The sequence below is a fragment of the Cetorhinus maximus genome, chromosome 14 (genome assembly GCF_964194155.1).
Source record: "Cetorhinus maximus chromosome 14, sCetMax3.hap1.1, whole genome shotgun sequence".
NCBI lineage: Eukaryota > Metazoa > Chordata > Chondrichthyes > Lamniformes > Cetorhinidae > Cetorhinus > Cetorhinus maximus.
In genome coordinates, this window is record NC_135892.1 from 87,050,190 (window position 1) to 87,626,905 (window position 576,716).

General features: G+C 45.4%; 1 protein-coding gene and 2 long non-coding RNA genes across 4 annotated transcripts; 2 read left to right on the plus strand and 1 right to left on the minus strand.

Moving 5' to 3' along the window:
- The first annotated feature begins 91,777 nt into the window (after window positions 1-91,777).
- Window positions 91,778-414,281, plus strand: LOC144689797 (uncharacterized). Its single transcript, XR_013578712.1, has 3 exons — window positions 91,778-91,900; window positions 92,016-92,161; window positions 414,161-414,281. It is a non-coding gene; the product is annotated as an uncharacterized LOC144689797 (long non-coding RNA).
- A 4,810-nt stretch (window positions 414,282-419,091) lies between these two features.
- On the minus strand, window positions 419,092-422,782 carry six3a (SIX homeobox 3a). The gene is made up of 2 exons (XM_078557182.1): window positions 422,004-422,782; window positions 419,092-420,170 (listed from the first exon to the last, which is right to left on the minus strand). The coding sequence occupies exons 1-2, from the start codon at window positions 422,684-422,686 to the stop codon at window positions 419,978-419,980; spliced, it is 876 nt and encodes a 291-aa protein (XP_078413308.1). The 5' UTR covers window positions 422,687-422,782; the 3' UTR covers window positions 419,092-419,977.
- Window positions 422,783-422,994: 212 nt separating this feature from the next.
- On the plus strand, window positions 422,995-443,375 carry LOC144689796 (uncharacterized). Of its 2 annotated transcripts, XR_013578710.1 has the most exons (5): window positions 422,995-423,672; window positions 424,591-424,722; window positions 433,956-434,012; window positions 435,836-436,938; window positions 441,983-443,375. It is a non-coding gene; the product is annotated as an uncharacterized LOC144689796 (long non-coding RNA). The 2 variants fall into 2 exon arrangements; XR_013578711.1 differs by lacking the exons at window positions 433,956-434,012; window positions 435,836-436,938.
- Window positions 443,376-576,716: the final 133,341 nt, after the last annotated feature.

Consider the following 576,716-nt stretch of genomic DNA (forward strand, 5'->3'; position numbering starts at 1 on the left):
CATTTTCCAGCACTAGGCCCATAGCCTTGTATGCCATGGCATCGCAAGTGCACATCCAAATACTTCTTAAATGTTATGAGGGTTTCTGCCTCTACCACTCTTTCAGGCAGTGAGCTCCAGATTCCCACCACCCTCTGGGTGAAAAAATTCTTCCTCACATCCCCTCTAAACCTCCTGCCCCTTACCTTAAATCTATACCCCCTGATTAGTTATCCCTCCACCAAGGGGAAAAGTTCCTTCCTGTCTACCCTATCTATGCCCCTCATAATTTTATACACATCAATCATGTCCCCCCTCAATCTCCTCTGCTCCAGGGAAAATAACCCAGTCTATCCAACCCTCCTCATAACTAAAACTCTCCAGCCCAGGCAACACCCTGGTAAATCTCCTCTGCACTCTGTCTAGTGCAATCACATCCTTCCTATAATGCAGATTCCAGAACTGCACGCAATACTCTAGCTGTGGTCTAACCAGCGTTTTATACAGTTCCAGCATAACCTCCCTACTCTTGTATTCTATGCCTCGGCTAATAAAGGCAAGTATCCCATATGCCTTCTTAACCACCTTATCTACCTGTTCTGCTACCTTAAGGGACTGGTGCACATGCACACCAAGGTCCCTCTGATCCTCGGTACTCCCCAGGGTCCTACTATTCATCGTGCATTCCCGTGCATCATCTCACACTTATCCGGATTAAATTCCATTTGCCACTGATCAGCCCACCTGACCAGCCTGTCTATATCCTCCTGTAATCTAAGGCTATCCTCCTCACTATTTACCACCCCACCAATTTTCGTGTCATCCATGAACTTACTGATCAACCCTCCTAAATTCAAATCTAAATCATTTATATATACCACAAACAGCAAGGGACCCAACACTGATCCCTGTGGTACCACAATGGACACAGACATCCAGTCACAAAAACACCCCTTGACCGTAACCCTCTGCTTCCTGCCACTCAGCCAATTCTGGATCCAATTTGCCAAATTGACTTGGATCTCATGGGCTCTTACCTTCATTATCAGTCTCCCATGCAGGACCTTATCAAAAGCCTTGCTGAAGTCCAAGTAGACTACAAGAAATGCATTGCCCTCATCTACACATCTGGTCACCTCTTCGAAACATTCAATCAAATTGGTCAGGCATGACCTTCCCTTAACAAAAGCATGCTGACTGTCCTTGATTAACCCCTGCCTCTCCAAGTGTAGATTAATTCTGTCCCTCAGAATTGCTTCCAATAGTTTCCCCACCACTGAGGTCAGACTGACTGGCCTGTAGTTCCCTGGTTTATCCCTTCCTCCCTTCTTGAACAGCGGTACCACATTGGCTGTCCTCCAGTCCTGCATCATGCAGCACAATACAATGTTGCAACAAAGGTCCTGTGGACCATATTGCAGGGAGCCCTCAGACCTGTTCAAGCACTTGAGCCCTTGCTTCAGCGGCCCAGCTGCAGTCCTTTTGCTATGATGTACCTGAACTGCTTAAGCATATGAACATAAGAACAGGAGTAAGCCATTCAGCCCCTCAATTCTATTTCAATTGATCACGGCTTGCCTGTATCTCAATTCCATTTATGCACCATTGATTCATATCCTGTGATGTATAAGAGTATATGAACACATGAATTAGCAGCAGGAGTAGGCCATTCAGCCCCTCAAGCCTTCTCCACCACTTAATAAGATCATGGCTGACCTGATTGTAACCTCAACTCCACATTCCCACCTACTCCCTATAGCCTTTCGCTCCCTTGCTTATCAAGAATCTATCTACCTCTGCCTTAAAAATATTTAAAGACTCTGCTTCCACCGCCTTTTGAGGAAGAGCGTTCTAAAGGCTCACGACCCTCTGAGAGAAAAAACTTCTCCTCATCTCTGTCTTAAATGGGCGACCCCTTATTTTTATACAGCAACCCCTAGTTCTAGATTCTCCCACAAGAGGAAACATCCTCTTCATATCCAGCTTGTCAAGGCTCCTCAAGACCTTAAATGTTTCAACCAAGTCGTCTCTCACTCTTCCAAACTCCAGTGGATACAAGACTAGCCTGTTTAACCTTTCCTCATATCACAACCCGCTCATTCCAAGTATTAGTCTAATAAACCTTCTTTGAGCTGCTTCCAATGCATTTACATCCTTCCTTAAATAGCTGAAAGAGACCAATAATGTACACAGTACTCCAGATGTGGTCTCATGAATGCCCTACATAACTGAAGCACAACCACTCAATTTCCCTCGCAATAAACGATAACATTCTATTGGCTTTCCTAATTACTTGCTGTACCTGCAAACTAACCGTTTGTGATTCATGCACTATGACACCTAGATCCCTCTGCATCTTAGAGCTCTGCAATCTCTCACCATTTAGCTAACATGCTTCTTTTTCAGTTTTCCTGCCAAAATGGACAATTTCACATTTTCCCACATTATACTCTGTTTGCCAGATCTTTGCCCACTCACTTAACCTATCTATGTCACTTTGTAGTCTTCTTATGTCCTGTTCACATCTTACTTTCCTACCTATCTTTATATCATCAGCAAATTTTGCAACCATATCTTTATCCTTTATCCAAGTCATTTATATAAATTGTAAAAAGTTGAGGCCTCAGCGCGGATCTCTGTGGCACACCAATCATTATATCTTCCCAACCAGAAAAAGGCCCTTTCTGCTTATCCTCTGTTTGCTGTTAGCTAGCCAATCTGCTATCCATGCTAATATGTTACCTTGTATACCATGAGCTTTTATTTTCCGCAATAACCTTTGATTTGGCACCTTGCCAAATGCCTTCTGGAAATCTAAGTACAGTACATCCACCAGTTCCCCTTTATCCACAGCACATGTAACTTCTTCAAAGAACGCCAATAAATTGGATAAACATGATTTCCCTTTCACAAAACAATGTTGACTCTGCCTGCTTACCTTGAATTTTTCCAATTGCCCTGCTATAACATCTTTACTATTAGCTTCGAACATTCTCCCTATGACAGATGTTAAGCTAACCGGCCTGTAGTTTCCTGCTTTCTGTCTCCCCCACTTTTTGAATAAAGGAGTTAAATTTACGATTTTCCAATCTAATGGAACCTTTTCCAAATCTAGGGAATTTTGTAAAATTAAAACCAATGCACCAACTATCTCACTAGCTGCTTCTTTTAAGACCCAAGGATAAAGTCCATCAGGACCAAGGACTGGTCAGCCCACAGCTCCAACAATCTGCTTCACCACTTCCCTGGTGATTGTAATTTACAGCTATTATAGCTATTTCTGGGATGTTACTTGCATGTTTCTATAGCGAAGACTGATGCAAAATACCCGTTCAGTTCACCTGTCATCTCCTTATTTTCCATTATTAATTTCCCCAGACTCACTTTCTATAGGACCAATGCTCACTTTGTTAACTCTTTTCTTTTTAAAATATCAATAGAAACTCTTACTTTCTGTCTTTATATTTCTAGCTAAAATTTGAATTGTCCCAGCAGTCACATTCTATTTTAGGATGAATCCTGATTTCTTCTATTTTTTGAGTGGAAAAATGCTTCCTGATTTCACTCATAACTGGCTTGGCTCTAATTTTATGACTGTGGCCCTTTGTTCTGGGTTCTCTCACCAGAGGAAATAGTTCTCTGTATCTACCCTAAGATAAAGAATTTTTTAAAGTACATGAATGTTATTTTTAACAGTATTCACAGAAGAAATTTGGGCAAAATGCCAGAAATAGGGGTACATTTAAAATGTGGAGGTAGACTGAAAAAATTAATAATTTGTAGTAGAAATATTGGTAGATTATTGAAACTCAAGGTAAACTCAATTCAAACATTGTGTGGACAACTTTCATTCTGAAGGTGCTGAAGAAAATATCTAATACATGATTGCAAATCATCCTGCATATAGTTTTTAGAGTATGTAGAAGTCAAGCCATATTACAGAGAATTGGAAAATAGCAAATGTTACCCCCAGTTTCAATCATTAAATTATAGATTTGTAAGCCTTACTTTCACTGCTTGGAAAGTGGTTGAAGGAATCATGAACGATAATGTAAGGGGCATGAATTAACCTGAAACAGCCCACATGGCTCTAGGAATTGGAAACCATTCTTAAATAATTTACTTGATTTCTTTGAGGACATGACAGGCCTAGTGAAAAGGGAGAATGTAATTGGCCTGGCCTTTATGAAAGTATTTGATGCTGTCCCACGTAATATGCTATTCCATAAAGTTCAAGATTCTGGGATAGATGAAAGTATATTAAACTGGATTGGGAAAGATTGGTTTGTAGACAACAGAATTGTCTGTAGGGAATTCTGAAGTGAGTAACTTACCTTCTGACTCCCCAAAGCCTGTCCACCATCTACTAGGCACAAGTCAAGAGTGTGATAGAATACTCCCTACTTGCCTGGAGATATGCGGCTTCAACAACCGTCCAGTAGGACGACACCATCCAGGACAAAACAACCCGTTTGATTAGCACCCCATCTACCACCTTAAAAATTCACTCCCTCCACCAGTGATGTGCAGTGACAGCAGTGTGTACCATCTACGAGATGCATTGCAGCAACTCACAAAGACTCCTTTGACAGCACCTTCCAAACTCATGACCTGTCACCTGTAAGTACAAGGGCAGCAGATGCATGGGAACACCACCACCTGTGAGTTCCCCTCCAAGCCACAAACCATCCTTACTTGGAACTATATTTCCATTCCTTAACTGTTGCTGAGTCAAAATCCTGGAACTCCCTTCCTAACCTCACGGACTGCAGCAGTTCAAGAAGGCAGCTCACCACCGGCTTCTCAAAAGCAATTAGGGATTGAACAATAAATGCTGGACTTGCCAGCAAAGCTGTGAAAGAGAAAAAAAATTAGTAACAATGCATGGACTGTTATTTGGTTCACAGGCAGTTACCAGAGGAGTACCACAAAGTTCGGTGTTGGATCCACTGCTGTTTATAATTTGATAAATGATCTTGGTGAAAGAAGTGTCCACATTTGCAGACAATACCAAGTTGGGAGTGGGGTCAAATGATGAAAATCAAAGCACAAACATTCAGAAGAACTTTGGCAAGCTTGATTAGTGGGTGGAGAAATTGAAGATTTGCTTTAATACAAGGAAATGTAAGGTTATGAGATTTAAAAGAGGGAAGGTTGATGTGGATTATGTGCTAAAAGGGAGCGTATTGATGCAGGACTTGATTGGCACCACATCCACAAGCATTCATTCCCTCCACCATCGACGCACAGTAGCAGCAGTGTGCACAATCTACAGGATGCACTGCAGGAATTCGCCAAGGCTCCTTCAACAGCACCTTCCAAACCCATGACCACTAACATCTAGAAGGACAAGGGCAACAGATAGATGGGAACACCACCACCTGGAAGTTCCCCGCCAAGCCACTCACCATCCTGACTTGGAAATATATCGTTGTTCCTTCACAGTCGCTGGGTCAAAATCCTGGAACTCCCTTCCTAACAGCATTGTGGGTGTACCTACACCATATGGACTGCAGTGGTTCAAGAAGGCAGCGCACCACCACCTTCTCAAGGGCAACTACGGATGGGCAATAAATGCTGACCCAGCCAGTGAAGCCCACACCCTGTGAATGAATAAAAAAGAGAGCGGTCTTTGGGTTTTGGTGGACAGCTCACTGAACCTATCGCCATTAGGTTCCTGAACTGTTAAAAAAAACAAACAGAATGGTAAGATGCAAGGCAAGGGATAAACATATAGGCCAGGATTTCCCGGTCAGTGAGTGGGGTGCAGGGCCCGCTCACCGACGCATAAGATGACACGCGGTGACGTCGGGCGGAACTCCTGATGTTATCGCACCCCATTTACATTTTCAGGTAGGCGGGTTGCTCAGCAGAATCAGCTGTGCACCCATCGACCTACCAATGGCCAAATGAGACCATTGACTGAGTCATTGAAGTAATTAATGGACCTGCCTGTCCAACCTTAAGGTTGGCGGGCAGGCCAGGAGCCCTGGCAGGAATTAGAAAAGGCATGAAACCTCATCCACGGTCGGGATGAGGTTTCATGTAGGTTTTAAAAAATGTAATTACACTGAATTTAAAAATGATGGACATGTCCCAACTCATGTGACAGTGTCACATGAGGGGACGTGAGAGGGAAATTTTTGTTTTCTATTTTTAACATTTTTTACTGTAGAGCCGATCTCCCTGAGACAGCACTTATCCTAAGTAAGGGAGATGAGTGCACTCTTTCATGTGCATGCACAAAAGAGCACACTCTCGGGTTTAGGGATTCCCCCCCCCACCACCCGCCCGCACAGGGAGCACATAGCGCTTCCGTGCAGACGTCACGCTGCACGGTCCTTAATTGGCCCCCCCATGTAAAATGGCGGCGCGATTGGAGGCGCGTTTGCTCTTCGACTTCCCCCCCCCAACGGGGCGGGGGGGGAATTCTGCCCATAAATCCAGAGTTCCAGAGTATTCATTTAAAACTATATTTGGCCCTAGTGAGACCACATCTGGAATATTGCATACAGTTTTGATCTCCCTATTTCAAAAAGGATATTCAGTTATTGGATGGGGTGCAGAAGGACCTACAACAGTTGATCTCAGAACATAAGAGAATGACACATAAGAAAGATTAATTACCCTTTATTTTTTTCTCTCTTGAAAGAAGAATACTGAAAGGAGTGGGGGGGGGGGGGCAGATGTGTTTAAAATTATGAAAGGTTTAGACAAATTGGATCCACAAATGCTTTTCTGCTGTATACAAAATTTAAACATAAGGAGTCATATTCACAAATTCAGGACAATGAAAGAAAATACGACATGCAGGAGAACCTTTTTTAACATGGGTGGTGGAACAAGAAACCATGATCAGTTTCAAAATTGGCACTCTTGGCCGAAACTGATAATATGTTACTATCTTGTTATTTCAGCCTCATACACCAAGGGTCACAATCTCACACATACATACACACCACACGCATTTCTCTAAACGCAAACAATACACTGCTCCAAATATACATTCTTTCTCCTCACCCACCCATATTCATTCTGTCTCTGAGAAACAACTTACCTCAAACACACATTTCCCCCTCACACACATGTTTTATCATACTCTGTCACACATACATTTTCACTCTTAACACACATTCTCTCATACCTAAATACATTTCTCAATCAAACACATTCTCACACGCATATTATCTATATATATTATAATATAATATAGTATTATAATATAATATATTATCTATATATTTCTCCCTTTCTTATTCCCGCGCATACACACACGCTTCCTCTCATATATACATTCTCTCTCGTACACATACACACGCATTCCTCACTCACACAGGCACACACTTATTTTGACTCATATGTACACACTCTACCCAGACAAGCTTATTCATTTACGCGATTGAGTTTTATTTTCTCGCGCGCTCAGCCTTAAGGCAAAATCATATTTTTGAGTGCAGACAATGACTTCATTGCGGAGGTATGACAAATATATAACAGCAATCGGATAGAATGAAAGACTTGTTCTTCTAATAAAAAAAAGCGGAGACTCGTCCAAAATAACGGGCAAAGGAACCACTGTTGAAACTCGCCATGAGCATAAGGAATATCACATAAACCGAGTCTTTCAGGTTTTTAAAAATGCTTTTAACAGATTAACAAACCAGATGTAAAAGGTTTATTCTGTAGCATCACAGTCCAGTCATTTCCGGAGTCTGCTGTGTGACATTTTTTGACACTTTTCACCTGCTAAAGTTCTTTCAGCCGTAACCTTAAACTGTTGTTGGCAACTCTTTAAAATACTTTTGGATGTTTTAACAGAACAGACCACGGTGAGCGACGAGAAGTACCGGTAATTGATAAAACACAGTTGACTGATTATAAAAGCGTCTTTCCGTGTGTGAAATCAGCCAAAGTGTCAATGATCTCCACATATGTCATTACTTGTAAAGAACGCGAGCCATGCATCCAGATGTTCAGTGTTCAGTACCATGATGTTCAACTATAACTCTGAAGGGGACCTAATTCCCCAGCACACTCTCATTCATTCGTAGAGCAATTTATTTATTGGCAATGTTGCCTTCTTGGTTCCTGGTCGCTGGTTGAAAGTGTCTTTTCCTCGAATCGGTTTAGGATTTACCACTTTTCACTAAATGTCGCAGCAGACTTTCCCGAAAGTGATATCGGAAGCTTTTCCAGCCCCTCGCGGTCAGGCAGGGTGTATTTTTCATTCAAAAGGTTCCTTTTCAAACTCACATACACCATTGTTTTGGCTGGCACAACTTAAAACCTCACATGAAAAACGTTTTTTGCGCAATGGATGATTTTTATAAAGGGTCTGCATGGGCAGCCGTTATGAAATTGGGACTAAAGTGTGCATTAAAGTGGACAAAGCGGTATTCTAATATTTTGGATAACTTTGGGCTTCTCTGTTTACATCGATGCGGCTCACTGACATTTTGTGGAACCTTTTGTCTGGAATTTGCACTTTCGAGTGCCCGCAGTCAGCGCGTTTTGAAGCTCTCCTTTTCCCAGAAAGATCAGGTCACCTCTTGAGTCACGCTTGGAAAAGGCCGTCACTTCTACTGTAACACTACTTCGGGCAAGAACAAAGAATTCTGCCTGTTCCCTCTGAGGGCTGGGGTGGGGGGGAAACTTTCATTTGTTTCAATTCAAGCTAAACAGGTAGAACGAGCTATGTAAGTGCTGTCTGATCTCCAGGAATTCAGCTGGTTCAGTGGCAAATATCCATTACAGACAAACTCGTGTAACTCTAGCCCTCCGCATTGTACACTCGCCTGAAAGTGGACAAAGGAGAAGCAGATTCTGGGGTTGCTCTGAAAGGTGCCCGTGGGAAAAGGTGTCACATAGGAGGAAGGGGAGCACAATCGGCTCCTTTGTGAACAATCGAGACGTTTGTTTTTGCCCCAGATCCAGCTCTGCCATCGACACTTTGAACTTAAAATAAAAAAAATCCTACCTACTGTATATGCAGTAATTCTGGAACTTGGAATCATGCATCCTTAGCTGGGAAACACAAGCCATTTAATGCAGTGAGCCGGCTGTGCGAATGCGGCGAAAGGCCTGGTTTTAATGTGTGGATCGTTAACACTCTGAAGGCTGTGAAATAAAGTGCTTGTACTGAAAATAGACACTACATGTTACAGCATTCTGAAAGTTATCAGGCATTCAAATGCAGAGCTGTATATTTTGTTTTTAGATCCATTTGCTGAACACTAGAAATTTGCAAAAAGCCATTCTCGCAGATGTAAGCGAAAAAAAAATATAAAGGAGCATGCCGTTAACAACTGAAAAGGATTTCCGTGTGGGGCAAGCTGATGGCTGAATGTTACGTGTTACTGAACCGCGAAGCGATTCGTGCTAGCTGGGAAGCTCAAGTTAAATCATAGTGAATTCACCTGCGTGTTCATTGCAAGCTGCGTTTGCCTTTCATTTGCCGATCGTTTTATTAGTATTCATTCAAAGTATGTTTAATATTGAGCCCTTGTATGGAGTTTGGTTCGGTTGTAACTGTTTTTGTGCGTGTGTGTGTGTGTTTTGTGTTGTTTCCATGCACTCTAGCTCCAGTACATTCCGCCAAAAAAACCCCCACTGTGATGTTCAAGTAAAATAAATCCGATGTAACCTTGGAGGTGTCTAAGTTGGGGGATGAGATGACATTTGATATGTAACTGTAGTTTGAATTGTTATGTTTCAGTGTAATTAATATCAGCTCTGTGAAGGCCTCCAAGTGCCAGTTAAATTAATTTTAAATTTAGGTAACAGTCAAAAAAGTATACATTCAAGTCCCTATTGGGAAATGACTGGAAATAATACTGGTTTCCACGTTGTTTTCAAGTTAATGTCGGAGAGGGACAGAGAGAAAAATGACTCCCCCTGCGCCTTTTAAGATCACAGGACCCTACCGCCAATGAAGTAACTTTTGAAGAGTAGTCACTGTTGTAATGTCAGAATGGTGGCAGCCAATTTGCGGACAGCAAGCTCTCACAAACAGCAATATGATAACAACCAGATAATCTGTTTTTGTGACGCTGATTGAGGGTAAGATTTGGCCCAGACACAACTCACCCGCTTTTCTATGAATAGTGCCGTTGGGTCTTTAACGTTCGACAGGGGCCTTGGTTTATCCTTTCATCCGGCTGAGGGCAATTCCAGCACTTAGTGCTGCACTGGAGCGTCAGCCTTGATTTTTGCACTCAAGTCCTGGAGTGGGACTTGAACTCTGAACCGCTTGACTCAAAGGCAACAGAGCTACCAACTTAGCAAAGGCTGGGACTTGTTTTAAAAATAAGACAGTCACAGATCTGAAAAAGCAGAAGCCACGTATAAAATTGAGCTGAAGACTGATAATCTTCTAAGGGAATAGGGAGGCAGAGTGCAACTGCTATGTTTATTTGCTGCAACTATACGTCTGGAAGAGTGATGGGGGGCTTGTGGTGCAGTGGTTAGGGTACCTGCCCTGAGTCAGAAGCTCTGGGTTTGCGTCCCATCCCAGGACCTGATGGTCAAGGGAGCTGTAATCATAATTCAGCCAAACAGGTTGAGCATCACCCTGCAAATACTTTCAATGGTGGACAGTAAGAGTGGGAGAGATTCCTGGTCAGCCATGTGATGACTGGAGAAAGTTGGAGCCTCGACCATCCTTGTCCATAGCTCCAGACTACATATAGGCAAAGAAAGGTTTGTTGCCACAGTAACTCCGATTCCCTGAGTGAATTGTAACACATCACCAACATAGATGGCTGGCTGTGATGGCAGATTTTAGTTACCCGACGGTAAGTTCACTCGTCCAAATCCTGTGTCGAAGGCCCTTCGGTTATAACACAAAGTACATATTGAAACAACTTTTAATGACGCAAACGAAAAACGGGTGAAAGAGTTTAGCTTTTATCTCATTGGAACGTAGATGCTGTTTAAATGAAAAGCATTTCCTTGTGCGAAGTGTCTTTCATTAATGGCTGGGGCTCTGGAAAGTTATCAGGCTTTAGATATTAGGAATGTGCCTGGCGGCGGCATCAAAACCAAATTTATTGCACTTTGACATCATAAGAATTAAGAGTTTTGTATGGTGTCTAACAATTCGGATCACATTTTAAAATAGCTGCACCGGAACATCTTCGCGCCTTTTCCCCGCTCTATTTGCTGTATCAATAATAAACATTAACCGAAAGACAGCGTTGTATATGATCACTGGGTCCGGAGTCATTCGCATTTATTATCACACCTTCCTATTGCAACCCTGTAGTTATTGTATTCCAATACAACTGGAGGCGGGGCTGGGTGGCAGTCAGAAAGTCCAGTGCAGGAAAAAGGCACCCAATGCAGTTTTTATTTGTCTTTTCGAGCATATAATGAAACCGGTGCGATTTCATGTTAGTTACCTCCAAACCAGCAACCCGAAAAAAATCATTGCGATTGTGTTTCCACGTTAGATTGACTATCCACGGTTTTATGTATACATGTTTTACAATCGAGAAGGGCACCTAATTTACATGAGATGTAGCTTCCCCAACACGACATCAAGAGTTAATACGACGTGCCAAAACCAAATTAACTTCGGCTGCGCGGTTAATGTCCTTACCTCTATGCAATTTTCATTTAGGTCCCTGGTGCAGCGAGGTAGAGGCCTCACAGTCATTGACATAGCGCTAAACGGTGATTGCAGATTGCTTTAGGGTTCCCATTGCGAAGTGCCGTCAACCAGACGAAACAATAAAGGTGTTGGTGTTTCCTGGCAATACTCTGACAGGTAGCAGGAGTTTCAAATCTCGAGTCAAATTTCCACAAATATATTAATGGGCAATGGGCTTTTGGCGTGTATATTTATGTGTGTCTGTGTGTGTGTGTGTTTGTGTCTCTGTGTGCGTTTGTGTCTGTATGTTTGTGTGTGTGTTTGTGTCTCTGTGTTTCTGTGCCTGTATGTGTTTCTGTCTGTGTGTGTGTTTGTGTCTGTGTGTGTGTTTCTGTCTGTGTCTGTGTGTGTGTTTGTATCTGTGTGTGTCTGTGCCTGTGCACTGAATGGGGTGCAGAGGAGATTCACCAGGATGTTGCCTGGGATGAAACATTTAAGTTATGAAGGGAGGTTGGATAGACAAACACTCCTTTCAAGTGAAGCAGCATTTCACTTGCATTTCCCCTAACTTAGTCTACTGCATTCGTTGCTCCCAATGCGGTCTCCTCTACATTGGAGAGACCAAACGCAAACTGGGCGACCGTTTTGCGGAACACCTGCGGTCTGTCCGCAAGAAAGACCCAAACCTCCCTGTCGCTTGCCATTTTAACACTCCACCCTGTTCTCTTGCCAACATGTCTGTCCTTGGCTTGCTGCATTGTTCCAGTGAAGCCCAACGCAAACTGGAGGAACAGCACCTCATCTTCCGACTAGGCACTTTACAGCCCTCTGGGCTGAATATTGAATTCAACAACTTCAGATCTTAAACTCCCCCTCCCCCCATCCCCACCCCGTTTCTTTTTCCCCCCCCCACCCGTTTTTTTTCAATAATTTATATAGATTCTTCTTTCCCCACCTATTTCCATTATTTTTAAATCTAAAACTAAAACCTTTAGTCTTTCCACCCCACCCCCACTAGAGCTGTACTTTGAATATCCTGTTTTCCATTCTTAATTAGCACTTTTCTCAGACAAAGACCACCACCTTCAACACCTCTTTGACCCTTTTGTCTGTGACATCTTTGGATTATCTGCTCACACCACACCCTCAATGTGTCTCTCCCCCCACCCCCCCCCCCCCCAACCTTAAACCAATTTATATTTCTCCCTTGTTGAAACTATGCTGCAGTTCTGCCGAAGGGCCATGGAGGCTCGAAACGTTAACTGATTTCTTCTCCGCCGATGCTGCCAGACTTGCTGAGTTTTTCCAGGTAATTCTGTTTTTGTTTTGTTTTGGATAGACTTGGGTTGTTTTCGTTGGAGCAGAGGAGACTGAGGGGCCACTTGATTGAGGTGTACAAGATTATGAGGGGCATGGACAGGGTGGATAGGGAGCAGCTGTTCCCCTTACTTGAATGGTCAGTCACAAGGGGGCATAAGTTCAAGGTGAGGGGCAGGAGGTTTAGGGGGATTTGAGGAAAAGCTTTTTTACCCAGAGGGTGGTGATGGTCTGGAATGCACTGCCTGGGAGGGTGGTGGAGGTGGGTTGCCTCACATCCTTTAAGAAGTACCTGGATGAGCACTTGGCACATCATAACATTCAAGGCTATGGGCCAAGTGCTGGTAAATGGGATTAGGTAGGTAGGTCAGGTGTTTCTCACGTGTTGGTGCAGACTCGATGGGCTGAAGGGCCTCTTCTGCACTGTGATTCTGTCATTCTGTCATTCTGTGTGTGTCTATGCCTGTGTGTTTCTGTCTGTGTGTCTGTGTCTCTGTGTGTCTGTGCCTGTGTGTGTGTTTGTGCCTGTGCCTGTGCCTGTGTTTATCTGTCTGTGTGTGTGTGTCTATGTGTGTTTGTGCCTGTGTGTGTGTCTGTGGCTGTATGTGTTTCTGTCTGTGTGTGTCTGTGTGTGTTTCTGTGTGTGTGTGTTTCTGTCTGAGTGTCTGTGACTCTGTGTGTTTATTGTGCCTGTATGTGCCTGTGTGTGTGTGTCTTGTGTGTGTTTCTGTCTGTGTGTGTTTGTGTGTGTTTGTTTTTGTGTGTGTATGTTTCTGTGTGTGTGTTTCTATGTGTGTGTCTATGTGTGTGTTTATGCCTGTGTGTGTGTGTTTGTGTCTATGTGAGCGTGTCTGTGTTTGTGCCTTTGTGTTTGTGTCTGTGTGTTTCTGTTTGTACCTGTGTTTATGTTTGTGTCTGTGTTTTTGTGCCTGTGTCTGTGTTTGTGCCTGTGTATCTGTCTGTTCGTGTGTGTGTTTGCGTCTCTGTGTGTTTGTGTCTGTGTGTCGTGTTTGCGTCTGTGTGTGTGTTTGTGTGTGCGCCTGTGTCTGTGCTATGTGTGTGTCTCTTTGTGTGTTTGCGTGTGTGTGTGCGGCTGGGAGCGTTATTCTGTACTTCGTAAAACCATGAAAGCATGAAGTGCTTTTTTTGGAGAAGTGGGTGGTCAGGTATTTTAGTGTTCATGCTTTTTTGCATCATTAATTATCATGGGGAATTGGAAACTGGTATGAAAAGTATAACGCCATAGCATAAAACACAGCACACCACTGTGTGTAACATGGGATGGCTGGGATGTATTAGCTTGATTCAGTGGTGGGAGAACGAGACAAGCCCAGAATTGACTTTATCTGACCCGAGCCGAGATATTTCACGTGGCCTTTATGATGTGTAGCGAATGGGATGTCGCATTCGTGATTTATAACATGGGCTGTTTTCTCAAAGCGCAATGGCAAACCCAATAAGTGCAATGTCACCTCTTTCCTATTTCCAAATCGGAAACACTTATCAAATGACACTTTAGGTAACAATGTGAATAGAGTGGACTCGAATTATATCATTATCTATTGTTTTTGTCATTTGATCAAAGGTTGTGTTTATTGCATAGTCAATACACTCACGCTCCCCATTTCGCTGGTCCTGTTCAGCGAATTGTTCGCTAATATTTTTGGGGGCAGAACAGCAACTTTCAGAAGGCTAGCCTTTTTCAACCCACATTACAGATCATGAGAACAATTTGCACGTGTTTTTTTTAGGTTAGTTCTGAGTTGTTATTAACCATGCTTTCATCAAACCAGTCTATTGAAGTGTTTGCTTGTTTAACAAGGACTTAGAGACTTGCAACAAATCACTGCTTGTCGATTCAAACTGCTCGACCCGTTCTTCTGCGGGGTTATCGGAATCAGGAGATATGAGCACACTCTCCACCAACACACAGTGCCCTTCTCAGGACAGCTCTCTGACGTTCACATTTTGGAAGCACTTTCTTAAAGCTCATGTGCTCGTAACATTATCGACCAAAAAGTGTTAGAAAGGCGATCTTGGTTTTTTTGGACTTATTTCATCTTCTCTCCTTCCGCTTCCAATTGGTGTCTTGGAATATGAGACTTGCCTTTTCTCCCAAGTTTCCCAATTTCAAAAAAACGTATATATTTTTTGGAAGGTGCTGGAGTTGTGATCTCATATGCAACACATCATCCATCAAGAAACACCCATACATGTTTAAAGTCCCACACCAATTACAATCCCAATTCAAGCAAAACCCGTCGCCTACAGTTATTCAAAAACATTCCCAAAAGAACAGATTTAAGACATGTTTACAGCCGCTTGCTCTATAAAATCTTCCCGCCTGCAAGTGCGCAGCAAACCAACTATTTTCAAATAATTTTGTCTCCGATCTAGTTGTTTTTAATGCGATATCATGAATTTGATGCATGGGCCTGTAACGAAGTGGGTCGATGCTTAATTCAATAGCAATATAAATTACATTACATTTTGACAAACAAAACCACGCTTAGAGATTTTATTTTTAAAAAAGTTAAATGTCAATAGCAACGGAGATTCTAGTAGAATAGTCCTGATGTCGGATACTGTACTGTTTTTAAACTTTCCCTCACAGGAAGCAGACAGAAAGCACCTAATGTACTCAACAGTCTGAAATAGATCTGTGTATAATCCCCTGATGGGATCAGGTTGTAATCAGGTTGATATCACATGGCCCTGGTACATTCAAGATGGCGTGTGCGAGACGGGACCAATGTCAATCATTGGATGTGTGACAGCGTCCCATTGTAAACACGATCGAAGCTGTGCCTCAGGTCTTTAGACACTTCAGGAAACATAACTGACAGATCTATCACTTTTAATGGGCTGTGCAAGGACCCTCAAGTAAATCAGGTGTTTGCTACTGCACAATAGTTCGAAGAAACTGGAATTTTACGTAGACGGCAGTCTTTGCCGCACGAGTTTGTTTTGAAATGGTGTCTACTTCTGATTAGTGTTAAAAAAAATGATGTTCAGTAGAAAACACTGACTCTTGCCTAGTACTTAAAATGGAGCCTTGGCGTTGATAGAGGTCCCTTCTATCAGTAAGTGAGATTTTAGTGGTCAGTTTTATGAGGTTGACGGAAATTATTTTACCCTGGGTATGCAGAATGATGGAAAGGTTCCTTCAATATATGGCTCAACTCCAAAGGTGAAAAGCTATGCAACTTATAGGCCTGCATATTTTTCACTTTGTAAACCTTTTTTTTTAGTGGATGTGCATCTAGAGAATGCGTTGTTTCCTGTTCTGAAACAGGATGTATCATATATTCATTGTCACGTTGTCCCTAAAGTGCGTTCCCCTCTCAGTGTTTGAAATCAACACGCGCCCGTGGGAGAAAAAAAAGAAAGGAAATATTTTGGGGAATGTGGTGGAAATCAATGAAAGTAGTTAGGCAAGATGATCCTAATGGCTGAGTTTGAAACAGTCAACTTTTTAAAGCTAGACAATTGTTCCGATCTATAATATAATTCACCACATTTGCCTCCATCTCTGGTCCTTTAAGATGCTCCTTAAAGCCTACCCTTTGGACCAAGCCTTTGATCACCTCTCCTGATGTCTCCTTCTTTGGTTCAAGTGGAGGGAATGGCAGTCTTGGGCTAGGCATTAAACGAAGTAAGTAGTTTTCTAACCAAAGAGAAAGAATACATTTGATATGAACAAAACTTCACCCAGCTTTTGTACGATTTGCCTCATGCCCGACAAATTAGCGTCCGAGCAGATAAATCTTACCACTGCGGTTAGTAAGGGAGAACAGTCAGAGCAGAAGTTACTGTAGTGAACCATTCAGAAAAGTACTAATCAATATCCAGTCACAGAAAGTTAAGCTATGTCATATTGGGGCAGTCTGAACGAGGAAGTAGAAGCTGTTCGAGGCTTTACTCCCAATCCAAAATAGATGCGTAACAATGCAAGGGAAAGTTAAACACAGTTGGTTTGAGTTAAAGCGAATAATTCAGAATTGCGAATTGCCGTGTGACAATCGTTTAAAAAATGCAGAAGTTCCTGTATAAAATGGTAACTCTGAAAGATAAAACATCGCAGGTTCTTATTTGGAAAGAGCTGCTTTTTGATAATAAATAGACTGAAACCCAGAGCCTGAACAGGTAGGTCATAGCCCGAAGCTGATTAGATCATTTTGCACTTTGATTCATGGACGCTGAGGTAGCAATGAAATCTTTGTCTAACGTTATTCGGTTACGAGTTGTGTCAAGAACGTTAGGAAACTAAACTAATTGAAGATAAAGATAGCTGACAGTGTGTCAAGAAAAGTAAATCCAACCTTTTATCCCGGGAAAGGGAAATTGGAATAAGCAAGTAGTATGAGAAAACCAACTTCATTGGATTCTTAAAAAGAACATTCCAAATCTTATCATTGTGTTATGTTATCTTGGGGTCGTGCACTAGAAAAATAAAATATTTTAAAAAGGTAATTTAAACTTAATAAAAAATTGCAAACTGGATTGAATCTTAAACCACACCCTCTAAGCTTACAAGTGTGCATCATAGTATGCAAATATATTCTAAAGCGTCAGCAAATAAAGCTCTATTTTCTGGTTAGTGAATTATTTTTATGCAGAAGTTCGATGTAGAGGTTTTTAAGAGTCTAGTTAATACAATGTCCCAACGCAATAGATTGTTAGGATGTTCCCAGCATGAAATCGTGCACATCCATTGCGTTACAATGGAGAGATTATAGAATGGTTACAGCGCAGAAAGAGACCATTCCACCCGCTGTGTCCCTCTTGGCTCTCTGCAAGAGCAACTCAGCCAGTCCCACTCTCCAGCCTTCCACTTGTGGTCCTGAACATCTTCTCCGCTCAGATGATTATCCAATTCCCTTTCGGAAGCCATGATGATCCAATCTACCTCCAACATGTCCTCAAGCAGTGCATTCCCACATGCTGCTCCTCATGTTGTCTCCCCTATTTACTCTGTCCAGACCCTCAGGATTTTGAACTCGTCCATTAAATCTGTCAGCCTTCTCTAATGATAACAGCCCCCTCTTCTCCAATCTATCTACTTAGCTGATGTAAAAATAAACAATGCTGGAAATACTCAGCAGGTCAGGCAGCATCTGTGGAGAGGGAAACAGTTAACATTCATTTGAAAGGTCATCGACCTGGAACATTGGGATGGACTTTTTGCTCCTCCACCGATGAGTTTGAAGGCGGGGGCGGGGGGTGCACGTAAAATCCAGCCTTCCCGCCGCCCGCCCGCCCCCGACCTGCCTGAAATTTTATGCGGGGTGGGGGAGGGGGTGGCGTCGGGCATTCTTGGGGCCATTGACACCTTTCTTTAGGGTCTCACCCCGCCGCCGCCGGTGGGTCCGGGGAAGTGGGAGGCCTCCACCATAAAAGGAACCCAGCTGCTTTCGCTGTGTGGGCTGGTGTCCGACAAGGTGGGGAGGGACCTCCTTTACGGGGCCCTTTGGCCCATTGGAGACAACTCCCCCCCCGCCCCCATACACCCAAGGTCACCCCCAATGTAACCTTCCACCGACCCCCACCACGCTCACCCGCCTCACTGAGACCCCTACCCCTGGACTTAGGTTCCTCAGTCTGGTGGGACTACCTGGAGTCAGAGCAGTGGCCAGCCCTCCCAGGCTGGCACTACTTCTCCCGGAGACAGGGTCAGAAGTCTGGACTTAAAACAATTAACGCTGCTCCTAGTGTTAAATCACCGCGGGGCAGCCACGGGGGTTCCTTAGCTGGGGGCCTGGGGGGGCTGGGGGCTGGGCGCGGGCCCCGGCCCCTAAAACCCAGCCCCTTAGCTCTGTCTCTCTTCACAGATGCTGGCTGACCTACTGAACATTTCCAGCATTATCTGCTTATGTTTCAGATTTCCAGTACCTGCAGTATTTTGCTTTTGCAGGTGATTTGTGTATTACGTTGCCCGGAGGTTGGGGTTTTTGAAATATTTGTCTTAATTGAATTTGGCATTTCCAGAGTTATCTTTATGGTGTGAGCTTTCCCGTAAACACTGATAACTGTGACCTGTCAGAAATCAATTAGAAAACCATTTCAGGACAGGCCGATGTACGGGTGGTGCCGCGTAAGCAAGAAAGCAGCTCTCAGTTTGGAGTGGAGATTCAAAGCGGACGACCCTGCTAAGGACATTTCTCTGGCTTTCAAACGGCCCAGGAATTTATTCTGAACTGTAAATGAACAGCAAAATCGTGACCTTGTTGGAGATTAATTATCGATGAAGTCATCCACCCCACAAGTTTAATTCCATATATTTAAACTGTAAGTATACTTTATCCCTGAATGTCAATTTAATCAATAATAGAATGGAAATAAAAAATAAATAAAGGTTGCTGACGATTTTGTAATCAGGGTAAGAAACATAAGCATTGTAATTATTGTGCTATGTTTTTCGGTAATCTTGCATTCAATGTCAAAACTGCCAGTTTATATTAAGGGGGATTGCAATTTCTTATTATTCTGTACGCAACATTAACCATTGGAGCGGAGTGCAGCGCATAACTAGTGACAAGTGCAGCCATTTAACTAGAATTTGGGGAATTCGCAGAATACATAGTTGGTTACCCACATCTCCAAGGAAATATGACTTATTACTTCATGTATTTATGGCATATTTTCCTCTCATTCCAAGTCATTGCCGGCTTGTATAATTTCCTCGTTAATAACGTGGCTTCATAGAATCATCTAAACCACCAGGGATGTCCTTTCTCCATGCTCTTGTCCTTTGTCTCCTTTGTTCTTCGTTGCTCGTTTTTCCTCATTTCTCCTTCTCGCATCTTCTCACCTGAAATCCAAACAGGAGTAAAGCAGCAGCTCCATCTGCTGTTTGCCTGAAAGATTTCAAGATAAACGAGCAGAGCAGCAGATTGTGGTGTGTTGGTTTTGCATTTCGTTCAGTTCTTGAAAGGCAAATATGATGCAAAAGGCAAATGTTCAATAAAAAACAATGTTGATTTTCCCCCCTACAGAATACGGAGGTCCTCATGAAGCAGAAGCATGGAAGACACCTCATCAGAAACTTCCTGAGGAATCGATAAATTAAGGCTTCGACATAACATTTTTTTACTGCCAGATGGTTAAGAGTAACGTTTAAATTTCTTGTGGCTATCGGACGTGCAAACAATACTTTAGTGTTTAATTCTCAGTATATAATGAGAAATGCCCCACACTTCTTGAAAACGTGGGATGTATTAGACTTTAACTTCCAAAAGGTTAGTAAAGGGGATGCGAACACTTTCCCAATGGTACCCAATGTCGGATGAAGCACTTCCAGGTCATCTAGGTCCAGATGCATAGTGCAGCTCCCTGTTAGACCTTAAGCTTTTTTTTTCAATACTGTACACTTTTGGTAAGAACATAGAATCATAGTTATACAGCACAGAAACAGGCCCTTTGGCCCATCGTGTCCGTGCCGGCCATCAAGCACCAATCTATTCTAATCTAATCTATTCCAGCACTTGGCCCATGGCCCTGTGTGCTATGGCATTTCAAGTGCTCATCTAAATACTTCTTAAATATTGTGAGGGTTCCTGCCTCTACCACCCGCTCCGGCAGCGTGTTCCAGATTCCAACCACCCTCTGGGTGAAAAAAAAATTCATCAAGTCCCCTCTAAACCTCCTGCCCCTGTCTCTAATGAACCCATGCCTTCTGTTTTACTCGGATAGTTTAACTTGAGCCTTAAAATTACGCCAAACATGGTAGATTGTCAACTTGAATTGGCCACCCATTATAGAAACTCATATCATATCAAAGGAATAGGAAGTTACTGTTAGGAATGCCTCTTCGGCTGGGCCAGCAGATGACACTGATTGAATGTTAGGTCCAGTCAGTACAGTCCAAAAATGGCAATGGAGGCACCAATTTCCATATTTAAATTGACCAACTGTTAGACTCCAGCAAGGCCCCTGAATGTTGCCCCAGTTACAGCAATGGTGACAACAGGATGGTAGGTCATTGTCCACCATTTTAGGAGCGCTATTGGCCCCTTTCCACTCAACCATGGAAATTCAGCTCTAACTCCTCCAGCCTCTCTTGGCAAACTCTGAAAAAGACATATGCCTGGAAGATTATTACACAAGATACAGGGCTGGGCTGTGGGTGAGTGGTAATATGTTAAGTATAGGACCGGTTAACCAAGAGAAAGCAACGAGTAGAGGTAAATGGGGTATTTTTAAGTTGGTAGGCTGTAACCAGTGGGGTGCCACAAAGATCTGCGCTGGAACTTCAACTATTTACAATGACTTAGATGAAGGGACAAAGAGTAATGTATCCAGTTTGCTGACCACACAAAGCTCGGTGGGACAGTAAGCTGTGAAGAGGACACAAAGAGGCTGCAAAGAGATATAGCCAAGTGAAGTAAATGGGCAAGAAGGTGGCAGATGAGTATACTTTAGGTAAATGTGAAGTCATTCACTTTAATAGGAAGAATGGAAAATCAGAATATTTTTTAATAAAAGCACAATACTGCGGATGCTGGAAATCTGAAATAAAAACAAAAATGCTGGAAAAACTCAGCAGATCTGGCAGCATCTGTGGAGAGAGAAACAGAGTTAATGTTTCAAGTCCAGATGACTCTTCTTCAGAGCCTTATTCAGAGTCAGAATATTTTTTAAATGACGAGAAATGTTTAAAGGTTGGTGTTCATGGGACTTGGATGTCCTCATGCCAGAAACACAGAAGGCTGGCATGAAGATACAGAAAGCAATTAGGATGGCAAATGGCATGTTGCCCTTATGGCAAGGGGATTGCACCACAAGAGTAATGAAGTCTTGCTAGAATTGTACAGGGCTTTGGTGAGACCAGACCTGGAATACGGTGTACTGGATTTTTTCTCTGTTCCTAAGGCAGGATGTATTTACCTTGGAGGCATTGCACAAAAGGTTCTCTGGATCCATTCCTGGAACATGAGAGTTGTCCTGTGATAAGAGGCTGAGTAAATTGGACTCATAATCTCTGAAGTTTAAAAGAATCAGATGTGATCAAATTGAAACATTTCAGACCGTATAGATGCTGAGAGGTTGTTTCCCTTGGCTGGGGAGTCTAGAACTAGGGATTATAGTGTCAGGATAAGGAGTTGATCATCTAAGACTGAGATGTGGAGGAATTTCTTCACTTGAAGAGTTGTGAACGTTTGGAACTCTCTGTCCCAGAGGCCCCTGGAAGCTTAGTTGTTGAGTATATTTAAGGCTGAGAATTTTGGACTCTGGTGGCAACAAGTAATTTAGGATTGGGTGGGAAAATGGAGTTGAGGTCAAAGATCAGTCATGATATTATTAAATTGCGGAGCAGGCTCAAGGGGCTGTATGGTCTACTCGTATTCCCATTTCTTATGTTCTTATCTAGGTATTCGGTGGCCGTGCAGTGAGATAGACTTTCTGCCTCCTGACATGACCCACTATTGACCTGGCTAAATTTCTGGGTTGAGGTTTATTTATGTTTTGTCTGTGGTCTCCCAGCAATAATACCACCTGTCATTGGTAGCTCACTACAAGGAGCAGGAAATCTGAAGCTGTTCCTACATTTAAACTACTGAATAGTTTAAAAGCACAGACCACAAAATTTCAATGAGTGAATCATACTTAAAAGCTTCCCTAAAATACGTCAGCAAGTAGAGATACAGCACCTTGAACTCTAAAATGATTGGTGGAGGAATTACTGGCCCAAATAAAATAGAATTCAGAACAAATATTTGGGATTGAACATAAACATTCATCAACAGTGAGTATCCAGGGGCAATGGAAAGTACTAGCCATGGGGCAGTTAGTGCCACCTCCAATATCCATGCACTGCACTGCAACTAAAATGAAGTTAATAACCTTCCTAAGGCAGCCAAAGGAAGAGATGGTGGTACCTTGTAAGAAAACATGTTTTTTTTTCCCTTATTTTTTCATAAGGTATGGGCATCACTGGCCAGCATTTGTTGCCCATCCCTAATTACCCCTTGAACTGAGTGGCTTGCTAGGCCATTTCAGAAGGCAGTTAAGAGTCAATCACTTTGCTGTGGGTTTGGAGTTCCATGTAGACCAAACAAGGATGGCACAATTCCTTCCCTAAAGGACATTAATGAACCAAAGGGGGTTTTACAACATTTAATGATAGTTTCATGGTTACCATTACTGAGAGTAGCTTTATATTCCAGATTTATAGTAATAAACATTTACATTTAAAATTTCCCTTCATCACTTTCAAGAGCTCCACAATCCACTACTGTTATTGTACAGGAGGTTTTGTAGAATTTATCACACCCACTTCTTTCAACTCCAGCTCTGCCTTCCCTCAATGTTTAGCATGAAAGGATGCACTGAGAACCTCACACAATTCCCTGTTCTATGAGCATGATTCCCCTCTGAAAGCATGATGCTTCTTTCCAGCTACATGGGATCGCATGACATGGCAACCAGAGGAGATTCATACGCTTTCCTATCTTCTTAGAGGGGAAAACATCTCACCATCTAAGACAGGGAACTGAAGCAGGGGTGAGGTCCCCCAGTATCTGGCCTCTCAATGGTTATGGGGAAGGAGCCTTTGAACCACTGTGCAAGCTGCCAGTGGAGTGTTTGGAAGATGAGAGTAAGAAGGCAAATGCCAAATGTATCTTGTTTTGCCATTCCTGTTCTCATACCTCATTATTTTTATGCGGCACACATAAATTGTCATCCAAATTTATAAATAAACCTGCATGTAATTCATTTTGCTGACAATCCAATTGGAATTTCCTCCCATGGAGGTTTTGCAGCATAAGCAGGAAAAGAAGCCTGGAGCTTTTCTTCCACAGTCTGTTAGCATTTCTCCAGACAAGGTGTTAATCAGCCTTTCTGCTCCAAGCATCAGCTCAAAGAGATGTAGCAGCATTCTAAGTTCTAACATGGATACTCCGGTGGCAACAAGTAATGTTTGGGATGGAAGATTAACGAGGGCTGTCTTTAGCAGCTTTGAAATTTTGCAGAAAACCAGAGCTCAAACTATAACTTAGTTTGCTCTCCTGCTAATCAGTGACCAAGCTGACCCAGAGACCAGTCTTAATAGTACAAAGAGAATGTGACTGCATGATAGCAACACAGGTGTCCTGTGACCACCAGCACCAATGCCCCCCACCCCCATCCCACGCCCCCCCACCCACCCCCCTACACCCCCCCCCCCCCCCCCTCCACCCCCCCGGATACCTGAACATCTGCACATGTCACAAAAAAGGTACAATGAGACATTTTATCTTCAACATATATCACTGTTACTTCATTGTCTCTGTGTCTGAATCCTAGGAGTCTCAATTAGCACTGTGGGAACTCTTCAATCCATGGACTGCTGCAGTTTAAGAAGGTGGCCCAGACCACCCTCTCAGGGTAACTAGGAATGGACAGTAAACATTGGCCTTTGCAGTGATGCCATATCCCAAGAATTTTTTTACAACTCATTGTATTTCAGAGAAGTAGCAGATTTAGGGTTACAAGGCTGGTGGCTCCCATTGGCACAAAGTGAAATCAAGGTGGTATGAAGAAATAGATACAAGCGTTTAGGCTTACAACAAAAATTCTGGTAACAGTTGGTGAATCTGCAGGGACCATTTTTAGTTACTGAGCAAAGCCGTTTGCATGAGGAACTAGTCTGAGAACTAGTTTTATTTATTAAGATGAGAACAGGGGTCAATAATTCAGCCTCTCTGGTCCATTCTGCAATTCAGTTAGATAATAGCTGATCTGTATCTCAACTCCATTTACCTGCCTGTGCTCCATATCCCTTGATACCCTTACCTATAACAAAAACCTTGTTAAATCCACTTGTTCCTTTTTTGAAGTGGTTAGCTGTGTTGGTTGGTCAATACTTAGGCACAAAAGGTAGATGAAATTGTGACTGAGTGTAACAAAAATAGTAAAAGGTACAACACTTTACCAATTCCCTCATCCTACCCAAAAATGTTGACATCAACCTGCGTGCAACAGTGTTCATTTGCACTCATTTGTGATTATCTGTGTTTCGAAGTGATCTTTCAATCATCATTTGACATCTAATAACAATCAAGTGAAATCACTGAGCTGAAATGAAATCACACAGTGCTCAAGCCACATGAATTTCGAACATTTATTTGCCTTCAAAGTGGTCAGAAGCATTCAACTGAAATCGCTGGCATTCAACTGACATGGAATGAAGCTGAAACAACATCACTAGCGTCAGCAGAGACATTCAACTGACAGCTTAAAGTTGGTTGTGGGAAACTATTAGTGATCACTGTTAACAGACATCAGCTTTTTCTAAGTCCCCAGCCGGTAGATTGTTTAACATCAGTGCACATTCACTGTAGTGATTATTATGGGGGTGCAAACACATTCACCTCCCAATTTTCGAGTGATTTCGTCCTGAAGGGTAAAGTGAAATCGGTACTGTAATGCAAAGGGTATGTTGAATCATGACATATTAACAGATTTTAAAACTAATTGGAGCGCATACACTGGAGGTACCGCAGAAGTTGCAGTGGGGGACACCTCTGAAATTGACCAGGCAAGGACTGCACAGAAATTGCTTGGGAAGTTTAAACTCCTGATGGGCAATTACCCTGAATATGGAACCCTCTGAAACTCTGATTTAAATCAGGGACTTCCAATGGTTCCGACTCTCTTAGCAGAATAGTTACCCGGGAAAAGTTAGAAGGATTAAAACCACTTCTAACTCCTGGGTAACTGTGGTACTGCCAGACCAACCACCCACTGGACCCTCCCCCCGACCAGCACCCCTGACTACCCCCGATGACTGCCCCACCAACCTCTCAACTACCCCCATCCCTGACTAACCCCCACCCTCCCCGGCTATGCCCCATTGACCACCCAACCACCTCACTGCCCTCAATTGAACACATTATCCTCCCAAATGCTCCTGAACCCCCGACCCCCAACCCCTCCAGACCCACCTCCTGACCCCCAACTCCTCCTGGTCCCCTCTTCTCCAAACCCTCCTGACCCATCACCGCCCACCCCACCTCTCTCTCTCTCTCTCTCTCTCTCTCTCTCCCCCCCCCCCCCACCCCCTATGCCCAACCCCTCCTGACCTCCTGATTCCTCCAGATCCATCTCCTGGCTCCCTGGCCCCTCCTGACCACCCCCCACCAAACATCCCCTGACCACCCCCCTGATTTCCACAGTTCCCTCTACTTCAATTCCCCTCTTCCCCACCACTGCCCTGGGGAGCTCAAGTCATGGAGCTGACTGGAACCAGAAGTGATGGTGATCCCTCCTGTTCAACTTGCCAGCTGGTGAGGGACCAGCCATAGCACCAAAAGGAAAATGAGTAATCAGGTTGAGGAGATTGGGAGCTCTCTGAGTTTTGAGGGGGGGTGTCCCGCGGCTTGACAGAACCACCATTTGAGGGGGGTCTGGGGCTTGAGGAGGGCAGGCCAAGCCTTTGAGGGGTCAGGCCCAAGGCTTGGGAAGGGAGGCCCGAGGCTTGGGAGGAAGCCAGAAGCTTGGGAGAGGGTGAGGCTCGAGACTTGGGAGATGGAAGCCCGCGACTTGAGGCGGGGAAGGATCCTAGACTTGGGAGATGGGGAGAGGCCCGAGACTTGGGAGTGAGTGTAGGCCCCGACACTGGGGTGGGGGCCTGCACACAGGCCCATGCAAGCACATTTCCAGCCGGTCTAAGGGGGAGGGAAGTGGTCAGGTCAACCTGAGAGTTGGGTGGCGCCAATTTCTGGCGGTGGAAGGGGGATCAGTGAATAAATAGGTGGAAAGGTGAACCGCAAGATTGTGGTTTTGTGCCATGAATTGGGCAGTAGATTTTTTTCTTTTAAAGTATTTTATCACAATATGTTTTTACCTTTCTCTTAACTTGACCCTTCAGTAATAAACCTTACTGGGATGCCTAGTTTTCTTAGGTAGCAGCACAGCCTGGATATTGGGCAGGACTCTGCCCTGGGCTATGGTGACTCCTCCCGGCAGCTTGTTGAGCTCCTCTTCATTGTGGATGGCGAGCTGAGGGTGGTGGAGGATGATGAGGGACCTCTTGTTGTCCTGGGCTACATTGCTGGCCAGCTCCTTGATCTTGGCAATCAGGTGCTCAAAAGCAGTGGCAAGTTGACAGGGGCTGCTAGGAAGGGAATTACAAGTTTTTAGCCCAACAACAGTAAAGGAATGGCGATATAGTTCCAAGTCAGGATGATGTGCGGCTTGGAGGGGAACTTGCAGGTGGTGGTGTTCACGCGCATCTGCTGCCCTTGTTTTTCTAGGTGGTAGAGATCACGAGTTTGGATGGTTGTTGGTGAATTTCTAGCTTCCTTATTTCATTATATACCTTTAAATTTAATTCCGATGCACCCTTAATTCTCAATGGTGCCACATTTACTTTGGTATTTACATTGTTGACTATTTCTATACCCCCCCACCAACCCCCCACCTCCCAATGAAGCGTCCCTTGTTTTTTTCCCCAAAGTTGGTGACTCTGGCAGAGTTGGCACTGCAGAGGAGCTGGAGAATGATCAGAAGAAAGGAGTAACATGCCAGCTGAAATGGAAGAGGTGAGGGAAGTACTTGGGAAAAAAGTTGAAAATAAGCAGTAAGATTTGTTTATTGTACCATCATAACATGTAGGAAGCTGCACTGACATTCTCCCAATCACTTCGATGCCTAATGATCGCATTTGATGCCTATAATGCCTAATGATTGCTTTTGAATGTTAATGATCGCTTCTGCAAATTTCCAAGCTGTGATGGCTTTTGAATATTTTTAAGCACATTGATGACTCCTGTGGCAGAATGTTTTGCCTGTCAGGTGGGCTGTGCATCCGGTGAGGCTGCGACGACTGGGGAGATGCCAGCTGTGGAACTGGCAGCTCCCTCCCAGGCTGGGCCAGCGCAGGCTCCACGGGCCAGAGGATGACAGCAAAGGTCATTGAGGCCAACAGGACAGCAGAGTCAGCAGGCTGTCTCAGATGCCTCACCCAGCAAGGGAGCAGCACTGAGACGTAGCACCCAAAAACGTACAAAAAGGCACCTTAGGTACAACACGGGTTTATCACTGGTGCTTTTGTGTTGGCCCGCAATGAGATCTTTATGAGTTGGTGTGATTTTTAACACCTTTGTCATTTTGTTTTCTTAAGTTCCTTTGGTTGTAATATTAAATTCAGACATGTCACCATGGCTGAGGGTGCCTCTTTTCTTCTGCAGGTGGATGGTTTCCAATAATGTTATGAGTGATTTGTGGGACATTCACCTTTATTAACAAGGCCCTTATTTAATGTTCCTATCCAGGCAGATTTTGCACTTAGGTATCGAGTATGGAGCCTGCAGCCCAGGCTTGTCCTAGAGGTCCATATGTGGTATGCTAACTGAAGGTTCGTTGGATTAAAGCCTCCCGAGTGTCCCTGCCTCCCTGGAGTATGCCCGAGTCAGCATCTACACTCTCAGCATCTCCCTGTGCATGCTCATCCTCGGACTCACCGTTGGACTCATCGTGTGCAGCTGTAGCCACTGCGTCTACATCTTCGTTGTCCACAGCGTCCCCACTTTCCAGCACAAGATTGTGCAGAGCACAGCATGCTACCACTATCAGCGACAAATGATCTGGGGGGTATTGCAGTGCGCCCTCGAGCGGTCTAGGCATCATAAGCGCATCTTGAGAAGACCAATGGCTCTCTCCATCACAGCCCTTGTGGAGGAGTGGCTCCTATTGTACCACTGCTCAGCTTCTGATATTGGATGGCAGAGAGGTGTCATGAGCCACCTTCTAAGGAGATAGCACTTGTCACCCAGCAGCCATCCATCCAGCCGAGCCAGAGCACTGAGCCCCAGCACCTGGGAGTGTCTGAGGATGTAGGCGTCGTGGGAGCTGCCTGGGTATCTTACACAGACTTGTAGAATCAGCATCCTGTGATCACACACTATCTGCACGTTCATGGAGTGGAAGCCCTTCCTGTTGACGAAGGCACCGGGCTCACCTGCTGGTGCCTTGTTGGCCACATGTGTGCAGTCGATTGCACCCTGGACACTGGGGAAGCTAGCAATGGCCGCGAAGCCTCTGGCTCACTGTGCTTGACTTGCCTGGTCCCAACGGTAGTGGATGAAGGTCAATGCACGACTGAACAGAGCGTCTGTAACCTGCTTGACACAAGTGTGGACAGCTGATTGGGAGACATCGCAAAGATCACCCACCGAACCCTTGAAGGAGCCAGAGGCATAGAAGTTGAGGGCAGCTGTGACCCTTAGAGCCACTGGCATAGGGTGTCCACCCACACAGTTTACGGAGATCTCAGGCCCAATCATCTGACAGATATGGTTGACTGTCTCCCTTTTAGAGATGGAGCCTCCTTCGACACCTCAGACATATTGAGGTAACTGCTTTGCCGCCTGTATATCCTGGCAGCAGGATAGTGGCGTCTTCTGCGGCTCCTTCCGCCTTGGAATACCTCTTGGCCCTGCGCCCCTTGTGGCTGCGCCTGTCCTCCCAAAGGTGGCTCCCCTGGAGGCTGATTGTGCACTCCTGGCCTCCTCTCCCTTCTAGCCCTCCCTTCCGCCTCAGATGAGGTGCCCCCAGTGGAGAGTTCAGTTCCCATTCCCAGGCTAAAAGAAGGCTCCCTGAAACCTGCAGGCCCAAAAAAGAGTCCAATTCAAGCAGCTGGTATGTGTTTTGAAGTATTGCAAATCACACACGCAAGTATTAGTAACTTTGAAACATCAATATTTGACAGGGCACACTCGCAACCCCACTGAGCCCTCTTACCCCACCCGCCGATGAGGTTTATACAAATGTGTCCTACCCACCTGCCTGTTCTGCCTGTGCACCGATCTGAAGATCGCATGGGTGCCGAAAAATTGCTGTCAGTAGGTGCCTCAAGAGCCTTAAGTGGCTGGTTAACTAATGGCGGGCGCGCATCGGATATCATCGCGCGCCTGCCAAATGAAATATCGTGATGGTGCTTGGTGACGTCGGGACGCTCGCCCAATGTCACCGAGCGTCATTTTATGCACATCTTTTATCCTCCCAGCACCTGCCTTCTTCCAGCAGACGCCTTAAGTGAAGTTAGGAAATTAGCCACTATAACAATGGCCAATCCAACAAGACGATAAGTCAGATCATTCAATTTTAATGCCCTTACCTATTTCCACTGGGCATAATGGGTTAAAATTAACCCCAAAGAATGGACATATACACTTAATGGAAAGACATTAAGGGTCTGAATGAACAGAGAGACCTGGGGTTCAAATAAATAATTACCTGAAAGTACACATGCTGGTAGACAAAGCCATCACAAGGCCACTAGAACTTTGGCATATATTAATCAGCCCAAGAGTAACAAGATCATGGTAAATTTGTACAAAACATTGGAGCTGATTTTTAATTTTAATTGTATGGTTGGCAGGCAAAATTAACCTGCTGCTTGCCCCTTGTTATGGGAGTGAGGCCTGAGCCATTTTGAGGCCTGAATCTGACCTACTTGCTGCTGGCAAACTACAGGTGCAAAACCAGTGTTCTAAGGCCAGTCACTAATGAGGAGGATGGCATTTGTATGTCCTTCAATTGTGTGCAGCTTGTGGACAAGCAAATTCCAGATTGACACATTGACTGCGCATGTGTACACTGGAAAGTCTCTGTCTGCTTCATTCCATAATAATGGTGAGTGTTGATAGTCCAAAATAGCAGCCCTAGCATCAAATCAGTGTTACTTGCTGATTGATGCCATGTTCTGCTTACTCTGCACATTTCTGGCGGCCGCTCACTGTGAATAACACCCTCACCCAATTCCTTCATGGTGTGAGCGGGAGACGGTAGTTTAGTGGTTTATGCTTTGGGGCCATAGGTTCAAACCCCACCATGGCAGGCTGGTAGAATTTAAATTCAATTAATAAATCTGGAATATCAAGCTAGTTTCAGCACTGTTGACCATGACAACTATCATTGATTGTCATAAAAGCCCATCTGGCTCACTAAGGTATCCTTGCCTGGTCTGGCCTACATGTGATCCAGATCCATAGTAATGTGGCTGACTCTTAACTGCCCTCTGAAATAGCTGAGTAAGTCACTCACTTCAAGGGTATTTAGGGATGGGGCAACAAATGCTGGTGTATGACACATCACATGAAAGAATTTTTTTTTTTAAATCCTTAATGTAAAATCTGGACCATTAAAAGGAGAGCTAACAGACATGTTGATAAATAAAGCAATTTTGGACATGAACAATAATAGATACCTGGGAGTTATTACAAGACAACCATCTAATTGAGAGGTTCAAATAGTTTAGATGTGGACTAGTGAATAAAATCAAATGGTGTGACAAGATCATTGTGCAGAATCCCCACCAGGAAAATGTCAAAAATGTATTTGGTTAAAGAGCCTTGCTATTTCTTGGCCTGCTCACAGATGTCACAAATGTCCTTTAGAGGGCATTGTGCTTGAGCAAGTCTCTGCTCACAAACCCGCAGAAACTTTATGACTGGGAACTCAATATTCAGGGGTATTCGATGTTCTGGAAAAATAGGCAAAAAGGAAAAGGAGGTGGGGTAGCTTTGTTAATAAAGGAAGGTGTTAGAGCGGTGGTGAGTAGTGATATAGGTGCAATAGATCGTGATGTGGAATCCATTTGGGTGGAGATAAGGAATAGCAAGGGGAAGAAGTCATGGATGGGAGTTGTCTATACGCCCCTGAAGAGTTGCCTCACTGTAGGGCTAAGTCTAAATCGGGAAATAATGGAGGTGTGTAAGAAGGGCACTACAATTGTCATGGGTGATTTTAATCTGCATATTGACTGGACAAAACAGATTGGCAAGGGCAACATGGAAGATGAATTTGTAGTGCATCAGGGATTGTTTCTTAGAGCAATACATTGCAGAACCTACCTGGGAACAGGCTATTTTAAATTTAGTAATGTGTAATGAGGTGGGATTAATAAGAGATAGAGTAGTTAAGGATCCTCTAGGGGGTAGCGATCACAACATGGTAGAATTTCAATTCAGTTTGAGGGCGAGCAACTCAGGTCTCAAACCAGTGTCCTCAACTTAAATAAGGGCAATCACAGAGGTATGAAGAAAGAGTTGTCTAAAGCAGGCTGGGAAGATAGACTAAGGGGAAGGTCAATGGATAAGCAGTGGCAGACATTTAAGCAGATATTTCAAAACGCTCAGCAAAAATTTATCCCGGTCAAAAAGAAGGACTCGATGAGAAGGATGAACCACCCGTGGTTAACAAGGGTGATCAAGGAGAGTATCCAAACAAAAACTAGGGCATATAAAGCGGCAAAAACTAGTGGTAGGCAGAGGATTGGGAATTTTTTAGGAACCAGCCGTGGATGACTAAAAAGCTAATAAAGAGGGGGAAAATTGATTACGAAAGTAAATTGGCAAGAAATATAAAAACAAACAGCAAGAGCTTCTATGGGTATATAAAAAGAGAGTGGCTAAAGTGAACATGGGACCCTTGGAGGATGTGACTGAAGAATTGATAATGGGGAACAGGGATATGGCAGATAAGTTAAACCAATATTTTGCATCGGTCTTCACAGTGGAGGACACTATAAACATCTCAAAGATATCAGATAAGCAAGGGGCTAATGGGAGGAAAGATCTTGTAACAGCCTCTATCACGAGGACAAAGTATTTGACAAGCTAATGGGACTAAAGGCAGACAAGTCACCAGGACCTGATGGCCTGCATCCAAGGGTTTTAAAGGAAGTGGCTGCAGAGATAGTGGAGGCATCGGTCGAAATATTCCAGAACTCACTGGTTTCCGGGAGGGTCCCAGCGGATTGGAAAACCTGTAGTGTGATGCCCCTGTTCAAGAAGAGAGGGAGACAAAAAGCAGGAAACTATAGGCCAGTCAGCCTAACATCTGTCATTGGGAAAACTCTGGAGTCTATTATTAAGGAAGAAATAGCAGGACATTTAGAAAAGCTTAATGCAACCAAACAGAGTCAACGTGGTTGTGAAAGGGAAATCATGTTTGAAAATTTGCTGGCGTTCTTTGAGGATATAACAAGCAAAGTTGATAAAGGAGAACTGATAGATGTAGTGTATTTGGATTTCCAGAAGGAATTCGATAAGGTGCTACATAAAAGGTTACTGCACAAGATAGGATCTCACGGTATTGGGGTAATGTATTGGCATGAATTGAGGATTGGTTAACACACAGAGGACAGAGAGTCGGGATTAATGGGTCTTATTCAGGTTGGAAAGACGTAACTAGTGGAGTGCCAGAAGGATCAGTCCTGGGGCCTCAATTATTTACTATCTATATTAATGGACGAGGAGGCAGAGCATAATGTATCCAAATTTGCTGACGATACAAAAATAGGCGGGAGGATATGTTGTGATGAGGACATAAGGAATCTGCAAGGGGATATAGATAGGTTGAGTGAGTGGGCAAAAACCTGATGGAGTTTAATGTAGGAAAGTGCAAGGTCATGCACTTTGGTAGGAAGAGTCAAAAGGCAGACTATTATTTAAATGGAGAGAGACTCCAAAAAGTGGAGCACAGAGGGATCTGGATGTTCTTGTGCATGAAACATAGCATGCAGGTGCAGCAAATAATTAAGAAGACAAATAGAATTTTGGCCTGTATTGCTAGGGGGTTGGAGTTTAAAAATATGGAAGTCTTGTTACAACTGTACAGTGTGTTGGTGAGGCCGCACCTGGAATACTGAGTGCAGTTTTGTTCCCCGTATTTAAGAAAGGATATACTGGCATTGGAGGCAGCTCAAAAGAGATTAACTAGGCTGATTCCTGGGCTGAAGGGGTTGACTTATCAAGAACAGCTAAACAGGTTAGGCCTTTATTCATTAGAGTTTAGAAGAATGAGGGCTGATCTTATAGAAACGTACAAGATTCTGAGGGTGTTGATGTTGAGAAGATGTTTCCACTAGTGGGGGAATCTCGAATGAGAGGCCGCAGTTACAGAACAAGGGGACACTCACTTAAAACTGAGATGCAAAGGAATTTCTTCTCTCAGAGGGTAGTGAATGTCTGGAATTCTCTATCCCAGAATGTTGTGGAGGCTAGATCACTGAAAGTATTTAAAGAGGAGGTTGATAGATTTTTGAAATATCGGGGAGCTGTGGGCTATGAGGAGCTGGCAAGAAAGATGGGTTGAGGCCTGGGGCAGATCAGCCATGATCTTATTGAATGGCGGGGCAGGCTTGAGGGGCTGAATGGGCTACTCCTGCTCCTATTTCTTAAGTTCTTATGTTCAATCCTTACCTTACCTCTGTGACTGATGATCACAGTGTCTGCTTTACCATTATGCAAAAATAAAAGTCCACACAAAATAAATATTCCAAACCAAAGTTATAAATCAAACATGTGATATTGCACAAAAAGTCAACTATTCATCCTTGTGCATTCCCTTAGTGCCCATCTCCCGTGTTCCTTTGCCTGTCCTGGTTCTCCTACAACAGTGTTACCCCAGTGGCTGCATCATGGCTGGTGGGAGGATGCAGACTTTTGATGGAGGGGAATGCAGACGGCCTTGGAGGGCACTCTCGAGCAGCTCTGGGCCTAGAAGGCCCGGTTATGGACTGCACCATCTCAGTATGGGCAGCAGCACTCTTTACTGGTTGGCTGAGAAGCAACGGCAAGGGCACTGACTGAGTGACAAGAGTGGGAGAATGAGTGCAGTGTTCCTGCGGGAGGACAGCAGGTTTGTGCTCCATGAAGCCACATTACTCACTGGAGAAGTGCCTCAATAAACCTAGTAATCTGTTAGAAGACAGATTTCTGGAATGCTGTGGCAACCTATAAACCTCTTTGAATGCTGTAATCCATAGCCATGGTGGCAGCAATCCGAGCTTGCATAACAGAAGGCTGAACTTCCACTGCAGCATTCGGGTAGTTTCTGCCTGTGTTTCAATAGGAGCTGAGACATCAGTCATCAGATGCTGTATCAAGGTCAAATCCACAAGTGAGCTAATAGAGTTGGTCACAACTTCCACGTTGGAAAGGATGGCCCCACGATCTCACAAAGCCTTGTTGGTACTGAATTTCTCCATGCTCCTTGACATTGCGCACAGGCTTTCTGGCAGGCCTGTCACTGCATTTAGTATTTTGTTGTACATACCCATCAACCTTTATCTGTAGCCCACCCAATCAAAGTGCTTGTCTGAATCCTCAGCTGCAGAATCTGTGGGCTACCTCACACCCTGGTGAGCGCATCAGTGGCAGGCCACTCATGCCCAGTGTCTTGCCACATTCAGATCCCATCTCTATACTATCCTCTAAATTACATGCAGTGCTAGTATCTTGAGTTGGGTGACTGCAAATGTTAAATTAAGTGATGGTGTTTCTTTATCATCAGTGGATTCTTAGTCTTCCAAATGTTGCTTTTCCACCGCTGCCTGGCCAGGTGGCAGTTCTTGGGTATCTGAAAGGAGAAAGCCACAAGGTTAAGGTTTGTGGCGAATGTAAAGAGGAAAAGTAAGAGGTGCATGCTTACATCATCTGCGGCTTGCAAACCTAAAATGATTGTGGGATGAGGGGAAAGTGGGACATGAGAAAGGGGATTAGGTACGAGGATACCATTATCTTTGATGCATTCAGCCTAGTCACAGGTCATGGCCTCATCCCAATAACAGCCAGCCCCATCTCCTCCCTGAGGATAAGGATGTTCAGACGCACCTGCTCCTGCTGGTTGCCTACTGCTGCCTCCGATTGCGCAGCTCCTTGCCCTGCAAAAGAAAGTGTGTCAGCAAGTGTGGTGCAATCTGATTGTGATGTGTCTGTCACAGTGGAATAATTGGTAGTGTATACAACGGTGAGATGTAGGCATGAGGCTTACCACAGCATTGTAAGTGTGAGACTTAACTACAAATGTGAGGCGAGAGTCCTGTTAGAAATTGTTGGTAGATGTGTGTTGGGGCGGTGATACATTGAGCAGTGTCTGAAACAAATGGTGCAGTTGGTGGGATATGGCATTTGAAGATGATTTTACTGACCTTGACCACTCCTGTGAGGTCACTGAACTTCTTGTGGCACTGCATCCAGGTCCTCGAGTCTTAACTCCTGGTACGGATTACCATGGCTATATGGTTCTGCTATCTTCTAAGAGGGCCTCTACCACCCAACAGATAGAGGACATCTCTCTTTCTTTGCACTTTCTCTACCAAAGCTCCCAGTGCAGCATCTGAGAATCCTTGAGTTCACTGACTCCCACGTTGTGTCATTATTCAGTCTTTTTTCTTGTCAAAGTGACTTATACAAGGGTTTCCACCATCTGCTGCAGCCACAATGCACCTCCCCTTTAAGAGGTGCAGGCTAGCTTTACGTTGTACGGACTAGCTTTAACTTCTGATAACCTCTCACAATTTTAGGCCTCCTGCTAAGTCATGCAGCTACTCAATAGTACAGTTAGCACCGGTTGTACACAACAGTCATGGTAATTAACAGGCAGCACAAAATTTAGGTACTGCTTACATCATATTGAACGGGCAAAGCATTGCAAGCCCCACATCCATATTTGGGAGCCTATCCAATTTAGTCCCTTCTGTCTTTCTTGCAGAAATGAGTACACTTCACATTATGTATCAGCAAAAGTTCAGTTCAATAAAACTTTAATGTACTCTTTCAAATTAATGCAAATAATCGAGAAAATCAGATATTCAACAAAATATCACATCAGTCTACACAGTGCTTTATGTAAGATTCTTTTTTGAATCACATTGTGCTGAAGAGGTTACAAGTAGAGTTCATTCTTCCCCAGAGATTAAATCCTGACTGTAATTTTGTTACATGTCATTCGTTTTGACAGTAATACTATTTTTGCCTTGGGCGATGTCAAAGTAGTCGCTGATATCAGTTCCGCTTATATTTCAAAAGTCGTTATGCAACCTTTCTCACATTACCGGAACTAAAGCGTGACCTTCATTTGACACCTTGAGTTCATCTTGCAAATTTTTCCTTTCCAACCGCACTCCACCACACAGCATTCTGCAAGTGAGGGGATAGGCACACAGCCTTCTGTCAATCATGTGCTAACATCAGTCAATAGGAGTTCACAAGTGCAACATGGATTGATTTACCCTCTCATTTTCCTCCTATCTCACAAGCAAGGCTGTTTGTGTTTGTTTTCTTTGGATGTGCTGCCTGGCTGAGGGTGAGATCTCTTTAGGAGGGTAACACAGAAGGAGACCGCAGTGCTGCTGTTTCGCAGTGCAGCGGCCATGCATTCTAGTACACTGCTAGGATGCCTATTTGCCATGTTTTCTTCACAAAATGGAGAGTTGCCAACTTAACAAGCCAAGGTCATAGAAGTATCAGAGATGCAGCAATTTGATTTCTATAAATAGATAGATCTATAAGTAATATCATAACCTACAGAAAAGGTTGCTAGCTACAACTAAAAAAAACACTCAATTAGGCCACCTGATTTCAAGGTGATTTCAGTGCCCATGTTTTTCATTTGGTCATGGTGAGGTATAGTGGGGGTAGGGTGGAGGGGCAATTGCTGCTGAGAGGGGCGATTTAAGAAATGCTGTCCAACAATATTGTCCTCCTCATATTCAAGATCACCACTGACAGGTAAATCTATGATACCCTTAGAAGTATCTATCAGTTAGGCTGTCTTACACTACTGGTGAGGCAATGGTAATGCAGAACTAACTTCCAAGAGATGTCAAATTGTGCTTAATACTAATGAATTTATTCAAGAGCTATGTGCTTTGTCGAGGACTGTACGCCTGCAGCTGAACAGGTTGGGCTTGTTTCAAAAATTCAAGCAGGAGGGGATCAAACAACCTGTGATGGTGTTTCCTGGTCGGCTTTAGTCTTCTTGCTATATACTTTACAAAACAGGGTATGCTAGCGTTAGTGGTTATGTTACTTAACTGGAGAGGCTCAGATTATTGATCTGAAAACATGAGTTCAAATTCCACCATGGCACTTGGGGAATTTAAATTCAACTAATTATATAAAGTCTGGAATAAATGCTAGTGTCAGTAAGGGTGGCCATGGGCTGGGTTTAAAGCTTCCCCCACTGGCAAGTTTGAAGGGGGGGCATATTAAATGCAAGAGGAGGCCTCCCTGCCCCCACTGCAACTTTTCCCACGGCAGAAGTGGCATCAGACTGGCTGCCCACCAGTGGGACAACTGAGGCTCTTAAGCAGCCAGACCAACAGGTTTCCCTGCAGGGGCTGGTTGTGGGCCAGGTGGGTTCCCTCTTTAATTGGCTCCCTGTGCCCATTGGAGGACATTCCCCCCAAGGAGTTACACCAACACCCCAGGTTCCCCTCCCCCCATGGCCTCTCAAAGCCTGGCCCCAACTCCCCTTCCTGACCCACAAGCGCCTATAAAATTTCGATTCATTGCTGAATGCCTCCTCAAGGCCTGACTGCAGTACTGGCAGTGGCCACAGTGGTGCTGCCGATACTTGAGAATTGCCAGCCTCTGATTGACTGGCAGTTCTCCGAGGCAGGATTTCCTGTCCCTGAGGAGCAGATATCACACCTCCAGCCTATTATGGCCGTTAAATGGTTGCAGGACAGACATTCTTTCCCTGGGCGGACTCACCCCGAACTTTTAGCCAGGCAGGGATTGGAGGGGGGATGGTGTGGCGGGGAGCGGGGACCACAGAACCTAGAATAATTCAGCCCCATGTAACTACTGGACTATCATAAAAACCCATCTGGTTTACTAATGAGTTTTAGGGAAGGAAATCTGTGTTTCTTCTCTGGTTAAGGCTACCGCAATGCAATTGAGTCCTAACTGGCCTCTGAATACGGTGATCAACTCTTAGAAAATTCAGCAGACTTTGGTATAGGGACCATGTGAGCAGGCAGGGGTTGTTGGAGAACCTGAGAGAGCAGTTGGGAGGGGGGTGAGGGGGTGTTGCGGGGCATGGTGCTGTAAAACCTGTCAGATCAGCCGGCCAGGAGCAGTGCAAGCACACAGGTGTGGAAAGTGCATGCATGAAATTTAAAGGTCTGAAATATGAGAAAAACAGCATCCCAGCAACATACAGCACAGGGCACAGAACAATCACCTGAGTTACGGGACAATCCTATAAAATCCGGGATGGTTGGTCACTCTGCCTCTGAAATATCCTCAGTTGTATTCAAGTAGGAGGCTCACCTGCCACCAACTTCTCAAGGGCAAGTAGAGATAGGCAATAAATGCTGGCCTTACTGTGAATGAATAATAAAAAAGGCCTGCTAACTGAAAATTAATTTGATGTGAAAGCTTGCCGGAAACCTGAAAAACTACAGGCCCCATCATCCTGTGCCACTTTCAGTCATCTATGCATACTGAGTGTTCCACCTGTGCAAATTCAGTGTAAGACGATGGCTAATGGTGGAACTTGTGACCTTTGTCACTGTGCAGGGGGATCAGGTTTCATTAGCCCTGCTAATATCCTTGACAGCTGGACATTATTTTCATTTTATCCAGCAGCCAGGCAAGATTATCTGACAGTTGGCTGCTGTGATGATGCCCTGAGAGTTGCAGAGGTGATCAAGAGTATGTTTTGGGCCTTAAGCCAAAAGGCTGAGGTTGTTATTGCACACTCAAGGTTACTTTTCTAATCCTCTGCTAAAATTTTAAGAATTATGGCCAGACAAATTCAGTCAATATTTCATTATGCCTTACCCTTTGGCTACACTCACAAGCCAGTATTTCAATTGCGAGGCCTTAGTTCAGTCAGTACCTCAGAAGCAGTTCTCATTTTTGACACCCAAAGTCAAAGGTCATTCATTTCGGCAGCATTCAACAAAGGGATAATTTTCAGTTCGTCAAATTTCATATTATTCTCCTGCTGGAACATTTACCTCAGGAATACACCAGTCCAATCCAGTGAATTGCTGATGAACAATGAAAACCATTTGTCTTTTGTCATTAGAGCCAAAACAATTAAGCTTATTAGGAAATGATAATCATAACTTGAATTATTACATCATTAAAATATTGCAAAGATGACTATCCATCTGCCTTTCTGCCTCTTATGTTGTCAGCTTGTCTTTCTCCATCCATTTACCTACCTTTCTAGCGATAAACTATTAGGGGAGTTTGAACCCACTGATTGAGGAGATTGGTGGGGGTGGAGGGGACAGGAGACTAAGATTGCAGAAGACTTTGCGTCTCTGTTCCCAGCACATTCCTGCCCCAAATCATCTTAGCTAACCTGAACTCAAACATGGGGAAAACCATACCCATGAGGAGGTGGTGGTGTAGTGGTATTGTCCCCAGACTAGTTATTCTAAGAACCCCAGGATAAAGCTCGAGGGAATAGCACAGCAAATAATGAAATATCTAGAATTAAAAGTCTAATGATAATTAATCTAATGATTAAGATAAAAGCAAAATAGTGCAGGTGCTGGAAGTCTGAAATAAAAACAGAAAATACTGGAGAAACTCATCAAGTCCAGAAGCATCTGTGGAGAGAAAAATGGAGTTAACGTGAGTCTATTTTTATTATACACCATGCTTTAGTTTTATATATTATATACTATGAAATGATTGTTGATTTTTGTAATAACCTGTCTGGTTCACTCATGCCTTCTAGGGAGGGGAACCTGCTACCCTTACCTGCTTTGGCTGGCATATGACTCCAGATCCACAGTAACGTGATTGACTCTTAAATGCCCTCTGAAATGGCTTAGCAAACCACTCAGTTGTATCAAGCTGCTAAAAAACCTAAAAGGAATGGAACCAGATGGACCACCCAGCATCGATCTAGGCACCGGATGTCGACCATGCAAAGTCTTCATTACTAACATCTGGGGGCTCGTGCCAAAGTTGGGAGAGTTGTCACACAGGTTAGTCAAGCAACAACCTGACATAGTCATACTTACAGGATCAGACCTTACATACAGTGTCCCAGACGCCACCATCACCATCGCTGGGTATGTCCTGTCCCACCAGAAGGACGGACCCAGCAGAGGTAGTGGCACAGTAGTATACAGTTGGGAGGGAGTTGCCCTGGGAGTCCTCAACATCGACTCTGGATCCATGAAGTTCCACTTCAATATCCATCACCAAGAGTGGCTTGGTAGCACCACTACAAAATGAACTGGCTGAGTCCTAAAGGACAGAGCTGCTAGACTGGGTCTGCAGCAGGTGGTGTGAGAACCAACAAGAGTGAAAAACATACTTGACCTCATCCTCACCAACCTGTCTGCCGCAGATGCAACTGTCCGTGGCAGTATTGGTAGGGTGACCACTGCACAGACCTTGTGAAAATAAAGTCCCATTATCACACTGAGGATACCTTCCATTGTATTGTGTAGCACTACCACCATGCTAAATGGGATAGATTTCGAACAGATCTAGCAACTCAACTGGGCAACCATGAGGCACTGTGGGCCATCAGCAGCAGCAGCATTGTACTCAATCGCAATCTGTAACCTCATGGCCTGGCATATCTCGCACTCTACCATTACCACCAAGCCAGGGGGTCAACCCTGGTTCAATGAAGAGTGAGGGGGGGCATGCCAGGAGCAGCGATTCTACAGCCAACGGTTCAGATCTAAGCTCTACAGTCCTGCCACGTCCAGCTGTGAATGGTGGTGGACAATTTAATAATTCACTGGAGGAGAAGGCTCCACAAATATCTCCACTCAATGATGGGGGAGCCCAGCACATCAGTGCAAAGATAAGGCTGAAGCATTTGCAACAATCTTCAGCCAGAAGTTCCAATCTTGGCCTCCTCTGGAGGTCCTCAGCATCACAGATGCCAGTCTTCAGCCAATTCCTTTCACTCCATGTTATTTCAAGAAACAGTTGAAGGCACTGGATACTGCAAAGGCTATGGGCCCTGACAATATTCCGGCAATAGTACTGAAGGCATGTGCTCCAGAACTTGCCGTCCCTCTATCCAAGCTGTTCCAGTACAGCTACATCACTGGCATCTACCCAACAATGTGGAAAATTGCCCAGGTATGTCCTGTATACAAAAAGCAGGACAAATCCAACCTGACCAATTAGTCTACTCTCGATCATCAGTGAAGTGAAGGAAGGTGTCATCAACAGTGCTGTCAATAACCTGCTCAGTTTGGGTTCTGCCAGAGCCACTCAGCTCCCGACCTCATTATAGCCTTCAAACATGTCCAACAGAGCTGAATTCTAGAGGTGATTTAAGCGTGACTGCCTTTGACATCAGCGCAGCATTTGACCAAGTGTGACACCAAGGAGCCTTGGCAAAACTGGAATCAATGGGAATCAGGGGGAAAACTCTCCACGGGTCGAAGTCATACCTAGCACAAAGGAAGATGGTTGTGGTCGTTGGAGGTCAATCATCTCAGTTGCAGGACATCACTGCAGGAGTACCCCAGGGTAGTGTCCTAGGCCTAACATCTTCAGCTGCTTCATCAATGACCTTCCTTCCATCATAAGGTCAGAATTGGGTATATTTGCTAATAATTGCACAATGTTCAGCATCATTCGCGACTCCTCAGATGTCCAAATGCAGCAAGTTCTGGACAATATCCAGGCTTGGGCTGACAAGTGGCAAGTAACATTTGGGCCACACAAGTGCCAGGTAATGACCAACTCCAACAAGAGAGAATCTAACCATTTCCCCTTGACATTCAATAGCATTACTGTCGCCGAATCCCCCATTATCAACATCCTGGGGGTTACCATTGACCAGAAACTGGACTGGCCACATAAGTACTGTGGCTACAAGAGCAGATCAGAGGCTAGGAATCCTGCAGTGAGTAATTTACCTCCTGACTCCCCCAAAGCCTGTCCACCATCTACAAGGCACAAGTCAGCAGTATGCTGGAATGCCCTTCACTTGCCTGGATGAATGCAACTCCAGCAATACTCAAGAAACTTGACATCATCCAGGATAAAGCAGCCCGCTTGATTGACACTCCACCCACAAACATTCACACCTTCCACCACCAATGCACAGTAGCAGCAGTGTGTACCATCTACAAGATGGACTGCAGGAGCTCACCAAGTCTCCTTAGACAGCATCTTCCGAGCCCAAGGCCATTACCATCTAAAAGGACCAGGGCAGCCGATTCATGGGAACACCACCACCTGGAAGTTCCCCCCCAAGCCATACATCATCCTGACTTGGAACTATATCGCCGTCCCTTCACTGTTGCTGGGTCAAAGTCCTGAAACTCCCTCCCTAACAGCACTGTGGGTGTACCTACACCACATGGACTGCAGCAGTTCAAAAAGGCAGCTCACCACCACCTTCTCAAGGGCAACGAGCAATGAGCCTAGCCAGCGACCCCCACATCCCATGAACAAATAAAAAAAACACCCAGGAGAACTGGGACATAATTTAAATGGTGGTTATGTTCTGACCACATCAGTAGAACAGGAATTTCTTTTTAACCGTGAGCCCAACTAAAGCTAAAACTTTGTCACCATTTTTTTTCAGTTTCCCAAAGAGTAATCACCATCAGCACCATGACGGCCTCAGTATTGTCATAAGCATTTAAAAAAACTTCATAAGGACCCTTTTCAGAAGAAGATCACACCAAAATTAATTATTATTTTTGACTGGACTTATCCTGCTCATGGGTTAGATTCTTGCTCTTCTTTAATTCATTACACAAGAGATTCTATTTGACAAGAACTGATTAGGGGACTAGGAAGCATTCCAGTGATTTCATCAGACCAGTGGGAGCTCCTACAATAGTCCACCCAATAAACTATATAATTGTGATATATGGAAGCATGCTACCTTCACCAGGAACATCGCTACTGCTCATCCTTCAGTGTCAACAGCTTCAGGTGATATGGAGTTCATGGATTTGGAATGGTATCTGCTCATAGATATTCTCAACACAAGAAGAATCTCAAATCAGAAACCTACTCTGAAATGTAAACATTTCTTTAAAAAATAAAGCCAGGAAATTATATTAAAGCTTGTATTATAATTGCTGTTTTCACAGTATGGTTATCGTCTCATCATTTATGACAACACAGGCTTGACATTACCGCCAGCAACATTACTGTACTTCTCTCTACGGTTTTAACAGAAGCCTCGACTGCTTTAAGATAAACAGCAGTATTTATTTAAGAGCGTTAAGCTTTTATGCGATAACATTGCTGACAGTGCTTTCCAGGCTCATTTAAAGACAAGCTCAAATTAGAATATGCGAGTAAACCCAAGTTATCCAATATTGTGTATATTTCTAATCAATGTACATTGTTTTATTGAGGGAAACCTCAACTTAAAAAAAGCAAGTGCGTATAGTCGGGTGGAGGGTTAAAGTCTGAGAGATCTGTTCCCCTACTCAATCCCACCTAATTTTGGCTTTAACGGAGAGGGGGAAAGGGGGGACTGAGGGTGGGCGGATGACCAATCCCCTCCAAGGAAACGGGTTGGAACTCACGGCCTATTGTCATTCAGGTGTTCAACTTAAATTGTCAGCGAGGTTTCCTGAGCCTCGGAGAATCCAGCAGCTCCATCAAGGCGAGGGCTTCCTGGATTCAGGGAGCTTGGTTAAGTGTCTTCACACCTGCCTGAGGAGTCTCCTTTATGGGGCACACCCTACCGACCTTCACCTCCAAGGGCTCCAATCCCATAAGATTTCCAATCTCTGTCACCAAGCCCCTGATTCTCCCACCCCAGCCTTCACAAGGCATTTGACTCTCTCACCTAGGTCTCTGATTTCCTCACCCCTCAAGTCTCATCCCCACCCCCTGCCAAGTCTCACATCTGCCCCCCCAAAATCTTACATTCCCCCCCACCCCCCTAAGTCTCACATCCCCCCCAAGCCTTACATCCCTCCCAAAAGTCTCACATCCCCCCCAAAGTCTCACATCCCCCCCAAAGTCTCACATCACCCTGAAGTCTCACATCCCTCCACAAAAGTCTCACAGCACCCCCAAGTCTCACATCCCCCCCAAAGTCTCACATCACCCTGAAGTCTCACATTACCCTCATCCCCTAAGTCTCACATCGCCCCCAAGCCTCACATCCCCCTGAAGTCTCACATCCCCCCTCAAAAGTTTCACATCCCCCCAGGTTTCACATCCCCCCAAATCTCACATCCCCCTATGCCCCCAAGCCTCACATCCCCCCAAATTCTCATCCCCCCCAAGTTTCATATCCCCCCACACCCTCTAAGTCTCAAATCCCCCCATTCCTCCTCCCTCCTCCCCACCTATCCCAACCCCCCTCCCCCTAACCCAAACCCCTCCCCCATCCCATCCCATCCCCCCTCCTGATCCCTCCCATTCCCCATCCCATCCCCCTTCCCCCTATCCCATCCCCCCTGCCCCATCCCATCCCTGCCCTCCCCCTATCCCATCCCTCCTATCCACGATCCCATCCCCCCATCCCATCCCCCATCCCATCCCCCTAATCCCCCCTCCCTCCCTATCCCATCCCCACATCCCATTCCCCCTCCCTGCATCCCACCCCCCTCCCCGCATCCCATCCACCCCATCCCATGCCCCCCCTCCCCGCATCCCATCTCCCCTCCCCCTTACCCTATTCCATCCCCCCTATGCCATCCCCCATCCCATCCTATCCCCCCATCACATTCCCCCTCCCCCATCCCATCCCCCCCTCGCCCCCCCATCCCATCTCCCCTCACCCTCCCATCCCACCCCCCCTCACCCTCCCATCCCACTCCCCCTCACCCCACCATCCCATACCCCTCGCCCCCCATCCCAACCCTCCTCGCCCCTATCCCATCCCCCTCTCGCCCCCCCCGATCCCACCCTACCCTCGCCCCCCCATCCCATCCCCTTCACCGCTCTCCTCCCCACCCTCTGCTCCCCTCCCCATCCCATCCCCCCCCTCACCCCCCCCATGATTCCCATCCCATCCACCCCCCCGCAAAACCCCTGAACCCTTTCTATTAGGGCCCACTTCCTCCTCGGCACGGACTTACACACCGCTGTGGCCTTCACTGACCTATCAGTTAGGCTGGCCTTGGGCGGGAGTGGGAGACCGATTGGTGGGACCTCTTATGGAGTTAACCCTCCACAATGTGTGGGAGAATCCCAAATTGTGACTTCCCCACTACTTTCTGACCGCCCCACTGTCTGCTGTTCAGGTAATTAAAATTTCCCACCATTATGTTTGGTAAATAACGAATGTGATAAATGTTCACTGTACACATCCACCGCCATCCTGTGGTAAAACAGCATTATTACATAGCTGTATTCTTTCTCTGCATATAGAACCATGGTTTGCATTGCCCGGTGATGAATGTCTCTAACTGTACTGCTTTGCCAGATGCAATAACTGAAATGGTTGGTCAGAATTTTGGATCAGTTTACCAGATGTACAATGAAATGGAACACGAGTATCAGTACATAGCTGTAAGGGCACAACTATAATTAATCTCAAAACATGTCTGAAAGTACAGAAAATACAGCCCACTTTTCTCCAGGTATATGTCTACTAATATTTCATTAATATATGATTTATGTGAACACCATTCAAGTAACCATGAGCATATTGTAGGAATTCAGAAATGTGTGATATATTTGTGTACTGTAGCATCAAAAGTTAAGTTTGGGGGGGGGTGCCATAAAATTATTTTGAATTTTAACTTAAGTGTATTTGTACTGTAAGATCAAACTGACATTATGTAGGTATCTGAATCTAAGATCAGAGTGATTTTGATGTATTGGGCACAAGAAGATTTGATGTAAGTTGGTAAGTACTGTGAAATCATTCTGCTAATCAATTGTAATTATATGCTCTCTGCCATTCAATATTTCCATAACTATGTTTGTACTGTAAAATCACATTGATATCTAATATAATGGTAACTGCACTCTAAAATCATGCTGATATTTGATTTGAGGGACCAGTTAGCTCTTTTGGCAATGGCTAGAGTGTGGTGCAGAATAATGCCAACGGTGTAGGTCTAATCCCAGTACTGGCTGAGCTAGTTCTCCTAAATATCTGGTTATTGAGCCATTTCAGCACAAATGGAGGCCATTTGGCCTATTGAATCTATGTCAGCTATCTGTAGAACAATCCTGTCAGGCCCATTCCCCTGTTCTATCCCCATAGCCCTGCAAATTTATTCCCCTCAAGTGCCCATCCAATTCCTTTATAAATCGTTAATTGTCTCTGCTCACACCAGGTAGGAGGTTCCAGGTCATTACCACTTACTGTGTAAAAAAAAGTTCTTCCTCACACCCACTCCACCCCGTTCCCCCCTGCATCTCTTGTCCAAAATCTTACGTCTGTGCCCCTACTCCTTGTACAGTTAGCTAATGGGAATAGCTTTTCTTTGCCTACCTTATCTAAATCTTTCATAATCTTGGACACCTTTATCAAATCTCCCTTCAATCTTCTTGTTCCAAGAAGAACAACCCCAGCTTCCCCAGCCTAATCTTGTAGCTATACAATCCCTCAACCCTGGAACCATTCTGGTAAATCTCCTCTGCGCCCTCTCAAAGACCCTGACATCCTTCCTGAAGTGTGGTGACATGAATTGGGCGCAATACTACAGTGTGTCCTAACCACAGCTTTATAAAGGTTCACCATAACTTCTCTGATTTTGTACTCAATACCTCTACAGTAAAGTCCTGCCATTCGTGACTTCTTCTTTTGCGAATTAGTTTATCCACGCGAAAGTCCTTGTACACACCATCACCCATTACGGCCCCAAATCTTCACCTAGCCATGACTTAAACATTAAAACTTTGTACCCGAACGTACACTGGCCCTGAGATAAAGAAAAGCTGGCATTCAGAAAATAGAAAAACCAAGGTTTCCATGGTGTATTTCCTCCAGTAGGAAGTGCACACTGTGCATGTGTCATCTGTAACTGCACGTGGGTTGCTGTGATTCACAGGATACAGTAACTCCTGACCAGTACTTTACAGTGCAAGTACAGTATAGCACTTCACTAAAAATGAGTGAGTCAGAGCCAAGCAGAAAACATCCCAGAAAAGTGTTTTCTTGCTTTGTTAAACAACTCCTCCAGTAAAATTGTCTTGAATTTACTCAAAAATATAGCTTTTATTGCCTCTGTGCCTTTAAAAAGTGAAATTTCGGGAAGGCTGGAAGCTATCTAATTCACTCCCATTATAAAGTGTGTTCACCGTTCATGATTTCATCCTTTGCAAGAATTCACAGGAATGTAATCCCCACAAACGGCGGGAATTTACTATATTTATAAAGCCCAAGATCTCATATGCTTTGCCAATTACTCGCTTAATACATCCTGACACCTTCAAAGATCTAAACACATGACCTCTGCCGCCACCCCTGCCCGCAATCCCCTAGGTTCCTCTGTCCCTACATGCTTTTTAAAACTATGCCATTGGGAGGAATTTAATGAGTGGGATGGATGTCTCACCCACTGGTTGGAGAACCTGGGGGAACACAGCGTCACTTCTCTCTGAAAGGCCTAACGTAAATCAGACATTTACCGGGGCAGCACCAGGCCTCCCACTCAGTTAAGCCCCCTGTGGGATGGAAATCCTGCCTCCAAGAGTTACCAGCCAATCAGAGGTTGGCAGCTCTCCAGTACCGGCAGCACCAACAGAAGCAGTAGCCACTGCTGGTTTTACACTCAGTCCTGCAGGAGAGATCAGCCATAGATCCCCAGACAGAGGAAGTGTGGGCAAGATGGGGGGGGGCCAAGGGATGGTGAGTGGGGGCGTGGGTTCAGAAAAAAGGGCAGGAGGGTGACTACCTGTGGGTTCCCCTTCCTGATGCTGGTCCCCTCAATTGGGCACAAAGTGTCTGTAAACTAGGGTCTCTTCACTCCCTCTTTGCTGGACAGCCTCCCTGGATGGTGAGTCCTTAGACCACAGCTGGTAAAATTCCAGCGGCGGCCAAACAAGGTCCTCAATTGGTCTGCAAGCTGGAAGGCCAGCCTCCACTCCTCCTGCCCAAAGCTTGACTAGGGATCATTTATAGATTTCAAAAAAGGCAATGGTCCTAGCACTGACCCTTGGGGAACACCATCCTCCTGTCTGAAAAATGACCATTTACCATGACTCACTGTTTTCTGTTCTTAAGCTAATTTTTTATCCAAACTGGCACTAACCCTCCTATTCTATGAGACTCAATTTTGCCAACCAGCCTTTCATGTGGTATTTCATGAAAAGTTTTCTTAAAATCTATATAGACAACGTTCGTTGCATCCCTTTCATCAACCTTCTCTGTTATTTCATCAAAAAATTAAATTAGATTACTCAAGCACGATCTGCCTTTTTATAAATCCATGCTGACTCTCTTTAATTCACTCAAACCCCTCCTACTGCCTGTTGATTTTTTCCCATATAATTTTCTTCCTAAAATATTACTCACCCAAGATGTTAAACTGACCGGCCTCTAGATACTAGGAATATCCTTTCACCCTTTCTTGAAAAAGGGTGTCACATTAACCACTTTTCAATCCTCTGGCACCGTCCCAGTATCTAGGAAAGATTTAAAGATTCTGGCAAGTCCTTCTACTATCTCCACCTCCACTCCCTTTAACCTGGAATGCAAGCCTTCCAGACAAGGCAACTTATCCATTCTAAGCATAGACAGCCTTTCCAGTACATCCTGTCTATCAATTTCACCCCATCCATTTCCTCTCCCATTTCTGCTTCGACCAATATTTTGCCAGTAACCTCTTCCTTAGTAAACACAGATAAAAAGTATTTATTAAGTATTATATCCTTACCTTTCACCTATAAGCGTATATCACCCTCTTTGTCCCAAATAGGACCCACCGCACCTCTTACTACCCACGTACTATTTATATGCTGGTAGAAGATTCTTGGATTCCCTTTTATGTTAACTGTTCATATTCTCTCTTTGCCAGTCTTACTTTCCTCTTCACTTATTCTCTCAACATATTATATTTGGACTGGGGCACACTTGAAGAATTCACTTGACATGCATCATACACCCTCCCTTTTGTTTCATCATCAACAAAAGTGCACTGAAAGCTCACACTGATATTTGACATAACTGTAAATGTACTGCAAGATCACACCGAAATTTGATATAACTAAGTGTAACAAGAGATCACACTGGTATGTGATATAACTATAAGTGTATTGTAAGATGCCACTGATACCTGATATAACTGTAAATGCACTGTAACATCACACTGATGCCTGATATAGCTGTAAGTGCACTGTAACATCACAGAGATATGTTAGAACTATAAGTGTACTGTAAGATCACATTGATATCTGATAACTAAGTTCACACTAAGGACGCACTCATATCTGATTTAGTAAAGATCAATTTGAATTTTTTTGATCTTCTTAAAAATTTGGAATCCTTTCCTCTCATCAACCCACCTCTCTCTCTTAACAATTTTTGTAACATACCTTGCTGTTCATTGTAATTTTTAAAAAAATCCTTAAACTCTTAGCTTTCCCTAAACCACTCAATCTCTTTTGTTATTTTTTCATATTCTTTATTTTTTTCAATATTGTGCCTATAGTACTCATATGACCACTTCTTCAATTTTAATTGGTTTCTTACCTCTTTATTTATCCATTATATCCTAAAACTACTAGTAGCTTTCTCTTTTTAATGGATTATACTTATTCTGGGCCTTTGCAATGTAATCTTTACAAACATCCCATCATTTCTATACTGTGTGCCAATTTCTCCATCCTCCTCACCTTAATAAGCTCACTTCTCAGAATCCACCAGAATGCAGTTTAGTCCTTATACTGATATTTTTCCACTTTCTAGTTGGAACGTCAACCATATCATATAACCACTAGTGCCAAGGTACTCACGCACACTTAACACACTAGCTGATCTATTTCATTACTCATAAGCAGTTTTGCAACACCTCCACCCTTGTAGGCCTACTAACATACTGCTCGAGGAAGAAGTCCGCTCACATTTTTGGAATTCAATTCCCTTTTCTCTATTTACTTGTGCTCTGTACCAATTTATAACCAAAATCTCCCAGAACAATAATTTTATTTTTCATACCCATTGATCTAATGTGACTGCAGATTTTCTTTTTGATTTCTTTTCACGGCCTGCTATACACTGCTGTTAATGTAACAAGCCCTATATCTTTGAATTCCAAGCATATTGACTCTATCTGTACTCCTTTCAAGCTATACCACTTGCTGCTGACTAATTTACAAAAAACATCAAAGCCTGGTTTTATTCCTCTCATTGCTCTGAAGGTCACTCTGGTGTTAAGCTTCTATGCAACAGGATCCTGCCAGCTCCCAGCAGGGAACTTCTGACAGATAAACCAGTCAGCCTCTCATTCTTGTAGGCAAGTGATTGACACCATTTGCTATGGGAAGCGCCTTTATTATGGCCGAATGGAAAGGAGACATCAATTAAAGAGAACACAGAACTTCAACTGCCTGGCAGACTTCCTAATAGTCCAAGGCATTAAAGATGGAACCCCTGTGTCTGTCAGGGCTCCACATGCCAACAGATACATGAACAGGAAGAGGTACCACTCCATATTTATACAGGTGGTTTCAAATCACAGGGTCCTGAAAGTCCGTGAACCCTCTTTTTCGGTGTCCATGCTGGAATGTTCCTGCTAGGAACCTCTAGCACTGACTCAGCCAGATTAACACCCATACCTCTGAGTCAGAAGGTTGTGGCTTGAAGTCCCACTCCAGAAACTTGAACATGCAATTTGGGTTGACCCTTCAATTAAATACTGATGGAGCGCTGCACTGTTGGTGGTCCCATCATTCGGATGGGACTTTAAACTGAGGTCCTATCAGCTGTCTCAGGTGGATATAAAAAGTTCTATGACACTATTCGAAGAAGAGCGAGGAAGTTCTCTCATGATAAATCCAATGCTTATCCCTCAACCAACATCACTAGATTACCTGGCTTTTATCTCATTCCTGTTTGTGGAATCTTTCTCTGTGCAAATTGGTTGCTGTGTTTCCCCACATTGTAATAGTGACTATACTTCAAAAGGATTTCATTGGGTAATCATGTCTATGAGTGGGATTTTCTGCCCCGGCCCACCGCCGGGATCATCTGGTCCCGCCGAAAGTCAATAGACTTCTGGTTGGGCTGCTGAATCTCCCACGGCTGGTCCCTCCACAACGAGGCCAGAAAATCCCGGCCCATGTCAGTTCTGGTCAAAGGTCATTGGCTTGAAACATTAACTCTGTTTCTCTCCAGCATTTCCAGCATTTTCAGTTTTTATTTCAGATTTCCAGTATCCGCAGTATTCTGCTTTTCGTTTCATGTCTATGTCACCTTCATTTCACAAGACAGTCAGGGACAGATTGTACCATCTTCTGCACAATGATTTGCAGATGACATCAGGAACACGGGTGGCTATTTCCATAGACGTGAAGGTCACTGCAACATGAAATCTCTATGCTATCTGAGTCTACGAGCACCTGTGAGTACATCTGCCACAGCAGGCAATCTGTGGTTTGTACATGTAACCTCTGTTATATTTGTAAGAGGCAATCCCTTAATTACTTTACTTGTGGACTACAAACGGTTCAATAAAGCAGCACACCACCAACTTCTCAAGGGCAACTAGGGACGGGCAATAAATGCTGGCCCAGCCAGCGAAGCCCACATCCCATGAATAAATTAAAAAAAACATAAATGGGATTATTGCGTGAAACAGATAATATAATTCCTCCAAACGGCATCAAATCTTGCACCATGGAAGCAAAAGAACCTCTCATATAAACCCCATGGACTAAGGATATGCAATCAATTAATGTTCAGGTGATCTGTTTACTGAAATGCCAAATGTGATCCAATGACCATCATGTAAGAAACAACCAAAGTACCTTCCTTGTGTAGTAGTCCACAGTGCTACTATTATTTTGAAAGAGGTGGAACACTAGGGTGATGGATTTTGGGAGACTATGCCTAATCTCAGAATCCATGGCTTCTGTTGCCATTAAGAAACCTTCTAATCATACAGGAACACCTTGAGCTGGAAGCCTTGGCATTTGCTTACTGTCCCTCAGCTGCTTTCTCCATCTGAAAAAAAATCACATCACCTAACTTTACGATAATGGCAGAGTGCATGCAGATGGGAGTAGAATGGCATTGAATTTACAGCACAGAAACAGGCCATTTAACCCAATTGGTGTGTGTCTGTATTTTATGCTCCATACAAGCTTTCTCCCACTATTTCATGTAAGCCGACCAGCATATCCTAGTATTCCTTTCTCTTTCATTATACTTAGCTAGCTTCTCCTTAAATACATCTATGATATTTATGATTGGGGGAAAACTCTCCAATGGTTGGAGTCATATCTAGCACAAAGGAAGGTGGTTGTGGTTGATGTGGGTCGACCATCTCAGTCCCAGGACATCACTGCAGGAGTTCCTCAGGGTAGTGTCCTAGGCCCAATCGTCTTCAGCTGCTTCATCAATGACCTTCCCTCCATCGTAAGGTCAGACGCAGGGATGTTCGCTGATGATTGCAAAATGTTCAGCACCATTTGGGACTCCTCAGATACTGAACCTGTCTGTATCCATATGCAGCAAGACCTGGACAACATTCAGGCTTGGGCTAATAAGTGGCTAGTAACATTTGCACCACCCATGTGCCAGGCAATATCCATCTACAAAAAGAGAGAATCCAACTATCTCCCTTTGACATTCAATGGCCAATTCATTGACCAGAAATTGAACTAGACCAGCCTTAAAAATACATGGCTACAAGAGCAGGTCAGAGGGTGGGAATTCTGTGGAGAATAACTTACCTCCTGACTTCCCAAAGCCTGTCCACCATCTACAAGGCACAAGTCAGCAGTGTGATTAAATAACTCATCACTTGCCTGGGTGAGTGCAGCTCCAACAACTCTCAAGAAGCTTGATACCATCCAGGACAAAGCAACCCGCTTGATTAGCACCCCATCCACCACCTTCAACAACCACTCCCTTTACCACTGATGCTCAGTGGCAGCAACATGTATCATCTACAAGAGGCACTGCAGCAGCTTACCAAGGTTCCTTCAACAGCACCTTCCAAACCTGTGATCTCTACCACCTAGAAGGAAAGGGCAGCAGATGCATGGGAACAACACCACCTGCAAGTTCCCCTCCAAGCTACACACCATCCTGACTTGGAAATATATCACTGTTCCTTCACTGTCACTGGGTCAAAATCCTAGAACTCCCTCCCTAACAGCACTGTTGGTGTACCTACACCACATGGACTGCAGCAGTGCAAGAAGACAGCTCACCACCACCTTCTCAAGGGCAATTAGGGATGGGCAATAAATGCCGCCGTAGCCAGTGAAGCCCAAATCCCATGAAAGAATTTTTTTAAATGCCTCAGTTCCTTCATATGTCAACAAATTCCACACTCTAACCATTCTCTGGACAAAGAAGTTTCTCCCAAATTCTTTGTTGGCTTTACTAGTGTTTATCTGACATGTTTGACCTCTAGTTTAGGACTTCCTCACAATATAACATATTGACTGATCAACAAGATGCAGCTTTGGGACCATAATATGGAAGCAAGAAGTCCTGATGCACAGCACAAAAGGAATATGCTTACCTTCAGAACAACAGAGAAGGGAGGGGGAAGAAAAGGAATAAATCCATGTCACTGCACATTTTATAGTTGTTAGTCAGAACTGAATGGGTTGACTCCTGACAAAATGGTATAAAAGCCCCAAAAGGTATGAAAGTGGTGGAGGTGTAATTTTCACTTTGCGTGCTGCAGTGTAATTGCATCCCTGAACTCTAATGACAAATGATTAACTCTGGCTGTGAAGTTCTGCCTTCAAGAGCTTTGTAACTATTGATATAATTTAACACTGAGGAGAGATGAAACGATAAGGGGCTCGTAATTCACATTGTAAAATTCATCGCGATTAATGCACAGAATATCAAGATTTCATGCTAACAGATGCTATCAAGCTATCACAGGACATACTGCCATTGGCAGTGCATGGCTTTATGAAGCAAAAGCTGTTTTCAAATGGCAACTCCTTTAACACGCTACCTGTGGGAAGCTGAATAGAGCTGGTAGTTGGCTAGTAGTTGTATGTGGTGATTTTAATGGATTATCTTAGAGTGTGCAAGCATTCCCAACCTAGTTTTGTCCAATGGGGTCCCTAAGGAATGAATGCAAAGGTGAGGAGCATGCATACCATTCACTATGATTCAGATAATGTATGATTTAAGTAATCTATTCCCTCATTTGCAGACATAGGGGACCTTGGACAGCTATGTTAGCTTGTTTGGTGGTACAAAACTTGAGTATTGCTGAAAAAAGAGACTTGTCTAAGCTTTTCTTCTTGCACTCATCAGGACACTCACAAGAATACAGTGGTGCATTCTCCATGGCAATGCAACTTGCCAAACAATTAGCACTCTCTTCATATACAGTATCAATTGCTGTTTTCCCCTTATATTGGTATTCTTGCAAAGTGTCCTGATGAGTACAAGATGAAAAGATTAGACATGTCTCTTTTATCAGTAATATATTAGCTTGCTTGCTGACTTCCCTCTGTATGGTTTGCACATATCAGAATATGACATTCAGCATCTTCCTCTGGGACACTCCTGCAGCAAGATTTTTGACTCTTCAGCATCCAAAAAATCAGTGATACCCACATGTTTTCATGAAGAATGATTTCACCTTTCTACCGAATCACAGGTTCTCCTTTAATGGCTAGTAACAGTGGAAGCCTATTAAAGTTGGTCTGGAGTTTATTAATCTTTTTAAATCGTTTTTTTTATCAGATATTCTGGAATTTCCTATTCATTTATGCCTAGTGGTTAGGTTTCATTGTCATTAGTATCTTCCCTGTGATTGAATGTTGATTATGTCTGCCACCTACTGAAAGCCCATAGACATTGCAATGTTGCAAATGCACCAAGATGTATTCAGCTTCTCCTTTATCTTTCTTCGACTTGTTCCTCCGGTCCCATGAGGGACAATGGGAAGCAAGACTCCATCTTTATCTTTCTTAAATTCTTCAGTTCCGCAATTGAAAGCTTATAAGCGCTATTGCACATTTCCATTTGATGCTTCCCAAACAAATGTGCTGCAAGTCAAATTGGGCAAGCTTCTATGTACCAGTAAACTAATAAATTTAGGGGAAGGGATCGCCATAAGCTGGTTCAACCTTAATCTTGCCATTTTTGCGAAATTAGAGCTTAATTCTCATTCACATAATTTCGGAGCCAAATGGATAAAGTATTTCTGCACAGTATCTCTCCTGTATTATGCAGTGAAGCCAATAGCCTTATTTTCCATTGCTAATATCCTTGGAAGTTGCTATGAGAATGGGTGGAAAGCCGGGGGGAAGAGAAGTAGTAATATCCTCTGTTACCCATACCTCTGTTCAGGGCTCTGCCTGTCAAAATAGTAGCAACTTTCACTAACTTTCTGAAACAATTGATCTGAACCCACTTTACTAAAGCCAAATCATGGGTTACTAAATTTCCCATTGCTGGGTGTTGATCAATGTGTTCAGAAGCTGATCAGTTACGTTTTCACCAAAACATTTTCCGGCAGAGAATGGAATCAGGTGGATTTTAGGAGGATATGTGACATGCAACAGTTAACATTGCTCACCTGACCCATCTTGGTCCCTGCTAGATTAGTGGTTCTCAAACTGGAATCCATGATCCCTTGGGGGTCCATACAGACTTTCCACAGGGTCTGTGAAATAATGTAAAATGCCCAAGCCAAAAGACAGGAACAGAATGCAACTACCACATATGCACCCTGATGTGGCTAACTGTCTCAAAAGGAGGGGAGCACACAAGTATAGACAAACTCCTCAGTGAGAAGCAGGCACACCCATCTCACTGGTATCTCTAAGTAAATACCTGTTTTCTTAAAAACATTATTAAAACACACTTTACATGCAGTAATTTCATTTTGTGGATTTAGATGGGGGTGGGGTCCGTGATTACTAATCGAATTGACCCTTCAACCAAAATATTTTGAAAACCACTGTAATAAATGATTAGAATGCGCTATCAACCACCAAATAGCAAGATCTAATCCTTACAATGCACATGCTCTCAAAGAGTTCTGGCAAATATTACCCTCTTCTGAAAAATGTCCTTGTAAATTCAATGAATCATTCAATGTGCAATTAATCTCTTAAGTGGTTGAGCTCTAGCCTTTTCATTCACTCAGCCTATGGGAGCTGATTAATTTATAAATGAAAAAATTTAAACTTACAAACTAATCTGTCACATGAATGTAACTGTGTTATGTAAGGAAGAGTTGTCATGAAGCCACAAGTATAAAATAATCAGTTGTGAATGAAATGATTATTATTTCAGGCCATTCATAATTACAATATTAATAAGTAGCACATTTTTATTTCACAGTGATAAATGGTTTATAGTTTATTTCATAGTGCGTATATGTCACAATAATCTGTCAGCTTGGTACATTTGTCAACAGAGGTGTGGCGGCTGGAACTTTTACCCATCTAACTGCATTTCCTTCATTACAACAGTGACTGCATTTCAAAAATACTTCACTTGCTGTAAAGTGCTTGAGGATGTCCTGAGGTTCAGAAGCGCCATATAAATGCATGTCATTCTTTCCCCTTCACTGAATCGCTAAATTTTTTGATTATGGTGGAGAGGCATGAGAATTACTGTGAAATTCTCCTCCATGGTAATAGTATATAATATGCAGTTTATTTTAGAGCAATAATGTACATTTGTGTAGTTATTCCACACTAATGAATTGGCCTGTGAAAATATAGTGATTCAATATTATTTATACGTGATCTAATAATGTCATCAGGCTGCTTTTCTTGTCCTAATCCACTGAAGACCCCTTAAAAAATGTTAAAAGCAAAATACTGTGGATGCTGGAAATCTGAAACAAAAACATAAAATGCTGGAAAAACTCAGCAGGTCTAGTAGCACCTGTGGAGAGAGAAACAGAGTTAATGTTTCGAGTCCGTAGGGACTCTGAAGAAGGGTTGTACGGACTCGAAATGTTAACTCTTCCTCTCTCCCCAGATGTTGCCAGACCTGCTGAGTTTTTCCAGCATTTTCTGTTTTTGCTTTAAAAAATGTTTCCTGCTACTCTGCCATGTATAGGAAGCACCTGCCCATTTTTGGACAATGCATGATAATCAGTTATGCAATAATAACATAAAGACATCATACATGTCATTTTCCATTACTTTGATGTGATCTATGTTTCAGCCCAATAAAAATGGCATCGAAGGTAGTGCTCACTGAGTACAATGGGGAAGAATGTTTAAAGAACCTGACAAGGAAATTTTGGTATATTACAGCTATAGGTTAAAAAATACTGGCACAATCTCATGACATGCATCATTATACAATGCTTGATGAGTTCTGACAACTGGGAGTACGTTATTTGGGCTGCTTTTAATATTATTCAAGCATCCCAGTTTATCTGGCTCATTGAGCTCAATGACAAATCTCCTTGCTGTAGTCAGGAACCATCCTCTGTGAACTCATAGTTTCATCATTTCCTTGTCTATTATAATCTTTCTGAAATTTTACTTTCATGTTCTACAGATTATCAGTCGCAGTAATATGAATCACACACATTAACATTAATGGATCTCTTGCTTGCAACCCTTTCCAGTAATGACCAATTAGAGCAGGCAGCTCCTGGGGCAGCCATGGAGGTGGAACACAGCAATCAGTGACCTTGCACAACAAGGTAAGGACCAATGTTTGTGCCGCCTCTAGTTGGATCCACAGATCTACTTCCAAGACAGCTGCAAATAAATTTATTTGGGTCCCGTGGTGAACCCAACAGCTGTGCATGGATGTGCATAAGACTGTTCGGGTTCACCAGGAAAAAAATATTGAAAACTGCATTGGGGGACAGACAGGCCCTTAACAAGCTCCTTAAGGGGTTTAAGGGCCGTTAATTGGTGGCTAGTTCATTCCCTGCCGCCTGCACCCAGCTGGCCCTTTAAGAATTTAAAACTGTCCCAGGACCATCAAGATCCTGAGACAATGCCCTCGACTGCAATTTTTAAAGCTCGCCCAATCAGGTCTGGACCCCACAATTCTTTGAAAATCCTGGCCCTGTCAGCTCGGTTCAGTGAGTTGCACTCTTGTGCATGAGCAAGAAGGTTGTGTGTTCAAGCACTACTTGAAAAGCCTCACCCCTCACCTCCCCATCTCTACCTATCCCCATGCCACCCATGCCACCTCCATGCCCCTTACATCCAACGCCCCTGCCCCCTCAGATTGCTCATGCCACCTCAAATCACCCATGCTCCCTCAACCCCATCACCCCATGCCACCCCATGCCCCCTCAGATTGCTCATGCCACCTCCATGCCCCCTTATCCCCACCTACCCCATATTCCACCTCATGCCTCTTCATATCACCTATGCCACCCAATGTCACCTCAGATTTCCCATGCCACCTCACCCTGCCCCCCATGCCACCCAAGTATCCTCCATGCCAATCACCCAGTATCCACTATGTACAGTCCTCAGGAGCCATGCCATAGCAATGGGAATTATTTTAAAATCATTGGAAAAATATTAAACCTCTAACGATCTAATAAAGCCCTGAATTCAAACCCACTACAACTGATCCTGAAAAAAAACTATTCCAGTGCAAAAAAAATTGAAATCCTTTAAGTGTCTATTAGGTCTGTAAACAATCAAGAAACCACATTAAACACATATCCTGTTATTGCATCATCTTAAAAGTTTCAATTATTCTTGGATTGATAGACCACCTTTTGAGCCAAACATATGAAGATACAAAATAGGAGCAGAAGAAGGCCATTCGGCCCCGTTAGCCTATCATGGCTGATTTGTTTGTGTTTCAAATTCCACATTCCCATCTATTCCCAATAACCTTTGATTCCCTGCCTAACAAGAATCTGTCTCCCTCCACCTTAAGAATATTCAATGACCCTGCCTTTACTACCTTCGGAGACAGTGAGTTCCAAAGTTGAGAGAAAAGAATTCTCCTCATCTCTATCCTAAAAGAGCAACTCCTGTTTTTAAAACAGTGCCCCCTAGTTCTGGACTCACCTACAAGAGGAAATATCCTTTCCACGTCTACCTTGTCAAGACTATTCAGGATCTCATGTGCTTCAATTAAGTCACCTCTCATTTTTGTAAACTCCAGTGGAAACAAGCCCAGTCTGCCCAACCTTTCCTCCTAGGACAACCCACTCATTCCAGTTATCAATCTAGCAAACCTCCTCTGAACCATCTCCAACACATTTACATCCTTCCTTAAATAAGGAGGCCAAAACTGCTAACAGCATTTGAAATGTGGTTTCACCAATGTCCTGTATAACTGAAGCATAACATCTTACTTTTAGGTTCAATTCCTCTTGTAATAAAGGATGGCATTCCATTAGCCTTCTTAATTACTTGCTGTACCTGCATATTAACTTTTCATGAGTCATGCACTAGAACACCTAGATCCCTCTGGACCTTGGAATTCTGCAGCTTTTCTCTGATTAAGTAATACTCCGCTTTTTTTATTTTTCCTTCCAAAGTGAACAACTTCACATTTTCCCACATTATACTCCACCTGTCAGATTTTTGCCCACTCACTCAATCTATCTATATCCATCTGCAACTTCCTTATGTCCTCTTCACAACACACTTTCCAGCTATCTTTGTGTCATCTGCAAAGTTAGCTACCATGCCTTCATTCCCCTCATTTAAGTAATTGATAGTAAGTAGTAAAAAGTTGAGGCCCCAGCACAGACCCCTGCAGGACTCCACTCGTCATGTCCTCCTGCCTATCAGAAAACTACCTATTTATCACACTCTCTGTTTTCTGCCAGCCAGCCAATCACCCATCCATTCTAATATGTTACCCCCTACACCATGAGCTTTTATTTTCCACAATAACCTTTGATGTGGCACCTTATGAAATGCCTTCTGGAAATGCAAGTACAGTATGCCTACAGACTCCCCTTTATCCACTGTACATGTTACTCCTTCAAAGAACTGCAATAAATTGGTTAAACATGATTTCCCTTTCACAAAATCATGCTGACTCTTCCCGATTACCTTGAGTTTTTCTAAGTACCCAGCTGTAACCTCTTTAATGATCGATTCTAAAACATTTCCCACAACAGACGCCAAACTAACTGGCCTATAGTTTCCTGTTTTATGTCTCCCTTGAATAGAAGGGTTATATTTGCTACTTTGCAGTCTGATGAAGCCTTTCCAGAATCTAGTGAATTTTGAAAAATAAACATCAACGCATCTATTACCTCATTAGCCACCTCTTTTAAGGCCCTAGGATGAAGTCCATCAGAACCCGGAGACTTGTCAGCCTGCAGCTCCATCAGTTTGCTTAGTACTGCTTCCCTAGTGATTGTAATTTCATCAAGTTCTCCTCTCCCTTCCACCTCCTGACTTACATTATCAGATTTTGAAACCCAGCCAAGAATTAATAATGGCTGCTAAAACACCCAGAGCCATCAGTTGATTTAAATCTCAGGACAAAACATGACAGCAGAAGCTGATGGGACATTTTTATACATTTCTTTGACACATTACGGCACATTTGACAATTGGAAAAGTACTGTAATGCATGGCAACAATTACATAATGCTGATCAATGTAAAGGTAAAGTTATATTTGCAGGACAGGTCTCAACGATGAATCACTGCATTAAAAACACATCTACATTACAATACAGTATCTAATTGTGACATTTGAAGGTGCCAAAATATTTTACACTTACCTTTCAGGATGTTCCTGGATCCTCAGCTTCTCCAGTGGTCATGAATTCTCCAAGGAAGTACGTTTTTTAGGACTTACAAAACCCACACCAGCACATGAAAATAATATGCAGGAGGAAATAGAATTTTCCTGTGATCCTCACAATGGGGAGCCCCGGTTTTGAAAGATGTGCGTTTTGCACCCAAGGTCATCCCAACCCACCAAAAGGCCACCCGAAAATGGTATGGGATCAGGAAGGCACCGAAAAATTGTTTTTCCAGAAAAAAACACTAAGTTTACTGTTTCGCGACCCAATTCGCATCTCTGTTGGGAGGTAAAAATCCAGCCCTTTGTCTCCTCCACTCTTTGTACATCTATCCCATATGTTGATCAATCTTTGTGTTTAAAAAAAAAACTCCTGGCTTTAATCCTACATTTACCTTTTCCTAGTTTGAATCTATGTCCCCTGGTGCTACTTAATTGAAAGCAGTATTCCAGATTTTCCTTTCCCATTTCCTTAACTATTTTCAATCCATAAGTAAATTGCATCTCAAACATCTCCTTTCCGGACTGAGAAGTCCAAGTTCCCCAAATTTTCACAGATATCTCAGACCTTTGATGCTAGCGATCCACCTCATGAGCCTCATGGCTCTCCTCTGTGGCCCCAGCATTTAAACATCTCCTCCCTATCTCAGTGACCAGAACTAAGCACCGCATTGAAGATGCTATTTGACCAAAATCCTATGCAGTTTGTTAACAACTTCCACTGACTTATATTCTACTGTATTGACTATATCATTTAATATTCCTTTGGTGCTGTTGCTCATTTTTCTGAATTGTTTGGATATGTTGAATGTCAAATCTATTAAGACTCTGAGCCTTTGGCTTTAGCTATTTCAACACTAATCACGGAGCTCATGAGTCACTGTCTGATACCACTGTCTCACCCTGTACAGTCATCTGAAAATTTGCAATTTGCATTGAGGTTTTAAATCCAGATCATTTACATAAATGAAAAATACTAGTGAGCTCAACACCAAACCCTTGGCATCCTACACCCAGCTCTTCCTCCTACCTGCTCCAACATAAATTTAATTTTTAATTGTTGTATTTTGCCTTTCATCCAATTTCTTACCCATTTACCCTGATTCCCTAACATTTAACGATTTAACTGATTGTCTTTTGTGTAAAATTATGTCAAATAACTATTGGAAGTCCAGATGCACAATGTTGAAGGGCTTTCCATAGTTCACTTGTTTGTCATTTCCTGAAAGAGGCCAAGGAGGTTAGTCAGGTGGGATCTTCTCCTTCTGAATCCATTTAACTACTGTTTACTGGGTTATCATTGCATAGATAATGCTCAAGTTCTGATAATTGATTGTATTATTTTACATGGAATTGAACCAAGATTAATATATAGTTGACTGTATTTGCTTTGTTACCTTTTTTCAATTATAGCCCACCACGATAGCCTGTTTCTGCTCTGGCAGCTGTCCTGTTTCCAGTGCATCACTCATACGATGGTCAGTTTTTTTAAATTTATTCGTCCATCCAGTTGCCCTTTAGAAGGTGGTGGCGAGCTCCCTTCTTGAACCGTTGCATTCCATGTGGTGTAGGTACACCCGCAGTGCTGTTAGCAACCTACTTAATTCATTTGCTTTAATTGTTCCCTCATGAATTTAGCTCTTTTAATCTATAGACCTGATTCTGTTGTACAGTGTTGGATACTGTTCAATAGGTCTCACTGAAGGCTTTGTAGTCTTAAATAGGTTAACTGTATGCATTTATTAACTACAAGAACCATGTACATATATACAGTAAAGGCTTCAAGCTAGGAGCTGTTTCTATGCTTGCTTGTGCACACAGCTCTGTCCAACACTAGACCCCTAGGTGCAGGTCATGTGTTCTCTTCCATCACTGTGTGGGCAATTCTGTACTTAGTCCCACATTAACCCTATTTGTGTCAGACAGCTTCCTGCCTTCAGGTATACCTGACTCTGAAGTCATTTTGAACTTGATCATTCTGAGCTTGCTGTCCCTTTGGGTGCTATAAACTTATATTTCCTGCACATTGTCTGTACCATTAATAAATACCAGGTCAAGATGAATACTGCTTCTCATGGGTTTCTTGATACACTGAAGTTGGCATGCATCACATTTACCAACTCTGACTTTAAAACACTTTGGTTTTCCCAGTTTATTATTGATTAAGTCTTCCATTAAAACAACTTTTGTCTAAAAGCAAATTGTTTTCTTTCTTATGCTGGCTTGCACGTCTGTAGTTCTTCACAGTTGAGATGTCTCATGTGGCTTATTTCATTTAGTGGCTTTTCCCTCTCATAGGATCAGCTTCATTTTCCTCCCAGATATCCCTGATATGTGAAGCTATGCTAATGCCTCTTTGGTCCACTCAGTCTCTAAATTTGGCTCCATAGCACTCTGGTTTTTGGTGCTATTTTTTGTGTCCATCCTCCTTGCACCCTCTGTACCCCTGATCTGATCGCACTCCGAGGCCCAACCACTGATATTCCAGACCCCCACAATTATACCCGGAGATTGGTGCATGAATTGGTGCACAGATGCAACAAAGGTCTGGGGCCTCTACCAAGCCTACCTCTTAAACAAACTGGAAATGGTTCAAAGGCATACAGCAGAGTTCGTCTTCAATGACTATGCTACAACATCCAATGTCACGTCTATACTGAACTCCCTGGCGTGGCCTACACTGCAACAACGAAGACAGCTGAGTAGGCTTACACCGATTTGCATATCTTGTCACCGTGAAATTGCTATTGATGTTCCACCATATGTTAAACAAGCAGCCCACTGCAGGAGGCAAAACACCAACTGGTTTGTGACTCCCCAATGTCATGCACAAGCATAACTGAACTGTCTCATACCTAATACCACAAGAGACTGGAATAACCTCCCCCCAGAAATAACCAACCAAACCACTTCATATGCATTTAAAATATACATGGAAAAACAGGAGACAAGAACAGACCATGTAGGGCAAGCACACCATATGGAAGGTGTACCACCTCTGGGTGATAATGCTGCACAGGGATGTCTGGGTACTGTTCTGAGATTGAGATTTTGATAACCTGTGGGGACTCCTACTTTTGCGCCTTCTTCTGAATGATAATAAGGCTCCTGTGCTCCTCGGATATCCTCAGTTGAGCGCGGTGAGGCACCCAAAAACGGATGCTGCCAAATTTCTAGGCCTCTATATCTTGCACATATCTTCATTTCCATCCACTGCAATTAGCCATGTTTCTGTTATTCCCCCTAGCTTGTAGCTCTCAACCGCTACCAGCCTCTGTTCTGGAATCTTATTTCCAATGATATGAGCATTTATACAGATGCATATGATAGACAACCGCCTTTCATGTTCTGGAGTGTCTGTAATTAACATTGTGCAGGTTTTGAATGATACTTTGTTTATATCCCACATTCTACCCTCCGAAACATTTCATATAGGATTCAGTTTTCTCCCTACCCCGCGCCACCAACTCCCACCTGCCCCACCCCATACCTTCCCCGACACTTAACTAGTTAAAAATGATTAGTAATTGCTACTTTAAAAGTCTCTTTGTTTCTATATGGTTTAGATGTAAATCATCTGTCCCATATCCATCCTTTTTATTAAAGAAGCATTCCCAGTTATTTATCCTGGCAAACATTTTTTCCTTAACCAACAGCCCCAAAAGCAGACTGTGGTCATTCAATTGTTCAGTTTATCCACCAAAAATGGATGAAACAACATTGACTTTTGATCCCATTACATTTGGCGAAATACCACACATAAGCATTTGGTAAGAACATGATTAGAATACGCACTGCCTCATACATTGTTTCCACAGCCCTGAAATTGGAATTGAAAACTCAGGGTTAATGAATGTTTATCTTGAATCATGTCAATTGTAAAGTGGGAGTTAGCACCGTGTACCCATGTTATATTGCAGCACTGCCTTCACAGGATGGGATTTCACTCCCTTCCCCAGGAAGCTAAACAATACCTGTGTTCAAGTTGCCACCAATGGCGTTCAACATCAGCTTCACCATTTTATTCTGGTCACAGGTTGACTGAGCTCTCAGCTTTTGACACTGCCAGCCCATATAGATCAAGCCACACAAGTATTTTTTACAGGAACTGCACCACACAAGACTAGCGTTGTTGGACCAACCCAGTTGTGCTGATTGGATTCAGCACCATGGTAACGGGTTCATATTACAGAACTCAGTCAGATAGACTAGCAAATGCTGTTAATCCACAGAACATATTTTACAGCATTGCATCCTGGAGCGTCAATGGAAAATTACTTCTTCATATACATTTAGCTATAATGCATTAATACGTTGGTTGCATTCTAGAGTGTGGAACATGGAGCTGGTTAAAGCACAGAACTGCCTTTCATTCTTTACTTCCATAAGCCTTGAGTGAAAAGAAAGCTGTGAATACTGGAAGTTTGAATTAAAAATAGAAAATGTTAGAAATGCACAGCATGTGAGTCTGCATTTGTGCTCTCTCCATTAACAGAGAAACCTTTCATTCAGCGCATAGACTCTAGATTCAAAAAAAAGTCACCTGATTGATGGGAATAAAAGGAATAATGATCAGTAAAAAGCCTATATTCCTGAAACAATTGTTACCTGCAAATGGTCATAATAACAGTGTGGTTCGCATTGGAGCTTCAAGATGGATTTAACACTTTATAACACTTATGCTGTGTTTACAGTACAACAAGCTGTTGACAGCAGCTTTGACCTCAGCATCAATCCTATAATGTTAATTAAGTGCAGACAGTGCCTCCAGTGGCACAGCACCACCAGTAGTTGCAAATAGCTGTCACCTTGCATGAGCTGCTGCTGTCCATCAGTTTTCTGGTCACATTAAGCCCAAGTGCATTGCTGGCCTTTGTGGACCTTCCCTCTAACACAGAATCTCAACACCAATATGTTGTGGAGAGGTCAACCAATGACCAGAACTCAGCTCCAAACGTGAGATCAGTCCCAGAAATTATGGGTGTAGGTTATTATGGAGGTAGAATACATACTAAGGTTTTAGTCTCCCAGCAGCAATATGGTTGGAGGTAGCCACAGTGAGCATAATGGTCACCTAGAGGAGGCAGCAAACAGCTCATTCCAAATTGCAATCGCCTTTGCATGGTTGAGGTAAGCTGCCAGTGAAAAATGCACTTTCCATCAGTAGCTCATCATCTAGGAAATGGGAAATTGGGCTCCTAAGGGCCTGCAACAGCTTAAGGAAGGGGTGCATTTTTGTGCCCAAAGCTGGGAAGCAAAACTCTGAAGCTCTACTAAGATGACTGGGGACAAGAGGAGTTCCAGTGGAACCCCAAGGTTCTCAGATACAGCTGCAGAAAATATATAAGAGCAATATCAGCGGCGGGGTGGGGGGTGGGGGGTGGGGTGAGGTGGGTGGGGGGGGGTGCTGTGGCATATTGGTATTGTAATTGGACTAGTATTCCAGAAGACCCAGGGTAATGATCTAGGAACCTGGGTTCGAATCCCACCACAGTAGATGCTGAAATTTGAATTCAATGGAAATCTGGAATTAAAAGCCTGATGATGACCACAAAACCATTGCCTTTTGTCATAAAATCCCATCTGGTTCACTAATGTCTTTTAGGAAAGGAAGGCTGCCTGGTCTGGCCTACATGTGACTCCAGACCCACAGCAATGTGGTTGACTCTTAAATGCCCTCTGAACAAGGGCAGTTAGGGATGGGCAATAAGACACATTTTTGGGAGCAGCAAGCAGAAAGAAAGAAGATTTCCAGACCACCAAAGGAACAGGACCCTGCCTAAAATGCCTCGGGAGGAGAGAATTTGGGCTGTCCTTTGCCTACGTATTTGAGGAGTCAAACCAGATTTCCACTGCCCTGGTTTGACTACATTTGGCTGGAGTGAAGCCAGAGAAACCTGCTACTGCAAGGAGAAAGTCACTGCAAATCTGTCTTCATAAACCTCCAACCTCTATTTCTTCGGTGGACCAAAAGATGAAACACAGGCCTACAACTTTCAAGCCTTCATCTTGAAAGAAGCAAGTGTGCCCGCAAATGTATGGACTTTTAAAACCTAAGTGCATGCTACCTTTTTTGTTGTAATTACCTTTTCTTGTCAATGTGTGCATGTGTGTGAGACTGTGTGAGTGGGTGTTAGTATACATTTTGGGTGTTGAGTAATAAATATTTATCTTTATTTTTAAAAACTTAATAGAAAACCTATCATTTGTCTATTCTTGAGAGTTACAGCACTCAAGGCTAAAACACTTCTTTGAAAACACATCTGCCTTCGGTGAGGCGAGAGGTCATCTCTACCCTGTCTGTAACAACTTACATAAAAGCAAATATAAATCACTTGCTTACAAATAATCAAAACTGCACAGCAGCTGATGCAATTGAACTGGGAACTCAGGAAATGTTCAATCAAACAAATTTTTATACTAGTAACTTGCTTATAAATAGGTCCAACTGTATATCCAAGCATCAAACTGCACTGTGTAATATGGCATGGGGTTATAACTGTATTATCTAAATAATGCACTTCGTCAAAACTCTAATTATCACAGTTTTTACATCAGCAGTTAAATTAATTAATGTCATTCAAATTTGTGAAACAAATGAGCTGTGTTGAAAAAAAATCATTAAAAATAAATTAGCTTTTTCCATTATACAAAGAACAGCTGGCTATCTCTTCCAGTCAACTGCTCTAAAGATGGGTTCTAAGTGAAGCATTTAGTACAGTACACCAACCATGTATATGTAATCTGTGATCAAATAGCATGCAGTATAATGCAAAACTTCAAAGTTCTGTCACTGGTAAGCCAGGTATGAGGTAATGATCATTTTGTAGCTAATCCATCTCTCATCTCTTGCCTACACCCTTTCAGTTAAAACATTTCTTGTTTTTCTCTAATTTACTACTACTATAATATTCATTGTTCCCTTGAACTGCTTCCTCTTTTTCCCTCTAATCCTCACTCTTCCATTTTGCACGCTCTCTCGCTCACTGCAGTTTTACAGTCAAAATCTTTACACCGTCTCCTGCTCCAATTAAGTCTTTCTCAGAAACTTAGAATTGTATAACTTTTTAATCTCCGTCAATTGTCCTTTCATCCTACAACTCATCAGCTTTGAAAGCCCAAGCTTGATGTACACATGATAGGAGCAAACATTAAAAAGCATATGAAGGCAAATTATATAATTTAAAAAATTTTAATGCTGCTGAAGCTGATTGAAAATGATGATAGTAGAAGGAAAAGTGAACTGTTGTAAAATCGGGTTGAACCATGTGTCACAATAAATGATGGTAATATTGAAGCTGAGAAATTTGGAATGTATTGTGTTAAAACTTTACGAATTATTCAGTTATTAAAGCTAAAATTGCGCAAGGGCTTAATAAATATCCAGTATTTCATCAACTGTAAAGCACTTTGGAACAGCCTAAGGTTGCAAAAGGCGCTATGTAAATGCAAGTTCCTTCTTTTCTAATATTGATAGTAGTTTGTTTTATTACTCACTCCTTTTCTCACCAATCTTCCCCTCCTCTCCTGAAGATATTGACCTCTTTCTTGGCTTAGCCCTCACAAACATGCTGAGCTCTCTGAATTGTTCTCAAGTTAAACTCTTACCACTCCTCTAAGACTCCTACAACAATGCAATCCTGAATTAATTCGCCTTTCAAGGCTCCATGTTCGCAATTCTCAGCTAGTCAATGTAAATTGTTAATGAAGGAATCTACGCTCTCTCCCAGTCTTCGGGTGCATCTGTTCAGCTTCACCCTTTCTATAATGGTGTTCCTGCTAAGGCTAAAATAGGTGCCAAAGACTTTGATAATCTTTTCGTACGTCATAGTTTCCTCGTTTATGCCCTGTCTGATCATTATGTCAGTGCACTATTGCCTATGGATTAGAGAAAGGTACTGACCTGTTGCTCACTAGACTTCTCTGCTAGTCCTGAAGCTGTTCTCTACCTGGCAAACCTGTGACACCAGTTCAGCCACTTTTTGGCTTGATCCTGAACGTCCATGTGGTTGAAGCACTCTGGTAAAGGTAGGATTTCCTCCATGGCTCCTCTTCACTGTAGCCTTTCTACGAATTCTGCTGGTGATTTTCCCATGCTGTCCTTTTTCTGCAGTCATTTCTCTTGCCACTGGGCCCTTTATTTGGTGTTTTTTCCATTGTGTTTTCTGCTGTCACTACCTGTTATCATTGTTGTGGGTCTCAGATGAGGTTATCCATGGTTAGGATTTACAGATATTGCTGGAGGCAAGGCTGTTGGAACTTTACCTTTTATTGAACATGATACTATGTACAACACAAGGCTTAGCACAAGGCTCTGCATGGAACTATCTCTCAGCATACTTTGTGATCATATGATATTACATCACTGATTATGTAGACTTTTTACATATTTAACATTAACTCTTTATACTGCAATGCTGTGAGGATGTTTCATTTCGTGGGGGAATCTAGAATTAAGGAACACAGTTTCAAAATAAGGGGTTTTCCATTTCAGGTGGAGATAAGGAATTTCTTCTCTCAGAGCATCCTTAGTCTTTGGAATTCTCTTCCCCAAAGAGCAGTGGAGGCTGGGTCATTGAGTATACTCCAGGCTCAGTTAGATTTTTCATCTACAAGGGAGTCAAGTGTTATGGAGGGCAGCAGGAAAGTGGAGTTAAAGCCACAGTCAGATTGGCAATGACCTTATTGAATGACAGAACAGCCACAATGGACTGAATGGCCTATTCCTGCTCCTATTTCTTATGATCGTATGATCTTATGTGATTGAATTGTGTAAAACAGGTGTAACTTGTTTGCAAGCATGGGTTTTGCAACCAGGCCACCATCGTTGGAGGGAGAAGGGATCAGCCTTTCTACGGGGTGACCTATGGCTGCTGCAGCACCCAAGCAGCCCAGGAAGGGTCTCCAGGCCGATATGGAGTGCAGGTCCCTCAGTCTGACAACAGGAAGCCGCCTCCAGGCAATTTACCTGGCCTCTGCTGCCTGCAAGAACCTAGAGGCTGTTTGGAAAATTCTAGTCATCCTCCTTTAATTGGCCTTAAGTGGCCCTACTGCCCACTTATCCCGCCTCCATGAAAATAGCCCAGTGATGGGATGGAGCAAGGAATTGGCACATAGGCCAGCAGTGCTGTTTTTAGTGCCCGTCTGCTTTGATCCAGGCCCTGGTGGGGCCTAAAAGGCAAGCCCAAGTTCAATGACCTCACCAAGTCAGGCAAGATAACACATTCTCCCTTTTCTACCTTGCTTACCTATGGAATCAGAACACTTTTCACCTTCTAAAAGGAACACTTGTAGAACAGCCACACATTATAATTCTCAATCTAAGTTACATGTTACATTGCGAGCGTAAAACCGGGAAGCCCAAAGCTGCAGTGCCATTGGCCCTCATTATTGTACATTTAAAATAAACCATTCGGGATATGACAGGCAGATCATGCAAGGAGCCAAATAGCACGGTGCACTTGGAGAAACAATTTAATGATGAATTACCAAAAAAAAACAGATCTGCTGATTTTTAAATGAACTTGCTCCAATTATGCACTGGAAATGCACTAAAATAGCAAATTGTCCCCTCTAAACCCTGACATATTTAATTCATTTGGACTTGCAAGGAACCTTTGATGAGGTTATATATAGGTGACTTCTAATAAGACTGAAGGCCTTGGAAATCTAGGATCAAATAGGCATTGGATAAGATGATTGATAATAACATTAAGAAACAAAGAATGTTTGCAAAAGATACAGACCTAGAAATTAATTTAGGCCAGTTTTGAAGCACTGGGACTGATGGAGGTCCAAAGATTGTGACAAATTAGTTTTCGGGCCTTATCTACATAATCACAGCCAGCGACAAGAGCCCAGGCTGTTCCACAGGCTGCTTGCCTGACTAAAGAATTCAACCTTCGCTATCTGCTTTGTCAACAGTTGTTCTTAGGTAAGTTTCAGAGGAAGAACATCAGGTGGATCGATGGTACTTGTAAGCATATTATAGACATGGATGAAGCTCTACAACTCCTCTTAGTTCCTTGTCAATTTCAAAAAGATAATTTTTTTTTATTCATTCATGGGATGTGGGCATCGCTGGCCAGGCCAGCATTTATTGCCCATCCCTGATTGCCCTTGAGAAGGTCGCGGTGAGCTGCCTTCTTGAACTGCTGCAGTCCATGTGGTGTAGGTACACCCACAGTGCTGTTGTGGAGGGAGTTCCAGGATTTTAACCCAGCAACATTGAAGGAACGGTGATATATTTCCAAGTCAGAATGGTGAATGGCTTGGAGGGGAACTTTAATGGTGGTGCTCCCATGTGTCTGACACCCTTGGCCTTCTAGATGGTAGCGGTCGTGGGTTTGGAAGGTACTGTCTAAGGAGCCTTGGCGAGTTGCTGCAGTGCACCTTGGGGATGATACACACTGCTTCCACTGGTCAATTTATTTTGGAACACTTTAGTTCCAAAAGCATAATGAGCATTTGTATTATCTGCTTTTGGAACCAAAGTGCCAGCTTACCAGTGAAGATAAGAGAGAAGTATGCCACTCCTGTTACTTGGATAAAGGACATTAGAGCAGTCAGATTATACACTGCTGAGCAGTTGTCGCTAAGTCCTTAACCCTTGCTAACTAATTAACCTTTCTCAAAGCCCTCAATCCTTAGCTTTTCTTCAGAAAACAACCTACAGCCTAATCTGTTTGACAATCTGGGTTGGGAAAGAACCAGGAGGCACTCTGCAAAGGCTGGGCCAATCAGAATGGCCAACAGCCAGGTTGGACACCATTAAAGCATTGACCTAAGAGTGGAGAAGCCTGGAGTGAACAAATAGGAGGCAGAACGGCCTGGCTCAGAGCACAGCACCGCGATGGGGACTGGGATACATTTATTATGGTTTGGGAGGTGGGTTAGAGAGTGGAAGATAACAGGAATCAGGTGTGATGAAGTAAACACAAGCAATAGAGGAGAAATGGCAATGGAGTAGAAATGGGGAGTAAGCAAGAAGGGCCAAAGTAGGATAGAGCATTGAGCGCAAGCTTCCTATGCTGGGAAACTGGTGAAGGTAATAAAGTAATCTGTGTGGGACCTGGCTGTCTGGCCTCCAGTTGCCTGACCATACATAGCCATGCTTCTCCTCCTTTGGTTCTGTTCAAACATGGAGAGAGATTGTGACCACAGCTGCATTGAGGCACACAGTGTATGAGATAGGGGGTCAGACGAGCAGGATAAAGCAGCCAAAGAGATAGGGGAATAATTGGAGAACACCTGCAGCTGAAAGAGAGATATCTGAACCAAAAGCCACCCTTCAGCAGTTACCTGGAATTCTGTGGGGAAAGGATGTGTCAGGACTGAAAATGGAGTTCTGTAACATAAAACACATGAGAGTGAGAGGCAGGAAAAGACCAGATTGGTTATTAAGTCTGTCCCACACTTATGATGGCTGGGGCATCATGACTAGACACTTTCTACCATGCCCCTGATCACCTCCCCTCTCCCCACAATCCAGTCATGTAATCTCCAGGGGGAAGCAAAAATACAGAGAAAAACCCAGGGCAAATAAGACAAAAAATACTCTAGATAATTCCTCTCCAACCTCCCTCTCTTCCCAAGTGATTGAATATGGAGTGTGAAGTTTAGAAACGCAGGAAGGAATCTTGGGATGTAGAGTTGTAGGGGGTGCAGTTCTTGTTGGGCCAGGTCAGCAGTAGGGGAAGGGTATGGATAGTGTGAGTTGGAGCAGCCAAATGGGACAGGAGGTGGCTGGGGAAAAATGTAAGAGGGAGTGGTTAGGCAGAGGAAAACAGGAGCTGTTAGAGAAAATGAAAATGGAAGAGGTGGCTGGGGAGAGTGCTGGAACATGGGCATCAGCAATGGTTAGGGGTTACAAGAGGCAAGAAGAGGGAATAGGGAAAAGCATGATTAAAGTCAGAAAGGCAAGAGGTAACAGGAGGGAGCAGAAATGGAGGTGAGAAGCACCAGTGCTTGAGCAGAAGTGAACAAGAGTGGTGGGGAGAAGAAAATGTGAGCAGGAGCCAGCTTTTAAGTTTCTTAAACATTTAATAAAAAGATTATATTTTTTAATAAAAATGTTAATTAATATTTTCAGAGCACTTAAAAAACTTAAAGCCAGTCCCACTCACAATGGGATCCTAGTGGAGGGAAAGGACAGAGGGTAACAGCATGGTTCTACAGTAACATGGGAATACCACCTACCCAGTAGGTTAAGTTGATCCCTATTTCAAATGTTAGTTAGCTACAAGTTTCTCAAGCTGTCTGAGGGTAATTTTCACTTTGGCAAATGTGTAAAATGGGTGAGGTCAGGTCAGCCGCCCATTATACACCTTCCCCATTTTCAATCCCATGAATTTCCTTGGTGAACACTTTATGGGTTGTTTATTAGTTCTCTTGGGAAAGACACTAGTTCAGACAGAGAGATGGATAAGTAAAGCTCCTGTTCATAGAGCCATTGGAGTCATTATGGCACAGAAGGAGGCCCTTCAGCCTATTGAGTCCATACGCAGAATTCAAAAACAATCATGTTTTTGTAAAGATCGGTTCAAGCTAATTACTCACTGCAGGGGTTAAAGGGAGACATTAATTATTTATTTTCCAGAAACCATTGAAAATTTTTTACCTCACTACAATTGGGCAGGTCTTTATTTCTAAATGTTTTCGCTGGAAATATTCCTTGACCCTACCTTTTGGCTGGTCACAGGACGGACAGAGTACACTGAAATGCTCTCCACCTGACTTGCCTGTCATACTGCTGGATTTGGTCTATTAGCATGGCATTTCTACATTCCAGGTAGATTCTCATCCCTGAGGAATCAAGTTTTGGGGTACAGAAGCAGGCCTGCCTCCAGTGGTCAATGGTTTGTTTCATCTATGTTTGAATATGTTTTTCTGTTCTCAGATCCTTGTAAGCTTGCTTGATTGTTTAAGATTATGGGTGGAACTATAAGAGTTAAGCACTGACACCACACACACAGAATGTTCCAGAGAGGAAGTTCTGCAAATAAAGTGTTTGGATTTAGAACTAGAGTCATCTTTGCATTGCTCTGAGATAAATAAGTTATACAGCAACCCAGCAAATACTTTACAAAAAGTGGTGACAAACATGGTTGAGGAAAGTTTAACTTTACCAGCTCCAGAACCATTTCTTTTATGGCCAAGAGACTCTCCCATGTCATGGGAGCAATGGATTTCGGGGTTTAAGGCCTACTTGCTCACTACAGTGATGGACAGTCTGGATGTAGCAGCAATTTGTAAAAAAGCAATGCTTGTACATCGCCTCAGAGCGGAAGGCTAACAAATATTCCAGCAGCCTGCAGACGCTACACCTACATCTGATACGGCAGTAAGTGCTCTTGAAAAATATTTTGGGCTAAAGAAAAGTATGATGATTGACCGGTATACCTTCCGTCAGAGATCCCAGGGAAATGGTGAGTCCAGTAAACAATATGTTGCAGTATTGCAGCAATTGGCTTCTACGCGTAAATTTGGTACAATGAGCTAATTCATGACCAATTAATGAAAAAGATATCAATTCCACAAATTAGGCAATGTCTCCTCATGGAGGATGATGGTATAACTTTGGAGAAAGTCACAATCTTGGCAGTCCAAATTGAATCCGCCATGTTAGATTTGGAGAAGTTATACAGTAATGCACAATTAGATTCAGGGTTGCAGACACAGCTTGCCCAACCAGCTCAAGTGCAAGAGTTCCATTCAGAGAGATCTCAGCAATCTCACCATTATATGCCCCATCACAGTCAGATACCTTCAAAACAGTTCCCAAGTTGCGGAATGGCTCATCGAGTCTCAACGTCATGTCTAGATCAAGGGAAAAAGTGCAGTTCATGTTTTAAGTGGAATCATTTTTCAAAGGTGTGCAAGTTGTTGAAGACAAGTTAATTGGTTTTACAAGTGAAAGAGTCTCTTCCTGAGAGTGAGGTACAGCATGTATATACCATCACAGAAGATAAAACACCAGGTCATTTTGAGGAATGCTTAGTCGAGGACCTACCCTACAAATGCAAACCTTGTGGTAAAGCATTTGCTCAAAGAAATGTGTACAAGAACCACAAAAAGACACACTTGGAAGACAGGCCATTCCAATATGAGGAGTATAAGGCTTTGTTTCAGACTCTCTTCTCCCTGCAGAGACATCTGCTGATACACAACAGTGAACAAACTTTCAAATGCGATCTATGTGATAAAGCCTTTGTGATTCCACCTGCACTTAAGAATCATAAAAAGACACATAATGGAGAGAAGGAGAAGATTTATCTATATTGTGGCCAAAAGCCTGTCAGCAATGGAATATTATGTATATACATTTAGTAAATGCCCTACCAGTGCCCCTGCACTGTAACAAAGCTTTCGACAGGAATGACCATTCTTAAGCCATCAACATCAGTTAACGAGAATATCAGGGCAAAAGCAGATGAAATCGCAAAATGACAAGGTAAAGCAAAAGCATACTTTGAAAAACATGCAGACACAAGGGAACTACAAGTTAAGGTTGGAGATTAGGTTCAAGTAAAAGGTCCAAATTGCAACAACAAATTTTCATCATCTCTATTAGGCCCAAAGCAGATCAAGCAGTTGCTCGGTAGCAATGCTTATCTGTTGGATGACGACACCAAGTGGAACAAGTTGAATTCTAAGAAATTACTTGACATATATACATATATATATATTTGTTGTTTAGAATGATTTAATTCAAAATAAGGTCTTTAGTGAAAAGTGGAAAAAGATGAGATGTTCGATGATTTGTTTCATCTGTGTTTGATTATGTTTGTCTGTTCTCGGATCCTTATATAATTTCTTGATTGCTTAAGCCTATGGGTGGAATAGTAAATTAAGTACTGATGCCACACACATGGAAAGTTCCAGAAAGGATCTGGGAGCTCTCTGCAAAGCACATGTATGTTGAAATTCCTGTAAGTTCTGAGATGTTTTAAAGTTCTGTAAATAAAGTGTTTGGACTTAGAACTAGAGTCAACTCTGCATTGCCCTGAGATAAATAAGTTGTATAGCAAGCCGGCCAACACATAACTCTGCCCATCGGCCTCAGTGTCTTCTGGCTGCTGTTGGTAGACAGCAATCAGAGGCACCAGATACAAAGATCCAGTGAAATAACTTTATGAAATTCAGCCCCAGGAAATTTATGAGGCAAAAGAAAAATATCACCTGTCGAAAGTAATTAGCCATAATCAGCTCACCCTAAAGTGACCAATGCTTTCGTAACATCAATTGCACATGCTGATCTCTTGCAAAGTTTGCTTGAAATCAGGTTAGATCATCTTCTTCATAGCTATCATAAAATTGAAGATCCAGTCTTGTTTTTAAGTAAACTTTTAAAAATTTTATCAAGTTTTGTTAGGTTTATTTTCATGTTTTTATTTAAGTGATCCAATCTTCAAGGCTGGGCAAGTGAAACCAGTGAGCCTGACATGCAAGAGACCTTAATCAGTAACAGTAAAAATGCTCACCTGGATCTTCCAAAGGGTTCGGATTTGTTATTAATCACTTGCTGGGGAGCTCAGCAGAAGATTGGTGGGTCTTCCCCGAAAAACGGTACAAACAACTATTTGTGCTATTTCCCCAGGGTTTCTGCCAATGCTGCGATAGCAGATCACTAGTATCCCATGCGAATTATTGGCTATTAACCAGGGTTACTTGGCAATCTTTTTATTTTGGCTGTGTGTTACTGCAACTCTTGTGTGGAGTTGTGCTAAGTCCATCTTCCTGGCCAGTTGCTCTGATGGAGTTCTAGCACTCGTAAACAAATGAGAAAAAGGGAGGTGCAGTGGGTTGGCACACCAACCTTTCACATGTGACATCAAATCCATCCCAGACTAAGGCGATTAAAGTCTACTATGTCTGCCAAATGCAAGGAGCATGACAAATGTTAGTGTAGAAGGACTCCATTCAGCCTATCATTGCTGTACTGGTTCAACTGAAAAGAATCTCCATCCCAATCTTAGCAGGCAAAGATCTGCAAAGGAAAAGAAGAATGCCAACAATACAGCACAAATTTGAGCTAAATACGCATATGTATGAAATCAAAATGTCTCACTGGATCTCTGAGGCTAGGGTTTAGGCATAGGCAGAATATAAGGAGCTTTGCTCTGCACTTGGTGTGCAGAAATATAACCTCAGCTGTTAACCGCTAGGAGCAACGTCAGGAGCATGACACAACCCATGCCCAGCTAATGTATAGGGAAAACACATCTCATTCTTCCCCCAAAAGGGAACCCTGAGCTTGTTCCAAAGAGAACACTTGAAGCTAGCACTGGATAAAAACTTCGTGCAAAAACAAAAAGAACAGTGCGAAGGATATTTGACACAAAATTTGGATCAGCAGTATCCATTGTTCAGGCAACATGGGTGCCATTTGGTATCCAAAACGGCATTCGTGTCACACACACTCACACTCACACTCACATCCTTCTGGGCCAAGGCACACCAGTCACCGTGATGATGAGGATGTTGGCTCCCTTGCAGTGAGTGGCTGTCAGAAGTATGCAGAACAGGTAGATCATAATATAAACCGGCAAGCAATGCTGATTTGATGCCAGTGCTGCCTTTATGGAGTTCACCCCTCCAGTTAGCTGCGCACAGCTGAATACACAGGAAGGGCCCACCCACCTGCGCTGTTAAAAGGGATATACTGGTTGCTGGGGTCAACTCCTTTTTATTGTTGCTTTGATTCTTTAAGTGTTTGGTGCTTTCCGGTTCTGAAGAAGGCTTGAAACATTAACTCTGTTTCTCTCTGCACAGGTGCTGCCAGACCTGTTGTGTATTTCCAGCACTTTGTTTTTATTTGTTGTTTCCTATAAGTTGTTTAAAGTTGCAATAGTCTACATGGTGTGGTGTGGCAGGTACTAAAGGAGTTTTGCTAACTTCAAAACTTCTACACAAACCAATTGTTCCCAGACATGGGTGCACGAATATACATTTCTTTTGAAATACAGCATGACTAGGAGAATGAACAGATGCCTTGCAGAGCAGAACGAGCTGCTGGAGAGGGAGGATGAAAAGGGCTCTCAGCAATGGACCATATCCACCCAGGGTATTCAGGGACTAATTCTCTCGTCTGAGCTTCAGTGAAGAACAATGTCTTAAATTTCTGCATTTCAGTGCACCCTCGCTAATATCTGCCATCTGCTGAATCCAGAACCACAGACTAGGAGCAGGGGAAAGGCTGTATTGCCAGTGGCTGTGAAGATGACTCGGGTGATTAATTGTTCATTAAATCTGGCGATTAATTCCAGGCTGGAGCTGGAAACGTTCGCGACATTTCAATTTGCCTTCCACAGTTGCCCGAGTGAAGTCTGACCATGCATCACAACAAACTGACCTTGTACAACAGGAACCTGGGCTTCCCTGCAGTGCTTCGACTTCTGGTAGAAGCAGTTTGTGCTGCAAATGGAAACTGAGGCTTTAGACATCAGTTTCTGCATCATGATTGGGTTCACAAGTATACAAGTGGAGTTGGCCACCAACTTACACACTGGAAAGGAAGAGCTCTAAATTCTGCTCAAAGCCCTGTACCAATTTGGTGCTGGGCTCTTCCATGCCCCTTGACATTGAACATAGGCTTTCTGGGCAATGCAACAAACATTTTGTTGTGTATACCCATCAGCCTTTTTGTGAATGCTGCCCCATCAAAGTGCTCATCTTAGTGGCAGAATTTGCATGTAACCTTGCCCTCCAGCGGGCTGGCACCTGCACTATCCTTGTCCTCTTCCTTGGCTGCAAGATTACTTATGCCCAGTTTCTCACCGCATGCAGATCCTGCCTCTAATCTAGCCTCCAAATTAAGCACGTTTAAACCTGAATTGCCAGACTGATGTTTCACCTTGAATCTTAAAAAAAAAAGTAGGAAATTTGATATGGTTTAAATGTTTGGAGTCTGGTAATGACATGCAGATTGTGAAGTGAAGTGGTAGAACAGAAGTGGTTTCTTTTTAAATATAGCAATTTCCCTAGATTCAAACAAGCGCCTCCTGAGTGACAACCTTTATTAAAGTGGTACAGAAACTATCCATCAGTACCATCATATCTAATAAATTTTTCAGCATAAAGTAATTTCATATTAAATTTATTACTCATGAAAAATGAAAGTTAATTCCCTTGTTAAACATATGGCATTCCAGCAATAGAACATTGCACTGCCAGCCAAGGACTTGGTTTCAAACCCCAGCCTCGACTGTCATTCAACCATGAATAGCAGCAATTGTCAAGCTTTGCTAAATGTCACCCCCACTGACAATAGAATTTTCCATTCTAGTGAAGCGCTCGGTCGAGGAGGTGGGGGTTAGGAGAGGGGGGAGGCATGTGGATGTGGGTGGAAAAATAGCATCAGTGTCACCTTGTATGGATTCCTTACAGGAGTGTGCTGACTAGTAACGGAGTAACATTGACATCAAGCTTGAACAAGTCTTATGTCTAGAGGTCTATATCCTTTATCTTGCTGAAGAATGAAACAGGGGAGTGAGACACATGCGGTAAAGATGGAGTGATAATTTAACCATTTAATCTTCTAATTTTCTCTTGCCTTCTCCCAATTTTCATTAAATACTGTCTGTTGACTATGGGCTGAAAAGCCAAAGCAAATGGAAGCGGAAATAAAAAAGTTCAAATGCTTAAGTTTTCACATTCATGCCCACATTCAGACACCTTGCCTCCAGCCAGGACACATCAGAAAGTCACAGAAAGCATATGATTTTCCAATATGCGCTGATGGTGGAAAGTTAGGAGCTTGGAAAATCTACCCAGAGCCTACTTTAAGCACTGTGGCATTGATTTTGACTTTTATAAAAACAAAAAACTGTGGATGCTGGAAATCCAAAACAAAAACAGAAATACCTGGAAAAACTCAGCAGGTCTGGCAGCATCGGTGAAGAAGAGCAAAGTTGACGTTTTGAGTCCTCATGACCCTTCAACAGAACTAAGTAGAAATAGGAAAGGGGTGAAATATTTCACATTTCTGTTTTTGTTTTTGATTTTGACTTTTGGCTGCTTGACCAGTGGACCGTGTTGGACTGCCACCAGTTTCAGTGGTGACTAGGTCCCAGTGAATTTGAGACCCTGGTAGGTGAGCAATGAGGCACCAAACAAACATCCTAATGCAGCTCTCCAGATCGAGGCTTCAAGATCGAGCTGGAGCAATGGCCAGCAACTTATATTGTGGTGGTGGGAAGGGATTTCCCAAATGGGCATCCCACTATAGCAGCAATCCAGGAAATCCTTATGGGTCCCAAAGGCCTTCGAAGTCTATAATAATAGTTTGAAACTTACATTCAGCTCCATCACCCTTGAACTACTTCAACAACTTCCAACCTAAAAAAGCATTTGGGATTTTGTTTACGTTACTGAACTCCTGCCACATCCTTCCTCCCACCCACCCCACCCATTTTCATAGTAAAACAAGCCTATTGTTTGAACAGATAGCTGCTTTGGACACCTGGCAGTAGGTCCCTTTCCAAATAGAACCAGCATATCTCCAATGTTATTGGGCAGTGAGGCTACTGATCTTATTTTGAATCCATTACCATCCCAGTAAAGCCAGCCAAAAGCAACGAAAATCAACACCTGTGAATGAATTAGTTGAGATTTGAGTAATGACAGATCTAACACCACGCCCACAGCAGTTTTAATCCTGTCACACAATATGACCCTTTTGTGATCAATCAATTGCTCTTTCTATTGTCAATAATTTTCTCAGTCATAGTCTGTTATCACAAATTACTGTTCAAGTGTAAACGTTGCCCTGCACCACCTTAATCATTGCCAACTGCAATATTAATCAATTAAGTATATCTTATATAAAAGGTGACAGCAAATTCATACCATGCTTCAAATTGAATTATTATCCATGCATCACTTAGGGCCAGTTATTTTTAAATTTAGTAATTTCCTTCAGAATCCATGAAACCAAATAGAAATTTTATTGTCATATACTCCATATTCAGCTAAACTCCACACTAGGAAATCCTCCCAAATAATTGCTACAAATAGAGGTCACAAATCACACAATTGATTGACCTTAGCAATTTTCTTTGGTTTGACTTATGTATTTGGTTGGTGCTGCTATAGAAAAGAGGCATTCATTATTAGTGTTTATATCTATAATGGTTCACTAATACTTTTGCATTAATTAACATAAATATTGTTGATCAACTACAATTTCAATCTTCAACAAAGTTGAACCTGGGAAGGTCTTGAAATTGAAGAAACAGGCTTTTACTTTCTGAAAGCTACACGTTTGGGATGAAGAGAATGGTCTACAGGGCATGAGAGATTCATGAAGAAGAAAGCAAGACTGTGAACAATGGGCTAATTGTCCCCAATTAAGAGGACAATTAAGGGATGGTGGCATAGTGGTAATGTCACTGGTCTAGTAATCCAGCGGCCTGGGCTAATGTTCTGGGGACATGCTTTCAAATCCTACCACAGTGGCTGGTGGAATTCAAATTCATTTAATAACCCTGGAATGTAAAGCTAGTCTTAGAACTGGTGACCATGAAACTAGCATCAATTGTTGTAAAAAATCTGGTTCACTGCTGTCCATCCTTCAGGGAAGCAAATTTGCCGTCCTTACCCGGTCTGGTCTAGCCTACGTGTGACTCCAGACAATGTGACTCTTAACTGCCCTCAGAAATAGCCTAGCAATTCACTCAGTTCAAGTGTCACTTGTTCAGAGGGCAAGTGGGGTTCCTGTAAAAGAATAATGTTGAGCATGCAGGCTACATATAAATGTAGAACCAACAAACTTGCACTAAATGGATCAGCAAGCAATCAGAAGTGAAATAAAATAGAAAAGCAAGCACAAAGGCAGCAGCCAATAAGAGTGTGAACTTGGGAATTTATTGAGTAAGGGAATTCTGTGCAGTGAGGGAGGAAGGAAGCAGATAAGAGTATTTGCTCATTTATCTTTCAAAACCTCTGTAATTCATTAGTAATTGTTTTATTAGTATTAGTAAGGTTTGCTGGCAGTAGTAAAGCTCATTGGGAGTAGTAGGGTTTATTAATTATAAATTAATTAAGAAAATAATAAATTAATTAATACTTAATGAAGATGGAAAGGTAGGTTGTGACACCAGAATGTGGGGGCTCCTGGACACCAATATGATCCAGAGCAAACATAACTGCAGTAAGCGTCAGCAGCTCGAGGAGCTTCAGCTCAGAGTCATTGAGCTGGAGGCCGAGCTGCAGACACTGATGCATCAGGGAGGGGGAAAGCTACCTGGATATTTTGTTCCAGGGGATGATCACACCTCTTAGGTTAGGGTCTTCTGATTTGGCAGTGTCCAGGGATGAGAGGGCGTGACTGTGAATGATGCAGGTAAGGGGATCGAGAAGCTAGAAGTGGAGGAGCCTCACCCCTTGCAATTGTCCAATAGGTTTGAGGTTCTTGCAGCTTGTGGGGCTGAAAGCAGGGGCTTCAGGATGGATGAGTGAACTGACCATTGGCATCATGGTACTGGAAGCCATTCGAGTGGGTGGAGTTGATAGGAATGTATTGGTAGTAGGGGACAGTATAGTCAGAGGATTGACAAAGTTCTCTGCAGCTGAGAGTGTGAGTCCAGAAGGCTATGTTGCTTGCCTGATGCCAGGATTTGGGACATCTGCTTGAGGTTCGAGAGGAACTTGCAGTGGGAGGGGGGTGGATCTAGTTATTGTGGTCCACGTTTGGGGCCAATGACATAGATAGGCCCTAGGAATTATGAGTGGCTAGGGGCTAAATTAAAAAGCAGAACCTCAAAGGTATTAATCTCTGGAACCAAAGGTATTAATCTCTGGAACCAAAAGGAAATTGGTGTATGGTAAATAAGATTAGAGAGATAAATACATGACTCAAAGATTGGTGCGGGAGAAATGGGTTTCAATTCATGGGGCACTGGGGAAAGTGGGAGTTGTACCATTGGGACAGGCTTCACCTGAACCGTGCTTGGACCAGTGCTCTGGTGAGTCATATAACTAGGATGGTAGAGAGGGCTTTAAACTTAATAGTGGGGAAGGGAGCATGTGAGAGGAGATGTAGTAAATCAAAGGGGAACAAAGAGGTACTAGAGCAGGGTAGCAATTTGGGTAAAGATAACCATACTGTGTCAGGAAAGGACAAGTATGGCAGGAAGGGTACAAACGTAAGAGTGCACCAGCAGATATGGCCTAGGTTGCAAAAATGCTAAACGGACAGAGTTAAAGGCTCTGTATATGAATGTGTGCAGCATTTGTTAGATGAATTGTTAGCATACATAGAAGTAAATATGTATGACTTGATAGCCATCACAGAGTCATGGTTGTAGGGTGACCAAGTCTGGGACCTGAATATTGAAGGGTATTTTACATTTTGAAATGATAGGAAGCTAGGAAAGGGTGGTGGGGTATCTTTGTTAATTAAGGATGTTATTAGTACAGTAGTACTGTAGTGACCTTATCTCAAAAGAGCAAGATATCGAATCAGCTTGGGTAAAGATAAGAAATAGGAAAGGGAAGAGGTCTCTTATAGGAGTAGTTTATAGGTCCCCTAACAGCAGTTACACTGTAGGACAGAGTATACAGGAAGAAATAAATAGGGCTTGTAAGAAAGGTACCGCAATAATCATGGGTGACTTTAATCTAGATGTAGATTGAATGAATCAGTTTGGCAAAGAACGCCTGAAAAGTGAACTCATAGAGTGCATGCAGGACAGTTTCTTAGAGCAGTATGTTCTAGAGCATACCAGGGAGCAGGCTATTCTAGACCTGGTAATGAGCAAGAGAAGGAGTTAATCAATAATCTCATGGTAAAGGAGTCTGTAGGTGACATTGATCATAACATGATAGTATTTCATGTTCAGATTGAACAGTAAGAAGTGTGGGCCTAAGACTAGTGTTTTAAACCTGAATGAAGGTAATTATAAGGGCATGAAAGCAGAGGTAGCTAAAGTGAACTAGGAAACTAGAATAAAAAGGTAGGACATAGAGATGCAGCAGCAGACTTTTAAGGAGATAATAACTCTGAGCAAAGATTTATCCCAGCAAGAAAGAAAGACTCTTTGAGAAGGATGCATCACCTGTGGCTAAATAAAGAAGCTAAGGATTGTGTCAAATTGAATCAAATACTGTACAAATCTGCAAAAGAATAATGGTAGGTCAGAGATTGTCAGGTTTTAAGACCCAGCAAAGAATACTAAAAAAAAATAGAGGGAAAAGGTTGAGTATGAGAGAAAGCTAGCTTGTAACATAAACACAGATAATGAGAGATTCTACACATATTTAAATGGGAAAAGAGTAACTAAAACTAGTGTTGGCCCTCAAGAGAGTGAGTCTGGGGAATTAATAATGGAAAACAAGGAAATTGGCAGAGGCATTGAGCAGGTATTTTGTGTCTGTCTTCACTGTAGGAAACTTGGAAAACTTCCCAAAGAAATTTGAAAATCAAAAGGTGAGCAGGAGGAAGGAAGTTAAAACAATCACCAAGACTATTGAAATCTACTGAAAACAATTAGGCCTAGAGACTGACAAGTGACCAGGACCAGATTACCTGTATCCTAGGTTTTAAAAGAAGTGGCTGCAGAGATAGTCGATCCATTGGTAAGAATCTTCCAAAATTCCTTAGATTCTGAAAGGGTCCCAGTGGATTGGAAAATAGCTAATGTGAGACCTTTATTCAAGAAAGAAGGGAGACAGAAAGCAAGAAACTACAGGCCAGTTAACCTAACATCTGTCATAGGGAAAATGTTAGAATCTATTATTAAGGAGGTTATAGCAGGATACTTAGAAAATCAGAATGTGATAAGGCAGAGTCAACATGGCTTTGAGAAAGGTAAACCATGTTTAACTAATTTATTAAAGCTTTGTGAGGAAGTAACAAGCAAGATGGATAAAGGGTAACTTCTAAATGTGGTGTACTTGGATTTCCAAAGCCATTTGATAAGGTGACACATCAAAGGTTACTAAACAAGATAAGAGAAAATTGTGTAGGGAGTAACATATTAGCATGGATAAAGGATTGGTTAGCTAACAGGAAGCAAAGAATAGAGCTAAATGGGTCTTCTTCAGGTTGGCAAGCTGTAACTATTGGAGTGCCACAGGGATCAGTGCTAGGGCCTCAGCTATTTACAATCCTCCTGGTATCTGCCCTACATCAATGTAGATCAATGATTTGGATGAAGGGACTGAATGTAGAGGAGCTAAATCTGCCAATGACACCAAGATCTGGGTATCCTGGTACATGAATCACAAAAGGTTCGTGTGCAGGTAGAGTGAGTAATTAAGAAGGCAAATGGAATGTTGGCATTTATTGCAAGGGGAATTGAATATAAAAGGGAAGTTTTACTGCAGCTGTACAGGGCATTGGTGAGACCACATCTGGAATACTGTTTATAATTTTGGCCTCCTTATTTGAAGAAAAAATGCATTAGAAGCAGTACAGAGAAGGTTCACTCGACTCATTCCTGGGATGAAAGGCTTATCCTCTGGAGAAAGGTTGAACAGATTGGGCCTGTACCCATTTGAGTTTAGAAGAATGAGAGGTGATCTTATTGAAACATATGAGATCCTGATGGGACTTGATAGGGTAGATACTAGGAAGATATTTCCACTTGTGGGGGAGGCTAGAACTAGGGGACACAGTTTAAGACTTGGATGAGGAGAATTTTTTCTCCGAGGGTTGTCAGTCTGTGGAATTCTCTTCCCCAGAAAGCAGTGGAGGCTGGGTCACTGAATTTGTTCAAGACTGAGACAGGGAGTCGAGGGTTATGGGGGGGAAGACAGGAAAATGGAGTTAAGACCACAACCATGAACTTATTAAATGACAGATCAGGCTTGAAAGGCCAAATGGCCTATTCCTGCTCCTGTGTTCCTGTGAAAAATTACCCCTATAATTGCTACAGGGAGAAAGCAGAAGTTCATTGGGATCAACATAAAAAAATGCAGAAACTTGTTTTAATAAGTGATTACAGAGTCAAAGAGAAACCTAAGATATAGCTGCAGAGGCAAAACACACTAAAAATCCTTTCATCAGTAATAGGATCATCAGAGAAGATGTGAGAACTATAAAAGATGAAAGCAGATGGAAACAGGATGAGCACAAGATAGTAAACATTTTAAGTGAATATTTCCTCCAAGTATTCACGAGGGAAGACATGAGCAACATGTTTTCCCTAAACGTAGATAATGTAAGCAAATTAATTACTTTAATATAAACGAGTTCAACATCCTAGCAGGCTAAAAGGGTTTGAAATCATTACCAAGAGATAGATGGTGTTCACTCCAAAGAGCTAAGAGAGACTTGGGAGGGTTTGCAAGTCTTTAGAATTTTGGAATGCATAGCCAAAACAGCAGAATGCAAGCCAGACCAAGTCACCCTCTTGATGGTGGAATGTGCACACTCTTGTACTAAGAGGAGGATGTGCATTCTTCTGTACTAAGGGGGGTAAGTGCACCCTCTTGTGCTAAGGGGCAGATGTGCACCCTCTTGTGCTAAGGGGTGTGTACTTTCCTGAGCTAAGGGGAGGATGTGCGCCCTCTTGTGCTAAGGGGGAGATGTGCACCCTCTTGTGCTAAGGGGGAGATGTGCACCCTTTTGTGCGAAGGGGAGGATGTGCGCCCTCTTGTGCTGAGGGGAGGATGTGCATTCTCCTGTTCCGATGGTACGGTTGTATGGCAGCTGAGTGGTGTACATCTCCAATTTTTATGAAATCATAAAACCAGGGATGAAAACTTTTTTTCCTCGCCTTGGAATGAGCTTAAAGATTCAGGGAAAGAGAATAATCGCATTATTTACTTGTAACTGGTTTTCTACTTGAAGGGCTGTGACCTGTAGGGCAGGAAGGAGCCTTTAGGCTGAGTAGCTCTCCTTAGATCAGCTCAGACACGATAGGCCCCATGGCTTATTTCTCTCTCGGAATTTTTCCACGAGATTCTTTCCATTTTTCGGGGAACTAGTTTCCCCGAATGCTTCTCATGCCAACTCCTGTCTTCAATATCCCTGTGCCGACTGATCTATTACAGGGTCTGGGCAAAATCTTCAAAGCCAAACTTAAATGTGTAGCACCACTGTCAAAATCTAATCATTTATGTCATTAGTTCCTAAGGTTAAATAAAATGCTAAAGCCTTTTAAAGGATAACACGCAAACCTCAAATTGGGCATTAAACGGTTGCATTATGCAGTAAATTCTATGGTCAGGGTCTCAGTTACACTGACAGAGATTAACAAAGCTCCATATATTTGAACGCGGTAACAAAGCGAAATATTGGTCGAACCGTTGACGCAGATGTTCCTGAGACACAAACTTAAAAGGACTGTTTCCAGTTAACTTCCCCATGATTTTATATCCTCAGATTTTGTGTGTGTGTTTTGGGGTGGGTGGGTGGGGGGAGAGAGATATGATGTTGGGGGCGTTGTATTTGCTCGAAGCATAGTGAAAATCGCAAAATGTAATTTAATGTAGAACTACATTGACTCTTTAAAAGCACCGCAATAATAACGACTGGCATTTTTTCTGGCCACATTTGTTTAAAACCCCTGTAAGTTTTGTGCCAAGAGTTTATTTTCCTAACCTTATGAGCTGCTGAATTGTCTTTCGAATTTTCGGTATTAGGCTATCGGACTTAGAAATGTGTAAAAATGATTTCGAAATTCCTTGCCAAATAACCCTGTATCCTTTCACTTTTACTCGTGCTTGAGTCAGAGATCCTGGTGGATAAATCCGGCTTTTTGCACTAAAGACGGTTGTTGCTCGGCCACTAGGTGGTGGTGCGGTACCGCTGGAGCTTGGCATTCAGGCACTGGCAACTTCCGAACATTTTACTCCTTTAAAGGTACTCAAAGTTATTATTATTCTATGTTTATATTGGCGCCAAAGCAAAGACATAACAAAAATTACTTCGCCCCATCTCTGGCTCTCTTCAAAACCTTTGAAGGCAAAGTGTTTACAATTGGAGATTTACACCTCCATCCCTATGTCTAACCGTGTGTGTGTGTGTGTGTGGCTGAACCGTGTGTGTAAATCTCCAATTGTAATCTTACATGGAGAAAGTCCTCCAGAGATAGTCTCCCTCATTCCCCTCTCCCCAAGCCACGAGATCAATAAGAGAGAGGAAAAGAGGAATGGGAGAAGTGATAAACACCAGTGAGGGCTCTTGGGCAGTTTCCAGGATCAGGATAAACAGGCAGTGACATTGAGGAACTGGGTTTACATTAGTTTACATTGCGCCACAACACTGGGCTCACTCAATGGCACCGTGCCGTTTACTTTCAGCCCTTTCAGGGCCATGTTACTTCTAAAAGTTTTCATAATTGGATGGCTGGAGGTGGGTGGGTGCCTTTGGTCCTCGATGTCCTGGACATGACGGGGGTTTCACACGGTGTGGATATTTACCCCCAGCTGGGGTGACAGTGGTTGTAAAAGCAGCCTCAGAAACTCTGGTGCAATCTGCTCACTCCATTCGCTGAAAATGTGTAAAATCTCAGCGGATGTACATTTTCCGCTGTCTATAAAATTGATAAAATCTAAGTTTGGAGTGGAATGATGTCTCTCGGGGACCTGGACCGAGTTCCTTGGTCAACCCCAAAACAGACGAAAACCATTTTTCTGGTTTTTTTAAAAAAAAATGTTCACCAAATTATCATTGAAAATCCTTCCCTTAAACCCTCCGCTCATGTTTCGAAATGTTCTGTAACACCTACGTGTACAAAGCTTTTTACACATCCAGCCCTACATATTAATCAATTTGCACGGGTATCTGAAGAATATCTCTGCCGTATACAGCAAATTGTTCTTAAGGAAACTGCTTGAAGTATTTTCATGTGAGCAGGTGCCTGATGGCCCGGAACAGACCGAGTGTGGCTGAGCTACAGAGTTAACTGAGCTCAGAATCTGCTAAAAAAAAATCTCCGCACAACAGTGAATTATTCTGCACGTTCATCCACAGCCAGAATATATCATTTGGCAAACCCCCCAAAAAGTTACATTTTTAAAAAAAATCTAAATACTTGTAGTGATATGGATTTCTTATGGAATGTTACATGGGCAAAATGTGATGTGGAAGAAATGACTCCGATTTCTGTAATGCTTTCTCATTTGGAAGGTGTCCTTCAATCTAGATCTGTATCTTCTATATGTCCTCTTACTGACTTTCATCAAAAAGATTACAGTATATTCACAAGCAGATAGTTGTGACTGTGTGTAGATTTTTCTCTAGAAGGGACATCGCCCTAGATCAATAGACTCAATAATATATTCAAAGCGGGCCCGTTTGTCAAGCTATCCATACAGATTGATGGATATGTGGTATATGGGTAACTATTAGAGAGGCTTCATTGGCAGTTAACTGGGGCACGCGTGAATAATTGGGGTTGTTATTTTCGGCTGGGGAAAGGCATCGGAAATAAGTCAGTCACGAAGCTAATCTTTTTCTGGTTAAAACAACAGGCAATAAATAGAGGGGAGGCCGAAAGCGTCGGCTTCAAGTATGTTTTTCATGGAGAATACCTGTATATGCACGGAGCCACGTGCACATGGGCACATGCACAGGGCCATGTGCACATGGGCACATGCACATGGGCATATGCACAGGGTCACATGCAGATGGGCACATGCACAGGGCCACATGCACATGGGCATATGCACAGGGCCATGTGCACATGGGCACATGGACAGGGCCACATGCACATGGGCACATGGACAGGGCCACGTGCACATGGGCACATGCACAGGGCCACGTGCACATGGGCACATGGACAGGGCCACGTGCACATGGGCACATGGACAGGGCCACGTGCACATGGGCACATGCACAGGGCCACGTGCACATGGGCACATGCACAGGGCCACGTGCACATGGGCATATGCACAGGGCCACGTGCACATGGGCACATGGACAGGGCCACATGCACATGGGCACATGGACAGGGCCACATGCACATGGGCACATGGACAGGGCCACATGCACATGGGCACATGGACAGGGCCACATGAACATGGGCACATGGACAGGGCCACATGCACATGGGCACATGGACAGGGCCACGTGCACATGGGCACATGGACAGGGCCACGTGCACATGGGCACATGGACAGGGCCACGTGCACATGGGCACATGGACAGGGCCACATGGTCTTTTGGAAGCAGTGCATTCAGTGATAATCTGCCTCGGGGCCACGAACAGGCGAGCTGGAAATCAAACCTTCACCAGTTTTTCGTGAAGAGAGCGAGTGCCATTCACACGTCTCCAAAGAGAGCTGTGGTACTTGTCTGCCTGAATTCCGGCCCTGTCTCGAATGCGGCAATGCTTTGGGTGGGAGAGAGTCAGGTCCCCGAATGAATTAGAGGTTGGATTCAGTCGGGCATTTCTGTTTTTATTTATCTGTGCGTAACACGGATTTGTGTGCAATCCAACTCCATCCCTTTGAATGCAATGATGCGGGCACAGTCCAGGCATGGTGCACAGACCGCGCCTTCCTGTCGCTGCACTGAGCTGCTTGGTGTGTCTAAACTGCAGGCAGAATATAATCTACCTCCGGCTGAATCCACAAAAATAACATCCTGAACTAGAAAGAGATAGGATAACGCAGATATTTAGTTTAGTTCATCCCCAGAGAAAAAGAATATCTGGTTTAGAATAAGGAATTCCACAGATAGCAAAGCAAAATTTGGCTGTGATGGTTTTTCTAAGAGACGCGCAAAAAGATCGACCGAATAATCATTTGATGCCGAGTTGGGTTCTAAGGTTAATTGTTGAAACTTTTCTCTAATTATACATGTGCATTTTCTCGCTGTTTTCTGGCACTGCCTAGTCAATTATACATTCGTGCAAACTGTCAGATACCAATGTTAATGATATTTTAAGGGTTTTGTTTCCAATTGAATATGAATTTACATCTCGAAAGATTTCCACAGTCGATATGGACGCATCCACAAACATGAGACGTCAGCTATACCTCCCTGTACACACAGGTGTACACAAAAGTAGGCTGCCTCGGAAATTTCGCAAAACTATCGCAATCTTCGCCGAACCTTCCCTTCCCCTTGGTGCGAATTGAGAAGTCGAGACATCTGGGCCGGCACTCGGTGTTTCTCTGGGATTAACGCTCTGACATGGTGGGGTGGGGAGTGGGGGATGTTTTTAGTCGGATCTGCGTTAGCAGTGATTGTCCTGGCGGGCTTGGGTAGGAGAAGGCACCTTGGAGGGGTGATGTACTCCGAGGATACGCTCTAACCTAATTTAGTGAGAATTTAAGCAGCGATTTCCCACCCATCCTAAAAGTACTGGAGTTACAAGTCGCAATGTGCTTTCGGATGAAGAGATTATGGACTTGGGGTAGTGGAGCTGGTCGGGAATGCGCGCAAAGGAACTCATTCCTGTTGTGTGATCTTCCTTCAAGGCGAACAATGGGTCGGAGTGTTTACTGAGGGAGGAGCAGACAATGGGTGATTCATTCTGGGAGATGTGTCACCAAACCCCGAAGAGAAGCTAACATGACATCTGTTTTAATGGTTTCTTGCTAATAAACTCTTATCCAATGGCGTTTTTGTTGAGACGTCAAAGATTATTTACAGAATCATTCAGTTTCTTAAACTGTTTCCTGATTGTTCCCTTCATTCCCGGTAGGGTGGTGCCGAGAAATATCGCGGACAGAAGGGGCGACCTCTCCTACACAGCGGGAGGGCAGCAGAAGGAGCGCTAATTGTGAAGCCGGAGGGCCAGATCGAGCGGATTACAGGAGAAGGTCTGGGCTTTGGGACAGAATCAGACGGGTAAAATCCTTCTCTCTTACACACACACACACACACACACACAGATCCAGACACGGTCAGAAATCAAACTCCAGTAAAGACCCTCTTATCTGACGCCAACAGTTACAAACTTATTCACACTATTGCAAAACTCACAAACTCAGACACACTGCACAGCAACAAAACCACTTCAGACAGTCAGATACACCAAAACAAACTCTACACCAATTCCTAACACTGCATACACACACAATCACTTTCTCACATTCATCAATCTCACTGACACTTTTCTGATAAAAAGTTAGCGACTTTTGAAACGTTAACTCCGTTTCTCATTACAGGCCTGGCCTGATGAGCATTTCCAGAATGTTCTGTTTTTATTCCAACAATCACCTACATCAACTCAAATGTATGCACCTAATGACATCCTGGTGCACAGCAAGGAAACTAACACATACAATCTCATGTGTGGCCACAAACTCATACATACAATATCATATATGATCACAACCTCAGGCATACAAACTCATATATGATCACAAAACGCATACATACAATACCATATATGACTGCACACTCATACATTCAATATTGTATATGATCACAAACTCATGCATACAGTATCATATATTTTCATAAACTTAATGCATACAATCTAATATGCAGTCACAAAATTATACATATAACTTTGTGTATGATCATGAATTCACGAATACAGTTTCATTGATAATCTTACATAGAATCTTATGAGATTGGATGAATGAGTGTGTATTTATATGTATGTGAACACAAACCTATGCATACAATGAGGTTGCAGACTCAGACTCCAGCACAAACCTATACATGCATTCATATGCTCACACACATCAATAGAAACTCAGATACAATCACATACCACTCACATATGAACAAATGAATTAAAATATAAAATTACATAATGACACATCAACCCAAATTGATCCTCACAATGACACTCCCCCATATACCCACACAAGCTTGTACACAAAATGGCACACTGGCATACAATAAAATTATTTCTTACAATCACATATACACATGCACTGAATATCATGCACACATTCAAATTCTCACATATACAACACAAATAAACTTGCAAAATTGACCCGGTAAAGTGCACCAAATCAAACTCAAAAATAATGCACTGGCATGAATCAATACAAACTCATGCACACATTCGCAAACTCAAATTCACCAACATTACTGCAAATGTAGAATCACAATTTTACATGTACAATCAGAAATTCAACATGCATAATTAAATATTCATACCTGGAGATGAAATGGCAAGTTTGGATCTAATATTGAATTAAGTCAATGGAGAAAATCAGAAGGCATGTTAAATGGCTAGCTGACTCAAACCCATCCCGTTTCCATCAAATGAGCCTAGGTGAAAGTCACAGCTATACAAGTAGCAACATGAGCTTATCAAAGTCTCATCAACACCAAAGCTATCTCATAGGCACAATCACACACTCATACACACCAATATAAGCTCATAGGCCCAGAATTTGTGGTACTAATAATGGTGAGGTCAGCAATTTTTTTGGCATACACATATGTGTATTTAATCATGGAAATCCGGAAGTTGCTGTCAGAGATCCCTTTCACCCCCAGAGGATGCGTTGTTGCAGTCTTTGCAGATAGAACTCGGTTTGAAATCATTGATTTGTCATGAACTTAAACTAAATACCCTGATTCTCACTGCAAAGAGCAAATAAAAACAGACAGCCAAAAAGTTAAACCATGTCCAATTAGGAGTAATTGAGTTTTAATTGCGAACCAAGTCAGATTTACTGCTGAGAGCAATCTTTCCTTCCCTGAAAAACTACTTTTACAAGTGTGGAATGCTATTGCCTTAGGAGAACATTTGAAAGTTGCAGATTTTTTTCAAAAAATATTAAAAATATATTTTTTTAAAGTTTGTATTTTCAAAATCAAGTTCCTCCTTTAATCCCATGTGTGTGCCCCAATCTTTATGTTGCTTTCTGCACAATGAGTTCAATGTGATTTATAATTCCTTGCTTTTTACTTCCTACTTTGCTGCCTGTGGGAATTCTTCAATCTGATTGGTTGATAAACCCACCTGCTGCCTGCTGGACACCACTGATCCCATGTAGAACTAATGTCAGAATACAGGAAGTCTGCACTCTAAATCCTGTTAAAACTTTGTGGATAGCTTTATTCAATTTCAGCAGCGAGCGTTGTTTCTTCACAGTTGACCACAAAACCTGAGCATTGGATGCATTCATACCCTTATGCACCAATACAAATTTGCTCTCACATACATCAATATAAACAATTAAGGTGATACAGTTCCAAACAGAAGCCAATACTGTGGATACTGGAAACCTGAAAAAACAGGAAATGCTGGAAATACTTGGCATGTTAGTCAGCATCCATGGAGAGAGATGGTGAAAGATCATTGATGTAAAATGTTAACTTTGACTCTCTCTCCACACATGCTGCATGACCTGCTGAATATTTCCAACATTTTCTGTGTAATAGAATCTAACTTCTTTGGTCAACATAACCCAAAACTTACCATGACCATCATTATGTATATAATTGAATGTAAATTTGAGATGTAATCTGATAGTAAGTTAAATAATGTGTAACAATCATTTAGATCTTGTTCTGTCCTTTTCCAGCAGAGATGAGCAATTGATCTATCCTTTCATTTAATGTCCTTGAGAATAATCATAGAAGTGTATCAGTCTGCACGGCTGATACACTGATGCACCTTTGTTAAGTTTAAGTTTTCTCAATGAGTTAGTTTGTTTTGGTGTCATTTTCTTCTCCAGTCTGGATGGGCTAATGTGGATGTACTTTTAAAAGTACTAGATGGAAGCCACATGCAAAATTCTGTTTCCATAAGGTAGCTCTTTGCTGAGTCTCATTTAGTAAAAGTATTGTGTAACTGAGCTGTGCAGACCAGACAGAAGCTGATCTCAGTTAGTGGCAGTAGAGAACTTCAGTTTGCTTCAGAAGGGGAAGTTTAACAGTTTCATTCTTATTCCTGATCTTTATCCAATGACCCTTGTTGGAAAAGATGCAAACATGGATGTCGGGTGAGGACAGTATTGGGCTCACATATGATTGGCCGCACATGACAATCAGCCCCTTGGAAGAATGTGATGCCTTCAGGAAATGAGGAAGGTAATAAAGGGAGAAAACTAGCAATCTCTTTATAAAATAAAAATATATTGCTTAAATTGGTGAAGGATTTATTGTTGCTAAGACTAAACTGCAGCACTAATTCTCGTTTTGACACTTTCAAATATCAGGCAATCTAACCACTCATAATTAACAAGATTTCTGTCTGGCTCTGATACAGTCCATTTCACTTTCTTTATTGATATACTAAGGATGTTATTCTGAGATGCGTAGAGTACCATACACAACTGAGTTGTGATTGCTCCTGCAGATTGCACTGAGCACAGCTGCAACATCGTTCTGTACATTCAGGCAGGTATCTGTGCACCACCAGGTTAAATTTCAACAATAAGAACAAGTGCGATAGGAGCATCCAATTTTGTCTGACAGTTAAATAATTTTAAAATTTTAACAGCTGCAACATAGGATGTCCAATAACAAAAGCAGCAAACTAAGCAATTTCACAACCAATGGATCTGGTCAATGTTCTGCAACCTTCCCCAACCAGTCATAAATGGTTAAAGCAAAAATAAAAGGTGCTGGACAAAAAAGCAACTAACAAGAGGAGGAGGCTTCATGAACACCTCTATCTTCAACAATGGTAGCGCCTAGCATGTGCATGCAAAAGATCAGGTGGAAGCACTTGTAGTCATCTTCAGCTAAAAGAGCCAAGGGAAAGATTCTTCTCCGACTCCTCATGAGTTCACCACCATCATAGATGCCAATCTTCAGCTAATTTGGTTCATTCCACGTGATATCAAGGAACTGCTACATGCACTAGATACAAAAAGAGCTATGGGTTTTGACCACAGCTAGGTTGTAGTTCTGAAAACCTGTGCTCCAAAACTAATCACACTTCTAATTAAGCTGCTGTAGTTCAATTGCAACGCTAGCATCTACCTGAAAATTTGAAAAATGGTTGACTTATGTCCAGTCCATAAAAAGTGGATCAAATATAACCCAGCTCATTCCCACTCCTTCAGCTGCTTCCAAAATTCCAATTGTCAGCAAAGTGATGGAAGGAGTTATCAACAGCAATATTAAGCAGCACATATTCACCAAAACCCTATTCACCAATGCTCAGAGAGGTTTTCAGCAGGAATTTTGAACTTAGTATGCCATTAAAAACCCAAATACACCTCATTAAACAAGGTGTAACATTTTCAAGTTATAGGGTGACTAACAGTACAAAAGGGCAAGTTTTTGTCAGTTCAGTGATTTGTACTCAATTGCAATCTGCAAAAACTTCAACAGGGTATCCTTTGGAAAGCATAGAAGCACTGAAAGCAATTTCAGGATCTCCGTGTTTAACTGTGCACGTATGCACTCCAGAATTTGCTGCCAGTTTCAGAGGAGTAATGTTGGCAAACGCTGGCAGTTTTGCTGTCATTACCACTGCAAAATCCAGACTGTGACCCCCACACTGAATCCTCATTCAGTAATCCACCCTCTACCCCCTCTGAAGTATTATAACTTCTATAACAAGTATTAGTTATAGTCCAGCCAGTTTATTTTTCTATTTCCAGAGTTTCTTATGAATCCCCAGACCTTTGAGCTTGACCAATAGCCTTTTCTTGTTAAGTGCAATTTGAAGATTATTGAAGTTTGCTATTTTGTATCATTTTTTTTCACAGTTCACATAGGATATTACTTCCTTAAATAAGTCAAGGAGATTGGTTAGATATGTCCCTTCCCTTCTGCCACCCATGTTGAACTAACTATATTATTATGGTACAGACATTATTTAATGGTTTTCATTTCTTCCCAATCTTCTTAGTCCCTTCAGTCATTTGGTAGTACAGAACTTGAGAACTGCTGAAAAAAAGAGACATGTCTAAGCTTTTCGTCTTGCACTCATTAGGACACTTGCAAGAATATAAATATAAGAGGAAGACAACAATTTGTACTGTATGTGAAGAGAGTGCTGATTGATTGGCAAGTGGCGTTGCCATGGAGAATGCACCACTAATGGTGACTGACAGTTAACTGTCAAGCATTATTTGAAATTTAAACCAGGCAGTTTGATTCTGATTGGTCAAGGCATTACCTTGAGGAATGAGTCAGCGAATGGCTGTCACTTATTTTGTTTAGCTGAGACAGGCACAATGTGTGTACATGTTCTTTCTGTCTGCAAAGAACAGGGCCCTGTGTATTAATATATGTAGCTTCCAGTACACATAAGTGTGCCACACTGCGAGCCCAACTGACAATCTTCAGTTGTTTGTCAGTGTAATTCTTAGCACATCGAGGATTATTCAGGAAATGTTGTCTAATTGCAGAATCACATCTAATGTTGGACACTTTTGAATTTTGTAAGCACGGGCTGGTTGGGTTCGGTCTGTACCCTGTCCGTTGTGAATGACAGCTGGGGGCATGCTGTGTGATATGATCCACCAGTCTTTGAGATGTATGGCCTACATACCTAGCATCACACCAGCACTGAAATTCATATACCACATTACTCATTTGTGTGATAGGTCGCCTTTTTGGCTTGACGGCAGCTTCCTGTTAGTGGTGAACACCACTCGTGTTGCTACTGCATAGTAGCAGCGTGAAACAGCTAGCTTCACATGGTTGCTCAAATCTTTGAGATACCTTGCCCTTCCAGGATAATCTGAGGTAGACTGGGCACTTTTCAGGGCCAAAAGTAATCACCTTAGGCCTGTTCATGAGTTTGCATGATACACAGTGTGAAATGATCCTATCAGGGTAGCCATTATCCTGCAGGATGTCTTTGATGTGGCCATATTTCAGCATCAAGCTTGCATGGTGTGCAAATTGCTTGGGCCTGATTTACAAGGTTGCATATAAGACCAACCCTATAGCGTGTGGAACTGTAAGAATCCCAACGCGTATATTGACCAGTGAAGATAGGCTTGTTGTAGACCATGGTAGAGAATCCCCTGAGATTTCTCAACCAGCACATCAAGCAAGGGCAGTTCATCTGACTGCTCCATTTCAGTAATTTTCTAATACTGGAAGAATTATTTTGCTGTTATGTCTGACATCTACTTCTCTTTTCTAGGTCTCCATTTGCCTCTTTGATTACACTTTTAACTTCTTTTGCACTTTTTAAATATAGTAATTCCAGTGATTTCCCCTCCCCTCTTCTTTCTGCACGATTCATAGAGGTCATTGTCCTTCTGACACTGCTATTAATTTGTTTATTAATCCACTTTGAGTTACATTTGTTTAATATGAGTTTGTTGATTTCTAATTTTATCTGGCATGGCCAGCATTATATCTTTAAAGGTACTCTACTTGTTCTTTACTGAAATGTTGATTTTAAAAAACACTCTGCCAATCTGCTTTCTTTAGTTATTCCCTCATTTAATTTAATTTAACCTCTTTTAAAGTTACATACTTGGTTCCTGATATTCTAATAAACACTATTATTTTGTTCCCAGAGATGTTAAGACTTCCATTATCTGGATCATTTACAAATGCTTCTTTGCAACACACAATCATAAAGTATTCATGCATGACATTTATTCTCTCCCCGATTCTAAACCATTAGAGATGTCTGTCCTGCTTTATTTTTGGTTCATTGAAATTTCCCTTTGAAATAACTTTCCATTTCTCACATTCTCTTGCTTTCTGTTTTTGACATTCTGATTCACACACGAAGACAACTCACACAAAATTAGATACCAATAAACACAAATATGCCTCATGCACAACCATACTCAGAGAGAGGAAAAGTTTGACACCAACATTTCAACATTCCTAAATGCAGAAACTAAAAGAGACTATAAAGGACAGGCTAAAATGGTCTCATATAGATGAAAAGACTGAGAGAGATCCTGAGGAACAGATTGGTGCACACAACCACATTAACAGACTGACACCAATCAACATACACGGTGGAATTTAATTGAGTCCACTGAAGTAGGCACAATGGCAGGGTGGCCAGGAAAAACTGCGTCCAATTCCCAATATCCGGAAAACTTCCTCCAATTAAGTTGGGGGCAGGAAGGGTCCGATGCTGGAATCCGCCATTGGCGGCAGGAAGCCAATTAGGCTCAATAATGAGCCACTTGACACCAATTATCCCTGAGCCCACCAGAATTTAGTGGTGGCTCAGGGATTTAATGGGTCTTCCGTGGTTCCTGAAGGCCACCCAGCAAATCCTATTGGGTTTGCCTGCAGCCTTGTAGGATGGGTCCCTCATTGATAGGCAGTCAGTGTGCGATTGAGGGACCTGACATCAGGAAGTGAGGAGCTGCTGAAAACCAACCCCCAGCCATTCTACCAACACCCCTAAATCCTCCTCTCCGGTGACATCTTCCCCACAACCCTGATCCTGCCCCTCTCACCTGTCTCCAGGGATCCAGTGTCTATCCTGTGGTTAGGGCCTCTGAGCATCACTGGCAGCAGCCACTGCTCCCGGCAGTGCTGGCAGCAATGGAGAGTTGCCAACCTCTGTTTGGCTGGTGGATCTCAGGGGTGGGACTTCGGCTCTCCGGGATCCTTGATCCCATGGGAGGACCGATGCTGGTCGGTTAAATGCATGAGCACACTTAAATTGTGTCAGGGCACCCTATAGAAGTGATAAGAGGCTCCTTCCCACCACTTCTTCAACTGGTGGGAGGCCCCTCCAGCACTGGAACTAAATCCCAGCCACAGACTGACAAACCACATAAGATAACAGATTGAAAAAAACAGTATGGACTCCAACTGCACAGTTCCAGACTCATTCATCTCAATGGAAATACAAATGTAACTATAAGCCGACATTGGCCTATAGACTGTTGGACAGGCTAAAACAAGCAAAGGTTTGTGTTCATACTCCGGGAACCTATTCAGAAATGAATTTTCACAGCAGATTGTAATACCTCCATAGAAGTTACAATACAAAAACAGGTCATTCGGCCCATCCAGATCTTACTAGCATTTACCCTTCATGTGAACCTAATATGCACATATCCAGGAATGGCATATCACACTTTCAAAACCTTACACCCCATTCTAAGTTCATTTTCATTCATAGAATGAGAGATCTAGGTCTTAAATGAGAGTTTAAAACATGATTTAAGAAAATGAGAAGGATTTAAACATGAGTTCACATGAAGGAAAATGCGTACTACAAGTAGATTTGAAATAATTACTGTCATACAGACAAACAAATTGATTCCCACTTCCAGAACTAATCTCACCAATAACTCAAGCTTCTAATATCTGCATAGATCAGTCACCAACACAGCTCATAAAACCACATATTTAGAAGTATACTGGCAGAATAACATGCTAACAGGCTGGAAAATACACCCACTGACATTTAATCACACCCTGTCATATCTTCTCAACCACAAACTTGTTGGCTTGTGCACTGAGCGATGATTTACTGCTTACCTTCAAGAACGAGAGTGTTCCTGGCTGGTCCAGAAATCACACCATAAAAGAGCTAGGTGCCAAATAACATAAATAATGGTCAACATGATTTCCTGGACTAATTCTAGTTGCCCAGTGGGATAGAGGAGGAATTTTTTCCCCTTCATTGTCCTTGAGTTTTTGATCCTGTTTTTTAACCTCTCCGAGGACTCTATATGGCACCTGGTGGGTAATGAGCCCCTTGACATGATGCATTAGACGGGGGCAATCTGGATGGGCCAGCTGGTCTTTTTCCATCTAGTGTTATTGTATGTTCATAAAAATACTTGAAAACATCAACTCACAGGCATAAGTAAAAACACCCACAGTCGGCTGAATTATGAGCACAGACACAAACCCATTGGTCTTAACACATTCACCAGTGCCAGACTTGGGTGCACTCATAGATCTAAACCTACTTAGATTCACAAGACACAATCTCATTTTTGGAGTTGTATGTTTACATTTGCAGAGGACTTACTGAAAGTTTCTTAACTGCACAGGTCTGCACCAAGCATGTGCACGTGATGTTATGACCGGTCCCCAGGCAAGATCCCCCAAATTGTTATGCTGCTGTGTGAGGAGGGATGAACTGGCTCCCCGTCTTTATTCAACCCCCTCAGTTGGTTGCAACAAGGTTAGTTTAAAAAGGATCCCTTCCCTCGTGGGTACCTTTTCCCAGTCCAAATGTATTTATATTTTAAAAGGAGCCAATTTAACCAGGCTGTCTTGAGTCAAAGAAAGAGTGAGTTTATTAGTTACTAAATGCGAGAAAACCAGTAAAAACACAACACACAGATTAGAATTAAGAAATTGAATCCAAAAATAAAAGTTAAAAAGATATACAAATCAGTCCTTTAGCTTGTCCGTGAGGAGTAGACGGTGAAACATTGCGGCCGTTAAGTTGGATGATTCCGGTCGCGCTGACTTTGGCAGTTGAGCATTTGGTTTGGAGATTCTTAGTTCTGCAGGTTAGCTGAAAGGAGTTGTCCTGTTACCTTTTCGACCGTGGCTTTGCTGACTTGTGACTTGCTTCCAGGATACTGAGAGAAAGGACTTTTTTTACCTGCAAGCGCAGAGATGCCCAGTTGATGCTCTTCAGCTGTGACAATCATAGCACACACACACACCAGAACAAAACACCAGACTAGCACAGAGGACTAGGGTTGCAGCTGACTTTTTTTAAACCCCTTTCCTTGTGTATTCCTGGAAGGGAAAAAACAAATATGTCTTTCGCCCAGATCTGTTTTCTTTTCAACTTAATTCATGTTCTCTGTCTTGGATATAACTCAACGGGAGGTAGTTTTGTCTGAGATGGTTATTACTTTCCATTATTTCTTCAACCCAGGAGATTACAGTTCAATTTGCATCATATAATTTCCTTTGATGTGCCTCTGGCTGAGGTTGGCCGTGTCACACCTTTTAGGTGCGACATTCCGTTCTCTCTGAACTAGTTGGTCAAGTAAGCCACTTGGGAAGTTTCCAGCAAGTGGTTACCTTACAGTCTCAGCCAGCTTTTGCTTGTATGTCTTTTTTTTAAAAAAAAATACGTCTTACTTTAAAGTTCAATATGACCATAAGTAATTCGGGGATCGGATCCATGGTCATGACAATGAGAAGAAGGATTTCATGGCCACCTGTCTCCTCAATTGATTTTTAAGTTCACCAGGGGTGGGTGAGTTGAGAGATTGTTCAGGGAGGCTCTCCGCCATATTCTCATCTTTATTTGCACCAGTCCACTTTTCAGTGACCCGCATTGGGAGCATATGTGACACCTACCCAATATATGGACAGGCATTTTGTATGAAGGTAAAAATTAGTGAAATAAGTCTTCCAATTTCTATTTCATTTAAACTTTTGCAGCACAAAATATAAGGGTCACTAGTTTACCTCTGATATCCAGCATTGCTCTGGCAGTAAAGAGAACTGATTCATCTTTTCTGGTGACAAAGGCTATACAATTCCTGACCAAGGAATGCATTGCCCAGGCTGCAGCAAGAAGGGAAAATGTTTGAAAAATAAAGTTGCCTGTTTCACTGGCATCTGAGAAGCTACAAGAACTCTTAGCCCAGGCCTACTGCAGTAAAACCCCTTTGCTAATTTGACAGGACTCTCAAGCAGAGGTGAGAGAGTTTACCTACAACACAGAACTAATTCTGATCGGGGATCACCTTGTGCCCTTTGGTAATGAACCCTAATAGAACTACTGCAGAGGACCTAGACTGAGGAGTTTAATTTCATTTGGTAGTGTGCTGAATAACACCTTTGCAGAAAATTCCTTTGTGTGCTGTAACCTGTATATTTTAAACTTGATAATGGCTCCATTAAAATAGTGTGGTAGTTAATTTTTACAAACGTTCTAACTAGTACATGAGCAGAGAAAATAAAAACCCAGAGCAGCCAACCCCTCAATTTTCCTGAACAAACTCACACACAATCACCATTAAATTGAATATTCAGTCAACCACACTCACAATGAACTCATTCGTACACAGCTATACTGAAGCCATATTTGCACATGTGCAATTTTGACTCTAGGTGACTATTGGGCAGAGTGCTCCAAGTGGTCAACAAACTAGTGACGAAGATCCAGTAGACCGTTAGACGAGCAATCTGTGCGGTGACAGACAGGTAACCCAACTTGGGCTCCAGTGTCTGGAATGCTATATGACTCAAAGGCTGACACTTAAAGCAGAAACTTCTCCGCTTTAAAAAATTTCAGGCATTTCAAGTGACAACCAGACTTGTTTTGGAGTTGCGCCCTGTGAAGCAGCCAATTAACAGGCAATGACCGCATTCACCATTCAATTAAGGATCATAGGTGGGATATAAATGTGGAAGGCCTAATAGGAGGGCCAAAGTAGTGACTGGCTGCCTGCCATAGTGCAAGAGGTGGGTGCTGCTGAGGCAGATGAATAGTGTGCGGGTGCCTCAAAATGGAGGCAAAGTTGAAAGGCTTCAGCAGGATCAATACAAATGAAGGTCCAGAGCTGCTAAAGGCTGAGCAGCGGTACAATAGGACTCACAAACAAACACGGTTACACTGAGCTCACACACTCACAGGCCAGAATTTTACCTTCAGTGTCCAGAGGCGCGCCCAACATGCCAGAATGTAATATGACGCGCGATGACATCGGGTGTGCGTCCCGATGTCAACGTGCACCATCGCGATATTTCGCTAGGCGGGCACGCGATGAAAATGGAGGCATGCCTGCCATTAATTAACGGGCCAGTTAAGGCCCTTGAGGCATCAATTGGCTGTGATTTTACGCAGCTTGTGCAATTTTCAGGGCATCGTACGGGCGCAATGGGCAGGCAGGTAGGCCACATTTTCAAAAACCTCATCCACGGGTGGGATACGAGGGGTGAGTGAGCTCGCTAATGTGAGTTGTTAGCACTTTAGCTTATAAGTTGCTGCTGCTTGATTGTGTGAACAGGACAACTTCATTTCGCTTCAGAGCTGCTTTGACAGAAATAAGAGGCTTCAGTTCAGGACTCCGGAGGAGTCATAACACTTGGGGTCTTCCAGGTATCAGACAGCCTTCCCTTACCCTGGGAATGGGGGTTGTGCTCTCCACTGGAGGCACCTCCTCTGAGGTGGAAGAAAGGGCCAGAATGGGGAGGAGGCCGAGTGTCCCTTTTCAGCTTCCAGGGAAGTGACCTGTGGGGGGAGAGGCGCAGGCACAAGGGATGCAGGGCCAACAGGAAGTCCAAGGTGGAAGAGGCTGCAGAAGACACCACTATCCTGCTGCCAGGGTATACAGGTGGCGACACAGCCACGTCAATATGTCTGAGGGGCAGTGCCGAAGGAGGCTCTGCCTCTCAAAGGAGAGTGTGACTTCCATCTGTCAGATGATCAGCCCTGAGATCAGCTCCGACTATGTGGGTGGACACCCCATGCCAGTGGCGCTGAAGGTCACAGTTGCCCTCAACTTCTATGCCTCTGGCTCTTTCCAGGGGTCAGTGGGTGATCTTTGTGGAGTCTCCCAATCAGCTGTCTACAGCTGTGTTAAGCTGGTGACAGACGCTCTGTTTAGGCATGTATTGACTTTCATTCACTACAGCATGGACGAGGCCAGCCAGACAGAGCGAGCCAGAGGCTTCGCGGCCATTGCTGGCTTCCCCCGTGTCCAGGGTGCAATAGACTGCACACATGTGGCCATCAAGGCGCCAGCAGGTGAGCCCGGTGCCTTCGTCAACAGGAAGGGCTTCCACTCCATGAACGTGCAGATAGTGTGTGATCACAGGATGCTGATTCTACAAGTCTGTGCAAGGTACCCAGGCAGCTCCCACAACACCTACATCCTCAGACACTCCCAGGTGCCGGGGCTCTTCAGTGCTCCAGCCCGGCTGGATGGATGGCTGCTGGGTGACAAGGGCTATCCCCTCAGAAGGTGGCTCATGACACCTCTCCGCCATCCAAGAACAGAAGCTGAGCAGCGCTACAATAGGAGCCATGCCTCCACAAGGGCTGTGGTGGAGAGAACCATCGGTCTTCTCAAGACGCGCTTCCGATGCCTGGACTGCTCAGGGGGCGCACTCCAGTACCCCCCAGATCGTGTGTCACTGATAGTGGTTGCACGCTGTGCTCTCCACAATCTGGCACTGGAAAGGGAGGACGCAGCGGAGGAAGAAGATGTTGATGCAGCTGCTCTGGCAGCAGACAATGAGTCCAGTAGTGAGTCCGAGGACGAACACAGTCAGGAGAATGCTGAGGGGATACACGCCGACCTGGGCAACCTCCAGGGAGGCAGGGACACCCGAGATCTTTGATCCCATGCTCCTTCAGCTAGCCTACTACAGATGAACCACCACCACATGCCAGGGCTGCAGAGTCCATACTCGATACCTGACAGGAACATTTGCTTAGTGAGCAACATGCACAATAAAGTTCAATGACAAAAAGTCACTCATACATCATGGGTTACCCTGCACCTGCAGAACTAATGAAGCACCCAGAGGCTTGTTGAACAGAAACACATTTAATGCTGTGGTGCCTGGCATACATAAAACAAATTAAAATTAAAGGTGTTATCCACCACACCAAATAATATTTAATGTAAGACTGGGGGAAAAAATATCACCAGTGAAAATCCGGTGTTGTGCTTAAGGTGCTTTAAGTTTTCACTTGCAGCTGCTATGTCTAGGTGCTCTCCCCTCACTGGCACCAGCATTGGAGACAGCCTGCTCACTCTGCTGTCCTGTTGGCCTTGATGATCTTGGTGGGCGACCTCTGGCCTGTGGAGCCTGTGCTGGCCCCGTCTGGGAGGAAGCAGCCAGTGCCACGGCTGGCATCTCCTCAGTCTCTGCAGCCTTATCGGATGCCACGGTCACTGGCAGAGGGGTGGAGGAGCTGCTGCTGTTACCTGGAGCGCCCTGAGAGGAGCCCGCAGAGACAACAAGTAGCTTGTGCACCAATGTGAGGTCGCTTTGGACCTCCCTGTTCACCATTGATGGATGGGCACCTAGCTGGGATACTGGGTGCCCAATCCATCTCCCACACTGACAGTGACCAGCTGAGGTCATTGCCTGTGTGAGGGCTGCAGGTCTGAGCGCAACCCCAGGAACCCCTGATTCCGTTCCTGGAGCTGCCTCTCCATGAGAGTTGCCACTCTCTCCATGGACGAGGCATTGCGCTCAGCCATGAGGGTCATTGCATTGCTCATGCTCCGCATGGACTCCTCCACAACGGAGATCATGGCACGCATTCCCTCATGTATCTCCGCCAGATCCTCCCGCAGACCCTGCTGGACTTCCAGCATCTGCTGTCTCAGGGACGACTCCAGAGGCTCATCATCAGCCACCGACTGAGCGTGTTCCTGGTCTCCAGCAGCCCTCTGACTGCCGACTCCCTGGGCACTCTCTGCCTCCGCCTGCACCTCAAGCGAGTGTGAGGTGCCCTCACCGCTGTGCACCGAGATACAATCTGCTGATCTAATTCCCACCGAGGTGCTGGTATCTGTGCTGGTGCCTGCTTGGCTGAGAGGGTGTAATGCAAGTGCGTTTCCATGGTTGCTGTCCTCTGGGGTCAGTGGTGGGCCTTCAGGCTTCTCACCCTGATGGGCTTCTGGTGAGACTGAAAGGAAGAACAAGGACATGTCATTAGTTGAAGTCGTTACACTGTTACTGTGCATGTCTGGCACCCGGATCAGGGGGCCCTCGTCTTTCCATTATCAATGGGGATTCCATGTTCGAGGCTCACATCAATATAGAGACAACAGTGGAATGGTTGCTATTACAGACATTCTGACCTCAGTGCACGGCACCCTTACCTCCCTGTGGCACCCCAACCTCACCGCGGCCGATTAACCTAGGCGCATGGCGCCTCTCCAGCTCCAGGGCCTCCTGCTCATATCTACTTAGGATTAGAAGGCACTTGGTCCTCCACCAGTCCACAACCTCTCTGCATTGTTATAGGATGTCTTCTCCTGAAAGGAGAGAGGAGCATTGATTAGTTCACCCTGTACCTGCAGCACCATTGCAGCCTGGCCAACCCCACCTGGGGAACACCTTGCAGGGCTCAGCTGATTCATGACTCTGGAGCTGCGAGACACTCAGTCCAAGCAGCCAGGGCTCACCCCCTTGCCCAGATGCTGCCTCATTGAGATTGGCCACTCGCACTCTAAGAACTCTGAGGTCAGAGGGTGGGTGGGTAGGAGGGGTGATGCTGCTCCTAACTGCTGTGCTAAGTGACTCATGCCAACACAGTACTCATCCTTCCTGTTAACAAGAGGTCATTGAAGTACTTATGGCACTGCACCCATGTGCACCTCCCCACATCATGGGAGCTCACCCTGGATGCCATCTCCTCACAGGCATTTGTGGTAAGGCGGGGGTGCCTCCTCTTCCTGCCCGTCGGGACAAGGAGCTCTCTTCGTGCTGCCACCTCCTCCAGGAGGGCAGCGAGACATTCATCAGAAAAACCCAGTCCGACTGCTCCCGCCGACCTGCCCTCCCGCCTGCCGAGCTCAGCACTGGTGAGCTCCATGACGAGGCGCGTCTGCTTCACTGACAGCCTCCGCATCGCTGCCAAGGCTGCTTTCCAAACGACCGCCAAGCCCCCATTGGACCCGGTGGACATTGAGCTCCCGCCCCTTCTCCCTGTAGCCGCGGTTGCATCTTATGCTGGGTGGGCCTTAATTGACCCGCCTGCATAAAATGGCGGCGCGGAGCCAATCGCGGGCGGCGGTCGGTTTCCTGACCGGCCCCACCCACTCCCACCGAGTACGCACACTGACCATAAAATTCTGGCCACAGTTACACTGAGCTCACTAACTCACACTCACAGTGACACTGAGCTAACTAACTCACACTCACAGTGACACTGAGCTCACTAACTCACACTCACAGTGACAATCAGCTCACTCACTCACACTCACAGTTACGCTGAGCTCACTAACTCACACTCACAGTTACACTGAGCTCACTAACTCACACTCACAGTGACACTGAGCTCATTCACTCACACTCACAGTAACACTGAGCTCACTCACACTTAGTAACACTGAGCTCACTCTCTCAAACTCACAGTTACACTGAGCTCACCAACTCACACTGAGCTGAGCTCACTAACTCACACTCACAGTTAAACTGAGCTCACTCGCTCACACTCACAGTGACACTGAGCTCGCTCGCTCACACTCACAGTGACACTGAGCTCGCTCGCTCACACTCCCAGTGACACTGAGCTCGCTCACTCACACTCAGTGACACGGAGCTTGCTCACTCACACTCAATGTGACACTGAGCTCACTCAATCACACTCACAGTTACACTGAGCTCACTAACTCACACCCACAGTTACAATGAGCTCACTCAATCACACTCACAATTATACTGAGCTCACTCACTCACACTCACAGTTACACTGAGCTCACTAACTCACTCTCACAGTTATACTGAGCTCACTCACTCACACTCACAGTTACACTGAGCTCACTCACACACAGTTTCCCTGAGCTCACTCACCCACACTCACAGTTACACTGAGCTCACTCACTCATACTCACAGTTACACTGACCTCACTAACTCACACTCACAGTGACACTGAACTTACTCACTCACACTCACAGTTACACTGAGCTCACTCTCTCACACTCACAGTTACAATGAGCTCACAAACTCACACTCACAGTTACACTGAGCTGAGCTCACTAACTCACACTCACAGTTACACTGAGCTCACTCACTCACTAACCGTTACACTGAGCTCACTCACTCACACACAGTGACATTGAGCTCGCAGACTCACACACACAGTTACACTGAGCTCACTTGCTCACACTCACAGTGACACTGAGCTCACTCACTCACACTCACAGTGACACGGAGCTCGCTCACTCACACTCACAGTGACACTGAGCTCACTAACTTACACTCACAGTTATACTGAGGTCACTAACTCACACTCACAGTTACACTTGATCTCACTCACTCACACTCACAGTTACACTGAGCTCACTCACTCACACTCACAGTGACAGTGAGCTCACTCACTCACACTCACAGTTACTTTAATCTCACTCACTCACACTCACAGTGGCACAGAGCTCACTCACACTCACAATGACACTGAGCTCGTTCACTCACAATAACAGTGACACTGAGCTCACTCACTCACACTCACAGTGACACTGAGCTCACTCACTCACACACACAGTGACACTGAGCTCACTCACTCACTCACAGTGACACTGAGCTCACTAACTCACACTCGCAATGACAGTGAGCTCACCAACTCACACTCACAGTTACACTGAGCTGAGCTCACTAACTCACACTCACAGTGACACTGAGCTCACTAACTCACACTCACAGTGACACTAAGCTCACTAACTCACACTCACAGTGGCACTGAGCTCACTCACTCACACTCACAGTGACACTGAGCTCACTAACTCACACTCACAGTGACACTGAGCTCACTAACTCACACTCACAGTTACACTGAGCTCACTCACTCACACTCACAGTTACACTGAGCTCACTCACTCACACTCACTGTTACACTGAGCTCACTCACTCACACTCACAGTTACACTGAGCTGAGCTCACTAACTCACACTCACAGTTACACAGAGCTCACTCACTCACTCACCGTTACACTGAGCTCACTCACTCACACTCACAGTGACATTGAGCTCGCAGACTCACACTCAAAGTTACATTGAGCTCGCTTGCTCACACTCACAGTGACACAGAGCTCACTCACTCACACTCACAGTGACACGGAGCTTGCTCACTCACAGTCACAGTGACACTGAGGTCACTAACTTACACTCACAGTGACACTGAGCTCACTCTCTCACACTCACAGTTACACTGACCTCACTAACTCACACTCACAGTTATACTGAGGTCACTAACTCAGACTCACAGTTACACTTGATCTCACTCACTCACACTCACAGTTACACTGAGCTCACTCACTCACACTCACAGTGACAGTGAGCTCACTCACTCACACTCACAGTTACACTGATCTCACTCACTCACTCACAGTGGCACTGAGCTCACTCACACTCACAGTGACACTGAGATCGCTCACTCACAATCACAGTGACACTGAGCTCACTCACTCACACTCACAGTGACACTGAGCTCACTTACTCACACTCACAGTGACACTGAGCTCACTCACTCACTCACTCAGTGACACTGAGCTCACTAACTCGCACTCGCAGTGACAGTGAGCTCACCAACTCACACTCACAGTTACACTGAGCTGAGCTCACTAACTCACACTCACAGTGACACTGAGCTCACTAACTCACACTCACAGTGACACTGAGCTCACAAACTCACACTCACAGTGACACTGAGCTCACTCACTCACACTCACAGTGACACTGAGCTCTCTAACTCACACTCACAGTGACACTGAGCTCACTAACTCACACTCACAGTGACAATCAGCTCACCCACTCACACTCACAGTTACGCTGAGCTCACTAACTCACACTCACAGTTACACTGAGCTCACTAACTCACACTCAAAGTTACACTGAGCTGAGATCACTAACTCACACTCACAGTTAAACTGAGCTCACTCTCTCAAACTCACAGTTACACTGAGATCACTCACACACTCAACACTGAAACTGAGCTCACTCACTTACACTCAGTGACACTGAGCTCACTCGCTCACACTCACAGTGACACTGCGCTCGCTCGCTCACACTCACAGTGACACTGAGCTCGCTTGCTCACACTCCCAGTGACACTGAGCTCGCTCACTCACACTCAGTGACACGGAGCTTGCTCACTCACGCTCAACGTGACACTGAGCTCACTAACTCACACTCACAGTGACATTGAGCTCAATCACTCACACTCACAGTTACACTGAGCTCACTAACTCACACCCACAGTTACAATGAGCTCACTCAATCACACTCACAATTACACTGAGCTCACTCACACACTCACAGTGACAGTGAGCCTACTCACTCACACTCACAGTAACACTGATCCCCCTCACTCACTCACACTCACAGTGGCACTGAGCTCACTCACACTCACAGTGACACTGAGCTCGCTCACTCACACTCACAGTGACACTGAGCTCATTCACTCACACTCACAGTAACACTGAGCTCACTCACAGTTAGTTACACTGAGCTCACTCTCTCTCACTCACAGTTACACTGAGCTCACACTCTCACACTCACAGTTACAATGAGCTCACAAACTCACACTCACAGTTACACTGAGCTGAGCTCACTAACTCACACGCACAGTTACACTGAGCTCACTCACTCACTAACCGTTACACTGAGCTCACTCACACACACAGTGACATTGAGCTCGCAGACTCACACACACAGTTACACTGAGCTCACTTGCTCACACTCACAGTGACACTGAGCTCACTCACTCACACTCACAGTGACACGGAGCTCGCTCACTCACACTCACAGTGACACTGAGCTCACTAACTTACACTCACAGTGACACTGAGCTCACAAACTCACACTCACAGTTACACTGAGCTCACTAACTCACACTCACAGTTATACTGAGTTCACTAACTCACACTCACAGTTACACTTGATCTCACTCACTCACACTCACAGTTACACTGAGCTCACTCACTCACACTCACAGTGACAGTGAGCTCACTCACTCACACTCACAGTTACTTTAATCTCACTCACTCACACTCACAGTGGCACAGAGCTCACTCACACTCACAATGACACTGAGCTCGTTCACTCACAATCACAGTGACACTGAGCTCACTCACTCACACTCACAGTGACACTGAGCTCACTAACTCACACACACAGTGACACGGAGCTCACTCACTCACTCACAGTGACACTGAGCTCACTAACTCACACTCGCAATGACAGTGAGCTCACCAACTCACACTCACAGTTACACTGAGCTGAGCTCACTAACTCACACTCACAGTGACACTGAGCTCACTAACTCACACTCACAGTGACACTGAGCTCACTAACTCACACTCACAGTGGCACTGAGCGCACTCACTCACACTCACAGTGACACTGAGCTCACTAACTCACACTCACAGTGACACTGAGCTCACTAACTCACACTCACAGTTACACTGAGCTCACTCACTCACACTCACAGTTACACTGAGCTCACTCACTCACACAGTTTCCCTGAGCTCACTCACTCACACTCACAGTTACACTGAGCTCACTCACTCACACTCACTGTTACACTGAGCTCACTAACTCACACTCACAGTTACACTGAGCTGAGCTCACTAACTCACACTCACAGTTACACAGAGATCACTCACTCACTCACCGTTACACTGAGCACACTCACTCACACTCACAGTGACATTGAGCTCGCAGACTCACACTCACAGTTACATTGAGCTCGCTTGCTCACACTCACAGTGACACAGAGCTCACTCACTCACACTCACAGTGACACGGAGCTTGCTCACTCACAGTCACAGTGACACTGAGCTCACTCTCTCACACTCACAGTTACACTGACCTCACTAACTCACACTCACAGTTATACTGAGGTCACTAACTCAGACTCACAGTTACACTTGATCTCACTCACTCACACTCACAGTTACACTGAGCTCACTCACTCACACTCACAGTGACAGTGAGCTCACTCACTCACACTCACAGTTACACTGATCTCACTCACTCACTCACAGTGGCACTGAGCTCACTCACACTCACAGTGACACTGAGATCGCTCACTCACAATCACAGTGACACTGAGCTCACTCACTCACACTCACAGTGACACTGAGCTCACTTACTCACACTCACAGTGACACTGCGCTCACTCACTCACTCACTCAGTGACACTGAGCTCACTAACTCGCACTCGCAGTGACAGTGAGCTCACCAACTCACACTCACAGTTACACTGAGCTGAGCTCACTAACACACACTCACAGTGACACTGAGCTCACTAACTCACACTCACAGTGACACTGAGCTCACAAACTCACACTCACAGTGACACTGAGCTCACTCACTCACACTCACAGTGACACTGAGCTCTCTAACTCACACTCACAGTGACACTGAGCTCACTAACTCACACTCACAGTGACAATCAGCTCACCCACTCACACTCACAGTTACGCTGAGCTCACTAACTCACACTCACAGTTACACTGAGCTCACTAACTCACACTCAAAGTTACACTGAGCTGAGATCACTAACTCACACTCACAGTTAAACTGAGCTCACTCTCTCAAACTCACAGTTACACTGAGATCACTCACACACTCAACACTGAAACTGAGCTCACTCACTTACACTCAGTGACACTGAGCTCACTCGCTCACACTCACAGTGACACTGCGCTCGCTCGCTCACACTCACAGTGACACTGAGCTCGCTTGCTCACACTCCCAGTGACACTGAGCTCACTCACTCACACTCAGTGACACGGAGCTTGCTCACTCATGCTCAACGTGACACTGAGCTCACTAACTCACACTCACAGTGACACTGAGCTCAATCACTCACACTCACAGTTACACTGAGCTCACTAACTCACACCCACAGTTACAATGAGCTCACTCAATCACACTCACAATTACACTGAGCTCACTCACACACTCACAGTGACAGTGAGCCTACTCACTCACACTCACAGTAACACTGATCCCCCTCACTCACTCACACACACAGTGGCACTGAGCTCACTCACACTCACAGTGACACTGAGCTCGCTCACTCACACTCACAGTGACACTGAGCTCATTCACTCACACTCACAGTAACACTGAGCTCACTCACAGTTAGTTACACTGAGCTCACTCTCTCTCACTCACAGTTACACTGAGCTCACTCTCTCAAACTCACAGTTACACTGAGCTCACTCACTCACACTCAACACTGCAACTGAGCTCACTCACTTACACTCAGTGACACTGAGCTCATTCGCTCACACTCTCAGTGACACTGAGCTCGCTCGCTCACTCACAGTGACACTGAGCTCGCTCGCTCACACTCACAGTGACACTGAGCTCGCTCACTCACACTCACAGTGACACGGAGCTTACTCACTCACACTCAACGTGACACTGAGCTCACTAACTCACACTCACAATTACACTGAGCTCACTCACTCACACTCACAGCTACACTGGGCTCACTCACTCACACTCACAGTTACACTGAGCTGAGCGCACTAACTAACACTCACAATTACACTGAGCTCACTCACTCACACTCATAGTTACACTGAGCTCACTCACTCACACTCACAGTTACACTGAGCTCACTCACACACACAGTTTCCCTGAGCTCACTCACTCACACTCATAGTTACACTGAGCTCACTCACTCACACTCACAGTGACACTGAGCACACTCATTCACACTCACAGTGACATGGAGCTCACTCACTCACACTCACTGTTACACTGAGCTCACTCACTCACACTCACAGTTATACTGAGATCACTAACTCACACTCACAGTTACACTTGATCTCACTCACTCACACTCACAGTTATGCTGAGCTCACTCACTCACACTCACAGTGACAGTGAGCTCACTCACTCACACTCACAGTTACACTGATCTCACTCACTCACATTCACAGTGGCACTGAGCTCACACACTCACAGTGACACTGAGCTCGCTCACTCACAATCACAGTGACACTGAGCTCACTCACTCACACTCACAGTTACACTGAGCTCACTAACTCACACCCACAGTTACAATGAGCTCACTCAATCACACTCACAATTACACTGAGCTCACTCACACACTCACAGTGACAGTGAGCCTACTCACTCACACTCACAGTAACACTGATCCCCCTCACTCACTCATACTCACAGTGGCACTGAGCTCACTCACACTCACAGTGACACTGAGCTCGCTCACTCACACTCACAGTGACACTGAGCTCATTCACTCACACTCACAGTAACACTGAGCTCACTCACAGTTAGTTACACTGAGCTCACTCTCACTCACAGTTACACTGAGCTCACTCTCTCAAACTCAGTTACACTGAGCTCACTCACTCACACTCAACACTGCAACTGAGCTCACTCACTTACACTCAGTGACACTGAGCTCATTCGCTCACACTCACAGTGACACTGAGCTCGCTCGCTCACACTCACAGTGACACTGAGCTCGCTCGCTCACACAGTGACACTGAGCTCGCTCACTCACACTCACAGTGACACGGAGCTTACTCACTCACACTCAACGTGACACTGAGCTCACTAACTCACACTCACAATTACACTGAGCTCACTCACTCACACTCACAGCTACACTGGGCTCACTCCCTCACACTCACAGTTACACTGAGCTGAGCGCACTAACTAACACTCACAATTACACTGAGCTCACTCACTCACACTCATAGTTACACTGAGCTCACTCACGCACACTCACAGTTACACTGAGCTCACTCACTCACACACAGTTTCCCTGAGCTCACTCACTCACACTCACAGTTACACTGAGCTCACTAACTCAAACTCACAGTTACACTGAGCTGTGCTCACTAACTCACACTCACAGTTACACTGAGCTGAGCTCACTAACTCACACTCACAGTTACACTGAGCTCACTCTCTCACACTCACAGTTACGCTGAGCTCACTCACTCACACTCACAGTGACAGTGAGCTCACTCACTCACACTCACTGTTACACTGATCTCACTCACTCACATTCACAGTGGCACTGTGCTCATTCACACTCACAGTGACACTGAGCTCGCTCACTCACAATCACAGTGACACTGAGCTCACTCACTCACACTCACAGTGACACTGACCTCACTAACTCACACTCACAGTAACACTGAGCTTAGCTCACTAACTCACACTCACAGTTACACTGAGCTCACTCTCTCACACTCACAGTTACGCTGAGCTAGCTCACTAACTCAAACTCACAGTAACACTGAGCTCACTCACTCACACTCACCGTTACACTGAGCTCACTCACTCACTCACCGTTACACTGAGCACACTTATTCACACTCACAGTGACATGGAGCTCACTCACTCACACTCACTGTTACACTGAGCTCACTCACTCACACTCACAGTTATACTGAGATCACTAACTCACACTCACAGTTACACTTGATCTCACTCACTCACACTCACAGTTATGCTGAGCTCACTCACTCACACTCACAGTGACAGTGAGCTCACTCACTCACACTCACAGTTACACTGATCTCACTCACTCACATTCACAGTGGCACTGAGCTCACACACTCACAGTGACACTGAGCTCGCTCACTCACACTCACAGTTACACTGAGCTCACTCACTCACATTCACAGTGACACTGAGCTTAGCTCACTAACTCACACTCACAGTTACACTGAGCTCGCTCACTCATACTCACAGTTACACTGAGCTCCCTAACTCACACTCACAGTTACGCTGAGCTGAGCTCACTAACTCACACTCACAGTAACACTGAGCACACTCACTCACACTCACAGTTACACTGTGCTCACTCACTCACTCACCGTTACAATGAGCTCACTCACTCACACTCACAGTGACACTGAGCACACTCACACACTCACAGTGACATCGAGCTCACTCACTCACACTCACTGTTACACTGAGCTCACTCACTCACACTCACAGTTATACTGAGATCACTAACTCACACTCACAGTTACACTTGATCTCACTCACTCACACTCACAGTTATGCTGAGCTCACTCACTCACACTCACAGTGACAGTGAGCTCACTCACTCACACTCACAGTTACACTGATCTCACTCACTCACATTCACAGTGGCACTGAGCTCACACACTCACAGTGACACTGAGCTCACTCACTCACAATCACAGTGACACTGAGCTCACTCACTCACACTCACAGTTACACTGAGCTCACTAACTCACACCCACAGTTACAATGAGCTCACTCAATCACACTCACAATTACACTGAGCTCACTCACACACTCACAGTGACAGTGAGCCTACTCACTCACACTCACAGTAACACTGATCCCCCTCACTCACTCATACTCACAGTGGCACTGAGCTCACTCACACTCACAGTGACACTGAGCTCGCTCACTCACACTCACAGTGACACTGAGCTCATTCACTCACACTCACAGTAACACTGAGCTCACTCACAGTTAGTTACACTGAGCTCACTCTCTCTCACTCACAGTTACACTGAGCTCACTCTCTCAAACTCAGTTACACTGAGCTCACTCACTCACACTCAACACTGCAACTGAGCTCACTCACTTACACTCAGTGACACTGAGCTCATTCGCTCACACTCACAGTGACACTGAGCTCGCTCGCTCACACTCACAGTGACACTGAGCTCGCTCGTTCACACAGTGACACTGAGCTCGCTCACTCACACTCACAGTGACACGGAGCTTACTCACTCACACTCAACGTGACACTGAGCTCACTAACTCACACTCACAATTACACTGAGCTCACTCACTCACACTCACAGCTACACTGGGCTCACTCCCTCACACTCACAGTTACACTGAGCTGAGCGCACTAACTAACACTCACAATTACACTGAGCTCACTCACTCACACTCATAGTTACACTGAGCTCACTCACGCACACTCACAGTTACACTGAGCTCACTCACTCACACACAGTTTCCCTGAGCTCACTCACTCACACTCACAGTTACACTGAGCTCACTAACTCAAACTCACAGTTACACTGAGCTGTGCTCACTAACTCACACTCACAGTTACACTGAGCTGAGCTCACTAACTCACACTCACAGTTACACTGAGCTCACTCTCTCACACTCACAGTGACACGGAGCTCACTCACTCATACTCACTGTTACACTGAGCTCACTAACCTACACTCACAGTGACACTGAGCTCACTCACTCACTCACAGTTACACTGAGCTCACTCACTCACACTCACAGTTACACTGAGCTCACGCACTCACTCACCGTTACAATGAGCTCACTCACTCACACTCACAGTGACACTGAGCACACTCACTCACACTCACAGTGACACGGAGCTCACTCACTCACACTCACTGTTACACTGAGCTCACTAACTTACACTCACAGTGAAACTGAGCTCACTCACTCACTCACTCACAGTTACACTGAGCTCACGCACTCACACTCACAGTTACACTGAGCTGAGCTCACTAACTCACACTCACAGTAACACTGAGCTCACTCACTGTAACACTGAGCTCACTCACTCACACTCACCGTTACACTGAGCTCACTCACTCACTCACCGTTACAATGAGCTCACTCACTCACACTCACAGTGACACTGAGCACACTCACTCACACTCACAGTGACATGGAGCTCACTCACTCACACTCACTGTTACACTGAGCTCACTCACTCACACTCACAGTTATACTGAGATCACTAACTCACACTCACAGTTACACTTGATCTCACTCACTCACACTCACAGTTATGCTGAGCTCACTCACTCACACTCACAGTGACAGTGAGCACACTCACTCACACTCACAGTTACACTGATCTCACTCACTCACATGCACAGTGGCACTGAGCTCACAAACTCACAGTCACACTGAGCTCACTCACTCACACTCACAGTGACACTGACCTCACTTACTCATACTCACAGTGACACTGAGCTCACTCACTCACAGTGACACTGAGCTCACCAACTCACACTCACAGTTACACTGAGCTCAATCACTCACACTCACAGTTACACTGAGCTCACTAACTCACACCCACAGTTACAATGAGCTCACTCAATCACACTCACAATTACACTGAGCTCACTCACACACTCACAGTGACAGTGAGCCTACTCACTCAGACTCACAGTAACACTGATCCCCCTCACTCACTCATACTCACAGTGGCACTGAGCTCACTCACACTCACAGTGACACTGAGCTCGCTCACTCACACTCACAGTGACACTGAGCTCATTCACTCACACTCACAGTAACACTGAGCTCACTCACAGTTAGTTACACTGAGCTCACTCTCTCTCACTCACAGTTACACTGAGCTCACTCTCTCAAACTCACAGTTACACTGAGCTCACTCACTCACACTCAACACTGCAACTGAGCTCACTCACTTACACTCAGTGTCACTGAGCTCATTCGCTCACACTCTCAGTGACACTGAGCTCGCTCACTCACACTCACAGTGACACTGAGCTCACTAACTCACACTCACAATTACACTGAGCTCACTCACTCACACTCACAGCTACACTGGGCTCACTCACACACTCACAGTTACACTGAGCTGAGCGCACTAACTAACACTCACAATTACACTGAGCTCACTCACTCACACTCATAGTTACACTGAGCTCACTCACTCACACTCACAGTTACACTGAGCTCACTCACTCACACTCATAGTTACACTGAGCTCACTCACTCACACTCACAGTGACACTGAGCACACTCATTCACACTCACAGTGACATGGAGCTCACTCACTCACACTCACTGTTACACTGAGCTCACTCACTCACACTCACAGTTATACTGAGATCACTAACTCACACTCACAGTTACACTTGATCTCACTCACTCACACTCACAGTTATGCTGAGCTCACTCACTCACACTCACAGTGACAGTGAGCTCACTCACTCACACTCACAGTTACACTGATCTCACTCACTCACATTCACAGTGGCACTGAGCTCACACACTCACAGTGACACTGAGCTCGCTCACTCACAATCACAGTGACACTGAGCTCACTCACTCACACTCACAGTTACACTGAGCTCACTAACTCACACCCACAGTTACAATGAGCTCACTCAATCACACTCACAATTACACTGAGCTCACTCACACACTCACAGTGACAGTGAGCCTACTCACTCACACTCACAGTAACACTGATCCCCCTCACTCACTCATACTCACAGTGGCACTGAGCTCACTCACACTCACAGTGACACTGAGCTCGCTCATTCACACTCACAGTGACACTGAGCTCATTCACTCACACTCACAGTAACACTGAGCTCACTCACAGTTAGTTACACTGAGCTCACTCTCTGTCACTCACAGTTACACTGAGCTCACTCTCTCAAACTCACAGTTACACTGAGCTCACTCACTCACACTCAACACTGCAACTGAGCTCACTCACTTACACTCAGTGACACTGAGCTCATTCGCTCACACTCACAGTGACACTGAGCTCGCTCGCTCACACTCACAGTGACACTGAGCTCGCTCGCTCACACTCACAGTGACACTGAGCTCGCTCACTCACACTCACAGTGACACGGAGCTTACTCACTCACACTCAACGTGACACTGAGCTCACTAACTCACACTCACAATTACACTGAGCTCACTCACTCACACTCACAGCTACACTGGGCTCACTCCCTCACACTCACAGTTACACTGAGCTGAGCGCACTAACTAACACTCACAATTACACTGAGCTCACTCACTCACAGTCATAGTTACACTGAGCTCACTCACTCACACTCACAGTTACACTGAGCTCACTCACTCACACACAGTTTCCCTGAGCTCACTCATTCACACTCACAGTTACACTGAGCTCACTAACTCACACTCACAGTTACACTGAGCTGTGCTCACTAACTCACACTCACAGTTACACTGAGCTGAGCTCACTAACTCACACTCACAGTTACACTGAGCTCACTCTCTCACACTCACAGTTACACTGAGCTCACTAACTCACACTCACAGTTACACTGAGCTGAGCTCACTAACTCACACTCACAGTTACACTGAGCTCACTCTCTCACACTCACAGTAACACTGAGCTCACTAACTCACACTCACAGTTACACTGAGCTGAGCTCACTAACTCACACTCACAGTTACACTGAGCTGAGCTCACTAACTCACACTCACAGTAACACTGAGCTCACTCACTCACACTCACCGTTACACTGAGCTCACTCACTCACTCACCGTTAAAATGAGCTCACTCACTCACACTCACAGTGACGCTGAGCTCACTAACTAACACTCACAATTACACTGAGCTCACTCACTCACACTTATAGTTACACTGAGCTCACTCACTCACACTCACAGTTACACTGAGCTCACTCACTCACACACAGTTTCCCTGAGCTCACTCACTCACACTCACAGTTACACTGAGCTCACTCACTCACACTCACTGTTACACTGAGCTCACTAACTCACACTCAGTGACACTGAGCTCACTTACTCACACTCACAGTTACACTGAGCTGAGCTCACTAACTCATACTCACAGTTACACTGAGCTGAGCTCACTAACTCACACTCACAGTTACACTGAGCTCACTCTCTCACACTCACAGTTACACTGAGCTAACTAACTCACACTCACAGTTACACTGAGCTGAGCTCACTAACTCACACTCACAGTTACACTGAGCTCACTCACTCACCGTTACACTGAGCTCACTCACTCACACTCACAGTTACATTGAGCTCGCACACTCACACTCACAGTTACACTGAGCTCACTCACTCACACTCACAGTGACACTGAGCTCACTCACTCACACTCACAGTTACACTGAGCTCACTAACTCACACTCACAGTTATACTGAGTTCACTAACTCACACTCACAGTTACACTTGATCTCACTCACACACTCACAGTTACGCTGAGCTCACTCACTCACACTCACAGTGACAGTGAGCTCACTCACTCACACTCACAGTGACACTGAGCTCACTCACTCACACTCACAGTTACACTGAGCTCACTAACTCACACTCACAGTTATACTGAGTTCACTAACTCACACTCACAGTTACACTTGATCTCACTCACACACTCACAGTTACGCTGAGCTCACTCACTCACATTCACAGTGGCACTGAGCTCATTCACACTCACAGTGACACTGAGCTCGCTCACTCACAATCACAGTGACACTGAGCTCACTCACTCACACTCACAGTGACACTGACCTCACTAACTCACACTCACAGTAACACTGAGCTTAGCTCACTAACTCACACTCACAGTTACACTGAGCTCGCTCTCTCACACTCACAGTTACACTGAGCTCACTAACTCACACTCACAGTTACGCTGAGCTGAGCTCACTAACTCACACTCACTGTTACACTGAGCTCGCTCACTCACACTCACAGTTACAATGAGCTCACTCACTCACTCACCGTTACAATGAGCTCACTCACACACTCACAGTGACACTGAGCACACTCACTCACACTCACAGTGACATGGAGCTCACTCACTCACACTCACTGTTACACTGAGCTCAGTCACTCACACTCACAGTTATACTGAGATCACTAACTCACACTCACAGTTACACTTGATCTCACTCACTCACTCACAGTTACGCTGAGCTCACTCACTCACACTCACAGTGACAGTGAGCTCACTCACTCACACTCACAGTTACACTGATCTCACTCACTCACACTCACAGTGGCACTGAGCTCACTCACACTCACAGTGAAACTGAGCTCACTCACTCACAATCACAGTGACACTGAGCTCAGTCACTCACAGTGACACTGACCTCACTTACTCATACTCACAGTGACACTGAGCTCACTCACTCACTCACAGTGACACTGAGCTCACCAACTCACACTCACAGTTACACTGAGCTGAGCTAACTAACTCACACTCACAGTGACACTGAGCTCACTCACTCACACTCACAGTGACACGCAGCTCGCTCACTCACACTCATAGTCACACTGAGCTCACTAACTTACACTCACAGTGACACTGAGCTCACTCACTCACACTCACAGTTACACTGAGCTCACTAACTCACACTCGCAGTTATACTGAGTTCACTAACTCACACTCACAGTTACCCTGAGCTCAATCACTCACACTCACAGTGACAGTGAGCTCACTCACTCACACTCACAGTTACACTGATCTCACTCACTCACACTCACAGTTACACTGATCTCACTCACTCACACTCACAGTGATAGTGAGCTCGCTCACTCACAATCACAGTGACACTGACCTCACTTACTCATACTCACAGTGACACTGAGCTCACTCACTCACTCACAGTGACACTGAGCTCACCAACTCACACTCACAGTTACACTGTGGTGAGCTCACTAACTCACACTCACAGTGACACTGAGCTCACTAACTGACACTCACAGTGACACTGAGCTCAATCACTCACACTCACAGTTACACTGACCTCACTAACTCACACTCACAGTAACACTGAGCTTAGCTCACTAACTCACACTCACAGTTACACTGAGCTCGCTCTCTCACACTCACAGTTACACTGAGCTCACTAACTCACACTCACAGTTACGCTGAGCTGAGCTCACTAACTCACACTCACTGTTACACTGATCTCACTCACTCACACTCACAGTTACAATGAGCTCACTCACTCACCGTTACAATGAGCTCACTCACACACTCACAGTGACACTGAGCACACTCACTCACACTCACAGTGACATGGAGCTGACTCACTCACACTCACTGTTACACTGAGCTCAGTCACACACACTCACAGGTATACTGAGATCACTAACTCACACTCACAGTTACACTTGATCTCACTCACTCACTCACAGTTACGCTGAGCTCACTCACTCACACTCACAGTGACAGTGAGCTCACTCACTCACACTCACAGTTACACTGATCTCACTCACTCACACTCACAGTGGCACTGAGCTCACTCACACTCACAGTGAAACTGAGCTCACTCACTCACAATCACAGTGACACTGAGCTCAGTCACTCACACTCACAGTGACACTGACCTCACTTACTCATACTCACAGTGACACTGAGCTCACTCAGTCACTCACAGTGACACTGAGCTCACCAACTCACACTCACAGTTACACTGAGCTGAGCTAACTAACTCACACTCACAGTGACACTGAGCTCACTCACTCACACTCACAGTGACACGCAGCTCGCTCACTCACACTCATAGTCACACTGAGCTCACTAACTTACACTCACAGTGACACTGAGCTCACTCACTCACACTCACAGTTACACTGAGCTCACTAACTCACACTCGCCGTTATACTGAGTTCACTAACTCACACTCACAGTTACGCTGAGCTCACTCACTCACACTCACAGTGACAGTGAGCTCACTCACTCACACTCACAGTTACACTGATCTCACTCACTCACACTCACAGTTACACTGATCTCACTCACTCACACTCACAGTGATAGTGAGCTCGCTCACTCATAATCACAGTGACACTGACCTCACTTACTCATACTCACAGTGACACTGAGCTCACTCACTCACTCACAGTGACACTGAGCTCACCAACTCACACTCACAGTTACACTGAGGTGAGCTCACTAACTCACACTCACAGTGACACTGAGCTCACTAACTGACACTCACAGTGACACTGAGCTCAATCACTCACACTCACAGTTACACTGAGCTCACTAACTCACACCCACAGTTACACTGAGCTCACTCAATCACACTCACAATTACACTGAGCTCACTCACTCACACTCAAAGTGACACTGAGCTCACTCACTCAGACTCACAGTTACACTGAGCTCACTCACTCATACTCACAGTTACACTGAACTCACTCACTAACACACAGTTTCCCTGAGGTCCCTCACTCACACTCACAGTTACACTGAGCTCACACACTCACACTCACTGCTACACCGAGCTCACTAACTCACACTCACAGTTACACTGAGTTGAGCTCACCAACTCACACTCACAGTTACACTGAGCTCACTCTCTCACACTCACAGTTACACTGAGCTCACTAACTCACACTCACAGTTACACTGAGCTCACTCACTCACTCACTCACCGTTACACTGAACTCACTTACTGACACTCACAGTGACACTGAGCTAACTCACTCACACTCACAGTGACACTGACCTCACTTACTCACACTCACAGTGACACTGACCTCACTAACTCACACTCACAGTGACACTGAGCTCACTCACTCACACTCACAGTGACACTGACCTCACTTACTCACACTCACAGTGACACTGAGCTCACTAACTCGCACTCGCAGTGACATTGAGCTCACCAACTCACAGTCACAGTTACACTGAGCTGAGCTCACTAACTCACACTCACAGTTACACTGAGCACACTAACTCACACTCACAGTAACACTGAGCTTAGCTCACTAACTCACACTCACAGTTACACTGAGCTCGCTCACTCACACTCACAGTAACACTGAGCTCACTCACTCACACTCACAGTTACACTGAGCTCACGCACTCACACTCACAGTTACGCTGAGCTCACTCACTCACACTCACAGTAACACTGAGCTCACTCACTCACACTCACAGTTACACTGAGCTCACGCACTCACTCACCGTTACAATGAGCTCAGTCACTCACACTCACAGTGACACTGAGCACACTCACTCACACTCACAGTGACACGGAGCTCACTCACTCACACTCACTGTTACACTGAGCTCACTAACTTACACTCACAGTGACACTGAACTCACTCACTCACTCACAGTTACACTGAGGTCGCTCACTCACACTCACAGTGACACTGAGCTCATTCACTCACACTCACAGTAACACTGATCCCCCTCACTTACTCATACTCACAGTGGCACTGAGCTCACTCACACTCACAGTGACACTGAGCTCGCTCACTCACACTCACAGTGACACTGAGCTCATTCACTCACACTCACAGTAACACTGAGCTCACTCACAGTTAGTTACACTGAGCTCACTCTCTCTCACTCACAGTTACACTGAGCTCACCAACTCACACTCACAGTTATACTGAGCTGAGCTCACTAACTCTCACTAACAGTTACACTGAGCTCACTCTCTCAAACTCACAGTTACACTGAGCTCACTCACTCACACTCAACACTGCAACTAAGCTCACTCACTTACACTCAGTGACACTGAGCTCATTCGCTCACACTCACAGTGACACTGAGCTCGCTCGCTCACACTCACAGTGACACTGAGCTCGCTCGCTCACACTCACAGTAACACTGAGCTCGCTCACTCACACTCACAGTGACACGGAGCGTGCTCACTCACACTCAACGTGACACCGAGCTCACTAACTCACACTCACAATTACACTGAGCTCACTCAATCACAATCACAGCTACACTGGGCTCACTCACTCACACTCACAGTTACACTGAGCTGAGCTCACTAACTAACACTCACAATTACACTGAGCTCACTCACTCACAATTATAGTTACACTGAGCTCACTCACTCACACTCACAGTTACACTGAGCTCACTCACTCACACACAGTTTCCCTGAGCTCACTCACTCACACTCACAGTTACACTGAGCTCACTCACTCACACTCACTGTTACACTGAGCTCACTAACTCACACTCACAGTTACACTGAGCTGTGCTCACTTACTCACACTCACAGTTACACTGAGCTGAGCTCACTAACTCACACTCACAGTTACACTGAGCTCACTCTCTCACACTCACAGTTACACTGAGCTCACTAACTCAAACTCACAGTTACACTGAGCTCACTCACTCACACTCACAGTGACATTGAGCTCTCACACTCATAGTTACACTGAGCTCACTCTCTCAAACTCCCAGTGACACTGAGCTCACTCACTCACACTCACAGTGACACGCAGCTCGCTCACTCACACTCATAGTGACACTGAGCTCACTAACTTACACTCACAGTGACACTGAGCTCACTCACTCACATCACAGTTACACTGAGCTCACTCACTCACACTCACAGTTATACTGAGTTCACTAACTCACACTCACAGTTACACTTGATCTCACTCACACACACACAGTTACGCTGAGCTCACTCACTCACACTCACAGTGACAGTGAGCTCACTCACTCACACTCACAGTCACACTGATCTCACTCACTCACATTCACAGTGGCACTGAGCTCACACACTCACAGTGACACTGAGCTCGCTCACTCACAATCACAGTGACACTGAGCTCACTCACTCACACTCACAGTGACTCTGACCTCACTTACTCATACTCACAGTGACACTGAGCTCACTCACTCACTCACAGTGACACTGAGCTCACCAACTCACACTCACAGTTACACTGAGCTCAATCACTCACACTCACAGTTACACTGAGCTCACTAACTCACACCCACAGTTACAATGAGCTCACTCAATCACACTCACAATTACACTGAGCTCACTCACACACTCACAGTGACAGTGAGCCTACTCACTCAGACTCACAGTAACACTGATCCCCCTCACTCACTCATACTCACAGTGGCACTGAGCTCACTCACACTCACAGTGACACTGAGCTCGCTCACTCACACTCACAGTGACACTGAGCTCATTCACTCACACTCACAGTAACACTGAGCTCACTCACAGTTAGTTACACTGAGCTCACTCTCTCTCACTCACAGTTACACTGAGCTCACCAACTCACACTCACAGTTATACTGAGCTGAGCTCACTAACTCTCACTAACAGTTACACTGAGCTCACTCTCTCAAACTCACAGTTACACTGAGCTCACTCACTCACACTCAACACTGCAACTGAGCTCACTCACTTACACTCAGTGACACTGAGCTCATTCGCTCACACTCACAGTGACACCGAGCTCGCTCGATCACACTCACAGTGACACTGAGCTCGCTCACTCACACTCACAGTGACACTGAGCTCGCTCACTCACACTCACAGTGACACGGAGCTTGCTCACTCACACTCAATGTGACACTGAGCTCACTAACTCACACTCACAATTACACTGAGCTCACTCACTCACACTCACAGCTACACTGGGCTCACTCACTCACACTCACAGTTACACTGAGCTGAGCTCACTAACTAACACTCACAATTACACTGAGCTCACTCACTCACACTTATAGTTACACTGAGCTCACTCACTCACACTCACAGTTACACTGAGCTCACTCACTCACACACAGTTTCCCTGAGCTCACTCACTCACACTCACAGTTACACTGAGCTCACTCACTCACACTCACTGTTACACTGAGCTCACTAACTCACACTCACAGTGACACTGAGCTCACTTACTCACACTCACAGTTACACTGAGCTGTGCTCACTAACTCATACTCACAGTTACACTGAGCTGAGCTCATTAACTCACACTCACAGTTACACTGAGCTCACTCACTCACCGTTACACTGAGCTCACTCACTCACACTCACAGTGACATTGAGCTTGCACACTCACACTCACAGTTACACTGAGCTCACTATCTCAAACTCACAGTGACACTGAGCTCACTCACACACTCACAGTGACATTGAGCTCGCTCACTCACACTCATAGTGACACTGAGCTCACTAACTTACACTCACAGTGACACTGAGCTCACTCACTCACACTCACAGTTACACTGAGCTCACTAACTCACACTCACAGTTATACTGAGTTCACTAACTCACACTCACAGTTACACTTGATCTCACTCACACACTCACAGTTACGCTGAGCTCACTCACTCACACTCACTGTTACACAGAGCTCACTAACTCACACTCACAGTGACACTGAGCTCACTTACTCACACTCACAGTTACACTGAGCTGTGCTCACTAACTCATACTCACAGTTACACTGAGCTGAGCTCACTAACTCACACTCAGTTACACTGAGCTCACTCTCTCACACTCACAGTTACACTGAGCTAACTAACTCACACTCACAGTTACATTGAGCTGAGCTCACTAACTCACACTCACAGTTACACTGAGCTCACTCACTCACGCTCACAGTTACATTGAGCTCGCACACTCACACTCACAGTTACACTGAGCTCACTCTCTCAAACTCACAGTGACACTGAGCTCACTCACTCACACTCACAGTGACACGCAGCTCGCTCACTCACACTCATAGTGACACTGAGCTCACTAACTTACACTCACAGTGACACTGAGCTCACTCACTCACACTCACAGTTACACTGAGCTCACTAACTCACACTCACAGTTATACTGAGTTCACTAACTCACACTCACAGTTACACTTGATCTCACTCACACACTCACAGTTACGCTGAGCTCACTCACTCACACTCACAGTGACAGTGAGCTCACTCACTCACACTCACTGTTACACTGATCTCACTCACTCACATTCACAGTGGCACTGAGCTCATTCACACTCACAGTGACACTGAGCTCGCTCACTCACAATCACAGTGACACTGAGCTCACTCACTCACACTCACAGTGACACTGACCTCACTAACTCACACTCACAGTAACACTGAGCTTAGCTCAGTAACTCACACTCACAGTTACACTGAGCTCGCTCTCTCACACTCACAGTTACACTGAGCTCACTAACTCACACTCACAGTAACACTGAGCTCACTCACTCACACTCACAGTTACAATGAGCTCACTCACTCACTCACCGTTACAATGAGCTAACTCACTCACACTCACAGTGACACTGAGCACACTCACTCACACTCACAGTGACATGGAGCTCACTCACTCACACTCACTGTTACACTGAGCTCACTCACTCACACTCACAGGTATACTGAGATCACTAATTCACACTCACAGTTACACTTGATCTAACTCACTCACTCACAGTTACGCTGAGCTCACTCACTCACACTCACAGTGACAGTGAGCTCACTCACTCACACTCACAGTTACACTGATCTCACTCACTCACACTCACAGTGGCACTGAGCTCACTCACACTCACAGTGACACTGAGCTCACTCACTCACAATCACAGTGACACTGAGCTCACTCACTCACACTCACAGTGACACTGACCTCACTTACTCATACTCACAGTGACACTGAGCTCACTCACTCACTCACAGTGACACTGAGCTCACCAACTCACACTCACAGTTACACTGAGCTGAGCTCACCAACTCACACTCACAGCTATACTGAGCTGAGATCACTAACTCTCACTAACAGTTACACTGAGCTCACTCTCTCAAACTCACAGTTACACTGAGCTCACTCACTCACACTCAACACTGCAACTGAGCTCACTCACTTACACTCAGTGACACTGAGCTCTTTCGCTCACACTCACAGTGACACTGAGCTCGCTCGCTCACACTCACAGTGACACTGAGCTCGCTCGCTCACACTCACAGTGACACTGAGCTCGCTCACTCACACTCACAGTGACACGGAGCTTGCTCACTCACACTCAACGTGACACTGAGCTCACTAACTAACACTCACAATTACACTGAGCTCACTCACTCACACTCATAGTTACACTGAGCTCACTCACTCACACTCACAGGTACACTGAGCTCACTCACTCACACACAGTTTCCCTGAGCTCACTCACTCACACTCACAGTTACACTGAGCTCACTCACTCACACTCACTGTTACACTGAGCTCACTAACTCACACTCACAGTTACACTGAGCTGTGCTCACTAACTCACACTCACAGTTACACTGAGCTGAGCTCGCTCGCTCACACTCACAGTGACACTGAGCTCGCTCGCTCACACTCACAGTGACACTGAGCTCGCTCACTCACACTCACAGTGACACGGAGCTTGCTCACTCACACTCAACGTGACACTGAGCTCACTAACTAACACTCACAATTACACTGAGCTCACTCACTCACACTCATAGTTACACTGAGCTGAGCTCACTAACTAACACTCACAATTACACTGAGCTCACTCACTCACATTATAGTTACACTGAGCTCACTCACTCACACTCACAGTTACACTGAGCTGAGCTCACTAACTAACACTCACAATTACACTGAGCTCACTCACTCACACTTATAGTTACACTGAGCTCACTCACTCACACTCACAGTTACACTGAGCTCACTCACTCACACACAGTTTCCCTGAGCTCACTCACTCACACTCACAGTTACACTGAGCTCACTCACTCACACTCACTGTTACGCTGAGCTCACTAACTAACACTCACAGTGACACTGAGCTCACTTACTCACACTCACAGTTACACTGAGCTGTGCTCACTAACTCATACTCACAGTTACACTGAGCTGAGCTCATTAACTCACACTCACAGTTACACTGAGCTCACTCACTCACCGTTACACTGAGCTCACTCACTCACACTCACAGTGACATTGAGCTCGCACACTCACACTCACAGTTACACTGAGCTCACTCTCTCAAACTCACAGTGACACTGAGCTCACTCACACACTCACAGTGACATTGAGCTCGCTCACTCACACTCATAGTGACACTGAGCTCACTAACTTACACTCACAGTGACACTGAGCTCACTCACTCACACTCACAGTTACACTGAGCTCATTAACTCACACTCACAGTTATACTGAGTTCACTAACTCACACTCACAGTTACACTTGATCTCACTCACACACTCACAGTTACGCTGAGCTCACTCACTCACACTCACTGTTACACTGAGCTCACTAACTCACACTCACAGTGACACTGAGCTCACTTACTCACACTCACAGTTACACTGAGCTGTGCTCACTAACTCATACTCACAGTTACACTGAGCTGAGCTCACTAACTCACACTCACAGTTACACTGAGCTCACTCTCTCACACTCACAGTTACTCTGAGCTCACTCTCTCACACTCACAGTTACACTGAGCTAACTAACTCACACTCACAGTTACACTGAGCTGAGCTCACTAACTCACACTCACAGTTACACTGAGCTCACTCACTCACACTCTCAGTTACATTGAGCTCGCACACTCACACTCACAGTTACACTGAGCTCACTCTCTCAAACTCACAGTGACACTGAGCTCACTCACTCACACTCACAGTGACACGCAGCTCGCTCACTCACACTCATAGTGACACTGAGCTCACTAACTTACACTCACAGTGACACTGAGCTCACTCACTCACACTCACAGTTACACTGAGCTCACTAACTCACACTCACAGTTATACTGAGTTCACTAACTCACACTCACAGTTACACTTGATCTCACTCACACACTCACAGTTACGCTGAGCTCACTCACTCACACTCACAGTGACAGTGAGCTCACTCACTCACACTCACTGTTACACTGATCTCACTCACTCACATTCACAGTGGCACTGAGCTCATTCACACTCACAGTGACACTGAGCTCGCTCACTCACAATCACAGTGACACTGAGCTCACTCACTCACACTCACTGTGACACTGACCTCACTAACTCACACTCACAGTAACACTGAGCTTAGCTCAGTAACTCACACTCACAGTTACACTGAGCTCGCTCTCTCACACTCACAGTTACACTGAGCTCACTAACTCACAATCACAGTAACACTGAGCTCACTCACTCACACTCACAGTTACAATGAGCTCACTCACTCACTCACCGTTACAATGAGCTCACTCACTCACACTCACAGTGACACTGAGCACACTCACTCACACTCACAGTTATACTGAGATCACTAATTCACACTCACAGTTACACTTGATCTAACTCACTCACTCACAGTTACGCTGAGCTCACTCACTCACACTCACAGTGACAGTGAGCTCACTCACTCACAATCACAGTTACACTGATCTCACTCACTCACACTCACAGTGGCACTGAGCTCACTCACACTCACAGTGACACTGAGCTCACTCACTCAATCACAGTGACACTGAGCTCACTCACTCACACTCACAGTGACACTGACCTCACTTACTCACACTCACAGTGACACTGAGCTCACTCACTCACTCACAGTGACACTGAGCTCACCAACTCACACTCACAGTTACACTGAGCTGAGCTCACTAACTCACACTAACAGTGACACTGAGCTCACTCACTCACACTCACAGTGACACGCAGCTCGCTCACTCACATTCATAGTGACACTGAGCTCACTAACTTACACTCACAGTGACACTGAGCTCACTGACACACTCACAGTTACACTGAGCTCACTAACTCACACTCCCAGTTATACTGAGTTCACTAACTCACACTCACAGTTACACTTGATCTCACTCACTCACACTCACAGTTACGCTGAGTTCACTCACTCACAGTCACAGTGACACTGAGCTCTCTCACTCACACTCACTGTTACACTGAGCACACTCACTCACACTCACAGTGACACGGAGCTCACTCACTCACACTCGCCGTTACAATGAGCTCACTCACTCACACTCACAGTGACACTGAGCACACACACTCACACTCACAGTGAAACGGAGCTCACTCACTCACACTCACTGTTACACTGAGCTCACTCACTCACTCTCACAGTTATACTCAGATCACTAACTCACACTCACAGTTACACTTGATCTCACTCACTCACACTCACAATTACGCTGAGCTCACTCACTCACACTCACAGTGACAGTGAGCTCACTCACTCACACGCACAGTTACACTGATCTCACTCACTCACACTCACAGTTACACTGATCTCACTCACACACTCACAGTGACAGTGAGCTCGCTCACTCACAATCACAGTGACACTGAGCTCACTCACTCACACTCACAGTGACACTGACCTCACTTACTCATACTCACAGTGACACTGAGCTCACTCACTCACTCACAGTGACACTGAGCTCACCAACTCACACTCACAGTTACACTGAGCTGAGCTCACTAACTCACACTCACAGTGACACTGAGCTCACTAACTGACACTCACAGTGACACTGAGCTCAATCACTCACACTCACAGTTACACTGAGCTCACTAACTCACACCCACAGTTACACTGAGCTCACTCAATCACACTCACAATTACACTGAGCTCACTCACTCACACTCAAAGTGACACTGAGCTCACTCACTCAGACTCACAGTTACACTGAGCTCACTCACTCATACTCACAGTTACACTGAGCTCACTCACTAACGCACAGTTTCCCTGAGGTCCCTCACTCACACTCACAGTTACACTGAGCTCACACACTCACACTCACTGCTACACCGAGCTCACTAACTCACACTCACAGTTACACTGAGTTGAGCTCACCAACTCACACTCACAGTTACACTGAGCTCACTCTCTAACACTCACAGTTACACTGAGCTCACTAACTCACACTCACAGTTACACTGAGCTCACTCACTCACTCACCGTTACACTGAACTCACTGACACTCACAGTGACACTGAGCTAACTCACTCACACTCACAGTGACACTGACCTCACTTACTCACACTCACAGTGACACTGACCTCACTAACTCACACTCACAGTAACACTGAGCTTAGCTCACTAACTCACACTCACAGTTACACTGAGCTCGCTCTCTCACACTCACAGTTACACGGAGCTCACTCAGTCACACTCACAGTTACGCTGAGCTCACTCACTCACACTCACAGTAACACTGAGCTCACTCACTCACACTCACAGTTACACTGAGCTCACGCACTCACTCACCGTTACAATGAGCTCAGTCACTCACACTCACAGTGACACTGAGCACACTCACTCACACTCACAGTGACACGGAGCTCACTCACTCACACTCACTGTTACACTGAGCTCACTAACTTACACTCACAGTGACACTGAGCTCACTCACTCACTCACAGTTACACTGAGCTCGCTCACTCACACTCACAGTGACACTGAGCTCATTCACTCACACTCACAGTAACACTGATCCCCCTCACTTACTCATACTCACAGTGGCACTGAGCTCACTCACACTCACAGTGACACTGAGCTCACTCACTCACACTCACAGTGACACTGAGCTCATTCACTCACACTCACAGTAACACTGAGCTCACTCACAGTTAGTTACACTGAGCTCACTCTCTCTCACTCACAGTTACACTGAGCTCACCAACTCACACTCACAGCTATACTGAGCTGAGATCACTAACTCTCACTAACAGTTACACTGAGCTCACTCTCTCAAACTCACAGTTACACTGAGCTCACTCCCTCACACTCAACACTGCAACTGAGCTCACTCACTTACACTCAGTGACACTGAGCTCATTCGCTCACACTCACAGTGACACTGAGCTCGCTCGCTCACACTCACAGTGACACTGAGCTCGCTCGCTCACACTCACAGTGACACTGAGTTCGCTCACTCACACTCACAGTGACACGGAGCTTGCTCACTCACACTCAACGTGACACTGAGCTCACTAACTAACACTCACAATTACACTGAGCTCACTCACTCACACTCATAGTTACACTGAGCTCACTCACTCACACTCACAGTTACACTGAGCTCACTCACTCACACACAGTTTCCCTGAGCTCACTCACTCACACTCACAGTTACACTGAGCTCACTCACTCACACTCACTGTTACACTGAGCTCACTAACTCACACTCACAGTTACACTGAGCTGAGCTCGCTCGCTCACACTCACAGTGACACTGAATTCGCTCGCTCACACTCACAGTGACACTGAGCTCGCTCACTCACACTCACAGTGACACGGAGCTTGCTCACTCACACTCAACGTGACACTGAACTCACTAACTAACACTCACTATTACACTGAGCTCACTCACTCACACTCATAGTTACGCTGAGCTGAGCTCACTAACTAACACTCACAATTACACTGAGCTCACTCACTCACACTTATAGTTACACTGAGCTCACTCACTCACACTCACAGTTACACTGAGCTGAGCTCACTAACTAACACTCACAATTACACTGAGCTCACTCAATCACACTTATAGTTACACTGAGCTCACTCACTCACACTCACAGTTACACTGAGCTCACTCACTCACACACAGTTTCCCTGAGCTCACTCACTCACACTCACAGTTACACTGAGCTCACTCAGTCACACTCACTGTTACACTGAGCTCACTAACTCACACTCACAGTGACACTGACCTCACTTACTCATACTCACAGTGACACTGAGCTCACTCACTCACTCACAGTGACACTGAGCTCACCAACTCACACTCACAGTTACACTGAGCTCAATCACTCACACTCACAGTTACACTGAGCTCACTAACTCACACCCACAGTTACAATGAGCTCACTCAATCACACTCACAATTACACTGAGCTCACTCACACACTCACAGTGACAGTGAGCCTACTCACTCACACTCACAGTAACACTGATCCCCCTCACTCACTCATACTCACAGTGGCACTGAGCTCACTCACACTCACAGTGACACTGAGCTCGCTCACTCACACTCACAGTGACACTGAGCTCATTCACTCACACTCACAGTAACACTGAGCTCACTCACAGTTAGTTACACTGAGCTCACTCTCTCTCACTCACAGTTACACAGAGCTCACCAACTCACACTCACAGTTATACTGAGCTGAGCTCACTAACACTCACTAACAGTTACACTGAGCTCACTCTCTCAAACTCACAGTTACACTGAGCTCACTCACTCACACTCAACACTGCAACTGAGCTCACTCACTTACACTCAGTGACACTGAGCTCATTCGCTCACACTCACAGTGACACTGAGCTCGCTCGCTCACACTCACAGTGACACTGAGCTCGCTCGCTCACACTCACAGTGGCACTGAGCTCGCTCACTCACACTTACAGTGACACGGAGCTTGCTCACTCACACTCAACGTGACACTGAGCTCACTAACTCACACTCACAATTACACTGAGCTCACTCACTCACACTCACAGCTACACTTGGCTCACTCACTCACACTCACAGTTACACTGAGCTGAGCTCACTAACTAACACACAATTACACTGAGCTCACTCACTCACACTTATAGTTACACTGAGCTCAATCACTCACACTCACAGTTACACTGAGCTCACTCACTCACACACAGTTTCCCTGAGCTCACTCACTCACACTCACAGTTAGACTGAGCTCACTCACTCACACTCACTGTTACACTGAGCTCACTAACTCACACTCACAGTGACACTGAGCTCACTTACTCACACTCACAGTCACACTGAGCTGTGCTCACTAACTCATACTCACAGTTACACTGAGCTGAGCTCACTAACTCACACTCACAGTTACACTGAGCTCACTCTCTCACACTCACAGTTACACTGAGCTAACTAACTCACACTCACAGTTACACTGAGCTGAGCTCACTAACTCACACTCACAGTTACACTGAGCTCACTCACTCACCGTTACACTGAGCTCACTCACTCACACTCACAGTGACATTGAGCTCGCACACTCACACTCACGGTTACACTGAGCTCACTCTCTCAAACTCACAGTGACACTGAGCTCACTCACTCACACTCACAGTGACACGGAGCTCACTCACTCACACTCACTGTTACACTGAGCTCACTCACTAACACTCACAGTTATACTGAGATCACTAACTCACACTCACAGTCACATTTGATCTCACTCACTCACACTCACAGTTACGCTGAGCTCACTCACTCACACTCACAGTGACAGTGATCTCACACACACTCACAGTTACACTGATCTCACTCATTCACACTCACAGTTACACTGATCTCACTCACTCACACTCACAGTGACACTGACCTCACTTACTCATACTCACAGTGACACTGAGCTCACTCACTCACTCACAGTGACACTGAGCTCACCAACTCACACTCACAGTTACACTGAGCTGAGCTCACTAACTCACACTCACAGTGACACTGAGCTCGCTCGCTCACACTCAGAGTGACACTGAGCTCGCTCACTCAAACTCACAGTGACACGGAGCTTGCTCACTCACACTCAACGTGACACTGAGCTCACTCACTCACACTCACAGCTACACTGCGCTCACTCACTCACACTCACAGTTACACTGAGCTGAGCGCACTAACTAACACTCACAATTACACAGAGCTCACTCACTCACACTCATAGTTACACTGAGCTCACTCACTCACACTCACAGTTACACTGAGCTCACTCACTCACACACAGTTTCCCTGAGCTCACTCACTCACACTCACAGTTACACTGAGCTCACTCACTCACACTCACTGTTACACTGAGCTCACTAACTCACACTCACAGTTACACTGAGCTGTGCTCATTAACTCACACTCACAGTTACACTGAGCTGAGCTCACTAACTCACACTCAGTTACACTGAGCTCACTCTCTCACACTCACAGTTACACTGAGCTCACTAACTCACACTCACAGTTACACTGAGCTCACTCACTCACACTCACAGTGACACTGAGCTCACTCACTCACTCACAGTGACACTGAGCTCACCAACTCACACTCACAGTTACACTGAGCTCACTAACTCACACCCACAGTTACACTGAGCTCACTCAATCACACTCACAATTACACTGAGCTCACTCACTCAGACTCACAGTTACACTGAGCTCACTCACTCATACTCACAGTTACACTGAGCTCACTCACTAACACACAGTTTCCCTGAGGTCCCTCACTCACACTCACAGTTACACTGAGCTCACACACTCACACTCACAGCTACACCGAGCTCACTAACTCACACTCACAGTTACACTGAGTTGAGCTCACCAACTCACACTCACAGTTACACTGAGCTCACTCTCTCACACTCACAGTTACACTGAGCTCAGTAACTCACACTCACAGCTACACTGAGCTCAGTCACTCACTCACCGTTACACTGAACTCACTTACTGACACTCACAGTGACACTGAGCTAACTCACTCACACTCACAGTGACACTGACCTCACTTACTCACACTCACAGTGACACTGACCTCACTAACTCACACTCACAGTGACACTGAGCTCACTCACTCACACTCACAGTGACACTGACCTCACTTACTCACACTCAGTGACACTGACCTCACTAACTCACACTCACAGTGACACTGAGCTCACTCACTCACACTCACAGTGACACTGACCTCACTTACTCACACTCACAGTGACACTGAGCTCACTAACTCGCACTCGCAGTGACATTGAGCTCACCAACTCACAGTCACAGTTGCACTGAGCTGAGCTCACTAACTCACACTCACAGTTACACTGAGCACACTAACTCACACTCACAGTAACACTGAGCTTAGCTCACTAACTCACACTCACAGTTACACTGAGCTCACTCACTCACACTCACTGTTACACTGAGCTCACTCTCTCTCACTCACAGTTACACTTGATCTCACTCACTCACACTCACAGTTATGCTGAGCTCACTCACTCACACTCACAGTGACAGTGAGCACACTCACTCACACTCACAGTTACACTGATCTCACTCACTCACATTCACAGTGGCACTGAGCTCACACACTCACAGTGACACTGAGCTCACTCTCTCACACTCACAGTTACACTGAGCTCACTAACTCACACTCACAGTTACACTGAGCTCACTCACTCACACTCACAGTGACACTGAGCTCACTCACTCACTCACAGTGACACTGAGCTCACCAACTCACACTCACAGTTACACTGAGCTCACTAACTCACACCCACAGTTACACTGAGCTCACTCAATCACACTCACAATTACACTGAGCTCACTCACTCAGACTCACAGTTACACTGAGCTCACTCACTCATACTCACAGTTACACTGAGCTCACTCACTAACACACAGTTTCCCTGAGGTCCCTCACTCACACTCACAGTTACACTGAGCTCACACACTCACACTCACTGCTACACCGAGCTCACTAACTCACACTCACAGTTACACTGAGTTGAGCTCACCAACTCACACTCACAGTTACACTGAGCTCACTCTCTCACACTCACAGTTACACTGAGCTCACTAACTCACACTCACAGCTACACTGAGCTCAGTCACTCACTCACCGTTACACTGAACTCACTTACTGACACTCACAGTGACACTGAGCTAACTCACTCACACTCACAGTGACACTGACCTCACTTACTCACACTCACAGTGACACTGACCTCACTAACTCACACTCACAGTGACACTGAGCTCACTCACTCACACTCACAGTGACACTGACCTCACTTACTCACACTCACAGTGACACTGAGCTCACTAACTCGCACTCGCAGTGACATTGAGCTCACCAACTCACAGTCACAGTTGCACTGAGCTGAGCTCACTAACTCACACTCACAGTTACACTGAGCTCGCTCGCTCACACTCACAGTAACACTGAGCTCACTAACTCACACTCACAGTGACACTGAGCTTAGCTCACTAACTCACACTCACAGTTACACTGAGCTCGCTCTCTCACACTCACAGTTACACGGAGCTCACTCACTCACATTCACAGTTACGCTGAGCTCACTCACTCACACTCACAGTAACACTGAGCTCACTCACTCACACTCACAGTTACACTGAGCTCACGCACTCACTCACCGTTACAATGAGCTCACTCACTCACACTCACAGTGACACTGAGCACACTCACTCACACTCACAGTGACACGGAGCTCACTCACTCATACTGTTACACTGAGCTCACTAACCTACACTCACAGTGACACTGAGCTCACTCACTCACTCACAGTTACACTGAGCTCACTCACTCACACTCACAGTTACACTGAGCTCACGCACTCACTCACCGTTACAATGAGCTCACTCACTCACACTCACAGTGACACTGAGCACACTCACTCACACTCACAGTGACACGGAGCTCACTCACTCACACTCACAGTTACGCTGAGCTCACTCACTCACACTCACAGTAACACTGAGCTCACTCACTCACACTCACAGTTACACTGAGCTCACTCACTCACACTCACAGTTACACTGAGCTCACTCACTCACACTCACAGTAACACTGAGCTCACTCACTCACACTCACTGTTATACTGAGCTCACGCACTCACTCACCGTTACAATGAGCTCACTCACTCACACTCACAGTTACACTGAGCTGTGCTCACTAACTCATACTCACAGTTACACTGAGCTGAGCTCACTAACTCACACTCACAGTTACACTGAGCTCACTCTCTCTCACTCACAGTTACACTGAGCTAACTAACTCACACTCACAGTTACACTGAGCTGAGCTCACTAACTCACACTCACAATTACACTGAGCTCACTCACTCACCGTTACACTGAGCTCACTCATTCACACTCTCAGTGACATTGAGCTCGCACACTCACACTCACAGTTACACTGAGCTCACTCTCTCAAACTCACAGTGACACTGAGCTCACTCACACACTCACAGTGACACGCAGCTCGCTCACTCACACTCATAGTGACACTGAGCTCACTAACTTACACTCACTGTGACACTGAGCTCACTCACTCACACTCACAGTTATACTGAGTTCACTAACTCACACTCACAGTTACACTTGGTCTCACTCACTCACTCACCGTTACACTGAGCTCACTCACTCACACTCACAGTGACATTGAGCTCGCACACTCACACTCACAGTTACACTGAGCACACTCTCTCAAACTCACAGTGACACTGAGCTCACTCACACACTCACAGTGACACGCAACTCGCTCACTCACACTCATAGTGACACTGAGCTCACTAACTTACACTCACAGTGACACTGAGCTCACTCACTCACACTCACAGTTACACTGAGCTCACTAACGCACACTCACAGTTATACTGAGTTCACCATCTCACACTCACAGTTACACTTGGTCTCACTCGCACACTCACAGTTACGTTGAGCTCACTCACTCACACTCACAGTGACAGTGAGCTCACTCACTCACACTCACTGTTACACTGATCTCACTCACTCACATTCACAGTGGCACTGAGCTCATTCACACTCACAGTGACACTGAGCTCTCTCACTCACAATCACAGTGACACTGAGCTCACTCACTCACACTCACAGTGACACTGACCTCACTAACTCACACGCACAGTAACACTGAGCTTAGCTCACTAACTCACACTCACAGTTACACTGAGCTCGCTCTCTCACACTCACAGTTACACTGAGCTCACTAACTCACACTCACAGTTACGCTGAACTGAGCTCACTAACTCACACTCACAGTAAAACTTAGCTCACTCACTCACACTCACAGTTACAATGAGCTCACTCACTCACTCACTCACCGTTACAATGAGCTCACTCACTCACACTCACAGTGACACTGAACACACTCACTCACACTCACAGTGACATGGAGCTCATTCACTCACACTCACTGTTACACTGAGCTCACTCACTCACACTCACAGTTATACTGAGATCACTAACTCACACTCACAGTTACACTTGATCTCACTCACTCACTCACAGTTACGCTGAGCTCACTCACTCACACTCACAGTGACAGTGAGCTCACGCACTCACACTCACAGTTACACTGATCTCACTCACTCACACTCACAGTGGCACTGAGCTCACTCACACTCACAGTGACACTGAGCTCACTCACTCACATTCACAGTGACACTGAGCTCACTCACTCACACTCACAGTGACACTGACCTCACTTACTCATACTCACAGTGACACTGAGCTCTCTCACTCACAGTGACACTGAGCTCACCAACTCACACTCACAGTTACACTGAGCTGAGCTCACTAACTCACACTCACAGTGACACTGAGCTCACTCACTCACACTCACAGTGACACGCAGCTCGCTCACTCACACTCATAGTGACACTGAGCTCACTAACTTACACTCACAGTGACACTGAGCTCACTCACTCACATTCACAGTTACACTGAGCTCACTAACTCACACTCGCAGTTATACTGAGTTCACTAACTCACACTCACAGTTACACTTGATCTCACTCACACACTCACAGTTACGCTGAGCTCACTCACTCACACTCACAGTGACAGTGAGCTATCTCACTCACACTCACTGTTACACTGAGCACACTCACTCACACTCACAGTGACACGGAGCTCACTCACTCACACTCACCGTTACAATGAGCTCACTCAATCACACTCACAGTGACACTGAGCACACTCACACTCACAGTGAAACGGAGCTCACTCACTCACACTCACTGTTACACTGAGCTCACTCACTCACACTCACAGTTATACTGAGATCACTAACTCACACTCACAGTTACACTTGATCTCACTCACTCACACTCACAGTTACGCTGAGCTCACTCACTCACACTCACAGTGACAGTGAGCTCACTCACTCACACTCACAGTGACACTGACCTCACTTACTCATACTCACAGTGACACTGAGCTCACTCACTCACTCACAGTGACACTGAGCTCACCAACTCACACGCACAGTTACACTGAGCTGAGCTCACTAACTCACACTCACAGTGACACTGAGCTCGCTCGCTCACACTCACAGTGACACTGAGCTCGCTCACTCACACTCAGAGACACGGAGTTGCTCACTCACACTCAACGTGGCACTGAGCTCACTAACTCACACTCACAATTACACTGAGCTCACTCACTCACACTCACAGCTACACTGGGCTCACTCACTCACACTCACAGTTACACTGAGCTGAGCACACTAACTAACACTCACAATTACACTGAGCTCACTCTCTCACACTCATAGTTACACTGAGCTCACTCACTCACACTCACAGTTACACTGAGCTCACTCACTCACACAGTTTCCCTGAGCTCACTCACTCACACTCACAGTTACACTGAGCTCACTCACTCACACTCACTGTTACACTGAGCTCACTAACTCACACTCACAGTTACACTGAGCTGTGCTCACTAACTCACACTGACAGTTACACTGAGCTGAGCTCACTAACTCACACTCACAGTTACACTGAGCTCACTCTCTCACACTCACAGTTACACTGAGCTCACTAACTCACACTCACAGTTACACTGAGCTGAGCTCACTAACTCACACTCACAGTTACACTGAGCTCACTCACTCACCGTTACACTGAGCTCACTCACTCACACTCACAGTGACATTGAGCTCTCACACTCACAGTTACACTGAGCTCACTCTCTCAAACTCACAGTGACACTGAGCTCACTCACTCACACTCACAGTGACACGCAGCTCGCTCACTCACACTCATAGTGACACTGAGCTCACTAACTTACACTCACAGTGACACTGAGCTCACTCACTCACACTCACAGTTACACTGAGCTCACTCTCTCAAACTCACCGTGACACTGAGCTCACTCACTCTCACTCACAGTGACACGCAGCTCGCTCACTCACACTCATAGTGACACTGAGCTCACTAACTTACACTCACAGTGACACTGAGCTCACTCACTCACACTCACAGTTACACTGAGCTCACTAACTCACACTCACAGTTATACTGAGTTCACTAACACTCACAGTTACACTTGATCTCACTCACACACTCACAGTTATGCTGAGCTCACTCACACACACTCACAGTGACAGTGAGCTCACTCACTCACACTCACTTTTTACACTGTCCTCACTCACTCACATTCACAGTGGCACTGAGCTCATTCACACTCACAGTGACACTGAGCTCGCTCACTCACACTCACAGTAACACTGAGCTTAGCTCACTAACTCACACTCACAGTTACACTGAGCTCGCTCTCTCACACTCACAGTTACACTGAGCTCCCTAACTCACACTCAGTTACGCTGAGCTGAGCTCACTAACTCACACTCATAGTAACACTGAGCTCACTCACTCACACTCACAGTTACACTGAGCTCACTCACTCACTCACCGTTACAATGAGCTCACTCACTCACACTCACAGGGACAGTGAGCACACTCACACCCACAGTGACATGGAGCTCACTCACTCACACTCACTGTTACACTGAGCTCACTCACTCACACTCACAGTTATACTGAGATCACTAACTCACACTCACAGTTACACTTGATCTCACTCACTCACACTCACAGTTATGCTGAGCTCACTCACTCACACTCACAGTGACAGTGAGCTCACTCACTCACACTCACAGTTACACTGATCTCACTCACTCACATTCACAGTGGCACTGAGCTCGCTCGCTCACACTCACAGTGACACTGAGCTCGCTCACTCACAATCACAGTGACACTGAGCTCACTCACTCACACTCACAGTGACACTGACCTCACTTACTCATGCTCACAGTGACACTGAGCTCACTCACTCACTCACAGTGACACTGAGCTCACCAACTCACACTGACAGTTACACTGAGCTCACTAACTCACACCCACAGTTACACTGAGCTCACTCAATCACACTCACAATTACACTGAGCTCACTCACTCAGACTCACAGTTACACTGAGCTCACTCACTCACACTCACTGTTACACTGAGCTCACTCACTAACACTCACAGTTATACTGAGATCACTAACTCACACTCACAGTCACACTTGATCTCACTCACTCAAACTCACAGTTACGCTGAGCTCACTCACTCACACTCACAGTGACAGTGAGCTCACTCACACACTCACAGTTACACTGATCTCACTCACTCACACTCACAGTTACACTGATTTCACTCACTCACACTCACAGTGACAGTGAGCTCGCTCACTCACAATCACAGTGACACTGAGCTCACTCACTCACACTCACAGTGACACTGACCTCACTTACTCATACTCACAGTGACACTGAGCTCACTCACTCACTCACAGTGACACTGAGCTCACCAACTCACACTCACAGTTACACTGAGATGAGCTCACTAACTCACACTCACAGTGACACTGAGCTCGCTCGCTCACACTCAGAGTGACACTGAGCTCGCTCACTCAAACTCACAGTGACACGGAGCTTGCTCACTCACACTCAACGTGACACTGAGCTCACTCACTCACACTCACAGCTACACTGCGCTCACTCACTCACACTCACAGTTACACTGAGCTGAGCGCACTAACTAACACTCACAATTACACAGAGCTCACAAACTCACACTCATAGTTACACTGAGCTCACTCACTCACACTCACAGTTACACTGAGCTCACTCACTCACACACAGTTTCCCTGAGCTCACTCACTCACACTCACAGTTACACTGAGCTCACTCACTCACACTCACTGTTACACTGAGCTCACTAACTCACGCTCACAGTTACGATGAGCTGTGCTCACTAACTCACACTCACAGTTACACTGAGCTGAGCTCACTAACTCACACTCACAGTTACACTGAGCTCACTCTCTCACACTCACAGTTACACTGAGCTCACTAACTCACACTCACAGTTACACTGAGCTGAGCTCACTAACTCACACTCAGAGTTACACTGAGCTCACTCACTCACCGTTACACTGAGCTCACTCACTCACACTCACAGTGACACTGAGCTCACTCACTCACTCACAGTGACACTGAGCTCACCAACTCACACTCACAGTTACACTGAGCTCACTAACTCACACCCACAGTTACACTGAGCTCACTCAATCACACTCACAATTACACTGAGCTCACTCACTCAGACTCACAGTTACACTGAGCTCACTCACTCATACTCACAGTTACACTGAGCTCACTCACTAACACACAGTTTCCCTGAGGTCCCTCACTCACACTCACAGTTACACTGAGCTCACACACTCACAGCTACACCGAGCTCACTAACTCACACTCACAGTTACACTGAGTTGAGCTCACCAACTCACACTCACAGTTACACTGAGCTCACTAACTCACACTCATAGCTACACGGAGCTCACTTACTCACTCACCGTTACACTGAACTCACTTACTGACACTCACAGTGACACTGAGCTAACTCACTCACACTCACAGTGACACTGACCTCACTTACTCACACTCACAGTGACACTGACCTCACTAACTCACACTCACAGTGACACTGAGCTCACTCACTCACACTCACAGTGACACTGAGCTCGCTCACTCACACTCACAGTGACACGGAGCTTGCTCACTCACACTCAACGTGACACTGAGCTCACTAACTCACATTCACAATTACACTGAGCTCACTCACTCACACTCACAGCTACACTGGGCTCACTCACTGACACTCACAGTTACACTGAGCTGAGCTCACTAACTAACACTCACAATTTCACTGAGCTCACTCACTCACACTTATAGTTACACTGAGCTCACTCACTCACACTCACAGTTACACTGAGCTCACTCACTCACACACAGTTTCCCTGAGCTCACTCACTCACACTCACAGTTGCGCTGAGCTCACTCACTCACACTCACTGTTACACTGAGCTCACTAACTCACACTCACAGTGACACTGAGCTCACTTACTCACACTCACAGTTACACTGAGCTGTGCTCACTAACTCATACTCACAGTTACACTGAGCTGAGCTCACTAACTCACACTCACAGTTACACTGAGCTCACTCACTCACCGTTACACTGAGCTCACTCACTCACACTCACAGTGACATTGAGCTCGCACACTCACACTCACAGTTACACTGAGCTCACTCTCTCAAACTCACAGTGACACTGAGCTCACTCACACACTCACAGTGACACGCAGCTCGCTCACTCACACTCATAGTGACACTGAGCTCACTAACTTACACTCACAGTGACACTGAGCTCACTCACTCACACTCACAGTTACACTGAGCTCACTAACTCACACTCACAGTTATACCGAGTTCACTAACTCACACTCACAGTTACACTTGGTCTCACTCACTCACTCACCGTTACACTGAGCTCACTCACTCACACTCACAGTGACATTGAGCTCGCACACTCACACTCACAGTTACACTGAGCACACTCTCTCAAACTCAGTGACACTGAGCACACTCACACACTCAGTGACACGCAGCTCGCTCACTCACACTCATAGTGACACTGAGCTCACTAACTTACACTCACAGTGACACTGAGCTCACTCACTCACACTCACAGTTACACTGAGCTCACTAACTCACACTCACAGTTATACTGAGTTCACTAACTCACACTCACAGTTACACTTGGTCTCACTCACACACTCACAGTTACGTTGAGCTCACTCACTCACACTCACAGTGACAGTGAGCTCACTCACTCACACTCACTGTTACACTGATCTCACTCACTCACATTCACAGTGGCACTGAGCTCATTCACACTCACAGTGACACTGAGCTCTCTCACTCACAATCACAGTGACACTGAGCTCACTCACTCACACTCACAGTGACACTGACCTCACTAACTCATACGCACAGTAACACTGAGCTTAGCTCACCAACTCACACTCACAGTTACACTGAGCTCGCTCTCTCACACTCACAGTTACACTGAGCTCACTAACTCACACTCACAGTTACGCTGAACTGAGCTCACTAACTCACACTCACAGTTACACTGAGCTCACTCACTCACACTCACAGTTACAATGAGCTCACTCACTCACTCACTCACTCACCGTTACAATGAGCTCACTCACTCACACTCACAGTGACACTGAGCACACTCACTCACACTCACAGTGACATGGAGCTCACTCACTCACACTCACTGTTACACTGAGCTCACTCACTCACACTCACAGTTATACTGAGATCACTAACTCACACTCACAGTTACACTTGATCTCACTCACTCACTCACAGTTACGCTGAGCTCACTCACTCACACTCACAGTGACAGTGAGCTCACTCACTCACACTCACAGTTACACTGATCTCACTCACTCACACTCACAGTGGCACTGAGCTCACTCACACTCACAGTGACACTGAGCTCACTCACTCACATTCACAGTGACACTGAGCTCACTCACACTCACAGTGACACTGACCTCACTTACTCATACTCACAGTGACACTGAGCTCTCTCACTCACAGTGACACTGAGCTCACCAACTCACACTCACAGTTACACTGAGCTGAGCTCACTAACTCACACTCACAGTGACACTGAGCTCGCTCACTCACACTCACAGTGACACGGAGCTTGCTCACTCACACTCAACGTGACACTGAGCTCACTAACTCACACTCACAATTACACTGAGCTCACTCACTCACTCTCACAGCTACACTGGGCTCACTCACTCACACTCACAGTTACACTGAGCTGAGCACACTAACTAACACTCACAATTACACTGAGCTCACTCTCTCACACTCATAGTTACACTGAGCTCACTCACTCACACTCACAGTTACACTGAGCTCACTCACTCACACAGTTTCCCTGAGCTCACTCACTCACACTCACAGTTACACTGAGCTCACTCACTCACACTCACTGTTACACTGAGCTCACTAACTCACACTCACAGTTACACTGAGCTGTGCTCACTAACTCACACTGACAGTTACACTGAGCTGAGCTCACTAACTCACACTCACAGTTACACTGAGCTCACTCTCTCACACTCACAGTTACACTGAGCTCACTCACTCACACTCACAGTGACACTGACCACACTTACTCACACTCACAGTGACACTGACCTCACTAACTCACACTCACAGTGACACTGAGCTCACTCACTCACACTCACAGTGTCACTGACCTCACTTACTCACACTCACAGTGACACTGAGCTCACTAACTCGCACTCGCAGTGACATTGAGCTCACCAACTCACAGTCACAGTTGCACTGAGCTGAGCTCACTAACTCACACTCACAGTTACACTGAGCACACTAACTCACACTCACAGTAACACTGAGCTTAGCTCACTAACTCACACTCACAGTTACACTGAGCTCGCTCTCTCACACTCACAGTTACACGGAGCTCACTCACTCACACTCACAGTTACGCTGAGCTCACTCACTCACACTCACAGTAACACTGAGCTCACTCACTCACACTCACAGTTACACTGAGCTCACGCACTCACTCACCGTTACAATGAGCTCACTCACTCACACTCACAGTGACACGGAGCTCACTCACTCATACTCACTGTTACACTGAGCTCACTAACCTACACTCACAGTGACACTGAGCTCACTCACTCACTCACAGTTACACTGAGCTCACTCACTCACACTCACAATTACACTGAGCTCACGCACTCACTCACCGTTACAATGAGCTCACTCACTCACACTCACAGTGACACTGAGCACACTCACTCACACTCACAGTGACACGGAGCTCACTCACTCACACTCACCGTTACACTGAGCTCACTAACTTACACTCACAGTGAAACTGAGCTCACTCACTCACTCACTCACAGTTACACTGAGCTCACGCACTCACACTCACAGTTACACTGAGCTGAGCTCACTAACTCACACTCACAGTAACACTGAGCTCACTCACTCACACTCACCGTTACACTGAGCTCACTCACTCACTCACCGTTACAATGAGCTCACTCACTCACACTCACAGTGACACTGAGCACACTCACTCACACTCACAGTGACATGGAGCTCACTCACTCACACTCACTGTTACACTGAGCTCACTCACTCACACTCACAGTTATACTGAGATCACTAACTCACACTCACAGTTACACTTGATCTCACTCACTCACACTCACAGTTATGCTGAGCTCACTCACTCACACTCACAGTGACAGTGAGCACACTCACTCACACTCACAGTTACACTGATCTCACTCACTCACATTCACAGTGGCACTGAGCTCACAAACTCACAGTGACACTGAGCTCACTCACTCACACTCACAGTGACACTGACCTCACTTACTCATACTCACAGTGACACTGAGCTCACTCACTCACTCACAGTGACACTGAGCTCACCAACTCACACTCACAGTTACACTGAGCTCAATCACTCACACTCACAGTTACACTGAGCTCACTAACTCACACCCACAGTTACAATGAGCTCACTCAATCACACTCACAATTACACTGAGCTCACTCACACACTCACAGTGACAGTGAGCCTACTCACTCAGACTCACAGTAACACTGATCCCCCTCACTCACTCATACTCACAGTGGCACTGAGCTCACTCACACTCACAGTGACACTGAGCTCGCTCACTCACACTCACAGTGACACTGAGCTCATTCACTCACACTCACAGTAACACTGAGCTCACTCACAGTTAGTTACACTGAGCTCACTCTCTCTCACTCACAGTTACACTGAGCTCACCAACTCACACTCACAGTTATACTGAGCTGAGCTCACTAACTCTCACTAACAGTTACACTGAGCTCACTCTCTCAAACTCACAGTTACACTGAGCTCACTCACTCACACTCAACACTGCAACTGAGCTCACTCACTTACACTCAGTGACACTGATCTCATTCGCTCACACTCACAGTGACACTGAGCTCGCTCGCTCACACTCACAGTGACACTGAGCTCGCTCGCTCACACTCACAGTGACACTGAGCTCGCTCGCTCACACTCACAGTGACACTGAGCTCGCTCACTCACACTCACAGTGACACGGAGCTTGCTCACTCACACTCAACGTGACACTGAGCTCACTAACTCACATTCACAATTACACTGAGCTCACTCACTCACACTCACAGCTACACTGGGCTCACTCACTGACACTCACAGTTACACTGAGCTGAGCTCACTAACTAACACTCACAATTTCACTGAGCTCACTCACTCACACTTATAGTTACACTGAGCTCACTCACTCACACTCACAGTTACACTGAGCTCACTCACTCACACACAGTTTCCCTGAGCTCACTCACTCACACTCACAGTTGCGCTGAGCTCACTCACTCACACTCACTGTTACACTGAGCTCACTAACTCACACTCACAGTGACACTGAGCTCACTTACTCACACTCACAGTTACACTGAGCTGTGCTCACTAACTCATACTCACAGTTACACTGAGCTGAGCTCACTAACTCACACTCACAGTTACACTGAGCTCACTCTCTCACACTCACAGTTACACTGAGCTAACTAACTCACACTCACAGTTACACTGAGCTGAGCTCACTAACTCACACTCACAGTTACACTGAGCTCACTCACTCACCGTTACACTGAGCTCACTCACTCACACTCACAGTGACATTGAGCTCGCACACTCACACTCACAGTTACACTGAGCTCACTCTCTCAAACTCACAGTGACACTGAGCTCACTCACACACTCACAGTGACACGCAGCTCGCTCACTCACACTCATAGTGACACTGAGCTCACTAACTTACACTCACAGTGACACTGAGCTCACTCACTCACACTCACAGTTACACTGAGCTCACTAACTCACACTCACAGTTATACCGAGTTCACTAACTCACACTCACAGTTACACTTGGTCTCACTCACTCACTCACCGTTACACTGAGCTCACTCACTCACACTCACAGTGACATTGAGCTCGCACACTCACACTCACAGTTACACTGAGCACACTCTCTCAAACTCAGTGACACTGAGCACACTCACACACTCAGTGACACGCAGCTCGCTCACTCACACTCATAGTGACACTGAGCTCACTAACTTACACTCACAGTGACACTGAGCTCACTCACTCACACTCACAGTTACACTGAGCTCACTAACTCACACTCACAGTTATACTGAGTTCACTAACTCACACTCACAGTTACACTTGGTCTCACTCACACACTCACAGTTACGTTGAGCTCACTCACTCACACTCACAGTGACAGTGAGCTCACTCACTCACACTCACTGTTACACTGATCTCACTCACTCACATTCACAGTGGCACTGAGCTCATTCACACTCACAGTGACACTGAGCTCTCTCACTCACAATCACAGTGACACTGAGCTCACTCACTCACACTCACAGTGACACTGACCTCACTAACTCATACGCACAGTAACACTGAGCTTAGCTCACCAACTCACACTCACAGTTACACTGAGCTCGCTCTCTCACACTCACAGTTACACTGAGCTCACTAACTCACACTCACAGTTACGCTGAACTGAGCTCACTAACTCACACTCACAGTTACACTGAGCTCACTCACTCACACTCACAGTTACAATGAGCTCACTCACTCACTCACTCACCGTTACAATGAGCTCACTCACTCACACTCACAGTGACACTGAGCACACTCACTCACACTCACAGTGACATGGAGCTCACTCACTCACACTCACTGTTACACTGAGCTCACTCACTCACACTCACAGTTATACTGAGATCACTAACTCACACTCACAGTTACACTTGATCTCACTCACTCACTCACAGTTACGCTGAGCTCACTCACTCACACTCACAGTGACAGTGAGCTCACTCACTCACACTCACAGTTACACTGATCTCACTCACTCACACTCACAGTGGCACTGAGCTCACTCACACTCACAGTGACACTGAGCTCACTCACTCACATTCACAGTGACACTGAGCTCACTCACACTCACAGTGACACTGACCTCACTTACTCATACTCACAGTGACACTGAGCTCTCTCACTCACAGTGACACTGAGCTCACCAACTCACACTCACAGTTACACTGAGCTGAGCTCACTAACTCACACTCACAGTGACACTGAGCTCGCTCACTCACACTCACAGTGACACGGAGCTTGCTCACTCACACTCAACGTGACACTGAGCTCACTAACTCACACTCACAATTACACTGAGCTCACTCACTCACTCTCACAGCTACACTGGGCTCACTCACTCACACTCACAGTTACACTGAGCTGAGCACACTAACTAACACTCACAATTACACTGAGCTCACTCTCTCACACTCATAGTTACACTGAGCTCACTCACTCACACTCACAGTTACACTGAGCTCACTCACTCACACAGTTTCCCTGAGCTCACTCACTCACACTCACAGTTACACTGAGCTCACTCACTCACACTCACTGTTACACTGAGCTCACTAACTCACACTCACAGTTACACTGAGCTGTGCTCACTAACTCACACTGACAGTTACACTGAGCTGAGCTCACTAACTCACACTCACAGTTACACTGAGCTCACTCTCTCACACTCACAGTTACACTGAGCTCACTCACTCACACTCACAGTGACACTGACCACACTTACTCACACTCACAGTGACACTGACCTCACTAACTCACACTCACAGTGACACTGAGCTCACTCACTCACACTCACAGTGTCACTGACCTCACTTACTCACACTCACAGTGACACTGAGCTCACTAACTCGCACTCGCAGTGACATTGAGCTCACCAACTCACAGTCACAGTTGCACTGAGCTGAGCTCACTAACTCACACTCACAGTTACACTGAGCACACTAACTCACACTCACAGTAACACTGAGCTTAGCTCACTAACTCACACTCACAGTTACACTGAGCTCGCTCTCTCACACTCACAGTTACACGGAGCTCACTCACTCACACTCACAGTTACGCTGAGCTCACTCACTCACACTCACAGTAACACTGAGCTCACTCACTCACACTCACAGTTACACTGAGCTCACGCACTCACTCACCGTTACAATGAGCTCACTCACTCACACTCACAGTGACACGGAGCTCACTCACTCATACTCACTGTTACACTGAGCTCACTAACCTACACTCACAGTGACACTGAGCTCACTCACTCACTCACAGTTACACTGAGCTCACTCACTCACACTCACAGTTACACTGAGCTCACGCACTCACTCACCGTTACAATGAGCTCACTCACTCACACTCACAGTGACACTGAGCACACTCACTCACACTCACAGTGACACGGAGCTCACTCACTCACACTCACTGTTACACTGAGCTCACTAACTTACACTCACAGTGAAACTGAGCTCACTCACTCACTCACTCACAGTTACACTGAGCTCACGCACTCACACTCACAGTTACACTGAGCTGAGCTCACTAACTCACACTCACAGTAACACTGAGCTCACTCACTCACACTCACCGTTACACTGAGCTCACTCACTCACTCACCGTTACAATGAGCTCACTCACTCACACTCACAGTGACACTGAGCACACTCACTCACACTCACAGTGACATGGAGCTCACTCACTCACACTCACTGTTACACTGAGCTCACTCACTCACACTCACAGTTATACTGAGATCACTAACTCACACTCACAGTTACACTTGATCTCACTCACTCACACTCACAGTTATGCTGAGCTCACTCACTCACACTCACAGTGACAGTGAGCACACTCACTCACACTCACAGTTACACTGATCTCACTCACTCACATTCACAGTGGCACTGAGCTCACAAACTCAGTGACACTGAGCTCACTCACTCACACTCACAGTGACACTGACCTCACTTACTCATACTCACAGTGACACTGAGCTCACTCACTCACTCACAGTGACACTGAGCTCACCAACTCACACTCACAGTTACACTGAGCTCAATCACTCACACTCACAGTTACACTGAGCTCACTAACTCACACCCACAGTTACAATGAGCTCACTCAATCACACTCACAATTACACTGAGCTCACTCACACACTCACAGTGACAGTGAGCCTACTCACTCAGACTCACAGTAACACTGATCCCCCTCACTCACTCATACTCACAGTGGCACTGAGCTCACTCACACTCACAGTGACACTGAGCTCGCTCACTCACACTCACAGTGACACTGAGCTCATTCACTCACACTCACAGTAACACTGAGCTCACTCACAGTTAGTTACACTGAGCTCACTCTCTCTCACTCACAGTTACACTGAGCTCACCAACTCACACTCACAGTTATACTGAGCTGAGCTCACTAACTCTCACTAACAGTTACACTGAGCTCACTCTCTCAAACTCACAGTTACACTGAGCTCACTCACTCACACTCAACACTGCAACTGAGCTCACTCACTTACACTCAGTGACACTGATCACATTCGCTCACACTCACAGTGACACTGAGCTCGCTCGCTCACACTCACAGTGACACTGAGCTCGCTCGCTCACACTCACAGTGACACTGAGCTCGCTCGCTCACACTCACAGTGACACTGAGCTCGCTCACTCACACTCACAGTGACACGGAGCTTGCTCACTCACACTCAACGTGACACTGAGCTCACTAACTCACATTCACAATTACACTGAGCTCACTCACTCACACTCACAGCTACACTGGGCTCACTCACTGACACTCACAGTTACACTGAGCTGAGCTCACTAACTAACACTCACAATTTCACTGAGCTCACTCACTCACACTTATAGTTACACTGAGCTCACTCACTCACACTCACAGTTACACTGAGCTCACTCACTCACACACAGTTTCCCTGAGCTCACTCACTCACACTCACAGTTGCGCTGAGCTCACTCACTCACACTCACTGTTACACTGAGCTCACTAACTCACACTCACAGTGACACTGAGCTCACTTACTCACACTCACAGTTACACTGAGCTGTGCTCACTAACTCATACTCACAGTTACACTGAGCTGAGCTCACTAACTCACACTCACAGTTACACTGAGCTCACTCTCTCACACTCACAGTTACACTGAGCTAACTAACTCACACTCACAGTTACACTGAGCTGAGCTCACTAACTCACACTCACCGTTACACTGAGCTCACTCACTCACACTCACAGTGACATTGAGCTCGCACACTCACACTCACAGTTACACTGAGCTCACTCTCTCAAACTCACAGTGACACTGAGCTCACTCACACACTCACAGTGACACGCAGCTCGCTCACTCACACTCATAGTGACACTGAGCTCACTAACTTACACTCACAGTGACACTGAACTCACTCACTCACACTCACATTTACACTGAGCTCACTAACTCACACTCACAGTTATACTGAGTTCACTAACTCACACTCACAGTTACACTTGGTCTCACTCACTCACTCACCGTTACACTGAGCTCACTCACTCACACTCACAGTGACATTGAGCTCGCACACTCACACTCACAGTTACACTGAGCACACTCTCTCAAACTCACAGTGACACTGAGCACACTCACACACTCACAGTGACACGCAGCTCGCTCACTCACACTCATAGTGACACTGAGCTCACTAACTTACACTCACAGTGACACTGAGCTCACTCACTCACACTCACAGTTACACTGAGCTCACTAACTCACACTCACAGTTATACTGAGTTCACTAACTCACACTCACAGTTACACTTGGTCTCACTCACACACTCACAGTTACGTTGAGCTCACTCACTCACACTCACAGTGACAGTGAGCTCACTCACTCACACTCACTGTTACACTGATCTCACTCACTCACATTCACAGTGGCACTGAGCTCATTCACACTCACAGTGACACTGAGCTCTCTCACTCACAATCACAGTGACACTGAGCTCACTCACTCACACTCAGTGACACTGACCTCACTAACTCATACGCACAGTAACACTGAGCTTAGCTCACCAACTCACACTCACAGTTACACTGAGCTCGCTCTCTCACACTCACAGTTACACTGAGCTCACTAACTCACACTCACAGTTACGCTGAACTGAGCTCACTAACTCACACTCACAGTAACACTGAGCTCACTCACTCACACTCACAGTTACAATGAGCTCACTCACTCACTCACTCACCGTTACAATGAGCTCACTCACTCACACTCACAGTGACACTGAGCACACTCACTCACACTCACAGTGACATGGAGCTCACTCACTCACACTCACTGTTACACTGAGCTCACTCACTCACACTCACAGTTATACTGAGATCACTAACTCACACTCACAGTTACACTTGATCTCACTCACTCACTCACAGTTACGCTGAGCTCACTCACTCACACTCACAGTGACAGTGAGCTCACTCACTCACACTCACAGTTACACTGATCTCACTCACTCACACTCACAGTGGCACTGAGCTCACTCACACTCACAGTGACACTGAGCTCACTCACTCACATTCACAGTGACACTGAGCGCACTCACACTCACAGTGACACTGACCTCACTTACTCATACTCACAGTGACACTGAGCTCTCTCACTCACAGTGACACTGAGCTCACCAACTCACACTCACAGTTACACTGAGCTGAGCTCACTAACTCACACTCACAGTGACACTGAGCTCGCTCACTCACACTCACAGTGACACGGAGCTTGCTCACTCACACTCAACGTGACACTGAGCTCACTAACTCACACTCACAATTACACTGAGCTCACTCACTCACTCTCACAGCTACACTGGGCTCACTCACTCACACTCACAGTTACACTGAGCTGAGCACACTAACTAACACTCACAATTACACTGAGCTCACTCTCTCACACTCATAGTTACACTGAGCTCACTCACTCACACTCACAGTTACACTGAGCTCACTCACTCACACAGTTTCCCTGAGCTCACTCACTCACACTCACAGTTACACTGAGCTCACTCACTCACACTCACTGTTACACTGAGCTCACTAACTCACACTCACAGTTACACTGAGCTGTGCTCACTAACTCACACTGACAGTTACACTGAGCTGAGCTCACTAACTCACACTCACAGTTACACTGAGCTCACTCTCTCACACTCACAGTTACACTGAGCTCACTAACTCACACTCACAGTTACACTGAGCTGAGCTCACTAACTCACACTCACAGTTACACTGAGCTCACTCACTCACCGTTACACTGAGCTCACTCACTCACACTCACAGTGACATTGAGCTCTCACACTCACAGTTACACTGAGCTCACTCTCTCAAACTCACAGTGACACTGAGCTCACTCACTCACACTCACAGTGACACGCAGCTCGCTCACTCACACTCATAGTGACACTGAGCTCACTAACTTACACTCTCAGTGACACTGAGCTCACTCACTCACACTCACAGTTACACTGAGCTGACTCTCTCAAACTCACAGTGACACTGAGCTCACTCACTCACACTCATAGTGACACGCAGCTCGCTCACTCACACACATAGTGACACTGAGCTCACTAACTTACACTCACAGTGACACTGAGCTCACTCACTCACACTCACAGTTACACTGAGCTCACTAACTCACACTCACAGTTATACTGAGTTCACTAACACTCACAGTTACACTTGATCTCACTCACACACTCACAGTTACGCTGAGCTCACACACACACTCACAGTGACAGTGAGCTCACTCACTCACACTCACTTTTTACACTGTCCTCACTCACTCACATTCACAGTGGCACTGAGCTCATTCACACTCACAGTGACACTGAGCTCGCTCACTCACACTCACAGTAACACTGAGCTTAGCTCACTAACTCACACTCACAGTTACACTGAGCTCGCTCTCTCACACTCACAGTTACACTGAGCTCCCTAACTCACACTCACAGTTACGCTGAGCTGAGCTCACTAACTCACACTCACAGTAACACTGAGCTCACTCACTCACACTCACAGTTACACTGAGCTCACTCACTCACTCACCGTTACAATGAGCTCACTCACTCACACTCAGTGACAGTGAGCACACTCACACCCACAGTGACATGGAGCTCACTCACTCACACTCACTGTTACACTGAGCTCACTCACTCACACTCACAGTTATACTGAGATCACTAACTCACACTCACAGTTACACTTGATCTCACTCACTCACACTCACAGTTATGCTGAGCTCACTCACTCACACTCACAGTGACAGTGAGCTCACTCACTCACACTCACAGTTACACTGATCTCACTCACTCACATTCACAGTGGCACTGAGCTCACACACTCACAGTGACGCTGAGCTCGCTCACTCACAATCACAGTGACACTGAGCTCACTCACTCACACTCACAGTGACACTGACCTCACTTACTCATACTCACAGTGACACTGAGCTCGCTCACTCACTCACAGTGACACTGAGCTCACCAACTCACACTCACAGTTACACTGAGCTCACTAACTCACACCCACAGTTACACTGAGCTCACTCAATCACACTTACAATTACACTGAGCTCACTCACTCAGACTCACAGTTACACTGAGCTCACTCACATACTCACAGTTACACTGAGCTCACTCACTAACACACAGTTTCCCTGAGTTCCCTCACTCACACTCACAGTTACACTGAGCTCACACACTCACACTCACTGCTACACCGAGCTCACTAACTCACACTCACAGTCACACTGAGTTGAGCTCACCAACTCACACTCACAGTTACACTGAGCTCACTCTCTCACACTCAAAGTTACACTGAGCTCACTAACTCACACTCACAGTTACACTGAGCTCACTCACTCACTCACCGTTACACTGAACTCACTTACTGACACTCACAGTGACACTGAGCTAACTCACTCACACTCACAGTGACACTGACCTCACTTACTCACACTCACAGTGACACTGACCTCACTAACTCACACTCACAGTGACACTGAGCTCACTCACTCACACTCACAGTGACACTGACCTCACTTACACTCACAGTGACACTGACCTCACTAACTCACACTCACAGTGACACTGAGCTCACTCACTCACACTCACAGTGACACTGACCTCACTTACTCACACTCACAGTGACACTGAGCTCACTAACTCGCACTCGCAGTGACATTGCGCTCACCAACTCACAGTCACAGTTGCACTGAGCTGAGCTCACTAACTCACACTCACAGTTACACTGAGCACACTAACTCACACTCACAGTAACACTGAGCTTAGCTCACTAACTCACACTCACAGTTACACTGAGCTCGCTCTCCCACACTCACAGTTACACGGAGCTCACTCACTCACAATCACAGTTACGCTGAGCTCACTCACTCACACTCACAGTAACACTGAGCTCACTCACTCACACTCACAGTTACACTGAGCTCACGCACTCACTCACCGTTACAATGAGCTCACTCACTCACACTCACAGTGACACTGAGCACACTCACTCACACTCACAGTGACACGGAGCTCACTCACTCACACTCACTGTTACACTGAGCTCACTAACTTACACTCACAGTGACACTGAGCTCACTCACTCACTCACAGTTACACTGAGCTCACTCACTCACACTCACAGTTACACTGAGCTCACGCACTCACTCACCGTTACAATGAGCTCACTCACTCACACTCACAGTGACACTGAGCACACTCACTCACACTCACTGTTACACTGAGCTCACTAACTTACACTCACAGTGAAACTGAGCTCACTCACTCACTCACAGTTACACTGAGCTCACCCACTCACACTCACAGTTACACTGAGCTCGCTCACTCACACTCACAGTGACACTGAGCTCATTCACTCATACTCACAGTAACACTGATCCCCCTCACTTACTCATACTCACAGTGGCACTGAGCTCACTCTCACTCACCGTGACACTGTGCTCGCTCACTCACACTCACAGTGACACTGAGCTCATTCACTCACACTCACAGTAACACTGAGCTCACTCACAGTTAGTTACACTGAGCTCACTCTCTCTCACTCACAGTTACACTGAGCTCACCAACTCACACTCACAGTTATACTGAGCTGAGCTCACTAACTCTCACTAACAGTTACACTGAGCTCACTCTCTCAAACTCACAGTTACACTGAGCTCACTCACTCACACTCAACACTGCAACTGAGCTCACTCACTTATACTCAGTGACACTGATCTCATTCGCTCACACTCACAGTGACACTGAGCTCGCTCGCTCACACTCACAGTGACACTGAGCTCGCTCGCTCACACTCACAGTGACACTGAGCTCGCTCACTCACGCTCACAGTGACACGGAGCTTGCTCACTCACACTCAACGTGACACTGAGCTCACTTACTCATACTCACAGTGACACTGAGCTCACTCACTCACTCACAGTGACACTGAGCTCACCAACTCACACTCACAGTTACACTGAGCTCAATCACTCACACTCACAGTTACACTGAGCTCACTAACTCACACCCACAGTTACAATGAGCTCACTCAATCACACTCACAATTACACTGAGCTCACTCACACACTCACAGTGACAGTGAGCCTACTCACTCAGACTCACAGTAACACTGATCCCCCTCACTCACTCATACTCACAGTGGCACTGAGCTCACTCACACTCACAGTGACACTGAGCTCGCTCACTCACACTCACAGTGACACTGAGCTCATTCACTCACACTCACAGTAACACTGAGCTCACTCACAGTTAGTTACACTGAGCTCACTCTCTCTCACTCACAGTTACACTGAGCTCACCAACTCACACTCACAGTTATACTGAGCTGAGCTCACTAACTCTCACTAACAGTTACACTGAGCTCACTCTCTCAAACTCACAGTTACACTGAGCTCACTCACTCACACTCAACACTGCAACTGAGCTCACTCACTTACACTCAGTGACACTGATCTCATTCGCTCACACTCACAGTGACACTGAGCTCGCTCGCTCACACTCACAGTGACACTGAGCTCGCTCGCTCACACTCACAGTGACACTGAGCTCGCTCGCTCACACTCACAGTGACACTGAGCTCGCTCACTCACACTCACAGTGACACGGAGCTTGCTCACTCACACTCAACGTGACACTGAGCTCACTAACTCACATTCACAATTACACTGAGCTCACTCACTCACACTCACAGCTACACTGGGCTCACTCACTGACACTCACAGTTACACTGAGCTGAGCTCACTAACTAACACTCACAATTTCACTGAGCTCACTCACTCACACTTATAGTTACACTGAGCTCACTCACTCACACTCACAGTTACACTGAGCTCACTCACTCACAGTTTCCCTGAGCTCACTCACTCACACTCACAGTTGCGCTGAGCTCACTCACTCACACTCACTGTTACACTGAGCTCACTAACTCACACTCACAGTGACACTGAGCTCACTTACTCACACTCACAGTTACACTGAGCTGTGCTCACTAACTCATACTCACAGTTACACTGAGCTGAGCTCACTAACTCACACTCTCAGTTACACTGAGCTCACTCTCTCACACTCACAGTTACACTGAGCTAACTAACTCACACTCACAGTTACACTGAGCTGAGCTCACTAACTCACACTCACAGTTACACTGAGCTCACTCACTCACCGTTACACTGAGCTCACTCACTCACACTCACAGTGACATTGAGCTCGCACACTCACACTCACAGTTACACTGAGCTCACTCTCTCAAACTCACAGTGACACTGAGCTCACTCACACACTCACAGTGACACGCAGCTCGCTCACTCACACTCATAGTGACACTGAGCTCACTAACTTACACTCACAGTGACACTGAGCTCACTCACTCACACTCACAGTTACACTGAGCTCACTAACTCACACTCACAGTTATACCGAGTTCACTAACTCACACTCACAGTTACACTTGGTCTCACTCACTCACTCACCGTTACACTGAGCTCACTCACTCACACTCACAGTGACATTGAGCTCGCACACTCACACTCACAGTTACACTGAGCACACTCTCTCAAACTCAGTGACACTGAGCACACTCACACACTCAGTGACACGCAGCTCGCTCACTCACACTCATAGTGACACTGAGCTCACTAACTTACACTCACAGTGACACTGAGCTCACTCACTCACACTCACAGTTACACTGAGCTCACTAACTCACACTCACAGTTATACTGAGTTCACTAACTCACACTCACAGTTACACTTGGTCTCACTCACACACTCACAGTTACGTTGAGCTCACTCACTCACACTCACAGTGACAGTGAGCTCACTCACTCACACTCACTGTTACACTGATCTCACTCACTCACATTCACAGTGGCACTGAGCTCATTCACACTCACAGTGACACTGAGCTCTCTCACTCACAATCACAGTGACACTGAGCTCACTCACTCACACTCACAGTGACACTGACCTCACTAACTCATACGCACAGTAACACTGAGCTTAGCTCACCAACTCACACTCACAGTTACACTGAGCTCGCTCTCTCACACTCACAGTTACACTGAGCTCACTAACTCACACTCACAGTTACGCTGAACTGAGCTCACTAACTCACACTCACAGTTACACTGAGCTCACTCACTCACACTCACAGTTACAATGAGCTCACTCACTCACTCACTCACTCACCGTTACAATGAGCTCACTCACTCACACTCACAGTGACACTGAGCACACTCACTCACACTCACAGTGACATGGAGCTCACTCACTCACACTCACTGTTACACTGAGCTCACTCACTCACACTCACAGTTATACTGAGATCACTAACTCACACTCACAGTTACACTTGATCTCACTCACTCACTCACAGTTACGCTGAGCTCACTCACTCACACTCACAGTGACAGTGAGCTCACTCACTCACACTCACAGTTACACTGATCTCACTCACTCACACTCACAGTGGCACTGAGCTCACTCACACTCACAGTGACACTGAGCTCACTCACTCACATTCACAGTGACACTGAGCTCACTCACACTCACAGTGACACTGACCTCACTTACTCATACTCACAGTGACACTGAGCTCTCTCACTCACAGTGACACTGAGCTCACCAACTCACACTCACAGTTACTCTGAGCTGAGCTCACTAACTCACACTCACAGTGACACTGAGCTCGCTCACTCACACTCACAGTGACACGGAGCTTGCTCACTCACACTCAACGTGACACTGAGCTCACTAACTCACACTCACAATTACACTGAGCTCACTCACTCACTCTCACAGCTACACTGGGCTCACTCACTCACACTCACAGTTACACTGAGCTGAGCACACTAACTAACACTCACAATTACACTGAGCTCACTCTCTCACACTCATAGTTATACTGAGCTCACTCACTCACACTCACAGTTACACTGAGCTCACTCACTCACACAGTTTCCCTGAGCTCACTCACTCACACTCACAGTTACACTGAGCTCACTCACTCACACTCACTGTTACACTGAGCTCACTAACTCACACTCACAGTTACACTGAGCTGTGCTCACTAACTCACACTGACAGTTACACTGAGCTGAGCTCACTAACTCACACTCACAGTTACACTGAGCTCACTCTCTCACACTCACAGTTACACTGAGCTCACTCACTCACACTCACAGTGACACTGACCACACTTACTCACACTCACAGTGACACTGACCTCACTAACTCACACTCACAGTGACACTGAGCTCACTCACTCACACTCACAGTGTCACTGACCTCACTTACTCACACTCACAGTGACACTGAGCTCACTAACTCGCACTCGCAGTGACATTGAGCTCACCAACTCACAGTCACAGTTGCACTGAGCTGAGCTCACTAACTCACACTCACAGTTACACTGAGCACACTAACTCACACTCACAGTAACACTGAGCTTAGCTCACTAACTCACACTCACAGTTACACTGAGCTCGCTCTCTCACACTCACAGTTACACGGAGCTCACTCACTCACACTCACAGTTACGCTGAGCTCACTCACTCACACTCACAGTAACACTGAGCTCACTCACTCACACTCACAGTTACACTGAGCTCACGCACTCACTCACCGTTACAATGAGCTCACTCACTCACACTCACAGTGACACGGAGCTCACTCACTCATACTCACTGTTACACTGAGCTCACTAACCTACACTCACAGTGACACTGAGCTCACTCACTCACTCACAGTTACACTGAGCTCACTCACTCACACTCACAGTTACACTGAGCTCACGCACTCACTCACCGTTACAATGAGCTCACTCACTCACACTCACAGTGACACTGAGCACACTCACTCACACTCACAGTGACACGGAGCTCACTCACTCACACTCACTGTTACACTGAGCTCACTAACTTACACTCACAGTGAAACTGAGCTCACTCACTCACTCACTCACAGTTACACTGAGCTCACGCACTCACACTCACAGTTACACTGAGCTGAGCTCACTAACTCACACTCACAGTAACACTGAGCTCACTCACTCACACTCACCGTTACACTGAGCTCACTCACTCACTCACCGTTACAATGAGCTCACTCACTCACACTCACAGTGACACTGAGCACACTCACTCACACTCACAGTGACATGGAGCTCACTCACTCACACTCACTGTTACACTGAGCTCACTCACTCACACTCACAGTTATACTGAGATCACTAACTCACACTCACAGTTACACTTGATCTCACTCACTCACACTCACAGTTATGCTGAGCTCACTCACTCACACTCACAGTGACAGTGAGCACACTCACTCACACTCACAGTTACACTGATCTCACTCACTCACATTCACAGTGGCACTGAGCTCACAAACTCACAGTGACACTGAGCTCACTCACTCACACTCACAGTGACACTGACCTCACTTACTCATACTCACAGTGACACTGAGCTCACTCACTCACTCACAGTGACACTGAGCTCACCAACTCACACTCACAGTTACACTGAGCTCAATCACTCACACTCACAGTTACACTGAGCTCACTAACTCACACCCACAGTTACAATGAGCTCACTCAATCACACTCACAATTACACTGAGCTCACTCACACACTCACAGTGACAGTGAGCCTACTCACTCAGACTCACAGTAACACTGATCCCCCTCACTCACTCATACTCACAGTGGCACTGAGCTCACTCACACTCACAGTGACACTGAGCTCGCTCACTCACACTCACAGTGACACTGAGCTCATTCACTCACACTCACAGTAACACTGAGCTCACTCACAGTTAGTTACACTGAGCTCACTCTCTCTCACTCACAGTTACACTGAGCTCACCAACTCACACTCACAGTTATACTGAGCTGAGCTCACTAACTCTCACTAACAGTTACACTGAGCTCACTCTCTCAAACTCACAGTTACACTGAGCTCACTCACTCACACTCAACACTGCAACTGAGCTCACTCACTTACACTCAGTGACACTGATCTCATTCGCTCACACTCACAGTGACACTGAGCTCGCTCGCTCACACTCACAGTGACACTGAGCTCGCTCGCTCACACTCACAGTGACACTGAGCTCGCTCGCTCACACTCACAGTGACACTGAGCTCGCTCACTCACACTCACAGTGACACGGAGCTTGCTCACTCACACTCAACGTGACACTGAGCTCACTAACTCACATTCACAATTACACTGAGCTCACTCACTCACACTCACAGCTACACTGGGCTCACTCACTGACACTCACAGTTACACTGAGCTGAGCTCACTAACTAACACTCACAATTTCACTGAGCTCACTCACTCACACTTATAGTTACACTGAGCTCACTCACTCACACTCACAGTTACACTGAGCTCACTCACTCACACACAGTTTCCCTGAGCTCACTCACTCACACTCACAGTTGCGCTGAGCTCACTCACTCACACTCACTGTTACACTGAGCTCACTAACTCACACTCACAGTGACACTGAGCTCACTTACTCACACTCACAGTTACACTGAGCTGTGCTCACTAACTCATACTCACAGTTACACTGAGCTGAGCTCACTAACTCACACTCACAGTTACACTGAGCTCACTCTCTCACACTCACAGTTACACTGAGCTAACTAACTCACACTCACAGTTACACTGAGCTGAGCTCACTAACTCACACTCACCGTTACACTGAGCTCACTCACTCACACTCACAGTGACATTGAGCTCGCACACTCACACTCACAGTTACACTGAGCTCACTCTCTCAAACTCACAGTGACACTGAGCTCACTCACACACTCACAGTGACACGCAGCTCGCTCACTCACACTCATAGTGACACTGAGCTCACTAACTTACACTCACAGTGACACTGAACTCACTCACTCACACTCACATTTACACTGAGCTCACTAACTCACACTCACAGTTATACTGAGTTCACTAACTCACACTCACAGTTACACTTGGTCTCACTCACTCACTCACCGTTACACTGAGCTCACTCACTCACACTCACAGTGACATTGAGCTCGCACACTCACACTCACAGTTACACTGAGCACACTCTCTCAAACTCACAGTGACACTGAGCACACTCACACACTCACAGTGACACGCAGCTCGCTCACTCACACTCATAGTGACACTGAGCTCACTAACTTACACTCACAGTGACACTGAGCTCACTCACTCACACTCACAGTTACACTGAGCTCACTAACTCACACTCACAGTTATACTGAGTTCACTAACTCACACTCACAGTTACACTTGGTCTCACTCACACACTCACAGTTACGTTGAGCTCACTCACTCACACTCACAGTGACAGTGAGCTCACTCACTCACACTCACTGTTACACTGATCTCACTCACTCACATTCACAGTGGCACTGAGCTCATTCACACTCACAGTGACACTGAGCTCTCTCACTCACAATCACAGTGACACTGAGCTCACTCACTCACACTCAGTGACACTGACCTCACTAACTCATACGCACAGTAACACTGAGCTTAGCTCACCAACTCACACTCACAGTTACACTGAGCTCGCTCTCTCACACTCACAGTTACACTGAGCTCACTAACTCACACTCACAGTTACGCTGAACTGAGCTCACTAACTCACACTCACAGTAACACTGAGCTCACTCACTCACACTCACAGTTACAATGAGCTCACTCACTCACTCACTCACCGTTACAATGAGCTCACTCACTCACACTCACAGTGACACTGAGCACACTCACTCACACTCACAGTGACATGGAGCTCACTCACTCACACTCACTGTTACACTGAGCTCACTCACTCACACTCACAGTTATACTGAGATCACTAACTCACACTCACAGTTACACTTGATCTCACTCACTCACTCACAGTTACGCTGAGCTCACTCACTCACACTCACAGTGACAGTGAGCTCACTCACTCACACTCACAGTTACACTGATCTCACTCACTCACACTCACAGTGGCACTGAGCTCACTCACACTCACAGTGACACTGAGCTCACTCACTCACATTCACAGTGACACTGAGCGCACTCACACTCACAGTGACACTGACCTCACTTACTCATACTCACAGTGACACTGAGCTCTCTCACTCACAGTGACACTGAGCTCACCAACTCACACTCACAGTTACACTGAGCTGAGCTCACTAACTCACACTCACAGTGACACTGAGCTCGCTCACTCACACTCACAGTGACACGGAGCTTGCTCACTCACACTCAACGTGACACTGAGCTCACTAACTCACACTCACAATTACACTGAGCTCACTCACTCTCACAGCTACACTGGGCTCACTCACTCACACTCACAGTTACACTGAGCTGAGCACACTAACTAACACTCACAATTACACTGAGCTCACTCTCTCACACTCATAGTTACACTGAGCTCACTCACTCACACTCACAGTTACACTGAGCTCACTCACTCACACAGTTTCCCTGAGCTCACTCACTCACACTCACAGTTACACTGAGCTCACTCACTCACACTCACTGTTACACTGAGCTCACTAACTCACACTCACAGTTACACTGAGCTGTGCTCACTAACTCACACTGACAGTTACACTGAGCTGAGCTCACTAACTCACACTCACAGTTACACTGAGCTCACTCTCTCACACTCACAGTTACACTGAGCTCACTAACTCACACTCACAGTTACACTGAGCTGAGCTCACTAACTCACACTCACAGTTACACTGAGCTCACTCACTCACCGTTACACTGAGCTCACTCACTCACACTCACAGTGACATTGAGCTCTCACACTCACAGTTACACTGAGCTCACTCTCTCAAACTCACAGTGACACTGAGCTCACTCACTCACACTCACAGTGACACGCAGCTCGCTCACTCACACTCATAGTGACACTGAGCTCACTAACTTACACTCTCAGTGACACTGAGCTCACTCACTCACACTCACAGTTACACTGAGCTGACTCTCTCAAACTCACAGTGACACTGAGCTCACTCACTCACACTCATAGTGACACGCAGCTCGCTCACTCACACACATAGTGACACTGAGCTCACTAACTTACACTCACAGTGACACTGAGCTCACTCACTCACACTCACAGTTACACTGAGCTCACTAACTCACACTCACAGTTATACTGAGTTCACTAACACTCACAGTTACACTTGATCTCACTCACACACTCACAGTTACGCTGAGCTCACACACACACTCACAGTGACAGTGAGCTCACTCACTCACACTCACTTTTTACACTGTCCTCACTCACTCACATTCACAGTGGCACTGAGCTCATTCACACTCACAGTGACACTGAGCTCGCTCACTCACACTCACAGTAACACTGAGCTTAGCTCACTAACTCACACTCACAGTTACACTGAGCTCGCTCTCTCACACTCACAGTTACACTGAGCTCCCTAACTCACACTCACAGTTACGCTGAGCTGAGCTCACTAACTCACACTCACAGTAACACTGAGCTCACTCACTCACACTCACAGTTACACTGAGCTCACTCACTCACTCACCGTTACAATGAGCTCACTCACTCACACTCACAGTGACAGTGAGCACACTCACACCCACAGTGACATGGAGCTCACTCACTCACACTCACTGTTACACTGAGCTCACTCACTCACACTCACAGTTATACTGAGATCACTAACTCACACTCACAGTTACACTTGATCTCACTCACTCACACTCACAGTTATGCTGAGCTCACTCACTCACACTCACAGTGACAGTGAGCTCACTCACTCACACTCACAGTTACACTGATCTCACTCACTCACATTCACAGTGGCACTGAGCTCACACACTCACAGTGACGCTGAGCTCGCTCACTCACAATCACAGTGACACTGAGCTCACTCACTCACACTCACAGTGACACTGACCTCACTTACTCATACTCACAGTGACACTGAGCTCGCTCACTCACTCACAGTGACACTGAGCTCACCAACTCACACTCACAGTTACACTGAGCTCACTAACTCACACCCACAGTTACACTGAGCTCACTCAATCACACTTACAATTACACTGAGCTCACTCACTCAGACTCACAGTTACACTGAGCTCACTCACATACTCACAGTTACACTGAGCTCACTCACTAACACACAGTTTCCCTGAGTTCCCTCACTCACACTCACAGTTACACTGAGCTCACACACTCACACTCACTGCTACACCGAGCTCACTAACTCACACTCACAGTCACACTGAGTTGAGCTCACCAACTCACACTCACAGTTACACTGAGCTCACTCTCTCACACTCAAAGTTACACTGAGCTCACTAACTCACACTCACAGTTACACTGAGCTCACTCACTCACTCACCGTTACACTGAACTCACTTACTGACACTCACAGTGACACTGAGCTAACTCACTCACACTCACAGTGACACTGACCTCACTTACTCACACTCACAGTGACACTGACCTCACTAACTCACACTCACAGTGACACTGAGCTCACTCACTCACACTCACAGTGACACTGACCTCACTTACACTCACAGTGACACTGACCTCACTAACTCACACTCACAGTGACACTGAGCTCACTCACTCACACTCACAGTGACACTGACCTCACTTACTCACACTCACAGTGACACTGAGCTCACTAACTCGCACTCGCAGTGACATTGCGCTCACCAACTCACAGTCACAGTTGCACTGAGCTGAGCTCACTAACTCACACTCACAGTTACACTGAGCACACTAACTCACACTCACAGTAACACTGAGCTTAGCTCACTAACTCACACTCACAGTTACACTGAGCTCGCTCTCCCACACTCACAGTTACACGGAGCTCACTCACTCACAATCACAGTTACGCTGAGCTCACTCACTCACACTCACAGTAACACTGAGCTCACTCACTCACACTCACAGTTACACTGAGCTCACGCACTCACTCACCGTTACAATGAGCTCACTCACTCACACTCACAGTGACACTGAGCACACTCACTCACACTCACAGTGACACGGAGCTCACTCACTCACACTCACTGTTACACTGAGCTCACTAACTTACACTCACAGTGACACTGAGCTCACTCACTCACTCACAGTTACACTGAGCTCACTCACTCACACTCACAGTTACACTGAGCTCACGCACTCACTCACCGTTACAATGAGCTCACTCACTCACACTCACAGTGACACTGAGCACACTCACTCACACTCACTGTTACACTGAGCTCACTAACTTACACTCACAGTGAAACTGAGCTCACTCACTCACTCACAGTTACACTGAGCTCACCCACTCACACTCACAGTTACACTGAGCTCGCTCACTCACACTCACAGTGACACTGAGCTCATTCACTCACACTCACAGTAACACTGATCCCCCTCACTTACTCATACTCACAGTGGCACTGAGCTCACTCTCACTCACCGTGACACTGTGCTCGCTCACTCACACTCACAGTGACACTGAGCTCATTCACTCACACTCACAGTAACACTGAGCTCACTCACAGTTAGTTACACTGAGCTCACTCTCTCTCACTCACAGTTACACTGAGCTCACCAACTCACACTCACAGTTATACTGAGCTGAGCTCACTAACTCTCACTAACAGTTACACTGAGCTCACTCTCTCAAACTCACAGTTACACTGAGCTCACTCACTCACACTCAACACTGCAACTGAGCTCACTCACTTACACTCAGTGACACTGAGCTCATTCGCTCACACTCACAGTGACACTGAGCTCGCTCGCTCACACTCACAGTGACACTGAGCTCGCTCGCTCACACTCACAGTGACACTGAGCTCGCTCACTCACGCTCACAGTGACACGGAGCTTGCTCACTCACACTCAACGTGACACTGAGCTCACTAACTCACACTCACAATTACACTGAGCTCACTCACTCACACTCACAGCTACACTGGGCTCACTCACTCACAATCACAGTTACACTGAGCTGAGCGCACTAACACTCACAATTACACTGAGCTCACTCACTCACACTCATAGTTACACTGAGCTCACTCAATCACACTCACAGTTACACTGAGCTGAGCGCACTAACTAACACTGACAATTAGACTGAGCTCACTCACTCACACTCATAGTTACACTGAGCTCACTCACACTCACAGTTACACTGAGCTCACTCACACACACAGTTTCCCTGAGCTCACTCACTCACACTCACCGTTACACTGAGCTCACTCACTCACACTCACTGTTACACTGAGCTCACTAACTCACACTCACAGTAACACTGAGCTTTGCTCACTAACTCACACTCACAGTTACACTGAGCTCGCTCTCTCATACTCACAGTTACACTGAGCTCCCTAACTCACACTCACAGTTACGCTGAGCTGAGCTCACTAACTCACACTCACAGTAATACTGAGCTCACTCACTCACACTCACAGTTACACTGAGCTCACTCACTCACCGTTACAATGAGCTCACTCACTCACACTCACAGTGACACTGAGCACACTCACTCACACTCAGTGACATCGAGCTCACTCACTCACACTCACAGTTATACTGAGATCACTAACTCACACTCACAGTTACACTTGATCTCACTCACTCACACTCACAGTTATGCTGAGCTCACTCACTCACACTCACAGTGACAGTGAGCTCACTCACTCACACTCACAGTTACACTGATCTCACTCACTCACATTCACAGTGGCACTGAGCTCACACACTCACAGTGACACTGAGCTCGCTCACTCACAATCACAGTGACACTGAGCTCACTCACTCACACTCACAGTGACACTGACCTCACTTACTCATACTCACAGTGACACTGAGCTCACTCACTCACTCACAGTGACACTGAGCTCACCAACTCACACTCACAGTTACACTGAGCTCAATCACTCACACTCACAGTTACACTGAGCTCACTAACTCACACCCACAGTTACAATGAGCTCACTCAATCACACTCACAATTACACTGAGCTCACTCACACACTCACAGTGACAGTGAGCCTACTCACTCAGACTCACAGTAACACTGATCCCCCTCACTCACTCATACTCACAGTGGCACTGAGCTCACTCACACTCACAGTGACACTGAGCTCGCTCACTCACACTCACAGTGACACTGAGCTCATTCACTCACACTCACAGTAACACTGAGCTCACTCACAGTTAGTTACACTGAGCTCACTCTCTCTCACTCACAGTTACACTGAGCTCACCAACTCACACTCACAGTTATACTGAGCTGAGCTCACTAACTCTCACTAACAGTTACACTGAGCTCACTCTCTCAAACTCACAGTTACACTGAGCTCACTCACTCACACTCAACACTGCAACTGAGCTCACTCACTTACACTCAGTGACACTGAGCTCATTCGCTCACACTCACAGTGACACTGAGCTCACTCGCTCACACTCACAGTGACACTGAGCTCGCTCGCTCACACTCACAGTGACACTGAGCTCACTAACTCACACTCACAGCTACACTGGGCTCACTCACTCACACTCACAGTTACACTGAGCTGAGCTCACTAACTAACACTCACAATTACACTGAGCTCACTCACTCACACTCATAGTTACACTGAGCTCACTCACTCACACTCACAGTTACACTGAGCTCACCACACACACAGTTTCCCTGAGCTCACTCACTCACACTCACAGTTACACTGAGCTCACTCACTCACACTCACTGTTACACTGAGCTCACTAACTCACACTCACAGTGACACTGAGCTCACTTACTCACATTCACAGTTACACTGAGCTGAGCTCACTAACTCACACTCACAGTTACACTGAGATCGCTCTCTCACACTCACAGTTACACTGAGCTCACTAACTCACACTCACAGTTACACTGAGCTGAGCTCACTAACTCACACTCACAGTTATACTGAGCTCACTCACTCACCGTTACACTGAGCTCACTGCACTCACACTCACAGTGACATTGAGCTCTCACACTCACAGTTACACTGAGCTCACTCTCTCAAACTCACAGTGACACTGAGCTCACTCACTCACACTCACAGTGACACGCAGCTCGCTCACTCACACTCATAGTGACACTGAGCTCACTAACTTACACTCACAGTGACACTGAGCTCACTCACTCACACCCACAGTTACACTGAGCTCACTAACTCACCCTCACAGTTATACTGAGTTCACTAACTCACACTCACAATTACACTTGATCTCGCTCACACACTCACAGTTACGCTGAGCTCACTCACTCACACTCACAGTGACAGTGAGCTCACGCACTCACACTCACTGTTACACTGATCTCACTCACTCACATTCAAAGTGGCACTGAGCTCATTCACACTCACAGTGACACTGAGCTCGCTCACTCACAATCACAGTGACACTGAGCTCACTCACTCACACTCACAGTGACACTGAGCTCACTAACTCACACTCACAGTAACACTGAGCTTAGCTCAGTAACTCACACTCACAGTTACACTGAGCTCGCTCTCTCACACTCACAGATACACTGAGCACACTACCTCACACTCACAGTCACGCTGAGTTGAGCTCACTAACTCACACTCACAGTAACACTGAGCTCACTCACTCACACTCACAGTTACACTGAGCTCACTCACTCACTCACCGTTACAATGAGCTCACTCACTCACACTCACAGTGACACTGAGCTCACCAACTCACACTCACAGTTACACTGAGCTGAGCTCACTAACTCACACTCACAGTGACACTGAGCTCACTCACTCACACTCACAGTGACACGCAGCTCGCTCACTCACACTCATAGTGACACTGAGCTCACTAACTTACACACAGTGACACTGAGCTCACTCACTCACACTCACAGTTACACTGAGCTCACTAACTCACACTCGCAGTTATACTGAGTTCACTAACTCACACTCACAGTTACACTTGATCTCACTCACACACTCACAGTTACGCTGAGCTCACTCACTCACACTCACAGTGACAGTGAGCTATCTCACTCACACTCACTGTTACACTGAGCACACTCACTCACACTCACAGTGACACGGAGCTCACTCACTCACACTCACCGTTACAATGAGCTCACTCAATCACACTCACAGTGACACTGAGCACACTCACACTCACAGTGACACGGAGCTCACTCACTCACACTCACTGTTACACTGAGCTCACTCACTCACACTCACAGTTATACTGAGATCATAACTCACACTCACAGTTACACTTGATCTCACTCACTCACACTCACAGTTACGCTGAGCTCACTCACTCACACTCACAGTGACAGTGAGCTCACTCACTCACACTCACAGTGACACTGACCTCACTTACTCATACTCACAGTGACACTGAGCTCACTCACTCACTCACAGTGACACTGAGCTCACCAACTCACACTCACAGTTACACTGAGCTGAGCTCACTAACTCACACTCACAGTGACACTGAGCTCGCTCGCTCACACTCACAGTGACACTGAGCTCGCTCACTCACACTCACAGTGACACTGAGCTTGCTCACTCACACTCAACGTGACACTGAGCTCACTAACTCACTCTCACAATTACACTGAGCTCACTCACTCACTCTCACAGCTACACTGGGCTCACTCACTCACACTCACAGTTACACTGAGCTGAGCACACTAACTAACACTCACAATTACACTGAGCTCACTCTCTCACACTCTTAGTTACACTGAGCTCACTCACTCACACTCACAGTTACACTGAGCTCACTCACTCACACAGTTTCCCTGAGCTCACTCACTCACACTCACAGTTACACTGAGCTCACTCACTCACACTCACTGTTACACTGAGCTCACTAACTCACACTCACAGTTACACTGAGCTGTGCTCACTAACTCACACTGACAGTTACACTGAGCTGAGCTCACTAACTCACACTCACAGTTACACTGAGCTCACTCTCTCACACTCACAGTTACACTGAGCTCACTAACTCACACTCACAGTTACACTGAGCTGAGCTCACTAACTCACACTCACAGTTACACTGAGCTCACTCACTCACCGTTACACTGAGCTCACTCACTCACACTCACAGTGACATTGAGCTCTCACACTCAGTTACACTGAGCTCACTCTCTCAAACTCAGTGACACTGATCTCACTCATTCACACTCACAGTTACACGCAGCTCGCTCACTCACACTCATAGTGACACTGAGCTCACTAACTTACACTCACAGTGACACTGAGCTCACTCACTCACACTCACAGTTACACTGAGCTCACTCTCTCAAACTCACAGTGACACTGAGCTCACTCACTCACACTCATAGTGACATGCAGCTCGCTCACTCACACACATAGTGACACTGAGCTCACTAACTTACACTCACAGTGACACTGAGCTCACTCACTCACACTCACAGTTACACTGAGCTCACTAACTCACACTCACAGTTATACTGAGTTCACTAACACTCACAGTTACACTTGATCTCACTCACACACTCACAGTTACGCTGAGCTCACTCACACACACTCACAGTGACAGTGAGCTCACTCACTCACACTCACTTTTTACACTGTCCTCACTCACTCACATTCACAGTGGCACTGAGCTCATTCACACTCACAGTGACACTGAGCTCGCTCACTCACACTCACAGTAACACTGAGCTTAGCTCACTAACTCACACTCACAGTTACACTGAGCTCGCTCTCACACTCACAGTTACACTGAGCTCCCTAACTCACACTCACAGTTACGCTGAGCTGAGCTCACTAACTCACACTCACAGTAACACTGAGCTCACTCACTCACACTCACAGTTACACTGAGCTCACTCACTCACTCACCGTTACAATGAGCTCACTCACTCACACTCACAGTGACAGTGAGCACACTCACACCCACAGTGACATGGAGCTCACTCACTCACACTCACTGTTACACTGAGCTCACTCACTCACACTCACAGTTATACTGAGATCACTAACTCACACTCACAGTTACACTTGATCTCACTCACACTCACAGTTATGCTGAGCTCACTCACTCACACTCACAGTGACAGTGAGCTCACTCACTCACACTCACAGTTACACTGATCTCACTCACTCACATTCACAGTGGCACTGAGCACACACTCACAGTGACACTGAGCTCGCTCACTCACAATCACAGTGACACTGAGCTCACTCACTCACACTCACAGTGACACTGACCTCACTTACTCATACTCACAGTGACACTGAGCTCACTCACTCACTCACAGTGACACTGAGCTCACCAACTCACACTGACAGTTACACTGAGCTCACTAACTCACACCCACAGTTACACTGAGCTCACTCAATCACACTCACAATTACACTGAGCTCACTCACTCAGACTCACAGTTACACTGAGCTCACTCACTCACACTCACTGTTACACTGAGCTCACTCACTAACACTCACAGTTATACTGAGATCACTAACTCACACTCACAGTCACACTTGATCTCACTCACTCACACTCACAGTTACACTGAGCTCACGCACTCACTCACCGTTACAATGAGCTCACTCACTCACACTCACAGTGACACTGAGCACACTCAGTCACACTCACAGTGACACGGAGCTCACTCACTCACACTCACTGTTACACTGAGCTCACTAACTTACACTCACAGTGAAACTGAGCTCACTCACTCACTCACAGTTACACTGAACTCACCCACTCACACTCACAGTTACACTGAGCTCGCTCACTCACACTCACAGTGACACTGAGCTCATTCACTCACACTCACAGTAACACTGATCCCCCTCACTTACTCATACTCACAGTGGCACTGAGCTCACTCACACTCACAGTGACACTGAGCTCGCTCACTCACACTCACAGTGACACTGAGCTCATTCACTCACACTCACAGTAACACTGAGCTCACTCACAGTTAGTTACATTGAGCTCACTCTCTCTCACTCACAGTTACACTGAACTCACCAACTCACACTCACAGTTATACTGAGCTGAGCTCACTAACTCTCACTAACAGTTACACTGAGCTCACTCTCTCAAACTCACAGTTATACTGAGCTCACTCACTCACACTCAACACTGCAACTGAGCTCACTCACTTACACGCAGTGACACTGAGCTCATTCGCTCACACTCACAGTGACACTGAGCTCGCTCGCTCACACTCACAGTGACACTGAGCTCGCTCGCTCACACTCACAGTGACACTGAGCTCGCTCACTCACGCTCACAGTGACACGGAGCTTGCTCACTCACACTCAACGTTACACTGAGCTCACTAACTCACACTCACAATTACACTGAGCTCACTCACTCACACTCACAGCTACACTGGGCTCACTCACTCACAATCACAGTTACACTGAGCTGAGCGCACTAACAATCACAATTACACTGAGCTCACTCACTCACACTCATAGTTACACTGAGCTCACTCAATCACACTCACAGTTACACTGAGCTGAGCGCACTAACTAACACTCACAATTACACTGAGCTCACTCACTCACACTCATAGTTACACTGAGCTCACTCACACTCACAGTTACACTGAGCTCACTCACTCACACACAGTTTCCCTGAGCTCACTCACTCACACTCACCGTTACACTGAGCTCACTCACTCACACTCACTGTTACACTGAGCTCACTAACTCACACTCACAGTAACACTGAGCTTTGCTCACTAACTCACACTCACAGTTACACTGAGCTCGCTCTCTCATACTCACAGTTACACTGAGCTCCCTAACTCACACTCACAGTTACGCTGAGCTGAGCTCACTCACTCACACTCACCGTTACACTGAGCTCACTCACTCACACTCACTGTTACACTGAGCTCACTAACTCACACTCACAGTAACACTGAGCTTTGCTCACTAACTCACACTCACAGTTACACTGAGCTCGCTCTCTCATACTCACAGTTACACTGAGCTCCCTAACTCACACTCACAGTTATGCTGAGCTGAGCTCACTAACTCACACTCACAGTAATACTGAGCTCACTCACTCACACTCACAGTTACACTGAGCTCACTCACTCACACTCACAGTTATACTGAGATCACTAACTCACACTCACAGTTACACTTGATCTCACTCACTCACACTCACAGTTATGCTGAGCTCACTCACTCACACTCACAGTGACAGTGAGCTCACTCACTCACACTCACAGTTACACTGATCTCACTCACTCACATTCACAGTGGCACTGAGCTCACACACTCACAGTGACACTGAGCTCGCTCACTCACAATCACAGTGACACTGAGCTCACTCACTCACACTCACAGTGACACTGACCTCACTTACTCATACTCACAGTGACACTGAGCTCACTCACTCACTCACAGTGACACTGAGCTCACCAACTCACACTCACAGTTACACTGAGCTCAATCACTCACACTCACAGTTACACTGAGCTCACTAACTCACACCCACAGTTACAATGAGCTCACTCAATCACACTCACAATTACACTGAGCTCACTCACACACTCACAGTGACAGTGAACCTACTCACTCACACTCACAGTAACACTGATCCCCCTCACTCACTCATACTCACAGTGGCACTGAGCTCACTCACACTCACAGTGACACTGAGCTCGCTCACTCACACTCACAGTGACACTGAGCTCATTCACTCACACTCACAGTAACACTGAGCTCACTCACAGTTAGTTACACTGAGCTCACTCTCTCTCACTCACAGTTACACTGAGCTCACCAACTCACACTCACAGTTATACTGAGCTGAGCTCACTAACTCTCACTAACAGTTACACTGAGCTCACTCTCTCAAACTCACAGTTACACTGAGCTCACTCACTCACACTCAACACTGCAACTGAGCTCACTCACTTACACTCAGTGACACTGAGCTCATTCGCTCACACTCACAGTGACACTGAGCTCACTCGCTCACACTCACAGTGACACTGAGCTCGCTCGCTCACACTCACAGTGACACTGAGCTCACTAACTCACACTCACAGCTACACTGGGCTCACTCACTCACACTCACAGTTACACTGAACTGAGCTCACTAACTAACACTCACAATTACACTGAGCTCACTCACTCACACTCATAGTTACACTGAGCTCACTCACTCACACTCACAGTTACACTGAGCTCACCACACACACAGTTTCCCTGAGCTCACTCACTCACACTCACAGTTACACTGAGCTCACTCACTCACACTCACTGTTACACTGAGCTCACTAACTCACACTCACAGTGACACTGAGCTCACTTACTCACATTCACAGTTACACTGAGCTGAGCTCACTAACTCACACTCACAGTTACACTGAGATCGCTCTCTCACACTCACAGTTACACTGAGCTCACTAACTCACACTCACAGTTACACTGAGCTGAGCTCACTAACTCACACTCACAGTTATACTGAGCTCACTCACTCACCGTTACACTGAGCTCACCGCACTCACACTCACAGTGACATTGAGCTCTCACACTCACAGTTACACTGAGCTCACTCTCTCAAACTCACAGTGACACTGAGCTCACTCACTCACACTCACAGTGACACGCAGCTCGCTCACTCACACTCATAGTGACACTGAGCTCACTAACTTACACTCACAGTGACACTGAGCTCACTCACTCACACCCACAGTTACACTGAGCTCACTAACTCACCCTCACAGTTATACTGAGTTCACTAACTCACACTCACAATTACACTTGATCTCGCTCACACACTCACAGTTACGCTGAGCTCACTCACTCACACTCACAGTGACAGTGAGCTCACTCACTCACACTCACTGTTACACTGATCTCACTCACTCACATTCACAGTGGCACTGAGCTCATTCACACTCACAGTGACACTGAGCTCGCTCACTCACAATCACAGTGACACTGAGCTCACTCACTCACACTCACAGTGACACTGACCTCACTAACTCACACTCACAGTAACACTGAGCTTAGCTCAGTAACTCACACTCACAGTTACACTGAGCTCACTCTCTCACACTCACAGATACACTGAGCTCACTACCTCACACTCAGTCACGCTGAGTTGAGCTCACTAACTCACACTCACAGTAACACTGAGCTCACTCACTCACACTCACAGTTACACTGAGCTCACTCAATCACTCACCGTTACAATGAGCTCACTCACTCACACTCACAGTGACACTGAGCACACTCACTCACACTCACAGTGACATGGAGCTCACTCACTCACACTCACTGTTACACTGAGCTCACTCACTCACACTCACAGTTATACTGAGATCACTAACTCACACTCACAGTTACACTTGATCTCACTCACTCACACTCACAGTTATGCTGAGCTCACTCACTCACACTCACAGTGACAGTGAGCTCACTCACTCACACTCACAGTTACAATGATCTCACTCACTCACATTCACAGTGGCACTGAGCTCACACACTCACAGTGACACTGAGCTCGCTCACTCACAATCACAGTGACACTGAGCTCACTCACTCACACTCACAGTGACACTGACCTCACTTACTCATACTCACAGTGACACTGAGCTCACTCACTCACTCACAGTGACACTGAGCTCACCAACTCACACTCACAGTTACACTGAGCTCAATCACTCACACTCACAGTTACACTGAGCTCACTAACTCACACCCACAGTTACAATGAGCTCACTCAATCACACTCACAATTACACTGAGCTCACTCACACACTCACAGTGACAGTGAGCCTACTCACTCAGACTCACAGTAACACTGATCCCCCTCACTCACTCATACTCACAGTGGCACTGAGCTCACTCACACTCACAGTGACAGTGAGCCTACTCACTCACACTCACAGTAACACTGAGCTCATTCACTCACACTCACAGTAACACTGAGCTCACTCACAGTTAGTTACACTGAGCTCACTCTCTCTCACTCACAGTTACACTGAGCTCACCAACTCACACTCACAGTTATACTGAACTGAGCTCACTAACTCTCACTAACAGTTACACTGAGCTCACTCTCTCAAACTCACAGTTACACTGAGCTCACTCACTCACACTCAACACTGCAACTGAGCTCACTCACTTACACTCAGTGACACTGAGCTCATTCGCTCACACTCACAGTGACACTGATCTCGCTCGCTCACACTCACAGTGACACTGAGCTCGCTCGCTCACACTCACAGTGACACTGAGCTCGCTCACTCACACTCACAGTGACACGGAGCTTGCTCACTCACACTCAACGTGACACTGAGCTCACTAACTCACACTCACAATTACACTGAGCTCACTCACTCACACTCACAGCTACACTGGGCTCACTAACTCACACTCACAGTTACACTGAGCTGAGCTCACTAACTAACACTCACAATTACACTGAGCTCATTCACTCACACTCATAGTTACACTGAGCTCACTCACTCACACTCACAGTTACACTGAGCTCACTCACTCACACACAGTTTCCCTGAGCTCACTCACTCACACTCACAGTTACACTGAGCTCACTCACTCACACTCACTGTTACACTGAGCTCACTAACTCACACTCACAGTGAAACTGAGCTCACTTACAGTTACACTGAGCTGTGCTCACTAACTCATACTCACAGTTACACTGAGCTGAGCTCACTAACTCACACTCACAGTTACACTGAGCTCAGTCTCTCACACTCACAGTTACACTGAGCTAACTAACTCACACTCACAGTTACACTGAGCTGAGATCACTAACTCACACTCACAGTTACACTGAGCTCACTCACTCACCGTTACACTGAGCTCTCTCACTCACACTCACAGTGACATTGAGCTCGCACACTCACACTCACAGTTACACTGAGCTCACTCTCTGAAACTCACAGTGACACTGAGCTCACTCACTCACACTCACAGTGACACGCAGCTCGCTCATTCACACTCATAGTGACAATGAACTCACTAACTTACACTCACAGTGACACTGAGCTCACTCTCTCACACTCACAGTTACACTGAGCTCACTAACTCACACTCACAGTTATACTGAGTTCACTAACTCACACTCACAGTTACACTTGATCTCACTCACACACTCACTGTTACACTGATCTCACTCACTCACATACACAGTGGCACCGAGCTCATTCGCACTCACAGTGACACTGAGCTCGCTCACTCACAATCACAGTGACACTGAGCTCACTCACTCACACTCACAGTGACACTGACCTCACTAACTCACACTCACAGTAACACTGAGCTTAGCTCACTAACTCACACTCACAGTTACACTGAGCTCACTAACTCATACTCACAGTTACACTGAGCTGAGCTCTCCAACTCACACTCACAGTAACACTGAGCTCACTCACACTCACAATTACACTGAGCTCACTCACTCACCGTTACAATGAGCTCACTCACTCACACTCACAGTGACACTGAGCACACTCACTCACACTCACAGTGACATGGAGCTCACTCACTCACACTCACTGTTACACTGAGCTCACTCACTCACACTCACAGTTACACTGAGCTCACAAACTCACACTCACAGTTACACGGAGCTCACTCACTCACACATATTTTCCCTGAGCTCACTCACTCACACTTACAGTTACACTGAGCTCACTCACTCACACTCACAGTTACACTGAGCTGAGCTCACTAACTCACACTCACAATTACACTGAGCTCAGTCACTCACACTCATAGTTACACTGAGCTCACTCACTCACACTCACAGTTACACTTAGCTCACTCACACACACAGCTTCCCTGAGCTCACTCACTCACACTCACAGTTACACTGAGCTCACTCACTCACACTCACTGTTACACTGAGCTCACTAACTCACACTCACAGTTACACTGAGCTGAGCTCACTAACTCACACTCACAGTTACACTGAGCTCACTAACTCACACTCACAGTTACACTGAGCTGAGCTCACTAACTCACATTCACAGTTACACTGAGCTCACTCACTCACCGTTGCACTGAGCTCACTCACTCACACTCACAGTGACATTGAGCTTGCACACTCACACTCACAGTTACACTGAGCTCACTCTCTCAAACTCACAGTGACACTGAATTTACTCACACTCACAGTGACACGCAGGTCGCTGACTTACACTCATAGTGACACTGAGCTCACTAACTTACACTCACAGTGATTCTGAGCTCACTCACTCACACTCACAGTTACACTGAGCTCACTAACTCACACTCACAGTTATACTGAGTTCACTAACTCACACTCAAAGTTACACTTGATCTCACTCACTCACACTCACAGTTACACTGAGCTCACTCACTCACACTCACAGTGACAGTGAGCTCACTCACGCACACTCACAGTTACACTGATCTCACTCACTCACATTCACAGTGGCACTCAGCTCACTCACACTCACAGTGACACTGAGCTCACTCACTCACAATCACAGTGACACTGAGCTCACTCACTCACACTCACAGTGACACTGACCTCACTTACTCACACTCACAGTGACACTCTGCTCACTCACTCACTCTCAGTGTCACTGAGCTCACTAACTCGCACTCGCAGTGACATTGAGCTCACTTACTCACACTCACAGTGACACTGAGCTCACTCACTCACTCTCAGTGTCACTGAGCTCACTCACTCACACTCACAGTGACACTGAGCTGACTCAATCACACTCGCAGTGACATTGAGCTCACCAACTCACAGTCACAGTTACACTGAGCTGAGCTCACTAACTCACTCTCACAGTTACACTGAGCTTAGCTCACTAACTCACACTCAGTTACACTGAGCTCGCTCGCTCACACTCACAGTTACACTGAGCTCACTAACTCACACTCACAGTTACGCTGAGCTGAGCTCACTTACTCACACTCACCGTTACACTGAGCTCACTCACTCACACTCACAGTAACACTGAGCTCACTCACTCACACTCACAGTGACACTCAGCTCACTCACTCACCGTTACAATGAGCTCACTCACTCACACTCACAGTGACACTGAGCACACTCACTCACACTCACAGTGACACGGAGCTCACTCACTCACACTCACTGTTACACTGAGCTCACTTACTTACACTCACAGTGACACTGAGCTCACTCACTCACACTCACAGGTACACTGAGCTCACTAACTCACACTCACAGTTATACTGAAATCACTAACTCACACTCACAGTTACACTTCATCTCACTCACTCACACTGACAGTTACGCTGAGCTCACTCACTCACATTCTCAGTGACAGTGAGCTCACTCACACTCACAGTTACACTGATCTCACTCACTCACACTCACAGTGGCACTGAGCTCACTCACACTCACAGTGACACTGAGCTTGCTCACTCACAATCACAGTGACACTGAGCTCACTCACTCACACTCACAGTGACACTGACCTCACTTACTCATACTCACAGTGACACTGAGCTCACTCACTCACTCACAGTTACACTGAGCTCACCAACTCACACTCACAGTGACACTGACCTCACTAACTCACACTCACAGTAACACTGAGCTTAGCTCACTAACTCACACTCACAGTTACACTGAGCTCGCTCTCTCACACTCACAGTCACGCTGAGTCGAGCTCACTAACTCACACTCACAGTAACACTGAGCTCACTCACTCACACTCACAGTTACACTGAGCTCACTCACTCACCGTTACAATGAGCTCACTCACTCACACTCACAGTGACACTGATCACACTCACTCACACTCACAGTGACATGGAGCTCACTCACTCACACTCACTGTTACACTGAGCTCACTCACTCACACTCACAGTTATACTGAGATCACTAACTCACACTCACAGTTACACTTGATCTCACTCACTCACACTCACAGTTATGCTGAGCTCACTCACTCACACTCACAGTGACAGTGAGCTCACTCACTCACACTTCCAGTTACACTGATCTCACTCACTCACATTCACAGTGGCACTGAGCTCACACATTCACAGTGACTCTGAGCTCGCTCACTCACAATCACAGTGACACTGAGCTCACTCACTCACACTCACAGTGACACTGACCTCACTTACTCATACTCACAGTGACACTGAGCTCAATCACTCACTCACAGTGACACTGAGCTCACCAACTCACACTCACAGTTACACTGAGCTCAATCACTCACACTCACAGTTACACTGAGCTCACTAACTCACACCCACAGTTACAATGAGCTGACTCAATCACACTCACAATTACACTGAGCTCACTCACACACTCACAGTGACAGTGAGCCTACTCACTCAGACTCACAGTAACACTGATCCCCCTCACTCACTCATACTCACAGTGGCACTGAGCTCACTCACACTCACAGTGACACTGAGCTCGCTCACTCACACTCACAGTGACACTGAGCTCATTCACTCACACTCACAGTAACACTGAGCTCACTCACAGTTAGTTACACTGAGCTCACTCTCTCTCACTCACAGTTACACTGAGCTCACCAACTCACACTCACAGTTATACTGAGCTGAGCTCACTAACTCTCACTAACAGTGACACTGAGCTCACTCTCTCAAACTCACAGTTACACTGAGCTCACTCACTCACACTCAACACTGCAACTGAGCTCACTCACTTACACTCAGTGACACTGATCTCATTCGCTCACACTCACAGTGACACTGAGCTCGCTCGCTCACACTCACAGTGACACTGAGCTCGCTCGCTCACACTCACAGTGACACTGAGCTCGCTCGCTCACACTCACAGTGACACTGAGCTCGCTCACTCACACTCACAGTGACACGGAGCTTGCTCACTCACACTCAACGTGACACTGAGCTCACTAACTCACATTCACAATTACACTGAGCTCACTCACTCACACTCACAGCTACACTGGGCTCACTCACTGACACTCACAGTTACACTGAGCTGAGCTCACTAACTAACACTCACAATTTCACTGAGCTCACTCACTCACACTTATAGTTACACTGAGCTCACTCACTCACACTCACAGTTACACTGAGCTCACTCACTCACACACAGTTTCCCTGAGCTCACTCACTCACACTCACAGTTGCGCTGAGCTCACTCACTCACACTCACTGTTACACTGAGCTCACTTACTCACACTCACAGTTACACTGAGCTGTGCTCACTAACTCATACTCACAGTTACACTGAGCTGAGCTCACTAACTCACACTCACAGTTACACTGAGCTCACTCTCTCACACTCACAGTTACACTGAGCTAACTAACTCACACTCACAGTTACACTGAGCTGAGCTCACTAACTCACACTCACAGTTACACTGAGCTCACTCACTCACCGTTACACTGAGCTCACTCACTCACACTCACAGTGACATTGAGCTCGCACACTCACACTCACAGTTACACTGAGCTCACTCTCTCAAACTCACAGTGACACTGAGCTCACTCACACACTCACAGTGACACGCAGCTCGCTCACTCACACTCATAGTGACACTGAGCTCACTAACTTACACTCACAGTGACACTGAGCTCACTCACTCACACTCACAGTTACACTGAGCTCACTAACTCACACTCACAGTTATACCGAGTTCACTAACTCACACTCACAGTTACACTTGGTCTCACTCACTCACTCACCGTTACACTGAGCTCACTCACTCACACTCACAGTGACATTGAGCTCGCACACTCACACTCACAGTTACACTGAGCACACTCTCTCAAACTCACAGTGACACTGAGCACACTCACACACTCAGTGACACGCAGCTCGCTCACTCACACTCATAGTGACACTGAGCTCACTAACTTACACTCACAGTGACACTGAGCTCACTCACTCACACTCACAGTTACACTGAGCTCACTAACTCACACTCACAGTTATACTGAGTTCACTAACTCACACTCACAGTTACACTTGGTCTCACTCACACACTCACAGTTACGTTGAGCTCACTCACTCACACTCACAGTGACAGTGAGCTCACTCACTCACACTCACTGTTACACTGATCTCACTCACTCACATTCACAGTGGCACTGAGCTCATTCACACTCACAGTGACACTGAGCTCTCTCACTCACAATCACAGTGACACTGAGCTCACTCACTCACACTCACAGTGACACTGACCTCACTAACTCATACGCACAGTAACACTGAGCTTAGCTCACCAACTCACACTCACAGTTACACTGAGCTCGCTCTCTCACACTCACAGTTACACTGAGCTCACTAACTCACACTCACAGTTACGCTGAACTGAGCTCACTAACTCACACTCACAGTTACACTGAGCTCACTCACTCACACTCACAGTTACAATGAGCTCACTCACTCACTCACTCACTCACCGTTACAATGAGCTCACTCACTCACACTCACAGTGACACTGAGCACACTCACTCACACTCACAGTGACATGGAGCTCACTCACTCACACTCACTGTTACACTGAGCTCACTCACTCACACTCACAGTTATACTGAGATCACTAACTCACACTCACAGTTACACTTGATCTCACTCACTCACTCACAGTTACGCTGAGCTCACTCACTCACACTCACAGTGACAGTGAGCTCACTCACTCACACTCACAGTTACACTGATCTCACTCACTCACACTCACAGTGGCACTGAGCTCACTCACACTCACAGTGACACTGAGCTCACTCACTCACATTCACAGTGACACTGAGCTCACTCACACTCACAGTGACACTGACCTCACTTACTCATACTCACAGTGACACTGAGCTCTCTCACTCACAGTGACACTGAGCTCACCAACTCACACTCACAGTTACACTGAGCTGAGCTCACTAACTCACACTCACAGTGACACTGAGCTCGCTCACTCACACTCACAGTGACACGGAGCTTGCTCACTCACACTCAACGTGACACTGAGCTCACTAACTCACACTCACAATTACACTGAGCTCACTCACTCACTCTCACAGCTACACTGGGCTCACTCACTCACACTCACAGTTACACTGAGCTGAGCACACTAACTAACACTCACAATTACACTGAGCTCACTCTCTCACACTCATAGTTACACTGAGCTCACTCACTCACACTCACAGTTACACTGAGCTCACTCACTCACACAGTTTCCCTGAGCTCACTCACTCACACTCACAGTTACACTGAGCTCACTCACTCACACTCACTGTTACACTGAGCTCACTAACTCACACTCACAGTTACACTGAGCTGTGCTCACTAACTCACACTGACAGTTACACTGAGCTGAGCTCACTAACTCACACTCACAGTTACACTGAGCTCACTCTCTCACACTCACAGTTACACTGAGCTCACTCACTCACACTCACAGTGACACTGACCACACTTACTCACACTCACAGTGACACTGACCTCACTAACTCACACTCACAGTGACACTGAGCTCACTCACTCACACTCACAGTGTCACTGACCTCACTTACTCACACTCACAGTGACACTGAGCTCACTAACTCGCACTCGCAGTGACATTGAGCTCACCAACTCACAGTCACAGTTGCACTGAGCTGAGCTCACTAACTCACACTCACAGTTACACTGAGCACACTAACTCACACTCACAGTAACACTGAGCTTAGCTCACTAACTCACACTCACAGTTACACTGAGCTCGCTCTCTCACACTCACAGTTACACGGAGCTCACTCACTCACACTCACAGTTACGCTGAGCTCACTCACTCACACTCACAGTAACACTGAGCTCACTCACTCACTCACAGTTACACTGAGCTCACGCACTCACTCACCGTAACAATGAGCTCACTCACTCACACTCACAGTGACACGGAGCTCACTCACTCATACTCACTGTTACACTGAGCTCACTAACCTACACTCACAGTGACACTGAGCTCACTCACTCACTCACAGTTACACTGAGCTCACTCACTCACACTCACAGTTACACTGAGCTCACGCACTCACTCACCGTTACAATGAGCTCACTCACTCACACTCACAGTGACACTGAGCACACTCACTCACACTAACAGTGACACGGAGCTCACTCACTCACACTCACTGTTACACTGAGCTCACTAACTTACACTCACAGTGAAACTGAGCTCACTCACTCACTCACTCACAGTTACACTGAGCTCACGCACTCACACTCACAGTTACACTGAGCTGAGCTCACTAACTCACACTCACAGTAACACTGAGCTCACTCACTCACACTCACCGTTACACTGAGCTCACTCACTCACTCACCGTTACAATGAGCTCACTCACTCACACTCACAGTGACACTGAGCACACTCACTCACACTCACAGTGACATGGAGCTCACTCACTCACACTCACTGTTACACTGAGCTCACTCACTCACACTCACAGTTATACTGAGATCACTAACTCACACTCACAGTTACACTTGATCTCACTCACTCACACTCACAGTTATGCTGAGCTCACTCACTCACACTCACAGTGACAGTGAGCACACTCACTCACACTCACAGTTACACTGATCTCACTCACTCACATTCACAGTGGCACTGAGCTCACAAACTCACAGTGACACTGAGCTCACTCACTCACACTCACAGTGACACTGACCTCACTTACTCATACTCACAGTGACACTGAGCTCACTCACTCACTCACAGTGACACTGAGCTCACCAACTCACACTCACAGTTACACTGAGCTCAATCACTCACACTCACAGTTACACTGAGCTCACTAACTCACACCCACAGTTACAATGAGCTCACTCAATCACACTCACAATTACACTGAGCTCACTCACACACTCACAGTGACAGTGAGCCTACTCACTCAGACTCACAGTAACACTGATCCCCCTCACTCACTCATACTCACAGTGGCACTGAGCTCACTCACACTCACAGTGACACTGAGCTCGCTCACTCACACTCACAGTGACACTGAGCTCATTCACTCACACTCACAGTAACACTGAGCTCACTCACAGTTAGTTACACTGAGCTCACTCTCTCTCACTCACAGTTACACTGAGCTCACCAACTCACACTCACAGTTATACTGAGCTGAGCTCACTAACTCTCACTAACAGTTACACTGAGCTCACTCTCTCAAACTCACAGTTACACTGAGCTCACTCACTCACACTCAACACTGCAACTGAGCTCACTCACTTACACTCAGTGACACTGATCTCATTCGCTCACACTCACAGTGACACTGAGCTCGCTCGCTCACACTCACAGTGACACTGAGCTCGCTCGCTCACACTCACAGTGACACTGAGCTCGCTCGCTCACACTCACAGTGACACTGAGCTCGCTCACTCACACTCACAGTGACACGGAGCTTGCTCACTCACACTCAACGTGACACTGAGCTCACTAACTCACATTCACAATTACACTGAGCTCACTCACTCACACTCACAGCTACACTGGGCTCACTCACTGACACTCACAGTTACACTGAGCTGAGCTCACTAACTAACACTCACAATTTCACTGAGCTCACTCACTCACACTTATAGTTACACTGAGCTCACTCACTCACACTCACAGTTACACTGAGCTCACTCACTCACACACAGTTTCCCTGAGCTCACTCACTCACACTCACAGTTGCGCTGAGCTCACTCACTCACACTCACTGTTACACTGAGCTCACTAACTCACACTCACAGTGACACTGAGCTCACTTACTCACACTCACAGTTACACTGAGCTGTGCTCACTAACTCATACTCACAGTTACACTGAGCTGAGCTCACTAACTCACACTCACAGTTACACTGAGCTCACTCTCTCACACTCACAGTTACACTGAGCTAACTAACTCACACTCACAGTTACACTGAGCTGAGCTCACTAACTCACACTCACAGTTACACTGAGCTCACTCACTCACCGTTACACTGAGCTCACTCACTCACACTCACAGTGACATTGAGCTCGCACACTCACACTCACAGTTACACTGAGCTCACTCTCTCAAACTCACAGTGACACTGAGCTCACTCACACACTCACAGTGACACGCAGCTCGCTCACTCACACTCATAGTGACACTGAGCTCACTAACTTACACTCACAGTGACACTCAGCTCACTCACTCACACTCACATTTACACTGAGCTCACTAACTCACACTCACAGTTATACTGAGTTCACTAACTCACACTCACAGTTACACTTGGTCTCACTCACTCACTCACCGTTACACTGAGCTCACTCACTCACACTCACAGTGACATTGAGCTCGCACACTCACACTCACAGTTACACTGAGCACACTCTCTCAAACTCACAGTGACACTGAGCACACTCACACACTCACAGTGACACGCAGCTCGCTCACTCACACTCATAGTGACACTGAGCTCACTAACTTACACTCACAGTGACACTGAGCTCACTCACTCACACTCACAGTTACACTGAGCTCACTAACTCACACTCACAGTTATACTGAGTTCACTAACTCACACTCACAGTTACACTTGGTCTCACTCACACACTCACAGTTACGTTGAGCTCACTCACTCACACTCACAGTGACAGTGAGCTCACTCACTCACACTCACTGTTACACTGATCTCACTCACTCACATTCACAGTGGCACTGAGCTCATTCACACTCACAGTGACACTGAGCTCTCTCACTCACAATCACAGTGACACTGAGCTCACTCACTCACACTCAGTGACACTGACCTCACTAACTCATACGCACAGTAACACTGAGCTTAGCTCACCAACTCACACTCACAGTTACACTGAGCTCGCTCTCTCACACTCACAGTTACACTGAGCTCACTAACTCACACTCACAGTTACGCTGAACTGAGCTCACTAACTCACACTCACAGTAACACTGAGCTCACTCACTCACACTCACAGTTACAATGAGCTCACTCACTCACTCACTCACCGTTACAATGAGCTCACTCACTCACACTCACAGTGACACTGAGCACACTCACTCACACTCACAGTGACATGGAGCTCACTCACTCACACTCACTGTTACACTGAGCTCACTCACTCACACTCACAGTTATACTGAGATCACTAACTCACACTCACAGTTACACTTGATCTCACTCACTCACTCACAGTTACGCTGAGCTCACTCACTCACACTCACAGTGACAGTGAGCTCACTCACTCACACTCACAGTTACACTGATCTCACTCACTCACACTCACAGTGGCACTGAGCTCACTCACACTCACAGTGACACTGAGCTCACTCACTCACATTCACAGTGACACTGAGCGCACTCACACTCACAGTGACACTGACCTCACTTACTCATACTCACAGTGACACTGAGCTCTCTCACTCACAGTGACACTGAGCTCACCAACTCACACTCACAGTTACACTGAGCTGAGCTCACTAACTCACACTCACAGTGACACTGAGCTCGCTCACTCACACTCACAGTGACACGGAGCTTGCTCACTCACACTCAACGTGACACTGAGCTCACTAACTCACACTCACAATTACACTGAGCTCACTCACTCACTCTCACAGCTACACTGGGCTCACTCACTCACACTCACAGTTACACTGAGCTGAGCACACTAACTAACACTCACAATTACACTGAGCTCACTCTCTCACACTCATAGTTACACTGAGCTCACTCACTCACACTCACAGTTACACTGAGCTCACTCACTCACACAGTTTCCCTGAGCTCACTCACTCACACTCACAGTTACACTGAGCTCACTCACTCACACTCACTGTTACACTGAGCTCACTAACTCACACTCACAGTTACACTGAGCTGTGCTCACTAACTCACACTGACAGTTACACTGAGCTGAGCTCACTAACTCACACTCACAGTTACACTGAGCTCACTCTCTCACACTCACAGTTACACTGAGCTCACTAACTCACACTCACAGTTACACTGAGCTGAGCTCACTAACTCACACTCACAGTTACACTGAGCTCACTCACTCACCGTTACACTGAGCTCACTCACTCACACTCACAGTGACATTGAGCTCTCACACTCACAGTTACACTGAGCTCACTCTCTCAAACTCACAGTGACACTGAGCTCACTCACTCACACTCACAGTGACACGCAGCTCGCTCACTCACACTCATAGTGACACTGAGCTCACTAACTTACACTCTCAGTGACACTGAGCTCACTCACTCACACTCACAGTTACACTGAGCTGACTCTCTCAAACTCACAGTGACACTGAGCTCACTCACTCACACTCATAGTGACACGCAGCTCGCTCACTCACACACATAGTGACACTGAGCTCACTAACTTACACTCACAGTGACACTGAGCTCACTCACTCACACTCACAGTTACACTGAGCTCACTAACTCACACTCACAGTTATACTGAGTTCACTAACACTCACAGTTACACTTGATCTCACTCACACACTCACAGTTACGCTGAGCTCACACACACACTCACAGTGACAGTGAGCTCACTCACTCACACTCACTTTTTACACTGTCCTCACTCACTCACATTCACAGTGGCACTGAGCTCATTCACACTCACAGTGACACTGAGCTCGCTCACTCACACTCACAGTAACACTGAGCTTAGCTCACTAACTCACACTCACAGTTACACTGAGCTCGCTCTCTCACACTCACAGTTACACTGAGCTCCCTAACTCACACTCACAGTTACGCTGAGCTGAGCTCACTAACTCACACTCACAGTAACACTGAGCTCACTCACTCACACTCACAGTTACACTGAGCTCACTCACTCACTCACCGTTACAATGAGCTCACTCACTCACACTCACAGTGACAGTGAGCACACTCACACCCACAGTGACATGGAGCTCACTCACTCACACTCACTGTTACACTGAGCTCACTCACTCACACTCACAGTTATACTGAGATCACTAACTCACACTCACAGTTACACTTGATCTCACTCACTCACACTCACAGTTATGCTGAGCTCACTCACTCACACTCACAGTGACAGTGAGCTCACTCACTCACACTCACAGTTACACTGATCTCACTCACTCACATTCACAGTGGCACTGAGCTCACACACTCACAGTGACGCTGAGCTCGCTCACTCACAATCACAGTGACACTGAGCTCACTCACTCACACTCACAGTGACACTGACCTCACTTACTCATACTCACAGTGACACTGAGCTCGCTCACTCACTCACAGTGACACTGAGCTCACCAATTCACACTCACAGTTACACTGAGCTCACTAACTCACACCCACAGTTACACTGAGCTCACTCAATCACACTTACAATTACACTGAGCTCACTCACTCAGACTCACAGTTACACTGAGCTCACTCACATACTCACAGTTACACTGAGCTCACTCACTAACACACAGTTTCCCTGAGTTCCCTCACTCACACTCACAGTTACACTGAGCTCACACACTCACACTCACTGCTACACCGAGCTCACTAACTCACACTCACAGTCACACTGAGTTGAGCTCACCAACTCACACTCACAGTTACACTGAGCTCACTCTCTCACACTCAAAGTTACACTGAGCTCACTAACTCACACTCACAGTTACACTGAGCTCACTCACTCACTCACCGTTACACTGAACTCACTTACTGACACTCACAGTGACACTGAGCTAACTCACTCACACTCACAGTGACACTGACCTCACTTACTCACACTCACAGTGACACTGACCTCACTAACTCACACTCACAGTGACACTGAGCTCACTCACTCACACTCACAGTGACACTGACCTCACTTACACTCACAGTGACACTGACCTCACTAACTCACACTCACAGTGACACTGAGCTCACTCACTCACACTCACAGTGACACTGACCTCACTTACTCACACTCACAGTGACACTGAGCTCACTAACTCGCACTCGCAGTGACATTGCGCTCACCAACTCACAGTCACAGTTGCACTGAGCTGAGCTCACTAACTCACACTCACAGTTACACTGAGCACACTAACTCACACTCACAGTAACACTGAGCTTAGCTCACTAACTCACACTCACAGTTACACTGAGCTCGCTCTCCCACACTCACAGTTACACGGAGCTCACTCACTCACAATCACAGTTACGCTGAGCTCACTCACTCACACTCACAGTAACACTGAGCTCACTCACTCACACTCACAGTTACACTGAGCTCACGCACTCACTCACCGTTACAATGAGCTCACTCACTCACACTCACAGTGACACTGAGCACACTCACTCACACTCACAGTGACACGGAGCTCACTCACTCACACTCACTGTTACACTGAGCTCACTAACTTACACTCACAGTGACACTGAGCTCACTCACTCACTCACAGTTACACTGAGCTCACTCACTCACACTCACAGTTACACTGAGCTCACGCACTCACTCACCGTTACAATGAGCTCACTCACACTCACAGTGACACTGAGCACACTCACTCACACTCACTGTTACACTGAGCTCACTAACTTACACTCACAGTGAAACTGAGCTCACTCACTCACTCACAGTTACACTGAGCTCACCCACTCACACTCACAGTTACACTGAGCTCGCTCACTCACACTCACAGTGACACTGAGCTCATTCACTCACACTCACAGTAACACTGATCCCCCTCACTTACTCATACTCACAGTGGCACTGAGCTCACTCTCACTCACCGTGACACTGTGCTCGCTCACTCACACTCACAGTGACACTGAGCTCATTCACTCACACTCACAGTAACACTGAGCTCACTCACAGTTAGTTACACTGAGCTCACTCTCTCTCACTCACAGTTACACTGAGCTCACCAACTCACACTCACAGTTATACTGAGCTGAGCTCACTAACTCTCACTAACAGTTACACTGAGCTCACTCTCTCAAACTCACAGTTACACTGAGCTCACTCACTCACACTCAACACTGCAACTGAGCTCACTCACTTACACTCAGTGACACTGAGCTCATTCGCTCACACTCACAGTGACACTGAGCTCGCTCGCTCACACTCACAGTGACACTGAGCTCGCTCGCTCACACTCACAGTGACACTGAGCTCGCTCACTCACGCTCACAGTGACACGGAGCTTGCTCACTCACACTCAACGTGACACTGAGCTCACTAACTCACACTCACAATTACACTGAGCTCACTCACTCACACTCACAGCTACACTGGGCTCACTCACTCACAATCACAGTTACACTGAGCTGAGCGCACTAACACTCACAATTACACTGAGCTCACTCACTCACACTCATAGTTACACTGAGCTCACTCAATCACACTCACAGTTACACTGAGCTGAGCGCACTAACTAACACTGACAATTAGACTGAGCTCACTCACTCACACTCATAGTTACACTGAGCTCACTCACACTCACAGTTACACTGAGCTCACTCACACACACAGTTTCCCTGAGCTCACTCACTCACACTCACCGTTACACTGAGCTCACTCACTCACACTCACTGTTACACTGAGCTCACTAACTCACACTCACAGTAACACTGAGCTTTGCTCACTAACTCACACTCACAGTTACACTGAGCTCGCTCTCTCATACTCACAGTTACACTGAGCTCCCTAACTCACACTCACAGTTACGCTGAGCTGAGCTCACTAACTCACACTCACAGTAATACTGAGCTCACTCACTCACAGTTACACTGAGCTCACTCACTCACCGTTACAATGAGCTCACTCACTCACACTCACAGTGACACTGAGCACACTCACTCACACTCAGTGACATCGAGCTCACTCACTCACACTCACAGTTATACTGAGATCACTAACTCACACTCACAGTTACACTTGATCTCACTCACTCACACTCACAGTTATGCTGAGCTCACTCACTCACACTCACAGTGACAGTGAGCTCACTCACTCACACTCACAGTTACACTGATCTCACTCACTCACATTCACAGTGGCACTGAGCTCACACACTCACAGTGACACTGAGCTCGCTCACTCACAATCACAGTGACACTGAGCTCACTCACTCACACTCACAGTGACACTGACCTCACTTACTCATACTCACAGTGACACTGAGCTCACTCACTCACTCACAGTGACACTGAGCTCACCAACTCACACTCACAGTTACACTGAGCTCAATCACTCACACTCACAGTTACACTGAGCTCACTAACTCACACCCACAGTTACAATGAGCTCACTCAATCACACTCACAATTACACTGAGCTCACTCACACACTCACAGTGACAGTGAGCCTACTCACTCAGACTCACAGTAACACTGATCCCCCTCACTCACTCATACTCACAGTGGCACTGAGCTCACTCACACTCACAGTGACACTGAGCTCGCTCACTCACACTCACAGTGACACTGAGCTCATTCACTCACACTCACAGTAACACTGAGCTCACTCACAGTTAGTTACACTGAGCTCACTCTCTCTCACTCACAGTTACACTGAGCTCACCAACTCACACTCACAGTTATACTGAGCTGAGCTCACTAACTCTCACTAACAGTTACACTGAGCTCACTCTCTCAAACTCACAGTTACACTGAGCTCACTCACTCACACTCAACACTGCAACTGAGCTCACTCACTTACACTCAGTGACACTGAGCTCATTCGCTCACACTCACAGTGACACTGAGCTCACTCGCTCACACTCACAGTGACACTGAGCTCGCTCGCTCACACTCACAGTGACACTGAGCTCACTAACTCACACTCACAGCTACACTGGGCTCACTCACTCACACTCACAGTTACACTGAGCTGAGCTCACTAACTAACACTCACAATTACACTGAGCTCACTCACTCACACTCATAGTTACACTGAGCTCACTCACTCACACTCACAGTTACACTGAGCTCACCACACACACAGTTTCCCTGAGCTCACTCACTCACACTCACAGTTACACTGAGCTCACTCACTCACACTCACTGTTACACTGAGCTCACTAACTCACACTCACAGTGACACTGAGCTCACTTACTCACATTCACAGTTACACTGAGCTGAGCTCACTAACTCACACTCACAGTTACACTGAGATCGCTCTCTCACACTCACAGTTACACTGAGCTCACTAACTCACACTCACAGTTACACTGAGCTGAGCTCACTAACTCACACTCACAGTTATACTGAGCTCACTCACTCACCGTTACACTGAGCTCACTGCACTCACACTCACAGTGACATTGAGCTCTCACACTCACAGTTACACTGAGCTCACTCTCTCAAACTCACAGTGACACTGAGCTCACTCACTCACACTCACAGTGACACGCAGCTCGCTCACTCACACTCATAGTGACACTGAGCTCACTAACTTACACTCACAGTGACACTGAGCTCACTCACTCACACCCACAGTTACACTGAGCTCACTAACTCACCCTCACAGTTATACTGAGTTCACTAACTCACACTCACAATTACACTTGATCTCGCTCACACACTCACAGTTACGCTGAGCTCACTCACTCACACTCACAGTGACAGTGAGCTCACGCACTCACACTCACTGTTACACTGATCTCACTCACTCACATTCAAAGTGGCACTGAGCTCATTCACACTCACAGTGACACTGAGCTCGCTCACTCACAATCACAGTGACACTGAGCTCACTCACTCACACTCACAGTGACACTGAGCTCACTAACTCACACTCACAGTAACACTGAGCTTAGCTCAGTAACTCACACTCACAGTTACACTGAGCTCGCTCTCTCACACTCACAGATACACTGAGCACACTACCTCACACTCACAGTCACGCTGAGTTGAGCTCACTAACTCACACTCACAGTAACACTGAGCTCACTCACTCACACTCACAGTTACACTGAGCTCACTCACTCACTCACCGTTACAATGAGCTCACTCACTCACACTCACAGTGACACTGAGCTCACCAACTCACACTCACAGTTACACTGAGCTGAGCTCACTAACTCACACTCACAGTGACACTGAGCTCACTCACTCACACTCACAGTGACACGCAGCTCGCTCACTCACACTCATAGTGACACTGAGCTCACTAACTTACACTCACAGTGACACTGAGCTCACTCACTCACACTCACAGTTACACTGAGCTCACTAACTCACACTCGCAGTTATACTGAGTTCACTAACTCACACTCACAGTTACACTTGATCTCACTCACACACTCACAGTTACGCTGAGCTCACTCACTCACACTCACAGTGACAGTGACCTATCTCACTCACACTCACTGTTACACTGAGCACACTCACTCACACTCACAGTGACACGGAGCTCACTCACTCACACTCACCGTTACAATGAGCTCACTCAATCACACTCACAGTGACACTGAGCACACTCACACTCACAGTGACACGGAGCTCACTCACTCACACTCACTGTTACACTGAGCTCACTCACTCACACTCACAGTTATACTGAGATCATAACTCACACTCACAGTTACACTTGATCTCACTCACTCACACTCACAGTTACGCTGAGCTCACTCACTCACACTCACAGTGACAGTGAGCTCACTCACTCACACTCACAGTGACACTGACCTCACTTACTCATACTCACAGTGACACTGAGCTCACTCACTCACTCACAGTGACACTGAGCTCACCAACTCACACTCACAGTTACACTGAGCTGAGCTCACTAACTCACACTCACAGTGACACTGAGCTCGCTCGCTCACACTCACAGTGACACTGAGCTCGCTCACTCACACTCACAGTGACACTGAGCTTGCTCACTCACACTCAACGTGACACTGAGCTCACTAACTCACTCTCACAATTACACTGAGCTCACTCACTCACTCTCACAGCTACACTGGGCTCACTCACTCACACTCACAGTTACACTGAGCTGAGCACACTAACTAACACTCACAATTACACTGAGCTCACTCTCTCACACTCTTAGTTACACTGAGCTCACTCACTCACACTCACAGTTACACTGAGCTCACTCACTCACACAGTTTCCCTGAGCTCACTCACTCACACTCACAGTTACACTGAGCTCACTCACTCACACTCACTGTTACACTGAGCTCACTAACTCACACTCACAGTTACACTGAGCTGTGCTCACTAACTCACACTGACAGTTACACTGAGCTGAGCTCACTAACTCACACTCACAGTTACACTGAGCTCACTCTCTCACACTCACAGTTACACTGAGCTCACTAACTCACACTCACAGTTACACTGAGCTGAGCTCACTAACTCACACTCACAGTTACACTGAGCTCACTCACTCACCGTTACACTGAGCTCACTCACTCACACTCACAGTGACATTGAGCTCTCACACTCAGTTACACTGAGCTCACTCTCTCAAACTCAGTGACACTGATCTCACTCATTCACACTCACAGTGACACGCAGCTCGCTCACTCACACTCATAGTGACACTGAGCTCACTAACTTACACTCACAGTGACACTGAGCTCACTCACTCACACTCACAGTTACACTGAGCTCACTCTCTCAAACTCACAGTGACACTGAGCTCACTCACTCACACTCATAGTGACACGCAGCTCGCTCACTCACACACATAGTGACACTGAGCTCACTAACTTACACTCACAGTGACACTGAGCTCACTCACTCACACTCACAGTTACACTGAGCTCACTAACTCACACTCACAGTTATACTGAGTTCACTAACACTCACAGTTACACTTGATCTCACTCACACACTCACAGTTACGCTGAGCTCACTCACACACACTCACAGTGACAGTGAGCTCACTCACTCACACTCACTTTTTACACTGTCCTCACTCACTCACATTCACAGTGGCACTGAGCTCATTCACACTCACAGTGACACTGAGCTCGCTCACTCACACTCACAGTAACACTGAGCTTAGCTCACTAACTCACACTCACAGTTACACTGAGCTCGCTCTCTCACACTCACAGTTACACTGAGCTCCCTAACTCACACTCACAGTTACGCTGAGCTGAGCTCACTAACTCACACTCACAGTAACACTGAGCTCACTCACTCACACTCACAGTTACACTGAGCTCACTCACTCACTCACCGTTACAATGAGCTCACTCACTCACACTCACAGTGACAGTGAGCACACTCACACCCACAGTGACATGGAGCTCACTCACTCACACTCACTGTTACACTGAGCTCACTCACTCACACTCACAGTTATACTGAGATCACTAACTCACACTCACAGTTACACTTGATCTCACTCACTCACACTCACAGTTATGCTGAGCTCACTCACTCACACTCACAGTGACAGTGAGCTCACTCACTCACACTCACAGTTACACTGATCTCACTCACTCACATTCACAGTGGCACTGAGCTCACACACTCACAGTGACGCTGAGCTCGCTCACTCACAATCACAGTGACACTGAGCTCACTCACTCACACTCACAGTGACACTGACCTCACTTACTCATACTCACAGTGACACTGAGCTCGCTCACTCACTCACAGTGACACTGAGCTCACCAATTCACACTCACAGTTACACTGAGCTCACTAACTCACACCCACAGTTACACTGAGCTCACTCAATCACACTTACAATTACACTGAGCTCACTCACTCAGACTCACAGTTACACTGAGCTCACTCACATACTCACAGTTACACTGAGCTCACTCACTAACACACAGTTTCCCTGAGTTCCCTCACTCACACTCACAGTTACACTGAGCTCACACACTCACACTCACTGCTACACCGAGCTCACTAACTCACACTCACAGTCACACTGAGTTGAGCTCACCAACTCACACTCACAGTTACACTGAGCTCACTCTCTCACACTCAAAGTTACACTGAGCTCACTAACTCACACTCACAGTTACACTGAGCTCACTCACTCACTCACCGTTACACTGAACTCACTTACTGACACTCACAGTGACACTGAGCTAACTCACTCACACTCACAGTGACACTGACCTCACTTACTCACACTCACAGTGACACTGACCTCACTAACTCACACTCACAGTGACACTGAGCTCACTCACTCACACTCACAGTGACACTGACCTCACTTACACTCACAGTGACACTGACCTCACTAACTCACACTCACAGTGACACTGAGCTCACTCACTCACACTCACAGTGACACTGACCTCACTTACTCACACTCACAGTGACACTGAGCTCACTAACTCGCACTCGCAGTGACATTGCGCTCACCAACTCACAGTCACAGTTGCACTGAGCTGAGCTCACTAACTCACACTCACAGTTACACTGAGCACACTAACTCACACTCACAGTAACACTGAGCTTAGCTCACTAACTCACACTCACAGTTACACTGAGCTCGCTCTCCCACACTCACAGTTACACGGAGCTCACTCACTCACAATCACAGTTACGCTGAGCTCACTCACTCACACTCACAGTAACACTGAGCTCACTCACTCACACTCACAGTTACACTGAGCTCACGCACTCACTCACCGTTACAATGAGCTCACTCACTCACACTCACAGTGACACTGAGCACACTCACTCACACTCACAGTGACACGGAGCTCACTCACTCACACTCACTGTTACACTGAGCTCACTAACTTACACTCACAGTGACACTGAGCTCACTCACTCACTCACAGTTACACTGAGCTCACTCACTCACACTCACAGTTACACTGAGCTCACGCACTCACTCACCGTTACAATGAGCTCACTCACTCACACTCACAGTGACACTGAGCACACTCACTCACACTCACTGTTACACTGAGCTCACTAACTTACACTCACAGTGAAACTTAGCTCACTCACTCACTCACAGTTACACTGAGCTCACCCACTCACACTCACAGTTACACTGAGCTCGCTCACTCACACTCACAGTGACACTGAGCTCATTCACTCACACTCACAGTAACACTGATCCCCCTCACTTACTCATACTCACAGTGGCACTGAGCTCACTCTCACTCACCGTGACACTGTGCTCGCTCACTCACACTCACAGTGACACTGAGCTCATTCACTCACACTCACAGTAACACTGAGCTCACTCACAGTTAGTTACACTGAGCTCACTCTCTCTCACTCACAGTTACACTGAGCTCACCAACTCACACTCACAGTTATACTGAGCTGAGCTCACTAACTCTCACTAACAGTTACACTGAGCTCACTCTCTCAAACTCACAGTTACACTGAGCTCACTCACTCACACTCAACACTGCAACTGAGCTCACTCACTTACACTCAGTGACACTGAGCTCATTCGCTCACACTCACAGTGACACTGAGCTCGCTCGCTCACACTCACAGTGACACTGAGCTCGCTCGCTCACACTCACAGTGACACTGAGCTCGCTCACTCACGCTCACAGTGACACGGAGCTTGCTCACTCACACTCAACGTGACACTGAGCTCACTAACTCACACTCACAATTACACTGAGCTCACTCACTCACACTCACAGCTACACTGGGCTCACTCACTCACAATCACAGTTACACTGAGCTGAGCGCACTAACACTCACAATTACACTGAGCTCACTCACTCACACTCATAGTTACACTGAGCTCACTCAATCACACTCACAGTTACACTGAGCTGAGCGCACTAACTAACACTGACAATTAGACTGAGCTCACTCACTCACACTCATAGTTACACTGAGCTCACTCACACTCACAGTTACACTGAGCTCACTCACACACACAGTTTCCCTGAGCTCACTCACTCACACTCACGTTACACTGAGCTCACTCACTCACACTCACTGTTACACTGAGCTCACTAACTCACACTCACAGTAACACTGAGCTTTGCTCACTAACTCACACTCACAGTTACACTGAGCTCGCTCTCTCATACTCACAGTTACACTGAGCTCCCTAACTCACACTCACAGTTACGCTGAGCTGAGCTCACTAACTCACACTCACAGTAATACTGAGCTCACTCACTCACACTCACAGTTACACTGAGCTCACTCACTCACCGTTACAATGAGCTCACTCACTCACACTCACAGTGACACTGAGCACACTCACTCACACTCAGTGACATCGAGCTCACTCACTCACACTCACAGTTATACTGAGATCACTAACTCACACTCACAGTTACACTTGATCTCACTCACTCACACTCACAGTTATGCTGAGCTCACTCACTCACACTCACAGTGACAGTGAGCTCACTCACTCACACTCACAGTTACACTGATCTCACTCACTCACATTCACAGTGGCACTGAGCTCACACACTCACAGTGACACTGAGCTCGCTCACTCACAATCACAGTGACACTGAGCTCACTCACTCACACTCACAGTGACACTGACCTCACTTACTCATACTCACAGTGACACTGAGCTCACTCACTCACTCACAGTGACACTGAGCTCACCAACTCACACTCACAGTTACACTGAGCTCAATCACTCACACTCACAGTTACACTGAGCTCACTAACTCACACCCACAGTTACAATGAGCTCACTCAATCACACTCACAATTACACTGAGCTCACTCACACACTCACAGTGACAGTGAGCCTACTCACTCAGACTCACAGTAACACTGATCCCCCTCACTCACTCATACTCACAGTGGCACTGAGCTCACTCACACTCACAGTGACACTGAGCTCGCTCACTCACACTCACAGTGACACTGAGCTCATTCACTCACACTCACAGTAACACTGAGCTCACTCACAGTTAGTTACACTGAGCTCACTCTCTCTCACTCACAGTTACACTGAGCTCACCAACTCACACTCACAGTTATACTGAGCTGAGCTCACTAACTCTCACTAACAGTTACACTGAGCTCACTCTCTCAAACTCACAGTTACACTGAGCTCACTCACTCACACTCAACACTGCAACTGAGCTCACTCACTTACACTCAGTGACACTGAGCTCATTCGCTCACACTCACAGTGACACTGAGCTCACTCGCTCACACTCACAGTGACACTGAGCTCGCTCGCTCACACTCACAGTGACACTGAGCTCACTAACTCACACTCACAGCTACACTGGGCTCACTCACTCACACTCACAGTTACACTGAGCTGAGCTCACTAACTAACACTCACAATTACACTGAGCTCACTCACTCACACTCATAGTTACACTGAGCTCACTCACTCACACTCACAGTTACACTGAGCTCACCACACACACAGTTTCCCTGAGCTCACTCACTCACACTCACAGTTACACTGAGCTCACTCACTCACACTCACTGTTACACTGAGCTCACTAACTCACACTCACAGTGACACTGAGCTCACTTACTCACATTCACAGTTACACTGAGCTGAGCTCACTAACTCACACTCACAGTTACACTGAGATCGCTCTCTCACACTCACAGTTACACTGAGCTCACTAACTCACACTCACAGTTACACTGAGCTGAGCTCACTAACTCACACTCACAGTTATACTGAGCTCACTCACTCACCGTTACACTGAGCTCACTGCACTCACACTCACAGTGACATTGAGCTCTCACACTCACAGTTACACTGAGCTCACTCTCTCAAACTCACAGTGACACTGAGCTCACTCACTCACACTCACAGTGACACGCAGCTCGCTCACTCACACTCATAGTGACACTGAGCTCACTAACTTACACTCACAGTGACACTGAGCTCACTCACTCACACCCACAGTTACACTGAGCTCACTAACTCACCCTCACAGTTATACTGAGTTCACTAACTCACACTCACAATTACACTTGATCTCGCTCACACACTCACAGTTACGCTGAGCTCACTCACTCACACTCACAGTGACAGTGAGCTCACGCACTCACACTCACTGTTACACTGATCTCACTCACTCACATTCAAAGTGGCACTGAGCTCATTCACACTCACAGTGACACTGAGCTCGCTCACTCACAATCACAGTGACACTGAGCTCACTCACTCACACTCACAGTGACACTGAGCTCACTAACTCACACTCACAGTAACACTGAGCTTAGCTCAGTAACTCACACTCACAGTTACACTGAGCTCGCTCTCTCACACTCACAGATACACTGAGCACACTACCTCACACTCACAGTCACGCTGAGTTGAGCTCACTAACTCACACTCACAGTAACACTGAGCTCACTCACTCACACTCACAGTTACACTGAGCTCACTCACTCACTCACCGTTACAATGAGCTCACTCACTCACACTCACAGTGACACTGAGCTCACCAACTCACACTCACAGTTACACTGAGCTGAGCTCACTAACTCACACTCACAGTGACACTGAGCTCACTCACTCACACTCACAGTGACACGCAGCTCGCTCACTCACACTCATAGTGACACTGAGCTCACTAACTTACACTCACAGTGACACTGAGCTCACTCACTCACACTCACAGTTACACTGAGCTCACTAACTCACACTCGCAGTTATACTGAGTTCACTAACTCACACTCACAGTTACACTTGATCTCACTCACACACACACAGTTACGCTGAGCTCACTCACTCACACTCACAGTGACAGTGAGCTATCTCACTCACACTCACTGTTACACTGAGCACACTCACTCACACTCACAGTGACACGGAGCTCACTCACTCACACTCACCGTTACAATGAGCTCACTCAATCACACTCACAGTGACACTGAGCACACTCACACTCACAGTGACACGGAGCTCACTCACTCACACTCACTGTTACACTGAGCTCACTCACTCACACTCACAGTTATACTGAGATCATAACTCACACTCACAGTTACACTTGATCTCACTCACTCACACTCACAGTTACGCTGAGCTCACTCACTCACACTCACAGTGACAGTGAGCTCACTCACTCACACTCACAGTGACACTGACCTCACTTACTCATACTCACAGTGACACTGAGCTCACTCACTCACTCACAGTGACACTGAGCTCACCAACTCACACTCACAGTTACACTGAGCTGAGCTCACTAACTCACACTCACAGTGACACTGAGCTCGCTCGCTCACACTCACAGTGACACTGAGCTCGCTCACTCACACTCACAGTGACACTGAGCTTGCTCACTCACACTCAACGTGACACTGAGCTCACTAACTCACTCTCACAATTACACTGAGCTCACTCACTCACTCTCACAGCTACACTGGGCTCACTCACTCACACTCACAGTTACACTGAGCTGAGCACACTAACTAACACTCACAATTACACTGAGCTCACTCTCTCACACTCTTAGTTACACTGAGCTCACTCACTCACACTCACAGTTACACTGAGCTCACTCACTCACACAGTTTCCCTGAGCTCACTCACTCACACTCACAGTTACACTGAGCTCACTCACTCACACTCACTGTTACACTGAGCTCACTAACTCACACTCACAGTTACACTGAGCTGTGCTCACTAACTCACACTGACAGTTACACTGAGCTGAGCTCACTAACTCACACTCACAGTTACACTGAGCTCACTCTCTCACACTCACAGTTACACTGAGCTCACTAACTCACACTCACAGTTACACTGAGCTGAGCTCACTAACTCACACTCACAGTTACACTGAGCTCACTCACTCACCGTTACACTGAGCTCACTCACTCACACTCACAGTGACATTGAGCTCTCACACTCAGTTACACTGAGCTCACTCTCTCAAACTCAGTGACACTGATCTCACTCATTCACACTCACAGTGACACGCAGCTCGCTCACTCACACTCATAGTGACACTGAGCTCACTAACTTACACTCACAGTGACACTGAGCTCACTCACTCACACTCACAGTTACACTGAGCTCACTCTCTCAAACTCACAGTGACACTGAGCTCACTCACTCACACTCAGTGACATGCAGCTCGCTCACTCACACACATAGTGACACTGAGCTCACTAACTTACACTCACAGTGACACTGAGCTCACTCACTCACACTCACAGTTACATTGAGCTCACTAACTCACACTCACAGTTATACTGAGTTCACTAACACTCACAGTTACACTTGATCTCACTCACACACTCACAGTTACGCTGAGCTCACTCACACACACTCACAGTGACAGTGAGCTCACTCACTCACACTCACTTTTTACACTGTCCTCACTCACTCACATTCACAGTGGCACTGAGCTCATTCACACTCACAGTGACACTGAGCTCGCTCACTCACACTCACAGTAACACTGAGCTTAGCTCACTAACTCACACTCACAGTTACACTGAGCTCGCTCTCACACTCACAGTTACACTGAGCTCCCTAACTCACACTCACAGTTACGCTGAGCTGAGCTCACTAACTCACACTCACAGTAACACTGAGCTCACTCACTCACACTCACAGTTACACTGAGCTCACTCACTCACTCACCGTTACAATGAGCTCACTCACTCACACTCACAGTGACAGTGAGCACACTCACACCCACAGTGACATGGAGCTCACTCACTCACACTCACTGTTACACTGAGCTCACTCACTCACACTCACAGTTATACTGAGATCACTAACTCACACTCACAGTTACACTTGATCTCACTCACACTCACAGTTATGCTGAGCTCACTCACTCACACTCACAGTGACAGTGAGCTCACTCACTCACACTCACAGTTACACTGATCTCACTCACTCACATTCACAGTGGCACTGAGCTCACACACTCACAGTGACACTGAGCTCGCTCACTCACAATCACAGTGACACTGAGCTCACTCACTCACACTCACAGTGACACTGACCTCACTTACTCATACTCACAGTGACACTGAGCTCACTCACTCACTCACAGTGACACTGAGCTCACCAACTCACACTGACAGTTACACTGAGCTCACTAACTCACACCCACAGTTACACTGAGCTCACTCAATCACACTCACAATTACACTGAGCTCACTCACTCAGACTCACAGTTACACTGAGCTCACTCACTCACACTCACTGTTACACTGAGCTCACTCACTAACACTCACAGTTATACTGAGATCACTAACTCACACTCACAGTCACACTTGATCTCACTCACTCACACTCACAGTTACACTGAGCTCACGCACTCACTCACCGTTACAATGAGCTCACTCACTCACACTCACAGTGACACTGAGCACACTCAGTCACACTCACAGTGACACGGAGCTCACTCACTCACACTCACTGTTACACTGAGCTCACTAACTTACACTCACAGTGAAACTGAGCTCACTCACTCACTCACAGTTACACTGAACTCACCCACTCACACTCACAGTTACACTGAGCTCGCTCACTCACACTCACAGTGACACTGAGCTCATTCACTCACACTCACAGTAACACTGATCCCCCTCACTTACTCATACTCACAGTGGCACTGAGCTCACTCACACTCACAGTGACACTGAGCTCGCTCACTCACACTCACAGTGACACTGAGCTCATTCACTCACACTCACAGTAACACTGAGCTCACTCACAGTTAGTTACATTGAGCTCACTCTCTCTCACTCACAGTTACACTGAACTCACCAACTCACACTCACAGTTATACTGAGCTGAGCTCACTAACTCTCACTAACAGTTACACTGAGCTCACTCTCTCAAACTCACAGTTACACTGAGCTCACTCACTCACACTCAACACTGCAACTGAGCTCACTCACTTACACTCAGTGACACTGAGCTCATTCGCTCACACTCACAGTGACACTGAGCTCGCTCGCTCACACTCACAGTGACACTGAGCTCGCTCGCTCACACTCACAGTGACACTGAGCTCGCTCACTCACGCTCACAGTGACACGGAGCTTGCTCACTCACACTCAACGTTACACTGAGCTCACTAACTCACACTCACAATTACACTGAGCTCACTCACTCACACTCACAGCTACACTGGGCTCACTCACTCACAATCACAGTTACACTGAGCTGAGCGCACTAACAATCACAATTACACTGAGCTCACTCACTCACACTCATAGTTACACTGAGCTCACTCAATCACACTCACAGTTACACTGAGCTGAGCGCACTAACTAACACTCACAATTACACTGAGCTCACTCACTCACACTCATAGTTACACTGAGCTCACTCACACTCACAGTTACACTGAGCTCACTCACTCACACACAGTTTCCCTGAGCTCACTCACTCACACTCACCGTTACACTGAGCTCACTCACTCACACTCACTGTTACACTGAGCTCACTAACTCACACTCACAGTAACACTGAGCTTTGCTCACTAACTCACACTCACAGTTACACTGAGCTCGCTCTCTCATACTCACAGTTACACTGAGCTCCCTAACTCACACTCACAGTTACGCTGAGCTGAGCTCACTCACTCACACTCACCGTTACACTGAGCTCACTCACTCACACTCACTGTTACACTGAGCTCACTAACTCACACTCACAGTAACACTGAGCTTTGCTCACTAACTCACACTCACAGTTACACTGAGCTCGCTCTCTCATACTCACAGTTACACTGAGCTCCCTAACTCACACTCACAGTTATGCTGAGCTGAGCTCACTAACTCACACTCACAGTAATACTGAGCTCACTCACTCACACTCACAGTTACACTGAGCTCACTCACTCACCGTTACAATGAGCTCACTCACTCACACTCACAGTGACACTGAGCACACTCACTCACACTCACAGTGACATCGAGCTCACTCACTCACACTCACAGTTATACTGAGATCACTAACTCACACTCACAGTTACACTTGATCTCACTCACTCACACTCACAGTTATGCTGAGCTCACTCACTCACACTCACAGTGACAGTGAGCTCACTCACTCACACTCACAGTTACACTGATCTCACTCACTCACATTCACAGTGGCACTGAGCTCACACACTCACAGTGACACTGAGCTCGCTCACTCACAATCACAGTGACACTGAGCTCACTCACTCACACTCACAGTGACACTGACCTCACTTACTCATACTCACAGTGACACTGAGCTCACTCACTCACTCACAGTGACACTGAGCTCACCAACTCACACTCACAGTTACACTGAGCTCAATCACTCACACTCACAGTTACACTGAGCTCACTAACTCACACCCACAGTTACAATGAGCTCACTCAATCACACTCACAATTACACTGAGCTCACTCACACACTCACAGTGACAGTGAACCTACTCACTCACACTCACAGTAACACTGATCCCCCTCACTCACTCATACTCACAGTGGCACTGAGCTCACTCACACTCACAGTGACACTGAGCTCGCTCACTCACACTCACAGTGACACTGAGCTCATTCACTCACACTCACAGTAACACTGAGCTCACTCACAGTTAGTTACACTGAGCTCACTCTCTCTCACTCACAGTTACACTGAGCTCACCAACTCACACTCACAGTTATACTGAGCTGAGCTCACTAACTCTCACTAACAGTTACACTGAGCTCACTCTCTCAAACTCACAGTTACACTGAGCTCACTCACTCACACTCAACACTGCAACTGAGCTCACTCACTTACACTCAGTGACACTGAGCTCATTCGCTCACACTCACAGTGACACTGAGCTCACTCGCTCACACTCACAGTGACACTGAGCTCGCTCGCTCACACTCACAGTGACACTGAGCTCACTAACTCACACTCACAGCTACACTGGGCTCACTCACTCACACTCACAGTTACACTGAACTGAGCTCACTAACTAACACTCACAATTACACTGAGCTCACTCACTCACACTCATAGTTACACTGAGCTCACTCACTCACACTCACAGTTACACTGAGCTCACCACACACACAGTTTCCCTGAGCTCACTCACTCACACTCACAGTTACACTGAGCTCACTCACTCACACTCACTGTTACACTGAGCTCACTAACTCACACTCACAGTGACACTGAGCTCACTTACTCACATTCACAGTTACACTGAGCTGAGCTCACTAACTCACACTCACAGTTACACTGAGATCGCTCTCTCACACTCACAGTTACACTGAGCTCACTAACTCACACTCACAGTTACACTGAGCTGAGCTCACTAACTCACACTCACAGTTACACTGAGCTGAGCTCACTAACTCACACTCACAGTTATACTGAGCTCACTCACTCACCGTTACACTGAGCTCACCGCACTCACACTCACAGTGACATTGAGCTCTCACACTCACAGTTACACTGAGCTCACTCTCTCAAACTCACAGTGACACTGAGCTCACTCACTCACACTCACAGTGACACGCAGCTCGCTCACTCACACTCATAGTGACACTGAGCTCACTAACTTACACTCACAGTGACACTGAGCTCACTCACTCACACCCACAGTTACACTGAGCTCACTAACTCACCCTCACAGTTATACTGAGTTCACTAACTCACACTCACAATTACACTTGATCTCGCTCACACACTCACAGTTACGCTGAGCTCACTCACTCACACTCACAGTGACAGTGAGCTCACTCACTCACACTCACTGTTACACTGATCTCACTCACTCACATTCACAGTGGCACTGAGCTCATTCACACTCACAGTGACACTGAGCTCGCTCACTCACAATCACAGTGACACTGAGCTCACTCACTCACACTCACAGTGACACTGACCTCACTAACTCACACTCACAGTAACACTGAGCTTAGCTCAGTAACTCACACTCACAGTTACACTGAGCTCACTCTCTCACACTCACAGATACACTGAGCTCACTACCTCACACTCAGTCACGCTGAGTTGAGCTCACTAACTCACACTCACAGTAACACTGAGCTCACTCACTCACACTCACAGTTACACTGAGCTCACTCAATCGCTCACCGTTACAATGAGCTCACTCACTCACACTCACAGTGACACTGAGCACACTCACTCACACTCACAGTGACATGGAGCTCACTCACTCACACTCACTGTTACACTGAGCTCACTCACTCACACTCACAGTTATACTGAGATCACTAACTCACACTCACAGTTACACTTGATCTCACTCACTCACACTCACAGTTATGCTGAGCTCACTCACTCACACTCACAGTGACAGTGAGCTCACTCACTCACACTCACAGTTACAATGATCTCACTCACTCACATTCACAGTGGCACTGAGCTCACACACTCACAGTGACACTGAGCTCGCTCACTCACAATCACAGTGACACTGAGCTCACTCACTCACACTCACAGTGACACTGACCTCACTTACTCATACTCACAGTGACACTGAGCTCACTCACTCACTCACAGTGACACTGAGCTCACCAACTCACACTCACAGTTACACTGAGCTCAATCACTCACACTCACAGTTACACTGAGCTCACTAACTCACACCCACAGTTACAATGAGCTCACTCAATCACACTCACAATTACACTGAGCTCACTCACACACTCACAGTGACAGTGAGCCTACTCACTCAGACTCACAGTAACACTGATCCCCCTCACTCACTCATACTCACAGTGGCACTGAGCTCACTCACACTCACAGTGACAGTGAGCCTACTCACTCACACTCACAGTAACACTGAGCTCATTCACTCACACTCACAGTAACACTGAGCTCACTCACAGTTAGTTACACTGAGCTCACTCTCTCTCACTCACAGTTACACTGAGCTCACCAACTCACACTCACAGTTATACTGAACTGAGCTCACTAACTCTCACTAACAGTTACACTGAGCTCACTCTCTCAAACTCACAGTTACACTGAGCTCACTCACTCACACTCAACACTGCAACTGAGCTCACTCACTTACACTCAGTGACACTGAGCTCATTCGCTCACACTCACAGTGACACTGATCTCGCTCGCTCACACTCACAGTGACACTGAGCTCGCTCGCTCACACTCACAGTGACACTGAGCTCGCTCACTCACACTCACAGTGACACGGAGCTTGCTCACTCACACTCAACGTGACACTGAGCTCACTAACTCACACTCACAATTACACTGAGCTCACTCACTCACACTCACAGCTACACTGGGCTCACTAACTCACACTCACAGTTACACTGAGCTGAGCTCACTAACTAACACTCACAATTACACTGAGCTCATTCACTCACACTCATAGTTACACTGAGCTCACTCACTCACACTCACAGTTACACTGAGCTCACTCACTCACACACAGTTTCCCTGAGCTCACTCACTCACACTCACAGTTACACTGAGCTCACTCACTCACACTCACTGTTACACTGAGCTCACTAACTCACACTCACAGTGAAACTGAGCTCACTTACTCACAGTTACACTGAGCTGTGCTCACTAACTCATACTCACAGTTACACTGAGCTGAGCTCACTAACTCACACTCACAGTTACACTGAGCTCAGTCTCTCACACTCACAGTTACACTGAGCTAACTAACTCACACTCACAGTTACACTGAGCTGAGATCACTAACTCACACTCACAGTTACACTGAGCTCACTCACTCACCGTTACACTGAGCTCTCTCACTCACACTCACAGTGACATTGAGCTCGCACACTCACACTCACAGTTACACTGAGCTCACTCTCTGAAACTCACAGTGACACTGAGCTCACTCACTCACACTCACAGTGACACGCAGCTCGCTCACTCACACTCATAGTGACAATGAACTCACTAACTTACACTCACAGTGACACTGAGCTCACTCTCTCACACTCACAGTTACACTGAGCTCACTAACTCACACTCACAGTTATACTGAGTTCACTAACTCACACTCACAGTTACACTTGATCTCACTCACACACTCACTGTTACACTGATCTCACTCACTCACATACACAGTGGCACCGAGCTCATTCGCACTCACAGTGACACTGAGCTCGCTCACTCACAATCACAGTGACACTGAGCTCACTCACTCACACTCACAGTGACACTGACCTCACTAACTCACACTCACAGTAACACTGAGCTTAGCTCACTAACTCACACTCACAGTTACACTGAGCTCACTAACTCATACTCACAGTTACACTGAGCTGAGCTCTCCAACTCACACTCACAGTAACACTGAGCTCACTCACACTCACAATTACACTGAGCTCACTCACTCACTCACCGTTACAATGAGCTCACTCACTCACACTCACAGTGACACTGAGCACACTCACTCACACTCACAGTGACATGGAGCTCACTCACTCACACTCACTGTTACACTGAGCTCACTCACTCACACTCACAGTTACACTGAGCTCACAAACTCACACTCACAGTTACACGGAGCTCACTCACTCACACATATTTTCCCTGAGCTCACTCACTCACACTCACAGTTACACTGAGCTCACTCACTCACACTCACAGTTACACTGAGCTGAGCTCACTAACTCACACTCACAATTACACTGAGCTCAGTCACTCACACTCATAGTTACACTGAGCTCACTCACTCACACTCACAGTTACACTTAGCTCACTCACACACACAGCTTCCCTGAGCTCACTCACTCACACTCACAGTTACACTGAGCTCACTCACTCACACTCACAGTGACAGTGAGCTCACTCACGCACACTCACAGTTACACTGATCTCACTCACTCACATTCACAGTGGCACTCAGCTCACTCACACTCACAGTGACACTGAGCTCACTCACTCACAATCACAGTGACACTGAGCTCACTCACTCACACTCACAGTGACACTGACCTCACTTACTCACACTCACAGTGACACTCTGCTCACTCACTCACTCTCAGTGTCACTGAGCTCACTAACTCGCACTCGCAGTGACATTGAGCTCACTTACTCACACTCACAGTGACACTGAGCTCACTCACTCACTCTCAGTGTCACTGAGCTCACTCACTCACACTCACAGTGACACTGAGCTGACTCAATCACACTCGCAGTGACATTGAGCTCACCAACTCACAGTCACAGTTACACTGAGCTGAGCTCACTAACTCACTCTCACAGTTACACTGAGCTTAGCTCACTAACTCACACTCAGTTACACTGAGCTCGCTCGCTCACACTCACAGTTACACTGAGCTCACTAACTCACACTCACAGTTACGCTGAGCTGAGCTCACTTACTCACACTCACCGTTACACTGAGCTCACTCACTCACACTCACAGTAACACTGAGCTCACTCACTCACACTCACAGTGACACTCAGCTCACTCACTCACCGTTACAATGAGCTCACTCACTCACACTCACAGTGACACTGAGCACACTCACTCACACTCACAGTGACACGGAGCTCACTCACTCACACTCACTGTTACACTGAGCTCACTTACTTACACTCACAGTGACACTGAGCTCACTCACTCACACTCACAGGTACACTGAGCTCACTAACTCACACTCACAGTTATACTGAAATCACTAACTCACACTCACAGTTACACTTCATCTCACTCACTCACACTGACAGTTACGCTGAGCTCACTCACTCACATTCTCAGTGACAGTGAGCTCACTCACACTCACAGTTACACTGATCTCACTCACTCACACTCACAGTGGCACTGAGCTCACTCACACTCACAGTGACACTGAGCTTGCTCACTCACAATCACAGTGACACTGAGCTCACTCACTCACACTCACAGTGACACTGACCTCACTTACTCATACTCACAGTGACACTGAGCTCACTCACTCACTCACAGTTACACTGAGCTCACCAACTCACACTCACAGTGACACTGACCTCACTAACTCACACTCACAGTAACACTGAGCTTAGCTCACTAACTCACACTCACAGTTACACTGAGCTCGCTCTCTCACACTCACAGTCACGCTGAGTCGAGCTCACTAACTCACACTCACAGTAACACTGAGCTCACTCACTCACACTCACAGTTACACTGAGCTCACTCACTCACCGTTACAATGAGCTCACTCACTCACACTCACAGTGACACTGATCACACTCACTCACACTCACAGTGACATGGAGCTCACTCACTCACACTCACTGTTACACTGAGCTCACTCACTCACACTCACAGTTATACTGAGATCACTAACTCACACTCACAGTTACACTTGATCTCACTCACTCACACTCACAGTTATGCTGAGCTCACTCACTCACACTCACAGTGACAGTGAGCTCACTCACTCACACTTCCAGTTACACTGATCTCACTCACTCACATTCACAGTGGCACTGAGCTCACACATTCACAGTGACTCTGAGCTCGCTCACTCACAATCACAGTGACACTGAGCTCACTCACTCACACTCACAGTGACACTGACCTCACTTACTCATACTCACAGTGACACTGAGCTCAATCACTCACTCACAGTGACACTGAGCTCACCAACTCACACTCACAGTTACACTGAGCTCAATCACTCACACTCACAGTTACACTGAGCTCACTAACTCACACCCACAGTTACAATGAGCTGACTCAATCACACTCACAATTACACTGAGCTCACTCACACACTCACAGTGACAGTGAGCCTACTCACTCACACTCACAGTAACACTGATCCCCCTCACTCACTCATACTCACAGTGGCACTGAGCTCACAATCTCACACTCACAGGTACACGGAGCTCACTCACTCACACATATTTTCCCTGAGCTCACTCACTCACACTCACAGTTACACTGAGCTCACTCACTCACACTCACAGTTACACTGAGCTGAGCTCACTAACTCACACTCACAATTACACTGAGCTCAGTCACTCACACTCATAGTTACACTGAGCTCACTCACTCACACTCACAGTTACACTTAGCTCACTCACACACACAGTTTCCCTGAGCTCACTCACTCACACTCACAGTTACACTGAGCTCACTCACTCACACTCACTGTTACACTGAGCTCACTAACTCACACTCACAGTTACACTGAGCTGAGCTCACTAACTCACACTCACAGTTACACTGAGCTCACTAACTCACACTCACAGTTACACTGAGCTGAGCTCACTAACTCACATTCACAGTTACACTGAGCTCACTCACTCACCGTTGCACTGAGCTCACTCACTCACACTCACAGTGACATTGAGCTCGCACACTCACACTCACAGTTACACTGAGCTCACTCTCTCAAACTCACAGTGACACTGAATTTACTCACTCACACTCACAGTGACATGCAGGTCGCTGACTCACACTCATAGTGACACTGAGCTCACTAACTTACACTCACAGTGATTCTGAGCTCACTCACTCACACTCACAGTTACACTGAGCTCACTAACTCACACTCACAGTTGTACTGAGTTCACTAACTCACACTCAAAGTTACACTTGATCTCACTCACTCACACTCACAGTTACACTGAGCTCACTCACTCACACTCAAAGTGACAGTGAGCTCACTCACTCACACTCACAGTTACACTGATCTCACTCACTCACATTCACAGTGGCACTCAGCTCACTCACACTCACAGTGACACTGAGCTCGCTCACTCACAATCACAGTGACACTGAGCTCACTCACTCACACTCACAGTGACACTGACCTCACTTACTCACACTCACAGTGACACTCTGCTCACTCACTCACTCTCAGTGTCACTGAGCTCACTAACTCGCACTCGCAGTGACATTGAGCTCACTTACTCACACTCACAGTGACACTGAGCTCACTCACTCACTCTTAGTGTCACTGAGCTCACTCACTCACACTCACAGTGACACTGAGCTCACTCAATCACACTCGCAGTGACATTGAGCTCACCAACTCACAGTCACAGTTACACAGAGCTGAGCTCACTAACTCACTCTCACAGTTACACTGAGCTTAGCTCACTAACTCACACTCACAGTTACACTGAGCTCGCTCGCTCACACTCACAGTTACACTGAGCTCACTAACTCACACTCACAGTTACGCTGAGCTGAGCTCACTAACTCACACTCACAGTTACACTGAGCTCACTCACTCACACTCACAGTAACACTGAGCTCACTCACTCACACTCACAGTGACACTCAGCTCACTCACTCACCGTTACAATGAGCTCACTCACTCACACTCACAGTGACACTGAGCACACTCACTCACACTCACAGTGACACGGAGCTCACTCACTCACACTCACTGTTACACTGAGCTCACTTACTTACACTCACAGTGACACTGAGCTCACTCACTCACACTCACAGGTACACTGAGCTCACTAACTCACACTCACAGTTATACTGAAATCACTAACTCACACTCACAGTTACACTTCATCTCACTCACTCACACTGACAGTTACGCTGAGCTCACTCACTCACATTCTCAGTGACAGTGAGCTCACTCACACTCACAGTTACACTGATCTCACTCACTCACACTCACAGTGGCACTGAGCTCACTCACACTCACAGTGACACTGAGCTTGCTCACTCACAATCACAGTGACACTGAGCTCACTCACTCACACTCACAGTGACACTGACCTCACTTACTCATACTCACAGTGACACTGAGCTCACTCACTCACTTTCAGTGACACTGAGCTCACCAACTCACACTCACAGTGACACTGACCTCACTAACTCACACTCACAGTAACACTGAGCTTAGCTCACTAACTCACACTCACAGTTACACTGAGCTCGCTCTCTCACACTTACAGTCATGCTGAGTCGAGCTCACTAACTCACACTCACAGTAACACTGAGCTCACTCACTCACACTCACAGTTACACTGAGCTCACTCACTCACTCACCGTTACAATGAGCTCACTCACTCACACTCACAGTGACACTGATCACACTCACTCACACTCACAGTGACATGGAGCTCACTCACTCACACTCACTGTTACACTGAGCTCACTCACTCACACTCACAGTTATACTGAGATCACTAACTCACACTCACAGTTACACTTGATCTCACTCACTCACACTCACAGTTATGCTGAGCTCACTCACTCACACTCACAGTGACAGTGAGCTCACTCACTCACACTTCCAGTTACACTGATCCCCCTCACTCACACTCACAGTGGCACTGAGCTCACTCACACTCACAGTGACACTGAGCTCGCTCACTCACACTCACAGTGACACTGAGCTCACTCACAGTTAGTTACACTGAGCTCACTCTCTCAAACTCACAGTTACACTGAGCTCACTCACTTACACTCAGTGGTACTGAGCTCGCTCGCTCACACTCACAGTGACACTGAGCTCGCTCGCTCACACTCACAGTGACACTGAGCTCGCTCACTCACACTCACAGTGACACGGAGCTTGCTCACTCACACTCACAGTGACACAGAGCTCACTAACTCACACTCACAATTACACTGAGCTCACTCACTCACACTCACCATTACACTGAGCTCACTCACTGACACTCACAGTTACACTGAGCTCACTCTCTCACACTCACATTTACACTGAGCTCACTCACTCACACATAGTTTCACTGAGCTCACTCACTCACACTCAGTTACACTGAGCTCACTCACTCACACTCACAGTTACACTGAGCTGAGCTCACTCACACACAGTTTCCCTGAGCTCACTCACTTACACTCACAGTTACACTGAGCTGTGCTCACTAACTCAATCACAGTTACACTGAACTCACTCACTCACACTCACAGTTACACTGAGCTCACTCACTCACCGTTACACTGAGCTCACTCACTCACACTCACAGTGACATTGAGCTCGTACACTCACACTCACAGTTACACTGAGCTCACTCACTCACCGTTACACTGAGCTCACTCACTCACACTCACAGTGACATTGAGCTTGCACACTCGCACTCACAGTTACACTGAGCTCACTCTCTCAAACTCAGTGACATTGAGCTCACTCACTCACACTCACAGTGACACACAGCTCGCTCACTCACACTCATAGTGACACTGAGCTCACTAACTTGCACTCACAGTGACACTGAGCTCACTCACTCACACTCACAGTTACACTGAGCTCACTAACTCACACTCACAGTGGCACTGAGCTCATTCACACTCACAGTGACACTGAGCTCGCTCACTCACAATCACAGTGACACTGAGCTCACTCACTCACACTCACAGTGACACTGACCTCACTTACTCACACTCACAGTGACACTGAGCTCACTAACTCGCACTCGCAGTGACATTGAGCTCACCAATTCACAGTCACAGTTACACTGAGCTGAGCTCACTCACTCACACTCACTGTTACACTGAGCACACTAACTCACACTCACAGTTACACTGAGCTTAGCTCCCTAACTCACACTCACAGTTACACTGAGCTCGCTCTCTCACACTCACCGTTACAATGAGCTCACTCACTCACACTCACAGTGACACTGAGCACACTCTCTCACACTCACAGTGACACGGAGCTCACTCACTCACACTCACAGTGACACTGAGCTCACTAAATTACACTCACAGTGACACTGAGCTCACTCACTCACACTCACAGTTATACTGAGGTCACTAACTCACAATCACAGTGACACTGACCTCACTTACTCATACTCACAGTGACACTGAGCTCACTCACTCACAGTGACACTGAGCTCACGAACTCACACTCACAGTTACACTGAGCTGAGCTCATTAACTCACACTCACAGTGACACTGAGCTGAGCTCACTCACTCACACTCACAGTGACACTGAGCTCACTAAATTACACTCACAGTGACACTGAGCTCACTCACTCACACACAGTTATACTGAGGTCACTAACTCACAATCAGTGACACTGAGCTCACTCACTTACACTCACAGTGACACTGACCTCACTTACTCATACTCACAGTGACACTGAGCTCACTCAGTCACAGTGACACTGAGCTCACCAACTCACACTCACAGTTACACTGAGCTGAGCTCACTAACTCACACTCAGAGTGACACTGAGCTCACTCACTCACACTCACAGTTACACTGAGCTCACTCACACTTACAGTTACACTGAGCTCACTCTCTCACACTCACAGTTACACTGAGCTCACCAACTCACACTCACAGTTACACTGATCTGAGCTCAGTAACTCACACTCACAGTTACTCTGAGCTCACTCTCTCAAAATCACAGCTATACTGACCTCATTCACTCACACTCAAGACTGAAACTGAGCTCACTCACTTAAACTCAGTGACACTGAGCTCACTTGCTCACACTCACAGTGACACTGAGCTCGCTCACCCACACTCAGTGACACGGAACTTACTCACACTCAACGTCACACTGAGCTCACTAACTGACACTCACAGTGACACTGAGCTCAATCACTCACACTCACAGTTACACTGAGCTCACTAACTCACACCCACAGTGACACTGAGCTCACTCAATCACACTCACAATTACACTGAGCTCACTCACTCACACTCAAAGTTACACTGAGCTCACTCACTCACACTCACAGTTACACTGAGCTCACTCACTCACACTCACAGTTACACTGAGCTCACTCACTTGCACTCACAGTTACACTGAGCTCACTCACTCACACTCACAGTTACACTGATTTGACTCACTCACACTCACAGTTACACTGAGCTCACTCACTCGCACTCACAGTTACACTGAGCTCACTCACTCACAATCACAGTTACACTGCTTTCACTCACTCACACTCACAGTTACACTCAGCTCACTAACTCACACTCACAGTTACACTGAGCTCAATCACTCACACTCACGGTTACACTGAGCTCACTAACTCACACTCACAGTTACACTGAGCTGAGCTCACTAACTCACACTCACAGTTACACTGAGCTCACTCTCTCACACTCACAGTTACAATGAGCTCACTCATTCACTCACCGTTACACTGAGCTGAGCTCACTAACTTACACTCACAGTGACACTGAACTCACTAACTCACACTCACAGTTACACTGAGCTCAATCACTCACACTCACTTTTACACTGAGCTCACTAACTCACACTCACAGTTACACTGAGCTGAGCTCACTAACTCACACTCACAGTTACACTGAGCTCACTCTCTCACACTCAAAGTTACGCTGAGCTCACTCATTCACTCACCGTTACACTGAGCTGAGCTCACTAACTTACACTCACAGTTACACTGAGCTCACTCACTCACTCACCGTTACACTGAGCTCACTCACTCACACTCACAGTGACATTGAGCTCGCACACTCACACTCACAGTGACACTGAGCTCACTCACTTACACTCACAGTGACACTGAGCTCGCTCACTCACAGTGACACTGAGCTCACTAACTTACACTCACCGTGACACTGGGCTCACTCACTCACAGTTACACTGAGCTCACTAACTCACACTCACAGTTATACTGAGGTCACTAACTCACACTCACAGTTACACTTGATCTCACTCACTCACACTCACAGTTACGCTGAGCTCACTCACTCACACTCACAGTGACAGTGAGCTCACTCACACACTCACAGTTTCAATGATCTCACTCACTCACACTCACAGTGGCACTGAGCTCACTCACACTCAGAGTGCCACTCAACTCACTCACTCCCAATCACCGTGACACTGAGCTCACTCACTCACACTCACAGTGACACTGAGCTCTCTTACGCACACTCACAGTGACACTGAGCTCACTAACTCGTACTCGCAGTGACACTGAGCTCACCAACTCACCTCACAGTTACACTGAGCTGAGCTCACTAACTCACACTCACAGTGACACTGAGCTCACTCACTCAAACTCACAGTAACACTGAGCTCACTCACACTTACAGTTACACTGAGCTCACTAACTCACACCCACAGTTACACTGAGCTCACTCAATCACATTGACAATTACACTGAGCTCACTCACTCACACTCACAGTTACCCTGAGCTCACTAACTCACACTCACAGTTACACTGAGCTCACTCACTCACACTCACAGTTACACTCAGCTCACTCACTCACACACAGTTTCCCTGAGCTCACTTACTCACACTCACAGTTACACTGAGCTCACTCACTCACACTCACAGTTACAAAGAGCTCACTAACTCACACTCAGTGACACTGAACTCACTCACTCACACTCACAGTTACACTGAACTCTCTGAAACTCACTGTTACACTGAGCTCACTCACTCACACTCAGTTACACTGAGCTCACTCACTCACACTCACAGTTACAAAGAGCTCACTAACTCACACTCAGTGACACTGAATGCACTCACTCACACTCACAGTTACACTGAGCTCACTAACTCACACTCACAGTTACACTGAGCTGAGCTCACTAACTCACTCACAGTTACACTGAGCTCACTCTCTCACACTCACAGTTACACTGAGCTCACTAACTCACACTCACAGTTAGACTGAGCTGAGCTCACTCACTCGCACTCACAGTTACACTGAGCTCACTAACTCACTCACCGTTACACTGAGCTCACTCACTCACACTCACAGTGACATTGAGCTCGCACACTCACACTCACAGTTACACTGAGCTCGCTTGCTCACACTCACAGTGACACTGAGCTCCCTCACTCACACTCACAGTGACACGGAGCTCGCTCACTCACACTGACAGTGACACTGAGCTCACTAACTCACACTCACAGTGAAACTGAGATCACTCACTCACACTCACAGTTACACTGAGCTCACTAACTCACACTCACATTGACACTGAACTCATTCGCTCACACTCACAGTTACACTGAGCTCACCAAGTCACACTCACAGATACACTGAGCCGAGCTCACTCACTCACACTCACTGTTACACTGAGCTCACTCTCTCACACTCACAGTTACACTGAGCTGAGCTCACTTACTCACACTCACAGTTACACTGAGCTCACTCTCTCACACTCACAGTTACAATGAGCTCACTCATTCACTCACCGTTACACTGAGCTGAGCTCACTAACTTACACTCACAGTTACACTGAGCTCACTCACTCACTCACCGTTACACCGAGCTCACTCACACTCACAGTGACATTGAGCTCGCACACTCACACTCACAGTGACACTGAGCTCACTCACTTACACTCACCGTGACACTGGGCTCACTCACTCACTCACAGTGACACTGAGCTCACTAACTCACACTCACAGTTATACTGAGGTCACTAAGTCACACTCACAGTTACACTTGATCTCACTCACTCACACTCACAGTTACGCTGAGCTCACTCACTCACACTCACAGTGACAGTGAGCTCACTCACACACTCACAGTTTCAATGATCTCACTCACTCACACTCATATTGGCACTGAGCTCACTCACACTCAGAGTGACACTCAACTCACTCACTCCCAATCACCGTGACACTGAGCTCACTCACTCACACTCACAGTGACACTGAGCTCTCTTACGCACACTCACAGTGACACTGAGCTCACTAACTCCTACTTGCAGTGACACTGAGCTCACTCACACTTACAGTTACACTGAGCTCACTAACTCACACCCACAGATACACTGAGCTCACTCAATCACATTGACAATTACACTGAGCTCACTCACTCGCACTCACAGTTACACTGAGCTCACTAACTCACACTCACCGTTACACTGAGCTCACTCACTCACACTCACAGTGACATTGAGCTCGCACACTCACACTCACAGTTACACTGAGCTCGCTTGCTCACACTCACAGTGACACTGAGTTCCCTCACTCACACTCACAGTGACACGGAGCTCGCTCACTCACACTCACAGTGACATTGAGCTTGCACACTCACACTCACAGTTACACTGAGCTCGCGTGCTCACACTCACAGTGACACTGAGCTCCCTCACTCACACTCACAGTGACACGGAGCTCGCTCACTCACACTGACAGTGACACTGAGCTCACTAACTCACACTCACAGTTACACTGAGCTCACTAACTCACACTCACATTGACACTGAACTCACTCACTCACACTCACAGTGACATTGAGCTCGCGCACTCACACTCACAGTGACACTGAGCTCACTCACTTACACTCACAGTGACACTGAGCTCACTAACTTACACTCACCGTGACACTGGGCTCACTCACTCACTCACAGTTACACTGAGCTCACTAACTCACACTCACAGTTATACTGAGGTCACTAACTCACACTCACAGTTACACTTGATCTCACTCACTCACACTCACAGTTACGCTGAGCTCACTCACTCACACTCACAGTGACAGTGAGCTCACTCACACACTCACAGTTTCAATGATCTCACTCACTCACACTCACAGTGGCACTGAGCTCACTCACACTCAGAGTGCCACTCAACTCACTCACTCCCAATCACCGTGACACTGAGCTCACTCACTCACACTCACAGTGACACTGAGCTCTCTTACGCACACTCACAGTGACACTGAGCTCACTAACTCGTACTCGCAGTGACACTGAGCTCACCAACTCACACTCACAGTTACACTGAGCTGAGCTCACTAACTCACACTCACAGTGACACTGAGCTCACTCACTCAAACTCACAGTAACACTGAGCTCACTCACACTTACAGTTACACTGAGCTCACTAACTCACACCCACAGTTACACTGAGCTCACTCAATCACATTGACAATTACACTGAGCTCACTCACTCACACTCACAGTTACACTGAGCTCACTAACTCACACTCACAGTTACACTGAGCTCACTCACTCACATTCACAGTTACACTCAGCTCACTCACTCACACACAGTTTCCCTGAGCTCACTTACTCACACTCACAGTTACACTGAGCTCACTCACTCACACTCACAGTTACAAAGAGCTCACTAACTCACACTCAGTGACACTGAACTCACTCACTCACAATCACAGTTACACTGAACTCACTGAAACTCACTGTTACACTGAACTCACTCACTCACACTCAGTTACACTGAGCTCACTCACTCACACTCACAGTTACAAAGAGCTCACTAACTCACACTCAGTGACACTGAACGCATTCACTCACACTCACAGTTACACTGAGCTCACTAACTCACACTCACAGTTACACTGAGCTGAGCTCACTAACTCACTCACAGTTACACTGAGCTCACTCTCTCACACTCACAGTTACACTGAGCTCACTAACTCACACTCACAGTTACACTGAGCTGAGCTCACTCACTCGCACTCACAGTTACACTGAGCTCACTAACTCAGACTCACCGTTACACTGAGCTCACTCACTCACACTCACAGTGACATTGAGCTCGCACACTCACACTCACAGTTATACTGAGCTCGCTTGCTCACACTCACAGTGACACTGAGCTCCCTCACTCACACTCACAGTGACACGGAGCTCGCTCACTCACACTGACAGTGACACTGAGCTCACTAACTCACACTCACAGTGAAACTGAGCTCACTCACTCACACTCACAGTTACACTGAGCTCAGTAACTCACACTCACATTGACACTGAACTCACTCACTCACACTCACAGTTACACTGAGCTCACTCACTCACACTCACTGTTACACTGAGCTCACTCACTCACACTCACAGTCACACTGAGCTCACTCTCTCACACTCGCAGTTACACTGAGCTCACTAACTCACACTCACAGTTACACTGAGCTGAGCTCACTAACTCACACTCACAGTTACACTGCGCTCACTCTCTCACACTCACAGTTACACTGAACTCACTGACTCACACTCAGCGATACACTGAGTTCACTCACACCCACTCACAGTGACATTGAGTTTGCACACTCACACTTACAGTTACACTGTGCTCGCTTGCTCACACTCACAGTGACACTGAGCTCACTCACTCACACTCACAGTGACACTGAGCTCATTCACTCACACTCACAGTTACACTGAGCTCACCAACTCACACTCACAGTGACAGTGAGCTCACTCACTCACACTCACAGTTACACTGATCTCACGCACTCACACTCACAGTGGCACTGAACTCACTCACACTCATAGTGACACTGAGCTCGCTCACTGACAATCACAGTGACACTGAGCTCACTCACACTCACAGTGACACTGAGCTCTCTTACTCACACTCACAGTGACACTCAGCTCACTCCCTCACTCACGGTGACACTGAGCTCACTACCTCGCACTCGCAGTGACATTGAGCTCAATCACTCACACTCACAGTTACACTGAGCTAACTCACTCACACACAGTTACGTTGAGCTCACTTACTCACACTCACAGTGACACTGAGCTCACTCACACTCACAGTGACACTGAGCTCACTCACTCACACTCACAGTGACACTGAGCTCACTCACTCACACTCACAGTAACACTGAGCTCACTCACACTTACAGTTACACTGAGCTCACTCTCTGACACTCACAGTTACACTGAGCTCACTAACTCACACTCACAGTTACACTCAACTCGCTCACTCACACTCACAGTGACACTGAACTCACTCACTCACACTCACTGTTACACTGAGCTCACTCACTCACTCACAGTTACACTGAGCCCACTCTCTCACACTCGCAGTTACACTGAGCTCACTAACTCACACTCACAGTTACACTGAGCTGAGCTCACTAACTCACACTCACAGTTACACTGAGCTCACTCTCTCACACTCACAGTTACACTGAGCTCACTAACTCACACTCACAGTGACACTGAGCTCCCTAACTCACACTCACAGTTACACTGAGCTGAGCTCACTAACTCAAACTCACAGTTACACTTCATCTCACTCACTCACACACTCACAGTTACACTGTGCTCACTCACTCACACAGTGACACGGACCTCGCTCACTCACACTCACAGTGACACTGAGCTCACTCACTCACACTCACAGTTACACTGAGCTCACTAACTCACACTCACAGTTACACTGAGCTCACTCTCTCACACTCACAGTTACAATGAGCTCACTAACTTACACTCACAGTGACATTGAGCTCGCACACTCACACTCACAGTTACACTGAGCATGATTGCTCACACTCACAGTGACACTGAGCTCACTCACTCACACTCACAGTGACACTGAGCTCACTCACACTTACAGTTACACTGAGCTCACTCTCTATCACAGTGACACTGAGATCACTAATTCACACTCACAGTGACACTGAGCTCACTCACTCACACTCACAGTTATACTGAGCTCACTAACTCACACTCACAGTTACACTTGATCTCACTCACTCACACTCACAGTTACACTGAGCTCACTCAATCACACTCACAGTGACAGTGACACTGAGCTCACTCACACTCACAGTGATACTGCGCTCACTCACACTCACAGTGACACTGAGCTCACTAACTCACAATCACAGTGACACTGAGCTCACTAACTCACACCCACAGTTACATTGAGCTCACTCAATCACACTCACAATTACACTGAGCTCACTCACTCACACTCACAGTGACACTGAGCTCCCTAACTCACACTCACAGTTACACTGAGCTGAGCTCACTAACTCACACTCACAGTTACACTTGATCTCACTCACTCACACTCACAGTGACACTGAGCTCACTCACTCACACTCACAGTTACACTGAGCTCACTCTCTCACACTCACAGTTACAATGAGCTCACTAACTAACACTCACAGTGGCATTGAGCTCGCACACTCACACTCACAGTTACACTGAGCTCGATTGCTCACACTCACAGTGACACTGAGCTCACTCACTCACACTCACAGTGACACGGAGCTCGCTCACTCTCACTCAAAGTGACACTGAGCTCACGAACTCACACTCACAGTGGCACTGAGCTCACTCACTCACACTCACAGTTACACTGAGCTCACTAACTCACACTCACAGTTATACTGAGCTCACTAACTCACACTCACAGTTACACTTGATCTCACTCACACACTCACAGTTACACTGAGCTCACTCAATCACACTCACAGTGACAGTGACACTGAGCTCACTCACACTCACAGTGACATTGAGCTCACTCACACTCACAGTGACACTGAGCTCACTAACTCACACTCACAGTTACACTGAGCTCACTAACTCACTCTCACTGTTACACTGAGCTCACTCACACTCACAGTGACACTGAGATCACTCACTCACACTCAGTGTGACACTGAGCTCACTTACTCACACTCACAGTTACACTGAGCTCACTAACTCACACTCACAGTGACAATGACCTCACTAACTCACACTCACAGTGACAGAGCTCACTAACTCACACTTACATTGACACTGAGCTCACTCACTCACACTCACAGTGACACTGAGCTCACTAACACACTCACAGTGACACTGAGCTCACTAACTCACACTCACAGTGACACTGAGCTCACTCTCTCACTCACAGTTACACTGAGCTCATAAACGCACACTCACAATTACACTGAGCTCACTAACTCACACTCACAGTGACACTGAGCTCACTCACTCACACTCACAGTAACACTGAGCTGACTCACACTTACTGATACACTGGGCTCACACTCTCACACTCACAGTTACACTGAGCTCACCAAGTCACACTCACATATACACTGAGCCGAGCTCACTAACTCACACTCACAGTTACACTGAGCTCACTCTCTCAAACTCACAGTTACATTGAGCTCACTCACTGACACTCAACACCGAAACTGAGCTCACTCACTAACACTCAGTGACGCTGAGCTCACTCGCTCACACTCACAGTGACACTGAGCTCGCTCGCTCACACTGACAGTGACACTGAGCTCTCTCACTCACACTCACAGTGACACGGAGCTTGCTCACTCACACTCAACGTGACACTGAGCTCTCTAACTGACACTCACAGTGACACTGAGCTCAATCACTCACACTCACAGTTACACTGAACTCACTAACTCACACCCACAGTTACATTGAGCTCACTCAATCACACTCACAATTACACTGAGCTCACTCACTCACACTCACAGTTACACTGAGCTCGCTCGCTCACACTCACAGTGACACTGAGCTCACTCACTCACACTCACAGTGACACGGAACTCGCTCACTCACACTGACAGTGACACTGAGCTCACTAACTCGCACTCACAGTGACACTGAGCTCACTCTCTCACATTCACAGTTACACTGCGATCACTAACTCACACTCACAGTTACACTGAGCTGAGCTCACTAACTCACACTTACAGTTACACTGAGCTCACTCGCTCACACTCACAGTTACACTGAACTCACTCACACTCACAAATACACTGAGCTCACTGACTCACACTCACAGTGATATTGAGCTCGCACACTCACTCTCACAATTACACTGTGCTCGCTTGCTCACACTCACAGTGACACAGAGCTCACTCACTCACTCACAGTGACACTGAGCTCATTCACTCACACTCACAGTTACACTGAGCTCACTCACTCACACTGTCAGTGAGCTCACTCACTCACACTCACAGTGACGCTGAGCTCAATCACTCACACTCACAATTACACTGAGCTCACTCACTCACACACAGTTACGTTGAGCTCACTTACTCACACTCACACTGACACTGAGCCTACTCACACTCACAGTGACACTGAGCTCACTAACTCACACTCACAGTGACACTGAGCTGACTCACTCACACTCACAGTAACACTGAGCTCACTCACACTTAGTTACACTGAGCTCACTCTCTCACACTTACAGTTACACTGAGCTCACCAACTCACACTCACAGATACACTGAACCCGCTCACTCACACTCACAGTGACATGAACTCAGTCACTCAAACTCACTGTTACACTGAGCTCACTCTTTCTCACTCACAGTTACACTGAGCTCACTAACTCACACTCACAGTTACACTGAGCTGAGCTCACTAACTCACACTCACAGTTACACTGGATCTCACTCACTCACACTCAGTGACACTGAGGTCACTCACACACTCACAGCGACACTGAGCTCACTCACACTCACAGTGACACTGAGCTCACTCACTCACTCACAGTTACACTGAGCCCACTCTCTCACACTCGCAGTTACACTGAGCTCACTAACTCACACTCACAGTTACACTGAGCTGAGCTCACTAACTCACACTCACAGTTACACTGAGCTCACTCTCTCACACTCACAGTTACACTGAGCTCACTAACTCACACTCACAGTGACACTGAGCTCCCTAACTCACACTCACAGTTACACTGAGCTGAGCTCACTAACTCAAACTCACAGTTACACTTCATCTCACTCACTCACACACTCACAGTTACACTGTGCTCACTCACTCACACAGTGACACGGACCTCGCTCACTCACACTCACAGTGACACTGAGCTCACTCACTCACACTCACAGTTACACTGAGCTCACTAACTCACACTCACAGTTACACTGAGCTCACTCTCTCACACTCACAGTTACAATGAGCTCACTAACTTACACTCACAGTGACATTGAGCTCGCACACTCACACTCACAGTTACACTGAGCATGATTGCTCACACTCACAGTGACACTGAGCTCACTCACTCACACTCACAGTGACACTGAGCTCACTCACACTTACAGTTACACTGAGCTCACTCTCTATCACAGTGACACTGAGATCACTAATTCACACTCACAGTGACACTGAGCTCACTCACTCACACTCACAGTTACACTGAGCTCACTAACTCACACTCACAGTTATACTGAGCTCACTAACTCACACTCACAGTTACACTTGATCTCACTCACTCACACTCACAGTTACACTGAGCTCACTCAATCACACTCACAGTGACAGTGACACTGAGCTCACTCACACTCACAGTGATACTGCGCTCACTCACACTCACAGTGACACTGCGCTCACTCACACTCACAGTGACACTGAGCTCACTCACTCACACCCACAGTGACATTGAGCTCACTCAATCACACTCACAGTTACACTGAGCTGAGCTCACTAACTCACACTCACAGTTACACTTGATCTCACTCACTCACACTCACAGTGACACTGAGCTCACTCACTCACACTCACAGTTACACTGAGCTCACTCTCTCACACTCACAGTTACAATGAGCTCACTAACTAACACTCACAGTGGCATTGAGCTCGCACACTCACACTCACAGTTACACTGAGCTCGATTGCTCACACTCACAGTGACACTGAGCTCACTCACTCACACTCACAGTGACACGGAGCTCGCTCACTCTCACTCAAAGTGACACTGAGCTCACGAACTCACACTCACAGTGGCACTGAGCTCACTCACTCACACTCACAGTTACACTGAGCTCACTAACTCACACTCACAGTTATACTGAGCTCACTAACTCACACTCACAGTTACACTTGATCTCACTCACACACTCACAGTTACACTGAGCTCACTCAATCACACTCACAGTGACAGTGACACTGAGCTCACTCACACTCACAGTGACATTGAGCTCACTCACACTCACAGTGACACTGAGATCACTCACTCACACTCACAGTGACACTGAGCTCACTAACTCACACTCACAGTTACACTGAGCTCACTAACTCACTCTCACTGTTACACTGAGCTCACTCACACTCACAGTGACACTGAGATCACTCACTCACACTCACAGTGACACTGAGCTCACTCACTCACACTCAGTGTGACACTGAGCTCACTTACTCACACTCACAGTTACACTGAGCTCACTAACTCACACTCACAGTGACAATGACCTCACTAACTCACACTCACAGTGACAGAGCTCACTAACTCACACTTACATTGACACTGAGCTCACTCACTCACACTCACAGTGACACTGAGCTCACTAACACACTCACAGTGACACTGAGCTCACTAACTCACACTCACAGTGACACTGAGCTCACTCTCTCACTCAGTTACACTGAGCTCATAAACGCACACTCACAGTTACACTGAGCTCACTAACTCACACTCACAGTGACACTGAGCTCACTCACTCACACTCACAGTAACACTGAGCTGACTCACACTTACTGATACACTGGGCTCACACTCTCACACTCACAGTTACACTGAGCTCACCAAGTCACACTCACATATACACTGAGCCGAGCTCACTAACTCACACTCACAGTTACACTGAGCTCACTCTCTCAAACTCACAGTTACATTGAGCTCACTCACTGACACTCAACACCGAAACTGAGCTCACTCACTAACACTCAGTGACGCTGAGCTCACTCGCTCACACTCACAGTGACACTGAGCTCGCTCGCTCACACTGACAGTGACACTGAGCTCTCTCACTCACACTCACAGTGACACGGAGCTTGCTCACTCACACTCAACGTGACACTGAGCTCTCTAACTGACACTCACAGTGACACTGAGCTCAATCACTCACACTCACAGTTACACTGAACTCACTAACTCACACCCACAGTTACATTGAGCTCACTCAATCACACTCACAATTACACTGAGCTCACTCACTCACACTCACAGTTACACTGAGCTCGCTCGCTCACACTCACAGTGACACTGAGCTCACTCACTCACACTCACAGTGACACGGAACTCGCTCACTCACACTGACAGTGACACTGAGCTCACTAACTCGCACTCACAGTGACACTGAGCTCACTCTCTCACATTCACAGTTACACTGCGATCACTAACTCACACTCACAGTTACACTGAGCTGAGCTCACTAACTCACACTTACAGTTACACTGAGCTCACTCGCTCACACTCACAGTTACACTGAACTCACTCACACTCACAAATACACTGAGCTCACTGACTCACACTCACAGTGATATTGAGCTCGCACACTCACTCTCACAATTACACTGTGCTCGCTTGCTCACACTCACAGTGACACAGAGCTCACTCACTCACTCACAGTGACACTGAGCTCATTCACTCACACTCACAGTTACACTGAGCTCACTCACTCACACTGTCAGTGAGCTCACTCACTCACACTCACAGTGACGCTGAGCTCAATCACTCACACTCACAATTACACTGAGCTCACTCACTCACACACAGTTACGTTGAGCTCACTTACTCACACTCACACTGACACTGAGCCTACTCACACTCACAGTGACACTGAGCTCACTAACTCACACTCACAGTGACACTGAGCTGACTCACTCACACTCACAGTAACACTGAGCTCACTCACACTTAGTTACACTGAGCTCACTCTCTCACACTTACAGTTACACTGAGCTCACCAACTCACACTCACAGATACACTGAACCCGCTCACTCACACTCACAGTGACATGAACTCAGTCACTCAAACTCACTGTTACACTGAGCTCACTCTTTCTCACTCACAGTTACACTGAGCTCACTAACTCACACTCTCAGTTACACTGAGCTGAGCTCACTAACTCACACTCACAGTTACACTGGATCTCACTCACTCACACTCAGTGACACTGAGGTCACTCACTCACACTCACAGCGACACTGAGCTCACTAACGCACACACACAGTTACACTGAACTCACTAACTCACACTCACAGTGACACTGAGCTCACTCACTCACACTCACAGTAACACTGAGCTCACTCACACTTACTTTTACACTGGGCTCACTCTCTCACACTCATAGTTACACTGAGCTCACCAACTCACACTCACACTGAGCCGAGCTCACTAACTCACACTCACAGTTACACTGAGCTCACTCTCTCAAAATCACAGTTACATGGAGCTCACTCACTCACACTCAACACTGAAACTGTGCTCACTCACTCACACTCACAGTTACACTGAGCTCACGCACTCACACACACTGTTACACTGAGCTCACTCACTCACACTCACAGTTACACTGAGCTCACTCTCTCACACTCACAGTTACACTGAGCTCACTAACTCACACTCCCAGTTACACTGAGCTGAGCTCACTAACTCACACTCACAGTTACACTGAGCTCACTCTCTCACACTCACAGTTACACTGAGCTCACTCACTCACACTCACCGTTACACTGAGCTCACTCACTCACACACAGTTTCCATGAGCAAACTAACTCACACTCACAGTTAAACTGAGCTCACTCTCTCACTCACAGTTACGCTGAGCTCACTAACTCACACTCACAGTTACACTGAGCTGAGCTCACTAACTCACACTCACAGTAACACTAAGCTCACTCACACTTACAGTTACACTGAGGTCAATCTCTCACACTCACAGTGACACTGAGCTCGCTCGTTCACACTCACAGTGACACTGAGCTCGCTCGCTCAAACTCACAGTGACACAAAGCTTGCTCACTGACACTCAAAGTGACACTGAGCTCACTAACTCACATTCACATCGACACTGAGATCAATCACTCACACTCACTGTTACACTGAGCTCACTAACTCACACCCACAGTTACACTGAGCTCACTCAATCACACTCACAATTACACTGAGCTCACTCACTCACACTCACAGTTACACTGAGCTCACTAACTCACACTCACAGGTACACTGAGCTCACTCTCTCACACTCACAGTTACACTGAGCTCACTCACTCACACACAGTTTCCCTGAGCACACTCACTCACACTCACAGTTACACTGAGCTCACTCACTCACACTCACAGTTACACTGAGCTCACTAACTCACACTCACAGTGACACTGAACTCACTCACTCATACTCACAGTTACACTGAGCTCACTCACTCACACTCACTGTTACACTGAGCTCACTCAATCACACTCACATTTACACTGAGCACACTCTCTCACACTCACAGTTACACTGAGCTCACTAAATCACACTCATAGTTACACTGAGCTGAGCTCACTAACTCACACTCAGTTACACTGAGCTCACTCTCTCACACTCACAGTTACACTGAGCTCACTCACTCACAATCACAGTGACACGGATCTCGCTCACTCACACTCACAGTGACACTGAGCTCACTAACTCACACTCACAGTGACACTGAGCTCACTCACTCACACTCACAGTTACACTGAGCTCACTAACTCACACTCAGTTATACTGAGCTCACTAACTCACACTCACAGTTACACTTGATCTCACTCACACTCACAGTGACACTGAGCTCACTCACTCACACACAGTGACACTGAGCTCACTAACTCACACTCACAGTGACACTGAGCTCACTAACTCACACTCACGGTGACACTGAGCTCACTCACTCACACTCACAGTTACACTGAGCTCACTCACTCACACTCAGTTACACTGAGCTCACTAACTCACACTCACAGTGACACTGAACTCACTCACTCACACTCACAGTTACACTGAGCTCACTCACTCACACTCACAGTTACACTGAGCTCACTCAATCACACACAGTTACACTGAGCTCACTCACTCTAACTCACAGTGACAGTGAGCTCACTCACTCACACTCACAGTTACACTGAACTCAATCACTCACACTCACAGTGGCACTGAGCTCACTCACACACAGAGATACTGAGCTCGCTCACTCACAATCACAGTGACACTGAGCTCACTCGCTCACACTCACAGTGACACTGAGCTCACTCACTCACAATCACAGTGACACTGAGCTCACTCACTCACATTCACAGTGACACTGAGCTCACTTACTCACACTCACAGTGACACTGAGCTCACTAACTCACACTCGCAGTGACACTGAGCTCACCAACTCACACTCACAGTTACACTGAGCTGAGCTCACTAACTCACACTCACACTGACACTGAGCTCACTCACGCTCACAGTAACATTGAGCTCACTCACACTTACAGTTACACTGAGGTCACTCTCTCACACTCACAGTTACACTGAGCTGAGCTCACTAACTCACACTCACAGTTACACTGAGCTCACTCTCTCAAACTCACAGTTACACTGAGCTCATTCACTCACACTCAACACTGATACTGAGCTCACTCACTTACACTCAGTGACACTGAGCTCACTTGCTCACACTCACAGTGACACTGAGCTCGCTCGCTCACACTCACAGTGACACTGAGCTCGCTCGCTCACACTCAACGTGACACAGAGCTCGCTCACTCACACTCACAGTGACACAGAGCTTACTCACTGACACTCAACGTGACACTGAGCTCACTAACTCACACTCACATCGACACTGAGCTCAATCACTCACACTCACAGTTACACTGAGCTCACTAACTCACACCCAAAGTTACACTGAGCTCACTCACTCACACTCACAGTTACACTGAGCTCACTAACTCACACTCACAGGTACACTGAGCTCATTCACTCACACTCACAGTTACACTGAGCTCACTCAATCACACTCACAGTTACACTGAGCTCACTCACTCTAACTCACAGTGACAGTGAGCTCACTCACTCACTCACAGTTACACTGAACTCACTCACTCACACTCACAGTGGCATTGAGCTCACTCACACACAGTGATACTGAGCTCGCTCACTCACAATCACAGTGACACTGAGCTGACTCGCTCACACTCACAGTGACACTGAGCTCACTCACTCACAATCACAGTGACACTGGGCTCACTCACTCACAATCACAGTGACACTGAGCTCACTTACTCACACTCACAGTGACACTGAGCTCACTAACTCACACTCGCAGTGACACTGAGCTCACCAACTCACACTCACAGTTACGCTGAGCTCACTAACTCACACACATACTGACACTGAGCTCACTCACAGTAACACTAAGCTCACTCACACTTACTGTTACACTGAGGTCAATCTCTCACACTCACATTGACACTGAGCTCGCTCGCTCACACTCACAGTGACACTGAGCTCGCTCGCTCAAACTCACAGTGACACAAAGCTTGCTCACTGACACTCAACGTGACACTGAGCTCACTAACTCACATTCACATCGACACTGAGCTCAATCACTCACACTCACTGTTACACTGAGCTCACTAACTCACACCCACAGTTACACTGAGCTCACTCAATCACACTCACAATTACACTGAGCTCACTCACTCACACTCACAGTTACACTGAGCTCACTAACTCACACTCACAGGTACACTGAGCTCACTCACTCACACTCACAGTTACACTGAGCTCACTCACTCACACACAGTTTCCCTGAGCACACTCACTCACACTCACAGTTACACTGAGCTCACTCACTCACACTCACAGTTACACTGAGCTCACTAACTCACACTCACAGTGACACTGAACTCACTCACTCATACTCACAGTTACACTGAGCTCACTCACTCACACTCACTGTTACACTGAGCTCACTCAATCACACTCACATTTACACTGAGCACACTCTCTCACACTCACAGTTACACTGAGCTCACTAAATCACACTCACAGTTACACTGAGCTGAGCTCACTAACTCACACTCAGTTACACTGAGCTCACTCACTCACACTCACAGTTACACTGAGCTCACTCACTCACAATCACAGTGACACGGATCTCGCTCACTCACACTCACAGTGACACTGAGCTCACTAACTCACACTCACAGTGACACTGAGCTCACTCACTCACACTCACAGTTACACTGAGCTCACTAACTCACACTCAGTTATACTGAGCTCACTAACTCACACTCACAGTTACACTTGATCTCACTCACACTCACAGTGACACTGAGCTCACTCACTCACACACAGTGACACTGAGCTCACTAACTCACACTCACAGTGACACTGAGCTCACTAACTCACACTCACGGTGACACTGAGCTCACTCACTCACACTCACAGTTACACTGAGCTCACTCACTCACACTCAGTTACACTGAGCTCACTAACTCACACTCACAGTGACACTGAACTCACTCACTCACACTCACAGTTACACTGAGCTCACTCACTCACACTCACAGTTACACTGAACTCAATCACTCACACTCACAGTGGCACTGAGCTCACTCACACACAGTGATACTGAGCTCGCTCACTCACAATCACAGTGACACTGAGCTCACTCGCTCACACTCACAGTGACACTGAGCTCACTCACTCACAATCACAGTGACACTGAGCTCACTCACTCACATTCACAGTGACACTGAGCTCACTTACTCACACTCACAGTGACACTGAGCTCACTAACTCACACTCGCAGTGACACTGAGCTCACCAACTCACACTCACAGTTACACTGAGCTGAGCTCACTAACTCACACTCAAACTGACACTGAGCTCACTCACAGTAACACTGACTCACTCACACTTACATTTACACTGAGGTCACTCTCTCACACTCACAGTTACACTGAGCTGAGCTCACTAACTCACACTCACAGTTACACTGAGCTCACTCTCTCAAACTCACAGTTACACTGAGCTCATTCACTCACACTCAACACTGATACTGAGCTCACTCACTTACACTCAGTGACACTGAGCTCACTTGCTCACACTCACAGTGACACTGAGCTCGCTCGCTCACACTCAAAGTGACACTGAGCTCGCTCACTCACACTCACAGTGACACAGAGCTTGCTCACTGACACTCATCGTGACACTGAGCTCACTTACTCACACTCACATCGACACTGAGCTCAATCACTCACACTCACAGTTACACTGAGCTCACTAACTCACACCCACAGTTACACTGAGCTCACTCAATCACACTCACAATTACACTGAGCTCACTCACTCACACTCACAGTTACACTGAGCTCACTCACTCACACTCACATCGACACTGAGCTCAATCACTCACACTCACAGTTACACTGAGCTCACTAACTCACACCCACAGTTACACTGAGCTCACTCAATCACACTCACAATTACACTGAGCTCACTCACTCACACTCACAGTTACACTGAGCTCACTCACTCACACACAGTTTCCCTGAGCACACTCACTCACACTCACAGTTACACTGAGCTCACTCACTCACACTCACAGTTACACTGAGCTCACTAACTCACACTCTCAGTGACACTGAACTCACTCACTCACACTCACAGTTACACTGAGCTCACTCACTCACACTCACTGTTACACTGAGCTCACTCAATCACACTCACAGGTACACTGAGCACACTCTCTCACACTCACAGTTACACTGAGCTCACTAAATCACACTCACAGTTACACTGAGCTGAGCTCACTAACTCACACTCAGTTACACTGAGCTCACTAACTCACACTCACAGTGACACTGAGCTCACTCACTCACACTCACAGTTACACTGAGCTCACTAACTCACACTCACAGTTATACTGAGCTCACTAACTCACACTCACAGTTACACTTGATCTCACTCACTCACACTCAAAGTGACACTGAGCTCACTCACTCACACTCAGTGTGACACTGAGCTCACTAACTCCGACTCACAGTTACACTGAGCTCACTCACTCACACACAGTGACACTGAGCTCACTAACTCACACTCACAGTGACACTGAGCTCACTAACTCACACTCACGGTCACACTGAGCTCACTCACTCACACTCACAGTGACACTGAGCTCACTCACTCACACTCACAGTAACACTGAGCTCACTCACACTGTTACACTGGGCTCACTCTCTCACACTCACAGTTACACTGAGCTCACCAACTCACACTCACAGTTACACTGAGCCAAGCTCACTAACTCACACTCACAGTTACACTGAGCTCACTCTCTCAAACTCTCAGTTACATTGAGCTCACTCACACACTCAACACTGAAACTGAGCTAAGTCACTTACACTCAGTGACACTGATCTCATTTGCTCACACTCACAGTGACACTGAGCTCGGTCGCTCACACTGACAATGACACGGAGCTCGCTCACTCACACTCACAGTGACACGGAGCTTGCTCACTCACACTGAACGTGACACTGAGCTCACTAACTGACACTCACAGTGACACTGAGCTCAATCACTCACACTCACAATTACACTGAGCTCACTCACTCAAACTCAGTTACACTGAGCTCACTCAGTCAAACTCACAGTGACAATGAACTCACTCACTCACAATCACAGTGACAATGAGCTCACTTACTCACACTCACAGTGACACTGAGTTCACTAACTCACACTCGCAGTGACACTGAGCTCACCAACTCACACTCACAGTTACGCTGAGCTCACTAACTCACACTCAAACTGACACTGAGCTCACTCACAGTAACACTGAGCTCGCTCACACTTACAGTAACACTGAGGTCAATCTCACACTCACAGTTACACTGAGCTGAGCTCACTAACTCACACTCACAGTTACACTGAGCTCACTCTCTCAAACTCACAGTTACACTGAGCTCATTCACTCACACTCAACACTGATACTGAGCTCACTCACTTACACTCAGTGACACTGAGCTCACTCGCTCACAATCACAGTGACACTGAGCTCGCTCGCTCAAACTCACAGTGACACAAAGCTTGCTCACTGACACTCAACGTGACACTGAGCTCACTAACTCACACTCACATCGACACTGAGCTCAATCACTCACACTCACTGTTACACTGAGCTCACTAACTCACACCCACAGTTACACTGAGCTCACTCAATCACACTCACAATTACACTGAGCTCACTCACTCACACTCACAGTTACACTGAGCTCACTAACTCACACTCACAGGTACACTGAGCTCACTCACTCACACTCACAGTTACACTGAGCTCACTCACTCACACACAGTTTCTCTGAGCACACTCACTCACACTCACAGTTACACTGAGCTCACTCACTCACACTCACAGTTACACTGAGCTCACTAACTCACACTCACAGTGACACTGAACTCACTCACTCACACTCACAGTTACACTGAGCTCACTCACTCACACTCACTGTTACACTGAGCTCACTCAATCACACTCACAGGTACACTGAGCACACTCTCTCACACTCACAGTTACACTGAGCTCACTAAATCACACTCACAGTTACACTGAGCTGAGCTCACTAACTCACACTCAGTTACACTGAGCTCACTCTCTCACACTCACAGTTACACTGAGCTCACTCACTCACAATCACAGTGACACGGATCTCGCTCACTCACACTCACAGTGACACTGAGCTCACTAACTCACACTCACAGTGACACTGAGCTCACTCACTCACACTCACAGTTACACTGAGCTCACTAACTCACACTCAGTTATACTGAGCTCACTAACTCACACTCACAGTTACACTTGATCTCACTCACACTCACAGTGACACTGAGCTCACTCACTCACACAGTGACACTGAGCTCACTAACTCACACTCACAGTGACACTGAGCTCACTAACTCACACTCACGGTGACACTGAGCTCACTCACTCACACTCACAGTTACACTGAGCTCACTCACTCACACTCAGTTACACTGAGCTCACTAACTCACACTCACAGTGACACTGAACTCACTCACTCATACTCACAGTTACACTGAGCTCACTCACTCACACTCACTGTTACACTGAGCTCACTCAATCACACTCACATTTACACTGAGCACACTCTCTCACACTCACAGTTACACTGAGCTCACTAAATCACACTCACAGTTACAGTGAGCTGAGCTCACTAACTCACACTCAGTTACACTGAGCTCACTCTCTCACACTCACAGTTACACTGAGCTCACTAACTCACACTCACAGTGACACTGAGCTCACTAACTCACACTCACGGTCACACTGAGCTCACTCACTCACACTCACAGTGACACTGAGCTCACTCACTCACACTCACAGTAACACTGAGCTCACTCACACTGTTACACTGGGCTCACTCTCTCACACTCACAGTTACACTGAGCTCACCAACTCACACTCACAGTTACACTGAGCCAAGCTCACTAACTCACACTCACAGTTACACTGAGCTCACTCTCTCAAACTCTCAGTTACATTGAGCTCACTCACACACTCAACACTGAAACTGAGCTAAGTCACTTACACTCAGCGACACTGATCTCATTTGCTCACACTCACAGTGACACTGAGCTCGGTCGCTCACACTGACAATGACACGGAGCTCGCTCACTCACACTCACAGTGACACGGAGCTTGCTCACTCACACTGAACGTGACACTGAGCTCACTAACTGACACTCACAGTGACACTGAGCTCAATCACTCACACTCACAATTACACTGAGCTCACTCACTCAAACTCACAGTTACACTGAGCTCACTCAGTCAAACTCACAGTGACAATGAACTCACTCACTCACAATCACAGTGACAATGAGCTCACTTACTCACACTCACAGTGACACTGAGTTCACTAACTCACACTCGCAGTGACACTGAGCTCACCAACTCACACTCACAGTTACGCTGAGCTCACTAACTCACACTCAAACTGACACTGAGCTCACTCACAGTAACACTGAGCTCGCTCACACTTACAGTAACACTGAGGTCAATCTCACACTCACAGTTACACTGAGCTGAGCTCACTAACTCACACTCACAGTTACACTGAGCTCACTCTCTCAAACTCACAGTTACACTGAGCTCATTCACTCACACTCAACACTGATACTGAGCTCACTCACTTACACTCAGTGACACTGAGCTCACTCGCTCACAATCACAGTGACACTGAGCTCGCTCGCTCAAACTCACAGTGACACAAAGCTTGCTCACTGACACTCAACGTGACACTGAGCTCACTAACTCACACTCACATCGACACTGAGCTCAATCACTCACACTCACTGTTACACTGAGCTCACTAACTCACACCCACAGTTACACTGAGCTCACTCAATCACACTCACAATTACACTGAGCTCACTCACTCACACTCACAGTTACACTGAGCTCACTAACTCACACTCACAGGTACACTGAGCTCACTCACTCACACTCACAGTTACACTGAGCTCACTCACTCACACACAGTTTCTCTGAGCACACTCACTCACACTCACAGTTACACTGAGCTCACTCACTCACACTCACAGTTACACTGAGCTCACTAACTCACACTCACAGTGACACTGAACTCACTCACTCACACTCACAGTTACACTGAGCTCACTCACTCACACTCACTGTTACACTGAGCTCACTCAATCACACTCACAGGTACACTGAGCACACTTTCTCACACTCACAGTTACACTGAGCTCACTAAATCACACTCACAGTTACACTGAGCTGAGCTCACTAACTCACACTCAGTTACACTGAGCTCACTCTCTCACACTCACAGTTACACTGAGCTCACTCACTCACAATCACAGTGACACGGATCTCGCTCACTCACACTCACAGTGACACTGAGCTCACTAACTCACACTCACAGTGACACTGAGCTCACTCACTCACACTCACAGTTACACTGAGCTCACTAACTCACACTCAGTTATACTGAGCTCACTAACTCACACTCACAGTTACACTTGATCTCACTCACACTCACAGTGACACTGAGCTCACTCACTCACACAGTGACACTGAGCTCACTAACTCACACTCACAGTGACACTGAGCTCACTAACTCACACTCACAGTGACACTGAGCTCACTCACTCACACTCACAGTTACACTGAGCTCACTCACTCACACTCAGTTACACTGAGCTCACTAACTCACACTCACAGTGACACTGAACTCACTCACTCATACTCACAGTTACACTGAGCTCACTCACTCACACTCACTGTTACACTGAGCTCACTCAATCACACTCACATTTACACTGAGCACACTCTCTCACACTCACAGTTACACTGAGCTCACTAAATCACACTCACAGTTACACTGAGCTGAGCTCACTAACTCACACTCAGTTACACTGAGCTCACTCTCTCACACTCACAGTTACACTGAGCTCACTCACTCACAATCACAGTGACACGGATCTCGCTCACTCACACTCACAGTGACACTGAGCTCACTAACTCACACTCACAGTGACACTGAGCTCACTCACTCACACTCACAGTTACACTGAGCTCACTAACTCACACTCAGTTATACTGAGCTCACTAACTCACACTCACAGTTACACTTGATCTCACTCACACTCACAGTGACACTGAGCTCACTCACTCACACACAGTGACACTGAGCTCACTAACTCACACTCACAGTGACACTGAGCTCACTAACTCACACTCACGGTGACACTGAGCTCACTCACTCACACTCACAGTTACACTGAGCTCACTCACTCACACTCAGTTACACTGAGCTCACTAACTCACACTCACAGTGACACTGAACTCACTCACTCACACTCACAGTTACACTGAGCTCACTCACTCACACTCACAGTTACACTGAGCTCACTCAATCACACACAGTTACACTGAGCTCACTCACTCTAACTCACAGTGACAGTGAGCTCACTCACTCACACTCACAGTTACACTGAACTCAATCACTCACACTCACAGTGGCACTGAGCTCACTCACACACAGAGATACTGAGCTCGCTCACTCACAATCACAGTGACACTGAGCTCACTCGCTCACACTCACAGTGACACTGAGCTCACTCACTCACAATCACAGTGACACTGAGCTCACTCACTCACATTCACAGTGACACTGAGCTCACTTACTCACACTCACAGTGACACTGAGCTCACTAACTCACACTCGCAGTGACACTGAGCTCACCAACTCACACTCACAGTTACACTGAGCTGAGCTCACTAACTCACACTCAAACTGACACTGAGCTCACTCACAGTAACACTGACTCACTCACACTTACATTTACACTGAGGTCACTCTCTCACACTCACAGTTACACTGAGCTGAGCTCACTAACTCACACTCACAGTTACACTGAGCTCACTCTCTCAAACTCACAGTTACACTGAGCTCATTCACTCACACTCAACACTGATACTGAGCTCACTCACTTACACTCAGTGACACTGAGCTCACTTGCTCACACTCACAGTGACACTGAGCTCGCTCGCTCACACTCACAGTGACACTGAGCTCGCTCACTCACACTCACAGTGACACAGAGCTTGCTCACTGACACTCATCGTGACACTGAGCTCACTAACTCACACTCACATCGACACTGAGCTCAATCACTCACACTCACAGTTACACTGAGCTCACTAACTCACACCCACAGTTACACTGAGCTCACTCACTCACACACAGTTTCCCTGAGCACACTCACTCACACTCACAGTTACACTGAGCTCACTAACTCACACTCACATCGACACTGAGCTCACTCAATCACACTCACAATTACACTGAGCTCACTCACTCACACTCACAGTTACACTGAGCTCACTCACTCACACACAGTTTCCCTGAGCACACTCACTCACACTCACAGTTACACTGAGCTCACTCACTCACACTCACAGTTACACTGAGCTCACTAACTCACACTCACATCGACACTGAGCTCAATCACTCACACTCACAGTTACACTGAGCTCACTAACTCACACCCACAGTTACACTGAGCTCACTCAATCACACTCACAATTACACTGAGCTCACTCACTCACACTCACAGTTACACTGAGCTCACTCACTCACACACAGTTTCCCTGAGCACACTCACTCACACTCACAGTTACACTGAGCTCACTCATTCACACTCACAGTTACACTGAGCTCACTAACTCACACTCACAGTGACACTGAGCTCACTCACTCACACTCACAGTTACACTGAGCTCACTAATTCACACTCAGTTATACTGAGCTCACTAACTCACACTCACAGTTACACTTGATCTCACACACTCACAGTGACAGTGAGCTCACTCACTCACACTCACAGTTACACTGAACTCAATCACTCACACTCACAGTGGCACTGAGCTCACTCACACACAGTGATACTGAGCTCGCTCACTCACAATCACAGTGACACTGAGCTCACTCGCTCACACTCACAGTGACACTGAGCTCACTCACTCACAATCACTGTGACACTGAGCTCACTCACTCACATTCACAGTGACACTGAGCTCACTTACTCACACTCACAGTGACACTGAGCTCACTAACTCACACTCGCAGTGACACTGAGCTCACCAACTCACACTCACAGTTACACTGAGCTGAGCTCACTAACTCACACTCAAACTGACATTGAGCTCACTCACAGTAACACTGACTCACTCACACTTACATTTACACTGAGGTCACTCTCTCACACTCACAGTTACACTGAGCTGAGCTCACTAACTCACACTCACAGTTACACTGAGCTCACTCTCTCAAACTCACAGTTACACTGAGCTCATTCACTCACACTCAACACTGATACTGAGCTCACTCACTTACACTCAGTGACACTGAGCTCACTTGCTCACACTCACAGTGACACTGAGCTCGCTCGCTCACACTCACAGTGACACTGAGCTCGCTCACTCACACTCACAGTGACACAGAGCTTGCTCACTGACACTCATCGTGACACTGAGCTCACTTACTCACACTCACATCGACACTGAGCTCAATCACTCACACTCACAGTTACACTGAGCTCACTAACTCACACCCACAGTTACACTGAGCTCACTCAATCACACTCACAATTACACTGAGCTCACTCACTCACACTCACAGTGACGCTGAGCTCACTCACTCACACACAGTTTCCCTGAGCACACTCACTCACACTCACAGTTACACTGAGCTCACTCACTCACACTCACAGTTACACTGAGCTCACTAACTCACACTCACATCGACACTGAGCTCAATCACTCACACTCACAGTTACACTGAGCTCACTAACTCACACCCACAGTTACACTGAGCTCACTCAATCACACTCACAATTACACTGAGCTCACTCACTCACACTCACAGTTACACTGAGCTCACTCACTCACACACAGTTTCCCTGAGCACACTCACTCACACTCACAGTTACACTGAGCTCACTCACTCACACTCACAGTTACACTGAGCTCACTAACTCACACTCACAGTGACACTGAACTCACTCACTCACACTCACAGTTACACTGAGCTCACTCACTCACACTCACTGTTACACTGAGCTCACTCAATCACACTCACAGGTACACTGAGCACACTCTCTCACACTCACAGTTACACTGAGCTCACTAAATCACACTCACAGTTACACTGAGCTGAGCTCACTAACTCACACTCACAGTTACACTGAGCTCACTCTCTCACACTCACAGTTACACTGAGCTGACTCACTCACAATCACAGTGACACTGAGCTCACTCACTCACACTCACAGTGACACTGAGCTCACTCACTCACAATCACAGTGACACTGAACTCACTCACTCACATTCACAGTGACACTGAGCTCACTTACTCAAACTCACAGTGACACTGAGCTCACTAACTCACACTCGCAGTGACACTGAGCTCACCAACTCACACTCACAGTTACACTGAGCTGAGCTCACTAACTCACACTCACACTGACACTGAGCTCACTCACGCTCACAGTAACATTGAGCTCACTCACACTTACAGTTACACTGAGGTCACTCTCTCACACTCACAGTTACACTGAGCTGAGCTCACTAACTCACACTCACAGTTACACTGAGCTCACTCTCTCAAACTCACAGTTACACTGAGCTCATTCACTCACACTCAACACTGATACTGAGCTCACTCACTTACACTCAGTGACACTGAGCTCACTTGCTCACACTCACAGTGACACTGAGCTCGCTCGCTCACACTCACAGTGACACCTAGCTCGCTCGCTCACACTCAACGTGACACAGAGCTCGCTCACTCACACTCACAGTGACACAGAGCTTACTCACTGACACTCAACGTGACACTGAGCTCACTAACTCACACTCACATCGACACTGAGCTCAATCACTCACACTCACAGTTACACTGAGCTCACTAACTCACACCCAAAGTTACACTGAGCTCACTCACTCACACTCACAGTTACACTGAGCTCACTAACTCACACTCACAGGTACACTGAGCTCATTCACTCACACTCACAGTTACACTGAGCTCACTCAATCACACTCACAGTTACACTGAGCTCACTCACTCTAACTCACAGTGACAGTGAGCTCACTCACTCACACTCACAGTTACACTGAACTCACTCACTCACACTCACAGTGGCATTGAGCTCACTCACACACAGTGATACTGAGCTCGCTCACTCACAATCACAGTGACACTGAGCTGACTCGCTCACACTCACAGTGACACTGAGCTCACTCACTCACAATCACAGTGACACTGGGCTCACTCACTCACAATCACAGTGACACTGAGCTCACTTACTCACACTCACAGTGACACTGAGCTCACTAACTCACACTCGCAGTGACACTGAGCTCACCAACTCACACTCACAGTTACGCTGAGCTCACTAACTCACACTCATACTGACACTGAGCTCACTCACAGTAACACTAAGCTCACTCACACTTACAGTTACACTGAGGTCAATCTCTCACACTCACAGTGACACTGAGCTCGCTCGCTCACACTCACAGTGACACTGAGCTCGCTCGCTCAAACTCACAGTGACACAAAGCTTGCTCACTGACACTCAACGTGACACTGAGCTCACTAACTCACATTCACATCAACACTGAGCTCAATCACTCACACTCACTGTTACACTGAGCTCACTAACTCACACCCACAGTTACACTGAGCTCACTCAATCACACTCACAATTACACTGAGCTCACTCACTCACACTCACAGTTACACTGAGCTCACTAACTCACACTCACAGGTACACTGAGCTCACTCACTCACACTCACAGTTACACTGAGCTCACTCACTCACACACAGTTTCCCTGAGCACACTCACTCACACTCACAGTTACACTGAGCTCACTCACTCACACCCACAGTTACACTGAGCTCACTCAATCACACTCACAATTACACTGAGCTCACTCACTCACACTCACAGTTACACTGAGCTCACTCACTCACACACAGTTTCCCTGAGCACACTCACTCACACTCACAGTTACACTGAGCTCACTCACTCACACTCACAGTTACACTGAGCTCACTAACTCACACTCACATCGACACTGAGCTCAATCACTCACACTCACAGTTACACTGAGCTCACTAACTCACACCCACAGTTACACTGAGCTCACTCAATCACACTCACAATTACACTGAGCTCACTCACTCACACTCACAGTTACACTGAGCTCACTCACTCACACACAGTTTCCCTGAGCACACTCACTCACACTCACAGTTACACTGAGCTCACTCATTCACACTCACAGTTACACTGAGCTCACTAACTCACACTCACAGTGACACTGAGCTCACTCACTCACACTCACAGTTACACTGAGCTCACTAATTCACACTCAGTTATACTGAGCTCACTAACTCACACTCACAGTTACACTTGATCTCACACACTCACAGTGACAGTGAGCTCACTCACTCACACTCACAGTTACACTGAACTCAATCACTCACACTCACAGTGGCACTGAGCTCACTCACACACAGTGATACTGAGCTCGCTCACTCACAATCACAGTGACACTGAGCTCACTCGCTCACACTCACAGTGACACTGAGCTCACTCACTCACAATCACTGTGACACTGAGCTCACTCACTCACATTCACAGTGACACTGAGCTCACTTACTCACACTCACAGTGACACTGAGCTCACTAACTCACACTCGCAGTGACACTGAGCTCACCAACTCACACTCACAGTTACACTGAGCTGAGCTCACTAACTCACACTCAAACTGACATTGAGCTCACTCACAGTAACACTGACTCACTCACACTTACATTTACACTGAGGTCACTCTCTCACACTCACAGTTACACTGAGCTGAGCTCACTAACTCACACTCACAGTTACACTGAGCTCACTCTCTCAAACTCACAGTTACACTGAGCTCATTCACTCACACTCAACACTGATACTGAGCTCACTCACTTACACTCAGTGACACTGAGCTCACTTGCTCACACTCACAGTGACACTGAGCTCGCTCACCCACACTCAGTGACACGGAACTTACTCACACTCAACGTCACACTGAGCTCACTAACTGACACTCACAGTGACACTGAGCTCAATCACTCACACTCACAGTTACACTGAGCTGACTCACTCACAATCACAGTGACACTGAGCTCACTCACTCACACTCACAGTGACACTGAGCTCACTCACTCACAATCACAGTGACACTGAACTCACTCACTCACATTCACAGTGACACTGAGCTCACTTACTCAAACTCACAGTGACACTGAGCTCACTAACTCACACTCGCAGTGACACTGAGCTCACCAACTCACACTCACAGTTACACTGAGCTGAGCTCACTAACTCACACTCACACTGACACTGAGCTCACTCACGCTCACAGTAACATTGAGCTCACTCACACTTACAGTTACACTGAGGTCACTCTCTCACACTCACAGTTACACTGAGCTGAGCTCACTAACTCACACTCACAGTTACACTGAGCTCACTCTCTCAAACTCACAGTTACACTGAGCTCATTCACTCACACTCAACACTGATACTGAGCTCACTCACTTACACTCAGTGACACTGAGCTCACTTGCTCACACTCACAGTGACACTGAGCTCGCTCGCTCACACTCACAGTGACACTGAGCTCGCTCGCTCACACTCAACGTGACACAGAGCTCGCTCACTCACACTCACAGTGACACAGAGCTTACTCACTGACACTCAACGTGACACTGAGCTCACTAACTCACACTCACATCGACACTGAGCTCAATCACTCACACTCACAGTTACACTGAGCTCACTAACTCACACCCAAAGTTACACTGAGCTCACTCACTCACACTCACAGTTACACTGAGCTCACTAACTCACACTCACAGGTACACTGAGCTCATTCACTCACACTCACAGTTACACTGAGCTCACTCAATCACACTCACAGTTACACTGAGCTCACTCACTCTAACTCACAGTGACAGTGACCTCACTCACTCACACTCACAGTTACACTGAACTCACTCACTCACACTCACAGTGGCATTGAGCTCACTCACACACAGTGATACTGAGCTCGCTCACTCACAATCACAGTGACACTGAGCTGACTCGCTCACACTCACAGTGACACTGAGCTCACTCACTCACAATCACAGTGACACTGGGCTCACTCACTCACAATCACAGTGACACTGAGCTCACTTACTCACACTCACAGTGACACTGAGCTCACTAACTCACACTCGCAGTGACACTGAGCTCACCAACTCACACTCACAGTTACGCTGAGCTCACTAACTCACACTCATACTGACACTGAGCTCACTCACAGTAACACTAAGCTCACTCACACTTACAGTTACACTGAGGTCAATCTCTCACACTCACAGTGACACTGAGCTCGCTCGCTCACACTCACAGTGACACTGAGCTCGCTCGCTCAAACTCACAGTGACACAAAGCTTGCTCACTGACACTCAACGTGACACTGAGCTCACTAACTCACATTCACATCAACACTGAGCTCAATCACTCACACTCACTGTTACACTGAGCTCACTAACTCACACCCACAGTTACACTGAGCTCACTCAATCACACTCACAATTACACTGAGCTCACTCACTCACACTCACAGTTACACTGAGCTCACTAACTCACACTCACAGGTACACTGAGCTCACTCACTCACACTCACAGTTACACTGAGCTCACTCACTCACACACAGTTTCCCTGAGCACACTCACTCACACTCACAGTTACACTGAGCTCACTCACTCACACTCACAGTTACACTGAGCTCACTAACTCACACTCACAGTGACACTGAACTCACTCACTCATACTCACAGTTACACTGAGCTCACTCACTCACACTCACTGTTACACTGAGCTCACTCAATCACACTCACATTTACACTGAGCACACTCTCTCACACTCACAGTTACACTGAGCTCACTAAATCACACTCACAGTTACACTGAGCTGAGCTCACTAACTCACACTCAGTTACACTGAGCTCACTCTCTCACACTCACAGTTACACTGAGCTCACTCACTCACAATCACAGTGACACGGATCTCGCTCACTCACACTCACAGTGACACTGAGCTCACTAACTCACACTCACAGTGACACTGAGCTCACTCACTCACACTCACAGTTACACTGAGCTCACTAACTCACACTCAGTTATACTGAGCTCACTAACTCACACTCACAGTTACACTTGATCTCACTCACACTCACAGTGACACTGAGCTCACTCACTCACACACAGTGACACTGAGCTCACTAACTCACACTCACAGTGACACTGAGCTCACTAACTCACACTCACGGTGACACTGAGCTCACTCACTCACACTCACAGTTACACTGAGCTCACTCACTCACACTCAGTTACACTGAGCTCACTAACTCACACTCACAGTGACACTGAACTCACTCACTCACACTCACAGTTACACTGAGCTCACTCACTCACACTCACAGTTACACTGAGCTCACTCAATCACACTCACAGTTACACTGAGCTCACTCACTCTAACTCACAGTGACAGTGAGCTCACTCACTCACACTCACAGTTACACTGACAGTGGCACTGAGCTCACTCACACACAGTGATACTGAGCTCGCTCACTCACAATCACAGTGACACTGAGCTCACTCGCTCACACTCACAGTGACACTGAGCTCACTCACTCACAATCACAGTGACACTGAGCTCACTCACTCACATTCACAGTGACACTGAGCTCACTTACTCACACTCACAGTGACACTGAGCTCACTAACTCACACTCGCAGTGACACTGAGCTCACCAACTCACACTCACAGTTACACTGAGCTGAGCTCACTAACTCACACTCAAACTGACACTGAGCTCACTCACAGTAACACTGACTCACTCACACTTACATTTACACTGAGGTCACTCTCTCACACTCACAGTTACACTGAGCTGAGCTCACTAACTCACACTCACAGTTAGACTGAACTCACTCTCTCAAACTCACAGTTACACTGAGCTCATTCACTCACACTCAACACTGATACTGAGCTCACTCACTTACACTCAGTGACACTGAGCTCACTTGCTCACACTCACAGTGACACTGAGCTCGCTCGCTCACACTCAAAGTGACACTGAGCTCGCTCACTCACACTCACAGTGACACAGAGCTTGCTCACTGACACTCATCGTGACACTGAGCTCACTTACTCACACTCACATCGACACTGAGCTCAATCACTCACACTCACAGTTACACTGAGCTCACTAACTCACACCCACAGTTACACTGAGCTCACTCAATCACACTCACAATTACACTGAGCTCACTCACTCACACTCACAGTTACACTGAGCTCACTCACTCACACACAGTTTCCCTGAGCACACTCACTCACACTCACAGTTACACTGAGCTCACTCACTCACACTCACAGTTACACTGAGCTCACTAACTCACACTCACATCGACACTGAGCTCAATCACTCACACTCACAGTTACACTGAGCTCACTAACTCACACCCACAGTTACACTGAGCTCACTCAATCACACTCACAATTACACTGAGCTCACTCACTCACACTCACAGTTACACTGAGCTCACTCACTCACACACAGTTTCCCTGAGCACACTCACTCACACTCACAGTTACACTGAGCTCACTCACTCACACTCACAGTTACACTGAGCTCACTAACTCACACTCACAGTGACACTGAACTCACTCACTCACACTCACAGTTACACTGAGCTCACTCAATCACACTCACAATTACACTGAGCTCACTCACTCACACTCACAGTTACACTGAGCTCACTCACTCACACACAGTTTCCCTGAGCACACTCACTCACACTCAGTTACACTGAGCTCACTCACTCACACTCACAGTTACACTGAGCTCACTAACTCACACTCACATCGACACTGAGCTGAATCACTCACACTCACAGTTACACTGAGCTCACTAACTCACACCCACAGTTACACTGAGCTCACTCAATCACACTCACAATTACACTGAGCTCACTCACTCACACTCACAGTTACACTGAGCTCACTCACTCACACACAGTTTCCCTGAGCACACTCACTCACACTCACAGTTACACTGAGCTCACTCACTCACACTCACAGTTACACTGAGCTCACTAACTCACACTCACAGTGACACTGAACTCACTCACTCACACTCACAGTTACACTGAGCTCACTCACTCACACTCACTGTTACACTGAGCTCACTCAATCACACTCACAGGTACACTGAGCACACTCTCTCACACTCACAGTTACACTGAGCTCACTAAATCACACTCACAGTTACACTGAGCTGAGCTCACTAACTCACACTCAGTTACACTGAGCTCACTCTCTCACACTCACAGTTACACTGAGCTCACTCACTCACAATGACAGTGAGACGGATCTCGCTCACTCACACTCACAGTGACACTGAGCTCACTAACTCACACTCACAGTGACACTGAGCTCACTCACTCACACTCACAGTTACACTGAGCTCACTAACTCACACTCACAGTTATACTGAGCTCACTAACTCACACTCACAGTTACACTTGATCTCACTCACTCACACTCAAAGTGACACTGAGCTCACTCACTCACACTCAGTGTGACACTGAGCTCACTAACTCCGACTCACAGTTACACTGAGCTCACTCACTCACACACAGTGACACTGAGCTCACTAACTCACACTCACAGTGACACTGAGCTCACTAACTCACACTCACGGTCACACTGAGCTCACTCACTCACACTCACAGTGACACTGAGCTCACTCACTCACACTCACAGTAACACTGAGCTCACTCACACTGTTACACTGGGCTCACTCTCTCACACTCACAGTTACACTGAGCTCACCAACTCACACTCACAGTTACACTGAGCCAAGCTCACTAACTCACACTCACAGTTACACTGAGCTCACTCTCTCAAACTCTCAGTTATATTGAGCTCACTCACACACTCAACACTGAAACTGAGCTAAGTCACTTACACTCAGTGACACTGATCTCATTTGCTCACACTCACAGTGACACTGAGCTCGGTCGCTCACACTGACAATGACACGGAGCTCGCTCACTCACACTCACAGTGACACGGAGCTTGCTCACTCACACTGAACGTGACACTGAGCTCACTAACTGACACTCACAGTGACACTGAGCTCAATCACTCACACTCACAATTACACTGAGCTCACTCACTCAAACTCACAGTTACACTGAGCTCACTCAGTCAAACTCACAGTGACAATGAACTCACTCACTCACAATCACAGTGACACTGAGCTCACTTACTCACACTCACAGTGACACTGAGCTCACTAACTCACACTCGCAGTGACACTGAGCTCACCAACTCACACTCACAGTTACGCTGAGCTCACTAACTCACACTCAAACTGACACTGAGCTCACTCACAGTAACACTGAGCTCGCTCACACTTACAGTTACACTGAGGTCAATCTCTCACACTCACAGTTACACTGAGCTGAGCTCACTAACTCACACTCACAGTTACACTGAGCTCACTCTCTCAAACTCACAGTTACACTGAGCTCATTCACTCACACTCAACACTGATACTGAGCTCACTCACTTACACTCAGTGACACTGAGCTCACTTGCTCACACTCACAGTGACACTGAGCTCGCTCGCTCACACTCACAGTGACACTGAGCTCGCTCACTCACACTCACAGTGACACAAAGCTTGCTCACTGACACTCAACGTGACACTGAGCTCACTAACTCACATTCACATCGACACTGAGCTCAATCACTCACACTCACTGTTACACTGAGCTCACTCAATCACACTCACAATTACACTGAGCTCACTCACTCACACTCACAGTTACACTGAGCTCACTCACTCACACTCACAGTTTCCCTGAGCACACTCACTCACACTCACAGTTACACTGAGCTCACTCACTCACACTCACAGTTACACTGAGCTCACTAACTCACACTCACAGTGACACTGAGCTCACTCACTCACACTCACAGTTACACTGAGCTCACTAACTCACACTCAGTTATACTGAGCTCACTAACTCACACTCACAGTTACACTTGATCTCACTCACACTCACAGTGACACTGAGCTCACTAACTCACACTCACGGTGACACTGAGCTCACCAACTCACACTCACAGTTACACTGAGCTGAGCTCACTAACTCACACTCAGTTACACTGAGCTCACTCTCTCACACTCACAGTTACACTGAGCTCACTAAATCACACTCACAGTTACACTGAGCTGAGCTCACTAACTCACACTCAGTTACACTGAGCTCACTCTCTCACACTCACAGTTACACTGAGCTCACTCACTCACAATCACAGTGACACGGATCTCGCTCACTCACACTCACAGTGACACTGAGCTCACTAACTCACACTCACAGTGACACTGAGCTCACTCACTCACACTCACAGTTACACTGAGCTCACTAACTCACACTCAGTTATACTGAGCTCACTAACTCACACTCACAGTTACACTTGATCTCACTCACACTCACAGTGACACTGAGCTCACTCACTCACACACAGTGACACTGAGCTCACTAACTCACACTCACAGTGACACTGAGCTCACTAACTCACACTCACGGTGACACTGAGCTCACTCACTCACACTCACAGTTACACTGAGCTCACTCACTCACACTCAGTTACACTGAGCTCACTAACTCACACTCACAGTGACACTGAACTCACTCACTCACACTCACAGTTACACTGAGCTCACTCACTCACACTCACCGTTACACTGAGCTCACTCAATCACACTCACAGTTACACTGAGCTCACTCACTCTAACTCACAGTGACAGTGAGCTCACTCACTCACACTCACAGTTACACTGAACTCAATCACTCACACTCACAGTGGCACTGAGCTCACTCACACACAGTGATACTGAGCTCGCTCACTCACAATCACAGTGACACTGAGCTCACTCGCTCACACTCACAGTGACACTGAGCTCACTCACTCACACTCACAGTTACACTGAGCTCACTCAATCACACTCAGTTACACTGAGCTCACTCACTCTAACTCACAGTGACAGTGAGCTCACTCACTCACACTCACAGTTACACTGAACTCAATCACTCACACTCACAGTGGCACTGAGCTCACTCACACACAGTGATACTGAGCTCGATCACTCACAATCACAATGACACTGAGCTCACTCGCTCACACTCACAGTGACACTGAGCTCACTCACTCACAATCACAGTGACACTGAGCTCACTCACTCACAATCACAATGACACTGAGCTCACTTGCTCACACTCACAGTGACACTGAGCTCGCTCGCTCACACTCACAGTGACACTGAGCTCGCTCATTCACACTCAGTGACACAGAGCTTGCTCACTGACACTCATCGTGACACTGAGCTCACTAACTCACACTCACATCGACACTGAGCTCAATCACTCACACTCACAGTTACACTGAGCTCACTAACTCACACCCACAGTTACACTGAGCTCACTCAATCACACTCACAATTACACTGAGCTCAATCACTCACACTCACAGGTACACTGAGCTCACTCACTCACACACAGTTTCCCTGAGCACACTCACTCACACTCACAGTTACACTGAGCTCACTCACTCACACTCACAGTTACACTGAGCTCACTAACTCACACTCACATCGACACTGAGCTCAATCACTCACACTCACAGTTACACTGAGCTCACTCAATCACACTCACAGTTACACTGAGCTCACTCAATCACACTCACAATTACACTGAGCTCACTCACTCACACTCACAGTTACACTGAGCTCACTCACTCACACACAGTTTCCCTGAGCACACTCACTCACACTCACAGTTACACTGAGCTCACTCACTCACACTCACAGTTACACTGAGTTCACTAACTCACACTCACAGTGACACTGAGCTCACTCACTCACACTCACAGTTACACTGAGCTCACTAACTCACACTCAGTTATACTGAGCTCACTAACTCACACTCACAGTTACACTTGATCTCACTCACACTCACAGTGACACTGAGCTCACTCACTCACACACAGTGACACTGAGCTCACTAACTCACACTCACAGTGACACTGAGCTCACTAACTCACACTCACGGTGACACTGAGCTCACTCACTCACACTCACAGTTACACTGAGCTCACTCACTCACACTCAGTTACACTGAGCTCACTAACTCACACTCACAGTGACACTGAACTCACTCACTCACATTCACAGTTACACAGAGCTCACTCACTCACACTCACAGTTACACTGAGCTCACTCAATCACACTCACAGTTACACTGAGCTCACTCACTCTAACTCACAGTGACAGTGAGCTCACTCACTCACACTCACAGTTACACTGAACTCAATCACTCACACTCACAGTGGCACTGAGCTCATTCACACACAGTGATACTGAGCTCGCTCACTCACAATCACAGTGACACTGAGCTCACTCGCTCACACTCACAGTGACACTGAGCTCACTCACTCACAATCACAGTGACACTGAGCTCACTCACTCACATTCACAGTGACACTGAGCTCACTTACTCACACTCACAGTGACACTGAGCTCACTAACTCACACTCGCAGTGACACTGAGCTCACCAACTCACACTCACAGTTACACTGAGCTGAGCTCACTAACTCACACTCAAACTGACACTGAGCTCACTCACAGTAACACTGACTCACTCACACTTACATTTACACTGAGGTCACTCTCTCACACTCACAGTTACACTGAGCTGAGCTCACTAACTCACACTCACAGTTACACTGAGCTCACTCTCTCAAACTCACAGTTACACTGAGCTCATTCACTCACACTCAACACTGATACTGAGCTCACTCACTTACACTCAGTGACACTGAGCTCACTTGCTCACACTCACAGTGACACTGAGCTCGCTCGCTCACACTCACAGTGACACTGAGCTCGCTCACTCACACTCACAGTGACACAAAGCTTGCTCACTGACACTCAACTTGACACTGAGCTCACTAACTCACATTCACATCGACACTGAGCTCAATCACTCACACTCACTGTTACACTGAGCTCACTAACTCACACCCACAGTTACACTGAGCTCACTCAATCACACTCACAATTACACTGAGCTCACTCACTCACACTCACAGTTACACTGAGCTCACTAACTCACACTCACAGGTACACTGAGCTCACTCACTCACACTCACAGTTACACTGAGCTCACTCACTCACACACAGTTTCCCTGAGCACACTCACTCACACTCACAGTTACACTGAGCTCACTCACACACTCACAGTTACACTGAGCTCACTAACTCACACTCACAGTGACACTGAACTCACTCACTCACACTCACAGTTACACTGAGCTCACTCACTCACACTCACTGTTACACTGAGCTCACTCAATCACACTCACATTTACACTGAGCACACTCTCTCACACTCACAGTTACACTGAGCTCACTAAATCACACTCACAGTTACACTGAGCTGAGCTCACTAACTCACATTCAGTTACACTGAGCTCACTCTCTCACACTCACAGTTACACTGAGCACACTCACTCACAATCACAGTGACACGGATCTCGCTCACTCACACTCACAGTGACACTGAGCTCACTAACTCACACTCACAGTGACACTGAGCTCACTCACTCACACTCACAGTTACACTGAGCTCACTAACTCACACTCAGTTATACTGAGCTCACTAACTCACACTCACAGTTACACTTGATCTCACTCACACTCACAGTGACACTGAGCTCACTCACTCACACACAGTGACACTGAGCTCACTAACTCACACTCACAGTGACACTGAGCTCACTAACTCACACTCACGGTGACACTGAGCTCACTCACTCACACTCACAGTTACACTGAGCTCACTCACTTACACTCAGTTACACTGAGCTCACTAACTCACACTCACATTGACACTGAACTCACTCACTCACACTCACAGTTACACAGAGCTCACTCACTCACACTCACAGTTACACTGAGCTCACTCAATCACACTCACAGTTACACTGAGCTCACTCACTCTAACTCACAGTGACAGTGAGCTCACTCACTCACACTCACAGTTACACTGAACTCAATCACTCACACTCACAGTGGCACTGAGCTCACTCACACACAGTGATACTGAGCTCGCTCACTCACAATCACAGTGACACTGAGCTCACTCGCTCACACTCACAGTGACACTGAGCTCACTCACTCACAATCACAGTGACACTGAGCTCACTCACTCACATTCACAGTGACACTGAGCTCACTTACTCACACTCACAGTGACACTGAGCTCACTAACTCACACTCGCAGTGACACTGAGCTCACCAACTCACACTCACAGTTACACTGAGCTGAGCTCACTAACTCACACTCAAACTGACACTGAGCTCACTCACAGTAACACTGACTCACTCACACTTACATTTACACTGAGGTCACTCTCTCACACTCACAGTTACACTGAGCTGAGCTCACTAACTCACACTCACAGTTACACTGAGCTCACTCTCTCAAACTCACAGTTACACTGAGCTCATTCACTCACACTCAACACTGATACTGAGCTCACTCACTTACCCTCAGTGACACTGAGCTCACTTGCTCACACTCACAGTGACACTGAGCTCACTCGCTCACACTCACAGTGACACTGAGCTCGCTCACTCACACTCACAGTGACACAGAGCTTGCTCACTGACACTCATCGTGACACTGAGCTCACTAACTCACACTCACATCGACACTGAGCTCAATCACTCACACTCACAGTTACACTGAGCTCACTAACTCACACCCACAGTTACACTGAGCTCACTCAATCACACTCACAATTACACTGAGCTCACTCACTCACACTCACAGTTACACTGAGCTCACTCACTCACACACAGTTTCCCTGAGCACACTCACTCACACTCACAGTTACACTGAGCTCACTCACTCACACTCACAGTTACACTGAGCTCACTAACTCACACTCACATCGACACTGAGCTCAATCACTCACACTCACAGTTACACTGAACTCACTAACTCACACCCACAGTTACACTGAGCTCACTCAATCACACTCACAATTACACTGAGCTCACTCACTCACACTCACAGTTACACTGAGCTCACTCACTCACACACAGTTTCCCTGAGCACACTCACTCACACTCACAGTTACACTGAGCTCACTCACTCACACTCACAGTTACATTGAGCTCACTAACTCACACTCACAGTGACACTGAACTCACTCACTCACACTCACAGTTACACTGAGCTCACTCACTCACACTCACTGTTACAGTGAGCTCACTCAATCACACTCACAGGTACACTGAGCACACTCTCTCACACTCACAGTTACACTGAGCTCACTAAATCACACTCACAGTTACACTGAGCTGAGCTCACTAACTCACACTCAGTTACACTGAGCTCACTCTCTCAAACTCACAGTTACACTGAGCTCACTCACTCACAATCACAGTGACACGGATCTCGCTCACTCACACTCACAGTGACACTGAGCTCACTAACTCACACTCACAATGACACTGAGCTCACACACTCACACTCACAGTTACACTGAGCTCACTAACTCACACTCACAGTTATACTGAGCTCACTAACTCACACTCACAGTTACACTTGATCTCACTCACTCACACTCAAAGTGACACTGAGCTCACTCACTCACACTCAGTGTGACACTGAGCTCACTAACTCCGACTCACAGTTACACTGAGCTCACTCACTCACACACAGTGACACTGACCTCACTAACTCACACTTACAGTGACACTGAGCTCACTAACTCACACTCACGGTCACACTGAGCTCACTCACTCACACTCACAGTGACACTGAGCTCACTCACTCACACTCACAAAATACACTGTGCTCACTCACACAATACATTGAGCTCACTCACACAATAGACTGAGCTCACTCTCACAATGCACTCAGCTCACTCACACAATACACTAAGCTCACTCACTCACACAATACACTGAGCTCACTCACTCAAACAATACACCGTGCTCACTCACTCACACAATACACTGTGCTCACTCATTCACACAATACACTGTGCTCACTCACGCACAATACACTGTGCTCACTCACTCACACAATACACTGTGCTCACTCACTCACACAATACACTGTGCTCACTCACTCACACAATACACTGTGCTCACTCACTCACAGAATACAATAAGCTCACTCACTCAAACAATACACCGTGCTCACTCACTCACACAATACACTGTGCTCACTCACTCACACAATACACTGTGCTCACTTACTCACACAATACACTGAGCTCACTCACTAACACACTACACTGTGCTCACTCACTCACAAAGTACACTCTGCTCATTTACTCACACAATACACTGTGCTCAGTCACTCACACAATACACTGAGCTCGCTCACTCACACAATACACTGAGCTCACTCACTCACACAATACACTGTGCTCACTGACTCACACAATACACTGAGCACACTCACTCACACAATACACTGTGTTCACTCACTCACAAAATACACTGTGCTCACTCACTCACACAATACATTGTGCTCACTCACTCACACGATACATTGTGCTCACTCACTCACACGATACAGTGTGCTCAGGCACTCACACAGTACACTGTGCTCACTCACTCACACAATACACAGTGCTCACTCACTCACACAATACACTGAGCTCACTCACTCACACCATACACATTGATCACTCACTCTCACAATACACTGAGATCACTCACTCACACAGTACACTGTGCTCACTCACTCACACAATACACTGAGCTCACTCACTCACACCATACACATTGATCACTCACTCACACAATACACTGAGCTCACTCACTCACACAATACACTGTACTCACTCACTCACACAATACACTGAGCTCACTCAATCACACAATAAACTGAGCTCACTCACTCACACAATACACTGAGCTCACTCACTCACACAATACACTGAGCTCACTCACTCACAGAATACACTGAGCACACTCACTCACACCATACACAGTGATCAATCACTCACACGATACACTGAGCTCACTCACTCACAGAATATTCTGAGCTCACTCACTCACACAATACATTGTGCTCACTCACTCACAAAATACACTGAGCTCACTCGCTCACACAATACACCGTGCTCACTCACTCACACAATACACTGTGCTCACTCATTCACACAATACACTGTGCTCACTCACGCACAATACACTGTGCTCACTCACTCACACAATACACTGTGCTCACTCACTCACACAATACACTGTGCTCACTCACTCACACAATACACTGTGCTCACTCATTCACAGAATACAATAAGCTCACTCACTCAAACAATACACCGTGCTCACTCACTCACACAATACACTGTGCTCACTCACTCACACAATACACTGTGCTCACTTACTCACACAATACACTGAGCTCACTCACTAACACACTACACTGTGCTCACTCACTCACAAAGTACACTCTGCTCACTTACTCACACAATACACTGTGCTCAGTCACTCACACAATACACTGAGCTCGCTCACTCACACAATACACTGAGCTCACTCACTCACACAATACACTGTGCTCACTGACTCACACAATACACTGAGCACACTCACTCACACAATACACTGTGTTCACTCACTCACAAAATACACTGTGCTCACTCACTCACACAATACATTGTGCTCACTCACTCACACGATACATTGTGCTCACTCACTCACACGATACAGTGTGCTCAGGCACTCACACAGTACACTGTGCTCACTCACTCACACAATACACAGTGCTCACTCACTCACACAATACACTGAGCTCACTCACTCACACCATACACATTGATCACTCACTCTCACAATACACTGAGATCACTCACTCACACAGTACACTGTGCTCACTCACTCACACAATACACTGAGCTCACTCACTCACACCATACACATTGATCACTCACTCACACAATACACTGAGCTCACTCACTCACACAATACACTGTGCTCACTCACTCACACAATACACTGAGCTCACTCAATCACACAATACACTGAGCTCACTCACTCACACAATACACTGAGCTCACTCACTCACACAATACACTGAGCTCAATCACTCACAGAATACACTGAGCACACTCACTCACACCATACACAGTGATCAATCACTCACACGATACACTGAGCTCACTCACTCACAGAATATTCTGAGCTCACTCACACACAATACACTGTGCTCACTCACTCACAAAATACACTGAGCTCACTCGCTCACACAATACACAGAGCTCACTCACTCACACAATACACTGAGCTCACTCGCTCACACTATACACTGAGCTCACTCACTCACACAATACACTGTGCTCACTCACTCACACAATACACTGTGCTAACTCACTCACTCAGAAAATACACTGTGCTCACTGACTCACACAATACACTGAGCTCACTCACTCACACGATACACTGTGCTCACTCACTCACACGATACACTGAGCTCACTCACTCACACAATACACTGAACTCAGTCACTCACACAATACACTGTGCTCACTCCCTCACAAGATACACTGAGCTCGCTCACTCACACAATACACTGAGGTCACTCACTCACACGATACACTGATCTCACTCACTCACAAGATACAATGATCTCACTCACTCACACAATACACTGAGCTCACTCACTCACACAATACACTGTGCTCACTCACTCACACACTACACTGTGCTCACTCACTCACACAATACACTGAGCTCACTCACTCACACAGTACACTGAGCTCACTCACTCACACAATACCCTGAGCTCACTCACTCACAAGATACACTGTGCTCACCCACTCACACGATACACTGAGCTCACTCACTCACACAATACACTGAGCTCACTCACTCACACAATACACTGAGCTCACTCACACACAAAATACACTGAGCTCACTCACTCACACAATACACTGTGCTCACTCACTCACAAAATACACTGTGCTCACTCACTCACACAATACAATGTGCTCACTCACTCACACAATACACTGTGCTCACTCACTCACACAATACACTGAGCTCACTCCCACAATACACTCTGCTCACTCACTCACACAGTACACTGAGCTCACTCACTCACATAATACACTGAGCTCACTCACTCGCACAATACACTGAGCTCACTCACACAATACACTGAGCTCACTCACACACAATACAATCTGCTCACTCACTCACACAATACACTGGGCTCACTCACTCACACAATTCACTGAGCTAACTCACTCATACAATACAATGAGCTCACTCACACACACAATACACTGAGCTCACTCACACACACAATACACAGTGCTCACTCAATCACACAATACACTGAGCTCACTCACTCACACAGTACACTGTGCTCACTCACTCACACAATACACTGAGCTCACTGACTCACATAATACACTCTGCTCACTCACTCACACAATACACTGTGCTCACTCACTCACACAATACACTGTGCTCACTCACTCACACAATACACTGAGCACACTCACTCACACAATACTCTGATCTCACTCACTCACACAATACACTGTGCTCACTCCCTCATACAATACACTGTGCTCACTCACTCACACCGTACACTGTGCTCACTCACTCACACAATACACTGAGCTCACTCACTCACACAATACACTATGCTCACTCACACACACAATACACTGTGCCCTCTCATTCACAGAATACACTGTGCTCACTCACTCACACAATACACTGTGCTCACTCACTCACACGATACACTGAGCTCACTCACTCACACAATACACTGTGCTCACTCACACGCACAATACACTGTGCTCACTCACTCAATCAATACACTGTGCTCACTCACTCAAATAATACACTGCGCTCACTCACTCACAATACACTGAGCTCACTCGCTAAAACAATACACTGTGCTGTCTCACTCACACAATAAACTGTGCTCACTCACTCACACAATACACTGTGCTCACTCACTCACACAATACACTGAGCTAACTCACACAATAGACTGTGCTCACTCACTCACAATACACTGAGCTCACTCACTCACACAGTACACTGAGCTCACTCACTCACACAATACACTGAGCTCACTCACTCACACAATACACTGAGCTCACTCACTCACACAATACACTGTGCTCACTCACTCACACCATACACTGAGTTCACTCACTCACACAATACACTCTGCTCACTCACTCACACAATATAATGTGCTCACTCACACACAAAATACACCGAGCTCACTCACTCACACAATACACTGTACTCACTCACTCACACAATACAATGTGCTCACTCACTCAGACAATACACTGAGCTCACTCACTGACACAATACACTGTGCTCACTCACTCACACAATACATTGTGCTCACTCATTCACACAATACACTGAGCTCACTCACACAATACAATGTGCTCACTCACTCACACAATACACTGAGCTCACTCACTCACACAATACACTGTGCTCACTCACTCACACAATACAATGTGCTCACTCACTCACACAATACACTGAGCTCACTCACACAATACACAGTGCTCACTCACTCACACAATACAATGTGCTCACTCACTCACACAATACACTGTGCTCACTCACTCACACAATACACTGAGCTCACTCACACAATACACAGTGCTCACTCACTCACACAGTACACTGAGCTCACTCACTCACATAATACACTGAGCTCACTCACTCGCACAATACATTGAGTTCACCCACACAATACACTGTGCTCAATCACTCACACAGTACACTGAGCTCACTCACTCACATAATACACTGAGCTCACTCACTCACACAATACACTGGGCTCACTCACTCACACAATTCACTCTGCTCACTCCCTCACACAATACACTGGGCTCACTCACTCACACAATTCACTGAGCTAACTCACTCACACAATACAATGAGCTCACTCACACACACAATACACTGAGCTCACTCACACACACAATACACTGAGCTCACTCAATCACAGAATACACTGAGCTCACTCACTCACACAATACACTTTGCTCACTCACTCACACAATACACTGTGCTCACTCACTCACACAATACACTGAGCTCACTCACTCTTACAGTACACTGTGCTCACTCACTCACATAATACACTCTGCTCACTCACTCACACAATACACTGTGCTCACTCACTCACACAATACACTGTGCTCACTCACTCACTCACACAATACACTGAGCTCACTCACTCACACAATACACTGAGCTCACTCACTCGCACAATACACTGAGCTCACTCACTCACACGATACACTGAGCTCACTCACTCACAGAATACTCTGAGCTCACTCACTCACACAATACACTGTGCTCACTCACTCACAAAATACACTGAGCTCACTCGCTCACACAATACACTGAGCTCACTGACTCACACAATACACTGAGCTCACTCACTCACACAATACACTTTGCTCACTCACTCACAAAACACACTGAGCTCACTCACTCACAGAATACACAGAGCTCACTCACTCACACTATACACTGAGCTCACTCACTCTCACAGTACACTGTGCTCACTCACTCACATAATACACTGTGCTCACTCACACACAATACACTGTGCTCACACACTCGCACAATACACTGTGCTCACTCACTCACACAATACACTGTGCTCACTCACTCACACAATACACTGTGCTCACTCACTCAGACAATACACTGAGCTAACACACTCACACAATACACAGTGCTCAATCACTCACGCAATACACTGTGCTCACACACTCACACAATACACTGTGCTCACTCACTCACACAATACACTGAGCTCACTCACTCACACAATACACTGTGCTCACTCACTCACACCATACACTGAGCTCACTCACTCACACAATACACTGTGCTCACTCACACACAATATTCTGTGCTCACTCACTCACACAATACACTGTGCTCACTCACTCACACATTACACTGAGCTCACTCACTCACACAATACACTGTGCTCACTCACTCACACAATACACTGTGCTCACTCACTCACACAATACACTGTGCTCACTCATTCGCACGATACACTGTGCTCACTCACTCACACAATACACTGAGCTCACTCACTCACACAATACACTGAGCTCACTCACTCACACAATACACTGTGCTCACTCACAAACACAATACACTATCCTCACTCACTGCAACAATACACTGTGCTCACTCACTCACACAATAAACAGAGCTCACTCACTCACACAATACACTGAGCTCACTCACTCACACAATACACTGAGCTCACTCACTCACACAATACTCTGAGCTCACTCACTCACACAATACACTGAGCTCAGTCACTCAGACAGTGCACTGAGCTCACTCACACAATACACTGAGCTCACTCACACAATACACTGAGCTCACTCACTCACACAATACTTTGAGCTCACTCACTCACACAGTACACTGATCTCACTCACACAATACACTGTGCTCACTCAATCACACAATACACTGAGCTCACTCACTCACACAATACACTGAGCTCACTCACACAAAATACACTGAGCTCTCTCACTCACACAATACTTTGAGCTCACTCACTAACACAGTACACTGTGCTCACTCACTCACACAATACATTGAGCCCACTCACTCACACAGTACACTGTTCTCACTCTCTCACACAATACACTGTGCGCACTCCCTCACACAATACACTGAGCTCACTCACTCACACAATACACTGTGCTCACTCACTCACACAATACACTGAGCTCACTCACTCACACAATACACTGAGCTCACCCACTCACACAACACACAGTGCTCAATCACTCACACAATACACTGTGCTCACTCACGCACACAATACATTGTGCTCACACACTCACACAATACACTGTGCTCACTCACTCACACAATAAATTGAGCCCACTCATTCACACAGTACACTGTGCTCACTCACTCACACAATACACTGTGCGCACTCCCTCACACAATACACTGTGCTCACTCACTCAAACAATACACTGTGCTCACTCACTCACACAATACACTGTGCTCACTCACTCACACCATACACTGAGCTCACTCACGCACACAATACACTTTGCTCACTCACTCACACAATACACTGAGCTCACTCACGCACAATACATTGAGCTCACTCACTCACACAATACACTGAGCTCACTCACTCACACAATACATTGAGCTCACTCACACAATACACTGTGCTCACACACTCACACTATACACTGTGCTCACTCACTCACGCAATACACTGTGCGCACTCACTCACACAATACACTGAGCTTACTCACTCACACAATACACTGAGCTCACTCACTCACACAATACACTGTGCTCAATCACTCACACAATACACTGTGCTCACTCACGCACACAATACATTGTGCTCACACACTCACACAATACACTGTGCTCACTCACTGACACAATACATTGAGTCCACTCACTCACACAGTACACTGTGCTCAGTCACTCACACAATACACTGTGCTCACTCACTCACCCAATACACTGTGCTCACTCACTCACACATTACACTGAGCTCACTCACTCACACAATACACTGTGTTCACTCACTCACACAATACACTGTGCTCTCTCACTCACTCAATACACTGATCTCACTCACTCGCACAATACACTGAGCTCACTCACTCACACAATACACTGTGCTCACTCACTCACACAATACACTGAGCTCACTTACTCACACAATACACTGAGCTCACTCACTCGCACAATACACAGAGCTCACTCACACAATACACTGAGCTCACTCACTCACACGATACACTGGGCTCACTCACTCACACAATGCACTGAGCTCACTCCCTCACACAATAAACTGTGCTCACTCACACAATACACTAAGCTCACTCACTCACACAATACACTGAGCTCACTCACTCACACAATACACTGAGCTCAGTCACTCACACAATACACTGTGCTCACTCACACAATACACTGTGCTCACTCACTCACCCGATACACTTTGCTCACTCACTCACACAATACTTTGAGCCCACTCACTCACAGAATACACTGTGCTCACTCACTCAAACAATACACTGAGCTCACTCACTCACACAATGCACTGAGCTCACTGGCTCACACAATACACTGATCTCACTCACTCACAGAATACACTGAGCTCAATCACTCACACAATACACTGATCTCAATCACTCACACAATACTCTGTGCTCACTCACACACAATACACTGTGCTCAGTCACTCACAGAATACACTGAGATCACTCACTCACACAATACACTGAGCTCACTCACTCACTCAATACACTGTGCTCACTCACTCACACCATACACTGAGCTCAATCACTCACACAATACACTGTGCTCACTCACACACAAAATACACTGTGCTCACTCACTCACACAATACACTGTGCTCACTCACACACAAAATATACTGTGCTCACTCACTCACAAAATACACTGTGCTCACTCACTCACACAATACACTGTGATCACTCACACAATACACTGTGCTCACTCACTCACACAATGCAATGTGCTCACTCACTCACACAATACACAGCGCTCACTCACACAATACACTGCGCTCACTCACTCACTCAATACACTGGGCTCACTCACTCACACAATTCACTGAGCTAACTCAATCACACAATAGACTGAGCTCACTCACACACACAATACACTGAGCTCACTCACACACACAATACACGGAGCTCACTCACTCACACAATACACTGTGCTCACTCACACACACAATACACTGTGCTCAATCACTCACACAATACACGGAGCTCACTCACTCGCACAATACACTGTGCTCAGTCAGACACACAATTCACTGTGCTCACTCACTCACACAATACCCTGAGCTCACTCACTCACATAATACACTGTGCTCACTCACTCACCCGATACACTTTGCTCACTCACTCACACAATACACTGAGCTCACTCACTCACCCAATACATTGAGCTCACACACTCACACAATACACTGAGCTCACTCACTCACACAATACACTGTGCTCACTCACTCACACAATACTTTGAGCCAACTCACTCACAGAATACACTGTGCTCACTCACTCAAACAATACACTGAGCTCACTCACTCACACAATGCACTGAGCTCACTGACTCACACAATACACTTATCTCACTCACTCACACAATACACTGAGCTCACTCACTCACACAATACACTGATCTCATTCACTCACACAATACTCTGTGCTCACTCACTCACACAATACACTGTGCTCAGTCACTCACAGAATACACTGAGATCACTCACACAATACACTGAGCTCACTCACTCACACAATACACTGAGCTCACTCACTCACACAATACACTGTGCTCACTAACTCACACCATACACTGAGCTCACTCACTCACACAATACACTGTGCTCACTCACACACAAAATACACTGTGCTCACTCACTCGCACAATACACTGTGCTCACTCACTCACACCATACACTGAGCTCAATCACTCACACAATACACTGTGCTCACACACACAAAATACACTGTGCTCACTCACTCACACAATACACTGTGCTCACTCACTCACACAATACACTGAGCTCACTCACTCACACAATACACTGTGCTCACTCACACACAAAATACACTGTGCTCACTCACTCACAAAATACATTGTGCTCACTCACTCACACAATACACTGTGCTCACTCACTCACACAATACACTGGGCTCACTCACTCACACAATGCAATGTGCTCACTCACTCACACAATACTCAGAGCTCACTCACACAATACACTGCGCTCACTCAGTAACACAGTACACTGAGCTCACTCACTCACATAATACACTGAGCTCACTCACTCACACTATACACTGGGCTCACTCACTCACACAATTCACTGAGCTCACTCTCACAATACACTGAGCTCACTCACTCACTCAATACACTGGTCTCACTCACACACACAATACACTGAGCTCACTCACACACACAATACACGGAGCTCACTCACTCACACAATACACTGTGCTCACTCACACATACAATACACGGAGCTCAGTCACTCACACAATACACTGTGCTCAATCACTCACACAATACACGGAGCTCACTCACTCACACAATACACTGTGCTCAGACAGACACACAATTCACTGTGCTCACTCACTCACACAATACCCTGAGCTCACTCACTCACACAATACACTGTGCTCAGTCAGACACACAATTCACTGTGCTCACTCACTCACACAATACCCTGAGCTCACTCACTCACACAATACACTGAGCTCACTCACTCACTCAATACACTGTGCTCACTCACACACACAATACACTGTGCTGACTCACTCACACAATACACTGAGCTCATTCACTCACACATTACACTGTGCTCACTCACACACAATACACTGAGCTCACTCACTCACACAATACACTGTGCTCACTCACTCACACAATACTCTGAGCTCTTTCACTCACACAGTACACTGTACTCACTCACACAATACACGGAGCTCACTCACTCACACAATACACTGAGCTCACTTACTCACACAATACACTGAGCTCACTCACACAATAAACTGAGCTCACTCACTCACACAATACACTGAGCTCATTCACTCACACTGTACACTGTGCTCACTCACTCACACAATGCACGGAGCTCACTCACTCACACAATACACTGAGCTCACTCACTCACACAATACACTGAGCTCACTCACACAATAAACTGAGCTCACTCACTCACACAATACACTGTGCTCAGTCAGACACACAATACACTGTGCTCACTCACTCACACAATACCCTGAGCTCACTCACTCACGCAATACACTGAGCTCACTCACTCACGCAATACACTGTGCTCACACACTCACACAATACACTGTGCTCACTCACTCACACAATACACTGAGCTCACTCACTCACATAATACACTGTGCTCACTCACACACAATACACTGTGCTCACACACTCACACAATACACTGTGCTCACTCACTCACACAATACACTGTGCTCACTCACTCACACAATACACTGTGCTCACTCACTCAGACAATACACTGAGCTAACACACTCACACAATACACAGTGCTCAATCACTCACGCAATACACTGTGCTCACACACTCACACAATACACTGTGCTCACTCACTCACACAATACACTGAGCTCACTCACTCACACAATACACTGTGCTCACTCACTCACACCATACACTGAGCTCACTCACTCACACAATACACTGTGCTCACTCACACACAATATTCTGTGCTCACTCACTCACACAATACACTGTGCTCACTCACTCACACATTACACTGAGCTCACTCACTCACACAATACACTGTGCTCACTCACTCACACAATACACTGTGCTCACTCACTCACACAATACACTGTGCTCACTCATTCGCATGATACACTGTGCTCACTCACTCACACAATACACTGAGCTCACTCACTCACACAATACACTGAGCTCACTCACTCACACAATACACTGTGCTCACTCACAAACACAATACACTATCCTCACTCACTGCAACAATACACTGTGCTCACTCACTCACACAATAAACTGAGCTCACTCACTCACACAATACACTGAGCTCACTCACTCACACAATACACTGAGCTCACTCACTCACACAATACACTGAGCTCACTCACTCACACAATACACTGAGCTCAGTCACTCAGACAGTGCACTGAGCTCACTCACACAATACACTGAGCTCACTCACTCACACAATACTTTGAGCTCACTCACTCACACAGTACACTGATCTCACTCACACAATACACTGTGCTCACTCGATCACACAATACACTGAGCTCACTCACTCACACAATACACTGAGCTCACTCACACAAAATACACTGAGCTCTCTCACTCACACAATACTTTGAGCTCACTCACTAACACAGTACACTGTGCTCACTCACTCACACAATACATTGAGCCCACTCACTCACACAGTACACTGTTCTCACTCTCTCACACAATACACTGTGCGCACTCCCTCACACAATACACTGAGCTCACTCACTCACACAATACACTGTGCTCACTCACTCACACAATACACTGAGCTCACTCACTCACACAATACACTGAGCTCACCCACTCACACAACACACAGTGCTCAATCACTCACACAATACACTGTGCTCACTCACGCACACAATACATTGTGCTCACACACTCACACAATACACTGTGCTCACTCACTCACACAATAAATTGAGCCCACTCATTCACACAGTACACTGTGCTCACTCACTCACACAATACACTGTGCGCACTCCCTCACACAATACACTGTGCTCACTCACTCAAACAATACACTGTGCTCACTCACTCACACAATACACTGTGCTCACTCACTCACACCATACACTGAGCTCACTCACGCGCACAATACACTTTGCTCACTCACTCACACAATACACTGAGCTCACTCACGCACAATACATTGAGCTCACTCACTCACACAATACACTGAGCTCACTCACTCACACAATACATTGAGCTCACTCACACAATACACTGTGCTCACACACTCACACTATACACTGTGCTCACTCACTCACGCAATACACTGTGCGCACTCACTCACACAATACACTGAGCTTACTCACTCACACAATACACTGAGCTCACTCACTCACACAATACACTGTGCTCAATCACTCACACAATACACTGTGCTCACTCACGCACACAATACATTGTGCTCACACACTCACACAATACACTGTGCTCACTCACTGACACAATACATTGAGTCCACTCACTCACACAGTACACTGTGCTCAGTCACTCACACAATACACTGTGCTCACTCACTCACCCAATACACTGTGCTCACTCACTCACACATTACACTGAGCTCACTCACTCACACAATACACTGTGTTCACTCACTCACACAATACACTGTGCTCTCTCACTCACTCAATACACTGATCTCACTCACTCGCACAATACACTGAGCTCACTCACTCACACAATACACTGTGCTCACTCACTCACACAATACACTGAGCTCACTTACTCACACAATACACTGAGCTCACTCACTCGCACAATACACAGAGCTCACTCACACAATACACTGAGCTCACTCACTCACACGATACACTGGGCTCACTCACTCACACAATGCACTGAGCTCACTCCCTCACACAATAAACTGTGCTCACTCACACAATACACTAAGCTCACTCACTCACACAATACACTGAGTTCACTCACTCACACAATACACTGAGCTCAGTCACTCACACAATACACTGTGCTCACTCACACAATACACTGTGCTCACTCACTCACCCGATACACTTTGCTCACTCACTCACACAATACACTGAGCTCACTCACTCACCCAATACATTGAGCTCACACACTCACACAATACACTGAGCTCACTCACTCACACAATACACTGTGCTCACTCACTCACACAATACTTTGAGCCCACTCACTCACAGAATACACTGTGCTCACTCACTCAAACAATACACTGAGCTCACTCACTCACACAATGCACTGAGCTCACTGGCTCACACAATACACTGATCTCACTCACTCACAGAATACACTGAGCTCAATCACTCACACAATACACTGATCTCAATCACTCACACAATACTCTGTGCTCACTCACTCACACAATACACTGTGCTCAGTCACTCACAGAATACACTGAGATCACTCACTCACACAATACACTGAGCTCACTCACTCACTCAATACACTGTGCTCACTCACTCACACCATACACTGAGCTCAATCACTCACACAATACACTGTGCTCACTCACACACAAAATACACTGTGCTCACTCACTCACACAATACACTGTGCTCACTCACACACAAAATACACTGTGCTCACTCACTCACAAAATACACTGTGCTCACTCACTCACACAATACACTGTGATCACTCACACAATACACTGTGCTCACTCACTCACACAATGCAATGTGCTCACTCACTCACACAATACACAGCGCTCACTCACACAATACACTGCGCTCACTCACTCACTCAATACACTGGGCTCACTCACTCACACAATTCACTGAGCTAACTCAATCACACAATAGACTGAGCTCACTCACACACACAATACACTGAGCTCACTCACACACACAATACACGGAGCTCACTCACTCACACAATACACTGTGCTCACTCACACACACAATACACTGTGCTCAATCACTCACACAATACACGGAGCTCACTCACTCGCACAATACACTGTGCTCAGTCAGACACACAATTCACTGTGCTCACTCACTCACACAATACCCTGAGCTCACTCACTCACATAATACACTGTGCTCACTCACTCACCCGATACACTTTGCTCACTCACTCACACAATACACTGAGCTCACTCACTCACCCAATACATTGAGCTCACACACTCACACAATACACTGAGCTCACTCACTCACACAATACACTGTGCTCACTCACTCACACAATACTTTGAGCCAACTCACTCACAGAATACACTGTGCTCACTCACTCAAACAATACACTGAGCTCACTCACTCACACAATGCACTGAGCTCACTGACTCACACAATACACTTATCTCACTCACTCACACAATACACTGAGCTCACTCACTCACACAATACACTGATCTCATTCACTCACACAATACTCTGTGCTCACTCACTTACACAATACACTGTGCTCAGTCACTCACAGAATACACTGAGATCACTCACACAATACACTGAGCTCACTCACTCACACAATACACTGAGCTCACTCACTCACACAATACACTGTGCTCACTAACTCACACCATACACTGAGCTCACTCACTCACACAATACACTGTGCTCACTCACACACAAAATACACTGTGCTCACTCACTCGCACAATACACTGTGCTCACTCACTCACACCATACACTGAGCTCAATCACTCACACAATACACTGTGCTCACACACACAAAATACACTGTGCTCACTCACTCACACAATACACTGTGCTCACTCACTCACACAATACACTGAGCTCACTCACTCACACAATACACTGTGCTCACTCACACACAAAATACACCGTGCTCACTCACTCACAAAAAACATTGTGCTCACTCACTCACACAATACACTGTGCTCACTCACTCACACAATACACTGGGCTCACTCAGTCACACAATGCAATGTGCTCACTCACTCACACAATACTCAGAGCTCACTCACACAATACACTGCGCTCACTCACTAACACAGTACACTGAGCTCACTCACTCACATAATACACTGAGCTCACTCACTCACACTATACACTGGGCTCACTCACTCACACAATTCACTGAGCTCACTCTCACAATACACTGAGCTCACTCACTCACTCAATACACTGGTCTCACTCACACACACAATACACTGAGCTCACTCACACACACAATACACGGAGCTCACTCACTCACACAATACACTGTGCTCACTCACACATACAATACACGGAGCTCAGTCACTCACACAATACACTGTGCTCAATCACTCACACAATACACGGAGGTCACTCACTCAAACAATACACTGTGCTCAGACAGACACACAATTCACTGTGCTCACTCACTCACACAATACCCTGAGCTCACTCACTCACACAATACACTGTGCTCAGTCAGACACACAATTCACTGTGCTCACTCACTCACACAATACCCTGAGCTCACTCACTCACACAATACACTGAGCTCACTCACTCACTCAATACACTGTGCTCACTCACACACACAATACACTGTGCTGACTCACACACAATACACTGAGCTCATTCACTCACACATTACACTGTGCTCACTCACTCACACAATACACTGAGCTCACTCACTCACACAATACACTGTCCTCACTCACTCACACAATACTCTGAGCTCTTTCACTCACACAGTACACTGTACTCACTCACACAATACACGGAGCTCACTCACTCACACAATACACTGAGCTCACTCACTCACACAATACACTGAGCTCATTCACTCACACTGTACACTGTGCTCACTCACTCACACAATACACGGAGCTCACTCACTCACACAATACACTGAGCTCACTCACTCACACAATGCACTGAGCTCACTCACACAATAAACTGAGCTCACTCACTCACACAATACACTGTGCTCAGTCAGACACACAATACACTGTGCTCACTCACTCACACAATACCCTGAGCTCACTCACTCACGCAATACACTGAGCTCACTCACTCACACAGTACACTGTACTCACTCACTCACACAATACCCTGAGCTCACTCACTCACACAATAAACTGAGCTCACTCACTCACACAATACACTGAGCTCACTGACTCACACAATACACTGTGCTCACTCACAAACACAATACACTGTGCTAACTCACTCACACAATACATTGTGCTCACTCACTCACATAATACACTGTGCTCACTCAATCTCACAATACACTCAGCTCACTCACTCACACAATACACTGTGCTCACTCACTCTCACAATACACTCAGCTCACTCACTCACACAATACACTCAGCTCACTCACTCACACAACACACTGTGCTCACTCACTCACACAATACACTGTGCTCACTCACTCTCACAATACACTCAGCTCACTCACACACACAATACACTCAGCTCACTCACACACATCACACTGTGCTCACTCACTCACACAATACACTTTGCTCACTCACACAATACACTTTGCTCACTCACTCACACAATACACTGAGCTCACTCACACAATACACTGAGCTCACTCACTCAAACAATACACTCAGCTCACTCACTCACACAATACACTGAGCTCACTCACTCACACAATACACTGAGCTCACTCACACAATACACTTTGCTCACTCACTCACACAATACACTGAGCTCACTCACACAATACACTGAGCTCACTCACTCAAACAATACACTCAGCTCACTCACTCACACAATACACTGAGCTCACTCACTCACACAATACACTGAGCTCACTCACACAATACACAGTGCCCACTCACTCACACAATACATTGTGCTCACTCACTCACACGATACAGTGTGCTCAGGCACTCACACAGTACACTGTGCTCACTCACTCACACAATACACTGAGCTCACTCACTCACACAGTACACAGTGCTCACTCACACACAATACACTGAGCTCACACGCACAATACACTGAGCTCACTCAGAATAACCTGAGCTCACTCACTCACACAATACACTGAGCTCACTCACTCACACAATACACTGAGCTCACTCACACAATACACTGTGCTCACTCACTCTCACAATACACTGTGCTCACTCACTCACACAATACACTGATCTCACTCTCACAATACACTGTGCTCACTCACTCACACAATACACTGAGCTCACTCACTCACACAATACACTGAGCTCACTCACACATTACACTGAGCTCACTCATTCACACAATACACTGAGCTCACTCACCTAATACACTGTGCTCACTCACTCACACAATACACTGAGCTCACTCACACAATACACTGAGCGGACTCACTCACACGATACACTCAGCTCACTCACTCACACTATACACTGAGCTCACTCACTCAGGCAATACACTCAGCTCACCCACGCACACAATACACTGAGCTCACTTACACAATCCAATGTGCTCACTCACTCACACAGTTCACTGAGCTCACTCACTCACACAATACACTGAGCTCACTCACTCTCACAATACACTGAGCTCACTCACACACACAATACACTGTGCTCACACAGACAATACACTGAGCTCACTCACACAATACACTGTGCTCACTCACTCACACAGTACACTGAGCTCACTCACTCACAATCCACTGAGCTCACTCACTCACACAATACACTGTGCTCACTCACTCACACAATACTCTGTGCTCACTCACTCACACAATTCCCTGAGCTCACTCACTCACACAATACACTGAAATCAGTCACACACAATACACTGAGCTCACTCACTCACACAATACACTGAGCTCACTCACTCACACAATACACTGAGCTCACTCACTCACACAATGCACTGACCTCACTCACACACAATACACTGAGCTCACTCACTCACACAATGCACTTAGCTCACTCACTCACACAATACACTGTGCTCACTCACTCACACAATACACTGAGCTCAATCACTCACACAATACACTGTGCTCACTCACTCACAACATACACTGAGCTCACTCACGCACACAATACACCGAGCTCACTCACTTACACAATACACTGTGCTCACTCACTCACAACATACACTGAGCTCACTCACGCACACAATACACTGAGCTCACTCTCTCACACAATACACTGAGCTCACTCACTCACACAATACACTGAGCTCACTCACTCACACAATACACTGAGCTCACTCACTCACACAATACACTGTGCTCACTCACTCACACAATAAACTAAGCTCACTCACTCACACAATACACTGAGCTCACTGACTCACACAATACACTGAGCTCACTCACTCACACAATACACTAAGCTCACTCACTCACACAATACACTGAGCTCACTCACTCACACAATACACTGTGCTCACTGACTCACACAATACACTGAGCTCACTCACTCACACAATACACTGTGCTCACTGACTCACACAATAAACTGTGCTCACTAATTCACAATACACTGTGCTCACTCACTCACACAATACACTGAGCTCACTCACTCACACAATAAACTGTGCTCACTGACTCACACAGTACACTGAGCTCACTCACTCACACAATACACTGTGCTCACTCACTCACACAGTACACTGAGCTCACTCACTCACACAATACACTGTGCTCACTCACTCACACATTACACTGTGCTCACTCACTCACACATTACACTGTGCTCACTCATTCACACAATACACTGAGCAGACTCACTCACATAATAGACTGTGCTCACTCACAGTCACAGTTACACTGATCTCACTCACTCACACAATACGCTGTGCTCACTCACTCACACAATACACTGTGCTCACTCCTTCACAGTCACAGTTACACTGAGCTGACTCACTCAAATTCGCAGTTACACTGAGCTCACTCACTCACAGTCGCAGTTACAGTGAGCTCACTGAATTCCACTCTGTTACTCTGAGCTCACACATACAATGCACTGTGCTCACTGAGTCACACAATGCACTGAGATCACTCACACACACAATACACTGTGCTCACTCACTCACACAAGGCACTGAGCTCACTCACTCACACAATTCACTGATCTTACTAACTCAAACAATACACTGAACTCACTCACACACAATACACTGAGCTCACTCACTCACAAAATACTTGGAGCTCACTCACTCACACAACACACTGTGCTCACTCACACACACAATAGACTGTGCTCACTCACTCACACAATACACTGAGCTCAGTCACTCACACAATACACTGAGCTCACTCACACACAATAAACTGAGCTCACTCACTCACACAATAGACTGAGCTCACTCACACACAAAAAACTGAGCTCACTCACTCACACAATACACTGAGCTCACTCACTCACACAATAGACTGAGCTCACTCACTCACACAATACACTGTGCACACTCACTCACACAATACACTGAGCTCACCCAGTCACACAATGCACTGAGCTCACTCACACAATGCACTGTGCTCACTCACTCACACAATACAGTGAGCTCATTCACTCACACAATACACTGAGCTCATTCACTCACACAATACACTGTCCTCACTCACTCACACAATACACGGAGCTCACTCACTCACACTATACACTGAGCTCACTCACTCAAACAATACACTGTGCTCACTCAGTCACAATACACTGTGCTCACTTACTCACACAATACACTGTGCTCACTCACTCACACAATGCACTGAGCTAACTCACTCACACAATACACTGTGCTCACTCACTCACAGCAAACACTGAGCTCACTTACTCACACAATACACTGTGCTCACTCACTCACACAATACACTGAGCTCACTCACTCACACAATACACTGAGCTCACTCACTCACACAATGCACTGTGCTCACTCACTCACACAATGCACTGTGCTCACTCACTCACACAATACACTGAGCTCACTCACTCACACAATACACTGAGCTCACTCACTCACACAATACACTGTGCTCACTCATTCACACAATACACTGTGCTCACTCACTCACACAATACACAGTGCTCACTCACTCACACAATACATTGTGCTCACTCACTCACACGATACAATGTGCTCAGGCACTCACACAGTACACTGTGCTCACTCACTCACACAATACACTGAGCTCACTCACTCACACAGTACACTGTGCTCACTCACTCACACAATACACTGAGCTCACTCGCACAATACACTGAGCTCACTCACAATAAACTGAGCTCACTCACACACAATACACTGAGCTCACTCACTCACACAATACACTGAGCTCACTCACACAATACACTGTGCTCTCTCACTCTCACAATACACTGTGCTCACTCACTCACACAATACACTGAGCTCACTCTCACAATACACTGTGCTCACTCACTCACACAATACACTGAGCTCACTCACTCACACAATACACTGAGCTCACTCACACATTACACTGAGCTCACTCACACACAATACACTGAGCTCACTCACCTAATACACTGTGATCACTCACTCACACAATACACTGAGCTCACTCACACAATACACTGAGCGGACTCACTCACACGATACACTCAGCTCACTCACTCACACAATACACTGAGCTTACTCACTCAGACAATACACTCAGCTCACCCACGCACACAATACACTGAGCTCACTTACACAATGCAATGTGCTCACTCACTCACACAGTTCACTGAGCTCACTCACTCACACAATACACTGAGCTCACTCACTCTCACAATACACTGAGCTCACTCACACACACAATACACTGTGCTCACACAGACAATACACTGAGCTCACTCACACAATACACTGTGCTCACTCAATCACACAGTACACTGAGCTCACTCACTCACAATGCACTGAGCTCACTCACTCACACAATACACTGTGCTCACTCACTCACACAATACTCTGTGCTCACTCTCTCACACAATACCCTGAGCTCACTCACTCACACAATACACTGAGCTCACTCACTCACACAATACTCTGTGCTCACTCACACACAATACACTGAGCTCACTCACTCACACAATACACTGTGCTCACTCACTCACACAATACACTGAGCTCACTCACTCACACAGTACACTGAGCTCACTCACTCACACAATGCACTGTGCTCACTCACTCACACAATACACTGAGCTCACTCACTCACAGTCACAGTTACACTGAGCTGACTCACTCACACAATACACTGTGCTCACTCACACACATAATACACTGTGCTCACTCACTGACACAATACACTGAGCTCACTCATATACACAATACACTTAGCTCACTCACTCACACAATAGACTGTGCTCACTCACTCATAGTCACAGTTACACTGAGCTCACTCATTCACACAATACGCTGTGCTCACTCACTCACACAATACATTGTGCTCACTCACTCACACGATACAGTGTGCTCAGGCACTCACACAGTACACTGTGCTCACTCACTCACACAATACACTGAGCTCACTCACTCACACAGTACACAGTGCTCACTCACTCACACAATACACTGAGCTCACACGCACAATACACTGAGCTCACTCAGAATAACCTGAGCTCACTCACTCACACAATACACTGAGCTCACTCACTCACACAATACACTGAGCTCACTCACACAATACACTGTGCTCACTCACTCTCACAATACACTGTGCTCACTCACTCACACAATACACTGATCTCACTCTCACAATACACTGTGCTCACTCACTCACACAATACACTGAGCTCACTCACTCACACAATACACTGAGCTCACTCACACATTACACTGAGCTCACTCATTCACACAATACACTGAGCTCACTCACCTAATACACTGTGCTCACTCACACACAATACACTGAGCTCACTCACACAATACACTGAGCGGACTCACTCACACGATACACTCAGCTCACTCACTCACACTATACACTGAGCTCACTCACTCAGGCAATACACTCAGCTCACCCACGCACACAATACACTGAGCTCACTTACACAATCCAATGTGCTCACTCACTCACACAGTTCACTGAGCTCACTCACTCACACAATACACTGAGCTCACTCACTCTCACAATACACTGAGCTCACTCACACACACAATACACTGTGCTCACACAGACAATACACTGAGCTCACTCACACAATACACTGTGCTCACTCACTCACACAGTACACTGAGCTCACTCACTCACAATCCACTGAGCTCACTCACTCACACAATACACTGTGCTCACTCACTCACACAATACTCTGTGCTCACTCACTCACACAATTCCCTGAGCTCACTCACTCACACAATACACTGAAATCAGTCACACACAATACACTGAGCTCACTCACTCACACAATACACTGAGCTCACTCACTCACACAATGCACTGAGCTCACTCACTCACACAATACACTGAGCTCACTCACTCACACAATGCACTTAGCTCACTCACTCACACAATACACTGTGCTCACTCACTCACACAATACACTGAGCTCAATCACTCACACAATACATTGTGCTCACTCACTCACAACATACACTGAGCTCACTCACGCACACAATACACTGAGCTCACTCACTTACACAATACACTGTGCTCACTCACTCACAACATACACTGAGCTCACTCACGCACACAATACACTGAGCTCACTCTCTCACACAATACACTGAGCTCACTCACTCACACAATACACTGAGCTCACTCACTCACACAATACACTGAGCTCACTCACTCACACAATACACTGTGCTCACTCACTCACACAATACACTAAGCTCACTCACTCACACAATACACTGAGCTCACTGACTCACACAATACACTGAGCTCACTGACTCACACAATACACTAAGCTCACTCACTCACACAATACACTGAGCTCACTCACTCACACAATACACTGTGCTCACTGACTCACACAATACACTGAGCTCACTCACTCACACAATACACTGTGCTCACTGACTCACACAATAAACTGTGCTCACTAATTCACAATACACTGTGCTCACTCACTCACACAATACACTGAGCTCACTCACTCACACAATAAACTGTGCTCACTGACTCACACAGTACACTGAGCTGACTCACTCACACAATACACTGTGCTCACTCACTCACACAGTACACTGAGCTCACTCACTCACACAATACACTGTGCTCACTCACTCACACATTACACTGTGCTCACTCACTCACACATTACACTGTGCTCACTCATTCACACAATACACTGAGCTCACTCACTCACACAATACACTGTGCTCACTCACTCACATAATAGACTGTGCTCACTCACAGTCACAGTTACACTGATCTCACTCACTCACACAATACGCTGTGCTCACTCACTCACACAATACACTGTGCTCACTCCTTCACAGTCACAGTTACACTGAGCTGACTCACTCAAATTCGCAGTTACACTGAGCTCACTCACTCACAGTCGCAGTTACAGTGAGCTCACTCAATTCCACTCTGTTACTCTGAGCTCACACATACAGTGCACTGTGCTCACTGAGTCACACAATGCACTGAGATCACTCACACACACAATACACTGTGCTCACTCACTCACACAAGGCACTGAGCTCACTCACTCACACAATTCACTGATCTTACTAACTCAAACAATACACTGAACTCACTCACACACAATAGACTGTGCTCACTCACTCACACAATACACTGAGCTCAGTCACTCACACAATACACTGAGCTCACTCACACACAATAAACTGAGCTCACTCACTCACACAATAGACTGAGCTCACTCACACACAAAAAACTGAGCTCACTCACTCACACAATACACTGAGCTCACTCACTCACACAATAGACTGAGCTCACTCACTCACACAATACACTGTGCACACTCACTCACACAATACACTGAGCTCACCCAGTCACACAATGCACTGAGCTCACTCACACAATGCACTGTGCTCACTCACTCACACAATACAGTGAGCTCATTCACTCACACAATACACTGAGCTCATTCACTCACACAATACACTGTCCTCACTCACTCACACAATACACGGAGCTCACTCACTCACACTATACACTGAGCTCACTCACTCACACAATACACTGTGCTCACTCAGTCACAATACACTGTGCTCACTTACTCACACAATACACTGTGCTCACTCACTCACACAATGCACTGAGCTAACTCACTCACACAATACACTGTGCTCACTCACTCACAGCAAACACTGAGCTCACTTACTCACACAATACACTGTGCTCACTCACTCACACAATACACTGAGCTCACTCACTCACACAATGCACTGTGCTCACTCACTCACACAATGCACTGTGCTCACTCACTCACACAATACACTGAGCTCACTCACTCACACAATACACTGAGCTCACTCACTCACACAATACACTGTGCTCACTCATTCACACAATACACTGTGCTCACTCACTCACACAATACACAGTGCTCACTCACTCACACAATACATTGTGCTCACTCACTCACACGATACAATGTGCTCAGGCACTCACACAGTACACTGTGCTCACTCACTCACACAATACACTGAGCTCACTCACTCACACAGTACACTGTGCTCACTCACTCACACAATACACTGAGCTCACTCGCACAATACACTGAGCTCACTCACAATAAACTGAGCTCACTCACTCACACAATACACTGAGCTCACTCACTCACACAATACACTGAGCTCACTCACACAATACACTGTGCTCTCTCACTCTCACAATACACTGTGCTCACTCACTCACACAATACACTGAGCTCACTCTCACAATACACTGTGCTCACTCACTCACACAATACACTGAGCTCACTCACTCACACAATACACTGAGCTCACTCACACATTACACTGAGCTCACTCACACACAATACACTGAGCTCACTCACTCACACAATACACTGAGCTCACTCACTTTCACAATACACTGAGCTCACTCACACACACAATACACTGTGCTCACACAGACAATACACTGAGCTCACTCACACAATACACTGTGCTCACTCAATCACACAGTACACTGAGCTCACTCACTCACAATGCACTGAGCTCACTCACTCACACAATACACTGTGCTCACTCACTCACACAATACTCTGTGCTCACTCTCTCACACAATACCCTGAGCTCACTCACTCACACAATACACTGAGCTCACTCACTCACACAATACTCTGTGCTCACTCACACACAATACACTGAGCTCACTCACTCACACAATACACTGAGCTCACTCACTCACACAATACACTGAGCACACTCACTCACACAATACACTGAGCTCACTCACTCTCACAATACACTGAGCTCACTCACTCACACAGTGCACTGAGCTCACTCACTCACACAATACACTGTGCTCACTCACTCACACAATACACTGAGCTAACTCACTCACACAATACACTGTGCTCACTCACTCACAACATACACTGAGCTCACTCACGCACACAATACACTGAGCTCACTCACTCACACAAAACACTGTGCTCACTCACTCACAACATACACTGAGCTCACTCACGCACACAATACACTGAGATCACTCTCTCACACAATACCCTGAGCTCACTCACTCACACAATACACTGAGCTCACTCACTCACACAATACACTGAGCTCACTCACTCACACAATGCACTGTGCTCACTTACTCACACAATACACTAAGCTCACTCACTCACACAATACACTGTGCTAACTCACACACACAGTACACTGTGCTCACTCACTCACACAATACACTGAGCTCACTCACTCACACAATACACTGAGCTCACTCACTCACACAATACACTAAGCTCACTCACTCACACAATACACTGAGCTCACTCACTCACACAATACACTGTGCTCACTGACTCACACAATTAACTGTGCTCACTAATTCACAATACACTGTGCTCACTCACTCACACAATACACTGAGCTCACTCACTCACACAATACACTGTGCTCACTCATTGACACAGTACACTGAGCTGACTCACTCACACAATATACTGAGCTCACTCACTCACACAATACACTGTGCTCACTCACTCACACATTACACTGTGCTCACTCACTCACACATTACACTGTGCTCACTCATTCACACAATACACTGAGCTCACTCACTCACATAATAGACTGTGCTCACTCACTCACAGTCACAGTTACACTGATCTCACTCACTCACACAATACGCTGTGCTCACTCACTCACACAATACACTGTGCTCACTCCTTCACAGTCACAGTTACACTGAGCTGAATCACTCAAAGTCGCAGTTACACTGAGCTCACTCACTCACAGTCGCAGTTACAGTGAGCTCACTCAATTCCACTCTGTAACTCTGAGCTCACACATACAATGCACTGTGATCACTGAGTCACACAATGCACTGAGATCACTCACACACACAATACACTGTGCTCACTCACTCACACAAGGCACTGAGCTCACTCACTCACACAATTCACTGATCTTACTAACTCAAACAATACACTGAACTCACTCACACACAATACACTGAGCTCACTCACTCACAAAATACATGGAGCTCACTCACTCACACAACACACTGTGCTCACTCACACACGCAATAGACTGTGCTCACTCACTCACACAATACTCTGAGCTCACTCACTCACACAATACACTGAGCTCACTCACACACAATAAACTGAGCTCACTCACTCACACAATAGACTGAGCTCACTCACACACAATAAACTGAGGTCACTCACTCACACAATACACTGAGCTCACTCACTCACACAATAAACTGAGCTCACTCACTCACACAATACACTGTGCACACTCACTCACACAATACACTGAGCTCACCCAGTCACACAATACACTGAGCTCACTCACACAATGCACTGTGCTCACTCACTCACACAGTACACTGAGCTCAATCACTCACACAATACACTGAGCTCACTCACTCACACAATTCACTGAGCTCACTCACACACACAATACACTGTGCTCACGAAGACAATACACTGAGCTCACTCACACAATACACTGTGCTCACTCACTCACACAGTACACTGAGCTCACTCACTCACACAATACACTGAGCTCACTCACACACAATACACTGTGCTCACTCACACACAATACTCTGTGCTCATTCACTCACACAATACGCTGTGCTCACTTACTCACACAATACACTGAGCTCATTCATTCACACAATACACTGGGCTCACTTACTCACACAATACAGTGAGCTCACTCACTCACACAATACACTGTGCTCACTCACTCACACAATACACTGAGCTCACTCACGCACACAATACACTGTGCTCACTGACTCTCACAATACACTGTGATTACTCCCTCACACGATACACTGTGCTCACTCACTCACACAATACACTGTGCTCACTCACTCTCACAATACTCTGAGCTCACTCACTCACACAATACACTCAGCTCACTCACTCACACAATACACTGAGCTCACTCACTCACGAAATACACTCAGCTCACTCACTCACACAATACACTGTGCTTACTCACTCACACAATACACTGTGCTCACTCACTCAAATAATACACTGTGCTCACTCACTCACACAGTACACTGTGCTCACTTGCTCACACAATACACTGAGCTCACTGACTCACACAATACACTGTGCTCACTCACTCACACAATACACTGAGCTCACTAACTCACACAATACACTGTGCTCACTCACTCACACAATACACTGTGCTCACTCACTCAAATAATACACTGTGCTCACTCACTCACACAATACACTGAGCTCACTCACTCACACAGTACACTGAGCTCACTCACTCACACAATGCACTGTGCTCACTCACTCACACAATACACTGAGCTCACTCACTCACAGTCACAGTTACACTGAGCTGACTCACTCACACAATACACTGTGCTCACTCACACACATAATACACTGTGCTCACTCACTGACACAATACACTGAGCTCACTCACTCACACAATACACTCAGCTCACCCACGCACACAATACACTGAGCTCACTTACACAATGCAATGTGCTCACTCACTCACACAGTTCACTGAGCTCACTCACTCACACAATACTCTGTGCTCACTCACTCACACAATTCCCTGAGCTCACTCACTCACACAATACACTGAAATCAGTCACACACAATACACTGAGCTCACTCACTCACACAATACACTGAGCTCACTCACTCACACAATGCACTGAGCTCACTCACTCACACAATACACTGAGCTCACTCACTCACACAATGCACTTAGCTCACTCACTCACACAATACACTGTGCTCACTCACTCACACAATACACTGAGCTCAATCACTCACACAATACATTGTGCTGACTCACTCACAACATACACTGAGCTCACTCACGCACACAATACACTGAGCTCACTCACTTACACAATACACTGTGCTCACTCACTCACAACATACACTGAGCTCACTCACGCACACAATACACTGAGCTCACTCTCTCACACAATACACTGAGCTCACTCACTCACACAATACACTGAGCTCACTCACTCACACAATACACTGAGCTCACTCACTCACACAATACACTGTGCTCACTCACTCACACAATACACTAAGCTCACTCACTCACACAATACACTGAGCTCACTGACTCACACAATACACTGAGCTCACTCACTCACACAATACACTAAGCTCACTCACTCACACAATACACTGAGCTCACTCACTCACACAATACACTGTGCTCACTGACTCACACAATACACTGAGCTCACTCACTCACACAATACACTGTGCTCACTGACTCACACAATAAACTGTGCTCACTAATTCACAATACACTGTGCTCACTCACTCACACAATACACTGAGCTCACTCACTCACACAATAAACTGTGCTCACTGACTCACACAGTACACTGAGCTCACTCACTCACACAATACACTGTGCTCACTCACTCACACAGTACACTGAGCTCACTCACTCACACAATACACTGTGCTCACTCACTCACACATTACACTGTGCTCACTCACTCACACATTACACTGTGCTCACTCATTCACACAATACACTGAGCTCACTCACTCACACAATACACTGTGCTCACTCACTCACATAATAGACTGTGCTCACTCACAGTCACAGTTACACTGATCTCACTCACTCACACAATACGCTGTGCTCACTCACTCACACAATACACTGTGCTCACTCCTTCACAGTCACAGTTACACTGAGCTGACTCACTCAAATTCGCAGTTACACTGAGCTCACTCACTCACAGTCGCAGTTACAGTGAGCTCACTCAATTCCACTCTGTTACTCTGAGCTCACACATACAGTGCACTGTGCTCACTGAGTCACACAATGCACTGAGATCACTCACACACACAATACACTGTGCTCACTCACTCACACAAGGCACTGAGCTCACTCACTCACACAATTCACTGATCTTACTAACTCAAACAATACACTGAACTCACTCACACACAATACACTGAGCTCACTCACTCACAAAATACTTGGAGCTCACTCACTCACACAACACACTGTGCTCACTCACACACACAATAGACTGTGCTCACTCACTCACACAATACACTGAGCTCAGTCACTCACACAATACACTGAGCTCACTCACACACAATAAACTGAGCTCACTCACTCACACAATAGACTGAGCTCACTCACACACAAAAAACTGAGCTCACTCACTCACACAATACACTGAGCTCACTCACTCACACAATAGACTGAGCTCACTCACTCACACAATACACTGTGCACACTCACTCACACAATACACTGAGCTCACCCAGTCACACAATGCACTGAGCTCACTCACACAATGCACTGTGCTCACTCACTCACACAATACAGTGAGCTCATTCACTCACACAATACACTGAGCTCATTCACTCACACAATACACTGTCCTCACTCACTCACACAATACACGGAGCTCACTCACTCACACTATACACTGAGCTCACTCACTCACACAATACACTGTGCTCACTCAGTCACAATACACTGTGCTCACTTACTCACACAATACACTGTGCTCACTCACTCACACAATGCACTGAGCTAACTCACTCACACAATACACTGTGCTCACTCACTCACAGCAAACACTGAGCTCACTTACTCACACAATACACTGTGCTCACTCACTCACACAATACACTGAGCTCACTCACTCACACAATGCACTGTGCTCACTCACTCACACAATGCACTGTGCTCACTCACTCACACAATACACTGAGCTCACTCACTCACACAATACACTGAGCTCACTCACTCACACAATACACTGTGCTCACTCATTCACACAATACACTGTGCTCACTCACTCACACAATACACAGTGCTCACTCACTCACACAATACATTGTGCTCACTCACTCACACGATACAATGTGCTCAGGCACTCACACAGTACACTGTGCTCACTCACTCACACAATACACTGAGCTCACTCACTCACACAGTACACTGTGCTCACTCACTCACACAATACACTGAGCTCACTCGCACAATACACTGAGCTCACTCACAATAAACTGAGCTCACTCACTCACACAATACACTGAGCTCACTCACTCACACAATACACTGAGCTCACTCACACAATACACTGTGCTCTCTCACTCTCACAATACACTGTGCTCACTCACTCACACAATACACTGAGCTCACTCTCACAATACACTGTGCTCACTCACTCACACAATACACTGAGCTCACTCACTCACACAATACACTGAGCTCACTCACACATTACACTGAGCTCACTCACACACAATACATTGAGCTCACTCACTCACACAATACACTGAGCTCACTCACTCTCACAATACACTGAGCTCACTCACACACACAATGCACTGTGCTCACACAGACAATACACTGAGCTCACTCACACAATACACTGTGCTCACTCAATCACACAGTACACTGAGCTCACTCACTCACAATGCACTGAGCTCACTCACTCACACAATACACTGTGCTCACTCACTCACACAATACTCTGTGCTCACTCTCTCACACAATACCCTGAGCTCACTCACTCACACAATACACTGAGCTCACTCACTCACACAATACTCTGTGCTCACTCACACACAATACACTGAGCTCACTCACTCACACAATACACTGAGCACACTCACTCACACAATACACTGAGCTCACTCACTCTCACAATACACTGAGCTCACTCACTCACACAGTGCACTGAGCTCACTCACTCACACAATACACTGTGCTCACTCACTCACACAATACACTGAGCTAACTCACTCACACAATACACTGTGCTCACTCACTCACAACATACACTGAGCTCACTCACGCACACAATACACTGAGCTCACTCACTCACACAAAACACTGTGCTCACTCACTCACAACATACACTGAGCTCACTCATGCACACAATACACTGAGATCACTCTCTCACATAATACCCTGAGCTCACTCACTCACACAATACACTGAGCTCACTCACTCACACAATACACTGAGCTCACTCACTCACACAATGCACTGTGCTCACTTACTCACACAATACACTAAGCTCACTCACTCACACAATACACTGTGCTAACTCACACACACAGTACACTGTGCTCACTCACTCACACAATACACTGAGCTCACTCACTCACACAATACACTGAGCTCACTCACTCACACAATACACTAAGCTCACTCACTCACACAATACACTGAGCTCACTCACTCACACAATACACTGTGCTCACTGACTCACACAATAAACTGTGCTCACTAATTCACAATACACTGTGCACACTCACTCACACAATACACTGAGCTCACTCACTCACACAATACACTGTGCTCACTCATTGACACAGTACACTGAGCTGACTCACTCACACAATATACTGAGCTCACTCACTCACACAATACACTGTGCTCACTCACTCACACATTACACTGTGCTCACTCACTCACACATTACACTGTGCTCACTCATTCACACAATACACTGAGCTCACTCACTCACATAATAGACTGTGCTCACTCACTCACAGTCACTGTTACACTGATCTCACTCACTCACACAATACGCTGTGCTCACTCACTCACACAATACACTGTGCTCACTCCTTCACAGTCACAGTTACACTGAGCTGAATCACTCAAAGTCGCAGTTACACTGAGCTCACTCACTCACAGTCGCAGTTACAGTGAGCTCACTCAATTCCACTCTGTAACTCTGAGCTCACACATACAGTGCACTGTGATCACTGAGTCACACAATGCACTGAGATCACTCACACACACAATACACTGTGCTCACTCACTCACACAAGGCACTGAGCTCACTCACTCACACAATTCACTGATCTTACTAACTCAAACAATACACTGAACTCACTCACACACAATACACTGAGCTCACTCACTCACAAAATACATGGAGCTCACTCACTCACACAACACACTGTGCTCACTCACACACGCAATAGACTGTGCTCACTCACTCACACAATACTCTGAGCTCACTCACTCACACAATACACTGAGCTCACTCACACACAATAAACTGAGCTCACTCACTCACACAATAGACTGAGCTCACTCACACACAATAAACTGAGGTCACTCACTCACACAATACACTGAGCTCACTCACTCACACAATAAACTGAGCTCACTCACTCACACAATACACTGTGCACACTCACTCACACAATACACTGAGCTCACCCAGTCACACAATACACTGAGCTCACTCACACAATGCACTGTGCTCACTCACTCACACAGTACACTGAGCTCAATCACTCACACAATACACTGAGCTCACTCACTCACACAATTCACTGAGCTCACTCACACACACAATACACTGTGCTCACGAAGACAATACCCTGAGCTCACTCACAATACACTGTGCTCACTCACTCACACAGTACACTGAGCTCACTCACTCACACAATACACTGAGCTCACTCACACACAATACACTGTGCTCACTCACACACAATACTCTGTGCTCATTCACTCACACAATACGCTGTGCTCACTTACTCACACAATACACTGAGCTCATTCATTCACACAATACACTGGGCTCACTTACTCACACAATACAGTGAGCTCACTCACTCACACAATACACTGTGCTCACTCACTCACACAATACACTGAGCTCACTCACGCACACAATACACTGTGCTCACTGACTCTCACAATACACTGTGATTACTCCCTCACACGATACACTGTGCTCACTCACTCACACAATACACTGTGCTCACTCACTCTCACAATACTCTGAGCTCACTCACTCACACAATACACTCAGCTCACTCACTCACACAATACACTGAGCTCACTCACTCACGAAATACACTCAGCTCACTCACTCACACAATACACTGTGCTTACTCACTCACACAATACACTGTGCTCACTCACTCAAATAATACACTGTGCTCACTCACTCACACAGTACACTGTGCTCACTTGCTCACACAATACACTGAGCTCACTGACTCACACAATACACTGTGCTCACTCACTCACACAATACACTGAGCTCACTAACTCACACAATACACTGTGCTCACTCACTCACACAATACACTGTGCTCACTCACTCAAATAATACACTGTGCTCACTCACTCACACAATACACTGAGCTCACTCACTCACACAGTACACTGAGCTCACTCACTCACACAATGCACTGTGCTCACTCACTCACACAATACACTGAGCTCACTCACTCACAGTCACAGTTACACTGAGCTGACTCACTCACACAATACACTGTGCTCACTCACACACATAATACACTGTGCTCACTCACTGACACAATACACTGAGCTCACTCACTCACACAATACACTCAGCTCACCCACGCACACAATACACTGAGCTCACTTACACAATGCAATGTGCTCACTCACTCACACAGTTCACTGAGCTCACTCACTCACACAATACACTGAGCTCACTCACTCTCACAATACACTGAGCTCACTCACACACACAATACACTGTGCTCACACAGACAATACACTGAGCTCACTCACACAATACACTGTGCTCACTCAATCACACAGTACACTGAGCTCACTCACTCACAATGCACTGAGCTCACTCACTCACACAATACACTGTGCTCACTCACTCACACAATACTCTGTGCTCACTCTCTCACACAATACCCTGAGCTCACTCACTCACACAATACACTGAGCTCACTCACTCACACAATACTCTGTGCTCACTCACACACAATACACTGAGCTCACTCACTCACACAATACACTGTGCTCACTCACTCACACAATACACTGAGCTCACTCACTCACACAGTACACTGAGCTCACTCACTCACACAATGCACTGTGCTCACTCACTCACACAATACACTGAGCTCACTCACTCACAGTCACAGTTACACTGAGCTGACTCACTCACACAATACACTGTGCTCACTCACACACATAATACACTGTGCTCACTCACTGACACAATACACTGAGCTCACTCACATACACAATACACTTAGCTCACTCACTCACACAATAGACTGTGCTCACTCACTCATAGTCACAGTTACACTGAGCTCACTCATTCACACAATACGCTGTGCTCACTCACTCACACAATACATTGTGCTCACTCACTCACACGATACAGTGTGCTCAGGCACTCACACAGTACACTGTGCTCACTCACTCACACAATACACTGAGCTCACTCACTCACACAGTACACAGTGCTCACTCACTCACACAATACACTGAGCTCACACGCACAATACACTGAGCTCACTCAGAATAACCTGAGCTCACTCACTCACACAATACACTGAGCTCACTCACTCACACAATACACTGAGCTCACTCACACAATACACTGTGCTCACTCACTCTCACAATACACTGTGCTCACTCACTCACACAATACACTGATCTCACTCTCACAATACACTGTGCTCACTCACTCACACAATACACTGAGCTCACTCACTCACACAATACACTGAGCTCACTCACACATTACACTGAGCTCACTCATTCACACAATACACTGAGCTCACTCACCTAATACACTGTGCTCACTCACACACAATACACTGAGCTCACTCACACAATACACTGAGCGGACTCACTCACACGATACACTCAGCTCACTCACTCACACTATACACTGAGCTCACTCACTCAGGCAATACACTCAGCTCACCCACGCACACAATACACTGAGCTCACTTACACAATCCAATGTGCTCACTCACTCACACAGTTCACTGAGCTCACTCACTCACACAATACACTGAGCTCACTCACTCTCACAATACACTGAGCTCACTCACACACACAATACACTGTGCTCACACAGACAATACACTGAGCTCACTCACACAATACACTGTGCTCACTCACTCACACAGTACACTGAGCTCACTCACTCACAATCCACTGAGCTCACTCACTCACACAATACACTGTGCTCACTCACTCACACAATACTCTGTGCTCACTCACTCACACAATTCCCTGAGCTCACTCACTCACACAATACACTGAAATCAGTCACACACAATACACTGAGCTCACTCACTCACACAATACACTGAGCTCACTCACTCACACAATGCACTGAGCTCACTCACTCACACAATACACTGAGCTCACTCACTCACACAATGCACTTAGCTCACTCATTCACACAATACACTGTGCTCACTCACTCACACAATACACTGAGCTCAATCACTCACACAATACATTGTGCTCACTCACTCACAACATACACTGAGCTCACTCACGCACACAATACACTGAGCTCACTCACTTACACAATACACTGTGCTCACTCACTCACAACATACACTGAGCTCACTCACGCACACAATACACTGAGCTCACTCTCTCACACAATACACTGAGCTCACTCACTCACACAATACACTGAGCTCACTCACTCACACAATACACTGAGCTCACTCACTCACACAATACACTGTGCTCACTCACTCACACAATACACTAAGCTCACTCACTCACACAATACACTGAGCTCACTGACTCACACAATACACTGAGCTCACTCACTCACACAATACACTAAGCTCACTCACTCACACAATACACTGAGCTCACTCACTCACACAATACACTGTGCTCACTGACTCACACAATACACTGAGCTCACTCACTCACACAATACACTGTGCTCACTGACTCACACAATAAACTGTGCTCACTAATTCACAATACACTGTGCTCACTCACTCACACAATACACTGAGCTCACTCACTCACACAATAAACTGTGCTCACTGACTCACACAGTACACTGAGCTCACTCACTCACACAATACACTGTGCTCACTCACTCACACAGTACACTGAGCTCACTCACTCACACAATACACTGTGCTCACTCACTCACACATTACACTGTGCTCACTCACTCACACATTACACTGTGCTCACTCATTCACACAATACACTGAGCTCACTCACTCACACAATACACTGTGCTCACTCACTCACATAATAGACTGTGCTCACTCACAGTCACAGTTACACTGATCTCACTCACTCACACAATACGCTGTGCTCACTCACTCACACAATACACTGTGCTCACTCCTTCACAGTCACAGTTACACTGAGCTGACTCACTCAAATTCGCAGTTACACTGAGCTCACTCACTCACAGTCGCAGTTACAGTGAGCTCACTCAATTCCACTCTGTTACTCTGAGCTCACACATACAGTGCACTGTGCTCACTGAGTCACACAATGCACTGAGATCACTCACACACACAATACACTGTGCTCACTCACTCACACAAGGCACTGAGCTCACTCACTCACACAATTCACTGATCTTACTAACTCAAACAATACACTGAACTCACTCACACACAATACACTGAGCTCACTCACTCACAAAATACTTGGAGCTCACTCACTCACACAACACACTGTGCTCACTCACACACACAATAGACTGTGCTCACTCACTCACACAATACACTGAGCTCAGTCACTCACACAATACACTGAGCTCACTCACACACAATAAACTGAGCTCACTCACTCACACAATAGACTGAGCTCACTCACACACAAAAAACTGAGCTCACTCACTCACACAATACACTGAGCTCACTCACTCACACAATAGACTGAGCTCACTCACTCACACAATACACTGTGCACACTCACTCACACAATACACTGAGCTCACCCAGTCACACAATGCACTGAGCTCACTCACACAATGCACTGTGCTCACTCACTCACACAATACAGTGAGCTCATTGACTCACACAATACACTGAGCTCATTCACTCACACAATACACTGTCCTCACTCACTCACACAATACACGGAGCTCACTCACTCACACTATACACTGAGCTCACTCACTCACACAATACACTGTGCTCACTCAGTCACAATACACTGTGCTCACTTACTCACACAATACACTGTGCTCACTCACTCACACAATGCACTGAGCTAACTCACTCACACAATACACTGTGCTCACTCACTCACAGCAAACACTGAGCTCACTTACTCACACAATACACTGTGCTCACTCACTCACACAATACACTGAGCTCACTCACTCACACAATGCACTGTGCTCACTCACTCACACAATGCACTGTGCTCACTCACTCACACAATACACTGAGCTCACTCACTCACACAATACACTGAGCTCACTCACTCACACAATACACTGTGCTCACTCATTCACACAATACACTGTGCTCACTCACTCACACAATACACAGTGCTCACTCACTCACACAATACATTGTGCTCACTCACTCACACGATACAATGTGCTCAGGCACTCACACAGTACACTGTGCTCACTCACTCACACAATACACTGAGCTCACTCACTCACACAGTACACTGTGCTCACTCACTCACACAATACACTGAGCTCACTCGCACAATACACTGAGCTCACTCACAATAAACTGAGCTCACTCACTCACACAATACACTGAGCTCACTCACTCACACAATACACTGAGCTCACTCACACAATACACTGTGCTCTCTCACTCTCACAATACACTGTGCTCACTCACTCACACAATACACTGAGCTCACTCTCACAATACACTGTGCTCACTCACTCACACAATACACTGAGCTCACTCACTCACACAATACACTGAGCTCACTCACACATTACACTGAGCTCACTCACACACAATACACTGAGCTCACTCACTCACACAATACACTGAGCTCACTCACTCTCACAATACACTGAGCTCACTCACACACACAATACACTGTGCTCACACAGACAATACACTGAGCTCACTCACACAATACACTGTGCTCACTCAATCACACAGTACACTGAGCACACTCACTCACAATGCACTGAGCTCACTCACTCACACAATACACTGTGCTCACTCACTCACACAATACTCTGTGCTCACTCTCTCACACAATACCCTGAGCTCACTCACTCACACAATACACTGAGCTCACTCACTCACACAATACTCTGTGCTCACTCACACACAATACACTGAGCTCACTCACTCACACAATACACTGAGCTCACTCACTCACACAATACACTGAGCACACTCACTCACACAATACACTGAGCTCACTCACTCTCACAATACACTGAGCTCACTCACTCACACAGTGCACTGAGCTCACTCACTCACACAATACACTGTGCTCACTCACTCACACAATACACTGAGCTAACTCACTCACACAATACACTGTGCTCACTCACTCACAACATACACTGAGCTCACTCACGCACACAATACACTGAGCTCACTCACTCACACAAAACACTGTGCTCACTCACTCACAACATACACTGAGCTCACTCACGCACACAATACACTGAGATCACTCTCTCACACAATACCCTGAGCTCACTCACTCACACAATACACTGAGCTCACTCACTCACACAATACACTGAGCTCACTCACTCACACAATGCACTGTGCTCACTTACTCACACAATACACTAAGCTCACTCACTCACACAATACACTGTGCTAACTCTCACACACAGTACACTGTGCTCACTCACTCACACAATACACTGAGCTCACTCACTCACACAATACACTGAGCTCACTCACTCACACAATACACTAAGCTCACTCACTCACACAATACACTGAGCTCACTCACTCACACAATACACTGTGCTCACTGACTCACACAATAAACTGTGCTCACTAATTCACAATTTACTGTGCTCACTCACTCACACAATACACTGAGCTCACTCACTCACACAATACACTGTGCTCACTCATTGACACAGTACACTGAGCTGACTCACTCACACAATATACTGAGCTCACTCACTCACACAATACACTGTGCTCACTCACTCACACATTACACTGTGCTCACTCACTCACACATTACACTGTGCTCACTCATTCACACAATACACTGAGCTCACTCACTCACATAATAGACTGTGCTCACTCACTCACAGTCACAGTTACACTGATCTCACTCACTCACACAATACGCTGTGCTCACTCACTCACACAATACACTGTGCTCACTCCTTCACAGTCACAGTTACACTGAGCTGAATCACTCAAAGTCGCAGTTACACTGAGCTCACTCACTCACAGTCGCAGTTACAGTGAGCTCACTCAATTCCACTCTGTAACTCTGAGCTCACACATACAATGCACTGTGATCACTGAGTCACACAATGCACTGAGATCAATCACACACACAATACACTGTGCTCACTCACTCACACAAGGCACTGAGCTCACTCACTCACACAATTCACTGATCTTACTAACTCAAACAATACACTGAACTCACTCACACACAATACACTGAGCTCACTCACTCACAAAATACATGGAGCTCACTCACTCACACAACACACTGTGCTCACTCACACACGCAATAGACTGTGCTCACTCACTCACACAATACTCTGAGCTCACTCACTCACACAATACACTGAGCTCACTCACACACAATAAACTGAGCTCACTCACTCACACAATAGACTGAGCTCACTCACACACAATAAACTGAGGTCACTCACTCACACAATACACTGAGCTCACTCACTCACACAATAAACTGAGCTCACTCACTCACACAATACACTGTGCACACTCACTCACACAATACACTGAGCTCACCCAGTCACACAATACACTGAGCTCACTCACACAATGCACTGTGCTCACTCACTCACACAGTACACTGAGCTCAATCACTCACACAATACACTGAGCTCACTCACTCACACAATTCACTGAGCTCACTCACACACACAATACACTGTGCTCACGAAGACAATACACTGAGCTCACTCACACAATACACTGTGCTCACTCACTCACACAGTACACTGAGCTCACTCACTCACACAATACACTGTGCTCACTCACACACAATACTCTGTGCTCATTCACTCACACAATACGCTGTGCTCACTTACTCACACAATACACTGAGCTCATTCATTCACACAATACACTGGGCTCACTTACTCGCACAATACAGTGAGCTCACTCACTCACACAATACACTGTGCTCACTCACTCACACAATACACTGAGCTCACTCACGCACACAATACACTGTGCTCACTGACTCTCACAATACACTGTGATTACTCCCTCACACGATACACTGTGCTCACTCACTCACACAATACACTGTGCTCACTCACTCTCACAATACTCTGAGCTCACTCACTCACACAATACACTCAGCTCACTCACTCACACAATACACTGAGCTCACTCACTCACGAAATACACTCAGCTCACTCACTCACACAATACACTGTGCTTACTCACTCACACAATACACTGTGCTCACTCACTCAAATAATACACTGTGCTCACTCACTCACACAGTACACTGTGCTCACTTGCTCACACAATACACTGAGCTCACTGACTCACACAATACACTGTGCTCACTCACTCACACAATACACTGAGCTCACTAACTCACACAATACACTGTGCTCACTCACTCACACAATACACTGTGCTCACTCACTCAAATAATACACTGTGCTCACTCACTCACACAATACACTGAGCTCACTCACTCACACAGTACACTGAGCTCACTCACTCACACAATGCACTGTGCTCACTCACTCACACAATACACTGAGCTCACTCACTCACAGTCACAGTTACACTGAGCTGACTCACTCACACAATACACTGTGCTCACTCACACACATAATACACTGTGCTCACTCACTGACACAATACACTGAGCTCACTCACATACACAATACACTTAGCTCACTCACTCACACAATAGACTGTGCTCACTCACTCATAGTCACAGTTACACTGAGCTCACTCATTCACACAATACGCTGTGCTCACTCACTGACACAATACACTGTGCTCACACCCTCACAGTCACCGTTACACTGAGCTGACTCACTCAAAGTTGCAGTTACAGTGAGCTCACTCAATTCCACTCAGTTACACTCAACTCACACACACAATGCACTCTGCTCACTCAGTCACACAATACACTGAGCTCACTCACACACACAATACACTGAGCTCACTCACTCACAAAATACATTGAGCTCACTCACTCACACAATACACTGTGCTCACTCACTCACAGAATACACTGAGCTCACTCACTCACTCACACAATACGCTGTGCTCACTCACTCAAACAATACACTCTGCTCACACCCTCACAGTCACCGTTACACTGACCTGACTCACTCAAAGACGCAGTTACACTCTGCTCACTCACTCACACAATACACTGAGCTCACTCACACACAATAAACTAAGCTCACTGACACAATACACTGTGCTCACTCACTCACACAATACACTGTGCTCACTCACTCAAACAATAGACTGAGCTCACTCACTCACACAATACACTGAGCTCAATCACTCGCACAGTACACTGAGCTCATTCACTCACACAGTACACTGTGCACAGTCACTCTCACAATACACAGAGCTCACCCACTCACACAATACACTGAGCTCACTCACTCACACATTACACAGAGCTGACCCACTCACACAATACACTGAGCTCACTCACTCTCACAATACACAGAGCTCACTCAATCACACAATACACTGAGCTCACTCACTCACACAATACATTGAGCTCACCCACTCACACAATACACTGAGCTCACTCACTCACACAATACACTGTGCTCACTCACTCGCACAATACACTGAGCTCACTCACTCACAAAATACACTGTGCTCACTCACTCACACCATACACTGGGCTCACTCGCTCACACAATACACAGTGCTCACTCACTCACACAATACTCTGTCATCACTCACTCACACGATACAATGTGCGCAGTCACTCACACAATACACAGAGCTCACTCACTCACACAGTACACTGAGCTCACTCACTCACACAATACATTGTGCTCACTCACTCACACAGTACACTGAGCTCAATCACTCACACAATACACTGTGCTCACTCACTCACACATTACACTGTGCTCACTCACACATTACACTGTGCTCACTCATTCACACAATACACTGAGCTCACTCACTCACATAATAGACTGTGCTCACTCACTCACAGTCATAGTTACACTGATGTCACTCACTCACACAATACGCTGTGATCACTCACTCACACAATACACTGTGCTCATTCCTTCACAGTCACAGTTACACTGAGCTGACTCACTCAAAGTCGCAGTTACACTGAGCTCACTCACTCACAGTCGCAGTTACAGTGAGCTCACTCAATTCCACTCTGTAACTCTGAGCTCACACATACAATGCACTGTGCTCACTGAGTCACACAATGCACTGAGATCACTCACACACACAATACACTGTGCTCACTCACTCACACAAGGCACTGAGCTCACTCACTCACACAATTCACTGATCTTACTAACTCAAACAATACACTGAACTCACTCACACACAATACACTGAGCTCACTCACTCACAAAATACATGGAGCTCACTCACTCACACAACACACTGTGCTCACTCACACACACAATAGACTGTGCTCACTCACTCACACAATACACTGAGCTCACTCACTCACACAATACACTGTGCTCACTCACTCGCACAATACACTGAGCTCACTCACTCACAAAATACACTGTGCTCACTCACTCACACCATACACTGGGCTCACTCGCTCACACAATACACAGTGCTCACTCACTCACACAATACTCTGTCATCACTCACTCACACGATACAATGTGCGCAGTCACTCACACAATACACAGAGCTCACTCACTCACACAGTACACTGAGCTCACTCACTCACACAATACATTGTGCTCACTCACTCACACAGTACACTGAGCTCAATCACTCACACAATACACTGTGCTCACTCACTCACACATTACACTGTGCTCACTCACACATTACACTGTGCTCACTCATTCACACAATACACTGAGCTCACTCACTCACATAATAGACTGTGCTCACTCACTCACAGTCATAGTTACACTGATGTCACTCACTCACACAATACGCTGTGATCACTCACTCACACAATACACTGTGCTCATTCCTTCACAGTCACAGTTACACTGAGCTGACTCACTCAAAGTCGCAGTTACACTGAGCTCACTCACTCACAGTCGCAGTTACAGTGAGCTCACTCAATTCCACTCTGTAACTCTGAGCTCACACATACAATGCACTGTGCTCACTGAGTCACACAATGCACTGAGATCACTCACACACACAATACACTGTGCTCACTCACTCACACAAGGCACTGAGCTCACTCACTCACACAATTCACTGATCTTACTAACTCAAACAATACACTGAACTCACTCACACACAATACACTGAGCTCACTCACTCACAAAATACATGGAGCTCACTCACTCACACAACACACTGTGCTCACTCACACACACAATAGACTGTGCTCACTCACTCACACAATACACTGAGCTCACTCACTCACACAATACACTGAGCTCACTCACACACAATAAACTGAGCTCACTCACTCACACAATAGACTGAGCTCACTCACACACAATAAACTGAGCTCACTCACTCACACAATACACTGAGCTCACTCACTCACACAATACACTGAGCTCACTCACTCACACAATACACTGTGCACACTCACTCACACAATACACTGAGCTCACCCAGTCACACAATACACTGAGCTCACTCACACAATGCACTGTGCTCACTAACTCACACAGTACACTGAGCTCAATCACTCACACAATACACTGAGCTCACTCACTCACACAATTCACTGAGCTCACTCACACACACAATACACTGTGCTCACGAAGACAATACACTGAGCTCACTCACACAATACACTGTGCTCACTCACTCATACAGTACACTGAGCTCACTCACTCACACAATACACTGAGCTCACTCACTCACACAATACACTGTGCTCACTCTCTCACACAATACTCTGTGCTCATTCACTCACACAATACCCTGTGCTCACTTGCTCACACAATACACTGAGCTCATTCATTCACACAATACACTGGGCTCACTTACTCACACAATACAGTGAGCTCACTCACTCACACAATACACTGTGCTCACTCACTCACACAATACACTGAGCTCACTCACGCACACAATATACTGTGCTCACTGACTCGCACAATACACTGTGATTACTCCCTCACACGATACACTGTGCTCACTCACTCACACAATACACTGTGCTCACTCACTCTCACAATACACTGAGCTCACTCACTCACACACAATACACTCAGCTCACTCACTCACACAATACACGGAGCTCACTCACTCACGAAATACACTCAGCTCACTCACTCACACAATACACTGTGCTTACTCACTCACACAATACACTGTGCTCACTCACTCAAATAATACACTGTGCTCACTCACTCACACAGTACACTGAGCTCACTCGCTCACACAATACACTGTGCTCACTCACTCACACAATACACTGAGCTCACTCACTCACACAATACACTGTGCTCACTCACTCACACAATACACTGAGCTCACTCACTCACACAATACACTGTGCTCACTCACTCAAATAATACACTGTGCTCACTCACTCACACAATACACTGAGCTCACTCACTCACACAGTACACTGAGCTCACTCACTCACACAATTCACTGTGCTCACTCACTCACACAATACACTGAGCTCACTCACTCACAGTCACAGTTACACTGAGCTGAATCACTCACACAATACACTGTGCTCACTCACACACATAATACACTGTGCTCACTCACTGACACAATACACAGAGCTCACTCACATACACAATACACTTAGCTCACTCACTCACACAATAGACTGTGCTCACTCACTCATAGTCACAGTTACACTGAGCTCACTCATTCACACAATACGCTGTGCTCACTCACTCACACAATACACTGTGCTCACACCCTCACAGTCACCGTTACACTGAGCTGACTCACTCAAAGTCGCAGTTACAGTGAGCTCACTCAATTCCACTCAGTTAAACTGAGCTCACACACACAATGCACTCTGCTCACTCAGTCACACAATACACTGAGATCACTCACACACACAATACACTGAGCTCACTCACTCACACAATGCACTGAGCTCACTCACTCACACAATTCACTGATCTCACTAACTCACTCAATACACGGAGCTCACTCACACACACAATACACTGAGCTCACTCACTCACAAAATACATTGAGCTCACTCACTCACACAATACGCTGTGCTCACTCACTCACACAATACACTGAGCTCACTCACTCACAAAATACATTGAGCTCACTCACTCACACAATGCACTGTGCTCACACCCTCACAGTCACCGTTACACGGAGCTGACTCACTCAAAGTCGCAGTTACACTCTGCTCACTCACTCACACAATACACTGAGCTCACTCACACACAATAAACTGAGCTCACTGACACAATACACTGTGCTCACTCACTCACACAATACACTGAGGTCACTCACTCACAAAGTACACTGATCTCACTCACACAATACACTGAGCTCACTCACACAATACACTGAGCTCACTCAGTCCCACAATACACTGAGCTCACTCACACAATACAGTGAGCTCACTCACTCACACAATACACTCAGCTCACTCACTCACACAATACACTGAGCTCACTCACTCAGACAATACACTCAACTCACCCACTCACACAATACACTGAGCTCACTTACACAATGCACTGTGCTCACTCACTCACACATTTCACTGAGCACACTCACTCACACAATACACTTTGCTCACTCACTCTCACAATACACTGAGCTCACTCACTCACACAATGCACTGAGCTCACTCACTCTCACAATACACTGAGCTCACTCAGACACACAATACACTGTGCTCACACAGACAAGACATGGAGCTCACTCACTCAATACTCTGTGCTCACTCACTCACACAGTACACTGAGCTCACTCACTCACACAATACACTCAGCTCACTCACTCACATAATACACTCAGCTCACTCACTCACACAAGACACTCAGCTGACTCACTCACACAATACACTGAGCTGACTCACTCACACAATACACTAAGCTCACTCACTCACACAATACACTGAGCTCACTCACTCACACAATACACTCAGCTCAGTCACTCACACAATACACTGAGCTCACTCACTCACACAACACACTGAGCTCACTCATTCACACAATACACTGTGCTCACTCAATCACACAATAAACTGAGCTCACTCACACACACAATACACTGTGCTCACTCACTCACACAATAGACTGTGCTCACTCACTCACAGTCACATTTACACTGATCTCACTCACTCACACAATACACTGTGCTCACTCACTCACACAATACACTGTGCTCACTCACTCACACAATAGACTGTGCTCACTCCCTCACAGTCACAGTTACACTGATCTCACTCACTCACACAGTACACTGAGCTCACTCACTCACACAATACACTGAGCTCACTCACACACACAATACACTGTGCTCACTCACACACAATACACTGAGCTCCCTCACACACACAATACACTGTGCTCACTCACTCACACAATACACTGTGCTCACTCACTCACACAATACACTGTGCTCACTCCCTCACAGTCACAGTTACACTGAGCTGACTCACTCAAAGTCGCAGTTACACTGAGCTCACTCACTCACAGTCGCAGTTACAGTGAGCTCACTCAATTCCACTCAGTTACACTGAGTTAACACACACAATGCACTCTGCTCACTCAGTCACACAATACACTGAGATCATTCACACACACAATACACTGAGCTCACTCACTCACACAACACACTGTGCTCACTCACACACACAATACACTGTGCTCACTCACTCACACAATACACTGTGCTCACTCACTCAAACAATACACTGTGCTCACTCACTTGCACAGTACACTGAGCTCACTCACTCACACAGTACACGGTGCTCACTCACTCACACAATACACTGAGCTCACTCACACACACAATACACTGTGCTCTCCCACTCACACAATACACTGTGCTCACTCACTCACACAATACACTGAGCTCACTCACTCACACAATAGACTGTGCTCACTCACTCACAGTCACATTTACACTGATCTCACTCACTCACACAATACACTGTGCTCACTCACTCACACAATACACTGTGCTCACTCCCTCACAGTCACAGTTACACTGATCGCACTCACTCACACAGTACACTGTGCTCACTCACTCACACAATACACTGAGCTCACTCACACACACAATACACTGTGCTCACTCACTCACACAATACACTGAGCTCACTCACACACACAATACACTGTGCTCACTCACTCACAATACACTGAGCTCACTCACTCACACAATAGACTGTGCTCACTCCCGCACAGTCACAGTTACACTGATCTCACTCACTCACACAATACACTGTGCTCACTCACTCACACAATACACTCAGCTCAGTCACTCACACAATACACTGAGCTCACTCACTCACACAACACACTGAGCTCACTCATTCACACAATACACTGTGCTCACTCAATCACACAATACACTGAGCTCACTCACACACACAATACACTGTGCTCACTCACTCACACAATAGACTGTGCTCACTCACTCACAGTCACATTTACACTGATCTCACTCACTCACACAATACACTGTGCTCACTCACTCACACAATACACTGTGCTCACTCACTCACACAATAGACTGTGCTCACTCCCTCACAGTCACAGTTACACTGATCTCACTCACTCACACAGTACACTGAGCTCACTCACTCACACAATACACTGAGCTCACTCACACACACAATACACTGTGCTCACTCACACACAATACACTGAGCTCCCTCACACACACAATACACTGTGCTCACTCACTCACACAATACACTGTGCTCACTCACTCACTCAATACACTGTGCTCACTCCCTCACAGTCACAGTTACACTGAGCTGACTCACTCAAAGTCGCAGTTACACTGAGCTCACTCACTCACAGTCGCAGTTACAGTGAGCTCACTCAATTCCACTCAGTTACACTGAGTTAACACACACAATGCACTCTGCTCACTCAGTCACACAATACACTGAGATCATTCACACACACAATACACTGAGCTCACTCACTCACACAACACACTGTGCTCACTCACACACACAATACACTGTGCTCACTCACTCACACAATACACTGTGCTCACTCACTCAAACAATACACTGTGCTCACTCACTTGCACAGTACACTGAGCTCACTCACTCACACAGTACACGGTGCTCACTCACTCACACAATACACTGAGCTCACTCACACACACAATACACTGTGCTCTCCCACTCACACAATACACTGTGCTCACTCACTCACACAATACACTGAGCTCACTCACTCACACAATAGACTGTGCTCACTCACTCACAGTCACATTTACACTGATCTCACTCACTCACACAATACACTGTGCTCACTCACTCACACAATACACTGTGCTCACTCCCTCACAGTCACAGTTACACTGATCTCACTCACTCACACAGTACACTGTGCTCACTCACTCACACAATACACTGAGCTCACTCACACACACAATACACTGTGCTCACTCACTCACACAATACACTGAGCTCACTCACACACACAATACACTGTGCTCACTCACTCACAATACACTGAGCTCACTCACTCACACAATAGACTGTGCTCACTCCCTCACAGTCACAGTTACACTGATCTCACTCACTCACACAATACACTGTGCTCACTCACTCACACAATACACTGTGCTCACTCCCTCACAGTCACATTTACACTGAGCTGAATCACTCAAATTCGCAGTTACACTGAGCTCACTCACTCACAGTCGCAGTTACAGAGAGCTCACTCAATTACACTCAGTTACACTGAGTTAACACACACAATGCACTCTGCTCACTCAGTCACACAATACACTGAGATCACTCACACACACAATACACTGAGCTCACTCACTCACAAAATGCACTGAGCTCACTCACTCACACAATTCTTTGATCTCACTAACTCACACAATACACTGAGCTCACTCACACACACAATACATTGAGCTCACTCACTCACAAAATACATTGAGCTCACTCACTCACACATTACACTGGGCTCACTCACTCACACAATACACTGAGCTCACTCACTCACAAAATACACTGTGCTCACTCACTCACACCATACACTGGGCTCACTCGCTCACACAATACACAGTGCTCACTCACTCACACAATACACTGAGCTCACTCACTCACACAATACACTGTGCTCACTCACTCACACAATACACTGAGCTCAATCACTCACAGAATACACTGAGCACTCTCACACAGTACACTAATCTCACTCACACAATAAACTGAGCTCACTCACTCACACAATACACTGAGCTCACTCACTCACACAATACACTGAGCTCACTCACTCACACAATGCACTGAGCTCACTCACTCAGATAATACACTGTGCTCACTCACAAACACAATACACTGAGCTCACTCACTCACACAATACACTGAGCTCACTCACTCACACAATACACTGAGCTCACTCACTCACAAAGTACACTGATCTCACTCACACAATAGACTGTGCTCACACACTCACACAATACACTGAGCTCACTCACTCACCCAATACACCGAGCTCACTCACTCACACAGTACACTGTGCTCACTCACTCACACAATACACTGAGCTCACTCACACACACAATACACTGTGCTCTCCCACTCACACAATGCACTGTGCTCACTCACTCACACAATACACTGAGCTCACTCACTCACACAATAGACTGTGCTCACTCACTCACAGTCACATTTACACTGATCTCACTCACTCACACAATACACTGTGCTCACTCACTCACACAATACACTGTGCTCACTCCCTCACAGTCACAGTTACACTGATCTCACTCACTCACACAGTACACTGTGCTCACTCACTCACACAATACACTGAGCTCACTCACACACACAATACACTGTGCTCACTCACTCACACAATACACTGAGCTCACTCACACACACAATACACTGTGCTCACTCACTCACAATACACTGAGCTCACTCACTCACACAATAGACTGTGCTCACTCCCTCACAGTCACAGTTACACTGATCTCACTCACTCACACAATACACTGTGCTCACTCACTCACACAATACACTGTGCTCACTCCCTCACAGTCACATTTACACTGAGCTGAATCACTCAAATTCGCAGTTACACTGAGCTCACTCACTCACAGTCGCAGTTACAGAGAGCTCACTCAATTACACTCAGTTACACTGAGTTAACACACACAATGCACTCTGCTCACTCAGTCACACAATACACTGAGATCACTCACACACACAATACACTGAGCTCACTCACTCACAAAATGCACTGAGCTCACTCACTCACACAATTCTTTGATCTCACTAACTCACACAATACACTGAGCTCACTCACACACACAATACATTGAGCTCACTCACTCACAAAATACATTGAGCTCACTCATTCACACATTACACTGGGCTCACTCACTCACACAATACACTGAGCTCACTCACTCACAAAATACACTGTGCTCACTCACTCACACCATACACTGGGCTCACTCGCTCACACAATACACAGTGCTCACTCACTCACACAATACACTGAGCTCACTCACTCACACAATACACTGTGCTCACTCACTCACACAATACACTGTGCTCACTCCCTCACAGTCACAGTTACACTGAGCTGACTCACTCAAAGTCGCAGTTACACTGAGCTCACTCACTCACAGTCGCAGTTACAGTGAGCTCACTCAATTCCACTCAGTTACACTGAGTTAACACACACAATGCACTCTGCTCACTCAGTCACACAATACACTGAGATCATTCACACACACAATACACTGAGCTCACTCACTCACACAACACACTGTGCTCACTCACACACACAATACACTGTGCTCACTCACTCACACAATACACTGTGCTCACTCACTCAAACAATACACTGTGCTCACTCACTTGCACAGTACACTGAACTCACTCACTCACACAGTACACGGTGCTCACTCACTCACACAATACACTGAGCTCACTCACACACACAATACACTGTGCTCTCCCACTCACACAATACACTGTGCTCACTCACTCACACAATACACTGAGCTCACTCACTCACACAATAGACTGTGCTCACTCACTCACAGTCACATTTACACTGATCTCACTCACTCACACAATACACTGTGCTCACTCACTCACACAATACACTGTGCTGACTCCCTCACAGTCACAGTTACACTGATCTCACTCACTCACACAGTACACTGTGCTCACTCACTCACACAATACACTGAGCTCACTCACACACACAATACACTGTGCTCACTCACTCACACAATACACTGAGCTCACTCACACACACAATACACTGTGCTCACTCACTCACAATACACTGAGCTCACTCACTCACACAATAGACTGTGCTCACTCCCTCACAGTCACAGTTACACTGATCTCACTCACTCACACAATACACTGTGCTCACTCACTCACACAATACACTCAGCTCAGTCACTCACACAATACACTGAGCTCACTCACTCACACAACACACTGAGCTCACTCATTCACACAATACACTGTGCTCACTCAATCACACAATACACTGAGCTCACTCACACACACAATACACTGTGCTCACTCACTCACACAATAGACTGTGCTCACTCACTCACAGTCACATTTACACTGATCTCACTCACTCACACAATACACTGTGCTCACTCACTCACACAATACACTGTGCTCACTCACTCACACAATAGACTGTGCTCACTCCCTCACAGTCACAGTTACACTGATCTCACTCACTCACACAGTACACTGAGCTCACTCACTCACACAATACACTGAGCTCACTCACACACACAATACACTGTGCTCACTCACACACAATACACTGAGCTCCCTCACACACACAATACACTGTGCTCACTCACTCACACAATACACTGTGCTCACTCACTCACTCAATACACTGTGCTCACTCCCTCACAGTCACAGTTACACTGAGCTGACTCACTCAAAGTCGCAGTTACACTGAGCTCACTCACTCACAGTCGCAGTTACAGTGAGCTCACTCAATTCCACTCAGTTACACTGAGTTAACACACACAATGCACTCTGCTCACTCAGTCACACAATACACTGAGATCATTCACACACACAATACACTGAGCTCACTCACTCACACAACACACTGTGCTCACTCACACACACAATACACTGTGCTCACTCACTCACACAATACACTGTGCTCACTCACTCAAACAATACACTGTGCTCACTCACTTGCACAGTACACTGAGCTCACTCACTCACACAGTACACGGTGCTCACTCACTCACACAATACACTGAGCTCACTCACACACACAATACACTGTGCTCTCCCACTCACACAATACACTGTGCTCACTCACTCACACAATACACTGAGCTCACTCACTCACACAATAGACTGTGCTCACTCACTCACAGTCACATTTACACTGATCTCACTCACTCACACAATACACTGTGCTCACTCACTCACACAATACACTGTGCTCACTCCCTCACAGTCACAGTTACACTGATCTCACTCACTCACACAGTACACTGTGCTCACTCACTCACACAATACACTGAGCTCACTCACACACACAATACACTGTGCTCACTCACTCACACAATACACTGAGCTCACTCACACACACAATACACTGTGCTCACTCACTCACAATACACTGAGCTCACTCACTCACACAATAGACTGTGCTCACTCCCTCACAGTCACAGTTACACTGATCTCACTCACTCACACAATACACTGTGCTCACTCACTCACACAATACACTGTGCTCACTCCCTCACAGTCACATTTACACTGAGCTGAATCACTCAAATTCGCAGTTACACTGAGCTCACTCACTCACAGTCGCAGTTACAGAGAGCTCACTCAATTACACTCAGTTACACTGAGTTAACACACACAATGCACTCTGCTAACTCAGTCACACAATACACTGAGATCACTCACACACACAATACACTGAGCTCACTCACTCACAAAATGCACTGAGCTCACTCACTCACACAATTCTTTGATCTCACTAACTCACACAATACACTGAGCTCACTCACACACACAATACATTGAGCTCACTCACTCACAAAATACATTGAGCTCACTCACTCACACATTACACTGGGCTCACTCACTCACACAATACACTGAGCTCACTCACTCACAAAATACACTGTGCTCACTCACTCACACCATACACTGGGCTCACTCGCTCACACAATACACAGTGCTCACTCACTCACACAATACACTGAGCTCACTCACTCACACAATACACTGTGCTCACTCACTCACACAATACACTGAGCTCAATCACTCACAGAATACACTGAGCACTCTCACACAGTACACTAATCTCACTCACACAATAAACTGAGCTCACTCACTCACACAATACACTGAGCTCACTCACTCACACAATACACTGAGCTCACTCACTCACACAATGCACTGAGCTCACTCACTCAGATAATACACTGTGCTCACTCACAAACACAATACACTGAGCTCACTCACTCACACAATACACTGAGCTCACTCACTCACACAATACACTGAGCTCACTCACTCACAAAGTACACTGATCTCACTCACACAATAGACTGTGCTCACACACTCACACAATACACTGAGCTCACTCACTCACCCAATACACCGAGCTCACTCACTCACACAGTACACTGTGCTCACTCACTCACACAATACACTGAGCTCACTCACACACACAATACACTGTGCGCTCCCACTCACACAATGCACTGTGCTCACTCACTCACACAATACACTGAGCTCACTCACTCACACAATAGACTGTGCTCACTCACTCACAGTCACATTTACACTGATCTCACTCACTCACACAATACACTGTGCTCACTCACTCACACAATACACTGTGCTCACTCCCTCACAGTCACAGTTACACTGATCTCACTCACTCACACAGTACACTGTGCTCACTCACTCACACAATACACTGAGCTCACTCACACACACAATACACTGTGCTCACTCACTCACACAATACACTGAGCTCACTCACACACACAATACACTGTGCTCACTCACTCACACAATACACTGAGCTCACTCACTCACACAATAGACTGTTCTCACTCCCTCACAGTCACAGTTACACTGATCTCACTCACTCACACAATACACTGTGCTCACTCACTCACACAATACACTGTGCTCACTCCCTCACAGTCACAGTTACACTGAGCTGACTCACTCAAATTCGCAGTTACACTGAGCTCACTCACTCACAGTCTCAGTTACAGAGAGCTCACTCAATTACACTCAGTTACACGGAGTTAACACACACAATGCACTCTGCTCACTCAGTCACACAATACACTGAGATCACTCACACACACAATACACTGAGCTCACTCACTCACAAAATGCACTGAGCTCACTCACTCATCAATTCTTTGATCTCACTAACTCACACAATACACTGAGCTCACTCACACACACAATACATTGAGCTCACTCACTCACAAAATACATTGAGCTCACTCACTCACACATTACACTGGGCTCACTCACTCACACAATACACTGAGCTCACTCACTCACACAATACACTGAGCTCACTGACACAATACACTGTGCTCACTCACTCACACAATATACTGGGCTCACTCACTCACACAATACACTGAGCTCACTCACTCACACAATAGACTGAGCTCACTCACTCACACAATACACTGAGCTCACTCACTCACAAAATACACTGTGCTCACTCACTCACACCATACACTGGGCTCACTCGCTCACACAATACACAGTGCTCACTCACTCACACAATACACTGAGCTCACTCACTCACACAGTACACTGTGCTCACTCACTCACACAATACACTGAGCTCAATCACTCACAGAATACACTGTGCACTCTCACACAGTACACTAATCTCACTCACACAATAAACTGAGCTCACTCACTCACACAATACACTGAGCTCACTCACTCACACAATACACTGAGCTCACTCACTCACACAATACACTGAGCTCACTCACTCAGATAATACACCGTGCTCACTCACAAACACAATACACTGAGCTCACTCACTCACACAATACACTGAGCTCACTCACTCATACAATACACTGAGCTCACTCACTCACAAAGTACACTGATCTCACTCACACAATAGACTGTGCTCACACACTCACACAATACACTGAGCTCACTCACTCACCCAATACACCGAGCTCACTCACTCACACAATAATTTGAGCTCACTCACACAATACACTGAGCTCACTCAGTCACACAATACACTGAGCTCACTCACTCAGATAATACACTGTGCTCACTAACAAACACAATACACTGAGCTCACTCACTCACACAATACACTGAGCTCACTCACTCACACAATACACTGAGCTCACTCACTCACAAAGTACACTGATCTCACTCACACAATAGACTGTGCTCACACACTCACACAATACACTGAGCTCACTCACTCACACAATACACTGAGCTAACTCACTCACACAATACTTTGAGCTCACACACAATACACTGAGCTCACTCAGTCACACAATACACAGAGCTCACTCACTCACACAGTACACTGAGCTCACTCACTCAGACAATACACTCAGCTCACCCACTCACACAATACACTGAGCTCACTCACTCACACAATACACTGTGCTCACTCACTCACACAATACACTGAGCTCACTCACTCACAAAATACACTGTGCTCACTCACTCACACCATACACTGTGCTCACTCACTCACACAATACACAGTGCTCACTTACTCACACAGTACACTGTGCTCACTCACTCAAACATTACACTGTGCTCTCTCACTCACTGAATACACTGAGCTCACTCACACAATAAACTGAGCTCACTCACTCATACAATACACTGAGCTCACTCACTCACACAATACACTGAGCTCACGCACACAATACACTGTGCTCACTCACTCTCACAATACACTGTGCTCACTCACTCATACAATACACTGAGGTCACTCACTCACAAAGTACACTAATCTCACTCACACAATACACTGAGCTCACTCACACAATACACTGTGCTCACTCACTCACACAATACACTGAGCTCACTCACACAATACACTGAGCTCACTCACTCACACAATACACTGAGCTCACTCACACAATACATTGAGCTCACTCACTCACACAATACACTGAGCGCACTCACTCACACAATACACTGAGCTCACTCACTCTCACAATACACTGAACTCACTCACACACACAATACACTGTGCTCACACAGACAATACACTGAGCTCACTCACACAATACTCTGTGCTGACTCACTCACACACAGTACACTGAGCTCACTCACTCACACAATACACTGAGCTCACTCACTCACACAATACACTGTGCTAACTCACTCATACAATACTCTGTGCTCAGTCACTCACACAATACTCTGTGCTCACTCACTCACACAATACACTGAGCTCACTCACTCACACAGTACACTGAGCTCACTCACTCACACAATACCCTGTGCTCACTCACTCATAGAATACACTGAGCTCACTCACTCACACAATACACTGGGCTCACTCACTCTCACAATACACTGTGCTCACTAATTCACACAATGCACTGTGCTCACTCACACAATACACTGTGCTCACTCACACAATACACTGAGCTCACTCACTCACACAATACACTGTGCTCACTCACACAATACACTGTACTCACTCACACAATACTCTGTGCTCACTCACTCACACAATACACTGAGCTCACTCACTCACACAATACCCTGTGCTCACTCACTCACACAATACACAGTGCTCACTCCCTCACACGATACACTGTGCTGACTCACTCACACAATACATTGTGCTCACTCACTCACACAATACACTCAGCTCACTCACTCACAAAATACACTGAGCTCACTCACTCACACAATACACTCAGCTCACTCACTCACACAATACACTGTGCTCACTCACTCACACAATACACTGTGCTCACTCCCTCACACGATACACTGTGCTCACTCCCTCACACGATACACTGTGCTCACTCACTCACACAATACATTGTGCTCACTCACTCACACAATACACTCAGCTCACTCACTCACACAATACACTGAGCTCACTCACTCACACAATACAGTCAGCTCACTCACTCACTCACACAATACACTGAGCTCACCCACTCACACAATACACTCAGCTCACTCACTCACACAATACACTCAGCTCACTCACTCTCACAGTACACTGTGCTCACTCACACACACAATACACTGTGCTCACTGACTCACACAATACACTGTGCTCACTCACTCACACAATACACTGTGCTCACTCACTCAAACAATACACTGTGCTAACTCACTCACACAATACACTGTGCTCACTCACTGACACAGTACACTGAGCTCACTTGCTCACACAACACACTGTGCTCACTCACACAATACACTGTGCTCACTCACTCACACAATACAGTGAGCTCACTCACACACACAATACACTGTGCTCACTCACTCACACAATACACTGTGCTCACTCACTCACACAATACACTGTGCTCACTCACTCACACAATAGACTGTGCTCACTCACTCACAGTCAGTTACACTGATCTCACTCACTCACACAATACACTGTGCTCACTCACTCACACAATACACTGTGCTCACTCCCTCACAGTCACAGTTACACTGAGCTGACTCACTCAAAGTCGCAGTTACACTGAGCTCACTCACTCCCAGTCGCAGTTACAGTGAGCTCACTCAATTCCACTCATTTACACTGAAGTCACACACACAATGCACTCTGCTCACTCAGTCACACAATACACTGAGATCACTCACACAATACATTGAGCTCACTCACTCACACAATACACTGAGCGCACTCACTCACACAATAAACTGAGCTCACTCACTCTCACAATACACTGAGCTCACTCACACACACAATACACTGTGCTCACACAGACAATACACTGAGCTCACTCACACAATACTCTGTGCTGACTCACTCACACACAGTACACTGAGCTCACTCACTCACACAATACACTGAGCTCACTCACTCACACAATACACTGTGCTAACTCACTCACACAATACTCTGTGCTCAGTCACTCACACAATACTCTGTGCTCACTCACTCACACAATACACTGAGCTCACTCACTCACACAGTACACTGAGCTCACTCACTCACACAATACCCTGTGCTCACTCACTCATAGAATACACTGAGCTCACTCACTCACACAATACACTGGGCTCACTCACTCTCACAATACACTGTGCTCACTAATTCACACAATGCACTGTGCTCACTCACAAAATACACTGTGCTCACTCACACAATACACTGAGCTCACTCACTCACACAATACACTGTGCTCACTCACACAATACACTGTACTCACTCACACAATACTCTGTGCTCACTCACTCACACAATACACTGAGCTCACTCACTCACACAATACCCTGTGCTCACTCACTCACACAATACACAGTGCTCACTCCCTCACACGATACACTGTGCTGACTCACTCACACAATACATTGTGCTCACTCACTCACACAATACACTCAGCTCACTCACTCACAAAATACACTGAGCTCACACACTCAGACAATACACTCAGCTCACTCACTCACACAATACACTGTGCTCACTCACTCACACAATACACTGTGCTCACTCCCTCACACGATACACTGTGCTCACTCCCTCACACGATACACTGTGCTCACTCACTCACACAATACATTGTGCTCACTCACTCACACAATACACTCAGCTCACTCACTCACACAATACACTGAGCTCACTCACTCACACAATACAGTCAGCTCACTCACTCACACAATACACTGAGCTCACCCACTCACACAATACACTCAGCTCACTCACTCACACAATACACTCAGCTCACTCACTCTCACAGTACACTGTGCTCACTCACACACACAATACACTGTGCTCACTGACTCACACAATACACTGTGCTCACTCACTCACACAATACACTGTGCTCACTCACTCAAACAATACACTGTGCTAACTCACTCACACAATACACTTTGCTCACTCACTCACACAATACACTGTGCTCACTCACTGACACAGTACACTGAGCTCACTTGCTCACACAACACACTGTGCTCACTCAGACAATACACTGTGCTCACTCACTCACACAATACAGTGAGCTCACTCACACACACAATACACTGTGCTCACTCACTCACACAATACACTGTGCTCACTCACTCACACAATACACTGTGCTCACTCACTCACACAATAGACTGTGCTCACTCACTCACAGTCAGTTACACTGGTCTCACTCACTCACACAATACACTGTGCTCACTCACTCACACAATACACTGTGCTCACTCCCTCACAGTCACAGTTACACTGAGCTGACTCACTCAAAGTCGCAGTTACACTGAGCTCACTCACTCCCAGTCGCAGTTACAGTGAGCTCACTGAATTCCACTCATTTACACTGAAGTCACACACACAATGCACTCTGCTCACTCAGTCACACAATACACTGAGATCACTCACACACACAATACACTGAGCTCACTCAGTCATACAATGCACTGAGCTCACTCACTCACACAATTCACTGATCTCACTAACTCACACAATACACTGAGCTCACTCACAAACACAATACACTGAGCTCACTCACTCACAAAATACATTGAGCTCACTCACTCACACAATACACTGTGCTCACTCACTCACACATTACACTGTGCTCACTCACTCACACAGTACACTGAGCTCACTCACTCACACAATACACTGAGCTAACTCACACACAATAAACTGAGCTCACTGACACAAGACACTGTGCTCACTCACTCACACAATAGACTGGGCTCTCTTACTCACACAATGCACTGAGCTCACTCACTCACACAATAGACTGAGCTCACTCACTCACACCATACACTGAGCTCACTCACTCGCACAGTACACTGAGCTCACTCACACAATACAGTGAGCCCACTCACACACACAATACACTGAGCCCACTCACACAATACACTGAGCTCACTCACTCCACAATACACTGAGATCACTCACACACACGATACACTGTTCTCACAAAGACAATACACTGAGCTCACTCACACAGTACACTGTGCTCACTCACTCACACAATACTCTGTGCTCAATCACTCACACAATACCCTGTGCTCACTCACTCACAGAATACACTGTTATCACTCACTCACACAATACACTGAGCTCACTCACTCACACAATACACTATGCTCACTCACTCACACAATACACTGAGCTCACTCACTCACACAATACACTGTGCTCACTCACTCACAACATACACTGAGCTCAGTCACGCACACATTACACTGAGCTCACTCACTAGCACAATACACTGTGCTCACTCACTCACTCAATACACTGAGCTCACTCACTCACAATACATTGTGCTCACTCACTCACACAATACACTGTGCTCACTCACTCTCACAATACACTGAGCTCACTCACTCACACAATACACTCAGCACACTCACTCACACAATACACTGTGCTCACTCACTCACACAATACACTGTGCACACTCCCTCACAGTCACAGTTACACTGAGCTCACTCACACACAGTCGCAGTTACAGTGAGCTCACTCAATTCCACTCAGTTACACTGAGCTCACACACACAATGCACTCTGCTCATTCAGTCACACAATACACTGAGATCACTCACACACACAATACACTGAGCTCACTCACTCACACAATGCACTGAGCTCACTCACACACAATTCACTAATCTCACTAACTCACACAATACACTGAGCTCACTCGACACACACAATAAATTGAGCTCACTCACTCACAAAATACATTGAGCTCACTCACTCATACAATACCCTGTGCTCACTCACTCATAGAATACACTGAGCTCACTCACTCACACAATACACTGGGCTCACTCACTCTCACAATACACTGTGCTCACTAATTCACACAATGCACTGTGCTCACTCACACAATACACTGTGCTCACTCACACAATACACTGAGATCACTCACTCACACAATACACTGTGCTCACTCACACAATACACTGTACTCACTCACACAATACTCTGTGCTCCCTCACTCACACAATACACTGAGCTCAATCACTCACACAATACACTGTGCTCACTCACTCACAACATACACTGAGCTCACTCACACACACCATACTCTGTGCTCACTCACTCACACAATACCCTGTGCTCACTCACTCACACAATACACAGTGCACACTCCCTCACACGATACACTGTGCTGACTCACTCACACAATACATGGTGCTCACTCACTCACACAATACACTCAGCTCACTCACTCACACAATACACTGAGCTCACTCACTCACACAATACACTCAGCTCACTCACTCACACAATACACTGTGCTCACTCACTCACACAATACACTGTGCTCACTCCCTCACACGATACACTGTGCTCACTCCCTCACACGATACACTGTGCTCACTCACTCACACAATACATTGTGCTCACTCACTCACACAATACACTCAGCTCACTCACTCACACAATACACTCAGCTCACTCACTCACACATTACACTCAGCTCACTCACTCACACAATACACTGTGCTCACTCACTCACACAATACACTGTGCTCACTCACTCACACGATACACTGTGCTCACTCCCTCACACGATACACTGTGCTCACTCACTCACACAATACATTGTGCTCACTCACTCACACAATACACTCAGCTCACTCACTCACACAATACACTCAGCTCACTCACTCACACAATACAGTCAGCTCACTCACTCACACAATACACTGAGCTCACCCACTCACACAATACACTAAGCTCACTCACTTACACAATACACTCAGCTCACTCACTCTCACAGTACACTGTGCTCACTCACACACACAATACACTGTGCTCACTGACTCACACAATACACTGTGCTCACTCACTCACACAATACACTGTGCTCACTCACTCAAACAATACACTGTGCTAACTCACTCACACAATACACTGTGCTTACTCACTGACACAGTACACTGAGCTCACTTGCTCACACAACACACTGTGCTCACTCACACAATACACTGTGCTCACTCACTCACACAATACAGTGAGCTCACTCACACACACAATACACTGTGCTCACTCACTCACACAATACACTGTGCTCACTCACTCACACAATACACTGTGCTCACTCACTCACACAATAGACTGTGCTCACTCACTCACAGTCACAGTTACACTGATCTCACTCACTCACACAATACACTGTGCTCACTCACTCACACAATACACTGTGCTCACTCCCTCACAGTCACAGTTACACTGAGCTGACTCACTCAAATTCGCAGTTACACTGAGCTCACTCACTCCCAGTCGCAGTTACAGTGAGCTCACTCAATTCCACTCATTTACACTGAAGTCACACACACAATGCACTCTGCTCACTCAGTCACACAATACACTGTGATCACTCACACACACAATACACTGAGCTCACTCAGTCATACAATGCACTGAGCTCACTCACTCACACAATTCACTGATCTCACTAACTCACACAATACACTGAGCTCACTCACACACACAATACACTGAGCTCACTAACTCACAAAATACATTGAGCTCACTCACTCACACAATACACTGTGCTCACTCACTCACACATTACACTGTGCTCACTCACTCACACAATACACTGAGCTCACTCACTCACATAATACACTGAGCTAACTCACACACAATAAACTGAGCTCACTGACACAATACACTGTGCTCACTCACTCACACAATAGACTGGGCTCTCTTACTCACACAATGCACTGAGCTCACTCACTCACACAATAGACTGAGCTCACTCACTCACACCATACACTGAGCTCACTCACTCGCACAGTACACTGAGCTCACTCACACAATACAGTGAGCCCACTCACACACACAATACACTGAGCCCACTCACTCACACAATAGACTGAGCTCACTCACTCACACAATACACTGAGCTCACTCACTCCACAATACAATGAGATCACTCACACACACAATACACTGTTCTCACAAAGACAATACACTGAGCTCACTCACACAGTACACTGTGCTCACTCACTCACTCAATACTCTGTGCTCACTCACTCACACAATACCCTGTGCTCACTTACTCACACAATACACTGAGCTCACTCACTCACACAATACACTGGGCTCACTCACTCACAGAATACACTGTTATCACTCACTCACACAATACACTGAGCTCACTCACTCACACAATACACTATGCTCACTCACTCACACAATACACTGAGCTCACTCACTCACACAATACACTGTGCTCACTCACTCACAACATACACTGAGCTCACTCACGCACACAATACACTGAGCTCACTCACTAGCACAATACACTGTGCTCACTCACTCACTCAATACACTGAGCTCACTCACTCACACAATACATTGTGCTCACTCACTCACACAATACACTGTGCTCACTCACTCTCACAATACACTGAGCTCACTCACTCACACAATACACTCAGCACACTCACTCACACAATACACTGTGCTCACTCACTCACACAATACACTGTGCACACTCCCTCACAGTCACAGTTACACTGAGCTCACTCACTCACAGTCGCAGTTACAGTGAGCTCACTCAATTCCACTCAGTTACACTGAGCTCACACACACAATGCACTCTGCTCACTCAGTCACACAATACACTGAGATCACTCACACACACAATACACTGAGCTCACTCACTCACACAATGCACTGAGCTCACTCACACACAATTCACTAATCTCACTAACTCACACAATACACTGAGCTCACTCACACACACAATAAATTGAGCTCACTCACTCACAAAATACATTGAGCTCACTCACTCATACAATACCCTGTGCTCACTCACTCATAGAATACACTGAGCTCACTCACTCACACAATACAATGGGCTCACTCACTCTCACAATACACTGTGCTCACTAATTCACACAATGCACTGTGCTCACTCACACAATACACTGTGCTCACTCACACAATACACTGAGCTCACTCACTCACACAATACACTGTGCTCACTCACACAATACACTGTACTCACTCACACAATACTCTGTGCTCACTCACTCACACAATACACTGAGCTCAATCACTCACACAATACACTGTGCTCACTCACTCACAACATACACTGAGCTCACTCACACACACCATACTCTGTGCTCACTCACTCACACAATACCCTGTGCTCACTCACTCACACAATACACAGTTCTCACTCCCTCACACGATACACTGTGCTGACTCACTCACACAATACATTGTGCTCACTCACTCACACAATACACTCAGCTCACTCACTCACACAATACACTGAGCTCACTCACTCACACAATACACTCAGCTCACTCACTCACACAATACACTGTGCTCACTCACTCACACAATACACTGTGCTCACTCCCTCACACGATACACTGTGCTCACTCCCTCACACGATACACTGTGCTCACTCACTCACACAATACATTGTGCTCACTCACTCACACAATACACTCAGCTCACTCACTCACACAATACACTGAGCTCACTCACTCACACAATACAGTCAGCTCACTCACTCACACAATACACTGAGCTCACCCACTCACAATACAGTCAGCTCACTCACTGACACAATACACTCAGCTCACTCACTCTCACAGTACACTGTGCTCACTCACACACACAATACACTGTGCTCACTGACTCACACAATACACTGTGCTCACTCACTCACACAATACACTGTGCTCACTCACTCAAACAATAAACTGTGCTAACTCACTCACACAATACACTGTGCTCACTCACTGACACAGTACACTGAGCTCACTTGCTCACACAACACACTGTGCTCACTCACACAATACACTGTGCTCACTCACTCACACAATACAGTGAGCTCACTCACACACACAATACACTGTGCTCACTCACTCACACAATACACTGTGCTCACTCACTCACACAATACACTGTGCTCACTCACTCACACAATAGACTGTGCTCACTCACTCACAGTCACAGTTACACTGATCTCACTCACTCACACAATACACTGTGCTCACTCACTCACACAATACACTGTGCTCACTCCCACACAGTCACAGTTACACTGAGCTGACTCACTCAAAGTCGCAGTTACACTGAGCTCACTCACTCCCAGTCGCAGTTACAGTGAGCTCACTCAATTCCACTCATTTACACTGAAGTCACACACACAATGCACTCTGCTCACTCAGTCACACAATACACTGAAATCACTCACACACACAATACACTGAGCTCACTCACTCACACAATGCACTGAGCTCACTCACTCACACAATTCACTGATCTCACTAACTCACACAATACACTGAGCTCACTCACACACACAATACACTGAGCTCACTCACTCACAAAATACATTGAGCTCACTCAGTCACACAATACACTGTGCTCACTCACTCACACATTACACTGGTCTCACTCACTCACACAATACACTGAGCTCACTCACTCACACAATACACTGAGCTCACTGACACAATAAACTGTGCTCACTCACACACAATACACTGGGCTCACTCACTCACACAATACACTGAGCTCTCTCACTCAGACAATAGACTGAGCTCACTCACTCACACAATACACTGTGCTCACTCACTCACACATTACACTGTGCTCACTCACTCACACAATACACTGAGCTCACTCACTCACACAATACACTGTGCTAACTCACACACAATAAACTGAGCTCACTGACACAATACACTGTGCTCACTCACTCACACAATAGACTGGGCTCTCTTACTCACACAATGCACTGAGCTCACTCACTCACACAATAGACTGAGCTCACTCACTCACACCATACACTGAGCTCACTCACTCGCACAGTACACTGAGCTCACTCACACAATACAGTGAGCCCACTCACACACACAATACACTGAGCCCACTCACTCACACAATACACTGAGCTCACTCACTCACACAATAGACTGAGCTCACTTACTCACACAATACACTGAGCTCACTCACTCCACAATACACTGAGATCACTCACACACACAATACACTGTTCTCACAAAGACAATACACTGAGCTCACTCACACAGTACACTGTGCTCACTCACTCACACAATACTCTGTGCTCACTCACTCACACAATACCCTGTGCTCACTTACTCACACAATACACTGAGCTCACTCACTCACACAATACACTGGGCTCACTCACTCACAGAATACACTGTTATCACTCACTCACACAATACACTGAGCTCACTCACTCACACAATACACTATGCTGACTCACTCACACAATACACTGAGCTCACTCACTCACACAATACACTGTGCTCACTCACTCACAACATACACTGAGATCACTCACGCACACAATACACTGAGCTCACTCACTCGCACAATACACTGTTCTCACTCACTCACTCAATACACTGAGCTCACTCACTCACACAATACATTGTGCTCACTCACTCACACAATACACTGTGCTCACTCACTCTCACAATACACTGAGCTCACTCACTCACACAATACACTCAGCACACTCACTCACACAATACACTGTGCTCACTCACTCACACAATACACTGTGCACACTCCCTCACAGTCACAGTTACACTGAGCTCACTCACTCACAGTCGCAGTTACAGTGAGCTCACTCAATTCCACTCAGTTACACTGAGCTCACACACACAATGCACTCTGCTCACTCAGTCACACAATACACTGTGCTCACTCACTCACACATTACACTGGTCTCACTCACTCACACAAGACACTGAGCTCACTCACTCACACAATACACTGAGCTCACTGACACAATAAACTGTGCTCACTCACACACAATACACTGGGCTCACTCACTCACACAATACACTGAGCTCACTCACTCACACAATAGACTGAGCTCACTCACTCACACAATACACTGTGCTCACTCACTCACACATTACACTGTGCTCACTCACTCACACAATACACTGAGCTCACTCACTCACACAATACACTGTGCTAACTCACACACAATAAACTGAGCTCACTGACACAATACACTGTGCTCACTCACTCACACAATAGACTGGGCTCTCTTACTCACACAATGCACTGAGCTCACTCACTCACACAATAGACTGAGCTCACTCACTCACACCATACACTGAGCTCACTCACTCGCACAGTACACTGAGCTCACTCACACAATACAGTGAGCCCACTCACACACACAATACACTGAGCCCACTCACTCACACAATACACTGAGCTCACTCACTCACACAATAGACTGAGCTCACTCACTCACACAATACACTGAGCTCACTCACTCCACAATACACTGAGATCACTCACACACACAATACACTGTTCTCACAAAGACAATACACTGAGCTCACTCACACAGTACACTGTGCTCACTCACTCACACAATACTCTGTGCTCACTCACTCACACAATACCCAGTGCTCACTTACTCACACAATACACTGAGCTCACTCACTCACACAATACACTGGGCTCACTCACTCACAGAATACACTGTTATCACTCACTCACACAATACACTGAGCTCACTCACTCACACAATACACTATGCTCACTCACTCACACAATACACTGAGCTCACTCACTCACACAATACACTGTGCTCACTCACTCACAACATACACTGAGCTCACTCACGCACACAATACACTGAGCTCACTCACTAGCACAATACACTGTGCTCACTCACTCACTCAATACACTGAGCTCACTCACTCACACAATACATTGTGCTCACTCACTCACACAATACACTGTGCTCACTCACTCTCACAATACACTGAGCTCACTCACTCACACAATACACTCAGCACACTCACTCACACAATACACTGTGCTCACTCACTCACACAATTCACTAATCTCACTAACTCACACAATACCCTGAGCTCACTCACACACACAATAAATTGAGCTCACTCACTCACAAAATACATTGAGCTCACTCACTCATACAATACCCTGTGCTCACTCACTCATAGAATACACTGAGCTCACTCACTCACACAATACACTGGGCTCACTCACTCTCACAATACACTGTGCTCACTAATTCACACAATGCACTGTGCTCACTCACACAATACACTGTGCTCACTCACACAATACACTGAGCTCACTCACTCACACAATACACTGTGCTCACTCACACAATACACTGTACTCACTCACACAATACTCTGTGCTCACTCACTCACACAATACACTGAGCTCAATCACTCACACAATACACTGTGCTCACTCACTCACAACATACACTGAGCTCACTCACACACACCATACTCTGTGCTCACTGACTCACACAATACCCTGTGCTCACTCACTCACACAATACACAGTGCTCACTCCCTCACACGATACACTGTGCTGACTCACTCACACAATACATTGTGCTCACTCACTCACACAATACACTCAGCTCACTCACTCACACAATACACTGAGCTCACTCACTCACACAATACACTCAGCTCACTCACTCACACAATACACTGTGCTCACTCACTCACACAATACACTGTGCTCACTCCCTCACACGATACACTGTGCTCACTCCCTCACACGATACACTGTGCTCACTCCCTCACACGATACACTGTGCTCACTCACTCACACAATACATTGTGCTCACTCACTCACACAATACACTCAGCTCACTCACTCACACAATACACAGAGCTCACTCACTCACACAATACAGTCAGCTCACTCACTCACACAATACACTGAGCTCACCCACTCACACAATACACTCAGCTCACTCACTCACACAATACACTCAGCTCACTCACTCTCACAGTACACTGTGCTCACTCACACACACAATACACTGTGCTCACTGACTCACACAATACACTGTGCTCACTCACTCACACAATACACTGTGCTCACTCACTCAAACAATACACTGTGCTAACTCACTCACACAATACACTGTGCTCACTCACTGACACAGTACACTGAGCTCACTTGCTCACACAACACACTGTGCTCACTCACACAATACACTGTGCTCACTCACTCACACAATACAGTGAGCTCACTCACACACACAATACACTGTGCTCACTCACTCACACAATACACTGTGCTCACTCACTCACACAATACACTGTGCTCACTCACTCACACAATAGACTGTGCTCACTCACTCACAGTCACAGTTACACTGATCTCACTCACTCACACAATACACTGTGCTCACTCACTCACACAATACACTGTGCTCACTCCCACACAGTCACAGTTACACTGAGCTGACTCACTCAAAGTCGCAGTTACACTGAGCTCACTCACTCCCAGTCGCAGTTACAGTGAGCTCACTCAATTCCACTCATTTACACTGAAGTCACACACACAATGCACTCTGCTCACTCAGTCACACAATACACTGAGATCACTCACACACACAATACACTGAGCTCACTCACTCACACAATGCACTGAGCTCACTCACTCACACAATTCACTGATCTCACTAACTCACACAATACACTGAGCTCACTCACACACACAATACACTGAGCTCACTCACTCACAAAATACATTGAGCTCACTCACTCACACAATACACTGTGCTCACTCACTCACACATTACACTGTGCTCACTCACTCACACAATACACTGAGCTCACTCACTCACACAATACACTGAGCTAACTCACACACAATAAACTGAGCTCACTGACACAATACACTGTGCTCACTCACTCACACAATAGACTGGGCTCTCTTACTCACACAATACACTGAGCTCACTCACTCACACAATAGACTGAGCTCACTCACTCACACCATACACTGAGCTCACTCACTCGCACAGTACACTGAGCTCACTCACACAATACAGTGAGCCCACTCACACACACAATACACTGAGCCCACTCACTCACACAATACACTGAGCTCACTCACTCACACAATAGACTGAGCTCACTCACTCACACAATACACTGAGCTCACTCACTCCACAATACACTGAGATAACTCACACACACAATACACTGTTCTCACAAAGACAATACACTGAGCTCACTCACACAGTACACTGTGCTCACTCACTCACACAATACTCTGTGCTCACTCACTCATACAATACCCTGTGCTCACTTACTCACACAATACACTGAGCTCACTCACTCACACAATACACTGGGCTCACTCACTCACAGAATACACTGTTATCACTCACACACACAATACACTGAGCTCACTCACTCACACAATACACTATGCTCACTCACTCACACAATACACTGAGCTCACTCACTCACACAATACACTGTGCTCACTCACAACATACACTGAGATCACTCACGCACACAATACACTGAGCTCACTCACTCGCACAATACACTGTGCACACTCACTCACTCAATACACTGAGCTCACTCACTCACACAATACATTGTGCTCACTCACTCACACAATACACTGTGCTCACTCACTCTCACAATACACTGAGCACACTCACTCACACAATACACTCAGCACACTCACTCACACAATACACTGTGCTCACTCACTCACACAATACACTGTGCACACTCCCTCACAGTCACAGTTACACTGAGCTCACTTACTCACAGTCGCAGTTACAGTGAGCTCACTCAATTCCACTCAGTTACACTGAGCTCACACACACAATGCACTCTGCTCACTCAGTCACACAATACACTGAGATCACTCACACACACAATACACTGAGCTCACTCACTCACACAATGCACTGAGCTCACACACACAATTCACTAATCTCACTAACTCACACAATACACTGAGCTCACTCACACACACAATAAATTGAGCTCACTCACTCACAAAATACATTGAGCTCACTCACTCACACAATACACTGTGCTCACTCACTCACACATTACACTGGTCTCACTCATTCACACAATACACTGAGCTCACTCACTCACACAATACACTGAGCTCACTGACACAATTAACTGTGCTCACTCACACACAATACACTGGGCTCACTCACTCACACAATACACTGAGCTCACTCACTCACACAATAGACTGAGCTCACTCACTCACACAATACACTGAGCTCACTCACTCACAAAATACACTGTGCTCACTCACTCACACCATACACTGGTCTCACTCGCTCACACAATACACAGTGCTCACTCACTCAGACAATACACTGATCTCACTCACTCACACAGTACACTGTGCTCACTCACTCACACAATACACTGAGCTCAATCACTCACAGAATACACTGAGCACTCTCACACAGTACACTAATCTAACTCACACATTAAACTGAGCTCACTCACTCACACAATACACTGAGCTCACTCACACACAATATACTGAGCTCACTCACTCACACAATACACTGATCTCACTCACTCAGATAATACACTGTGCTCACTCACAAACGCAATACACTGAGCTCACTCACTCACACAATACACTGAGCTCACTCACTCACACAATACACTGATCTCACTCACTCACAAAGTACACTGATCTCACTCACACAATAGACTGTGCTCACACACTCACACAATACACTGAGCTCACTCACTCACACAATACACTGAGCTCACTCACTCACACAATACTTTGAGCTCACTCACACAATACCCTGAGCTGACTCAGTCACACAATACACAGAGCTCACTCACTCACACAGTACACTGAGCTCACTCACTCAGACAATAGACTCAGCTCACCCACTCACACAATACACTGAGCTCACTTACACAATACACTGAGCTCACTGACTCACACAATACACTGAGCTCACTCAGTCACACAATACACTGTGCTCACTCACTCACACAATACACTGAGCTCACTCATTCACACAATACACTGAGCTCACTCACTCACACAATACACTGAGTTCACTCAACTCACACAATACACTGTGCTCACTCACTCACACAATACACAGTGCTCACTTACTCACACAGTACACTGTGCTCACTCACTCAAACATTACACTGTGCTCTCTCACTCACAGAATACACTGAGCTCACTCACACAATAAACTGAGCTCACTCACTCATACAATACACTGAGCTCACACACTCACACAATACACTGAGCTCACTCACACAATACACTGTGCTCACTCACTCTCACAATACACTGTGCTCACTCACTCATACAATACACTGAGGTCACTCACTCACAAAGTACACTGATCTCACTCACACAATACACTGAGCTCACTCACACAATACACTGAGCTCACTCACTCACACATTACACTGAGCTCACTCACACAATACACTGAGCTCACTCACTCACACAATAAACTGAGCTCACTCACACAATACACTGAGCTCACTCACTCACACAATACACTGAGCTCACTCACTCACACAACAGACTGAGCTCACTCACTCACACAATACACTGAGCTCACTCACTCACAAAATACACTGTGCTCACTCACTCACACCATACACTGGTCTCACTCGCTCACACAATACACAGTGCTCACTCCCTCACACAATACACTGTGATCACTCACTCACACGATACAATGTGCGCAGTCACTCACACAATACACTGAGCTCAATCACTCACACAGTACACTGTGCTCTCTCACTCACACAATATACTGTGCTCTCTCACTCACACAATTAACTGAGCTCACTCACTCACACAATACACTGAGTTCACTCACTCAGACAATACACAGTGCTCACTCACTCACACAGTACACTGAGCTCACTCACTCACACAATACACTGAGCTCACTCACTCACACAATACACTGAGCTCACTCACTCAGATAATACACTGTGCTCACTCACAAACACAATACACTGAGCTCACTCACTCACACAATACACTGAGCTCACTCACTCAGACAATACACTGAGCTCACTCACTCACACAATACACTGACCTCACTCACTCACAAAGTACACTGATCTCACTCACTCACACAATACTTTGAGCTCACTCACACAATACACTGAGCTCACTCTCTCACACAATACACAGAGCTCACCCACTCACACAATACACTGAGCTCACTCACTCACACAATACTTTGAGCTCACTCACACAATACACTGAGCTCACTCACTCACACAATACACAGAGCTCACTAACTCACACAATACAATGAGCTCACTCACTCAGACAATACACTCAGCTCACCCAATCACACAATACACTGAGCTCACTTACACAATACACTGAGGTCACTCACTCACACCAAACACTGAGCTCACTCACTCACACAATACACAGTGCTCACTCACTCACACAATACACTGTGCTCACTCACTCACACAATACAATGTGCTCAGGCACTCACACAGTACACAATGCTCACTCACTCACACAATACACTGAGCTCACTTACTCACACAGTACACTGTGCTCACTCACACACACAATACACTGGGCTCACTCACTCTCACAATACACTGTGCTCACTCACTCACACAATACACTGAGGTCACTCACTCACAAAGTACACTGATCTCACACACAATACACTGAGCTCACTCACACAATACACTGAGCTCACTCACTCACACAATACACTGAGCTCACTCACACAATACACTGTGCTCACTCACACACAATACACTGAGCTCACTCACACAATACACTGAGCTCACTCACTCACACAATACACTCAGCTCACTCACTCACACAATACACTGAGCTCACTCACTCAGACAATACACTCAACTCACCCACTCACAGAATACACTCAGCTCACTTACACAATGCACTGTGCTCACTCACTCACACAGTTCACTGAGCACACTCACTCACACAATACACTGAGCTCACTCACTCTCACAATACACTGAGCTCACTCACTCACACAATACACTGAGCTCACTCACTCTCACAATACACTGAGCTCACTCAGACACACAATACACTGTGCTCACACAGACAATACACTGAGCTCTCTCACACAATACTCTGTGCTCACTCACTCACACAGTACACTGAGCTCAGTCACTCACACAATACACTGAGCTCACTCACTCACACAATACACTGAGCTCACTCACTCACACAATACTCTGTGCTCACTCATTCACACAATACCCTCTGCTCACTCACTCACACAATACACTGAGCTCACTCACTCACACAATACACTGGTCTCACTCACTCACACAATACACTGGGCTCACTCACTCACACAATACACTGTGCTCACTCATTCACACAATACACTGTGCTCACTCAATCACACAATACACTATGCTCACTCACTCTCACAATACACTCAGCTCACTCACTCACACAATACACTCCGCTCACTCACTCACACAACACACTGTGCCCACTCACTCACACAATACACTGTGCTCACTCACTCTCACAATACACTGTGCTCACTCACTCACACAATACACTGAGGTCACTCACTCACAAAGTACACTGATCTCAATCACACAATACACTGAGCTCACTCACACAATACACTGAGCTCACTCACTCACACAATACACTGAGCTCACTCACACAATACACTGTGCTCACTCACTCACACTATACACTGAGCTCACTCACACAGTACACTGAGCTCACTCACTCACACAATACACTCAGCTCACTCACTCACACAATACACTGAGCTCACTCACTCAGACAATACACTCAACACACCCACTCACACAATACACTGAGCTCACTTACACAATGCACTGTGCTCACTCACTCACACAGTTCACTGAGCACACTCACTCACACAATACACTGAGCTCACTCACTCTCACAATACACTGAGCTCACTCACTCACACAATACACTGAGCTCACTCACTCTCACAATACACTGAGCTCACTCAGACACACAATACACTGTGCCCTCACAGACAATACACTGAGTTCACTCACAAAAATACTCTGTGCTCACTCACTCACACAGTACACTGAGCTCACTCACTCACACAATACACTGAGCTCACTCACTCACACAATACACTGTGCTCACTCTCTCACACAATACTCTGTGCTCACTCACTCACACAATACTCTGTGCTCACTCACTCACACAATACCCTCTGCTCACTCACTCACACAATACACTGAGCTCACTCACTCACACAATACACTGGGCTCACTCACTCACACAATACACTGTACTCACTCACTCACACAATACATTGTGCTCACTCACTCACACAATACACTGAGCTCAATCACTCACACAATACACTGTGCTCACTCACACAATACTCTGTGCTCACTCACACACACAATACACTGAGCTCACTCACTCACACAGTACACTGTGCTAACTCACTCACACAATACATTGTGCTCACTCACTCACATAATACACTGTGCTCACTCAATCTCACAATACACTCAGCTCACTCACTCACACAATACACTGAGCTCACTTACACAATGCACTGTGCTCACTCACTCACACAGTACACTGAGCTCACTCATTCACACAATACAGTGAGCTCACTCACTCACACAATACACAGTGCTCACTCACTCACACAATACACTGATCTCACTCACTCACACAGTACACTGTGCTCACTCACTCACACAATACACTGAGCTCAATCACTCACAGAATACACTGAGCACTCTCACACAGTACACTAATCTAACTCACACATTAAACTGAGCTCACTCACTCACACAATACACTGAGCTCACTCACACACAATATACTGAGCTCACTCACTCACACAATACACTGAGCTCACTCACTCAGATAATACACTGTGCTCACTCACAAACGCAATACACTGAGCTCACTCACTCACACAATACACTGAGCTCACTCACTCACACAATACACTGATCTCACTCACTCACAAAGTACACTGATCTCACTCACACAATAGACTGTGCTCACACACTCACACAATACACTGAGCTCACTCACTCACACAATACACTGAGCTCACTCACTCACACAATACTTTGAGCTCACTCACACAATACCCTGAGCTGACTCAGTCACACAATACACAGAGCTCACTCACTCACACAGTACACTGAGCTCACTCACTCAGACAATACACTCAGCTCACCCACTCACACAATACACTGAGCTCACTTACACAATACACTGAGCTCACTGACTCACACAATACACTGAGCTCACTCAGTCACACAATACACTGTGCTCACTCACTCACACAATACACTGAGCTCACTCATTCACACAATACACTGAGCTCACTCACTCACACAATACACTGAGTTCACTCAACTCACACAATACACTGAGCTCACTCACTCACAAAATACACTGTGCTCACTCACTCACACCATACACTGTGCTCACTCACTCACACAATACACAGTGCTCACTTACTCACACAGTACACTGTGCTCACTCACTCAAACATTACACTGTGCTCTCTCACTCACAGAATACACTGAGCTCACTCACACAATAAACTGAGCTCACTCACTCATACAATACACTGAGCTCACACACTCACACAATACACTGAGCTCACTCACACAATACACTGTGCTCACTCACTCTCACAATACACTGTGCTCACTCACTCATACAATACACTGAGGTCACTCACTCACAAAGTACACTGATCTCACTCACACAATACACTGAGCTCACTCACACAATACACTGAGCTCACTCACTCACACATTACACTGAGCTCACTCACACAATACACTGAGCTCACTCACTCACACAATAAACTGAGCTCACTCACACAATACACTGAGCTCACTCACTCACACAATACACTGAGCTCACTCACTCACACAACAGACTGAGCTCACTCACTCACACAATACACTGAGCTCACTCACTCACACAATACACTGAGCTCACTCACTCACACAATACACAGTGCTCACTCCCTCACACAATACACTGTGATCACTCACTCACACGATACAATGTGCGCAGTCACTCACACAATACACTGAGCTCAATCACTCACACAGTACACTGTGCTCTCTCACTCACACAATATACTGTGCTCTCTCACTCACACAATTAACTGAGCTCACTCACTCACACAAAACACTGAGTTCACTCACTCAGACAATACACTGTGCTCACTCAAACACAATACACTGTGCTCACTCACTCACACAGTACACTGAGCTCACTCACTCACACAATACACTGAGCTCACTCACTCACACAATACACTGAGTTCACTCACTCAGATAATACACTGTGCTCACTCACAAACACAATACACTGAGCTCACTCACTCACACAATACACTGAGCTCACTCACTCAGACAATACACTGAGCTCACTCACTCACACAATACACTGAGCTCACTCACTCTCAAAGTACACTGATCTCACTCACTCACACAATACTTTGAGCTCACTCACACAATACACTGAGCTCACTCTCTCACACAATACACAGAGCTCACCCACTCACACAATACACTGAGCTCACTCACACACACAATACTTTGAGCTCACTCACACAATACACTGAGCTCACTCACTCACACAATACACAGAGCTCACTAACTCACACAATACAATGAGCTCACTCACTCAGACAATACACTCAGCTCACCCACTCACACAATAAACTGAGCTCACTGACACAATGCACTGTGCTCACTCACTCACACAGTACACTGAGCTCACTCACTCACACAATACAGTGAGCTCACTCACTCACACAATACACAGTGCTCACTCACTCACACAATACACTGTGCTCACTCACTCACACGATACAATGTGCTCACTCACTCACACAATACACTGAGCTCACTTACTCACACAGTACACTGTGCTCACTCACTCAAACATTACACTGTGCTCTCTCACTCACAGAATACACTGAGCTCACTCACACAATAAACTGAGCTCACTCACTCATACAATACACTGAGCTCACTCACTCACACAATACACTGAGGTCACTCACTCACACCAAACACTGAGCTCACTCACTCACACAATACACAGTGCTCACTCACTCACACAATACACTGTGCTCACTCACTCACACAATACAATGTGCTCAGGCACTCACACAGTACACAATGCTCACTCACTCACACAATACACTGAGCTCACTTACTCACACAGTACATTGTGCTCACTCACACACACAATACACTGGGCTCACTCACTCTCACAATACACTGTGCTCACTCACTCACACAATACACTGAGGTCACTCACTCACAAAGTACACTGATCTCACACACAATACACTGAGCTCACTCACACAAGACACTGAGCTCACTCACTCACACAATACACTGAGCTCACTCACACAATACACTGTGCTCACTCACTCACACAATACACTGAGCTCACTCACACAATACACTGAGCTCACTCACTCACACAATACACTGAGCTCACTCACTCAGACAATACACTCAACTCACCCACTCACAGAATACACTCAGCTCACTTACACAATGCACTGTGCTCACTCACTCACACAGTTCACTGAGCACACTCACTCACACAATACACTGAGCTCACTCACTCTCACAATACACTGAGCTCACTCACTCACACAATACACTGAGCTCACTCACTCTCACAATACACTGAGCTCACTCAGACACACCACACACTGTGCTCACACAGACAATACACTGAGCTCTCTCACACAATACTCTGTGCTCACTCACTCACACAGTACACTGAGCTCACTCACTCACACAATACACTGAGCTCACTCACTCACACAATACACTGAGCTCACTCACTCACACAATACACTGGTCTCACTCACTCACACAATACACTGGGCTCACTCACTCACACAATACACTGTGCTCACTCATTCACACAATACACTGTGCTCACTCACTCACACAATACACTGTACTCACTCACTCACACAATACATTGAGCTCACTCACTCACACAATACACTGAGCTCAATCACTCACACAATACACGGTGCTCACTCACACACACAATACACTGAGCTCACTCACTCACACAGTACACTGTGCTCACTCACACACACAATACATTGTGCTCACTCACTCACATAATACACTGTGCTCACTCACTCTCACAATACACTCAGCTCACTCACTCACACAATACACTGTGCTCACTCACTCTCACAATGCACTCAGCTCACTCACTCACACAATACACTCAGCTTACTCACTCACACAACACACTGTGCTCACTCACTCACACAATACACTATGCTCACTCACTCTCACAATACACTCAGCTCACTCACTCACACAATACACTCCGCTCACTCACTCACACAACACACTGTGCTCACTCACTCACACAATACACTGTGCTCACTCACTCTCACAATACACTGTGCTCACTCACTCACACAATACACTGAGGTCACTCACTCACAAAGTACACTGATCTCACTCACACAATACACTGAGCTCACTCACACAATACACTGAGCTCACTCACTCACACAATACACTGAGCTCACTCACACAATACACTGTGCCCACTCACTCACACTATACACTGAGCTCACTCACACAGTACACTGAGCTCACTCACTCACACAATACACTCAGCTCACTCACTCACACAATACACTGAGCTCACTCACTCAGACAATACACTCAACACACCCACTCACACAATACACTGAGCTCACTTACACAATGCACTGTGCTCACTCACTCACACAGTTCACTGAGCACACTCACTCACACAATACACTGAGCTCACTCACTCTCACAATACACTGAGCTCACTCACTCACACAATACACTGAGCTCACTCACTCTCACAATACACTGAGCTCACTCAGACACACAATACACTGTGCTCACACAGACAATACACTGAGCTCACTCACAAAAATACTCTGTGCTCACTCACTCACACAGTACACTGAGCTCACTCACTCACACAATACACTGACCTCACTCACTCACACAATACACTGTGCTCACTCACTCACACAATACTCTGTGCTCACTCACTCACACAATACTCTGTGCTCACTCACTCACACAATACCCTCTGCTCACTCACTCACACAATACACTGAGCTCACTCACTCACACAATACACTGGGCTCACTCAATCACACAATACACTGGGCTCACTCACTCACACAATACACTGTGCTCACTCACTCACACAATACACTGGGCTCACTCACTCACACAATACACTGTACTCACTCACTCACACAATACATTGTGCTCACTCACTCACACAATACACTGAGCTCAATCACTCACACAATACACTGTGCTCACTCACACAATACTCTGTGCTCACTCACACACACAATACACTGAGCTCACTCACTCACACAGTACACTGTGCTAACTCACTCACACAATACATTGTGCTCACTTACTCACATAATACACTGTGCTCACTCAATCTCACAATACACTCAGCTCACTCACTCACACAATACACTGAGCTCACTTACAAAATGCACTGTGCTCACTCACTCACACAGTACACTGAGCTCACTCATTCACACAATACAGTGAGCTCACTCACTCACACAATACACAGTGCTCACTCACTCACACAATACACTGTGCTCACTCACTCACACGATACAATGTGCTCACTCACTCACACAATACACTGAGCTCACTTACTCACACAGTACACTGTGCTCACTCACTCAAACATTACACTGTGCTCTCTCACTCACAGAATACACTGAGCTCACTCACACAATAAACTGAGCTCACTCACTCATACAATACACTGAGCTCACTCACTCACACAATACACTGAGGTCACTCACTCACACCAAACACTGAGCTCACTCACTCACACAATACACAGTGCTCACTCACTCACACAATACACTGTGCTCACTCACTCACACAATACAATGTGCTCAGGCACTCACACAGTACACAATGCTCACTCACTCACACAATACACTGAGCTCACTTACTCACACAGTACACTGTGCTCACTCACACACACAATACACTGGGCTCACTCACTCTCACAATACACTGTGCTCACTCACTCACACAATACACAGAAGTCACTCACAAAGTACACTGATCTCACTCACACAATACACTGAGCTCACTCACACAATACACTGTGCTCACTCACTCACACTATATACTGAGCTCACTCACACAGTACACTGAGCTCACTCACTCACACAATACACTCAGCTCACTCACTCACACAATACACTGAGCTCACTCACTCAGACAATACACTCAACACACCCTCTCACACAATACACTGAGCTCACTTACACAATGCACTGTGCTCACTCACTCACACAGTTCACTGAGCACACTCACTCACACAATACAGTGAGCTCACTCACTCACACAATACACAGTGCTCACTCACACACAATACACTGTGCTCACTCACTCACACGATACAATGTGCTCACTCACTCACACAATACACTGAGCTCACTTACTCACACAGTACACTGTGCTCACTCACTCAAACATTACACTGTGCTCTCTCACTCACAGAATACACTGAGCTCACTCACACAATAAACTGAGCTCACTCACTCATACAATACACTGAGCTCACTCACTCACACAATACACTGAGGTCACTCACTCACACCAAACACTGAGCTCACTCACTCACACAATACACAGTGCTCACTCACTCACACAATACACTGTGCTCACTCACTCACACAATACAATGTGCTCAGGCACTCACACAGTACACAATGCTCACTCACTCACACAATACACTGAGCTCACTTACTCACACAGTACACTGTGCTCACTCACACACACAATACACTGGGCTCACTCACTCTCACAATACACTGTGCTCACTCACTCACACAATACACTGAGGTCACTCACTCACGAAGTACACTGATCTCACACACAATACACTGAGCTCACTCACACAATACACTGAGCTCACTCACTCACACAATACACTGAGCTCACTCACACAATACACTGTGCTCACTCACTCACACAATACACTGAGCTCACTCACACAATACACTGAGCTCACTCACTCACACAATAAACTCAGCTCACTCACTCACACAATACACTGAGCTCACTCACTCAGACAATACACTCAACTCACCCACTCACAGAATACACTCAGCTCACTTACACAATGCACTGTGCTCACTCACTCACACAGTTCACTGAGCACACTCACTCACACAATACACTGAGCTCACTCACTCTCACAATACACTGAGCTCACTCACTCACACAATACACTGAGCTCACTCACTCTCACAATACACTGAGCTCACTCAGACACACCATACACTGTGCTCACACAGACAATACACTGAGCTCTCTCACACAATACTCTGTGCTCACTCACTCACACAGTACACTGAGCTCACTCACTCACACAATACACTGAGCTCACTCACTCACACAATACACTGAGCTCACTCACTCACACAATACACTGGTCTCACTCACTCACACAATACACTGGGCTCACTCACTCACACAATACACTGTGCTCACTCATTCACACAATACACTGTGCTCACTCACTCACACAATACACTGTACTCACTCACTCACACAATACATTGAGCTCACTCACTCACACAATACACTGAGCTCAATCACTCACACAATACACGGTGCTCACTCACACACACAATACACTGAGCTCACTCACTCACACAGTACACTGTGCTCACTCACACACACAATACATTGTGCTCACTCACTCACATAATACACTGTGCTCACTCACTCTCACAATACACTCAGCTCACTCACTCACACAATACACTGTGCTCACTCACTCTCACAATGCACTCAGCTCACTCACTCACACAATACACTCAGCTCACTCACTCACACAACACACTGTGCTCACTCACTCACACAATACACTATGCTCACTCACTCTCACAATACACTCAGCTCACTCACTCACACAATACACTCCGCTCACTCACTCACACAACACACTGTGCTCACTCACTCACACAATACACTGTGCTCACTCACTCTCACAATACACTGTGCTCACTCACTCACACAATACACTGAGGTCACTCACTCACAAAGTACACTGATCTCACTCACACAATACACTGAGCTCACTCACACAATACACTGAGCTCACTCACTCACACAATACACTGAGCTCACTCACACAATACACTGTGCTCACTCACTCACACTATACACTGAGCTCACTCACACAGTACACTGAGCTCACTCACTCACACAATTCACTCAGCTCACTCACTCACACAATACACTGAGCTCACTCACTCAGACAATACACTCAACACACCCACTCACACAATACACTGAGCTCACTTACACAATGCACTGTGCTCACTCACTCACACAGTTCACTGAGCACACTCACTCACACAATACACTGAGCTCACTCACTCTCACAATACACTGAGCTCACTCACTCACACAATACACTGAGCTCACTCACTCTCACAATACACTGAGCTCACTCAGACACACAATACACTGTGCTCACACAGACAATACACTGAGCTCACTCACAAAAATACTCTGTGCTCACTCACTCACACAGTACACTGAGCTCACTCACTCACACAATACACTGACCTCACTCACTCACACAATACACTGTGCTCACTCACTCACACAATACTCTGTGCTCACTCACTCACACAATACTCTGTGCTCACTCACTCACACAATACCCTCTGCTCACTCACTCACACAATACACTGAGCTCACTCACTCACACAATACACTCGGCTCACTCAATCACACAATACACTGGGCTCACTCACTCACACAATACACTGTGCTCACTCACTCACACAATACACTGGGCTCACTCACTCACACAATACACTGTACTCACTCACTCACACAATACATTGTGCTCACTCACTCACACAATACACTGAGCTCAATCACTCACACAATACACTGTGCTCACTCACACAATACTCTGTGCTCACTCACACACACAATACACTGAGCTCACTCACTCACACAGTACACTGTGCTAACTCACTCACACAATACATTGTGCTCACTTACTCACATAATACACTGTGCTCACTCAATCTCACAATACACTCAGCTCACTCACTCACACAATACACTGAGCTCACTTACACAATGCACTGTGCTCACTCACTCACACAGTACACTGAGCTCACTCATTCACACAATACAGTGAGCTCACTCACTCACACAATACACAGTGCTCACTCACTCACACAATACACTGTGCTCACTCACTCACACGATACAATGTGCTCACTCACTCACACAATACACTGAGCTCACTTACTCACACAGTACACTGTGCTCACTCACTCAAACATTACACTGTGCTCTCTCACTCACAGAATACACTGAGCTCACTCACACAATAAACTGAGCTCACTCACTCATACAATACACTGAGCTCACTCACTCACACAATACACTGAGGTCACTCACTCACACCAAACACTGAGCTCACTCACTCACACAATACACAGTGCTCACTCACTCACACAATACACTGTGCTCACTCACTCACACAATACAATGTGCTCAGGCACTCACACAGTACACAATGCTCACTCACTCACACAATACACTGAGCTCACTTACTCACACAGTACACTGTGCTCACTCACACACACAATACACTGGGCTCACTCACTCTCACAATACACTGTGCTCACTCACTCACACAATACACAGAGGTCACTCACAAAGTACACTGATCTCACTCACACAATACACTGAGCTCACTCACACAATACACTGTGCTCACTCACTCACACTATATACTGAGCTCACTCACACAGTACACTGAGCTCACTCACTCACACAATACACTCAGCTCACTCACTCACACAATACACTGAGCTCACTCACTCAGACAATACACTCAACACACCCACTCACACAATACACTGAGCTCACTTACACAATGCACTGTGCTCACTCACTCACACAGTTCACTGAGCACACTCACTCACACAATACACTGAGCTCACTCACTCTCACAATACACTGAGCTCACTCACTCACACAATACACTGAGCTCACTCACTCTCACAATACACTGAGCTCACTCAGACACACAATACACTGTGCTCACACAGACAATACACTGAGCTCACTCACAAAAATACTCTGTGCTCACTCACTCACACAGTACACTGAGCTCACTCACTCACACAATACACTGAGCTCACTCACTCACACAATACACTGTGCTCACTCACTCACACAATACTCTGTGCTCACTCACTCACACAATACTCTGTGCTCACTCACTCACACAATACCCTCTGCTCACTCACTCACACAATACACTGAGCTCACTCACTCCCACAATACACTGGGCTCACTCAATCACACAATACACTGGGCTCACTCACTCACACAATACACTGTGCTCACTCACTCACACACAATACACTGGGCTCAGTCACTCACACAATACACTGTGCTCACTCACTCACACAATACACTGAGCTCAATCACTCACACAATACACTGTGCTCACTCACACAATACTCTGTGCTCACTCACACACACAATACACTGAGCTCACTCACTCACACAGTACACTGTGCTAACTCACTCACACAATACATTGTGCTCACTCACTCACATAATACACTGTGCTCACTCAATCTCACAATACACTCAGCTGACTCACTCACACAATACACTGTGCTCACTCACTCTCACAATACACTCAGCTCACTCACTCACACAATACACTCAGCTCACTCACTCACACAGCACACTGTGCTCACTCACACACAATACACTGTGCTCACTCACTCTCACAATACACTCAGCTCACTCACTCACACAATACACTCAGCTCACTCACTCACACATCACACTGTGCTCACTCACTCACACAATACACTGTGCTCACTCACACAATACACTTTGCTCACTCACTCACACAATACACTGAGCTCACTCACACAATACACTGAGCTCACTCACTCAAACAATACACTCAGCTCACTCACTCACACAATACACTGAGCTCACTCACTCACACAATACACTGAGCTCACTCACACAATACACTTTGCTCACTCACTCACACAATACACTGAGCTCACTCACACAATACACTGAGCTCACTCACTCAAACAATACACTCAGCTCACTCACTCACACAATACACTGAGCTCACTCACTCAGACAATACACTCAACTCACCCACTCACACAATACACTGAGCTCACATACAGAATGCACTGTGCTCACTCACTCACACAGTTCACTGAGCACACTCACTCACACAATACACTGAGCTCACTCACTCTCACAATACACTGAGCTCACTCACTCACACAATACACTGAGCTCACTCACTCTCACAATACACTGAGCTCACTCAGACACACAATTCACTGTGCTCACACAGACAATACACTGAGCTCACTCACACAATACTCTGTGCTCACTCACTCCCACAGTACATTGAGCTCACTCACTCACACACTACACTGAGCTCACACACTCACACAATACACTGTGCTCACTCACTCACACAATACTCTGTGCTCACTCACTCACACAATACTCTGTGCTCACTCACTCACACAATACCCTCTGCTCACTCACTCACACAATACACTGAGCTCACTCACTCACACAATACACTGGGCTCACTCACTCACACAATACACTGGGCTCACTAACTCACACAATACACTGTGCTCACTCACTCACACAATACACTGGGCTCACTCACTCACACAATACACTGTACTCACTCACTCACACAATACATTGTGCTCACTCACTCACACAATACACTGAGCTCAATCACTCACACAATACACTGAGATCACTCACTATCACAATACATTGTGCTCACTCACTCACATAATACACTGTGCTCACTCACTCTCACAATACACTCAGCTCACTCACTCACACAATACACTGAGATCACTCACTCACACAATACATTGTGCTCACTCACTCACATAATACACTGTGCTCACTCACTCACACAATATACTGAGCTCACTCACACACACAATACACTGTGCTCACACACTCACACAATACACTGAGCTCCCTCACACACACAATACACTGTGCTCTCTCACTCACACAATACACTGAGCTCACTCACTCACACAATAGGCTGTGCTCACTCCCTCACAGTCACAGTTAAACTGATGTCACTCACTCACACAATACACTGTGCTCACTCACTCACACAATACACTGTGAACTCTCCCTCACAGTGACATTTACACTGAGCTGACTCACTCAAAGTCGCAGTTACACTGAGCTCACTCACTCACAGTCGCAGTTACAGTGAGCTCACTCAATTCCACTCAGTTACACTGAGTTAACACACACAATGCACTCTGCTCACTCAGTCACACAATACACTGAGATCACTCACACACACAATACACTGAGCTCACTCACTCACACAACACACTGTGCTCACTCACACACACAATACACTGTGCTCACTCACTCACACAATACACTGAGCTCACTCAATCACAAAATACACTGTGCTCACTCACTCGCATGATACACTGAGCTCACTCACTCACAATACACTGAGCTCACTCACTCACACAATACACTGTGCTCACTCACTTGCACAGTACACTGAGCTCACTCACTCACATAATAGACTGTGCTCACTCCCTCACAGTCACAGTTACACTGATCTCACTAACTCACACAATACACTGAGCTCACTCACACACACATTACACTGGGCTCACTCACTCACACAATACACTGAGCTCACTCACTCACACAATACACTGAGCTCACTGACACAATACACTGTGCTCAGTCACTCACACAATACACTGGGCTCACTCACGCACACAATACACTGAGCTCACTCACTCACACAATAGACTGAGCTCACTCACTCACACAATACACTGAGCTCACTCACTCACAAAATACACTGTGCTCACTCACTCACACCATACACTGGGCTCACTCCCTCACAGTCACAGTTACAGTGAGCTGACTCACTCAAAGTCGCAGTTACACTGAGCTCACTCACTCACAGTCGCAGTTACAGTGAGCTCACTCAATTCCACTCAGTTACACTGAGCTTACACACACAATGCACTCTGCTCACTCTGTCACACAATACACTGAGATGACTCACACACACAATACACTGAGCTCACTCACTCACACAATACACTGTGCTCACTCACACACAACATACACTGAGCTCACTCACACACACAATACACAGTGCTCACTCACTCACACAATACACAGTGCTCACTCACTCACACAATACACTGTGCTCACTCACTCACACAATACATTGTGCTCACTCACTCACACAATACACTCAGCTCACTCACTCACACAATACACTGAGCTCACTCACTCACACAATACACTCAGCTCACTCACTCACACAATACACTGTGCTCACTCACTCACACAATACACTGTGCTCACTCCCTCACACGATACACTGTGCTCACTCACTCACACAATACATTGTGCTCACTCACTCACACAATACACTCAGCTCACTCACTCACACAATACACTGAGCTCACTCACTCACACAATACAGTCAGCTCACTCACTCACACAATACACTGAGCTCACTCACTCAAACAATACACTCAGCTCACTCACTCACACAATACACTCAGCTCACTCACTCTCACAGTACACTGTGCTCACTCACACACACAATACACTGTGCTCACTGACTCACACAATACACTGTGCTCACTCACTCAAACAATACACTGTGCTCACTCACTCAAACAATACACTGTGCTAACTCACTCACACAATACACTGTGCTCACTCACTGACACAATACAGTGAGCTCACTCACACACACAATACACTGTGCTCACTCACTCACACAATACACTGTGCTCACTCACTCACACAATACACTGTGCTCACTCACTCACACAATAGACTGTGCTCACTCACTCACAGTCACAGTTACACTGATCTCACTCACTCACACAATACACTGTGCTCACTCACTCAATACACTGTGCTCACTCCCTCACAGTCACAGTTACACTGAGCTGACTCACTCAAAGTCGCAGTTACACTGAGCTCATTCACTCACAGTCGCAGTTACAGTGAGCTCACTCAATTCCACTCATTTACACAGAGCTCACACACACAATGCACTCTGCTCACTCAGTCACACAATACACTGAGATCACTCACACACACAATACACTGAGCTCACTCACTCACACAATGCACTGAGCTCACTCACTCACACACTTCACTGATCTCACTAACTCACACAATACACTGAGCTCACTCACACACAGAAAACACTGAGCTCACTCACTCACAAAATACATTGAGCTCACTCACTCACACAATACACTGTGCTCACTCACTCACACATTACACTGTGCTCACTCACTCACACAATACACTGAGCTCACTCACACACAATAAACTGAGCTCACTGCAACAATGCACTGTGCTCACTCACTCACACAATACACTGAGCTCACTCACTCACACAATAGACTGAGCTCACTCACTCACAGAATACACTGAGCTCACTCAGTCGCACAGTACACTGAGCTCACTCACACAATACACTGAGCCCACTCACACACACAATACACTGAGCCAACTCACTCACACAATACACTGAGCTCACTCACTCACACAATACACTGAGCTCACTCACTCCACAATACACTGACATCACTCACACACACAATACACTGTGCTCACAAAGACAATACACTGAGCTCACTCACACAGTACACTGTGCTCACTCACTCACACAATACTCTGTGCTCACTCACTCACACAATACCCTGTGCTCACTTACTCACACAATACACTAAGCTCACTCACTCACACAATACACTGGGCTCACTCACTCACAGAATACACTGTTATCACTCACTCACACAATACACTGAGCTCACTCACTCACACAATACACTATGCTCACTCACTCACACAATACACTGAGCTCACTCACTCACACAATACACTGTGCTCACTCACTCACAACATACACTGAGCTCACTTACGCACACAATACACTGAGCTCACTCACTCGCACAATACACTGTGCTCACTCACTCAGTCAATACACTGTGCTCACTCACACTCACAATACATTGTGCTCACTCACTCACACAATACACTGTGCTCACTCACTCTCACAATACACTGAGCTCACTCACTCACACAATACACTCAGCTCACTCACTCACACAATACACTGTGCTCACTCACTCACACAATTCACTGTGCTCACTCCCTCACAGTCACAGTTACATTGAGCTGACTCACTCAAAGTCGCAGTTACACTGAGCTCACTCACTCACAGTCGCAGTTACAGTGAGCTCACTCAATTCCAGTCAGTTACACTGAGCTCACACACACAATGCACTCTGCTCACTCAGACACACAATACACTGAGATCACTCACACATACAATACACTGAGCTCACTCACTCACACAATGCACTGAGCTCACTCACACACAATTCACTGATCTCACTAACTCACACAATACACTGAGCTCACTCACACACACAATACATTGAGCTCACTCACTCACAAAATACATTGAGCTCACTCACTCACACAATACACTGTGCTCACTCACTCACAAATTACAATGGGCTCACTCACTCACACAATACACTGAGCTCACTCACTCACACAATACACTGAGCTCACTGACACAATACACTGTGCCCACTCACACACAATACACTGGGCTCACTCACTCACACAATACACTGAGCTCACTCACTCACACAATAACCTGTGCTCACTCACTCACAGAATACACTGAGCTCACTCACTCACACAATACACTGGGCTCACTCACTCTCACAATACACTGTGCTCACTAATTCACACAATACACTGTGCTCACTCACACAATACACTGAGCTCACTCACTCACACAATACACTGTGCTCACTCACACAATACACTGTGCTCACTCACACAATAGTCTGTGCTCACTCACTCACACAATACACTGAGCTCACTCACTCACACAATACACTGTGCTCACTCACTCACAACATACACTGAGCTCACTCACACACACCATAGTCTGTGCTCACTCACTCACACAATACCCTGTGCTCACTCACTCACACAATACACAGTGCTCACTCCCTCACACGATACACTGTGCTCACTCACTCACACAATACATTGTGCTCACTCACTCACACAATACACTCAGCTCACTCACTCACACAATACACTGAGCTCACTGACTCACACAATACACTCTGCTCACTCACTCACACAATACACTGTGCTCACTCACTCACATAATACACTGTGCTCACTCCCTCACACGATACACTGTGCTCACTCACTCACACAATACATTGTGCTCACTCACTCACACAATACACTCAGCTCACTCACTCACACAATACACTGAGCTCACTCACTCACACAATACAGTCAGCTCACTCACTCACACAATACACTGAGCTCACTCACTCACACAATACACTCAGCTCACTCACTCACACAATACACTCAGCTCACTCACTCTCACAGTACACTGTGCTCACTCACACACACAATACACTGTGCTCACTGACTCACACAATACACTGTGCTCACTCACTCAAACAATACACTGTGCTCACTCACTCAAACAATACACTGTGCTAACTCACTCACACAATACACTGTGCTCACTCACTGACACAGTACACTGAGCTCACTTGCTCACACAACACACTGTGCTCACACACACAATACACTGTGCTCACTCACTCACACAATACAGTGAGCTCACTCACACACACAATACACTGTGCTCACTGACTCACACAATACACTGTGCTCACTCACTCACACAATACACTGTGCTCACTCACTCACACAATAGACTGTGCTCACTCACTCACAGTCACAGTTACACTGATCTCACTCACTCACACAATACACTGTGCTCACTCACTCAATACACTGTGCTCACTCCCTCACAATCACAGTTACACTGAGCTGACTCACTCAAAGTCGCAGTTACACTGAGCTCACTCACTCACAGTCGCAGTTACAGTGAGCTCACTCAATTCCACTCATTTACACAGAGCTCACACACACAATGCACTCTGCTCACTCAGTCACACAATACACTGAGATCACTCACACACACAATACACTGAGCTCACTCACTCACACAATGCACTGAGCTCACTCACTCACACACTTCACTGATCTCACTAACTCACACAATACAATGAGCTCACTCACACATACAAAACACTGAGCTCACTCACTCACAAAATACATTGAGCTCACTCACTCACACAATACACTGTGCTCACTCACTCACACATTACACTGTGCTCACTCACTCACACAATACACTGAGCTCACTCACACACAATAAACTGAGTTCACTGCAACAATGCACTATGCTCACTCACTCACACAATACACTGGGCTCACTCACTCACACAATACACTGAGCTCACTCACTCACACAATAGACTGAGCTCACTCACTCACAGAATACACTGAGCTCACTCACTCGCACAGTACACTGAGCTCACTCACACAAAACACTGAGCCCACTCACACACACAATACACTGAGCCGACTCACTCACACAATACACTGAGCTCACTAACTCACACAATACACTGAGCTCACTCACTCCACAATACACTGACATCACTCACACACACAATACACTGAGCTCACAAAGACAATACACTGAGCTCACTCACACAGTACACTGTGCACACTCACTCACACAATACTCTGTGCTCACTCACTCACAATACCCTGTGCTCACTTACTCACACAATACACTGAGCTCACTCACTCACACAATACACTGGGCTCACTCACTCACAGAATACACTGTTATCACTCACTCACACAATACACTGAGCTCACTCACTCACACAATACACTATGCTCACTCACTCACACAATACACTGAGCTCACTCACTCACACAATACACTGTGCTCACTCACTCACAACATACACTGAGCTCACTGACGCACACAATACACTGAGCTCACTCACTCGCACAATACACTGTGCTCACTCACTCAGTCAATACACTGTGCTCACTCACACGCACAATACATTGTGCTCACTCACTCACACAATACACTGTGCTCACTCACTCTCACAATACACTGAGCTCACTCACTCACACAATACACTCAGCTCACTCACACACAATACACTGTGCTCACTCACTCACACAATACACTGTGCTCACTCCCTCACAGTCACAGTTACACTGAGCTGACTCACTCAAAGTCGCAGTTACACTGAGCTCACTCACTCACAGTCGCAGTTACAGTGAGCTCACTCAATTCCAGTCAGTTACACTGAGCTCACACACACAATGCACTCTGCTCACTCAGTCACACAATACACTGAGATCACTCACACACACAATACACTGAGCTCACTCACTCACACAATGCACTGAGCTCACTCACACACAATTCAATGATCTCACTAACTCACACAATACACTGAGCTCACTCACACACACAATACATTGAGCTTACTCACTCACAAAATACATTGAGCTCACTCACTCACACAATACACTGTGCTCACTCACTCACACATTACAATGGGCTCACTCACTCACACAATACACTGAGCTCACTCACTCACACAATACACTGAGCTCACTGACACAATACACTGTGCCCACTCACACACAATACACTGGGCTCACTCACTCACACAAGACACTGAGCTTACTCACTCACACAATAGACTGAGCTCACTCACTCACACAATACACTGAGCTCACTCACTCACAAAATACACTGTGCTCACTCACTCTCACCGTACACTGGGCTCACTCGCTCACACAATACACAGTGCTCACTCACTCACACAATACACTGAGCTCACTCACTCACACAGTACACTGTGCTCACTCACTCACACAGTACACTGAGCTCAATCACTCACAGAATACACTGAGCACTCTCACACAGTACACTAATCTCACTCACACAATAAACAGAGCTCACTCACTCACACAATACACTGAGCTCACTCACTCACACAATACACTGAGCTCACTCACTCAGATAATACACTGTGCTCACTCACAAACACAATACACTGAGCTCACTCACTCACACAATACACTGAGCTCACTCACTCACACAATACACTGAGCTCACTCACTCACAAAGTACACTGATCTCACTCACACAATAGACTGTGCTCACACACTCACACAATACACTGAGCTCACTCACTCACACAATACACTGAGCTCACTCACTCACACAATACTTTGAGCTCACTCACACAATACACTGAGCTCACTCAGTCACACAATACACAGAGCTCACTCACTCACACAGTACACTGAGCTCACTCACTCAGACAACACACTCAGCTCACCCACTCACACAATACACTGAGCTCACTTACACAATGCACTGTGCTCACTCACTCACACAGTACACTGAGCTCACTCACTCACACAATACACTGAGCTCACTCACTCACACAATACACTGAGCTCACTCAGTCACACAATACACTGTGCTCACTCACACACAATACACTGAGCTCACTCACTCACAAAATACACTGTGCTCACTCACTCACACCATATACTGTGCTCACTCACTCACAAAGTACACTGATCTCACTCACACAATAGACTGTGCTCACACACTCACACAATACACTGAGCTCACTCACTCACACAATACACTGAGCTCACTCACTCACACAATACTTTGAGCTCACTCACACAATACACTGAGCTCACTCAGTCACACAATACACAGAGCTCACTCACTCACACAGTACACTGAGCTCACTCACTCAGACAACACACTCAGCTCACCCACTCACACAATACACTGAGCTCACTTACACAATGCACTGTGCTCACTTACTCACACAGTACACTGTGCTCACTCACTCAAACATTACACTGTGCTCTCTCACTCACAGAATACACTGAGCTCACTCACACAATAAACTGAGCTCACTCACTCATACAATACACTGAGCTTACTCACTCACACAATACACTGAGCTCACTCACACAATACACTGTGCTCACTCACTCTCACAATACACTGTGCTCACTCACTCATACAATACACTGAGATCACTCACTCACAAAGTACACTGTTCTCACTCACACAATACACTGAGCTCACTCACACAATACACTGAGCTCACTCACTCACACAATACACTGAGCTCACTCACACAATACACTGAGCTCACTCACTCACACAATACACTGAGCTCACTCACACAATACACTGAGCTCACTCACTCACACAATACACTCAGCTCACTCACTCACACAATACACTGAGCTCACTCACTCAGACAATACACTCAGCTCACCCACTCACACAATACACTGAGCTCACTTACACAATGCACTGTGCTCACTCACTCACACAGTTCACTGAGCTCACTCACTCACACAATAGACTGAGCTCACTCACTCTCACAATACACTGAGCTCACTCACACACACAATACACTGTGCTCACACAGACAATACACTGAGCTTACTCACACAATACTCTGTGCTCACTCACTCACACAGTACACTGAGCTCACTCATTCACACAATACACTGAGCTCACTCACTCACACAGTACACTGAGCTCACTTGCTCACACAACACACTGTTCTCACTGACACAATACAGTGAGCTCACACACACACACAATACACTGTGCTCACTCACTCACACAATACACTGAGCTCACTCACTCACACAATAGACTGTAATCACTCACTCACAATCACAGTTACACTGATCTCACTCAGTCACACAATACACTGTGCTCACTCACTCACACAATACACTGTGCTCACTCCCTCACAGTCACAGTTACACTGAGCTGACTCACTCAAAGTCGCAGTTACACTGAGCTCACTCACTCACAGTCGCAGTTACAGTGAGCTCACTCAATTCCACTCAGTTACACTGAGCTCACACACACAATGCACTCTGCTCACTCAGTCACACAATACACTGAGATCACTCACACACACAATACACTGAGCTCACTCACTCACACAATGCACTGAGCTCACTCACTCACACAATTCACTGATCTCACTAACTCACTCAATACACTGAGCTCACTCACACACACAATACACTGAGCTCACTCACTCACAAAATACATTGAGCTCACTCACTCAAACAATACACTGTGCTCACTCACTCACACAATACACTGTGCTCACTCACTCACACATTACACTGTGCTCACTCACTCACACAATACACTGAGCTCACTCACTCATAGAATACACTGAGCTAACTCACACACAATGAACTGAGCTCACTGACGCAATACACTGTGCTCACTCACTCACACAATACACTGGGCTCACTCACTCACACAATACACTGAGCTCACTCACACACAATAGTCAGAGCTCACTCACTCACACAATACACTGAGCTCACTCACTCGCACAGTACACTGAGCTCACTCACTCACACAATACACTGAGCACGCCAACACACACAATACACTGAGCCCACTCACTCACACAATACACTGAGATCACTCACACACACAATACACTGTGCTCACAAAGACAATACACTGAGCTCACTCACACAGTACACTGTGCTCACTCACTCACACATTACCCTGTGCTCACTTACTCACACAATACACTGAGCTCACTCACTCACACAATACACTGGGCTCACTCACTCACACAATACACTGTTATCACTCACTCACACAATACACTGAGCTCACTCACTCACACAATACACTGAGCTCACTCACTCACACAATACACTATGCTCACTCACTCACACAATACACTGAGCTCACTCACTCACACAATACACTGTGCTCACTCACTCATACAATACACTGAGCTCACTCACTCACACAATACACTATGCTCACTCACACAATGCACTGAGCTCACTCACTCACACAATACACTGTACTCACTCACTCACAACATACACAGAGCTCACTCACGCACACAATACACTGAGCTCACTCACTCGCACAATACACTGTGCTCAATCACTCACACAATACACTGTGCTCACTGACTCACACAATACATTGTGCTCACTCACTCTCACGATACACTGAGCTCACTCACTCACACAATACACTCAGCTCACTCACTCATACAATACACTGAGCTCACTCACTCACACAATACACTCAGCTCACTCACTCACAATACACTGAGCTCACGCACACAATGCACTGTGCTCACTCACTCACACAATGCACTGTGCTCACTCACTCACTATACACTGTGCTCACTCACACACACAATACACTGTCCTCACTCACTCGAACAATACACTGTGCTCACTCACTCACATAATACACTGTGCTCACTCACTCACACAATACACTATGCTCACTCACTCACACAATACACTGAGCTCACTCACACACAATACACTGAGCTCACTCACTCACACAATACACTGTGCTCACTCACTCACACAATACACTGAGCTCACTCACACACACAATACACTGTGCTCACTCACTCACACAATACACTGAGCTCACTCACTCACACAATACACCGAGATTACTCACTCACACAATAGACTGTGCTCACTCACTCACAGTCACAGTTACACTGAGCTCACTCACTCACACAATACGCTGTGCTCACTCACTCACAGTCACCGTTACACTGAGCTGACTCACTCAAAGTCGCAGTTACACTTAGCTCACTCACTCACAGTTGCAGTTACAGTGAGCTCACTCAATTCCACTCAGTTACACTGAGCTCACACACACAATGCACTCTGCTCACTCAGTCACACAATACACTGAGCTCACTCACACACACAATACACTGAGCTCACTCACTCACACAATAGACTGAGCTCACTCACTCGCACAATACACTGAGCTCACTCACTCACACAGTACACTGAGCTCATTCACTCACACAGTACACTGTGCACACTCGCTCACACAATGCACTGAGCTCACTCACTCACACAATACACTGAGCTCACCCACTCACACAGTACACTGAGCTCACTCACTCACACAATACACTGTGCTCACTTACACAATACACTGAGCTCACTCACTCACTCAATACACTGAGCTCACTCACTCACACAATACACTGTTATCACTCGCTCAAACAATACACTGGGCTCACTCGCTCACACAATACACACTGCTCAGTCACTCACACAATACACTGTGCTCACTCACTCACACGATACAATGTGCTCAGTTACTCACACAGCACACTGTGCTCACTCACTCACACAATACACTGAGCACTCTCACACAGTACACTAATCTCACTCACACAATAAACTGAGCTCACTCACTCACACAATACACTGAGCTCACTCACTCACACAATACACTGTGCTCACGCACAAACTCAATACACTGTGCTCACTCACTCACACAATACACTGAGCTCACTCAATCACACAATACACTGAGCTCACTCACTCTCACAATACACTGAGCTCACTCACACAATACACTGAGCTCACTCACTCACACAATACACTGAGCTCACTCACTCACAAAGTACACTGATCTCACTCACACAATAGACTGTGCTCACTCACTCACACAATACAGTGAGCTCACTCACTCACACAATACACTGAGCTCACTCACTCACACAATACACTGAGCTCACTCACACAATACACTGAGCTCACCCTCTCACACAATACACTCAGCTCACTCACTCACACAATACACTGAGCTCACTCACTCAGACAATACACTCAGCTCACCCACTCACACAATACACTGTGCTGACTTACATAATGCAGTGTGCTCACTCACTCACACAGTACACTGAGCTCACTCACTCACACAATACACTGTGCTCACTCACTCACACAATAAACTGGGCTCACTCACTCACACAATACACTGTGCTCACTCACTCACACAATACACTGAGCTCAATCACTCACACAATACACTGTGCTCACTCACACAATACTCTGTGCTCACTCACACACACAATACACTGAGCTCACTCACTCACACAGTACACTGTGCTAACTCACTCACACAATACACTGTGCTCACTCACACAATACACTTTGCTCACTCACACACAATACACTGAGCTCACTCACACAATACACTGAGCTCACTCACTCAAACAATACACTCAGCTCACTCACTCACACAATACACTGAGCTCACTCACTCACACAATACACTGAGCTCACTCACTCACACAATAAACTGTGCTCACTCACTCACACAATACTCTTTGCTCACTCACTCACACAATACATTGTGCTCAGTCACTCACACAATACACTGAGCTCACTCACTCACACAATACACTGTGCTAAATCACTCACACAATACACTGTGCTCACTCACACAATACTCTGTGCTCACTCACACACACAATACACTGAGCTCACTCACTCACACAGTACACTGTGCTAACTCACTCACACAATACATTGTGCTCACTCACTCACATAATACACGGTGCTCACTCAATCTCACAATACACTCAGCTCACTCACTCACACAATACACTGAGCTCACTTACACAATGCACTGTGCTCACTCACTCACACAGTACACTGAGCTCACTCATTCACACAATACAGTGAGCTCACTCACTCACACAATACACAGTGCGCACTCACTCACACAATACACTGTGTTCACTCACTCACACGATACAATGTGCTCACTCACTCACACAATACACTGAGCTCACTTACTCACACAGTACACTGTGCTCACTCACTCAAACATTACACTGTGCTCTCTCACTCACAGCATACACTGAGCTCACTCACACAATAAACTGAGCTCACTCACTCATACAATACACTGAGCTCACTCACTCACACAATACACTGAGGTCACTCACTCACACCAAACACTGAGCTCACTCACTCACACAATACACAGTGCTCACTCACTCACACAATACACTGTGCTCACTCACTCACACAATACAATGTGCTCAGGCACTCACACAGTACACAATGCTCACTCACTCACACAATACACTGAGCTCACTTCCTCACACAGTACACTGTGCTCACTCACACACACAATACACTGGGCTCACTCACTCTCACAATACACTGTGCTCACTCACTCACACAATACACAGATGTCACTCACAAAGTACACTGATCTCACTCACACAATACACTGAGCTCACTCACACAATACACTGTGCTCACTCACTCACACTATATACTGAGCTCACTCACACAGTACACTGAGCTCACTCACTCACACAATACACTCAGCTCACTCACTCACACAATACACTGAGCTCACTCACTCAGACAATACACTCAACACACCCACTCACACAATACACTGAGCTCACTTGCACAATGCACTGTGCTCACTCACTCACACAGTTCACTGAGCACACTCACTCACACAATACACTGAGCTCACTCACTCTCACAATACACTGAGCTCACTCACTCACACAATACACTGAGCTCACTCACTCTCACAATACACTGAGCTCACTCAGACACACAATACACTGTGCTCACACAGACAATACACTGAGCTCACTCACTCACACAATACACTGAGCTCACTCACTCACACAATACACTGTGCTCACTCACTCACACAATACTCTGTGCTCACTCACTCACACAATACTCTGTGCTCACTCACTCACACAATACCCTCTGCTCACTCACTCACACAATACACTGAGCTCACTCACTCCCACAATACACTGGGCTCACTCAATCACACAATACACTGGGCTCACTCATTCACACAATACACTGTGCTCACTCACTCACACACAATACACTGGGCTCACTCACTCACACAATACACTGTGCTCACTCACTCACACAATACACTGAGCTCAATCACTCACACAATACACTGTGCTCACTCACACAATACTCTGTGCTCACTCACACACACAATACACTGAGCTCACTCACTCACACAGTACACTGTGCTAACTCACTCACACAATACATTGTGCTCACTCACTCACATAATACACTGTGCTCACTCAATCTCACAATACACTCAGCTGACTCACTCACACAATACACTGTGCTCACTCACTCTCACAATACACTCAGCTCACTCACTCACACAATACAGTCAGCTCACTCACTCACACAACACACTGTGCTCACTCACTCACACAATACACTGTGCTCACTCACTCTCACAATACACTCAGCTCACTCACTCACACAATACACTCAGCTCACTCACTCACACATCACACTGTGCTCACTCACTCACACAATACACTGTGCTCACTCACACAATACACTTTGCTCACTCACTCACACAATACACTGAGCTCACTCACACAATACACTGAGCTCACTCACTCAAACAATACACTCAGCTCACTCACTCACACAATACACTGAGCTCACTCACTCACTCACACAATACACTGAGCTCACTCACACAATACACTTTGCTCACTCACTCACACAATACACTGAGCTCACTCACACAATACACTGAGCTCACTCACTCAAACAATACACTCAGCTCACTCACTCACACAATACACTGAGCTCACTCACTCAGACAATACACTCAACTCACCCACTCACACAATACACTGAGCTCACATACAGAATGCACTGTGCTCACTCACACACAGTTCACTGAGCACACTCACTCACACAATACACTGAGCTCACTCACTCTCACAATACACTGAGCTCACTCACTCACACAATACACTGAGCTCACTCACTCTCACAATACACTGAGCTCACTCAGACACACAATTCACTGTGCTCACACAGACAATACACTGAGCTCACTCACACAATACTCTGTGCTCACTCACTCCCACAGTACATTGAGCTCACTCACACACACTACACTGAGCTCACACACTCACACAATACACTGTGCTCACTCACTCACACAATACTCTGTGCTCACTCACTCACACAATACTCTGTGCTCACTCACTCACACAATACCCTCTGCTCACTCACTCACACAATACACTGAGCTCACTCACTCACACAATACACTGGGCTCACTCACTCACACAATACACTGGGCTCACTAACTCACACAATACACTGTGCTCACTCACTCACACAATACACTGGGCTCACTCATTCACACAATACACTATACTCACTCACTCACACAATACATTGTGCTCACTCACTCACACAATACACTGAGCTCAATCACTCACACAATACACTGAGATCACTCACTATCACAATACATTGTGCTCACTCACTCACATAATACACTGTGCTCACTCACTCTCACAATACACTCAGCTCACTCACTCACACAATACACTGAGATCACTCACTCACACAATACATTGTGCTCACTCACTCACATAATACACTGTGCTCACTCACTCACACAATATACTGAGCTCACTCACACACACAATACACTGTGCTCACACACTCACACAATACACTGAGCTCCCTCACACACACAATACACTGTGCTCTCTCACTCACACAATACACTGAGCTCACTCACTCACACAATAGGCTGTGCTCACTCCCTCACAGTCACAGTTAAACTGATCTCACTCACTCACACAATACACTGTGCTCACTCACTCACACAATACACTGTGAACTCTCCCTCACAGTGACATTTACACTGAGCTGACTCACTCAAAGTCGCAGTTACACTGAGCTCACTCACTCACAGTCGCAGTTACAGTGAGCTCACTCAATTCCACTCAGTTACACTGAGTTAACACACACAATGCACTCTGCTCACTCAGTCACACAATACACTGAGATCACTCACACACACAATACACTGAGCTCACTCACTCACACAACACACTGTGCTCACTCACACACACAATACACTGTGCTCACTCACTCACACAATACACTGAGCTCACTCAATCACAAAATACACTGTGCTCACTCACTCGCACGATACACTGAGCTCACTCACTCACAATACACTGAGCTCACTCACTCACACAATACACTGTGCTCACTCACTTGCACAGTACACTGAGCTCACTCACTCACACAATAGACTGTGCTCACTCCCTCACAGTCACAGTTACACTGATCTCACTAACTCACACAATACACTGAGCTCACTCACACACACAATACATTGAGCTCACTCACTCACAAAATACATTGAGCTCACTCACTCACACATTACACTGGGCTCACTCACTCACACAATACACTGAGCTCACTCACTCACACAATACACTGAGCTCACTGACACAATACACTGTGCTCAGTCACACACACAATACACTGGGCTCACTCACGCACACAATACACTGAGCTCACTCACTCACACAATAGACTGAGCTCACTCACTCACACAATACACTGAGCTCACTCACTCACAAAATACACTGTGCTCACTCACTCACACCATACACTGGGCTCACTCCCTCACAGTCACAGTTACAGTGAGCTGACTCACTCAAAGTCGCAGTTACACTGAGCTCACTCACTCACAGTCGCAGTTACAGTGAGCTCACTCAAGTCCACTCAGTTACACTGAGCTCACACACACAATGCACTCTGCTCACTCAGTCACACAATACACTGAGATCACTCACACACACAATACACTGAGCTCACTCACTCACACAATACACTGTGCTCACTCACACACAACATACACTGAGCTCACTCACACACACAATACACAGTGCTCACTCACTCACACAATACACAGTGCTCACTCACTCACACAATACACTGTGCTCACTCACTCACACAATACATTGTGCTCACTCACTCACACAATACACTCAGCTCACTCACTCACACAATACACTGAGCTCACTCACTCACACAATACACTCAGCTCACTCACTCACACAATACACTGTGCTCACTCACTCACACAATACACTGTGCTCACTCACTCACACAATACATTGTGCTCACTCACTCACACAATACACTCAGCTCACTCACTCACACAATACACTGAGCTCACTCACTCACACAATACAGTCAGCTCACTCACTCACACAATACACTGAGCTCACTCACTCAAACAATACACTCAGCTCACTCACTCACACAATACACTCAGCTCACTCACTCTCACAGTAAACTGTGCTCACTCACACACACAATACACTGTGCTCACTGACTCACACAATACACTGTGCTCACTCACTCAAACAATACACTGTGCTCACTCACTCAAACAATACACTGTGCTAACTCACTCACACAATACACTGTGCTCACTCACTGACACAATACAGTGAGCTCACTCACACACACAATACACTGTGCTCACTCACTCACACAATACACTGTGCTCACTCACTCACACAATACACTGTGCTCACTCACTCACACAATACACTGTGCTCACTCACTCACAGTCACAGTTACACTGATCTCACTCACTCACACAATACACTGTGCTCACTCACTCAATACACTGTGCTCACTCCCTCACAGTCACAGTTACACTGAGCTGACTCACTCAAAGTCGCAGTTACACTGAGCTCATTCACTCACAGTCGCAGTTACAGTGAGCTCACTCAATTCCACTCATTTACACAGAGCTCACACACACAATGCACTCTGCTCACTCAGTCACACAATACACTGAGATCACTCACACACACAATACACTGAGCTCACTCACTCACACAATGCACTGAGCTCACTCACTCACACACTTCACTGATCTCACTAACTCACACAATACACTGAGCTCACTCACACACAGAAAACACTGAGCTCACTCACTCACAAAATACATTGAGCTCACTCACTCACACAATACACTGTGCTCACTCACTCACACATTACACTGTGCTCACTCACTCACACAATACACTGAGCTCACTCACACACAATAAACTGAGCTCACTGCAACAATGCACTGTGCTCACTCACTCACACAATACACTGAGCTCACTCACTCACACAATAGACTGAGCTCACTCACTCACACAATACACTGAGCTCACTCACTCGCACAGTACACTGAGCTCACTCACACAATACACTGAGCCCACTCACACACACAATACACTGAGCCGACTCACTCACACAATACACTGAGCTCACTCACTCACACAATACACTGAGCTCACTCACTCCACAATACACTGACATCACTCACACACACAATACACTGTGCTCACAAAGAAAATACACTGAGCTCACTCACACAGTACACTGTGCTCACTCACTCACACAATACTCTGTGCTCACTCACTCACACAATACCCTGTGCTCACTTACTCACACAATACACTGAGCTCACTCACTCACACAATACACTGGGCTCACTCACTCACAGAATACACTGTTATCACTCACTCACACAATACACTGAGCTCACTCACTCACACAATACACTATGCCCACTCACTCACACAATACACTGAGCTCACTCACTCACACAATACACTGTGCTCACTCACTCACAACATACACTGAGCTCACTTACGCACACAATACACTGAGCTCACTCACTCGCACAATACACTGTGCTCACTCACTCAGTCAATACACTGTGCTCACTCACACTCACAATACATTGTGCTCACTCACTCACACAATACACTGTGCTCACTCACTCTCACAATACACTGAGCTCACTCACCCACACAATACACTCAGCTCACTCACTCACACAATACACTGTGCTCACTCACTCACACAATTCACTGTGCTCACTCCCTCACAGTCACAGTTACACTGAGCTGACTCACTCAAAGTCGCAGTTACACTGAGCTCACTCACTCACAGTCGCAGTTACAGTGAGCTCACTCAATTCCAGTCAGTTACACTGAGCTCACACACACAATGCACTCTGCTCACTCAGACACACAATACACTGAGATCACTCACACATACAATACACTGAGCTCACTCACTCACACAATGCACTGAGCTCACTCACACACAATTCACTGATCTCACTAACTCACACAATACACTGAGCTCACTCACACACACAATACATTGAGCTCACTCACTCACAAAATACATTGAGCTCACTCACTCACACAATACACTGTGCTCACTCACTCACACATTACAATGGGCTCACTCACTCACACAATACACTGAGCTCACTCACTCACACAATACACTGAGCTCACTGACACAATACACTGTGCCCACTCACACACAATACACTGGGCTCACTCACTCACACAATACACTGAGCTCACTCACTCACACAATAACCTGTGCTCACTCACTCACAGAATACACTGAGCTCACTCACTCACACAATACACTGGGCTCACTCACTCTCACAATACACTGTGCTCACTAATTCACACAATACACTGTGCTCACTCACACAATACACTGAGCTCACTCACTCACACAATACACTGTGCTCACTCACACAATACACTGTGCTCACTCACACAATAGTCTGTGCTCACTCACTCACACAATACACTGAGCTCACTCACTCACACAATACACTGTGCTCACTCACTCACAACATACACTGAGCTCACTCACACACACCATACTCTGTGCTCACTCACTCACACAATACCCTGTGCTCACTCACTCACACAATACACAGTGCTCACTCCCTCACACGATACACTGTGCTCACTCACTCACACAATACATTGTGCTCACTCACTCACACAATACACTCAGCTCACTCACTCACACAATACACTGAGCTCACTGACTCACACAATACACTCAGCTCACTCACTCACACAATACACTGTGCTCACTCACTCACACAATACACTGTGCTCACTCCCTCACACGATACACTGTGCTCACTCACTCACACAATACATTGTGCTCACTCACTCACACAATACACTCAGCTCACTCACTCACACAATACACTGAGCTCACTCACTCACACAATACAGTCAGCTCACTCACTCACACAATACACTGAGCTCACTCACTCACACAATACACTCAGCTCACTCACTCACACAATACACTCAGCTCACTCACTCTCACAGTACACTGTGCTCACTCACACACACAATACACTGTGCTCACTGACTCACACAATACACTGTGCTCACTCACTCAAACAATACACTGTGCTCACTCACTCAAACAATACACTGTGCTAACTCACTCACACAATACACTGTGCTCACTCACTGACACAGTACACTGAGCTCACTTGCTCACACAACACACTGTGCTCACACACACAATACACTGTGCTCACTCACTCACACAATACAGTGAGCTCACTCACACACACAATACACTGTGCTCACTGACTCACACAATACACTGTGCTCACTCACTCACACAATACACTGTGCTCACTCACTCACACAATAGACTGTGCTCACTCACTCACAGTCACAGTTACACTGATCTCACTCACTCACACAATACACTGTGCTCACTCACTCAATACCCTGTGCTCACTCCCTCACAATCACAGTTACACTGAGCTGACTCACTCAAAGTCGCAGTTACACTGAGCTCACTCACTCACAGTCGCAGTTACAGTGAGCTCACTCAATTCCACTCATTTACACAGAGCTCACACACACAATGCACTCTGCTCACTCAGTCTCACAATACACTGAGATCACTCACACACACAATACACTGAGCTCACTCACTCACACAATGCACTGAGCTCACTCACTCACACACTTCACTGATCTCACTAACTCACACAATACAATGAGCTCACTCACACATACAAAACACTGAGCTCACTCACTCACAAAATACATTGAGCTCACTCACTCACACAATACACTGTGCTCACTCACTCACACATTACACTGTGCTCACTCACTCACACAATACACTGAGCTCACTCACACACAATAAACTGAGTTCACTGCAACAATGCACTGTGCTCACTCACTCACACAATACACTGGGCTCACTCACTCACACAATACACTGAGCTCACTCACTCACACAATAGACTGAGCTCACTCACTCACAGAATACACTGAGCTCACTCACTCGCACAGTACACTGAGCTCACTCACACAATACACTGAGCCCACTCACACACACAATACACTGAGCCGACTCACTCACACAATACACTGAGCTCACTAACTCACACAATACACTGAGCTCACTCACTCCACAATACACTGACATCACTCACACACACAATACACTGAGCTCACAAAGACAATACACTGAGCTCACTCACACAGTACACTGTGCACACTCACTCACACAATACTCTGTGCTCACTCACTCACACAATACCCTGTGCTCACTTACTCACACAATACACTGAGCTCACTCACTCACACAATACACTGGGCTCACTCACTCACAGAATACACTGTTATCACTCACTCACACAATACACTGAGCTCACTCACTCACACAATACACTATGCTCACTCACTCACACAATACACTGAGCTCACTCACTCACACAATACACTGTGCTCACTCACTCACAACATACACTGAGCTCACTGACGCACACAATACACTGAGCTCACTCACTCGCACAATACACTGTGCTCACTCACTCAGTCAATACACTGTGCTCACTCACACGCACAATACATTGTGCTCACTCACTCACACAATACACTGTGCTCACTCACTCTCACAATACACTGAGCTCACTCACTCACACAATACACTCAGCTCACTCACACACAATACACTGTGCTCACTCACTCACACAATACACTGTGCTCACTCCCTCACAGTCACAGTAACACTGAGCTGACTCACTCAAAGTCGCAGTTACACTGAGCTCACTCACTCACAGTCGCAGTTACAGTGAGCTCACTCAATTCCACTCAGTTACACTGAGCTCACACACACAATGCACTCTGCTCACTCAGTCACACAATACACTGAGATCACGCACACACACAATACACTGAGCTCACTCACTCACACAATGCACTGAGCTCACTCACACACAATTCAATGATCTCACTAACTCACACAATACACTGAGCTCACTCACACACACAATACATTGAGCTTACTCACTCACAAAATACATTGAGCTCACTCACTCACACAATACACTGTGCTCACTCACTCACACATTACAATGGGCTCACTCACTCACACAATACACTGAGCTCACTCACTCACACAATACACTGAGCTCACTGACACAATACACTGTGCCCACTCACACACAATACACTGGGCTCACTCACTCACACAAGACACTGAGCTTACTGACTCACACAATAGACTGAGCTCACTCACTCACACAATACACTGAGCTCACTCACTCACAAAATACACTGTGCTCACTCACTCTCACCGTACACTGGGCTCACTCGCTCACACAATACACAGTGCTCACTCACTCACACAATACACTGAGCTCACTCACTCACACAGTACACTGTGCTCACTCACTCACACAGTACACTGAGCTCAATCACTCACAGAATACACTGAGCACTCTCACACAGTACACTAATCTCACTCAAACAATAAACAGAGCTCACTCACTCACACAATACACTGAGCTCACTCACTCACACAATACACTGAGCTCAATCACTCAGATAATACACTGTGCTCACTCACAAACACAATACACTGAGCTCACTCACTCACACAATACACTGAGCTCACTCACTCACACAATACACTGAGCTCACTCACTCACAAAGTACACTGATCTCACTCACACAATAGACTGTGCTCACACACTCACACAATACACTGAGCTCACTCACTCACACAATACACTGAGCTCACTCACTCACACAATACTTTGAGCTCACTCACACAATACACTGAGCTCACTCAGTCACACAATACACAGAGCTCACTCACTCACACAGTACACTGAGCTCACTCACTCAGACAACACACTCAGCTCACCCACTCACACAATACACTGAGCTCACTTACACAATGCACTGTGCTCACTCACTCACACAGTACACTGAGCTCACTCACTCACACAATACACTGAGCTCACTCACTCACACAATACACTGAGCTCACTCAGTCACACAATACACTGTGCTCACTCACTCACACAATACACTGAGCTCACTCACTCACAAAATACACTGTGCTCACTCACTCACACCATATACTGTGCTCACTCACTCACACAATACACAGTGCTCACTTACTCACACAGTACACTGTGCTCACTCACTCAAACATTACACTGTGCTCTCTCACTCACAGAATACACTGAGCTCACTCACACAATAAACTGAGCTCACTCACTCATACAATACACTGAGCTTACTCACTCACACAATACACTGAGCTCACTCACACAATACACTGTGCTCACTCACTCTCACAATACACTGTGCTCACTCACTCATACAATACACTGAGATCACTCACTCACAAAGTACACTGTTCTCACTCACACAATACACTGAGCTCACTCACACAATACACTGAGCTCACTCACTCACAGAATACACTGAGCTCACTCACACAATACACTGAGCTCACTCACTCACACAATACACTGAGCTCACTCACACAATACACTGAGCTCACTCACTCACACAATACACTCAGCTCACTCACTCACACAATACACTGAGCTCACTCACTCAGACAATACACTCAGCTCACCCACTCACACAATACACTGAGCTCACTTACACAATGCACTGTGCTCACTCACTCACACAGTTCACTGAGCTCACTCACTCACACAATACACTGAGCTCACTCACTCTCACAATACACTGAGCTCACTCACACACACAATACACTGTGCTCACACAGACAATACACTGAGCTCACTCACACAATACTCTGTGCTCACTCACTCACACAGTACACTGAGCTCACTCATTCACACAATACACTGAGCTCACTCACTCACACAGTACACTGAGCTCACTTGCTCACACAACACACTGTTCTCACTGACACAATACAGTGAGCTCACACACACACACAATACACTGTGCTCACTCACTCACACAATACACTGAGCTCACTCACTCACACAATAGACTGTAATCACTCACTCACAATCACAGTTACACTGATCTCACTCAGTCACACAATACACTGTGCTCACTCACTCACACAATACACTGTGCTCACTCCCTCACAGTCACAGTTACACTGTGCTGACTCACTCAAAGTCGCAGTTACACTGAGCTCACTCACTCACAGTCGCAGTTACAGTGAGCTCACTCAATTCCACTCAGTTACACTGAGCTCACACACACAATGCACTCTGCTCACTCAGTCACACAATACACTGAGATCACTCACACACACAATACACTGAGCTCACTCACTCACACAATGCACTGAGCTCACTCACTCACACAATTCACTGATCTCACTAACTCACTCAATACACTGAGCTCACTCACACACACAATACACTGAGCTCACTCACTCACAAAATACATTGAGCTCACTCACTCACACAATACACTGTGCTCACTCACTCACACAATACACTGTGCTCACTCACTCACACATTACACTGTGCTCACTCACTCACACAATACACTGAGCTCACTCACTCACAGAATACACTGAGCTAACTCACACACAATGTACTGAGCTCACTGACGCAATACACTGTGCTCACTCACTCACACAATACACTGGGCTCACTCACTCACACAATACACTGAGCTCACTCACACACAATAGTCAGAGCTCACTCACTCACACAATACACTGAGCTCACTCACTCGCACAGTACACTGAGCTCACTCACTCACACAATACACTGAGCACGCCAACACACACAATACACTGAGCCCCCTCACTCACACAATACACTGAGATCACTCACACACACAATACACTGTGCTCACAAAGACAATACACTGAGCTCACTCACACAGTACACTGTGCTCACTCACTCACACAATACCCTGTGCTCACTTACTCACACAATACACTGAGCTCACTCACTCACACAATACACTGGGCTCACTCACTCACACAATACACTGTTATCACTCACTCACACAATACACTGAGCTCACTCACTCACACAATACACTGAGCTCACTCACTCACACAATACACTATGCTCACTCACTCACACAATACACTGAGCTCACTCACTCACACAATACACTGTGCTCACTCACTCACACAATACACTGAGCTCACTCACTCACACAATACACTATGCTCACTCACACAATGCACTGAGCTCACTCACTCACACAATACACTGTGCTCACTCACTCACAACATACACAGAGCTCACTCACGCACACAATACACTGAGCTCACTCACTCGCACAATACACTGTGCTCAATCACTCACACAATACACTGTGCTCACTCACTCACACAATACATTGTGCTCACTCACTCTCACAATACACTGAGCTCACTCACTCACACAATACACTCAGCTCACTAACTCATACAATACACTGAGCTCACTCACTCACACAATACACTCAGCTCACTCACTCACAATACACTGAGCTCACGCACACAATGCACTGTGCTCACTCACTCACACAATGCACTGTGCTCACTCACTCACTATACACTGTGCTCACTCACACACACAATACACTGTCCTCACTCACTCACACAATACACTGTGCTCACTCACTCACACAATACACTGAGCTCACTCACACACAATACACTGAGCTCACTCACTCACACAATACACTGTGCTCACTCACTCACACAATACACTGAGCTCACTCACACACACAATACACTGTGCTCACTCACTCACACAATACACTGAGCTCACTCACTCACACAATACACCGAGATTACTCACTCACACAATAGACTGTGCTCACTCACTCACAGTCACAGTTACACTGAGCTCACTCACTCACACAATACGCTGTGCTCACTCACTCACAGTCACCGTTACACTGAGCTGACTCACTCAAAGTCGCAGTTACACTTAGCTCACTCACTCACAGTTGCAGTTACAGTGAGCTCACTCAATTCCACTCAGTTACACTGAGCTCACACACACAATGCACTGTGCTCACTCAGTCACACAATACACTGAGCTCACTCACACACACAATACACTGAGCTCACTCACTCACACAATAGACTGACCTCACTCACTCGCACAATACACTGAGCTCACTCACTCACACAGTACACTGAGCTCATTCACTCACACAGTACACTGTGCACACTCGCTCACACAATGCACTGAGCTCACTCACTCACACAATACACTGAGCTCACCCACTCACACAGTACACTGAGCTCACTCACTCACACAATACACTGTGCTCACTCACACAATACACTGAGCTCACTCACTCACTCAATACACTGAGCTCACTCACTCACACAATACACTGTTATCACTCGCTCAAACAATACACTGGGCTCACTCGCTCACACAATACACACTGCTCAGTCACTCACACAATACACTGTGCTCACTCACTCACACGATACAATGTGCTCAGTTACTCACACAGCACACTGTGCTCACTCACTCACACAATACACTGTGCTCTCTCACTCACAGTATACACTGAGCACTCTCACACAGTACACTAATCTCACTCACACAATAAACTGAGCTCACTCACTCACACAATACACTGAGCTCACTCACTCACACAATACACTGTGCTCACTCACAAACTCAATACACTGTGCTCACTCGCTCACACAATACACTGAGCTCACTCAATCACACAATACACTGAGCTCACTCAATCTCACAATACACTGAGCTCACTCACACAATACACTGAGCTCACTCACTCACACAATACACTGAGCTCACTCACTCACAAAGTACACTGATCTCACTCACACAATAGACTGTGCTCACTCACTCACACAATACACTGAGCTCACTCACTCACACAATACACTGATCTCACTCACTCACACAATACACTGAGCTCACTCACACAATACACTGAGCTCACTCACTCACACAATACACTCAGCTCACTCACTCACACAATACACTGAGCTCACTCACTCAGACAATACACTCAGCTCACCCACTCACACAATACACTGTGCTGACTTACATAATGCAGTGAGCTCACTCACTCACACAGTACACTGAGCTCACTCACTCACACAATACACTGAGCTCACTCACTCACACAATAAACTGTGCTCACTCACTCACACAATACTCTTTGCTCACTCACTCACACAATACATTGTGCTCACTCACTCACACAATACACTGAGCTCACTCACTCACACAATACACTGTGCTTAGTCACTCACACAATACACTTAGCTCACTCACTCACAAAATACACTGTGCTCACTCACTCACACCATACACTGTGCTCACTCACTCACACAATTCACTGTGCTCACTCACTCACACAATACACTGAGCTCACTCCCTCACAGTCACAGTTACACTGAGCTGACTCACTCAAAGTCGCAGTTACACTGAGCTCACTCACTCACAGTCGCAGTTACAGTGAGCTCACTCAATTCCATTCAGTTACACTGAGCTCACACACACAATGCACTCTGCTCACTCAGTCACACAATACACTGAGATCACGCACACACACAATACACTGAGCTCACTCACTCACACAATGCACTGAGCTCACTCACTCACACAATTCACTGATCTCACTAACTCACTGAATACACTGAGCTCACTCACTCACACAATACACTGAGCTCACTCACACAATACACTGAGCTCACTCATTCACACAATACACTCAGCTCACTCACTCACACAATACACTGAGCTCACTCACTCAGACAATACACTCAGCTCACCCACTCACACAATACACTGAGCTGACTTACATAATGCAGTGTGCTCACTCACTCACACAGTACACTGAGCTCACTCACTCACACAATACACTGAGCTCACTCACTCACACAATAAACTGTGCTCACTCACTCACACAATACTCTTTGCTCACTCACTCACACAATACATTGTGCTCACTCACTCACACAATACACTGAGCTCACTCACTCACACAATACACTGTGCTCACTCACACACACAATACACAGAGCTCACTCACTCACAAAATACATTGAGCTCACTCACTCACTCAATACACTGTGCTCACTCACTCACACATTACACTGTGCTCACTCACTCACACAATACACTGAGCTCACTCACTCACACAATACACTGAGCTCACTCACACACAATGAACTAAGCTCACTGACACAATACACTGTGCTCACTAACTCACACAATACACTGGGCTGACTCACTCACACAATACACTGAGCTCACTCACTCACACAATAGTCTGAGCTCACTCACTCACACAATACACTGAGCTCACTCACTCGCACAGTACACTGAGCTCACTCACTCACACAATACACTGATCCCACTCACACACACAATACACTGACCCCACTCACTCACACAATACACTGAGATCAGTCACTCACACAATACACTGTGCTCACAAAGACAATACACTAAGCTCACACACACAGTACACTGTGCTCACTCACTCACACAATACTCTGTGCTCACTCACTCACACAATACCCTGTGCTCACTTACTCGCACAATACACTGAGCTCACTCACTCACACAATACACTGGGCTCACTCACTCACAGAATACACTGTTATCACTCACTCACACAATACACTGAGCTCACTCACGCACACAATACACTGAGCTCACTCACTCGCACAATACACTGTGCTCACTCACTCACACAATACACTGTGCTCACTCACTCACACAATACATTGTGCTCACTCACTCTCACCATACACTGCGCTCACTCACTCACACAATACACTCAGCTCACTCACTCACACAATACACTGAGCTCACTCACTCACACAATACACTCAGCTCACTCACTCACAATACACTGAGCTCACGCACACAATGCACTGTGCTCACTCACTCACACAATACACTGTGCTCACTCACTCACTATACACTGTGCTCACTCACTCACACAATACACTGTGCTCACTCACTCACAAAATACACTGTGCTCACTCACTCACACCATACACTGTGCTCACTCACTCACACAATTCACTGTGCTCACTCACTCACACAATACACTGAGCTCACTCCCTCACAGTCACAGTTACACTGAGCTGACTCACTCAAAGTCGCAGTTACACTGAGCTCACTCACTCACAGTCGCAGTTACAGTGAGCTCACTCAATTCCATTCAGTTACACTGAGCTCACACACACAATGCACTCTGCTCACTCAGTCACACAATACACTGAGATCACTCACACACACAATACACTGAGCTCACTCACTCACACAATGCACTGAGCTCACTCACTCACACAATTCACTGATCTCACTAACTCACTGAATACACTGAGCTCACTCACACACACAATACACAGAGCTCACTCACTCACAAAATACATTGAGCTCACTCACTCACTCAATACACTGAGCTCACTCACTCACACAATACACTGAGCTCACTCACTCGCACAATAGTCTGAGCTCACTCACTCACACAATACACTGAGCTCACTCACTCGCACAGTACACTGAGCTCACTCACTCACACAATACACTGAGCCCACTCACACACACAATACACTGACCCCACTCAGTCACACAATACACTGTTATCACTCACTCACACAATACACTGGGCTCACTCGCTCACACAATACACACTGCTCAGTCACTCACACAATACACTGTGCTCACTCACACGATACAATGTGCTCAGTTACTCACACAGCACACTGTGCTCACTCCCTCACACAATACACTGTGCTCTCTCACTCACAGAATACACTGAGCACTCTCACACAGTACACTAATCTCACTCACACAATAAACTGAGCTCACTCACTCACACAATACACTGAGCTCACTCACTCACACAATACACTGTGCTCACTCACAAACTCAATACACTGTGCTCACTCACTCACACAATACACTGAGCTCACTCAATCACAGAATACACTAAGCTCACTCACTCTCACAATACACTGAGCTCACTCACACAATACACTGAGCTCACTCACTCACACAATACACTGAGCTCACTCACTCACAAAGTACACTGAGCTCACTCACACAATAGACTGTGCTCACTCATTCACACAATACCCTGAGCTCACTCACTCACACAATACACTGAGCTCACTCACTCACACAATACACTGAGCTCACTCACTCACACAATACACTGAGCTCACTCACACAATACACTGAGCTCACTCACTTACACAATACACTCAGCTCACTCACTCACACAATACACTGAGCTCACTCACTCAGACAATACACTCAGCTCACCCACTCACACAATACACTGAGCTGACTTACATAATGCATTGTGCTCACTCACTCACACAGTACACTGAGCTCACTCACTCACACAATACACTGAGCTCACTCACTCACACAATAAACTGTGCTCACTCACACAATACTCTTTGCTCACTCACTCACACAATACATTGTGCTCACTCACTCACACAATACACTGAGCTCACTCACTCACACAATACACTGTGCTCAGTCACTCACACAATACACTGAGCTCACTCAATCACAAAATACACTGTGCTCACTCACTCACACCATACACTGTGCTCACTCACTCACACAATTCACTGTGCTCACTCACTCACACAATACACTGAGCTCACTCCCTCACAGTCACAGTTACACTGAGCTGACTCACTCAAAGTCGCAGTTACACTGAGCTCACTCACTCACAGTCGCAGTTACAGTGAGCTCACTCAATTCCATTCAGTTACACTGAGCTCACACACACAATGCACTCTGCTCACTCAGTCACACAATACACTGAGATCACTCACACACACAATACACTGAGCTCACTCACTCACACAATGCACTGAGTTCACTCACTCACACAATTCACTGATCTCACTAACTCACTGAATACACTGAGCTCACTCACACACACAATACACAGATCTCACTCACTCACAAAATACATTGAGCTCACTCACTCACTCAATACACTGTGCTCACTCACTCACACATTACACTGTGCTCACTCACTCACACAATACACTGAGCTCACTCACTCACACAATACACTGAGCTCACTCACACACAATGAACTGAGCTCACTGACACAATACACTGTGCTCACTAACTCACACAATACACTGAGCTCACTCACTCACACAATACACTGTGCTTAGTCACTCACACAATACACTTAGCTCACTCACTCACAAAATACACTGTGCTCACTCACTCACACCATACACTGTGCTCACTCACTCACACAATTCACTGTGCTCACTCACTCACACAATACACTGAGCTCACTCCCTCACAGTCACAGTTACACTGAGCTGACTCACTCAAAGTCGCAGTTACACTGAGCTCACTCACTCACAGTCGCAGTTACAGTGAGCTCACTCAATTCCATTCAGTTACACTGAGCTCACACACACAATGCACTCTGCTCACTCAGTCACACAATACACTGAGATCACGCACACACACAATACACTGAGCTCACTCACTCACACAATGCACTGAGCTCACTCACTCACACAATTCACTGATCTCACTAACTCACTGAATACACTGAGCTCACTCACTCACACAATACACTGAGCTCACTCACACAATACACTGAGCTCACTCATTCACACAATACACTCAGCTCACTCACTCACACAATACACTGAGCTCACTCACTCAGACAATACACTCAGCTCACCCACTCACACAATACACTGAGCTGACTTACATAATGCAGTGTGCTCACTCACTCACACAGTACACTGAGCTCACTCACTCACACAATACACTGAGCTCACTCACTCACACAATAAACTGTGCTCACTCACTCACACAATACTCTTTGCTCACTCACTCACACAATACATTGTGCTCACTCACTCACACAATACACTGAGCTCACTCACTCACACAATACACTGTGCTCACTCACACACACAATACACAGAGCTCACTCACTCACAAAATACATTGAGCTCACTCACTCACTCAATACACTGTGCTCACTCACTCACACATTACACTGTGCTCACTCACTCACACAATACACTGAGCTCACTCACTCACACAATACACTGAGCTCACTCACACACAATGAACTAAGCTCACTGACACAATACACTGTGCTCACTAACTCACACAATACACTGGGCTGACTCACTCACACAATACACTGAGCTCACTCACTCACACAATAGTCTGAGCTCACTCACTCACACAATACACTGAGCTCACTCACTCGCACAGTACACTGAGCTCACTCACTCACACAATACACTGAGCCCACTCACACACACAATACACTGACCCCACTCACTCACACAATACACTGAGATCAGTCACTCACACAATACACTGTGCTCACAAAGACAATACACTAAGCTCACACACACAGTACACTGTGCTCACTCACTCACACAATACTCTGTGCTCACTCACTCACACAATACCCTGTGCTCACTTACTCGCACAATACACTGAGCTCACTCACTCACACAATACACTGGGCTCACTCACTCACAGAATACACTGTTATCACTCACTCACACAATACACTGAGCTCACTCACGCACACAATACACTGAGCTCACTCACTCGCACAATACACTGTGCTCACTCACTCACACAATACACTGTGCTCACTCACTCACACAATACATTGTGCTCACTCACTCTCACCATACACTGCGCTCACTCACTCACACAATACACTCAGCTCACTCACTCACACAATACACTGAGCTCACTCACTCACACAATACACTCAGCTCACTCACTCACAATACACTGAGCTCACGCACACAATGCACTGTGCTCACTCACTCACACAATACACTGTGCTCACTCACTCACTATACACTGTGCTCACTCACTCACACAATACACTGTGCTCACTCACTCACAAAATACACTGTGCTCACTCACTCACACCATACACTGTGCTCACTCACTCACACAATTCACTGTGCTCACTCACTCACACAATACACTGAGCTCACTCCCTCACAGTCACAGTTACACTGAGCTGACTCACTCAAAGTCGCAGTTACACTGAGCTCACTCACTCACAGTCGCAGTTACAGTGAGCTCACTCAATTCCATTCAGTTACACTGAGCTCACACACACAATGCACTCTGCTCACTCAGTCACACAATACACTGAGATCACTCACACACACAATACACTGAGCTCACTCACTCACACAATGCACTGAGCTCACTCACTCACACAATTCACTGATCTCACTAACTCACTGAATACACTGAGCTCACTCACACACACAATACACAGAGCTCACTCACTCACAAAATACATTGAGCTCACTCACTCACTCAATACACTGAGCTCACTCACTCACACAATACACTGAGCTCACTCACTCGCACAATAGTCTGAGCTCACTCACTCACACAATACACTGAGCTCACTCACTCGCACAGTACACTGAGCTCACTCACTCACACAATACACTGAGCCCACTCACACACACAATACACTGACCCCACTCAGTCACACAATACACTGTTATCACTCACTCACACAATACACTGGGCTCACTCGCTCACACAATACACACTGCTCAGTCACTCACACAATACACTGTGCTCACTCACACGATACAATGTGCTCAGTTACTCACACAGCACACTGTGCTCACTCCCTCACACAATACACTGTGCTCTCTCACTCACAGAATACACTGAGCACTCTCACACAGTACACTAATCTCACTCACACAATAAACTGAGCTCACTCACTCACACAATACACTGAGCTCACTCACTCACACAATACACTGTGCTCACTCACAAACTCAATACACTGTGCTCACTCACTCACACAATACACTGAGCTCACTCAATCACAGAATACACTAAGCTCACTCACTCTCACAATACACTGAGCTCACTCACACAATACACTGAGCTCACTCACTCACACAATACACTGAGCTCACTCACTCACAAAGTACACTGAGCTCACTCACACAATAGACTGTGCTCACTCATTCACACAATACCCTGAGCTCACTCACTCACACAATACACTGAGCTCACTCACTCACACAATACACTGAGCTCACTCACTCACACAATACACTGAGCTCACTCACACAATACACTGAGCTCACTCACTTACACAATACACTCAGCTCACTCACTCACACAATACACTGAGCTCACTCACTCAGACAATACACTCAGCTCACCCACTCACACAATACACTGAGCTGACTTACATAATGCATTGTGCTCACTCACTCACACAGTACACTGAGCTCACTCACTCACACAATACACTGAGCTCACTCACTCACACAATAAACTGTGCTCACTCACACAATACTCTTTGCTCACTCACTCACACAATACATTGTGCTCACTCACTCACACAATACACTGAGCTCACTCACTCACACAATACACTGTGCTCAGTCACTCACACAATACACTGAGCTCACTCAATCACAAAATACACTGTGCTCACTCACTCACACCATACACTGTGCTCACTCACTCACACAATTCACTGTGCTCACTCACTCACACAATACACTGAGCTCACTCCCTCACAGTCACAGTTACACTGAGCTGACTCACTCAAAGTCGCAGTTACACTGAGCTCACTCACTCACAGTCGCAGTTACAGTGAGCTCACTCAATTCCATTCAGTTACACTGAGCTCACACACACAATGCACTCTGCTCACTCAGTCACACAATACACTGAGATCACTCACACACACAATACACTGAGCTCACTCACTCACACAATGCACTGAGTTCACTCACTCACACAATTCACTGATCTCACTAACTCACTGAATACACTGAGCTCACTCACACACACAATACACAGATCTCACTCACTCACAAAATACATTGAGCTCACTCACTCACTCAATACACTGTGCTCACTCACTCACACATTACACTGTGCTCACTCACTCACACAATACACTGAGCTCACTCACTCACACAATACACTGAGCTCACTCACACACAATGAACTGAGCTCACTGACACAATACACTGTGCTCACTAACTCACACAATACACTGGGCTCACTCACTCACACAATACACTGAGCTCACTCACTCACACAATAGTCTGAGCTCACTCACTCACACAATACACTGAGCTCACTCGCTCGCACAGTACACTGAGCTCACTCACTCACACAATACACTGAGCCCACTCACACACACAATACACTGACCCCACTCACTCACACAATACACTGAGATCAGTCACACACACAATACACTGTGCTCACAAAGACAATACACTAAGCTCACACACACAGTACACTGTGCTCACTCACTCACACAATACTCTGTGCTCACTCACTCACACAATACCCTGTGCTCACTTACTCACACAATACACTGAGCTCACTCACTCACACAATACACTGGGCTCACTCACTCACAACATACACTGAGCTCACTGACGCACACAATACACTGAGCTCACTCACTCGCACAATACACTGTGCTCACTCACTCAGTCAATACACTGTGCTCACTCACACGCACAATACATTGTGCTCACTCACTCACACAATACACTGTGCTCACTCACTCTCACAATACACTGAGCTCACTCACTCACACAATACACTCAGCTCACTCACACACAATACACTGTGCTCACTCACTCACACAATACACTGTGCTCACTCCCTCACAGTCACAGTAACACTGAGCTGACTCACTCAAAGTCGCAGTTACACTGAGCTCACTCACTCACAGTCGCAGTTACAGTGAGCTCACTCAATTCCACTCAGTTACACTGAGCTCACACACACAATGCACTCTGCTCACTCAGTCACACAATACACTGAGATCACGCACACACACAATACACTGAGCTCACTCACTCACACAATGCACTGAGCTCACTCACACACAATTCAATGATCTCACTAACTCACACAATACACTGAGCTCACTCACACACACAATACATTGAGCTTACTCACTCACAAAATACATTGAGCTCACTCACTCACACAATACACTGTGCTCACTCACTCACACATTACAATGGGCTCACTCACTCACACAATACACTGAGCTCACTCACTCACACAATACACTGAGCTCACTGACACAATACACTGTGCCCACTCACACACAATACACTGGGCTCACTCACTCACACAAGACACTGAGCTTACTGACTCACACAATAGACTGAGCTCACTCACTCACACAATACACTGAGCTCACTCACTCACAAAATACACTGTGCTCACTCACTCTCACCGTACACTGGGCTCACTCGCTCACACAATACACAGTGCTCACTCACTCACACAATACACTGAGCTCACTCACTCACACAGTACACTGTGCTCACTCACTCACACAGTACACTGAGCTCAATCACTCACAGAATACACTGAGCACTCTCACACAGTACACTAATCTCACTCAAACAATAAACAGAGCTCACTCACTCACACAATACACTGAGCTCACTCACTCACACAATACACTGAGCTCAATCACTCAGATAATACACTGTGCTCACTCACAAACACAATACACTGAGCTCACTCACTCACACAATACACTGAGCTCACTCACTCACACAATACACTGAGCTCACTCACTCACAAAGTACACTGATCTCACTCACACAATAGACTGTGCTCACACACTCACACAATACACTGAGCTCACTCACTCACACAATACACTGAGCTCACTCACTCACACAATACTTTGAGCTCACTCACACAATACACTGAGCTCACTCAGTCACACAATACACAGAGCTCACTCACTCACACAGTACACTGAGCTCACTCACTCAGACAACACACTCAGCTCACCCACTCACACAATACACTGAGCTCACTTACACAATGCACTGTGCTCACTCACTCACACAGTACACTGAGCTCACTCACTCACACAATACACTGAGCTCACTCACTCACACAATACACTGAGCTCACTCAGTCACACAATACACTGTGCTCACTCACTCACACAATACACTGAGCTCACTCACTCACAAAATACACTGTGCTCACTCACTCACACCATATACTGTGCTCACTCACTCACACAATACACAGTGCTCACTTACTCACACAGTACACTGTGCTCACTCACTCAAACATTACACTGTGCTCTCTCACTCACAGAATACACTGAGCTCACTCACACAATAAACTGAGCTCACTCACTCATACAATACACTGAGCTTACTCACTCACACAATACACTGAGCTCACTCACACAATACACTGTGCTCACTCACTCTCACAATACACTGTGCTCACTCACTCATACAATACACTGAGATCACTCACTCACAAAGTACACTGTTCTCACTCACACAATACACTGAGCTCACTCACACAATACACTGAGCTCACTCACTCACAGAATACACTGAGCTCACTCACACAATACACTGAGCTCACTCACTCACACAATACACTGAGCTCACTCACACAATACACTGAGCTCACTCACTCACACAATACACTCAGCTCACTCACTCACACAATACACTGAGCTCACTCACTCAGACAATACACTCAGCTCACCCACTCACACAATACACTGAGCTCACTTACACAATGCACTGTGCTCACTCACTCACACAGTTCACTGAGCTCACTCACTCACACAATACACTGAGCTCACTCACTCTCACAATACACTGAGCTCACTCACACACACAATACACTGTGCTCACACAGACAATACACTGAGCTCACTCACACAATACTCTGTGCTCACTCACTCACACAGTACACTGAGCTCACTCATTCACACAATACACTGAGCTCACTCACTCACACAGTACACTGAGCTCACTTGCTCACACAACACACTGTTCTCACTGACACAATACAGTGAGCTCACACACACACACAATACACTGTGCTCACTCACTCACACAATACACTGAGCTCACTCACTCACACAATAGACTGTAATCACTCACTCACAATCACAGTTACACTGATCTCACTCAGTCACACAATACACTGTGCTCACTCACTCACACAATACACTGTGCTCACTCCCTCACAGTCACAGTTACACTGTGCTGACTCACTCAAAGTCGCAGTTACACTGAGCTCACTCACTCACAGTCGCAGTTACAGTGAGCTCACTCAATTCCACTCAGTTACACTGAGCTCACACACACAATGCACTCTGCTCACTCAGTCACACAATACACTGAGATCACTCACACACACAATACACTGAGCTCACTCACTCACACAATGCACTGAGCTCACTCACTCACACAATTCACTGATCTCACTAACTCACTCAATACACTGAGCTCACTCACACACACAATACACTGAGCTCACTCACTCACAAAATACATTGAGCTCACTCACTCACACAATACACTGTGCTCACTCACTCACACAATACACTGTGCTCACTCACTCACACATTACACTGTGCTCACTCACTCACACAATACACTGAGCTCACTCACTCACAGAATACACTGAGCTAACTCACACACAATGTACTGAGCTCACTGACGCAATACACTGTGCTCACTCACTCACACAATACACTGGGCTCACTCACTCACACAATACACTGAGCTCACTCACACACAATAGTCAGAGCTCACTCACTCACACAATACACTGAGCTCACTCACTCGCACAGTACACTGAGCTCACTCACTCACACAATACACTGAGCACGCCAACACACACAATACACTGAGCCCCCTCACTCACACAATACACTGAGATCACTCACACACACAATACACTGTGCTCACAAAGACAATACACTGAGCTCACTCACACAGTACACTGTGCTCACTCACTCACACAATACCCTGTGCTCACTTACTCACACAATACACTGAGCTCACTCACTCACACAATACACTGGGCTCACTCACTCACACAATACACTGTTATCACTCACTCACACAATACACTGAGCTCACTCACTCACACAATACACTGAGCTCACTCACTCACACAATACACTATGCTCACTCACTCACACAATACACTGAGCTCACTCACTCACACAATACACTGTGCTCACTCACTCACACAATACACTGAGCTCACTCACTCACACAATACACTATGCTCACTCACACAATGCACTGAGCTCACTCACTCACACAATACACTGTGCTCACTCACTCACAACATACACAGAGCTCACTCACGCACACAATACACTGAGCTCACTCACTCGCACAATACACTGTGCTCAATCACTCACACAATACACTGTGCTCACTCACTCACACAATACATTGTGCTCACTCACTCTCACAATACACTGAGCTCACTCACTCACACAATACACTCAGCTCACTAACTCATACAATACACTGAGCTCACTCACTCACACAATACACTCAGCTCACTCACTCACAATACACTGAGCTCACGCACACAATGCACTGTGCTCACTCACTCACACAATGCACTGTGCTCACTCACTCACTATACACTGTGCTCACTCACACACACAATACACTGTCCTCACTCACTCACACAATACACTGTGCTCACTCACTCACACAATACACTGAGCTCACTCACACACAATACACTGAGCTCACTCACTCACACAATACACTGTGCTCACTCACTCACACAATACACTGAGCTCACTCACACACACAATACACTGTGCTCACTCACTCACACAATACACTGAGCTCACTCACTCACACAATACACCGAGATTACTCACTCACACAATAGACTGTGCTCACTCACTCACAGTCACAGTTACACTGAGCTCACTCACTCACACAATACGCTGTGCTCACTCACTCACAGTCACCGTTACACTGAGCTGACTCACTCAAAGTCGCAGTTACACTTAGCTCACTCACTCACAGTTGCAGTTACAGTGAGCTCACTCAATTCCACTCAGTTACACTGAGCTCACACACACAATGCACTGTGCTCACTCAGTCACACAATACACTGAGCTCACTCACACACACAATACACTGAGCTCACTCACTCACACAATAGACTGACCTCACTCACTCGCACAATACACTGAGCTCACTCACTCACACAGTACACTGAGCTCATTCACTCACACAGTACACTGTGCACACTCGCTCACACAATGCACTGAGCTCACTCACTCACACAATACACTGAGCTCACCCACTCACACAGTACACTGAGCTCACTCACTCACACAATACACTGTGCTCACTCACACAATACACTGAGCTCACTCACTCACTCAATACACTGAGCTCACTCACTCACACAATACACTGTTATCACTCGCTCAAACAATACACTGGGCTCACTCGCTCACACAATACACACTGCTCAGTCACTCACACAATACACTGTGCTCACTCACTCACACGATACAATGTGCTCAGTTACTCACACAGCACACTGTGCTCACTCACTCACACAATACACTGTGCTCTCTCACTCACAGAATACACTGAGCACTCTCACACAGTACACTAATCTCACTCACACAATAAACTGAGCTCACTCACTCACACAATACACTGAGCTCACTCACTCACACAATACACTGTGCTCACTCACAAACTCAATACACTGTGCTCACTCACTCACACAATACACTGAGCTCACTCAATCACACAATACACTGAGCTCACTCAATCTCACAATACACTGAGCTCACTCACACAATACACTGAGCTCACTCACTCACACAATACACTGAGCTCACTCACTCACAAAGTACACTGATCTCACTCACACAATAGACTGTGCTCACTCACTCACACAATACACTGAGCTCACTCACTCACACAATACACTGAGCTCACTCACTCACACAATACACTGAGCTCACTCACACAATACACTGAGCTCACTCACTCACACAATACACTCAGCTCACTCACTCACACAATACACTGAGCTCACTCACTCAGACAATACACTCAGCTCACCCACTCACACAATACACTGTGCTGACTTACATAATGCAGTGAGCTCACTCACTCACACAGTACACTGAGCTCACTCACTCACACAATACACTGAGCTCACTCACTCACACAATAAACTGTGCTCACTCACTCACACAATACTCTTTGCTCACTCACTCACACAATACATTGTGCTCACTCACTCACACAATACACTGAGCTCACTCACTCACACAATACACTGTGCTTAGTCACTCACACAATACACTTAGCTCACTCACTCACAAAATACACTGTGCTCACTCACTCACACCATACACTGTGCTCACTCACTCACACAATTCACTGTGCTCACTCACTCACACAATACACTGAGCTCACTCCCTCACAGTCACAGTTACACTGAGCTGACTCACTCAAAGTCGCAGTTACACTGAGCTCACTCACTCACAGTCGCAGTTACAGTGAGCTCACTCAATTCCATTCAGTTACACTGAGCTCACACACACAATGCACTCTGCTCACTCAGTCACACAATACACTGAGATCACGCACACACACAATACACTGAGCTCACTCACTCACACAATGCACTGAGCTCACTCACTCACACAATTCACTGATCTCACTAACTCACTGAATACACTGAGCTCACTCACTCACACAATACACTGAGCTCACTCACACAATACACTGAGCTCACTCATTCACACAATACACTCAGCTCACTCACTCACACAATACACTGAGCTCACTCACTCAGACAATACACTCAGCTCACCCACTCACACAATACACTGAGCTGACTTACATAATGCAGTGTGCTCACTCACTCACACAGTACACTGAGCTCACTCACTCACACAATACACTGAGCTCACTCACTCACACAATAAACTGTGCTCACTCACTCACACAATACTCTTTGCTCACTCACTCACACAATACATTGTGCTCACTCACTCACACAATACACTGAGCTCACTCACTCACACAATACACTGTGCTCACTCACACACACAATACACAGAGCTCACTCACTCACAAAATACATTGAGCTCACTCACTCACTCAATACACTGTGCTCACTCACTCACACATTACACTGTGCTCACTCACTCACACAATACACTGAGCTCACTCACTCACACAATACACTGAGCTCACTCACACACAATGAACTAAGCTCACTGACACAATACACTGTGCTCACTAACTCACACAATACACTGGGCTGACTCACTCACACAATACACTGAGCTCACTCACTCACACAATAGTCTGAGCTCACTCACTCACACAATACACTGAGCTCACTCACTCGCACAGTACACTGAGCTCACTCACTCACACAATACACTGAGCCCACTCACACACACAATACACTGACCCCACTCACTCACACAATACACTGAGATCAGTCACTCACACAATACACTGTGCTCACAAAGACAATACACTAAGCTCACACACACAGTACACTGTGCTCACTCACTCACACAATACTCTGTGCTCACTCACTCACACAATACCCTGTGCTCACTTACTCGCACAATACACTGAGCTCACTCACTCACACAATACACTGGGCTCACTCACTCACAGAATACACTGTTATCACTCACTCACACAATACACTGAGCTCACTCACGCACACAATACACTGAGCTCACTCACTCGCACAATACACTGTGCTCACTCACTCACACAATACACTGTGCTCACTCACTCACACAATACATTGTGCTCACTCACTCTCACCATACACTGCGCTCACTCACTCACACAATACACTCAGCTCACTCACTCACACAATACACTGAGCTCACTCACTCACACAATACACTCAGCTCACTCACTCACAATACACTGAGCTCACGCACACAATGCACTGTGCTCACTCACTCACACAATACACTGTGCTCACTCACTCACTATACACTGTGCTCACTCACTCACACAATACACTGTGCTCACTCACTCACAAAATACACTGTGCTCACTCACTCACACCATACACTGTGCTCACTCACTCACACAATTCACTGTGCTCACTCACTCACACAATACACTGAGCTCACTCCCTCACAGTCACAGTTACACTGAGCTGACTCACTCAAAGTCGCAGTTACACTGAGCTCACTCACTCACAGTCGCAGTTACAGTGAGCTCACTCAATTCCATTCAGTTACACTGAGCTCACACACACAATGCACTCTGCTCACTCAGTCACACAATACACTGAGATCACTCACACACACAATACACTGAGCTCACTCACTCACACAATGCACTGAGCTCACTCACTCACACAATTCACTGATCTCACTAACTCACTGAATACACTGAGCTCACTCACACACACAATACACAGAGCTCACTCACTCACAAAATACATTGAGCTCACTCACTCACTCAATACACTGAGCTCACTCACTCACACAATACACTGAGCTCACTCACTCGCACAATAGTCTGAGCTCACTCACTCACACAATACACTGAGCTCACTCACTCGCACAGTACACTGAGCTCACTCACTCACACAATACACTGAGCCCACTCACACACACAATACACTGACCCCACTCAGTCACACAATACACTGTTATCACTCACTCACACAATACACTGGGCTCACTCGCTCACACAATACACACTGCTCAGTCACTCACACAATACACTGTGCTCACTCACACGATACAATGTGCTCAGTTACTCACACAGCACACTGTGCTCACTCCCTCACACAATACACTGTGCTCTCTCACTCACAGAATACACTGAGCACTCTCACACAGTACACTAATCTCACTCACACAATAAACTGAGCTCACTCACTCACACAATACACTGAGCTCACTCACTCACACAATACACTGTGCTCACTCACAAACTCAATACACTGTGCTCACTCACTCACACAATACACTGAGCTCACTCAATCACAGAATACACTAAGCTCACTCACTCTCACAATACACTGAGCTCACTCACACAATACACTGAGCTCACTCACTCACACAATACACTGAGCTCACTCACTCACAAAGTACACTGAGCTCACTCACACAATAGACTGTGCTCACTCATTCACACAATACCCTGAGCTCACTCACTCACACAATACACTGAGCTCACTCACTCACACAATACACTGAGCTCACTCACTCACACAATACACTGAGCTCACTCACACAATACACTGAGCTCACTCACTTACACAATACACTCAGCTCACTCACTCACACAATACACTGAGCTCACTCACTCAGACAATACACTCAGCTCACCCACTCACACAATACACTGAGCTGACTTACATAATGCATTGTGCTCACTCACTCACACAGTACACTGAGCTCACTCACTCACACAATACACTGAGCTCACTCACTCACACAATAAACTGTGCTCACTCACACAATACTCTTTGCTCACTCACTCACACAATACATTGTGCTCACTCACTCACACAATACACTGAGCTCACTCACTCACACAATACACTGTGCTCAGTCACTCACACAATACACTGAGCTCACTCAATCACAAAATACACTGTGCTCACTCACTCACACCATACACTGTGCTCACTCACTCACACAATTCACTGTGCTCACTCACTCACACAATACACTGAGCTCACTCCCTCACAGTCACAGTTACACTGAGCTGACTCACTCAAAGTCGCAGTTACACTGAGCTCACTCACTCACAGTCGCAGTTACAGTGAGCTCACTCAAATCCATTCAGTTACACTGAGCTCACACACACAATGCACTCTGCTCACTCAGTCACACAATACACTGAGATCACTCACACACACAATACACTGAGCTCACTCACTCACACAATGCACTGAGTTCACTCACTCACACAATTCACTGATCTCACTAACTCACTGAATACACTGAGCTCACTCACACACACAATACACAGATCTCACTCACTCACAAAATACATTGAGCTCACTCACTCACTCAATACACTGTGCTCACTCACTCACACATTACACTGTGCTCACTCACTCACACAATACACTGAGCTCACTCACTCACACAATACACTGAGCTCACTCACACACAATGAACTGAGCTCACTGACACAATACACTGTGCTCACTAACTCACACAATACACTGGGCTCACTCACTCACACAATACACTGAGCTCACTCACTCACACAATAGTCTGAGCTCACTCACTCACACAATACACTGAGCTCACTCGCTCGCACAGTACACTGAGCTCACTCACTCACACAATACACTGAGCCCACTCACACACACAATACACTGACCCCACTCACTCACACAATACACTGAGATCAGTCACACACACAATACACTGTGCTCACAAAGACAATACACTAAGCTCACACACACAGTACACTGTGCTCACTCACTCACACAATACTCTGTGCTCACTCACTCACACAATACCCTGTGCTCACTTACTCACACAATACACTGAGCTCACTCACTCACACAATACACTGGGCTCACTCACTCACAGAATACACTGTTATCACTCACTCACACAATACACTGAGCTCACTCACGCACACAATACACTGAGCTCACTCACTTGCACAATACACTGTGCTCACTCACTCACACAATACACTGTGCTCACTCACTCACACAATACATTGTGCTCACTCACTCTCACAATACACTGCGCTCACTCACTCACACAATACACTCAGCTCACTCACTCACACAATACACTGAGCTCACTCACTCACACAATACATTCAGCTCACTCACTCACAATACACTGAGCTCACGCACACAATGCACTGTGCTCACTCACTCACACAATACACTGTGCTCACTCACTCACTATACACTGTGCTCACTCACTCACACAATACACTGTGCTCACTCACTCGAACAATACACTGTGCTCACTCACTCACACAATACATTGTGCTCACTCACTCACACAATACACTGTGCTCACTCACTCACACAATACACTGAGCTCACTCAGACACACAATACACTGAGCTCACTCACTCACACAATACACTGAGCTCACTCACTCACACAATACACTGAGCTCACTCACTCACACAATACACTGAGCTCACTCACACAATACACGGAGCTCACTCACTCACACAATACACTCAGCTCACTCACTCACACAATACACTGAGCTCACTCACTCACACAATACACTGTTATCACTCACTCACACAATACACTGGGCTCACTCGCTCACACAATACACAGTGCTCACTCACTCACACAATACACTGTGCTCACTCACTCACACGATACAATGTGCTCAGTCACTCACACAGCACACTGTGCTCACTCACTCACACAATACACTGTGCTCTCTCACTCACAGAATACACTGAGCACTCTCACACAGTACACTAATCTCACTCACACAATAAACTGAGCTCACTCACTCACACAATACACTGAGCTCACTCACTCACACAATACACTGTGCTCACTCACAATCACAATACACTGTGCTCACTCACTCACACAATACACTGAGCTCACTCACTCACACAATACACTGAGCTCACTCACTCTCACAATACACTGAGCTCACTCACACAATACACTGAGCTCACTCACTCACACAATACACTGAGCTCACTCACTCACAAAGTACACTGATCTCACTCACACAATAGACTGTTCTCACTCACTCACACAATACACTGAGCTCACTCACTCACACAATACACTGAGCTCACTCACTCACACAATACGCTGAGCTCACTCACACAATACACTGAGCTCACTCACTCACACAATACACTCAGCTCACTCACTCACACAATACACTGAGCTCACTCACTCAGACAATACACTCAGCTCACCCACTCACACAATACACTGAGCTGACTTACACAATGCACTGTGCTCACTCACTCACACAGTACACTGAGCTCACTCACTCACATAATACACTGAGCTCACTCACTCACAGAATAAACTGTGCTCACTCACTCACACAATACTCTTTGCTCACTCACTCACACAATACATTGTGCTCACTCACTCACACAATACACTGAGCTCACTCACTCACACAATACACTGTGCTCAGTCACTCACACAATACACTGAGCTCACTCACTCACAAAATACACTGTGCTCACTCACTCACACCATACACTGTGCTCACTCGCTCACACAATTCACTGTGCTCACTCACACACAATACACTGAGCTCACTCACACAATACACTGATCTCACTCACTCACACAATACACTGAGCTTACTTACTCACACAATACACTGAACTCACTCACTCACACAATACACTGTGCTCACACACACACAATACACTGAGCTCACTCACTCACACAATACACTGTGCTCACTCACTCACACAATACACTGAGCTCACTCACTCACACAATACACTGGGCTCACTCACTCACACAATGCACTGAGCTCACTCACTCACACAATTCACTGTGCTCACTCACTCACACCATAAATTGAGCTCACTCACTCACACAATACACTGTGCTCACTCACACACTCAATACACTGTGCTCACTCACTCACACAATACACTGTGCTCACTCACTCACACAATACACTGAGCTCACTCACTCACACAATACACTGTGCTCACTCACTCACACAATACACTGTGCTCACTCACTCACACAATACACTGAGCTCACTCACTCACACAATACACCGTGGTCAGTCATTCACAGTCGCAGTTACACTGTGCTCACTTTCTCACAGTCACAGTCACACTGAGCTCACTCACTCTCAGTCGCAGTTACACTGAGTTTCCTCAATCACACTCAGTTACACTGAGCTCACTCACACAATACATTGTGCTCACTCACTCACAGTCGCAGTTACACTGTGCTCACTTTCTCACAGTCACAGTTACACTGAGTTCACTCACTCACAGTCGCAGTTACACTCAGCTCACTCACTCACAGTCGCAGTTACACTGAGCTCATTCAATCACACTCAGTTACACTGACCTTACTCACACAATACACTGTGCTCACTCACTCACAGTCGCAGTTACACTGAGCTGACTCACTCACTTTCGCAATTACACTGAGCTCACTCTCTCATAGTCGCAGTTACTTTGAGCTCACTCAAACGCAGACACACTGAGCTCATTCACATTCATTGTTACCTTGAGCTCACTCACTCACAGTCAGTTAGACTACTCTACTCTCAGTCACTCACACTCACAGTTACATTGAGCTCTCTCACATACACTCACAGTTACACTAAGCTCACTCACACAGTTACACTAAGCTCACTCACTCGTACAGTTACCCTGACCTCACTCTGTCACACTCACAGTCACATTGAGCTCACTCACACAGACAGATACGCTAAGCTCATTCACATTCATCATTACACTGAGCTCACTCACACACAAATTTACACTGAGTTCACTCACTCACACTCAGCTACATGAGCTCAGTCACTGACACTCACAGTTACACTAACCTCACTCACTCACACTCACAATTAAGCTGAATTCACTCACTCACACACAGTTACACTGACCTCACTCACTCACACTTACAATTAAACTGAATTCAATCAGACTCACTGTTACACTGAGCTCACTCACACTAAGTTACATGTTTCTCACTCACATTCAGTTATACTCAATTCGCTCGCTCACCCTATACTTACACTGAGATCACCCACACACACTCAGTTTCATTGAGCTTACTCCCTCACATGTTTACAATGAGCTCACTCACTCACTCACTTACACAGAACTCACTGACTCGCACTCACAGTTACACTGAGCTTACATGCTCACACCCTCAGCTACATTTTGCTCACTCACACTCATGGTTAGACTCAACTGAGTCACTCACCCTCACAGTTACATTGAACTGACTCACTCACATCCGCATATACAATGAGCTCACTTGCTTACATCACAGGTACATTGAGCTCACTCACACATTCACAGTTATACTCAGCTCACTCACACACTCACATTTACACTGAGCTCACTCAAACTCACAATGACATTGAACTTTCTCACACTCACAGTTACAATGAGCTCACTCACACACAGTCACAGTTACACCAAGCTCACTCAGACTCTGAGTTACACTGAGCTCGCTCGTACTGAGTTACACTGAAATCACTCACACTCACAGTTACACTGGGCTCACTCATAATCACAGTTACACTGAACTCATTCAAACTCACAGTTACACTGAGGTCACTCGCTCACTCACAGGGCATAATTTTCCATGCCCACAGGCATCAGGCGTGTTTGGTGGCATGAGCGGACAATATGGTGAGAAGGCCAGAAATATGTTTAACAACATCGTGAAACCAGTTTGCAATCGTCCACTCAGCCCATCGATGGCAGGCAGCATTTCCCGAAGGTGTGGGGGGGGCCCGAGGTTGTGGGGGGGTGAATCAAAGGTGGCGGGGAGTGAGGTTGGGCAGGGGAAATAAACTGTCGGTGGGAGGTTGGGAGTGAGGGGGAAAGAAGGTGTCGGGGGGATGTTGGGAGCAGGGAGGGAGTACGGGAGGAGGAGGGATGACGGAAACTGGGGAAGTAGGTGTAAGAGGGTTGGAAGGTGTAAGGGAAGGAGTTCGGAGGGGGGAAGAAGTGCGGAGAGGGAAGGGAGCCCGGGGGAGGAAGGAATGTGGAGAGAAGAGGGAGTCTAGGGGGAGGAGGGAGTGCAGAGAGGGGAGGGAGTAAGGTTTGAGGAATAAGTAAGGCTGGAGGAAGGAGTCGGGAGAGGGGAAGGATGAAGGGTGGTAAAAGAAGGAAGTGTGTGTGAAGTAGTCAGGAAGGGGGAAGGTGGTATGTCCAGGGGTGGAGGGGAAGGAGTTCTAGGTGGGGAGGAGTTATGGGGGGAAGGAGTACCAAGGGGGGAAGGGATTCCAGGGGGGTAAGGGGTTCTGGGGGGGAAGGGTTTCCAAGGTGGGACGGGGTCCAGAGAGGGGGATGGTCAGGTGAACGTGGAAGGGAGGGCTCTGATGAGTACATGGTTGCCTCCTGGGGAGGGAACTGAGGGTGGATGTGGGATGAGGGAAGGGTGAGAATGACTGAGGGCAGAGTGAGGCAGTAGGGTGGGAGGGTGAGTGTTCGATGATAGCGGTAGCGGTGAGGGTGCACCTCCCTCCTCCTGCTGCGGACACGTGTCTGTGCGGTGACCACCAGATTGTGAACCCGAACCTGCTCTAGATTTAGGTCTCCCCAAGGTGTTTGTCTCTGCGCTGGTGGAGAGTGTGGGTAAGCGCTGTGACGGGTCTCCCAGGCTGCTTATTTCCAGCTCTTCAATGGAGGAGGTCTCCTCTTGGCTGGAGGTGAGGACCTGGATGGAGCTGTGGGACTGGCTGGCTGAGGGTGTCAGTCACTTGGCAGAGCTCCCTGTGAACCAGAGTAGAGATAATTAGTGCATGGCAGCAGAGTCAAAAACAGGAGAGAGAGCACTCACATTTGCATTGAGAGAGGGTTGATGTAGTGCAGGATCCTCATGTGGGGGTTCACCACTGACCTCACCATCACCACAGGCAGTGTCCATGCCCTCACCATTCACTGCGATAACACACTCCTAAAAGTGAATGAGTGGCCTAATGTGGGCCAGTCCACCCCCGGTCTGGGTCCTCTCCCTGCTGTTGTAAGCCAGCTTCTCTTGCATGAAAACAGATGGAGGGAGTGTGAGTAGGACACCTGGCACTGCCTGGAATGTTTGTGTGGTGAGCGGAGCCATGGACAGGATGAGGACATGAGCTCGAGAGGATATGAGCCTGATGGAGATGTGAGGGTGTGTGTGAGAGTTAGTGGTGTTGTCCCTTGAGGTGTGAGATCCCTGTGGATGTGTGATGGGTTTGTGAGTGTGTGAGGTGAGAGTGATGAGAAGAGTGAGTTACCCTGGTGGAATGGATGAGACCATTCATCCTGTAGCGGCACTGGGTGGCTGTCTGCTTTTGCAGAGCATTGTCACTTACCACTGTTGCCACTGCCTCCCATGTCGGATTGGTGATGCAGCTGCCCATCCTGCGGCCAGAGCGGGGGTAGAGGACATCACGTTGGGCTGCCATGGCATCCAAAAGGTGCTTGAGGGACACGTCACTAAACGGGGGTGCGGGGGGGTGGTAGCAGTCTTTTTGCCTTTCAGGACAATCCTGTCTTCTGTGCAGCTGTCGTGGGCTAGAAGCACTGAGAGGTGTGCCTGTGGGTGCACTTTAAATTTGGCACCCAGTGTGATGAAGCAGCGAGGTGATGGCCACCTGCACAGAGAGCACACCCACCATTGAAACGGCATGTCTCCCAGGGGTGCATAATTAATGCGGCGGGTTTGGGATGATACGGAGTTAAAAGCCACCATTGCAGCCAGAGGGTAAAACATCATTTCCCCACCCACTACTGCACTTAGTACAAATCTGGGATGATTCTATGCACAGTTACACTGTACTCACACGCTCACAGTTACAGTGACTCACTCACTCACACTCACAATTACACTGAGTTCAATCACTCGCACTCACAGTTACAGTGACTCACTCATTCACACTCACAATTACACTGAGTTCAATCACTCACACTCACAGGTAAATTTTTCTCACACCCTTACACCCTCACAGTTATACCGAGCTCACTCACACTGACAGTTACACTGAGCTCCCTCACTCACATTTACAGTTACACTAAGCTCATTCACTCACACACACATTAACACTGTGCTCACTCACACACTCACATTTACACTGAGCATCCTCACACTCACAATTACACTGACTTTGCACACTCACACTCAGAGTTACACTGAGCTCACTCACTCACATTCATAGTTACTCTGGGCTCACTCACACTCAGCTACACTGAGCTCAGTCACTCACAGTTAACTAAAAAAGTTAAAGGCAGTATCAAACTTAAAAAAAGCATATAATTACACCAAGACGGGTGGCAGGTCAGAAGATTGGAAAGAATATAAAGAACAGCAAAGAATGACAAAATTATTACTAAGGAGAGAAAGCTAGCTCGTGATATAAAGACGGATAGTAGGAGTTTTTATAGATATTTAAATAAGAAAAGTTAAGCATTGGTCCTGTAAAGAGTGCATCTGGGGAATTGAAAATGGAAAGTAGGGAGATGGCGGAAGGAATTAAACAGGCATTTTGCTTTGATCTTCACTATAGAAGACATAAGTAACATCCTGGAAATAGCTGTAAATCAGGAAATGGAAGTGAGGGAGGAACTCAGGAAAATTACAATCACCAGGGAAGTGATATTGAGCAAATTGTTGGGGCTGCGGACTGACAAACCCCCAGGTCCGGATGGACTTCATCCTAAGGTCCTTGAAAGAAGTGACTAGTGAGATAGTTGATGCATTGGTTTTAATTTTCCAAAATTCCCTAGATTCGGGGAAGGTACCATTAGATTGGAAAATAGCAAATATAACTCCTTTATTCAAAAAGGGAAGGAGACAGAAAGCAGGAAACTACAGGCCAGTTTGCCTAACATCTGTCATGCAGAAAATGTTAGAAGCTATTATGAAAGATGTTATAGCAGGGCACTTAGAAAAATTCAAGGCAATCAGGCAGAGTCAACATGCTTTTGTAAAAGGGAAATCATGTTTAAACAATTTATTGGAGTTTTTTGAAGGAGTCGCGTGTTGTGGAAAAAGGGGAACTGGTGTGTGCATTGTACTTAGTATAACTTAGATTTCCAGAAGGCACTTGATAAAGTGCCACATGAAAGGTTAGTAGGGGATAACATATTGGCATGGATAGAAGATTGGCTAGCTAACAGGAAGCAGAGAGTTGGCATAAATGGGTCTTTTTCTGTTTGGCAGGATGTGATGAGTGTTGTGCCACAGGGATCAGTTCTGGGGCTTCAACTTTTTACAATTTATATAAATGACTTGGATGAAGGTATGGTTGCTAAATTTGCTGGCATCACAAAGATAGGTAGGAAAGTAAATTGTGAAGAGGACGTAAGGAGGCTACAAAGTGACATAGATAGGTTCAGCGAGTGGGCAAAAGATCTGGCTAATGGAGTATAATGTGGGCAAATGTGAAATCGTTAATTTTGGCAGGAAGAATAAAAAAGAAGCTTATTATCTAAATGGTGAGAGATTGAGAAGCTCTGCGATTCAGAGCGATCTGGATGTCTTAGTGCATAAATCACAAAAGGTTAGTATGCAGGTATAGAAGGTAATTAGGAAAGCTAATAGAATGTGATCATTCATTGGGAGGGGAATTGATTACAAAAGTAGGGAGGTTATGCTTCAGTTGTACAGGGCACTGGTGAGACCACATCTGGAGGATTGTGTACAGTACTGGTCTCCTTATTTAAAGAAAGATGTAAATGTGTTAGAAGCAGTTCAGAGAAAGTTTACTGGACTAATACCAGGAATGGGTGGGTTGTTTTATGAGAAAAGGTTGGACAGGTTAGGCTTGTATCCACTGGAATTTAGAAGAGTAAGAGGCGACTTAATTGAAACCTTTAAGGTCCTGAGGGGTCGTGACAGGGTGGATGTGGAGAGGACGCTTCCACTTGTGAGAGAACCTAGAACTAGGGGGTCACTGTTTAAAAATAAGGGGTCGCTCATTTAAGACAGAGACGAGGAGAATTTTTTTTCTCTCTGAGGTTGTGAGTTTTTGGAACTCTACCTTTAAAGGTGGTGGAAACAGAGTCTTTGGATATTTTTAAGGCAGAGCTAGATAGATTCTTCATTATTGGTGGTAGACAGGAATGTAGGGTTGAGGTTACGGTCAGATCAGCCATGATCTTATTGAATAGTGGAGTGGCCTACACCTGCTACTAATTTGTATTTTTAAAAATTCATTCATGGGCATTGCTGGCTAGGCCAGCATTTATTGCCCTTGTTCAGAGGGCAGTTAAGAGTCAACTACATTGTTGTGGGTCTAGAGTCACGTGTAGGATAGCAGATTCCCAGATGGGTTTATACAACAATCAACAATGGTTTCATGGTGATCATCAGACTTTTAATTCCAGATTTTTTATTGAATTCAAATTTCATCACCCGTGGTGGGTTTCAAACCCGGGTTCCCAGAGCATTACCCTGGGTCTCTGGAATACCAGTTCAGTGACAATACCACTATGCCACGGCCTCCCCGTGTACAGTTACACTGAGCTCACTCACTCACACTCACAGTTATACTGAGCTTACTCACTCACAGGTACAATACTAACACTCACCATTACACTGAGGTTACACATTCAAAGCACAGTTACACTGAGCTCACTCACTCACACTCACAGTTATACTGAGCTTACTCACTCACAGGTACAATACTCTCACTCACCGTTACACTGAGGTTACACATTCAAAGCACAGTTACACTGAGCTCACTCACTCACACTCACAGTTATACTGAGCTTACTCACTCACAGGTACAATACTCACACTCACCGTTACACTGAGGTTACACATTCAAAGCACAGTTACACTGAGCTCACTCATTCACACTCACATTTGCACTGACCTCACTCACACTCACAGTTACACTGAACTCACTCACTCACAGTTACAGTTATTCTGTGCTCACACACTCACATTCAGTTACACTGAGCTAACTCACTCACACTCACAGTGACATTGACCTCACTCAATCACACTCACAGTGGCACTGACCTCACTCAATCACACTCACAGTGGCACTGACCTCACTCAATCACACTCACAGTGGCACTGACCTCACTCACTCACACTCACAGTGGCACTGACCTCACTCACTCACACTCACAGTGGCACTGACCTCACTCAATCACACTCACAGTGGCACTGACCTCACTCAATCACACTCACAGCGACACTGAGCTCACTCAATCACACTCACAGTGACACTGACCTCACTCAATCACACTCACAGTGACACTGAGCTCACTCACTCACACATTGACACTGAACTCACTCACTCACTGTTTCACGGGGTGCTCACTCATTCATACTCATTGTTACAATGAGATCACTCACTCACACTCACAGCGATACTGAGCTTACTCACACTCACAGTGACAATGAGCTCACTCACTCACTCCATTACACTGGGCTCACTCGCTCACACTCACTGTTACAATGAGATTACTCTCACACTCAGTTACACTGAGCTCACTCACAGTCACAGTTATGCTGCGCTCACACACTCACAGTTACACTGAGCTAACTCACTCACCCACCATTACACTAAGCTCACTCACTCAGTTACACTGGGCTCACTCACATTCACTGTTACAACGAGATCACTCCATCACGCAGTTACACTGAGCTTACTCAGTCACCTCACAGTTACACTGAGTTCAGACACCCAAACTCACAGTTACACTGAGCTCACTCTGTCAACTGACAGTTACACTGAGGTTATTCTCACTCACTGTCACACTGAGCTCACTCACTCATACTCACAGTTATTCTGAGCTCACTCTCACTCACAGTTAGTCTGAGCTCACTCACTCATACTCAGAGCTACACTGAACTCAATCACTTGACTCACAGTGACACTGAGCTCACTCTGTCAACTGACAGTTACACCGAGGTTATTCTCACTCACTGTCACACAGCTCACTCACACACTCAGTTACACTGTGCTCACACACCCAAATTGACAGTACACTGAGATCACTTTCCTTGTCACACTGCGCTCACTCACTCATATTCACAATTACACTGTGCTGACTCACTCATATTCACAGTTACTCTGAGCTCAGTCATGCTCACAGTTACACTGAGCACACTCACACTAACAATTACATTGAACTCACTCACACTTAATTACACTGAACTTACACACTCACAGTTACACTCAGCTCACTCACACTCACAGTGACACTGAGCTCACTCCCTCTCACTCACAGTGACACTGAGCTCACTCCCTCTCACTCACAGTTACACTCAGCTCACTCTCACTCACAGTGACACTGAGCTCACTTACCCTCACTCGCACTTACATTGATTCCACTAATAGTTACACTGAGCTCACACACACATTTACACTGTGCACACTGACTCACACTTACAGTTATACTGAGCTCATTCACACACTCACAGTTACACTGAGCCCATTCGCTCTCACAGTTACACAATTACACTGAGCTCAAACACACACAGATGCACTGAGCTCATTCACATTCATCATTAGTTACACTCAGCTCACTCACTCACACTCAGATTCGCAGTTACACTGAGGTTACCTGCACACACTCTTAGTTACAATGATCTCACTCACTCACACTCATAGTTACGCTGAGCTCAGTCGCTCACACTCAGTTACACTAAGCTCACCCACTCACACTCATTGTTACACTGAGCTCACTCATGCACACTCACTGTTACACTGAGCTCACACACTCACAGTTACACTGAGCTCACTCACACACTCATAGTGACACTGAACTCACTCACTCACACACTCAGTTGCTCTGAGCTCACTGACATAGTTACACTGAGCTCACTCAAACTCAGTTACACTGAGCTGCCAAACATGCATTTACACTGAACTCATTGACAGTCACTCAGTTGCACTAAACGCATTCACGCACTCAATTAATCTGATACCATTCACTCAAATTCCACTACTGATTTATTTTCTACACATTCATAGCTAACTGAGTTAGTTCATATATATTTCTACTAAACTAATTTACTCTAAATTACACATAAATTTGCACCCAATTACTACAACACTGAACTTGTTTGCACGCCAATATATTGAGTTTACTAACATATATTCTGCTAACATAACACTCACAGCTACATTGATGTTAACACGTTTGTAGTTATTCTTACCTTATACTTGCTGATCATATTGACCTATACATATAATGGTCACAAGTACACTGTGCTAATTCACACAAGCTTATCACTACATGGATGTGTCACATGCTTTCACAGTTAAAACCTAGTTTATTGTCATGAGCTTGACATTAGTGAAACTTCACAACACCAATAAAATTAGAGTGTAACTGCAGCCATGTGGGACCATGGAATTCACTTCCAGGATTAGTGGTTGAGGCAAAATCTATATCAGCATTCACGATTAGAATGGATGGGTGGATGGAGGAATAGTTGATAGGGAGATATGGGAACAGGGCAGATGAGTGCATGCGTGGAGGGCAAATGTTGACGCTGACCGATTGCGGCGAATGGCCGTTTCCTCGTTGTAACTTCTCTGGGTTTCTATGAATCTAGAGTCAGGCCTGACCAGACAAAGCGAAGCGAAATTCTCTGGAGGAAATTCTCTGGCTTCGCCGTCAGGTTGCGCCTTTGGCTTGATTTACACTCTGCAAGTTTAGTTCCGATGCAAAGTCAAAACTACTTTGCAATAACGCCAAACTTGTTAAGATGCATAATGACACCAAGATGTGAACTGAGCTGCAGGTTTCTCACAGTTCTAATCAGCTCACTGACAGTAACACAGATCTCCCTCACAACCTCTCAGTTAACAACTAGTTTGAGTCAGTGAGATGTAAAGAGGCCCACAGGCTCACGGCGGCTGCATCCGTGGTCGGTTCAACGACTGAGCCCATTACATGACAAAGATTGGCGGCAGACGGACACCAGGATATCTTCTAACCGGACCTATGGCAGCCGCGTCAAAAATGTAGGTCATCAAACTGGGAGATAATAAAAGGCAAATGTTGCTGCTTAGTGACATGACAAATGTGCGAACAGGGGGGGATATTGGGCGGTTGGACATTGCCCACCGGAGCCGTGGACTCCGGGGCGGGTGGTGCTTTCTGCTGATTTCCGAAGCTGCTCAAGCTGCTGTTTCGGGTCAAGGCGGAGAACGGCCCACCCCAAAAGTCTTCCTGACCTCGATGATGTGATCACTGACCCCCTGATTTGGGGTGAGTCAGAGCACTCTCGGAGTTTAATAGAACATGTGTGGGGGGCGGGAGAAAGAGCTGAAGGGAACTTCTAAACGATGCTGGCCGAAAAGGAATGGGACTCGCAAGGAACAGGCAGACAACATATACTGAAATACATCTCTCTCTCAGGCATATAACATAACGCACAAAATAGAGATCAAGCACTATATTCACAAAACATACGTGCCTTGCTGGCGGAAGCATTAGTAGTGTACATTTTGCATAAACACCCTAACAAAAAATCAGTGCTGCACACAACTGACATTTGCCCAGTAAGTGGGCACATGCTTCTAAATAAATGAGCTGGTGCACACGATACACAAATACAGCAGGATCACTCTCCCAAACAAGTGAGGTCAGAGGCAGGCCTTCCAGTTAAGTGATTAATCGGGTGGGGACATGCGGTGGTCGGATTGTCTAGAATATACGAGACATCCATGCAGCCAGATAGTGCAGTATTTAAACATAAGTCATAGAATTATAAGTTCACGCTGCATTAAAGACGGCCATTCGGCCCACCGTATCTATGCCAGCTCTTTGAAAGAGCAATCCAAGTAGTTCCCCTCACCTGTTCTTTTCCCACAGCCTTTGCAACGTTTTCCTCAGATAAAGACAAATAAAGAACCCATACTGGTCCGTTCAGCGCACTCTGATAAACCCAGAAACAAATATGTGGTGTTACAACTCGAACACACGCATGTATATTATATATATGTGTGTGTAATATGTACATTTATACACATACACACAGCCCACGCACATTCACACTCACACCTCATACACATGCTCGCTTACACCTGCAGGCAAATCTGGGCAGCTGATCTTACAGCAGTGAATGAGACATCAGTATTTAGTTTGTAAATAACAGGAAATCGGAGAAGAAATAGGTGCAATGGTTAGAAATTCGCACGTTGAAACTTCCCAATTGTTTTGCCAAATCAACTGTATAAATGCAAATAATGAGTGGCCCGGCCCGGCCCAGCCCAGCCGCCTTTACCCACAGGACAGAAAGTTCAGGAACTGTGAGTCTTCGCACATCCTTCTGCATCCCCAGCCACACACAGGCAACTAACATGGAAAGAAGTTTGGTGTTGAGGCGCAAGAGCAGTTAAACAGATAGGGCAAATGAATTCGAATTAGGACAGTGGAGATAACGAAATCACTTGTTCGTTATAGGACACACATTTGGAGCCTGTGCAGAGACTTTGCTAGATGTAAATAACTAGTTAAATGAGTGACAAGTAGGGGGGTAAACTTGTGGAGCTAAGAAGGCAAATTGACGAGGTTGTCCATACACTTAACAGACAGCGAGAGCACATAAATTGTACATACCTGCATACAGAAACATCCAAACATTTAATAGACGCGCACATTATTGGCAATCACAAGTGACTTGCCAAAATATGTACCATTTCAATAACGCTAAGGACATATATGTATGACATAATATGTACCTATCTGTCCACGTTATTATCCAGTAATGCATGTTTCTATTTACACATTCTAGTCGCTATCGAAGTGACATACAGCTAATGTGTGCCTTAGACCTGCCTAAATAGGTACTATTTCAAAACACGACTACATAAAATGGAACTATTAGAGCCCTGAACCCAATGCACTGGCAGCGTAAGTGCTGAAATGTGCTGTAATGTTTAACACTTCAATTTGTTGATGTATTATGCATTATCTAACATGACTTCTGCAATATGGACTTGGCCGTCACCGAACAGGCAGCTTCGTGTTCCCATTTGAAAGCTGAATTAACTATCTAACTGATGTGAACTTGTTCTTCCAGTAAAGTGAAGCGCGTAACAGAACTAGAATTATTTCATTATTATTTTAAGGTAACTTACGGTCAGACCAGACGCGCCTTGTTGTTACATGTTGGACAATTGTCAGCACGTAGTTAAAACTAATCTAGGCAAACCGTTCACAATTTGTAATCGGGCCTATAGAAAATAGTCTGAACATATATTTATGCAGACATGCCGACTGCATATCAAAGAAAATATTCAAGTTTTATTACTTAGCAATAAATTGCATCAGATTTTGTAAATACTTATAAAGTACTGTTCAGCTGGTAATGTGTAGACCTAGGCTAAAATTATGGAACACACTGTTGTCTATATGTTAAGGTCACAAGAGGTCCTCACCCACGCCTCGCTACCTAACTAAAATCATATGGGAAATTTCAACAATCAAAGAATGTATTACATTCGAAAACCCAGATCCATTCACATTTTAATTTTTTACAGACAACGTTGGTAGAAGTCCTATATAATTGTATGCTCCTTCAGTTTAATTTGATATCTTCGAGTTAATTATTATTTATGAAACTGAAATTAAAAATGGATAAATGGCACACGTTTCTTCTAATTATTTTACTGCAACGGCCGATAGCTAATGTGTGTGTGATTCGCCTAAGATTACTACCAGGAGCCAAAGCTACAAGCAGCTAATCAAAACAATCAGGAAACTTGGCAATTAATGATGAACGAATGTACTAATCATTATATCACCCTGCTGAGAACCTCAATGTAATGATGATGATATATCGGTTATAACGGTAAATACGGATCTGACAATAACATTTATAGCCACCACTTGGAAATGGTCCAGTATTCACAAACTAATCTTCAATTACACACAAGCGAAATGAATTAAAAGAAAAACGGCCTGCCTTTGAGGAACAAGAGAAGTTACAGAAATATGAATCCCACAGTTTGAGCTACAATCTACAAAGACTTGTTTAATTCCATCTAATCCGCAAAAAGAATGGCAAGTTTAAAAACGTTCTGAGAATGTCTGGAAACATAACGAATATTCTGTCAATGTTCTTCTTTTAAATGAAGATAAATTAATTAATCTGTTGTTGCAGCCTTTGCGTGTCTTGAACTCACAATCATCCCGGAAAGGCCATGATCCCATGTGCGTATGACAACAAATCAAAGTTCAAATGGGCGGCTTATGTGGCAGTTGATCCTGTATCATAGTCTTTCGTGATCCTTCAATTACTATTTAATAGAATTACAGTTTTAAATCCAAATAGTCTTAAAGAATGTTTTTTTATCAGGGAACAGTGAACATAAGAGCGAAACAAGAACCGAATACATCGTATAGTGCAGTCAGTGAAAGATATCTACTGATAGGCTTCTGACGTCCAATGCTCGAATTTATTACCACGCTTTGTTACACTAATTACTTACATTGAATCGACGCAAACTTTGCAAATATTCTAGATGTTTCTTCAAGACAGGTTGAATCGATATTTCTGCGATTTTCACAGAACAAGTGCAAAGGCTGGTGTGCACGGAAGAAAAGTACGAGATTCCTTAAGTTTTTGGATGTCCTGTGTTTTCACTCAAAGAACCATGTCGTTCAAGAAATGTAACACTTTTCTAAAGCATTTGAAATGTGTAAATACATATGAATATCCATTGAGGAATAGATCAGCCCCCTGGAAAGAACGGGATAAGATTGCAACATTACCCAAGTAAAAGTATACAGCGGCCTAGGCGCGAGCAGGACGTGGGTTACATCTGCAAATGGGGAAGTGACATCTCTTTGAACAAGCTAAAGTTAATTTGATGACACTATTTCACATCCTATTAAATAATATTTTCATTTTATTCAAAAGCTGATATGGGGAAAGTTGCGGAGCCCTGATTTATTCGTGAAATTTTATTATATTATAATACAGCATCAGCGTCCCACGGATTTTTAAATTAAATAACTGAAAGCCCAAAGTCACCGCGATGTAATGCAAATAGTAGATAAGATGGACAAATACCACCGATTATTGTGTTGTATGTAAAGCTATATTAAACATTTTGTGCTAATAACACATGGTAATCTATTTTTAAAATGAAACTAATAAAAACTCACTGGTAAATTAATTCCTTGGTCACTAAGGGAGATTCAATTTTCCATACCTGAATTCCTTAATGTGATGAACCCACATTTCAATTTAAAAAAAAACCCAGACTATGTTGATTTCTGCCGAGGCACCCAGATAGATGCGCGACTTTCCTGGTCCCTCGTAATCCTCGCCTTTCAATAGCTGAGTGGTCTGACTTCCCTTACTGCTCTCGCCACACACATATGCCAATGTAAACAAAACAATCGAATCAATGTACAGTCCCATTGTGACATTCTTTTATTAATTATTATTCATAAAATAAAAAAGCACCGATTATCATGTAAATATTACACTAGGGTGGGGAAAAAGAGGTGTTTAATAGCAAGGTTGTTTGACTATATCCTACCTTTAGGATTCTCTCCGTTCTGCTAGGTTGGAGTGTCTCTGACCGTTTTTTTCCCCCCCGAAGTCTGTCCGAGTGCAGCACGGTACTGGCAAAAGAACTGCATGAATACACACGAATAATAAAAAAAAAACTTCTGCTCTGCTAAACCGCCAAATTAGTGCAAGATCCGAATAGGCCACGTCCATAACTCAACTATTTTGTTTCTTTAAGAGCCTGCCTGAATTCCAGCTGAATTCATTTCAGTAAATAAATGAATCTCCCATTAATTGATGTGATCATGAAGGCCATTAGTTTCTGAACAGCGAAATAATGTGGGTGCGTATATCTGCTTGACATTAATTATGTTCCTATGTTGGTCTGTGTGCTTCTGTGTGTTACTTGGTGTGAACCAGAACTGGAGACGATGCAAAGAGACCCAGAGTAAAGCGCACTCTCATCCACATAGAAAATGTCCACGTTGCAATCTTTATGAAACATCCTTTTAATGGCATATCATATTTAACGATTTCATGGCCCAAACTATGTACTTGGATACAGATAGATAGCAGTTGTAAAATCCTCAGTGTGCTTCTTGTGTGATTTGGTGCATTTGGCGTATTAGCACCCGAGTGGAATATCAAAGTCAAATACAGCCCATGCCATCTGTTTGACTTGTATCTCACGCCGAAGGCTTGAGCATTGATGAATAAATGCTCACCGGCTTTAGATTAATTTCATCTTAATCAACAGCTAGGCTTGTCATGGATAATAAACTAATGGAGGTCTGAAGAAGACCCATCGATAATAATCGGGGATGGCGAACTAGAGGTAAGCTGCCTTGGCTTTTTGCTTGTGATAGGCCATATCTTTCCGGGGCAGAAGGATTTAGTGAGTCAGAAAGCTTAAATTCAGATTTTCATAGATTTGCGTCTCAATCCACTACCCAAGAACAAAACAATTCCCAAATCAGTAGTTTCCATCTATCAAAATGCCAATTTCTCTTTTTTTAAAAAAAAAAGCATCCTAAAATTCCTATTGAATTTTTTTTTTGTGTGTAAAAGACATATATTGCCAGCGCTGCCACTTTAAAGCTACAAACCATTATTTCAAGGAGATTTCACTAATAAGTGCATGTTATCTCTCCTTGCCTGACACGATTTGTTCTGGCAGCTGAGCTCAGCTCACTCTTTGAAAGTAACACGCCGGGAGTGCGCATGCTCGCGGCCTCTCCGCGGAGCCCCATCTTCCTTCCTGCAAAAGCAGCTCCAGCAACTTTCCGCTTCCGCATTTACCTCCCTCTCCCTCTCCCTCTCTCTCCCTCTCTCTCAATCAACAAAATCTTTCGGCATTCGTGCAAACAGAAGATACAGTCATTTTCCTATGTCGTTTTTTCACTCCCCCCCCTCCCCTTTCACCCACTTTCCCTCGGTGAGGTGCAGTGTATTCAATGTAAAAAATAAAACTGCTGGCCGTTTAAACCTGAACCCATTGAAAACGTGTTTGTATAGGTTTCTAAATCGCATTTGATCATGGATAGTGTCCCCATCCGCACATATGGAACAACTGCAACCTTTTCCAACATCAGTAGCTGACAATCGCAGTGGAACAAACATTTGAACTAATGCAGCTATCTAAACTCCAGCTATTATCGCTTCGAGCTGTCAAAATGTGCTTGACTGGTTTGATTTAGAAATTATCCAAACACTTTTAGTGAGCTGCAACTCGTTGGTAATTACACCAAATTGTAAAACAATTCAGCCCACATAAGGAAGGCACAAGCTTTTTTAAAAAAAAACCCCACAATGTAGCATTTTAATCATTTACTGGAAAATCGCTTCACTTGTGAACTGTTTTGCTACTCAGGGAGGGTTTCAATAGAAAATCCTGGAGAAATAGAAATGCGCTGTGGAAAGATTGTGTTCTTCGCACAAAAGCAACAGTTTAAAAAGATTCAATTATCACCAGGCAGCGCCGAGCGAAACACATTGCTGCCAAGTGTTTAAAAAAAAGGTTGGAGTGAACGCACTAACTTTACATGAAAAAGAAACAATCGCTTAGCAAGGCTAATAGCTCTTGTTTTCAGTCGCATTCATAATAGTAAAAGTAAATGTTAATTGCTATTACTGCAACATGAGAAAACAGGAATCTACTGCGGTCGTGGTTTACGTAGCAAGAACATAAGAGCAGCGAGCTCGCCCCAAATAAAGGTTTATACCTTAGAAGTTTTGAAAGCATCTTGTAATACCTTGCATCTAAAATAGCTTTTGTGTCTGTATTTTAATAAGATTTACTGAGATTTTAGCTATTTATAGAATGTAAATGTATGCATATATCTGTGTGTATAAAATATATATCAATGTCTAGACCTCAAAGAAAGTGCAAAACTTCCAATTGTGGTGTTTGTTGGTTTCTGCAGTTAGCGCTTGGGTCTCATTTAAATTTCGTTTTAGTTGCCAGAGAACCCGTCACGGATTTTCTCAAATCGTTATCCAAAGCACACAGGGATAGATTTCAAAAACTTCACAAGTGAAAACAAGTTCAGGGCTCAGTTCTATTTTTAATTCACGCCTGAATTAACAGCCCGGGGCAATGAACGACATTAGTGCAAAGGTGCTGGCGGTGGACTGTTAGTCATGCAAATAAAGGCTTCTTTCAACACTTCACAATGAACTTAAGATTCACGGGGAGGAGCTGTAATATGATTAGCTGATTAAATGGCGAGTCCTCGTATTTACTGTTTTCATTTGCCGCCATAAATAGGAGGAAGTTAGTGTCTCAAACCCAATTTCTTGTACAATTAGTCTATACCACTCACTGCAAACATATTCCTCGCAATGTGGTTACAGTGTGAAATAACCTGTTTAAGCAAAAGGCAAGTCACACTTTTTGTCTGATCATTGAATCCCCTTTCAAAATGTGTGATATATTTGGCTAACATTTTCAAATTATATTTTTTTTTCAAAATCCAGGGTGAAAAGATAATAGACCTCAATACGTATTCCCTTTTTCACATGGGCATTTCCCGTGAACACCTCGTTTTATGGTTCCTGTGGACAAGTACGTCGAACCATTCAAAGTAACTTTGCAGAGAAAGACACAGTAAGCCACCAGGTATAAGAAAACGGAATACTATATTTTGATTTAGAAAGGGTTTTTTTTTACATATAGATAAACACACAGTTGAAGAAACAGTGACTAGTAAGCGCCCTACATAAACTCGGGAGAAATAATAGAACTTCGTACTTGCTGAAGATACTCAAAATAGCACTTTGCATAAAATTACATCGCACTAGATTTACCTAGTTGGATATCACCCCCACCCTCCCCACTTTCTTAAGAACCTAGTACTTTCGTCAGACGTTTGACACAATATGCAAGACACTGAGTCTGTGATCGAGATTGACAGAAAGAAAGAGAGAGAGGAAAAGAGCAAATATCATATACAGGCATTTCTACACATATATTACAAACTGGGAGAATGATCGCGTCATTAGATATACATAATTCATATAAAATTTTGAAATAAAAAATAAAAATCTGTTACAGTCATAACTATTCTTCCACATAACCAGTACCCACACAGGCAGTAACAGAAGGTGTAGAAAAAGGTGCTTACGAAAAATGATTGTCTGCGGAACAGAAAAACGATTACAGCCTGGCTTCGGGGGCTCTGACCAGCACTCGGACGAAAGAGAGCAACAAAGGCGACGAAGATTCATTCCCTCTTCATTGTAGTTCCTTGTAAAAAATATTAACGTAGATTATTATTTCCCCAGATATAAAATACATCATGCAAGTCGGGTGCCTCCATGGAAAGCGCTGGATCAGACGTGTTGTCCTAGATTTTTTTTTTGAATTGTCACTTTGTTTTTTCCTTCTCGAATGTGTTGCTGTTTTTCTCCTTTTAAAAATTTTCATTAAATGTCTTTTTTTTGTTTTAAATCTCGGGTCCATATTCCTTTGTGAATGTATTAATAGTTTGTTTGTTTGTTTTTGTATCATACATCACATTCACTGTCGCTAGAGGTTACCGATAGGATGGATGTGGCCGTCTCGGCTCGCTCTGTCATGCTCGACACACTGGTGGTAGGGCTGGCGGCTGTGGACGGAGATTCCGCCGCGCTGTGAGCAGGGCAGCCCGGCTCCGATAGCGTACAAACCCCGCTCTGTCCCACTGCCTGATGTTGCAGCCTGTCCGTGACAAACAACAAGGAAGGGAGGGAGGGGGAGGGGAAGGGAGGTGGGGGGTGCGGTGGTGGGTTGGAAGGCAAATATAAAGAACACAATCAGTATATATTCCTCATGGGTCCAAATTTTTTAAAGAACAAGAAATCCAAAGCATAAAGTTATTGACAATCGCTTTAAACCTTGGGTTGTTAAAAAGCGACATATCTTTCAACACACGGTATCTCTGGAAAATGATATTGACTGGAGGTTCCACATGCACTAATAGTTTGTTTTTGAAAAAAATACAGTACACTAAAATGCAATTATTTTAAAATTGGCAGAAGCTTTCAGATCAGATGCGACCATTGAATTGCTATGATGTTGCAATTTTTCAGTTTCCATTGGCATCATGTTCAAAAACTGACCAAAACGGAATGTATTTAGCTCAAAACAATCGCACTCCCGCGTGTGTTTAAGTTTAGCGTGTGCGTTTTATTGTATTGCTGCTTGGGAAGGGGTTCCTCGAAAGATAAGTTTTAATGCGGCCTTATGGGTGTTTATTATTGCAAGTCGCTTTTTAAAATGTCGTTTCAAGTTATGCCCCAATTCTGTGTTTAAGCTGCACTCAGTCGATAATTAATATTTATAATGTCAACTTGAAATATTCAGAAGTGCTTTGAATGTTAGCAAGTTAAACACAATGTGTTTATTTTGGATAAAGAGATATTGCTATAGCCTGAAAAGTAAATAACGTCCTGTATTGGTTTGAATGTCCGCCAAGTTCGCCTTCTTTGTCGCACTGAAAGAGTTAATATGTTTAAAATATTGAGGATGAGTTCCCAATAACTTTTAAGAAGCAGAAAGTAGCATTAACGTCTCCTTGGCACGTATATTTCAGTCTAATTATCCAAAACAAGGACTCTCCTTGTGCTGCATCGGGTTGGCAACATAGGTAGTATGGGGTTTCTCATTTCGCAGTGTCAAATGTATTGTGTTTTTATACTTTTCAACGAGTAAACGCCTGCCCATCCTTTCATTTATCCCAATTCAAATGTGTCTACTTTAGTTTGGGAGTAAACAATCGTTGGTTTGTATATCTGTTTACTAAAGTTAGAAATGACCACATTCTCCCGAAAGTTACTAATCCACTTTCTTTGATAGTTTCATTTCTCCTGACTATAAATCCAACCACTTCATAAAACCATATGCAATGAGAGGTTATTATTTGCCCATTGACATCAGTAAAAAACTTAAAACCTGTTTCTGAATCAAAATAGCATTTAAATTATTTATGTTGAATTTTGTCCAAATATTTATACCATGTCATATTTCATTGTCAGAACATAAGCATCGCTCGTCTTAATTGTTTACAGTAAATTTTACAATTAATTACGGACTGTTTTTAATAGCAGTCCTTAATCAAATAAGTATCATTTTACAAAAGTTTTTAATTGATTTTATTTTCATAAAATTGCAATTGCTGTTTTTTTTAAATATTTTTTGCTGTTAAACCCGGGTCATCATTGCAGTTAGTTGTGACCCTGTTACACAACAGGTAAGAGCATTTTTTTTTAAAACTAAAACCACCCAGTAACTTCTTCCCAATTCTGACGACTGCACTGTAATTTTGTTCATTGTTGGACTGCTTAAAAAGTTTGTCTCGAGATTTAATGTTGCTTCGGCTATTGCTTCGGCTGATGTTATTTTATTTATAAGAAAACAAATTCGCTGTGTGCTTTAAAACAAAACATTTCTCTGGTGACTTTATTCAATAAAGGCGTGGAGGGTCCCTGAAACGTTATTTAGTTGTTAGTTTGGGTAGCTGGGGAAGCAGTAACCAGGGATAACACAACGAACCTGTTTTTGGCGGCTGCCGCTCTGTCTCTCTGCCTGCGGTTTTTAAACCAATTCCCCACTTGTGTCGGGGTCAGACCGGTTGCCTGGGCCAGTTCCCTTTTTTTGGAAGGGTTTGGGTAGGGGTCCTGCAAGTACCACTCTCGCAACAAGCTGCGTGTCCTCTCCTTGAAACAGTGCGTTTTTTGCTCGCCGTCCCAGATGGTGCGGGGCAGGGGGAACTTCTTGCGGACGCGGTACTTGTCGACCGGCCCCAGGGGGCGACCCCTTAACTTCTCGGCCTCCTGGTAGTGAGCTTCGAGCCACATCGCCTGCAGCTTGCCGTGGGACTCCTTGGTGAACTTGTGGTTCTCCAGGATGTGGTACAAGTCTCGGAAGTTGCCCGTGTGGAAGGCCACTACGGCCCGGGCTCTGAGGATCGACTCGTGCTTGTTGATCGCCTCGCATGCCCCCGGTGCCACAGGTAAAGACCAGAGGAAGCGTCCCAATCTCTCGATGTCGCCCGTCTCCTCCAGCGTCTCGCAAACGCTGGCCACTTGCTCCGGAGTGAAATTGATGGTCGGTAGCTGGAACATTGACAACTCTTCTTGGGGCCGGGAGTTGGCTAAGAGGAGAAAAGCGCGCTCGGCTGAGTTTGGCAGAAAGGGAAGGGCGCTGTAGAGCTCTAACTGGGACCTGAACACCATGGACTGACTTGATAATTTTTTTTTCCCCCAAAAAAAAAACACAAAAACGTGTCAGATGCAACGAAATCGACTAATGTCACACTCCCTCATATTATATCCCCAAAATACTGTGTGGAGCGCTGATTTTTTTTTTTCGCTTTTTCTATTGGTCTTGGCGGTGTCGTTGTCCCGTTGCCATGGCGCCGCTGTCAATCACTGTCAAGCGTGCCAATCACCCAGCAGAACGTAGAGGTTTTCACCACTTCTGGGCTGCATGGGGGTTATCTGAAATAAATCTCAGAATCGCCCACCTACCTCTCGAAAAGTTCAAATGTGAAAGCCTCGGCGCACATAGTTGCTGAATTGGATGAGTAATTAGAGGATGGGAATACTACCGCGATCTTAACGAACCTCGTTAAGGCTGGAAGATAGGCTGAAAGTAAATGGGACAGCCTATAATACACGTTGGAATCGAGGGCGCCTAACTGAGACAGTTTACACATGATTTGCACGTAGTTTCATTTCATTCTGCGGGTATGAGCATTAATAGGGCCGAGGAATAAAAGAAAAATGAGATCATTAGACCCATATTCATGTCATGGCTATGTTTGCGTAAGGGGATTTTTAAATCTGCCTTCAGCACTGTGCTTTCTACGTGCTCATAACCCTTTTTTTTAATTAATAGCATAATTGCCAACCCGAAGCCCGTTTTAAATTGCAGCGTGCACCGATGAAACTGTACATTTTTTATGGCACTGGGTGTAGATCATTACAGCTTGAGTCAAGGACTTCGCGCAGATAGGGCTATTTGGTAATCCCTGGACCGGATGTGGTAGACTTGCAGGTAGAAGTTATAACACTGTATTAAAAAAAAGATTCTCATTTTGAATCATTGGCCTAAAGTTACTGGAATCATGCTTTGCGTTTTTAATGCTATTTATTCTGTCGGTTCTGGCGCTAGGAGTTCTACTGGCCGTTGCTAACGTGCAATTATATAGTACGATTAGGTATGTTTGCCTTTAAGAAGGGTTTAATCAGCATCTTGAGCTGGTGGCTCTTTTGTTTGGCTTCTGTAACTATGGAAGTGTGATTTACAAAGATTTGTGCGGGTCATCGATGTCTTTCCAGCCTTACTGTGTATATTTAGACACGACTTTGCTTGGTGTTAAAAAGTGTATATTTCCAATGAGTTCACACACAGTAGCGAACAATACGGACATTGTACCGGATTGTACAACGCGTATTGAAACGCAGCATCCAGACTTCAACTAATCTGCCCTCAATAAAGCTGAAATAATTATCCTAAGCCGCACTTCTACGGGGGGAAAAATCATTGAGGAATTCAAAACTTTTTTTTTTGCTGTCTTTCACATTCCAATGCAGATTGAAAGAAACGCGAGGGGTACGGTTATGAGCCCAATCTGCTTTCCAAAGCCCGGTGAAAAAAGATATTGCAATTAAAAAGGGAAACAGAGAGCGAATTTGCCGTGCACAAAGATAATAACGCTAATGGGTGGTATGGGTTCTTTAGTGGACTGCAAACTGTTTGCGCTCCTGTCATAGCGCACTCCGCATGAAGTAATTCCAAGTGGCACATGAATAGGTCCAGTTGGGAAGGTTGTTCAACTGGAAACAGCGATGCTGTATTACACATTCGCTGTAGATTTCTATTAAAAAGTATCATCTACGCCCATTTAAATACCCTAAATTGTTTCATTCAGGGAAAACACAAGAGAAGAGGCGAGCTTCTAGCGGCATAATCTCTACTTTTATAATCACTTTAATTTTCGTTCATTACTTCACAAAACAAAGGGGAAAAAAGAATGTTTAGGAAATGTTTCTAAAATGTTGAATTAATATCCCTATAGATTAACCCTGTGAGGTCCGCGGTAATCTGCATTTATCCATGCATTTGTATTTTCCAGGCATATGGGAAGCTTCAGATTTTCCACTCACCACAGAAGACCACCTTTAAAAAGAGAAGGATTGGTTGTAAATTGTATTCGACAGTCTTACAGGCAACCATCAATGTATCTGAACAGAAATCGGTTTTAATGGTAGGTGGTTAAAATTTATTTTCTCTTCTGCACAAAAACCGAAAAGGTGAAAATGTACAATATAATTCTCTCTCTACATATATGTATATATATATGTGTGTATGTGTGTGTATGCATGTTATATATTTATTTGCCTGCATAGGATGTACATATGCAGGTGCTAAGAATAAAAGCAACGATGTACGTGGTAGTCAGAGCCTATTCGAGCCACATTCACATAGTAAAGCTACAAGCACATAATTATTCGCCCAATCTTTGTGTGAAGAGTACAGGGTGTAAATGGCTTTTTAATGACGGCAGCTGGCCGCTGCTGTTTGCAGCAGTGACCGTCAATGAAACGGCTTAATTCAAAGCTCTGAGCCCTGTCCGGCTCACGTAACTGTATCCTCCCAAAAAAAAAAGGAATCAACAACAACAACAAAAAAAAAATCACAACTGTTAAGAAATGCTGCAGTTACACAAAAGTGACAAATCATCATCCGGAAAGGTATACGGGCGGTGAGAAGGTCCAGCACTCTTTCCCCGGAGAAGCCTTTCATGCTGCTGTAAGTTTCAGTTTTATTGGAATTATTTCCGCTTTTGTTGCGGCCACTGTATCTTACTGCTTTTGCACTTTGCATAACGTATGATTAACGTCCAATTGTGAAAACTCGCAAACCATTTTCAGAATTAACTGGTTTACGTGGAACGTTATCGTGCAGCGTTGTTTGATCCAGCGCGAAAGTTTACACAGCTAAAGGAACAGAAGTGTGGGTATTTCAACATAGTTTTGAATCCATATGTATAAAGTAAGAAGTTTACGAGTTAAATAGTTCAGTCGGGTGACATAACTTAGAATGTGGTGAATATTAATAAATCTGTGACAAAGATTGAACTTGTTCTATTTTGTTCTTTCTTTCTCTGATCCATTATACAACGTCTTGCCTTCGGGGACTTTTTAGTTACCTCTTGCAAGGTGGGGAATTGGCTTGTTCATTAGTTATTATTTTTGGTATTGTTACGTCGCCATTGTCGGTATTGATGTAGCAAATACGATTCGACCCTTTACTTTCGCCTTTGTTCAGTTTTGTTTGGCGTTACTTGTTAAATTTCCAATTTGTTTTGTATCCTCTGCTACTGTTTCCTCTACCCTTTCCTCCTGCGTTGACCTTGTCTCTTTAAGGTGCCTGGTTAAATGTGAGCTCCGCTGGGCCTCTGTTGCCTGACGCTATATTCATTGCCAAGACGGGGCGCAAACAGTTCAGATTTATCCATTGTCAGCACAGTGTGTCCTTCACCCTCAATGCTGAAGCGAATTACGTGTATGGCTTTATTTAGTTTTGCTTGAAATATTAATTTTTATTGTACCTGTTCCATACGTATTAACGGCACGGCGGATTAACTGTTTGAATTAACTGAATGCGTAACATTTGGTTACAAGCAATAGTTTATATGCGTTTACATTTAAAGCAAGAGGGACCCGTTAGTGCCATGGGCTTATGTATTTCACAGATAAATCAGGGTCGCTTTTGCACTTTAGATAGTTTAAAAGCAAGCAGTCAAATACTAACTCGCTCAAAGACAATTACAATATTTGAAATGAAAATTGAAACATAAATGGAAAATTCTAATTACTCTAAAAATCAATACTTGAAATATACTACATACAATTGTGCCTCATCTTAAATATATGTTAAAGCTAAAAACTGGCCTTATTAAATATTTATTCGTAGAATATTCAAATATAGAGTACTGCATTTTATTCATACTTGCTTTACGTAGCCAGGAAACATGTCATCTACCTGACCGTTGCTCTTTCATTCTGTGTTTCTTTCTATGCGTAAGATAGTAAACGTTAAACATTAGCCATGTCAATAGTACAGCGTTCAAAAGAGCGGGATCTATAAAATAGCGCAAGTTGCTTTAATGAAGCATAGGCAAATTCTCACCTCCCAACCCACTCTATACCAGCATCACTGTGATTCCAGTAAGATTCAACAGATAATGGTTGAATATAACATTTAAGAGGCATTGGCCTTAATTTATGACTCGAGTGCGTTAAGTTCCAAAGTGAAGTTGCGCTCGTCGATCTGGAGTGAGGGGAAAGGGTGCAAAGTTGTAACCCCAGAACTGCACAACTATTCAAACTTGACCAACCTTTTCCCTATCAACCCATCACAGTGAAGGGCCTGCATGTGAACATCACAAATGTTCTCTAAGTTTGTCATTGAAGAGTTTGGTAGAGTTGAAAAAATAATCGCGCCGATAAGCTAAGCGAACAGGTTGGAAAGGATAAGTCACTTCTTAGTAAAACGTTAAAAAAAAAGAACGTTTTATTGCGGAGACATTTACGCCTTGAGTTTTAAATGGTGATAGTCGTTTCTTGACATTTAAGAATGTAAACAAGGAAATATTAAATAGTTAGAAGGAACGATTTGCTCTTGCAGTTTCAGCAATTTGTGTTTACAATGGACGAGTGGTTGCCCCATCTCAGCGTTGGATGTGGAACGTTTAGTGAGAAGACAGGTATCAGGCTGGATGTTGAAAAACTTCCTATTCTGTTAGTAGGGACATTTGGAATTTCTTGCCAGTCATTTTCCCTGTGGCCTTTATTCAGTGTACATCCTGCAAGGGACAGAGTGTTACAAGAGGACTGTCCAATCAGGAGATTTACACGCCTTGTTAGCGATATTTAATGAGGTCGCTCTATAGACAAGAAATAAAGGCGCTTTGCGTAGATTTACCTTATGTCAACTCGTTACTTCTAATGAATTGAACAAAGATGTGAGTTCAAGCCCAGCAAACCTAGCAGTTTTTGTTTTGTGCTGATGGTGGTGGGGGGGGTGGGGGGGGGGGGGGGAGGGCGGGGGTTGGGGGGGGTAGGGGTGGTGGCGGCAGTGATGGGGTGGGTGAAGTTGCTGGGAGGAGGAGGGGGTGAAAGGTGAATGCCGGGCTTCCTGCTACCGGGTTATGTGTGTATGTGTCAAAACGAATTAGTTACAGGAATAAAAGCACTGAATCCAGTTCAACACAATATAATATCATATGGTGCTATCATGGCTCATTGGTCAGTCGGCTTGACATTTCAATCTGCTTTAGTCAAAAAAAAAGTTGACTTAACTGCCTCTATATAATCGGTCCCTCGAGCTGCCCAAAGCAGATGCCCATCGCCTTTCTCCCGAATAAAACGCTCGATTGCTATCAAATTCAGGTAACCTTTCGATTGCCAATTGCTTGCTTTTGGCGTATGGCATCGTGCCTTTACTCCTACTGGGTTAGCACTTAAAAATCAATTAGTCTTTTCAAATCTTAAAGTAAATTATTCGAAACAAATGTATAGTGCTCCCTCGAGGGAGAGCGGGACCATGATAAAAGGTTTCTTTTTATGTTGTTTTATTCCAAAAGCCTCTGACAGATGATGAAAGAACAATTTGCCAAATCAGTTCCCGTTTCACTCGCTGAGCGCCTTCATTAATTGGTGCGTGTGAGAACTAGTTACTTACAGTTAGAAAATAATGCTGCCGGAACTTTTCACGCTGGCGATGATTACTTTATTTGGATTATGGACAGCTTGTTATAGATAAACGGGAGCTATACAAGCCCAGCTCAGCAATCACCATCCCCCATGCTATCGAACACTCTGCACTATAGACTAATTCTAATCCATTAGCCTGGCCTGCAGCAGATACATTGATTTCCATCGCCCGCATTGCACTCAATAGATGAATCAGTCAAGCGCAAGGTTTTAACGTTGGAGGATTATCACGCCACTTCAGTAAATACTAATACTAATAAACTAATGACAAAACAGGATCTCTTTACATGGAAGGCTTTTAATCTTATACTATTCTTCTCCCAAAAAAAAATCTTGTATTACTTTCAGAAGTTGTTCAAAGTAAATTCGCACGTTTTTGCTGAATTGGCATAATAATATATTTTATTTAACCATTGAACCCTCAGCCAAACCCCTCCAACACTCAAGTGGTAAGGACATCCTATCACGTGAAAAATGCGAAGTTAACTTATTCAGTCCGAATACGCGGGCATTTATCTTACAATTTCCCATCACAAGCCCAAATCAACTTGGTCACTAATTTTTTTTCATGATTTTTCCTTTACCTGTATTTATTATAACAGATATCTTCCTCAAAATTAAAGTGACTTATTTGCTACAAAGAATTCTTTGCGACTGTAATGGAAACCGTCTTTAACAAGAATATAATTGTAGTACTACATGCGTTTCTGAAAATATAAGTTCCTTGGTAAACTAAACTTTTTGGCGCGCTCTTACTCTCGGTTCCACTTTAGAGGGAAAAGGCCTTTCTGAATAAAACTAAATCACTCAGCCGTTGCTACTATTTGAACACGAGCAGATCGATGTCATAATGCTTTATTGTTATGGTTACAGCCATTGTTTAGTTACACATGCCATTTAGGAATCAAAAGTCTGGGTGACAGCATAGAATTAAAATCATAACAACAGTCTTTTCCATTCCTTTTCCGATGCACGGACTGGATTACTTTCTCAAAGGGTAGTGGGACATGTCTGTAGCGTAAACGCGGGCGGAATGATTGGTTGGTTTTAACATAAAAGTCACATAAAACATCTGTGAGGAGAGTTAGTTTCAGGAGTTTCCTCCAGTGGCTCTTGTCCACCTGAACTCAGGTAGAAGTGGTGTTAATCCATCGTAAATAATGCACGTGTGCAATTCGGAAAGAGTCATTCGGCCTGTAAAAAAGTGACAGAATTTGAGAAAAACAGCCTCGCTTCTCATTGTTCTTTATGTCAATTTAAATGTGTGTTTTTTTTTAATAACACAGTGGATTATTGAAACTGCGTGTTTCATTGACAATAGTTGGCAAGTATTTGTATGATGAATTATGACAAGTTTCGAGCTAATTACATTCTATTTTATACACCAACAGTATTTCAGCAAACTAATGTGCGTCACTTACCATTGCATTCTTGTGTAAATTGGTGCCTCTTAAACCAATGTGCTAAAAGCTTAGGATAAACTGTTGATTTGTTCAACCGTCACTAAATACGCTGTACGATGGGGTAAACTGTTCCTGTCACACTGCAAACGTGATTTACCCACAAACTGTATGCGACATCGCCTGTGCTGCAATGGCCAAGCATGATCGTAGACGTGAATTTCAATCAGCTCAAATTGTTTACGTGTTACTTGGAAAACAGCAATAGCTCCAGTCGCTATGTATAAATTCATGTCAAAAATATGTTGATGATTCTTTTTATCAGGTAATTGTTGGGATTGGGAAGGTTTGACTTTGAGAACTAATCCGCAGTTGTACACTCAGGATTCGGTGTGATTTCCATTTGTTTGGTTTGGTTTATTCAGTGAGCACACTCTGTCAACATGCTGCAGAGAAAAAAAAAATACTTTTCAAATCAGATAGAAACTACAGATGGCAGTGAAGCCATGTTTAGTAATCACCAACCTTAGCACTAGTGCTTGATAATGCTGTTCCTGCATTCTGCCCTTCTTTCAGTTCAGGTTGTTTTCCATCGCCAGGGAACAAGCATAGACAATGGACTTGGTGGGGGGGTGGGGGGGTGGAAATAAGTTTGAGTGTGTACAGTATTAGCGCTACCGCGAATATTTACTGAAAGCGCAACATTCTCAGTTACCTAACATGTGATGGGTATTATATACGAGTTTGGTGCCAAGTACCTGTCGAACATGCTAAGTGTTGCGAGTTGCTACACGTTTGAAGTTTGAGTCTGTTCCATTAGAGTGAGAAAACATGCTTTGGCTAATTATTGGAGCAAGGAAACGGAATTTAGGAACCCCATCACCCGTTCCCCACTTTTCACACACAGGGAAATTGAATGTCAGCAACTCCTCTTGTTCATTTGTGTAGGGTCTACCGTTTAGGACTCTAATTTACAACAATTAAATAATAACTGAACATTTTGTTCATCTGCACAACGGGTGCACGACATTCTAACGCTTCCGGCCTTCAGCACGCCCACGCATTCGCCATGGATTTTATCTAAAGCCATTAGGACATAAAGTTAAATTTGTAACAAGAAGATAAATTAGCATAATGAAGGTGAGGTGGGTAATCAACTTTCAGCTGAAATCAAATGGCGGAAACAGTTAATAGGCTAGTTTGTTGAAAAGTTGAGTGTACCCCTGCGACACCGAATGAACTTCATCCTGTTGCTGTTTAAATAAATTGCGTTTCTGCTCGTGTTTCCAGGTTTATGCATACAATTATGCCCACTCACTTGTCTTGCTATCTCTCTAACTTTCGACGACATGAACACAAATGATCTATTATGTGCTAACGTGGATCGCAAACAAAGTTATAATAAAGTATATTTAATAATGTTCACCATTTGCTGTATTATCATATTATGGAATTACAAAGCATGTAAAACACAGAAACCCCGCCCACCTAATGTGCTGGTGTTTACATTTCTGCTCTGCCTACCTCATCTCAGCCTTTCAGCATATCTTTCTATAGCTTTTTCTCTCTTGTACTCATCTAGTTTCCTTTTGAAGGGATCTAAGCTATTTGCCTCGACCACTTCCTGTGGTAGTGAGATTCACATTCTAACCACCCAATGAGCAAACAAATTTCTCTGTATTTCCCTATTGGATTTTTGTAGTAACTACTGTGTATTTGTAGTCCCTAGTTTTGGATTTTCCATAAGCAAAAACATTCTCCTGGTATCTATCCTGTCCACCACGTGCATAATTTAAAATGCCTCTGTCAAGTCTCCTTTAAGTCTTTCCTGCAGAAAAAGCTCCGACCTGTTCAAGCTTCCCCAATAGTTGCAATCTCTGATTTCTGGTACCATCCTTGTAAATCTTTTCTGCACTTTATCCAGTGCTTCTATGTCCTTTTTATGGCATGGAGACCGGAACCGTACACGGTGTTCTAAGTGTGGACTGGCAAGGATTCGATACACGTTTGACACAATTTCAATACATTAGAATTCTATATCCCTATAAATAAATCTCAATGCTCCTTTAGCATTTTTAATGATTTTTATCCCTCGATCCCGATGCTCTCCTACCCCCGTTTCTTATTTTCTAAGGCATAGGTGATATTTCCATTTACCTACCGAAGTGCATCACTTTACATTTATCTATGTTAACGTTGATTTGCCACTTCTGGTATTAGGTTGCATTCTTCCCAGTTGCTACACTGCTCCCCCCACCCCGACAATGTACTTTACAGAGCAAGGGGGCTGGCGGTAAACCCAATTGCTAGCTTAGCAGTGAGGGACGAATTCAGTTACATAATTTGAAAATCCCAGATTTGCCCACAGACTATGAAAAACTTAGTACTGGGCGCGTACTGGTGTCAGAACGTGTGCGTTAATAAGAATTGTCCATTATTTTGCATCACCGACCTTCTTGCTCAATACTACAATCTGCACACTTATAGCATACGAGCATGTGTGAGTTTGTGAATGGTGAGTGTATGCGTGGGAGAGAGTTTGTGAGGGGGGGCCTGTGTGTCAGTGAGTAAATGGGTGTGTTGTGAGTGTGCGCGTAAGTGGGAATCTGTGCGCACCATTCCCAGCAATGGGATGCTGAGGTGCCCATTGTCCTACTTTGATTTTGGTATCGTATTTTGCTCCACTGGTAGCCTTACTGCTATTCTATACGTTACCCCCACATTCCCGATGGATTGTTTCCTGTTCACGTGTTTTGTGGCAAAGGAGTAGCTATCCACTCTGTGATCCTGCGGTGAAATCTCCGTGTGTTTGATTTTGTCCGTTTATCTATGCACCGTTCTTTATGACAAACTATCTTCGGACTATCTTTTATTTAAAAAAAGGGTGCATTTTTAATTAGATACGAAATCTCTAAATGTTAAGTCTTGTGAGCCCTATTCACGTTTAAAAATGCTTGTATGTATATAACCATCAGGCGCCCCATAGGCTATACAGAGAAGTACATTGGAACCATTGAGACGGTTACAATGTAAGAAACGGGGCAGCAAACTCCCGCAGCAATGTGATAATGACCAGATCATCTGCTTTATGTATGGGTGACGCATATTGTCAGGAATAACTCCCCTGCTCTTTTCACGGGATCTTTTATGACCACCGGATAGGACCTCCGCTTACCGTCTCAACCAAAAGATGGCACCTCCAACAGTGCGGCACTCCCTCAATACTGCACCGGAATGTCAGCCTTGGGCTCATAATGGAGTGGGACTTGAACCCACAACCTCTGATTGAGGGGAAAAGATGCTACCAACTGAGCCACGGCTAACCACTGAAAGTGGAATCTTATTAAAAATGTTAACGCAAGGCATGGATGACGATTGGATAATTTCCAGTTATTTTATGTGTTGCCATAGAGTGCTTGTTCTGAAACTGGCCTTCGACAAAATATGCTCTAATTGTAGTGGCACGCCAATGTTTAAGGCTGTCCAAAGTGAGTAATTCTAGGGACTAAGAATGACTCCCCAGATGTTTAAATTGTGAAGCAGTTTTATATGTTTGTTGCGTCACACGACTGGGCGAATCTTTTTAATCTCAGCATTAATTCACAAACAGGCAATCTTTCAAAACATTTATCAACAAATGGAAATAAGAATTTGCACATGTTTAAACATCGCACCATCTGCTGATTACCATTCAAAGTCGACTTTAAATGTGTACAAAACGTTAATTGCTGAAAGACAGGCAGGTTACCATAGATTTGCATGTGCGTTTACAATTGTAAGTGTGTCATTGATGCACATAATGGTTGGTTGGATACATTGGCCGGCAGATAAACAAAGATGGATGGAGAGATAGATATTTAACTATATTTTGCGGTTTTTCATAGTTACGCTATCTTGTCTTTTGCTCCAGCTATAGCGGCTGAGAAAGTGTCATTTGGACAACCTTTGATTTGTCTTTCAGTTTGTTTGAATTGGCTGTGGGCAATGCACAGTAAGTGGGGGTCTTCTCTTCAGATATGTCTACAGCCATGATCCAAAACAACCACAGAAAACGTATAAAAACGTAGCAAACGCAATGCTTTGGGCTTTCCTGGTTAATTCGGGAGCGGGGTGAGGGGTGTGGGGTTGAAAGAGCTGGGATTGAGGGGTAGGGTTCGGTGAGGGTGATAGGGTTGGGGAAGTTGCTGAAGGGTTGTGTTACAAATTCCTACCCTCATTGTTAATTCAAGACGTGTTGTATTGATAATGCACGTGTATTGTATATTTAATGCGAAGACTTGTACTCCTTCAATAGAGCTTTGGTTCTCCTTTTACAACAGGAATCACTGAAGAAGGCATACGGCGCCTCCTTTCTTCCCTGCAAAGCGGAAAGCCTGGTATGAATCAACACACATAATCATACATAAGCAGTCCATGTGACATTATTGTACGAATCAATCCAAATCCAGCATCTAGGGCACAAAATAACACGTTTTGTTGAAACATTCGAATTATTTCTTGTGACTTCTAATATTTGTTGGGTGAATAGAAGTTGATTGTAATCCCTTATTATTTTGATTGTTCTTCCACAAAAAAACTGTTGGAACTAATTAAACATGGCTTCGTATGTTCACGTGTAAAAACGTCACGTAAATACCCAATTTATGAACATTATTCTGTCATCCCCACAAACATAGCACTCCTAAAGCACAATGATAAAGCCGATAAGGATAAAGTACAAAACAGCACAAACAATATATAACATACAAATGCAATACTCAAATGCACAGAAACATGACGCATAAACCTCCAAATATATATATAATACATAACAATAATGCACATTTATAAATAAAACATACACGTTGGCAAGAAGGATAATGCACACCCAAACAAAGCATGCAAACTGAAGATACAAGCATACAGTAATAGATAAACACCAAGAGAACAGAAACATCAAAACATTCCACCATAAACATATACAAACGTACATGCATACACTCACAGCCCAAGCACATACAAAAATCATATATGCTCACAAAACAGAATAAATGCAATGCACAAGCTTTCACAGATAGACACAGAACACTCAAAAGGAACATGTAAACCGAATGCATGCCGGCACATATATGATGGACCGAGTGGTCTCTTTCCGTGCTGCATGATTCTGATTAACAATGCAACGTTCACAAATGCAACATACAAACTCATATAGCCTATTAAAATATAAAACACGCAAATAGACGCAATGTCCGAGCATAATATGCAGCTCTAAGACACATTAACACAACGCTTAAATTCACAAATTCAAGTTGTACTCAAATACACAGAAATACACATAGACACAAAATATAGAGACATTGGAAAGGAGATGCTAGGAGAAATGCTTTTATGCAGATGGTTGCTAGGGCATGCCATACCAGAAACAGTGGCGGGAACAGTATCCATAATAGCTTTTAAAAGAGAACTGGATAAATATTTGGAAAAGAAAGATATGAACCGGTAAAGTTTGAGGAAATGGGAGTAAATTGTTAGCTGCTTTAGAGAACTGGCGAGAGCAATGGGCCGAATGTGCTTAAAGTTCAGATCCTGTTAGACAACCATATTAGATACATAATACATGACCACAAATAATACAAACCCAGCATCAAACACTCAAATGCAAACACTGCATACAACAAACATGCACAGCACATATAATGCACATGGAATACAAAGCACACAGGACATACCAACGCAAACATACACATATCAAATATAAACAATGTCACCCTAAACACAACAACCATACACAGAAAATGTGATACTAACGTCATAATGACCCATAGCCACAGTGGATACAATTGGTCGGATAAATATAACACACACCCATAAATACACGATATACAAATAAAACAAACATAACTCTTGACTGACTTACTGTGTCTCGCTAAATTGTTATCACTTTTGGAGCCAACGAAGCGTTAATAATACGATTTATTAGTCTTCCTAACAGCCTACTTTATGTTTAATGCTGGTCTTGAAACAGTAGCGCATCTACTTACTGAATATCATCCAATAGCAATGCTCCACAAAAAGTAATTATGGGGAATATATTTTGCTTCCAAATCTTTATCCTAAAGTTATTTGTTAACGAATCATGTTAGCCAAACTATTAATGGTGTGGAAAACCTACACGGATATTTAATGGTGAGGTTATACTGGGCGATTTGTGTTACAGTTTCCCTCGCTACACCCATGTCAGAAGCTCAGCTCTGAATCTAAATAATGGTCAAAGATCGCGGAGAAGAATGCGAGCGACACTATTTGTTAGGCCAGCACAACAGCAGAGAATCCATCATTGGCTTTCAATCCAATCAAGGACCTGCACCTGAGACAATTTCACCGAAGGATTTGAGGCATCAGATGGACGCGGCTGAACGTCTTTTGGAGTTTAACAGAACAAGCTTTACTTTTCGTCCCTTCGCTCTCCTTCCTTAAAACAATGGTGGGTGGGAAGGGACGCGAGGGTGGGGGATGGGATAAGGGGCAAACACTTTTGTACAAAGTAATGTCTTACTGATTTGCATGATATCGATCGGTAGCCTTGCAATTTCCTTGTAGGGCTTCATTAGTAGCACTCGTGGATTAATTCATAAAATTCCCTGTCCAAGACATAGCAATCGACTCTGATTTTGATAATATTGACAATCTAGGCGTAAGCTAATACAGGAATTTGTAGTTTTATTTAAAGTGCTAACAATGATTGACAGGGGCGGCCTATTTACAAGTCGCAGACTTTGCTACTTGACTGTTAGGACACTATTATTTCCATTTCCCTTGGTCGCGTTTGGGCGCAACGAGAGAGACATGTCACCAGTCCCCTGTAGAGGACGCTGTCCTTAGCTCAGGCATCCGACTCCCCAGCCAAAGCCGCCGTCCCCTCCCCCAACCCGGTCCGCCCCAGCCACTCCCTACCTTAGAACCTGAACACCTGTATCCGCCACTCTTCAGTGTGATCCAGCCCAGCTTTCCGAGCTATTGTCTGCAATTTTTGGGAATATTATCTGGGGTCGATAATTATGATCAGTGAAAAGTGACACAGGTTCCAAACTAACTTAAACTTATGGAGCTGAGTTTATCTTAGAAATTACACCCATCAAAAGGGTTACATTTTTAATCAAAATGGGACATTGAAATGCCCAACGAATGACGCATGAATCGGCCTGAAGCTTGACCCTGTGCTCTTGAAGCCTTTGGCCACCGCTCGACATTAATGGGAGGTAGAGAGGTGCAACAGCACTAGGGAAATCTTATGCCGACATACATTCTTCCATCAATCACGTAAGAATATTCAAAACCGTAATCACATTGACGAACTTTTTGAGGCACACGCCACAGACATAGTCGCATGCCTAAATAGACATGCATAAGCAATGATCGGTGTAAATATTGTCGCAAAGTTGTAAGAAACAGATAGACTCGTGAGTTCAACTCTCCCTAGCTCGCAGTGAGATGAACACGTCATTTATATTCTAATAACGCGATTAACTGCTCGTATGGTGCTTCACATTCACCCACGATTTAGCGTTTTGGCATGGTATAAACTTATGGTGGTAAAATGAAGATCAGTTTAGGCAGTTGAGCCGATGCTTGTTTTCTTTCTAATGCTCTGTGTAGAATGGTCAATTGGTTCAGAAAGTAAAACATCCAATTGTATGTCAAATATTAAAGTCTTTCTCAAATTTACCTTCAAGTTAAGCAGTTCCGAACTGCTGGGCTGATGCAACTTGAAGCTACCATTCAGAATGGAATCGAGTTATTGATCCCATCTCCCTGTACAAATGTTCAATTACTTTCTATCATTCAATATTTAAGTGATACCAGTTTTATTGTAAATGTATCATCTCAAGGCATTTAATCACACCGGCTCATTCCTTTCAACATGCCTTATCTAGCAGCTTGACACACCAGCTGGATTGGGTGACAGCGTATTATTCATACAGTTAACTTTATTTATTTCTCCATTTCTGACTTGCTAACTTTTAAATAGTGTATGGGATACACGGAGTTAGAGTGCATTTGAAACAACGTGAGGGTTACAAAGCGCACAAGATTTCTCAAACAGTGGATCCCTCTCTCTCTGAACACCTCTTACCTCAATATTTTATTTACTTTTCACGTAACTTCAATTGTGTTAGTTTTTTCAGAGTCACGCTGCACTACAAAGAATCTGCTATTGTTGAGAGTTACATTGTAGAGTCCATCCCTCATCCTTGCCCTACCCCCGAACCTACCCCCCCACCCAACCCCCCCACACCACCTCCCCACCCCCACCCCCACCCCACACACACACGTGTATTTTGGGAACCCCTGCCATGGAATTGATTATAATGGAACTTCTTATAATGGATGGCTGCATTACGTTCGGCTGTAAGACAACCTTCGATATTTGCTAGGCATTTCTTTAACGGGTTTGTCAAAATGCTTTATGAACCCCTTTGAAACATAGTTCACCTGTAGTTTCTTAATGAAAGATGACTGCTAGCTTTTTGAAGCATTGCCAAGGGCACACTGCTCGGTGGACACTATAACATTCCATGTTCAATTTGCGGCTGATCCGGTCTATAAACTTTACCCTGTTAACAGATCAACGATATGAGTTTATCTTTTGGAAAATCTTCTCATTGATGTTAGGTATGACACAAACCGAGCAACGGGTAACCCATTTCCGAAACTGTTGATAAGGATTCATACCAATTGAATTTTATTAAAAACTACATTGACTGATCTTTTAAATCGAATAATCTGTCATTTGAGAACGTTGGACTACAAAACAAAAAATGGCATACAAGGAGAATAATGAGCAAGAATACGTTCTTCCATTGAATTTGTAAAATTAAGTCCACATCGATAAGCAAATAGCAATGCCACTCACTCACCAAATTGATAAGTTCAGCTATTTGTTATCATTTTCTCAAAAATATGCACTGATGTGATAAAAAGATTATATTGTGTCCCCTTCTGCTGCAGATAGTCCAGGAAACATGTTTCCTTATAAGCTGCTATTGAACGTGCTAGTGGCATAATAGTAGTTTAAACTGCGAGGTTGTTTTTTCCAGGAAGGGTTTAGGCGATTCCATGCAGTTGGTTGCTTAAATGCAATCTTTGTTTGGAACGGTGCTTTCCCTGTTTAACTATATTCTTGCAAAAGTATAAACATATTCATTGATAATAGAAATGAAACACACACATAAAACATGTCTACTGATCGTGGTTGCTATAATTGAAGGTCAGATGCACACATTGTGGCTAACTCCTATAAATAGGTTTTGATATTTGGAAAGATATATTTTACTCGATTAACTTACAGGATAATGGCACAAATACATCATTCGCTGAACTTGTTATTCACGAATGAGCAACGTCTGTCGAATATCATATTCATCTTTCTCCCGGTTTGTCTGCCACAATCAATACCGATAAGGACATCTGAAGACTGAAAGGAGAGACAGTCAATAACCTGTGAGCAGCAGCACCGTGACAGGTACAATATACAGTATTCCCCTGATCAGTGCTACTGGCAGCTTCATAACAACTGCATCTCTACCAACAACTCGCTGGCGATTGCAGTGTAGAGCCGTTATTGAAATGTGCCAGCTCAGGTCAAATCACAGTTATCAGTGTATAGCTAGGGAGCGGAAAGTGAGACTGCACGTTTTAAATGTATTTATTTACTTAGTTTCTCGACGTGATTGTTTCTCAAAAACATCCGCACTGTGTCGACCTCACAAGGCCGCCAGAACAGCAAAACAAACTGCCACAAACTCTGCCTCACTGCAGAATGGCATCATCCAAACTCATTCCTCGCCACCGCAGCACGTCCACTTGCGCTGGTTTTCCATCAAAAAATGCAAAAGAATGTGGGTACACTTTAGTCAGAAAGCCAAGCAGTTTGGAAAACGTTTGATTGGCGGTGGTGATTTCTGTCCCTCTATCTCGTTAGATTGGGGGAAGAAAACAGTGCAGATAACCGTACTGGTCAAAAATGTTGCATTTGAATGAACACGACGTGCTGTTGGTATCACGGTTTTGTTCAAAGAAAGAAAATAATGGCAATGAATTCATTTCTGTAAAATGTATTCCCTTCTCAAAGATGCTTTGCAACTGTAGTGAGGCATTTTCATTTCACAAAAATGTTTGACAACTGTAGCATTCATCAATGATATGAATACAGTTTATAAACGTAGTAGACATTGAGCACTTTACAATTATACTTTGTCAGCTAAGGGTTGCATAAACCTACCCAACTGTTACTAGACTTGAATTCACAGCCAATGTAAGGGGAATATGATACCTTTGAATGGTTGAGTCAAATACTGTAATGTATTGTTATTCAATTGGTTATGTTTAATGTTTTCCCCCAGGACTTTTCTATCTTACTTATCCACAGTTATTACACTTGTCTATTAACGTTTCATATGTAATATACTGTTCTAGTACAGAACTAAATTATAACCAAACTTACTTTCGTAGGACCAACGCCAGTAACTCCGTGCCCTAATATCAGTGGCCTAAAATGTCTATTATGTTCCATGCTGAGCATCTAAAATATAGTTAATGTTCTACAACTAACATCAGTGTAATACAGACATTTTGCTCTACATTAGTATTCCAGACAATATTCATTAGATAATGACTGATAGGTATAACCTATGTTAATATGTTATAGATCATGCTGTAGGATGTGTTCAGGCAAGACACCCATGTTTCTAAATTGTGCTGGCTTATAATAGCCTGAAGCGACAGATTTGACATAGAAGTAAATTAAGCAATAGAGTTTTGATTACATTTATGGTCAAATTCCATAAGTACACAAAACATCCACGGGCCAATGACAGTGGGAAAAGACAATAGTCCTACTAGTACCATAACCAACCTCCTGGATCAGTCTCCAGCCTAGTTCATTGCACAAGCCTCTCAGCAAAGGTCACCGACTACAATGTACCTTGCAAATTACACCATACACTGTTTACTACGAAAGCAGCATATGTAAACACATTCTAACAACTTCAGTTAAAATAAGATAATCTTAAATATATATGTTTCCTGAATGTTGCATAGTTTTGCCGAATATTGTAATATGTTTACGAGACGTTGTAATATGATTAATGAATGTTGTAATATGTGTTTACTGGATGTCGCTCACAATGTTTTAATATATATATATCTGCTGAATATTATAATATGTTTGCTGATTACGGTAATATGTTACTAAAAGTTATAATATGTTTGCTGACTGTTATATATAGGTTTGCTGAACACTGTAACGTATACGTTTGCTGGACATTGTAATATCTATGTTTGTCGAATGCTGTTATGTATGTTTGCTGAACGTTTTACTACATATGATTACCGAATGCTGTAATATACGTTAGCTAGATGTTGTAATATATACTTATGCGAAATGTTGTACCAAATATGTTTACTGAATGCTGTAATATAGGTTTGCTGGAATATTTGCTGCATATTGCAATATACATGTTTGCTGAATGGTGTAATACATGTTTACTGAGTGTTATATATCTTTGCTGAATACTGTAATATATATCTGCACCACGGTTACAGCATTTAGTCACTGGACACAGAAGCTAATTTATGGGATAATTCAATTATCTGGATTGAATAATCACAGCTAGACCTTTATGGTTAAAAAAAATCAGTTACTTATTTCTACTTAGGCTTGATAGCGAATATAAAAGCGTTACATGTGCGCATTTTGTACTTTAATGACCTAGTGACGTTTGTGTCTTATTATTTAGGTCCTCACTGTAACAGTAAAATATACAAAACTTAATAAGAATTGCCACAAATAAAAACAAGACTGTTGATTAATTATTTCCCCCCCTGTGGAGTATCAATGAGGCAATCTTTATACAGAGACCGTTACTTCATTTTTTTCTTACCATAGGTTTTTGGGGAAAGATTGATTCTTTTTGAGTGAAAAAGGATTATTCTTTAAAGTTTTAGTTTGTTTTAATTTATGCGTTACTTACAATCCGTTTTGCTCCATCTTATAGCAGGCTTGGTTATTTGCTTTCTTGCGGTTTTTTTAAAAAATCTGAAATCTCTATTCAGTTTTATTTTTAAGAATATAAGTTTCACCTCAATAAAGAACAGCGTAAGAAAAGAGGCGAAATTGTTTGGATTTTGCTTCCTGGCCGCAAGAGTCAAAGTAAAATAAAGTCAACAAAAACAAAGAAGGTCCTTGTATAAAAAAAGTCTTTTTCCTGAAGCGGATCAAAAGATTTTTTCTCATTATTTTTGATTCAGAAAAAGCTAATAAGGCACGCAATGCCTTTTCAATTGTCGAATGTCTTTATTTCAGAAAGGGGATTACCGCCAGGAAACAGGGGAACAAAAGAAAAAATGGCAGAAGTTTTGGTTCCAAACTCACGAAAGCCGGAAGGTCTCGACTTTTTGACGTTATTATCGCGTTTGCACAAGACTGACTTTATATTGTAGACTAACCCGGGGTCCCAGACTGATTCCTGGAGTGTCGCATTGGTCAGTAACTCCCACAACCCATCCCATACGGCAATGTTCTTATCTGTATACATTATTTTCCTGCATCGTACGTGAGGTCAAATTGCATTGCAGGGTTTGTATGACTTCACAGATTGCTAACAGAAAGCCAGATATATGCAGATATATTCAAGTAGTTTAGTTTAAAGAATATTCAGAATGCATAAATGAAATTTTCAGGGATTATAGACGGCTTAATTAATAGCCAGTGATATATTGGTTCCATAGTTACAAGCACGGACACCTGTTAAACTTTTTTTTTTCTATTTCAATAAGATGAAATAGAAAGTAGGAATACAATGAGACCGTTTTCACGGCTTCAGGTTGTTCTTAAAATGCTACAATGATTAAATGTATTTCTATATAAAACTTTTGATTAATAGATATGTTTCTGAAAAAAAATTATCGTAAAGTTTTAATTTGAAAAAGTTTGGAGTGATACAAGATATTAAATATTGTGTTATGCATGTATATCGTCAATTAATATTAATGTGAAGGCTTATTAAACAAATCACAAATATTCCTAGAAGTTACTACCGATTTCGATATGCATCGACCAATTACACATCCATCCATCTATCTATCTATATATCTACCTATCCAAAATCTTTATAAGGTTCAGTTTATTAAATTAAAAATTACTCAAGAGTTGCAAATAGGATGAGCAATGTATTTATGAGAATCGAAAACTTTAAAATTTGCCGTCTATTCCATTACTATATTCCGTTGTCTTAAGTTGACATGTTTATTGAATCAATGCCTACTCTAAAAGGTGCGCGGGAAAATATTTACGATTCGACCATTTCATTATTTTCCACTAACATCCAAAATATCGACATTGTTTGATGGAAATACAGTGTGCAGAAAACCCAAGCACACACTAGAAGCATTTAGAGTACACGTAAACTCCTATACAAAAGCAACTAAGAAGCAAATACAAACTACTCGAAGGGGGAGCGGCATGTTTGGGCACAATGAGTTTCGAAATGAAGTATAACCAAGCATGTCAGCCTGAAAGTTTAATTTTGTGGATAACAGCCTAGGCTAATGCAAATATACGTTTAAGTGTTGAGCTTTCCAAACTAGCTATAGACAGTCATATAGATTTAGGCTGAAATGTTTCCTTTTAAATAATTAAAACGATGCAAAGACGCTTTATCTGATTGTAATATAAAATATGTATAAAGAACAGCTGTTTATTACAGTCCCGTTCAGGCTCAAGCGGGACTGCTTTATTAATTTTAATGAATTAATGAGCTCCTAATGTCTGATTAAAATAATAATTTATTGATGTCTTGCAGTGATGGTATATCAGAACAGAAGTATGGGGACGATTGATTTCGGTCCACACATCTTATTAGTTTAGGCCAGACTATAGGTTAGTATATATAGTCTATATATATTTTTATATATATATATATAGTATATATATATATATAGTATATATATATATAGTATATATATCTTTAGTATATATAGTATATATAGTCCGTAGTTCGCAGTTTAAACAACTTCTTAAAGTTGGCTTTTAGTGAAACATTAAAGATCGGCAGCAAAATATTACGTTTTAGTTTTCTGGGATACAAACAACAATTCATAGAAAAGAGGGGTTTAAAAATTATTTTTACTGTCTTGTTACAAAGAAAAAAAATTCTCAAAGATAACAGTGTTAGTGCAATACATTTCACTTAGTTTAACAACTTACCCTTGATTATTTGGATCTTGTTTTATATGGTCAAGTGCAAACCACAGCATCTGCTGGCTCTGATTTCCATGTATCGTTATATAATAAGCTTCAGAGAAACATAGCAAAGCCCTTGACTACCTCGGAAGAGCTTGAGAGCGCGGTGAGAACTTGACCAAGTTTGACCAGAGTAAACAGCAGAATAAGTTAGCCGAAGGCCGCCCATGAGCCGCACGGTATGTTGTGTTAACAAACCGAAGCTACAGTTTTAAATGTGTGGACAGGTCAAGAGTGGTGTTTGGTGTAAATTGCTTTGTCCACCGAGTAAGTCCGAAATGCAAGCTTTCATTCTCATTCTCATTAGCTCGAATATATTATCAATTTATTTCAGCAACCTGGATTGTGATGTAAAGATTGGTTTTCTTTACAATGTTTTCGATTTCTGTACAAAGCCTTCCCTGGAAATACAGTCTTCGTAAGGGTCGGAGAGGAAGTAAGAGAAACAAAGTTGTTAATGCGTCTACATAACGGGTCCGATCACTTTTGTATGAATGTGGGGTATGTTGACTTATAAAACATTTGTGCTTAAGTTACACTCGGGATGAGTCTGGGTTGTGTGTGTCTTACTCTGTATTTACTTTTTCATTAAGGGAACAAATTGATGTCTACTATTGATAGAAGTGGGGGGATGGGGGGGGGGGCGGTGAAGTGTCATGTAAAGGTAATGGGAAGTTACTGGGAAGCAGCTGGGTGGCGATGGGGTCTGGTTCAAGCTGCGGTCAGAGCGGCTGCCATCTTTTGTTTTCCTCCTCCAAAATCCACTTCCTTCCTCCAGGGGATGTGCTCAGCCTCTTCGCAGCAGCTTTCTCCCCACTATGTCATCGGCCAAGCCTGGATGTTTGTTTTCTTTGCGTGAGCTCTTGCCAAACAGGAAAACCACCGATATTATTGCGTCATCGAGCAAAATACAACTAAATTCCAATGTAATTCTTTCTTTCGCTCAGTTTCATCACCTGGCATTGTCAAGCTTGATGGGACACAAGTGAATCTACATTTAGTTTTTACAAAGTTGGGAAGTTCATGTAATTACCCTTCCAACTAGAGCTTCCATATAAACCGACATCACCGCCAGACACAAATAAACTGTTGCTTCCTGCCTACGATAAAGGTCAGCCGCTGAGCGCGCACACCCACACACTGTGCAACTGTCTCACCTGGAAAAGCGTGCCTTTAAAACCAAGTCAATAAAGCAGAATACTTAATTGTTGACACCTCTGCGTGGAATGACTACTTCGTTAGTTTGGCATGTGCTTTTTTATTTCCGCCAGACTACGATATTAGTCAGTGACAGGTCATCAAACTCTGACAGGGCCTGTGTTATTACCTGCAAATATGTCACCAAGGTGAAACATGCAGTACATACCAATCATTACTTAGCAATATATAGTCGAACTGCAGCAAGGTATCCTTGTTTTGACAACAAACTATGACAAGATATACTGGCATGAGTGCTAAGCAGTATATTACCAAAAGTGACATTGAAACGCGGTATCGGTGAGATTTTGGTCATATCCTATCAAGCAGTGTAATAAAGTACGTATAAGATTGCAAAGTAATATAGCTAGCATCAAATAATGACAGTGCCTATATAACTGAAAAACGTCGTTATTTAATGGTGACAGGCTATACATGTAAAACTTGCAGTAACATATCTTTAACGTGTGATAAATAAATTGTTCAGCTACATTGCATCAAAGTTTGACATTATTACCTAGTTGTAATATGTTAAAGTCTGGCAGGTACCATGGCAGGCATGCTATTTCTAGCAGTATGTCATCAAAGAATGACAAGAGTATGTGTGTATATTACCCAATAATGTCATAAAAATCTGACAAGATACATTTTATTACCTAATGTTGCAGAATGTGTGTATTACCCAGCAGTATATTGCCGAGCTGTGACAGGGCATAAGTATGCATTCTGTGGCAATGTCGTAAGTGTAATACAGTACACAAGTTATTATCATGAAAGCAAAAAGCATGGCAAAATATATATGTTATCCCCAGTAACATGTCAACAAACTATGATAAAGAATTATGCCATCATCAGTAATGTGTCACTAAAGTATGATAGAACACAACATTATTATCCAAAAATCAATAAGAGTTAGTGTTTTTCTAGTAATGTACCATTGCAATCTGGCAGAATATATACATTATTCTCTGATGGTATGTCACAAAGTGTGACAGGCTTTAATTGTCACTATAAATGAATATACTTTTATAATAATATACCATGAAAATATATGAAGTTGTGTGCTAGTTTCCGGTAATGTGTGACAGAGATTTTAATTTCTGTCCACTATTATAGTGCTTCAAAGGTAAGAGTTAGCCTTTGGTTTATTTGTCATATCCAGCAGGGTACGTGCATTCACATGGAGTGCCATTGGCTCAGTGATCATTTTCCTGAGGCAGAAAGTAGGTGATGAATTTGAGCTTCATTCCATGAAGCCCTGATAAGTGGAGACAGGAAATGGTCTCTAATTATTAGGTTGACATCCTATCAAATGCTTGTATCTAGATGGAAGTCATTGTATTCCTACCTATCAATCAGAAGGGTTTGAATTGGGTCCTTCTCTAGTCAGGACCAGTAAATATAAACTGGAGCGCCGGGTTTGAATATTGGGCCATTGACCAATGGGAATACTTGCATCCATTTGGTGTGTGGGCTTCCCCAGCATCAAGGGTAGATGAAGCTCTTTAGGCTTGTTGCTGCCTATCAAGGAGAAATTACATTGAAGGTAAAACCATTAAGGAAGGCAATGAGAAGCCACCTCAGCTATTCTTTCCCAGTAAATAGCTCAAGAATCCCTTGTGTGAGATTTGAGTTAGGACCTGCCCTACAGCAGAACACAATGAACAGATGGAATGTATCATAAATTATAACCCAGTAATATGTATATATTTTTATATGTATATATGTATATGAGTATATGTTTATCACTAAAGTGTTGAAGTTTATTACCTGGTAATATATAAAAATGTGACAGGGTGTGTTAGCACTCTGATATACCGACATGCTGTGACTATGAAATTGCCATATTTAAATATGAGAGAATATAGTGTTTTGGGGTCATTAATATCTTTATTGATTTTTGACTCACAACAAACAGACTATAGAAAACACCCAGTAACAGAGAGAAGCACCTTTAAAATATCAGTATTTTGAATATGAATATAGGATCAGGAGTAGGCTATTCATCCATTGAAGCTGTTCCACCATTCAATGAGATAATGGCTGATTTGTATTTTAACCCAAATCACCTGTCTTAGGTCCATATTATCTTTTTATATGGCTGTCCAGAAAAAATCTATTGATCTTTGATTTTAAATGATTAATTGAGCTATCATCTACTGTTCTTTGTGGGACAGTGTTCCATGTGCCTACCACCTCCCAGCCCCCACCACCCCTTTTGCATGAAGATGTGTTTCCTAACTAGTCTCTTGAGTGACCTGGCTCTGATTTTATGGTTATGCCCCTGGCCTCGACTCCCCCACCAGCAGAAAAGGGTTACTCTTATTATAGCCTATCAATCCTTTTCAAAATACAAAAACCTCAATCAAATCACCCCCTATCCTTCTGTATTCTATGGAATACAAGCTTGGTTTATGTATTCCTTCTTCATAATCTAAATCTTTGATTCCTGGTAGCATTCTGATGAATCTGCACTGCAATCCTTTCAAGGCCAATATATCATTTCTAAGGCATGGTGCCCAGAACTGTGCACAGTCATCCAAATGTGATGTAACTAGGGCTTTATTTAGCTTTAGGAAAACGTCTTCCCCATTATGTCCTAACACTCTCATTATGAAGGCTAACATTCCATTAGCCTTTTTGATTATTTCTGTGCTAGACTACTGCATTTTAGTGATCTGTTTACATGGACCCCTATATCTCTTTGGACCTCCACTGTTCCTAGTTTTTCATAATTGAAATAATAATTTGATTTATTCTTTTCTGGTCCAAAATGAATGACCTCATTCTTAGTTGTGCTGAAATACATTCACCACAATGTTTTCCACTCACATAACCTACCAGTGTTTCTTTACAATTTTATGCTTCCATATACATTACTTACCATATCACTATTCTTGTGCCATCACCAAACTTGCATATATGGTGAAAAACAGATGTAGGGGTCATCATCAACTCGAAACATTAACTCTGTTTCTCTCCACAGATGCTGCTTTACCTGTGGAGTATTTCTAGCATTTTCTATCTTTATTTTAGAGTTCCAGCATCTGCAGTATTTTGCTTTTGGATATATGACTCTCTATTATGTTATCAAAGCCATTAATAAATATAGTGAACAGCTGAGGCCCCAGCACAAATCCTTGTAAGATGCCACAAATCACTTCAATCCAATTGGGGTGCATGCTTGTTAGCCTTATTTTCTATCTTCTACTATTGCCTATCCAATCTCCTAATCAAATCAATAATTTGCCTTCAATTCCTTGAGCTTTAGTTCCAACTAACAATCTCTTGCTTGGAACTAGTTAAAATGTACAATATTTCACCAAGACCACCTAGAATTTCCTTTTAAGAAAGCAGTAGAAAGTGCACCAAGTGGGTAGAATGGAGTGGGATTTGTGGCCAACACCATGCGTTTGTCTGGCCTTAGGCCCATGTAGTATTTGAATTAATTCAATCCCTTTACTGTGTCCAAGGGATTGCGTATGATGTTAAAATGGCTTCAAAGGAGGACCTGGCTTAGACTTTAGAATTATCATCCACCCCATCCCCAAGTATGCAAAGTTTAATGTCATCCTTCGCTTAGTGGTAGCAGTCTCACCACCGTGTTCGAAGGTTGTTAATTCAAACCCCACTCCAGAGACTGGAGCACATAACCCAAGCTGGCAGCTCAATGCTGTACTGAGGGAGTGCTCAACTGTGGGAAGTGCCATCTTTCTGATGAGATTAAACAGAGGCACAGTCTTACCTTCTCGGGTGGAAGTAAAAGACCCAAAGGGCACTGGCACTAGGAGTGCTGGGGAATTCTGCTGTTGCCTCAATTTAACCCTCAACCAACACCTAAATACAAATAGTTTGATCATTTATTTAATTGCCCTTTCGGAAACCTTGCTATCCACAAATTGGTTGTGTTTTTCCTACCTTAAAGCAGTGGCTAAACTTCAAACGTATTTAATTGACTGTAAAGGCTTCGGGAGATCTGTGCTGACGATATAAATGCAAGCGTTTTCTTTTAATGGAAGTTCACCAAGTAGCTCACTGCCTAATGCGGTGTAACATGTCATGGAGCGTGATGTGGAATAAATATTATCACGTAATGCGATCAAAATGCAACGAAGTATATTATTCTCCAGTGATATTTAAGGGAAGGATGATAAAATACAGATGTTATCCTATAAACGCCATCAAAATATGACAAACCATGGGTTATTGCTTAATAACATGCATTCAAATTAGGATAGGGTTTATTTCCTCCATGTTTCCAGAAGAATATGCCTCAGAGCTATAAAGTTTACCCGCTACAAGGATTATAACTGCTCAAAATGGAACAAATGGAAGGCACCAACATGACATAATTGCTCGATAGCAAAATACAATTAAGACCATCTCCTTTGAGAATAGACGTGGACATTTGGAGTCAATATTTCTCACTGTAAAATTGCCCATTTAGCAAACTAAAGTACGGTTCAATTGCAAACATCGGTTTCCAAACACCCATACAACAGTCCTAACTTTTGTTCATGTCATTCCTGGAATTTAAAACGTCGCTTTTTCAGCTCTGTCGTGAAAGCATGAATCCCGCTTTACCCGAACAAGACTAGGCTCTATAGTGCATCTGAATTTACAGTGAGCGCTATGCAGCCAGTGCCTGAAAGAAACAGTCACTGGACAATGAAATACTCCCGCCCTTAATATGCTTACTGTCGCAGTCAGGAGCCCTCGCGTCACTTCAGATCCGTAACTTTTAATGTGACCGTTAGGCAGAGGGAAGCGAAACCATCGGACCGCGGCATTAATGCCTGCGAAGAGTCGGACATGCAGAGGTGTGAAGAACAAATTGAGACAAATGGAGCTTTTTCCAGCGCATTTACATGAAGCACTTGACAGCACAAAAATACAAAGCACCCTGATCTAGAGAAGAAGAGAACAGTTTCTGACAGCGAACTTGCTTCATTCCTAAATTACAACACAACTTAAACAAAAGCAACGTTCATGTAACATTGGGGTCGAAAGCGGAAAGTGATTTTGTTTCTGGCAATAAAAGTGAACTTATCCAGGCTCGAGATAAATATAATAGACCAAAATGATAGAATAAAACTATCTGCTTTAGAAGAACGGCCGCTTCACAGGACCTCCAGGAGTGAATGGGGCGGCATCATTCACTTCAGCACCTGTACCGTGTAACTACTCAGAGACTGGACTGCTGGCCCGTTAAAAAATATGAAAAAATGTACATGTTCTTATAAATTGTTCCTAAACATTGTTCCAAACGAATGCAAGAAGATTACATTATAAAAGAGAGAAAGTGACCAACACAAGGACAAACCCAGAAACGGTCAGCTCAGTAAACTAACAAAATAAACACAAAACGAGTTAGAAATCCTTCGATGTTCTGCTGATGATGTCTAAGTAACCAGGCGGCATCGTTCAGTAAAGGAAACCAAACTGGAACCCAGTCCGTCTTATATCATCTCAAGATCATCAACCCCCAAATCATCAAGTGGGTTTGAGCTACCCGGAAGGATCCATTCTCAGAATGAATCTCTTTGATGGGGTTTTGTACGAGCACTTGGTTGGAAGGTCCGAGAGCTCAGTAAGCAGATATCTGTAAGAGAGAAAGTGGTACCGTTTCTCCCTGCGCTTACACAGGGGAGGGGGAGGATACACTAGCTCCTGAGGCAGTGGCTTGCTCACTCTATGGAGGTCAGTGGGCCGCATTAGCTTATTTAAGCATCTCTGCACTGCTTGTATCCGGGGTATTGCCATTGTATCGAGCGGGGAAATATAATTTACTGTTTCCTTTAGGGAGTAGCAACCCGAGCTGCTCCCTTTAAGTTCAAATGCGATAGCCAGTTGTCAGAAGGTAGGGCCGTTCAGTGTCAAAACAGTGAATGGAAATAGAGGAGAAAACAACAAAGAGAAAGACATAGGGTAGAGAAGAGAAACAGACAGAGGGAAAAGACACACAGCGGTGAGCGGGGTGGGGTGGGGAGGGAATTGGAGGCAGGGTAAAGCTGAGTGAGTGAACAAAAAAGAGGAGTATGAGAGAAGGAAGAGAAGGCTGGGACAGGCATGCAAACACTAATGGAAGAGACAGAATGGAAGAAAGAGGAAGTGAGGGCGCGGGATAGTGAAAGAGACAAAAATGAGCGAGCTATACGGGGGGGGGAATGAAGAATACTGAGATAGAGGAGATGATGTGAGAGATATGAATGAGTGTGGCGACAAACAGAGAAAGAAAACTTGAAGAAGTAACCGGAAAGACATAAACAATTAGAGGTATTTTCGGTTAATTAACTGTGCAGCCGTTTAAAACAGTGAAGCAAGATATCTGTAAATTGAAGTAATATTTTTAAATAGACATGTGTGTTTGTGGGGTGGTAAATATGAGCATTTTTGCATTTCAGTTACAGGGGAGATCTGGGTTCAAGTGCACTGATTACTGATTGTCACGTGTGAAGGAAAACAAAAGTGCCAAGGTGATGTACAGCTGCCCTCTTCCTGCACAATCACTTTGGAGCATTTCAAAAGCTCTTTGAAAGACTCCAATGTGAGCATGTACAGGGCAGAATAGACCTAGCTGTCAAGTCCTTCACATTTGATCAAATAGGAATGTTGAAAGGGTTGGATATAATATACGAGGGGAACAAGGTTGCAGACTCGTCCCTTGACTAGCAATACCACACACAGTTATGTCTAATACAGTCGCGCGGTTTGTATGAACATATCACGGCAAAGGCATGTTTGTTATTTTTGCCTTGAACTGCAGTGGCTCTAGGTGACTTATGAATCCCTTTTCACTGGCTAGGAGCATGAGCTAAAGAAACTATCAAGAGTTCTTACCAATTCCAGATATGCTAACATGCAGGTTTAAAAAAAAACTGTTCTAAAGGCATCGACTGCATAGGCACTTATTCTTTGCGATTAAGTAATGTGTGGCAGCTATTTGATCATGTGAGGCAACACATGCCAGACTGATCCCTTTCATCCTGACGTTTACACAGACATACACATTCACACACGCACAAACATACACCACAGCATGATTCCCTGGAGAGTGGCCAAGAGTTGGAACCCTGGACATGTTGCTCTTTCTTGGTCCAGAGATGCAGATGCTATATGAAATGCCCTAGCTGAGATCAGATAACTCAATAGAGAAGAAACAAGAAGCATACCTAAAATCTTTGAATCTGTACGTCTCACAACTTACAACAGCCAGTGCTATGCTTTTCCTCCATTGAGCTTCTGATCTCAAGCCCATCGTTGTGAGGAGGTGAAGGCTGAGAACATCAGAAAGGGGGCGGTACATCAATGTGAGAGTGACTATTCAAAACAGCACTGTTGGAAACATTTACAGCAAATCATCTTCCCGAAGACTTACCCAAATTAATCCCACTGTCCAGTAACACCAGGATGGGAATAGAAAACATCAATAAGCAAAACAAAGATGATATTATTATAATGCCATGTTAGTTGACATTAACAAAAGTTCTTTCCAATCCCATCTCTTACATGACTATTTAAGTTTTTGCACCAGTAATATAACTCCATTATAAATCTGCCTCCAGTATGAAAAATATCCATTAACCACTACACTGTTTGCTGTTGCTTAGCCAATTTTGTATCCATGTTGTTACTGTTCCTTTTATTCCATGAGCTATAACTTTGCCCACAAGTCTGTTGTGTGGCACTTTATCGAATGCCTTTTGGAAATGCATGTACACCATATCAACAGCATTACCCTCATCAATCTCCTCTGTAATCTCATCAAATACCTCCAGCAAGTTAGTTCAACAAAATTTGCCCTTTCTTGAATATAAGAATATATTTATTTTACAATTAACTACAAATTACAATAAGAAACGTTTAAGAGGACTATAAACTGACATCCAGTTCAACATCTAAAACATTAACATCATAAAATATGATGTAAATATTCCCATGCGTGCCTATTATATCACCCTTTCCAATTAGATCAGTAAACAGAAACTTATTTTTTTTAGAAAAAGCAAGTACGCAGTGATAACTTCAGTCATGCACTATTTGTGTATTTGTGCTCCTGATAGTCACTCCTGTGTCCTCCATTCCTGTGAATCACAGAACCCGAATGCATTGCTGAAGGTCAAAGATCAGTTACATAGGTATGCAACTTAACATTGACATGCTGTTAAAATCTGAACACCTTCCTAACAACAAACATCAGACCATTTCTTTAGAAGGATAGTTTCTTTAGCAACTACATATACACTTGAAAATGTACCTGTAGCAGAATTGGTGATTACAGTGAAACTCACTTGTCTTCATGCGGCATTCAAAGGAGCCATCTATGCATCCTCACTTGGTGAATATAGCTCTGAAGAATATGGATCTGGAGAGACTGGCATTTTATTATTGAAGATAGAACTGGACCACCAGGTTTACGGAGAATGAGAACTGTCCTTTCAGTAGAAAGTTAAGAAGAGATATTAGGCTTCTTGGGTGATATTGTCCAGGACCCAACTTTTTTCTGGATTCAAGGAGCAAGAAAGGGCAATAATTGGAATACTGGAACTATTTTTTGGATAAAGCTGAATGCCTGTTGTTTCTTCATTTGCTTTGTCTGAAAAAAAAATCCAGTTTCTGTTTACTGATCTAATTGGAAAGGGAATAATAGGCATGCATGGGAATATTTATATCATATTTTATGATGTTAATGTTTTAGATGTTGAACTGGATGTCAGTCTATAATCCTTTTCTTAAAAGTTTCTTATTGTAATTTGTAGTTAATTGTAAAATAAATATATTCTTATATTCAAGAAAAGTACATGTAATTGACATGCAATAGTCACCAGTGCACATTCTGCTTTGGAAATACATGTAGCACTAAATTGGGTTTACTCTTTTAAACTCTGTTCACAGTTCATTAAGTAGATTGGCATACTAACTATTAATACCATAATGTGGAATGGATTCTAGATAAAAGAAATATATAATGATGTGTTGATTAAGACATTTAATGGAAAAAAGGTGGAGAAAATTCTCATTAGGAAGAGGATTGGGGGTTATCACTATTGTAAAATTAATGAAATAGTGTGTGGGGTATGATAGTTCCTGATGGAAATGTGATGGTAAAAAGACAACAGGCCTTGGATGCGTAATGAGGCTGTAAAGTTACATAAATATTCTGAAGTTTTCATTGAATTTTATTTAGAGACTAGAAGATTTTACATAAACTTACCTCAGGAAATTAGATGGATTGTATAGTCTCCATGTTAAAGTAGACTCTATGCAGAAGAAATGGGTTGAAAGACAACATGAAAAATATCTATAGGATTGCACTTCTCAAAACATCCTAAAGGTACACATCATATAATGATCCTCTTGTAAATACATTTCATTATTATAGGGCATAATTATAGGACAAATTTTGCAAAAAGAAAGACTCCACAAAGAAGATCATCGTGAAATAGGAGGTAATTCAGACACTTGAAGGGTTTAAAATTAAGGAGGAGGAGGTATTGGAGGAGGCTGACTGTAATTAGAGTTAATGGACTGGATGGGAAGTATCCAAGAATATTGTGGAAAGTGAGAATGGAAATTGCAGAGGTGCTCGCCACAATTTTACAGTCTCCTTTAGAACCAGGCGTGGTGCCAGAGGTTTAGAGAATTGCAAATATTGCACCCTTGTTCAAAACAGGATCTAAAGATAAGCCCAGCAACTACAGATGAGCCAGTATAACGTCATGGTCAGGAAGCATCTTGAAATGATAATTCAGGACAAAATGAATAGTCACTTGGGTAGATTTAATTAAGGAAAGCCAGCACAGATTTACTAAGGGCAAATTGTGTTGAACTAACTTGCTGGAGGTATTTGATGAGGATATGGAGAAGATTGACGAGGGTAATGCTGTTGATATGGTGCATATGGACTTCCAAAAGGCATTTGATAAAGTGCCACACAACAGACTTGTGGGCAAAGTTATAGCGCATGGAATAAAAGGAACAGTAGCAACATGGATACAAAATTGGCTAAGCAACAGCAAACGGAGTAGTGATTAATGGATATTTTTCATACTTGAGGCAGATTATAATGGAGCTCACAAGGGGTCAGTGTTGGGACCCTTGCTCTTCCTGATATAAATGAACTAGACCTTGGTGTACAGACCACAAATGCAAAATTTGAAGTGATTCATTTTGTCAGGACGAACACAGAGACAACATGAAACAGGGTACAATTCTAAAGAAGGTGCAGGAACACAGACACCTGGGTGTATATGTGCATAAATCATTGAAGGTGACAGTAGAAGTTGAGGGAGGGTTAATAAAGCATACAGCATCCTAGGCTTTATTAATAGGGCCATTTCCTATGATCATATGATCATGTGATCTTCTTATATAGATTATAAAAGCAAAGAAGTTATGTTAAACACGTATAGAGCACAGGTTCATCCTCAACTGGAGTATAGCGTCCACTTCTCAGTGCCACACTTTACGAAATATGTGAAGGCATTAGAAAGAGTGTAGAAGAGATTCACGAGAATGGTGCCAGAGAAGAGGAACTTCAGATAAGTAGATAGATTCTCCTTGGAGAAGAGAAGTTTGAGAGGAGATTTGATAGAGGCATTGAAAATCATGAGGGGTCTGGTCAGAGTAGGTCGCGAAAAATGGTTCCCACTTGTGAACGGATTGAGAACAAGGTGGCATAGATTTAAGGGACTTGGCAAAAGAAGCAATGGTGACATGTAGAAAGAAACTTTCATACAGCGAGTGGTTAGGATCTGGAATGCACTGCCTGAGAGTGTGCTGGAAGTTGGTTCAATCGAGGCAATCAAAGAGGGAATCAGATTGTTATCTGAAAAGGCAGAATGTGCAGGGCTATGGGGAGAAGGCGGGGTAGTGGCACTAGGTAAAATGCTCTTACTGAGAGCCACGCAAACACGATGGACTGAGTGGCCTCTTTCTGTGCTGTAGCAATTCTGCGAAGAAGAGCCTGTTAATTATTTTTGATGGCACTAGTTGAAGAAATTACCCTGGTTGGGACACATGAAGAATTCTCTATTTTTCTCCAATAATGCTATTGGATCTTTAACGTACATCTGAACCTCTGGGCTAAGCAGACAGGGACTTAATTTTACATCTCATTGGATTCACAGTGATTCTAACAATGCAACACTTCCTTTGCACGGCACTGGTGATAATAGAGATTAGTTGAACTTGAACCCACAACCTACTGACTCAGAGATGAAAGTGCTACAAACTGACATAAGCTTGGTAAGTCAAATAGCCTTCTCTCATTCCATGTTTTCTCAAATTCGTAGTGTAAATTCTACATAATTAATAATATCAATCAAGATGCATTGGTGGTCATCTCCCAAGATTCTATTGACTCTGGAACAGTTACCACAGATTGGAGGGTAGCTAATGTAACCCCACTATTTAAAAAGGGAGGCAGAGAGAAAACAGGGAATTATAGGCCAGTCAGCCTGACGTTGGTAGTGGGGAAAATTCTAGAGTCCATTATAAAAGATTTAATAGCTAAGCATGTGGATAACAGTGGCAGGATTGGACAGAGTCAGCATGGATTTATGAAAGGGAAATCATGCTTGACAAATCTACTAGAATTTTTCGAGGATGTAACAAGTAGAGTTGATGAGGGGGAGCCAGTGGATATGGTTTTGACAAAGTCCCACATAAGAGATTGGCATGTAAACTTAAAGCACATGGGATTGGGGGTAGTGTATTGAGATGGATAGAAAAATGGTTGGCAGACAGGAAAGAAAGAGTAGGAATAAACAGGTCTTTTTCCGAATGGCAGGCAGTGACTAGTGGGGTACCGTAGAGATTGGTGCCGGACCCCAGTTATTCACAATATATATTAATGATTTAGATGAGGGAATTAAATGTAATATCTCCAAATTTGCAGATGACACAAAGCTGGGTAGGAGGGTGAGCTGTGAGGAGGATGCAGAGATGCTTCAGTGTGATTTGGACAAGCTAAGTGAGTGGGCAAATGCATGGCAGATGCAGTATAATGTGGATAAATGTGAGGTTATCCATTTTGGTAGCAAAAACAGGAAGGCAGATTTTATCTGAATGGCTATAAATTGAGAGAGGGGAATGTGCAACGAGACCTGGGTGTCCTTGTACACCAGTCACTGAAGGTAAGCGTGCAGGTGCAGCAGGCGGTAAAGAAGGCAAATGGTATGTTGGCCTTCATAGTCAGAGGACTCGAGTACAGAAACAGGGATGTCTTGCTGCAATTGTACAGGGCCATGGTGATACTACGCCTGGAATATTGTGTGCAGTTTTGGTCTCCTTATCTGAGGAAGGATGTTTTTGCTATAGAGGGAGTGCAGCAAAGGTTTACCCGACTGATTCCTGGGATGGCGGGACTGACATATGAGGAGAGATTGAGCCGATTAGGATTATATTCGCGGGAGTTCAGAAGAATGAGGGGGGATCTCATAGAAACCTATAAAATTTTAACAGGACTAGACAGGGTAGATGAAGGAAGGATGTTCCTGATGGTGGGGGAGTCCAGAACCAGGGGTCACAGTCTGAGGATATGGGGTAGACCATTTAGGACTGAGATGAGGAGAAATTTCTTCACCCAGAGAGTGGTGAGCCTGTGGAATTCATTACCACAGAAAGTAGTTGAGACCAAAACATTGTATGCTTTCAAGAAGGAGTTAGATATAGCTCTCGGGGCGAAAGGGATCAAAGGGTATGGGGAGAAAGCAGGAGCAGGCTATTGAGTTGGATGATCAGCCATGATTGTAATGAATGGTGGAGCAGGCTCGTAGGGCCGAATGGCCTACTCCTGCTCCTAGTTTCTATGTTTCTATGTTTCTAAGAAACATCCAGGATGAATCCCATCCAAAATGATATCAATGGTACATCACATTAGCCAAACAGTTTTGCAATTTCTTATTGACTTATAGGTACACTTGATCAATGAAATAGTTACTTCCACACCACCCCCACCCACCACCCCACCCAAAAAAAACAGTTCAAGGTATAAGAATGGAAAATGTGTCCACATGACTAAACTCTTTGGGAAATAAACAGGCTCACAGCATTTATGGTTCAATGCAGATAGCTGTGATTTTTGGGGTGTCTGGGAAAAAAAGGTTAAAGGTTAAAGGTTCCAGTTTCCACAGCTCACAGCTTGAGTTCTTGCAAGGTATTCCTACAAATAGTTCTAAAGGTTTGTCAGTAGTAGACAGATCTTTATCATATTCTGTAGTTACTGATCCAGCATTGAATGGTGATTTGGAAATAAATACATTCACTAAAAGACATCAAAAATAGTTTTTTGGACAATTCAATCGATGTTTGAGAAGGGTTCTTCCATGTACGGCTAAGGTGCTGATATTCAGAATCTCTTAATAGACTGTTGTGGTTCAATAATGTCTGATTTTCTGCTGTGGTTCAATACTGTCAGGTTCCTTGGAGGAAAGAGTTGCCTGTGTAGTTCAACCATTTCACCAAAAAACTGAAGAATCAGAAAATAATCTAACAGTGACTCTCTAATATCAACAGTCTCAGACCATTATTTCTAAGTGCTTTGACACTAATGAAGTGCATTCAATGACAGATGTGTAGTTTATCCTCTGTTAACTGCAGAATATATAACACAGAAGCAAGAAAGATATGTTCAAGCTACTGGGATATTCTATAGGCCTCCAAGCAGTAGAAGAGAGATAGAGGTGCAAATCTCCAGGGAAATCAGAGGCCTGCAAGAACTAGAGTGGTGATATTAAGACACTTTAATTACCCAAATATCGATTGGGATATTATTAGAGTAAAGGAAATGGAAGGGGAGGAATTTCTGAAATGTGTTCAGGAAAACTTCCTTGACCAGTATATTTTCACTTCAATTAGGAAGGAGGCATTGCTAGATCTGGTTCTGAGGAATAAGATGGGACAACTGGACCAAGTGTCTGTGGGCGAACACTTGGATAAGCGTGATCATCGTATCATAAAGTTTAGGTTATTAATGGAAAAGACCAAGAAGTAACCTAAAGCAGAACTTCTAAATTGGAAGAGGACTAACTTCAATGGAATGAAAGGCACTCTATCCATGGCAAACGGAACCAAAGACCAAAAGGAAGAATTGTAATGGACAATAACATAGGATTAGATAAGATAAACAGCACGGAAACATTCTATTCAATCCAACCAGTACATGACAGTGTTAATGCTCCATACAAGCCATCGCCTATCTTTCCTCATCCAAATCTATCATCATAACCCTCCATTTCTTTCTCCCTCATATGCATGCCTAGCTTTCCCTTAAAGACATCTAAACGATTCACTTCCAATTCCCACCACTCATTGGGTAAAGAAGTTTCTTTTGAATTTCTTGCTGGATTTCTTGGAAACTATCTTATATTGATGGCCTCTAGTTAAGCTCTTCTTTAGGGAAGAGATGATTCAGCACAGGCTAGGTCCATTCCAATAAGAGAAGAAGGTACTGGAACCAAAGCAGGTGCTCCTAGGATAACAAAGGTGCCAGCGACTATGATGAAGCAACAGAAGAGAGTGAATGATGCACGTCAGGTGAATTAATCAAGTTAGAACCAGGCCAAATACAAGAAATTGAGAGGGGAAGTGAAGAAGAAAATAAAACTGGCAAAAAGAGTATATGAGAATAGATTGGCAGTTAATATAAAAAGACCCAAAAATCTTCTACCAGCATGGAAATAGTAAGTAGGTAGCAAGAGGCAGAGTGGGACCTCTTAGGGACAAATAGGGTGGTATATGCTTAGAGGCAAAGGGCAAGACTGGAGTACTGAATGAGTGTTTTTGTATCGATGTTTACTAAGGAAGGGGATGCTGACAAAATATTGATAGAAACAGGTATGGTAGAGGTAGTGGATGAGGTGAAAATTGATGGGCAGGATGTATTGGAGTCACCTGGTCCAGATGGCTTGCACCCCAGTTGTTAAAGGAAGTGAACATGGAGATAGCAGAAGGGCTGACTGTAATCTTCTAATCTTCCCTAGATATGGGAGAGATGCTAGAGGATTGGAGAGAGTGGCAAGCTTGATACTCTTATTTGAGAATGGCTGTAAAGGTATCCCTCGCAACTACACTCTGGTCAGTTTAACATCTGTGGTGGGTTACATTTTAGAAACAATAATCAGGGGAACAAATGTACAGGCACTTGAAGAGGTTTGAGTTAATTCAAGAAAGTCAGAACAGATTTGTAAAAGGCAGATTGCGCTTGACCAATCTAATTGAATTTTTGATGAAGTAACAGAGAACCTGTCCATACGGATTTCAAGAAAGTGTTGACAAGGTACTGCTTAAAAGGTTGGTTAACAAAATTAAGGCTCATGGAATAGTAGGGTCAGTGTCAGGTTGGATTAAAAAATTGGCTTAAGTGGAAAGAGAGAGTTGTGGTAAATGGTTGCTTTTCAGACCTGAGGATGGTAGACAGTTTTTTTCATTTGTTCATGGGATGTGGATGTCGCTGGCTGGGCCAGCATTTATTGCTCATCCCTAACTGACATCAAGAAGGTGGTGGTGGGCTGCCTTCTTGAACCGCTGCAGTCCATGTGGTGTAGGTACACCTACAGTGCTGTTAGGAAGGGAGTTCCAGGATTTTGGCCCAGCTCAGTGAAGGAACGGTGATATATTTCTGAGTCAGGATGGTGAGTGATTTGGAGGGGAACTTCCAAGTGATGGTGTTCTCATGTGTCTGCTGCCCCAGTCCTTCTAGATGGTAGCAGTCATGGGCTTGGAAGTTGCTATCTAAGGAGCCTTGGTGAATTCCTGCAGTGCATTTTGTAGATGGTACACACTGCTGCTACTGTGCATCAGTGGTTGAGGGAGTGAGTGTTTGTGAATGGGGTGCCAATCAAGTGGGCTGCTTGTCCTGGATGGTGGCCAGCTTCTTGAGTGTTGGAGTGGTACTCATTCAGGCAAGTGGAGAATTTTCCATTACACTCCTGACTTGTGACTTGTAGATGGTGGACAGGCTTTGGGGAGTTAGGAGGTGAGTCACCCATCACAAGGTTCTTAGCCTCTGACTTGCTCTTGTAGCCACAGTATTTACATGGCTACTCCTTTTCAGTTTCTGGTCAATGGTAACCCCCCAGGATGTTGATAGTAGGGGATTCAGTAATGGCAATGCCATTCGATGTCAAGGGGTGATGGTTAGATTCTCTCTTTTGAAGATGGTCTTTGCCTGGCATTTGTGTGGGGTGAATGTTACTTGCCACTTGTCAGTCCAAGCCAGAATATTTTCCAGGTCTTGCTGCATTTGGACATGGACTGCTTCAGTATCTGAGGAGTGACAAATGATGCTGAACATTATGCAATCATCAGTGAACATCCCCACTTCTGACCTTATGATGGAAGCAAGGTCATTGATGAAGCAACTGAAGATGGTTGGGCTGAGGACACTACCCTGAGGAACTCCTGCAGTGATGCCCTGGAAATGAAATAACTGACCTCCAACAACCACAACCATCTTCCTTTGTGTTAGGAATTATTCAAACCAGTGGAGTTTTCCCCCTGATTCCCCTTGACTCCAGTTTTGCTAGGACTACTTGACGCCACACTTGGTCAAATGCAGCCTTGATGTCAAGGGTAATAACTTCCACCCCACTTCGGGAGTTCAGCTCTTTTGTCCATGTTTGAACCAAGACTGTAATGAGGTCAGGAGCTTACTGGCCCAGGAGGAACCAAACTGAGCATCAGTGAACAGTGTTCTTGTGAACAAGTGCTGCTTGATAGCACTGTTGATGACCCCTTCCCTCACTTTACTGATGATCTAGGGTAGACTGATGGGGCAGAGTTTGGCTGGGTTGGATTTGTCCTGCTTTTTGTGTACAGGACGTATGTGGGCAATTTTCCACGTTGCCAGGTAAATGCCAGTGTTGTAGATGCACTGGCACTTGGCTAGGGGCACGACAAGTTCTGGAGCACAAGTCTTCATAGTATTGCTGGAATATTATCAGAGCCCATAGCCTTTGCATATCCAGTGCCTTCAGCTATTTTTTGATGTCATGTGGAATGAATTTAATTGGCTGAAGACTGGCATCTGTGGCGCTGGGGACCTCTGGCAAGGCTATTATTGGTTGACTATCACTGATTGCGCTCAAACTGAATGACTTGCTAGGCCACTTCATAAAGCAATTAAGAGTGAACCACATTGCTCTGGGTCTGGAGTCACACGTAGGCCAAACCAGGCAAGGATGACAGATTTTATTCCTAAAGGGCATTCGTGAACTAGATTGGTTTTTATGTAAATCAATGATTGACATAAATTTTATGGTCACCATTACCGAGACTAACTTTATATTCCAGATTTATTAATTGAATTTAAATTCCACCAAGGTGGGATTTGAACCCATGGGGAGAATTTTCTCCCTGTCAGGCGGGCTGGTCGGGAGCAGGTGCGGGCGGGCATGGAGCCAATCGCCGCCCGCGATTGGCTGCGCGCCACCATTTTACGTGGGCGGGCCAATTAGGGCCCGCCCAGCGTGACACGCGCCCGGAAGCGCTCAGCGCTACCTGTGCAGGCGGAGGCAGTAGGGAGAGTTGGGGCCTGTGCTCTTACATGTATGTGCAAAACTTAATTTTTAAACTTGGAAAAAGTAAAAAAAATAAAATTATTCAGTCAATGACGATGAGCTGGGCCATGATTATGAATTTTCATAAAAATTTTCATTTAATTAATGAAACCTCCATGAAACCTCATCCTGCCCATGCATGAGGTTTCATGAAAAATGCGAAGGCCGCCTGGGCTCTTTGCCTGCCCGCCAACCTTAAGGTTGGACGGGCAGCTTTCTCAATAGGGTTAATTAGTTTATTAACGGCCTTAACAGGCCTTTGACAGTTCGGTGGACACGCAGCTGACTCCGCTGCGCGCCCGCCGAACGGAAGGTCAGAGGGACATGCGGTGACGTCGGGGTGTATGCCTGATGTCACTGCGCGTCATTTTACGCGACAACATGCGGGACCCACCCCCGTACACCGAATGGAAGATTCTGGCTCATGTTTGCAGAACATTAGCCTGGGTTTCTGGATTACTAATCCAGTGACATTACCACTAGCCCACCAGCTCCCCACAATGAATGGTAATGACCTGGACCTCGCCCACAAGGGTTGCAGAAGTTCAGACAACTCACGATTTCAAAAGGAAATTGCAAGGGCACGTAAGGGAAATAAACTTACAGGGATAGAGTGAGAGGGAGGGGAGGATGGGGGGAAATGACACTGCATGGGGCCAGTGGGCTGAATGGCCACCTTCTATGCTGTAAAGACACTATGACGCAATAACATGTGGGTCCACGAATGTGCACTCACATTACAATCATTTATTTAGTTAAAGTAAAAGCAGGTAGCTGGTTCTGTGCATTCAAACTTAGGGTCACCATATTATCAGCAGTGCCTGACTGGATTACATGAGATTGACTCACTGATATGAGTGCAAAATGGGAGTGTGATTCACAACGGTTGATATAAATAGGCCTTATATCATGCAGTGGGCAAATGGCAGACCAGGTTATGCTGCGGGCTGCAATTTGCATTTAACTTCAGCAACAAAAAAACACACATGTTGGGCAGGCAGAGAGCTCCATTCCCAGGTGAACAATTTTTAATGTAAAAAGAATGCAGGCAACAACATTGCTTCTCTTAGAACATTAAAGTGATTCCATAATGCGTGAAAAGTTCCCAGGAGATCCATGGATTATCTGGGCACTGTTAAAATATGGCTTTTACTATACCATTGCAAAACCTAAGCAATATGATACTATCTATTAGAGGTGTTCTCACTTTAGTATGCTCAGGAGTGAGGATTTCAACCTGACTCCCAAATTACACAAACACTTTTGTTTTGGTGCACATCCAAAAATGACTTTCATCAAGACAAAAACTGTCATGTAATGACACTGTTAGCGAATAAATGGGAAGTAAACATTTTTTAATGGATTTTTAAAAATTATGATTGATTGCTGTTATAACTATATGTAATTATAAGACGGCATGCAAATTATAATTATCAGAACTGAATATATTTCTCAATTTTTATTTGTAGTGAGCAGGTGTGTATAATGCAACAACTTTTTGTGTGTAGAGTCCCTTGTTGCAGTGCTCCTATTCTAAATGATATATTATTTTTGAAAAATAAAAGCCATTATCTGTTTTAATCACAATATCACAAAATTAATGCAGGCAGGCCACTCATGTCATATTAGATCATTTTCTAGACATCTGTGTAGAACGGCTCCCAGACCCATCACAGCACATCACAAGGCATCTTAAATGTTTCTTACCCAGCTTTTTGCCTCCATTGTTCTACCTGAGAGTCTATTACATGAGATGACTATTTTACTTTTGAAGAATATTATAGCCTTTTGCTAGTTCAAGCCCACAAACTGCCCTTGCTTTACAGCACAATTGATAACCCTTTGCCTGTGTGATTTCCTCTAACTATTATTATATATTAAAAATGCTGAATGGATTTCAACAGTCAATCTCAAAAGACACTGTCAGGATTTATCAATAGGAAACCCCATTTTAAAATTGTCAATATTTATTAGCCAGTTATAGTATACAGTCCCAGTTATGCCTGTAGATGGGAATATGTTTGACCTGTCATTTGACATTAGCTTTAACACCATTGTAGTATTTTAGTTGGTTGAGAGCATTTTCCCAGTCCAGGGGAGCAAATCGCACCTCTACTACCCCTATTCACTGACAGTGATTCACTCCTGATCAGGAATCTCATCAGATGCTCCCGTTCTATTTGAAAACCAACACTTAGGCAGCTTATAAGGCTGATGCTTGGCCTCTGCCTTGACTGCAATTTTGCCCAATCGGCCCACCAACCTTTTCACTCTTCAGCCCGACTGGTCAGTCAATTGCTGGCCACACTATCCCACAGTTGCTCCGTCCCATAACCAAACCAATCTACAATCTCCAGTCCCATCTTACTTTGACCTGACTGACCTGATGCCTGGTCCCATGGCTCCTCTCCAACATTACCTAAAGTATAAAACCCCGCTCTCCACTGAACCCCTTACCAACCCCCAGCATCCCATTCTGCCCACTCTTAAAACTATGTCCAATTTTCTCCTCCTTTCTCTTCCTCCTCCACCCTCTCTCTTCTTTCTCCCTCTCCATCCTCTACCTCCTCCTATCTTGCCTCTAGTTCCCCAGTCCCTATCTTTCTGCTAAATATCTCCTTTTCCCCCACTGCCTCCATTCTCTGCCATGGGTCCAACATCCTCTTTTGAAGAGATAGTTTTTTGGGGGGTTGCGATGGTGACAAGTGGGGTAGCAAACAAAGTGGTTTTGGAAGGAAGTTCCAGATGGCAGGAACTTAGTGACTCACTCCAATAATGATGCAGAGGGGCTGCAAATAAGCAAGAAACCTGAAATCAGGCAAAAGGAAGATATGAGTTGGGACATGGGAACATAGGAGATTGCCTAAATAAGATTGCTGTAAATGCTGTAAATGAATTTCAAAACAAGAGTGAGGATCTTGAAGTCAATTCATTGAGGTGCTGTGAGTCAGGGATGTAGGGTGAATATAATGGCGATGAATAGGCAAATTATATGAAGGAGACAAAATCAGGCTGTGGAGATTTGAATGAGTTTCCAAAATTTCCAAAGGGTAAAGGCTGGTGAAGAGAGCAGTAGAGAAACTAACCATTGAGGTGCTGAAAGCAGGGTTAAGGGGTTTGAAGCAGATTGATTGAGGTAGGGACATAAGCAGGAATGTTGAGAGTCTTTGGGGGGGATTTTCCAGCCGAGCCCATCGCTAGGATCATCTGGTCCCATCAAAAGTCAATGGACTTTTGGCTGGCCTGCTGCATGCCCTGCAGTAGAGCCTGCCATGGCGAGACCGGAAATTCCCGGCCATTGTCTTGGAAGCAGGTCAGATGAGGGGTGTTTGCTCAATTCACAGAATTACAGAATCACAGAATCACACAGTGCAGAAGAGGCCCTTCGGCCCATCGAGTCTGCACCGACATATGAGAAACACCTGACCTACCTACCTAATCCCGTTTACCAGCACTTGGCCCATAGCCTTGAATGTTATGACAGCCAAGTGCTCAGTCAGGCACTTTTTAAAGGATGTGAGGCAACCCGCCTCCACCACCCTCCCAGGCAGCGCATTCCAGACCGTCACCACCCTCTGGGTAAAAAAGTTTTTCCTCACATCCCCCCTAAACCTCCTGCCCCTCACCTTGAACTAATGTCCCCTTGTGACTGACCCTTCAACTAAGGGGAACAGCTGCTCCCTATCCACCCTGTCCATGCCCCTCATAATCTTGTACACCTCGATCAGGTGGCCCCTCAGTCTCCTCTGCTTCAACGAAAACAACCCAAGTCTATCCAACCTTTCTTCATAACTTAAATGTTTCAACCCAGGCAACATCCTGGTGAATCTCCTCTGCACCCCCTCCAGTGCAATCACATCCTTCCTATAATGTGGCGACCAGAACTGCACACAGTACTCTAGCTGTGGCCTCACCAAGGTTCTATACAACTCCAACATGACCTCCCTACTATTGTAATCTATGCCTCGATTGATAAAGGCAAGGGTCCCATATGCCTTTTACACCACCCCACTAACATGCCCCTCCACCTTCAGAGATCTATGGACACCACACGCCAAGGTCCCTTTGTTCCTCAGAACTTCCTAGTGTCATGCCATTCATTGAATACTTCCTTGTCAAATTACTCCTTCCAAAGTGTATCACTTCACACTTTTCAGGGTTAAATTCCATCTGCCACTTATCTGCCCACTTGACCATCCCGTCTATATCTTCCTGTAGCCCAAGACACTCAACCTCACTGTTAACCACCCAGCCAATCATTGTGTCATCCGCAAACTTACTAATCCTACCCCCCACATAGTAATTTATGTCATTTATATAAATGACAAATAATAGGGGACCCAGCACAGATCCCTGTGGTACGCCACTGGACACTGGCTTCCAGTCACTAAAGCATCCTTCTGTCATCACCCTCTGTCTCCTACAAATAAGCCAATTTTTAATCCACTTTATCAAATTACTCTGTATCCCATGTGCATTTGCCTTCTTTATAAGTCTCCCATGTGGGACCTTGTCAAAGGCTTTGCTGAAATCCATATAAAATTCAGATTTGGGTAGAACGTTGAGGCTGTGGATAATTGCCTGAACCTAAATGCATGCCTACAAGGTTGATGGAATCAGCAGCAGAGCACATACATTGCAACCGTGACTACACTTCAAAAGTGCTTAATTAGCTATAAAGCACTTTGAGATGTCAAGTGGTCATGAAAGGCACTATATAAGTGTAAGTCTTCTTCTGCAGGCAAAAGATTAGGTTGGTTTCAATTTGGTCAATGAGTTGTAGGAAGTTGCAAGTCATCAGGACAACAGCTCCGGAATAAACAAAATTGATCAAGTCATGGAGTTGAGTTTCATCTGTATATGTGTGGAAGTTGCTTTACTAAAATAATTACATAATACTAGCTTTGCCCAAATACAATTTGGAAAATATCCTATTATCTATTTGAAATAGAACAAAAGGCAACCCTAATTTGGAAAGGAAGAAATAAATGAGGAGAAATAAATGATCATGTGCACGTAGTCAGCCTGTATTTGTGGAGGGCTGCTTTTCCAATTTGAAGAAAGTGTGAGTAGGCAGTCCATCCACCTCTGCTCATTCAACACCCGAATTAGCCCAGATGCAGTGTTGTTTGATAGCATGAAATCATACATTAATTATATTCTGGAGCAGTTTACGTGCTTATGGTGATGCGTACTTGCCCATTCCACAATCTGTTGTATTGCTAGGTCAATTCAAATGGTAATACTGTAACAAGAGTAGGTCACAGATGTCCCTGAAAAATAATGAATAGTTAACGAGAAATCACAAGCTTTTCAGGCAGGAAACAGTCACAGCTTTCAAGGTTAAGTAACTAGTATTCATTTTTTATTTTCTGTTTTCCTCAATATACCACTCTAACAGTTTCAGTAAATGTTGATGTTTGCCTTTAATATCAAAATTGTCAGTGATAAACTTTAAAGTGAGTTGGAAATTAAAGAGGCATATTTCTAAAGTAAAGGTTCTCCAGTCCGTTAAATAACAGGGTTGGGGGAAGGGATCAGTAATTAGGCTTATTATTATTCAAAAAGAAACAAAGGTACTGGAACCAATTCATTTAGAGGTGTTAATGTGTAAATAAAGTTGAGATTCTTTTAGGCTCACATATATTGGCATTTATTTAAATAGATTATTCTATGCTGCTTTATTAGGCTTTAGTAACCAATTACTGTGGGGCTGATGGGACCAAAATAAGGTTAGGAATAGGGAGAAGGAAAGGGAGAGGAAGCTGATTTCCCACATAGTTATATTTATAGATGTTGTTGTCTTGGAGTTGCCAACAGTCTGGTGTAAGAGCGTGTGTCTGAAAATCTATAAAGTGAAACTAAATATACAATTTGAAGTATTAAAATACAAGTCAATTTTCTCCTCTTACTTCTAATATAGAGGTATTATTTTAAAAAATATTTTTCCCCTTCTGTCTCGAAGTCATTGGGGGTGAAAGTGGTCTTTGGCAGTATAACAGAAACAGCTGATAGTGATTTGGTAGCCAGTTTTACTACCCGACTGATTGATTTCAATGGAAAACAAAATTGGCCAGATTGTAAAACAGACTGCTGATTCACTATTGTCTGTTTAGTACTCTTGTAAAAAATCAATTTCATTCCTGTTGACTCTCTGTTCTCTGGACTTTAGGCACCTTTTCGTACTTCACCCAAACGGCCATTATTCAGCATGGGCCTTGACAGTGAGTTGGCGAGATCCAATAAGAAGGAGCAGCTTGTCTGTTCTTTTCCTCTCCCTAAATCTATCTGAGCTGAGGCCAATTTTTGTACCCCTATCAGCATCTTACCTAAGATAAATTAAATTACACAGATCGTGGATTTAGCCTGAGACGGTCCTAATCCAAATGGGTCAGCTAATCGCAGGGTAAACTTGCAGACCTATGGGGTAGCGCTATTAGGAACATAGGAGCAGGAATAAGGCAAACAACCCATCGAGCCTGCTCCACCATTCAATTAGATCATGGCTAATCATCTAAGTCAACTCCACTTTCCTACACTACCCCCATATCCCTTGGTGACATTACTATCCAGAAATCTATTGATTTCTGTCTTGAACATGCTCAATGATTGAACTACCACAGCCCTCTGGTGTAGAGAATTTCAGAGATTCACCACCCCCTGAGTGAAGAAATTCCCCCTCATCGCACTCTTAAATGGGCTGTCCCTTATTCTGAGACTGTGTCCCCTGGTCCTAGACTCACCAGCCTGGGGAGACATCCTATCTACATCCACCCTGTCACGCCCTCTAAGAATTTTGTAAGTTTCAATGAGATCACCTCTCATTCTTCGAAACTCTAGGGAATACAGATCCAGGGCCGAATCATCCCAGATTTGCACTAAATGTGGTAGCAGGCGGGTAAAACGATATTGTACCTGCCGGCTGCGATGGTGGTTTTCACGCCGTATTGTCCCAAACCCGCCACATTTATGCATTCCCAGGAAATACACCGTTTCCATGGTGAGCGAGCTTTCACTCGCCCACCCATCATCACCTCGCTGCTTCATCACGCCAGGTGTCATGTTTAAAATCCAGCCATGCGCACACATCTCAGTGCTTCCAGACTATGACTGCTGCAGGGAAGACATGGCCCTGAAAGACAAAAAGACTGCAGCCCCTAGGTTCAGCGATGCATCACTGGAATGCCTTTTGGATGCTGTGGAGGCCCTCAGGATTTCCTCTACCCCCACTCTGGCCGCAGGATGGGCAGCAACAGCACTAATGTGGCTTGGGAGGCGGTGGCAGTGGTGGTCAGCGCCAACGCCCTTCAAAAGAGGACAGCTACTCAGTGCTGCAAGAGAATGAATGATCTCCTCTGTTCCGCCAAGGTAAGTCATTCTTCTCATCACTCTCAGCTCACACACTCACAAACCCATCACACATCCACAAGGCCCTCACTCATTGCCGGTTCAAGGGACATCACCGACTGAGGGTATAGGAGTCATGCACACTCCCTGGAAACCATGTGCACATCTGCAGGATGCGTTTCTGGTGGCTGCAAGCCAACTGCACATTCAGCGACTGGAACCACTTGCAGTTGATGTAGTGCACCGTGTGTTGCGACGGAGATCTGAATGCCATGTGAGTGCAGTCGATCTCACCCTGAACCTGTGAGAAACCCCAGATCTGGGCGAATCCAATTGCTCTTCATCCTGGCTGTCCTGGTCCCAGGCGAAATACACAAAGTTGTGTGCCCTTGCAAAGATGGCATCCATGGATCTCATGGATGCATTTGTGGGTGGAGGCTTGTGATATCCCATGAGGTCAGCTGTGGAGCCCTGAAAGGAGCCATTGGAATAGAAATTGAGTGCCACGGTCACTTTCACAACCACTGGCAGTGGATGCCCTCTATGTACCCGTGGTGTCAAGTCCTGTAGTAACTGGCAGATGTGACTGACCAGTTCCCTAGGCATGTTCAGACTTCAGTGACACTAGTTCTTGGTCATCTGCAGGAATGAAAGGTGGCATCTATAGACCCTGGGTGACACTAGGCGCCAACCAATGATGGTTCGCTGTGGCTCTTCGTCCATGTGTGCGGGAGCCCCAGCCGCCCCTTCTTCCTGAGGGCGCTGCTCCTGCCCCTGTGCAGCCAAGAGCCTCAGTCACTCTCTCCTCCATCTGTGTAGGCCATTAGGCCTACAGCTGGTTCACCAGTCTCCATGATCCTGATGTACTCCTCCTGCAGGATGAAAGAGAGAGAGAGAGACACGTGGATTAGCATGGGTGTTCTAAGAACCTATCCTGGTTAAGTGTGAAGACCACCAGAGAGTGCTGATCACCACTTGGACGGCCAGAGGTTAGTGTGCTGCATGGCTGCCAGAAACTCCACCCACTTCCGCCCCACTCCACCCAACTGATTGGCAGCAGCTTTGCCCACTGGACTGCCTGCTGTGCTCTCAGCTCAGGAGCAGGCATTCTCCTAACCCACACTGCAAGGCTGCATTGTTAGCTTGAGCTATGGGGGAGACTGGCCCAAACCAGGATGCTGACATTGCAAGGGGCTGTGAGCACCTCCAGCAGTGACTATTCCATGACCAGCTTTAGCAAGGAGAATGTACAACATGTGCAGTCGTCCACTGTTCTGCAGTCCATTAAAATGCTCATGACTTTGCAGTCTGTGCCGGAGGGTCGGGGGGTGGTGGGGGTGGGGGTGGGGTGGGGGGGGAGGTGGGGTGTGGTGGGGTGAAAAGCTTTGGAGCAGTTGGTGGCACTTTGATGCCTCTGCATTTCTTGAGTGGGTATAGACGTTAGAAGCCTGACTCCAATCATATCAATGTGGCTGTACCTGAACTGTCTCAGCTGCAGAGGAATGGTCACTTTATACAGGTTTCTCTAATGCATGGCTCCTTCACTTGCTCACCCTATCCCCCACCCCAAATGCTTATGCGCTATATTCAATGGCAGGGCAGCTCTTAACACCCCACCATGAGTCATCTCAACAGCAGGGCTGCCCTTAACACCCTGCCCCCCACAACAACTTGCCTCAGTAATAAAGCAGCCCTTGCCCACCACCCCACACCCCCCCTGCCACCTGCCCGCCACACGTCGCCTCGATGGCTGGGCTGCCCTTAACCCAGACCCCCCCCCAACGCCCCTCAAGCTTGAAGTCCAACAGGTGACCCTGGGGTGCTGCATAATGTTACTGTGCACTCACCTTCGAGTTCCCCTCAAAGCGCAGCCCGTCAAGTGCACACCTTTTATATGCTGTTGTGAAACATGTTGGCATGCTTTCCCACTGACGTAGATGGACGATCCAGTGAGGGAGGGACGGACAGTAATGATATGCTGATGTATAACATTGAGGTTCCTGATGTCTGATGGCGGGAAATGTGGCCTGCCATTGGCAGGCTGAGGGCCACCTGCCACTAGCTTGTCCTGCTTGCTACCCTTAATGTCCCCATTAGCACATTCCTTAGATAATATCACTACCGTCAACACCCCTTTGTCCTTTTGTCTATGACATCTTTGGCAATCTCTTCTTTGCCTCCACCTATCACTGGCTCCCTATCCAGTTCTACCTGTCCCACCCCCCTCTACCAGCTTATATTTCACCTCATTTCTCTATTTCCTTAGTTCTGATGAAGAGTCACACGGACTCAAAACGTCAACTGTATTCCTCTCCGCAGATGCTGTCAGACCTGCTGAGTTTTTCCAGGTATTTTTGTTTTTGTTTCAGATTTCCAGCATCTGCAGTATTTTGCTTTTGACAAAATAATTGTTTAGAGTCTCCGCCATTTCCCGATTCTCCAATATAAACTCTCCTGTCTCTGCTTGTAATAGACCTGCATTTGTCCTTGCTAATCTTTTCCTTTTCACATTCCTAAAGAAGCTTTTACAGTCCGCCTTTATGTTTCTCACTAGCTTGCATTCATATTCTCTTTGCCCTTTCTTTATCAATTTCTTGGTCCTCCTTTGCTGGATTCTAAATTGCTCCCAACCCTCAGGCTTACCATGTTTTCTGGCAACCTTGTAAGCCACTTCCTTTGATCTAATAAAATCTTTTGTTAGTCACAGCTGATTCATCTTTCCTGTTGGGTTTTTGTGTCTTAGAGGAATGTATATTTATTGTAGACCATGTAATACTTCTTTAATTATTAGCCATTGCCTGTCTACTGTCAATTTTTTTAGTGTATTTTCCCAATCCACCATAGCTAACTTGCTTCTCATGCCTTCATAGTTTCCTTTGTTCAGATTTAAGACCTTAGTTTCAGAATGAACTATATCACTTTCAAACTTAATGTAAAATTCTATCATATTGTGGTCTCTATTTCCTTAAGGCTCCTTTACAGCAAGGTTATTAATTAGCCCTTTATATTGGAAGTGTCACCAACTGCAGAAACTTGAGCTCTGGGCAATGGCTGGAGTCATTGTGGTGCATCCATGAGGCTGAGAGCTATGTGGATAGCACATTCCGAGAGGTGGTCACATCGCAGCTTAGGAGCTTGGAGGCAGAAAGGGAATGGGTGACCGCCATGCAGTCCAAGAGAATAAGGCAGGTAGTGCAGGAGTCCCGTGGGGTCCTGCTCGTCAGACGGTTTTCCGTTTTGGATACTGGTGATGCATTGGTTCCTCGGCGGAGTGCAGTCAGAGCCCAGTTGGTGGCACCACAGACAGCTCTGCTGTACAGGAGGGGAGGAAGAAGAAAGGAAGAGCAGTAGTGAAAGGGAATTCATTAGTTGGGAGAACAGGCATTTCTGTGGCTGTAGACATGACTCCAGGGTGGTATGTTGCCTTCCTGGTGCCAGGGTCAAGGATGTCACAGAACAGTTTCAGGACATTCTTCTGGGGTATGGTGATCAGCCAGAGGTTGTGGTCCAGGTTGGTACCAATGACTTAGGTAGGAAAGGGGATGAGGTCCTGAAAGCAGACTTTAGGGAGCTAGGAAGGAGGTTGAAAAGCAGGACCTCTAAAGCAGTAATCTCAGGATTACTCCCAGTTCCATGTGCAAGTGAGTACGGAAACAGGAGACTTGAGCGATTAAACATGTGGCTGGAAAACTGGTGTAGGAGGGAGGACATCAGATTTCTGAGGCATTGGGGGCAGTTCTGGGGAAGGTGGGATCTGTACAAGCCGGATGGTCTACACCTGAACAGGACTAGGAATAAAATCCTTGCAGGGAGATTTGCTAGTGCTGTTGGGGATTTTTAAACTAGATTAGCAGGGGGATGGGAACCTGAGGGCGTATTCAGAGCAGGGAACGGGAGATAGAAAATTAGTGAGTGACTCCGAAAAATAGAAGCAGCACAGGTTAAAAAGTGTACAGCACAGGAACTTGACAGTGTTAAAAGGTATATATGTATATGCAAGGAGTATAGCAAATAAAGCCAATGAGCTGAGGACACAGATAAACACATGGCAGCTTGATAGCATTGCTATAACAGAAACTCGGCTTACAAAGGGGCAAAAATAGCAGCTCAGCAACCCTGAATATAGAGTTTTCAGGCAGGATAGGGAGGGGGATTAAAAAGGTGGGCGTGTAGCATTATTGGCTAACGAATCAATTATAGCTGGGAGGAGAGATGATATATTAAATGAAGCATCAAAAGAAGCCATTTGGGTTGAGCTCCAAAATAAAAATGGGGCAGCCACACTGCTGGGAGTGTACGAGAGCCCCCAAATAGTGGAAGGGAGGTAGAAGAGCAAATATATAGGCAAATTTCTGAGTACAAAAACAATAGGGCAGTAATCGTTGGAGTCTGCAACTACCCTAATATCAATTGGAATACAAACAGTGTGAAGGGCACAGAGGGCACAAAATTCTTGAACTGCATTCAAGAGAACTTTTTTTAGCCAGCATGTAACAAGCCCAATGAGAGGGGCTGCAATTCTCAATTTGGTCACCAGAAATGAAGCTGGGCAAATGGGCGAAGGAGCATTTTGGAGATAGTGACCATAACACAGTTAGGTTTAGCATCATGATGGAAAAGGACAGGGATAGAACAGGTGTAAACATTCTAAATTCGGGGAAGACACATTTTCAAAGCTGAGAGGTGAACTGGCAAAAGTGGACTGGATGCAGCTGTTAGAAGGGAAACAGTGTCAAATCAGTGGAAGGCATTTAAAAGTGAGATTCCATGGGCAGGGCAGATTTACAATGAAACACACTGTGCCATGGCAGGGGACCCCCAAACGACAGGGCGCCCCATGATACAGGATGCATTATAAACCCGAGAGCTTTGTAAGATAATACAGCCTAATAACCGCTACTTTTTTACTTTGAATGTAGATGTAAGATTAGTATGAGATAATATAGAACGGGCTTGTCCTATTTGTCCCATGGGCAAAGACCCCAGGTGTGGTTTTCTCGAGGTAAGAGCAGTGGAAGATTCTTAAAGAAAGTGCTCCTCCAATTACAGGCTGTTGCTCTCCCGCATTTGCTGCTGATAGGCTCACTCATGAGCCTATGTCGAAAGACAGAATCAGAATCACAGAATCTTTACAGTGCAGAAGGAGGCCATTCAGCCCATTGAGTCTGCACTGGCTTTCTGCAAGTCCTGCCTGGAATTTTCTTTTCCAAAGACCAAGTGTTGTGGCAACGATTCCCACTGGGCAATGGAGTGGGAAATTGCACCCGCTTTCACACGTGAAAGTACATTAATTATGCATCAGTGAGTAGCTCTCCAAATCATATGGGAGGACGGTACTGATTCGTCTGCTCCGCCATCACCTAATGAGGTCGAAGGTCCGGGCGCCATATTTAAACGCCACCCGAACACACACACACTACTCTCAGCAGGCCAGCTGGTTGTCAGGAAACCTGCTGACATGCCTCTACCAAGGTAAAAATCTGCTCCCTAGTTTAGCAATGACACCCTTGAATCCCTCATCTGTGAAGTCTGCCAGCAGCAGGATGTCCTCTACCCGAGGGATGGCTCCAGGAGGCCCACTAGCCTCACCTCGCTGGCCTGCTGTTGCAAGGGAGGTCAGCTTGTTGTGCACCCGCCCGAGAAACACAATCCACTGCAGGAAGAGGATGGATGATAGAAACATAGAAACTAGGAGCAGGAGTAGGCCATTCAGCCCTTCGAACGAGCTCCGCCATTCATTACAATCATGGCTGATCATCCAACTCAATAGCCTTTCTCCCCATACCCTTTGATCCCTTTCGCCCCAAGAGCTATATCTAACTCCTTCTTGAAAGCATACAATGTTTTGGTCTCAACTACTTTCTGTGGTAACAAATTCCACAGGCTCACCACTCTCTGGGTGAAGAAATTTCTCCTCATCTCAGTCCTAAATGGTCTACCCCATATCCTCAGACTGTGACCCCTGGTCCTGGACTCCCCCACCATCGGGAACATCCTTCCTGCATCTACCCTGTCTAGTCCTGTTAGAATTTTATAGGTTTCTATGAGATCCCCCCTCATTCTTCTGAACTCCAGCGAATATAACCCTAATCGACTCAATCGCTCCTCATATGTCAGTCCCGCCATCCCAGGAATCAGTCGGGTAAACCTTCGCTGCACTCCCTCTATAGCAAGTACATCCTTCCTCAGATAAGGAGACCAAAACTGCACACGATATTCCAGGTGGTCTCACCAAGGCCCTGTACAATTGCAGCAAGACATCCCTGTTCCTGTACTTGAATCCTCTGGCTATGAAGGCCAACATACCATTTGCCTTTCTTACCGCCTGCTGCACCTGCATGCTTACCTTCAGTGACTGGTTTACAAGGACACCCAGGTCTCGTTGCACATTCCCCTCTCTCAATTTATAGCCATTCAGATAATAATCTGCCTTCCTGTTTTTGCTACCAAAATGGATAGCCTCACATTTATCCACATTATACTGCATCTGCCATGCATTTGCCCACTCACTCAGCTTGTCCAAACCACACTGAAGCATCTCTGCATCCTCCTCACAGCTCACCCTCCCGCCCAGCTTTGTGTCATCTGCAAATTTGGAGATATTACATTTAATTCCCTCATCTAAATCATTAATATTAATATATATTGTGAATAATATAATCTCATCCACTCCACCAGAGTAAGTCAACCTTCAGTTCACTCCAATCTCACACTCTCATCATGGCATCATACACCCAAAGGATTAGGTAGGAGACCTCAAGTTTATGGAAGGCAGACTGTGGGAGATCAGCCATGAGTGCATTGGAATAATCAAGTCTAGTGGTAACAAAGGCAGCATTGGATGAACTGGAATAGGGTGAAGTTGAAAATGAAATGTGTTCTATAATGGGCAGGTGATCCATGCCATTGGGTATACTACCCAAGCAGTAAAGGTGTGAAGGGATCTTGATACATTTATGTGTTGAGGACTGTGAGATGAAGCATAGGTCCTCTGTGGATTCCTGGAAAGATCAGCATGAAAAAAAATTGACTGCGGTGGTGACCTTCAGGGCCGCTGGCAGGGTATGTTCTGCCCGTCCATGCCGCATTAGATCCTTCCGCAGAATGTGGAAGATATGATCCACCACATCTCTTGACAAGCATAGATGAGAGCAGCAATGTCTTTCGCTCATCTTCAGATAGGAAAGCCTTCTTCAGTGGACCCTTGGTCGCGTGAGTCGCTTCTGTGGGATGGGTCTAACCTTCTCATCCTCTGGGTGTTGCTGGGGCTCCCCTGGAGCATGGACCTCAGACTGAGCCTCCTCTTGAAACTGTGCTAGGCTGCGCTGCCCTTCTCCTCCTCAATCGGATCACTACCATCAAAAAGGCAGCATTGAGTGTAGGTTTCATTATGCAGTCCTCCTCCCAGTGGACTGACAGATGCAACAGATTAATTAATACTGGGCAAATATAGTAGACCTCCCACTCACGAACAGAAAGCCAATGTCATACCGTAGAGCTGTGTCTATGCTATTAGCTTTTCGCTGATACAACCTTGTGGCTGAGGCGCAAACTCACAGATCTAGGTGACCATGATGTCAACCCTGATACTTGACATCTCAATCCCACAGAGGCTGGAAGAGATTTGGATGCATTCATGAAATGTGCCACCTTACCAAAGGCCCTCCTGCAATCTCTGATCTGGTATGGTGATCAAGCTCAACTTGCAGTGGCTGGATGCCCTTTGGCCTGTGATCCATGCCAATTGGAGAAAGCACATTAGAGGCTTTCATTGATGACTTGGCAGTTACACAGCAGCTGTGCTTCCTTCTGGTTGCCTGCATTTTCCATTCTCACATACTTCTCTATTAATGCTCAAATGGAGCAACTGTATTGTCAAGCCAATGACTCCTGCAATCTCTTGTTAGAGTGCACCAAAAGGCATTGGCTCCAAAGGCACCTTCTCAAGGGAGTCTTCCTCTTTTCTCTTAGCTCTGACTCCATTTCAATGTTGTGCCTCTAAGAAGTTTGAGGGTGCACCTGAAAGGACCCCTTAGTCCAGCTGTGCACTCCTCCCACACTGCCCCAGATCCCTCCTATCCAGATTATTTTCCAGTTTTGATTTTAAATTGTGCAAAATCTTCGGGGTTTTAAGATGGCGGTACTGCATTTTTATTTCGAGACCAGCTTTGATCCTTCCCCTTTTGGTGTTTTAGTCTCTCCAATCTTCCTGGAACCTCATGATGTGCAGGTAGACCTCCCTCCAGTTAGTTTCCACCTCCTTTAGCAACCCTGGATCCCATTGTCATTGTGATGGACATTCCAGCCCTCCCCCACTGACCCCATTACTGTCCCATGCCCCATGTGGACTTCACTCCTCCACATCTTGAGGCTGTGTGCACAGTCACATACACAGGAGAAGCCCCTAGGAGAGCTTTGAATACCCCCCCTTTATTACATTTTTCCCATTTAGGCTGCAGATGCCCCCCCCTAACCATGACCATTCCATCTGCAGCCCAGTAACGAGCTAGACAAGCCCATTGCCATTGACTGTAAGACAATGAACAGGCCCTGCATACCAAGCTGTGCCTTGTCCCAGTTGAGCACATAGGCCTTGCCACTCCTTGGAGCAGGACTATGAAGTGCGTGCCATGCATATCCCTGTAGTATGGCCTGCAAAGCCCTAGGAGTGCCTTTAATCTCTTACCCTGACGATGAGGTCCACAAAGCCCCAGGACTGCCTTTAATATCTCACCTTCACCTCTTGGCCCCAAACCAGGGACTACGACTGTCTTTCAATGAGCTCTCCTGTTCCTTCATGACGGATCACAACACAGTGTCCCTTCCCCCCACCTCCCCCATGAGTCTCTGTGCAACCCGTTCCTCATGTGAAAGCTTTTGCCCTCCCCCACCTCCACGTGTCTCTGTGTAGCTCATCCCTCTTCTGCTACACTAACACAGCCCTTCCCCCTTGTACTCTGGGGTCTACATGCATCTCTCCCATTCATAGAATTCAATTCCCATCCAGCACCTTCTGTGGCTGTGTTCTAGTCTTCCACGTCAGGATCCAGCTTCCCCACCCTCAGTCTTCTGTCTGCCTGTTCCCCTCCCCATAGCCCACTGTATCCCATGTCTCCGTCATCCTTCCCCCACTCCAACCTCACCACAGCCCATTGACCCCCATGTTTTGGATGCTTCGGTCATCCTTCCCCCCCCTCCAACCCCACTGTAGTCCATTGACCCCCATGTCTCCGTCATCCTTCCCCCGCCCCCTTGAGTCCAATATTGGTCTCTGCTTCAGAGTGCAGCCCTGCCTGAGACCTGCAGCACACACTGAGCGCTGCCTTCCAGGAGTGCAGAGGCACCCAATGTGAGCAGAGCAACCCTACACTCCCACCAGTGTGGGGTCTCACTGGCATTGCTGAGAAACCAGAGCAGCACTGTTGCAAGCAGGCTTTGAATGTTGCACTCACCAAGCAAAGTGAGGGTGGACAGCTGCATGCCACTTATGTGATTTAGATCGGTCTAATTTCCTGCTGGCATGGCATGTAATTGGGAGGGGGAACATGATTCGGGCAAGTAGTGTTTTTAATGAGTGTTCATGACATAGTAATGCATGCAAATGGAATTCCCGACGTGGGTCAGCGGGAGACCCGCCCTGCCATCAGCCTCCATGAAAGAAGTGAGGGGAAAGTTCCAAACTGATTGCCCGCTGGTGGAATTCCAACTTTTGGCCTCTGTCTGAATATTCCACTCCCGCCCACCAAGAAACCTGCCGCTGGCAGGACCGGAAAATTCCACCTCTGGTTTCACATGGTAAGTCACTAACAAGTGCCTTGTGACAACCCCATCTGTCAAGTGGCAGGCTTTGAGCTACCACGGCGAGAGTGGTCCTTGCTAAATAGGTTCAGGACAGAGCAGGCCCCTGTGCAGGCAACCTCCGCCAGTGGGGCCTTGTGCGCTTGTGGAAAGACACAAAAAATGCTGCACATTACCGAGGAGTGTCCCCTCTACGAACTAAGTGGCTTTGGAGATTTACATTGGCTAAATGAGTTTGGATTGTCATATTCTACACAAACGCTCACTGGGCGACTCCACAACCCCCAGCCCAATTGCAAAGAGTGTTTAAGATACTTAATCAATTAATGCCATCCACCTGTACATCCTTAACCTTAATAATACAATTAACATACAACTAACAGGCGCTGAGGTGAAGACAGAGAAAATCATGTCAAGCGAGCGGCCGGTGGCCAGTTACCAAACAGTGCCAGATATCTGAAACGTTAACTGGGTTTCTCTCTCCATAGATGCTGTCTGACATGCTGAATATTTACAGCATTTTCTTTATTGTGCTAGAGCAGATCTTTCTTCTTGGCCAATTAGGTTTATGAAATGATTTTGCAGGGGGGAGAAAGCATAAGTTGAAAGATGGAGAAAATATCTCAGAAATAAAATGATATAAAGGTATTATGATCATGATCATTGGTGTGTGATAACTGAATCAGTCAAATTTTATTTTTATACCATGGAATTCTGCATTTTTTACTCATGTTTGGGGATTAACTAATCATCAAATAAGGCAAATTGTATTTCTTCTTCCATAGTTTTACATGTTTTGAGCATTGTTATCAACGGTTTGGTGATCACATTCCATGATTCTTTCCATATTTTTTGTGAAAACAATAAAGAGTTCACATGATTCTAATTACAATAAAATAATTTTTTGTATTTATTTCTGTGAATTTGTAAATTTTTGCATCTTCATCACCCCATTCACCAGATGTGAAGACACTATGGTATAAAGTTGGGCGGGAGCAAACCTGGGGGTTCTGAGCATTGACTCCAGACCCCATGAAATCTCATGCATCAGGCAAAAGTCAAGGCAATGTCCTGCTTATCACCACCTACCACTACTCCTCAAATGATAAATCAGCACTTCTCCATGTTGAACATCAATTGGAGAAATTCTGAGGGGAGCAAAAGCACAGAATATACTTTGGATGGGGGCTTCATTGGCCACCACCCACAGTGGCTGAGTAGCACCAGCACTGATCAAGCTGGCCAAGTCCTGAAGGGCATAGCTGCCAGACTAAGCCTGCATTAGATGGTGGTGAGGAAACCAACACAAGGAAGCACCTTTTTTTACCCCCATCTTGTGGACCTATATATCAAGGTATACCTGTTTACAATAAAACTCACATGAATAACCAGCACACAGTGTTTGTGGAGATAAAGTCACATCGTAATAATAAAAAAATCCTCCATTGCATAGTGTGGCACTACTACTGTGCTAAATGGGACATGTTGGGAACAGATCTAACAGGTCAACACCATGAGGTGGTGTGAGCCATCAGTAGCAGTAGAAGTGTACCACACAATATGTAACTTCATTTCACATTCCTCTGTCCTTGACCACTATTAAGCCTGGAGACCAGATTTAGTTCAATGCAGAGTGCAGAGTGCAGAATGATGTGCCTGGAGCAGGAACAAATACACCAACCTCGTGAAGTGACTTTAAATGGCTACTTGTACAGATCGAGAACATAAGCAGCAAGCTATAGATAGAGTTAAATAGTTTCACAACTAATAGCTCTTAGCAATGCTCTCTTGTCCTACCAAATCCAGTTGAGAATAGCAGATCAGGTGACCACTTTGCAGAACATCTCCATTCAGTCCTCAGTCGTGATCCTGAGATTTCAATTGCCTGTCATTTTAATTCAGCACCTTGCTCCCACTCTGACCTTTCTGTAATTGGCCTGCTACAGTGTCCCACTGAAGTACAATGCAAGCTTGAGAAATAGCACCTTGCCTTTCAACTGGGCACTTTACAGCTTTCTGGACTCAACACTAAATGAAATAATTTTAGACTGTAACCTCTGCTCCTAATTTATTTTGTTTTTCTTTGCTGGTTTGTTTTTTTCTCTTGTTTCTCTCTTATTTCCTTTACCTCCTCTTGACACATCTTTTGTTTCTTCATTTGTCACATTACCATTCCCTTTAACCTTGCAACATGAAACTTTTTGTCAATTAATCTCTCCTGCCCTCCATCGCATCACAGATTTCCCCTTTCTTTCTTCCCAGCCTTTTCCTTTACACTTGCTCAAAACAGATTACATTTCTAACTTTTTCTAGTTCTGAAACCAGGCCACAGACCTGAAACATTAACTCTGCTTCTCTCTCCACAGATGCTGCCAAAGCTGCTGAGTAGTTACAGCTTTTTCTGTTTCAATTCCAGTTGAAAATAGTGTTGGATAATCAGACAACTACAACAGGAGGAGGCACCATGACCCCCTCCATATTCAACTATGGCTGAAGTGACAGCAAGCATCTTCCATCAAAATAGTGCAAGGCAAACTTCCGTGGAGCTTCCACACAAGGTCATAGATCCCAGAATCCAGTCAATTCAGTTCACTGAATGACATTAAAGAGTGGCTGAATACACTGGCCTCAGCAAAAATAAAGGGTCCTGATAAAAACCCAGCTGGAATACTGAAGACCAGCATATCAGAGCTATGTGGTCCCCGAGCCAAGCTGCCCCAGTACAGCTATGAATGACATTGCAATCTACCAATCTGTTAGGATGCCAAGGTTTGTTCTACATAGAAGAAAGCACAATAAACTTAAATGAACCAATTACCAGCCTATCAGGCTCTGCCCATTCTCAGTGAAGTAATGGAGGAAGTCATCAAGCAACATCTAATCATCATCAATCTGGTCACAGATCTTTCCATGATTTACTTCAGAACCATTAAATTCCAAACCTCATCACAGCCTTCATCAAGGTGTAGGTGCAAGAGCTGAATTCAAGCTGAGAGCAACAGCCCTTGGCTTCAAGGCAGCATTACGCCAAGTACTGCATCTAGTAGCCCTAGCAAAATCAAGGCCTATTAGAGTTAAGAGGCTATTTATCAATGCCTGGAGTCATACCTAACTCTATGGATGATCGTTGTGGATGTCAGGGATCAGTCAATGCAGTCCCAGGGCATTGATCCAGGAAATTCTCAAGGAAGCATCCTTAGCATTAATGGCTTACACTGCATCATTAGGTCAAGAGTGGGGTAGTTTATGATGATTCTATAATAGTCAACTCCATTAACAACTCCTTTATTAATGCAGCTGTATATGACAACCCATAACAGGACCTGGATCACATTCCAGCTTGAGCTGAGAAGTGGGAGGTAGCAGTAATATCTAACAAGTTACAGGTAAAGATCTCTTTGAAGAAGGCAAAACCAAAACATTTCCCTCTGACCTCCAATAGCACAAATATTGTTGTCTCCCCACTATCAATATCTTGGAGTCACCATTGTCCAGAAGCTTAACTGGGGCAGCTATAACAATATTGCATATATAAGGGCAGGGCAGAGTGTGGGTACCCTTCAATGAGTAGCTCACCTCCCTACCCCTCAATGCCTCCTCACCATTACAAGACTTGTCAGGAGTGCAATGGAATTCTCACCATTCATCTGGATAATTAAACTATCCATGACTCAGCAGGTCACCTAATGGGCCAATTCTGTAATTTGACTCAATATCCACTACTTACCTTTGCTGATCTTGTAAGGTAAATGGCTCCTTAACAATGGCAGCATTGCAAATGAGGCGACGCTTCTGCTAACATTAAACTAAAGAGGCAGTATTGTTGCTGAATATAAACACTAGCATTAGACATTTACTTTGAGTGCAGCACAGGCCACCATGTGCTTTTATGATCAAGAACTTGTGCAGGATGATCCCAGATATAACCAACAACCTGGTTAACATAAACTTAGTTTCAAATAGCGCTTTGCTACCAGGTGCAGAGACACAACTACATTTGACCGCATTGTTGTGGAATCCACTCCACAACTTTAAATGAGGTAGAATCCACAGCACCAGCAGCTTCAACATTTTGCTGAAGCACTTCTGCTATACAACAAACAGCATGGCCAAAAGAACTGCTCCGAGATATTGGTGGCATCGATGATATTAATTCACACTCTATCACTTTACCAGGCACACAAACTGCTCCCAGCTAATTTTACCAGTAATGCCAACACCATATATTCTGAACAAAAATATTTCTAAAGGATTAGAAAAACACAGATTAAAAATTAATTTGCACTACTTAATTTTTAAAGAGACACTGATGGGCCAATCCTCTCGTTAAACGTTGTCTCTGCAAAATTTTACTCTGGTGTTTTGTTTCTACTAAGATTAATCTGTAAATTAGAAATTAATATTTCTGAAGATACCAAATCATATGCTGGGAATTACATTGTAGCTTAATTGTATGGCAGAGGTTTTGAATTACATAATCTCCAAATATTATTTCTTATCAGTAAAATCATGCACTATTACACATTTTGCTCAGTTTGACACATTTAATCAGTCACAAATGTTATTCCTCTTTCCTTGGATTAAACTCACAATCTAAGTGGCATGCAATGCAGCACCTTGCTCACCGAGCTATCTAGTTTAATGTGCAAGTGTCATATTAAAGAGACAAACTGTCCTTTTACTCTCTGCATCAGATCAACTTCCATTAAAATGAGATGCTATCTAAAATTTACCTTTGTTGCAACAAAATAATCTTTAATCTATCTCAACTGGGCATTTAACATTTCTCAGAAATACCAGTCGAATAAAACATATGTCATTTATTTTTTTGATTTCCTCATTGACTTCTTTTGTCTGCTGCTATTATCACTGTTGCAATTCAGCAATCTCCTGTTCCCTACCTAAGCACTTCACAGCCTTAAGGGTCTTAGTCCTGAAGCATGGACTCAATGATTTCTATTTTTTCCACTAATGTCGCCTGACCTGCTAACTTTCCCTGGGTTTATTGTCAGAATTCCAGCATCTGCAAGAATGCTTTTCTGGTTCAATGAAACAATTGTGAAATGGCAACGATATATCATAGAAAGCAAAACAATATGTTAAGATGCACTTAAGTTGCATTTTAAATGCTATTTGTTTGTAAAACAATCGAATTAAAGCGGCAGCACTTAATAACGTGAAATATTAAGAGCAAAAGGTTCATTCATGACCATAGTTGCCGTCAGATACATTAGCAGAGAATGCAAAGCTTTAATGACAAATACCAAGCTACCTAGCTAGGTCTTTAAAAAAAAAAGAACCAGCCTAAAATGAACAAGCGCATAAAATAATCCAGAAATTATTTTTGTTCGTGACAAAAACCCAGTAGTTCAAACTGAGGAGACGTGTCTTTCAGAATCATTATTACCAAGTCCAAATCAATTCGAGTGAGGGAGTCTTCGTTGTAGTGGACAGTGCAGTTAAACATTTTGAGGAAGAGGAATAAAGAAAATCAAAAAAGGTGAACCCACTGCACACCTCATGAGTGGCTGACTTCATAATTCTCACAAGTAACAGAATCTAACCACCCTGATTGGGACACATGCCAACATGCCAGATTCTACAAGATTTTATGATGTATTGTGTTTATGCTATTCTTAAAAACGTTAATTACATGAAGACTTTAAATCGCTTTGTTACATGTATTTAACTACATGGTATTGCAGATTGTGTTCAAGTCGCCAGTCTAATATTTTGCAATATGCAATGGAGGGTATAAGAAGAAACATAAGTCTGTGGGAGAAAATTACACTCAGCCCATCGGAGCTGGCCTTTCCAATACAGTAACTCTCCCATGATTTTATATATATATAGTACATTATATATTGTTCTCCATTGAACTGTTTTGGAATTTTCTATTAAAATTGTTGTAATGTTTTGAATTCTCAAATTAAAATGTTCTTCCGTTAATAACAAGCAAAAAACGATACAAATTTCTTGATTGATGATAATCGAATCCGATGACTAGTCCAAAAGCAAAGCATTAGGACATTAAACCCGTTTACACCATAAGTTGGTTCTCTCTCAGCTGTCGCTTTAGTAAATTAAAACCATACATCAAACTGTAAGGGGGAGTTGTGAGACCTGTGGTGACAGTGTGCAAACTGTCCTGTTTTACTCCTCAACACTTCAGATGGAAAACAATGGCCCTGGAGACTGTTGTCTGGGCTGCACTTCATACCCCACAAGGGGCATGTTTCAGGATCTTGACAGTGCCTTTGACAATAGTCGTTCTGTATCACGGTGGTAAGTCCTATTGGAATAACATTTGGAGCCTTATTACCCATGGCATTTGAGTATTGCAGCAGATTTAGAATACCATTCCCTTTATTTAACAAAGAACTTTAATTTGTAGGATTTGTGCTGCAGCTATTTTCACTCTTTTCTTCCATGGAAGACAGCGGCTGCTGTCGGCATGACATCCACCCTAGATCTCGGATTGTCCCTGGCTCCCAAGACCCAAGTGAGTGTGGTGGGACGGGGATCATGGGGGAGGGATGGGGAGGGTGGCTGGCAGCAAAGGCAGGGGGTTGGCTCTCAGTGGGACTGAGTGCCTTTGAACAAGGGCAACCCCAGTAGCTTGCAAGCAACTCGCATAGGTTCACTTGTCATAACCCCCACATGGCAAGTCCCCCACCCACTGCTGGGTTAACATCAGTGGAGGCAGAATGAGGCCCTTAAGTGGGCATTAATTGCTGACTTAAGGGCCTCAATTGGCAGCGGGCTGGGAAGGTTGCCCATGAGTTTTCCTTCCAGGGACTTAGCCGGGTTGGAGGTGGGAAGGCGGCAGTGTCTCCACCTGCCATCCTTCCGCCTGATTAAATGCCTCCGGATGCCAAACTCGTCACAGGTGAGGCCACAAGATTCTGCCCAGTGTCATAGAGCTTTTTACAGCACAGAAGGAGGCCATTCATCAAGTTCACGTTGACTTGCTGCAGAGCAATCCAGTCATTTCCACTCCCTTGCTCAGTCCCGTAGTCCTTCAAGTTTATTTCCTTCAAGTGCCCACCCAATTTCATTATGAAATCATTGATTGTTTCCACTTCCACTACCCTCGGGCGCAGCGAGTTGCACATTACCACTTACTGCATAAAATAGCTGTTCCTCACAATGCCCCTGTATCTCTTACCCAAAATCTTAAATCTGCGTCCCCTAGCCCTTGAACAACTAGCTAATGGAAATAGTTTTTCCTTGTCTACCTATCCAAACCTGTATCATCTTGTACACCTCTATAAAAACTCCCCTCAATCTCCTTTGCTCCAAGGAGAATGGGCATTGCCATTGGCTAGAAACCGAACTGGGCCAGCCATATAATTTTTAAAAAATTCATTCATGGGATGTGGGCATCGCTGGTTAGGCCAGCATTTATTGCCCATTTCTAATTGCCTTTGGGAAGGTGGTGGTGAGCTGCCTCTTTGAGCCGCTGCAAACCATGTGTTGTAGGTACACCCACAGTGCTGTTAGGAAGGGAGTTCCAAGGTTTTGACCCAGCAACAGTGAAGGAATGGTGATATATTTCCAAGTCAGGATGGTGAGTGGCTCGGAGGGCAACTTCCAGGTGGTGGTGTTCCCATGTGTCTGCTATTGTGGCAATAAGAGCAGGTCAGGGACTGGGAAATCTGTGCAGAGTAATTCACCTCCTGACTCCCCAAAGCCTATCCACCATCTACAAGCTACAAATCAGGAATGTAGTGGAACACTCTCCACGTGTCTGGATGAGCGCAGCTCCAACAACACTCAAGAAGTTCGGCATAATCCAAGACAAAGCAGCCCGCTTGATCGGCACCCCATCCACCACCTTCAACATTCAGTCCCTCTAACACTGACGCACAGTGGCAGCGTGTACTCCATCTACAAAATGCACTGCAACAACTCCTCAAGGCTCCTTAGACAGCACCTTGCAACCCACGACCTCTACCATCTAGAAGGACAAGGGCTTAGGTTGAGGATTGAAATTTTAAATGTAAGAAAAATGAAAACACCTGGTTTGAGAACCTGGTAAACAAATCTAATGTTCTTGGAAATCAAAGGGCTCTTATGTTTGTTTAATAAGTTCATAATGAGACGTATTGGAAACTAAACAATGGGCTACCTCTCTGAGTTTCTTGGTGGAGACAAGATGACCTGTGCATGTTCCTTCAACAAGTGCAGCACCACCCATCCCCCACCCCGTACCCAGATTTAGAGGGAGCCCTCAAGGCTAAATTAGACATGCCAGGGCTGTCAAAGATAACCAAATCTTCAATCGTTTTGCCCAGGAATGAGGCACCTACATGACCATCAATACCTCAATTCCAAACCTTTGCCTGCTCTGAATATGCACCACCTCTGCCAGCCTCCACCTAGAGCTACCTCACCATCCACGTCCTGTACCCTCTAGAAGGCCAAAGGGAGCGAACCTTTATCACACAGGATAAAAAGAGATGACTGCCCCAAGGTTATAGACAAGGGGCCTGTCATCAGCCTGAGATGTGTTTGTGAAGTGATCACCAGCATGTACCCTCTGATTCTATATACAAACCCTCCAAAACCCATATGAGTGTAACTGAGTTGGTAGAGGATGAGGGAGAGGTGGATGATGGTGCATCCTCTGGGTGTTGGGCTTCATCAGAGGTGAAGTCATCCGTTTGTATTATGGGTTTTGGCTTCATTTGCCAATGGCGACAACCTGCATTAGAGAAGAAGGAGAAAGACATTAAGGAGAAGCTCAGTGTCTCAGGAAACCACAGTTCCACACGTGTCTATACTGCGCTGATGTCCCAACGCCAGGTTGGAGGCATTCTCGCTCTGCTGGTTGGCTAGCCCAGCATCACTGGTCTTCTACAGACCGGCAAACCCACTTGCCCACAATCTCCAAGGCTTCCTCCTCACATGGCATTATAACTTTCAGTTTGGGCACTCCTCCTCCTGACCTGGCCCCCTCCTTGGCATTATATGTTTTCTTATCCTGCACGACAAAATGGAGACTTGCACATCAAGAGACTTGCACGTCACCTCCCTTGTCCTCATCCATCCCCATGCCACACACTGGCCATGCATTCTACCTGGAACCCAATCGTCTTACCTTGCATAACTGTCACATGATCTGGCCTCTTTTACCATGTGGTTGGTACTGATGATGACCACAGATTTCCCAGCCTGGCTTCTCTCCTCACTTGCAAAGTCCCTTTGCTTGATGCCCTCAACAGAGGCCCTTTGATGCAATGTGTTATGAATTCAATTCATTGTGTCTGTGTGTGCTATGTTAAATTTGCTGTCTATGGACATTGTAACTTTTAAGGTACAGGATGTTCTAATGATGTTACAGTGGTTCCTGCCTAGCAACAACTCTGAGAGTATTTTGATAGGTTCCCCAGATCAGTTCAAGGGTCAGTGAACGATTCTTCTTCAGGGAGTCAGTTTTATTGGAAGAGTCTGGCTCCTGACAGCAGGTCTGGAAGTGGGCCCTACTTCCATTCACGTGTCGGGAGCTGTAACACATGCAATTATGATTCAAATGGTAAGTACATCCGGTGAGCAGGTGCCCCACATGGAATTACACAGCAGGGTGGGCAGGAAGTGTCTGCCGCGGCCATCAGGTGATTCAATTTCAGGTTGGGGGCGGGCTACAAAAGGCCTTTGAGCTGCTAGATCTGTTCAAAATCTATCCCATTTAGCATGGTGGTAGTGCCACACAAGATGGAGGGCACCCTTGATGTGAAGACGGACTTTATCCCCACGAGGACTGGGTGCCGGTTACTCCTTCCAATACTGTCATGCAGACAAATTGGTTAAAATGATATTAAGTATGTTTTTCCCTCTTGTTGGTTCTCTCACCACCTGCCACAGACCCGTCGAGCAGTTATGTCCTTTAGGACTTGGCCAGCTCAGTCAGTAGTGGTGCTACTGAGCCAGTCTTAGTGATGAACGCTGGAGTACATTCTGTGCTCTTGTCACCCTCAGTGCTCCCTCCAAGTGGTGTTCAACATGGAGCAACACTGATTCGTCAGCGGAGGAAGAGGGTGGGGGCGGTATGTGGTAATCAGTAGGAGGCTTCCTTGCCCATGTTTGACCTGATGCCATGAGACTTCATGGGGTCTGGAGTCGATGTTGAGGACTCCCAGGACAATTCCCTCCTGACTGTATGCCACTGTGCTGCCACATCTGCTGGATCTGCCCTGCCGGTGGGACAGAACACACCCAGGGATGGTGATGGTTGTGTCTGGGACATTATCTGTAAGATATGATTCCATGAAGGTGATTATGTCAGGTTGTTGCTTGACTAGTCTGTTGCACAGCTCTCCCAATTTTGGCGCTAGCCCCCAGATGTTAGTAAGGAGGACTTCGCAGCGTTGACAGGACTGAGTTTGCTGTTGTGGTTTCTGGTGCCTAGGTCGATGTCTGATGGATGGTCCATCCAGTTTCATTCATTATTGACTTGTTTTTAACGGTTTGATACAATTGAGTGGCCACTAGGTCATTTCAGAGGGCATTTAAGAGTCAACCACATTGCTATAGGTCTGGAGTCACATGTAGGCCAGACCAGCTAAGGACGGCAGATTTCCTTCCCTAAAGGGTGTTCATGAACCAAATGGGTTTTTTTTTACAACAATTGACAATGCTTTCATGGTTGTCATTAGACTTATAATTCCAGATTTTTTGAATTCAAATTCCACCATCTGCCGTGGTGGGATTCGAACCCGGGTCCCCAGAGCATCACCGTGGGTCTCTGGATCACTAGTCCAGTTTCATAGACATTACAGCACAAAAGGAGGCCATTTGGCCAATTGAGTCATGGCGGCTCTCTGTAGAGCAATCCAACAGTCCTGTTCTCCCATTCGATCCTTGTAGCCCTGCAAGTTTATTTCCCTCAGATTGAGGAATCGATAGAAATATTACATAAAAAAGGTGTCTCTAATGACAAGCACACCAAAATGATATCCAACTAGATATCTATCTTCAATTCCTAGACCAGAGTTGATTACAATGACTGACTGTGCTTCCTCTTCATGATGAGTTAATGTGTGGATGTCTGTCTTTCCCCTTGGTGGTTTGCATTGACATTGACACTGACATTGTATGCAGTCTTCTTCTGCAAGCGGAATGTTTTTTGTCAATTGGCTGTAGCAGTCATCAGATCCTGCAGTCACAGTCTGCCAAGATCCATGGAATGAATGATAATAACCTTAGATAGAAGGGAACAAGTACCTAGGATGTGAGAATTCAATATGCTAGAATATTTTTCTTTGAATTTTCTGGGGTAAGGAAGAAAATGCTGTATGATGCCTCAAAGGAATAATGAATAGTGAGGCAAGCAGCATCCATTTCTCATGTGTTTCAGTAAGTTTTCCTGCTACTTACTTAAATCACTTAACTTTGTTGATCTTTTGAAGTCATTAGACTGGTACTGACACTGAAGGCAGTCCTAGGGGTATTGGGGTACTACTCACAATCACAGTCACCTCCTTCCAGATGGGATTATATATAATGTATAACTAAATTGAACTTCAAATCACTATGTAGCCAGATTAATTCCCGACTGTTGGCTTCTTGTGGAGGAAAAAGCGTTGTCTGCAGCCTGATAGTTAACCCCTTATGTGCATTGTAGAAGTATTTTAAAATTTCAATTTAGGCAACGCAGACAAAAGTCCAATTTGTGAAGGTTATTTTCTGATTTGGTGAAAAAATGGTATAAGTAAATGGAAGCAAACTTGGCAGAAGCTGGTGATGGCCTTTTGTCCATTTCAGCTTGACTCAGAGTCTTGCTTTAATGCTGAAATGCATTAAATGTGGTCATCTTTGGGTACATCGAATTGACTACTTGATTCTCCTTGTTCTGTAGAGAGCAGGTGGATCATTATTAATACATATACGCACATCCATTTGGTTTCTGTATTGTTATTACATGCACTATTATGCACTCGTGCAAAGATTGTAATATCTGCAACTCACTAAATTTTAATTAATGCAGCATTTAATAGCAATTCTGCACACTTCACCAATCCCCACAGCCTCAAGGCCTTTCAAACTCTCATACATTGAATTAGTTAACAATAGCATGCTCACATAAGATCTCTGTCTCGCCATGATCTCCAGTTGTGTGCAAGTCTTGACTTTAAACATTGGAGCATTAGAGATCGAGAAATGGTAATTGAAATAAATCCCTTCCAACTATATATTTATCAATGATGTGAAGGAGAGTCAGATATCATTCAAGCAGGTGACAACCCACCAGATATTACTACTCCCACAAAGGATATATGGGCATCTCCAGTCAGATCACTATCTTGCTGAGTGGAATGTGTTTCACCATAAAGAAACAATTCTGTGATTTGATAGAGGAAGACTTGCAGCCACACTCAACTGCCTGCACAGTTCTTTCAGTAGTTATGAAAGTGATGAGTGCCCTCAACTGCTGGGTAATTTAACACAACCACCAGGATCTCTGCAATATCAATAAGGAAGCAGTAGAACTGAAATCGTTTGATAATTTATGGCCTTTACAGCAGAATAACCTAATTCAAAAATGTTGGTGTCACAGCAAGGGAAAAGAGAGAAATGACCATATAGTTTTGTAGAGTTTCTGGCTTCACAGGGTGCGATCAACAACAGCAATAGTGCATTGAAAGCAACATTGAACACCCGCTCAACTATAAGAACAGGAGCAATTTTACTCCCTCGATATTCTGATAATGTGTGACAACAACCAGAGGATCCTCCATATTCCAGTTGCCACAATGCCTTCACCTTGCAACTCTCAGTCCACCCTGATGACTTCAGAGAAGACAATCAGGTCCCCATACTGCTTCAGAGTGACAAAGCCTTCTCCTGTGCCCGATCACTCTAATCAGAGTACGCTGAAGAGCAGCAGAGAAGCACCGCACTGAGGCAAATACTGCCTCTAGTTGGTGATTGAGAGGGCCATTGTGTTGTTGAAAATGTGCACTCCCTGTCTGGGAGAGGATCTATAGCTTGCTGCAGATTGGGTGATCAGCATTGTGGTAGCCTGCTGTGATCTTCATAATATAATGATTTATGAAGAGCTGGAGTTTAGATGAAGTTGAGGAGCAGTTTCTGGCTCCAGTGAATCCAGAATTACATGGAGTAGACTATTAGGATGATGTGCTCAGAGGAGTCCTGTTGACTACTTCAAAGACCATTAGAGGACAGATCCTCCCAAAAATCTTCCATCTTGGACAAGAAATATACAGTGACAAAAAGATGCAAATCACACAATACCAAATGACACATTGTTAGTCATTGGACATAAGCCAATTGTATTTCCCTTGAGTATTATTCCCAGAAAGATTCTTTCAAACACTTCAAAATCCAAATTCACGCACAGATATTCCAAGGACCATGGCAACAAGCTACTGGAAATGTACTTGAGCCTTTAAGATATGGTTATATTTAACACACTTAAACATCTTTTTCATCACCAATATCCAATCAGTTTATTTTAATTAAAATGTCAACATTTTTGAATTAAGACAACTAATCAAACAGGAACACCTCAAGGATATAATTATATTATTCTGCAGGAGGCGTTGGGGGAGGGTCAGAATGGGTTTGTTGATTCCCTGCCAGAGTCTGCATTAAATGCTGTTGTTTCATCTCATCAATATGAATGAGAGATGCATAAAAGAAACCCTAGGAAGGTAATAATTGCTCCAGTTTCACTGTGCACTCCTTTTAGGTGTGTAACCCATTTATCCTCAATCCTTTATATACTCAGAAGAAGAACACATATCCACTGTAATGCAATGACTTATTTAACTGGAAGCATGCTGTTTTACATTTACATATAATCAGATAGTTTTGATTATTTGAAGAGATTCAAGAATGATGTTTATTCTGGTTTAATAGATGAAAGATTAGCAGACTAAATGATTTTACCAGTTCAATAGATGAACGATTAGAATGTTTGCAATGGGTGCCCAATAGCTTATCCACTTAACAGTAAACAATTCATTATTATACACTAAGTATGTATGGGCTGTCATAGAAAGGAACAGGATGAATTTGGCTTTCAAAATTTTCTTTCTCACTTTCTATTTTGTCTCTCCTGAAGGCACTAAATGTGGGTGAAGTATAACTTTGTTGGTGTCAGCAACACTTTGAGGCCTCACTCATATAAATTAACTTTCAAAATACTTCCCACTGAATAGCATCAGGGAGATGGGTGCACTGTCACTTCTGTACAAGATCACAACAGGCAGCATCATAAAAAACTATTCATATTTAAGCCACACCTCCATTTATAAACCAGGAATTTAATAACAGAAACAACTTTTATATTTATATATTAACATAACAAATTGTCCCAAAGAACTTCACAGGAACATTATAAAACAAACTATTGCACCGAGCCACATAAGATAGACAATGAGGTAAAGAGGTGGAGAGGTGTAGTTGAAGGTATTCCAGAGCTTAGGTGATGATCAAGGGGACAGGACAGATATCTCATAGGGTTATGGGGCTGGAGGAGCTTACAGAGAGAGGAGGGGCATATCATACTGTATCATAAATGCAGAAATATGTTTGGAACTTCATCAGTTCCAAGATCACAGAACTTCTGCAGGAAAGTATAAATAGCTAAAAATGGTTCTTTCTCCAGGATTACCACTGGTCTTCTATCAAGGTAATGATGGAAGATTGGGAGATCTCCAAGGAAATTCTCTGTCATAGTATGTAACCATTGTGGTTGTGAAATGAGATTCAGAACGGTTGTTCCCTTAACACACATCTTCATTCCTCCTCCTCTTCCATACCTTTCAGTTTCTCTGTCTGCTTTTTCTACTGTTCATCTCATTGCCTCATGTTTTGGTCTTTCTATTCTCTTTATTGCTCCCACTCTCAGTACATCTCTCTAGGACTTTGAAGTTTCCATTTATTTTCTTTCTCTTTGGTGTCTTTTCTTCACTTTATCACTTCCCTTATATAATTTGAATAGTTAACTATTCCTTGTGAAAATTCTATCCTATTATTTTCTCCCCTTTTCCCAATTAGATCTTCCTGCAGTATATGCTATCCATCATGAAAGAAGTAATGGATGTGCTTCCAGTTCCCAGGAATACATACAGTTTACACAATGGAAACAGATCACTTGTCCTAACCTGCCCATGGTAATCCAGAAACCTAGAGTAATGCTCTGGGGGCTTGGGTATGACCCACCATGGCAGATGGTGGACTTTGAATTCAATAAAAATATCTGGAATTAAAAAAATGTCGAATGATGACCATGAAACTATTGTTAATTGTCATAAAAACCCATCTGGTTCACTAATGTCCTTTAGGGAAGGAAATCTGCTGTGCTCACCTGGTCTGAGCTACCAACAGCAATGTGGTTGACTCTTAAAAATCCCCCCTGAACAAGGGCAATTAGGGATGGGCAATAAATGCTGACCACATCCCACGAATGAATTAAAAAAACCACAAGCAGATATTTCTAATCACACTTATCTACCATGTTCCCATATCCCTTCCACTACTTTCCCTTCATCCACTTAGCCAGTCCAACCCTGGGTACTGACATAATTTCTGTCACAATTTTGGATGTGAATTCCACAGTATCACAACTCTTTGTCTGAAGACGTTTCTCTTGCCCTCTGCTCCAAATCATTTAACCCTCATCTGTTTTTGCCCATTGTTTTTGACCCCTCAACCAATGCTCTCCTGAATTTAGATGGTTCATGAGAGCAACCTAGTGTGCTTGCACGAGGATGGCAACATCCTAATTTTATCCCATTCAAAACCCACCCAATCGCAAAAGAGTTAAAATTCAGCCCACACCCTCTGATATCCTTTCTCCCTGCAGAAGATCCTGACTGGCCTGATTGATAATGGTGAGGCAGATAACAGGATTGGTGAGGGAGTTTGGAGTCTTGGATCTTCATGACATCATGTTCGTTGTCACCGTCAGCTGTCTGTTGATTCTGCTCAGGGTCACAAGTTTCTGCCCTGGGTCTTCCTGTGACTGAACCGCCTGATTCTTGACCCACAGATCTTTGGGCACATGAGGTAGTGGGATCCAGAGAAAAGGATTTGCTTCCTCTTCTTTCCTTCTCTGCCAGGACTCTGTCTCATTTTTGTGATTCAAAGTGTGATGCAGCTTGATGACTTAAGTTGTTGCAATTCTGAACAATTTGTAGGAAGCTCCTCCCAGTTATAAATGTCAATGCTGTCACGCATCAAGGAGAGCTTCAGAGTGCCTTTGAATTGCTTACTTTGTCCTCCCTTTGAAAGTTTACCATTTGGGTGTTGGGAAAACAGGGCCTGGTGGGTGTTATGGCATAGCCAATGGTAAATGCTGAGGAGCTCAAATCCCAAAGGGAAACTTGAAACAACTGCTGCAGCTGTTTTACAATTTGTATATATTTCGAGATGCATGCCTTGAGTTCAGCAGTAATAAAACCACTGAGTTTTATAGGTTTCTTACAGAACTAAATTAAACTTTTATTAAATAAAAAGAGATTTTAAGCGCATACATAGGTTTACAAATTACTACTATGATAACCCCTAGCTCCCCTAGTTAATCTAATTCCCAGTTATACCTCCGTTAAGGCAACAGTAAAACACATAGATTTAAACAGACCCAGGCAAAGCACACACCCTGGACAGTCGAATTCAAAGTGAGTTTTCTCAGCTTCGGTTCCTTGTAGACAGCAGCTTGAGGCTTAGATGCTGGAAGCTTTTCAAACTTGTGTTAGATCTTAAAGTGCCTTCCTTACACACAGCCTTCTCTCCTTTATACATATTTTCCCCTATGAATGCAAATTCCCATTGTTTCACTATGTCTTTGGACTTTATCTCTCTAATAATAAAAATCTATCATAGCACCAATTTTACCTGTAATCTTTGGGAAAAATAAACACACTGTTTCTTAACTTCTCCTGGCTAGATGAAACATTTCACCCCCTCTTTTGAATTCAAGCTAGTCTGGTTTATTTAAAAATGCAAATATTCTCTTCACACTTCACACTCTAAAACTTCCCCCATGTTTACCTATTTAACATTTCAAACCAGCTTATCTTCTGATACATCAAAGACTTTAGGCCAGCTGCCTTTAATTCAATTAAGTCACACACACACACAAACAGACCCCACTATTACTGCACTGTACAATGAATTCCAATAACGTTATGAAAATTATTATAACTTCCTGACAATGGGGCAGACAGTTCCGGCCATCTGGACACAGTGTTCAATCCATTGAAGTTGATTGTACGGGAGTTTTGCTTGCAAGCTTGTGGAGCCGACTTCAAGAAGGACACTCATGTTTGTTGGACAGTTCTCTCAATGAATCCGAAGGATTTTTAAAAATTCATTCGTGGGATGACGGCATCTCTGGCTAGGCCAGCATTTTATTGCCTATCCCTAATTGCCCTTGAGAAGGCGGTGGTGAGCTGCCTTCTTGAACTGCTGTGGTCCATGTGGTGTAGGAACACCCAGAGTGCTTTTAGGGAAGGAGTTCCAGGATTTTGACCCAGTGACAGTGAAGGAACAGTGATATATTTCCAAGTCAGGATGGTGAGTGGTTTGGAGGGGAACTTCCAGGTGGTGGTGTTCCCACGTGTCTGCTGCCCTTGTCCTTCTAGATGGCAGTGGTCATGGGTTTGGAAGGTACTGTCTAAGAAGGCTTGATGAGTTGCTGCAGTGCATCTTGTAGATGGTACACACTGCTGCCATCATGCGTCGGTGGTGGAGGGAGTGAATGTTTGTGGATAGGGTGCCAATCAAGCGGGCTGCTTTGTCCTGGATAGTGTGAAGCTTCTTGAGCGGCAGCAGCAGAAGCATTCCTGATGGAATTTCTCTAGCGCTCTTATGTGTTGCTGATGCACAGTCCAAATCTCTGCAGTACAGGAGTGTGGTGAGTCAAAGACTTCATTGACTTCCAGAGGTCTTTTCAATTCTCCATACAAGAAACTCGGCCTGTCCTTGAAAGTTGCCAAAACAAAGCTCGTATATCAACCCACATCTGGTCAGCCAAATATTCCATCTCCCATATATTTTGAAAGTGAGGCTTTGGAATATGCTGAGTGCTTCACATATCTTGGCAGCCACCTCTCTCAAAAGATCACCATTGATGAGGAGATCCAAGGCCAGATCAGCTGCCCCAGCTCTGCCTTCTACAAACATCGCACATTGATCATTGCTAACCAGCGAGATATGTCATCATGCATGCTTTGCAGTAGCTTCTTGCTGAGTTGGCCATAAGGTCACAGGGTTAATAGTTAACAGTATGCAGATAATACTTATAGCTATGCCAGTTGGTTTATTGAAAAATTGTTTTTGTGAAGAGTTGGGTTAATTCATAATTTGCCATGGTGAGATTTGAACTCTTGATCTTGGGGTTACAAGCCTAGTACTATAACCACTTGGCTATCATACCAGAACTACAGTTGGTTTATTCATGTGTGTAAATACATTCTCCTTAAATCAGGTTGAGTTAACATGGTTCTTTTAGCATTTCCAACAGTTTTGTAAAGGCAGTTCTTAATTGTTTTTGAGTTACTGGAAGAATAATCTTTAAGTATCCTCATTCACACACTTTAAACCTAATTAGTATAATTAATTATTACCTTGTCACTGATAGCATAATTGTCATTCTCTCCTAATTTAATTAGGACAGGGCTTATGTTCTTTATTTTAGGAAAAAAGCCTATTTTCTGATCTGTAAAATTTGCATATCTAAATTAAGTGTGGTTTGTATAATTTATTAATCTATTAGCCCTCACAGTATGCTAATTATAGCCATCAAAGTTTCCCAAAAATAGGACATAAAATGTTCAACTTACAGTAAGACATCTGTTTGCTAACATACCTAATTTGCAGAGATGCATTAGGTTAAATAGTTTAATCTGTGAACACGTTGAGGGTCTGATACCTTTCACAGCATAATAATGTTGGCAAGCAATTTAGCCACAGTGACATCAAATTCCATCATCACCCAATCTCCAGGTCTGCACACATCCAATAGAAGTCACTGGTGGGATCCCCAGACTGTTTTCTTATGTATGGGTCCAAAGACCAGTTGTTGCACCCTACTGCCAGGCTTGCTATGATCAGCTAATTGAGCACGGGAAGCAAATCAAAGCCAGGATTTTCCTGATCTAGAATAAATCATCCTCCACTGGCACACCATGGCTGCAATGAGTAGCATCTACAAGCTGCATTTCTGCAACTCACCAAGGCTTTTTTGACAGCATCACACAAACAGTGACCTCTACCACCTAGGAGGGGAAAGGCAGCAGATGTATATAAACACCCCACCACGTTCTCCTTCAAGTTACACACCATCATGACATCGTTCCTTCACCATTGCTGGGTCAAAACTCTGGAACTTCTTCTTTAACAGCACTTTTACCACACAGACTGTATGGCAAGGGCAATTAGAGATGGGTGATAAATCCTGGCCTTGTCAGTGATGCCAGATCACATGAGTGAATAAAAGAAAATATGGCTGCTACAGTGAGATCTGGCCCAATGTATTAGGTCAATGACCTTTCACCAGAATGGAAGAAAATAAGCGGGAGATGCTGTAAGCACTTAGCTGGTCAGGCAGCATTTGGGGAGAAAGAGATAACAGGCTGAGCTTTTTGGTACTGACCACAGTTTCACTGCCAGGGCCAGAAGCAAGGCAGCACTGACGTTCGCACGGGGGGAACAGCTGAGGAATGTGATTATGTGGTGGTGGGTCAGTTAACTGCTGACAGGCAGAGGCAGCATCCATTAAGCAGGGTGAGAGCTTGTGCTATCTTCAAAGGGCTGACTGGACCTTTTTGAATTGTGGCAGCTGGAAACAAGCCTGAGGGGAACAGCAGCAGCTAGGTGGCCGGAGCAACAGTGGCAGAGACAAGACCCCTGGATGACCTCACTGGATAGCGGTGCCTCCCTTGAGGTTCTCCATTAAGCAGCTTGGGCAAGGCAGAATGCCCAGTTTCCTGGGGACGGGAGGTGCAGGCTTGCCCAGGAGATCAAGCGAACCTGGATGGAGATCGCAGAGGAGGTCAGCAGCCATGGGTCATCCCTAGAACCTGGCTGCAGTGCTACAAGAGGGCGAATGACAGTCCGAGACCTGCTAAAGTCAGAGCACCACAATGTGCTCGCTTTTGGGGTTTACAGGTAGTGGAGCATGAGGGAGCATAAACTAGACAGGGAAAGGATACCAAACCAGGTCCTGGCATGGAGCCAGGCAGCCATATTAGGTCGCATTCTGAGTGCCATGCGCCGCCATATGAACACACTCGACCTCTCCCTCTAGCAGCACCGCCGCACCCTTTTCCAAAGCTGCGCGTGCCCCCAGTTTCATTTTATTCTTCGTCTCATCCGACGCCTCAACAAGAAACTTTTTCTCTTTCTCTCAAGTGCTAAGGAACGCAAGCTCCAACAACTCATCGATACCGACACCAATCCAGGACCCTCCACCCCTGCCTGTCCCTCTGTCCCCACCCCATCTTCCAATCCCAGCCCTGGCCATGTATTCACTATACCCCCTGACCTTCCCCTCTCCGAAGCTGAATGTTCAGTGTTCAGCAAAGGACTTAGTTTCATACCTTTACGCCCTCATCTCAATGAATTTCGGGCTCGGCACGATGCTGAACTCTTCTTCCGCCGTCTTCGTCTCCGTGCTCACTTCTTTGGGCAGGAGTCCTCTCCCCGTTCAACGGATCCTTTTACCCACCTCCAATATTCTGCCTCCACCTGGACCCCTCCCTCTGGATTCTTACCTTCTCTTGATCTTTTCATTGAGAACTGTCGGCGTGACATTAGTCGTCTCAATTTCTCTGCTCCTCTCACCCATTCTAACCTGTCTCTCTCTGAACTTACTGCACTCGTTCTCTCAGGTCCAACCCCAACATTGTCATCAAACCCGCTGACAAGGGTGGTGCTGTTGTTGTCTGGCGCACTAACCGCTACCTCGCGAAGGCTGAGCGTCAACTCGCAGACACTTCCTCCTACCTCTCCCTGGGCCATGACCCCACCACTGAACATCAAGCCATTGTTTCCAGGACTGTCACTGACCTCATCTCCTCGGGGGATCTTCCTTCCACAGCTTCCAACCTGATAGTCGCCCAACCTCGGACGGCCCGCTTCTACCTCCTACCCTAAATCCACAAACAGGACTGTCCCGGCAGACCAATCATGTCAGCCTATTCCTGCCCCACGGAACTCATTTCTCGCTATCTTGACTCCCTTCTCTCTCCCCTTGTCCAGTCCCTTCCCACCTACATCCGCGATTGCTCTGACACCTTGCGTCACATCAACAATTTCCAGTTCCCTGGCCCCAACCGCTTCCTCTTCACCATGGATGTCCAATCCCTCTACACCTCCATCCCCCACCAGGATGGTCTGAGGGCTCTCAGCTTCTTCCTCGAACAGAGGCCTGAACAATCCCCATCCACCACTACTCTCCTCCATCTGGCTGAACTTGATCTCACACTGAACAATTTCTCCTTTAACTCCTCTCACTTCCTCCTAATAAAAGGTGTGGCTATGGGTACCCTCATGGACCCCAGCTATGCCTGTCTCTTTACAGGGTATGTGGAACATTCCTTGTTCCAGTCCTGTTCCGGCCCCCGCCCACAACTCTTTCTCCGGTACATCAATGATTACTTCGGTGCTGCTTCATGCTCTTGTCGGGACCTGGAAAAATTTATTAATTTTGCTTCCAATCTCCACCCCTCCATCATTTTCACATGGTCCATCTCTGACACTTCCCTTCCCTTCCTTGACCTCTCTGTCTCAATTTCTGATGATAGACTGTCCACCAATATCCATTACAAGCCTACCGACTCCCACAGCTACCTCGACTACAGCTCCTCACACCCAGCTTCCTGTAAGGACTCCATCCCACTCTCTCAGTTCCTTCGCCTCCGTCGCATCTGTTCTGATGATGCTACCTTCAAAAACAGTTCCTCTGACATGTCCTCCTTCTTCCTTAACCGAGGTTTTCCACCCACGGTAGTTGACAGGGCCTTCAACCATGTCCGGCCCATCTCCCGCGCATCCACCCTCACGCCTTCTCCTCCCTCCCAGAAACACGATAGGGTCCCCCTTGTCCTCACTTATCACCCCACCAGCCTCCGCATTCAAAGGATCATCCTCCGCCATTTCCGCCAACTCCAGCATGATGCCACCATCAAACACATCTTCCCTTCACCCCCCCTGGCGGCATTCCGTAGGGATCTTTCCCTCCGTGACACCTTAGTCCACTCCTCCATCACCCCCTACTCCTCAACCCCCTCCTACGGCACCTCCCCATGCAAACGCAGAATATGCAACACCTGCCCTTTCACTTCCTCTCTCCTCACCGTCCAAGGGCCCAAACACTCCTTTCAAGTGAAGCAGCATTTCACTTGCATTTCCCCCAACTTAGTCTACTGCATTCGTTGCTCCCAATGTGGTTTCCTCTACACTGGAGAGACCAAACGCAGACTGGGTGACCACTTTGCAGAACACTTTCGGTCTGTCCGCAAGCTTTACCCAGACCTCCCTGTCGCTTGCCATTTTAACACTCCACCCTGCTCTCTTGCCCACATGTCTGTCCTTGGCTTGCTGCATTGTTCCAGTGAAGCTCAATGCAAACTGGAGGAACAACACCTCATCTTCCGACTAGGCACTTTACAGCCTTCCGGACTGAATATTGAGTTCAACAGCTTTAGATCTTGAACTCCCTCCTCCATCCCCACCCCCTTTCCGTTTCTTCCCCCTCCTTTTTGTTTTTTCCAATAATGTATATAGATTTTTCTTTTCCCACCTATTTCCATTATTTTTAAATGTATTCCACCCATCGTTTATTTCATCCCACCCCCACTAGAGCTATCCATACCTTGCGCGTCCTGCCATCCATTCTTAATTAGCACATTCTTTTAGCTATTATCACCACCTTCAACACCTCTTTGTTCTTTTGTCTGTGACATCTTTTGGTTATCTCCTCCTATCACTGCTTGCTTGTCCCAACAACACCCCCCACCTCTCCCCCCACCCCCCCTTAAACCAGCTTATATTTCACCCCCTTCCCTATTTTTACTTAGTTCTGTTGAAGGGTCATGAGGACTCGAAACGTCAACTTTGCTCTTCTCCGCCGATGCTGCCAGACCTGCTGAGTTTTTCCAGGTATTTCTGTTTTTGTTTTAGCCATATTAGGTGTGGCAGGTATGGCAGCAAACCAGGACCTGGTTCATTTTGAATGACTCCTGCACTCCCACCTCTGAGTGGCTGCATGCAGAAGGCATACCCATGGGGCCATTATGGAGCGTCAGGCGTTGCCTCCTCTTCTGCTGTCTCTCGCCCCCCCACCGGATCTCTCCCTCCACTGAATGCATCCCCCCACCCTCCGCCTTTCGGTACTGGCTCTCCAAACAGGTGTCATCTCTCCCACCCCCAAACGGTGCTGTATCTCCCGAACCCCATTGCTGCTGTCCCTCCTCCATTGTCCTATTTCCTTCCCCTACCCACCACCACCCCCACCCCCACCCCCCACCCCCGGTGCCATCTCTCCAGCCCCTACTCCCCTCCGGTGACATCTGTCATGGCACTGCCCCCTCCCCCCCCACCAGTGCCTTCTCTCTGGACCCCTTCTGGTGCCACTTCTGCTGCTCCTCTCCATTGCCAACTCTTCCGCACCCCCACCACCCCTCCACTCTTCTGGTGCCATCTGTCCCTCCCCCCACTCTAATGTCTTCTCTCTGGACATCATCCAGTGCTGACTCTCCAACTAACCCCCGGTCCATCCCCCATGCCGTCTCTCCTATTCCCTTCCCGTGCTGTCTCTGCCACTCCCCTTTGGAGCCATCGTCTCTCCATTCCCCCGTCCCCCCAAATCTGATGCTGTTCCTCCTGCTCTCTCAGGTGCTGCCTCCCCACTCCCTGTCGCTGCAGCTCTCTTCCTCTCTGCTACACCTCCTCTCTGGAGGAGCTGAAGATTGAGTGAATGAGGGTCATGGCCTTTGGACTCACTCAATGTCCAGGGCCTCACTGTATCCCTTCGTGCCCCTGCAGCTTTGGCACCTTTTCCCCTTCACCCCATTGCCTGTGCCAATTCCCACACTTTGCCAATCTTCCTGGCAAGGCTCTCCAGTGCTCACGATGGCTGCCATTTGCAGCCAGAACTGAACTGCTTGCTCACCACCTCCTTATACCTGACGAGGTTCTGAAGCCCCATCATTTACTTATAGGCTGGAAAAATCAGGAATCCCCAGACAATCTCAGTTAATTGGCTTTTCAATAAGTTTAATTACCTGCCCACCTCACGGAAGAGTGACATCCTACTGCCATGCCAGCCACCCTTCGCAATATTCGGATCAGTCGTGAAGACATCGGGCTTTTGTCTCGACATTTTCTCACCCGATCTTCTGGCTCGCCCTGCCTCTCAGCCCATCTCCAGTGGGCCCGGAAAGTTCAGGCCTGTGTCCTTTCATCAAAATTGAAAAGCGTTGCAATGATAACAGATTTTAAGCAAGCGCTGAAGCTGGGAAAGGGGAGGAGGGAAGTAAAGACAAAAGGGAAGGTCTGTGTGATAAGGCAGGAGTAGGGAGAGATTAAATGACTAACGGGATAATGGTGCAAGGCAAAGGGAGTGATTATGGGACAAATAATGAAATAAATACAAGGCCTAGAGAAGCTGTTAATGACTACAGTAGAATCAGTACAAGCACCTGCTTTCAGAATAAATGGTCTGAAATCTTTGAACTCACTGTTGATTCCAGAAGGTTGTGAAGTGCCTAATCAAAAGATGATTCCTTAAGCTTCAATTGAACTTCTTTAGGACAATGTAGGAGACCAAGGACAGAGAAGTCTGAGTGGAGAAGAGAATTGAACTGGCAGAAGCTCGGGGTCATGTTTGCTGATCGAACAGATGTGTTCAATAAAGTGATCACCCAGTCTGAGTTTGGTCTCCCCAGTGCTGAGGAGATCGCAGCATGAACAGCAAATACAGTACATTAAATTGAAACAAGTACAAGTAAATTGCTGTTTCACCTTGAAGGAATGCTCTTGGTCCTGGGTATTGGAAAGGGAGGAGTGAAAAGGTAGGAGGAATGAAAAGGTAGGAGGATCATCTCTTATACTTGCTTGGGAAAGTGCCATGCAAAAGGGAGCAGGTCTTGGGAGTGGCGGAAGAGTGAAGCAGGTTGCTGTGGATGGAACAATCCCTTTGAAATGCAAACAGAGAGTGCTGGAAAAATTCAGCAGGTCTGCCAGTGTCTGTGGAGGGAGAAACAGAGTTAATGTTTTGAGTCCAATATGACTTCTTCGTAACTGAAGAGAGGCAGGAATGTGATGGGTTTTATGCTATTGAAAAAGATGGGAGGGGCAGGTGGAGTGAAAGACAAGGTCAAGGATAGGTTGGAGGACAAGGGAGAATAAAAAAGAATGATGCCATGGAACAAAAGGCAAAGGGAGTGACAACGGCAGTAGTAAAGGAACAAAGTCCAGAGTAGATGTTAATAGCAGAATAAAGGTCAGTGCTGTCTGAAAGCAAAGCATAAGAACAAGATACAGACAGGCACTAGGGGAAAACAATTACAACATGGAGGACAGAGTCCATGGTCTGAAGTTGTTGAATTCAGTATTGAGTGCAGAAAGCTGTAAAGTGCCTAATCAGAAGATGAGGTGCTGTTCCTCGAGCTTGCATTAGGCTTCACTGGAACGTTGCAGCAAACCGTGGAAATAAATGTGAGCATGAGAACAAGATGGTGAGTTGAAATGGCAAGCAACTGGAATGTTGGGATCATGCTTGTGGGCTGAGTGAAAGTGTTCTACAAAATGGTCTCCCATTCTGCATTTGGTCCCCCCAATGTAGAGGAGACTGCATTGTGAGCAGTAAATACAGTAGCCTAAATTGAAAGAAGTATAAATAAACTGCTGCTTCACCTGGATAGAGTGTTGGGGCCTTGGACAGTGAGGAGGGAGGAGGTAACTAACTTGCTGGAGTTTTTTGAAGAGATAACAGAAAAGGTCGATGAGGGTAATGTTGTTGATGTGGTGTACATGGACTTTGAAAAGGCATTTGACACAGTGCCACACAGCCGACTTGTGAGATAAGTTATTGCTCATGGAATAAAAGGGGCAGTAGCAACGTGGATACAAAATTTGCTGAAAAATAGGAAGCAGAGAATAATGGTCAATGGATATTTTTCAAACTGGAGGAAGGTTTGTAGTGGAGTTACCCAGGGGTTGGTATTGGGACACTTGCTGTTCCTGATATATATTAATGATCTTGATGTGCAAGAGACAATTTCAAAGTTTGCAGATGATACGAAGCTTGGGAGTGTTGTGAACTGCAAGGAGGATGGTGTGGAACTTCAAGAGGACATAGACAAGTTGGTGGAGCGGGCAGATAGGTGGCAGAAGAAGTTCAATGTGGAGAAGTATGAGGTGATGCATTTTGGTAGGAAGAACATTGACAGACAATATAAAATAAGGGGTGAAATTTTGAAAGGGGTGCAGGAGCAGAAAGACCTGGGTGTATATGTGCATAGATCATTGAAGGTGGCAGGACAGGTGGAAAGAACAGTTAATGAAGCATATAGTATCCTGGGCTTTATTAATAGGGGCATATAGTAAAAGAGCAAGGAGGTTATGCTGAATTTATATAAGACACTCGTTAGACCTCAGCTGGAATATTGTGTACAGTTCTGGGCACCATATTATGTGAAGGATGTGAACACATTGGAGAGAGTGCAGAAGAGGTTTAGAAGAATGGTTTTAGGGATGAGAAACTTCAGCTATGAGGGTAGATTGGAAAGGTTGGGACTGTTCTCCTCGGAGAGAAGAAGGCTGAGAGGAGATTTGATGGAGATGCTCAAAATCAAGAGGGGCTGGACAGAGTAGATAGGGAGATGCTGTTCCCACTCGTAGAAGGATCGAGAATGAGAGGGCACAGATTTAAAGTGATTTGCAAAAGAAGCAAGTGTGATGTGAGAAAAAACTTTTTCACAAAACAAGTGGTTCGGGTCTGGAATGCATTGACTGGAAGTGTGGTGGAGGCAGGTTCAACTGAGGCATTCAAGAGGAAATTCGATGATTATTTGAATAGAAACAATGAGCAAGGGTACAGGGAAAAGGCAGGGCAATGGCACTTGGTCATAATGCCCACATGGACATGATAGGCCAAATGGTCTCCTTCTGAGCTGTTAAGATTCTGTAATTCTGTGATTCTGCATAGTGGCAGCTGTTACACTTCCTGCAATTGCATGGGAAGGTGCTGTGGAAAGGGGATGAGCTGCTGGGGCTGATAGAGGAGTGGACCAGGATATCGCAGAGGGAACAGTCCCTTCAGAGTGCTGACGGGGGCAGTGAGGAGAAGATGTGTTTGGTGGTGGCATCATGCTGGAATTGGTGGAAATGACAGGGGATAATCCTTTGAATGCGGGGGCTGGTGGAGTGGAAAATGAGGACATGGGGAACCCTATCATGGTTCTGGGAGGGAGGAGAAGGGGTGAGGGTAGACATGCGGGAAATGGGTCGGACATGCTTAAGGGCCCCGTCAACTACAGTGGGGGTGAACCCTCGGCGAGGGAAAAGGAAGACATGGTGGAAGCACCATTGTGGAAGGCAATTTCATCAGAACAGATGCGGCAGAGACGGAGAAACTGGGAGAATGGAATGGAGTCCTTACAGGAAGCAGGGTGTGAGGAGGTGTAGTTGAGGAAGCTGCGGGAGTTGGTGGGCTTGTAATGAATTTTAGTTGACAGTCTATCCTGCAGAAATGGAGACAGAGAAGTCGAGTGGGAAGAGAAGTGTCGGAGATGGACCATGTGAAGGTGAGAGAAGGAAGGAAATTGGAAGAAAATTTGACTATGTTTTCCAGTTCCGGATGAGAGCAGGAAGCAGCACTGATACGGTCATCGATTTACTGGACGAAGAGGTGTGGGAGGTGCCTGAGTGGGACTGGAACAGTGAATGTTCCACATACCCTACACATAAAAAAAAATGCTTAACTAGGAACCATGCAGGTGCCCTTAGCCACATCTTTGAGTTGGAGGAAGTGAGACAAGTTGGAGAAAAAAATTGTTCAATGACAGAACAAGTTCAGCCAGGCGGAGGAGGGCAGTGATGGATAGGGACTTTTGGGGCCTTCGTTCAAGGAAGAAATGAAGAGCTCTCAGACCATCCTGGTGGGGGATGGAGGTGTAGAGGGATTGGGCGTCCATAGTGGAGAGGAGATAGTTAGGGCCAGGGAACTGGAAATTGTTGATATGACGTAGGGTGTCAAAAGAATTGCAAATGAAGGTGGGAAGAGACTGGACAAGAGGAGAAAAAATAGAGACAATATAGGAAGAAATAAGTTCAGTCGGGCAGGAACAGGCTGAAACAATGAGTCTACCAGGACGGCCCTGTATTTTTGATTTTGGGAAGGAGGCAGAAGTGGACTGTATGGCGTTGAGGGACTATGAGATTGGAGGCTGTGGAGGGAAGGTGTCCAGAGGAGATTAGGTCAGTGATGGTCCTGGAAACAATAGTTTGACATTTGATGGTGGGGCCATGGTCCAGGGGGAAGTAGGAAGAAGTGTCTGAGAGTTTGGTGCTCAGTCTCTGCAAGGTAGAGTCAGTATGCCAGACAACAACAGCACCACCCTTGTCAGCAGATTTAATGACAATGTCAGGGTTAGACCTGAGAGAACAGAGTGCAGCAAGTTTGGAGGGAGACAATTTGAAGGAGGGGAGCATGAAAATTAAGATATCCGATATCTTTGAAATGCTGGGATGGGGGCGGGTTGGGAGGGCCAGATGTATTTGGTGGTGGCATTGTGCTGGAAGTGACAGAAATGGCGGAGGATGACCCATTGAATATGAAAGCTAGTGAGGTGGAAGGAGAAGGTACGGGAAAGCCTATAGATTTTCCTGATCTGTAGGGGCTGGCTCCTTGCTGGATAAGTTCACTAAATTATTGGAGGGGACCTCACTGAATGCCACTTTCAGGTAGCATTCTGAAACACACATGCCAGGGGAGCCCAGGGTAACTTTTTGAATGGTCAATTAGGAATTTATGCAGGGTGTGTAGAATTTTTAAAACACAAACTGGATATCAAAAGCTATCGTTAAAATCACAGGTTTATTTTTTCTGCTTATCACTGTCTTGAGATATATAATTGAGGTTAGTAAGATTTTCATTGAATTCTCATTGTCAGTAAAGCAAACTATGATCCCACCCTGTCCTGCCCTATCCTGATGCTGCCTGCTTTTCAACTTGACTAAAGATGGCAACTGTTTATTTGAGTTATTAATTAAGACATGGCACAGGCCTGTTCCAGCATAGCTCTCCTTGCCCTGCTTCTTACACAGTCAAAGTGCCAGGAAATGAGAGCACTGCATTCTCCCACGAACATGGGTGTTACTAAGTTGTACTGAGTTACACAAACAAAGGGATTTCAAATATTCTGGTGTCTGTGTCTTGATCACACTATAATTACAGCCAAGGAAAGTTAAAGTTAAGTAAATTTTTCTGTATTATATGATGTCAGGTTACATGTCAAGCTCTGTCATTACTCACTGCCTGTAATAAAACGGTGAGAACTATTCAAATGATTGTTGCAGAAATTGTTATGTTTGTTGCCACGGATGAATCAGACCAAAGAGAACAAAGCCTATTGGTTACCTATTATATTTTCGTCCAATGGCTTTTTAGATTGTTATGATTGAGTTAGATTACCAGACAAGGTGGTACTGTTGCACCAGGCACCACCAATAATTGCAGTATCTTAAAAACATTTTTTCTGTTAATTTTCATATAGTAATGAATAATCCACCCTGCTGATGAAAACTGTTAAACACTGTGTGGAGGGGGTCTAATTTGAAAAGTGGGCTTCTGTCCCAACGGTTTGGTTTCTTTAGCTCCTGTATGTATCCTTAACCCTTGCCATATATAGGCAGCTGAGATCATCAGGAAATGAAACAACTTTAGACTTAGTCGAGAAACGGCTCAGTAATAATACAATTATATCTATTTTTACATAGCAGTACATGGATTTACAGCACAGAAACAGGCCATTTGACCCAACCTCTCTATGCCAGTGCTTATGCTTCACACGAGCTTCCTCCCACCCTACTTTATCTAACCCTGCATCATCTAACCCTATCAACTATTCCTTTTCTCTACCTGTATTTATGCAACTTCCCTTTAAATGCACCTCTGCTATTTGCCTCAAATATTCCACATGGCAGCAAGTTCCACATTCTAACTATTCCCTGGGCAAAGAAGTTTCCTCTGATTTATTTATTAGGTCTATTAGTGACTATCTCATATCTGTGTTTGATAGCGATTAACAGAGTTTACCATGATGGTATGAATTTGTAATCAAGCTCCATTAAGAAAGCAATTGCAAATTCCAAACCAGGGTGTGGATAATCAATCTGTCTGCACACATCATATCTGGCATATTCCAAGTCACTGACTGAATAGTGATAAGATCAAATGTCACCAATATGAATATCTCATTGCCAGATGAGTGCACTGTAAACCAGACTTTCTGGTCATGGTGTTTATTCAATCACAGGAACACTGAAGCATGTGCTGTTAAACCAAAAAATGAAACGAAAGCAATAAAACTCTGAAGAAACAGTTGAGGTGATAGCTCTTCATCTTGTGACAGTCATCCATCACCTCACGATGGAACCCTTTGAGAGTGCTACAGGATGGCTGCAAAGGTTTAAGGACTACCCTTTGTACACGTGACTGATGGCACCCCTCTGTAACTCCAATATGGCCAAACAGCCCAGGTGCAATTTTGGTCATGGGAACACCAAGACTATCATTGAGTACATTACTGGACTACTGAAACAAAGGTTCAGGTGCTGAATAAGTCTAGGCAGTGCAGAATGGCTTAGAGGTGGCAGAGCAACAGAAGAATCATCATCTAATTGGGAAGAATTGGATGAAGGTGAAAGAGAATTGAAGAAGCAGGGCATGGGGGTGCGGTGGGGGTCAGAGATCAGCTGGTAGGACAACACTTTTTGGGTAAGGTGCTCATTCCCCTCCCCTGAAAAATGGCACAAAGTTCCTCTGCATCAACAGTCCTTGTTACACCTTTCACCAATCCCTTAAAGGTGTATTAAAGAACATTGAAGCAATTCAGATAACTTTAATATGAATGACATGCTGACAATGCAAACACAGAAACTGCTATCAAAAGACATTGCAAACCAAAGTGCCAAATGTGATTAATTTCACGCCAAACATAATGACCCAAAAATTGCTGTGTGAGATCAATGAATGCTGCCCACCATTAGTTAGACTTGCCCTTGACCATTTAATCTCCATGATATTTTGCCCTGCAGGTTGCTGAAAGTGCGAGGTGGAAACGTAGTGCAGCACTCTCTACTGGGCATCTGGGATCTAAGTGAACAGGGTAAGAAACTGTATGCCTCCTTAGCCAATCAGATCGAAAGATTGTGATATGACCAACACAATGTCTGAACAAGGAAATGTAAGTTGGTGAATTCACTGGTAAATCTGGTACAGGAAGATTAATAAAGAGAGGGAGAGAAAGAATAGATTAGAGAGAGAAAAAGGAGGCAGAAAAAAGTAATTTTTAAAGAAAAATTATATATTTCTTAAAATCTCCACAATAATTAAAATCTAAAGAAATGAGGCTCCACATTTGCAATCAACATTCTCTCTAATTCCCCTTAGCTGTGCGTGGCCTGTTTCTTGTACTGCATGGTTCCTTTTAATACTGCTGCACATCCATGCATGTTGCTTATCTTAAAGTGGAGGTTGCTTACACAGGGCCTATTTGTCCCCGATTGCTGTGCAACTGTGCATTTTTGAGGAAATGTTGTTTGCTATAGTTAAGTTTCAGTGCCAGAGACGTTGACTGGCAATAATTAAGACTCAGTACACTGTTGAAAGACTATGTGGACTTGAAATGGCTTAAGCTTTCTCTGGTGAGTTTACTTTTTTTATTAGTTCATGGATGTGGGCTTCGCTGGCTGGGCCAGCATTTATTGCCCATCCCTAGTTGCCCTATATCTACTATACAAGTATAAGAACTTTATGCTGCTCAATCTATCTGAATGGGAGCAAGCCAACAAGGGGTAGATTTTCATCTTCGAGGCAAGAATTGGGAGTCAGAAAATTTTCCAACTTCGTGATTGCTTCTCCATCCTTCTGAATATTCAACTACTTCTGTTGATACAATTTCCAGATGGCCTCACTATGATTTCCTGGCTGAATTCCAAGAATGACTAATGGATTCAGCCCTGTGGGGGGGTTGCTTACACAACTTGAAAGGGGCTAATAATTTTGGTTGACAGTTTTATTAGTTTATAATAAGTTTATCTTTCTTTTAAATAGTTTTTCAATGCTTGTTTGTTTATTTGGACAAGATTAAAAGGGTTAAACGTTTTTCCAAATCTTCAATGGGACTTTCACAGCTTGTCTTTTGTTGACAGTTTTATGGGAATGTAAGAGAGGCAATGTCTTTGAAAGGGATTTTTGAATGGCTGATTTTTTTTCATGAGCATTTCAAAGACCTGCCAGTGTTATTATATAGTTCTTGGCTCTATAACAGTTCATAACTCCTCTGAGAAGCTATGAACTATGTCTCCTGCAAAAGCAGCCTAACTCCATCTGAATTACAAGGTGTCTGAAATGCCCACCACCTCATATAGCCAGCAAAGTGGGGAGTGCTGTGTGCAGACTCACTACCTGCATTCATATCCCATGCCGGTAAAAATTGCTGGGAATGGGAATGGGGGCGGGAATCCCAGAATCTGGCCCTGCCTCTCATTTTTAAAGCCCTTCTTGCTCCCTTTCAACATGGCTAGAAGCATAAAATCCAGCCTCAAGATGCCTTGCCCATGAAGTTAACAGCAAAATGGCACATCTCGATTAGCAAATTTTCAAATTCCTTTCTAATCACACCTTTTGCCCTAGCCCTTGCTAGAGCCATTAGCTTCACTGTTACTTTGACAGCAATTTTCGGGCCATTAATTGCCTTGAATTCATCTTTCACCCAAGTGTCAAAAGAAACTCTGTTGCTCCTCAGAATTTTAGACTGCACCCCGCCCCCACAATTGCCTCAGAAAAACTGGTAGAAGACCATTGTTTCTCTGAAGAAGAGTCATGCGGACTCGAAACGTTAACTCTGTTTATTTCTCTCCATAGATGCTGTTAGACCTGCCTAGTTTTTCCAACATTTCCTGTTTTTGCTACTGTTTGTCATATGGGAATCATTGAGTTGCACATGGTTGGTAACTTTTGGGAGCTTGAACTTGTGATACCTGGCCACAGAACTTTGACTGCTGCCAGTTCAGACTGGCCCAGCTGGCTTTCTACCACCATAGGAGGTATTGATTGAGGGAGTAGGCACATTGACATCCTAAATACAACATGTGCCACTCCCATGGTGTCCTGCTACTCCTGTGGGGCTGAGGCTCATCAGTCCCACTGATCTGTGGGAGGTCAGACTGTAGTAGATGAGTGATTCCTTGAAAGCCTCTACTTATTCCATGCAACAGCCTTTCCAAGGTAACAAAGGCTCCTGTTGTAAGAGTCTGGCTGCTAGATCTGGCCATATGCTCTAAGGTAGATTGCAGAGCAGTGATGCTTTGCAAAATAACACCATGCAAGCCACCGGGAGCAGTGGTGATTGCTGGGACTACAACCAGTCTCACTAGTCTAAGTGCCGGAGCCACAGGGTGGAGATATGTGCAGGGTCTTGCCCAGGGGGGGAGTCGGGGAGAGGGGTGGATAGAGGTGTTGGGGAGAGGGAGGCTGGAGGGGGAAATGGGGAAATGAGGGTGGAGGTGCAGGAGAGGGGTGAGAGGGGGTAGGGGATAGGGGAGGGCAGCAGGTTCTTGGAGGGGGAAATGGGGGTGGGCAATACGGGCGGGGGAGACGAGGGGTGCGGGACAGGAATGATGGGGGGGTGAGGGGTGGTGGGGGGGAAGCAGATAGAGGCAGGTGAGGTTGGGAGTCAGGCTTTGAAGGCCAACTGGAAAGGGAACATACAGGGTTCCAGATCTTGATAAGGTGGTGGTAGGGGGTGGGGGGAGGGGGTGGTGGTGGGGGCAGTGGTTGCACTCAATTTTGAAAGGGAGCCAGTAATGGAGGCACCCCACCTCCTTCTGCCTTAAATGGCCATTCTTTTGGCCAATTAGGGGCCTCAATTAGGGTAAGGCCAAGTGGCCACCTAAGGCCTTGCTGGCTTCTCGTAAAATTACAGACAGGTCAGGGGCAAGTGGGCAGGAGAATGGTGGCAAGGCCACCCTGGGGATTTTACAGGCCTCAACCCACTGGTAGGGCCCCAAAGTGTTCTGTCCTGGGCTAAAATCAAACCTTTGTTTTACCTGGTTAGTGAATATCTCGAGACAAAAAAGTTTAATTTAGCTGATCACAGTTTGCGTAGGAGTTAGGGCACTTAAATGGTTCTAGCCCCCCTGAATTAAATAGAAGAAAAGTTATCTTACTTATGATCATTATCTAGTCAGCCCTGCTAATAATGTGCAGACATTAGGCAGCATTTAAATTAGGCGACAAGGGTCTCGCCCATCAACTGGAGAGCCAGCTATATTCTTGCATCGCCTCCTTTGGGAAAGGATCACTGCATTAAGTGCCAGTCAGGCACATAAATGGCTAGTGACAGGCGTTCCCTGGGACCCCAGGGGTAGTAGTCCCACTGCCTGAGAGCTGCCGGCCAATCAGAGGAGGACAGCTGTCCATTGCAGATGATGGCGTTGATAGCAGTGGCAGTTGCCTGCATTGCATTCATCAGAGGCCCAGGATCAGCAAGGGCCCAGGCCAGAGGTTAGTGATGGCCAATGGCGTCGCGGGATAGGAGTCATGGGAGATGGGGGAGGAGAGTTGGCAGCAAGGGCAGGGGGAGTGGCTCCTTGCTTGCCCCACCCCTTCCTGATGATGGGTCCCTCTATCAGGCAGTGAACGTCTTTGAATGAAGACCCCACTGAAAGCTCACAAGCAACCCCGGGTTCCCCACATGGCGAGTCTCCTGCCTGCCCCTGGGTAAATACCATCGGTGGTAGGTTGAGGCCCTTAAGTGGGCATTAATTACCCACTTAAAGGCTTCAATTTGCAGTGGGGCAGGAAGACCATCAAGGAGGACTTAATCGGGGCAGTCGCTGGAAGGTGGGCTCCCACCACCACCACCCTCTCATCTGATTAAATGCCCCCTCTACCACCAAACTCGTAATGGGAGAGGCTATTAAATTTCATCCATTAAGTTTGATAGAACAGGGAATTGAGAGGTAGCAGGTTAGGGTTAAGGGCAAAGAATTCCTAGATGCAGGCTTGAGTCTGCAGATAAGTGACAAGTAATGGCGCAGCCAAGCATCCAACTTCTTTGGTGGCTGTTGAAGTCCAGGTCGTGCTGACTGAGATACCTGTATAGAAAGGTGCCCACTGTGCCCCTCCACAGCACCAAGCCAATGGTACAAAGCACCTCTAGGACAGCCTGATGTGCCTGGTATCTCTCTGCAGCTCCCCACACCTTCTTCCAAATACATAGCTCCATGGATACATAATGACAAAACATCTTTGCCAAAATAGGGAGGCTAGAGCAACAAAAAAAGAAAGATACTTGGCACAATCACTCATGAAAGCCCAAGTGCCAACTGAAACATGAATTAAAAGAACAGATCCACTGAGCTTTAAAATCTGTGGGCCTTACAAATACTTTTCCTCCTCCAAGATCAACGGAGAGTAACAATGTTCAGGGTGTGAAACCAGCATTCCATCTGATCAGGTCAACTTCCTGGCTGGAGGATTTGGATAAAAGTTCTCCATTGTTTCATCTGTTGGACCTGAATTAAGGATAAACCATCTCGGGAAATGTTGGCTTATTTGCTGCTTCACCAAAGTAATACATAAATCACTCTCCAATATCTTGAAAAGGAATTGTAACTTTGGGGCATGGAACCCTGGGAAAATTACTGTTCATAGTAACTCTACCAAGGAACCTTCAAATGCCTATTGCTAGCAGATTTTTAAATAGAACACATAAGAGTTGTGCATTGCTGATTGATAGTTATTTCATGACAAAACTCCCATAACACATCCTTGCATATTGACAATGAAAGGGTCAGATGATACTATACTAACATACTGCTATAGTAAAATATTAGCTATCGTGCTGGCATCATTCTTAGCCGTGAAATATGTGGCTTTCCATTTCACCTTTTCTTTCTTGCATGCCGAGCTGCTGTGAAGTGTCTATATTGTAATAAGTGAACTGCATGTTCACAAACTCAAAACCATGTTGTTGATCAGAATAGCTATCACTTGACAGTATAAACCATGTCATATCACTGTTGTGTAATATATTGTAAAAAATGTGAACAAACAAAAAGCTAACAGCAGCAAAAACCAAAAAAACGAGCATAATGAACAGAATGTCAAGTGGCTGGCACAGTCAGCAAATGACATTAGCTGCCTCTCTGAACCCAGAACTAAATGAATTAATGGGGCACATTAGCACAAAAATAATTATGACAGCAGCCCATTAGAATTCAACATCAACATGTGAAAAGAACAAGGCAATGGGTATGTGGAAGTGAATTGACAATTATAGGTGCAACTTATAAAAATTAATCATCTATCCATAGATTAATAGTAAGCCCTTCTTTCTACTATAAGAATTGCAAACAAAACTATAATGTTTGGTAAATGTTATGTAAAGTAACCGCACTCTCCCCAATCCCTCCTAAACTACCTGTATTAAATATTGTGCCTGCCAATCCACTTTAGCTAGAAGGTTATCAATTTGAAATAAGTACCTTTGGAGTATTTTATTTGTCATCACCGATTCCTGTTGTTTTCTGATGATTAATGAAGTTTGAAGGAAAACAATGAGAGAATATTTTTAAATGGGAAATTTGACTGTGCAATAGTTTGGCATGATAGTTTAATCCAATCCAAATTGGTGGGATAACAGTGACCTCTATCCAATACGATTATAAACTGAACTCTCTCTTCTTTTCTTTCATTTTCATTTTCTCCCCCATCTCTCCTGAAGGCACTGACATGGTATGGTTTTAAGGTTGTTGGCAATCCTGGTTATCCCACCCGTGTGGCCATTTTTTTATTGTGAGCCTCGACAATGAGTATTGTCTGGGGAGACAGCTTTAGCTCATTGGTAGCTCTCTGATCTTGGAGTCATTGTGTTCAAGCCCCTCTCCAGGGACTTGAATCCAGATTGACACTCCCAGTGCAGTACTGAGGGATGACTTCACTGTCAGAGGTGCCATCTTTCGGCTGAGATGTTAAAGGAGGCTCTGCCCACTCTCTCAAGTGGTTGTCTAAGACCCAGTGGCACTATTTCAAAGAAGAGCTGGGGGACTTACCCAGTCTCTTGGCCAATATCCATGTCTTAACCAACATCACTAAACAGATTATCTTGTCGTATAGCTCATTGCAGTGTGTGGGAACTTGCTGCGTGAAAATTGACTGCCGCACTTCCCTACATTACAACAGTGACCACAGCTCATAGTGCTTCATTGTTTGTAAAGGGTTTGGGACATCATGGGGTGGAATTAATGCAGCCCATCGCAGCAGGAAACATGGCGGTCAGTCCCACTTAATTGCATAAGAGGCCACACATCAGTCTCCAGCAGGAAAACCTCCCACGATTCAGTTGGAGGCAGGAACAGGCTCACGGGGGAAACTCATCCACTCATGGTGGGTTGTCAGTTAGGTTTATTATTGAGTCAATAGACACCAATTATCCTTCATCCACCAGAATTTAATGAATACTCAGGGATTATACGTGAATGGCATAGCTTTCCTGTGCCTCCAGATGGCCGCCAGCCTGTGGCTTTCTGGAGGGGTGGTCCCTCTTTCAAAGGCATTTAGTGTCCATAAAAGGAACCTGACATTGGGCATTGGGGGGGGGGGGGGGGGGGGGGGGGGGGGGGGTGGTCACTGAAAGACACCCCCTGCCTTTGCCTCCAAACGCCTGCCTCTTCATCTCCCCCGTCCCCCTCCTCATGACCCCCTCCCGCCTTCACTCACCTGTGGCCTGGGACCCTCAGCAATCCTATGCCTCTCCCTGGGTGCGTTATCGGCCTCAGCCAGAACTCCCAGTGGCACTGGTTGTAATGGTGACTTTCTGGCCTCTGACTGACTGTAGGATTTCTGCCCCCAGGATCTTGAATCCCAGGGAAGACCCGACGCTGGCCAATAATCTGGCTGGGCCTCCTCCTCACAAGCGACATTCTCCAACCAGTGGGCTGAGCGTTAATTACATTAAATTCCGCCTCCATGACTGTAAAAGATGTCACAAAAGTGCAAGCTCATTTCTTTTCGTTCAGCACTGTGGGCATCACTGTCAAGTCTGATCTAGTCCTTACTTGAAACCCACACGTCCATTTTGCACAGGAGCCACTTCATAACAATGAAAAATTAGCCCCTTAAAATAAGAAAATCAGGAGCAAAACTTTCCTTTCGTCTACTTGAGCCCACATAGCATTGCACCCAGGGAAGCAGAGCCATGCGGCTGAATTTTTCCAGAATTTCTCCCACTGCGTTGAGGGTCCTACTGAACTTTCCCTGAAGTTATAGCACTCCAGCATGAAAAGCTGATTTAATGGCAATAAAATATCAGATACATGATCATACAAAGTTGCGATCTACTGCATTGATTCTATTCTATTTAAAACAATGTGGTTCCATATTATAGTCAAATATAATTGAAACAAATCTTTGAATTCTTATTATCTGTTGTTGTCATAATTTCAGCAGAGGATTGATGAAAACTCAGAATACATCATATAAACGTATATCCAATGATTTTGCAGTGTATTTACAACAGCCGATTGGAAGAAACATCCAAGGAAATTCCTGGCAAATGCCTTTGCTTAAAAAATATGGTCTGAATGTGACTTGAGAAAGAGGAATATTGTAGGGGATGGAAAGCAAGCAGGAGAGTATGATTAGATTCATATGGATGAAATCATTGGTGATGGCGTAGTGGTATTGCTGGACTAGTAACCCAGAGACCCAATACCCTGGGGACCTAGGTTCAAATCCTGCCACGGCAGATGGTGGAACTTGAATTGAATAAAAATCTGGAATTAAAAGTCTAATGATGACCATGAAGCCATTGTGGATTGTTGTAAAAACCCATCTGGTTCACTAATGTCCTTTAGGGAAGGAAATCTGCTGTCCTTACCTGGTCTGGCCTACATGTGACTCCAGACCCACAGCAATGTGGTTGACTTTAGATGCCCTCTGAACAAGGGCATTTAGGGATGGGCAATAAATGCTGGCCTAGCCAGCAACACCCACATCCCATGAATGAATAAAAAAAAAGAGACTTGTTTCCCAAATGATCTGTTTCAATGATGTAAAATTGTATGATTCCAAAACATCACTGTCATCATTGTTGGCTCTCCCTCGATTCGAGACAACATCTACTCAGGGCTGCATATTTCTACCCTGGGTCTACATGTGACAGAACAGGCTGATTCTTGACCTGTGTATCTCTGGGCACATAGGGGAGGATGTCCCACAAGGTAGTAGGATCTGGAGTGCAGGATTGGTTCCTTTTCTTTTCTTCTCTCCCAACACTCACCATCTAAGCGTGATGCAGTTTGATGGACAAGTTGTTGCCATTCTGAACAATTGGTAGCAATTTGTTGCCATAGTTTATAGAAGGCTGAGCTGGCAGAGCTGATCTGTGTTGGATCTCCTTGTCAGTGGTGGTCTTTTGAGAGAGGTGGCTGCCATGATACACCATTAGTGAACCCCTAACAAGCAGATTTTTTGTGAATCTTTTCACCGTCCAGCACTTTACCTATGGCAGAAATATAAATAGCACTAACAACAGATTGTGTAATCTGTTTTTGATGAAGACCTGCATTGCACACTGATTGTCCTGTGTTGTTACACTTCACACCCAGTAGAAACTACAGCCCGAGATTATAATCTAGTGGCTCCTGCTGGAAAGTGCATTGGTATGAATGTCAGGTACAACACTATCACACTTAAAACGACCTTCATATTCAAATTGCTTGCTGGCATTCACTGTCTAAACTCCAAAATCGAGAAAGGGCACTTCAGTAACATATTAGAGCAGTGCAAATATAGAATCTTAGGCCGGAATTTTCCAGCCCCTCACGCTGGCGGTATCTTCTGGATCAATGGCTCGCCAGCCCCGCTACGGGGGGTGGGGCTGGAAAATTCCGGCCTTAGAATTATACAACATAGAAGGAGGCCATTCAGCCCATCTTCAACAGCTCTTTCGAAGAACAATTCGGTTAGCCCCACTCTTTCCCTATAACACTGCATTTTTTTTCTCCTACAAGTATTATTGAATTTTCCTTTGAAGACCACTAATGAATCGGTATCCACTATCCTATTAGACAGTGCATTTCAAATCCTAACCACTTGTGTAAGAAAGTTTTTCTTCATGTCGCCTCTTGTTCTTTTGCCAAACACCTTAAATCTGGTTATTTGCCCTTCAGCCATTAGAAACCATTCTGTTCTGTTTACCCATCTAAATCCTTCATGATCTTAATGATCTCCATCAAATATCTGCTTAATCACCTCTGCTGCAAAGAGAACAACCCCAGCTTCTCCAGTCTATCCAAGGAAATGTAAATCCCTGGAACCATTTCTGTAAACCTGTTCTGTACCTTCTCCAAAGCCTCACGTCCTTTCCAACATGTGGTGCCCAAAATTTAAAACAAAGAAAGACTTCCATTTACATAGTGCTATTCATGACCACGGGACGTCTCAAAGTGCTTTACAGCCGTTGAGGTGTAGTCACTACTATAATGTAGGAAACATGGTAACTAATTTGCACACAGCAATCTCCCACAAATAGTAATGTGCTAGTAACCAGATAATCTACTTTTTGTAACATTGACTGAGGAACAATTATTGGCCAGGAAACCAGGGGTAACTCCCCTGCTTTTCTTCAAAACAGTGCCATGGGATCTTTTAAATCCACCCAAGCTGGTAGATGGGGCCTCATCTCATCCAAAAGACAGCACGTCCAACAATGCTATGCTGCTTCAGTACTGCACTGGTGTGTCAGCCTTAGATTTTGTGCTCAAATCCCTGGGTGGGATTTGAACCCAAAACCTTACAATTCAGAGGTGAGTACCCTACCAACTGAGCCACAGTTAGCACCTAGCAAATGGGCACAATATTGCAGCCGGGGCTGAACTAGTGTTAATATAGGTTTGATGTAACTTCCTGGTTTTTGTACTCCATGCCTCTATTTATAAAGCCCAGGAAAAGCCAAAATGTTTTATTAACTGCTTTGTTGACCTACCCCACCACTTTCAAAGATTTGTGCACGAGCACCTCCAAGTCTCTTTCATCTTGTGTCCCCTTTAAAATCATACCATTTACCATGTGTTGTTTCTCCTCCTTCTTCCGAGCAAAATGTATCACTTCACACTTCTTTGTATTGAATTTCAACTGCGCTGCATCCACCTATTCACCAGTTTATCTATGCCCTCTCGAAGTCCATTACTGTCTTCCTCACTGTTTACGACATTTCCAAGTTGCATGTCCTCAGCAAATTTTTAGATTGTGTCCTGTACTCCCAAGTCAAAGTCAGTAATATATATCAAAAACAGCGGTTAGCCAAGTCCTTAACCTTGGAGAACTCCACTGCATTCCTCTCCCCGGTATGTTCCTCCAGAAAAACAGACATTCATCATAACTCTCTGTTTACTATCATTTGCTGTTCCCATCCCTTGTATCCCATGGGTTTCTATTTTGCTCACAAGCCTAGTATGAGGTACTTTCTCAAAAGCTTTTTGAAAGTCCATATAGACAACATCAACTACACCGCCCTCATCCACCCTCTCTGTTAGCTCATCAAAAAATAAAATCAAGATTTGCCCTTAATAAATCTGTTCTGGCACCCCATTATTAGTCCCTGCTTGTTGAAGTTGCTGTTAAATTTTCCACCGGATTATTGTTTCTGAAACCTTCTCTAACACTAACATTAAATTGATGTGCCTATAATTACCAGATGGATCCTTTATTTTTGAACAAGGGTGTAACATCTGGAATCCTCCAGTTCTTTGGCACCATCCCTGCATGCAAGAAGGATGGGAAGATTGTAGCCAGCGCCTGTACAATTTCTACTCTTACTTCCCTTAGCAACCTATTCCATCTGGACTGGGTGACTTACCTACTTTAAGTACTACCAATCCCTCTAGGATTTCCTCTTTTTCTATTTTTAACTCATCCAGTATCCCAGCAACCTCCTTGTTTGCCTTAGTTTTGGCAAAGCCATTTTCCTTGGTAAACGTCAATGCGCTCTGGTTTCACCAATAGATCTCATTTCTGGTCACTAATCAACCCCACTACCCATCTGACAACCCTTTTATTATAAGTGGAACCTTAGCCAACTGTTGGAAAACCACAGAAATTCTGTTAGCGTTTGCAAGTGAGAGGTATTTCGGGTAGGATTCTTTCTGCCCAAAACACTTTTCCCTTTCAGATGCTGTCTATTTCCAGTATCACGTGTCTCTATTTTGAAGATTTTGGGGTCTTCCTTTTATCCCAACAACAATAATATACCCCCTTTTTTTCAGTGTTCATCTGCTGAAATATGTTAGAATTAGAGATGATTTCAGAAACATGACCCTTTTCTAACCTTAATAATTTATATCTTGACCATTAATATCCAATAAAGCTAGTTTGAGCGTTTTAATGTTTTATAAGTCATTTGTGAAATATTTTATTAATATATGCATTCAGGATAAAGTAAACTGATTTCCTGCTATTTTGCCTTCAAAAAGAATTTGTTTAATTTTTGTCAGTTTCAATTTAGCACAAATGATGTTGAAAGAATAAGAAGGATTATTTGAATTAATTTGTAAATGAGTTCCTACAAACACCACAATGAATCAGGAAAATTTCCTTAATTAGTTTAACCTTTAGCACAAAGTTTAATGTGTTATAATTAATTTCATCAAAGTTGTTGCTTAAATTCTGCAGCTTCATAAAACATGGATACTAACATTTCTGTAAAATTTCTGTAATTTCAACAACACACCATAGAGAGGCTGAAAAATTCGGCTACATAGTGCTCAGTTTTCCAGTTGTTGGCTTCAAAAAAGGAGGTTGTCTAGCACCTGCTCCAAGCACAACTGCAGCCTCAGAGCAGAGTGAGATGAAGGTGAGCGTGGCCACAAACCTTTGTACTCCTTCCAAGCTGGGGCAGGCAGCATTTGCAACATCTTGCAGCTTTCCATTCACTGTTTCATAAGGGGCAGTCCTGAGGCTCTGTATTCGAAAACAGCTGAATACATTTCATTCTTTCTTTCCAGAGAGAAGCAGGTAGAGTGAGCATGCAGCTTCATGAGGATTGCAGGCTTCCCTATGGTGAATGGCCCATTTGACTGCATGCCTGCTGCTTTTTTGGGCACTGCATATCAACTTTGAGATGCATCGCAACCAAAAAGGATTCCACTCCCTCAACCTACAGCTGGTTTGCAACCATATGCAGTGTATCATGCACGTCAATGCCCAGTGTTTTGGCATGGCGCCTTTATTTTGTTCACTGTGCTATCTGCATTTAAACCACAATGACAAACCAGAGGGTGACTACTGGGCAACAAGGGGTATCTTTTGATGACATGATTCACGACTCCAGTGCACAACCCACGCATAGGTGGGCATTATGCATGCAATGAAAATTATACTGTCACATGGAATGTGATAGAGCAGGCCATTGGGGTACTGAAACAATGCTTTCACTGTCTGGTCTGCTCTGGAAGAGTCCTGCGGCCCTTGACAAAGAGGGTGTCAAAACTTTTGATGGTCTGCTCCATGCTCCCCACCATGCGGGCACAAGCCTTGCTACTGGGTATGCACTGACCAGAAGAGGAGGAGGAGGACGAGGAGGAAGGGAGGAGGCAACTAACTCTGGCTGGGTTGTCTGTGATTGACTCACCCAACTGTGATACCAGTAACTGCAATTCCAATTCCCCATTCGCCAACAGTCCTACACCTTATCTCCCCTTTGTCACTGACCTTCACGGTGTCCGCTTGGTCACAATACAAAAGTAAAAGCCATCACAAAATAAACATTCCCGACCAAATTTATAAATGAAATCATGCCATGATTGCATACAAATGCCAACTAACCATCTTTGTGCATTCTCTTAGTGCCTGTTTTCTAGGTGCCTTTGTCTCTGTAGTCTCCTATATAGTTTTAGGCCAGTGGCTGTAGCATGGCTGGTGAAAGGTTGTTGACTTTCAGTGAGATAGACTCCAGACAGCCTTGGCAGGACAATCTTGAGGAACTCTGGCCCTGGAAGGCCAGGTTTTAGACTCACCAACTTGCCACAGTCAAAAGCAGTCTGGCCGGCTGGCTGACAGGCAACAGCAAAGGCACCACTGGAGTGGCAGTGATGATAGGATGAATGTTGTCACCCTGAGACAGCACTGCAGGTTCATGCTCTGCTTTGCTGCTGCCACTGCACCAGTGCACATGTCAACAATTGTGCCAATCTGTTAGAGGATCGATTGCTGGACTCCTGTGACACCTTGCGAGTTCCTTTGAACACTGGTACCCACTGCTATGGTGGCAGCAGTCTGAATCTGTGTGGAAGCAAGCTAAGTTTGACTTCAGTCTGAGCTTGCACTGCAGCACCCAGACATTGGCTGGCTTCTGCTTGCGCTGCAATGGAAGCTGAGACAAGGCCTATCAGGCACTGCATCACGGTTGGGGCTGCATATATTCTCATGCATTTGGCCACCACTTCCATGCTGGAGAGGATGGACTCCAAGATCTGCACCAAGCCCTGTGCCAAGTTGGGGTTCCACTCCTCCGTGCTCCATGGCATTGACAGCAGGCTTTCTGGCAGGCCTACCAATGAGCAAATCATTTCATTGTACGTAGCCATCGGCCTCCTTCTGTAGGCCAAACCTTTGGAGGGCTCATCTGAGTCCTATGCAGCAGAACTTATGTGTGACCTTACCCTCTGTCAAGCTGCACCTGTGATATCCTTGTCCCCTGCCCTGGCTGCAGGCCACTCGTGCCTGATGTCTCATCAGGTGTAGATCCCACTTCCAAACTCTAAAGCAATGGTATTCACTAGAAAAATAGTGAGGCCCAATTGGGACATAAGAAAATTTTAATCAGGCTGCAAGTAGAATTTTAAAAATACCTACAGATTCATTATCATTTATTTCTTCAAAAAGCTAACCTGGCACTTAAAGCACAAAAAAATGATTATAAAAGATAAACACATTCATAACTGTACATAGTATGCCAAGTGTACAGTTATTAAAACGTTTAATAGCTTGCCAACTCTTAATAACTTATTATTTTTTCCTACTTATCCCCTGCTCACCAACCCTCCTGCTCATTGCTTCCATCTCCAACCCTCCCACTCGCCAACCCTCCTACTCACTGACCCTCCTACTCACCAACCCTCCCTCTTGCTCACTGCTTCTGTATCTTGAACTCATGCTATGAGTGAGCGCTCAGGAGAGGGGCAGTGAGAGGGTGGAATCGAGCAAGAGGAAGGGTGCAAGTGGGTCAGCGATGAGGAGGGCCGGTGAACAGGAGGGTCAGCAAGTGGGAGAAAGGCGGTGAGCGGGATGGTCTGCAAGCGGGAGAAGCAGTGAGAGGGAGGGTCAGTGAGCTGGTGAGGGGGTGAATAGAAGGGTCAGCAAGCAGGAGAAGGGGTGAGCGTAAGAGTCAGCAAGCGGGAGCGAGGTGGCAAGGGGGAGGGAGGGTGAGCTAGCAGGAGAGAGGCTGCAATCAGGAAGGGGTTGGTAAGCAGGCCGCAGGAAAGACAAGTGCAGGCTTCAAGTGATGATCACTGCTCTAAAGTATGTGCAGTGTTAGTATCTGAGTTGATGACTGTGAGTGTGAGAGCAAGTGATGGCATTTCTCTCTTCCTGGGATTCAACCACTGCCTGACTAAGGTATTTGAAAAGGAGAAAGGCACAAGATTGTCCTTTTATATTCCTTCACAGGATTTGGACACCACTGGAAAGGCCAGTATTGTTTGCCAATCCCTAATTTCCCTTAAAAACAAAAAACTACTGCAGATGCTGGAAATCCAAAACAAAAACAGAATAACCTGGAAAAACTCAGCAGGTCTGGCAGCATCGGTGGGGAAGAAAAGAGTCGACGTTTTGAGTCCTCACGACCCTTCAACAGAACTAATTTCCCTTAACTGTGTAACTTGCTAAGCCATTTCAGAAGGCATCTAAGAGTCAAGCATATTGCTGTGGACCTGGAGTCGCATGTAGTTAGACCGAGTAAGGGTGGCAGATTTACTTCCCTGAAGGACATTAGTGAGTCAGATGGCTTTTCACCATAATCCAGCAGTTATTCTCTTCATTCGAGATTTATGTATTACCTGAATTTTAAATTCCTCAGCTACCATGTAGTTCAAGTTGCAAAGTTCCTGAAGTTAATTTTGGTGAGATTAGCAGAGAAAGTAGAATCGGACCTTAACTCCAGGCATTCATTCTCAACCTCCCCGCTCTCCCCACAAAAAGCTTAGTGATCAGGAGTAAAGAAGTAATGTTTGTTCTAATATTTAGATTCATTTATGATGTTTGTTGTGATATAAAAAGCGTTGAAGTAACTCATATCTTAAAGCTGTATTTTGAAGTATAAAATTCAATACCATTTATTGATTTAAACGAAATAGAAAAGTAAGAGTTGACATATGGTGAGATGCTGAGACAGAATTAAAAAGAAATGAAATTGTATAACTTGGCAGCCATGGAATCTTTCATCCCTGTTGCTTTAAACATAGGTTGCCACCACTTCTTAAAACATTATCTAATTAATCATTACTTTACTGATTTTTTTTTGGTAGTAAGGTGTGTGTCAGTGTAGCATAAACAGCTCTATCTGACAATAATCAAGTTTAACAACTTTCTTGAATACTGTCTGCAGCTACTGATTGCTTATTCATGTGGAAGAGTGTACACCCAGTCTCTTTTCTCAGATTTCCTTCTCTTTGTGGGTTATTGGAGCTATTATGGCAGCTGCAAATGGCTGCTCAAATGACATTTGCTGACATTCAAGGAACTGCATTTATCAGCAATGGATGCGCCAAGCTGAGCTCACCTCCATGAATGAAATTCATTTTTATTTTTTTTCCTTTTTCAGAACAGCCGCCCTTCACTAAATTGATGCCTTACAAATGGTAAATGGCAAGGTGATGCACATTGCTGCAGCTGCATTGAAATGTCACTCTGCAAATCTTTAATGGGCTAAGTGTAGCCTTTCGGGTTGCAACTTGTCAGGATATGAGAGATTCAGAAGCGCCTCTATCAGTCTCCTCCATTCCACACTAACGTGTAACCCCAGGCTGTGACTTTGCTTTAAAACAACCCATCAGCCATATATTAACAAACCAGCTTCTTCTATCACTGAATTTATTGTGGCTTCTATCAAATGAAATGAATCGATAACTTTGCTAGTATTCAGAATGGCAGAATCCAGTTTAAAACAAATACAGATGGATACATGTATAGATCTAGATACAGATATATTGGCCTTTAGTTTTTTCTGCAGTCAAACTAAGGACACTGCTAGTTGATGATGTACTGACTTATGATAGTTGATCCTTTCTGATATATTTTTATTTAGTGCCTTTCACTTCCCATCTGGTATAGAACTGTCAAATGAATAATGGGTTGAAAAGTGGCAGGTGAATACTGATTGACACAATAAGACAAAAGAACAAATTGAGAGCACCTTCTGTGAGAAAGCAAAGACAACTTTCAGACTGGCTGAAGAAGCTTCTAGAAACAAACCTGCCCCTCATCCTTTAGTTCCTCCAGTTCTGGAGAAGAGTCATATTGAACTCGAAACATTAACCCTTTCATCTCCACCGATGCTGCCAAACCTGCTGAGTTTTTCCAGCACTCTCTGCTTTTATTTCAGATCTCCAGCATCCGCAGCATTTTACCTTTATCCCATCCTTCAGCACCTCTGATCACAGTACAACAAAAGAAGGATAGCACCTGAACAGGGAAGAATCTGAAAAGGCCCACATCACATCAAGATGGCACATAGGTTTGTGGTTTTCATCAAATTTTCTTGGTTCCAAGTTACGGGTGCAGTCGTGGGTCGCTGGGAGTAACAAAGCTGCATTTGATTGAGGTGGTTCTCATGCTCACAAGCTACAAGGGCAGGAATAACAAGTATGCTCTGGTACTATCAAGGTCATGGTACACTCCGTGTGCATTCAGTGAGCAAGCTGTTTTCCACTGCATTTTACGTACTTATTAATTGGAGTTCACAGCAAATTGTTAGTCAAGTTGTAAAGCTCTTGAAATTAAATTTTGCAGAGATAATTCTGCAATACAATCGAACCGAGGGTTGCCAATGCTGAACGCCCACTTTGAGCTCAAGCCCAGGATTTCCAGCTTTCACCCGGCAATAGATCCAGCAATCAAGCTTCCAGAGTTGGCAAAAAGGCAGGAAAGAGTGGTGATAAGACCACCAGGAGTGATGACAAAAGAGACAGATCACCAACCAGGACTGCTTATTGCTACAAAGGTGACAAAGTGGGAGGGAGAAGCAACAAGGTCAACCAGAACAAGCAGATACCTGGTGATCAGTCAAAAACGTAAACGCACCTTACAAGTAAAGGCCAGGATGAGGAGCATTTGGTGGAAAGTTTGAAGGTCAACATGCGAAGAAGTGTTCCTAGCTTTACAAAATCCAACAACCAAAATGCAATTTTGGAAACCTCGTGAAGCAATAAAAACTGATGCCATTCAGTCAGACGAAAATGAGAACAGTGTCCAGAGGCCAACCCTATACATTATAATTCTCAAAATTGAATGCAGCATTTGTTCAGAGACTCCCACTTGTACTTTAGTTGCTCAGTTACAAGGGGCGGAATTTAATGTAGATGAAAGGGAACTCATCTGCAGGCTGGTGAGCTGGCGAGGGCCCTGCTGCTCTTAATTTTAGGGAGATCCATTGTTTTAAGGGCCAATGAGGCATTTAACTGGGCAGTGACTGGCCTTCCCCAGGATCAAGGACCCAGAGGCCGGCAACTGTGCATTAATCAGCAGCGCCATTTGCGAGGCAGTGGCTGTTTGCTGGTGATGAACCCACCCAAAATCCAGGACCGCCGAGGGGCCCTGGTCACAGGTGAGTGATGGCGGGAGACAGGATCGCAGCGTGGGGGTTGTGAGGTATGGGGTATTGGCAGCAAGGGCAAGAGGGTGGTTCTCAGCCACAGTGTTTATATGGCTTGCTCATTAAATTTCTGGTCAAAGGTAAAACCCCAGGATTTTGGTGGTGGGGAATTCAGCGATGGCAAAGCCATTGGACTTCAAGTGGAAATGGTTAGATTTCCTTTCTTGTTGGAGATGGTCATTGCCTGGTATTTGTGTGACATGAATGTTACTTGCCACCTATAAGCACTAGTTTGAATGTCGTCCAGGTCTGCTGCATAGTGTCAGGAAAATATTATAATTTTCATAATGTTATTGGAATTTATTGTAAGGTAGGAATAATGTGTGTCTGCGTGTGTGTGTGTGTATGTGTGCACAGGGTGGGGGGAACTTAATTGAATTAAAGATAACTGGTCTGAAGGTTTTGATGTATCAGATGAGAAGTTAGGTTTGAAATGTTAAATAGGTAAACAATGACTGAAGTTTTAGAATGTGAGGTGTAAAGGGAAAATTTGCATTTTTAGATAAACCAAAGTAATTTGAATTTCAAGAGGTGGTGAAATGTTACACTTAGCCAGAAGAAGGCAAACAGGGTGTTTATTTTTCCCAAAGCTTACTGATAAAATTGGTATTATGAAAGATTTTTATTATTAGAAAAGTAGAGTTGAAAAGATATATTGAGACAATGGGATTTATATTAAAAAGGGAGAAACCTTTATAAAGGAGATGAAGTTATGTGTAAGAGGAAAGCATTCTAAGATCTAACAAGTGTGAAAAGCCTACAGCCTTTAAGCCTCAAGTTGCTGTCTACATGAACTGAAGTGAAGAAAATTCACTTTGAATTCAACTGTTTGGGGCATCGTGTTACTTTGCCTGGATCTTATAAAATCTATGTGTTTTAATGTTGCCTTAACAGAGATGTAACTGGGAGTTAGACTAACTAGGGTTGCTAGGAGTTATCATAGTATTAATTTGTAAACCTATAAGACTCAGTGGTCTTATTACTACTGAATTCAAGGCATGCATCTCAAAATAAATACAAATTGTAAAATAGTTGTGGCAGTTATTTCAAATTCCAATTTGGGATTTGAACAGCTCAGCATTTGCCATCCGCTGTGCCATAACAATAGGTACACAGACCGCTTCTGCATCTGATGAGTCATGAATGGTATTGAGCATTGTGCAATCATCAGCAAACATCCCTACTTCTGACCTTATGATGGGCAAGGCTTTTGATAGAGCAGCTGAAGACAGTTGAGCCTAGCACACTGCCCTGAGGAACTCCTGCAGCGATGTCCTGCGGCTGATATGATTGGCCTCCAACAACTACAAATATCTTTCTTTGTGCTAGGTATAACTCCAACCAGTGGAGAGTTTTCTCCTTGAGTCCCATTGACTTCAATGTTGCTGTGATTCCTTGATGCCACAATCATTCAAATACTGCCTCGATGTCAAGGGCCATCACTCTCCCCTCATCTCTGGAATTCAGCTCTTTAGTCCATGTTTGGGCCAAGATGGTAATGTGGTCAGAGGCCGTATGGCCCCGGCGGATCCCAAGCTAAGCATCAACAAGCTGGTTGTTGCTGAACATTTGCTACTTGATAGAACTGTCAATGACAGGTGTGCTGACAGTTGAGAGTAGACTGTTGGGATGGCAATTGGCCAGACTGGATTTGTCCTATTTTTTGTGGTCAGGACACACCTGGCCATTGGCTAGTTTTCCCTTTCATTCCCATTGACTTCAGCTTTGCAAGGACTTCTTGATGACGTTGTTGATTGAATGCTGACTTGATATTAAGGGTAGCTAGTCCCATCTTTTCTCTGTGTGGGTCAAGGCTGTGATGAGGCCAGGAGCTGAGTGGTTCTGTTCAAACCTGAATTGCTCTTTGGTGAACAGGTGATCAATGAGTAAATGTCATTTGATGGTATTATTGATGACTCCTTCTATCACTTTATTGATAGTTGGGATGAGACTGATCAGAATGTTATTAACCAGGTTAAACCTTTTGGCCTGAATTTTTGTAAAGACAGAGAGCCTTTTTGTCTCCCGAACATGGTACCCGCCATTTTTGCCAGCGGGGGAGTTGTGGGGTGGTGGTGGGTTGGTGGCAATGGGGACAGATTCTAATTTGCACATCCATGCTTCACGGAGGCCACTGTGCATGTTAAATTGCAGCTGCCTCAGTCCGTTCTGATTTTGGCTAGTGGTATATCTAAAGCATGGTGTGTGCAACTTAGACTAGGTAGGAGAAGATCTAAAGACGCTGGAGTTCTTTGGAGATGTAGGGTACCCTTTTGGATATGGTCACGGGACACATTTGGAAGAGGTAAGGTGCCCTTTTGGAGTCATAAAGTGCCCTTTTGGAGTGGTAAGGAGCCCTTTTGGATTGTTACAAATAGGCATGAATGTACATCAAAAGTGCATAAACTCATTGGAACTGTCAAGCCCATTGGAACTGTCAATAGAACTGTCAAGAGAAATGCCAAGGAAGCTGTGAAGATAGCTGTCAAGAGAACTATCAAGAAAACTGTCAAGAGAGCTGTAATAGAACTGTCAAGAGAACTGCCAAGAGAACCATCAAGAGGGCTGTCAAGGGAACTATCACCATAGCTGTAAATAGAACTGTCAAGGAAACTGTCAAGAGAACTGTCAAGAAAACTGTCAAGATAGCTGTCAAGAGAGCTGTGAAGAGAACTGTCAATGGAACTGCCAAGAGACCTGTAAAGGGAACTATCAAGATAGCTGCAAAGATAGCTGTCAATAGAGCTGTCAAGCAAACACTCGAGATCTGTCAAGCTAGCTGTAAATAGAGCTGTCAAGTGAGTTGTCATAATAGCTGTTAAGGGAACTGTAAATATATTTGTCAAGGCAACTGTCAACAGAACTGTCAAGAGATCTGTCAAGGGAACTGTCAAGATAGCTGCAAAGATAGCTGTCAACAGAACTATCAAGAAAACACTCAAGAACTGTCAGGATAGCTGTAAATAGAGCTGTTAAAAGAACTGTCAAGAGAGCTATCAAAATAGCTGCCAACATAGCTGTCAAGAGAACTGTCAAGGAAACTGCCAAGAGAGGTATCAAGGTATCTGTCAAGATCGCTGTGACGAGAACTGTCAAGAGAACTGTCAAGATAGCTGTAAATAGAACTGCCAAGAAAACTGTCAAGAGAACTGTAAGATAGCTGTCAAGAGAACTGTCAAGATAGCTGTAAATGGAACTGTCAAGAGACATATCAGGATAATTGTCAAGAGAACTGTCAAGGGAGCTGTCAAGATACATGTTAACAGAACTGTCAAGAGATCTGTCAAAGGAACTGTCAAGATAGCTGTCAAGCTGGCAATGGATTTAAATCTCCTGCCCTTTATTTTTTTTAAAAAGTAGTCTGCCATGTTAAAAAAATCAGTGCTTGCTATTTCACTCTGTCTGATGACATAAGCCTGAGGATTATCATTATAGGATTAGTGCTTCATGATTGATTTCACAAACTTTCATTATCACAGTGGTGTGCCTGTTTTATTGACAGCTCCAAGAGGTTAAAATCTCTTTGTGGTGGGACTATGAATACAAATGCTTGTTTTCATAAGGGTTTAAAGGCATATAACTGTAGTGAATGGGTTTTTATCAATGAGAGTGTTTTCTTTGAAATAGTGAATTGATCAATAGACACTGAAGAACTTTATTTAATCTCAACATGGGTCCTGAGATCTGCCCATAGTGGATACTGAGTGAGTTGGCAGAGTAGGTGCAAGGGCAATGGGTGGTATGTGGGGGGATGAGTCCCCATGGTGGCTATGAGGGGTTATGGGAGGTGGGTGGAAGGGTATAGGGTGGCACAGGAGCTAAAAAGGGACGTGGGAGTGTGTGGAGGGGCATAGGTTGGCATGGAGGTTATGAGGAGCTCTGGGGGGTGGGTGGAGGGGCATAGGTTGGCATGGAGGTTATGAGGAGCTCTGGGGGGTGGGTGGAGGGGCATAGGTTGGCATGGAGGGTCCATGGAGGGTGGGAGTTGGCATGGATAGGGCATCGTGAGTGTGTGGGGGTTGTTGAGGGGTGTGGGGCGTGAGGGCTGGAGAGCTGTCTTTTATTTTATAGGCCAGAATATTCTCTGATTTGCACTAAGTGCGGTGGCGAGCGTGAAAAAAGATGTTTTTCCCACCAGGCCCAAGGGCAGGTTTTTGTGCCATATCGTCCACTTCCCACCTCATTAATTATGTAGCCACAGGAAACACACTGTATTGATGGGTCCATGGAGGGTGGGAGTTGGCATGGATAGGGCATCGTGAGTGTGTGGGGGTTGTTGAGGGGTGTGGGGCGTGAGGGCTGGAGAGCTGTCTTTTATTTTATAGGCCAGAATATTCTCTGATTTGCACTAAGTGCGGTGGCAAGCGTGAAAAAAGATGTTTTTCCCACCAGGCCCAAGGGCAGGTTTTTGTGCCATATCGTCCACTTCCCACCTCATTAATTATGTAGCCACAGGAAACACACTGTATTGATGGTGGGCGGCCACTGAATCACCCACCACACCATTACCTCACTGTTTCCTCACTCTGGGCATCATATCTAAACTGCAGCCCCGCACACAGTTCTCAATGCTTGCAACTCAGGACCGCTCCAGTGAAGGAATGACCCCGAAAGCCAAGAATAGTTCAGTGACCCGTCCCTGGAATACCTTTTGGAGGCCTGGCATGGTGTCCTCTACCGATGCTCTGGCCGCAGGAGGTCCAGCAATCTTACCACTCCGGCTTGGGAGGCAGTGGCAGTGGTGGTCAATGCCAATGCTGCACAGAAGAGGTTGGCCGTCCAGTGCAGAAATAGGATGAATGATCTCATCCATGCCACTAGGGTAAAGTAACCATCTCATCACTCTAAACTCACGCACCCAGTAAAGAGATCATCAATAGTGCTATCAAGCGGCACGTGCTTAGCAAGAGCCTGCTCACTGACGCTCAGTTTGGGTTCCGCCAGAGCTACTCAGGTCCTGACTTCAGTGCAGCCTTGGTTCAAACATGGACAAAAGAACTGAGCTCCAGAGATGAGGTGAGAGTGAGTGCCCTTCACATCAAAGCAGCATTTGACCAAGTGTGCCATCAAGGAGCCCTAGCAAAACTGGAGTCAATGGGAATCAGGAGGAAAACTCTCCGCTGGTTGAAGTCATACCTAGCACAAAGAAAGATGACCGTGGTTGTTGGAGGCCAAGCATCTGAGTAACAGATCATCACTGCAAGAGTTCCTTAGGGTAGTGGCCCTGAACCATCTTCAGCTGCTTCATCAATGACCTTCCTTCCATCATTAGGTCAGAAGTGGGGATGTTTGCTCATGACTGCACAATGTTTAGCACCATTTGCGACTCCTCAGATACTGAAACAGTCCATGTCCAAATGCAGTAAGACCTGGACAATATCCAGGTTTGGGTTAACAAGTGGCAAGTAACATTCGTGCCAAACAAATACCAGGCAATGACCATCTCCAACAAGAGAGAATCTAACCATCGCCCCTCAATATTCAATAGCATTACCATTGCTAAATCAACATCCTGGGGGTTGCCGTTGACCAGAAACTGAATTGGACTAGCCATATAAATACTGTGGCTACAAAAGCAGGCCAGACGCTAGGAATCCTGTGGCGAGTAACTGATCTCCTGACTCCCCAAAGCCTGTCCACCATCTACAAGTCACAAGCCACGAGTGTGATGGAATACTCCCCACTTTCCTGGATGAGTGCAGCTCCAGCAAAATTCAAGAAGCTTGACACCATCCAGGACAAAGCAGACCTCTTGATTGGCACCCCATCGACAAATATTCACTCCCTCCACCACCGACGCACAGTAACAGCAGTGTGTACCGTCTACAAGGTGCACTGCAGGAACTCACCAAGACTTCTTAGACAGCACCTTCCAAACCCACAACCACTACCATCTAGAAGGACAAGGGCAGCAGACACATGGGAACCACCAGCTCGAAGTTCCCCTCCAAGCCACTCACCATCCTGACTTGGAAATATATTGCCGTTCCTTCACTGTCGCTGGTTCAAAACCACGGAACTCCCTCCCTAACAGCACTGTGGGTGTACCTACACCACATGGACTGCAGTGGTTCAAGAAGGCAGCTGATCACCACCACCTTTTCAAGGGCAACTAGGGATGGGCAATAAATGCTGGCTTAGCCAGCAAAGCCCACATCCCCTGAATGAATAAAAAAACTCACAAGGCCATCACACATTCACTGGCATCTCACTCACTGCCAGCTCAAGGGATATCATCACTCACTCTCTTACACACACCCTCACATCTTCATCTGGCCTCATCTCCTCTGCACCCTGCCTCCTCAGCCCTCACCATCTTGAGGCCACTTGCATAGGTCAACATGTGCCCCCACACACACCCTGGGATGCCCTCCTTCCCCAAGCAAGACCTATCCCTGCACCCATTGAAAAGCCACCCCTGTCTTACCGCTGGTCTGATAGGTAGAGACGTGCCTATGAGCCCCCTAAAAGTGATGTGGTGCTGCCTGCAATACCTGGCGCTGATGACCGTGAGTGCTGCCCTAAGCAAGGTAGGCAAACAAACCTTAAAGTCCTCAGTGAAGTGCAGCTTGCCAGTTGCGTGTCGCTTATGTATCATTGTGAAATATAAGCTCACAATCCAGCATTGGGTGACGATTCCGGCAAGCAGGACTTATAATGAGGTGCTAAAGTATTGAAATTAGGTTCCTGACATGCGGCAGTGGGAAACGCAGCCCGCCATCGACTTGCGGAGCGGACGACTGCAAATTGGTTTTCTGATGACGTGAAACCGATTTTTGTGATCTCCCGATATTTTCCGCTCCCGTCCACTATGACACCTGCCACAAACAGGAGTGGAAACTCCTAGCTATAGTTTATTTTCATAGCCTTGTCAAAGTGCCAGTGTGCTGAGCCTTTTGCCCAGGCCGCTTCTGCACCCGGCAGCTTCCGACCTCTTTCTGCTTTCGCCCACCTTTGATCTGCAACCCCCACCCCAGACCGAAAATTCAAATCTCTGGACCATTTTTTTTCCGGTCGGGTTTGCAGAACCAAGAATCGTCTGAAAATTCATGTCATCATGTTTCTTGTGAATTAAGTATACCTGGAAATTGTTCCATATTTCTGAGTAGATTCCAGTATCACAGCTGTACTGGAACAGCTTGACTATGTATTTAAATCTTGTTCCTGCACAAATATTTTGTTAAATGCATGGTTGCACATAAAGTAGTGCCAAATTTTGGTTTTCCATTTAAAAGATGCATTTGCGAGCAATGGTTCCAATCCTTTGCACACAGCCTGGTCATTCCTTCCTGCATTGTGCTTTAAACAAAAAGCATTACACATTCCAAAATAAAATGATAGAATTTAGCCAAATATATACACTGACAGACTTATATCCAGTCCACTTTGACAACTAAAGGAAAGCAATAGCATGATCTCTGATGAACAGTCCCATCAGAAACATTAATCTGTCTTTGTATGTCAGGTGATGATTGACTTCTGGTGCTTTCTGCTTTTATCTTCACCATTGTCATGTTAAAGGTGTGGTTATAACTACAAAAATAAATACTGTGAACATTAAAGGAGAAAGGAAAATTGTCAAGGCCATTTCCTCTTGGTTTAAAGTATGCAACTATTTTATACTGGGGGGAAAAGCACCTAACTTTATAAATTTCGCATCTCTCAGACTGGGATTTATGCATTGTTTGTACATTCAAATGAGACTAAATGGGGTAGAGATTGGACCTTGCTGAGCCTGCTTTATAGCTGTAAATCGGGAGCAGTGAGGACCAATTCTGGGACCAACATCCCTTCCCCCCACCCCAAGCTAGATGCATCACTATCAGCACACTGGGCAGCCAATCAAAAAATCCTGCAGTAATGGCGCTGAATCATCTATTAATTTCTTATTGGTGCATAAGCATTATTTAGAATCAGACAGTTCAAGATGGGACCATTCAGCCCATTGAGTTGGCTCCATTGAAGAACAATCTAGTTGGTCCCACTCCCCCCATATACTTCTCATATTGCTGCAAAATTTTTCTCCTTCAAGTATTTAATCAATTTCATTGGCATGCTATCATTGAGTCTGTATCCACCACCCCATCAGCAGTGCATTTCAAATCCAACTATGCTTTGCTTAAAGTAGTTTTTCCTTGTGTCCGCTCTGGTTCTTTTGCCAATTACTTTAAATCTGCGCCCTTCTGCCATTGGAAACAGTTTGGGCAGAATTGTTAGCTCGGCGTACGGGCGCACGCCCGATGTGCTCAAGCGTAAAATAGCGTGTGATGACGTCAGGCAAGCGTCCCAATGTCATCCCGCATTTGCGCAATATTTCAGTCAGTGGGCACACATGAAATTCGGAAGCGTGCCCGCCAACAGTTAAGAGAGCAATTAAGCCCATTAAAGTTCCAATATTTTGAGGTCCATCCAACACTTACGGTTGGCTAATGAACAAGTCTGCCAGGCGGACTTTGCATTTTTGATGAAACCTCATCCAAGGGAAGGGCAGGCAAGAGAAAGCTCTGGCTGATAAAAGTAGGGAAAATCCCAAGATATTCTATAAGTATATCAATGGGAAGAGGATAACCAGGGAGAGAGTAGGGCCCATTAGGGACCAAAGGGGCAATCTATGGGTGGAGCCAGAGGACATCGGTAGAGCATTGAATGAATACTTCACATCCGTCTTCACCCAAAAGAATGAGGATGAAGGTATCAAACTCGGGGAGAGAGACTGCGAGGTTCTTGAGCAAATTGATATAGGGAGTGACAAGGTATTGGAGGTGTTGGCAGGCTTAAAAGTGGCTTAAGCAGGCTTAAAAATCTCCAGGTCCGGATGATTGTGTCCCAGACTGCTGAAGGAAGCAAGGGAGGAGATCGCAGGGGCTCTGACCCAAATTTTTAATTGCTCTCTGGCCACCGTGGGTGGGGGGGCGGTTGGTGCCAGAGGACTGGAGAACAGCTAATGTGGTTCTGCTATTTAAGAAGGGTTGTAGAGATAAGCCAGGGAACTATAGACTCGTGAGTCTCACGTCAGTGGTAGGGAAACTATTGGAGAAAATTCTGAAGGAGAGAATCTATCTGCACTTGGAGAGGCAAGGTTTGATCAGGGATAGTCAGCATGGCTTTGTCAGAGGGAGAGGGAGGTCATGCCTAACAAATTTGATTGAATTTTTTGAGGAGACCAGGCATGTAAATGAGGGTAGTGCAATTGATGTAGTTTATATGGATTTCAGCAAAGTCTTTGACAAGGTCCCACATGAGAGACTTATAAAGAAGGCAAATGCACATGGGATACACGGTAATTTGATAAGGTGGATTCAAAATTGGCTTAGTTGTAGGAGACAGAGGGTGAAGACAGAAGGATGCTTTAGTAACTGGAAGCTCTTGTTCAGTGGCGTACCACAGAAATCTGTGCTATTATCTGTGCTATCAGGATCTATTATTTGTCATTTATATAAACGATATAGATGACCAAGTTGGGGGTAGGATTAGTAAGTTTGCGGATGACACAAAGATTGGCTGGGTGGTTAACAGTGAGGTTGAGTGTCCTGGGCTACAAGAAGATATAGACGGGATGGTCAAATGGGCAGATAAATGGCAGATGGAATTTAACCTTGAAAAGTGTGAGGTGATACACTTTGGAAGGAGTAATTTGACAAGGAAGTATTCAATGAACGGCATGACACTAGGAAATTCTGAGGATCAAAGGGACCTTGGCGTGTGTGCCCATAGATCTCTGAAGGAGGAGGGGCATGTTAGTGGGGTGGTGAAAAAGGCATTTGGGACACTTGCCTTTATCAATCGAGGCAGAGATTACAAAAGTAGGGTGATCATGTTGGAGTTGTATAGAACCTTGATGAGGCCACAGCTGCAGTACTGTGTTCAGTTCTGGTCGCCACATTATAGGAAGGATGTGATTGCACTGGAGGGGGTGCAGAGGAGATTCACCAGGATGTTGCCTGGGATGAAACACTTAAGTTATGAAGAGAGGTTGGATAGACTTGGGTTGTTTTCGTTGAAGCAGAAAAGACTGAGGGGTGACCTGATCGAGGTGTACAAGATTATGAGGGGCATGGACAGGGTGGATAGGGAGTAGCTGTTCCCCTTAGTTGAAGGGCAGTCACGAGGGGACACAAGTTCAAGGTGAGGGGCAGGAGGTTTAGGGGGATGTGAGGAAAAACTTTTTTATGCAGAGGGTGGTGGCGGTCTGGAATGCACTGCCTGGGAGGGTGGTGGAAGCAGGTTGCCTCACATCCTTTAAAAAGTACCTGGATGAGCACTTGGCACGTCATAACATTCAAGGCTATGGGCCAAGTGCTGGTAAATGGGATTAGGTAGGTAGGTCAGGTGTTTCTCACATGTCGGTGCAGACTCGATGGGCCGAAGGGCCTCTTCTGCATTGTGTGATTCCGTGATTCTCTGTGAAGGGCAGGATAAGGTTTCCATTATTAAATAAAATAAAAATAAAAATGTATGGACAGAATTTTCATCATGTATATGTTCAGGTGACCGATTCTGATGTGTGGATATTTTTTTCTGGGGTTTAAAATCTTTCTTTACTGCTTTTAAAATTCTTCAGCTCCTCAAGGCAGCTCTCTGCCTTCAGGGAGCATTCATTCCTTGCTCCCCCGCGCCTGGGCTTACGTCAGCACATGCCACCCTCCCGCCCCCACCCTGGCAGTGCTGAGCATTTCAGCGTGCGTTTCACGTTGGCTGGTTGTTAATTGGCCAGCCAGCGTGAAATCACAGTCGGGGGCAGATCGCGGGCAGTGGTCTTTTCCCTGGCCGTTCCCGGGCCTACCGACCTAAAAATCCTGCCCTTTGTCTTTTTACACCCTAAACCCTTTTGGATTTTAAACACCTCTATTAAATCTCCTCTTGGCCTTCTGTACTCTAAGCAGAAGAACCCTAGCTTCTCTGGGCTAACCATGCAGTTGCAACCCCTCAGTTGTGTAAATCTCTTTTGTACCATCTCCAAAGCCTTTACATCCTTCCTAAAGTGTAGTCCCCTCAGAACTGGAAACAATACTTCAGCTGGGACCGAGTTCATGTTTTATATAGGTTCAGCATAACTTCCTGGTGTTTGTACTTCTGCTACTATTTATACAGCCATGGATCCTATATGCTTTAACAGCCTGCCATTCCAACGATCATTGTGCAAATTGACATGTTGTTGAAGGGCTATGAGGCATGGAAGAATACACACTATGGGTTAGAAGGGAAAACACCTCTATACAAAAGGACCAACAGGTATGGGAGGCGATCGCTTGGAGATCAATTATGTCACATTGCAACCTGGATAGGAATGTCGTTACTTTGGATTGCTGCATGTGGTTTGAGTGCCAATTACATCACACTGATAAACACGTCTAGCCAGGAAAGTTGGAGATGTATGCCTGAATAGTTTTCCACAAAAGTTTAGTTGACCCTAATTTCATCATTATTACTCTACAAAAGATATTTTTAAAAAGGGCAATGATGATATTTCTGAACTGCTAGAACAGGCCAGCACGAGTAGATTTGCTTCATAGCAGCTGCAAAAGACTTTTTTTCTACAGCAATTTGAATTTGTAAAGGATCCCTTGAATGCAGGAACATTTCATAAAATTTAAGGAGCACAAAGGATTGGCCTGTAATTTGTAGTCAGACGCAATCTTGCAGAAAGCTTTGCTGAAAGATACAGCAATCTCTGAGGCAAAAACCTTACCTCTCTCAACGTGTAATTGATTGTAGCATTGTTTCATGGAGATTCCCTCCATCGAGCTGCAATGATGTCATCCAACTGTCTAAACAACCAATAGCATTAAAGGATTTTCACAGACAGCAAACCAGGAAATGAAAATCACTAATAATCAAGCCACTCTTTAAAAATTTTATGGAGAGCGAATTAAAGATTGGGAGTCACATAGGATGAAGGTAGAAGCTGAAATATCATGAACGAACATTAAGAAAATTAATTATTTAAAAAAGTCTTGTTTGAAAATCTATTAATTATTCATAATGGAGACATTTAACAGCACTCCATTATTTTTTCAGAGACAGATCGGGTTGTTCAGCAATAGTTATTACTCAGATTGTCATTGAACAAGACTTAACTCATTTTCGGGTTTCTAAGAGTATATTAGAACAGAAGGGGGGATGTTCTTGCCAAATCAATTGAGTTGACTGATTGCTAGTGCTGGAGATGAAGAAAGAGGCAGGGAGTGGGTGCCACAGCCAGTGGTGGAGCAGTGAATGACAGGCTGCAATTTCAGGAATCCTGTGTTAAACTGCTCTTGTGCTAAATCCTAAAGTTATAGTCAGATTCAGAGAGATAATGAAGCCCAAATTCTGGCCCAAAGAATGTTGAGCAAAGGGGGAAATGATACAACTGCAGAGGATTAGCATGGGAGATCAAAGACAAAATTGAAGAAGAAAGTTTTGAAAAAGCTCTTGAGAACAGAGAGAAAGGGAGATATGCATTTATACAGCACCTTTCATGACTACCAGATATCCCAAAGAGCTTTACAGCCAATGAACTACTCTTGAAATGTAGCCATTGTTGTAATGTAGCAAAAACAGTACCCAATTTGAGTACAGCAAACTTCTACAGACAGGAATGTGATAATGGCCAGTTAACCTGTTTTATATGTTGCTGATTGAGGGATAAATATTGGTCAGGACACCGGAGATCATTCCTCTGCTCTTCTTCGAAATAGTGTCATGGGATCTTTTACATCCATCTGAGAGAGCAGATGGAGCCTTGGTTTAATGTCTCATCTGAAATACGGCACATCTGGCAGTGCAGCACTCCCTTAGTACTGCACTGGCATGTCAGCCTTTATTTTTGTGCTCAAGTCTTGGATTGTGATTTTTAACCCCTTAGAGGCAAATGTGCTATCAACTGAGTCAAGCCTCAGAGGGAAAAAATATCAATATCGAGGGCCTGAGCAGGGAGTTCCAGAGGGTCAAATGGTACTAGTTGAAAGTGTACCTGCCAATAATGGAGTTGGCAGAATGGAGGACAAGGAGAATCCTGGGGCAGGATTTTTCACATGTCGTGCGGGCGTGCGCCCAACACGCCCGAGCGTGAAATCAAGCACGTTGACGTCGGCTGAGCGTGCTGATGTCAACGCGCACTCTCGCGATATTTCACTAGGTGGGCACGCAATGGAGATGGAGGCGCACCCGCCATTAATTAAGTGGCCACTTAGGCACTTGAGAGACCAATTGTCTCTGACTTTACATAGCACATGCGATTTTCAGGCTGTCGCATGGGCAAAACGGGCAGGCCACAATTTGCAAAACCTCATCCACGGGGCGGGATAAGGGGGGTCAGTGGCCTTGTCAAAATGATTAGTGAAGAGTTCTGGATATCACTTGCTGCGGCTTGCTTCTGTGAACAGGACAGCTTCATCTCGCTTCAGAGCTGCATTCAGAGAATTTAGAGGCTTCAGTCAGGACTCAGTGTTGTTGCCCAGGCCACCGGAGGTTTCTCACCGCGAGGGGCCTTCCAGGTATCAGACAGCCTTCCCTTACCCTGGTAATGCCAATTCTGGTCACCGCTGGAGGCACCTCCTCGAAAGAGGAAGAGGGGGCCAGAAGAGGGAGGAGGCCAGGTGTCCCTATTCAGCTTCCAGTGGGAGGAGAGGCGCAGGCACAAGGGGCAGAGGGCCATCAGGAAGGCCAAGGCGGAAGGGGCCACAGAAGGTGCCAATATCCTGCTGCCAGGGTTTACAGGCGGCGATGCAGTTGCCTCAATATGTCTGAGGTGCAATGCCAAAGAAGGCTCTGCCTCTCAAGGGAGACAATGATCTCCATCTGTCAGAGGATCAGCCCTGAGATCAGCTCTGACTGTATGGGTGGACACCCCATGCCATTGGCGCTGAAAGTCACGGTGGCCCTCAACTTCTATGTCTCCGGCTCCTTCCAAGGATCACTGGGGGATCAATGTGGAGTCTCCCAATCACAGTCCACAGTCCACAATGACCCTGGATGCCACCTCCTCCCAGACCTTTTCGGTGGGGTGGTGGGGGGTAGGGGGGGGTGGTGGGGGGCCTCCTCTTCCCGTCCATGGGGACAAGTGTTTCTCTGCTCATTGCCACCTCCACCAGGAGGGTGGCGAGGCACTCATCTGAGAAACGCACAGCCGGGTGGCCCGCCAACCTGCTCTCCTGCCTGCCGTGTCCACTCGCTACAGTCTCCATTCACAGGACTGCTGCATCCTTCGATGGCAGCCTTCCAGGGGCTGCCAAGGCTGCATTTGAATCGGCCGCCAGGTCGCCATTGGACCTGGCGGGCATTAAGCCCCCGCCCCCACCCACCCCTTCGCGCTCATTCACAGGCTGCGTCTCATGCTGGGCAGGCCTTAATTGGCCCGCCCGTGTAAAATCGCAGTGCGCTAATGATCATGGGTGCCATCGGCTTCCTGAACGCCTCCGCCCACCCCCGTCGATCCCGCACACCAAGGGCAAAATTCTGTCCCTGGTATTCAAGATGCGGGGTTGCAAAGTGGACATGTAAGTCGAGAGGTGACTATTAAGGGAGGGTGGGATAAGAGCAGGTAAATATTTGAAAGTGATACAGAATTCTTGAAGTCAGTTTGCTGGAGTGTAGTCAGCCAGTGGAGCTTGGAAGTTATGGGGTCAAGGAAATGTGGAATTAGTATTGATAAAAATGCAAAGTGTAGTATTTTGGATGGGCTATAGCTTGTTCAGAAATGGAGACTAACAAGGAGAGCATTGAACAGCACAAGTCTTAAAGTAGTGAAGATATGGTTCAGTGACAGAGGGGAATAGGTGAGGCAAGGAAGTAAGAAAGTGGTCTTGGCCACAGGGCAGATGTGAAGTAGAAAATAGAACTCAGTGTCGAGCAGAACACCAAGCTCCAACATCTCCTGATTCAGAATATGTGGGTGTTTGCAGAAGCCAAAAGCCTTTTGGTTTTGCTGACAAAGTTTTGGTTGATTCTGGTCATGACGTTAGATAGGTATTTAGACAATGGAAGAAATAGAGGTAATCATCTATAAAAATTACAATTCTGACCTTGTGCTTCTATGCTGTGACATGGAGATTATAAAGAGAAAGAGAATGGATGGACTCTTGGACCAGGGGTATCCTTATAGATAGAGAAAGAGAACCTTTTGAAGGTGCCAGCATTTCAATAGGTATGGGTAGAATTTGTAGATAGAAATGGAAAATGACTACTCAGGAAATACATTGCAGGGGGTTGAACTTGACAATGGTGACAAAGACATGGAGAGGTTGAACATGATCAAGAAAGATAGAAAATGATAGTCGCATGGAATATCATTTGTCATTTGGCCAGTACAATCTCAGTGTTGTGCTTACGGTAGAAGTCAGATTGGGGCATATTAGCAAGTTAATAAAGCAAGGAAAGACTCTAGAAATAAAAGAAAGATTTGGAGTTGCCTAGAAGTTGGAGAGGATTGGGGGAGAGAGGGCAGTGGGTGTGAAAGGGTCCAACTTCACAGCTGTTCATCACAGGCATGTCTGATCGCATCCTCATCTAATGTTCATATACACACATTTTTAGCATGGGTGCTGAATAGCAATCAGCAGTGTACACCATGTCCAAACTCCCCTCCCTAACGTAGGAGTGCTCAAGCTAATTACAGCTTTGGCTGAGTTTTGTATATACTGGGGATCGGTGTGATCAAATCTAGGGCTTTCCTGGAATGTTTGGCTGAGCTACTCTTGTTGATCCATCAGAGGAACATAAAATATATTTTAGAATACATTTGAAACAGTTGTAACTCAATCTATGTATAAAATGCATCAATCAATAAAAGGAACTAAACTTAAAATGAAGCACGACTTTATAATGTCCAGAATGTGCAGAAGCAAGCCAGGACAATTCCTGGCACAACAGGATACTTGTTCAAATGTTCACGATAAGATCAGGTGCACTGCAAAAACATTCAAAAACCAATACTACACTTCAAGTATGCGTGGAACAGTGCACTCAGGGGGCTACACAATAATATTCTTCTATCTTTTTATAACTCTAGCTGAATGCAATTGTTTCCCATGGGGAGAGTGGATAGTGTGACTGTGCACTAGCCTCATAACTTAGTGCCTGGATAGCCAGGAGCACTCATACCCATTACTAAGTTCACAGTCTGACATGGGAGAACCCAAAAGGGAAATGTAGCAGCAGTGACTATAGCGTTCAGCCACCCTCAGTGGAGCCACCAGTATTCTACCTGACAGCTCAGCAGGGCACAAGCAATGGATGACAGGGAGAGTATTCACTCATTCCTTGCTTATTCCACAATATTCAGTCCCTAGAGATGGAAAAGTAAACAAACATCAGATAAATCAATTTCCTTCACTTCTACTTCCTCCCAAATCATGTGTTGATCCTTTCCCTGTACTAGCCGCACTCTTAACTGAATCCAACTGATCTTGTAATTTTATTGACAAGCCAAGAACACCTGTCCTGACATTTGTTAAGGTTTAGATTTGTTACCACAATATGAAACACTCAAACGCCTGCTTATTAATATGACTAAATTATTTTTATTTTACATGAACTTGCAATCAATAGTTGTTAAATATTTACTTTTCACTCCTGCTTCAAATGAGAAAGACTAATTTGTATCTGGCAGAGCCCTGTTGAAATGAGATTAGCAGGATCGAATGCCCAGGCACCGTAACTTATGTAAAATGCAAACAAATTAGTTGAAAAAATGCTGTAATTAGGAGAGGAAATGTACTCAGTGCTACATAGGAGTTACTGCATGTAAGTGAATTTTGATAGGAGGGTTTTAAACGTAATTTTGCACAGTAATACTTATAGATTAGAACAATGCAAAAATGGGTTTTATTTCACTTCCCTGTACTCTGTTATGGAGGTCACGGTTCCCATGCGTGTGAAGTGAGGAGATGTGACTTCTTAATTTGAAACAAAGAAGTGTTGAGTACTACATCTGGTAAACCATTTACCTCTGCATATGGATATTAGCATCTGAAATTTGTGTATGAAGTGGAAGCATCTCATTTCTTCAATTCTATTATCAGCATGCAAACTGCAATAGCAAAAAAAAAGAAATCCATAAATTAAACGCAAAGTTCTGGGAAGTGCATCCTCAAATCACTTTGAGACACTAATGCATCTCATTTACTTTGTTGTTATTCCCCCGAGTTATCTGTGTCATGCAGACTAGTCTTGTATGTCATGTTAACTGTCTATTGAAAAACTTGGAGTGTGTTGGCAACAGTGCCCTGAGGTAGGACACACAAGCTAGGTAGGAAGAACATGAAAAATTCATAATTCTTACATTTTTTTTTTTGTCTCCTGGATATTTTAATTCCAGCAGGAAAGAAACCTATGTCAGGCAAAAGCTGCAGCAATAATTAAACTGATACGGTATTTGAAATCGCCTGAAACCTGCTGTAGTTGTCATACATTTCTTTCTCCATGCTTTAAACTATTTGAAAATCAATTATCTCAACAAACCAGCTGTAAGGACCATGTGCCAGCCACTTACTCCTGAAGTGAATAAGTTATTTGAAATTCATTATTAGAGTGAACAACTCTCAAAGATTTGAAGCAATATGCAAAGGGCCCCAAGTCTATTTTCCGTACTCATTTTTGCGTGATTTTTTTTTTTTGACAGGCACTGCTGTCCTTCATCGTCAGTTCAAATTGCAAGTTTTTATGCAAATAGCAGAGGATCTTCAGATTTTCGAGTAATTGGACCTAAAGAAAATCATCCTGCAACTGTCAGAATGCTGTGTATTAATGGTGCTTTGCATCTAATGACAAATTTGCCTCCTGATTTACCCAGAGTGACAGGCATAGGGTAAAAAGGGGGGATATTCAAGACTGAAAATACTGTTTGTGTGTCAAAGATGTTAGCGACCTGGAGTGGTGATAGGCACTGGTGTGTGCAGGATCTGAAATTGAGTTGATGTGATGTCATTCTGACTCTGCTATAACCTGGTAATCTCTTGCCAAGACTTCATGTGTGATCAGTCAGCTTGGAGAGGACGGAAAGCCTTATCAGCCACACTTCCTGTCATCCCTGTCAACTTAAGCAACATGGGGAAGGAATTTAAGATGAGGTGTCACATCTTCATATCAAATCCTATTGTGCCATCACCTCCAACTCTGAAGAGTCTTTCCAGAAAAATATATAGGAGGAAAAATATCAGCCTCCTAATGTATTTGACATTTTCCTGTGTAATACCAGCTTGAAGCAAGGACTTTTCTGTTTAAGGATTTCCTCTAATTATGCTGCTTCTGCATTCTCCTGTCAGGCTAAATTGATAAAATTGGCAATAAAAGGCTGCAGACTCCATATATTGGCACTGTCTTTGAAAGAAAACAGCTATTGTTTTTGCTTCCAATTTTCTCCCATTCTTTCTTGATTCATGCTGAAGTGCAGTTCTATGGATGTGGGCAAACCTTTGGTATTTCATCCAAGTGACCATTCTTCATGCATGACCTGACACAATGAATATTGGCATGCTATTTAACTGCAGAGAGCATCACACAAAAGCCCAATGTCCATACTCATACATCCGTACTTTCCAATGGAAGGCACTGAGTAGCCATTAGAGATAGGAATTCTGACATGTTAACCCCCTCCACCCACTCACCATCACATCCACCCCCCCACCCCCCACACACCCCACAGCCCACACCCCAATTCATCTAGCCCAGTGGCATTGAAGCCTTGCTGAAACTGGACAGCTCAGTTCCACTCTAAACATGCCCTTCCACAGGGGTGAGTGGCTAACATTAGGAGAATCTCTAATTGAACCTTACGGGGAGATTTACGCTATCACTTTAGGAACCACTGAGTCAGTTTTCATTTTTATTTTTTTAAAGAGACTTACTGGAGCATTCTAATCAATTTTTTTTTTGTTTGACTTTTATATCATTGCAGACGACATTAGAAAATGTTAGCATTGAAAATAGACAGCAATCTCTCAACAAGACCCTCTTTGGGAAGCATTTCTAATCACTGTGTTAGAGTGAAGGGATGGTTTATTAGAGAGGAAGCCATCAGCAATCCATTTTATATCAAAGGTCATGGTGTACCAAGAAATGTCATAGTCATAGTGGCATTTGGCTATTATCCTCGAGATTCAGCTAGTAAAGTATTTGCTTAAAATAGGCAATCTATAAGCTAACAATATCACAGCTTTCAACCCTGTCAGTGTTATAAATTAACACTTTGAGAACCGCATTAACATTTTGCTGTTTGCCAAAATAACCCAAGATAAGGATTGCCCATGTTCTACAAATATGCTGAATGAATAAGGGTATATGCTGTGTTTACATGCATGAGATTAAAGTTGACTTGAAATAACATCAATTTAATTTAAAAGCAGCATACCTTAATGCAAACATATTCCAACTGAAAATTAATCCTAGAAGATAAGATGCTAATTCTGGTGCTTGTTTTTCAGGTCAGCTTTATCTCACACGTATAAATGGGTTAATGCAAACTTGGAAAATCACTTCTGCTCAGAATTTAGATTGGATGTTCTCAAATGTATATTTTATTTTATAAACTTGCATTTATACAGTGCCTTTCATGACCTCAGGACATGCCGGCAAAGCATTTTGCAGTGCCGTCACTGGTGTAATGTGGGCAATGTGCACAGCAAGCATCCACAAACAGCCAGAATATAATAACCAGATCATTTGTTGCAGCTGCTGATTGAGGGATAAATATTAACCAGGAGAACTCCCTTGTTCTTTCAACTCCGTTCATAGCACCCTCGCCTTTGAATCAGAGGGTTGTGGGTTCATGTCCCACTCCCGGAAACCAAGAACTGTGATTGTACTCAAAAGAGTTGCAATCTGTGACTGTTGATAACTCGAAAGAGTTTCAACAGAGTACCATCAGTCTTTTACATTCACCTGAGAGGGTAAACAGAGCATTGGTTTAACATCTCATCTGACAAACAACACCTCTGACAGTGCAGCACTCCCTCAGTATGCATTGAAGTATCACCTAGATTATGTGCTCAAGGCCAGGATTTTTCAAATGTTGGAGTTGGGTAGGAAACCTCCTCGAGGAGCCAGTGCCGTAAGCATCCCCACCAATACTGGCTGCCCCGCAGCCATTTAACATTCCAATGAGGGTTAATTGGCTGGAAGCAGGACTTCTGCCCCTCACTCGGGAGGAAGTCCCGCCTCTGAGAGCTGCTGGCCAATCTAATAAGTCGACAGCTCTTTAGTCCAAGCAGTGCCAGTAGCTGCAGTGGATAAGACTGGGACTACAAGCAGTCCCCATAGTGTAAGTCCCAGAAGTCCAGGACCAGGTAAGTGTGGAGGCCTCAGGGAAGGGAAGGGAGGGGAGGTGAGGCCCGGCCTGGGGGCCGAGGTGGTGAGCAGAAGGAGGTTAGGGGTGTTACTGGAAAGGCTGGGGCAGGGGAGCACCCACAGGGGCCAGACGTTTTGGAAGAGGCACCCGGTGTTGAAAGCAGACTGTTGATGGAAACACCCCAGCCCCTTCCTGCATGAGGTCTGAGCAGGATCACTTCTCGGGCTTCCCCCCTGCCCCTGAACACGCCCGCCGACCTGACAATTGAGGCTGAGCGGGAGTTACGGTCCTTCAGTGGTCACTAATTGGCCACTCAAGGGCTTCAACTGGAGCAAGGGCGGGCTGGCCAGCCTAGGCTTTGCCCATCCCAACATAAAATTGCGGAGAGGTCGGGGTAGGCGAGAGCCCAGTGGGAAGGCGGTCCGAAAAATTTTACGGCCACCTCCGTCTGCAAATCCATCAGCAGGAGAACAGAAAATGGTGCCCCAAGTCTCCGGAGCTGGAAACTCTTTCGAGTTATCAACAGTCACAGATTGCAACTCTTTTGAGTACAATCACAGTTCTTGGTTTCCAGGAGTGGGACATGAACCCACAACCCTCATGATTCAAAGGCAAGGGTGCTATGAACTGAGCCACAGCTGACACCTCCCAAGTCTCCGGAGTGGAACCTGAACCCACAACCTTCTGAATTAGTGGTAAGAGGTCTACCGCTGAGCCGTAAACTGACTCATTTAATATACCCTTAAAAGGACTGCAAAAATATTGGCTTTAATTTAGCAGAGGCAATAGAGTAGTGGTAATGTCACTGGACGAGAGGCCCAGGCAAATGTTCTGGGGACATGGGTTCAAATCCCACCACAGTAGCTGGAAGAATTTAAATTCACCTAATAAATCTGCAATTAAAAGCTAGTCTCTAGTTTTCTTGAACCGCTGCAGTCCATGTGGTATAGGTACAATCGCAATGCTGTTGGGAAAGGAATTCTAGGTATTTGACCCAGTGACAGTGAATGACCTTTAGAGAAGGAAATCTGCTATCCTTACTTGGTTGGACCTACACGTGATTCCAGACCCACAGCAATTTGGTTGACTCTGAAATGGCCTAGCAAACCACTCATTTGTATTAAATTGCTACAAGAAAGTCAAAAAGGAATGAAACCTGATGGACCACCTGGTATCAACTGAAGCACTGGAAACGACAATGGCAAACCTAGCCCTGCCGACCCTGCAAAGCCCTCCTTATGAACATCTTGGGGATTATGCCACAATTGGGAGAGCTGACCCACAGATTAATCAAGCAACAGCTTGACTTGGTCATACTCTCAAAATCATACCTCACAGACAGTGTCCCAGACACCACCATCACCATCCCACTCCCACCAGAGGTGGCAGCACAGACAGGAGGGTGTTGCTCTGGGAGTGCCCCCCCCCCGCCCTCCGCCCCACACTCCAGCTGATGAATCAGTTCTCCTCCACGTTGAACACCCATTGGAGGAAGCACAGAAGGTGGCAAGGGGACAGAATATGAGGAACTCTCATTTTGTTTCACAGAATGTGGGCATTGCTAGCTAGGCCAGCATTTATTGCCCATCCCTAATTGTCCTTGAGAAGGTAGTAGTGAGCCACCTTCTTGAACCGCTGCAGTCCATATGGTGTAGATACAATCACAGTGCTGCTAGGAAAGGAATTCTAGGTATTTGACCCAGAGACAGTGAATGAATGATGATATAGTTCCAAGTCAGGATGGTGTGTGACTTGGAGGGGAACTTGCAGGTGGTGGTATGCACATGTGCATGGTGGTAGAGGTCATGGGTTTGGATGGTGCTGCTGAAGGAGCCATGATGAGTTGCTGCAGTGCATCTTATAGATGATACACACTGCTGCCATAGTGCATTGGTGGTAGAGGGAGTCAATGTTTAAGATGGTGGAAGGGGTGTCAATCAGGTGGGCTGCTTTGTCCTGAACGATGTCGAGTTTCTTGAGTGTTGTTGGAGCTGCACTCATCCAGGCAAGTGGAGAGTATTCCATCACACTCCTTGACTTGCACATTGTAGATGATGGACAGACTTTGGAGTCAGGAGGTGACTTCAAGGTCCATCACCAAGAGTGGCTTGGTAGCGCCCCTACTGACCGAGCTGGCTGAGTCCTAAAGGACGTAGCTGCTAGACTGGGTATGAACCAATAAGATAGAAAAACTTATTTAACCTCATCCTCACCAACCTACCTGTCACAGCTGCATCTGTCCATGACAGTATTGGTAGAAGTGACAACCGCAAAATCCTTGTGGAAACAAAGTCTTGTCTTCACAATGAAGATACCCTCCATCGTGTTGTGTGGCACTTGCCACTGTGCTAATAGGATAGATTTCGAACAGATCTAGCAACTCAAACTTGGGCATCCGTGAAGTGCTGTGGGCTATCAGCAGCAGTAGAATTGCATTCAACACAATCTGTAACCTCATGGCCCAGCATGTCCATGGGAAGGAGGAAGCCAGGGAATCAATCCCTGGTTCAATGAAGAGTGTAGGAGAGCATGCCAGGAGCAGCACCAGGCATACCTAAAAATGAGGTGTCAGCCTGGTGAAGGTATAACATAGAACTACTTGCATGCCTGACAGTGGAAGCAGCATGTGATAGATAGGGCTAAGCAATCCCACAACCAATGTATCAGATCTAAGTTCTGCAGTCCTGCCACATCCATTCATGAATGTTGGTAGACAATTAAACAACTAACCAGAGGAGGACGCTCCACAAGTATCCCCATCCTCAATGATGGGGCAGTCCTGAACATCAGTGCCAGAGACAAGGCTGAAGCATTTGCAACGACCTTCAGCCAGCCTCCTCCTGAGATCCCAGCATCACAGATGCCAGTCTTCAGCCACTCCGATTCAGTCCATGTGCCATCAAGGAATGGCTGATGGCACTGGATACTGCAAAGGCCTGACAACAATATTTTTTATTCATTCATGGCATGTGGGCATTACCAGTATTTATTGCTCATCCCTAATTGCCCTTGAGAAGATGGTGGCGAGCCACCTTCTTGAACTTCTGCAGTCCATGTGGTGTAGGTGCACCCACAGTGCTGTTGGGAAGGGAGGGAGTTACAGGGTTTTGACCTGGCGACTGTGAAGGAACAGCAATATATTTCCAAGACAGGATGGTGAGTGACTTGGAGAGGAACTTCCAGGTGGTGTTCTCATCTGTCTGCTACCCTTGTCCTTCTCAATGATAGTGGTCATGGGTTTGGGAGGTGCTGTCGAAGAAGCCTTGGTGAGTTCCTGCAGTGCATCTTGTAGATGGTGCACACTGCTGCTATTATGCGTCGGTGGTGAAGGGAGTGAATGTTTGTGGATGGGGTGCCAATCAAGCGGGCTGCTTTGTCCTGGATGGTGTCAAGCTTCTTGAGTGTTGCTGGAGCTGCAGTCATCCAGGCAAGTGGAGAGTATTCCATCACACCCCTGACATGTGTCTTGTAGATGGTGGACAGGCATTGGGGAGTCAGGATTTCTAGCCTCTGACCTGCTCTTGTAGCTGCAGTATTTATATGGCTAGTCCAGTTCAGTTTCTGGACAATGGTAACCCCCAATATAATGAAGTTTTGTGCTCCAGAACTAACAGTGCCCCTAGCCAAGCTGTTCTAGTGCAGCAACAACAATGGCATCTACCCAGCAATGTGGAAAACTGCCCAGGTATGACTTGTCCACAAAAAGCAGGATAAATACGACTGAGCTAATTACGGCTCCATTAGTCTACTTTCGATCATCAGTAAAGCGATGGAAGGTGTCATAGCTATCAAGCGGCATTTACACAGCAATAACCTGCTCACTGACACTCAGCTTGGGTTCCCTCAGGGCCATTAACCTCCTGACCTCATTACAGCCTTCTTCCAACATGGACAAAAAAGCTGAACTCGCGAGGTGAGGTGGAAGTGACTGTCCTGGACATCAAGACAGCATTTGACCGAGTGTGGCATCAAGGAACCCTAATAAAACTGAAGTCAATAGGAACCAGGGGAAAATTCTCCACTGGCTGGAGTCGTGCCTAACACAAAGGAAGATAGTTGTAGTCATTGGCATCAATCATCTCATTTCCAGGACAGCACTGCAGGAGTTCCTCAGGGTTGTGTCCTAGGCCCAACCATCTTCAGCTGCTTCATGAATGACCATCCCTCCATCATAAAGTCAGAAGTGGGAATGTTCGCTAATGATTGCACAATGTTCAGCACCATTCATGACTCATCAGATACTGAACAGCCCATGTCCAAAGGCAGCAAGACCTGGACAATATTCCGGCCTGAGCTGATAAGTGGCAAATAACATTCATGCCACACAAGTGCCAGGCTCCAAATGACTATATCAAACAAGAGTGAATTTAACAATCTCCTCTTGGCATTCTATGGCATTACCATCACTGAATCCCCCAATATCAGCATTGTGGGGGTTACCATTGGCCAGAAACTGAACTGGACTAGCCATGTGCATACTGTGGCTACAAGAGCAGATAAGAAGTTAGGGATTATTGACAAGTACCTCATCTCCTGACTCACAAAAACCTGTCCACCATCTATAAAGGCACAAGTCAGGAGTGTGAAGGAACGCTGCATCAGTTCAAGGCAGCTCACCATCACCTCCTCAAGGGCAATTAGGGATGGGCAGTAAGTACTGGCCTAGCCAACGATACCTATGCCAAAAGGCTACTGATCAGCACCCCATTCAAAATAAGAGTAACAAAGGTTTTGAATTAATTTTCACACTTTTGTGGTTTACTTTTGAACTTAAATTCTGTTCCATACTGAGACATCCAGACCAGAAAAACACCTATTTGAACCTTGGGCCAAAATAATAACAACTCCTAGATCAGCTGTTTTGGCTGATCCAGACTGGATTATTACATTTATAATCCTTTATATGATTTTCACTTTATATTTTTCTTCTCTCTACCTTAGATCACTTCTTTACGAATGTCTTAATGGGAATAATGCTTGGTAAATCACAAAATGGCCTGGCAGTTATTTGTACACCGCTTGAGTTATTCTTAAGTATCTAAAAATCTATCTCTTCTCTTCAATTTGTGAAAAATAATCACACCAGTCCAGGTTCTAGTTTTGAACTATTTGAAAAATTTATCAACTAAACAATGAAGAAGTGAATTTTCAACAACAATGTGACATACGTGTACACATTTCAATACAAATTCTACGGGTTAGATTTTGCTCACTGGTGACCCCAAAGAAAGCTGCCCATGAGGTTAAGGCGATCTCTATGGCATTGATTTCACCTTTCCGGACAATAGTTTTAATTTGGCGCCAGTTCAAAGGGATATCCAGTCTTCCAGCAACACTGAGAGCAACAAGTGTAAGCAGCCAATCAAACTGCAGAATTCTCACCAACAGCAAACCAGGAAGTAAAATGCACTGATTATCCTTCACTTTTTCTAAATTTGACAAAGAGCAAAATTAAGACTGGGATATATACATTAAAAACTGAAATATCACAAACAAACTTTATTTCTTATTATATTTAAAAAACTATGGAATTTTTTAGAAAAATTTGGCTTCACACAAACATAAAATGAATGTTCCAGGTACAGAGCTTATCTTGAGCAGTAGTGATGACTTAGTGTGCTGTTAAAAACCCAGCTACATCTCATTAGCAAGACATAGCATGTATATAGGGAAGTCCTCATCAGTTCAGTGATTTCTGGAGGATTGCCATTTGTGGGGATTTCAACAGCACATCCTGTGGAGGAGTGGGGAATCACTGACCACAAACTCAGCATCTCCGCATTTAATTGCACATGTGCAGACACCAGAATGCTGTCAGTTTCACAGCAGTATTGAGGGTTGTCATTACAGTCACAAAATTCAAGCTATTTAATCTATCTACTCAAAAAGGATAAACAGAAAGTGGCCAAAAATCTAAATAATAATCTTTATCTCCATAAACAATTAGTATGGCCTGCTTCTTGTCTAACTCAGCCGTGGGAGCATTGTCCAATAATGAAGATCTCAGTTGTTCAATTCAATTACACTCAGAGGACTGTTCATAGTTTGCCTCACTTTATAACTCTTGACTGGTTGCCAATGCTTAGTGGAAATTCATAACTCCAGCCTCCATCAAAAAATGCCAGGGCTGCAATTTTCCATCCCCATTAGAATGGGTGTCATGGCAGGAGGGGAGGGAGGGGCAATTTGGCGAGAAGACCAAAAATCGGTTTTACGCCATTGTGAAACCAGTTTGCGATCATCCACTCCACCCGTCAATGGCAGGCAGCGTTTCCCACCGCCGCCCATCGGGAACATCATTTTAATACATTTGCATCTTATTGTAAGCCCTGCTCACTGGAATCATTCCCCCCCATGTCAAATTTACCGACCGCGTTGGTGTGACATCAGAACGGTGTGCTTCATGACTGCCTTTAAAAGGCGTGCACCTGGTGACCTGAACTTCGAGGGAAAACTGGAGGTGAGTGCACACAAACTTGCACAGCGTTCACGAGCATTGCCCGTGGGACATCAAGGAAGAGGCGCTGCTCAACCGGGGTGAGGGCACAGGCAAGTCACTTTTCCCTGGCTGGCTTTCAGTGTGGTGCCAGGGCAAGGGCTGAGTGCGGGTGAGACCGGTGGGGCGAGGGCAAGGGGGGCAAGGTAGCACAGACAAACTGAAGGAAATACTCAAGCACTTTCTGGGGGTGTGGGGAGGGTGTGAGGGAAACAGCCACGTGCTTGGAAAAGCTTGTCGGAAGTGAGCATTCTTGCACAGCTGAGACTGTTCAGCAGCAGCTCCAGTGACACGCTTGGAGTCGGGCCTCTGAAGTTTTGTCTGCCCACTCAAGCAACGCAAAAGCATGAAAGTGGCACCAAATGCTCCAGAACTTTTCACCCCTCGGGCACAGACTGCAAATTAAGTTTTAGGAGATAGCAGAATAATTGGCCGACTGGGCAAGTTGTAGAATCGCCTTGCGAAAGGAGGCCATGGCGCAGTCACTGGTGGAGGCGCTCACAGCCCCTTGCAATGTCATCATCCAGTTTGGACCAGTATCCCAAATGGTTCAGGCTAACAGTGCAGCCTTGCACTGTGGGTTAGGAAAATGCCTGTGCTGAGCTGTGAGCACAGCATGCGGTCCAGTGGCTGAAGCTGCCACCAATCGGTCAAGTGGAGGTGGGTGGGGTTTCGGACAGCCAATGAACGCATTACACACTGGCCATCCAAGTGGTGGCCAGCACTTTCCTGCATGTGTGAAGGGGCCTTCAGACTTAACCAAGACAGGTTCTTAGTATACCTATTCCTACCCACCCGTCTGTCTCTTTGATCCTGCAGGAGGAGAACATAAGGATCGTGGAGCCTGGTGATCTAGCGGCATGCTTCATGGCTTACAGGGAGCAGAGAAGAAGAAGAGAGTGGCGGAGGCCCTTGGCTCGGCAAAGGGAGGAGCACCTCCATCAAGGTGAAGGGGCAGCAGGGCCTGCTGGACACGCAGCTGAAGATCCACCATGAGCTGTTGCCTATGGGCGCCTCACTAGACCCTGTCATTCCTGCAGATGACTGATAACCAGTGTTGCCAAAGACTCTACATACCTGAAGAACTGGCTGGTCACATATGCCACTTGCTGCAGGATTTGGCCCCATTGGGGGCTTGGAAGGCATCCACTGCCAGTGGCCGTGAAAGTGACCGCGACGCTCAATTTTTATGCCAGTGGCTCCTTCCAGGGCTCCACAGGTGACCTGTGCAGGATCTCGCAAGCCTCCACACACAAGTGCATCCAGGAGGTCACGGACGCCATCTCCACAAAGGCACAGAACTTTGTGCATTTCGCTGGGATTAGGAAAGCCAGGAAACAGGAGGACTGGGTGCCATCAACTGGACTCACATGGCCCTTAGATCTCCGTGGCAACAAGCAGTCAGCTATGTCAACCACAAGGGCTTCCACTCACTGAATGTTCAGCTTGTGTACGACCACCACATACACATCCTGCAGGTCTGCGCATTATTCCCAGGAAGTGTCCACGACTCCTACATCCTCAGCAGGTCTCAGATCCCTGACATTTTCCAGGGTCCAGACAGGCTGCAGGGTTGGCTCCTCAGGGCCAAGGGCTACCCACAGAGGATGTGGCTGATGGCACCCGTGTGGCGGCCTAAGACTGAAGCAGAGAGATGGTACAACAAGGCTCATGCTGCAACCCGGACTTTGTTGGAGCGAACGATAGGCATTTTGAAAATGAGTTTCCGCTTCCTCGACAGATCTGGTGGAGCACTGCAATACAGTCCCCAGAGGGGTCACGCATCATCGTCGCTTGTTGCGTGCTCCACAACCTGGTGCTGCAAAAGGGAGAGGACCTGGCTGAGGAGGAGATGGAGGAGCTACACGTCCCCTCCAATGAGGAGGATGTCAAAGGGGATGACGGTGATGAAGCCATCGCACTGGCCAGACGAAGCAGCCGCACTTGAGGGGCCCTCGTAGCTGCAAGATTCTTGAAGGATGATGACAGTCCTGACAACCTCACCTTGCATCTGTGAACGTTTGACTCCTGTGTGGCTGATGGCAGCGCACATACCCTCAGTGCTCAGGCTTAAGCCCTAATTGTCACTAGATTCCAGGAGGATGATGATGACATGCAATGAGGACACTCCATTGATCTTCCCATTGCCTTTGTGAATGTCTGACTCCGGCAGTTCGATATCATTGAGATGAAGCCGTGAAACGTTAAATGCACCTGAGTCTTTGTCAGCCTTCAGCACACTGTCAGGAGCACACTGTCACCAGTCACTGATGCTGAATAGATGGGGCATCAGCCCCACCTCAAAGGTGCTGAGAGCACACAGAGAATGACGGAACTCTGTGACGCCTGCCCACGACATTCTGGCAGTAATGACAAGCACCATCGAGGTGCAGGCATCACTGATGTGTCCAGTGAGTGTGAAGCCGGACCATCACTTTACTCTGAAGGTTACACAGTGCACAGGGAAGAGGCCCTGGACTGAGACACCTGCCTTTATCTTCTGCAGGAACCAAGTGATGCAAACGCTGCTCATCAGAACAAGGAGCCACAAGCAAGGGGACATTCTTGGGAGTTTATTTATAATAGTGAACATTACATGCAAGTGATGAACACCTGTGCCCAGGCCATGCAACTACATCTTCTTAACCATCCTAACCCTGTTGCTGCATCTTTGTGCTCCCTGGACATCCACAGTGGAGGTGCAGGCAGCCTCCTGGCTGCTACGCCCTGTCTGTGATGACCTTGACGGGTGTCCTTTGGAGGGTCGAGACCTGGAGGGCCCCTGCCTGCTTTTGGGGTCCTGCTTTGTGGTAGTGGCACCCTCATCAGCCTATGGAGCTGGAGCTGGAGCTGCTGGGGTCACAGGAAGAGGGGATTTGGAAGGGCCAGACACTCCCAGACTCACCTGGGCAGATGGTCCTGGAGTGTGCACCTGCTGATCCTCCTGCCTATGGGTGCCTGAGGGTCCCTGGCTGACTCCTTGAAGAGAAGGGGAAGCTGCAGTGAGATTGAGCTGCCCTGCGCCCCACTCGTGTTAACACTGTTGGAGGCCAATTATGGCATCAGCAATAGAGTTCAGCCCACGCAGCACCAATGTCCTGGACCAAGATCTCCGTGGTGGCCATCCTGACAGTGTTGACCTCGGTGCTTTGGTATACCGGCACTATCACCTCAGAATGAAGGCGGACGGACTCCTCCGTCATGACTTGCAATCTGAGGAGTGCAGTGGACATCCCCTTCTGATGTTCCCGAACTTGCCTTTGCAGCTCCACCAACTGAGGTATCACCGAATCTAGGGGCTCACCATCTGATTCGGACTCAGCAGATTTCTAGCCTCCTGAAGTCCTCTGAGTGCCGGAAATCTGGGGAGTCCATGGCACCGCCTGCTGTGGATCAGACAATGCGATGTGCTCACCAAATTGTGACCCTGAGACTACTCTAGAACTAGGTGCCAGCGAGGTTGTGTGTCTGTGCGCTGGTGGAGGGTGTGAGTAAGCGCTGTGATGGGTCTTCAATGAGGGTGTCATCAGATTTTCCTTTCGAGGTGGTTTCAAGGCTTGAGTCAAGGACCCAGGTTGTGGAGCCCCTTGGATGCTTCCCAGATGTACCTGCAAAAGCAAGGAGAGATAATTAGTGCATGGCAGGGGTCTGCAGAACATTCAAACTGATTTACAGCATGGTTGTCTGATGGATGTTGCACTGCTGGATCCTCACTTAGTTGAGCACCGCCGACCTCACCGTCAGCACAGGAATGGTCCAGATTGTTGCTGGCCAGCTGGATGACTCTATTTTCAAAGTCTGTGAGGACCTTAATGTCAGGCATTCCTCCACCAGTCTGCAACCTCTCCCTCTTGTTGTGTGCCATCGTGTCCTGCGTGAAGACAAATGGAGAGAGTATAAGCAGGATGCTTGCCAGGCCAGATGACAAGAATGCCTGGCATGTGTGGGTGGTAATTGGTGCCATGGACAGGATGAGGACACGATCTGCAGGGCAAGTGAAAGTGTGTGTGAGAGAGCGAGTGGTCCCTTGAACTAGCAGTGAGTGTGATCCCTGTGGATGTGTGATGAGTTTGTGAGTGTGTGAGTTGAGAGTGATGAGAAGAGTAAATTACCTTGGCGTATTGGAGGAGATCATTCATCCTCTTTCAGCACTGGGTGGTGATCCTCTTTTGAAAGGCATTGGCACTGACCACTGCTGCCACTGCCTCCCATGCTGGATTGGTGAACTTTTTTGCTGGTGTTTGCCCAGAGCTGGGGTACAGGACTTCACGCTGGGCCTCAAGAGCATCCAGTAGGTGCCCAAGGGAGGCGTCACTAAATTTGGGGGCAGCATGTTTCCTCCCTTTGGCAGCCAGGACTTTCCAGCAGCTTCTGATCCCTTAGAGAGTTCTCGCTCTGTGCAAGGGCGCCCTTTAACATGGCACCTGGATTACTGAAGGCCTGAGGTGACAGCAGGACAGGAGAATCAGAGGCCGCCACCCTAGCAGCATGTTTCCCAAGAATGCATTAACGAGGCGGGATGTGCCGGGAATGGGACGATATGGTGTGAAAAGCCGCCATTGCGGCCGGCGTTTTTCCCGCCTGCTACTGTACTTTGTACAAATCTGGATGATTCCACCTCAGGTTGTTATAATCATAACTCAGTCAATCACAGGATTAATGTCCACAGCCTGTGTATATCCAAAATCTTATGTTAGGCTTTTACTCAAACCAGTTAACAGAGAGAAAGCAGAAAATTTCAAAATTTACATTTTTTTAAAAAATGTCTGAAACTGTAGGTGATTTAAAAAAATGTAATCTCATGTATTGCGCCTGACTTAAATAGGAAGGTACCAGACCAAAACAAGTCAGGACTGCTTCATATTTATAGCAGGAATGCCATGATTAGCCTCATTATCCTGGGCTAGGGAGGAGAAAATCACGCAGTGGTTCCACTCCTGATCACTATTCAGTGACTCTTATTGGAAGGCAAATGTGTGGATGTGAACTAACACAAGATAGGGCTTAACTGTGATAGTCTCTGCATTGCAACAGTCTGCTGATCTATTTTCATGCATTTTTAAAAAGTAACCACTTGGGCAAAGTTAAAGAGGTAACTATAACCCATGGAAACATTTCCCAGCATGAGTCACTGTCGAAGGGGAGAGCAGAAAATTGAGAGGGAGAACTAAAAAGGGATAAACTGTGAATACCATTGACATCTGGAGGCAGTTTAAATACATGCATAAACTCCCAGATACATTAGTGATTCTGCCAAATCATCTGTGCATGTTAATCAACTCCTCTATGCCAGCAGACTCAATAACTCCTCCATGCCTCTCCCCGATTGATGTTGTCAGTGCTCACTAATTAAACAAAACTAATGGGGGTTAGCATAAACAACAAACAAAAAGATGCTTCCTTCTTCATAATTTGATGCCACAATTTAATTTGCAGAAAAGAAAACCTTTCTTTCTTAAGTTATACTTGATCAATCTTTCTTTCTCTACTTTGAAACCAAGGCGAAGGAGCAGCCTCAACAGCGCAGGCTATGGCTTAGGTTAAAAAGAATAGAAGAGATGATAAGTCAAGCAGCAGTGGTTATGTGATGCCAATTGCTGGTTTTAAAAGGACGTAGATTGCAAGAGGAAAGGAAAACAGAGAGGTAAGGGAATTCACAGCTTTTGAGGCCCTGGGAAATAATGAGTTAGAATAGGAAGCAGTCCAATGGGTCTTAAGAGGTGATTCTATAATCCATCATGCCCAGTGGGGGGTGGCACTTGCAAGACGTGAATCTCGGGAAATGGCAGGCATGCAGGCTCTGAATTTCCGTGATACACTCCTTGTAGTAACAGATCACAGCATCATTTTGATTTCAATACAATGAGCATGCTGGGAGAGCACAGTAAAAGGGACAGAAGAGGACAGATCAGTGAATCACTAACCATTGTAATGTTGATAAAATACAGAGACACCAGTAAGGTTACAACTGTGTGTGAGAGCGATCAAGATTGCAGGCTAGATGCTGACCAGATAAAAATCTTTCTTCTTGCATTCTTCCAGGAGTTTGAGACAGATATATAAAGAGCATTTGTTGCATACGCAAATGCAAGCAACTTGTATATGTTGGACCGTAACCTCTGTCAAGCGTTGGAAAGTCATGGTCCGCAGAAATGACAACAAATAAGTGCCTACTTACCTGGTCTTGAAAATTATGTTGACACTTCCGTTCGCTGGAGCTGCTTGGGGCCTGCACTGAAAGAATCCTCGCAGGCCCCAGTGAAGTCTAGATCCAGCGTATTCAAGGAGGCTACGCCCCCTTTTTAATGGCACAAACTGCCATAATGCAGGTAACTTTAAAGGAGGTTGGGGGTGGTCTGGGGGTTGGGGGATGGGGTCGGGGGTGGTTGGTCCGGGGTTTGCAGGGTTGTGGGGGGTCATTGGGGTGGTTTGGGACCGGGGTTTGGGGGGGTTGGGGGAAATGGGGGGGTTCCGGAGGTCAGGGGAAGTCCTGTGGGGGGGGGGTGAGGTCAGGGGCAGGGGTGTGGGGGGGTCCCATGGGGTCTGTCTGGGTCTTTACGATAGTTACTCAGAAGTTAGAAGAGGTTTTAATTTTTCTAATCTTTTCTGGGCAACTATTGGTATAACCCCGGCGGAACACCATCTGACGTTTGCGATTTAAGTCGCATTTTCGGATGGTTCCCAGCACAGCACAATTGTCCAGAGGAAGTGTGAACTTCCGTGCAAACCCTTACCTGGGAACTTCCGAGAGGACTTCCCCAGTGCATCGTTGGGGTACCCCCCCAAATCCGACATTGGGGAGCATGGAAGTTATGGACCATTATCTCTCCCACTCAACAGAAACAGTCAGCAGTGGAGTTGGAGTGTCGGTGTCCAGATCATTGGTGTCTGCTTACTACAGAGTTATTTGTATTTCCACAGGAGAGATTGACTTGGGGGTTGTTGTTTTCCATGTTTATTTTGCATCTATTCCCTCAATTAGCTTATTGATGGTTGTCATTCTTAGCACTTCAGTTTGGCTGCATGAAAAGAAGTAAGAGAAGTAGCCATGGAAGTAGGCTGGCCAACCACAAGGACCAGCAGCTGGGCCCATGTTAAGAGGCCCATAGGATCTACAGGCCACGAGTCACTTTACTGGAATTGTCAGAGGAGCAGCACAGTAGAAGCTGTGCTTCTCCATGCAGGCTGTCACAGATCTGTGCTGCTTCCTAATGCAAGATCTACAGCCCATTTGATTAGGGAGCCATGCTTTTGTCAGATGTAGTAGTACAAATCACCATTGCCCATAATTTCTTTGCCTTGGGTTCCTTGCAGTTTGTAATAGGTAACCTTCTGTGCATCAGTCAATTTGTAGTCCACAATTGCATAAAATAGATCACCAATGCCCTTTTTTTGCAGATCATCGAGCATACAATTGGGCCCCCGACGCATTGCTTTTGATGCTCGGACAGGTCTGGAGGTTCACTAGAGTATAGCCCACAGATGGTCTTCTGCATTGTGCCAGTGTGTTGCACTTTGCACGACATCAGTGCAAAGACCAATACACGTGGAGGAAGAACAGCAGGAAAGCCTAGCGAGGAAGACTCAGGTGAAGGCAAGGCAGGAGATAAAGGGCAATGACACCAGCTTGCAACCAGGCTCAGCAGTTAAAATCAACACATTGATGGCAGCAGTGGGAGGCACCACCAACCTCACCCACTGCCATCCCAAAAACCACTGCCAGTTAAAAAAAGCTCTCATAAATGTTTAATCGCATTTGGATTTCTGCTTGTCCCTGAGGTGTTGCATGAAAAACATGTAAAAGGCAGGTAAATATGTCTGATGTATAGAATATTGAAAATAATAATAATTTTAATATCTTTAATAAAAAAAATCTTTGTTCCAGTAAGGCTTAAAATACTATTGCTCTCATTTCCTACCTTCATTCCCACCCACCCCCCACAACCAACATTAAGAAGGAACTATTAAGCAGACAGCCTCCATGAGCAAAGTTGCATTTTATTTTAGGGCTGACGGCACATCTGAGCATTTGAATTGCAAGAAAACATTCTAACATGAAGCATCCATCCAAGAGAGATCTCTGGCCATAATGAAATTCATTCATGGAGAAAATGAAAGCTTATAAATTAGGGGTGCTCGCCCAGAAATTGTCAGTCATCTCCCAACTGTTCACTACTGCATTGTTACCGAGCTTTATAGCTATTTTTTTGAACACACTCAGGCTTGTCACACTGTTGGAACTACCAGCATATTTCAATAGTATTTCTAATTAGGGTCAGAGGGCTAAATTGGGTCCACTGTGAAGCAAAGCCTAATTAAATATTCATGTTGGATGGGTGTTTTTAAATGATATTGTTGGAAAATTAAATGTCCTTAAATTGACATTTGTTCCTATTTCAGAGCTTATTTTTAAATAATAACAGCAAAACTTTTTTTTATTTGTATGCATCTCAACCTTTACAAGAATCATAAATTCATGATTTTGTTCAAAACCACTGTGGTTTTGCTTACTTTAAACTTAATTATTTTTTTCCCTCTTTCTGTATTAATGTTTCGTTACAGTGCAAAGCAAAGTCTTTTTAACATCATAGAGATTGTGCAGTATGCATAAATTATGTCCTAATTGTCTTATCTGTTTGTACTTACAAGCTGTTTCATATTATAATTTACTTTATGAATTAGTAAATGATTTAGATCAAGAGTTAAATCAGAAGTGGATGACTCACCAACTAAATTGTTCAGAGTTTTATCTGATTAAATGGGGGCACAAATAATAAAGTCAGGATCACAGATAAGCTTGAAATGATGTTAGTGGAATATATTCCATTGTTTAATGCTGATATATAGACTGCTTATAATTAAATAAATCTAAGAGCTCTCTCACGACTCAGATAAGTGTATTGTCTAATCTAGAATGAAATATATAACCAAAAGGAACCAATTTCAATCCCTAGTCCAGGCAGAGGATCCTAAATGCAGCCAGATTAGCAGTGGGCATCCTACCTGCTTAATGTATATATAATTAATAGATGCTTAATATGTAGTCCTTAATGCTCTTGGTTAGGAAGGGAAGAATAAGACTGATCACTATCTATTGACCACCCACTGGCGTGGATGTAATCAGCTGGTTCAGATGTGGTTGTTGTGCCTCTCCGTTGTTGAATAGGCTGCTGTCATGCACTAAGTTTACAAATGGTGATTTGGAAAAAGTACCAGAGATTGTGGCATCATGCTACAGAACAAGTCAACATGAGAATCAAACACGATGGGCAGAATCTTCCAGTCCCATGAGCAGTGGGAATCATAGTGAGTGGGGAATTTAATTTGGCGGGAGGCAAAAAAATCTGTTTCCAGGCGGCGGGATAAACTGTTGGAATTTTGATCTCCTGACTTTCAAGATGGGTAAAAGACAGGTTGAGCGTCCCGACAAATAATATTGGGAGCCTCATTTGCATGCATTAGCATCTCATGCATGCTCATTAAAAGGCCACCTTACCTGAATTAAGTTTGCCCTCCAAATTAAGATCCGTGCCAGCGAAAGTTTAGAACGTTCACTTTTACGACTGTGTATAAGTGGCATGCACCTGGCGAGCTTCACTTCTTCCACGACTTTGAGGTCAGTAGATTCTGCTTTCACCTTCTTGGGGACTTCGCATAAATTCACTCATGTCGAGTGCCGGTAGCAAAAGCTGCACCAAGGCTGGACACAGGAGGCAAGCTAAATGGGGAAGCGGAAGAAAAGAGGCTGTCCAGGGAAGGACAGGGAATGTGTCTTAGAGGGCGGGGTCAGTGGTGTCGACGGTCAGGTCCTGAGGGAGGGGGGGGCGAACTCAAGGTACCAGTGATAAGAGGAAATAGTCACAGTCAGAGAGGGGAGTGGGATGTGGTAGGGAGGCAGGTCCAGGGTGAGAATTTGGTAGGGTGAAGGTGTCATGGTTGGGGGCAGACATGGAGTGGGGCTAGACAGGTGGCCCAGATAACGGGAGGGAGCAGGGTCAGGGTGGGCATGGGGATGGTAACAGGTGTCGGCTCTGAGGGGAGAGAAGGCAGGTGGAGGTGGATTGTTACAGGGACCAGGGTAACAGGGGGAGGTTCAGGGGTGACAGAGGGGTGAGGAAAGGTGATATTTGGTAGGTCAAGGGTGATGGGGGAAGTTTGTGGGAACAGGGGGTGGACCGAGTCTGGAAGGTGACACGCACCATTTTTCAAATCTAACCTTGACCATGCAGTTAGTCAGTAAGTGAGATCTCTCGAGGTGGTAGGAGGGCCTACTCAGGTAGGTGGAGTTCAAGGTCAGCCGACTAAAGGGACACCCTAGTAATTATGAGGCAACTGGATGTCAACCATGCTCAGTTATGTTTTCCTCTCTATGGTGAAGCCCACAGAGCAGCAGGTTTGTTCCTGGCTCATGGGTCTCACATTGAGATCCCAGTAAGGTGTGGAGCTGCAATTCATTCTGTGCCATTTGTGATCTGCTACAGTCAGGGGCAGGGATGAAGGGAGGGAAGGAGGTGGATGGTGGCGGACGGCAGCCAACTCCCAACTCCAAACCTCCATCCTCCCAGGTGAATGGTCATGGCTGACAAGAGCACAAGTGGTTAGTCTTTCTTTGCTGTCATGGCAATAGTCTTTCTATATAGTCGCGAGGGTAGTGGAGGCAAGTGGAATAGTGTCAGAGGGAGGCTTCTCGCACATGGCTCTCATCCAGATGAGAAGAAGGAGGGCCCTTTGCAGATTGACACAGAGCCAAGAGGAACAAGGGCCTGAGCAGCAAGAGGCAACAGGGCCTAAAGAAGGTCAGTTGGTGAACAAGGTCCACTGCAACGACGAGCATTGGCCCGACCATGGGTGTACTGCAGGTAGTGTTCTTATCTACAGATGAGCAAAAGGCAATGCTGCAGGCACCTTTGTATGTCCCGGGATGTGGTGCTCACATCTGCCAGCTTCTCCAGTACGAACTGCGGCCGCAAGGGCTCTGGAGGAGTAATACAGAGCTCCTGGCCTGCAATGAGTGAATGGCTGTCCAGGTGCCCTTCAAATATGATGCCAGGACCTTCAGGTCCATGACATAATGGCGAGGCGGGCAACTTCCTGCCCAACCTGCCACGGGATTCCTCTTGATCCTTGTAGGTGCATAATTAGTGAGCTGAACAGCGGAAGATCGCGTGTGTTCAGCTGTTCCGCCCAGCGGGAATAACGTCGCCTTTCCCATCCGCCACCACACTTGGACTTCAGAACGGAAGATTCCGCCCGATGTGTGGCAATTTGTTTCATTAAATTACCTTCAAAATTCTGTGAACTAATTATAAACAGCCTTTATTTTGCCTAGCCCGTTTTGTCGTTATTGAGCTGCCTTCTCTGGTTCTAAAAATTCCCAGCTCCATATTGGTTAGTAAATCCACCTATTCCGTGCAGATGTACTATTCCTAGCTGCAGGAAAGGTGCAGTTGTGGCACTTCAATGGGAAACATCATCCCACTTGTCTCACCTCTTTGAGTGGCAGCAGAATGGAATTGGGCAGGTTCTTCTAGAGCCCACCCACTCCCATTGGAATTTAGAGCCAGGTCACATCCCAAATCCAGCCACAGTGCCCCCGCCTGGCTTATGTCCTCATCTGCTTTTCCAGGCCTCAGGGCCCAATTGTTCAACGATGGTCATTTTTGGCACGAGGGGATTGCAGATGCACCGAAACAGCACATTTGTAGGAAAATCTATTGCCAGACTGCAACCTGGAGCCTGAGGCCTGGTTAAGCCTGGTTAACCTACTGACCAGTCATACACTAGGCTCACTATGATGTTTTAATTACGCTAAGCCCCGTAATGCAGATGGAACATACAAACAGCTTACCAAATGCTGAGCACTGTACAAAACAGGCACTGCAAGGGTGACCTCTTCACTGATGTTGGATCTTTGCCTGATTTCTTTGGGCTTGCTGCCACTAACTGCTGTACATTTTCCCACTTATTTTAGTGCTTTTTTTTTTGTTCAGCTATTTGCCAGAATTAAACTTAAGTGCTTATTTTCCAGGATCGTCATCCATAAAAAGAAAACATACAGGATCCTGGGTCCTGGATTTCTCAAGGCTTCTTAAAGGCTCAAGTCCATTTTTGCCATTAATAGAAAATCAGGACTTTACATTCAGCTGTGTAAAGCTGCACTCCATCTGCCTGCTCTGCCTGTTACTCCAGGGATCTTTTTTTCATTGTCTACTGATAATAATTAAATGTCATTGCAGCCTCTTACCTGCCTAGGTCCAGCAGCCCCGATGCAACCCAAAACAGAGCAGTTAAAATGGCAGCAGGCACGAACGCATTGGGAATGTTATCATTTTGACCACTTCCTCTGCCCTGTTCCTGCCAGGCGGGCAGGGTCACAGTAGGGTAAATAAGGGATATTTCAGGCACTTTTGCAGTCAGTTGTTTGTTTGCAAGGAATCAGCTGGGAGGGGGAAATGAGTTTCCTGACTTAATTTAAACTCCCAACGGCTGAAAAGATACGTACTTGACGTCCGGTACCTCAGTGTGGAACCAGATTTCTGTTAAATAATTCCAAGTCTATCTGTCAATAAAACTGTGCAGTTCCTAGAAGATTTTTTTTTGTCCAGTTGCTGTGGAACTGCAGCCAAATGGAGCAGATACCCTGCATTTCTTTGTGGGTTATCTTCTTAAAGAAATTGTCAGTGCTAAAAAGGATTGCATTTTTTTGTTCTCCTTTTCTTTTTGGCAATGACAAACCTGTCACAAAAATATTTTAAAAAAAACTCCTTTCAGATGAGTTAGAGATTAACAGAAATCACCCCAGGTCTGACAGAGAATGGTTTGTAAATGAGAACTGTTATCACAAAAATCTGGCAGGCCCCTTTTGGTTGTGGTGAAAAATATCAGTATTATTTACTAAAGAGATTAGGACTGAATTGGAGAGAGCCTAGTTGTTGTGTGGAGATGGAGATAAGATAAAGGATTTTACCTTCCAAGCAAGAGGCAAATGGAATACACACAGGTTTCTTATCTCCAATTCAGTCAGACTATATTAAGTTATTAAGTTATATATCGTTAACCCAGTAATTACTAGCTGCATGAGTAGGTTTCATAAGTAAGGACACTGATCATTTAAATAACAAATCAGAATTCTGGTCAAATAAGCTGCCTGCAAAAAAATTAGAAATCCAATTTGTGCTCCATCTTTATGACACTTTTATAAAGTTTAGTTTAATTTTCTTTTGATTTTATCCCCAAAAATTATTTTAAATATCTGACCTCCGCCCTCCGCTTTTCTACCCTCCTATCCTGAAGGCACCCACTCGGGGCTGTGGTCCAACACCTCGTGCTTCCAGACAGTATCAGAAATCTGTTCAACTGTGAGGGGCATCACATTCAACAACAACTGGCATTTATCAAGCATGACCAGCCCTCATCTGCCACGTACACATATGTTCTCTAACAGGAATTACTGGACAATAAAGAGGAGCAGGAGCCCCAATAGATTCTTTCCCTTCCCAGCCCAGAATGCTGAAGGTGAAAATAATGTTTCAGCGTCTACCCTGCGATCTGTTAGCTCAACATGGAATGGCACTCTGGGACAGCCAGTGCAACACAGGGCAGAACAGAGAGCAAAAAAATAGGAGAAAGAATTCTTAGTATTAGTACAAATCTTTGTCCAAGGTTTCTTTTTATACTTGATAGTTTCTTTTCACAAAAAGATATTTCAGGACCAGGCCAGAGATGGCCAGTCCCTTTCATGAGATCACAAGGCCATTCAGCCCCACACTGATCCACACTGAAAGAGTCTGAAGTCCCCATCACAACATTCAATTTTATATCAGAAATGATTTCAATCTTTTCGCCTTCATGGCTCTACCTAGAAGGTCATCCTATATGTTCACTATTTGAGTAAAGAATTTTCTGACCTTAATCCTAAATTTATCTTTTTCTAGTTTATGCCTGCAAATTTTTGTTTTACTCAGTTGAGTCAATTTGGAATAATTTGCGAGATCCACCATTGACTATATTGTACGGCTGCACAAGATCACCTCAGGCAATCCCTTCCAACGATCAAAAGCCCAACTTTCTCCAGTCTCTCACCGTACCTCTGTGTAGTTGCAACAGAGCACTTGGTTCCTCTGACCTGTTTTCATATAATAGTGCAGCATTCTGTTTATTGTGTTTCTCTGTAGTAGTTTAGATGTATTAAAGGCTGAGTTTATTAAGATCCATAGATCTCTTTCAACTTAATCTCCAGCTGTTTCAACACCATTCATGGGATATGTGCAACAGCTATTTTTTCTTCCGATGTGAGGCATTTTAAATTTTTCTATGTTAAATTTCACCTGTCATATTTTATCTCACACAATTTGTAATTGCTGCATTGCTTCCTCATATTCCATTGAACCTACCAGTTGTCATCTTTTCTAAATACGATTAATCTTGTATTCAGTTTTTTAAACCAAGGGCGGAATTTTCCCAGCTTGCACTAAGTGCGGCAGCAAAATGACGGGTTTTCATGCTGTAGTGTTGCAAACCTGCCTCATTATTTGTGCATTCCCGGGAAACACGCCGTTTCCATGGCAGGAAGGCTCTCATTCGCCTTCCTGCCATCACCCCGCCGTTGTATCACGCCGGCCGCCATGTTTAAAGTCCAGCCACCAACGCACCACTCATCGCGACCAGCTCACCACCGATACCCGGGAGAATGGCCAGCAAAGGAAAAAAGACTGCAGCCCCCCTGTTTAATGATGGGTCCCTCGAGCGACTGCTGGATGCTGTGGAGGCCGGCTGGGATGTCCTGTATCCCGGCTCTGACCGCAGGATGGGCAGCAACATGAGGCGGTGGCCATGGTGGTCAGTGCCAACCCCCTTCAAAAGAGGACAGCCACTCAGTGCCAAAAGAAGGTGAATGATCTCCTCCGTTCCGCCAGGGTAAGTCACTCTTTTCATCACTCTCAAATCATGTACTCACAAACCCAGCACACATCCACAGGGCCCTCACTCATTGCCAGTGCAAGGGACATCACCATTCACTCTCTGACACACACTTTCATTGTCCTCATCCCGTCCATGTGTCCGCTCACCACCCGCAATAGCCAGGCACATTTATCATCTGGCCCGGCGTCCTGCTCACACTTTCTCCATCTCTAATCTTGCAGGACAAGCTGGCACACATAAAAAAGAGGGGTCACAGATTGGTGGCGGAAAGCCCGAAATCAAGGTCCTCATGGGCTTTGAAAACAGAGCCATCCAGCCGGCTGGCGAGAATCTGGACCGATCCTGTGTTGACGGTGAGGTCAGCACTGCTCTACCAAGTGAGTGTCCAGCAGTGCAACATCCACAAGACAACCATGTCATGAGTGAGCTGTCCTTTCTCACAGGCCACTGCCATGCACTAATTATCTCCCCTTGCTTTCACAGGCACATCTACCAAACATCTGACAGAGTCCATGACCCAGGGCCTCCATTCAAGCCCCATGGAAACCTCTGAAGGGGAATATGAATGCACCCGCCTCGAAGTTCTGTCACAGCGCTCACTCACACCCTCCCTCCACCAGCGCAGAGACACACACCTCAGCGGGACCCAGCTCTAGAATAGGCACGGGATCACAATCCGGCGAGCACATCACACTTTCTGATCCACAGCAGGCAGCGGCAGGGACTTCCCAGTTCCCCGGCATTCGGAGAGCTGCTGGAGGCCAGGAATTTGCTGAGGCTGAGTCAGATGAGGAGCCTCTGGACTTGGTCATGTCACAGTTGCTGGAGCTGCAAAGGCAAGCTTGGGAACATCAGGAAGGGATGTCCGCTGCACTCCTCAGATTGCAAGGCACGATGGAGGAGTCTGTCTGTCTTCAGGCTGAAGTGATAACGCTGCATGCCAATGCACTGAGGTCAACACTGGTAGGATGGCAGCCGCCATAGAGATCTTGATCCAGGACATCTCTCCTGCGTTGCTACGCGGGCTCAACTCCATCACTGACGCTATAGTTGGCCTCCAACAGTGTATATGCGAGAGGGGTGTGAGGCAGTTCGGTCTCATTCCAGCTACAACTTCCCCTCAAGGAGTCAGCGCGCACCCATAGGGAGGAGGATCAGCAGGTGCACATTCTGGGCCCAAACACCTAGGTGACTCCGAGAGTGACCTGCCCATCCAAATCCTCTCTTCCTGTGACCTCAGTAGCTCCAGCTCCACAGGCCGGGGCCCTCCAAGTCTTGGCCCTCCAGAGGATGCCCGCCAAAGTCATTACAGACAGGGCGTCATTGTCAGTAGGCTGCCTCCATCTCCGCTGTGGACGTCCAGGGAGCACTAAGACGTAGTGGCAGGGTTAGGAAAGTCAAGGAGATATAGTTGCACAGCCTGTGCATGGGTGTTAATCACTTGTTCACTATTGTCAATAAGCTCCCAAGAATGTCTCCCTGCCTATGGCTCCTTGTTCTGATGAGCAGTGTTCTTGTCACTCAGATGTTAAACTTTTCTGCACAAGATAAAGGCAGGTGTCTCAGTCCAGGGCCTCTTCCCTGTGTAGTGTGTAACCTTCAGACCAAAGTGATGGTCCAGCCTCACACTCCCTGAACACATTACTGATGCCTGCACCTTGACGGTGCTGGTCATTGCTGCCAGAATATAGTGGGCAGGTGCCACAGAGTTCTCTCATTCTCTCAATGTTCTCTCAGCACCTTTAAGGAGGGGCTGGCCCCCATCTCTTCGCACCTGTGACCACTGATACTGTGCTCCAGCTCCTGAAGGGCTCAGGTGCTGAAGGCGGACAAAGCATCAGATACTTTTAAAGTTTCATGGCTGCGTCTCTATGATATAACCCTGATCACAGAGTGCAAGCAAGCTGCCCTCGGCCAGACAGGAGTCAGACATTCTCAGAGGCTATGTGAAGACTTATGGAGTGTCCTCACTGCATGTTGTCATCATCCTCCCACAATCGAGTGACTATTAGGGTCTCTACTGAATCTCCATGATAGGAGCATTCTCACAGAGGGGATTTGTATTGCCGTAAGGCAGACTGGAGTTAAACATTCACAAATGCGATGTGAGGATCTATGGGGTCACTTCACTGCATGTCGTCATCACCCTCCACAAATCTAGCAGCTATGAGGGCCTCCCGAATCGTCTGCCTGGTCCAGGCCAGTGTGTGGGCCTCATCCCCATCATCATCGCCTCCGAGGACCTCCTCACCCTCATCCCTATCAGCATCCTCCTCATTGGAGGAGACCTCCAGCTCCTCCATCTCCTCATCAGCCAGCTCCTATACCAGTTGGAGCGGCAGGTTGTAAAGGGCGCAGTAGATGATGGCAAGGCATGACACTCTCTGTGAACTGTATTGCAGGGCTCCACCAGACTGATCCAGGCACCGGAACTGCATCTTCATCATCCTGGTGGTCTGATCCACCAAGTTGCGAACTGCAGCACGAGCTTCATTATTCTGTCGCTCTGCTGCAGTCTGAGGCCGCTGCGCAGGTGTCGTCAGCCACGGCCTCTGCGGGTAGCCCTTGTCCCCAAGGAGCCAACCCTGCAGCTTCTGTGGACCCTGGAAGAGATCAGAGATCTGGAACCAATTGAAAATGTAGGCGTCGTGCACACTCCCTGGAAACCATGCACATACCTGCAGGATGTGTTTCTGGTGGTCACATACCAGCTGCACATTCAGTGAGTGGAATCCCTCGTGGCTGATGTAGTCCACTGTGTGCAGTGATAGAGATCTGGGTGCCACATGAGTGCAGTCGATCGCACCCTGCACTGTGGGAATCCAGAGATCTGGGTGAATCCAATGGCCCTTGCATCCTGCCTGTCCCAATCCCGGGCGAAATGCACAAAGTTGTGTGCCCTCGAGAAGATGGCACCCGTGCCCTCATTAATGCATTTGTGGGTGGAGGCTTGTGATATCCCACAGAGGTCATCTGTGGAGCCCTGAAAGGAGCCACTGGCATAGAAATTGAGTGCCACGGTCACTTTCACAGCCACTGGCACTGGATGCCCTCCATGTCCCCTTGGCACCAAGTCCTGCAGTAAGTGGCAGATGTGAGTGACCAGGTTCTTAGAAATGCGCAGTCGGCGACACTGGTTCTCGGTCATCTGTAGGAATGACAGGCAGTGTCTACAGACCCTGGGCGTTGCTAGATGCCGACCAGCCAAGGCTCACTGTCGCTCCTGGGCAGTGTGTGTGGGAGCCCCAACAGCCCCTTCTTCCAGATGTTGCCGCTCCTGCTTTTGCGCAGCCAGGCACCTCAGTCATTCTCTCTTCCATCTTCTTCACTCTCTGTAGGCCATCAGGCAACACAGCTAGGTCACCAGGATCCATGATCCTGACATGGTCCTCCTGCAGCATGAAAAAGAGAGAGAGAAAGACACGTGGTTATCACGGCTGTACTTAGCACCTTTCCTGGCCCTGTGTGACAGCCCATTAATGCTTCCCAGAGAGTACTGGTCACCCCTCGGATGGCCAGAGATGAGTGCACTGCATGACTGCTCTGTCGGCCTGCGACATGGGAGAGACAGCTCCTAACCGGGTTGCTGAGATTGCAGGGGCTGAGCGCGCCTCCAGCAGTGCCTGCTACATGGCCAGCGTTGTCGAGGAGATTGTACGACCTGTGCAGTCCAACTGCTCCGTGGTCCAGTAAAGTGGTCGTGGACTCACAGTCTGTGCCGGGGGTGGGTGGGGTGGTTGGGGGGGTAAGGTTTGGAGCACTTGGTGACACATTTGTACGTCTGCATTGCTTGTGTGGGTGGGCAGGCTAGGAGCCCGACCCCAATCATATCACTGTGGCTGCGCCTGATCTGTCTCAGTTGCAGGGGGATGGTCGGGTTATAAAGGTGTCCCTACTTCATGGCCACTTCCCCCCACTTTGATTTCTTGTGCACAGGATCCAACGCCAGGGCAGCAGTTGTCCCCCCCGCCAACTCCCCGGCAACAGCAAACAGTCGCTTCCAAGGCTGGGCAGCAGTTGCCTCCAGACACCACCCCTGCCCACCACCCCCCACCAAAACAATCGCCTCCGAGGCAGGGCGGCACTTCACCCAGGCCCCCCGGCACCCCTGAAGCCTGCAAAGCAACAGGCGACCCTGGTGAGCTGTGGAAAATGACACAGCTCACTCACCTCAGTTCCCCCAAAGTGAAGGCCGCCAAGTGCATGTCGCCTGGGTGCCATTGTGAAAACATCCACATGCTTTCCCGCCAACATGGACGGGATGACCCGGTGGGCCTGGCAGGATGGCCTTTTAAAGAGTTGCTGATGTGTTGCAATGAGCTCCCCGACAACCGTTGGCGGGAAACGTGGTCCGCCGTCAGCGGGCTGAGCGGAAGATCGCGACCTGTCTTCCTGCCGTGGTGGAGCCGATCGCACCATATTGTCCGCCTATCACACCCGCTGCCAACGGGCACGGAAAATTCCGCCCCAAGTTCTTGATGTAAATTAGAAACTGTAGGGATTTTAAACATGTTTATGGGTTACCCCACCCCCCGCCAACACTTCCCCCTACTTGATAACTCCTTTACGCCTACTCTTGTGTTTTTCACCCTTCAGCCAGTTTCTTATCCATTCCAAAGATTTACCCTTAATCTCCATCACTTTAAACATAACCAGTAGTCTTTCATGTGACACTTTCTCAATTGTTATTTGGGGCATAGAGTACAGGAGCAAGGAGGTTATGCTCAACTTGTATAGGGCACTAGTTAGACCTCAGCTGGAGTATTGTGTACCACACTTCAGGAAGGATGTGAACACATTGGAGAGAGTGCAGAAGAGGTTTACAAAAATGGTTCCAGTGATGAGAAACTTCAGCTATGAAGATAGGTTGAAGGAGCTGGGAGTGTTCTCCTTGGAGAGGAGAACGCTAAAAGGATATTTGATAGAGGTGTTCAAAATCATGAGGGGGCTGGACATCGTAGATAGGGAGAAATTGTTCCCACTGTAAAAGGATCAAGAATGAGAGGGCACAGATTTAAAGTGATTTGCAAAAGAAGCAAATGCAATGTAAGAAAAAACCTTTTCACACAGGTCTGGAATGCACTGCCTGGGAATATGGTGGAGACAGGTTCAATCGAGGCATTCAAGAGGGCGTCAGATGATTATTTAAATAGAAACAATATGCAGAGTTACGGGGAAAAGGCAGGGCAATGGCACTAGGTCATAATGTTCATTCGGAGAGCTGGTGCAGACATGAAGGGCTGAATGGCCTCCTTCTGCACCTTAACAATGCTGTGATTCTGTGAATTTATGTTCTCTATCTGGCAGTGCATTCCACAACCCACTTAGGATATAATTTCCTCAAAAAGGTCAATATTCCTGTAACTTTGATTAAACACATATTTAAAGTAATTCCTTTGCATGCAGCGCAAAGGCTCCTCAAGAAGAGGGAAATTTTAATGCTGGATCAGGTCAAAATAAATAATATATTTTAATGTTGAAGTGCAATATTTACATAATTTTATTTCACATATTCTGTGCTCTCCTGAGTGTTGTCCAGCAAGGGTAGTCTAGGTGTTTTTGCACAGAGCACTGTATTAGTGCGGTAACAATGGGCAGGATTTTGGGTTGTCGGGCGGGTGTGGCGGGCAGGCCTAGGGTCTGCTGCCCGCGATCGGCCCCCGACCGTGATTCCACGCTGGCTGGGCAAATTAGCGGGCAGCCAGTGTGAAAGGCGCACCGGAAGGCTCAGCACTGCCGGGACTGGGGGGGGGGGGGGGGGGGATGGCGGGAGGAGGGCGAACGCTGAAGTCTGCGCACGTGTGGGGGAGCGCGTAATGAAAGCTCCCTAAAGGCAAGAGAGCTGCCTCAGAGAGCTGAAGAATTTTAAAATCAAAAATAAAGATCTGGAAAGTCTGAAAAATATGTCCCCACATGGGACTCACTCACATGCACATATACACAATATAAATTATGTCAAAACATTTTATTTTTAAATTAATGTCGAAAACCTCATCCTGCCCGTGGATGAGGTTTCCTCAAAAATGCAGAAGCTGTCTGGCCGATTCGCCCACCTGCCAACCGTAATGTT

What these genes read in the sequence shown, in the direction of transcription:
- six3a (XM_078557182.1), bottom strand. Translation starts at nt 422,686, where the DNA reads ATGGTGTTCAGGTCCCAGTTAGAGCTCTACAGCGCCCTTCCCTTTCTG. An exon ending in GCGGCAGCCGCCAAAAACAG is followed by an intron (nt 420,171 to 422,003) that starts GTTCGTTGTGTT and finishes TGTCACGGACAG; the next exon opens with GCTGCAACATCAGGCAGTGG.